This window comes from Atractosteus spatula, chromosome 1 (assembly GCF_055471065.1).
Source record: "Atractosteus spatula isolate fAtrSpa1 chromosome 1, fAtrSpa1.hap1, whole genome shotgun sequence".
Lineage (NCBI taxonomy): Eukaryota > Metazoa > Chordata > Actinopteri > Semionotiformes > Lepisosteidae > Atractosteus > Atractosteus spatula.
In genome coordinates, this window is record NC_142706.1 from 46,159,823 (window position 1) to 46,721,671 (window position 561,849).

General features: G+C 39.3%; 15 protein-coding genes and 2 non-coding genes across 33 annotated transcripts; 6 read left to right on the forward strand and 11 right to left on the reverse strand.

Moving 5' to 3' along the window:
* Positions 1-3,770: 3,770 nt before the first annotated feature.
* On the forward strand, positions 3,771-10,681 carry rps6 (ribosomal protein S6). Its single transcript, XM_088934571.1, has 6 exons — positions 3,771-3,870; positions 4,864-4,995; positions 5,669-5,879; positions 6,961-7,107; positions 9,510-9,667; positions 10,544-10,681. The coding sequence occupies exons 1-6, from the start codon at positions 3,865-3,867 to the stop codon at positions 10,637-10,639; spliced, it is 750 nt and encodes a 249-aa protein (XP_088790697.1). The 5' UTR covers positions 3,771-3,864; the 3' UTR covers positions 10,640-10,681.
* Positions 10,682-12,385: 1,704 nt separating this feature from the next.
* Positions 12,386-96,298, reverse strand: dennd4c (DENN domain containing 4C). Its single transcript, XM_088934709.1, has 33 exons — positions 96,088-96,298; positions 68,795-69,105; positions 62,664-62,916; positions 61,931-62,000; positions 59,305-59,474; positions 57,933-58,174; positions 57,146-57,212; positions 55,706-55,764; positions 53,712-53,856; positions 53,088-53,263; positions 51,680-51,780; positions 50,354-50,572; positions 48,343-48,488; positions 47,238-47,276; positions 46,152-46,282; positions 37,694-37,826; positions 34,082-34,288; positions 31,649-31,777; positions 30,270-30,405; positions 28,582-28,728; positions 26,804-26,923; positions 26,161-26,301; positions 24,651-25,771; positions 23,111-23,303; positions 22,249-22,349; positions 20,992-21,167; positions 20,325-20,489; positions 19,656-19,839; positions 18,125-18,376; positions 17,666-17,783; positions 16,759-16,912; positions 16,332-16,396; positions 12,386-15,321 (listed from the first exon to the last, which is right to left on the reverse strand). The coding sequence occupies exons 2-33, from the start codon at positions 69,091-69,093 to the stop codon at positions 15,185-15,187; spliced, it is 5,796 nt and encodes a 1,931-aa protein (XP_088790835.1). The 5' UTR covers positions 69,094-69,105; positions 96,088-96,298; the 3' UTR covers positions 12,386-15,184.
* Positions 96,299-101,328: 5,030 nt separating this feature from the next.
* Positions 101,329-120,563, reverse strand: haus6 (HAUS augmin-like complex, subunit 6). Its single transcript, XM_088934836.1, has 16 exons — positions 120,108-120,563; positions 119,244-119,339; positions 117,607-117,685; positions 116,749-116,881; positions 116,087-116,231; positions 114,888-114,950; positions 114,632-114,683; positions 113,560-113,733; positions 112,074-112,267; positions 110,829-110,958; positions 110,198-110,300; positions 109,382-109,460; positions 107,428-107,488; positions 106,858-106,968; positions 105,196-105,325; positions 101,329-102,858 (listed from the first exon to the last, which is right to left on the reverse strand). The coding sequence occupies exons 1-16, from the start codon at positions 120,227-120,229 to the stop codon at positions 102,113-102,115; spliced, it is 2,418 nt and encodes an 805-aa protein (XP_088790962.1). The 5' UTR covers positions 120,230-120,563; the 3' UTR covers positions 101,329-102,112.
* On the reverse strand, positions 105,412-105,542 carry LOC148840956 (small Cajal body-specific RNA 8). The gene has a single exon (XR_016091638.1).
* LOC148840957 (small Cajal body-specific RNA 8) lies at positions 107,691-107,821 on the reverse strand. The gene has a single exon (XR_016091637.1).
* A 3,550-nt stretch (positions 120,564-124,113) lies between the features above and the next one.
* plin2 (perilipin 2) lies at positions 124,114-131,564 on the reverse strand. Of its 3 annotated transcripts, XM_088909461.1 has the most exons (9): positions 131,435-131,564; positions 130,695-130,732; positions 129,917-130,112; positions 129,186-129,268; positions 128,213-128,498; positions 127,516-127,700; positions 127,067-127,192; positions 126,486-126,776; positions 124,114-124,408 (listed from the first exon to the last, which is right to left on the reverse strand). In XM_088909461.1, exons 2-9 carry the CDS (start codon positions 130,722-130,724, stop codon positions 124,307-124,309), a joined length of 1,299 nt encoding a protein of 432 aa, XP_088765587.1. In that variant the 5' UTR covers positions 130,725-130,732; positions 131,435-131,564; the 3' UTR covers positions 124,114-124,306. The 3 variants fall into 3 exon arrangements, with proteins under 3 accessions (XP_088765587.1, XP_088765572.1, XP_088765596.1); XM_088909446.1 differs by lacking the exon at positions 124,114-124,408 and having other exon boundaries at positions 125,682-126,776; XM_088909470.1 differs by lacking the exons at positions 124,114-124,408; positions 127,067-127,192 and having other exon boundaries at positions 125,682-126,776; positions 131,435-131,510.
* Positions 131,565-137,095: 5,531 nt separating this feature from the next.
* Positions 137,096-142,788, forward strand: LOC148840959 (stabilizer of axonemal microtubules 2-like). The gene is made up of 4 exons (XM_088915704.1): positions 137,096-137,133; positions 139,942-140,118; positions 140,669-140,871; positions 141,767-142,788. Exons 1-4 carry the CDS (start codon positions 137,096-137,098, stop codon positions 142,786-142,788), a joined length of 1,440 nt encoding a protein of 479 aa, XP_088771830.1.
* A 568-nt stretch (positions 142,789-143,356) lies between these two features.
* On the reverse strand, positions 143,357-155,646 carry larp7 (La ribonucleoprotein 7, transcriptional regulator). 3 transcript variants are annotated; one of them, XM_088923688.1, is made up of 13 exons: positions 155,608-155,646; positions 154,390-154,605; positions 153,568-153,668; positions 152,888-152,971; positions 151,483-151,647; positions 150,659-150,764; positions 148,788-149,816; positions 147,953-148,085; positions 147,112-147,254; positions 146,197-146,318; positions 145,688-145,847; positions 145,138-145,229; positions 143,357-144,329 (listed from the first exon to the last, which is right to left on the reverse strand). In XM_088923688.1, the coding sequence occupies exons 2-13, from the start codon at positions 154,595-154,597 to the stop codon at positions 144,252-144,254; spliced, it is 2,421 nt and encodes an 806-aa protein (XP_088779814.1). In that variant the 5' UTR covers positions 154,598-154,605; positions 155,608-155,646; the 3' UTR covers positions 143,357-144,251. The 3 variants fall into 3 exon arrangements, with proteins under 3 accessions (XP_088779814.1, XP_088779823.1, XP_088779832.1); XM_088923697.1 differs by lacking the exon at positions 155,608-155,646 and adding an exon at positions 155,383-155,507; XM_088923706.1 differs by lacking the exon at positions 155,608-155,646 and adding an exon at positions 155,393-155,448.
* Positions 155,647-156,763: 1,117 nt separating this feature from the next.
* Positions 156,764-169,515, reverse strand: LOC148840961 (NACHT, LRR and PYD domains-containing protein 3-like). 2 transcript variants are annotated; one of them, XM_088918042.1, is made up of 7 exons: positions 169,268-169,515; positions 167,035-167,601; positions 164,940-166,653; positions 164,116-164,199; positions 161,680-161,763; positions 160,056-160,139; positions 156,764-158,310 (listed from the first exon to the last, which is right to left on the reverse strand). In XM_088918042.1, exons 2-7 carry the CDS (start codon positions 167,321-167,323, stop codon positions 157,983-157,985), a joined length of 2,583 nt encoding a protein of 860 aa, XP_088774168.1. In that variant the 5' UTR covers positions 167,324-167,601; positions 169,268-169,515; the 3' UTR covers positions 156,764-157,982. The 2 variants fall into 2 exon arrangements, with proteins under 2 accessions (XP_088774168.1, XP_088774167.1); XM_088918041.1 differs by lacking the exons at positions 156,764-158,310; positions 160,056-160,139; positions 161,680-161,763 and adding an exon at positions 162,517-162,556.
* Positions 169,516-172,628: 3,113 nt separating this feature from the next.
* Positions 172,629-381,739, reverse strand: LOC148840962 (ADAMTS-like protein 1). Its single transcript, XM_088910463.1, has 28 exons — positions 381,673-381,739; positions 315,572-315,691; positions 241,221-241,348; positions 232,383-232,428; positions 230,358-230,594; positions 229,309-229,435; positions 228,837-228,911; positions 225,653-225,810; positions 213,814-213,925; positions 211,345-211,483; positions 210,751-210,801; positions 209,736-209,940; positions 206,714-206,861; positions 205,963-206,047; positions 198,762-199,045; positions 197,626-197,755; positions 196,907-197,117; positions 194,055-194,234; positions 192,930-193,083; positions 190,582-191,662; positions 190,227-190,354; positions 189,492-189,626; positions 188,535-188,747; positions 186,150-186,273; positions 179,032-179,239; positions 177,478-177,587; positions 176,325-176,545; positions 172,629-175,025 (listed from the first exon to the last, which is right to left on the reverse strand). The coding sequence occupies exons 1-28, from the start codon at positions 381,730-381,732 to the stop codon at positions 174,919-174,921; spliced, it is 4,977 nt and encodes a 1,658-aa protein (XP_088766589.1). The 5' UTR covers positions 381,733-381,739; the 3' UTR covers positions 172,629-174,918.
* Positions 381,740-398,918: 17,179 nt separating this feature from the next.
* On the forward strand, positions 398,919-409,624 carry smu1a (SMU1 DNA replication regulator and spliceosomal factor a). Its single transcript, XM_088935414.1, has 12 exons — positions 398,919-399,044; positions 400,301-400,511; positions 401,361-401,513; positions 401,803-401,913; positions 402,467-402,595; positions 403,989-404,108; positions 404,518-404,634; positions 405,626-405,753; positions 406,170-406,296; positions 407,172-407,339; positions 408,458-408,610; positions 409,083-409,624. Exons 1-12 carry the CDS (start codon positions 399,019-399,021, stop codon positions 409,179-409,181), a joined length of 1,542 nt encoding a protein of 513 aa, XP_088791540.1. The 5' UTR covers positions 398,919-399,018; the 3' UTR covers positions 409,182-409,624.
* A 1,098-nt stretch (positions 409,625-410,722) lies between these two features.
* dnaja1 (DnaJ heat shock protein family (Hsp40) member A1) lies at positions 410,723-421,534 on the reverse strand. Of its 2 annotated transcripts, none has more exons than XM_088935620.1 (9): positions 421,461-421,534; positions 420,035-420,187; positions 418,987-419,167; positions 418,653-418,757; positions 418,331-418,558; positions 415,872-415,986; positions 415,169-415,284; positions 413,172-413,272; positions 410,723-412,439 (listed from the first exon to the last, which is right to left on the reverse strand). In XM_088935620.1, the coding sequence occupies exons 2-9, from the start codon at positions 420,164-420,166 to the stop codon at positions 412,227-412,229; spliced, it is 1,191 nt and encodes a 396-aa protein (XP_088791746.1). In that variant the 5' UTR covers positions 420,167-420,187; positions 421,461-421,534; the 3' UTR covers positions 410,723-412,226. The 2 variants fall into 2 exon arrangements, with proteins under 2 accessions (XP_088791746.1, XP_088791661.1); XM_088935535.1 differs by having other exon boundaries at positions 421,333-421,528.
* Positions 421,535-421,598: 64 nt separating this feature from the next.
* aptx (aprataxin) lies at positions 421,599-430,029 on the forward strand. Of its 5 annotated transcripts, none has more exons than XM_088935977.1 (8): positions 421,599-423,155; positions 423,874-424,014; positions 425,140-425,186; positions 426,336-426,680; positions 427,298-427,357; positions 427,850-428,076; positions 428,429-428,532; positions 429,445-430,029. In XM_088935977.1, the coding sequence occupies exons 2-8, from the start codon at positions 423,885-423,887 to the stop codon at positions 429,597-429,599; spliced, it is 1,068 nt and encodes a 355-aa protein (XP_088792103.1). In that variant the 5' UTR covers positions 421,599-423,155; positions 423,874-423,884; the 3' UTR covers positions 429,600-430,029. The 5 variants fall into 5 exon arrangements, with proteins under 5 accessions (XP_088792103.1, XP_088791878.1, XP_088791958.1 ...); XM_088935752.1 differs by having other exon boundaries at positions 421,835-421,980; XM_088935832.1 differs by having other exon boundaries at positions 421,835-421,980; positions 427,301-427,357.
* An 818-nt stretch (positions 430,030-430,847) lies between these two features.
* Positions 430,848-432,110, forward strand: LOC148840966 (actin-like protein 7A). Its single transcript, XM_088913421.1, has one exon. It carries the CDS (start codon positions 430,848-430,850, stop codon positions 432,108-432,110), a length of 1,263 nt encoding a protein of 420 aa, XP_088769547.1.
* A 1,057-nt stretch (positions 432,111-433,167) lies between these two features.
* Positions 433,168-465,284, reverse strand: elp1 (elongator acetyltransferase complex subunit 1). Of its 3 annotated transcripts, none has more exons than XM_088915878.1 (37): positions 465,190-465,284; positions 463,616-463,770; positions 463,200-463,352; positions 462,441-462,522; positions 461,788-461,868; positions 460,745-460,830; positions 460,566-460,665; positions 459,512-459,602; positions 458,344-458,467; positions 457,872-457,965; positions 456,544-456,774; positions 456,205-456,375; positions 455,727-455,826; positions 453,233-453,397; positions 452,326-452,432; positions 452,014-452,117; positions 451,631-451,684; positions 450,761-450,866; positions 450,057-450,172; positions 448,953-449,026; positions 448,297-448,375; positions 447,759-447,838; positions 446,960-447,097; positions 446,770-446,855; positions 446,203-446,351; positions 445,401-445,524; positions 444,276-444,373; positions 443,480-443,681; positions 442,547-442,608; positions 440,689-440,751; positions 440,023-440,083; positions 439,747-439,860; positions 438,787-438,898; positions 438,352-438,479; positions 437,209-437,360; positions 433,798-433,876; positions 433,168-433,322 (listed from the first exon to the last, which is right to left on the reverse strand). In XM_088915878.1, the coding sequence occupies exons 2-37, from the start codon at positions 463,763-463,765 to the stop codon at positions 433,255-433,257; spliced, it is 3,984 nt and encodes a 1,327-aa protein (XP_088772004.1). In that variant the 5' UTR covers positions 463,766-463,770; positions 465,190-465,284; the 3' UTR covers positions 433,168-433,254. The 3 variants fall into 3 exon arrangements, 2 of the variants coding, with proteins under 2 accessions (XP_088772004.1, XP_088772013.1); XM_088915887.1 differs by lacking the exon at positions 465,190-465,284 and adding an exon at positions 464,718-464,725; XR_016091050.1 differs by lacking the exons at positions 433,168-433,322; positions 433,798-433,876; positions 437,209-437,360; positions 438,352-438,479 and having other exon boundaries at positions 438,875-438,898; positions 440,023-440,066.
* A 1,827-nt stretch (positions 465,285-467,111) lies between these two features.
* On the forward strand, positions 467,112-508,054 carry tbc1d2 (TBC1 domain family, member 2). 2 transcript variants are annotated; one of them, XM_088916762.1, is made up of 14 exons: positions 467,112-467,229; positions 469,915-470,332; positions 474,866-475,013; positions 489,593-489,728; positions 492,809-492,945; positions 494,055-494,293; positions 495,467-495,856; positions 496,702-496,812; positions 497,911-498,083; positions 498,552-499,052; positions 501,327-501,447; positions 501,712-501,897; positions 503,803-503,924; positions 505,177-508,054. In XM_088916762.1, exons 1-14 carry the CDS (start codon positions 467,207-467,209, stop codon positions 505,376-505,378), a joined length of 2,907 nt encoding a protein of 968 aa, XP_088772888.1. In that variant the 5' UTR covers positions 467,112-467,206; the 3' UTR covers positions 505,379-508,054. The 2 variants fall into 2 exon arrangements, with proteins under 2 accessions (XP_088772888.1, XP_088772893.1); XM_088916767.1 differs by lacking the exon at positions 467,112-467,229 and adding an exon at positions 467,805-468,240.
* A 1,098-nt stretch (positions 508,055-509,152) lies between these two features.
* slc44a1b (solute carrier family 44 member 1b) lies at positions 509,153-534,064 on the reverse strand. 4 transcript variants are annotated; one of them, XM_088936383.1, is made up of 16 exons: positions 533,762-534,064; positions 532,942-533,031; positions 531,966-532,108; positions 528,268-528,404; positions 526,838-526,931; positions 526,159-526,328; positions 525,575-525,664; positions 524,529-524,668; positions 521,899-522,085; positions 521,219-521,384; positions 520,755-520,911; positions 520,293-520,376; positions 519,809-519,946; positions 517,357-517,593; positions 516,292-516,378; positions 509,153-512,342 (listed from the first exon to the last, which is right to left on the reverse strand). In XM_088936383.1, exons 1-16 carry the CDS (start codon positions 533,783-533,785, stop codon positions 512,319-512,321), a joined length of 1,968 nt encoding a protein of 655 aa, XP_088792509.1. In that variant the 5' UTR covers positions 533,786-534,064; the 3' UTR covers positions 509,153-512,318. The 4 variants fall into 4 exon arrangements, with proteins under 4 accessions (XP_088792509.1, XP_088792428.1, XP_088792346.1 ...); XM_088936302.1 differs by lacking the exon at positions 533,762-534,064 and having other exon boundaries at positions 532,942-533,171; XM_088936220.1 differs by lacking the exon at positions 509,153-512,342 and having other exon boundaries at positions 516,074-516,378.
* Positions 534,065-561,849: the final 27,785 nt, after the last annotated feature.

Below are 561,849 nucleotides of genomic sequence, written 5' to 3' on the forward strand. Positions count from 1 at the left end.
TCCTATAAACCAGAAACCTCCTTGAAAGCAATCCAGAATGTTGAGCAGTTAGGACAAAATGCATTCTGTCTGTGAAATCAGGGAGTCCTTCATGAGCCTAACAAAGACCCATAGAGGCAGTGCTTAATCCTGCCCTCTGTGGCCACTCTGTTAATCCTGGCTTCTGTGGCATTAAGAGAAATAAGAATCCAAGACATTCTGGATGTACTGAATTGATCTGTACACGGATATACTGATGGTACCCGTGTATACGGTTGGATGAACAAAGACGATGGGTGTGAATGAGCTCTCTCGAGGATATAACAGGACTGTATGGATGGAGATTTGGTCATGGGTCTCCAGCTACACTGCTCTTACTACACAATTGCTATTTTGTCAGAGGTTTAGATTTTCTCTAGTAGCACTGAGGTTATGTTAACAAATCAAAAGATCTATCCACGTTCGTTCCACATCTGACAGTTTTGGGTGTGCTCATGCACTCCTGTACATGAATACACCATTAACCTACGATAAAAATGCTGTGAATTTGTTGGTTTAAGCTTTTAAGCTGCAAAGTTTATCTAAAGGCCATCACGCACATGGACTTACACAGCTTTTGGACAAACATGAACTGCAATATCTGCACTATTAGGTAAGGAATGTGTTTCTGGTATTACAGAAACAATAAATTTTCCAAGAGAGAGGATATTTTGCAGGAAACGGCTAATTACAGGCTTCCACAAAGAAAAAAAAAGCTGTGTTGTAGCTTCTGGTGCAACAATGGAAACATCCGGTAATATTTCCCTGTGTTATGCATTCCACAGACATTCTTGTGTTTTAAAGTAAAAGGTTGTTTTTTTACAAAGAAACTGCAGAACAGACTACATTCTTTACCAGTTTGTACTGGTCACTCTTCAGAAAGGAAGGAAAAGTGCCCCCTACCCTGATAATGCCAAGAATATACACTTACACATTCTCTCATGAATTATCCTTTATAGAAAAGTCAGAGCACTGAAAAGACTTGCTACAGCAATGTAACAACGATTTTGTTTAGAAAGACGTACTGTTAGTATTAAAAATGTAGTTATTAATTTGTATCTTATATTTTTTCTCTGCTACAGTACATTCTCAACATCAAATCCTAGGATTTTCTTATGCAAAAAACATTTTTTCTTCAGAAAGGTGAATGAATATTTTTGCTTCGTTAAGTGACTGGAAAGCAAGAAATCACAAGGTATTAAGAATGTTGCCAATTAACAAAAACACTCAATTTAGACGAAATGTCAAATCTATGAACACATCTTCATTGAGTCCTCCAAAACAAACAAGAACTATTCTAGGTCTTTTCTTCAGATCCCTAGACATCTAAACAAAGCCAGATTGTAGTAAAGAAAACAAATGGTTTCCATTAGGTGTTTCAAATATTTTCACCTAGTTTCTGAACTACACAAAATTATATTAAGTAATGATAATGCTATTTGTTTTTTTCTTAATTCTTGTTACATAAGGAATTAAACGACATGCCAAAGAAAATGCATTCTCACATCCGAGACACATGAAAAACCAAGGAAAAATACTTCTGATCTATCCACTCATTTTATAACCACTTTATCCAGTACAGGGTCATAAAGGATTCCAAAGCCTATCCCAGAAAGCAACAGGTGCAAGGCGGGATACACCGTGGATGGGATGCCAGTCCATTGCAGAATACCTATGATGTCCTAGCTCAATATCCTAATAGTACACCAATGAACTTTCCAGATGTCTTTGTTTTCTCTATGCACTTATTATTATCCCGTGCTGCTGAATGGACAATTCCACGTCTAAATCCTTTCATTTGTGAGCAAATTTGTTAGCCTTTACCAATAATGGCCTCCTAATAATCTCCATCTGGCTTGACAACTTTTCTCACAACCATCGACAACTGTTGTGTGGTGAGCATACCGGTGCACTTTCAGCTACTCATCGCATCATCCAGGTGGGGCTGCACATTGGTGATGGTGGAAAGGAGTCCCAATTATCTGTAAAGCCTGAAGTTTCCACAAAAGCACTAAGTAAATGTTAGGAATGTTATTATTATTATTATTATTATTATTATTATTATTATTATTATTACTATTATATGCTAGGTTTAGTGCAAAGAACATCTGAAAATCAGACAGCACATACTGTAATTAATAGCCTAGGGAACAAGCTATAAAAGTGAACTTCAAGACAGGATTTGAAAAGTTGACTGATGTGCAATATCTGATATGATATAAGCCAGGACATTATTCCACAGGCTTGCAACACACAGTCTTCTTGAGCCTTGTTTTTGTGAAATGCAAGAAGACCAGCATTAAAGAGCATAGGTGACATGCACATACCCATATATACTGTAGGTACAGTCTGAATGGATTTAACATTACACTGATGTAGTCAACAGCGATAACAAAACCATTTGGGCTCTTAAAGTTGAACAGCATTATTTTAAATTTTATTCTCAAAGGAAGCCACTGAGAAAAAAAGGCTCAAAGAGGTGAAATAGACTCTCATGCATTTTGTTGTGAGTTGAGATCTGAGCAGCTGAGTTCTGAACATTCTGCTTCATGTTAAGAACATATTTAGATACAGTATACCGCCAGAACTGCACTCTAATCGCAATAAAAGACAAAATTTGCAGTAGAAAAAAAAAGAGTCTGTCGTGTCCTTGAAACATAAGCTTTAAATCCAAGGATCAGAGATGATGCCAGCATTCCTTTAAAATTGAGTTTCATTCTAGTGATCATCTCAGATATTCTGCTAAGAACAGACTGCATGAATTTGTGCAAGGTGAGATTCACTAAGCCCGATGGTACATAGATTATTGCCAGAGGAGTCTTCCATTCCAATTCGCTGAACACCATGGGCAAGAGATTTTGAAATGGATTAGGGGAAGAAAACCTGAAAAGAACAGTGTGGAGACCCACCGCCACGGTTAAAATAATGTTACGACCCCCAAGTGTCTAGGGGTAAAGGGGTGTAACATTTAGGATAATTTTTGGAAGCAGGTGGGTTCTAGTGAGGGACTAGGAAGCGTGATAACAAGGGTTGGTGCAAAGGTGATGAATTTGAGTTGAATAAGTGACTGGTATGAAATAAGACACAATAACACACAGGGGTAAGGAACTAGAGTGGTGCCAAAGAAAAGAAAATAAACAAAATGGAGCTGGCTAGGAAAGTGAGGGAAAGCTAACCCGAAACACACGGTCTTCGGCATCTTCAACACCCTAGCTAAAGTTTAAATCCCCTTAGAATCAAGCACTAGGCGTAGCACAAGAGAGCTAAAATATGTTCCGTGAACAGAAATCTGCTTTGGCAGTCTGTACAGAAGCACAAACACGTTAGAAACGTTATTTCTAACGTCGGGGGCAGCACTCACAAAGTTTAAAAACCGATACAGGTAATGAAATGGGATGTTAAATCTATCTCTTTTTCGTTAATAATTTCATTCAGTGGTAATGTCTCACCGACAATCGAGCGATTATTAATGCTGCTTTTTTAGCCATTTCTAGTCAGAATGTTTACATCTTGGAAGACTGCACCTCAGTACGAGGACGTCGAGCTAAATCAGAAAGCCAGTGTTTCAACACAACTGTGTTTTTTATTTAAGATGTGATTAAAGCCCCTGGTCGTGTTGGATTGCTTGAAACAATAATAATATCGATAATAATAACAGTCGATCACACAAATAATCTGAGTTTCAGGAATTATATGGATTTTGTACAGTTAATGTAACAACAACTCCAAATCTCACCATGAGGCATTTCTAGAATCTCGCGATAGGGCCGCGTGGCTATGTGAGTGTGTGTGGCGGAAGTCCGGTCTCTTTTCGGTGGCGGACAAGATCAGCGTCAGTCCCTCATAATGAAGGTGAGGAGCGTTTATTTGTTATTTTATCGTGTTTAAACTTATATTTATTTCGGCATACCCCCCAAAATAGTATTTGTACACTTTTCCTAACACGAATTCATTGGTGAAGTTGAAGATTGGAGTTTAGAAGTAAGAGATGTTTGTGGATTTTGATCTGCTCCACCAGCGGTTTACAGACCTAGTGTTAAAGATGGCTGCCTCCTGATAGGGAAAATGTGTACCCTAAGAGTTTTTCTCTGGCATGTGGCAGTGGAGGCAAAGTTATGGGCCGCCATGGAAGATGTGCAGTTTCTTGAATTTTCGTAGTCCATTAATACTATTTTAAACCAGCGTCAGACTGTGTGCACCTTCAGTTCATTAACAGCGTTGATGAAATACTGGAATTGCAACAGGCCGTCTGCCATGACTGTGGGAACATTCAGTTAAATATGAGGTCAAGTCGAACTAGTCACAAAAACCTCTTGGATCGTGAGCTGAGCCTGAATGGGCCGGTTTTTATTTTCCAAGAACACAGTCTCTTGAGCTTGTGATTAAATGTGGCATGCAATACCATTGTGTTATCGTGGGGCTCGAGTTTTTAACATCCAGGATTAATTACAGCATGGTGTTTTTAAGGTCGAGTCGTTGGGCGATTTGATGGCATTAACCGTCTCAAAGCAAGTTTCCTTGTGAAACGTTCTCTGTGGCATTGGTAGACGTGACACTATGTTCAAAATGTAGGTGAAGTCGCCATTTACAAGATGTGGTGCAGAATTGCGAAGTGTTTTGATGTTGATGTACTTATTGGCATGCGGGCAGAATCACTTTACTCCCAACTGTTCAGGCAAGAAGACTACATCAAGCTCTATGTGACTGAGCTCTGGTGGGAAGCGTTTGTTACAGCGACCTTTCTCATCATAAACATGGTGGAAGTGCCAATCAGCAGCGCCTACCTGCGCCCTTCTGTGAAGTGATCTCCCTCCTGAATGTGTGCGTTTTTGTCATTCTTCCCAGCTGAACATCTCTTTCCCGGCCACTGGCTGCCAGAAGCTGATTGAAGTCGACGATGAGCGTAAACTGCGTACCTTCTACGAGAAGCGCATGGCTACTGAGGTGGCTGCTGATCCCCTGGGCGATGAGTGGAAGGTGAGATTGCGGTGGCAGACCTTTCTCCGCCCAATGATCAGGTGGCACTAAGTTAAAAAGGTCTTGATTTAGACATTTTTGCGATCTAGGAACCATTTAGGCCCATGTTTTTGAGCGCTGTAATCCATTAAAAATTTTATAGGGCATATTTAAATCCTGCCATCCCTGTACAATAAAGTGTGAAAAGAATATTTTGCAAAGTACTGCAGCAGGTGTTTTGGATATGAGTATTGAAGCTATACTTTTAAACTTGTCAGCAGTTTTGTTATTGTGCCCACGTTCAGAGTTCAGGTGTAATACAGCGGGGGCCTATATGGTGAAGCGTCACAAAGTAATGATTTGCAGGCAAGTGGAAGTGGTAACAGGTGCTTGTCCCTGTTGCTTTTTAATAGTATCAGATATGAGCTCAGCTGAAGGTTTTCTCTGCAGTGCAATTATAGTGGCTGTTAATGCTGTACTCTTGCCTGTTAAGTATCACTTAGTGTTGATCTAGCCTGGTGTACGAACAGTTAAAGGGTTGTGGCATCAACATCTTAAAAGGTCTGAAGCTTCGTAAAGTGCCTGATCAGGTCAGCGGCTGGAAACGGGGGTCCCCGGAGCCGAAGTGCCTCGTACGCGTGCATGCTGCTCAGGTGGCAGTGGGTACAGACTGGCAGCGTCCCTGTGGTTGCAGGGCTACGTGGTGCGCATCAGCGGGGGCAACGACAAGCAGGGCTTCCCCATGAAGCAGGGCGTGCTGACCACCGGCCGCGTGCGCCTGCTGCTCAGCAAGGGCCACTCCTGCTACCGCCCCCGCCGGACCGGCGAGCGCAAGCGCAAGTCCGTGCGCGGCTGCATCGTCGACGCCAACCTCAGCGTGCTCAACTTGGTCATCATCAAGAAAGGTAGGGCCTGAGCTCTTCCTGTGTGGCTGCTCGGATTTCTGAACAGGGTGGAAAAAGAAGTGGCATTGCTCTGTACCTTGTTGCGTTGTCTTTCACAGCACTACGCTGAGGTTTTTTGCTTTCCCAGTGTAGGCTGGCAGTGTGGAGAATCCTGGAGACAAGTGTTTTTCTGGATGGGTATTGGGTGTAGTTACAGTTCACTCACAAGTCTCTTATTTGGTGTACACCACCCCACTGGAAATGTAATTCCAATTTTCTGTTATTGGACTGTTAAGTTAGACAGCTTGGTGGCACAGTAGTTAGCATAGTTCAGGTGGGTAGCTGCATCAGCATGCGTAGGCTGCAAAGGAACAAGTAATAGGTTTATTCCATGCTGAAAAAAAGAAGAAAGAAAACGCAACGTTTCGGCCGTGGAGCCTTCTTCAGGTGTCACCTGAAGAAGGCCCCATGCCCGAAACGTTGTTTTTTCTTCTTTTTTTCAGCATGGAATAAACCTATTACCTGTTCCAGTAGTTAGCATTGCTGCCTTGCGGCACAGGGGCTTCAGATTCCAATGCAGACCTGGGGTAATGTGTGTGTGGAGTTTGTATGTTCTCCCCTGGTTCATCTGGGTTTCCTCCAGGTGCTTCAGTTTCCTGTGACAGTCTTGGAACATATTGGTAGGATAGTTAGCTTGTGGGTAAATTGGCCTTAAGTGTGAGTGAGTGCTTGTCTGTGGTTCTGCCCTGTGATGGACTGGCGTATGTTCAAGGGTGTACCCTGCCTTGCTCCTGTTACTTGCCAGGGTAGGTTCCAGCTTCCCTGTGGCCCTGAATTACAAGAAGTGGTAATAAAATAGATGGAGTGTAAGTCCTGGAATGTTTTTTCCTGAATGAACTTGGCTGATAATGATTTAAAATCAAGCATTAATATTAAGGGGGTGAGGCATTTTCTCTTCTCAGATTAAACAAGTGAAGATGTATTATTGATGTGGGTTTAAAGTGGTGCTTGGGGGTAAAAGCAATAAGATGCTTAAAAGCTGTGCTCAGGATTTGTGCTGTTGATGTGAGTAATTTGGCTGAAATGCAGCTTTGTGCTCCAGGTGAGAAGGACATCCCTGGACTGACTGACAACACTGTCCCTCGCCGCCTGGGTCCCAAGAGGGCCAGCAAGATCCGCAAGCTTTTCAACTTGTCCAAGGAGGATGATGTGCGGCAGTATGTGGTGAGGAGGCCCCTGACCAAGGAAGGTGAGTGAGCTGCAGCAGTGGGTTCGTACATCACAGTGCACAATACCAGGCTCACGCACAAGTGAAATGAGTCTCATGAGTGGACGTGTCTGTAATTCAGGGTTGGCTGTTGCTGTCAGAGTTTAGCGTTTGTTTTTGACAATATTTGGTTCAATCATATGTAGATTTTTAGTAGTATTGCAAAGTAATATTACTACTGCTGCTGTATTAAAAGGGAGCTCTCTAAATAGTAAATTCTGATTTTCAAATATACAGTTGATATACATGCTGCCAGCTTTCTCTAAATGTTATTTATATTAATGACTTATAGGTAATGCACAAAAAATGTTAACACCTGGATAAATGAGGGCCACTTTATTTTTAAAGCAAGTCTTCCACACAGATGTGGCCCATGGCTTAAGCAGATAACATCCCAGCATTCCTAGGGTCGTGTATAGACAGGCATGGCTGCTAGAGGAGACCTCATCCACTTTAACAGAGGCGTGATTGTTGGGGTGCATTTGATGGGCGTTTTAGTGAGCAAGACTTGCTGATGTTTCCTCAGCAGTGGTGTCAAAGGTGGAAATCCAAGGGAGAAAGATAAGCAAGGGACAACCGTGGATAAAACTGCATACGGGATTGTGATATTGGTGTACAAATTTGAAAGGCAAGAAACAACTGCAGTCAACTGTTTTTTTTCCCAATCCTGGGTATGATCTCCACAGAAGGGGATTCATAGTCAGGTGACAGTGTACACAGTGCTCGTCACTCCTGGCAGTGCCTGTTTGCGAGTCCACTGGTGGAAAGGGGCCAGGCTATAGACACTGGAGAAGTGGAGAAATGTGATGTGGTGGAGAACAGTTAATCTGATGATGCTCTTGACAAAGATATTGTTCATGATGACAGCGCTCCAGTGCGCAGAGCATGTGCTGTTACTTGCAGAGGCTACCTATGAGTAAGAGTTAGATTTGGAAAAAAGATTGTTGACATCACTTACCTCCTTCTAGGAAATATTTGAAAGCAGTAATGTAAGACAGTGTTAGAATGTGTAGTTGGAAGCACAGAGTTTAAAGTGAGGGACTTTAATTCACATTTTGTATGTATAGTTTTATTTACGTGTATGGTATTTTTGGTACTTGTATGCATTAAATGACAACTGCCATGTCGATCCTTTTGATTTTCCTTGGTACATACTACAGCATTTGGTAATCCTCCTTTTTTGGTATCGTAACTGACCAGACTGTGCGAGAGCCTAGATCAGTTGTTCTTAACCTTTACTGCAGCTTGTACCCCTTTGGTTAAAAAAATCTGTTATCGCACCCCTTATCAAAAACCATTGGAGTAGATCAGTTCTTTAAAACTAAAATATAACTGTAGAAGGAAAGTTTTATTGCAAAATTAAAATCATTCTCAGAATACATGAAATACTACACACTTCAAATGTGTATTTTAAAATACCTGTGGTTTGGTTAAACAAAGTAGTCTTTAATGTGCCTGTACTTAGTGTTTTTGATCATTTGTAAAAAAATCTGGAATGTCTCATACGCAAGGGTAAGAACCACTGGTCTAGTAGATCAGTGGTGCAAATCTGAAAGAGGGGTAGTTTAATACACAGATCCCTGCAAAACTCTGCTAATTGGATCAACCCAGTTTGGGCATTCACCCCTTGTTCTATACTGGCTAATACATTTTAAAAATGTGCTACATTTCAATATAATTAAAAGGACACATTCTGTCTTCAGGTCAGCTGAACCTTACAGTTGTTGAAAACATGACAGCAGGTGTATGAAGGACCGTTCTGTAATAAACTGTTGAGAGTGAATTGAAACAAAATTGTGCATTGATAGCATTAAGTCTGAAGTAATTTAGTATTGAAAAATACCGGCACAATGATTCCTCATATGAACATTTTGATCATTGGTGGCTTATGATATGAGACACCAAGTAGTTGACTATTCCTCGCTTTTAGCATGTATTAACCTTTTACTTAAATGGTGAGGATCCCACTGAAAACTTTGGTTTCCTATTGTTAAATTAATTTACAGTCTCTGTTTTCAGTAAGTCACTGGTGGAAGGAACTTGTTACAGGGAGGACTGTAAATGTTAATATTGTTCAACTAAATTGACACCTGCACTCATTTGTGCAGCTGCTCTCTAGGTACAAAAGTTGAATCTATTCACGCCTATAGGTATATAAACTCTGTATATTGTTCCTCAAGGGGACTGTGAGCAAATCTGTGTGCTTTCCTTTTGTCCAGTTCAGAGTGTTTTTTCCTTCCCTCCTTAGTACTGAAATAAATTGGGGTGGGGGGGCGTAAATAAATGGTGTCTCCATTAACATACATCTACATCTTAGCATGTATTAATGAGGTGATGCTGTTGCTGTTGAAGTAAGTGCTTCATGTCTTCCTCAACCCTCACAGGTAAGAAACCCAGAACCAAGGCCCCCAAGATCCAGCGTCTGGTGACCCCCCGCGTGCTGCAGCACAAGCGCCGGCGCATCGCTCTGAAGAAGCAGCGCACCCAGAAGAACAAGGAGGAGGCTTCCGACTACGCCAAGCTGCTGGCCAAGAGGATGAAGGTGAGCCGCTCCTGCCCTCTTGCTCCTGTTTTCCTCTGGCTTCAAGGAAAGGCTGCACGTTTCTGGCCGATCTGTATTTCTGGCTTCTGCAATCTACTAGGACAGCCTGTAGAAAGTGATTATATGCTGCTTTTTATGATTATTAAATTACATTTTTAATGTAATATGTTTTCAGATTATTCTTGTGGTTCTTGTCTGTATTGAATAAACAGAGGAGTATCAAGATCTCTTTCTATAGCACGTTCCAAGACAAACATTTTAAGTTGTACACAGTAGTGGTAAAATGTTTGCACAGCTTTTGTAATTTAATCGGAATGATGGTAGTAGTCTCTGAAAACCAGAGTACCAAACTCATCGTTTGTGTGTTGTGCTGATTTTTGTGTGGATAATTAGTGGAGAAATGGGCATTAATGTCCTGAGAGCTTTTGTCAATGATGTGCTCTTCACTGATTGAGTCTACAACAGAGCTCTCCAGCCCTTGTCCTGAAGAGTCCCGATACAACAGGTTTTATAGGCAGATCCTTAATTCATTGGTTGCTAAAAGATCTGGAAGGCTTTAATGATGATTGATTACATGTATAATTTGGAAACCATTATAAAAATCCAAATACCTTAAGCCTAAGGGGCCAGGGGTTCCCTTATCTGAACCATCTGTTTTCTGCCTTGATCAATAACTTTAAATTGGTCCTAGTCTGAAAAAAAAGATTGGGGCTCTCCAGGATTAGGATTTGGTGATTCCTGGTCTACAGTGTTGTGCATTTTGTGATTCCTTGGAGTTCAGTCCTGTCTGCAGTCGAATTGCTGTTCACAAATTATTTGACCACTTCAGGCCTGTTTTTTTTTGTTACAATTTTGTCTTTTTGATTTTCTTGGTAGGAAGCAAAGGAGAAACGTCAGGAACAGATTGCCAAGAGACGTCGCCTTTCCTCTCTGAGAGCCTCCACATCCAAGTCCGAATCCAGCCAGAAGTAAAGTCTTTACTGTGTAAAAAACAAATAAAATGTTTTGCTGAAATTTTCAGTGTTTGTGTGAAATTCATACATCAGGATGTTGTGCATACAAGGCTTGGGGGTTAGTTAGCATGGTGCTTTCAAGGGGATTATTCTCGAGTGTGAAGTGAATTCTGTATTTTGGGATTATCTGATACTCTGATTTAGTATGCAGTAAAGGCCTGAGTCCTTTTATTCATGAGGAATTTACAAACTTTCTGCCAGTGCTGGATTCCATTAAGTAACTTATGTGGAATCAATATTTACATTCATTATAGATTAATCATTTTATGATTGTTTTCCCTGGCAAATGTTTTAATATAGTAAGACATGAAAAAATAATTACACAAAAATTTGGCATTCCTGTAACTTCATAACATCATTTACCCATCTGTATCAAATAGGTAAGTTTTTCATAATAACGAAACCATGGTTGGAGGTTTAATTTGCTCAGGAGATGAAACGGGTGGAGTTCACACAGTGCAAGAGAACAGAATTGATTTAAAAACATGCATGAAGTACATGGAAAAGTATTTTAGAGAGCTCTATGTGAACATCAATTTAACGTATTGAGAGGAGAAATATTTTGTTTGGTGGGAACAATACACCTGTGGTGAGATGTTCTGTGAAACCAAGATCAACGCCCTTAAATGAGGGAAGGGGTTACTGATGTCCAGTAACTTGGACCAAATTGGGGTGTGTGGTTTGTGCCTGATCCACATTCCTCCACTGTCGCACGTGTCTTGGTACAGGCCGATAATCTTATAATCCAAAAGTGATCCTTTTCTGGCTCTTAAAATTACATCAGCAGTGTGGTTGCAGCCTCACACACCAAGAGTCATACCCGACCAGCAGTCAAACGGCTGAAGTTAATAATCCCTTAGACATACAGTACATAGAGCTTTTCACTCCAAAGCACTTTACAGGTAATGTGAAGCTATGACTAGTAAAGGCCAAGGGGGAAATTAGGCCAGGACACCAGCGTAACACCCCTATCCTTTTCTAGAAATGCCCTGGGATTTTTTAATGACCATGCAGAGTTGGGATCTAAATTGTACATCTCATCTGAAAGACTGCACCTTTTTTTTACAGTATAGTGCACAGACCTCAGAGTGATTCCCCCCCCTTACTGCTCTCACATCTTTTCAGTAGCAACCTTAGTTTTGCCCAGGAGGTCTCCCATCCAGGTACACACATGCTGAGATTCAGTAGGTCGGCCATTATGAGTTGCAGGGTGATAGTTATAATGCCAGATATTCGAACTTAATCTACTTATTCTAAAAATGCTTCAGCAAATACAAAACCAGAACAAGGTCCACTCACCTGATGCTTCTGCTTCCTTCTCTTGTGAAGGACGAAGGAATTGCAGGGGGTAGTAATACAATGGACATGAGCATTGGAAATGAATTGCATTATACTTTTTGGAACTGAACATTTAACAATTTAAAATGAACTTTTTTAACTACATTAACATCATAGTTAATAATATGAATGAGTGTCATTAAGAGAAAATTAACTCCACAAAACTCATGGGCAGCAGAAATGACTACAGGACAGAGAAACACAAGGCAGAGGAGGTCAGCTTGTTGTGTGTTGTGTGACAAACCCATGGCACAATTAACAGTAAAGCAGAAAAGAAAAAGGGAAAGCTTTTAGAAAGAGAATCCATTTTCTACCTGTGTAGACAGATCCCATCCCCATGAAAAGATGCCAGTAAGAGAAAAGTGTGTTAAACCAGAACGCTGATTTATTGCATTTCAGTTCTGTATAGACAAATTCACGTACACTAGACAGGACTTGGAAGGATACACTAAACATTGTTTTCTGAAAAGGGCACGGCTCCACTATACAAATTCTAAAGAGCGCATCATCTCTAAGTGAAAGAAAAGATAAAATATACAATTTAATATGTGCTGGAATCACTTGATATCATGATGTTTCAAAAGTAAAACCAACCCTGCATGGGCATTTTTATGTACAAATCCAAGCAGAGCAGTGCAATTTGACAATTTTAATAACAATATTCTCAACAACAAATAAAATCGATCGTTCACACTTTTCCTGTTTCTAAGAATGGTTAACTACATTAATACACCCAAAGTGAGTGTCATGAGGGGATAGTTTGAGTATCCCTAAAACAGCTTTTAAAGATGTAATGGTACTCAACTTGATCTCATGTTTAATGTTTGGACAGTCTAGCATGAACAGAAACATTTTGAATTTTGTCTCGCTCCAAGAAGCCAGCTTTCTGTCTCCTTAGTCTCTAATTTCCTCTTTACATACACACATACAAGCATATCTTGAGAGGAAAATAGACACTTTTTAGAAATGTCCTTGAGGGAGATCTGATCTCACGGCAGTTTACAGCCACTCCAGGACATGACTTGCGAAGCTCACAAACTACAGCAGAAACCCCTTCTAGGTTAAAATGTGAAGGTGCTGAAGAGATCTCAGCTCATGATAACATCTATTAGGTTTTCTGGCGATCCAACAAAAATCAAAATAGTGAAAAAAGGTTACACATTTCTGCAATACGTTTCTATTCCAAAGGCTAGACTGTCCCCAAAACCAACATGTGTACTGGTTAGGATCACACTGGTGTCAAAAGCTTTTAAAAGGGAACTTTCCCATTGTCTATAAATGCAATGTACAAAAAGACTCCTTTAAGCAAGGAGGAGCTCACCCAGTTCTGGAGTCTGGAGGCCCCCACAGCTGCTGGCTTTCCTTCCAGCTGAGCCTCATTACCCAACTGAAGCCTTGCTTGAACTAACAAGTCGACTGATTGGAATAATCTAGAATTTTTTTTTTAATCAAACATTTGGAAGTTTATTTTATTCATGAAATGCGATAGTTAAAAGGCAACCTCCAACATGCTGAAAAGCTGCAAACAGCTCAAATTCATTCTATTATAAAGTCAGTTAAGGGCTCAGTTGTGTCACTGAGAACTTGGCTGGAACAAAAACCTTGAAGTTTGTTGTCCTTCAAGGGCCAGGAGTGGCAGCTCCACATCTAGTTTACCAAAAGTGCCTTTTTTGTCATGAAAACAATTTGATTTGCAGTTTAAAATCGATATGATTGGATTTTCAATTACACAATTAATCGAACCTTCAGAAAAGTGATCAAGCTGCATTCTTCAGAACAAAAGCTTTCAGCTGCAGCTGGGTAAGAAAAAAATTCTTCCTGTTGGTCTCGTTATTAATGTGTTCAAGGGAAAGGGTGCAATTTCAGACAGGAATCGTACAGCAAAAAGCCCGATTGGAGGTACAATACTTGTAGAAGAGAACTGATTTGTTTCAGTAGTTTCTCTATTTAATTGTTTCCCTTAAGGTTCGCCTCTGCCCTTGGTAAAAACGGCCCTAACACTCACAGTGATGAGACAATAAGGTCAGATTATCTCATTGACAAACTGTCTGTAACACGTAGGCAAGCAGTGCCGAGACAGGTAATGCACAACACGAACTCGAGCTGGAATGTTTTTACAATTCAGACTGATTGTCTACAGGTACAGTCAGTATTTGTTAACTTAACAGTCTACTCAACTCCACTTCCCATTCTACTTGAGTGTCCACTACACTATATACAACAGTATAAAAATATCTCCAGTCCCTCTCCCTCAATCAAGTAATAGAAAACTGAAGGTGCAGTGAACACTGCAGAGAGGTCACTTTCTTAAGACTGAATCTTATACACAACTAGAAGGGAGAAGGCGAGAGCTCTCATTGAAAAGGCAACCCTGGTTCAGATTCGTTGTCAATAAAAAAAAATACAAAAACCATTCGACGCTAATGGAAAACCACCAAACAGCCATTCACATGAAAGTGCAAAATCTTTTTTTCAGGCCTTGCTTATTTCTAATTGCGTAAGGTCCATCGCAAGTTTAGGGACGTGAAGCTTCAGTGATATCTTGGTCAGGAGTTAGAGCTACAGCCATTGTGACTCTTCACATGTATTCTAGAGAATGTGCTCACTACCAGGAGGCTCCTCAAAAAGCAAGGGAAATCAAGGAAAAACTCACTCTAACCCAGTTATAATCCCATGCTGGAAAAGAATGTGCTGGATTTTTTTAGTGAAAGATTCATCTACCTGTTGTCCTTTGATGATTTGCTTGGGAGGTGAAAACACCTGCTTTTGAGTTTATTACTAAGGAAAAAGTTATTTCTTCAAAGAGATTTTATTCTATACGGTAATACATCTAGAAGCACAGGGCAACTAGAAAAGCATGATTTATGACATTTTTACAACAGAAAAATATTTTTTTTCTGTAGGACCAACAAAAGAACGGTTTCAAGTCTAGGCTGATGATGACGTATATTGTAATGAGGCAGAAGCAAAAGGTTTCACTATTACAAAAAGTACCATCTTTGTCTATCTTTGGGTGATATTCCAGACTTAATAATTCAACAAGTATTATCTCCCTCCTCCTGCCCTGAGAGGGCAGGGGCTCCGCCATTGCCCTGCACTGCTATGGTCAGCGCCAGGCCGATGTTGCTCTAGTGGTTCAGTTCCTTCAGGTCCAGCCAAGACCATGTCAGATGACTGGGGCCCCAAAGCACTTCTGGCACCACTGGACGCTGTTGCTAGGTGGAGCGTCGATCTTGTCCAGGGCTTTCAGCTGCTCAGGGCTGAGCTTATCATAGGCCAGCTTGTACTCACGGTCAAAAGCCTCTGGAAACAGAAGAGATTTCGACACTGGGTCAGTTTTATGGGAGAAGGAACGGCAACCACTTGTGAAAATGGGTCATGACGTAGGAAACACCGTACGCGAAACACCTGGAAACCGAGAGGTTCAGAAGATAAACGTACAAACGTACACGAAACAAGTGAAAGCCTTTTGAGGTATTGAAAATTTTGAGAGGGACTAAAAATCAAAGTCAAGCCAGCGCTTCTGATTCAATACAAACACCAGGCTTGGAGGACATTAATGGGACCATAAAAGGTCTCAGTGTTGAAGAAAATCTGCAGCATGGATAACTCTGGTGAGGTAAATTAAATCTTATTTTTTTATTTTGAACATTGTTAAAATGAAAAAGACTTAATTGTGGAGATATTAAAAAATTAAGTGTCTTTTAAATTCTGCCAAGTTCCTGTAAAGATAGAGCTTGACGGTTTAGCATCCGCAGTCACTGAGGATAAACCTGTCCTTGCTTTGTGTACTAGCTGTACTGTTGAATGAAGTTACTTCAGGTGAAGTAGGATAGCTTGATGGTATGAAAGTTGGCACTACTTCCTCACACCTCCAGTGTCCTGGGTTTAATTCCAGTTTGGGACAGCTGTTTGTGTGGAGTCTGCATGTTCTCCCTGTATCAATTTGGTTTACTGCTGACCTCTCAAAGACATTGTTAGGTTAGGTCTGTTTGGGCATTCTGAACTGTCTCTTTCCTAGGTGTGGGGGATACTTGTTAAAAACAGAACGATTCTCTCAAAATGTTTAAATCAATGACACCTGAACTCTGTGTCTTGTGATAGCATAATGTAACCAAGATCAAGTCCATTTTCAGCATCCCACCACTTCAAAGCTATATAGAAATACATAATTCTGATGAACGCCTGTACATTATTTAACATATAAAACAGAGCAATATGAAGATGCAGTAACTACGTGAATAAATATAAAAAATAAACTGTAATATGGAGAAGCATGGGAAATACCTCTTAAGATGCCATTAACAACTCACCTATATCAATATTCTCTCGTCCCAGAGACACCAGAGATAGAAAGAGGATCTCTCTGTAAATACTCCTGAAACACAGAAAACAAAGGGAATTCACCAAGAGGTTAGGCGATATGGGACATTTACCAAGACTCCTCCTAAAGCTGACTATATTCCTTACAGAGGAAACTTCAAATTCTATTTCATACCAAGTCCCTATGGTTAATTTAATACAGTAATGTCTACAATTCAATGCTATGACATTGATTAACACGCAGTAGTCCTAACTGGTCTTAGATTCGTCCGATTTCTCCCATAAAAACCATCATCCATTAGTTCAAACGTACTTTAGGGCTTGCTAAACTAGATAGGTCTGTTGTCTCCTGATTACAGGCTCACGAAACCAATGAAAACTGAGTGTCTAGTCCTGTGGTGATACATTAGTTCTGACCTTTGGCGTTTGTTATCCGGACGTTTCTTGATCTCTCTCAGGAGGAGGCTGATGGGCCCATAAACATCATTAACCTGGATGCTTCTTACAATGCTGTTTAACAGAGTCCTGATCTCCAGATGGTCCGCTGGTGACAACGAGCCCTTCTTTTCCACTGCAACAGGACAGCAACAACAAACACAGGCTTTAGAACACAACTGCTTTAAAAAACTTAGTAAAATCAACTACAAAATTGAATCTTTCTTTAAAAACAGAAACCCCCGCCCTAAGTTTTATACCTAAATGTTGCACTTTTTATGATCATCCCTGTTTTGCTGACATCCTATGCACTTCAATGGACAGCAGGGAATAATGATACTTTGTCAGACACAACTGCAATATGTTTTACATCTCTACTCTTAACACTGCAGATTGTTTTGATTACTGTAAAGGGGACTTCAAATCAACTTGGAGAAAAAAAAACATGCAATCATCAATTTAAAGGATCTAACAAAAAATGGTACAAGTTTTGCCCTATCCAGATACACAACAACACACTGTTGTATTAATAATGAGTAATGTGGATGAAGGGTGAGAAAACCTACAGTAGTTTTAAGCCAATGTTACTTTTTTAGGTTTGCAAGGACGGTTATTTTCACATCTGCCTTCACTTCCCATAGCAAAGACTATACATACAGCCCTTTCTACTGCAAGTGCCAGTCTAGGACATTTTCACATAATCAACTGTGAAGTACAGCCAAGAAAAGAAAGAACCTAAACAGGAACAGAAGTACTAAGAGAGGTGGCACTGGTAAAAACAATACATGTCTGTTATTTTGTACACTTAAAGAATATCTGGATTGTCAGTGAAATTGCCAAGTACAGGTTTAGCTGACGGCAGTGTGTGAAGTTAGTGAGGTGGACTGACAGAGACTTCTCCAGCGCAGGTACAGTGGCTCCCCGGGTTCCTGGTGCAGGTTGATGTTGTCCCACAGCAGTTGCACGTACACCTGCTTGCTGTCCTGAGACAGGGAGGTCAGAGGGAGCTGCCACAAGACAAAAGGCACACGGCACAGTCAGCAGCTTCTACACAAACACAGGGGCGCTGCTTCTGCTGTCTGTACTGCCTGGGACACCTTTGGACACTGATGTTTTTATTCATCCACATTTTTCCTCTTTTCTTCATTGTTTGCCAGAGCTATGCAAGCCTTCCTTCATAACCATAACCCAAATGTCTGTTTACATAGTACAGGACTGTACTTTGTGCATGTTAACAGAAAACTAGCAGTATTATTCCAAAGTGGGGGAATAAGACTCCTGTCCTGCTGTCTGCTCTTTCGATGGGGGTCTAAGAAGACCTTCACCATGCAAGACGTTGGGCTCTGACCTGCACTCCGTTGTTACAGTGCTCTGAGGTGAGGATGAGGCCAGGCAGGATGCTGGGCAGATCCAGTCTCCTGAAGTACCACACCAGGTTCCAGAAGATGATGGGATGCTGGTTCAGAAACTTGTGGGTGTAAATGACCTGGTCTCCCTCGTTTTCTAGCAGGGACTCCAATTCCTTGCGCAACACCAGGGGGCTGAGGTAGGGAACAGACACGGGCAAGGGGTTCGGCTTCTTTTCCTGGCCCAACGTGTCCTGGGAATAAAATAATATACAACCCTTTTTACCAGACTGGTCACGAAAAAAAACAACCTACAGTACTTGCACTTTAGCATACACCAACTGTTTGCCTCAAAACAGCTATTTATTGACACCTTGTTCAGATGGATATTAAAATTTTGCTTCCTGATTAATCGCATACCTGAATTCCTACTGCCTACTTTGAGGAAAACAGGAGTATTTGGATTGAGAATTGGTAACTAAATGGAAAACGTGATTCTGGAATGCTGCAGAGATCTGTACAAGGACCACTGCTCTTCTTAATTCACTTCAACGATCTAGATTCCTGAACAGGTAGTATACTAGTCAAATGTGCAGATGAGACCAAATAAGTAGGACTAAAAACACTGTAGAAGTAGCAAATGAAATTCAAGAGGATTTAGATCACATTTATGACTAGACAAATACCTGTCAGACTAAGTTTAATGTACAGTGCTGAATTTTGCATGTAAGTAGTAAAAATATAACTATAAATACAAAATGGGAAATGGAAGTTTCTTATGGAAAATACCTTGATGTTTATATTTTAAAGAACATATCATTTACATTTGCTAGACAATGTAGGGAAGTAATAAAAATGCAAACAAAATTCAGGTAGATACAGTTAAAAGTGCAGAATTTAAATCAAGTGATGCTGTCTAGAAATTTGAGAACAATTGTTCACCGTGTAATAGAATTGCTGGAATTCACCCAGATGAGGGAGTGTCCTGACAGGCTGAATTAACAGAACCTTTTTAGTCTTAATGTGGGGACCCGATACAAATATTCAAAATCCTTGATGCTGACAAAGTCAACCTAGAAGATTTATTCAGAACGAACAATGAAACATAAACAAAGGCACAAGTGGAAACTATGTGGAAGTGCACTTAAAACTGAAAGCAGAAGGCACTTCTTTATTTATAGGGTTGTGGCAGTGTGGAACAAGCTACCCATCCATTTGGTTGACACCAGTTCTTGGGCTTTTTTTAATAAGTGAAAACCTTGGATCAATTAACTACTAACTACCAAACAGGTTACCTGTTTACCAGAATAGCCTCCGCTCCTTTGAAAGCGTTCTGTAGTTTTTATATGTATTAAAATCTCTAAAAATCTCTGGAAAAACCTGTAGAGTGTTACACTTCTGTTACAGTCTTCAGTCATTTCAGAGACAGCTTTCTGTTATCGCATGTGATGATATACGCTCTACAGCTGACGTTAGAGGGCAGTGTTGGCTGTATCGGGCCTTGCTTGGGCAAACAGTGGATTAGCAGCTCACCGACACCTCCTGCAGGCTGCTGGGAAGGCTGGCTGTAGAGACACCATGGGAAGGATGCTGGGAGAAGTCCATGCTCTGCAGCGGCCCCCCGACACTGTTGCTGCGAGTCAGAGACGTTCCTCGCTTGACAGCCGGCCTGTCGCTCAGCCCCAGCGGCTCAGTCTGCACCCTGAGAGTCCCCTCGCTGGGGGTAGACCCACATCGGAGACAAGTCAGCCCTACAGGACTGGACACATGTCTGTTCTTCTAAGCCTTTCTAATCTCAGCAGCACTGTTTTACAGACAGTACACTCTCGGACTGACAGACTTCGGACAGACAAAATCTGCTGAAGGTGAACTTGTCTATAAACTCAGAAATGCCTAGACTTCCACTGCGATAACGATTTAATACACAAATAGTAAAACAAAGTAAAAATATACACATATGCATATAATTAATGACTGAAATACCTATAAGGCAATTCTTTATGATGGGTGGTGTTTGTGTTTCATATACTTCAGCAAATACACAGTTTGTATATTTATGAGAAAAAGGGCACAAGAACAATTTTCATTGACTGTGTTGATTGCAGATTATAGGAGCTTTTACTCCTATAATAGTGTTTTGGGGCTGAAAAACATCATTTGTGATTTAATGGAAAAACCCAGATCCCTCTCAGTGCCAGGTACCTGTTCTGTTCGGCAGCATTCTGCCCTGTGACCCCCAGCGGACCATCGTTTAGGGGGTCTGCAAAGCTGATGAGGTCACCAGCAGGAGCAGGAGCCCCAGCCGTTGCCATGGGGACACTGTTGCTGTGTATGCTGTCTCCGGAAGAGCTGGGCTTCAGGAAGAAGCTGTAAAAAAATCACCAAACCTCTCAATTACTGTTTTAAAACATCACACAGAAACAATGGAAGAAAGAAATAACACATTTGGTTGTGCAGATCATTCTATTATTCATGATTTCTGCATTAACGTACCAGAAACACCCATTGAATGTGAGAAACGTTGCAAGTTAAGGCCAAGGGTAGCAAGACTTTTTTTTAATGGAACAAAGCTGCAAAGATTTGATGAACTGTAATCACTGTAATCAGTTAATCCTAACCAAAAGACCTCCAATGTGTGATTTTACAATTGTTAAATGTTACTCTTTTTATTCTACCACAATAGAATCAGCCACCTGAAGCCACACTGCTTAACGCTTTAAAACAAGACAGTACATACAGGAACAGAGCTACCAGGGAAATGTGGGATTTACTAAAAATGAAAAAAAGGCCTTTTGTGATGGAAACAGATTTGGTGATTACCATTACAGATGCCAGGCAATGTACACAGACAAAAAAAAAACAAGCTCACCTTGCAGTGCCTCTGAGGTCCTTAAACTCTATGTTAAGCAGAGGCAGGAAAGTGCTTTTACAGAAGGGGCAGGTCGTGTTCAAGTTGGAGTCATCTGCTGTCCAGCCAGCCATGATCTCCTCATCGTACACCAGGGCCTCGCAGGCGCGGCACTGAGAGCAGCTGGACATCAGCACCTGCAGGGGGCGCAACACCAGCTGAGGAAGAGGTGCCTAGAGGTCTTCTAGCTCTATCATGTCTGCTTCGCCAGGAAGGGAAGGCAAAATTCACAGCAAGCAAACTGTGCAGAAATTGCAGACTCCTTAATTATTTACATTCTTGTTGTGCTTCACAGTTTATTTATAACTACATCTGCTTACATGGTGTCTGGAGGTTGTACAGTTTTACTAGGAAGCACTTTCAGAATATCTGAAGCCAACCACCTTTAAACATGAAACATACTTGCCTGTACATGAGCAACTACATCTGATAAAAAAAAATGGACATAAATGCCAAAATGGGAACATTTTCAAAAATATATTTTGTATTTTACCACCCTAATTACACTTTAAACATAAGATATAGAGTTTTTTCTGGTTTGGTAGTGTAGATTGCTTGATACTATATATTATTACAGTACGTAGGATCATAGCAACAGGATTTGACTGACTAAGACCTTCTATTTTGAAAATGTTTCTGCAAAACTATAAAAGCAGTCTTATTGTTGACTGTTTATATAATCTACACATCCTACATAAGTAATAATTAGCTCCAGCAGAAGAACTGCAATTAAGCAGTAACAAAATTATGGCTAGCATTAAATTGTAGTGTTTTGTGAGGTACAGTGTTTTCAAACGCTAAAAGACAGGATGCCTGTCAAGACAGACTGGTCTTAAAACAACACTGTTTAACTTGTCCCTGCTGTCACTTCCTTATTTTCATAGACAATGACTATGGGAATATCAGGGTATTTAAGAACCAGTGCACCGTGTTTCAATATGACTACACATAGGTCTTTTATACCTGACTAAAAAAAACTTTTCCAACAGGAAGAAGGGGAAGAGTTTGAACACTCTGGAGTCACAGTTACCTTCATTAGCAGACACTGAGGGAACACAATTTACTCCAAGCAAACGTAGCCCACTCCTTTGCTTTCCTCATTATTACCTGGACGGGTACTAATTTAAATCGTTCTTCTTACGGTGACTCTTATGGTAAGTGGACATGCGATTTCATAAAAGCGGGTTTTCTACCCCGGCAGCAGGCTGCCTGTCTCACCTCAAGCGCACAGTTCTGACAGATGCTGGAGGTGCTGGCGTGATGCGAGCTCTGCTCGGACTTCTCCGACTCGGGGCCTCTCGCACACCGCGGCGCCGCGCCTGCGCACACAGGACGGTTCTGCTGTTACTGCACAGCGCACCACGAAAACAACCACAATTCACCCGCCGTTTGCTTGGTTGTGTTGCACCACAGCTTATTGCTTGCAGTTGTTCCTCTACAAAAATACTGAAAAAACCTGAAAGGGCTAGGAAATATGCATACAGAGAATGAAAATTATACATGTTGAAAGCTGAAAAAATGCACGATGTATGAAGCTAAAGTCCGCCGAGTATGTTTAAAGCATTTCTAGAGAGTTGCAGTTTTGGGAAAACACGAATTAGCATTCTCCACAGATTCTTTGGCATTCTGGTCATAGAGACCTGTCATTACCGATGTGAAGGGCAATTCAAGGAGAAAGACAGACTAACAGAGACACACAGCATGTACAAAAGCAATGCAACTTGTACAGAAGTAATATATCCCAATTCCTGAAGGCAGTAATGGAGTGTCTCTGATGAATAAAGACAATGACGGGGATTGCAAAAGCATTTGATGACTGGAGAGAAAGGCCCTTGTCCCAATTTATGTCAATCCTTGCCTAACAAGCTTCATCTGACAGGGAAGTGTGAATTCTTCTGGTGTTTGAAATGTCAGTGGAAAGGAACCTTCTGTCCTCAATTTCTTGAGGCCACTCACTGAGCGGGCCATTTCCAACATTCTAGAAAGTTCTGGTAATGAAGTGTGAGTGTGATTTTCTAACCAGCAGTCGGCACGCTGGCGAGAGAGTATCGCGTAGCGTGAGAAGACGACGGCTGCTCACAGGCAGGATGATGGAATCTCCCCGTGTCGCTGCTGCTGCTGCTGCCCAGGCTGGTGCTGCTCTGCGTGAGCCCGTTGGAGGCCAGGCCAGGAATCGCCCCCTTGGGGGCAGGACCATTTGCCTCGCTTCCGGACAGGAGGTGTTCCTCCAACCCTGCCGGGAAACTGCCTTCCTCTTGGAAATGGTCTTCCTGCTGTACGTGGGAAGAAAGACATGAAGGCAATTACAATGCTGGATCCGGAGAAGCATAATAACACAACACAAGGAACTATTTGATTATATTATTGCAAAAGAAAATCATCCCCTGTATTTACGTATGTAGTACTTTTCATCAAGGGACCCAAATGTCTTGAGATAAACAAGTTAAGCCCTTTAGGCATCGATGAACTGAAACGGCCATTCTGGGCAACGAACGGCAGCCCTCATACTCCACTCCGCTACACTGCAGGTCAGGGAGAGAAGTGAGGAAATTCTTCACTCATTGGGTTAAGGAGAAACTCTGGGACTGTTTAAGCCCAGAGTGGAGTTTAGCCAGGACACCGGGGGTTAACACCTCTACACTTACGAACACTGCCACAGGATTTTTAGTGAGTAAGTGGCCAAGACCTTAGTTTAACATCTCATCCGAAGAAGCGCACCTCTTACAGCACAGTGTCTCTGGCCACCGAACTGGGCCATTGATCTGAAAATTCTGCTCCAGATGGAGGAGCACAACCTACAGTTCACCAACACAACTTACAGCAACATCTTTGGCTTCCTTAGAGGTCTCCTATTAAAGTCCTGACCAGGCTCAGTCTTACAGTACATAGCTTCTGAGATGTGACAAGATCAGACTACATGGTGGTAAAGTGTATTATGTATATAGTGCAATATGGCTTTACAGGTAACAGAAAGACAATATTGCACCAGGTTAACATGGTGAGTCCATTTCTCTCTTTCAACTGGCTTTCACTTCTGAGACTCATTCTACAAATCCGGGATAGATCACAATTGAATTATCTTGAATGATGAAATGCAGATTAGAAGAATTTTTATTCAGTAGCAAAAAACCACCCATATGTCCAAGAAATACATTTCCAGTATATCTCTTGGAAATAATACACAGGGCTCTAACTTTATAAAATCTCATAAAACATGAATGTATTATTGAAAGCCATGACAAAAAAGTGATCACCCTTCACATTTCATTTGAGACATGAAAAATATCACTAAAGAGGGAAATGAGAATCTGTGATCATTCCTAAAGGTGTGCACAAAATTCAGTACTTTTTTTGAGGTGTTCAACTCTTACAAAGTCTGCTAGTGCAATTGTATTTTATAAAAGCAAAGCACAGGTATGTAGTTCCCTGTAGGAATTAAATTCTATATGGTATTTAAGGAAATTAAACATCAGTGTCTCATTCAGTAGCCTACAGTATTGGTAGGTCATTTGCTGTTACTCACACGTTTGGATTATATATGACAGCAAACCAAGATCCTAAGGCAAAAAAATTGAAGATTTCTTAAGCAAGACAGAAACACACTACTGTACTGAACTCACCTCATCGTCTGAGTAGGAGTAGGCTGAAGCCACAGCCCCCCACACTTTGCTGGCAACATTGGCAGCCTGCTTCATGCCCGACTTGAGCACGTCCATCTTGGGGCCAGAGAGCAGAGTGTCCATCTTGATGCCGGAGATGGTGTTGATGACAGATCCTAGAGAGCCATGCGGGGAGGAGCGCACCAGGGCAGTGAGGGAGGACGAACGCTGATTCTGGGCCTGACTGGAGCTCTTGGGCTTTGCGGAGAAGGTCTTGGACCTGGCCACAGAGGGGCTAGGCTTTAGAGGGTCAGCGGCAGAGCTGGGTTGCTTCACAGAGGCAGAAGGCAGGCTGCACCTGCGCTCGGGGGCCTTGCCCGACCCGGACTGAGCTACTTCCTCCTTTGCTTCGCCCTGGTGTAGCTCCATGCTGGAGGACTTTGTGCCCAGAGGGCTTTTGAGGTTCATGTACATTTCAATCTCATCAGCCAGGTTCCTGGACACCACCAGGGGGACAGCCCTCTCGTCACTTTGGACCGAGATAGAGTCTGGGCTCTCAGAAGCTAGCAGAGACAAGGGGTCAGCTCCCACCTCCACATCCTCCCTTTCTACTGCCTTGGAGTATAAACTGCCCCTCTTGGTGGAGTCCCTCTCTATAGATTCCCCCCTCAGCACCACTTCCGGTCCCTTCCCAGAGAGGGCTGACCTATCACACGCTGCCCCTTCAGAGGCATTGTCCTCGGTAAGATCTGGGAGCTCCGGGCAAACACTGCTCTCCACTGACAGCTTCTCTACGGAATCCTGTTGCTCCTGCTGCCCATCCTCCATCCCCTGGACAGAGGAACTGTCCGATGATGGGACTTTGGTTCCAGAAAAGGCAGCAGCCAGGATTTTGGCATCTGCTCCCATCTGTATGGCGATCTCGTCGACGTTCATTTCCAGGCTCCCCTTTTTGAGCAGCATGCCCGCCCGGCTCTCTGCGCTGAAGCTGCAGCTCCGCTCGGAGAACGTCTTCTGACGCTGAAGGTGCTGCTGGGCCCCCGTTTCGCCCGGGCTACGTGGTGGGAGAGAGTGGCCCTCCTCTGCGAAGACCACGTCCTCTCCTGTGCTCTGGGAGGAGAAGAGCGGCCCAGCGGCACTGGCTGAATGAACAAGCAGAAAAACCATTATATTCAGTGAATACAAAGTAAAAACATCTCTGAAAAATATTTCAGGACTGCCTGTAAATGGTTGCCCATTAGCTGTTGCCTTAAGGTAATTCAATAAAACCTGTATCCAGGTCTACAAGTTTTCTGGTAGCACACTTTGAGAATTATTAGATTTTAACAAGCTTGTGTTAATTGTAAAGGCCTGTACTAGCTAAAACCAAGGCACAGTGACACCAGATTGCAAATGCTTGTTTCGCATTCATGCAACACAGACCAGGCTTTCAACAGTGCAGTCACTGCCCTACGAGGCCTACTGATGCACAAGTCAGTGCGTTTCCTAATTAAGATGCTGCTCTAGCATGACCGACACAGGTCTCACACACCAGTGCTCCCTCTGCCAGCACTGCTGTCCAGGCTCCCAGTTGACAGCTTCACGATACTGTGGCCCGAGGTCGGCAGCTCCACAGGGCTTGGGGGACTGGCTGTGGCCGCTGGGGGGACCTGGGAATCGGCAACATCTTCACCTGCAAACAGACAGAACTCTTATTAACTAGAGCATTTACACTCTCACACTCGGAAGGAAGAGAATGTTGCTGTAGACAGTCTCTCTCTAGGGTTGGAAAACAGTGAAAGTTTCTGAAAACACAAAGCAGTACAGAGCAATAATCACACTGGTGCAGTCAATGTGGGCATTTCCTCTTTACCAGATCTGCCCCCCCCCCCCACTTGTTCCTCCTGCCCTCTTAAAACATTATTCTGAGAAGTTGTAGTAATTCTTGGGCGAGTGCCTTTTGACTGGATTTTAATTTACAAATTTTCCCTTCTGATGCTCGGTTTTCTAGTTAATTCAAACTTCAATCTTGTAGTCAAGACTTCCAGAGAAATCTTCTATGGCTCAATAAGTAGAATTGAAGAGCCCTGCTACACAGCAGAAAGCCAACAGATTCTGGTGACACTCACGCTCACAAACAGCTGCTCGACTGAATAAACACATTCACAGTTAAATAGGAGAACCGTACACATTACCGTTTTGTTTCGCTTTGGTTATGCTTGGCTGGTCAGCTAATGGGAGAGGAGCAGTCGTCGGGACTGAGACTTCTGGTCTCAGTTCGTCCTTCGACCCGTAACCCTGGTCCGACTGACCACCTGTATCACAGGAGGAAACGGTCAGCAAAGCACCGACCTCCTGGCGTGCTCGGAGCTGCGCGGGTCTACAGAAATGTAAACCCTTGCACAAAACCATTCTGCACATACAAAGCATCTCATGAGGGAGAGCGGAGACACACAACCTTACTGGCATCTGGTGTTCTGAATGTTGTCAGGATAATGTTGACCAAAGTAATAAAACACCACAAAACATACAGATGTTAATTGTCTTTAGAAAAGGGTGGAATGGGGGCAATTCAGAACATCATAATACAGTATATGGAAATTATAGAGTATCCTGACCTACAGTAAGTGTAGCTGCACAATATGTTTCAAACCATTTGTATTTATTTTTATCAGCAGTCAAAGAGATTTATTGCAGCCATTAAAACACAGTATTTTACATGACAATTGTAATTTATATAAACACGTATAAAAGATACACACAACAGTGCAACATAAGCAGATACTATAGTGAAACTTCAACAATGCCCAGAAATCAATGAGAGCCCACTCTTTAGGCATCCATCAGTAGTGCTATTTTTGCACCATGACAATAAATATACAAAAAAGCCAGGGAAAAACTAATAGTGTATCTGGGTAACCAAGTGTTTATGCTTCACATTACAGGACTAAAAACACAGACAAGACAAAAATGTATCAAACATGTGAGAGTAACTACTTCTGAGAGTAACTTGGGCTCACTTGTTGCTAATGTTAACTTGCTATGTGTAAAAGCACCTGGGGCCCCGAGTATGAATTCTGCTCATGAAAAAGAAATGGCTGTAGAGGAACTATTACCTGAAGCATTTCCACTTTTAAAGAGGAACACAACACCCACTCCCTTCCAAAGCTTCATCTCACACATGTCTTTGCCAAAGCCAAGGACACATGTAGCACTGAGAGACAGCACGGGGAGCAGAAGCAGGGACACAAAAGCCGAGAGAGGGACACTTTAGTTTTTTGAGGAGAGGCGGACAGAGAAAGACAAAGATCAGTGGCAGATTGAAGGAGAGGGACAGGTTGAAGCACTGCATACTGACTGAACCCTTTGCTATCCATTCTAATCCCTGTCATGCCCATTTCAATGTCAGCAAAATTTTGAAAGCATTCAAATCTAATCTGAGACTCTAAAACTGCCAGGCAAAATGAATAAAGGATTACAGGAATTTATAAAAACACCGATAATGATTTCTGAGCAGCAGACTACAATGAAACAAATAAACTGAAGTCAGGTATTATCCAACTTTAAGAGGCAAACATATAACATTACACAAAATCCGCTGCATGATACAGGAAATTATATATTGTGTTTAGTGTATATGAAAATGTGTAGCTTCAAGTGTGAATGTGAGCCGTTTTAAACCAAATTACAGGAGAAAAGCAGAAAGGCTGAGAAGAGAACAGCAGTAAAATGAGGTGATGGGAGTTTGGGAGCAGAATACTAGACTGTCATCTGTCCAGTCACACTGTACTGTATGGGCGTGGCACCAGGACTACACACATGCTCTGAAATGAAAGCTCGGAGAGCCCTGGCCGTTGGACAGAAGGTGCCGATCTGCTATGCTCTGTACGAGCCTCATCCCACACCTCCAAGGGAGGCCCCAAGCGCGCGCCCACACTCCGGCCAGGACGCCGTGACCGCGCGCGTGCCGTACCTGCGCTGCAGTGATTGTCCGACTCGTGCCCGACGACAAGGCTCCTGGCGAACAGGGTGTGCTCCCCGCCGTTGGCGTCGTTGGAGCTGTCCTCACTGCCATGGCTGATCCTGTCCCCGTCACTCGCGCCGCCAGGACTTGCCGCAGCTGCAGAGAAACAGGCGCCTCAAACCACGGATCTCCTCGTCCTCCCTCCGACTGGCCTCGTCCAGCACAGTATTTAAGTCAGGACACAGTTCCACAAGCTGCTCTAACCCTCTCAGACCACATCTCACAGGGGAGTTTGTTTGCACTCCAGATGCTTTCAGAAAGCAGACCTGCTACAGCTGCCCCATCAAAGTTCATTCCTTTTTTAGATACCTACAAAAACCTGCGTGAAAATATAATTCAAACAAGTAAGGCTTTGTGAAACATTTGAGACTGATCCAGAACTACAAAGAATTCATAATGCCTTTTAAGTGATACAAACCAAAAATAAGTCAAATATTTCAAGCAGATGATATAAAGAATTACATTTGTAATTATGTTTAACTGTATATCCCAGCAGCTATATCACCCTGCAGCTCCCAGCTGACAGCCCACTAAAGCTAAGCAGGGTTGAGCCTGGTCAGTACCTGGATGGGAGACCTCCTGGGAAGCTATGGTTGCTGCTGGAAGTGGTGTTAGAGGGACCATCGGGGGGTACCCTCCCTGCGGTCTGTGTGGATCCTAATGCCCCAGTATAGTGGTGGGGACACTATACTGTTGTGGGCGCCATCTTTCGGATGCGACGTTAAACCGAACGTGGTCATTAAAGATCCCCGGGCATTTCTCGGTAAGATTAGGGAGTTATCCCAGTGCCCGGGCCAAATTTACCCCCCTCTGCCTTTACCATGGCTTCCAAATTGTCCCCATGTATGATTGGCTTGCACCTGCCCTGCGATGGACTGGCTCCCTGTCCAGGGTGTACCCTGCCTTGCGCTTGTTGCTTGCCGGCTAGGCTCCGGCCTCCCGCAACACCGTATGGTATAAAGCGGTTTGGCAAATGACATGACACATGAAGCTGTATGTTGACAATGTATCTAAGCTTTTCCTTAAGAAAACTGAAAGCATAAAGCATTTTAAAACAGATCTGATCTTTCTTGAACCAGAAAATATAAACTGAAGCTTTGAACTTCATATGAAGCTAATATATTTTCTGTCACTATAAACAGGCAGGATCTATAATTCTGTATGGGAACATATATGAACAACCACAATGTTATCATATATATATATAATGTGGGAAAAAAATGGAACACCAACCTTTTTGCACACGTTAAATACTGTATCTTTTTATCTTTCTACATACTATTTAACAAAACATCGAGGTGCATTTGCTAAAATTCAATATTGTTTGTTTCTAACAAGAGCCACTAGATGGCACTGCAGCTTCAGGAACTACTGCTGCAGCAAAGAGCTGAAAGGTTGGCAATAGTTGCCTTTGAGGTCCCAGGCAGACTTTTCTTCCGCTGCCTGAATCTCGTACCTTTTTCACCTGATCGAAACAGGAGATAAACCTACTGATCTCAGTGCACAGCTGTGTACACCATGATTTTAAAGGCATCGTACAAGCCATTCACATACTCTCACGTAAGGTCAGCCTCAGTGAAATACTGATAATCAAGAAGACATCCAGACTGTCCACCACTGTCGATGGTGACGGTTACCTGTAGTGACCCTGGACTGAGCTGTCCTGCGGAGAGCCTGTCTGAACTGGGCCACTCCCCGTACCGCGCTGCGCAGCTTAAACCACATGAAGTGGCCGCTCCTGTTGCGGCTGGGCCATTTACTCTCCAAAACAGCCTGCAGAGACGGAGGAGCACAGGAGAAAGTCCTGAACCAGTTCTTAAGAGACGCAAAGCTACTGTATCCGGACAAATCAGAAGAAAACTGAACAACGCCAAAAATGCTTGAAAATATTTACTGAAGAATGGAATATTATTGGGAAAGGTGGATTTTTCCTTTGGCAAGCATAGCCTCAAAGTAGTGAGCAAAAAATGAGTGCAATGCCTGTGTCAAAAAGATTTTTGTGACATTTGCCATTAATGAAAAAGCACATGCGACTTACACAGCTCTGATTCTATAGAGCCTGGAAAAGGATTTGATGCAATAAATGTGCTAAATATTCAGTCAAGCTGTAAAATGAAAAGCGTTTTATAAATAAGTTTCAGGCTTCAGTTTTTAAAGAACCCATTCTAATACCTTGTAAATTAGGCTGGGTTTTCAATACAAAATCTCTCATTCTTCCGTGCTGGTATACAGTACCAGTCATTGGTGTCAGCACAAATCTGTCTGAACAGACCCCTACACAATCATTCCAGTAAGCTTACGGCCTTGGGCTCACTCATACAGATTCTTTTTTTTAAGAATTGCAATTATTTTTGTTCCAGCACCCAGATCTGCAATAGCCAGTAATGTTTTTCATGTCTCTGCCTCATACAGATTCTGTGCCGGGAAGTGCAATCTATCAGACCAAGAACAGCAACTGAATCCATGGCATGTGGACATCGGTTTCCGCCTGACCTAGCCACCTTTCGTGCACAACAAAACATTTTTCTCGCTCATTTTATCCCCAGTGCCTTGTGTGGTTCCAGGATGCACAGGTGTGTTTCCAAACTGAGAGCTGTCGGGGCAAACACCCACATGAAGAAGACAGGCAAATGGGTTAAGTTCACAACACCTCTCTGCCCTGTCCAGAAGGGACCACTTTCTGAAAAAAGAGTGTTTCACAGCTCCTCCCACACTTGGCAAATGTTTGCCAAACACAGTGTTGTATCCTTCTCCAGATTTGATAGATGACACCTGCAAAAAATACTATTACTGCCCTGTTACATATGCAGTTAATCACTACAGTATTCTAATGAAACAATGGAGTGCTCTAGCACTACACTACACATAGCTATCCCTAATATGTAAAACACACCTGTAATTTTCTGTGCATTCTTGAGTAATACTGGAATTTCAGACTTTGCCTGCAGATCACATTGCTGCCCTCATTTAGGGGATCCCATGACATCCTAGCGGCTGTGCAGAGTGTAAGCAGTACCTTGTTGTAGTAGCCGTAGGTGATGGCGTTGGGCTGCACTCCAGCCTTCTTCATCTCGAAGTGAACTCGTACTGCCACGACAGGCATGTTCCAGATGCCACACAGCTGCATCACCACCCGGTAGCACACCTGCCAGCACAAAGGAACGGTTTCAAATGAGAGGAGGCCCACTGAGTGGTCAGCAGCTGACTGATCCGATGAGATCACCCAGCCGTTGCACTTGAAAGCCAGGGGGTATCAGTTTGACATAGCAGGTGGGTAGCTTGTTCTGTACTCTCACCACCCGTTGTGTAAAGATGTAACTCATATTCTCAGTTTTAAATGGACTTGCACATAGTTCCCATTTGTGTCCTCCAGTTTATCTTTTACGGTTTATTCTGAAGAGATTCGCTGGGTAGGCTCTGTCAATGCCTTTGACAAGAAGGCTTGTAATCTTCTCTGTTCAAGTCTGAAAACATTCAGTTCCTCCAGCCTGCAGGGCAGGTGCAGGACATTGCCTTAAGTCCTGGAACATATCTGACTGCTCTTCCCTGGATGGATTCCATAGTAGAAATGTCTTTTTTTATAACATGGAGACCACAATTGTACAAATTATTATAAATGGGATCCGACTAGTGCACTGCACATTACTAAAAAAACATCCCTTGATGAAATCAAAGAAGGCAGGAGTTACAAGTAGCCTTAAAAGTGCAGTGCTGACCAGAATATGTGAGTTGTTTATTAAGACTTGAAAACAACTTACATATGTCAATTTGATTCAAGCTTCATTATCCCCTAGGATTTTTTTTCAGCAGAGCTCAACACAACAATACAACAAAACAAATCAAAAGTTCAGAACAAACTATCTCAGGAAATGAATTATTTAAGAGTACAATTGCAGAGGGGATGAATGATTTCCTAAGTCTATTTCCTTTGACCCTTGGGGCACAGAGGCGTCTCCCAGCTGGGAGTCATGCAGATTCACAGTGGAGGGGGGGTGCCATGCACTCCATAATGCAGTTAGCCTTCACTAGAACATTATGTTTATAGAGAGAATATACTGCAGGTTGATCTGATTTAACCCAATGATAGGGCTACTTATTATCATTCTTTTGCCCAGGCCTTTTACAATTTGGAGCACTGACATTAGCAAACCAACACGTAAAACGGTATGTTAAGACTTTCAATACATGATCTACAGAAAAGTGTTTAGATAGTTCTGTCCACCTTAAAGAAACTAAGCTTCCTAATAAAAAAATTCAGTTGCTCTCTTTTATAAATGGTCTCCCAACAATCACCCCATCTGAAATTTTGTATTTATGTCTAGTCCCACATACTTGTAAGCATCCATAACCTCTATAATCTGATCATTACACTGGGTAGGGAGGGGACTACATTCATCCTAAAATCAATGATGAGTTTGTTTTCAAAACATTTAACTCCAAAGAGAACTCATCATGCCATTCAACACAATTATTCAGAATGGGCTCAGGATGGTATTCTGGTGGTATGGATATAAGATGATCGGTTTGTTTGTTCTGTTTGTTCTTAAAATCATTAGCGTATGAACTGTACAATAAAGAGGACAAGACACGACCATATGGCGATCCAACAGAAGTACTACAAATAACCATCTCACCTATTTTACTTGTTGAAATCTGTTCATTAAAAAGTCTATAACCTGTCTTATGAGGTTACCATTTGAAATTCGTTGAGGGCTTCCGTGCCAATGTCAGAGTGGTTGAATCATGTTAAAAGCAGAAGAAAAAAACAAATATAATTCTAACAACTGACACCATTTGGTCAGGATGTCAATAAACTATGTTTAATGAGGTGCAATGTCTGCTTTCCTTCTTTCCCTATATGCTGACTGTTGGGGATGAATGATGTCCTGTGTGTCCTTTATAGTGTGTTGCTGTTCATAAGTAGAGAAGCGAGACCCACTGGCCTATACAGTAGTAGTTAAGCTCACTTGACATGGCTGTTTTTGCAATGGAGATAATATTAGCTTTTCTCCACAGAGAGGGGATGATTTGTGACTTTAAAGACATCAGAAAAAGAAGACTAAAAACGTCACATAGCTGATCTGCACAAGTTTTAAGAACTGTGTCACACACATTATCTGGACCTGCACTCTTACGTCTGTCCTCTTAAAAGTGTAACTCTGTCTACACAGAGGAGCTCAAAGATTCTGCATATTTCAAGCCAATGTTGCCATCATCCAGCACTCTCCAAGCATTACTGGCGAGAACTAGGTAGTCCACAAGACATAGCAAAATCAAAGCTAAAACTTTTTATGGGATTTTCTTATTGCTTATTCTGCACCTTTTGAGCATGAAAAAAATTCCAGCTATAAATAAATTCTGTTGTCAAGGCAAACATGGCCAAAGATGTGACACAGGTCGCTATAGCAAAGTGCCTGGAGGCAGAAAAAACATAAAAACAGGAGCTCACCTCATCAAGAACCTCCACCTCAGTGCTCCTCATCTTGATGAGGACGTTGTAGGCCTCCTGTACGGCCCTGACTTTGGATTGGGAGACTCTCACGTGGGCTGGCAAGCAGATGAACCACAGGCTGTAGCAGTGACTGAACAGGCACTTGGCCCACAGCGGAGGGTTGGAATAAAACCGCTTGGCCATCTTGTAGGCAGATTTTATCTCCTGCAACAGCATAAAAAGTTCAAAGACATCAAGGTGTGCCTCAGCCAGTGAAGTGGATGTCAACGAGAGTCTTACTCTCGCCACTTTGCAGCTTCTCCACTCAGGTGCGTGCCCCTGCAATAAGCAAGTCATTTCAAAAGAAAGCCACTCTGTCAGAGACGAAAACATGGAGCGAGAGGTATTCAAGGTGGAGGCATCAAGAAACATTTGCTGCTTTTTGAAATGTGGCAAAATAGCACTAGCAAAAATCAAAGCCACATAAACGTGTAGCCACATTACATGTGATGTGTACAATTTCTCACAGTTAAATACAACCATCTAAATAATGAAGGTAGGAAGATCATCATCACAGGAACACAGGGGTAATGACACTTTATTATTTAAGAAAGGTGTCCTAATTTGGTAAACATGACAAACATAAGAATATACTAATGTATATTTACATATACAATTAATCCTTTGGTTGAAAGCTTCTTTTACCCCCTAGAGTTACATTCAATTAAAATTTTATACATATACAGTACATAGAAGAACACAGTCCGCTAAGGACAATAACACTCTTGGTTCTGCAGGATTTATTGAACATTTCACTACTTCTTGAAAGATATTGGAATATTAATAGACTAGATTTTTACTAATGATGAAAAAAGGTTTCTGTCTTGGGACGTTCTGCCCATTATTGGTTTTCCAGATATTTCCAGAGGGATGTGTAGCACATGAGTGTTGTTGCACAAATAGAATGGAATTTGTGAGCCAGTTTACCTCCACAGTCGGGTTTGAAACAAAGGCCTTCTAAAAATAATACAGCCCAACAGTAAACACTGTTCTGGACCACATGGCGCATTGTTCTGAGGACGGCCTTCACACCCACAAACGGCTCTTCAGCATCCTGCCCCCCTCCCCCTCAGCACACAGCTGAGCGCTCTCTGCTCTCTGGCCACACTCACACATAGCTCAGTGAGCTCTTCCATCTGGAGGTCCCATTGGTAAAGCAGACCCCCCCCAAGAATGTTTCAAAACCCCTTCAACCTATTCCAGGTCTCCACCTCCTTCTCCCCGGTTCATCCCGATTAAAGCCTGGCCTGTGGAATGATCTTGAAGACGGAAGGCCTGTCTTCAACACAAGAGATGTGTTGAATTTTGTTTATAAGAATATATACATAACTGCCAAAAATAAATGAAACACTTCAGTAAATGAGAAAAGTGAAAGAAGGTGCTTCCACACAGGTGTGGTTCCTGAGTTAATTAAATAATTAACATCCCATCATGCTTAGGGCCATGTATACAATGCTGGCCAGACCCACTTGCCCATTAATTTGGCTACCATGGCTACAAGAAGAGATCTCAGTGACAGCGAGAGAGGGGCGATTGTTCAGGCACGTCTGGCTGGAGCTTCAGTGATGAACACTGCTCAGCGTGCTGATGTTTCACAAGGAACAGTGGCTAAGGTGATGCTGGCACACAAGTCTGAGGGAAAGACATTTCGGCTAGGGGCAAATGTGGACAAAAGTGCATATTCCTTGACTGTGATATCAGTGCATTTGTGCAAGATGCAAGGCAAAACAGACAAGCAACTCTGAGCTGGCAGTTTCACCAAATACAGTCAATTAAGAATTTCACAGAGAGCAATACTGTGGTCAGGTGGAGGTGCATAAACACCCCTTTTTGACACTTTTGAGAGTAAAGTGATGCAAAGAACACAGGCAGTGGTCTACTGAGCAGTAGAGAAAATCATACAGACAGGTGAGTCATTCTTCACCCTGTTCTCAATAAGTGGATGAGTACATGTGAGGCATACGCCAAAAGAAGCCTACAGGCTCGAGTGCTTGTTTCTCATAGTAAAGGTTTCTGGTTGCCCTTTTATGGTCCAGTGTGCATTTTCCCGGCATGGTTCAGATCTGCTTAACCCCTTAGAGAGCAAGGTAAATGCCAAAAAATACAAATCCATTCTGAGTGATCATGTTCTGAGTGGAATGTTCTGGGAATGGAATCATCCAGGATGACAATGCCCCCATCCACTGGGGACAAGTGCTCACAGAATGGTTTGATGGGCATGAAAACAGTGCTCGGCAAACCATTGATGCTTTCTCAGTTACAAGATATCAACCCAATTGAACACTTATGGGAGGTTCTGGAGTGTTTTCCACCACCATCAACACCAGATGTTGGAATTTCTGTTGGAAGCATTGTATCCAATAGAGTTCCAGACACTTGTAGAATCTCCGCCAAGACACACTGAAGCCGTTGTGTTGGCTCAATGTCCCATGAAGACGCTTTATTTTGGAAGTAAATACAATTCTCTAATTTTTTAGAAAATCCCATTGAAATCCTTTCATATACAGCGCGCCTATAGAAAGTCTAAAAACCTTTTCCAAATTAATATTTTTTTTTGCCTAAAAGCCTGAAATCAACACACATTAAATCAGAATTTATATTGCCTTATTTATACATTGTAATACAGAACAAGGTATCTAAACATTCTGAAATAATTTAAAATGAAAACCTAATAAATCTTAAATCCTAAAGTATAGCAAATTCTATAGTTAGGTAAAATTTAGTTTAATACTTCACAGCTTCAGTGGAATAACATTGATTATCTTTGAGGTACAGCAATAAAATCAACAAAATTGAAACATAAATTTATTTTAGTGCAGGATCAGAGTTCCTAATCCTTGTTAAAATAATAATATAATACTCAATAACATATGTTAAACATTACCAAAAATGAATCACAAATTAATTTGACTGTAAAATAAACATGGTAATTTATACACTATCTCCCTTAAGTTAAGTGCCAATGTATTATTCCCACTCTTCGTCAGCAGTATACTGGTAACACATTAATAACAAAACTTGTGTTACTACATGAGAATTTTTCATCATGCTGTATTGGCCCCTTTTCACAACACTTTAGCGAATTTGACATCAGAATATTTCAGAGACTGAGTATATATGAATGTAAATGCACAAATGAAAGAACAATTTAGGTGTTAGTCATTAAAAACTCATTACTCTCTTGTCACAGAAATTGCAAACACCATATCCATATACAGCAGATGAGCTTTCCTCAGACTGAAAATGTTGTATCCTTTTTGTGTTTTAATCCTTGTAAAATGTATCATTAGCTACAAAGAATGTATAAGCTATGCTAGTGAACAGTGCAGTGCAGCTACATTTTGAAGGACAGAATATTGATAATTTCATTCAAACACCTCCCTAAAAATTTGGCTCCCTGTAAGACTGCTAATTGCTCCAGCATGTGTTAAGAACAGGAAAATAATAACTGTACCCTCGGACAATCTGTATGTGTCCCACTTACAGAGCTCACACTGGAAAGGTCTGTTGGCAAAGAATTTGAGCCCACTGAAGTGGGCCTAGCATCACATGTAACAGCCTGGGACTCACCTGCTTAGTCCTCCTGGCCAAGAGAGCAGGACTGTTGGAAACACTGCCACCGGCTGCCCTTCTATTCAGGGAAGGTTTCAGCTCTTGGGGTTGGTCAAAGAGCTCCAGCTTCAGCCGAGGGAAATTCTTATAGCTAAAACCAGATTAAAGACATTCATGTTTTTCAATTTGATTACAGACACATTTAAGTTTCTTTACATTCGTCTAATGTAGCATTATCCTAGAGTGTAAATGTTCTTCTACCTTGTTTCGGCAGTTTGTTTAAAAAATGGAACAGTCCATTGATAACACCTCCTGTATTACTAATAATGTGAGAGATCATTTATATATTAATATACAGATGCAGCCATTCAAAATGGGTGAGGTATTTCGCGGCATACCCCGGTGGGCGTGTCGCAGTATCACGCGGTACGACGCAGTTAACGTGGTGTCACGTGGTTAACTATCCGGCGTCGCCTTGTAAAACCGCCAGGGGGAGCTTAACCTCTCATGTACAGCATTTGAGCCTTTAATTTTGAACTGTGTATTACAGCATGTTAATCATCAGTCATTAAAATGTTGGTATATTTTATGAAAGCAAGATTGCTCAGTTGGACAAAAGTACACAACCTACCTTTATCAGAAATATTTATGCATCAAAGCCTTTACTGAAGATATTACTAATAGTATTAATAATGGATGACTTTGGACAAGCTGTATACTCAAAGTATAATTTCTTTAGCACATTTGTACAAGCACTTGGAATCTGTCCAAGCCATACTTTGTCAGGCATTTTGTTTTACTTCAACGGGCATAAAAACTTCCTTGCTTTTAACAGGGCGTTTCATAATTTCTAACTACGAAAATGATTTAAAATGCGACACCTATCATTCAACTAGAGCTTAAAATATCACAAGGATGCAATTTAGAGCTTAATAAGATACACTCCACAGGCAAAATTAAAGACAAAATTAAAGACGATTAAAATCTGTAATCTTTCCACTTGTACTGTGAGTCATCGGACAGTTTCTGCTTTGTGTAAGGATGGTGAGAAAGCTGTGCTCAATGTATTTAAGGGACTTAAAAGTAAAAGGAGATGCTTCATATTGCTTGACTAATTTTAAAAACCAAGTTATAAATGCAGACGCTCCCTCGGTGCCGCGCCGGGTGTAAATATCAAAGTATACATTCCCAACAAGAATTGTACCCATCTGTCATGCAAATAAAACACCTTGAATTGAATTGAATTGAGGGAGAGAGGGGGGTAGTGGGACAGAGATACTGTAGACAGACTCAAGGCAAATAAGATACTTATGGGTACGCAGGCATTCACGACAGCAACATACGAAACGTTTGCACGTACTGTATAGTTAAGTTATTACTTGGTTTTCAAAGTGCAACGAAATCCAATATTGTTGTTGCTGCTGTTCTGGTTGTTTTTATCCCGTAAAGCGTTTTGAGAAGCCACCTTTAAAGGCGATATATACTGTAAAACCGCTGATTCTTATGGAATGTGTTCCGCAGGAGATTCAAATTTTTATTTATTTATTTTTTAATCGTGTATCTTAGGAAATCTCAGTATAACTTTGTTCATGAACAGTGGCATGTTACATTATCATTCGTTTTTTTAACAAGGCTCGCCAGCTAATGTGAATCGAAACCTGTCTTGCTAGCTTTTAAAGTCGTGCATGTGTAAACTGTACTAGAGGGCATGCAAGTTACTCTGCCCCTTTCAGCTGCAGGGAGTCCCTCTGCTGCAACACACAGCAGACAGAACGGGAGACTATTGCCTTTCATATCTGACACCAGTGAAGTAAAAGGGGTGTCTAAAGGGGTGATTTCAGACCACATTTTAGTTACTTTATTTTGTTTACTTTTAACATTTCTGTAATTTACAGTAGATGTCACAATAGAAGCCCGAAGCCTATTATACTCAGTCTAGCCTTGGATCCTCTGAGTCCCATGACTTAGTCTTGTCTGCTTTCCTAGAATAAAACCAGTTAAGTCTTGTGTACTATGCAATTTATATTTTCAGATTCCATGCATTCCCTTAATGTTTAGAGTTTACTATATTCTCCAGACTCAAACACATAAGTACTAATAGCTCTGTCCCTTTAGGAGACTCTTTGCAGTACTGTGTCCCACTACCCCCATGAATTCTTTAGGTTAGGTCTAATATTTTCCAGTAATATACAGAATGGGATACAAAATGCTGTCAGGCAGGTAACAGAAAAGAGAAAAATATAAATATTTCCATTTTACAGACGTTCACACATTTATAACATTTTGGCTCAATAAAAAGCTAACCCAATAATTAAATGTGATAAAGTATAGTTTGGATGTTTATACATTCATGTTAATCGTATTCTTGATTTATTTCAATAAGTGTTCATGTTTCATTTGCTAACTTAGAGCATATTGTGCAATGAAGAATAAAATAGCTGCATGACAAGTGACTTCCTTCTCTCAGTGGAAATTAAAAGGTAGCCTGATAAATTATAATAAGACAGTAAGAAAGGTTCCAATCAGGAGGAGACAATTCTTTCCATTTTTTTTGTTTGATTGCTGGTAGCAAACTGATCTGAGGATCTACTCCAGCTCTTTCTCTTTTTATCATACAGTAAATTTTATTTTCTTGCTTTCTGAAACACAATATAACAAAAAATAACCTCACAAACTCAAAGAAAAAATCCTTGCTCCCCCCCCTTCCCTTGGCAGTACTTCCTCCCATGCTTTTAACTAAGGGCATCTAAAATACTGTCAAACAGCTACAATGGTATCTCTGTACAAGGCTTTGACTGTGTCAATCACAGCACCTACCATTCCCTTACCAGCAACAACATGGATTCTAACACTCAGACATTAAAAAAAGTCAGGCCAAGAGAGAAAATACCGAGCTTTACAACATGCGGTACCAGTAACATTTTACCCACAGTAGACTCACCAACCAGATGTGTTTCAGTTTCTGTGATAAGCCTAGATTAATCATATCCTCTCCTCTAGTAGGAGCACCAAGTGTAAACATGTAACGCCCCTATTAAAAATAATGGCAAAACAGAAGTTCACTCTTTCTAGAACATACCTTCCTATGGACACTCCTAAAATGTATAAAATAGTGTCCACAGCATCTCATAATAGAGGCAAATGGGGAACTACAAACTCATTTCATACAATGCCATCCATGAGGGGTTAAATACACCCTGAGAGAAATTAATTTCTGGATAATTCAACGGCTGTGATTTCTGGAATATGTATTATCCCAAATATTTTCAAAAGAAATTGAATCATTTCAATGAATCTGTGCCATTCAAGTACCTGCTCCAGACAGTAACCACTGCTAAGGGTTTATATGAAGCTTGCATTAAAAGACTTTAAAAAAATGTCATGTTCCCATAAAAAAGTCATGCCTTGGAGTATAGACCCCCAAAGGAATGCCATAGACTCAAACTGCAAAATAAACACATACAGAAAGAAAGTATTTGTATTGTAATTGCAAATCCTGGTATGAGTGATTGGTATGACTTTCCTCATTACAAATCTCTTATTAGAATTTAAATTTCTCTGTAACTCCAGGTCAGAACAGAGAAAATGTAACTGCCTTAAGGAGTTTACGATTATGACAAATAGAAGGATAAGCATGATACGTATGTCTTCTGTCATTTTCTAAGTCATGTTACTGAGCACCAAATCTTATTGAGAATATGAATCCATTTAAGGTTTATACCATTAAAGTAAAGGTTTATTCCATGCTGAAAATGTTTGTACCAGACTTTTTTGAGGCCTGTTTAATTGTGTCTGAAGTCTGATGTTGTAAATTTTATTGTTAAAAAGATCCATGAAAATGTCACTACTAAAGTTAGCTGGTACTGTTGGTATTGTAAGTGGCAAGTAGAGCTCATATTTTAGATTTTGTGTAGTTGCTAGCGTTGAACTGTGTGTTGGATGCACATGAATTGAAGGAATGGGCAAACATAGCTGATGCGGATCCACAGAGCCAGCATATTAAGATGTTTATAATTAGAGGCAATTTGTTTAAATAACTAGGTATGGATACTGATGTGCAAGAGAGGTGGAAAGGCTGTTTCCTTAAGCCAGCACTATAAAATGTTTTATTCTCAGTGAGATGCTGCCATTTCATAGTGGGTTTCTAACACTGTGTATAGTTCCATCCACACAGTGCCTTTACTTCCATCCATTTCTAATCTCTTTATCCAGTACAGAGGATTTGGAGCCTATCCCAGTAAGCGACGGACACAAGGCAGAATACACCCTGGACAAAGCACCAGTCCATCACAGGACAGACAGACACAAACACACACACACCAGGGCCAGTTTAAATCTAACCTCAGAACCTTTCTTTTCAGAAGACTTAGTGTCTGTATCTGCTTCATTTTCTAATTTTGGTAGCACCTCTAACTGCTTGTCTTTCTTATATGCATTTACTTTGTAATCTGTGGTCCTTTTATCTGTTTTTACATCTACTGTATTGCTTTGAGATGCCACCTTTAATGGTGATATATCAAATAAAGTTTTTTATTATTGTTATAGGGAAACATGATCAGATTTAAAAAGATCTAAAGTATACTAGTTTGTCACTCTTCTCATTCCCTTTGCTAAATGACTTTTCATACTAATCTGATCAATCTAACTGCCAGTTTTCTGTGCTTTCTCTATCCTGCTAGATTTGCAATTATTCTGAAAATTTTCATCTTGAAATAACTCATTTCTAAATACCTTTTTCACTGTTAACATCTTGCAGCAACTCTGCGACAAAATATACACTCTGACAGTTCATCCTGCTACCAACATTAAATAAAACAAATCTTAAGATTTCTATATTTATGTCTTTATTTAGTGGTTTCATTAGTGACAAAGGCTAAACTTTCTTGGAAAAATGTCTTTTATGTGTTGCGGAAAAAACTGACTCGCTTTAACAAAATATGTTTACAAATCCTTTCACCTGGCATTTTCGTAGTTAGAAATTATGGAACGCTCTGTTAAAAGCAAGGGAGTTTTTATGTCCGTTGCAGTTCTTTTGCAACATGAATATAATTATATCGTTATTAATTTCTTGAGATACGCGATTCCATATTATATTCCCTTTTAATCAAATTCTAAAAGTATGCTTGTTGACTCCGGTATCGCGTTAGTTAAAGACTTCGATGCTTAAAATGTTTAGGGAGAAATGGAATACTGGTGTGTATGTTTTCTTTAAAGTACCGAGACCAGCCATATACTGTATGTTTAAGTTCCAAAATTAATATTGTTATGGACTTCACACGCGTTGCAGTATGCTCCTATTCTTTTTATGCTCAGGCACTAAGATCTCCCTTCTGCTTTGTGTAAGGATGGTATCAAAAGCAATCTTAAGTGGTGAGAAAGCTGTGCTCAATGTATTTAAGGGACTTAAAAGTAAAAGGAGATGCTTCATATTGCTTGACTAATTTTAAAAACTAAGTTATAAATGCAGACGCTCCCTCGGTGCGCTGCTCTGGTGCGCCGGCTCTTACAGAGTGCCTGTCTGCCGTAAGCGTTACAATATACATACCCAACACTGCTTGTACCCATCTGTCATGCAAATAAAACACCTTGAATTGAATTGAATTGAGGGGAGAGGGGGGGAATACTAAAGCCAATACTGGCTCAATACCCTCAATGGGCTTTGACGTGCTAATGCGTTGGTTTAACAGTCCGGGTGTGGCAGGCTTCCAATGTCAACTCGACTCGATTGGAAGACAATGAACGTATTTTAGCTCTAAATGAATTAATAGCAAACATGGTTTACATAAAATACATTTTTCCAAGAAAGTTTATAATAATACGATCTATAGTTGAAATCTGAGCCTACTTTAAAAATAAAGGAAAAGCATTTTCAGAGAGCAATCACGCTGTGTTTATGTAGAAAAAGCGATTAGGTTTATGAGCAATCTAATTACCTATTCGCTTAAAACGCTATATAAAATAAAGTTTATTTAGAGATGAATGATCAGTGTCGCAGTTGAAATAATGGGAGTCAGGAAACTAACACACAGCGCCACCGGATTTAATAACGCAATAAAAACGCTATAAAATAATGTGACTAGGCACAGAAAAAGTTTACAGCACAGTACAATAATAAATGCTGACCATGACTTTAGAAGCATAAATTACCTTACACTCAATTTAAACACAAGCTGTCTTTCTGTATGAACCTCTAAGCTGGTTCATACAGAAAATGTAGAAAAGCATTAGCCTGATTATGATTAAAAAACACATAATTAAACACGCGTTTGCGATTTAAATCAGAACACGATTTAAATCAATATAAATGTTTATATTGTAACGCATACTGTCCAGCCTCCATTTCTCTATAAAAATGTACTCTGTTGCACACACACACACACAATAGAAGCAGGAACCGCTGTCAGAAGGGAAGATATGTTCAAAATATCGCAAATATCGATCATGTTGCGATATTTTGAAATATAAAAGTCAATTGATTGTCCATAATATCGCTATTCTATTTTTTCGAAGAAATGTTTGTTAAAAGAAAAGTCCAGCACCAGCTGGATTCGAACACACAACCTGCCAGCTGGTAGTCACGCACCTAGACCGGTCGGCTACAAGACAGCTCGCATGAACAGGCAGGCGAAACAGCCCTACACAGCCCTGTCGCAGCACACGAATACCGTTATTAAATTCTTTAGATACGCGATTCCATATTATATTCCCTTTTAATCAAATTCTAAAAGTATGCTTGTTGACTCCGGTATCAAGTTAGTTAAAGACTTCGAAACTTAAAATGTTTAGGGAGAAATGGAATACTGGTGTGTATTTTTTTCTTTAAAGTACCAAGACCAGCTATATACTGTATGTTTATGTTCCAAAATTAATATCGTTTATGGCCTTCACACGCGTTACAGTATGCTCCTATTCTTTTTATGCTCAGCTACTAAGATTTCCCTTCAGTGGTAAAATTCAATATCTACAACGGGCACAGCAAAGACGTTTACTGTAAGTCTTTCTACGACAGACCAACGGACCACGAGTGCCCCTGTTGGTCAACCAATCACGTACTGCGGTGCCACGCATCATCTTGCGTCACACTGAGCGACGCCACCTGCGGTACGTGTCTGTAACGCGCACTTTGAATGGCTGCATCTGTACGTCCTATTGAGTACGTTTTTTCATGCTGGTATGGAAAATCCTATACTAAATGCTTGAAGTGTCAGGGAATTTCCAGTCTGAGAAGTATAATTCAACTATATACACACATCATTCCACAGATCCACCAAAATGATGTTCAAAGCACAAAAAACTATTAAGCATTGTCTTTTTAAACTATTGACTTCTTCAGTCAAGAAGCATTATTATTTAACAAGGCTATTGGTAGGCTTTTAAAAATACATTTTCAGAGTCAGGACACTTAATCTATTACCAGAAATCCACTTACTCCTGGCAAGGTTTGCAGCAACCCAAAGCCTAACTGACTTCACCCTGAATGAGGATGCCACTCCATGCGCCTTATAATGCATCATAATTATGGAAACAAACTGTCAAGAAAACTTCTTATGCACTTCACTTCAGGCTATGCAGAATCTTTCTACTCCAGTGGTTCTTAACCTGGGGTGCAAGATGCTCTTTCTCAGGATGAGAGCCCATGTCAGAGTTTTTTAGAAGATAAATTGTCAAAAACGCCAATTCAATGGTTTTTGATAAGGGTTGCGATAACATATTTTGAGAACTATAGGGATGCCGGCTGCAGTAAAGGTTAAGAACCACAGTTCTAATCTTTTCAACAAAACACTCAGTAGAGTGTCTGTCAGGGTGCCAAACCAGAATAAGAAGCATACTTTAAATAACAAGCATAAAATTGATAAATGGACCGTGAAGCAAAAGGCCCATAAAACAATGTGCCTATCTGTACTGTGGCACAAGTCATTTTCAGAAGCATAAGTGGCTTTTCCAGTGCTTAAGGAAAGGAAAACCGATTTCACCACCATTACGAAGGGCAGTCTTCCAAGTTGTAGCTAACAGTGTTTTTTAAATAGGAGTGGAGTGAAAGCATGAGCCAAATATAGTCTTCTTCCAGGAAAGCATAAAAGTGATTACGCGATAAGAGTCAAGGTAAAAGCAAATTGGTGCATTTATGAAAAAATGGCAGGAGATGTCACCCACAACACTGGGCCTTGTTCCAAATTACGAAAAAGTTAAGACGGCAATAACTTGAAAACCAGAGCTCCTCAACTGATCACAACTCAAGAGCAGTGGACTTGGATGCCATCCTTTGATAAATAGAACAGAGTCCTGAATGGACCAATTGAAGTTGCTTTTGTACTTTGTCTCTGAGTATTTTCAGCAGCTAATGGATTTTGATTTTCTATCAAATGCAGCACAAACATCTCCATATATGCGTACATATGATTATGTGAAGATGCTTTTGAGGTCCTGTTGTGTCAGGAGGGGAATGGTCCAGAAACACAGCCCAGAGGCTGATTACCTGTACTTGGCAGGTGGATCAGGGCCATCCTCTGCTGCAGGCTCGGGTGGCATGACAAAGACTGTGTGCTCGCTCTTCTGCGACTCGTCCAGCTCTATCAGCCTGGTGTCCTCTGAGGATTCGCTTTCCACCTGCAAAGCGACATGGCCTCAGCCTCATCCACATCATGACAGCCCTGGCCACATCACATTACGACCAGCCTGCCTATTTGCGTCACGACATGACATGCCAGCCTTGTTCACATCACATCACGCCAACCCTGCTCAAGGCACGGCACGACACGATATGCCTGTCCCTGGCTATGTCACATCACGTAACCCCTTCTGCATCACCTTATGACCAGCCAGCCTTGTCCACATTATGACACGACCGTTAGCCCTGCCCACGTCATGGCACGACATGCCTGCCGAAGCATTTTCCACATCAGGAAAGAGACACTTAGATGTCCTATCAACAAGTACATTACATTTGCACATTGGGACTTTCACACTGTCTAAATGCAAGTTTTCCTTAAACCTTAAAACAATATTAAGAAACGCAAAGAGACAAAAGATGGACGCTGGCACTGCCAATCACAAGGTCCTGGAGAAAATCTAGCACTCTCTGTGGCCCAGGATAGCAGGGCACGTCAAAAATGTAAAACATAATGACAATAATTCATCCATTTGTTGCGTATTATTGGATTATATATAGTGTCTGTCAGATTTTAAAAACTGAAAGTATTCAGCACGAACAATCACTAAATGAATCAGACTACCTTCAGATGATATTCGATCTTTAAAATGCTTCTGGGCAGTCACAAATTTTAAAATTGTTGAATAATTTATTTCTGTATACAATAACTCAAAGCCTTAAAAGAAACCTCAAATTAGCTATTGCACAGCTTCTTAATATAGCTTAATCACTTGACATCACATTAAAATAGGTGTCCTTTACACAATTTTAGGTGTTAAAAAAGGTGTTACAAAGTTGCCTATTAAATCTGGATTTGTTTGTCAATATTAGGTTCAAACCACCTGTTCTTAGTCTTATGGACAAATCTTGGGGGCTGCATTTCTTCCAGGTATGGGAAAACTAAAATCCTACCTTTGCACCTTTGTCAGTCCCTTTATCCGAGGGAAAAAGCTGGAACGAAAAAAAACAACTTTTAAAGGAGAGCGTTTGTGAGAACAGTTTCTTACACATAAGGGTTTCTTACTCAGACCTCTTAAGAGAATTCAAATCTGAATATAAAAAACACTTTAGAAACAACATACAACTTTCTTTAAAAATACATCATTCTCTGACACCATGTGAGACTTTCATGGCACTATTAGGCCCTTGTTATTCCATTCTTAGATTACAAATATTACACCATTACCTGTCACACAACCCAAGAACGAAGAAGAAATGTCTCATATAGCAACGGACCGTAAGAGGACAAATATTGCGCTAGATCTCAATACATCTTCAGGATGAAAAATTCTTAGCCACTAGTGCAGAAAATCTAACGGTCAGTGTGAAAGAGTGAATGAGAAATCTAGACATACCATTTGAATTCTCTGTTATGTATTTGGGTAATTTTACTTTTGAATACATGGAACTGAAGGATAGATATACACTAGGAATTCCTTTAGCTACCAGTAAGAAAACTATCACAAGAAAATGGTTTACTAAAGATCCCCCAAGCAGTACCGTGGATCAATGTTGTGAAGGAAATGTATAGAATGGAAAAGATCACTTGTTCTCTTAGGTTACAAGCTGAAAGGTTTAGCAAATACTAGCAAGCCTGGATTTGGTATGAGGTCCATTAAGAACAGATTTTGTGCTGTGAAAGAGGATGAAGCAGACTTTTGTAACCTCACATAATGTAAATAGTTATATAAAAAACATAATATAATCAACAAACGAAAGATGAAAGCAGTAAATTATTTTACTTTGTATATGTTGTATTTGTAAATTCTTTCATCGTTAAATAAAAAGTTAAAAAAAGAGTGAATGAAAACATGAAACTGACAGTGAATCCTCTTAAAGCTCTGTGTTGACTTTGGGTTGATTCCTTTAAGCTCTTTCTCAAGAATGTTTGACAAAGTAGAAACTACTTAAGGAGGACCGGAAGAACACAAACTGAAACCCTGAGCTAATTCAACTTCACAGAAACCCCAATAGGGATTTATGTGAAAGACTAACATTTCAGAGCTAGGTGCCTCACCTTTTCAATGCACTCATCAAAAAACGCCAAGCCAGTGTCTTTGTCACTGACGAAGGTGCACTCCTCGATGAACCGAATGAAAATTTGTGTTTTAGTCAGCTGGGAGTAGAACTTCTGGTGGGCTCGATCTCGGCTTTTCAGGAAACCTTCAAAAGAACCAGTCATAGCTGTCAGTAAGCTGCACTATACCAACTGATGTGGTTACCACTTACAGTATCTACCACGTGTAGGTAAAAAGGACTGGACATCTGTCAGAGAAGAACTATGGCACACACAAGGAAGTCAAAAGAGCTCAATACTTACTCACATCTTACGAAAAGTGACCTTCATTTTTATCACCTACTCTGCTATAACCCACTTCTCTTCTTATAGAGATTCTTCTCCCATTTATAAATTTTAAACAACTGGTCTAGTCTAGCATTTGGCAGGAGTGCAATAATAAATCTCCAGTCACATTAGGACAAAAGAAAATACATTATTAATCAAATCATGCCAGAATGGGATATATATTAAGCTCCAAGCTTAACAGGTGGAACACTGATATAATTCTCACCATCTTAGTAGCTCATACAGAGCAACATTAAAAACAAAGATCTCAGATGTTCAGCACTTTCCTTTTTACAAAGACATTTTAATACAGCTGTCTTACCTTTCAGGAGAATACATAAAAATCTATTTGTGGTATGCAACAAAAACAGTATTAACAGTAACAGAACACTACTTAAGAATATCAAAAGATGCATACTTTTCATAAATTACTTGAAAAAATTAAAACAGATCACGATACTACAGTGTTACTGACATTTTATGTACACATACTGTGTATATTTTGTATATTATGAACACAAGATAGCAAATGACATGAGACAGACACCGAGTATCCTTTGTGAAAGTAGGGTTAGCAATTGTTATAATGAATAACATCTTTCAATGTTTTCATGTTCCCAAAATTTTGAGCACCAATATTAATAACATGGCTAAAGGAATGAAAGCAAATGCTGATTATTCAGCAGACATGAGAATCAATTTTTTTCATTTTCTTTTTATTGTAGTGGCAAGGAAGTGAATAAAGTGCCTCATGCAGGACAAACACATACAAAATCGTCTGTTTGGAGCTCCAGACATCCTGTGTTGCAAGTTTACACTGTAGCGGCTCGATTATTATTCTTGGATGAGAATACATTGCAAACAAACAAAGATACAATTCCTGGATAAATGTTGTCATACTATGTCGGAGTGGGTCTTGACAACTGTTAAATGCGGTGGCCTCTTTCAAAGGCTGGACAGACCCGATAATGGCAAGGAAGGATTTCTGTGCTGTGGGGGTTTTCCTGAGGCCAATACTAATATAAGAAAAACCTGTGGCACACCCTGTCTTGTGGTCAATCAGACCATAAGAGAAGATTTTAGTTGGATTTTTTGAAGTCCAAATAATAAACCCTTAATGAATTATACCTCTGTGTCCTGTTTTAGGTCCTGTAGCTATATTTCTTTAAATATTGTACTTCGTTTAATATCACTTTTACACTTAGTGTTTTTGGATTTGCTTCTGTACCACAGTCTGCTTTGAGAAAGCCCACAGTGGTATCACCATGGTGAAACAGAAACAAATTGATTTTTCAAGTCCCTGAGATGAAATATGAATTTGGCAATCGACACTGGAGAGGTAACAGGGGGGTGACACTGATTGAAAGAAATGAGACAAAATGGGTGTTTTTTGCTTAGAGCTGAGAATCTTGTCCCAGTGTTTCAAACACAGCACTATCCAAAACACATCTAGTGATCAAGAATGTATTTTAACCTTCAAATACATTACTGAAAATGGCTTTCAAAATATTGTTTCTTGCATATATAGCTAGAAGCTGCTTCAGGCTTAACTATTTTCAAATCAAGTACAATTAATGCTTCTTTAAAGCTCTGCCAGTACAGTCACCTAAGCTGTTGTTCAGCTTTTTTTTTTGCATCACTCATTGGCAGAAAGCAGCAGTCAATATTTGCCGGGTGTCAGTACCTTGCAGATCATACAGAGAGTCAGCAGCAGTGGCCTTCTCGGACGGCGCTTGGGTGATGGGCTTCAGATACGTCCGGTAACCCTTCAGGATGGAGGCCATGAATCGCAGGAAGACCTCCTGGATCTCCATCTCCAGTCCTGTCATCTTCTTGTGCCAGGTGAAGTCCGCCTCAATGGGAGTCATCTCCACCGCCGAGCTCTCCTGCCCAGTCCTGTGGACTGCCCACCAAGATCCCTATTAGTGTACACACGCCCTAACTTGTTTCCAAGCTTCATGCTTTGCTGAAAACATTTTGGAAACTTGTTTTTAATGGAGCGACTTGATGACTCCTGGTTGTCCATTAATTTCTGTGTCAGTATTCAGGGTTTAAAGTACATTTTCCTTCTTAAGGAAATTAAATGGATTAAATTAATGTCCTGATAACTGATAGTTTGACTCCCATTTCTGTGTCATAATATTTCAAAAATAGATATTTCCAGTAAACTGGCAATACGGAGAAATCAGAATGAGAGGAGGTAAAGGCATAGTCTATACCAGAGCGCAGTGGCTCATCAGGCAAGAACTCATCCAGGTTAAGTAGCTAAATCACTAAGTTACTTAAAGGCGCCCAGATCGGGCCTCAACCACCTGGCTAGTAAGATGGTTCCAGACACCCACTACTCTTTCAGTCAAGAACTGTTTTTGTATCCTTATCTCTGTCCTAAATTCATTTCTCTTAAGTTTCCAATTGTAACCTTGTCTCATTCTTTCACTATTGGGTGTGATCCTATCTTTACTCCTTAGGAGTCTGCACACTCGGATCGAATCTCCTCTCAACCTCCTCTGGCCTAGACTGAAGAGATCTACCTTCCTCAGCCTGTCTGGGTATGACAGTTTCAGTAGGCTGTAATAGACTGAAAGTAGACTGAAAGCATGCGATTCTGCCCTCAATGGGATGCTAATCCATCCCAGGGATAACCAACCTAGCAATGGTTATACACGTGAGTGGAATGCAGAACTGAGGCAAAGTAACCTTGTTCAATAAGCATAACAGCTGTATGTAAAGTGGGGACGTGAGGACTAGAGGCTCACTTACTACTGTAATCATCCACAGAATGAGATCAGGCCTACATAAATAGTCATCATCATAATATTTGTTATTTTGATGTTTATTTTAACAAGAACACTCTAGAAATGAATTCATTACTACAAGGCTGCTGGAGTCAATGTACAGGTTTAGTCCTGGACAGACATGGGTGTAAACACCACAAGTCTGTGAGGTGACGATGGGTCCTCCAGGCTCATGAGGACACCCACAGAACTCAAGGAAAGTCAGTAAGTGGTACCTGAGGCCAGCTGATGATGTAGGCTGCTTAGGGAGCTCAGAAGGCTTTTGCTAGGCTTCTTTGGAAGATGTTTCCAGTTATAATGTTTCTTGTCATCAGATCTACCACAGAAAGAGAGAGAGAGTGCAGCAAAGCTAAACAATTGTTCTGCAGTTCAGTGAACGGAGGTGTCATATTTGCAGAGCACACTTGATAAATAATTAATTCAAATGCCAGTCAAAACCAAGGTAATGTAGTAAACTACTGTCTGTTATCCAACAGGGAAGCAATCTGACTGCTGGGGCTGCCTAAAAAGAGCACAGGGCAGGACAAGGGGCTTTCTCAAAATCATTTGACTTAGGTAAGACTTAGGTAATTTAGGTAAGACTTATCTACATGGCACATCTTGTATCAGAGGTTTCCTTAAGGAGTTTGTCAATTGATGATTCAAAATGAGGAAGGAAGGGATTATATATACAAAATGTCTTTATTACAGTCTGCTGGCCTTACATAATGATGAATGTTGGTTTATACTGATATCCTTTACTTTCTGGTTAGAAAGAGAAAGAGAACTAAACTAATCAAACTTTGATTCAATGAAATTAAGGCAAGGCAGCAAGTAACTGCACAAGAAGTGTGTATATTACAGAACAATTAAAAATACATACTTAAACTTTAAACTGGAAGTTGAGTTGAGAATGTGATCTTACAAGGCGAGATAACAACCTAATTTAACGTGTTTAATAAATCCATCCATCCATTTTCTAAATTGCCTTATCCAGTACAGGGTCTGGGAGTCATGGATCTGGACTCTAAGCCAGCCAGCAATCCACACAAAGCAGGATACACTTTGATGGGATGCCAGTCCATCGCAGGACAGACACACAGACACAAAGTCACACATTTACACAAGGGCTAGTCTTCCCAGAAGCCAATTAACCTACCAGTATGTCTCTGTACTGTGGCAGCACCCAGATAAAAAAACACCCTTTAATTTAAACACCCTTGTTTAAATTAAAAGCTTTCTTGACAAATATAGTTCTTTCTTTGTCATTATAACATGCATGTTTTCTGACCAGGCCAAGCATATATTCAGAATGACGAACTGATTAGTTAGAACAGAGGCAGTCTGGTTGGGCAGCTCTGCATGGTATCGCTCTCAGGTTTACCAATAAATTGCCAGATAGAGGCCTCATTTGTGATCATATGTACCAATCACACTCTGTGCTCATATGGCCACTAAACATAAAGCAACCACTTAAAACTCTAACAATTAAACATCATTTTTCCATATGCAACTCTATGGCCTATTGTTCCTTGAGATTGGACATTTTCTAAACAAATATTCCTTTGGGAATATTACTGCTGTATACAACACCTGCAGGGGAATTACAAAAGCCTTATCAGTACGTAAGTGTTGGAGGCTCACAGGTAGATGGTATTGGTGTCCAGATCTACACAGACGACATCAGGAGGCGGGTCGTACAGGTCGAAGTATCGGGAATCGACTCCTATGATGAAGGGGCAGGGGGCACTAAGGACTCCTGCCAGAGAGAGTGGGCAGAGAGGGATGTAGGGGCACTGCCACTGGAAAGGGAAAATCATCTGGAAAAAAAAACAGAATGGAGGACATGGTTCAACACCAAAGCAACAGATTTCCCAGCTCAACAGCAGGAATAAAAGAGGGTTTGGAGCTGAATTTTTAATAATCAGAAAATTAGCATTTTCTATGTTCAATCTGATCTTGGCAATAAAGAAATCTCTTCCATCAAGTTACAGCAAGGGAAAATACTCTCTTTCCTGACATTGACGCTACAGATTACTGATAGCAAGAGAAGTAACTGGTGAATTATGCTAAAAACAAGAAAGGTAACAACAAATGACAGGAGGCCATACGGCCTATCTAGCCCATAGGGAGAGTTGAGGATCTTCTTGAAAGAAGCCAGGGGCCCGGCTGCAGTCTATCCGGCCAGCGTATCGAGGACCGGCCAACCGTGCGGCTGTCTTCTGGCCGCAGCGGCGCAGTGGTTTTAACACAGCAGGCAGAACTCACAGCCACCACTGCTTCGGCCACCCCCGTCAGCACCGCCGGCCTCAACGAGTGTAGCAGGATCTTGCTCTCCAGCAGGACGAACAGCAGCAGGGTGGCGCAGTTCTCGGGGCCGAGGTTCATCAGCAAAGTGCTGAAGTCCGCGCCGCTGGAGGGGAAGAAGGAAAAGAGCTCAGCGCCTGCGGTTCCCACGCCCTCCCCCACCCCCACACCTCCACACATGCAGGCGGACACCTGTGTGCTTGGAGAAAACCTGAAAGAGGGTGAAGGGAGCAATGAAGACTAAGGTGGAACAGGGTTTCTTTACTGTTTTTTTTTCTTTCTGAAGGCCTCAGCCAAGACGGTTTCAAAGCTTTCAAAAGAAAACAAAACCCATGTCATATACAGTACAAGCAGGATTCCTACCAACATAATAGGTTGCAAATTCCAGGAAGGTACATGACACGTTCTGCATAGCTTGATAGTGTTTGTTCATCAGGGATTCAGCCCAGGAGCACACAGCTTAAACTCTAATGATCTCTAGCCTGGCAATGTTCGCACTCCTCTATAGCCAGGAGAAGTGACGGACACTGTCCAGAACTCAATGGTGAACTAACGGATGTCATCCCACTATAAACAGAGAGAGACGAGCCATGTAAGAGCTACACCCCTGGGTAGTTTCATTGTTTTTGTTGTCCATTAACTACAGCAAATGTAGTACTTTTTAAAATAAACAGTAATAAACAGTTTTTAAGATGGTATGAAACTTGGTATAAACATATATTGTTACACTGAAGTGAGCAATTTGTAAAAGAAACATTATTCTTTCAAACAATTTCCAAAGCGGTTTTGAAAAATGTCGCCCCCTTTTCTGTGAATAATTTTTAATAGTAGTAAGGACGTCTTGGGGAACAGTCTGGAAGGATGTTTTGAGCTTCAGGAAAATGTTGAGATTGACAAAGGTCTTAATATGTTTCATATTAAGAAACTGGAAAATTAAATTCTTGGTTCCCCACTAAATGTCCTACACCTTCCAAAGAGTGCTGCTTTCAAAAGCAAGGCATTTCCTCTGGAAAGTTTAACGATTTCTTTCCTCCTGTTGTTTTCAAGACTGCTCTTAAACCATACTGTTAAAAAAAATCTTCTAGATGATTCCTTGTACATACTTTGTTCCCTAAAGTCACATGAAAAAAAAGTTTAGCATTTTTTTTCTATTTTGCTTATTTAGGTCATTAAAATGTCAAAAAGCAAAGTGGTTCAGAAATATGATATTAATTGCAGAAAATCTTGTTTTTACTGTATCACTGCTGCCTCATTTTGAAGAGGGATTATGTAACACTTATTATGCAAAGTAATGAATGGTCTTTTTACTATGCACTGTCCTTATCTGAGAATATTAAGCAAATGTGATTTGTTTCCTTTTAAAAGAAACAACCATAAATAATCTTTGCACAAGTGTGTAGTTATTAGAAAAAATGATTTAAACTAAATTCACTGGAATTTTTCATTGCAATTATTTCCTTTGCAATATGGCCTGCCTGTCTGACATTTATGAGGTTTTACATGATCTGTAGCCCTTCTGATGAGAAGGGCATCTCATCAGGTATCTAGTTAGAACTGCAGGTATCTACTTAATGTGGCTCTGTTCTGTATCTGTGTCTCCATATTTGCATTTCCATTGCAGCCAAGACATTTATTTTAATTAGACATTAGGTACAGGACACTGAAAAACCCATAGGAAAAGCAGTTAATATTGAGAAGAGGCACACAATATTGTTGTTGTGTTTTCAAGAGTAAAAACATTATTCTGTATATATGGTATATACAATATACAGTCTGCAGACCTTCTCCATTGACTTTATTTCAGAAATCTGAAATTTATTCAAAAAGGTAATGTGGAAATTATTCCTCTGGCTAAACACAGTGACTGATAGAAACACAACTAGAAATTTGAATTGTATCACAAGGAAAAATAAAACTGTTAAAATATACATTTCGAATTATTTTTCAAAACATACCTTAGTGGCAATGGTGTGCAAACAGGCTGTGAAAGCATCAAGGTATCGTGTGCTGAGAGCTGTAATGCAAATACAATATTGACCATGTAACAGAATGTTATTTAGAATGTGCTCCGTAGGAGGCCTCTAGGACGTACATCTGGTGACATGCATGCAAATTCATATTTTATTCTAGCACAGAGCACATTTGGATGCATGATGCTAATACTATGTTCACAGTGTTATGCAAAATCAGTCAAAAGTGCACATTTTGGCACTGACTGGTTCTGGTTTTTTGTTAGCTGAAATTTTCATGATCAACTGTTTCTTTCCATTAAGTCCTTCAGGTTCTCAATAAGTTATGAAGAGTAATTAAAATGTTTGTCAAATATAGTATTATGCATTAACATATTAAAACAAAAGATCTACAACACAGAAAAATTAGTTGAGGACCCATTAGTACAGTTATGTTACTATAATGTGCACCCTTAAAGAAAGCAAAACAAAACTGATACTGGCTGTCAGATCTGAAAAAGTGGCTCTATAGATGTAGAATGTCTTTAAAATATTAACCTGACTGAACAAGTCTAAATGACAATTGTGCTATCATAATCAGGATAAATACTGACAGTGTTTCTTTCTTTTATGCCAACATTCATCACAAACACTTTGAAATGCATAAAAGGACTTGCCCTTATGGTATAAATGATTAACTGACTTCACACAGTGAAACGCTGACAAGTATTTTAAGATACGTCAGCTGTATAGTTTCTTTTGCAGACATTTATAACTTTCGACTATACTTAGTCCTGTTCCTGTTGTAGAGGGAAAGTAACCTGAGGACTTGATGACAGAAAAAGTAGAACATGTAAAATCCCAGTGTGCTGCTAATGTAGACAGGCACTCCATACAGTGAATTCCGCTCATGTAAAATGTGTGTCCTGAGACCATAAAGCCACAAAGTGCTTTTGTTACAGTGCAACGTACCAAACATATACAAGTCATTCACAGCTTGGTTTGTAAAAAATAAAACATTTGGCAATGTGCCTTCCACTTGCATTGACTCTTTAGAAATGGACAAAATACTTTAAGAACACAACTTTACAAGACTTTAGAATTTCCTTCCTGTCCCTTTCTTACTAGCTGCATGTGCTGGTAAGGTGTTCTCTGTATGATTCTCTGTTGATTCTTGGTTTCTTTTGGGCCACGTTATTTACTATTCCACCAAAAATAGCTCATGACAAGACTACTCCCAAACGGATAGTTGGGACTTTTCAACCTTAACTGCCTGGATCACAACTAGTGACAATCCAGCCCCATCTCTGACCACTGTCATTTGACCAATGTAACACAACTCAATAAAGTAGTCGGAGACCAATATAAGTGACAATAAATCAAAGGTTATGAGTTAAAAGGTTATGGCTTTAAACAAAAATATCCAGAAACATAAGAGGAATTTACCTGAACTAGGATTCTAGGTCTCTGAGGTGAAGGGAATGGCACACTGTGCATAAAGTGGGAGATGTGCCTGTGAAAAATAAAATAAGAATTGACAAAAGTACAACATAAAGATGTGATGTGTTTATTTACAAGAAATATGGCATGTCATCATCATCTTCATAGTAATCATTCTTATTATTATTATATGTGTGCATGTTCTGTGTGCTAGTTTCAATATTTGTAATGGACTGCACAAATACCATAATTCTAAAATAAAACAGTCTACGAAGTTTTTTGATTAATAGGAAATAATTAGGTATTTCTATGAGACCACTACTATTCTGAGAGATTTAGCAAATTTCAGAAAATGCATTGGTGACGTAAGAACTGTTATTAGCAGTAATGGCAGAGGAGTGGGAGTGCTCTCTCTGCACAGCACAGGGCTGCTATCATTGCCCTCTCCACAAATAAAAGCAAATCTCCTTTCAAGTGGTACATTTCAGCAGTGTGCAGACAAACCTATAGTTCTGTATGATGTGTGTAGATAATTTCTTTATCATCAAGAATGCAAGTTAACAAGAAATAAAATTGACCGAGTACCAGTCGTCTGGTTTTAAAGGGAGACTGAAACTGTGAAAGGAGACAAAATTCTGTTAAATAAGAATAAAAGCCCCACTTGGTGTGGGGTAACCAATAAATGTGTTGTTAAAACACTGTATAATTTTTCAGAATCTCTCCTGTAGCAATACTGAAGAAAAGGCATTTTCTCAGAAATGTCTCTTTTTCCAGAAGATTCTGTGAGACTTACTTCTCGAGAGGCAGAGGGTGAGGCCCGGAGACGGAGAGCTTGTAGAGGAACATGAGAAACTTGCGGAAGGACTCGAAGAAGGGCCAGTGGGAGAGCAGGCAGATGCACTTATTGGTGTTGACCAGCTTGTTGGGGATCATTTTCTTCTCCACGGTGCTGAGGAGGCCCAGCTGCATCTTTTGCTTGTCCGTCAGCAGCTCCACGGGATAAGGCTCATAAAACTGGATAGCTGCACCGTACACCTGCCCAGAGTAGAGACAAAGAGCAAGGGAGGCCATTATACCTGGTTGTTTGCAGGCATGTAAGGGGACAAGAGCCAGGCAACAAACCTTCAGAATTTTTATATAATTTTGACTCTAAGCTAAAAATCTGAAAAAATATTAGATGCAGGGAAATCATGAATAAATTAACCATACTGATTTATTAATTACTGTAATTTGTCGAATACAATGGTATATTGCAAGTGAATTTAGAATGTTAAATACTGAAATTATAAAACACCATAGAATCATTTTGCATAACCAGCAGTATTTTACTTTAAGTAATGTAACTAAGATGTAAATGATCTTATTGAATTTGATCTAAATCTCTTTGAATTTGCTTTGCACCTTCTACAGCATTTGTGAATCATCAAGTTATCATCTGCAAGCTTCGCTATTGTACTAACTATACAAGAATCTTGATCATTGACACAAATTAGGATGAGGAAAAGTCCTAATACAGGGGCTAGACCACCTGTGTTTGCACTTTTTTCACGCTATACTCCCTTAAAACCCTAAGGTTATACAGTTAGTTTCAACTGATGTCTTCCTTCTAATATTACCTCTTTCCCTGCTTCCCATTTTGCATTTTTCTGTGATTTTTCAATGTACAGTGCATCAACACCTGACATACATATGTAGTTTAAATGTGGCATTGCAGTAAAACATAGTGCAGTTTGCTTCACTTAGGTGTGCTTATTTCAACAACAGATTGAATGTCTACATGCATGTTACACAAAAAGAGATTCAGAATAATACAGCATAAACTGACGCTTGGATATACCAATTGTAAGGGGATGCAGTGAACCTCACTGCTCCACTTTCAGAGGGATTTGGGGAAAAATTCGATACATTGTGAATCCCAGCATAGGGACAAGACATGAAGCCCTGGGATTCTGTATGAAGCAGAGGTACCCCAGAGGTGTGTTAAAAACACAATGAGCTATATTATATCGCAAATGAAGCAGTGTTCCAACATCTACAATAAAGGTAAGTCCCAATGAGAGGGAATACTTTGACAATATCCTTCTTCCTTAAAATGTTTCGTTTACATTCGGTTGCTTGCTGTTGTAACACTTAAAGAGCTTGTGGGATACCTAAAAAAAGCTTACCTTTTCCCCAGAAGATACTGTTAACACGAAAGTGGAGAAAACGGGCAGCGGGTAGCGGGTATTGGGTGCCCAGCACTCCACAGTGGCTCCCATGGGAAGGCAAAACAAAGGCACCGACTCCGACAGCGGAAAGGACTCGTAGTCATCCTGTGGGTACCTGAAGATCAGTCCTGTGGCACAGCAGATTAAGTGTGTCAGACAGGTGCTCACTGGCCTTCTCACTCATTCTCGCTTGTTCCAGTGGAATACATAAGGTAGCATCAGCTCAGTTTCCAATGGGGACTCATGCACATTAAAAACATCCTGCATCCTCACTTGGCACAAGAGAAGCACAAGAGCAGTGAAGTCAGTGAAAAGGAGACCTTCTTTTACGTCAGCAGATGTACACTGAAGAAAACTTAGTTCAAGAATCTTGGATTATTGCACAATTACACGCAGTGCTACCGAAAGATGACTGGAGTTAATACTAAGGTAACCTGAAAAACGCAAACACAGGTCTAGATGAATTATACATAAAATAATATACAGAGATCATCAACACCTAGAGGTTCTTCATTCAGGAGGCCAGGGAAATGAGTTCATTCCAAAACAGCCCATACCTGCATTGTGGGATTTATGTATAGCACATGGGCAGGATACATACATTTTCAATGTAGCATATTCGAGTTTTGAACAGTTTATTAATTAATACATCATATCAAAGATTTTAATCCTTTGTCCAAGTATTCAAGTCAGCTATTATACCACATCTTAGACCTAGAGTCCACGTAATTTGCTAACTGCTGGAACTAACCTGACTAATCAGAAAATATTTTTAATATTCAAAAACAAAGAAGTGGACTGGAAATGCTCTGTTATATTGGATACAAATCAAGTATGCACACCATAAGACAAAGAAAATCCACATCTGAAGATTGACAACTGCGTAACTAATCTTATTATTCACAACTGTTTTTCCCAAACATGTTTTCAGTGGACCAACATGGCTTCACCCTACACCTACTATAAGCACAAATCTAAGCCTTAGATCTGCCAGACAATGTTAAAAAAATAAAAAGGAAGTCCCACCTTCATAGATGAATAAACAGAGCTATTGTGTGTGAAGTAAAACACTGCAAGATAAGACCTGTAAGTATTTTCTGAACTAACATGTAGCAGAACTTCAGCCACACTGTCCAGCCCAGCCATGCACAGAAGTAAAGGCACTGTACATGGGACCACAGTTTCACTTAGTGTTAAATCTGGCTCACAAGAAAGAACACCTTATGGGAAACTTTCATAATGTTCCAGTTTAAGAATTATTTATTGGCTTCGTAGAGCTCAAGTGTAGACGCATACTGACATGCAGACTAACGATTCATCACAAAACTCTGCAGCCGAAAATGGTTTGGGATTGGACAAGAGACCTGGGGTAAGGGGCACACTTCTTGGGATTTTGTTTAAAGCACACAAGCATGAATTCCAGAGACTATGAGGCCAATCAGTCAGTTCTAACCCAGACAAAAAGTAAAAGACCTGATTGTGCTACACTACCATCATTATTATATATAATATTCATATACAGTAGCTAGACTTCTCTAACCACTCTTCTCTTGAAATCACTATGGGTCCCTTTCTTACTGAATGCAACTAGTCCTTCAGGTCATATATGTTATATCCAGATATCTTTACCCTTAATAAATTAATAGTAACACAACTTAAAAGGGAGACGTCAGTCATTGGTTTCAAAAACATCCTAAAATAAAGTGTATTTTTTTATTTTATTGTTCATTATTTCCAACAACTGAAGCATACAAAACTTTACATAGCCTCTCCTCAACTTGATTAACTTGCTCTCAGTACGTGCTAAGCAAACATAGTTGCGAAAAACGTTATCAGACAATCCCACAGTAATCTCATCATTATTTTAATCTCTGATAACACACATTAATGAAGGAAGTCCTGAAACTCAGAAGCTGGCACAAGGTGGATGCCGGTAAAAAACTAAAAAATAGTACCTAGAGATCAATATGATCATTAAGAATGTGTCTGGAGCATAAAACAGAAGGGGCAGCACAACAGTGCGATGGTTTGCATTGCTGCCTTGTGGCGCTGGGACCCTGGGTTCAATTCCTGTGCTACTATCTGCATGGAGTTTGTGTTCTCGTGGGTCTCGTCCAGGTGCTCTCGTTTCCTCCCACAGTCCAAAGACACACGGTAGGTTAACTGGCTTCTGGGAAAAGTGGCCCTGGTGTGAGTGTGTGTGTCTGAGTAGGACTGGCGTCCCCTCCACAGTGCACCCTGCCTTGCTCCTACTGCTTGCTGGGATAGGCTCCAGCTCGCCCATGACCCTGAAGTGGATGAAATGGCTTGAAAATATATGGATGGATAAAACAGAAAACACAGCAATCCCCTCAGGACTGATTTAACAACCACAGCTCTATAATTATTTGCATTAATCACTCACATTAAAAAATGTCCTTGAAAATAAGGACTTACGACAAATTTGTTTCTCTAGGCTTTCATATTTACAGATGCCGTCTCATGTATGAGGTCTTGGTTCCACCACACAAGAACAAGCTTGAGTCATGACAGCTGAGATACAGAGCAATGCCTTTTGGATTCAGATTCACCACAGGAAACTTACCTGCTTTGTAAGCTATTGAATTGGATGCAGAGACTGATTTCTTGTAACACAGGTAGACATTGGAGCCCCACTGGAAAAAAAAAAACAAATGAAAAAAAGTTATTTGATGATAATAATGAATAATTTCTTTCACTTATATAGTGCTTTTCTGGACACTCCACTCAAAGCGCTTTAGAGGTAATGGGGACTCCCCTCCACTAACACTAATGTGCAGCATCCATCTGGATGATGCAATGGCAATCAAAGTGCGCCCGTACTCTCCCCACACACCAGCTATCGGTGGGGAGGAGAACAGAGTGAAGAAGCCAATTCATAGATGGGGATTATTAGGAGGCCATGATCGGTAAGGGACAGGGGGAAATTTGACCAGGACACCAGGGTAACACCCCTTCTCTTTTCGAGAAATGCCCTGGGATTTTTAATGACCACAGAGAGTCAGGACGTCGTTTTTATGTCTCATCCGAAGAATGACACCTTTTTTACAGTATAGCTTCCCCGTCACTGTACTGGGGCGTTAGGACCCACCTAGACCACAGGGTGAGTGCCCCCTACTGGCCCCATTAACACCTCTTCCAGCGGCATCCTTAGTTTTTCCCAGGAGGTCTCCATCCAGGTACTGACCAGGCTCACACCTGCTGTGCTTCAGTGGGCTGCCAGTTGTGAGTTGCAGGGTGAAACATACAGGTCTATTGGAAAAAAAGAACATGTGCTGCCGAGATCCCAGGGGTCTTACCATGCCACCGTTGAGGTTTTTGTCGACCTTACAGAAGGTGTGCGGCGCGGTCTCCCCCTTGCTGGTGATGATCACGCAGATGTCCGTGACGGCCAGCGAGTTCTGGGGCTGCACCAGCGGGGCACGGCGGTAGGTGACGAAGATGCGCTGGGAAGTGGCCGAGCTGTTGTTGACGTTGGCGCAGCGGCCGTAGGGCGTGGCCTGGATGACCTCACAGCCCTGGATCAGCCTCTCCTTGCCCTCGTACAGCACCCTGAGGCAACACACAGGGGCTGTTACCTCCAGCAGAGTCACACTTACCCCACAAACCAGCCGGAAACAACCACTTTGAAGGCAGTGCTGGAAACCCCTTCAGAAAAAAAACGCTTAATCTTTCTGCAGTCCTTATTTGCAGTATTTTTGTACAAACATAACTTGTGAAGAAAGAAATATTTTCCACCTTTTAAACACAACTGGATAAAGTCAGATGTCTACTTCTGGAAACAAGTAATGTCTGCTTCTTTAACAAGAGTTTAAAAAAAATCAGTAAAAAATCAATATTAAGCAATACGTTTAAAGAAAATAGTGAACTTTTAATATACAGTATAGCAGAGAAAAAACAATTTCAAAGGAGGCTTTTTGTATTTGCAGACATCTAGTAATCTCCTCTGTGTCTGTGAAATCAATAGCGTTCAGACTGTTGACATTTACAGAAAAACACAATAAGACTGGTTAAATAATGAACAGGAAATATATGCAGAGCAAAGCTTATCTGAAAGGGAACAGTTTAGTAATCAATTGCATGAATAGACTGACTGGAGTTATTGTCAGATTTTACTGGGCAAAAATACAGGTAGGAGCAGAGGCAGATTAAAGAGTTTTCCGCTTTCACACAAACACCCATGAGCCTATGGCTACATTAAACTGGAGGTCTAAGTGCTGCCACCAGAGCAGCTACAGGCCACTGAACAGCTCTTTGCTGAAAGCCAGGATGTGCTGTAAGCCAACAGCCCTCCATTCTTACTCTGGAACAGCTTCTGCGGGACTTAGATCTGAAAATTAAAAAGGATGAAAAAGCACACACACTAAGATCAAGGGAGAAGGAAAAAAGCCCAGTGGAAAACGCTGGCAATAAGCTTCCGTGATGACTCACATTTCTAAACACCTACGTGCTGTGAAGTTCACAGCCTGGTTTTGTTGTTAATCGAATTGGTTCTGTCCAGCTATGATTCCATGGAAATGATCAGGTCTGCCTCTTATCTTTGTTTGTTTTGTATTGGAAATAGCAAAGTCAAGAACTTGCACAGAACTTGAACTTTACAAGAACTTGAACAGAACTGCAATTTCCCCTATGACTATAAATCGACAGAGGAAGTATTTTTATTTTAAAAAGTAGCTCTTCTGCCAAATTTGTACTGTCGTGCCTGCCCTTCACTTTGTTGAACTTTTTTTTTTCCCTTTTTGCTTTTCTGCAACCCCTTCCAAATTATAAGCTTTGGAAAAAAAAATATATATATCTTCAGAAGGGTGTGAACAATATCTAAGAAAAATCTCTTTCATATGTATCAAAGGAAAACTAAAGAGCAAAAAAAAATAATACAAGGCAGCAATTGAAGACTGTTCCTCCTTTCGCATTAAGAAAGGCTTTTAGCACTGGGATTTGCTAACTGCATATTGAATGCAGGTGGCTGGACATGTAAGAGGCTCCTAGTAAAGGCCAAAAGGTCAGTAATCTGAAACAAGCAAATAAAACAAACGACACAAAAGAGGCCATTTCTCTGTTCTGTGGTCCAAACTGTCAGAAGAGAGCAAACTTTCTCCACCTTCTCAAATACCGCAGTGGAGTTTCCAGGAAGACAGGACCGTGAGCAAGCAGTTCACAAACAACAGTTACCACGGCTGCAGACAACGTGCACCAGCTCTGCTTGAGCTCGGTTTTTCGCTGCTTTCACTGTCGGAAAGTATGACACTCTGACGACCACAGTGACCCTTCAAAAGACTACAGAAAGGCTGCTCCAGCAGGAACAGATGTAATTACTAATTACCGTCTTCAGGAATAAAAATACCCCTCCTTAGGGCCTCTGTAGTCCCTTTTGGAAGCACTTTACTGGGGAGGCCATTAAGGTCCCATTCTGAACACACAGGAGTCGATTACTGATGTGTCCCTTGGCCAGTTCACAAGCCCCAGCGCACTCCACAGCTGCACTGAGAAAAACAGGGCTGTGTCAATTACCCACAAAACAAACATCTTCGCTTTAAATAAGAACTAAACAGGACTTAATCAGAGTCAGACACGTTCTGGAAAATGGAGACGTAAACCTGATACACCTGAAAAGGCACCACAGCTGAAAGGTGGTTTTGTCGATTTTTTTTTCCTTTTCAGTGATGAATTAGCCCGTGCTTGTTTCTACGTATAACTTTTACACTTGGCAAAAAAAAGGCCTCGGATGTTTTAAATTTAAAAGACTTGAAGCTACATGGTAACATTTTAACAAAATCTGGTGCAAAGCCAACCATGTAGCGTATTTCAGAAAAACTGAAAATTTGGTATGCACAAAAGCTAATTTCCCTGTAGCTACCGAAACCAATTTCTTTGTCTTAGAATCAAATAAAAGGAGAACACAAATGCTTATTATCTAGATGAACTGCATAAGCAACAGCACAAACAGACAATTATTGTATTGCCTATGGACCTGCCAGCTCTGAGTTTGCTGGAGATTAAAGCTGTATGCATTTTCCAAATATGCAAGGTTACTGTCATCTCCCGCCAGTTGACCCCAGCTCCAGAACTATATGCTATTATTTCTATTGGTAGCTACATAAATGCAGTTATGTGCTCTTCAAGGTGCCTTATCATAACACCAGATAATGCATAATGGTGGGGCTGCAATCATCACCCACACTTGCATCTTAGACAAGATAAAGTACAACAGCATTTATCAAGGAGGAACCAGAACTTAATATTGTGGATTTGTCCATTTGTTGTTGCAGTACGATATGCCTGCACATATAAGATATGTTTTTTTTCCTCATCGTGCTTTCAGCTCATGCCGTAGAACAGATGCTATTTTACGTTAAAGGATTGTGCCATTCTCGAATGAAGACTATCATGCACGTCTGTGCACTAGTTCCAATTCTATAAAGTCAGGTTTATTCCGAATGAAGAGGTTTGTTCAATAGAGTGCATTTCCTTCAAAATCTCTTCTATTTTAAATGCAGATTGGCAAATATATCAGAAAATAAAAAAGTAACTATTAACAGGAATGTTTTAAATCTATGAAGCTTATTTTTGTAATATAGGATGATGTGATGTAATTTAGGCTGTGTAAACACATCTATTCAGATAATAATCATCATCATAATAATAATTCATACAAATGTATTAACCTGAAAGAATTGTTTAGACTGACCTTCATGTACCATACAGCCAAGCAACAATGCACTCTACTTTAAAAAACTAACATGTTACTCTACTCAGCTTAAAAGAATATCAACCTGACTTTTAATAAACCTTAATAGACACAATACTTTAGAAGAAGCAAGTGGAACTTCAGAAGAGTTCAAGAGCCATTAGAACTGTAGCCAGTAACTCGTAACGCCAGGAAGGACATAAGAATTTAAGTACATGAGCAGGTGTGCCTTGAAATGTTTTTGCAGGTCATATTGAGTGTCATAAATTTCCCTATTAGAACTGAACTTAAAAAAGAAATACAATGCAAAAATTATAACTAGCCTGACCCTACAATTTGTGTTCTCCTACTAAGACGACAGGCTGATAAACATTTTCTTCTAAAGAACATTAACAATCCAGTACTGGTAATGGATTTTTGTAGCCTTTTCCTTGAAATCATCAACAGCAAAATAGGGGGTATCAATGCTAATTCTGACCTACTCAAGGAAACAATTTAGCAGTTAAGGAATAAAGAAGAAATCAGACAGCTCTTTGTCAGCACATACAGCGGTTCTCCTTTAAACAGCATTGTGCCAAAACAGATGTTCACTTTAGGGCATGAAAAAGTAGTTCTCTTTAACACGTTTTAAGAAAAACAATTATCTCCACTCTCTGGTAAGTGGCTAAACATTTTGCACAAAATGTATGATGTATGATGTATGGGTACATTAAAAAATGATAAAGCTAACTACCTAACAACCTACTAGTACTCTGTACTACAGAGTTAAGTCAAATACAAGTGTATCAGCACCAACAGTAACCGTATCCTCAGTTATATAAAGCATTAATATCAGCCAACACTTGCAAAGCTGAAAAGAGAATTTGGAGCTCTTTTGGTGGAAGCTCACAAGCCACTGTGATGGCTCTGTGTCACCTGTCTCCATTGAGCTCTGCACTGCAGAGTGAGCATGAGCAGAGGGGTGTGCATGCTGCTGTCTTGTTGGGAACTTGAGCCTACTTATTTGCCCTGAAGCAGAGGGCTGTTCACAGACACACACTGGCAAGAGGCCCAGTAAGTCACAGAGAACACCTTCTGAAAAACAGACAGGACTCCAAGACCACGTCATCACCTTCAGGTCAGGAGAAACAGCAAAGCTATTCCTGAACTCCAGTTACCCCCTAATGTACCATATACCCAGCCTACACACAAATAACCATGCTCAAGGTATTGTTCAAAAGCAGGTTTCTAAATCAAGTGAAAGTTTAAAATTGAAATGAAGACTACTGTTCCATGCCTATGTAAGCAGCAAGACTGCAACTCTAGGCTTTAGCTAGTGGCAACAAACTTCATGGATCCACCTAATTAGAAACTCCTGTGTCTGCATCACAGTCCCCTTCTCTTTGAGCAGAGAGGAACTCAGGTTCACACTGGAACTGGATATTTCATGATGCCAGAAGAGTCAATCAATAATGCATGCACACTGTCCAAGCAGGTATTCCTTCCTTAGCAGTAGTCAACATTAAAGGAGGTATTTCACAGATACTCCTTTTTCAACGTGTGCCATTTTTGATTTCCCCCCAAAAAATGCCTTGGAAAAGTTTCACTTGTATTAATGCATCTGAAATTAGTATTGATCTTCATCTCAGAACCATCTCCATCCTGTCAATTCAAACAAACTAAAATGTTATCATTAGTTTCATATACCTCTTAACCCAAACAATTCCTGGCTTTAGAAACTTAAGCTGCAGAGTTGAGGTATTCTACTTGAAATACTCAGGAACCATGTCTCCTGTATATACATAAACTGCCTATCCCCATAATACTGACAGCATGAAACACTAAACTGCAGCTCTTCCCCATTGAAAGTTTAACTAAGATAGCTTCCCACACTGTAAAGGAATGCCCTACACACAGTGCAGTGCTGTCTGCTCAGTGTCTCCACCAGTCCATCTTCCCTCATATCCACCAGTAAAGATAAGAGAATTAAGCGGCAGCCGGTTTTTATTAGTAAGCATGTGAAACCAGAGTCTTTCTGTCCTTTTCCTGGAAAACTACTGTTTATTAGTTTGATGAACCAGCCGCACCTTCAAAAGAACACTTATAATCAACAGAACAAACACAAAGGTGGAGCACAAGAAACTTGGGAAAGGTTCTCAAAATTTCAAGACTTGTCAAAAGATATTGTTCTTTAGCCTCAGACACCATAAGCCCACTTCCGACTCTATCCCAAATATCCCCCTGCCTATACCATAAAGCTGGGATGACAAATGGACAATGATTTGACAACTCCGTCCCTAATGATCAGAAGTGTAAACTAATATCCACACCGTTTTGTTTCAACAGTGGGTTTCCAAAGACCTGAAATTGTCATTTTTGCTTCATTTTCTCTTTGCACTTTGTAAAAGATATGCTGTGGGAAACAGAGAAGCAGAAGGTGATATTCTCCTTCAGAGAGAAGGCTGTGTAAAATAATACTAAGACCTGTTATACAACCATCTTCAAAAGAGCTTCATACAATACCGAAAGATCTATTGACAGAGCAGCTGTGCCATTTCTTCATGGGAAAAGTAAGAGTCTAATAAGAACTGGCTGCAGTGCATGCTCGAACTTGTGGTTTTAATGCCTAGATTTACAAGCAATAAAATTATTTTTAATGCAGAAGCTATTTTGGAGAAAAGACGGCCACGCACACAGTCCATCACTAGAGGCTGTTGTGGATCAGTGTGTGGCGTGCAGCCTGTGTTTGTTCGGAGCCCTCACCCGATGTCAATGAGCGGGGGTTTCTCTCGTCCCCTCTTGTAGCACAGGAAGAGCTCGGGGCTCTTGATGCTGCCATGGTTGAGGTTGGCAGGCTGCCCCGTGTAGGTGGTCTCAATGCAGGTGAAGCCCTCGGGCACAGTTTCCCCGGCTGACTTGATGATGACCGCCAGGTCAGTGATGGGTGCCTTGGGCCCACTGGACTTCGTCTCTGAGAGATCTTGTTCCAGAGGGGTGGACTTCTCAGTCAGCCCGGCCACCACGAAGTAGTCAGTCACTCGGTGACCTTTGTCTTCTAGCATGGCTGGACGTGCCTGACAAGAAAAATAAAAAAACACATTATTTGTAACAAAGTACGCTAGCAAGAGTCACGCAGAATTACGAATGAGGGCAACCTCCTTTGCTTCAGTGATTTGCTCTGCCTAAAACACTGTAGAACAAGCAGATAGTTTGTCCATGTGAGAGGGAATGGATTGTTACTGAAGCCTCAAACATCCTTCATTTGTCACCTGACGATGTCAAAGCTGGAGAAAGCATCAACCCTCTTAAGGCTATACAGCCTGTAAAATTGTAAAGACTCAACTAACAATTGCTGGATTGTCAAACAAGGAGGCTAGAGATATTCAGCTAAGTAACATGATACTGGAGATGTGAATCATGGTGGTAGTGTTAGAAAATTCTCCTGAATTCTGTCTTATTTTCCATGGCAGAGCAAACATTCTGCTTCTCACAGTGAATGCTGAACCCCAGAGATCAAAAACACTCAGAAGCTGTCACTTTTGACTGGCAATTTCGCATCTGAAAAGCTGGCAGTCTAATCAAAAGGAGAATTGCTGTTCATTTTTAGGTTTCTAATTAGAGCTCTATTAAATGCTACAAATGGTGCATGTATAAAGCAACTGCTAATTATTTACTCTTTTATTTCTTGAATGAAGACTGTTCCAGAGAAAAATTACTCAAGAAGATAGTTAATCAACTAGGCAGGACTGCATGCAAATTTCAGAACAGGCTGAAGATGTTCAAAGAAGTCATCTGCTATTTTCAGCACAGCTTTGCAACTTTAACACTAACGGCTGGATGAGATTGTGGAATCAATTAGCTACTAGCAACCAAACAAACAAGGTGGGCTGAATGGCTTCCTCTTTATTTTACCCTCTCCTATGTTCTTATGTTAACTTCCCAGTGCATCCATTAGGTGGATTTAAGGTGTTAGTGAGTTAAACCACATGAAAAAGATTCATCAAAGCAATGCCACCTCCCTGAACAATGTTTGCTTAATTCATAACACATTATTTTTTTCTCCCATTTTGGACACTCTCCAATAGCTCTTTAAAAAGGGCTTTCATCTGAAAATTGTTAACAGTCAGTATGGGTCCTCTTCTGGCGACCTGCAGAGATGGGAGGTTTTCACAGGGTTTCTGTTCAGACATGAAGCTGTCACCATGCACACAAGCTTTATGCTGTCACGCGGAGAACTTCATGATCTCCAGGTCTATATTCTAACACCTCATGAAACAGGTCTACAGCATTTCATTACTTTTCTTTCCCCCAGAATTCCTCTTCAGTAACACTAACCATGTGAGGGCTGGTATCTGTTCCAAAAAATGTTGCCTTTCATGTACCTAGCAAGGATGTTTATAAGCTTCTACTATATAAAAGGGGTGACAGACTTGACTCCTTAAACATTAACAGCCCAGAAACAAAGGTTTGGGACAAATATGAGACAGTTGACTTGAATAGTGAACGGCTACAGAGTAAGAAACTTCAATGACTGACCAAAGCCTTGTACAACCCATTTCACATTAAAACTTCTATAAACATTACATAAAAAAGTTTTATTTTTTTTTTTAAAATCTGTAGGCTATATTACCGAGATACAAAAGAAGCAAACAGATTTTCTTTTGGTGGCACTCAATGTTCAGGGGCTCTTTAGGTAGGACCCAAATGAAAAAACGAAAATGCTTCACAGCAGAGAGTGTGCTGGAAAACGAAAGGAAGGCTAAAGCAAACATGCATGCTGACAACAAATTCAAAGTTCACAGGCAGACAAAGCAGGAACCGATGCTCCGTTTGACCACAGAAACAGTTTTCGACCGCTTTTTGTTTTCTTAAACCGCGTTCAGATTTAGACTGAACATTTCATATATGGAAGGGACCACTGATCTCCGGAAAGGACTGCCAATTCCTTTTCTTTTGAAAAACGGGACCCCCACTCCCCATGGCCTGCTCTTTCATCTCGAGTACCCCCTCCCCCCCCTCAGAAGGCAGTGAAAACATACCCAGCCATTAAACAAAGCATTCCTTCTTTCAATTAGTGGTACTTGTAAAAGAAGAGCTTCTCCCTTCGCCAGAAACTGGAAATGCTGTACAGTTTAAATTTTTTTAATGAAGACTGTGGTACTTCGCTCTACTTGAAACCACAAACTACACAACAACACTACAAGGCAAACACTGCAGAGAAAGGCAGAGAGCAAGGTGTAAAAGAGTCTTTTTTTTTTTTAGCCAGGCACAAAGAACAGCACAGCAATTTTTAATTGGGGGTAATCTAGAATCCAGAAACGAACAAAAAAGTCCACAATACTCAAAAATACCACCAAATATAATGACACAAAAGGCATTTACTGGAAGACTGGTCACAGCTGAGAATAGGAGATACATTTTTACGCAAAGGGTTCTGGGTCTAAAGAACAAACATAACTCCTCTTGTACAGTGGTAAGGGTAAAAGAAATAATATTACACCTGTTTGGTTGTGCAGTCCATGTAGTGATGGACATATATACAGTATGTATTAATCAAGAATAGTAAATACAATGTGTAATACACAGAGACTGAGATTGAATGATAGGTAGAGATTCTATTTTGAAGTGTGGCAGTCTGGTGAAAGCCACAGAGTGAATAAGGTTTGAGTTGCCAAGACAACCTCCTTTCTAATGTTCCAGTTATTTTTGTGACGCAGTAAACACTCAGGAAAATGACTCATGTAATGTCATCTCCGTACTGAATGTTTCACAAGTTCAAAAAAACCTGTGCCAGCATGAAATTTAAAAAATCCTTTTCAGTTGTCCAGACATTTCTATACAGTTTGTAAAAGGTGAAACATTAGGGCTAAACAGAAAATTAAAAGAAAATCTTGGCGTATATGTCAAACTGACATCCAACAGACAGCAGCAGTACAGGTGTACCCTGTATGACAGATTTGTGTGGCAGTTTTGAGTTTTAACAAACATCCAGAGCTTTTTCCTCACAATGAAGGCAGCATTATGGCTCAGTTCCAAGTGATGGGATGATGTCTTCTTTCTGGAATCTGATGTAGGAACAATGCTGCAAGAAATTCAATTCCAGAATCTGGTAGTGGCGGAACAAGATTTGTACAGAGCAAGGAACAGCATTCATGAGGACGGAACAGTAAAATTGTGGGTAGCTGTTAGCTCTGGAATGACAACAGGTGTGGCTTTAAATCTCAGATGGGGGTCGCTGCAGTTGTATTCTTGAACAAGGTATTTTTCACAAGTTTCCCTAGCAAACCCTGCTGTTTAAATGGGTAGAAAGATATTTTAAAAAACAGCTTATTGTAATATTCAGAATCAATGAGAGAGAGTGTCAGCAAAATACATTTTGAATAATAATGGTCTCTTTCTGATATTTGTGTTGTGCAAACAGCAGGAAGCTATCAAAGGGCTGTGATCATTTTGCCGAGTTGTAGGAAGCTAAAATCAGAAATAATTAAAAACAACAAATTCACCCATGTTCACTGCCTCCACACACACATTCCAAGTGGAAAGCAGACAAAATATAATTATATGCATTGATAAGTGCAAAAAATACATGAAAGACACTTCTCACATAGCATTCTAGAGTACATGACAAAAATCTAGATCACTGCATTATGGAATTACTAACGGTTACAGGGATTATTGTGACCTTTTTATTCCGAAAGATCCTACAGTGCTTTATATATACGAGGAAACTCTTAATCCAACTCAATCCTGAAGGACAGCACCAGTCTTGGTGACAAAGATCAGAAAACAAACTTTGAGAAATTACTCCACCAACTGAAATGAAGGGAAAATGCAGTAAGGTAGGTCAGATTGCACCAAAGAGGAATTTAGCCTGGACACCAGGGTTAATACCCCACTTGTACAAGCGATACCATGGAGTGTTTAATGGCAAGTAGTCAGGACGTTAGTTTAATGTCTCCTCTGCAGAAAGGTGCCTCCTACAGTACACCAGACTGGGGCACTGGAGTGCAGATTCTGGTCTAGAAGATTAACACATACTAGTCCACAAACACCACTTACTCACAGCAGCATCCTGATTCTCGCTGCAAGATTAGGTGGCAGGGTGGTATAAAGCTGCTGCAGAGTTAATTATTACACTTTCTGAATTTTAACTTAAAACAACAAAAACCTGTTCTGCCATAACCTTTGTTTTCATTGCGATTAATACCGTGTACACAAAATAAAATCTCACACCGTTGGAAATGTTCCAAAACAATACCCATGACTCGTACAAGGATGCCGGTCAAACCTCTGACCAAGGGCATGTCCTATAAAAGCAGGACACCACTCAATGCGTTCTTAATGGAATCACAATTGCCTTATATCTTATTTCCATATCTCACCACATATCATGGTAATATCCTCTTAGCATTTGCAAAGATGCATTTTCAAATAAATTAAATGACTAGGGTTTACCTGTTTTTTTACATTTCTTATTTATTTGTCTGATGCATTTATCCAAAACAACTTATATTTCTATTCATTTCTACAGATGGGCATTTTAGTGAAGCTCTTTGCTCCTGCTGTAGGATTTGAACCCACAACCTTCCAGTTATGAGGGCAGAGCTCTAACCACTGCTCCACACTGCTGTGCCTACTTTCATTTAATTCATGAACAGTTCAAATTAAATTCCAAAACATTTCCGTCAATTAATCATATCCAATCATCTTGGTGGACAATCTATTGATCTTTCATAAATGGAAAACTTTCCTTGTTGAGGTAATCTCCATCACTTGCCATATCATTTAGTTACGTCAAGGTGTTATTTATATGTTTTCACTAATGACTGTATTGAGCTGCGATTACCATAACCAACAGCAGAAAACAGCTTCTTACTGGAGCAGTGTCAGTGCCAACAGTCGTACTGTAGATCTGTACCTTGAGTAGATAAAGACACACACTGTGTTTTTTCTGTACATAGTGTTTGTGTGTAGTAAAGAAAGAAGCAAATCTGAACTAAGAAAAAAAAAGGTCTTGTCTGTTTTTCCATTTTAAAACAACCAGTCATTGCGACATCACCTAAAGAGAGGAGACGGAAATTAAAACACTCCGACCTCAAAGGAAACACCTGCAACTCCCAAGCCTAGTGCCCAACTCCCAAAAAGGTAACCCCCACATTCTAAAAAAGGTCCTGAGCCTTTACTTACTGGAATTTCCTTGCAAAGAAGACAAGACAAAGATAGAAATATAGCAACAATATTCAATTTTTATTACTGAATGAACATACCATTCAGCTACACAAAGAAGGAAAAATGAATTAAATCAAAATACCAAAAAGAATGATAATCAAATAAAAGGCCCCACAGAGGGTAATACCACAGTTTTCCAGCATTTAGGCAAAGAAAACCCTTACTAACTCTGAGTGCATGCCCCATCCAAGATCTAAACCTGCAACAAAAAGAGGGAAAGATCCAAAACGATTCCAAATCTTCTGTCCGGCAAAGATAACCTCCTCCATCTTGAAATTGAAGAACAGCATACTGAGAGCTTCCCGCAGTCTAATACTTTCAGCGACGAGCTGAAACAAGTTACTTTTTTTATTTGCAGGGAGAACACATCTATGTTCATTGAACCTGGTTCGTGGCCATAATTATATACCCTACTTGGTTTACAGAAGAGCTGCATCTGATGACACGCTGCCACAAAGTAATTAGTGGTGCTGTACTTGTGTTTAATAACAAAGAGTCTCAACATGCAATGGCCAGAGAAGATTTCATTTCTCTTCTCTGACAGAAGCACAGAAGACAGAACTTTCATTTACTGTTCAGACTCGGCTGGTTTCCTGACCTTTGATGTTTCAGAAATTAAAAACAAAAAGAGCTGTACAGGACTTGAATATCCAAAGAATCCTTTGGCACTGGTTATTTGCTGCTGAGCACAGATTTAGTATGAGGCACTGGAAAGTTATTTATCATAGTTCCAACTGATCCAGACTTTTTCAAAATGCTGATTTTACACACAATGACTCTCACTCATACTTTACTTCAAATGGTTAAAAGACAACACTTATTAAGTCTACAGAGACTGTGTAGAAACACATAACACCACAAGTAATATTTTTCAAATGCAGAGGTCTTTCAAACTAGTATTTCTTGTCTTGTGACTGCGTTTGATATGTTATAAAAAGGTTACCTCCTTTTTTATAAGGCCAACAATCATTTTAACAACTGTTTATTCAGCCCTATGCCACCACAATCTCACATTTAATTTTTATGATCCCACAATCAATGGTTTTGAATTTTAATATAAAACCTTTTTTGGTTCATGCTTGACTATGAAATATTTATCAGACAGAAAACATTAAAATGGAACAACACAAGACAGCCTTTTGTTTGTGAACAGAAAAATATTTTTTTAATATAAACAGGGACACAGCAACATCTGGGTTTTGCTTTTAACTTTAGCTATGACATTCCTTGGGAAACCTGAGCACTGTATAGAAATGTTGAGAAATAACATGGCACTTCTTACGGACCCACTCCGATTTTTACATGAGTAAATGAAAATTCTCTCAGCAGGGACAGAATCATCTACCCAGTGTCGTTTCCTAAAACTGTAAACACTCACAAGGCTGTCTGGGCTTTTTTTCCAGTGCACAAGAGGCAGTGCTGTAGACCGCATGTACAACACACTTTCCCCAAAACTTTAAGTAAAGGAATAGACTGCACTTATCTGGAAAATGCAACACTTCCTCAGAGAAACAACCAGCCAGTTACAGCACTGCTGTCACAGCTCCTGCAATGTGTCTGCAAGTCTCCAAGTGACATTTGCACAACACTGGTCTGAACACTGAGCTGTGGGAGTGTTGACATACTGTATTTTGTTGCCTGGAAAAGCAAAAGATTAATAAATAGAAAATAGAAAATTTTATATGCTTCTTTCACAGCATTTTAAACTAAGCTCAAGATTATTTTTGAATTTGGGACATTTTGAATTAAGAAGGAGGTATTCTATTCACCTCCTTTTTAATAATGATTCATTGCACTCATATAGCACTTTTAATCCTAAAGGATCTTAGAGTGCTTTGAATGGAGGGGACCATGTTCATCCATCAGTGAAGAGGAGCAGCCACCCGAGTGACAGCTATCATGCGCCAGCAGCCCCAGTACACAGCACACCAGGTGGATTAGTGAGAAACCGCTATACCAGTCGTAAGTAAGACTGAACCAGACTGTGCAAGCCTGGAGTGGAATTTAGTCACGAAACCAGGATTTACAGACTTAATCTTACAAACAGGAGCAGGGGGATCTTAAATGACCAAGCAGTCAGTTTCTCAGCTCTACCATCTAATCAGATGGACAACACCTTCTTTGGCACAATGTCCCCTGTAACCATTCTGGGTCAATAAGTTGGAAACTCAGAGGGAAAAGCACCACCTACTGGTCCACCAACAGTTTTCAGTAATAAACTTTTTCGTGGAGGCTTCCTATCCTACTACTGACCAGGTCCAACCTTGCTTAGCTTCTAAGATCTGATGAAATCTCACTACAAACTGAACTCATGGTTTTTGCTCATTTACTCCATTTTTAATAATCTAGGTGATAGATAAGAACATTGCATAGCAATGGCTGACTTCAATGACTGTCAAATAGGAAGAAAAACTCTCCTTGACTCATCCAGAAAAGTCACAGGCTCCTAGCACAGACATACTCTGTATTCCAGGTGTTGCTAGCTTGAACCTGAATCATGACATTAACTGACTGCAAGTGTTCTCAGTGAAACAAAAGAAAAATAAGCAACACGAAGAGGATATTCAGCCCATCTAGTCCATTTGACAGCTCGCAGTTAATTGATCCCAGGATTCCATCAAGTCACTGATTGAAATAAATCAGGGTATCAGCTTCAATAATATGCGTGGGTACCTTGTTCCATACTCTAAGATAGAAACCGCAGGCATATTTATCAATCAAAGAAGATCAGGTTGGCCAAGAAAAACTTCTGTAGCTGGTGAAATGATCAGAAATATCAAGGAAAACCCTAAATCAACTGTCAGCGAAATCATCAACACAGTATAGAGAGCATGGATAAAGTGATCAAAATCCAGTTTTGTCTGAAATACAAAGGCAGGAGCATATCAGCACCATAAGAAAACTTGTCACAAGACAAGCCAGAGCAGAAAATGTAGTACAAAGATGAGCCAGGAGAGCTTTGGACCGACCAATGTTTTAAGGATGAGAGAGGAAAGGTTAAAATGTGTAGAGAAAGAAAGGAATTGCAGATGTTTCCAAAGAGCACCACCTCATCTGTAAAGCAAGGTGAATGAGATGTCATGGCCTCAACGTGGATGGATGACTCTGGAACTTGTCTTTATTGATGATATCTAACCATCACACCAGCAGTAGAATAAATTCTGAACTTTACAGAAACATTGTGTCTGTTTATGCGGATGAAAATAGTTGCATACCTTGTACTTATGCAGCATGGTGAAGCACCACCCGTTAACAATGACCCAAAACAGAAGAAAAGAGAACACAACGTTTCGGCCGTGGAGCCTTCTTCAGGTGTGTGTAAATCACAGGATGTATACATTTTTTCTTCACATCTTTATTCAAAACCTGAAAGCTCAAACTGAAGACTTCTAAGGGCAAGATAAATTGCAGTAACTAGCTGAAACTAAAGAGGTAAAAAACTGAACTACATCTGAATAGATCAGTATTCAGACTTTTGAAATCAATATATCCTGGAAGTATCTTTGACAGCAATTATAGCCGCACTCTTTTTGGGTGTTTGCCAACTTTGCATACCGGCTTGATGAAATGCTTGCTAATTCTTCTTAGCAGATTAGTTCAGTCTCTCTTGCTTGGAGATCACTTCTGAACATTAGTTTACACGTCCTTCCACAAATTGCCAACAGGGTTCAAGTCAGGACTTTGACTAGTCCATTGAGTTTCTTATTCTTAAGCCACTTCAGTGTAGCTTAGGCCTTAGGGATTTAAGTCACTGTTCTGCTGAAGGATTAACTTTTCTACCAGTTTTAAATCTGAAGCAGGTTTTCCTTTGCCAGTACGTAGCTTTATCTGTGTTCCCATCGGTCTTGACAAATTTCCCAGTCCTTGCTGGGGAGAAGCAGAATTATAGCATAATGCTGCATCACCATGCAGAAGGGATAGTGTTGACTGGGTGATGCATTATGTTGAGGTTAAGTCAGATGTAATGCTTTGTCTTTAGACCAAAAGGGTCCAATTTTGTCTGATCTGACATCAAAACCTTTTTCCATGTTTGCGGTTCTCACTGTGGAATTTAGTTACGAGCTCCATAGGGGATTTGAGATGGTTTTTTCCAGCTCCTTGCAAGTCCCCTTTGTGGAGTCACTGGAATATTCCAGTAATCAGCGACTCTTTCAAAGTCAGCACTGGCCTGACAGTGGCCTCCCTAACTGGCTTCCTCCCTGCATGGCTACTCAGTTTGAAGGGACAGCTTATTCTAGGTAGTACCTGGGTGCCTTCCATTTCTTAATGATCAATTTCACCATACTCAAAGAGATATGGAGGGTCTTTGAAATGTTCTTATACCCGTTCTCCTGGTCTCTGCCTTTATACAACTTAATCCCCAAGTGGTTATAAAAAGCTCCTTGGTCTCTCGCCTTGCACTTACAGAGATAGGTGCATTATTCTGAATTCATGGGAACCCTTATTATTGCAAACAGACAAACTAAGTGTATGACTCGATACTGTAATTTGCGCACCTAAATTCAATTAGATTTCCTACACCCAAGTCTTTAAATCCTTAAATACAATCAGGACTTTTTCCACTCTTCTTTCTTTTTTCTTTGTAATAGCAAATTTCTTTGTAGATAACAAATTCAATAATATAATTGCTACCTGAAAATGTTAAGACAGCAAGCTTTAAAGCAACAAAATGTGAAACTCTGCCAGGGTCCAAATACATTTTGAAAGGCACTTAGGCACTTATTGCAAGGCACTGCATGCATGGAATTACCCTGAACAATGATATTGTAGTTAGCATTAATATTAATCTCATGATCACAAATTGATTTTTAATGTCTTGATAGTAAGGCAAAAATAACCATTTTGACTTTACTGTCCCAATAAATGAAGGTTACTGTGTAGTCAGTACAAAATTTTAATTTGTTCAGTTTCACTGTAGATCACAGAATTGTACTGGAAACCTTGCTCTGCCCTGCATATATTCCTTTTATATTTTTTTGTATATTTCTATAGTGCTAATTGCAAAGTAACTAGTGCAGAGGATTAATTCAAGCCTCTACCTACAGTTACAATTCTGTTCAAGTGTCATGTTAAATGTGGCTGAAATTAGATTTCTTTTAAGGACATTACAGCAATGTCACACTTGGGTTGAAGACAGTTTGATAATCATAAACATCGCAGAGCAGGTGTGTTGACACATTAATGCGAAAGTGGCTCTGTCATTTCTAAGACTTTCTAATACATGCAGCTTGTCATGTTAAAGTCTTGTTGACAAGCACTGTTACTATATTGAATTTCTGAGTAGGTGCTTTACTCTTCTTCTTTAATTCACCCATTTAAATTATTGGGTGGATGTGCTTGAGTGAATGGAAAAAAAATCATGATTTCCCAGACAAGCCTCACATACAGTCTTAGGCTGCATCAAAGAAACTTTCATAACATCCCAACATTCTGTTTAACAAACGTGTATATATTCATATTAATCTGCCAGCTTCTGCCATGCTTCATAATCTTTCAAATTTGGTATAAACTGCAAATGTAACTAAATTACTAATCATACCAGAACATAGTTTACTGATATAAATTAAGAGGAGCAGTGGTCCAAATACAGATCCCTGGGGTATTCCACTAATGTACTTTTTTTTCTCCATTACTCAGTTTTCAATGCTTTACCTTGAATGCATTTTACCTGCAATCCGACAACTAGTCCATTATGGGAAGTCTTACCAGAGCTTCTGAAACTCCAAATATATTATATAGTATGCTCTACATCATACATTGTATCCATTACTGCTGTCAGCCGAGTTAAGCAATATCTGACTTTTCTACATTCAAGTTGATTAAATCCTTTGTCTTTGGGCAGCCTGAGGCATGCCAGTTTCTCCCTTAGCTATTTTACTTACATCGTCTAAAAGTTACCCATTTATATTTCTGCAACTCTTTAGTATTCCCTATACAGTTTTTATGTCACAAAAACTGAAAAAAGCTCATTTGTTTTACCTTTTTTTGCTGCAATCTATTGTACTAACCTTCTGTTATATACATATATCCACCATACTTTTTGATATGTATATCTACCTCTTCCATCTTTCCTATGCCCTTGTATCAATGGTGACTTATCACCGTTACCATTTTTTTTTAACCAAACAATCCAATTCCTTAGCGGCAGCAATGCAAGAACTGCTGTTCTTTAACACAAAGCAAAAACTGTAACACTCACTTTAAATACACAGGATTTAGTTGTCATGTACATCAAATTAATAATGTTGAATACGCAAATCCCATTACAAATTAAAGGAAGGCACACAATTTAAAACACTTTTCAGCTTCCACTTAAAACATGCATTATTGCTACCCTTTACAAAATAAATGATGCGTACACAACCAGTTCTGTTTCTACTTTGTTTTTACAATACTTATACTTATCCTTACTTATTCAAGATCTAGCAGGATTATTCAGTATGTATTCCAGTCAGTATGATCTTTATATACAAGCTGACAGAAAGTCTTGCTTTCCCTGAAACAGTCTTGGGTTGAGAACCCAGGGGTCAAGTTGCCAGCACACTCACTTTACATAGTGCGAGTCAGCCTCCACAGCAGCTGACAGCATCGTGATGGACTTTAGAAAGCTAAAATGTCTTGCACTTTCTATAAAGCCACAGCTTTCAGAAGCCAAAGACTTGCCCTCGACTCTAAGAAAAGGCATGCTGTAGATTTCTACTGTCTATCCCAGGGACAAATATTTCTAAAACCACTCATTTCTGTGGTACTGTAATGTTTATTTGTGGATTTTATCTGAGGACATAATTTACATTAATATCTATTTCTATTATTTGGACTATGTATTAGTGTCAGTGTATTTTCTACCATGAAATATGCATGTCTGATATTGTTCAGCCTTGATTTACGTTAATTTTAAGAGGTACAGTAACGATCCTAAGTATATCTTTTCACAGCAGACTGCAATTCCCACGATCTGTACAATGCAGCCAGTGATCTCACCTTTTGATCTCAAAAGATAAGATTTTGCTTCCAATGGGAGAAAAATAAAAAAAATATCTTCTGACCACCATACAGAAGTCAACACTTGTGTCTATTTGTCACGGCATCATTTCACAGAGACTTCCCCGCTAGCACAGTCAAAGCAGGCCTTTCCTGATCTAGATGTAAATTACTGGAGATGAGTCATGAACAGCCCTTGACAGGTTTTGCATTTGAATGGAAGTCAGGCATTCTTGGGAAAAGAGCATGTAAAAGAAGCCCCCTGAACTTAGGAAAAAAAAAAGGCTCTGACTGCAAAGGGGGAAGAGTGCTCTCCTATCAACCACAATAAATTACAAAAACCTTTACACCATGCACCTTTACAAGAAAAAGTAGTTGCCCAGTTACTCAGCACAAACAAATAAAGCTGCAGCGAGTTTAGTGCTGGGCAGCACAGTGGAAACTGCTGCTGCCTCACTGCTCTTGGATCCTGGGCTGTGACCAGGATGGGGGGGGCTTCTGTGTGGAGTTTGCATGTTCTCCCATGGCTCTGTGGGTTTTTGCAGGGTACTTTGTTTTTCCTCTCACAAGGGACAAGATAGATTAAGCTGCGTCTCCTCCCTTTGCTTGTGTTAGTGCATGTGTGCCCTGCGACCGACTGGCGTGGCATCTGAGATGTGTGTGAGTGCAACTCACTGGCGTGCTAGCGCAGCTGTCCCTGCGCCCTGTGAGGGACTGGCATCTCGCCCAGGGTGTATCTTACCACTGTCTGCCTGGTTAGGCACCTTCTCACCAAGGCTATGCATTGCACTAAGTGTTTTTTGAAGAAGAATGGACACATGAACGTTTAGCGGTAAGAGTACAGGAAAGAGTGTGTGTGTGATCGTCGCGGTTCCGCACGGTGTCGTGCCCCCCGCCACCCGTTTCATCCCGCAGCACCTGGTGCGCGAACCTGGGTCTCCGGCGTAACGCAACAGGGCACCAACCGCATGAGCTAATGAAGACCTCCCTCAGCCCAGGCAGCTTAGGTCCCTGCTACGCGCAGTGAGGGCGCTGACGTCACTGTATCCGAACTAGCTCCGCTACACCCTCCCCTGCTGAACTTCGCCTTGGCGAAGGACACTCCACACTCCCATCCGGGTCACGGCACCAATGTGATCGTCGCGGTTCTGCGCGGTGTCATGCCCTCCTCCACCCGTTTTGTCACGCAGCACGTGGGGAGCGAACCCGGGTCTCCGGCATAACGCAACAGGGCACCAGCCGCGTGAGCTAAAGGAGACCTCCCTCAGCCCAGGCAGCTGAGGTCCCTGCTACACGCAGTGAGGGTGCTGACATCACCGTATCCGAACTAGCTCCACTACATGTGTGCTAGACCAACTATGGGTCCTGTTCTATTACCTGCAGTAAGATCTACACACAAAGTAAAAACATTCATTTAATCTTTTATTGTGCTTTGGGCAGTGGTTTTAAAACCTATGGAGGAATGGCTGTTATAACACTGACCCTTGAAATGGAAATATGCTTCTTTTTTTTTTGCTAAAAACCTACAGGAGCAATAACAATTTTTTCTCTTCTTTTAAGCTGCTGAGAACAAACACTGTATATGTACAAATCTATATGGGAAAATGCTAAAAACAGAATCTATTTGATTCTGAGACAAACTAAAACTGGAAAGATGAATTTCATGGGTCGGTTGCAAAAGCGCTGATTAATCGTCCCAAAGGTGAGAAATTCTCAGAAGGCTACAGCAATATGTCTATCTCCCCAGCGAGTCAAGTGCTTATCAATGGAGATGACAAACATTTCTCTTAACTGGTGAACCACAGCCAGTGAGTCATTTTCGAGTATTCCTTACAGAAAAGGACTAGCTTAAAAGTTAAAACTGCCAAACAGGTTAGCGAAAGACAATGGCTACAAGCACCACATCCTCTTTAACCGTTCGGTGATGTGCCGTGGTTACAAACAGATAAACGAACTCAAAGTCTGTGGAATGGAGCTCTTACAATGGTGTAATATGTGAGTGATGTGAGCGCCTGTACAACTGCACTGATAGTGTGCAGGAAGTGATTTGGTCCTTCTCTCGATTGAGCTAAAGAGAAATACACCAATACTTCAATCATGCTCAAAACCTGAGATACATACTGTACATACCTCCCCCACATATTAGGCAAAGCCTGTCCTCAAATGTGCAAAAACCGCATGCTTCCACCTTGACGTCAGGAGGCAAGCCTGATTACTATAAGCCCCACACTGTTACGCACGTTATAGTGAAAAATCAAGCGTTTCTTTGCCAACACAGATGCTTTGGGATACAATATGTAGAACACCAAATTGTAAGCATCTTTGAAACAGCTGGTTCAAGATTCCTGAAGTTGGGTATGACGCGCCATAACCCAACAGCAGGGCCGGAACTTGGCGTCACGATACAGGACTTGAAGCAGAAGGTGAAATATGCAACACTGAAACAAAAACTTCTCTTTTCAGATTTCTAAGAAAACACAATTTTTTGTGACTTTTGATTCTGTGAAGTGATCGTCATCAGCCACAAAACCACAAAGCTACAGCAAAGCAAAAATCTGACTCTGGTGCTTTGACGGTTTTAATTGTATTGTTTTGTTGAATGGGCAGCGGTGCTGTTGTTTGCATTCTTGCCTTGCAGCACTGGGGCCCTGGGTTCAATTTTACATATAGCCAGCAGCTACTGTATATCACCCTGCAACGGACAACTGGTAACCCACTGAGCCCGGTCAGGACCTGGATGGGAGACCTCCGGGGAAAGCTAAGGTTGCTGCAGGAAGAGGTTTTAGTGGGACCAGTAGGGGGTTCTCACCCTATGCTGTGTGCATCAGGGATGTGACAGGGATACTATACTGTTAAAAAGTGTAGCCGTGGTCCTTCGAATGAGATGTAAAACAGGTCCCGACTCTGTGGTCCCAGGGCGTTTTTCAAAAAGAGTAGGGGTATTACACCGGTGTCCTGGCCAAATCATCTCCTGGCCTCCTAATCATGGCCTCATAATAATCCCCATCTCTGAACTGGCTTCATCACTCTGTTCTCCTCCCCACTGTTAGCTGGTGTGTGGTGAGCGTACTGGTGCACTATGGCTGCCGTCGCATCATCCAGGAGGTGGTAAAGCAGAGTCCCCATTACCTGTAAAACGCTTTGAGTGGAGTGGCCAGGAAAGCACAATATAAGTGTAAGCAATTATTATTAAATATGGGGTGCTATCGGCATGGGGTTTGTATCTCCTTAAGTTCACATGGGTTTCCTCCAGTTTTCTCCCACAGACCAAAAACATACTGGTAGGTTAATTGGCTTCTGGGAAAACTGGCTCTGGTGTAAGTGTGTGTGTGTCTGCCCTACAATGGACTGGTGTCCCACCCAGGGTGTATTCTGCCTTGCACCCATTGCTTACTGGACTAGGCTCCGGCTCCCCCACAAACCTGGATTGGATAAAGCAGTTAGATAATGGATGGATTATAGGGCGGATACTTGTTTTCTTTGGGTGAATAAACACAGATGCTTCGTCCAAGTTGTCCAGTATCATGAAACAACAGCACTGAAGCGAGTTTAGTAGTAGTCTGTTTAACAATTTACTGCTCATGCAGGAAACAGTCAGTGACTTATTATATTAACTCTCAGGCTTTGGCTTATATTGTTGGCAATTCCCTGTTGTTAAATAACACATCACATTTCCTTTGAACTGCATAATTCCTGTTGTCGTTTCCACTTAAATTATAAAGAGTCCAACTGAATTAGTGTGCCCGGAGAATCATCTTGAGAAAATGAGGTAAATGAGTAGAAAAACAAAGCAGAAGCACTTCTGTGCTACTCTCCTTGTACACCCGGATAACTTATCAGACATTTCTATACACCATTATTGCACCTACCAATCACACATTTCTCTCACATCAGTTTACTGCTCCCTGTACAAACATACAAGAGAAGTCGGAGAATGAGATGACTAAAATTTTTTTTTAAGAGCCAGAGAAAACAAATACCAAATGGCACATGATCTCAAAACACTACTTAATCTTGAGTAGATATTTTCCAATATTTGTCAAACAAAGGATCAGTTATGCTGAAAAAGTTATGTAAAAAAGTACAGTATACAGATGGAAATGTGTCTGAATCAACCCATTACCAGGGCAGGCTGATATCAAAGTTTCTCCATTACAAGCGGGATAAACAGTAAACAAAACTAACATTGGAGTGCAGTAGTATTTATATTACGTTTGCATGCTTGACTGCAAGTTTGATGTTTGAGTTTTACTGCAAGTCAAGCAAAAGGATCAATACTGAAATCCTTTTCACATACAATAAAAAATCAATCTAAAACACTCTAAGGAAAGGATAAAGATGAACTGGCATCCTGTTTCATAAGCCTTTTGCCTAAAACCACAATATTATCTCGACAGGAATCACCTTACTTTCTGTGATCTTTGGTAATTCCCTTTATGTCAATAAAACTGTTTTTTTGCTTTTTGCAGCATAGGCTAATCTGTAAAATGGAATCAGGAATGCAGTACAACTGATAGAATTACCAGAGGATGTACCCTCGACATCCTTAAGGATCAGCGAACAGCATATACTGTATCTATAGCATCCAATTCAATGACAGAAACTATACCAACTGATTCAGACACATTTCCATCTGTATACTGTACTTGAGCAAAAAACAGTGTTCTGCCTTCTAATTTGGAGTCCCTAAAAAAATCCTTATCAACACTGAAAAACGTGCTACTCAAGGTCATCTCATATTACAAAATACACTTGAAATTTGTTAAACTTAGTAATTTAGTGAACTTTATAATACTGAGCAGGGCCATCCATGCAACCTTACTCAGTGAGTTCAATCAGCTCTCTTACAATGTTACTCCCTCAGTGTCACTACTTTAACTTTTATTTAGGCAGCAACACATACAATTGTGGGGCCCTACTTCAGAACACAAGGGGAAGGTGAAAAAAGTGAGAAAAAGGCACTTTCTTCCTTTTAGAGGGGGTTTTATTTAACCTCATTTGAAAGGTCTTAAAAAAAACATTCAGAACTCAAGCTCTAGAGCAGACAAAGTGTATCGTAAGACTGAACAATGGCCAAAGGTAAGAGTAATGAAGAAATAATTTAAGGTTGTAAGAAACGGCCATCTTAGTATGTCCACCCTCCAGCATTTCACTTGGTACAATAGGTCAACCCCCCCCCCTTTGAAAACACACAAATAAATCTCTTTACGGGGATTCACTGAAACCCTTTCATCAGTCAACAGGTTTAACCACTTCCAATACAGCATTAGCATTCAAAGATTGTGGAAGACTGTCTCAAGGCACTGTAGAAAATTAGCTTATAAATCTTAACCTCACATGTGTCACAGAAAATCATTACTCCATTTCTGAGTACCATTTTCAGGGAAAGACTAGGGAGTGTTCCATGTAATTTCATAATATCAGAACTAGAAACCACAACAGATAAAGGACTTTTGTCTTATTGTTACAAATCAGTCATAGCACAAGGCCGAAGATGCTGAATTGTAATTCCCCGTTTTGAAAGGCACCGTTACTACAAGATGGGCAAAAATCTATGTGTATCGGATGGGTTTTTTTTTTATTGTGCCTTAGATGCAGTATTGTTCTGGCTATAAAGTTTTCTATTCTCTGTCACACACAAAAACTTTTAGTCCAACTATTTCTTTGAAATGCGTTACTGTGACCTACTGTGACATATTAAAGAGGGAGATAAAAACAAATTCACAGAAATAGTGTCAGCTGACTGGCTCTCACGGGATGTCACCCGACAGCAATACAGAAAGCAGATAGGAAATTGAGCTGCAGAATTCATAGGAAAACCCCAAGTGTGAGGAGAAAAAGGGTTTCTGCTTTGATTATAGGTTCTACGGTTTTCTAGACAGATTAGGCAGTGTAATCAAAGGGTTAGGTTGGACTGTGTGAAAAAAAAAATTATGACTTGTGCAAATAAACGGAGGAGTAATGTGAGCCACATTGGAGAAGCAAATGTTCCCGAGTACTATTATAGATTGTTGACAATAATATATGATTTATAATATTAACAAGCTTACTTTGAAGACTTTGGGACAGCAAGCTAAGCGTTTGAAAATAAAACAATCAAAAGTACAGTAGAACTATTGGAATAGAAATACTGAAAAAACAGAGAACGCCAATGTGGGGAATGCTGGTGATGTGAGCTCTGCACAGCATGGTAAGGAAGAGAATCAAACAGCAGACCCACAGCCCTGCAGGAAAGTCACAAGATTCTCCTGCTCCTCACACATGACCTTTAGTCAGACACAACTGTCAACCAAAGCCGAATCCACATGTTCTGAAGGAAATCAAGTGGACTCACAGTGGGAAACACTCCTCATTACAAACCAGCCAGCCCAAAGGAGATTGTAATGTTTCCTACTGGAAAAGAAAGTCCATTAAAAAGTAGGTGAATGAAAGGTTGAACAACTCCTAGCTAATGGCCTCATGCCTGCTTGTTCCAGGCTGGTAAGATTTTCATCAGACTATAGTATGTCCTCCTCTTGAGTAGCACACTTTTTCTCCAACTCTGAATCTCACAATACACACTGGTACTGCGCACTGTATCCAAACATAAATCCTACCATTATATTATATACACAATCATGATGAATAACATGGGCTACATGTGTTCGCACTCATTATTTTCTACTGCTATGAAGAGAAGACACATTTTAGCACACTTATCAGCAAAATCTTTAACACATTTGTGTTTTGACATTATACTTAAAACTTATGACTCACTACAACTTCACAGATGTTCCTGGAGAAGAATTTCTTAACCGTATACATTTAGCCCCTTAGAAAAAATTTGACTATTCATCCCTTAGTTACGGATGAACAAGGCTGCAGGCAGCACTTCAGTGAGGAGTCAGCTTAGTAGAACAAGACTGAGGCTGCCACTGTTAAAATCTAATTATCTCTGTGTGGACTGATCCACATATCCATGTATTTCTTTGGATACACTCATATTTGACTCTGAAAACAGAGGTCAGGCGGTTTTCAAAACTCTTTACACTATACTCTGAAGATGCTAACGCTAACTTTTTTCAGAAGTGTCTAGGACAATCTTGTTTAAGTCTGTTCAATGATACCTCAATATTTCTAATACATGCGTACTATGTATACGCAGAACTTACAAACACCATGATCCTTTCAAACTCCGTTTGGCTACTCCACTGAATTGATTACTTGTCTTTCAATAGAGAATTCCGTAATGTATCCTGTTAAGAAAGTATTCATAAACCCTAGATTAATCTGATCTCAGTACATGGCCTTCCAGAACATGCACAGGAGTAAAACAAAATCATCTGTCTGCTTGGTCTATGAGCATCAGATGTGATTCTGAAGAACAGAAGGCAGGGGATAGACTGCAGCTGTGCACAAGATGTACTGTAGTAGCACGCTCAGTCCCCAATGTCTTCTTAAAGCAAGTGCGGTACAAAACCTACAGTCCAAGTGCTACAAAATGAATAAAAAACATAAAATGAAAAGTTAACAACATTGTTCACTTTTAACCATACCCAAGTTGAGAAGTATTTACATTTCTTACAGTGTTCATTAAAAATACAATTTTCAAATGGATTGCTAAAAGTTTAAAACCACAAGTTCAAAACAAACAGAAGATGGGGAGACTTTTTGCTCAGACTGAAGAACACTGGCTTGAGGTTTTGACTGCTAACATAAAATCTTCCCAAAAATGCAAACCAGCCAACATAGTACAAAAAGGAAACTCTGAAACAACTGTTCTCTTGATTTATATAATTTATCAAATGAAAAATATAGCACATCGACAAAAACATATACTCTAGATCATTTAAATACGTTCAGTTCATAAGCACCATCCATTGATTTAATGACTGAAATACCTTTTACATAAGTTTTTAATAAAGGCGAACAACTCGATCAAGACTAATCCAATAGCAAAGAACAGTGCTCTGCTATACTGTAGGTACCTTAATGGCAACCCGAGTGCTCATGGACACATTTGTACACACTGAAGGCGAAGGAGAAAACAAAAGCAACTGGGCATCGTTCAGCCCTTCGGGCGGTTCAGGGGGAGACCTGTATGTCATCTGCTGCGGGACTCTAATTAAAGGCTTCTCAGTCTCAGGCTTTGTAGATCACTGGCTCTCCTGTTTTTGTTTATTACAGACAAGCTCTTAACAACTGAAGCTTAGTGAACCTTTAATCTGAGCCCGGGTCAAAATCAGTTCCAATTCTCCCCGCACTTCACTTAATTTGAGAACCTGCCAAGACACTAAGCCATGGGTGCTCTGGCCAGTCTGGCCTTTGCTTGTTTTTAAATAAACTGCTTCACTCCTATTAAGAGTACCCAATTAATAATAGACTGACAGATGGGAATTTTGTTTTCTCAAACAACTCTATAACAAGCATATGTTAATTCACAATTTTACACTGGTTTAATTGCTTACATTCCAGATGCACGGCCATTGAAAGTGTCCACACTAATTCACATTGAGAAATGCGGAACGTGGTATAGTGTTCATGCTATTTTCCAACTCCCAAACATCTTGTTAAAGGAAGGAGCTGATTACAAAAGACAGTCTTTTCTAGCACATAGTTTAGAAAATGTGCTTGAGTAGCCTCAGTCATTCAGAGTTCAAGTGGAACAAAGATCAAAAATAGAAAGCAGAATGAGAGGCCGAGAACTCCAGCTCTGATTCACTTGCTAAAGAACTGGGTCTTCAAAATGGTGCTTCAAACCATTTCTAGATTACTTAATTTAACAAATCATCTTCTTCGAGCAATCTGTTGTCAGTCTAAAACTGCTGAATAAATACTTACCTGTTAGGAGCTCTGGTCAGGGATCTCCAGGACCAGAGTATTTCTAACACTAAGGCTGCGTGTGATCACACTCCTTTAATACCAGTAAGAATTCAAGATTGATTTATACATTTTGCAGACACAAAGCATTGCCTATAATGTAATTCTTTTTTAATGGCTTTCTGCCAGCACACCTCAATTTGAAAATTTACATCAAAATGCATTTGTTCCTGCTCCCTCTGCAAACCAGATTGTGTGGCAGCCAAAGCCAAGGTCCAATATCACACATTAAATATTCATAACATATACAGAAATTACAATTAAAATGCTAAAATGGTCTACACGTTCTATAAACAGTGATCACTTAACAAAAGGGCACAGTCTCCAAAAGCATCACATTTTTTGCATTAGTGAATCCTGCTGCTAATATTCTCTCGGAGATTTCGCCAGCTGATACTGCCAAAACTATTTAACTCTAATATATCCATCCATTATCAGGCAGTGGTTTACTGCGGGTGAGCTGCGGTAACCCAGGACCTATTCTGGCAGCCCAGGGCACAAATTGGAACCACATCCTGGATGAAACATCAGACCATCACAGAACATATGCACACACAAATGACAGAGCACAGACACCAATCATGCTAGCCAGCATGTTTCGAGCAGGTCAGAGGAAATTTTAAACATGTGGACAAAACCCACACGGCTGCAGTGAGAACATGCAAACTCCGCAAAGAATGTGCCCCTGTCCTGAATCACAGACAGGACTAAACAGCTGTGAAGCAGCCCACCCTCTGTCTGCATTATTATGGCAAAAAAAAAACAGCACAGACCATTATTTACAAAGCGTCCTCACTGTACACTCTCTCTGTACAGCAGAGTGGGTGCTCATGTGGAAATAAGGCAAAGAGTGTTTGAGGTTTATGTCTCTTTACTCACCTCCAGTGAGAAGCCGTGATTAAGAGAGCTGGTCAGATAAGTGGAAGGTTGTGGGTCTGGGTTAGGGCACTGCTGCTGTAACCTTGAGTTATAAATACTATAATAATAATAATTTATACTTGTTGCATAAATACTGTAGGTACTGGCTAGGTGGTTGTGGCAGATGAATTCTCAATTGACTTATCTGGTTAAACGAAGTACTGTATACAAATGAGCTAGTCAGGGTTGAATGACCTCCCCTCATTTCCAAACTATGTTCTTGCTAATGTCTTCCTTCACAATTCTTCACTTCAGATGTAAATTGAATATCGTGAAATCTTACACTGCAGTGCGAAGCTCTGTATAGTGCAGAAACAGGCAGGCAAAGCAAGTGCAATCAAAAAGCTGAATTCTCCCCAATAACACTTGAAAAGTCTCCGAACGTAACACTGCTCATACTGCCACATGCTCAATAAAGACGCAACTATACAAGATTAGATACAAATAATAAATAGAACAGGCTAATCCAAATATCTATTCTAATATATCTATATCTAATACCATTTCTACATACACCTTTATTTTCAAATCCCATGGAAAATAACCCCCCAAAATGTTTTCTCTTACTTTCCTAAAACAGTGCTCCTCTGCCAATTAGTCAGGCATTCACCTCTTCAGAATCAACCTGCTGCTCATTTCCTCCTCAGCTCTGGCTGCCAGTTGAATTCACTGAGTTTTTACCCAGCCAGCTGCTGTGTCTGAGTTGTCAGACTTCCTTATTTTGCCATCAGCTGACCTAATCTCTCACCTCTATTGGCTGTACCCACTCTCAAGGTCAGTGCTTTTATAGATCCTCTGAGGCTACACGATTGACCTAGACCTATATCAACTTGCTATAACAGGCAGGAGGGCTTCTTTCTCACTTACACACTGACACACACACACACTGACTGCAAGGTGAAGCTTGTCAAATTCAACAATGTCTGCCGCACGTCAGATTTCACCCTCAAAGCAAAACACATCACACTTCTTTAAAAATCAATTGAAAATGCTGTCGTGATCATTAACGACATTTGCTACAAAGCTGTAAAAGGGTGACATAGCTTTGATACATCATAGATAAATGCACTGAAAGAGAATTTAACTTATCAGCTGTGGCAAATTCACAAATACACCCCTTGGAGTATCACACAAACACATTAATGTCATCTGAAATGACCGTGTGCTACATAGTTGTACTAAAATAACTAAAATATCTCTTAGATTTAAATTGCACATGCAGACTGCAATGAAAGCATTGAAGGACTAGTTTATTTAATCACTCTCATTAGATCTTCCATAACATGCATGATCTAATGCATGCTTTTTTGCTTAAACTGTCACCAGCCACCTTCATTAATTATTTCAACTAAAAAGGCTTCTGAAAGGTCATGGCCAAGACATTTACAGCTCAAGTAATTCATATTGCACAAGTCCAGCGATGAAACAGACTGTTTTGAATCGCACCCTTCCTTTTCAAGGGCTCCAGCCTTCACCCAGCCACCATCAGCAGGACTGGTCCTCTTCCCAAGAAGTTTAGGTGGAGTTGTGCAAAAACCCAGTGATTGTTTTCTGTTGTCCCCTGCAGTAACAGGCTGGGATATGCCCTTTTTGTGGCACTTTGTGGAGGTAGATTACAGACTGGAACTGGGCTAAAAAAAAGCATGAAGTCTGGAAAAGCAGTTTACCAGGTTACCGTACTGCTCCAGCATGTGACCAGAGAGCCATCTGTGGGGACGAGGGAGATATCTGGAGACAGCCACACCACGCGGTCAGACATTTACAACACAGGTGATCTTCCACGACATCATTTCCAATTACCCACTCTTCACAAGTCATTTTCCCCTCCATCAATGTAATGGACTGTACAGCAGAAAACTAAGAAAAATAAAATAAAAACTCAGAATGTGTATAAAGAAATATGAGCAATATGTAGGTGATGTATTCGGTACCTTTTAGCTACAGATTCCACGGATCACATCAGACTGTGCATTGATGCAGTTCAGTCCTTCCAAAAAAATAAATCTTAAGAAATTTTAAATGAGTGTACCCATGCCATGGTTGTCAACAATACAGTCTGTAAAATGCATATTTTGTCAGAAACAGTCTTCTGTGCCACTAAACTTTCTTTTTGCCTCTAATCTGATGGATTCTGTCTGTGCTGATGCAAACCAGGCAGTGTTAACTGCATGCTGTGGCATGGAAGCCCTGCAGCTAAGTACATTACTGTCAGCTACAGCATGGAAGAGGCAGTGATCTAGGAGCTTTTAGAAGAGACACTAATGCTGGGCTGGAACCTTTTGCTGAAATTTTATATAGTTGATGCAATTAATATAATCTTCAAAGAATACTTTGATTTTTTAAAAACATTTTGCATATTTCTATTCCAGTTTAATTTTACGTATAGTTGTCTTTTAGCTTGTTCGGGACTTTTCTCAAAGGTTTTGAAAATTTCTGACTTGAAAATTCCTTTGGATTGAAAGGCCCTCTGTTAATAAGGACTTATTATGATGAGGCCTACTATTCAATAGTCACACCCATGCTAAAGGACACAAAGCAACATCTCATCATGTAAATTCAGCAGGCGGGTTTCCTGTGCCCAAAGCCATTTAATACACTTATAAGAACTGGATATATCTGAGGCTGCAGCAATTTTTTTATTTCTGTTTGTTGCTTATAAACTTTGTTTTCAGTTAAAAAATGTGGATGAACTTCAGGAAACGGTAGACAATTATCACAGTAATATCGGTGAAAGTGCAGAAGACTGTGTAAGTGTGTTAGCACCGTACATAAAGTGACACATGCGACAGTAAATGTGCACAGCATTTCAAGCATGAGATTGATTATGAATCGCAAGGAGTCAGTGAGTCAAAAAGCATAGTTGGGGGGGGGGGAAGCTCTTTGGTTGGACAAAAGTCTTCTCGTGGCTTAAGACTTTAACATAGAAAGACGACCGTACAGACTTATCTATCAATAGTTTGTTACCTCAATTTTATTGCAGAAATGAAAATGAAACATCTCCAAAAACCAGGATATCCATAGGCTAAGCTAAAAATAGTGGTTTCACAAGTGCTCAGGCCATATCTTATTCAGTGCTGATAAAAAATAGCACCTCAAAGTATACTGTACATAAGAATAACAAACTTGTCAACATCAAAGAACCATGGGCAGTTTTCACACTTCTGTTATACATACAAATCCTGACTATTTCTCACAGACCTCTGTCACTTACCTTTATTTACTGCACAAAAGACTTCATGAATATCACCATCTTAATACTGCTTTTTAATTTTCACATCTGTAACAAAGCAATACACAGAAGGAGTAGATGAAAGCTACTTTTGTTCTTTTTTTCTTACCCCGGGCATATTCTATTGTTTATGCTCCTGTTTGTTTTCTCCTCTAAATGGACAGGTCATTAGCACCTCAAAAAGACTTGTTAAAGCTGAAGGAGAAGGGCAGATTACCAGTCAATGCTGTTGTGTCCATGTTGAAGCTCAGCGCTTCAGAGCATTCTCAAATCTTTCTGTCAAATTAACTCACTCAAGAACAGAAGCAGCCCAGCTCAGAAAAAAAAGCTCCTGACTGTGACTAGGCAGCCACAACGAAATGGAATAAACAGAAAATGTAGATGACACAGGGAAATTCATGAAAGTCTTGTGTCAGCTGCGTGGTGGTGGAAAAAGGGAAATTCTGGAACTACAGAGAGAACCATGGTTGCGCATTACATACGATACTCAAGACGTGGAGTTTTTAGTATTTACTCAGCAAACATCTCTGCCAGGCCAGAACTGTTGACAGTCAACCCTCAATTTAGGAAAGCTGCCATTTACACAAATTTGCAGCAGATTGTGCCTGGGAAAGACACTGACAAGCTTTGTGGGAAGCGGCTAACAAACTGAATGGACGCATCATTCTCAATGCATCCGCATCCCGAACGCCTGTACAAAACCATGCTACGCAGTGCTCATTCCAGCACTGCATTTAAATGACACGGAATAGAAAGTCCCTTCTAGTACCGATCATTCCTGACCATTCCGTCCCCCAGACAAAACAACGACGTAAATGGTCGCGTCATCCTGCAATACCTGAGACCTTTGCGGGTAAATGACACATTCGTGCCCGAAAAGCAAACTGCGAATTAAAAAGGGAAACAGTGTTTGAAAATGCGGACAGAAATCGACTTAAAACATATCAAGATAAAGAAGCACGTACGGGGGTGTTATGTAAATATGGCTGTGAAGCACAGTACGCAATTTTCATTTTTTTTCTCCACTGTTCAGTAGTAGACACATTCAACGCAAGACATTGACGTTAAAAATAATAATGAACCAGAAATGTTCAGAATGAAAGATAAACTACTTTTTTTGTACATGTATGCGATACTTTTACAGGACTTAGCATTTTTTTTCTATTAACAGAATGCTTGCCTGTACAATGTAATGGTGTGTAGCAAATAAAAAAAAATGAAAACATTTGAGACACAGGAATACTTAAAACATCAAGGGAAAAAAGGGGTTAAACGTACTGATGTGGCCACGCATGCATTCATTTAATGTTAAACGTTTCTTCACAACACCCCCTTTCACAGGAAGGCGGGTTTAATCAACTATGGTGTTGATTTTAACAGATACCTGTATGTTGCCACACCCTAAACACCTGCACAGTATGGATTCAGCAGGGAGGAAAGACTACTCCCACTTCGTAATGATCCGGGCCTAAGTAACTAGAGGGAAGGAATGACTGCATCTCTAAGCAGAGACCCGTGCCATGCAACAACGCCACCACATAATTTACGTGTAACACTAATGATGCACTCTGTCACAGTTATTACGTTTTATATGATATCCGATGCACCGGCGGACCTTTTTGAAAATTTTAGTTGCAAACAGACACAGCTAACCGGTGGTGGTGACATAAGAACTTTAAAATGATAAAGCCAAGTTGTCACGATCGGACCATGATACAAACTTCCGCGACTCTCCGAAAAAGAAGTATGATTTTACTTTTCGACAAACAAAAAGCAGAGACGGCACATTCACAGTCACAAATTAAACTCAGAGGTCGATCCAACAAGAAGCCACACTTACCAGCTGTTTTTTACTCCTGTAGAAAGAATTTTGACATGAAGGCAGCTTAAAGCTTTTCAGCGCCCCGAGAGATATTCCGTCCTTGTAGTAAGATCAGAAAACCTCCGCTGGAACCATTTAAAAAGTACAACCTCCGGGGACGAATGGAAACTTTGTTTCCAACTTGTTTGCGCTAGTCTTAGCTGTTGCTGTCTGTGCAAGCGGGCGCCATGTTTGTGTTTTTGTTACTTTTGTGAGCTCTTGAGCTTTGCAGAGGCTGCAGCTAGAGGCGGAATGGAACCGCCCAGACTACAGTGACTGGCGCTCAAAGAGCTGCGAGAAACACGCTTTCCGGCTGTCTTTCGTCAGGTTAGCAGTGCCCTCTGTCTTAGTTCTGCCAGAGCGGAGGATTTAACCTCTGCAACAGGTGAAAAACTGCAGATTCGTTTCACTCCTTTCAAATACATAGGGCGAAGTAAGTCTAAAATGATGGTCTTCTGAAATAGTTTGGCTGAAATGCTACTTAATATGCACTTTATTTCTTCAGTAATGAAATCCAAGCGTCTTCGCACGCCCTTTGCAGTTTAATGACGTACTTCAAAAGAGTCTGTGAAGTAGAAACCTCAGGAATTCCAGTTTTTTCTGTCCCTGTCAGAAGAAAGTACCCAACCGGCTGCATTTAACGTACTAGTTCACTTTACGTCAGGCACAGTGAACACGTTCCTGACATTAAGTCATGAATAATACTGTAACGAATACGGCCGATGGAGGCTCTGATTTCTGAACCTGAAGTCTCTAATTTCAGATTTACAGGCATCGATATCGTCTATTTTGTCATTTGTTTCTAAAAACACATTTTTCGGGGATATTGCCATTTTATAAATTTTACATGACGTAATTGATTAAGAATCAATGATCAAATTGCACAGTCTGGGCTACATGATAATTAATAGAAGTGCACTCCTACACTAAGACGTTACAACGTAAAAACGTTCAGTAGGTTGTTCTATTTCTGAAATTTGTTCCTGACGTTAATGTTTGTTCTTAACCGCAGCCGAAAATCAACAATGTATTACCCTTACCACTTGAAGGGACTGATACTTAGATGTAACCGCGACTACACCTTGAAATAGGTATAAATACTCGAGAAATGATAAAAAGCATTGTTCCCTTCTACCACAAAAAAAAACAACACAATAGTGTAAAATCGCTTGATGTCTCCAACTTCTGACAAGATTATTTTATTATCGGCTTAACATTCTCCTTAGTGCAAATTACCTGAAATTATTTTAAGTTAGACACTTCCCACCAAATGATAGGGAGTTCCTGCGACGCTTGAATGTGTGAATGTAATACATTACATTGGACGCTTTACACGTTTATTGAATTACGTGGATATATTGGGTATTACACAGCGTCAAACAATCGTATCAAAGTAGGCCTGCTAGAATGATTAGCACAAGGGAGAAGTAAAGATTGTTTACCCCAGTTACTGTCAAAGAGTGAACAACGTACTAACAAAGATGGGCTCAGAATCGTACAACACAATGGATTGGGAGTGCAGATGCTGTTTAGTCTGTCGGCAGAGAAGCACGGGTTCACGCAGAAGCCGAAGGATGGTAATACAGGTTATATTGCAATTACAAAATCGATTCCCTTCAAGGGAGGAAACTCCGGAGACCTTTCTGCGGCTATGTACTACTGGAATCTGTGCAGGAAGCCTACGATTGCCAAGGCAATGGCTTGGATACGTATCCGTATACAAATCAACAGTGAGGGTCTAAAAGTACCCAGTAATATATTCTACATTAAAACACCCTTTTCCAGTAAATCGTGCATTGATAACTTAATTGTAGTAATATTCATTTTTCACAAATCCATAAAACATAATGCACATACGTGGTAATGGCAAACTAAACCTTTCCTACATAGCAAACAAGTTAGATATAAGGTTTGACGGGGGGGGCTCTGTCAGCCTGCAGAAATATGTAATAAGACAGAAAGCAGAAAAGCAGATTTTCTGCTGAGTAGCCTTAACCTCTGCTTGTTCTGAGATAGAAACATTGATAAGATAAAAACACAAGAAAGCCATTTAGCCCCTCTAACTTTGTGTATTTCAAAAAATAGAATCAGCTGCCCTCAAAGTCTCTATTGTTTTTGTCACCTGTAAAATATTTTATTAAAGAGCAGGAATTAGCCGTGTTGGAGTTAAAAAAAGGCACTAAGCTTGGTCATTTGGTAGCTAATTGCATATTGATTTTGCGATGTCCTACAATCGTTTCCTGAAAGATCAGCAATGACATTGAAAAACAGCATTCTGCTCCACAGTTCTGAAACCTCCGGGTCTATAGCTGGATCCTGATGTCACTGTTGCTGTAGAAAGCTGAAGTCTGGAGTTCAACGAGACAGTTTGATTGGTAATGGGGTTCCATCCGTCTATTTTCTAGCCCCTTCATCCAGTTCAGTCTCAGGGAAGCCAGAGCCTATCCTGGCCATCATAATGTTGTCCCCTTTAATGATTCTAGAATGCCAAGAACACATTTTAATTAACGAAAGGGACCAAGCTACCCTGAATTGTTTTATTTACATGTGCTGGTAGATCACATTCATATAAAGGGCAAATCTTTTTAAGAGTTGTTCCTGATTAACCAATATGACAACTATTTGACATTCTTTTCACCTTGGCTGGTTTGGAAATATGGGGGCTTGATGTGGCCATGATGTACACAATTATTTTAAATTTCATTATCCCAATATGAATATTTGTACTTCTGGCACGTTACAAGAATAATCTGGGCTAATGCTAGAATCATTCTATGCACTGACCTTAATACCCAAGATGTGAAATGGTCTTTTCTTGTTATGGCTATGGTAGGTTAATATTTTCATTTCCTGATGTTGTCAAGCACATTAAGTCCTGTAAGAAAATTGACTTAAAATAAAGGTTTTCTTTAAGTGGCCAGCGCCACACTATCAACTTGCTGTACATCCAGAGATACTGAGTTTTAATGGCGATTAAAAAAAGTTCAAAGCAATTGTTTGTAGTTATAAATTGTACTGTAGTTAGTATTGATCAAACATCAATCCTCTTTTAATACATTTTCAGAAGAAGTGATGGACTCCATACCTGGTTTTAACACCAGGATAGTGTTGGAAAGGAACGTGCTGTTAAGGACAACAATGGCTGTTTTGATAGTTACTATATAAAATCATTAATCTCTTCCCTTTTGTCAGGCTCATGTTATGGAGCACCATGTTAAAGTCTGGGTGTTCATACACTACATGCTCCCATGTTTAAGAAGGCAGGTTCTTGTGTATGACCATGAATTCTGTGCTGATCATAATCAAAACAGATGGGGAGAGTAACACTTTGAAGATCAGTAATGACACTCAGCCCATACCTGGTCTTAAGGATCCAATACAAATAGCTTTTAATCCCAGTTTCACAGACAAAACTGAGGTAAAACCGGTGTAGATATTAAAAATTGACGGGGAAAACATTACAAACTAAATAATGAGCAATATATTGTACGTACTAGAGAACTCCAGTTTAAGAGTTATAAAACACCATGTGCACAATAGGATGTTTTCAACACTGTCCTACCTTTTTTAGAAAAAAAAATCTGATCTTAAATTAGAAAGGAAAGCTAAACAGTTTTACAGATTTAAGCACAAGTAAAAGGCTTTTAAAGATTCTGTTCTCAGGCATATACTCTGTCAGTTACTTGCATAATGCATAAAGAGAGCAATTTAGAAAGGCCAGATGGGGAAAGCCCAGAATGGAATTTAGCCAGCACACAGGGGTTAACGCTTCCAATTTTCTTAATGGTGCCACAGGATCTTTAATGACCAGATTTAAAGACAAGACGGCACCTCCTACAGTACAGCATCCCTATCATCATACTGATGCATTACCCTCAGGTACTTATGCTGCCTATAACCCACCTCTCCCAGGAATTCTGAGGATGAGTGTCTGGAGAAAATTTGCCTACTCATTAAAACAGCTCTCTTTTCCTTTTTTCCCCCCCCCAAGATCAGTTTTGTCAATTAAAAAGCATGCACTGATATTTTAAAGGGAAAAGGCCACTTAAGGGCATCACCTTATTTCTTAAGTCACCAGTCACTATCTGCTCTTCAAGCGATCTTTTCAAAAGGGAATAGGGCCCTGTGAAGCATCCCAATAATCATGCCGATTTAAATTCTAGAATTATCTGTGCATTTAACCGATAAAGTTCTCTACTAATTTAATATCCAAAAGATAGTCTGAAACAAGACTCTCATATTTCCAAATAGCAGAAATTGAAAATATACCACTACTATAGGCTTTCCAAATGCAACAGCAATTAATCCTGTTAGCAGTTTTCTTTTCAGCATGAATAATAATGAATGTAATATTGACCAGACATTCATCAGGAAGCACAGAGCCACTTTCTCCTTTTTGTGCACCCTTCAGGCCTATCGCTAATTGGTTCACCCATCAAAGTGGGCCTGTTGTTTTTAAACAAATGACTGCAGGAGATTGCAGAAGACTGGATTTAAAACATTCGCTTTTGAAATGCCTTTACACAGCCCGACTTGTAACGCTTCCTTTTGCCTCCTGCAACTGCCCACACCCATCAGAGGAAAAGAACTGCATTCCCACACTCCAGCTCCCTCTTGTGGTCATTTTGTGTGGCACCACTCCAATTCTGTATAACTCTTTGGGTAGATCTACAGACTGACAGGCAGTAGGCACAGAACTACTTTTCTAAAAATTAATCTGAGACAGTCCATCTGTGGAATTTGTGAAACCTTTGATTAATCCCAAACAGAAACATCACCATGTGCCCAAGCACTTACATACACTTTTACAGTAATGATACACTTCATGATGATAAGGCCATCAATAAATTAGGACTTGAAATAAACCTCATCAGTTTCAATATGCAGGTTCATATTTAAAAATGGGCAGATACAAACACATGGTATAATTGTTATCCTAATAAATTCCTTGGTATGTTTTTTTACATTACAACAGTTTTTAGTATGGCTTTTATCACTGCTGCTTCACATCTTTTAGGGCCTGTGATGCCTTTTGTGTACTTTGCAGGTCTTCTGATTTCCTCCCATCTCCCTAAGAAATACTGGCTAGGGTAATTCAGCTCTCAATTGTGTGTGCCTTGGCATCCCATCCAGGGTGGAGTCCCATTTTGCTTCCTGTGTTTCCCAGCATATGTTCTAGGTTACCATGACCCTTAACAGGAACACACACCTATCTGATAATCAATGGGTGAATCACTTTTTATTAATCAAGGGATGTACTGCCTTTGCCCTTTCACAGTGGGCTGTTTCAACACTACGTTCTTTTCCACAGTACTAAATACCATCGGATACATTACCAAAATTGAGTTCGTGTATAGCATGCTGTACACGTGGAGTTAAACAGCAGGGACTGTTGTAAACAGAACTACAGCTCTTTTACATTGACCACATGATTGGAAACGTATAATCGTTATAGAACATAAAAACACTGTAAACACTTACTACATACATTAAAAAGTGAACATTGAGAAGCATGTGGGAATCAGACTGCCTATTGTAAGCCCTGTTCATAAATTTAGAAGAGTAGTTAAATTCACTTTAAAGAACATTTACATTTAAAAAACATTATACACAAGCCCTTACTACATTTTACGGACAGTTGAACTGTTCATATAACTTCAGTCACATATGCAAGGATGAACACCAAATATGTATTTAAGACTGGGAGTTGTATGCATGTTTTCTTGCAGCACATATTGTGCTTTACAAACAGAATCAACCTACTTCACCAGAAATAAGATGTTTCAAAGCATTGTTAATTCTTTAAGACTTGCATATAAAAAAAGTGATGAGTGAAAAAGCTGCATCATTAAATGATGTAATCTGGAAAAGGAAGGGACTGCAATGCATTAGTTTACTTTAAAAACTGCTCTTCATTTTTCTCCAACACAGAAATATTTTATTAGCAAAGCTGAATGTAGAGTTTTGACTCGAGAAATAAGCAATTCTCCCTCTCAAGGTACTTTTAAAGTTCATCCAGGGGGGAGAAGGTGATGAGCTTGGGAAGGCTCCACTGTTTGTCTTTGCTCCTGGGTGTTGGACTTTCCAGGGAGTCCAGATCCAGAGAGAAAACCCCATCAGTCTCTTTGTCCCCAGGGTTGGAGTCCCCCCCAGCGGACCATGAGGATACTGGCTCCCCTTCACCCTTCTCCGAGCCTGTGAATGACACCTCTTTGTATGCCTGTCTGATTTTTTCAAAGCGGCTGCGTATATTGCGTAGGTCCACCAGGGGCTCCTGAATATCCGACACGAGACCAGGAAGGACAAGTTCCTCAGCTTCACCGTCCTCAATATTGCTGGAATCGAAAGTCTGGTCTTCAGACTCAAAATCAATAGAGCTCTGGAAACTTTCAACATCAAGGATCTCAGGCATGGTTTCATGAGCAATCCCAAACTGAATAATGTCACTGCTGTCCTGGGCATCTGTCGGTTGCATGGACTTCCAGGAGATGGTGGAGTGGAGCGAATCTTTCTCTTCCATCATCGAAAGGCAAATTAAGTGCTCAGCCCCAGTGTTTTCTGATGGACCCCCGTTGACCCGCACTGGGTAACTGTTTTGGAAAGGCTCTTCAGGTCTTGGAGCAGGCTCCTCGTCAACAGGCAATGTGAGAACAGGCTTTACATCTACTTCTGCAAATTTTTCAGATAATCTTGCCTTTTCTGCCTCTCCTTCCTCAACCGCACGTCTCCATGAGGATTTTACATCTGAAACTAAAAAGGCATTGCATGAAAAAAAAGATGTTTGTAAAAACAGATGTTGTTTACACTGTTTGTAAAGATCCCAGTCTGATGCACTTGTCAACATATCAGCTAAACGAAAGCAACTGAAACCAACTGAACAACAATAATAACAATATTATTAATAATAATTGATAAGAAATATTATTGAAACAGTTACCCATCTTCAAGTTTGTATAATAATTTGTTATACAAAAAACCCTTAAAATGATTGCAGGATTATTTGACAAATGAGTGTGATAATTAAAAAAATGCATATGAATGCCACAAAAACTCTCCCTACTGAATAATGCTCAAGATGACCTTAGAAGTGTCAAAATAAAAATACATTAAGAATGTAAATGTTAAGTGACAGACCTTTCCCTCAAGCCCTGCCTTATTAGCTACCATCCTGATTAAACTGTAAATCTTACACAGTTACATACAACTGTAGCTTTGTGTGAAGACAAAGCTTAGTCCAGAATGGACTTGCACCTTAACTCCCCATTTGTGTCCATTCAGGCAGCTTGGGTAGCTCAATCCTTTTCAGGACTGTGAAAACTTGATTCATGTTTAAAATAATGTAGCTTTAAACTAATCTGCATGCCATATATTAAGGAGTAATGGAATACATCTGCACAGTATACATGTGGGGTAAGAAGGTGTTCCTGTTTTAGAAATAGGACATGCTTCGAGAACATTTAAAGGGTTTTGATGCGTTTTATACCAATGCACAATATCTTAATACAGTACAGTCTCGATTATCCAACATTGTTTTATCTGACATAGCAATCAACATGCTGTATAGATATGCTATGTACTGTATGTCTGAACATGCATATTTTGCCCAATCCCATGCTGCTTTGTCTCTCATTGCGTCAAATACTGCCATTGACGTAGCTTCGCTTGTTCATTTGCGGTTGTATATCTAATTTTATTTGAGAAACACGACAAGTGTGAAGACAAAGAAAGTAGTTCTTTCAATGGAACAAAAGCTTGAAGCAATAAAAAGACTAGACAAAGCTGAGCCCATGCAAAAAATTGCATCTGTATTCGGTGTGGGACGAGTTACAGTTGGTGACGAAGAGGAAAAGAAATGAGATAGAAAAGTGATGCTCTGATCGGGCCTCAATTGAAAGACTGAGGGACAGAAAAAAGAAATAGGAATATGAAAAGGTCAGTGACGCTTTCTTCTGGTTCATGCAGCAAAGGGATAAGGGCATGTCTATCACAGGTCTGATACTTCAAGAGAAAGCTCTGATTTACAGTAGATTAATAAACCAGATTTCATACCTATACGGCACTTCCATTAATCTATGATTTGTCTGCTCAGTTGCCACATTATCCAACATTTTCAATTATCCGACATACGATCGGTCCCGCTTAGGTCGGATAATCGGGACTCTATGGGACTGATTTCTTCACTCCTCGTGAAACAGTGAGCCTTGCAGTGTCCTGTGGGTGGTCAGTAAGAGAGTCGCCTGTTCTCCAGTTGTCACCTGTCCTCCTGTGCATGGCTGCAATGTGTCAGGAGGCCGATAGCCCAAAAGAGGGGCACTTCCTTTATTCTCTGAGAAAAGGGTTTTCTGATGTGAGCCAAGACATGAAACTGGCAGCACAAATTCTAAAAAATAGGCAATTTGGCCTGGATTTGAAGGAGTTTAGAGAAGGTGACTCTCTGATATCCTTGGAGAGAGAGTTCCAGAGCTTGGGGGCATAACAGGAGAAGGCCCTGTCACCCATACAATGTAGATGGGCTTGGGGGACAGTAAGGAGAGCAGAATTAAAGAGCAAAGGTTGCAAGGTGGGGAGTAGGGCGATAATAGTTCAGACAGGTACTGAGGTGCCAAGCCATGCAGAGCCTTATATATAGCCTGAATGTTAGCATCAGGTAGAATCTCACTGAGGATCAACACTCCTGATAGTGCTGACAATCCCGACCAGCCTCTGGAAAGAGTGGCTGAATATCCCCCCAGCTGGAACCACCCGCGGGAGGTTGACTAGTTAGTTTTCTCCTGTTAACGGCCCTAGCAACAGGAAAAGAGGTTGCTCACAGCAAGTCCTTGGATAGTGTGTGATTTTGCATTGTTTGGCTAGAAAATCAACACTTCTGGATGGGCTTGCAGGAACAAGAAAACTGCTGACTTCCTGCAAGATACAATGTATTGCAGTGGGCATTCAGCTATGAAGTCTCCATAAACAGCTTCCTTCATGTCAGTCAAGAGCAAAATGGCATTCATTGGTGCATGAAAACCAACCACTCTGCTGCTCCTTCGCTGCAATACTTTACCAGCTGTTGAAGCAGAACATTGCATTTTCTGCAACACTTACTCAAACTGTCTGGTGTACGTGGCAACTGTTTCCGTGTGGAGAAAGGATTGGATAAGGCACTCAGGATCTCCTCCAGCTCCAGACCCCTCCGTTCACAGCTCGCAGGGCTTGTGGTGACAGCTTCCGCAAACTGCGCAAAAGGACACAAACATCAGCGGTGGCTTCAGTCTGGAGCACGCAGAGCAATTTAAAAAATAATGCATGACCTGAATACACAGGTGTCTGCCCCGTATCTGTCCGTTGTGATTTCCCTCAGGGCACCCCGGTCATCAGAAGGCAGTGTTATTCTAGGGAAGGTTAGTGACGGGCAGAGCACGACTCGCTGATGCCCGAGTTTCACCCTCCCAGTATAAGTCTTAAAACAACTCCCACACGTGAAAACACATTACAGGGCCGCATATGAAGCAGAGCAAAAGGGATACAGTTTCTAGAGGCTATCCATCTACAACTTTACAGTTAAACCCAATGATGTTCAAGTACGTGAACTTATTTACTGTATTTACAATTCAGTAAAGCCTCGGTAGTCGTGAGGATTAGGAACCTTGTAGTCTTTGTAAATGGCCATTTTGTGTATGCAGAACTCGGTACCTTATGGGGAAAACAGGGTATGGTTCTACAGCTAGCAACACAAACATTTTTATGACCACTATTTCAGAAAGTGTTAGTATTTATAGGTTGTAAGTATGTTTAATGAATACTGTATACTTAAAGGACTGTTTTCCCCTAAGAGTTCACGTTATTGTATTAGCAAACAAATTAGATCACCATTTTAGCTGACCCTGTATTCATTTTTAGTAGAGCACATTTTCCTTACATCTTGTTTTTATTACCATTATAAATGCAGCCTCATTGTACTGTAATAAAGTGGTGCATAATATTTCATATACTGTATAAGTATTACTTATGTTGATGTACAAATGCATTGTTAACTCCTACATAACTTTGTGAACCAAGCTACGCCTATTTTAGAAATGATGCAGTTTATATTAGAGACCGATGCAGTTTGGGTGAAGTAGATGCTCGAGATGTGTAAGTAGGTGCCTGCATTTTCCCTTACTGCACAGCCCATGAATTGGTGATGTTGGTCCATGGAAAAAGTGGAAAAACTAATTTGGTGTGAATATGAAAAATCAACATTTCTGGATGGGCTTGCAGGAGGAGAAAAACTGTTGACACCCAAATATCAAGGTGTGAAGTTTCTCTTAAATGTTTGATGCAAGCAGGTTTCACATGTTTTATATATTAAAACATGACATTATTGCATACAAACATGCTAGTAAAAAAATTTTTAATCACCAGGTGAGATCAAAACCTTTTCAATTTTAAGGTTAGAAGTGATACGAACAAATGTTTATGACAATCTTTATTAAAATACACTTCTCTCTATATATATATAGACATCTTTAGAATATAGTAGGGCCACTTCACATCACTGGACGCTTTGCTGCCCTGTTCTGAATTACAGGACACGGCGCTACGCACTCCAGGAAAATGTCTATTCTGTGAATTAGAGGTTTTACGCATTACTGTGTACAGGTTAATTTCACTGCGGTGTGAAATGCACTCATCAATGCTGATTACAGTTCCCTTTAAAACATGAGAGAAATTCTTATATAGTAGCAAGTTCCAACAAAGTGCAAGAATTAACATGAGGTTCTGTACCTGGTCTGCCAAGTTGTCACATTCCTTCTGAAGTATACTTGAGTTTTTCTTCACACCAGCTACTTTAGGCTGCAGTTTTTTTTCAGATCCAGTATGCTGCTTGATGCTGGCCTATATTAAAACAGTAATGAAAGAACTTAACATTTTAACATTTATTAAAACAGGTTTAAATTTTCAACTTCCATTCACATAATACATTTAAAGCCAGATTTGTCACATAATATAAAAACCATCATTATCAATTCAATCTCAGTGTAAAATAAAAAAATAGACTAGGTCAAAAATTAAAAAAAAAATAAACACACAGGCTATTTTTATATTCATGAATTAATGTCTCTGATAAACCATGCTAACCAGAAACTACAGCAGATCCCCATCTCCCACATAGCAGTAGCTCTTGTGGCTGCATGATTGCATGACGCAAGCAGAAATAAGTCTCTCCAGGTTGAAGGGAAATGGCACTATGAATCCCTACACTGCACAGCTGGTTATAAAAATGGAAAAACAGAAAACAGCAAAAAAAAAAAGTCTCTGGATTGTTACTAAACAGGAGCATCAGAGTTTACTCACCTGTTGAGGACCTGGAGTTAACACCTTGGAAGGAGCTGAAAGTCTGGCAGAAATCGCAGAACTGCAGGAGAGGTAGAGAAAAGAAAATTGGCACTACTGTGCAAGTCTCACTGTAAACCGATAGTGGTGAGATGATGTGACAAGTCCTAATCCACAAATGAGTCTACATCAATCAAGTACAAACTGAAAACACAACTTTAGTCACTCTTGGGATTTTGACTTTGGGATTCAGCTAGAGAGGCTTTATCCACAGATATACAAGCTATTGTCTGCCCCGTATCTGTCCGTTGTGATTTCCCTCAGGTCACCCCGGTCATCAGAAGGCAGTGTTATTCTAGGGAAGGTTAGTGACAGGCAGAGCACGACTCGCTGCTACCCGAGTATCACCCTCCCAGTTTCACCTTTAACCTTTCAGTCAATTTTATCACTGCATTCTTTAAACAATTCGACAAATCTGTATCACGTGGATACCTTTTTGAATCCGGATTGCTCTGTAAAATGTAAAAAGAGTATACACACCGGGCAGTGAAAGGCTACAAGTGGGAGAAAGCCATTCAGCCAGTCTAGCAGCATGTGAATTAACTTATTCATACTCCGAACAATCACTGTACAAAGGGAGCATGCATGTCTCCTCAACATCACTGACTAAAACAGAACCTGCAGTACTACCATACACAACTGACCAGGCAAAAACAAGGTTCAACACCTGTGACCCAACATCAGATGCCCAAAAAATAATAAAACTTTCTGAGGTGCAGATGTTGAGACAAAAATAAAATACAGATTGTGTAATTGTGATGAAACCGTAACATCTCATCAAATTAGTAATTTTTGTCTTAAGATGCAAGTTAACATTTATGCATTTTTTGTATAAAGCACCATGAATAAAAATAAATTGTGAATGTGCCAGTTAAAAAAAAATTAAAAGTAGAGATATCAAAAGTGGATGTCTAGTCACAAGACCCTGGGGTAAACTAAATCGTAATGCTTTTAAAATTGTACCTAGTTGCTTGTGTGCAAACAGTAATAGTGACCACGGGCAGGGTTTCCTGCAGCAAAAAGCTTTAACAAGGTGGTAATCTATCCCATCTCCCCACTTGCTACATTTACTAGCTTGTAAACTTACTAGATATATTACTGTAATACTGTTTAATTATCCAGAACAAGATGTTATTTGACCACAACAACTAGTAAGATTAAATAGGATTCAAAGATGTAGGCTACAAACCATACTGCCTGAGGAAGAGCTTTGTACTTGACGTGTTACAGTTCACTAATTTCCATCTGCATCAATCCAACATTGTGTTTTTGTGCCCTTCATTCTTATTGCCTCAATGAGTGCAAGATTACGTACCATCATAGCTCCTGATCTTGCAGTGTAATACTATGAAAACAGTATTCCAATATGGATTCTTTGGTACGTTGTCAGTGTTCACACATTTTGGCCAGGTGGCACTTATTTTGGTCCAGAAGGCCTGACTGGCCTGTTTACCACTGCACAAAACCAAGACTGTTCATCTCTTTAACTTGGAGATTACCATCTCTCTCAATTCTGCCTTAAGTACTAATTTTCCATTTTTCCAGTCTATTAAAGATAGTCAGATCCTTTGGCATGAGTATATATTTCAAATCACTTTTTTTTTTTGTTTTGTCCTATGTAAAATACTCAAACACTATGAAAAATTGAAATGTTTTTAAAACCTGAGGGAAATGGACATTTCAGTGCTAACAGCATTGCGTCGACACTGCTGTTGAATGTATCTGCTCACCTCCTCCCAATCCCTATACTAGCTGTACCCTCTATTACAGTTTCCTGAAGGAAACAAATGTCATTTCAAGCAACTAGGCTCAGCATCTCAGACTTAATATGAAGAATTTCTTGCAGAAAATGTCACTTTTTTTAGAGGACTGCAGGACCAGGGTAACCCTCATGAAGTTGCAATTTTAACTTTACCTTTTGAATTCTAGTCCTTTTCTCTCCGGAGTTTCCAAGGATGTCCGCGTTCTGGCTGGGGAACACTCCCGGGACACCTCTGCATGTGAAAAGAGCAATTTTAAAACTGCAGCTCCACAAGGACACATGAACAATCATACACTAAGAAGAGAGAATAATTAGGCTTGAACGGCATAGCAGTATTGACGATTTCAGGTTGCTGGTTTGATAAATTATTCCCGACTATTTTATGATTAACTTTAAAAAATTCAACAGAACTCAAATTTGAAAATTCAAATTGGACCTAAACCAATTTGTTGCTTTATTACATGAGCCTGCAGCATTACCCTTGAAATAAATATTTCTACAGTGCAAGACGAATCTCATCTGTATTCTTCAAAGCTGAATTTTTAGTAGTTCAAGAACTTGGCTGCAAGAGTTAGATACTATATTTTGAGTACGTACAGTACTCAAATTAAAGCTGAAACAGTGAACTAGTAAGGTAGGCATTTCAAAGAAATGACAAAATCAGCCTTGATTTAGTAAAAAATACTTACACTGCATACAATTTAAAGGCATTGTATTTTAAGTGCACATAAAATTTAATTCACCATTTCAAGGAATAGGATACATATAGCAGGAATAACCAAGCCAGCATTGACAAATGATTAATTTAGCAAAAAATACATAAATATTCAAATTGATGTTTCTTTCAGACTCATACACAAACTAAAGAGTTTCAGCCATACACCAATTGCATGTGGGAAATTTAAATGATAATCCTCTTTGAAATTATACTCGTAAAAGAACATCAGCTGTCCAATAGCTGTTCCTTACCTGAAAGCTTTGCTGGATACCGAGAGAAGACGCTGGATTTGCAGATGGACTCAGAAGCCGGCTCAAATGACAAGGGCTCCATGGGTGAAAGTAAATCAAGTGCCTTGAAAAGAAAGCGGTTGTAATTATGCTAAACAGTACCCTTCTAGCCTCCAGCCTTCTCTTGGAAATACTATGTATAGACAAACAATGGGTAAAACCTAGGGTCTCACTCCAGAGCTAGGAAAAAAAACAAACTAATTCCATCAAAATATCTTTAATAAGAAATAAAGCCCCTACAACATTTTTTCTCCAAAATTACTGTAGTATTTGATCTATATGGGGCTTTGGCACCCGTTTCTGCACAGTTTTTAACTTAAGTATTCAACCATTGAATCTCATTAAAACTTTACGTACTAGAAAGTTAGCATTAGGGGAAAAAGGCACATGAAGTAGTTTTGGACCAATGTCCTAAATATAACATGCACGTCATACTAAAACAATTTTCATGCCCCAAGGATAAATGCAAAGATCATGTGAAAGACTGTCCTTGGTCCTTGATGTTACTAACATTTCAGCTTATGATTATATTCAAAATGAGTACTGTATTAATGAATGAAAGGTTTAAACCTTCATTCTTAACCATACTCACTGGCTCCTCATTGACTAGCAGCATTAATGGTTTCTGCTTCAGGTAGTCTTCCCATTTTTTTTCCCAATCCGTTTCTATTTCCCGAATTTTTGTTTTTAATTCAGGTATGTCCTCCTTGGATATTTTCTTTCTGTCGACAAATTGAATGCATTGGTATAATCCAGAGACTCCACACATGCTGTAAAAGTTTTACACTAGAAATTCAATCAAGGGTCAAGATAAGGAATGCAGAGTTTATCGCCAAATCCCACACCTCTGTTAATCGTTTTAGTCAAGGCACCACATCACTACACTCTGCACACCCCGCAGCTCTGGACGAGTGTATAGGGGTTTTCTGTAATAGTATACTACTCACTAAATACACATGCTAGAGAATTATTCATATGTCCAAAACTCTGCATCTAGACTACTAACACACTAGATCTGGGCATTATAATCACTTCTACTCTTAAGTCTCTACAATGGTTGCCTATGAAGTCATGTATTCCATATAAGATCTTGTTACTGATTTTCAAGGCTGTAAATAATCTGGCTCCGTCATACATATCTGAACTCCTGCATGTTTAAACCCCCTTCCATAGGCTCTGTTCAGTTCAGGCTAGTCCTGTGCTCACTGCTGGTCCACCTAGGACTAAATCTCAGACGTAAGCTGGCAATGCCTTTTCTGTTGCTGCTACATTGGTTATTAAATGCCCCTCCCCAGACTCTATACGAGACACATTCTTTGACTATCGTCAAATTCAAACTCAAAACTCACCTATGTCTAACTGCTCTACATTCTACCTGTATAAAAATGCACTCCTATTTTTCATTGCTTTTTATTGTATGTTTTCTGTATTTTCTTTATCACTATGTACAGGGTCCTTCAGTTTGGAAAGATGCTTTATAAACAATATCATTATTACTTTACATCCTAAACAGCTTTACATGACTTCATCCACAACCGAAGAGTTGACAAAGTAGCAGAAAATGCGAAAATGTGAAATGTGGCTTCAAGTATATTAAGGGGAAAATTTAGGTTGGTCAGGTTGAGACAGCAAAATGTATTTAACAAGATTAGGCTACAAATTAAAAATAAAATTATTAAAGTAGCTTCATTATATACTTTTATTAAATATTGACAAAATACTAGATATGAAAAACCTGAATCAGAATGTATCTAGTCTTTGCCATAGCTGCGTGGTGTTTTCAGGGCCTGCAAGTATAAAAGTCTCATGCAGGTATCATGTAAATTTAAAAACCTACCTCATCATTTTCAGAGTTTCTAGGGTCCTCTTCTGAAGTGTGACCTTCCCCTCCACTGCTTGCACATCTAGGTCCACTGTGGAACTACCTGCCAGGCGGAACTCCTCTCGAAGGAGCTTTAGGGCCACATTCAAGAGCTCCAGGAGCCTTAAGACATTTATCTGTCCTGCCTCATACACATTCCCAACACGCGACTGTCAGAAACAAAGAAAAGTCAGATGTATTTAATACCAAATAATGAAACATGTCTGGTGCAGACAAGTCAGTGAAACACTAATTGTGACTGCAACTACAGAGACCCACCACTAGAGGCCACCAAAAGGCTACTAGTTTTATAGAATGAAAATCAGCTCAATTCAAGAGCACTAACACTGCTTTTTCTACGCTTGCTTTGTAAGGACTAACGCCCAAAAGCAGGGTAAAGGTGTAAATTCAGCTTGGTAAATGTCCTGTAGAGCTCATCCCAGGTAAACAGAATATAGTCAATACGTTTACAAGAATGCTATTAGGTCCATCTACTATAGCTCGTCTCTGAGGTGACAAGTGATCTGAGAATCTCAGGCAACCATTCTTTGAAAGAAGTCAGGGTAAAAGTTTCAACTATGATTTGGTAAGTTGTTTTGAATTCTCAACACCTGTTGTCTTTGCTTTTAAAAGCATTTGTCCCCTCTGGCTCAAGTTTGACTTTAGACTCTGAAGAGTCCATTTGGTATACTTTGTCCACACCTTTGAGGACAAACAATATCCATCAGGTCCAACCATGGCACACTGTGTTCATGATGGTATGATGGAATAATTTTACATGTCAGCAGAAGTCTGGGAGTGAATGTGGCTGCTCTTCACAGGATGGAATCCAAAAATAGAAGTATCTTTCCTACATTGTGGTAAACAAAACTGCATACAATATTCTAAATGAGACCTCACTAGTGCATTAAAATGGTATAACGCACTAGCGTGGCCTAATTTAGAATACAATCAAGATGCTTCCGATTTCCTGAAATTGTTTGCCCTTCTTGCCTCCCCACAATGCCTAGAAATTGTCAAGAATAAACACCAACATCTTTTTTTAAAGGCCATTCAAAATCAGTGTTTTCCCCATTTGTACTCATCTTTTATGGGGTACTTTATCAAAATCCTTCTGAAAATCAAATTTAACAATGCTGTTGCTTGTTTAAAGAACTCTAGCAAAAACCTCTAAATCCTACTGTCATTAAGATGTTTTCAAAATTACTGTTCCAAAACCTTGTAACAGAAGTTACTTATTTGTATACACCTCTATGTTTCAGTTTTGTTACCATATTTATTGAATGCTGCTACAATAGCACTTTAAACCAACTCAGTTTTAAATCAGAATTGCTCAGTTACTCAGCAGCTTACGTTAACTTTTTGTTCCTAATACTCCAGCTGTGACGACAACCAGTGGTGACGACACGGCAACCCCGTTTGCGACATACAATAACATGCTGAACTCAAGAGCTGCACTCACTGCGTTGACAGAGTCTTCAACCTGTTCCAGTAAAAGTCTTGGTATTTTCAAGGAAATTTCAGCCCCATCTAAAGCGTACTGGTCAACATTTCCCTTAACCACACACTCCACCACTTTTTGTTCCTCTTCCAGGACAGAGAGAACCTTGTTGAGATCTGCCCATAGAGACTGAACCTGTAAAACAATGTCAGCAAATGCAACCGTTTTAGGAAATTGAAGGTAAAAACCTTCTCTTAGCATTTTGGTCATTCATGATATAAAATCACCTAGTTTAGATTCTTTGCACGGCTGGCTCTAGATTTTAGAATCAGATTCAACATACTCTTGCTCACAAGTTTTGGCTCCTCACTACATCAATCAACTCCCTGTACACATCTAGCCTTCTTTCAGGTCCCAATTAGACATTCTGAACACTGGGAGACCATATTCTCCACCCTGTTGCTCCAAGGCTGTGGAATAACCTCCCAGCCTATATCAAATCTTTCAGGACACTAAGGACTTTCAAATCATCTTTTAAAATTTGCTTTTATTTCCTTTCTTATAGCTGTTTTATTCACCTTTAATATGTATATACCCACTTGTTTCATTGTGTGGTACCTCAAGATAATCTACTATGGGCTATGCTAAAAGCATTAGAGTATTTGCATGATTTTGATTAACTATGTTCATGAGTTCTTCATTGACTTTTTCATCTCAGCTTTATGACAGCCAAAGTACAAATCTTAAAGATCTTAACTTTGGCTCCAAAATGTATTGACTATCAACACAATATGTCTACTAATTATAACAATCACAAGAGTGCTTACATGAATAAGCCTCCACATGGAGTGGTACTTTCAAGGAAATGTTATTGCCTGGATTTGACTGAAAGCTACTAGGATATTATCATAAAATTGGTACTGACAAGAGTTTAACAGGAACTAGCCGTCTATTCACGAGCAACTGGCCATGGGATAAGTGCCAGTCAGGCTGCGACTTCTCATTAAGAATCATCAAAAACAACCTGGGACAAACAAAATGGGATAAAATAATACATTTGTGCATTTTTCATGCAAGCAAAATAAAAACAAACCTTTTTAATCTTCTCGGTCTGAAGAATTCTCTCATGCTCTCCTTTGTTTTGTCTAGCAATAACAGAAATAGAATTATAGAACTACAAGAAAAACATGGCAGTTTAAAAAAAGCCATTCCTGTCATATTTCCTACTCCCATTTTGATCAATATAAATTATAAGCTTTTCTGTAGCTCCTCCAAGAACACTGAATGTTTGAAATTGCAATTCTAGCAATCAAACTTGTAAAACTGAAAGCATAAAGGCACCAACATACTTCAGCAAGTCATCATATTTTGCATTTTCTGCTCTTAGCTCCCTTATTGATTTCACCAATGACCTGTGGAAGAAAAACAATAGGTTACAAAAGTGACAGCTTTTTATAAAGTCCCTGCAAAGTAATAAGGATAATCGCCAACTAAACACTACTCTTAGCAAACTTGTGAAATTTCACATGGTTAGATACCCAATTTGAATACATCACCAAACCAGATTGGCTGACTTAAATTACAATCAGACAATCCGTTTCTTTCTGCTGTTAGTAAAACCATTTCCCTTGGCATGGTCAGAACTGAGGCTAAGCACAGAGGTCAAGCCAGGGCTACAGTAGGGTGAAGGCTAGTTTTATGGGTAATCTAAGCTTAGTGCTTTTATCCTTTTATTAAGTAGAATAGCTATTGTTACATTTCCATTCTTTGCATTACCACTCAGATTCACTGCACAGGCATTGTACAGAGGGAGTGTAGCCCAAAGGATCTGTTAAGCTAATAAAGCACAAGGAAAAGCAGACTTGGAAAACAGGGATTCGAATCTCAATAAGACCTATCACTCCAGTGGGTATGTTTTGAAAAGGTCAAGTTAAAAATGTACACCGAGTTGCCATTTGTTTATGGTTATAAAATCATTGGTGAACGTGATCAAGTAGAATAAAGCTTTGCATAGAAGAACTTTGATATGTCTTGAGACAAGTGTAATACATTCCAGGCTATTAGTGTACTCCAGCACTATTACTAGAGCCCCTTGTCACGGTTTTGATTATTTTTGCTTGGATACCATTTAAGATCTTTTTCACATATACGTCTCTACCATGGGCTCCAGAAAATCACATGAGAATGTTCTCATATTTGTCATATTACACAGAACACCCCCTTTTCCCAGGAATAGGAAAACCCTTAAAACCTAAAGCAGTCCATCCAAATCAGCAATGTCTTTGTAAGGCCAAACAAAGTAGCATGTTCAGCACTTCAAAGCAGCCTATGAACCAAAATGAACCGAAATATGTAACAAGTACAGAGTTAACATTAAAAAACACAAAACACTGTTTTCGTAAGATAGGATGCACGTCTGATTACATAAACTAAAAACATTTTGCTATTTTGCCAATTTCTATACATAAGTAAAATTAACACTAAACCAATACAATAACATCCACACTAAGAAATAATTATATCCCTCTTCTTCATGACCTTTACTCACTGTGCTCTGCTGTAGTACTCCTGGATTGTACGGTCTTGGCCTACAAGTGTGCGCTGAAATCTGTTCTTCACCAGTTGGAACCTTTTTCTTGCCGTCTCCACTGACTGAGCCTTTGACACCGCGCCTTCTGGGACCCATGAATTATCTGTTTCAGGGAAAAATAACCTCTTCTCTTAGAAGGGCAAAGCACTGCTCTACATATTGGCCAACAACCAGAGCTAAACAAAACCAATCTGAAGTGAAAGACTCTTAGAAACTAAGTTGAATCACATGCTGTAAGCATAACAATTGCAAAGAACAGAATTCAATATCCTTCTTCCACTAAATACCCTCCTACTCATACAAGCTGTTGGGAGTTTATATCACCTTTCAATGACCAGTCAAGACCCGAGTTATGGAAAGCTAGGCAGCCCTGGATCTTTTATGCTATTACTCTGAATGCATATGCTTCTACTAATTTCTTTAGTAACTGTAGGAGAGTAGAATAACAGAACAGAACAACTATGGAATCAGATGAAGGCCTTGGCAATAAGAAAAGCGTTTAGTGCACACAAAAGTTAATTCACCAGCAGCACTCGCAGGCTGGGAGCTAGGAGTTTGAGAAGCACATGAATAAAACTAAAACTGGGTCAATCGTGATGGAAGAACGCGCCAATATTCACCTCTGGAAAACTTCTTCATATCCTGCAGCATGACGTGTTTGGAAAAGTGCAGCATCAAGTTAATGAACTTGAAGCCCCCAGGAGACAGGAACAAGGAAGCCACCACTTTTGGAAAGGCATTTCCATGTTCCACCTAGGGAAAGTCAAAGATATCATGTCAAAATATTTAGACAAGTCTCCTCTTAATTAGATCCTGATTTTTTTAAGGCTTTAAATTTTGAGGTACTTCAGATACCTGAGAGTAGCTGGTAACTGATGAGATGTGTATTAACTGCAAATTCAGTATGATCTTACACTGCCCCCTTTGCTATGAGCACATCTCAGTGCTTCATTCGGAGGACTGCTTGCCAGCTGAAGCACAATAAAGCCTAGAGAAATTTTCTTGGAAAATCATATTGGAAGCATGTCTTAAAACCTCTTATCCTCATTGCATTGCAAGCTCTACATTATTCTGAAAATGCCATTAATTCTTCAATGGTACAATGAAGTATTATCGTCTTTAATGAGGATTAAAACTGTCCAGTCTTGACTGAATGATGCATTCCCACAAAGTCACAATAATAAAAGGTAGCTAAAATTTTCTTTCAGGCAATTAAAATCAGCTACGACATTTTCTTGCACTCGTCACCAAAGAAATCATAAGCAGCTTTATTAGGTGTGAAGAGAAAAAAAAAATAAAGGTAATCCAGCACCTGCCACACATGGTATATAGATTGGATTCTGCTGAAACAACACTAGAGAAAAAGACCACTTTTCCATTCTCTTTGTGTTAGCTGTATCACTTTAGAAAAAGGTAGATATGGAAAACAGTCAAGGCCAATTTCTTTCTATAGAAACTAAGAAATACACTGTACTCACAGAGATATCGCGTAGCCAATCATAAGTTATTTTCCGAAACTCAGCATCAGTTTTTCGATCCAAAACTGGCCAACAAGACCTTGATGTAAAAATAAAGAGCTTAGATTTGCATACACCCCGATTTTGAAGAAACTGCTTAAAGACCTGTCTAATTAAAATAACTTGTTTTTACAATACACCAAGTTCAGCTTTCACAAAGCACTCATTGGTAACAGATTTAGGGTAATCACATGAAGCTTCTTAAGTATACTGTAGCAACTGGTCAAAATGACACCAAAAACATTTAATTAATATCCAAAATCCATACTTTCTAAAAACATGCATGCAGATAAGATTTTAATGTTCAGTTTTAAAAAAACCTTTTCATTACCTAACATTCCGCAAGTATAGCAGCTCTAAAGCTACAGCAGAGCTGTACCAAACAAAACTGAAATTAATAAGGCCTGTTATCCGTCATCTGCTTTAAAATTCAACGCCATTACAGTATTAAATGCATTTAATCAAGATCTCAGCTAGTTAATTTCTCAACTCATCATCTCTCAAGTTCTTTTAATCATGGGGAGAAGAATTCAAATGCATCTTTGGGGCAACCTTCATGTGAAAATCCCAAGTGTCTTTCAAAAATATTAACTTGGCTCAGAAAAGCACTAAGGCCAGGTTTTCAGTTAATAAATTCTAAGCTAGAACACTATTAAGGTTGAAGTCGTTCAGGTGGGTCTCTGCATCAGCATGCATAGACTGCGAAGGAACAAGTAATAGGTTTATTCCATGCTGAAAAGAGAAGAAAGAAAACGGAACGTTTCGGCTGTGGAGCCTTCTTCGGGTGTAAGAAATATCGGGCAGTCGAAGATATTATAGCATGGGAAAACAAAAGCCAGGAGAGAGGAGGAGGAGGAGGAGGAGGAGGTGAAAGCAGGGGAGAGGCAGAGTGGCCAATCAAGTGGTGCGAGGTCGAGAGAGGTGTGAAACAAAACCTACAAATGAATAGAGAGAATGAGAAGAAAACAAGTCTGTCGTTGAGAGAAGGGGGAAGGGGCGAACAGGATTTTTTTATCCTTTCAGGATAATTTTAGTTTCTGATGTCTTTCTGTTATAGGAGAACGCAGACAGAGAGATCAGTGCGATCATGGCCGTCATGCCTCTCCCCTGCCCCCACCTCCGGGCTTTTGTTCTCCCATGCTATTTTATCGTCGCTGGTTGCCCTATCTTTCCTATTATTAATGTTAACCGAGAGGGTGTTTCACAGAACAGAATGATCCAGCTGCAGAAAAGTTAAAAGTATGATGACGTACATTGAACATTTCATTTATGTTGACTAGAGTATCTTATATTGGAATAGTAGTCCTGTACAGTATATGAAAGCTTCTGAATATCCCTAAGCACAAGTCTTACTAATAGCCTTAAGCAATTGCTTAACAGCCTTAAGCAAAGATAACACATTTTAGCAAAATGGTCATTTTCAGATTGGCCAAGCATCTATAGATCACCATTCCTGCAATATTTCTTCATCTTCACAGGGCAAACAGAACAATCATACTGTAGTTCCCTAAAGATTCCACTGAAAAGGTGGAAACAGTAAAAAGGTGGTAAAGACTGCACAGAGAACCCAATTCAGAGAACAATCTTAATCACCCTACCTGAATACTTTGTTAGTGTGCGCAGGGTTAAGCTTTTCAAATAGGTAGTAAGTGACGATGTAAAAAGCATCTTTATTGGGCTTGTCAAACATATGCCTAAAGAAAAAATAAAAAAAACATTCACAATGTAGTTAAACATGATATACAATGCTCAATCCATATGTTTTCCATCACACTCAATATATATGTTTCCCTGGATTATAAATACATAAGGCATAGTTGAGTAATTAAGTAAATGGGTGGGAAACCGAAATAGTTTGTAGGAATCCAAGAATTTCAATCTGGTAATTTAAGGATCTCTAATCTTGGTCTTGAAAAGCCCCAAATCATTAGGCTTTTTTTAGATCAATCTAAAACAACTCTCTTCTCAATACTGGGAGCATTTGCAGGTTATTAACCAATTAAGTAGTTTACCCAGTAAGGGAACATGAAGCCTGAAGGCTAAATGTGTTTCAAGTGATACGTAAGTGAGGCATCGTTGTCCCAGCTGGTAATCAGACTGCTCTGCGTGAGCCGACTTTAACGGTAAATGCTATCGCATTCCTTATAATTTAATTAATAAAAGTTAATAATTCGCAGAAGATAGGTTTCACAAACTGAAATGTTATTTTTCTACAATACCTTAATCCTCAACTCATCTCTTACTTAACTCTCTCGTAGTTGAAGATAACCAATCTAGTTTTGCTTTTAGAACTCGACCAAACGTACAGTACAAGAGAAAGGGAATTACAGAAACAGAGGACGACTTTGCTGACTTTTTTTCAGTAGATAAACGATAACGACAAAACATTTAGGTGTAAATTCGTAAAACCTTGAATAAACAACTGATTTACATGCACTTAAAATAAAAAAAAGGTTACTCACTCTCCGAGACTGATGTGACGAAGCGTCCTGCCGGTAGCAGCTACAGCGGTTTCGGGTTGAAAACCCAGAGCAAGGAGGGACCACCACAGATACTTGGCATCGTTTTTACGAGGGCTAGACATCTTCCCTCGCTTCCAGAATGTTATATATATAGAGAGATTAGGTCAGCGCTGTATATAAAGCCGCTGACTTGCTTGTAGACCCTAATACCACATTTTAACGAACTAGTTAAACTAAAACACGCTAATCGTTTAATCAAAACAGCGGGAGAATCATCTTCGATTTCCTCCCTCAGTCCACAGAAAACTTCGTCAGAAAAAGGTAACACATCGCTGACTGTGCTCTTCTCATTACTGGATATATTCTTCACTTTTTATGTTGTCTTCCAGGCCTTCTTCTCCAGACTGCCTCTACCCGCCAAACGCTTTCAACTCCCGCTTACGTATAAAACAAGGAGGTGAGCCTACTAACCCGGATGTACTTGTGACGTCTGGCTGAACTACTTCCGCCGGCCGTCTGGGTTACTATATATTTGAGCAGGAAGTACTGTGAAAGTGGTGGCAACTGTAGTAGTGCTCAATGCTGGTTTTCTGTCAGTTATTCCTGTTTTGGCCAGAACTGTTTTTTGGAAATCTTCGTCTTCATAATCAAAATAAAATAGCTTCATACTTTGAATTAATAATAATCAAAGTAGCATTTAAGACCGTTTTATGTTTTAAGTGACAAAAAATAACAAGAAAATATATGGAAAAGCTTAATACTTCACTTGCAGTAGATCATGTGAGAGAGAGTTCGAAGAGAAATAAGGCTAAAAAATGTAAAGGTTTACTGAAGACCCCGAGAAAATCAGGAATAAGTTCAGGAAGGAGTTCCAAGCAAGGTTTTCCAAGACCACCAGGAAAACATTCTCAAGATTGCAACTTTAATACGAACAAAAAGTATGAAGTTAGAAAATTGCTACTTTTGGAAGCACATTGTTTCAGCCTTATGGCGAAGCATCGAGTATCAAATATGTTTGCAAATTGTTTTAATAATTAGGCTGTGAAATTGTTCTGAACATAGGCATTATGAGAAATAGACTTGAAAAGCACCATGGCAATAACAAATAACATTGTATTTGTATTGTATTTTATAATATTCCAGGTTGTACTTTATCAAATAATGTTTTACATCACCTTTAAAAAATAAACACCAATTTTTTATTTTTAAAAAACACTACCTTTATTTTTTCACTTTTATATCCTGGTAGATTAAGTGTATTTTCAAATAAAAACAACAGTTAAAGTTACAGCTGCATGCAATGACATATGTGTAACATTATTATTCAACTACACACACCAGCCCTTTTTCCTATTGAAAGCTACTGTATTCATCCATCTATTTTCTAATTCAGGATCATAGGAGAGTTGGAGCCTGTCCTGGCAAGCAACAGAGGCAAGGGAGGGTACATCCTGGACAGGATGCCAGACCATCGCACCACAGACACTCACACCAGGGACAATTTTCATAGAAGCCAATGAACTTGGCCATATGGATGTGGGAGGAATCCCATGCAAACACAGGGAGAACATAAACTCCACGCAGGTCTGGAATTGGAATTCTGGAATTCTGGAATTGAACCCAGAGTCCAGCACTGCAAGGCAGCCATTTTGGCCTCCAATGTAATTTGCTATTGGAATGAACCATGTGCGAAATAGTGAGGCTCAGGACTGTCCTAATTCAGTTGTTCTTGCTGAATTAGAGCCAATTGAACTGAAGCAGAAAGAAAAACTGTCTCGCTATGGGAGCTGTCTGATACAGTGTCATTCCCACTTGTTTCTACCATCAATTGATCACCTATTAAAAGATATGTAGTCAGAAATAAAGGGAGCAAAGGTCTGAATACATCAAGGGCTGTGCCCAGGAGCCAATTGGAGAATGATCTTAAGAAAGAATGGATCATATGGACAGTTTAGGAAAAGATGACAAGAAAGTGTTCGCTAAGAAGTAGGGAACACAAAATGATGTGCACAGCATATAGGAGAAAACAAATTCAGCATTATACTGTAGGAATCAGCAAGGGATGTGGAAAAAATCACTCATCTTATGATGAATTATGAAAATCCCCAATCAACTAGTGAGGTATGTTTGAGGCATTATACAAACAGGACAAGACCTTAGTGTCAATCAGGCATACTGCATCATTGGGCTTGGATTTGTTGGCAGCCGTTTTCAAAGCACTTTCACACTAGATTGCCACCCTTGGATCACCCTTTCTCTGTGTGACTGCAAGCCACAAGAGGAATGGTAATATCAGGGGCCCTCTTTGCAGATACCTTAGAGTGAATTACAACAGATTTGCCAAATCTTGCACAGGACTGCATATTGAGTATTAGCTAGTATGATACTATCTTAGGATCATCCCCAGCTGCCTGTTCAATTGCAATTAAACAAACCTATGGAACAAAGTTGGAGAGCAGCTGGCTTTCAATCTTAGTATGGTCCCAAGGATTAAGTAGTTGTTGGATCAGGTTGAAACTGAAGGGGGCCCCCAATTCAAAATATTATTCATACAAGTAAGGTAGATGGTGGGCTATCGTGTGTGTGTGTGTGTGTGTGTGTGTGTACACACACACACACACACACAAACCTTTGTTGCATGCATGTGAATGCTTGTGTTAGTCAGTAACTTTAAATTCCTTGGCGTCCATATCACCGAGGACCTCACATGGTCTCTCAACGCCACCTGTCTGATCAAGAAAGCACAACAGCGCCTGTACTTCCTAAGATGGTTGAAAAAGGCTAAGATATGTCCCCAGATCCTCACTAACTTTTACAGATGCGCTACAGAAAGCACACTGACAGGCTGCATCACAGTGTGGTATGGCAACTGCAGTGCTGCTGACCAAAAAGCCTTACAGCGGGTGGTGAAAACTGCCCAGTCCATCACTGGGGTTGCCCTCCCATCTATACAGGACAGTTATGACAGACGGTGCTTGAGGAAAGCTCTAAGCATAATCAAAGACCCCACACACCCCAGCTACAGACTTTATGATCCGCTACCATCTGGAAAACGGTACCGGAGCATTCGGGCCCGGACTACCAGACTCAGAGACAGTTTTTACCCCCGCACTATCAAACTATTAAACTCCCAGCCTCTCTCACTCTCACCTCTCACCTATGATCTGAACCTCACAGTGCCTTCTTTCTAACCAAAAACTCAAACACACATTGAAAATCTACCTCTAACATACATGTCAAAAGCTCACTCCCCATAATTTCTATCCCTTTATTTCATTCTGTTGATGCATGTTTTTGCACATAACCTGTTACCTTTTTGCTGTTTTGCACATCGCCTGTTGTCTCTGTCTTCCGTTATATAATTGTACTGTTTTTTTTCTTTGTACTACTTATGTCCGAGAGCTAGCTAAATAGCATTTTGTTATAACATATACCTGTATACGAGTATAATGACAAACTTGAACTTAATTTAGTCTTAAATGTAATTAAACACTCCAAATGAGGGTATGCCTTAATGCTTACATATAGCAGTTAGTAGCCAACAGTTTACATCACCTCCCAGCGAGCACAAGTTTACATCAGACACGGGAAGACCAGTATATAAACCAGTTAGAATCGTTCACAGACGCCGTGTTGGTTTAAGAAAGACAATTCCCATAAAACCCACCAGGTGCCTTCCTGGCAGCATTTATATGACACGAGTTCCTAACCAGCCTGACCAGAGTAGCGACATCCTGCAGGCCCTCCCAGAGCAGGGAGCTTCACAGTTCATGGGCTGTTGTCACAAGAGCATGTGCAAAAGGAATTCACACAGGCTCCCTTATTTAAAAATAAGTCATGTTCTTCAAAGTGATACCTTGCCTTGAACAAGATCCTCTTATCACTGAGCTACTAATACCAGAGAAAGATGGTGTAAAGTCTCATTTTCTACCTTCATGCTCCTAGGTACAGAACATTAGAATTTTACAGCAATTATGATAGGTTAAACATCACCAATGCCCAACAGTTATCTGCCAACATCTTTATTATTTCCCAAACAACCACAAACTCAATAAAAAAAAAAGAGGATCAAGAACTTACACCACTACTTTAAGTGCTTTCATCCATAGTCAATATTGATGATTGAACACTAACAAGCTGAATAAATTACATTTACCAAACTTTAGGCTGTGCATGGTTTACTGTAACGCATGGCCAAATCACATTGGGCCATTTGAGTTGGAGTAATCATACGAGTCTTCAAGGTTATGTGGATAGTCGTCTGGCTCAGATGAAAGGTCTGTGATGGTGAAGTCAGGCACCTGTCAATGGGGAAAAAAGCTAGGCATAAAACAGAATGAAGAGCTGTTGAGCAGAAAATGTATAACAGTTGCTCCCAGATCCTGTCCCTGGGGTTTCATATGCAAACTTTTCTATATCTTGGAAGCCACTTAATGTCCTGGGCGAATTGGTCCACTTATATTTACATTAGGGTAATTACCTCCCCAAGCCAGACAGAGGTATTTTTACCTTAACATATTAAAAACCTTTCAAAATTTTGGGACCCCATGGCTGAAGACTGGGAACAAATGTTTTGATGTATAAAAAAAACATTTAGTACAACTGAAGCATGAAAACATCTTAGTAAATCATAATTCTGAAAAAGTGGTATTCACCTAAATTGTAAGGAATAGGTAATTAAATTCCACAGGCAACTCTTAAGTTAGTGGCATACTTATCTCCAGCTTCATTTTTTGTGAGCAGAAATACTTAAATGCCAAATTAAGAAATCCCTGAAATTTTAAATTTGATACTTAAAATAGTACGACTCAGTCTGGTTTTGCACTGAAGAAAACAAATGACAAAACATTAAGAACCATGATTAAGAATGAGGTTTTAGACATGTACCAAAACTCAGGTTACGCCCGTTTTAGCATGTTGAAAACCTTTTACATGCAGTATATTCAAGCTTTTCACAAATACACAACTGACCAAAGCAAATTAACATTGTAAAACAAAATCTGTAGGGGGAAGCTGGCCAGGATTTGGATTCAGAATGCTTAAAAACACTAAAGTTCCTAAAATTGATGTATGCAAGCTCTGTAGGTGTAGTGTAGGTTGAACTAGTTTAAAATTGCTAAAGATCAGAACTATAAAATACCACTTTCTTAACTGTAGAATAGATTAAGTCTGAGCTGTCAAACTGTAGGTGTACTTTCAAGCCCAAGTTGATCTGAACACTGCTCAGGTGTGTAATGGATAGCTGGGAAAAAAGTGTAGCATGCATACAGTTAAGAGGTTTCTGCATCCAATTCATCTTACAGATTTAGGATAAGATTAAAATTCTGATGACCAATTCTAGCAGCTGTTTAGTCAAGACATTGCTAGTTGATTACAAAAGGACAAAAAATGAACATTCTATACCTTAACCAGACATGTTAAAACAAGAAGACCTTATGGTGGGTAAATATGAAAACCAAATTCCACCACCCTGCAAGGGACCTTCTCCACGTGCCAACAAAAACTGCTACTCCCCTGCCCTGTTGTCAAGAGGTTTTCCAAATCCGAAGGTTAAAATGAGTCAAATGAGACAGATCAGATGCTTTGTTTGTTTATTGTTAATGTATTACATAGTTTGAAATACAAATTCAATATATTAGCAGAGCAGCTAAAAGGCACAGTAAAAATGGCACAAAGGCTGGATATCAATTTGAAGGTCCATAATTACCTCCTACTTTGATCTTACAAAGGCACACAAGGTGAGGGGAGTGAGCCACCAAGCCGAGGTTCCATTACTACACACCACAGAACTGCATGCAACTACAAGCAGAGTATGCTGCAAGAGCAAAGCCCTAACATCACAAGCCTGAAGGGAGGGAAAAGTGCTTTGTGAGACAGCAAGCCAGTTAAAAATTCTCATCTACCCTTTGCTAGCATTTATCCGTTAACATGGACTGCACATCCTTCCACATGCACGGCTCACTTTTGAGGGCTTTCAACTAATACACATGGTCCAAGAGCACTTGCAATGGCCCTCAAAAAGATGAGGAGCTTTACAATAATGGAAGGATTTGAGCATTTGCAAATGCTTTGCTTGACCTTTTTTAAATGGTTTTGGCAAACTGATCTTTTACAGACCGTTTCAAAACTGCAACTGGTTAACTACTTCATACTGGAATGAATAGGCCTTCTGTCTCCAAAATAAGATTCCCCTCCATTAAAACCCTGAAAGATTAAAGGACGATAACAAGCGGAATGTTGAACACTGCAGTTAAAGCTGCAAGACTAGTGCTTGGCATTCAGTTGCTGCATTTCCTCTTGTCTGGCCCTTTTCTTCTCTTTCCCGTTGTTTTGAGGGCTCTGGGAATCAGGGCTCAGCCTGGGGTAAAAGGGACCTACCAGCCAGTTGAGAGGGGTGTTGTTGACCAGGTAGTCCATCACACCATCCAGGGATTCTTTCATTTTACCCAGCTGGCTTTTGCTGCTTGCTAATACATTGTCAGACATGTCACGGAAGGAGGAGGCAGAACTGAAGTTACTGTAGACTTCAGCAGCAGAGTGCGTGATGGATTGAGCCTGGTCCTGGATGTGCTGGGGCAGCCCCTGTATGCTGGAGACCAAGGTCAAGCAGGTGGTCTGTAGCTGATGGGTGAGATTGCGGGCTATGGCCAGAGTACGCGATTCAATATGCTGAAAAAGAACAAGAAAAACCCATCAGCATCTCCCCAGTGGAGGGTGGGGGAGGCATTTTAATTCAGATGCCTCCAGCAATTGACTGCTGGTAATAAACTAAGCCATCAAGATTCTATACAGCAAGTCATGTAAATAACCTAAGAAACTATCATACTTATACATGGATGGTTTGATAAATTTCATCCTGCAATCTTTCATAATGGGGCATGAATGATTTTAGTGCTGAGGTTTTATAAAATGAGTTTGTGCTTGATTGGGAGCATATCTGATTGAAACATGGTCCATACCTCCACTTCACTTCCTCCCTCATTGCCCCCAGGCACCTTCTTCCACTCCACCCAAGAGTTCAGTTTATCTTGAACATTGTGAATCCTTTTGTTAGCACTGTCCATGTTTTTTCTAGCATATTCAATCTAGAACAGAGAAGGACAATCATTTCTATTTCTCATAAGACCCAAGCTTTACTTCTCTGACCTTTAACAACTGATTTATAGCCAGGTGTACCAACTAAGCAGAGGTAAGACTTGGTGTATATGGCACTAAGAGACATTCAAGAAACCAGGTCTCTTCCACACTATCAAAATGGCTGGCAACAGCTTCAGAACGTTAAAGAACTCTGGGTAAAAGGTATTGGTACCAAATTTGAGCCAAAAGCCTCACAGTTCCTGGCACTAATGGTATCTTTCTGGCCCACACAAGTTGCAGCTGGTGCAATTTCAATTGTGCTCAAACTTACCAGATCAACTGTGTAGTTAAGCTGAGAAATTGACTCCTGGCTTCGCTGTTTGGCATCGCGCACCTTGGCTATTGCCTGGTGGTATGCTCTCTTGCGAAACTTGGTGGAAAGGGATCCCAAACGAATGTAGTAGCTGGGTTTATTAGTCGCAACTTCAAACCCTTCTACATTTTTAGCTTCATTCTCTGAAAAATGAATGTTTACCTTGGGTTAGAAATCAGGTATATTTCAAACTGATGCTCGAATTACCTGGATTGTGGCTTTGAAATTAAGATATACACAACATTTATAGATTTTTTTTTATGAAGCACCCAGAAGAAAAATGTAAATGGTTTTTCTCCAGTAACAGTAGCTGGATTGAATTTTTTTGCATTTGATTTACACATGCTTTAAATACACCAAAGGTCCGTGAATAGCTTTTCTATCAACTTCAGAGATTGCCACATTTAGTACAACCAGGAGAAAGAATCATATTGACCCTTAACATTGTCTTCATAACTCGGCATTTTGGTTGTTTTAAATGTATGCTCGTCATCAACCTGAAATTCATTACAGTGTAATCTTCTGTAAACCTTATGGAATTTAACCTCAAAAGTACTTCCTAATTTAAAGTGCAATCAAACTAGAGTAAAAGCAAATTCCATTCAAAGCAGAACTGTACAAGCTTTTAATGCTCAATCCGATTTCTTGTGCTTACCTAGCTCCTCCTCGGTCAGTGGGAGATACTGATCCACCAGTGACTCAGAAGTGCTCAGTGCTGTGTCCACACCAGAGCTCACCAGCTGCACCACGCGACTGCCCATCACCGTGTTGACACTGCCATTTACCACAGCCTTGGTCATCTCCACACCATCCTGCACTGCTCCTTTGGTCTTGTCCACCACGCCAGTGATGGTGTAAGAAACAGTATCTTTGGCTCCCATCACAGTGATGGAAACCGCATCCTTGGCTCCAGTCACAACATCCTTAGCATTGGCAACGATCTGGGGGACACAGATGTTTCACTGGGAACATTCATAGATTTTCATATCCTCCCAAGGGAAGGATGACAAAAACTGGCATTTTGACAAACACTTTGCCAAGTCCAACACATTCTTGGAATCAAAGAATAAGACTAACATCCAAATCATGCACCAAGAACCCCATTACCACCCAATCACAAACAAACAGCTAGAAGATGTAATGCAGAATCAGCCCAGCTAACTGGTACACGCCCAGACTTAAAGGAGCATCCCACTTGAGAAAGCTAAAAAGGTCTTGAAGTATTCAGGATCCTCACAGGCATCAATAGTGTCAGTGTAAAACTCTGGTCCAAGAGTCACCAGTTCCAAGGATAAAAGGAAACTAACGGAGTGCTTTTCCCCCCCCCTAAAAACCAAGTGATAACCGTTTCTTGCAAAAGCTGGATGAGATTCTCCAATTAACTACATCAGCTCCATGGACCAAGTGGCCCTTACTTGTAACTTGATCCAAATACAGATAATTGATAGAGGCTGGCAACAACTTAAGTGTTATGTTAAGTTGCAAATTAGCAAAATCCCACACAAGCAGCTCCATCTAGAACTCAAGCATTAAAGGAAGCATTTCAACAACTAGATTTAAAACGATCCGGCTTGTACATTTATCAATTATTCACAACTGTAACAAAATGTCTGATGAAGTTGATGTACCTTATCGGAGGGCTGGTGGAGGATTGGCAAGGTCTTCTCAATTTTATCCAGACCCTTACAAGCTAGGTCATTTGCTACTGCAACTGAAAGACAGGTTATGTTCATAGTTTAATTACTATGTTTACTAGACAAGGAGCAACAGTCTGAAAGATCATAAACTACCTTATAAATCAATACAATCCACAGTACAGATAGTTTTTTAGGATGAACTGACAGGTGTCCCAGTTAAGGATGTTTTATTCCTGCATAAATCCTTCATTAGACGAGTGCAGATGGATTTCTGCAGTGCTGGTAAGCAAACAATGTCATTACATCAATTGACAAAGATAATTCTAAAACAAACAGAACCTTGACAGTCATTATACACAAGTGCCCTACTACCAGTACACCAATTCAAATTCAGACTTGTATACAACACTGTTAAAAGGGAAAAAAGAAATGACTGGTGAGTAACCAATCACAACACCCCGACAGAGCACAAGACATTACTGAGGCAATGCTAAGCAACGGGATCTAGGTGAAAGTTCATGGTGCAAGAGCTGAGTCACTTCCAGTTTCAATCTGTACCACTCCCGATTCCAGACAGTGTAAACGTGCAGTATTGCATGCTACTGAAATTTTTACACAGCCGAAACAGTCTTTCAGTGTTAAGTGGGGATAGTTAACTCCTGCAACAGAATATAACAGGTTTCTTTGCCCCCTACACAGAATAAGTAATCAACTATCCTTACTTTGAGGCTCCAGCTTCTGAATTATAGGCATGGCACTGGTCAGTGCCACCGACGTAATGGTCATCACACTTTTTTCAGCCACTTCGCACACAGACTTGATGTAGGGATGATTCTCCTTAGTATTGGAGTACACACTGGTCATCATGTCATAGGTGGAGCTCACCAGTGGAAGGTTAGCCACTCTGGCTACCACATTCTGAGAAGAGAAAAGAGCACGTTTAATTTAGGTTACCAAGATTATCACTATTCTCTATCTCTGGGTCAAACTGAGATCTGCTGATAAGAATAGCTTACAGTTCATTTCTGGTACAATCCAGAACAAATATAACTGACAATTGCATTGATGTTTATATACCACTGTTCACACAAACACCAAAGTGCACCCCCTTTGAAATTTAAGCTGCTTATGAATAACGTTTCCTTCAGCAATCCTGGATTGATACCGTCAGGTTCTGGACATTATATGTGAGCACTTTGAGTAACCAGAACACTTCTGCCTCTTAAAATAAATGAACTCCATCCTTCCCCAGCTGAATATTGACTTCCTTAATGAATACTTGAAAAACGTTTTGACCAAACTAACGAGAATATACAAGACAATGGGCTAGTCAAGTTTCTCAGTACGTAGAAAAATACAAGCGTTGTAGTTAATGTATAATTGCCCGTTTGTGGTAAATCTAGGGCTTCAGCCCAGTTGATCTGAACAAAAGAGGCAAAGTGCAACAGTTGTAAACAAAATTAGATTAAACTCGTTATTTCAAATAAAATAAAACCCCACCTGCTGCGCCACAACTTCCATCGACGCCATGCTTCACTCTGAAAGGAGTAACAAATGAATAGAAGGGATTAATAGCAGCATCACCAGCAATTTACCTACAAGCTATTAAATGTCGATCATAGCCCGTGTACGTATTTTAAAAAGCAGCAATACCTAGTAAAGCTTGGGTACGGATGACTGCTAACAGGAAAATTGGAAAAGAAGTTGGTTATTTATTTAATAGAAGCGGTTAATTAATCAAATTAAGTACCGTAATAATCTATAGAGGAATTACATGGTAACAAACCAACAAAAAGTGTTTTACTTATCTTTCCATTTTTTGTAAATGCTAGTAATGCAAGATAGCGGATGTATTTAATAAGTAAAAGATACAAAACCCCACCCAAGACAATTCATACCCTAAAAATAACTCATGTTTTTAAGAATTGCTGGTCAATACCGAATAAAGCAAGTAAAAAGAAACAGCCACACTGTTTGAAAGCCAGTTCACACTCTTCATCTGCAATTTCCCTCACGGGATCAATAAAGTATGTATCTATCTATTTAAACTGACTCTGGCGATTCAATAGAAACTGGGTGCAGAAACAGTTACATTGTTAGATATAGCCATATTCCCCTCACACAGCCAGTTCGCCAGTTTCCATTTTGGAAATTAAACACCTGCGTCGTTGACGAAACATAACACCGCTTTAAAACACAAAACGTTCAATCAGCCCTAAAAACAAACCAACGCTTCTTACCTTCACAGAAAATGGATCGCAAGCCTCCAAAAACACAAAGCTCGTCCGCTACTCCTGTCTTCTCCAGACACAACTCTGGGCACCCGCCCTTGCGGCTCTATATATTAACGCAGCCGTTCCTTTTTCTCGCGAGATCTCTTCGACTTCTTGACGTCATCAGACCAGATGAGGGGGCATTGAGGTCTTTGGACTAAAGGTCACACGGGCACAATTTAGGGATTTCCAAAATGTTTAAGCGGTGTTCAAGATATTTCTAACATTTCCCATGCTGCTTGACTAATCATCTATCGCTTTTATCAAATATATCCGGTTTTTAAATGTAAAATATAATAAATATGTGCTTGTGTGATGCTTTGGCGCTGTCTATCAGAGTTATAAATTCAGGTTATTTGCTCCCTTTTGCTGGGTACACTTAACCTGGGATGAAAAGCAAATGTGTTCTTTATTTTTTAGCCTAGTAATGAAAAATAAATAACTTCACTTTTTTAATGGTCTTTAATTTAAATGGATGATTATGTAACAATCCTTATTCATCTATGACACCCTACTACAGCATTCCACATCATCTGGACAAAACTCCAACTGTAGCACGTGATGCTGGAGTGATAGGTTGTTTTATGACTCCTGTCAAAGTGTCATAAAGTAACAAGCTATTATGTAATAAGAGCGAGATGTTTCTCTTTCACAATCACGTACACTGCAGAAAAGTGTTTTTTGAGTGGTTTTTTTCCATTTAGATTTTCATATAACATGATTAGGTTGTTAAATTAAATCCACCCATTCTTGAAATAATCATAGGGAACTGGTATCTACAACAGAAGGGCAGTATGAAGAAATAAAAATGTTTCTGGACTCATGCCTGGTTGGGTTGCTGTTTTACTTTAAGTGGGGTGCTTGTCTTTGATTGCTCCTGTCCACTTTGCTGTATGAATGGGGAACAATAGGAGGCAGGCTCTATTTATATATTTTTTTTATAAAATACAAGTTTTATTAGAAAAACAGTGTTGTTTAGCTGGAATCTGAATTGAGTGTTAATGCGGTTGATGGACTTTGTCCTCATTATGACTCACTTCCATATTTCCCAGGCCACTAGTGACTTCAGTACAAAATATCTAGGTGAAAGGGTAAGCATTAAAAGATGTGCTGATTTGTGAGTATCAGTGACTCAACGTAAATGCCAGTTTAAAAAAATCAGAGTATATATTTCACCCAATTATATATTTTTAATTTCTTCTCAATAATCCCCTTGGTTTCATAAAGGAAGTAAACGGGCTCTTCAGCTCCAGAGCAAAGATAATGGCTGTTACTGTATGTTCTTGTTTGTTCCTTCTCGGCTTTTTGCAGAGAGGTGATCTTCACACCCATGCCTGGGTTTAGGTGTTGTGTCCTCTGTATTCCACGCCTGTGAAGTTTTTCTTTAACATGTGAGCAATGTCAATTGTTGAGATACTGTACACATACTTTCAAACTGTGTTACAGCAATACAAACATCTGATGCAATGTAAAAATATAATGATCAGGAAAGACAGTGTTATTTTTTTTTATATCTGCTCAAAACCAACTAAAATGATAAGGACGGGAGATCATTATAGTTGCAGAAGTCAGGTCCCAGCCTCAGCTTTCTAAGAAGCTAAAAGGGGTCTGTTTTACCTGTTTGTTTCAAATCACAAGAACCACTGATAATTACACAAATGGTTTGGTGAGTATCAAATCTGTTATTTTATACTATGACATGAATGAAAGTTAGATGCACTCTAGAATATTATGAAATTATTTATTCTCTTTACTGTTACCTTTATGTCACATCATGTGTTTAGACATACAGCTGTGTTCACAGACCACAAGATAAAATATTCTGGACTCTGACCATTACTCTATATAATCTCATCAGTTCCACTTGTAACTGCATGTACATCTGTCGTAATGGCTTATGAACATGAGTATACGTTCAAAGTACAGTCTACTCCACCACTGACGGATGACCTCTTGATAACATTCAACAGTTTGATCTTGATTTTGAACTCACACATGCTGTTTTACAAATTAACAAAAGATAAGACCGTTTTCTGCTCTCACTTTTCTGTTGCAACTGTGTTTCATTACTATCTTCTAAATTTCTGTTAGAAATTATAATCGTTCATGGGTTCTACTTCCAAAAATGGTAGCCACTTAGGAATATAGGAAAAGTTATACATAAGAGGAAACAAGTTCTCATCGAACTGTTTCTGGCTACCAGCCTCAACCGCATGGACATCGACCTCTTATTCTTTGTCCTAAATCTCTCTCAATTTCCACTTGAGGCTGCAGATCTTTGTTATACTGTTAGTCTTGATGTAGTCTTCAAGGTCTTAGACTTCCTATTGCAGATGCTGCTGGTTCACACACCTGCTCCTCTACTATCTAACAGTCATGATGTGCTGATTAAGGAGATACTTGGCGAAGGTTTAGAAGACACATTCTCACAGGGAGGATAATGTGGATTAATTACTCATACTTACTGTTTTAAAGGAAACCTTTGAAACATTTCCGAGAAATGGAATAATATTTACAACAATATTGATTGTTTGCAGTACAAATGTGCTTCAGCCCCTTTTGGAATGAAACAATTGCTTTGTTTAAATACATCTGGTCTAGCATCTAAACAAAAACGTTGTCTTGATAGTTTTCCAGCGATCTCCCCAGCTGAAAGACAAAGGTTAAAGCACTCAGATCCACTCAACCTAAGAAACAAAACAGACTTGACCCTTTGTTTTTAAGCATGTAAATCACAAGGACTGGAGGACTCACTGCCAGAGAATGCAGAAAATAAACAGCAGTGACTGAATGGCTGCAGGTTTTTATATTCCTCAGAGTTTCCAAAGATCAGGTTTTAATATCATCTCATGCGTAGTTCATTGCACTTCAGGGAAATTGTGTCAGCATAGGATGTTTATGGCACACAAACTTGACTTGAGCTTTAATATTAGCAGTAAAAGCCATCAGTTGTGCTCTCTCTGAGACTATGGACAGAATTGCAAATAGACTTAATAAAGCATTCGTCATGTTTTCAAAACTAACATACAGTATATCACTATGGGAAGAAATGCGGAACAAACAATACCGCAGCTGTAGCAATATATCTGTTGTAAAATTGTATTTAATAAAATGTACACCTTGAATTTAATTTAGGTTCAATGTTATATCTTGAAAAGATGCCAATGAAAAAGGGGTCTTCGATACTATACTCTTCACCTGGAAACCAGATTCAAATGTTTGAAAGACCTTTCCCTTTGGCTTTCTTTCATTAAAAATCAGTTTTCTATTTTCCCTACTTTTAATCAATATTTTATGCTACTTTTGAAATGTCTCTAGTTTTTAATCCAGATGAAGGTTGCCTTTATAATGGCATAATTGAATTCCCCTTGTAGACAATATCTTTCTTTCTTATTCTGTTACTTTCGGGTTTCTATTTAATGGCACTGTACAGTTACCAAGGAACAGTGTTACTGGAAGAACCTGGTTATATTTTGGAATGGGCCTACTGGTAAAAATTGACCAGAATATTAGGTTGATGAGCACTGATCATTGATTCCTGATCTTCAATCTCCTATATTCATGTTGTTGTGGTGACAGATTTAAAAATGAATACATGTAATAGGAGCATTTCAGACTGGGGATCAAGGTTAACACACATCCCTAACTTAAAACTAATAATGACATATATTTGAAAAGTCTGTACTACAATTGAAGCCTCCAAATCTTCAAAAGTAAATACTTGATTAGTGAAACATTATATGTCATACTAGCGTGTTAGTATCTCTATAAAAACGTGCTGCTAGTTTGTGCCTTCTGTTAATAAGGAGTTACAACACATTGCACCTCTCCTGGGTCACTGCAGTGTGAGCAGCTGAGTTCAATGACCCCTGGAGTTGACAAAGATAAAGAAACGAAAAATGATTTCCCAATTCTGCCGTTTATCAGCATTTGTTCTGTTTTAGTTCTGGCTCTAATGTTGTGTTGAAATGTCCGCTGTTCAATTATCATTACATTAAACTTAATCTGTATGTTAATCTGGACAGTATGATGTCCCCATCTGTCTCTCTACTGGTTTGTCAGTTACTACCCCTCAAAAGAGTCAGTACTCTCAGATTCATGATTGAACACACTTTTTTTCAGTCTCGGATGTGTGCGGATGTCACACAGTGAGAAAGTGGGTGTGGAAAAAGACAGCTCCGTAAGGTTTGGCTCTTTGCTTTTTGCTCTTCAAGCTTCGCCTTGGTCAAAGGTCTTCCTTGTGTAGACACTCGTTAATTACCACACAGTTCAGAGCTGACATGTGGGTTGCGAGACACATCTAATTGGGTCACAGACTGGAGGGGGTGAGGGCTCCAGGACTGAGTCAGAATAGTCAACGCATCATTCCACCATGTCATCTGCATACAGCCAGTTGATGAATTAGCCGTTAGCTCCGCCCACACCCAGGACATTTCCACCCCCCCCCCATAATGAGTCCTGAGACCTGGCTAGCAAAGGGCTTCGGAAGCCCCAGTCAGAGGATCCGATCGGAAGACAGAGACACAAGAAATTGTGTGAACGCAGGTTGTCCCACTGGGCCCAGGAGAGGACTCGGACACTGGGGACTGTACTGAGGGCAGCAGAGGAAGGCTCAGGCCTCCCCAACACACAGGATATTGGCCTTAGAGAAATCAAGGTGGGGTGGGATCAGGGACCACATTGTTCGGGATGGCCAGAACTGAAGAGGATGCCTAAGATCAGCGAAGGACCACACAGAGTTTCTTCACTGTGCCGGAAGGAGGCACGCTAGTCACCGACTGGAGCTGGTTTCAGGAGAAAGGTGCTACTGCACTGCTCCTTTCGGACACTGGTGTTTGGGTAACCGGGATGTAGTTGATATGGTCTGTGAAAGGTGTTCCTTTGAGTCACTGGGATCTGTGTGATGGGTTGACTGACGGACTGTAGCTAAGGGGGATATTGTGTAGGATGGCTGTCTTGTTTGGTCTGTGGGTGCACTCCTGGTTCTGGAAGATATAAAGAATGCTTTGCATGGGACAAAAAAAGGGTCCAAGCAACATTAAAATTGCTACAAAGCTCACTTTTAAAACCTGTTCCTACATTTAAGGGACACCAAACATCCTCATTGCATAGTGTGAAAAGACATTTCAGTTGAAATATGAAAATAAAGGATTAAAACTTCTAAAGAGCCTTTATTTCAGGATGGCTGGTTATAAGCTAATCATCATCTTCTGTGATATCCAGCCATCACTGAAATCCTGACAGTTAAGAGTCATGTTAAGAGTTCTTGTTCCGTACCTGTTGACGACAACACGTTTTATTACGTCACAATACATCCTAGTTACGTGTTTGACTCTTGTGGAACTCGCGGCAAAAAAAGACGGACAAAACTCTGAACCAACTCTTTGAAAGAATCGGTGGAAGAATTTATTTATTAAACCCCGAGAAATCAGTCACGAAATCCTGGGGTCATCCGAGGAAATGAGCGGAAAATACGCTTAGTTCAATTCGGGGCAAAACCTATATATTTTATTAAAAATTTTATTATAAATAAATATATTTTGATAGATATATATCTATTTTTATTTATCGTAAGAAAATAAATAACATTTTAAAAATCATTTTGAAACTTGGTGCAATGAAGTAACAATGAAGACTTGGTGCATATGCGATATCTGCACCTGCGGGTAAGTTTTCATTCCTTTTTCGCTTATGTAGCGTAAGACCAATATTGAAGTGTAGCTCCGAGGAAGGACGGACAGGCTCTCTGTCCAACGCCCTCTTGTGTCGTTAGGCAGTATTAGAGTTTCCTTTTGCGGCAGTCGTGTCACAATTTGAATAAACGTGGAAATGACGCCAGAAACGAAGGTCTGGTTTAATCTCAGGTCAGGTGTTGAATCTCAAAATGTCAGGAGTTCCAAAAATGGCAAGAAGTCAATTACATCACATTATGTACTTTGTAAAATTCTTGTTCTATAAAAACAAGAACTGCAACCACAGAACTCAACCTCAAACAGAGGAATGTCAAATTCAGTTTGGTTGTGGCTGTCAGATGTAAGCCAGAAAAGACAAAAAGTTGCCTACCCTTGCCTACACGACATCTCAAACTGACGGTAATAATCAATGTAGATCCTTCGCACAATGCAATGGTATAGTGAAGTGTAACTTTTTAAATCATTCTCTGACAGGCAAGACTATATCTTGGGTATAAAGAGGATTATATCATGTTCTACACATGGTGTAATCACAATGATCACTTGTCCTGGTAAAAGATATATGGTAAAACCAAAAGACAGCTTAAAACAGAGTATCTGAAGGTAACTCTATTAGATGTTGGAGATTAACTTACTGTATCCTTTCTGTTGAAAGGAATCATACAATCTCTTTAGATAACTGGGAAATGAAAAGATACACAATTCCAGAAGAGGTGTTGATGTGGGTAATATTCTTCCAAGGACAGAGTCTTTCTGCTTTTCTTATTTAAATACTTTAACACCTTATGGATTTAACACACAATTGGATTTTAAACCTTGTTTATAAATGGGAGTTCATTAAAAATATTTGAGCATTTTTTAAATAGTTTAATTTAAAATTTTAAAATGTTTTTTAAATGTATTCATATGTAATAACATGGTTTTTGATTTACGGTACAGAACTTCATTATCAATTGCACTTATGGTCAAATGGGTCATTTTATTTTTCCAAAAAGGGTCATTCATTTCAGATGGAATGCAAGCACTTAGGGAACTCTTGCCGATATAAAGATCTTATGTGTACCCAAAAATGTTTGTCCTGATGAACACTTGTGTTGTCAAAACCTCGATAAGTTAAATTAAACCTTTCTGGAGTAGAGAGAGTCTACATCTGGATGGTCATATTATCACACTGCATAATTAGAGAACAGCATCTTTATGATCTCTAGGTGTGCATTCTTTTTCTACTTAATAGCAAATGTGAAAAAATCACAACTGAACAATTACAAGAGTGCTGTGAGTTTGGAATTAATAAATAGCAGAAATGGCTGCAGAGTGGTAATAGATTTTGTGCTCTGAGTGTTTCTCTGTTTGTTACCTGTGCCATTTAGCCCCCATTCAAATCAAATTCATATTTCATACTTTAAAATGGGTCCAGGTGTAGAGAGAGTAAAGCTACTGTTTTGAAATGTATCGCATCACAGTTTATTCTTTCATACTAACATTGCAATTTCTTTTTATAAAAGCAGCCTGCCTTGTGCTCAACAGAATTGTACTACAGTCATTTTGTGCTTTCTCAAAAACTCAAAGCCATTTTTAATTCTATTTCCATGGAAACTGTTTTCCATGTGATGACTATTTGCTTCTTGTGTGAGTAATAAAATGGTATTTTTAGTAACTTTCTCCTCTGCAGCCTGCCCATTCTTACACGGCTTGGCTCTTTGAATTGTTGAAAAATGGCTACTGTGTTTCGCTGTGATAAAGGAGATTAGTTTCGAGGATATCTTGTTGTGAGGTAAGACCACAGATATTTGTGCTTTTCTAACATAACTCACAAGATTTTCTATCACCATGAATCACGTTAAAACTCTCCTGTTGGCTACAAAAGAATCGAGCGTGAGCAAATCTAATTTTGAACACTTTTTATAGTACTACTTTTCTCTCTTCTGTATTATCTGTAAAATTTGGTGATTAAAGAGGTGGGGCGATGTCATGGTATTATTCAATACTAGCTGCAGGTATTGATTTGTAGGGGCATTCATCTCCCAAGACTTGGGCCACAGGCTGTGCTTTTCTATGGGAGATTTAATTCTTTCAACAGCCATGCGCACGCAGTCAGTGCAACCTGGCAAGTAATCGAATGATTGAGTCAGTGTAGTGGAGTGTTGGGGCTCAGTGTTTTCCAATGCAAATAGAGTAGCAATCAGTTGTCAGTAGCAGTAAAAAAACCCTGATTAACATAAAAGAAGAAACCGGTAGGGCTACACTAATCAGAGTGGTAGCAATGAGTGGTGTTTAGGGCTCTTGACTTCTGACAAGGGGGCTGCAGGTTTTAAATTCCAGGTTGTGTGGTACTTTGTGCCAATCACTCCTGTAAATACCCTGCTGTATAAATGAGTCTCTAGGTCATCTTTGTAAAAAAAAGTTTGTTCTCAATTAATTATCTGGTCAAACAAAAATCAGACACAAAAAAGTAATGCATATTGACTGCACCTTCCTGGTGTTTAATTCCCTGTACGAATACATACAGTCTAATTTGTTACTTTTTAATTCCACTTAGAATTTTACTTTCTCTTGAAAACTATTTCAGTAAGTTTGAAGATGAGCCACCAGAAAATTCTGCTACAACAGACCGAAGGATGGTGTTCAGATTGAATTCATTTACCTTACATTGGTCTATGAGCTTTTTCACGCAGGTTTCATTTGAAAGGGTTTTACTATAACAGGAGATAAGCTTTCACATGATTGACTGGCTGGTCAAACATTTGAATCCAGTCAAGAATACAACTGTTTCCATTCCAGATGGCACCGCTGCCCACACCTGCCTACACAATTATTCAGCTCGGACACAGCCTCCTTCCTCACAGAATACAACGAACAATTCTGTCCCCATGGCTTCTCTGCGGTCAGACAACCACACAGAGCTAAGGATGAGCTTCAGATGCACACTGGCAAAATGGAAAACACAACAACCTTTCGGTAAGTGGTTCTGTAAGGAGAGTGCACAAGAGAATATGAATATTTTAAATAACAGTGGTGTTGAGTTTCTACAGTACACTACTGGAAGTTTGCCTGGTTATTGTAAATGTACATTTCTGTGATAATCTGTTACCCCAGAGGAAACATATGGACATCCTTGAGGGAAAAGATCATGGCATCTCATTTTATGTCAGGGCTAGCTACTGTATGGAGTATGCCAAAATTAAGAGTATAAAAATATAGTATGTAAAATAGTACCTGACATTTTAAAAATGGGTAATTAGCAATATTATTGCCTCAGTTTGAGTATTAACTTTCACTGAGGCCTAGTATTTATAACCAGGGTATACATTTACATATTGCTGAGTATATTACATATTCCATTCCAACAATATTGTAACCCCAACTCCGAATGTACATTGATACCAAAGTGTACTCAGGCACATTGTGTTGGTTGTTTTCTGTCTCAACGCTGCAGATGAAACACATGAGAATTTAAAGTGCCATTCTTGACTGCTTCCAAAATAAAACCCCCTTTTACACATTTCAGGGCAGACTATGTACGGCACAAAGTCTCAAAGGCACCAACGAAGACCATCAAGGAGTACATCCAACCAGAGGGAGACATGATGCTGGACACTACCTATTCCCGGGCGTACATCTCACACCCAACTCAACACCCGGCCCCCGCAGTCAAGCCAGCCATGTACAGGCCAAGCTCTGCAAATATGGATGTCATACCCACATACAAAGGTACACTTAGCAGCCACTGCGGCATAAATGAACACAAGCGGTAAATAAGAATTTTTGTTGTAAACCCATTTGATTGGAAAATGCCAGCTGTGTGTTTTTGATATCTTGGCTCATGGGTAAGAACGCTGCCACCTGCCTGCCAATACATCAGTGGTTGTCGTACTACAGGGTCAAAGAGGGGCAGGAACTTTCTGCCGCTGGAATAAAGAAGGCAGTACTCTGGAGATCTGGAGGGGAGCTGCGACTAGAATAAATGAAGGACCTGACGTGGTCCTGATTACTACAGGCTGGGGAAGAGGAGGAAACTTGTTCCAGTGTTCCTGGTTATTTTGTGACTGTTCTGATGGGTTTTTTTGACAGCCACATTAAGAAATCTCGAAACAAAGATAACTGCAGCTTCACAGGGGGGAGAATGAGGAAGTATAGGTAGAAACCTCCTACCTTCCCGCCACTAATCCTTGAACATGACACAGGCTAGGCAGCCCAGTACTGGAGGTTGAGGCTAGAGAGGCGTGTTCCTCACTGACCGCACCACATCCTTGCAAAAGCCCAGAATGCTACAGGGGTCGCTGTGCAGCCAGGAACAAAGATCGCCATCACAGCGTGCACAGTGTTTGTGGCATCTCAGTCCCAACAGAGACACGTAATGCCTGGGTCACAGAGTTCAACCAGTGCTCGGGCAAGCAGCTACGATAGACGAGCTACTCTGTAACCCCAATTCAGAACAAATTACAGCGATATTTTTAAAGAACAACAAGAGACAACGTGGTATTGGGCTGGGGATTGTACAGGCACAGCAATTACCTTACAAAAAAAAAAGAAATGTTTTAGTGCAACAAAACATAACAGCAAACTTATACCCGACCTACTGATGGTGCTCGTATTTTTCTTTCAGATGATTATCGTGCATGGGAGATTCCAAAACAGGAAGTCATTAGAACAGCAAGTAATCTGAAGCTATGCAGTGCCAAGTTCAGCAATACCACTGCCTTTCAGGATGACTATGGGGCCAAACTCCCAGTCAAGTCTGAAAAGAGTTACAAGCCAGTCCAAGAGGTCAAGGAGCCTATGCCTTTTGATGACTTGACCAACTACAAAGTGGAGTATGTATGTCGTGCAGTGCAACCTCGATTACGCACTGAGAAGAAAGCCTACAAACCCCAGAATGCCCCATTTGATGGCCTAACCACCCACAAGTGTGACTACAAGGGCTTAACTGGAGAACTGACCAGACCTGTCAAGCCAAAGGTTGCGTGGCAGAATAGTGCACCCCATTTTGAGGCGTCAACAGAGTTTCAGGACAAATACAAGCTCTGGCCTTTGCAGCCAGCACAGCCACGCAAGAGTGTCAAGTACACCCCCCCAGAGGGAACCATGGACACGATCTCAACAACCCACGCGGACTTCGTAGGGCACCAGGTTCAGCCACCCAGGCCTGCACGCCCCCAAGCTCAGGAGTGGAAGAAGGGAGAGCCGTTTGACGCTCAGTCCACCATGAAAGAGGATTACCGACCATGGGAAATCAAGAAGAGATCCCCAATAGTACAAGTCGGGGAAATCGAGAAGCCAGCCGGCCCGTTTGAGAGCACCACTACCTTCCAGGCTCACTATGTGCCTCACGCCCTGGCCCGTGCCACCAATTACAAGCAGATGCCAACCATGCTACAGTCTCAGCCCTTCGATGCCGATACCACTTACCGTACCAGTTATACTGCAAAGGAGATCAGGGTCTGTCCTGCTAGCTTCCCTGTGCCACCGGGCTTTGAGCACAAAGAAACAGATCCTCTTGGCCATAAACTGTACCGCACTATTTCAAACAGGGATAACCACACACCAGCTGCACTAACAAAAACGACCAGCAGACCAAACCACTACAGGAGACCGTCCGCCAAAAAAGAACCAGCTAGGAGCAATTAAAACACAGGACAGGTCAATGTTGGTACTGCCGATATGCAAATGCTTTCTCAAAGAGTTTTTTTAACAAAGGAAATCGGTATTGTGAATTTTTATACATCTGGACTTTATTTGGCAACCTTGTTTTGGTTTTATTAGCGGTGTTGACCGAGATATTGTATTTTGATAATGTGCAAATTAAAATGAATTTGCAACAAAATCTTGCATACTCGTCTGTACTTTGACTATTACATTCGACAAATGTGAATTTCCTTAGAACACAGAAACCAAAGTATTACAGGTGAGGCATGCAATGTATACTGTACATGAAGAAAAAAGATGTAAAAATGACATGTATTCAATGTCTGTAGCTTACTTTCTTTCGTTTTCACAAGAGACTAATGTGAACATAACATACAATGCATTGCAAAAATATTCTTGATCCTGTCTCTGATCCCAACTAAATATTATTTTTAATATTATCATTAATACTAAATGCACCAATAATTGGTGGCCTACTTTATACCACTTTATTACAATAATGATGGCTGATGGAATCTATAAGTATCTCAAGAGTCCAGACAAAAATTGATTTCTGTTGGAGCAAAAGTGTGAATTTATTGATCAATTATATAAAAAAACAGCCTGTTATAAATATGGCACAATCCAAATATTAAAAAATGCACAACATATTATCATACATTAAATGTTTGAAAAAACTGAAAAGAATGACAGCAGAATACAGATTAAATGCATAAAGTTTTTACTGTACATGGATTCAAATGATTAAACAATGAAAGAAAACTGGGTGTCTGTCAAATAAAACCAATGCATTCAGCAGCAAGCAAATCTGCTTTTACCCATGATCTCTATTTTCTTGTTATCCCATATCGAGACATTTTTTGCTCTTACCAACATTTAGTAGAATGAACAAAAGGCTCAGAGCATGAGCAGTTTATGATAGCAAGGCTGTACTGTATAATTTAAATTACCCATAGCATTTAAGCTCATGTTTGTAATTTATTACATAACGACCAGTCTATTGCAACTTAATGAGCTGCATTCATCCATAGGTAAACATCTTTCAGTAGGATCATTTGTAAAGGTGTGAATAAAAACAACATCAAACATCAAGACTGCCCTATCAGTTGTATTTGTATTGGTCACCTAGCAATAAAAACAAAAATATTTTCCTCAGTGTTCGTTTGTCAGCACAAGTCTCAGGGAGAAAACAATCTCATCTTAAAATTCATTAGTAACAGAACGAATCTGGACTAAATCTCTAACTCTTTACATCAGCTTGCATTTCAGCAGAAACACCACATGGGAGTTCAGCCATAAAAACATGGGTGTCCTATGAATAAGCTGAAGTAAAAACAGGAATCCTATGAGTAATCCATCAATACATTGAGAAATTTACACTACATCTTTTCAATAAAATATATAAAATACATAAAAATTACAATTCCGATCTTCTTGGAGCCCTTTCAGTCTTCAGCAAAGTGTATGTGCTTACTTGACTCTTTTGCTCTGGTTTTAATTATTTTTTCAGCCTTCGCAATCAGCTTTGAAAAGACAAAAAACATCACATATATGAGAAAAGTTTAAACTGATTTAAAAAGCAGTTGTTTGTTGAGCAAATCAGATTCCTCACTTATATGTTTTACAAAGAGTGACTGTTTAAGATTCAATGGAACGGTTTTAAAATTCAATGTTTTAAATGTTAAATTACCTATGTGACTGGGTGACTGAGTCTGAATTATAATTTTAACTAAGCCACATAGCTTACTAGGAATATTTGCTGAATGTTGTTACAAGCTTCATCCTCTTCACTGTATCACATTCATTTGGCAAATTCCTGTTTCTGTCTTGACTCTTTTTACTTGGGAAAAGATTTATGGTATTATAATGGCTATATCACTATATTTCCTTTAAGGGAGGGGAATGGCCACTTTACTGCTCTGCTGCTGTCTGCTACTTTATTACTAGAAACGACTGCTATTCTACTGCTGATGTCAATATATTGAGTAAATGATGTTAACCGTGTCCAGATTTTGAAATAAGAGGGACATCTGTGCATTGGCAGAAAACAACTATGCCAATGCTCAAATCTTCTGAGATAGTTCAAAAGGTTGTTCACCACCATCACAAAGCTATTGCACCCTGTATTCTAACTTGAGTGTAATAACTACCATCTATACTGAGAAGCTTTAACATGAAAAATGCTATTAATTCCTAAAGTCAACTGTTGCATTTAGTGCCTCAGTATAGATGGAGAAATGGGAATAAATATATACTGTGGATGTTCTGATAAATACAAATGCTTTTTAATTAATCACTTTGGAATTCACAGAGCACTATAAGAGTTCTTACCTTTTCTGTGCCACGCTTCTTATCTCTTGGACGATTTAGTTTTGCTTGTCGGTCAACCAAAATCTTTTGCCAATACCTTTGCTCACGATCACCTTTAAAAAAAACCCAACAGATCGGATGTGATTGAATAGATCAAATGATGCCAACAGATGATTTTCTGTTTTCAGTGAAAAGTTCCTTAGTGGAACTGTCATACTGGATCTTGCCATATGTCCACTAGCTGGACAATAATATTAGGCGTTGCTTATGATCATGTCTAAATCTCTTACAAACTGAGCTCTAGATGTGGAAAAAGGTAAGAAATTGAAATAAATCAAGAAAAAGATGAGTTACTACACTGAGGGAAAGCTAGCTTTAAACAAAACTGCACTAAGTTGTGGGACTGCTTGATTTCTTCAAAAACAAAAGAAAAACACATTTAAGATTTTTTTTCTAGTGATGCAGCAGTAAAAACATTACAGCAAAAACAAACAATAAGACTTCAGAGACCATGGTGTGTCCACAATCTATGGCTGTATAACCCATTTCCTGGGCTTGTGTTCTGCCTTACCAGAGAGAATCTCCAGTTTCCAGTTGTGCTTCTTCTGGATCGCTGGCTGAGCTGCTATCACAGCCTTGGCATCTTCTGGAGTCTTAAATCGTACATGACCCTCCGCATCGCCCTCCAGAGTGTCCACATATACCACCGCAGAGATCTCTGATAGAGCATCCTTCACAAAAGGCAAACAGTTTCCTCGTTAAAATACAGAAATCTAGACAGACCCATTTTTTGAGGAATCTGAATGATCAAAGGGGAAATCAGAAAATATAGTGCCATGGAAATTTCTTCTTTGGCACACAAAGATGTCAAAGCTGACTGTGCTTTTCAGCAGATTTCATGTCTCAAAGCAAAAACAAATCAAGCTGCAGAATATCTATTTCTTTTTTTGTAGTGACCATAGACGTTTTGGTAGAAGATACAATAATGCTATAAAAGCTAGCATACAAGCATACACTCTCTGCTCACAGTAATGGGCTCAATTTCATGAGGGAGTCCCCATTTTTTAATAAAAAAATTACCTTAATACATTTCCTTCCCGGTAGAGGTTCACTGTGCGTGATTTTGACAATGACTCCGCTCACAAACTGGGGACCAAGGGGAGAATCTTTCTTTGAACCCGGATTGTCCTTGCTGTTTTTGTCTTCAAAGTAAACAAACACATGATCATATACATTTCAAGTTTTTGGAGGTAACAAACATCACACCTACACCTACAAAATCACTCTATAATTAGGTGATTTTTTTACCATGATTCCCAACCACCTTGACAGATATTGAGCAGGTCTGAATGGGCATAAAGCACACCATTCTGGAGTGCAAAGTTGGCTGTGCCTTATCCAAGGTACCACACTTTTACCACGTTTTGACTCAGGAGGGTGAATACTTACACATAAATACGATCAACTTGAGTATCTGTGTTTTGATTTAATATAGTCACTTTTAAAGAGCATGTATACATCTTTGTAATTAAGTGTGACACACTGGAAGGGCGCAGATACTTCAGCAAGGCACTATATACCAAACTGCGCCACAGTGTATATCATAAAAGTGAGACACAACTTGATTTTGCAATAAATTTAGTCTAAGCTAAAGAAAACCAAGTTAGTCACATCCTCACCCAACTACAACAGAACCCCCTAAAATTACCGCATTTCCAAAATGTATCAGCAATGCTGTAAAAGAAAGTTGAAGTTTTTATTTAAATATTGCAGCTTTAAATGAAACCACAAGCCTTTCAACCAATCCAATTACTGTTTGCAGGCTGAGCAAAACATTTTACAGCTTGCCATTTCATTAGAACTTGGTTTCCCTTCTTTATAGGCTGTCTCCGCCTGGCTTAACTCAATTTCATGGTGTCTCCACCTTGTGTATATTCACGATTTTCACTAACTCTATGGAACACCACTGATGGCTACAAACACAACTTGACTTACCCGCATCCTGTTTACTTTGACTTGACTCGACATCCATGTCACCATCAGCCTTCTCTTTAATTTGATTCATTAACTTCTTCAAAGAGGCCATGCTACTTTTCTGCAGTGTTATATACTCTTGTTTTAGCTCTAACCAGTCTTCCCTAGGAAAAGTAAAACAAAGACAGAAAAGTGATAGTACACGGCTTAATACATTAGAATCTAACCTTTGAGTTCCAGACGCTTCCAAACAGATCTGTCATAATGAAGAACTGTCATTATGTGGGATAAACATTGCTCAATAACACAACCTTTATATCTGTAGCCCTTTACTGCTGATGTAATGGTGAAATATGAACATTCAGTTTCACTAGGGGTAATATTTCATAGCTAACACAGGTGTTTGCATTACATAGAGGATGTGAGCTGAAATAACGCTGGAATCATTTTGGAAGCTGATTTGATTGAGTGTTAGGAAAAGAATTACAGGTATTTTCTAATTTACTAAATAGGAGATGCACTGCACAAAATACCGTTAGCAGGTATCGATTGTTTTTTCTATACCCTACCACTTTAGAACAGTCAGTTGTGCATTTACCACATCCTGAAGTTTACGAACATCACAGCTGCACACGGGGGTGCAGGGAGGAAGAGAGGAAGTAAGCGCCCAGGAGGCTGCAGGGGTCCAAGTATCACCGAGAGCCCAGAGATCCCTGGCCATCCTACTCTCAGCAGTGCTTAGCCAATTGTGTTACACGGGTCACATGGCTCAGTCTTTGCTCAGAAGAGTGCCTTTACCAGTTGAGCCACACGAGAGGCCCCAAATATTTTTTTTTTCTTGAAATTGTTTCTGCTGACATACTTTGAAAGTACTCGGAGAGGAATGACTTCTTCACCCATCTTGTGTCTCTCCTTATGCTTCTTCTTCCTCTTCCTCTTGGCCTTCAGCAGGGAATCGTCCTTCTTCTCCCCCTTCTCAGTCTCTGCAGACAGATCTGCAAAAAGGACAGTATTGTATTCTTGATTCTGCAAGGAAAAGCAATTTTAGCATTACCTGACTAATCAGCTGATTGACCAAGGTCTGAGGAAATTTAGAACAAGCTACACAGCCGTGCTGTTGAAGCTGATGCCCAGGCTAGATGAGACCCTCAGATCAATTTCCTACAGCAACCAAACAATTAAGATGGTCCAAATGGTCTCTTCATATCTGGAACCTTTGTTGTCAAAGTATTCTAACCATGCAATGAATATGTTCTAATGTATTACTTCTCATTTATTCTTTTCAACTGTACTACAATTATACTAGCCTAATCGTCCTTTACGCTTATAAGGAAAGAGAAAAGGTTTTTTCATGCTGAAAAAAAGCGTGAATGAAAGAAATTCATTCTGAGATTTTTTAACTAGAAACTTTGGTTTCCAGGAAGGTTAAGTTTCATCAGGGTTGGTAACTCAAAAAGGGTGACATTTCTTCAACTAAAAAATGTCATTCCTACAATAAAGAAATTACCCAGTCAGCTATGTTTATTTTGAAACTGGCCCAAACTGCTTCTACAGCCACCTCTAGGTGTTCTGTCAGCAGCTGGTCAGCAGGATTTGTCAGGAGAGGTGCACCTCTTTAATGTCTAGGAGAGGAAAACTAATCACAGTCATGAAACACAGTGTGTATCACTCCAGCTTTGGAAATGAATTCTCCTTACCTTTCATATCTTTGTCCGCACTTTCAGGCTCTTTTTTCACTTGGGAAGCCTCTTCTACCTCGCAAACCTTTCTGATTTTGCAGGGCATTTCATCCAGGATGTCTAGCCCTGAGGCTTCTGTGTTGTGGGATCTGCGCCTTTTCTTCTCTCTTTTACCTAAAGTTTTCTGCACCTCAGCACCGTCCACCTCGGATTCAGATGCCACTTGATACTTTTTCTTCTTATCCGAGGTTTTCTGGACCTCAACGCCGTCTGTTTCAGATTCAGACACTCCTCGATGCCTCTTCTTCTTATCCAAGGTTTTCTGGACCTCAGCGCCGTCTGTCTCGGATTCAGACGCTCCTCGATGCCTTTTCTTCTTATCGGAGGTTTTCTGGACCTCAGCGCCGTCTGTCTCGGATTCAGACGCTCCTCGATGCCTTTTCTTCTTATCCGAGGTTTTCTGGACCTCAGCGCCGTCTGTCTCGGATTCAGACGCTCCTCGATGCCTTTTCTTCTTATCGGAGGTTTTCTGGACCTCAGCGCCGTCTGTCTCGGATTCAGACGCTCCTCGATGCCTTTTCTTCTTATCGGAGGTTTTCTGGACCTCAGCGCCGTCTGTCTCGGATTCAGACGCTCCTCGATGCCTTTTCTTCTTATCGGAGGTTTTCTGGACCTCAGCGCCGTCTGTCTCGGATTCAGACGCTCCTCGATGCCTTTTCTTCTTATCCGAGGTTTTCTGGACCTCAGCGCCGTCTGTCTCGGATTCAGACGCTCCTCGATGCCTTTTCTTCTTATCGGAGGTTTTCTGGACCTCAGCGCCGTCTGTCTCGGATTCAGACGCTCCTCGATGCCTTTTCTTCTTATCGGAGGTTTTCTGGACCTCAGCGCCGTCTGTCTCGGATTCAGACGCTCCTCGATGCCTCTTCTTCTTGTCTGCAGACTCTGCCTTGACATCAGCTTTGGTTTCCTTTGAGGCTGCAGGTGGCTGTGCAGTGTTGTCCTTCCGACTGCTACGGGACTTCTTACGCTTCTTTTTCTTCTTCTCTTCTACATGCATGGGAGGGAATAAGACAAATCTAATGACGGTTTTGAGCAATTCAGCTGTCAAGGCTGTGCTAAAAGGGCAGCGCAGTGCGGCAGTGGTCAGCATTGCTGCCTTAGTAGTGAGAGACATTTCAAATACAAAAAAAGAGCAAGGCATGAATTTCCTATGACAATATTTCTATTCTTACAATGATGCTTTTTTTAGGTGTTGTATAATGTTTAAGGGGGCAAGTTTTCATTAAAATGATAATAAAATATTATAAAGAAGGTGAAAATAACATAATACAGTAAATAATAACAAAATATTATATGTATGGTGACAGTTTTTGAGTTTTTTTTTAGCACTAATAGCCTTTTTGCCTTAAGCAAGACTACCAACAAGAGAAGACAATCATTGATATGTGTTGTGAATGTGAATGGGATTATCCCACGGGGAAAAATTAAAAAAAGAGAATTGGAAATCCCCCCCTGGAAACACAACAGAGAGCCCTCTCCTGAAGAATTTGTATATAGCACCAAGAAACTTTTTCATCCAAATGTTTCTGTGGGTGAACCAGTTACTGCTCCGGTTAATGTTTGTCTGGAGCACTGTTTAAGAGGTCAAAGTAGACATTCCAACCTATCATAGCGGACTGTGACAATGTGACCTGTCAAAGCACTGTATGTGAACCTTTGGCTATGGAGTTTACAATAATGTAGGAAATCTGCATCAAAAGATATTTACTTGGAAATACATAAAAAACGTAGTAATGTTAAGTACTGTAAAAAAAGGTGTGCTAAGACTTCAACAGGGCTTTTTCTGTCTTCAACCAACTTTTTTCTCACCAATAAAACACCACACTTACCTTGAACTGCATCTTCAGAAGTACTGAGGGGGACTGGTTTATTCTTTACAGTCTTGGGAAAGATTCCAGGCTTTCTAGGTGCATCTTCTGGAGGATTATTCAGCATCTATGAGGAAGAGGAGAACGCAAAGCACTTCTAAGTAAAGGTTAATAAACATCTCTGTAATAAATCACTGGGATCACAAGCTGTTTTTATTCTTAAAATATTTGTTATAATTCCTGAAGGATAATGAGATCAATAAACAGCATGTTTTGTGATGTTCTAAAGGTAGTGGATGTGAACTTTAGATTTCTTTCAATGTAACACTTTTTTATCCATGACTTTGCTTCATAAGCTATGCTGCGGACCCATATCTATGAACTAGAATTACACATTTTGGGCTAAAATACTGCAGGCCCAGCTCAGGAGGCTCTCTTCTAATGACACCATCCCAAAAACATTATCCTACCAGTTGCTGCAGGACTCCAAACTATAGAACAGGATCGTGATGTTTTCTTTCAGGAAGAATGGCTTTTCTTATGGAAAACTAAATATGCAGGATGATAGTAATCAGTAGAAGTTTAAAAGGCTACATGTTGTTAAAACACATTAAGCACTCAGTTCCCACCCAAGACTGAACTAAAGAATTATGTGCAGTTAAAAACAGCAATAAAGTAACAGAGAAACAAGTCATTGTTTTTATACATGTTCAAGAGTAGTTATTTACAATGGGATTTGATGTCATACAATAGGTTTTTAAAATTTTAATTCTAAAATTTCTATAATTTTCTAGATTTCTAAATTTCTAAGGGTAAAATAAACTTTCTCCTCGACAAGCCTTTACCTCTATTGCTTTCTGTGCTTGTTCTTCAGTTTCAAACTCAACGAAAGCAAAGCCCTTTGGGTCTCCTGTGGATTTGAACCGGGGGACACTGATGTACACCACATTCCCACATTTACTGAACACTCGCTCTATCCAGCTGTGGGTGACATTTCTGGGGAGAAGCTCCTGGAAATTACAAGACAGATCAAAATATAATAAAGATAACAGTTTGAGGTACTACATATTTACAAATGCTAAGTCTAAACAGGGTCACCAGGAATAATGCATGAATCTTGCTTAATACAATAAACCAATTCAGCATTATGATATTATAGCACCAATATCTAAGTAAATCCCATTTGTTTAAAAATACCAAGATAAAAGCTGCTCAGTGGATAAGGATGTGATAAAGCTCCTTACCTAAAAAACCTTGAATGAATTAAGATTTTGTAATTTTTTGTGAGCAAGCTCAACTTATCTAACAGTTGAGTCCTCAAACCCCATACTGCAAACAGAATCTCTGAAACCATCACATACCAAAAGTCTTATTCATCTGATGAACAAGCTTCTGGAATACTATGTAACACCAGTTACCAAAGAGCTCATAAAAACTCAAAGAAGGATCTAGAGTACAGTAACCAGATCTAAGCTTATTTTCTCGTGTTACTCAACTGGGAATTATTGTATAATTATATACAGTGCCTTGCAAAAGAATTCAGACTTGCACAGTTTTCATATTTTAATGTGTTAGAATTTGCAGTCATGTCACTGAAGCAGCTATTCATATTAGACATGCACCCCACACATTTAAATCATAACACAAAATGAAAGAAGCGAACAGATCTGAATACTTATGCAATCAACATTTTTTTTTGTTTCTGATGACATTTACGGTAACTTATCTTACTTATCTTCATAAAGGGGAGGGGGGGAGCTCGACAGCCTCGTTCTCATGGATAGATTATCATTCTCTAGGAGAGGCAGGGTATGCCAACTCAAACCATGGATCAAATTACGCTACTTCAAATCTGCTCCGCTGTGACCAGGGTTTGACCGAAATCCTTACTGAAAGAAGTGTGTTTTGTTGTTTGGGAGTGTCAGGATTGTTATCATTTTTGCATTATGTACATCTGGGACTAAAATTTCATTTATGGCCCCAGTACTTCCAAGTAATTCATTTTGCTTGTAAACGCAGAGGATGCATGCTTGTCGCATAGCCATAGGGGCTTTCTGATCTATGCAGCAGCTTCTTCCTTTTCGCTGGTTTTGCTGATCAATATATTGTAAAGGAAGGATCTGTCTGTGAACTAGAATCCTTTTAAGTTATGTCAGGGCCATAAAGCTGAACCACTGGAATGTGAATAATAGTAGGTCCAACAAATTTGCTTTTTACCATACTTAGTTTAACACAAAAAAGACAACTAACCACGTATACTGTACGTTGGTCTACATTTTTAGGGTCCTCTCCAAGTGGGTGCTGTCTTCGGATTTGAGTTCCTTCTAGGTTCACCTAAAGAAATTAATTATTGAATAGATTATTCACATGCACCACAACACCTCACATTTAAATATTATTTCTCTCAGTCAAGAGGTTAAGGATTAAAGGAAATATGTACAGAGGCTATAAAACATACAATATTATTTAAAGGCTTTGAAGACACACCCTACGCTGATCAGTAAGGTTGTAAGGGAATACATGAGAAGTGACTACATTGAGGAACATTTTCTATTAAAATATAACTCCAGGAACTCGAGAATTGTTCAGAAAATATTATTAGCTCACTTCTGTCATTTTTGAAAATGTTTTAACCAACTTCATTAGTCCAATTTTATTTTCAATCTCTTAAATGCATGAGGAAGAATTCCTTCGTGCATTCCCGTGAGACCCAAGACATGTCATCTTTAGGGGGAAAATAAGATTTTAGCCGCGGAATATTAAAGCTCACACACACAAAATTCACGACTGGTGTTTTCAGCCTTTTGGATCAAGATGTAATTAAATTGCAAAATAGATTCAAGAGCTGACATGATTTTGAATGGCATTTATATCACTGTAAATACTTCTTTATTTCTTCTACAAAATGTTTATAGTGGAAAAAATCTTACCTCTACTACAGGCGAATTTTTCAGAGCTCTTGCTATTAATTTCACATCAGTTGTCAACTTCTTCATTCGGTTGAAAGAAGTTAACACAGAAATATCTATGTCTGTAAAGAATTATAACAGAGTTTATTGAACTGCAAGGATAAACAGTCATATTTAGTCCATTAAAAAAAAATCACACCTACAGTATGTAGTCTCTTTAGGTCTTTCCATAGGTATATTAAAATGCATAGTCGAATGATTAAAGTGAGTGTGAGTAGATTGCCATTTTCTTCCTCATTCTGGCTCCTTAAACATCTAAGCACTCCTGCACAAATATCAGTATTTAAGAACTCAGGTGGAGCAAAAAACAGTAGAGTGATGTCCTAGGCCCAAGGTTCGGAACCACTCTTAAAACACATTTACCTTGAAACTGCTACACCGACAAGCATTAGACCACCTGTTAACGGAAACATTGATGTGGTCCAAGAAATTCACTTAAAAATCAGGAAAGCTACTTTACTACTTTACATAATATTTAAGTGCTTTGTATTACAGGAAGGCAAAGTAAATCACCACAAAGCTCTAAACTCGGTAACAAATATTGCACACAATATTTTTAAAATAAGGCAAGTATATGGCACTTGTGTCATATCCCTATATACTGTACACCAAATACACATAAGTGAATGCATTTTACGTGACAACTTAGAATATGTATTATATACAAGAAAAACAGACATTATAAGAAACTTTTCTAACTTGTTGTTTGTGCAATGGAAGGGTTAAATGATTAAAACATTGCTGAATGTAGTCTGGAAGACAAAGATAATACAGAATACTCACATCCATCCCTGGATTTCTCAAGAAGTTCTCTTAAAAATTTGTCTTTGTAGAGATTGACATCACCAAACCAAAACTCCACTTGCTTTTTCACATCAGAAAGGAGCTGTTTCACTCTCGATCTCTTTTTTTTCTCTTTTTCTTTCTTTTTTTCACTGCAGTCCCCCTTGGTGCTGTCACCTCCCGCTTGTTTACTCTCTGTGTCAATCATTTCTGCCACTGTAAAGAAATTTCAGAATTATTTTCAGTTACTGTACTTACATTATACAGTTGGTGTCTGTATGCTGAGGTTATCTTTAGTTCTTTCCACGGAAAGGTTAGCATAAGCTCAGTCTCTGAGCAGATATTTTAGGTAATTCTACAATGAACAATTTCACAATAAGTATATTGAGTGTTTTTTTAAATAAAACTTTATTGTAAGTATTAACCAATAACTAAATCAAGACGTTTCCAAATGACTGTAGCATTACCTGAATCACAGTACATTATAGTTTTTAGGGATAATTCAGATTTTACATTTGCAATAATAATAATAATAATAATAATAATAATTTTAGAATAATTAAATAATGGTACATATATAAAATAATGCTAAAAGTACCGATTTCTAAACGGCTTCTTAAAGTGGTTAAATATTACCTACAGAACTTTCCAGTCTGTATGAACTGTTATTGGTTTAAAGCGAAAAAATTAAAACATTATCTTCAAAAACGACTTGTTTACGCTTCTGTTGCATATATCAAACAGCCCCGTGTAGGAAACAGCCCAACAACACTCGTGCTATTCTGGCAGGAAAGAGTCATGTTATTTTGTTTGCAAACACTCTAGAGTAACGGAGAAAACGCCCCTTCAAAAAGTAATCACCAGTTTAACAAACGTGCGATTTAAAATCACATTTTTATTCAAAACTGCAAAACGACGTATTACCACGCATCGTCTTTACCATATCGCACGAAATACAAGCGAAACATTACAGTCTTCTTATTTTGTACTCACAAGCACATACCAGTCCGCTGCAAATGCTTTGAAATTCAGACTATTTCCCCCTCACGCGGCCAGGGAGAAGGACCTTTCGCACATTTTCCAAAATTCTCACTGACTAACAAAAGCCAACACAATAACTTAAAATATTTCAAAGCAATTGTGACCCTTTTCAGTTTTAATATATTATTTTTCTTTTAACAAAGAAGCGTATTTGTTTCCATCAATCTGATGTTTTACCTTTAACTGATTCAGGCGCTTTCTGAGGAAGTGGACTGTCGCTACTCGATGACGTTTTACCCGCGGGTAATATGAACAATTCTCGTCCCACTTTCATCGTTCTTGACTCAGCAAGGCTTGATAAGAATATATCCAAATAGTCAGCTTGCGTTTTCAGACTCTCTTATCAAGCAAAATTGACTCAAAGAACAGAACGGTAGACAAGAAATCTTCCTGTTATAAAATCTTACGGGAGCACATATTTTGCAAAACATTTTTTCCTACAAAACAAATGTAATTATTCATATTTTGTAACAAATCACGTTGACCTTCAAAATGAAAGCAAACTCCTAAAAGTACTATCATAAAGCAGCTTTAGCAAATTAAACGAAACTAAAAAATGCTATATTCTCCAGTTGTTACACACGGAAATTGTTTTCTTCATTGATATACAGTATTTAGGTTCAAAAAGAGTTCTACTTTTAAACGGGACGTGGAAGTATCGCCCTGTTATTCTCCCTCCATTCAAAGTTTTATTTGCATATAAAACATTTTAGATGTCATTTGTGGATAAATGGGGGTTCTGCTACTAATATGTATTACTGAGTGAATAATGTTCTGTGGAGATAATAACACACTTTGAGCGAAACCTTAAATAAACTGGAAGTCTGAAACAGCTTTTGCTTATCTGCATAGAAGACAACTAGAGGAGCAAGTCCTCTGAATGCAGAAATGCGCTGACAAAACCAGCCCCTTTGACTTCTTTAGAATCAAACGTGAATCATAAGCCAGAGGACACAACTGGAAACTACAGAATCTACAGAAAAGTGCATTTACAATTTACAGCTCCGGCTTCTTTCTTGAAACAGGTGGATGAGAACTTCGAATTACTAAACTACTAACAACCAAATGCTCTGAAGGTCATTATGTCCTTTGTTATGAAGATCATTGATGAACATTTCTCATGCTCTTATGATTAAAATGCATGGGATATAATTTTGAGATACAAAAAATAACTTATCAATTATTTCAACATATTAAACATATCTGGGAAACATATCTTAGATGCCTAGAAATTCTGTTTTATTGGGGTCTGGTGGTTCCCTAAAGCATTAGATTCTCAATTTGGCTAAAAAAACTGTGGTGTTAATGAGAGAGAGGGGACACAGCATTCGAAACCTTAGGGTTTATTTTCAACAGCAAAAAACCTAGAGATAATTTAACAAAAGAAAGATACATGAAAAAAAACAACATCTTCTCTTAATAAATATGTGCTACCATTAAATTTAGAAAAAAAATATCATTATATTCATGTTGAACCAAATTAACCACACACTAATGACATTTATTTACAGATTAAAAAAACCTAGTCTAAAAGCAAGACAAATCTACTCACATCACACGGAAATCATTTTGCAGAGCAGAATGTGAGCATGACATAATCTGGAAGATTAACACAGAAACCAGGTTTACCCATACAGCCTAACCTATTAGCAAGAATATTCTCTTAGTCACACTACTCAACTGCTGACCCTTCAACAGAAATAGCTTATTCTACTGAAAGAAGGCCACAAAACAAACAGGCTCGCTTTCAAGTTTGCAGTGTTCTCTGAGATGGACACATGTCCTGTCAAGGGTGTTTCCTGCCTGTTGTCTTCCAGAATGGACTCTGACTTCATCCACAATTCTGCACTGGATAAAGATAGATACTTTATTGATCCCGTGAAGGAAATTGCAGTGCAACAGCAGCTTAGCACAGTCAACACAGGACAGTGTAACGAAATGATACAATGATACAATGATACAACAATGCAATACAGTCAGTACAATCAGTGAGAAGTGCACTAAAAAGAGTTGCTCACAGTACAGAATATACACAAACCAGAACAGTACACAAAAAGTTGTTTTGCAAATTATAAATATATAGAAAGAGGTTAGACAATGGATGGATGGAAATATAACCGTTTAGCACTTTTATTGCAGTTTGCCAATGTACACATCACGTGTGTAATAAAAGTAAATCCTAATTTCACTAATGCATTTAAAACACAAAAAGAAAAGACTGTTTAACCCTGTAATTAACTTGGATCTTCTTTGCTTATTTACCAGAAGATAAAGAGTCTGAAAGTATTCAGTTTAAACTTTTAAACAGACAAAGACTGGTATTCAATTATTTAAAGCCATACACAGTATGAAGTTTGGTTAGGGTGGATACCATCTTAGAAATATATTCACACTAGACTGAAAAAGAAAAAAATACTTTCCCAGAATAAGACAATACAGGGAACAAAGTACTATACAGTATATAGGGATTTATTTGTTTAATTGTTCAAATGTGATTTGCACTTTCTGAGCCTTGCATATCATTTTGCTTTTGACTATATTTGATCTGTAAATCAAAAGGATAAAATTGTTTCAAACTTTTCTAGTTTTTTTCGGATATTGTCATCATTGCACTGAGTAATTCTGGATCTGACCAGGTGTTTCAGCTTTGTGTACCACTCCTGTACCCAACATATTTCCAGGTTTAGAATGGAAACATTACAGACTTTACAAAGAAAGGTAACAAGTTTCTCATCACTGTTCACTTCACACCTCTGTAGAACCCATCTGCCCCACTCTTGCCAAAATGCATCATCTGTGAAGCTGATGACAAAGAATTTTTCAGGAGAGATGCTCCTCAGTTTGTCCTCTTCTTCTTTGTCCACTTCATTCCAGACTGCCCTGAAACGATGCCAATTTGGATGATAAAGTGATTCACTTCTGTTGTTTTTCAGGTGGATCAAAAATGTTAATTATTAAGGTTTATTATCCATGCTGCCATTTATTTCCTTACTATATCACTCAGTTTAGGGTTGTGGGGGAGCTGGAGCCTATCCCAGCAAACAGTGGACAAAGTCTGGGTACACCCTGGACACCACAACAGTCCGTCACAGGACGGACACAAAGACACACTCATCAGTGACAATTATCCTAGAAGCAATTAATCTACCAGGATGTCTTTGGACTGTGGGAGAAACCCAGGTATGAAAACCCACACAGACATGTGGAGACATGTGGAGACCACATAACAACTCCACACAGATGGTGCCCCAGGCTCACAATTGAACCCAGAACCCCACCACTGCAAGGCCGAAATGCTATTAAGGTTCATCATTGTAATTAAAACACACTGAATGATTACTGAATTAAAACCTCTAGGCTCTAACTCCCCTGTGACCCTGTATTGGATAAGCAGTTTAGAAAATGGATGGATGAATGGCTAAAACATTCAGGATTTGATCACAATGGAAACAAACCATGCAAGACTGCTACAGTCACTAATAGCAATAGCTGCTAAAGTCTTAAGGAAGTTCAACAGATGCAATTTTATCTAGTGTGAAAATGTATGAATGTTTTTTCTTGTTTATTCGGGATTAAACAGGAATCTCTTGGATAAATCTTTGTTAGGAATTTGCATTGCTAGGTTACATGGATCTCTTACAGATCAAAAGAAAACCCCAAAACCTTTAAGGTGCACTATGGATGATCCTTGCTTAAGGACTGTCACTGTGTTCAAGACGTTTTGTGGACTTATTGTTTCTGGTCAATACCTGGCTATCCTGGAGCTCTAACCATACAAACATACTGTAGTACCCTGTCTATCTGTGAGATAGCTAAACTGTTTATTCAAACACAACATGCCACATTTGTAAAAGTTAAAAGTAATGTGGCTGCCTCCACCTTTAGTCTGCTCTCTATTTTTCTTCTGACTGTGACTTCACAATGGCATACAAATGAATCATTTTTAAACCAATGACTTTTTTCTATTTAGTCATGTGACAGAATAACAGCGTAACAAAACTTTTAGATCCAGTGATTGGACAGCACTTATTATTGTTATAATTGAAGCATAGGCTTTTGTAGATAGAAATGTCAAATTAAGCTTTGGATTAAATGATTCTGTGAAGACATCATGTCGTTTGTAGATTGATCATTCAGCTTTACCTTATAATTGTTAGGCTGTGCATAAATTGTGTATGGTTGAGAACATAATAAAGGATATACAGTAACTGAGAGAACGCCATATCTAAGCTACTACCTATTATTGAAAGCATCTCATCTTGTAAGAAACAAGTATTTCAGCTTCAGCCACACACCTGGGAAGTTTGTCCCACAACTCTACAACAATTCTTTCAGTGGGACTCAAACCTAGGCCTCCCGCACGGAAGGCAAGAATTCTACCACTTATCTGTCAATGTTGCAGCATGTGCTGAAGCTCCTGCAGAATTTCAGAAGGACACAGGAATGTTTAGGGAGAGGGTCCCTATGGAACTGCTACTGTATTCATTTTATCAGCCTTTGTCATGTATTTACAAATGATCAGAAGATAACTAAATAGCTATAGTATATTTGTGAACTTAGCAGTGACTGAATTAAGCAGAAAACATTTAGAAGGATAAATCATCTTTCTGCAAAAGAGTACTTACACGACTGTTTGTAGCAAAGAGGTAGCTGGATTTAACTCACTAAATGCTGAAAGGCCTTTGTAGCTTACTCGATTTCCTTCAATCCTGTCAACACAAGACAAAATAAACAAGCTAATCAAATCTACATTTTTAAAAGGAATTGTTTTTCAATTGCCATTCACTCAAAAACAAAACCTTTTGAACTGAAAAAGACTTTATATAAAATGTACAATACAGTGCACAGTCTATACTGTCTGAGTCATACAAGTATTAAAACTGGAAACTGAGACAACACTGCATATCTGTCATAATGGTTTATTGTTGAGTTTATAATGAACTACAGGTATATACATTTGAAAAATATAAATAATAATAGAATTAACTATTAATTGAAATATAATCTATATATATGAGACAGAATAAAAAAGTAAAAAAGAAATTTGCTTGGGGATACCGTGGATAAGAATAAGGGCCAGAAAACTTTTTCGAATTTAACTGATCATTCAGTCATGCTATTCATTCATTATACCGTAGAAAGAATTAAATCTACTTTTCATACATGTTCATGATGAGGCAAAACATTATCAGAAATAAATCTAATCTGAGCTTTCATTTAGATATAACGGTATTTCTCCCTACGTCTTTTGGAATTCATAAGCATGGAGAGAGATGATTACACCTGGAAACCATATTGTCGCTCTGGGTTTTCTCAGTGAATTGCACACTGCACATGCATGCCTGGGGTAATTGTTGGAAATACCCAGCCCCGGATTTACAAACACCCAGGCTTTCACTATAACGAAGCCTGCATTTTAGGATTCGATTCTCACAACATAGGTGTTGGGGTTGCCAGATGGTTGTTTTTTTTAAAGGATTTGTATAGTCGGATATCTGGACAGAATTAATGGACACAATGTGCAATTCAGCCATTTTCATGTTAAGTGTGTGTTATTGTAATTTATTTTGTAGCCAACAAATCATAAGGTTAAGTCCCTGGAAACCTCCACATTAACTGCAGTACACGTGACATGGACCATCACAAGAGAGCAAGCTCATCATTGCCAAGTCATACAAAATTACACATCTAAGTTCTCTAGAACTAAGCCACGTCTGAACAGGAGACTCCATCCTTGTAGTGTGACCTCTCACTATAGGCTCTTACACTACAAATTTTATGTTCATAAACCAAGTGACAGGAATACACCAAATTGCGGTCATCTTGATCTTGAAATATGCCAAATGCAGTGGATATCAACAGTAAATGTACTGTAAACAACAATCAAAAGAGAATTTTCACACAGACTAATTGTGTGACGTCTCAAAGTAATTTTCTAAACCTGAACTAATCTGGGTTTTCCATAGGGTTTGAACATATGCAATCAACAGATCTTTATTTTTCATTTTTCTATATGGTTTTAACTTCTTCCTTAAAAGGCTTCAATTTGAACATTCATGTTGTGTTTAAAATATTAACGAGTACAGCACTTGTAAGTATTCAGAATCATTTAAAATGAGTGAATACTTTTGCAAAGGACTGTATCAATTTGGATACTGTCAGTTTGTATCATAATATATTTGGTATTTTCTTCATGCAATTCTGTAAATATCCTGCTGCAATAAAGTTACAGAAACCCTCTGTACATACCATAACTCCCTCAGAGATCGGTTTTCATTCAGAGCCTCAAAGAGAACCATTAACTCCTCATTGCCAATATCTGTCCATCCAAGACTACCATAAAAATGAAAGACAAGAATTAACATAAATTAAAATAACAAAATTTCCATCAAAAAGTAAAGATAACATCACATGAGAGATAGTTGTCATAATTGTACAAAACATAAATCATATTCATAAAACACATGCATAAAAAGCTCACAAACCAGACAACCACCACCACGAACAAATATATAATTGATAAACAGAGAGCATATCAACTGTGTTAAAACTAGTTTTAAAGTGTACTTTCAAGAATTGTCTATTTAGAATCATAGGCTTTGGAAGAAACGTGTCTGAATATTTTAACTGTCTGAGATGAACGTTACAGCATTAAAGGGGAACTGCAACTCTATTTTTATGTTTCGGGGTTAGAAAAAATCATCACTGATTCTTTGCAACTCAAACCACAATAAAAGTAAAATGTACACATGTAATGTGTAAAATCTCCAATTTACATCACAAAATAGATGAAATTTCCAGGTATGCCCAGCACCATATTCTGTGATTCAGAACGAGGCAACACAACGTCCAGTAAGGTGAAACAGCCCTATTACATTGTAAACACTGTTCCATCTCTTTTAATCTAATAGAAATACTGCTTTCAATTTCAAGACAGTTTTGCTGATAAATGGAACTTACTTGTTAACACTGCATGCAGATCATGTTGGAAACTTTCTGAGGTGAAATACCTGCTGCACAGCCTGTACTTAATTCGTTCATACATCGCATAACATTAGTCATTACAGTGACTAGTGAGCAGGAAGGGCCGTATCACGTCACAATTCGTGGGAACTTTCACTCTTGCCTGTGGTGAGACCAGGGGTTTGTGACAACATGGCAACTTACAGTACTTTCACAAAATTCACAATTTTGAACTTAATTCGAAATTTGTAAAAGTTTCATATACCATCAATGCATTAATTTTGTTACTGAGATTTAATAACTGTTTTGGGACTGATACAGTTTTCTTCTTATTATTATCTTATTATTTCTTACTGAGACTGCAGTTCTCCTCTAAATAAACTAATTAAATTAATTAAACATTTGCATAACCTAATAGTGGTGCTATTTGTAATGATTTTAATGAAATTGGGACAGCAGTTCTCCTTTAAAAACAGTCAGAAATTTCAGTGCTGTCACTAAAGTACAGTTAAAAAGGAAAACGACCTGGAAAGGCAAGTGTTAACTTCCGTCAGTTTTCAGAAAACTGCTTATAATGTTGTGAGTTGTGGCAAGCACATGACGGCCTCCACTCAGCCAAGCAAACCTAGCCAGTTTATCTTTAAAGGAGGAGGAAACTGGAGCACCTACTGAGAACCCACAGAAACACAAGAGGAACATGCAAACCCCACACAGCCAGATGCCAAAGGTCAGACTAGAACTAGACAGAGTGTTAAACTCCACAGCAGCAAGCAGTCCATCTTAAAGATAACTCTCTAAAAATGTAGGAGGAAAACCTGCATGACTGAATTTCAGTATTGCTGAAGCTTACAATGTAAAAACTTTAAATCTGTAGGCGAACATGCACAGTGCAGTTTATTTGACTGAGAAAAATTCGTCAGGTCAGGGGAGTCAAAGATCTGTATTTTCACTTTAACTGGAGAAAATGCACACTACAATGAAAAGGATTCACAACATGCTGACATCCAACATTGAAACACCAGGAAGGTTTGCAGGATCTTCCAGTGATGATAATAAAAGGTGAAGATTTTTTTCCATTAATGAAAAAGACTTTTAACACTACACTACACCATGTGGAAAACAATTACTGCATTGAGGCTTCAACGCTTGGCAGTTATCTGAAGTGCACTGCTATAACAGCAAAGAATCAGTAGAGAACGTGCTGAAGATCTTACAGCAATCTAGAATGTGTTCATTCCCCTCCCTGTCAAAGCAATGAGACTCCATGGCCTCAGAGAAGAACAAGAATGCTAGAATGTTCTTTCTGACATGTGATAGAATATGACAATATCAAATTTTCAAAACTATACTAGCAGCATTGAGGGCAATGTAGTTATCAAAAAGTGGACATACAAAATATTAACATAAATTAAATGTATTTAAATAAATATATGAATACAAAGCCATATTACCTGTAATAAGAATGTATGTTTTTGTTAAATATTTTGTTACATATTGTTTGCCTTACAACAATTGCTTTTTTTCCCAATACTTTCTCTAAACAGGACTGAAGAACCTGTACGTAAAAAATAACGTTAATTAAACATTAAAATGTTCTCAAGGTTCCCCACAACCCTGAACTGGATGAAGAGGTTAGAAAATGGATGCATGTCCTTGAGGTATGACTAATCACGACCGATGGTAGCAGCTTGTGTGACTTATCGTAAATGAACAGATACATACCCCAAGCACTGCATATTCTGTGTAGAATACAGTACTTCAGCAAGTACTTGCATAGCCTCCACATCTAGCTTGTTGTCTCCAAGCCTAATGTGTAAAAGGGAAGAATAACAGGATATTATGCTAAATATAAAGTGCACACTTTCTCAATTCACCCATTACGTATTGAAAGATACATCAGAGTTTACACATCAGACAGTATATCAGATATCAGAATATCTAATCTGGAGAAGGCACCTATTTTAGCAACACAAAATAAAAGACATACAGTAAATGATACATAAAATTATGTTTTTCATCTTAATTTGTCAGCACTGATTTTTCAGTTGAGAACGCTCAGGCAGAACCGCAGCACACCAACACAAAGAGTGCAGATATAGAAACATTTGAACTTCCTTTTTCACATAACAGTAGAATATCTTATTATGTAAATATGATGTATTATTAATCCTAATTTGTGCTGGAACACTTTTGTTCACAACTAACTAGTACTCTAGGATCTAGCCATGAAGGAGATTATCAAATGACAAAATGTGTTGATTCCATTTTAGAAAACTCTAAACAGTTTTCTGTGCATTATCTTTCACAACAATACTGACCCAGCAATCTTAGTGATGTGATTATTGATTGACTGTAAATTAGTTTTGGTTTAGTAATTTTGAGAAACTCTAAGATACTCCTGAGAATACACTTTAACACAATTGTTATTTATTAAGCTTATTGCACTTTATTTTTACAGCTTAGTCCTTGGTAACACTGTTACAATCCTGAAGGGAAAAAAAATTGTATTTAAAAATGCAAAGGAGCTACTTAGCTTGCACACTTACCAGAGCTTTTCACATCTGTACAACAGGGGCTGTAGATCCCTAAGAGACTCTGTGGTAATGTTTGTTGCGGTTAAATCTAATTCTGCGATGTTTCCACTCACAAGGTTTAAGAAATATTTCACCACACCGAAGTCCATTGGAGAAAGGGGATCATCACTTACATTCACCCGCAACACCTTGGGATGGATGTTCTTTGCCAGCGAGCTGTTCTGTTGCTCAAAAAAACAATGCAGGTGATTTAAAATGTTAGCACCAGTCTCGCAGAGCGTTCTGATTTCATCTAACAGCCAGGGGACATAGAATTCTGATTTGCTCTTTCCCCTTAACTGTATATGCCTGGCGAGAAGACTTTGGTTTCGTTGGGAAAGCAGTCCAGAAAGAAATCTATTGAACAGGTCCAGGTATCCTGCACTCATCCCTTGTTGATGACAGACCTCAGAATCACAGATGTCTGGGTCAGGCTTTTCAACCAGCACATAATACAGAGCGGCAAAAAACTCCTGGACAGTTAAGTGTGTGAAGGAATAAATATCTACTGTGCAGTAGGGCTCTTGAACTGAGGTTTTATCGAGAAACGTACTCACAAAATCGCTGCCAGCCAACTGCAGCACTTCAGAGTCATTGCCATAGAAGAGGGTTTCGTGCTGCAGCAGTTTAATGTAAGCCAGGCGACCTAGGAGAACAACAGTCTCCGTCATTTCCTCCATGTTTCCTGAGCTGCTGCGGCAAGCAGTTACTGTCCTGCTCTGAGTGTGAGACTTCAGCAAAACAACCAGATATTGCACATAAATGTCAGTCATGGTTTTGGGGCTTTCACCTGTGAGCCCTTTGCTTTCTTTCAAAATGCTACATACGATATAGCAGAAGGCCGGTATGTAACACAAGGTGAACATCAGGTCATTTGCCTTTGCCATATTAAGCATCGTCAGTGCTAACTCTTCATCCTGAAAGTACTTTAGAAAAAAGTCCTTTATTTCATTCACTGAGAAGCCGATGACAACTACAAAACGGTCAATGCAGTCAATGGGAATGTAACTTATGGCTGTAGGTCTGCTAGTAAGCAGGACTGATGCCCCTGGAAGAAGCTCTCCTTGCATTAAGCTGGCAAATATATGCACCACATCTCCTGGTTGGTCATGCTCAGTAACATACTCCTCAATGTCACATGCCTTATAATGTTTAAACTCATCAAAGCCATCCAGAATGATCAACAGCTTGTCATCATTGGACAATATATCGTCCAGCATTTTGGTCAGGTGTCCATTTTTACGCAGAATCAAATCCCTCAAACTGATTGGCTTGCTGATCATGTTAAGGTCTCTGAAACTCAAATGAATCACAAAGTCAAATGCGAAATACCCCTGGTTATTTCCAACATCACATAATATCTTCTGGACCAAGACCGTCTTTCCTATTCCAGCGACCCCTGTTACCAGAATTTTCTTTACAGGTCTCCCACCATTCGTGAAGAACAGCTGTGCTGCGTTAATCAGCCTCTGCTCCACTGGATGATGTTGCAAGTGAATCCGTTGCTGTCCAAAGGCAAGAAGTTCATGCTTTTTATTTTCAATGCTGTGGTGTCCGTTCACAATCAGAAGATTGACAAAATGCTCAGAAAACAAGATTTTCTCGCCATGCCGTGTGTTATAATACAGCATGCTTTCATTCCGGCGCTTAAGGACTTGTTTGTGTTTTTGTATCATTTTACTGTACTCTGCAAAATTGAAGAAGATGAAATTGAATTAGTAATCAAAGCCAATGCTTTCAGCAACTAGTTCCCTAAAGGTTGTGGGTTCATTCTGAAGTATCAGTAAGCATACAGTATCTTGTTACATAAAGATTATCTGATGTATTGAGTGAATGAATTATCTCAAGTTAAGCATGCTGATTCATACGTTATTACAGTATATGCACCCTAAAACATTTTAATTGAACACATATACAAACATTTCCCATCTGCTAAGGAAAATGGTAAGAGTTAAATTCTCCCATCACAATCAACTTTGAAATCCTTATTTTCATCAGAAGACTGCCACCGCAGCTACAGTACCCTTACAATAGTGACCATGGCAACTACTAAATAAAAGCTGTTTACCCTCATCCCGAACTTTTTTCTTCGGCTCAGCCGCGGCCTCTGTCTTGAGCTCATAGAGTTTGCTGTATGTCAAGAGGAACATGTCGGCAACTTCTTCGCCTTTGCAGTCGATGATGTCCAGAAGCTTGCGGATTCTCTTTCGAGACCCTGGCTCACAGAGCACGTCCTCGCGGTCATCCCTGGTAAATGCCTGCTTCAAAACCATCTCCTCCAGAAGGCTGTCGATGTGATCTTCGAGTTCATCCACGAGTGTCACTCTGCGCTCTTTCAGCACCGTTAAGGAGCTCATTCTTGAACAGGGAGACACAGTACTGGTGGTATCAATCTCACAGAGCTACTGCAGTTCTATATCCAAATCAGTTTCTCTCATTTGCTCCAATGGAACATCAGCATCAGGATGCTCTTCCCAGGAACATTACTCCAAAATGCTTGAAACAAGTTTTTACTCACCCCTTCCTTATGCCAGAGAAACAATTTATTTTGTTTCCAGGGCCTTTAGTAGACATAAGCATTTAGGAGAAAGGTAATCCTTAATCCAAACTCCCTGGGCTAACCGACTGGCTGACACTTGAGGAAGAAGTTAAAACAGAATTAGTTGACAACACACACAACCTGTCTGGCTTACGTAAGAGGCAGATGATACGAGGGAAACTTACATCACTACGTCCCATCTCAATGTTTCATACTTCACCCACTCCCCAAGAAAACTTGGTAGTCTGATTTTGGTTTACTTCCTCATCTTTTAATGGTTGTAAAAATGAGTAAATATAATCAACTGCACCTGCTCATTAACACAGTATATGAGGCTGGTAAACATAACTAACACCAACAATGCATGTACAGGAAATTGAAGAATCAGTGTCTTTTGACATTAGACCTTCACATAACCAGTGAGCAAAGAGATCAAAGTCAATAAGAGCAGTAGCACGCAGTTTTATTAGAGCTCTTCACAATGTGATGTTTACCATGTTTGAACAGAAGAAGACATTCATGTATTACCTAGATGAGTGTAGATTACATGCAAAAAGTTCAAAGTTAAAAAGCACCTGTGTCTTAGATTATGGCATCAATAACAATTTAGCATTTTTTTGGTACAGAGACTGTATACAAAACTTTATCTGTTTTTTTCTTTTTGTGTACTTATTTTTTTATGACTAAACCTTTAAAAATATCGTTTAAATATTACAAGAATTTGTAGACATTTAGTGAATTTTACGATGATTCTATTCTTTTTAGCAATGACTGAGGTTTGATTGCTTAGGTTCAGTTAAAAAAACAGCAATAATGTGTTTTCGCACATCCCAAATGAATGTGTATCGGTACATATTTCTATTAAATTATTTCTCAGAATATAAAAAAAATGTCCATACATGTGTTATCTGAAAGTTAGAATACTATTATCATGATAAAACTGAAAAGGTTTTCACAGATCAAATGGAAAAATAATCATTAAATAAACAGCCATACTGTAAAGATCCGCTTTCAATCATAAAAGTCAACTTTAAACAGTAACTGGGATCCTATTGATTTTTATGGAGGTACTGTGTGTTATAACACATCTCGTCTTGTTTATTTTGTATAGTGTGTTAGGCGAGGTCAATGCAGGTAGGTTTTCATATTGGCAATGGGACGAAAGTCGGTGCCCACCAGCCAGTTTATCACAGACATGTCAATCTGACTCCAGTCTACAGATATCACGTCCATTAATTGTAAACTCTAAACCCATTAGAAGATTTCGGGAGGGATTACGGATTAGTTTTTAAACCATTTTTTGCAACTGTTTTAGAAGTTGGAGTTCAACTCATGTGCCCCTTACTGCACACCGAAAAAATTCTATTGCAAATTTTGCTCTTTAAATACTGTATAGTACAATTGGGATTTTGTGGAAAACAGCGCATTTTTGTAGTGTTTTTTATGTTTTTAAAATATCGAGTTTCAGAAAGTTTCAGATTTTATTGGGGTTTAGGAATTGAAACGCATTCTCGATTCTTTCATAACCTTAACTACAGCTAAAGCTTTGCTGCAATACCTAGTTCTTCTTTCCATCATGACTTCACATAAAGGCGACGTCGTCATTGTTATTTTTGTCGACAATCTAAAAGGGTTGTTCAACAATTTTGAAAACTACTAGCTAAGCAACGCATGCTTACTTTCTTTCCGATTACTAGCGTGTTGGTCAGATTTGTGCAAATCAGTCTTTAAAAATCGACTCGTTATTGTGTACTGTACCTACCTCTTGTATTGAATATCTAAAAAGGCAGCTTCTGCATCTTTCTTACTCTTTCAGCTCTCACTGTGCCTCCGATATCACAATTTCATCATCACCTACAGTCGTTATGGGTCTCAGTAACTGGCGCATAATTACAAAGTAGCTCCTTGCGGTCAACGCCCCTACAAACAGCTCCAATACTGCAGAACTAGAGGGAGGAAATCTACTTGCGAGTAGTCAGGGAAGCATTTTGTCAGCAGGTTGTATGCCTAACAGTACACATGCGCAGGAGAAAATTGAGAACTACTGTAAGGTGTTTCATGAATTGAAATGTGAAGCAGTTATAATTGCTTCCCTCTAGAAGTGGTTCCTATATCAGATAATCTTAATTATGAGAATTTTCATTTTTAACTCAAACTTGGTCAGAAGGATTTTGTTTTACTCACTCCAATACATCATTTTAAAGTCTATCAAACACTACCCAGTCTTTGAAAATGAAAAAGTGAACGTAAGCATGATTCACGTTAAAATTACAGCAGACTTTTTTCTTTTCGCAGTATAGCACATATACCTGAAATCAGAACACCCTCCTATTCCCCTTCTTTAATAAGATGACCAGGGTTGTGTCATCAGATATCTATTTGTGTTTGCTTTTATAATCGTTAGTGTACAAAATGTACAGTAAGGGGAATAAAACACAGCCCTGTTGTGATCCAGTGGAATTATAGTGAATGTCAGATAACTAGTTCCCCAATTTGAGCTGTTGAGTCCTATTTCTTAAAAAGTTTAGGATTCATCTTATCAAGGTACTGTTTAGCTTAAAGTTCTCCATCATTTAGTTTGCAGACAATACAAGTCATCAGCCTGATCACAGATGGTGAAGGGTCTGCATACAGGAAGGAGGTTGAAACCCTGGCAGCATGGTGCCAGGAGAACAACCTCTCTCTGAACATCAGTAAGACTAAGGAGATGATTGTGGGCTGTATAAAACACCAGGGAGGAGATCACACACCTATTTACATTAAAGGGACTTCAGTGGAGAGGGTCAGCAGTTTTAAGTTCCGAGGAGTTAACATCTCAGAGGACTTAACCTGACCCACCACACCAACACCGTGGTCAAAACAGCACGGCAGCGCCTATTCTTTCTCCAAACGCTAAAGACGTTAGGCATGCCATCACATATCCAGGCCAACTTCTACAGGGGCACTATTAAGAGTATCCTGACTGGTTGCATCACTGCCTGGTATGGGAACTGCTCTGCCCGGGATCGCAAAGTACTGCAGAGGGTGGTGAAGTCAGCGCAGCTCATCACCGGCTGTGAGCTACCAAACATCCAGGATATCTACTCAGCTAGATGTCTTAAGAAGTCCAGGTCCATTCTCAAGGATCCCAGTCATTCCAGTCACAAACTGTTTTCTCTCCTACGTCCGGTAAACAGTATTGAAACATTCAGTCATAGACTAACAGATTACGGAACAGATTCTTCCTCCAGGCAGCCAAGCTGCAGTTCCTTCAGCAAATCACCCATAATGGCTACATGGACATACAGTTTTCATTGTATTCGGCATACTGAACTACTTGGACATAATGTATTGCATACACCCTGGACACATCGCAGCTTATTGAGCTCTGTCTGAGTTTATTTTATTCAATTTCTATTGCACTATTATGTATTATTATGTAAACTTCTCTTTTGTAACTTTCATTTTGTGATTTTTACCCCCCCGGTGAGTTTGCAGAAAAGACATTTCACTGACAGAAACTACTGCTGCACGCTGTATTGTTGTACATTTGATAAATAAACTTTGATTGACAATTAAATGATTTTACTAAGTTCTACTAAGTTTGCAATTAAATGTTTAAAAACAAATAAGCTGATTGCTGATTTTAGGAAAAATGCAAAAGTACTTGGGACCGGTCATAGACAGAAACCTGTGTTGGGACAAATATCATATCAGAATCAGAAGTGGAAAAAACCCACTACCTGTTCCTTTACTACTAGCTAGTTAGTGGTCGTAGGTTTAACAGTGCTGAATGGACTGCCCTTGTTTCATATAGGGGTATTTCGTGAAACAAGGTGACTTGGTAAACTGGTTTAATTCACTCTGTGGGATTGATTCAAAAGCCAATTTAACTTAACTATTCATCTTAAATGGATAGTATTTATAGCTAACTAAACCTGTATTTGAAATACTATTTCACAGCTCTGTTATCTTATGTTCAACACACACATAAAAATGGTTTGAAATCAATTTAAAGGGGAACTGCAACACTATTTTTATATTTCGGGGTTAGAAAGAATCAGCATTGATGAGTGCATTTCAAACCACAATAAAACTAAAATGTACACTGTAATGTGTAAATACTCCAAATTACATCACAAAATAGACAAAATTCATAACGAGGCAACAAAACGTCCGGTTAAGTGATGCAGCCTTTTAAATTGTAAACAAACAGGCTTGTTTAAACATCTGTTTTAACCAAATAGAAATATTGCTCTTGACTTCAAGACAGTTTTGCAGATGAATGGAACTTGTTAACTCTGCATGCAGAACACGTTAGCAACACTCTACGATTAAATACCTGCTGCACAACCTGTAATTATTTTGCTTGTACATCACATTACATTAGTTATTGTAGTGACTAGTGAGCAGGAAGGGCTGCATCATGTCACAACTCATGGGAACTCTTGCTCTTGCCCATGGCAAGACCCGGGTTTTGCAACAACATGGCGATTTACAGTTCACAATTTTGTGCTTAATTCCAAATTTGTGAACTTTTTCTATACCGTCAATGAATTTATTTTACTAAGAATTAATAACCGGTCTGAGTCTGATCCAGTTTTCTTCTTCTAAACTGTCCCTCTTTGCTTCAGCGAGTGTGCCTTGAGGAGGATGAGAGCCTGTCCAATGTGTAACCTCATCTTATGCCCTGTACTGAGGGTAAGCTTCAGATTGCTGCTATGGTGATAATTATGGTGATAAACACCCATTAGAGAAGCATGGAATCACCAGAAACTAAACTGGTGATGTTATTGGTAGAGTCAAGGGTAATACCCTGCACAAAATTAAGAATCTGGAGCAGTGTCGGAAATTCCAAAGACCCACAAAGAGAATAAAGTTATAAAGGTGAAGTCAAAATGTTTACAGGATCAACAGAGATGCAAAGAGTCATGGGGATCTGGGCAGGGACACCTGAGGGATAAGGAAGAGGATGACACACTGTCTTGACACACTGCATCCAAACCACAGGGCTCATCCAAGCTGTGGTGCAAAACAGTCAAGCACTACTTCAATAAAAAGTCTTTTCTTAAACTGAAATACTACATCAGCTCAAAGTCTGTTAGAATTCATGTTGATGAAATAGAAGGTGACACAACCAGAGGTCAGGTTAGAAAAGGAATGTAAATCAGTTTATTGTTTGGAAGAAGATTATGGATTTGGGTCAGAATACCCAAATCTGACAAATTCAGCAAAATTCCACTCAATTTCATGCACTGCAATGACAGTCCACAGGGACGTCCGAAAAGCGATATGAGGAAAAAAGAACCAGATGACATATATTTACAGTACAAGAACAAAAACTACACATTGTTTTGCTTTTTTTTCCATTTCTAAAATCATTGCACTTAGTTTTTACTAACAGTCATTGTAATAAATAGGTACAATACCTGTACTTTAAAGAGAAAAAATACTAACAGCAAAAAAAACAAAATCTCATTAAATTATATACAGAACAAAACAGAGACTTGTTTTCGTATCTCAAAAAAAGGAGAATATTCCCTGACTAGAACTTTTTGCATCCATCTCACTTTCTTGGCATTGGTGTAAGGAATCTCACTGGCCTAACAGTACAAAAGCAACTTTCGGAATAAAAGATGTACAGTCAAGCTTAAGTTTAAATTTTAGACAATGCCAAGTGCTGTCAGGGCTGCACAGGAAATCAGAAAGTATAGAATAAAGTCTAAACATCAGGGACATAGTCACAATGAAAAACAGTTTGTTTTTGTGTTGGTTCAGAGGCGTACAACGTACTGTTGATTTGAAAGATAATTTTGTGTATTTCTGTAATGGATTTCCAATGTTTGCCTGGAGTGCTCACTTACACTGCACTGACACTGACACCTGGCAGGAGTGCTTATGTGAGACAGGGGAATTTGAAGCTACACCTTCTCATCACTCTGCCTCCTGTAAACGGGCCCCTTCTGTGTTTTTAGAATAATAAAGTTTTGGTGAGTATTACCAAAACGGAATCTGTGAATCAAAATCAAAATCTCCATTTTCATAATTGCAGGATTTCTGAAGCCCATGCGAAAGTATGAAACATGCTTCCTTTCTCTTCAAATGCTGTTGCGTAACCTCCTGCATTGTAAAACAGTCAGCTCTGGCTGCTCCAGTGCGCATGTCACGAATGAATTCTGTGTGACACGTTTGAACAGATGTAGTGGGAAACTCCTCCAGTATCTGTTCACTCTCGTTTCACAAGAGGTATAAAAGATGTAGTGTAATAAACTAAACGGTTGTAAGGAATTTGATTAAAAAAATCAATTTTTGAAAAAAGCTATAAGACAAAATTAAGATCTGTCACTTTGCATTTGATTATTGGGCACCATTTTAAATAGACGTACTGTTTTGAAAATTCCTTTAAGGTCATCCCTTATATAAAGATGCTTGATGTGAGCATTTTTGTAACAAACTCCAGTTCCTGCTTATCAGTCTTTAAAAATACATTAAAAGCCTTGCATGTGTAATGCCTGAATATTTCACACAAAAACATATACTGTAGCAATATAGATCTCAATTGTAGTTATGCTCAGTGTAACAGTCACTAGCATCTTACAGTCTTATTTCCTTCAGTGGTAAATTATAGTAAAACATACAGACATACAAACACAATGTCAGATGTGAACTACTACAATGGGCCAGCATATCTTTCATCTTCTTCAATATCCTACAACTGCTGCATCCTTTAATCCGTTTATCCAACAACTCCAGGACTCACACACTATTATCTTAATATAATGGTGTGATAACAGCTAATAATGGGACAAATTTGTTACTTTCAGAAGTAAACCAACAATAGCAACATTTGGCCAATTATCAGTCATCATTATCATTTTTGTTGCATTGCCCTGTCCAAACTGAAAGTACTGTAAACATGTTCACTGCAAAGTAGCTTGCGTCTTAAATATAATTTTCCAGTGGCATTCTTAAAAGAAAGAAAAACATATGCATTAGCCGAAAACACAATGCCTAGGAAATGAATCCCCAAGACAACATTAGTTTACTCCTTTGTACTAATACTGTAAAGCCTTTCCGATGGCCATAAGTCTCACAGGTCTCAGGACCTGGAGTCACACTTTGACGAGATGACAAAGGAGTTCAGCACACAGGCCCTCCTGTGTGCTTTTGAGTGCAATCCTCTTCTCTGGCGCAAGGCAAACTCTTCCTGGCCCACAGCAGCCCTCATAATAAAATGTAAAAAAAAAACCTCTAACATAAAAAGCCTTAAATGGAACGTTGAACTTTTCTCCCCAGTCGCTAGGGTTTTCGTTACTGGGCTGGGTCGTTTCCAAGGCAATCCGGCCCCCTTAACAAAAAGCCTCTCCTCTGCAGGGTGGCGCCCGTCCCACCTCGTGCCTTTCTGTCCCGCCCGCAGGAGGCCGGCAGCGGCCCTCAGGTGTCCCTGCAGGCCTCGCAGCAGCGCGTCTTGAACTGCGCCAGCTGGCAGAGACTCAGCTGCTTCACCTTCTCGCAGTACCTGGTGGAGTCGCGGCATTCGGCTGCGAGAGAAGAGCAACACCTCAGCCACACCCAGAGGAAGACAGACCAGGCTGTGTGAATACTTCAATTTGCCTCCACCCCCAATTTCAGTCTCATTATGAAGTTTTCGGGTGTGCCTCACTTTACTAAGTTCTACTTTTTGATTGGTCTCTGACAACACCTTTCTCAAACATCATTGTAAGATGCAGATTTATCCATCTGCAGGACCCAAACAGTCCTATGGACCTGGGGGTGCTATCTGTGTGGAGTTTGTATGTTCTTTCCATGTTCACATGGGTTTTTTTCTGCAGTCCAAAAACATTCTAGTAGGTTAATTGGCTTCTGGGAAAATTGGCCCTGGTGTGAGTGTGTTTGTGTCTGTGTGTCATCCAGGTTGTATCCTGCCCTATGCCCATTGCTTGCTGGGTTTGGGTCCAGCTCCCTGCAACCCAGTAATAATAATTGCTTACAGTTATATAGCGCTTTTCTGGACACTACACTCAAGGCGCTTTACAGATAATGGGGACTCCCCTCCACCACCACCAAAGTGCAGCTTCCATAGTGAACCAGTACGCTCACCACACACCAGCTAACAGTTGGGAGTTGAACAGAGTGATGAAGCCAGTTCATAGACGGGGATTATTAGGAGGCCATGATTGGTAAAGGCTAGGGGGAAATTTGGCCAGGAGACCTGGGTAACACCCCCACTCTTTTTGAGAAATGGCTTGGGATTTTTAATGACTACAGAGGGTCAGGACCTTGGTTTTACATCTTATTCAAAGGATGGCACCTTTTTTACAGTATAGCGTCCCCATCACTACACTGGCTCATTAGGACCTTCACAGACCGCAGGGTGAGCGAATCCTACTGGCCCCTCTAACACCTCTTCCAGCAGCAACCTTAGCTTTCCCAGGAGTCTCCCATCCAGGTACTGACCAGGCTCAAACCTGCTGAGCTTCACTGGACTGCCAGTTGTGAGTTGCAGGGAGATGTGGCTGCTGGCCAGTATTGGAAAAGCAATTAGAAAGTGGATGGATAGGTGGATGGATCAAATCTGAACATTAACACTCAATAAAAAAGCAACTTGATTTGCTATGGACTTGGAAAGAAAGAAGACCAAAAGTGCAGAGATATCTCTGCAGCGCTGTGGGCAATAAGAGTCTCCCACCAGGGACCAGTCCCGTACACCAGGGGTGACCCTCTCCTTTGAAGGGTCGTGCCCATCCCACCTCGTGCAGGGACCTGCTTCCTGGTGGGTGACTCTTATTTCCCGTGGCGTGGACAATGGAAGCTGCAGAACGCTGGAGAGCAGGACTCACTCTTGGCGCAGGGAAGGATGTTGCAGCGCTGCCAGCTGGCCGGCCTCGGCCTCCAGGAGCACTGCAGCTCTCTGGCGGGCTTGCCACTGCGCAGGTGGACGCACGTCACGTGGCGGGACTGGAAACCATGGCTCCCACAGGTGGCGGTGCACTGGGTCCAGGAGCGCGCTCGCCACTGCACCGCGCAGGCCTCCAGGGGGCAGTGTCGAGACGCAGCGGGCCTGGGGATACCACACATGGCGACACGGCAACGTCAGAAAACACGCCTGCGTCCCATTCACGAGGAGTAACGACACTCAGGAATGACATGTGTCGGAGGCTGTCTGCTGAGAATTTAGGTACGGCGAGATTCGACTTAATCCGCCTGGCTGAGGGCCTGCCCTTGGACGTAGGGAGGAGTAGATCGACTCCCCCAAGGAGGAGCTGGGGTGGAGGAGGGAGGCATATAATGATTGCTAGAGCAGAGGTTTACTCATGGTATATGTAGCTTTTGGTAAATTACATCAGGAATGACAATGATTTAGAAAATGTGAGGTTCAGTATCTTCAGTTAACGGTCAACTCACAGGGACAAATCTCATTGAACTCCTGTTGCCAAAATACCTCATAGGTATATAAGGTATACCTCATAGGTATATAGGTATATAAAATATACATAGTCAAGAGTTATGATTGTAAGAAATTTGCACTGTTAACGCCAGTTACTGTAGTGAATATATTGTTGGGTAATACAGCAGTAACATTCTCTACAGACTATGGAGAAAGACGTGTGACTATCACACCGAAGTGTATTTGTAACAAAAATAATCTGCATGAATGTGATTGGTAACTAAAATGTCACCCAAGACAAAAGAGATCTGACAAATAAACCCTTCTTGAAAATTTTAACATTATAAGACTTGTCCTGCAAAACGTTTCACCAAATCAGGAGCACCAAAATGTTTTCATTGTTTGGTTCAGTGAGGTAATACAAACTTAGCAGAAGTAAAATGACAGGGGATGACATCACACTGACACTTTTAAAAATTGGCCAAGAACTTTGGAGAACAACACATAAAAAACTGTGGTACAGAGGCTATGGCACTGATCAGGTGTTCTGCATCTAGCCTGTAAATTAGCTGAAAGATTCAATATATTATAAGTTCCAGCCTTGCCTTGGAAGTCCATCACATTCATTCAGAGGAAGCCCAGTGCCATTCTTGTCCTGGCAGAAGACGTGTCTGTTCTGTGTCGCCAGTCTCAGTCCAACACACTGTCCTTGACACTGTGCAGCAGAGAGATATGTCATATGTCGCAATCTCACCAGGGCAGACCTCTCCTGGAAGGTGTGTATCATCGGGATTTTCCTCCAATAGGTTTTCCAATAAATTTCCAATACGTCTGACTGCATCCTGCCTGAACACCTGCTGGGATTTCCAAAGCTAATTTCACCACCCCCACAAAAAACTACTGGTCTGCCCTCCACCCTCCTACCATGCCAAACAGTAATCTGTGTCTAAGAGCAACAGGAAATGATTAAGTCAGATTTTTTTGAGGTGCAAATGAAAAACTTGGGTCTGGATTTAATCAAATCAAATAAAAAAATCTGGATTTAATAAAATACTTCAAACATAGATGCTAGACAAAATGGTGAATTGCATGCCACTGCTTTGGCAATCACAGTGAGAGGTGCCATTACCCAGGCTTGGAGTTATACTTGAGGTGCTTTGCCTTTGGAAAAAAGACCAAAAGTGCAGAAATCTCTCATTTCCCATGGTGCAGCAGAGTCACCCACCAGGCGCCAGTCTGTAGCTCAATCTGTGTTCACATGACTTTTACCAGATTACTAGTTTTTACTAGTTCACTAGCTGAGCTACTCAGGAGGCTCCCCTCCACAACTCATCCAAAACTTATATTATTGGTGTTCATTGTGCAGAAGTGTGTAATACTGACCAATGCTTACAGTAAAACATAGATATCATTAACATGAAGATGTGAGGTTGTTTCATCTGTGGAAAATAAAATATAGTAAAGGAACATCACCATTCCAAAGTCAGGAAGTACTATGGGAAGAAGTATTCGTTATTCAACCTCTCAGTGACATGAAATATACAGCTGCACAGAACATGAACTTCTACTGTAAGAAAGAGGAACACGTTTTAAAACCTGTCTTTGCTGATATAGTCTCCTAAACTGGCCTTAACACCCTTAAATATTTCGGTCTGACTGGAAGAGACAGAAGACTGAATAAAGGAGAAAGCAAATAACTGAAGCATAACCCGAGGAAAGGATTAGAACTTAACTAAGATCAAATTAGCGACAAATATGTGATAATATGCAGTTCTTTACTAGGTTACATTTAGCAAGAACTATTCTGATTGGTGGGTACCTGTTCATTGGTGGTGGTGGAGAGGAGTCCCCATTACCTGTAAAGCGCTTTGAGTGGAGTGTCCAGAAAAGCGCTATATAAGTGTAAGCAATTATTATTATTATTATTATAAGTTTTAAATGCACTTCTTTGTAGTCTACATTTGCGTTCCCTGGTTCTAAAAATGCATTAGAGTTACACATTCCCTCGAAACCTCTGAGAGGCTAGTATTTTAATTTCTATAACTTCAGCAAGACATATTTGCACATCTAGACTGTATCAGTCTAGATAAACAGTGAAACTAACATGGCAGGCTTTGCTCATCAGACTACAGAACTTGCTCTCTCTTGCAAGGTCTTACCTGTGTCCAGGCAGAGGTTGCCCAGCACACGCAGAGCAGCGTGTTGCAAGACTGTGAATCTGGAGGCCTCAGGCCTGCCTCAGAACAGCTGCTGTCAGCCAGGGGAGTGGAGGTGCCATCAGCGGTATCCCTGTGGCACGACACTGTGCGGTTCTGAAGACCACCCCCGCAGCTCCTGGAACACAGGGACCAGGGTGATACCAGCCACCTGCCACAGAGGAGACAGACAAACGTGCCGCTTGTTACCAACACCACAGGGTCTGTAAAATACCCATCCACCCATTTTCGATCCGCTTCATTCGGGTCAGCGTCCCGGGGGAACCAGAGCCTTTCCAGGCAAACAGCGGGTGCAGGGCAGGGTGCACCCTGGACGGGACGCCAATCCATCGCAGGACTGACACAGACCCAAACATGCACACACTCACACTATGGCCAAGTATTTCAAGAAGTCAATTAACCTACCAGCATACCAGCACTTGGGATTGTGGCAAAAACCACACAGACATGCAGAGAACATACAAACTCCACACAGATAGCACCCCAGAAATTCAACCCAGGAGCCCAGTGCTGCGAGGCAGCAATACTACCCACTGGTACACCAGTAGTTGCCCCTCTGAAACATCCATTTCCTTTTTTTAACCCACAAAGATCAACGAACAAATGCTGTCCATCAGATAAAATTATCCTTTAATGGAATATCATTGGGTATCAAAGTAAATTGTGAGCACTCCACTCATTTGTGTCTTATACCATGTTAAAACCTGTTACTGCAATTGATCTAACAGCATTACTACCATGATAGGATAGCAGCAGTAGCAGCGAAGATTCATACATAAATCAATTTAATTAAATCTAGGCAGTGGCAAAAATGGAGCTATCATTCTCATCATTCAGAATACAGTAAATCGAACATTTCCAAATCTGCCACAAGAAAAGAAGAGCTATCATTAACCAGCACTGAAACAGAACATTGTGTTTGGTCCAGGGAGTTAATTCTGGGGGAAGAAAGTACAGTAGGCAGCTAAACCTGTAACATAAAAGTTGTATGTCTCTGGGAAGATACCAAAGCAGCCAGGAAATACACATGTAAACACAGAAGAGATCATACAAACTCCACACAGAAGGTATTGAACCCAGGACCCAAGAGCTCTAACTTCACCCACAGTTATAACTGAGAAAGCGTTAAGAAAACAGATGTTAAAGGGATAATTTCTGAAAAGCAGCTGAAAGCAATGACTCATTCTCAAAGAGGAAATGCTTCCAATTATTCATTGCACTCTTTACAAAGCCCATGACACTGCAATAATAAACTATTTCTTTGGATACATATACTTTTATATGTCCCTTAAGTGTACGGCATGTCAGAAAAACTATTTCTACTAAAACCTCCATTACAGTGTTTCTTTTCTTGCACCATGGGCAAAACCCACAAGACCTTTTCTTGAAACATTTTTTCCATTCCCTGTGTGGACTTTTTCATCTCTGAGGCACAGGAAATGCTATTTCTGTTTCTAAAGAGAAGTAGTGTTGCTACTGTGCAAAAAACACCAGCCAGCTCCTCAATAAATCACAACAGCCACATGAGTAATGTTCATTCTCTTAGGAGCAAGGCTGATGAGCTACAAGCAAATGTCAACAGTCTCCATGAATACAGGGATGCTGGTCTCCTGGCCTTTCCAGAGACATGGCTCACAGACACGGATTTGGACTTGGCCATTGAAGTTTTGGCGCCTCCTTCAGGCTGGACCGAGACAGAACAGCAACAAGAGGAACACAGGAGGGAGGTGTTTGTACTGTATATATCACGGTGCAAGAGAGGCTCTGTCTGCCTAATATTGAGTTGCTGTCAATGTTATTACCTACACAGAGAATTCCTGCAGACTTTCATAACCGTTGCGTACATTCATCCTAAAGCAAATGGTGATTTTAACCGCTGAAACCAAAGGAAGCCTTTGTACAATTTCTATCTATATGTTGACTGCCCAATGTGTACCAATAGATCTGTTCACCAAAAAGGCGTACCAGGGTACTGTGAAACCTCCACTTAGCTCATTTGAACACAACCCTCTGCTTTTAATGCCAGCCTATAGCACGGGAGAAAGAGGGAGAAAGCTCAAGCACAGCAAGTCCGGGTTCGAGCAATCGAAAGCACACAGTGCCTGTGGGGCTGTTTTGATTGCAGGGACCGAACTGCCTTTTTAGAATCTTCTGATAATTCAGATGATCTCACAGACGTGGTTTGTAGTGTAGGAAAGCAAAGAGTCACAGCGCAGTCCAGTGAAGGTTTGAGATGAGTTTAATTGTGACGAAAATAGCTACTTCCACAAATGAACACTGAAGGAGACACACACAAAGTGTATTTCTCCCAGTGTCATGGATTACAAAATTATAAGATTCTAAGAGTGTTAGAAAGCCAAGTTAGGAGAAGTGACTCCAGGCCAGAGTCAGATTTCTGTCGTAGTTATATATCTTTCTGTTAAGAAACAGTGATTCCTACCAAACCTGTTTAAGTTTATTTAATTAATTATGTCTTGGGTAAAGAAATCGCTGAAAAGCCTATGGTGCCTCTAGTTAATTAATTCTCAACAGGGGTATGAGTCTGTTGATACAGAAATCAGATTTGAAGATGGAGCGGAATTTAGAAAGGCAAAATTCAGATTTAATTTAAAATTCAAAGGCAAATTTAGTTCTTATAATTTGAGAACTGCATGAAGTGGAATGAAAACTATGGTGGGAGAGTAGGACAAAGGTTTTTACCTAAGATTGAGAAGCATGACTTTAGTGGAAAAATCAGGGAACTCAAAGAGAAGCTCACTGCCTCCATCAAGGGTGAATTTGTTTCAAGAAAACAAAAGCCAGGAGAAGTACTGGACCCGATAACAGCAGTGGGCAGGTACATGTGCTGAGCAGCTCAGTCTATATTTCATTTTATTGTCAAAATATCTCTGAATCAGAGGACAGTACCCAAAATTTGGAAACAACAATCACACCAGTTGCAAAACACAAATCCCTCAAGACATTAAATGATTTCTGACCAGTCACACTTACCTTTTTAAAGTGTTAAAAGGCATGCATAATTTGCCTACGGGGCTAAAAGAGGAGTTGAAGATGCTACCCTCACATTATTGAATCATTTATATTCATATATAGAAAGTTCCAAGACATATGCCAGGCTTTTATTTATAGATGTTTCATCAGCCTTCAACACCATTCAATCACACTTATTAGTGGAGAGATCACCCACAAATTTTAATCTAGATTTTAATACTGTAGGTTGGATCTTAGACTTTTTGACCAACAGATCATAAAGATTGAGTGTAAATTGGTTTATATCACAGCAGCTTTGTTATTCCACTAGGTCTCCTGTGCTATCTCCAATCCTATACATTCTGCATAGTTAGCCAGCAAAATGATTGGTGTACAACTACGGCTTTCAGTCTTCTACGACAAAAACAAAATAGTGTGTGAGGTGACCTATTATATAGGTCAATATAATCACTCAGAACAAGTAAAGGTTTATTCCATGTTGAAAAGAGAAGAAAAGAAACAGTGTTTCGGCTGTGGAGCCAAGAGATAGGAGAGAGAAAGGTAAACCAGCAGTTGACAAAGCAAGGGAGAACAAAAGCTGGGAGTGGAGAGGAGGTGGGAGTAGCAAGTAGCTCAGGGAGGAGGAGAAGGAGTAACGAAGAGATCTAGAAAAAGACTAAGCAGAAGGCATAGTGGGATGCTGCAGAAGTGGGTTGAAGAAGTTCAAGTGGGTAACTTGAACTTGAACTTGAACCCACTTGAACTTCCAATGTGATTATTGACTGTCATGACCACTCCTTGCACAGAAATTGACCTCCTACCATCTGGGCATCAATTTAGACAACCTAAATTCAAATGCAATGGAACTATGTCATCTTTCAAATGCAACAGAACTAAGTCATGTTTTATTTCTACAGTTATTAACCTGCTTAATTTCGACAAGTGACTGTATATTTTATTTGCATTTTAACAAAGACACCAGTAAAGGAATAGGAGGTGGTTAGATAGCCTGGTCTTGGAACAGATCGCTGTGAAGAGACCGAATGCTGGTTTAGTGAGAGAGGGGGGCAAGTAGCCTGGGGAGGAGGAGAAGGAACGACAAAGAGATCTAGAAAAAGATTTAGAGGAAGGCATAGTGGGCCGCAGCAGTATATATTTCTTTCTCATCATACATGTACGTCTCTTATTTGTTAATGGGGTGTTGTGTTAAATGTATTATGTTATGTTGTCTTTTACCTGAATTCAAAGCAGATTTCCAGCTGGGACAATAAAGTAAGTATGAAAGAGTGCTCAGAATATGTACTTTAAAATTGTTATTTTCCAGTATTTGTGAATAACCTTTTCTTGTTTTGGTCATGTTAGGATCAAAGCATTTAGTCTTGCAGATTATCGCCAATTATAAGAATAATATAATAGAGTTCACCTAAACATGTTCACCTAAACATGTTCACATGTTCACCTAAACATTATGGCATTAGCAACATCGACGGAAAGGAAATTAATGTATTGCTCAGTTAATTTTGCTCAATTGCAGTTCAGCTCCTTAGCCTATAGAGGTCAGCAACAGTAGCTAATTTATACAAAGTATATTGTTTTGTACTTAATACAAAAAATACTGTAATTGTATCATTAACTAAGAGTAATATTAAGATAAGAAAATTTGAAAATTAAAAGACAAGCCAGATATCGTCTTTTTAAATAAAAAATATTTAGAGGGATCTGAAAACAAAACTTATTTCTGATGTAGTGAGACTAAATTTACTGAAGCAACTAAGCATGCCTAAAATATATGATAGCACTGATGAAGAGAACATTTTTAAATGGAGCTTTTGAAAATGTTTTTCAAATTGTTAAAAAATACACAAAAACAGAACTGCATGCAGAAACTGTATGATTATAATTTACTGTACATTTCCAGACTGTCCCAAAGAATACACAGAAATACAGATAAGAGCATACTGTCATGATCAGTTAAATAGTGTACATCACTTTGTAATCCTTTAATGTCTTAAAAATGAATCTGAAGTTCTGTTTTTCAAAATGAAAAATAAAATACTTGACTATTTTTATATTTACTATTATATTCAAGACGGAAAGTAAGATGTAACTGTAGCAGAAACCACTCAGTGGTGCTGAAGGATCACAGAAGATAATAAGGGCAGTAGAAGTACTGTATACCCTACCTGCACAGTACATGGCCAGATTGCACCATCCTGCCAACATACAGTATCTGGCTAAGATATGTTCCAAAGGCAGCCTTTGCAGCAGCCTTTATGCACCAAAAGCTCCACTACACAACAGTACTGATTTAAGGGTTGACTTTATGTAGGCCAGCCTGAGTAACTTAATAATAAAAATTCCTTAGGCTTAGATATTCCTTAGACCTTAGATATAGCTCTTTTCTGGACACTCTACTCAATGCACTTTACTGGTAATGGGTATTTTCCTCCACGACCATCAATGTGCAGCATCCACCTGGATGATGCGACGGCAGCCATAGTGCTCCAGTACGCTCACCACACACCAGCTATCAGTGGGGAGGAGAACAGAGTGATGAAGCCACTTTGTAGATAGGGATTATTAGGAGGCCATGATTGGTAAAGACCAGGGGGAAATTTGGCCATGGCGCCAGGGTAACACCCCCACTGTTTTGGAGAAATGCCCTGGGATTGTTAATGACCACAGAGAGTCAGGACCTCGGTTTTACATCTCATCCGAAGGACGGTACCTTTTTACACTATAGTGTCCCCATTGCTATACTGAGCATTAGGGCCCACAGAGACCACGGGGTGAGCGCTCCCTACTGGCCCCACTAACACCTCTTCCAGCAGCAGCCTTAGCTTTCCCAGGAAGTCTCCCATTCAGGTACTTCACAATGGAAGTTAGCCAGGACACAGGAGTTAACACCTCTAACCTTAAAAACAATACTATAGGATCTTTAATGGCCAAATAGTTGTGTTAAACTTTGGTTTGACATTGAATCAGAAGGATGGCATCTCCTGTTGCACATTGCTCTGTCACCATACTGAGGCATTTATTTGGAAATTGTGGTCCAGAAGGAGGAATGCCACTTACTGGTCAACTCATATTTCTAACAGCAGCCTGATTTTCCTTGGAGATCTATTTCCACCCTCATAATGACAAGCCCAACATTGGTTACCTTTTGAGATCAGATGAGATCAGCACTTCTACTATCAAAATGACAATAATAAGTAAAGTTTTCTACATTTTGAATTGTTTTTCTTCTTTTTTTTTGCCCCTCAGGATGATACCGTCTGTTCATAATAAACATTGCTCCCTGCCATAAGCTCTATAGCACCACAGAGTTTGCTCTCACATGGCAAGAAGAGGACATCTGAACCAGCTACAAGCCTGCCAATCCACAGCTATCTTGCCCACCCTTGGATTTTACCAGGACTCTGACCAGAAAACTGTGGACTACAGACTTAAATGCTATGACATATATAGTTGTTTGAAAGAAAATCTGAATTAAATTTGGTCTGAAACTAAATTGAATAGAATTATATTAGATTAAAATACACCAGTAATTGTCCCAGAGGAATAGCAGTTTCCCCAAAATAATTATAACCTTATAACGTATGTGAACTTGGATTGATTTCATTCAGAGGCCCTTTTCAGAATCTATTCAGTCTCAATGTGTACATTCTTGACTGAATAGTAAAGAAATATTCTGGTCCTGTGAAGTTTTCCTCCCTGTGTCTTTGTCGGTTTTCTCTGGGCACCGTGCAAACCTTAAAGACACGCTGGCTGGCTTGGTTAACTGAGGGCTCTGAATCGTGAGTGTGTCTGTATGCACTGTGATGCACTGGTGTGCTATCCTTGATAGTTTTGCCCAGAGTCTGCACTTATAAGAAGAGCTCTGGTTTGCTGCATCCAGTACCATAAAAAAGGTGCTTTCAGCTAATCAGTGGATGATTAACATATTAGAAAGATGTCATATAGTTTTTAATAAGATATTTTAAATGTTTCAGCATGGATTTATTATATATACACTCTAGATTATACATACTGACACAATCTGCAGAATTCACAGGCTTCATGAATCAAAGCACATATTCTTAGAATCCTACCTGGGAGAACAATGGTGCCCATTACAGGACTCTGTCGTCAGTGAAGAATTAGTCTTATCCATGCACTGGGAGTTGTTGCTCATCACTCCATCCAGGAGACATCTTTGCCCAGCAGACATAACACCTTGGATTCACAGGGGTCAGAAAATGATATCAGGTTACACCTCTCCACTAGGTGCATTGCTAATGACCAGTCACGAGTCTTCCTTAATCACAAGTGTCACTTTAAGACATGTGCTGCTTTAAATCGATATGAGACATGAACACAACACAACAGCAGGCATACGATGGAGTTTGATGGAGTCATAATATGTAAGGATCTGGGAAAAAGTGACCATTTTCGTTAAGATTAAGATCACTTTATTGGCCATATACAATTTCTTGCATTAGGAATTTGTCTTTTCGCATACCCCAGCTTGCTCTCCATGAGACACACAGACAGGGAGAGAAGCTTGGGGTCAGAGCACAGGGTCAGCCATTTATACGGCACCCCTAGAGCAGTTAGGGTTATGTTAAGCTCAGGCGCCCAACAGAGTAGGATTCTTCTGCCGGCTTTGGGATATGAACTGGCCACCTTAAAGCCACAGGCACAGATCCTTAGCCACAGAGCCACCCCATTTATTTCCTTCATAAGAGCATACAGCATGGCAGCTATAGTAGAGAAAAGGTAGAGGACAACTGCTGCTCTTGTCCATTAAACATTTAATCAAACAGTACATAATGATACCATAATGATCCCTAGATTGGCAAAATTCATTGGCAGAATCTTTAATCCTGTGCTGGAGTTGCACAAGTATAGGATACCTGCCCTGTCTAAGTCCTGTATGCCCTTCTTCTGTTGAAAACAGGACATCTCAAAAGTTCTTGACATGCTTTGGTGTCAGGGCATTAAAGTTCATATAGCCACAAATGGGAAACAAGAATTTTTGGAGGCAAACCTGATTGTGTCGGTATCTTTCAAGATCCATGGCAACAATCACAGCAGTGTATAATGCAAATCCTGCGTGCCGCCCTGACATGTTTTGGAAGGATTCTGCCAGAATTGTGAACATTTCACTGTTAAAAGACTGTATACTTATACTGTAATATGGAGAAAGGGGGGTGAGGGGGTGGGCATCTGCATTTTGAAGAGCAAAACCAACCATAAAACTAGCAAACTATTAATAAAAATAAATTAAAAGTTTTTTTACTGAACAATAGTAAGAAAGAATTAGAAGTTACAAATCTACGAATACATTAGACATTGCTTTCAGAAGTCATGCTTAAAAATATTTAAATTTCAAAACATGTAAACCTAGACTTTTACCCAGAAGTGAGTAAATATCACAATGTCACATTTTGCTTGTGCTAACCTACAATAAATGTCTCCCAAAGAAGACTCCAGAGCCGAAACATTGTGTATCTTTTCTTCTCTTTTCAGCATGGAATAAACCTTTACTTGTTCCTTTACTTGTTCCTTCAATTGCTCCAATTCTGCTGACCCACTGCAGAGAAATTATTTGTGCAAATGTAAATATGATTTATTCACTTTGAAATACTGTACTGTGCCACTTTTTGTGTTTCACACAAGTACTGAGACACGTTTTGCATCTATTACATCCAGGGCTGATAGCTGTGACACTTTGCTTTCTTTGCTACTGGGCTGTGACTAATGGAGTTTGTGGTTTATACAAAACACAGCTGTTAGAAATTTAAGATAAGCAGAAATTGGGACACGGCTTGTACAGTGATTTGCTCCACTGGCTTCGAGCACATTTTTTATTTAATCTATTATATTTTTTCACTAATGAACAGTTTTCAGGTGAAGCAAATGAATACCGTTAAACATTTGGAAAATGAACTTGTGTTTTCAGCAACTTATCAACATAATAACATGACATAAGACCCTTCTTGAGTTTAATATGTAAGACCTGATGAAGACCTTTTTTGTGCTAAAATGCCGATGGCATTCAATTAATTGTCATGGTGTTCAAAGCGTGAATCCATCTTTTAAATGATTCTGATTGATCTTCATTACCCAATACCCAATGCACTTAATTAACTATGGGTGTGCATTCTCTTTTTTGTTTGTAAAATTTGCAGATGAATACTAAAAGGCTGGTGTGGGCTGTCTACTAGTACAAACAATTAAAATAACACCGGGAGGCAAATAACACTGGAAGGGAAAGTTAGCTTTTTCCTCATAACACTCCTGCATGATTTCATTTTTATCTTCAATAATACAGATTAATAATTTTTTTGAACATGAAATTTTGCATGGTAACTTTAGGAGCACATTTGTGGTGTTTGTAAAGAAATCACAAAAGTATTTGTGGAATAATACTGAAAAACAATTTGGGATTTTCAGGAGCTGTGATACTCATCAGCCTTAGCAAGGATACTTGCCTTGTATGTCTAAGGCTGCGCTCTGCCGTAGGGTTCCTGCTTCATTTTCCGAGAGACAGCTCACTTCCCCTTCTAGATTCTTTGTGATGCGCGAGATCTGTAAGACGTGGTTCTCTGCCAGAAGCTGATAAGAAATCCCCAGTTCCTTAGCCAGTGGCTGCCTGTTGTGAAACCAGGAGACCTGTGGTCTGGGACGACCTTTCACTGGGCATCCTGAATGGAAGACACCAAAATACAGTATCAGCGGTCATTACACCAACAGCTTAGAATAAAAACACGAAGTCTTCAGAAAATCGCAACTGTTGCTGTGTTTCTCAATCGACATGCAGGTTTTTGTCTACGGTTTGTGAATCAGAACTTAATTTGGCCTGTTGATGGTAAGTTGATGCAATTCTATACTATGCTGTTTAGACCAGCATTGGGCATATTCATCATCATCTTCATCATCTCCCTTAATAAAGCATTTACTACTTATATATAAGGTGTTCCTTGTCTTAAAAGGTTTTAAATACATTTACAGTAGACCCAGATCTGCCATTTGAGAAGTTCTGATGCAAGTCCTCTTAAGTCTGCTGAAGACCAGGTTGTACACAGTAGATACATCCTTCACTTGTGCAGTACCATGTCTGTGGAACTCACTGCCCAGGTCCATTAGAGACCCTGCGCCTGTAAATATTTTTAAAACTCACTTAAAGACCCTTCTGTTCAGTAAAGCTTTTAATACATAATCTGGTTTAACTCTTGGTTTTATTGGGTGCACTTACTCTATTTGTCATTTTTTTCACTTTGAATTTGTGTATTACTGGCATGCTATTAGTTCTGCTTTTTATGAAAGGCCCTTTTCAATAAGAAGTAATAGTGGTTTTAGCATTACTTCAGAATTGCTGTAGGTATTCAGAAACATCAAGATTCAGAAGATAAATGTGGAGTGGAATGAGGGAAAACAGGAACACAAACCAATGAGAATGTGAGATCCCACTGTTAGGGACGCTCTGGTGTTATTGCCAGCGATGAGGAGCGTTTGGATGCCTGGCTCTGCTGTTGAAACCAGAGCTGCCCAATCTGCAAGTTCTGGAGCAGCCTGTGGAGGAGCTGGAAGGGATGGCAAGTGAAAAACAGTGGCTAAAAGCGATTCTCTAACTTCACAGAGAATATTTTGATGATATAATGCTATAACAGCATAACAGAGTGCTGTCACTATAATAGCGAAGTTCCTGCGTTCACCGCAGTCACTGATCAGTACTTCTCTCTGGAGAGAAGCAGAGGACCAGCTGAGGGGGTCTTCGCAGGCCTTCTGCTTCAGCCTGGTAAGGGCAAGATTGCGGAGGTGATCTTGTATTATACGCGAAGGTGAGGAAAAGTAAATCAGATAGAATTCACTTTTCCTTGCAATTTTGTAAGATATGCATTTATTACTGTATATGCGAATGAAACGTTGACTTAGTGAAGACATTCCAGGGTTGACTTAGTGGAGAAACGTCCCAGTAGTGTGAGTGAGTGAGAATGCAAAGGCATTCGCCCAGGAAACACCAGGCACACAAAATCCTGAGTGAAGTCTGAGATGTAAAAAGAAAGAGGGATTTGGAAGGGAGTCTGTTTTTCAAACAAAAGTACAGTATGTAGGAAACCCTGCACTTGTGATGACCATTCGGGAGAAGAATGAATCACAGGAGTTAATCATAGTGCTCGAACCTGCAAGCTGCACATCAGAGGACAGGGAAGCAGAGCCGATGCTGTTCCTGGCAGTGCAAGTGTAGAGTCCCGCATCAGCCTCGCTTGGTGCCAGAATCTTCAGGGTGCCATCTGGCATCTTTTCTACTCTGCCATAACAAAAGCAAAACAAAACACTTAATTGTAAGTTGTGATTCATGACTGAACTTCAAATTAAACAGTCCTAGAGGCTGGGTAAATAGTGTCACCCTTTGTAAACCCTTTTCAACAGCCTCTACAGCTGCAAAGCCAGAAGAGAAGTCACAAAATGAGTTCATTATTTCAGCAAACACAGGAAATTAGTAATCTTGGTATTGGAGACAGAAATATTCCTGACCTGCTGCTGTAATGGAGCTCTACTCCATTCTTAGACCAGCTGACAGCTGGCTCGGGGCTGCCTGCAGCCTCACATCTGAGCTCCAGCTTGTTGGTCCACCTGTGCAGCAGGACTGGAAGGCCAATGTGGACAATGACCTCTGAGGAGGAGGCAGGGTTTTTCTGCAATGCTTTCTGCATGATCCAAGGGGCTCTGGGCTGTTCTTTGGGTGTTCCAGTAGATCCCTGAGACCTGAGCACGTCTGTGTTGACTGAGACCTTGTGAAACGCAGGATTAAGTTTATGGGTGGTTGATTCCAGAGAGGTCAGCTCACCCCTTTCAGGATACTGCAAAGTGGATTCATTGCTTTCCCCTTTGTTCTTGGCGAGTTCCCCCAGCAGCTGCATAATGAGCTTGTCGCCAAAGGAACTCCTGAGCTCTTCTGGCTGGAAAGACAGGTTTCTGATGATTTCATCCAGTTTCCACTGCTCAGTCACAAGAGTCAGAGGAACAGAGGTCTCCAGACTGTGGTCCTCCTCCAAAAATGAAACGTTTTTCTCCGATGAATTGAGCAGCTCTCCGGAGTATTGATTCTCCTTTGAAGGAGCTTTCAGCTCTAAGAGTCGGAGGACAATGTCATCATACAGGCTGAGTTTAACCCTCGGGTCCTGCACCTTATCTTGCAAGAGGAAAGGTTCTCGAAGAGCTTTGCCCGTAGCTGTTAACCACAGACTGCTCTCTGGAGCAGTGAGCTTATGTTTGGAGCCGATGATCTTAACAACAAAACTTTCCTGCGCTTGGCCTGCCACACAGGTATAGATCCCAGCATCAGACGTCTTGAGGTGCTGGATTTTAAGGTATCCAAACGGTGTGACTGTGATGTGGGACAAACCAGCAAGTGGCTTTCCATCCTTCTGCCATCTTAACAGACCCCTGTGAAACCGTCTGACAGGACAGCGGATGACCACTGAGGTTTTTGGCTTCAGATAGGCATATCCTCCGACAACAAACTGTAACTTTTTCTCTGTTCTCCACTGAACGTATACCTTCCTCTGAGCCAGGATATGTGGACTGAGCTTAGTACCTGCAGGCTTGGCAGACCCTGGAATGAGATTAGAAAGAGGGACACTTGTTAGTCTGGAAATTGACTGAGTACGATTATGAGAGAGGATTTAGTGGCAAAGTATGTTATTTAGTCAAATTAAGATCAAGGTTTCTGTTATGTAATGATTGAGTAGTCAATCATTCAATCCAATCAACCAACCAATCAATCAGAATTCTTAATTATCAACAAGTCTCATGCTTACAACAATACTGGGCAATACAGTACGAGCCCACTTTCATATGTGTTTAATGTAAAAAGCTTTAATTAAATCAGTTTTCATGCCTACATGTTAAAACTGACCAATGGCTTATTTAGGTTTCATTTAAATTAAGAAATATTTTGCAAAGTAAAAATGAATTGGGAGTTGGAAATGTGGGAAAAACACTGATCCCTTTCAGTTGAAAGACCAGGTTTAAACTAAGGTGGGTTAAATTGGCAAAGAAACAAAATGTATGACAAAAAGGAATACATTTTATTTACTTAAAAGTCACAAGTTAAAATATAAATATTTTAATCGTAATGTGAATTCAAAGCTTCAAATTCAACTAATTTATACAATGTTCTTTGGAGTTTTCAAACACTATATAATTTTCATATTTATGGCACATATGGCAAAAATATGAGCATGAATTCAGTATTTTTAACGCAGACTGAATTTACGATACAGGAAGTAAAACACACATGCTTATAGCCACAAGCCTTTACAAACTTTGTTCAGAACTGCATTGTGATGGAAGTGATTAGCCTAAATGTAATTTTCAGAGTAGTTTTAAAAGCACCCAGTGTGGCTGAGTCCCTGGTTATTTTGAGACAGTGTTACGGGGTATTGGGGTGCAGCAACAGAGGGCCCCGTATTCGCCAGAGTGTGGAATAGGAGCGGAAACACGGCAAACCAGAATCAGCTGACAGGAGGCCGCCTGGAGTATCTAGCAGATACTGCTAGATACTGAAGAACCAAACCCCATCTAGTCTTGAACGCAAGAAGAAGGATTAAAGTGGTTATAAGCATGTAAACTAGAATGTAGCAGTTTTGTTTTTTTTATTATTTCTGTGCTTGTAGTGCAGACATCCTGTCTTGAAACAATTTCCTATGGAATATAACAAGACTAAGGTGGAAAAAAATAATAAGAAAAAGAAAATGACAGTAGAAATTTTAGTTCCATTGGGCAGAAAGGCTGGTTTTATCAGCACAGATGTTTCGTACAGCAGAATCAGTGGCATGAGGCTGGTGTAAAATCTGAGCCGGTTCAAAGCAAACTCTTACTTCCACACGGTCCCAGAGAACAGGATCTCAGAGTCAAGGGCTGTGGCAGAGAGGAACAGGCCGAGGAGTTGAGGTTGACATATTCACTGTTTTCATTCAGCTTCCTGCACATCACCACTAGTGTCTGAGTCGCTTCCCCACAGGTAGCGGAGCACTGACAACATAAATATTTTTTCAGAAACGTGGAGCAGCATTAATAAGCTGATATTATTTTAACCCATGCTAATATTTTCACTAAAGATTTACAACACTGCATGAGTGTTATCTTTTGGATATACACACTTAAGCTGTTATTACAGTATATTACAATGGCAATTGGCCCTTGGAGGTACAGTAGCAGATGGGACCATAGCCTGGGTTCCAGTGGACGTGGTTAGCGTACAGGCATGATGGGAGCACAAGCGGTTCAATGTCGTCTTTGTGTTGTTCTAGTTGGTCAATGTGCATCTGAGTTGATGTAACTATTGATGTAACTAAGCTGTTTTAGAATGACAGCTATTACATATTTGTATATTGTGTCCAATGTGTAATTGGGGCTGGAACCTCACCATACATTCTGTGTATTTAAGACAGTCTGTACTCCCCATTGTGCTGTTCCCTGCTGTCTGGCAGACCTACAGTAACACTGCACATCTTAATAAAAAGTGCAAATTCAGCATAAGAGCCAAGTTAGAACTTGAAAATACTGCAGAATATTATATTCAGATATTCAGTAGGTATCATTGTGACACTTAAGCCAGCAGGCTCCTTCTTTTTTTTTTCAAGAGAGAGCTTCATATGTGTATTCAACTATGTGTTTAATACTCCTCCACTTTTAAACCTAGATTAACATATAGAAACTTCAAGGAAGGCGTTTAAAAATCAGAACAGGGGACATTTTTTACACAAAAAGGTTGTGGGTCTCCAGAACATGTTACCCTAACCTAGCCATGTTGTAAAATTTAATACCCTGGCTTCTTTTAAGAAATGGCTGGATAGGATCTATGAATTTAGATCATTAAGACAGCTAGCTACCAACTAATTTAACTCCTCTAACTTGTAACATTTCTTACGGTCTTATGTTTCCCCCCTTTCTCCTCATGTCTGAAAAGGACTGCTGGGAAACTGAAACCAATATGAACACACCTGTGACCACTCAATGGAGGCCCACTTGGCTGGACACTCGCTCTTCTCACAGGCCTGCTGGGCTGGAGGGCTTGGAGATGGGCAGAAGGTGTCCGGCAGCTCCAACACACTGCCATCGGCAAGACGCTGTTTACAGAGAACCACCCTCTTCTGTATGCCTCCTCCACAGCTACGGGAACACTGCAGGGTCAAACACACACAAACAACGAGCTCGACCAGTACAGAGGATGAACAATTCTGATTTGGATTAGAAGGCCTATCTGAGAGACTCCCAAATAGCTTGGAATTCAGGCTGATCCAGGCGTTGACTTCATTCCAGGCATGACTGGTCGAGCCTCAATAATGTGATTGGAATTCCCAGAGGGGTGGGAACTCAGCTATCTGAATACCGCTTGTGTTTTGGTTACATGAATTAGGCAATGTTTCATCAACTTCCCTGCAACACAAGGCTCTGGAATTTGCCAAGCGGTGTTTTCAGCAAAAATGTATCCTCCAAAAGGTGCTAACTGTGTGGTAAAGTACTGTGGAATCCACAACATGTGAAATGGAAAATGGCCATGACAAGTGAGTGTGTTGGAGGAATACTTGTGCAAGTCTTCATTCTCCTTTTACATAATACGGATTGTGGAGGTAAGCTGAGATAGTTAATCATTGGAGATTCCAAACTGTATATAAATTGTAAAATAGCATGCTAACTCACAATTTCAAAGTTATTAATATACATGTAACTCTGACTCATTTTTGTTTCATTAGTATTTTAAATTAAATCAACCCAAATCCCACCAAATTCAACAGAAGTAAGGAGTTAATGTTAATGTAATCTATTTTATGTAGATAAGCCATATTGATTTTTTGCCACTCATCAACAAAAAGTACTCTATAATGTCAAATTGAAAAAAAAAATCCAGACATTTTACTAAATTAATTAAAAATAAAACACAGAAAATGTTTTTTGTTTTGCCCCTTGCTTTGACACACCTAAATTACCTCTGAAGTAACCAAATCTCTTCTCCAAGCCACATCATTACTTGACTGGAGTCCACCTGTGTGCAGTTGAGGTGTTTCACATGATTTCAGAATAAATACACCTGTGGCTGGGAGCTTCCCCACTTAGTGCATTTCCAAGGAAACACTACACCATGAAGACCAAGGAACATTCCAAGCAGATCCGAGACAAGGTTCTTGAAAAATATCAGTCAGGGTAAGGATATAAGAACATTTCCAAGGCATTGACTATACCTCAAAGCACAGTGAAGTCCATCATTAAAAGGATGAGAAAATATGGAACAACTATGAATCTGCCCATAACTGTCCATCCTCTAAAACTGAGTGTCCAGGCAAGAAAAACCATAGTAAGGGAGGTCACCAAGAGGCCTACAGCAACTCTAAAGGAGTTACAGTCCTCCATGACAGAGATGGGATAAGCTGTGCATGAGACAACAATAGCTCACACACGTCATAAATCTGGCCTTTGAAGAAAGCCTATGTTGAAAACTCATATCACATCTCGGCTGGAGTTTGCCCAAAGGCATGTGAGAGACTCAACAATTTGGAGGAAGATTCTATGGTCTGATGAGACCAAAATTGATACTTATACTTATGCATTAAATTATTTTCTGTTTTTTATTTTTAATTTAGTAAAACATCTGGAATTTATTTTCACTTTGACATTATAGGGTACTTTGTGTTGATGAGTGGCAAAGCTATTCAGTTAAATACACCATGGTTCCATGTTGTAACACAGTAAAATGTGGAAAAAGTCCAAGGGGGGTGAATACTTTTGCAAGGCACTGTAATTACAAATATAGTTGCACTACTTTGCCTATATTCAGCTACAATTTTAGCATTTCTAAAACTGTATTTAAATTTTCAATACACTGTAAAATCTGTATTGGACGCAATAAATGTGTACTTAAAATTAATGACATTTTTTATAAATGAGCTTTTAACAATCTTGTAAAAATCACCCCATTATTCATAAAATATGTCATGCTTATGTTTCTCTTCATAGTTTATATTCTTGACAAAGCATGTTTTATATACACAACACTACTTGCCCAGGACAAAGAGGTTGTGTAGACATCATTATTCACTGCAGATTTATAGCCACAAACCCACCACAAAGTCCTGTCTGTATGCATTCTTTGACAGTCCCTGACTTGAATACACATGATTTCTCAATCATTATTTTGTCTCTCACAGAGGCCACAAAACTGGAGCCCACACACATTGAAACATATCTGTCAGTAAGGCCAAATAATGTTGGACACATTCAGCAACTAGAATGCATTTAAATAATGAAAAACAAGGTCGATTGTAAATGGAACCATTGTATTATTGTTATTTATATTAAAAACAAAATAAACTGTTCTAAATAAATATACTTATGCCGATCATCAGTTTATAATGCACAGTGTTAACATCCCCTAGTTCTTTTCCCAACAGCAAAGCAATTGTAACTTCAAGTGTTCCCTGGAAATGAAATGCCTACTGACACAAAGTCTGGTGAATTTTGGACACAAACATTTGTCAGATTGATATATATATATAGTGAAAATGTAAGAACTTCTGGCTAATCAAGGTCTAACACACACGTATATAACACTTTGCAAGAATGCAACAGTTCCTGTAAGTGAGGGTCAAGAATGTGTCCTGCTGAAATCTGTGATGCCTCCAATGTGAAGGAACAGTTACACTCGTTATGTTTCATTTTGGAATGGACAAGAACCCATACTGGGTCACGCTGCTACCTACAAAGTGTAAGTACCTACTAACACTCTCACCTAGGGCATAGTAAGTTTGGTGTTATGTCAACTTCCAAGCATATTATCACAAAACTTTCAAAAACGTACCTGCTCCCAGTCCTGGGTCTCCCAGCTTGGAGGGCAGTCAAAGCGGTTACAGGCTTGCACTGGAGTGGGTTTCAGCAGCCGACATTTGTCATCGCTCACAATGACAGTTTCATTGTTCTCCCTGGAAAGCAGGTGCTTGCAGGCCACGCCGCGGGTCCTCAGCCCCACTCCGCAGGAAGCAGAACAGGAGCTCCAGGCCCCCGTCTCCCACCTGAGGGGCACAGGAAACCATAGTGAAATATGTAGGGGCGTCAATAGTCACTGCTGATGGATCAACCAAAGTCAGTGTCAGGACAGGCATCCCGACTGGAAGCTGAGAAAAAAACTACAGTCCCTCCCCGTGAATCCTGTGCTTATGATGCTTACGGAAACCAAAACATCTGTATAGAATGGCCACACAGAAGAGGAAAATCCAAATCTCAGCATGACATTTTTTATTAAACGGGAGGCCTAGGTAAATGTTAAATAGATTAGAAAGAGAAATAACTGAGCCCAGCCTTCTCATTAGGGGTTGAAACCAAACAGATCATGTAAATACAAAGTCTGAGATTCAACACCAGTCTCATTTAATGCTTAATAAATGACACACAGATTCTGAGGCCCTTGGTTATGTAGGAACAATAACAGTGGAACGCTAACCTCCTTAATGAATCCTTCATATTCGCGGCCTGTATACATCTTTAGATTTTGTTTCTTTGAGGGAATTATGATGTGGTCACCTGGGAGGGCAGGGCTCTGTTTTGCAGGTCTTGAGGAGCTGAGGGGGCCGCCGGTGACTCACACACATGTTCTCCTGCGTCACTTCTCGGGTCTGTTTATTCAGGCAGATCACCACTGCCTCCTGCAGCCCTGCACCAAGGACAACAGAACACCTTCCATACTGCTGGGAGTGTGCAAGGGGAAAACTAACAGAAAATGCCTGACAAAAAACTATGATTCTGTACGGCAACCAAGTGCTGATGCAAAGCTGTTCAAATGATAAATTATTTCTCAGTAGTCATATTACTTGCTACATCATTCCTAGACAGGGGAAATATTAGAAAAATACAGAAAGAAGGGTTTGGAAAGAAACATAAAAAAATGAGACTAAATTGTCCCTTTCTCTGTGACGCTGAGATGGAATGGCTGTAAGGCTCACTTTGTATACTGCTATTCCAGTGTAGTGAACGGTAACCAAAAGGAGCACATCAAAAATTCTGCTCCTTTGTATTAATTCATTTCTTTTCTCTGGCCTGTTCCAAAATATTATATTATTTCCCTCATCAGCTGTGGAACTCATGAAGGTTTCGTGAATTTGAAACCATTGTTTCCCAGCGCGTGCTGGTGGAAGTGATAGGTAATGGCAGCAGTTAAAAATATTAAACCTTTTACTGTCCATCTAGCTATAAAAACACAGTCTATAAAAACAGTCTGCATCCCGTGTTCAGGTGCAACTAGTAAGCAAAGAAAAGCTACAAACTGAACTAATAATAACGCCAAAGATTTTTCAGAATTTTCTATCTGTAAGAAGATTTGGGTTACAAATGACCTCATTTTATGCAAGAATCTGTCAGATCAAGCAGTGAAAACTATATCTGTGGACAAAAGCTGCCATACTCTTAGTGGAACTACAAATGTGCAAATTATTTTCAAAACAATACAGAGCTGCACAGTTTGTAATCATTTGAACACCAAAATTATTCATCTTTTCATTATCTGCACAGTACTTTACGTCAGAGCTTGTGTCCACAAATGTGTTTTTAGGTCTGCAAAAACAAGCAGTTGATTTGTTTTCATGTGATTCTGACATGTATTAGTTTCATATTTTCCATCTCCTCTATGTTCAACACAAATATGGGCATCAGCTACACATCACCTCCCCCGCAGGACTCTGAGCATTCGGTGAAGCCCTCATACTCCCAGTCGTGAAGCTCTTCTTGCTCCACAAGATGGAAGGCTCCTTCCTCTTCTTCCTCGTCATTCCCGCAGGGTCTCCGGTAGCAGGGCTGCATCTCTGGGGGTTTGGGGCCATCACATTCGTCGTCGGGTAGATCGGCCACTGTCTGGGAGAAAGACAGCAAGACCTGACAGCGGACTACCCGCCTCTGCGTCCCTGCGCCACACGTCCTGCTGCAAGGGGACCAGGCCTCTGGGATGAACCTAGACACAAACACACAAACACAGTTCACAGCTGTCAAGTGGCACAGCAAACGCATTAAAAAGCTAGCCTGGGCCGACTTTTCCACATAACAGTAGAACACGCTTGGTCTTTCACCAGCTAGCAAGAACCAGCTGTTGGTATTAATCCTTTGAAATGTTTATAAGATGATAAATACAACACTTTTCACAAGCACAAACAAACAGAAAGCATCTGGGTAACTCCTCACTGTTTTTCTTCTAGCTTTTAAGACAAGGAAGGGGAGCTAATTCCATCAAACATCTTAAAAATCAGATTGTTGCAAACTATGGTAAAATGAATTTCAAGGTGATCGGCATTTCTGTTTTTGAACAGGAATGCTGTATCTATTGACACCTTGTCTGTTGTTATAACTAGAACTAGAACTCAGTTTTCCTCCAAGACATTGTTTAGTCTGCTCCTCATTAAACTTAGGCATCCTATTAACTTGTACATATGATAAGATATTAGCCATATCTTATCTAAATAGATCCAAATTTATTAGACATATTTGCATCTATTTACAGAACAATTTAAGTGAAAATACTTTATAATAAAAACATTAGTCTTTACATTTTCCAGTCTTACCAGAAAAGACCATGTTTTCCCACAAGCATACCCAACATTTTAGTAGTAGTAAATATACAGAGATTCAGAAATAGCATGTATTACGTTATGTTTAATCTGAGAAATCAACTATATGTTTGCTTAAAAAAGACATCAAAGACATAAAAAGCTTAAGTGCAATAGAAATGGCAAGATTTTAAAAATGTTAACATTATATAAGTACTGTAGCTAGCAACTGAGCTGCTTCCCATAAAAAATATTCTCCTTTTGGCAGGCTCTCACCTCCCACATGTTGGCTACTCTAGTATGATCTTAATGCAATAAAGAAGTATTAATAAAATATAGTCCTCCCGTAGGTAATTTCACAGCTGTTCGGGATTAGCTGGGCTCCTTTATTGAATAAATTGCTCTAAAGTCTTTGGTATATCATGCCCGTTCCTTCACAACTCTTCTGAAAATGTAGATAAAGATAAATCAAAGTTGTCAATTTTAACCTTTATGAAACTGACTTTGCACTATCACACTGCTTATCAGGTCTTAATAGGCCAGCACAAAGTATGGAGAAGCCTTTAAACATATGTTAAGAAAATTTTTAGTTATCACTGAGAGAGGCTATTGGAGGCATACTGGTTGTATATGCTCATCTAATCGCAAAACTCAACCAATTCAACCAACAAAGAGGCGAGAAAGGTAAGCCTGGGGTTTGTGTTAGTCTGGCTCATGACTAAAACCAGTGAATTATTAAATACCAACACACGGTTTGAGGTGATTTAAAAGAGGAAAGTACATTTAGAAGAAAGGCTGTAAAAGTTTCACTAGGGGGTTGTGGCACGCAAAGGAGGGAATTCAAACAGAGAGTACAGTGAACATAGGCTACCCTCGGCATTTAGAGAGGGTGACTTGATTAAAAGTAAAACTTGCTGTCACAAAACAGGAATGCCCACCCCCTACCCCACAAATGCCACAGTAATTTTGTCAATCCTGTGGGGATACAATATGTCACAGCACAGTTCAGTGAAGGTTTGAAAGAGATCAGAGATCTATTCTGTAATGTAGAGGCCTCCTGGAGATCGGTTTAGGACAACGATCTCATAGGACTACAAGAAATTCTTCACAACCCATCATGACCTCCAAATAATTCCCATCTACAGTATGAATTGGCTGTATCACTCTGTTCTCCCCCCCCCATATAGCTGATGTGTGTTGAGAGTAGTGGTGCACTTTGGCTGCCGTCGCATCATCCAAGTGGGGCTGCACATTGGTGGTGGAGGGGAGTCCCTGTTACCTGTAAAGTGCTTTGAGTGTCCAGAAAAGCGCTATACTGTATAATTGAAAGAAATTATTCATTATTATTTAAAAATAACTTTTTTTCATTTGTTTTGTTTTTCAGTGGGGCTCCAATGTCAACCTGCAATCTCTCTCTATGACCAAAGACTTACACCAAGTGGGGTTCTATTGCCTCTGGAGTTTAGATATATAAAGTAAATTCCTAAGAACAGAGCTCTTTTTGAGGAAAACATTATGGGGTTCATTGTGGCTCCAGTGTTCTGGCAATCAGTTTATTTATATATCTGCATAGCTAGTGATCACAGACATAGGCTGAGTATACTTGTGTTGGGATATCCCCACTTTCTTTCTCAAGAGTATTGTGGTATTCACTGCAGCTTGACTGTAAAGGCTGTAGGAGGACTAGGTTTACACTTGTGGTAGTGTAAATAATCAAAGTCATGCCAACCACCCTTTGAATAACAAAGCTTTTGAAAGCTTCTGTCTCGGTTAACCTTCCCAGGTTCCAAAGATGGATCTGAGTGACCGGTCTTGGTCTAAGATGCTGGTGATGTCATATTATGTGAGCAACACATCCAAATGAAATATAAGGCAAGTCAATGGGAAATGGTAATTCTCCCCCAAAACAAATATTATTATAGATTATGTAGTCCTACACATTCATGCGACAAATTAATATATCAAATGATGGAACAATTCAAATAACTTGATACTCAAAAGAGAGATGTATAAATAATTTGCAGCACTATAATGGACACCCCTTTGCTCAATGTCTCTGTTAATCTGGCTCCAGTCTCAGAAGTAATTCTAATTCTAAAGAATTTCCTCTGTTTAAACTTCCTTTTATTAAGAATGTGCTTCCATGTGGCACACAGATATTGTTTTTGGCTTACAGTGTGAATGTATTGTATGCATGGTTATTTATGTGACATTCATGAAGATATGCTACCACAGAAATAAAATAATGTGTTTTGGCTTCAAGCATATATTTACCTAACACACAATACTTATTGTAAAGAGGCATAGTTCCTTCAAGATAAAAAGAATAGTCCTGAACGTGTTCTGAAACCAACCACATATTTCTACAAAGAAATGGAGCACCGACATACAGTGTCCATTATCCCAAAACCCTGGTTGAAGTGAGAATAAAAATACAAACAGCAATGCAACAATCATAATCTAGACTCAACAAAGGTACCAACCACTCATTTGACTGTAGCACTGTGTAGTTAAGAGTACATGTATTTCTGCATGAAAGAAGAGCTGGCCAATCAAATCAAAACGAACCTCAAAGCTTAGATCACAATGCTCAATTTAGCTAATCACTAAAATTTATTACAACACTTCTTGCATCTTGGAAAAACCCATGAAGTAACCAAGTATATGTAAAGGTACAGAACAAATGATGTCAAGAATAAAATGAGCATTGTAATTTAAAAAAAAACTTTTATAAAAAATAAAAACTAAACAGGATTGACTTACAGTAAGGGTTCAGTGAGAAACAGTAGTCAGCATATTGTGCACACAGTAGTGTGAGCTTGGCAGGTCCACGCAAGATGGCAGCTCTACCTTTCCCAGGAAGATGAGCATAATCCTGGAGCAGGATACCCATAGGTTCACTTGGTGGCAATGTGGTGTAGTGCTAAGCATTGCTGTCTCAGTGCACTGGGGCCCTGGGCTCAATTCCTGGGGTGCTATCTGCATGGGGTTTATGTGTTCTTCCCATGCATGTTGGTGCGGGTTTCCTCTATGTGCTCTGGTTTCCTCCCACAGTCTAAAGACATACTGGTAGGTTAAATGGCTTCTGGGTAAACTGGCTGTGGTGTGACTGTGTGTGTGTATTTGTGTCTGGCCTGTTGGACACCTTGTGCCCATGGCTTGCTGGAGTATGCTCCAGTTCCCACATGACACTGAATTGGAAGAAGAGGTCTGAAAACCAATGGATGAAGTTATATATCAGAAATTGCAACACTTTTGCATTATACAGTATGAACACAAAGGTATATTAAAAATACCAACAAGGGGACATTATACAGCACATAACCAGCTTTAATTGCCTTTAAACGCAAGGAAATACAAATGATTCATTAACATATTGTATATTACAGTCTGTGCTATGATGTTTCACCATCAGACAGTCATCCCACCTTAACCTCAATGGGTTCATTAAAATTCTGACACATTAAAATACAGACACAAGTGCAATTCTATATCCTATTACCTCTAACTCGTTCACAGCTGCCAGCTCTGAACAAGTTACAGGTAATAAGATATAAAATTGCATATGCAACATGTCCAGTTTATTGCCAGCTAAAATGCAAAAACATTTCATGAAACAAGCATGAAAGAGGGGCATTTTCACATGCATACGTTTTTCATATCTTTGAAGATTTATTATTTTTTGCCATTTTTGTTGTTTTCGTATAAGCTGCAATTTTTCACACAAGAGTAATTACTTCACTCCTTACTGTTAATTTCTGTAGCAACAATTAGGAAAAAAAAACAATAAGCATTTAATCTGTGAGTATTTTTTGTTCTGATCTGTTATGCTTGATTAGATGAAAATGTATGAGAATTATAAGATAAGATCACTTTATAGGCCATATACAATTTCTTGCATTAGGTATTTGTCTTTTTGCATACCCCAGCTTGCTCTACATGAGACACACAGACAGAGAGAGAAGCTTGGGGTCAGAGCGCAGGGTCAGCCATTTATATGGCGCCCCTGGAGCAGTTGGGGTTAAGGACCTTGCTCAGGGCCCCAACGGAGAAGGATTCCTCTGCCAGCCGTGGGATACAAACCAGCAACCTTCCAGCCAGGTGTGCAGATCCTTAGCCACAGAGCCACCCCACCACCCATTATAATGAACCCGTTAAGGTTAGGCTGGGTTGACTGTCTGAGTGTGAAAATGTATGACAGATCCTTTCTGTGGGTTTCATTAGACACCTTTAAAGTGAATGCACGGTGTTCATGAATTTATCAAAGTAATTTCCAGTCATTTGTCACATATTTGTTGAGATGGAGATGTGGCTTTAACATTGAAAGCAAGAAAGCAGAGAGTCTTCTTCTTTCTTCTCCTGGCTGGGATAAAACAGACATTCTACAAGTGCTGTATAAATGATTGCTCAACAGAAAAGCTTTCATATTTGCATAGTGCAATTATCATGAGGCTCTTATATCTGAGACTGATTTTGAAAACATTTCCCGAACTTAATACTGACACTTGGGAAATTGTAGACCCATGAGCTCCTATAACTATTAGTTAAACAAAAAGATTCACAGTCTGTCACATATGACAGAAAAACGATCTGTGCACAACACATAAAGGTAGCACACAAAAAGAGAAGGCAATTAAAAACATTTTTTTCCAGACACCCAGGAATGGAATGGCAAGAGTATTAGCTTCACAGTTTTATTAATCTTGATCTCTGCAAAAGCAAATCCTTTTTTAACAGCTTGTTTAAAAATTCTTGTTAAAGAGCACAGGGAAAATCAGTGAGCGCTGGTAGAAAAAAAGTCTCACGCTTGAATTGTAAGACTCACAATTTGGACCTTGGATGTCCACGTTCTGTTCATAAAATCTCACATTCAACACTCACACTTCTCATCCAATTTTCCAGACCTTGACAAATTCTAGAAATTTATGAACAAACCCATTGTGGATGCTAATTGCTGAGAAATGGAAAGAATGTTGGCTGCATATGTCAGCTGTCCTGGATACTTTATAAGAAGTCATCAAGTGGAGCTGGTATTATCATATGTTCATACTTTAGCTTGTTCAAATTCTTGAAGCATTGTTTGTGGTGTATATTTCCACTTTATTCATTCTGATGTTTACTGGCAATCAGTAGGCTATAGTTTCCACGTGGTCTTTGTTTTGTATTGCTTTAATGACATTAGAATGGCACAGTCAGATTATATCATTACATATAATGTTGTTAAAGAAGATATATGTAGGCCTTTATTATTATTTTTAACATTTTATTAGCCATAAAATTGCATTTACAGTGTATGCACTTATCCCAATGGCCCTCAATGTGAGTTACATAAAGAAGGGGTACACAGCAGGTCAGGCCGACAAGGGAGAAATTGCTTCAACATCTGAATTAATGGGGGAAATTTGGGGAAGCCAGATTGTTCAAACCCAGAATGGAATTTAACCAACGCACAGGAATTAACACCCCTACTCATTCAAATAGTGTCATGGTCATGGTAAATGATCAAGTAGTCAGAACCTTAGTTTAATGCATTATCTCACCTGAAGGATGGTACCCTCTACTGTATATTGAATTGTCTCAAAATTATTTTGTAAAGTCTGGTCCAGAGGAAAGAGTAATATCTTCTGGTTGACCAATACTTCTTACAGCAACCTGGTCTTACTTACAAGTCTTACACCCTGGTACTGAGCAGGACCTATCTTGCTTCGCTGTGATATCTGATTAGTTCTAGTTAGAAAGTGGTAATATCACCATCAATTTATGCATTGTATTAACTGTGATGTCCTAACTGTGTTTTCAAATCTTACACATGGCAGTATTCTTGAATTAAGACACTGTAGAAAGCAAATTTATTGTTTTTCTACAAAATTGCTAGAACAAAATTAAATACTTTAAATTCGCTATATCTACAGCAGATATGAATGATATCGAGAGATACCATGGAGCTTGAATTCAAAGTCACATCCTCGTGTATTCAGGTACATACGTTTTTACTTTGGATTAATTTTTCCCCCATTATCTGTAGTATCTCTCTCAGTAACAAAGAAAGGTTAATGCATGGTATGTAGTTTTTCTTTCTCACAAGGCTTGCAATCAGTCATGAGTCAAGCAAACTGATGAGATTAAAGATTTGAACATGATGATACTGGGTATTAGACATACGAGAGATCACTTCATTAATCTGAATAAAGGATTCCTTATTCTGCATCATTGCACAACATCCACAAAACCACAGATGACAAATTGACAAATTTCACAGCCTATACTTCAGTTTCTTAGGCTTGGCAGGTAGCTGTGAACAAGTTGCAGCCTGAGGGCCTGTACTCACGTAGGGTCCTCAGTCACAGCCTTCTCCTCCTCCAGCTCCTGGGCCTGTTTGAACCAGGGCAGCTTGGCTTCTACCGGGAGCTTCTCTGTAACACAGCACCTTCCAGGTCAGCAAGCCCTCAGACCTCAGCCTCTGCCACCAGCGATGTCAAAAAGGTTCCTCTCTCAGGGGCTTCAATGACTCACCTGGACACAATTGTAGAACTTGCAGCATCTAAGCCACCACATCTACTGTAAGTTCCCTCAAGATTTTCACATGTGTTGCAGGTGGTCTAAGGTGTAAGGTCAATCAACCTCCCCCTACCCTCCTGTCAGAGTCTACTGAGAAACAGAATCACCTCTGAAGTGCAGATCTAATTTTCACATTAGCTAAACGACATCTATTGACTTACACCGTCGTAAAAATGAGATTTGTCTTGCAAGAATTCCTCACAAAAATAAGGATATGCCTGTGTCAAGCTTGCTCAGATACATAGTACAAATTACACAGACCTTTGCAAATATGTGGGTACATATTCCCATCCTTGGTACATTTTCAGCACTTAACAAGGTCAGGCAAGCAGAGAGCACATAGTAAGTTGTTTAAAGAAGACAAATGAGACAGCTGATGAGGTGTGTTCAAATGCAAACAGAAGCTGTCGACTGCTGTTATAAGACGTGTGAGAATTACAATAGGTTTGGCACGAGGGGGCCTCTCATTTATGCTTCTCCACTACTGCTAGTTCATTTTCTTTCTGGAAGAAGTGGCATACCTTTGGGTTTGTAGCAAGGAACAGGCACAATGCACTCCTCCTTTATGTGCGGCTTGGTCTTGGGGTTGCACCCTCCTGCATGAAGCCCTCGGTGGTCGATGCAGAGCACCACCCTGTACCGAAGTCCCTGGCCACACGTCACTGTGCACTGTGGGACAGAGGACACAGTCACAGCCCACACCTCCTCTGCTAGCATGGACAATCACATCACTTTGCTCACAGAACAGGACCTCACAGCCTCTAAACATATCTCCCGTGCATTGGAATGAGTGAGCATTTCTGCTGATTTCTGTTAATCTTCTATGTGCAGCAGCTACTAAAGCACAGACAGAGTGTCTGAAGAAGCCATATTAAAAATCAGAGGCAGAAGATCTTAAGGTGCCCTACGAGACCACCAGCAACATTGTGTGCCTTGCAATACACAACACTGTAATTTGGAATACACTATAACAACTTCAGCTCAAGACAATAAGAAACAGTACTGTGCCTGTCTGTACATCCACAAAAATGTAAATATGTGTTGAAATGTAGAAATATAGCACACATAGCATCATAGTCCTACTCTTAAACTAGAAAAAAAAACAGGACAAGAAATATTCCTTCACATTGGCTGCCTCCATTTTTTTGGTACGACCTTTGCCAAGACAAGCATATAATGGAAGTTCAGAATAAGGAATGTATAAGGTCAACAAAGTTCTAGGTTTTAACAGGCCACAAATCTAACTCGCAGGGTCTCAGGGTGCGATGGCAGGATGGGAAATGAATTTCACCGTGAAGCTGAAATGATAGAGACATCATAGGGTGATTTGTTTATATTCCACAAATGCTAAACATAGGAACATATGGAGTCCTGCACCTCTATCCCACACTCCTGTACAGTATATCTCATAAGTGTTTCTACTTCTTCACCCCCAGCTTGAAATCTTTTTAGTTCACATCTTCTGACCAAAAAGATCCTATTTACCACACATACACAGTTACAGTGCTTTATGTTTCTAAACAACAACTTTTGGAGGTATTGTTTTTTTAACTCCTGTAGAATTTTATTTCATTAGTTGAAAAAAACAGACCTTTAAATTATGAACAAATAATATATTTATTGTTTTCCTTTTAATCACAGAGGTTATAGGAAATATTTTTAAGTTGTCATTATCTGAATGCTCTTTTACAACAGTTTAAATCTTTTTAAATCCATTGACAACTCAAAGATTTTCATATACTGTACTGTAAGAGTCCAAATGAAATTGTGGTAATTTAAGAATTGACATTTCTGTCACCTACCTATAACAGTAATTCATTTGCTCATATGTGATTCCAGGTGATTATCATTATTTTTAATAATTATTCTGTTTTCATATTTTTTTCTGTGATAGGATTTACACTTCCAGGCTATACTGAAAACGTTTAAATAAAAAATCTAATCATATCACATTTAGCAATAGCGAAGCATCATGGCCAACAAACTGATTTAAAATATTTTGAAACTATTCAGAAATCATTGAAAAATGTCTATCAAATCTCAAAACAAAATCATAAACGCTGCTTCAAATTACATCATAATCAACATATTTGAAAAAAATAAAACAGTAAACACACAACAAGACTTGCCAAGTAAATTAAAACTTATTTTGTCCTTCCTTTTGTCATTCTGGCATTATGCTAAAAATAATATTTACACCTTTTATCCATTTATTCTGTGTGCACAATCAATTCTCTGTATATTGGGTCATTGTGTAGGAAAACTTATTTTGACAAGCAATTAAAGTAAAAGCTCAACTCAGTAGAAAGATTATACATGACACAGCAATTTGAATAGTTTAGGAGACCTTGGCTTTGACAGTCACAAACTTGCAAACACATAGTGAATTATTTTCTCTGTGAGAACATGTTCAGAATCTGTCTTTTACCTTGCTTAAAGAGTAGTCATAGACAAGAGGTGATGTGAGAAAAGAGTCACACAGACCGAATACAGAGTGAATACAGCTGTGGACACAATGAAGAGGTTTTAAACAATTAAGAATAGACCAAAATGGAAACATGATTCATGAAATGACAATTTTCTAAGAGAGAGAAAGGTGTTAAAACTGAGACATTCCTTCTCTGTTGTGAGGAAAATTGAACACTATTTCGTATTTACATCTTATTCTAATATTTGCTTATATCTACTCCAGTCATTTAATTAATAATCTTTCTTTAGAATACATAGCAACACACAATACTATTACATAGTGTAAGTAGATTAATTTGGTATTAGTGCTGAACATACTAATAAAACTACAATAGTATCCTAAATATTATGAAAATTAAAGGTATCAAACTGAAAGGAAAATTACCATCCATTCAAACTCCACCTAGTACAGTAAGTACTCAAACTAGAGTCACTTCCAGAAATACAGGGCCAGAAACACTCCATTTGGATGGTAAACAGCTTCTTTACAAGGCACACAAGCTAGAGAAACCAATTAATGTACACACACACAGAGCATGTGCAAACTCGACCCATAAGGTGCTCCAACCCAGACTCAAACCTAGGACTCAAGAGCTACTGTATGAGGCAGCAGCACTAACTCTCACATCACCGTGCCAACCACATAAATTGTGAAGGCAATATCTTATATTGTTTTTCCTTGAGGTTTAGGAGGACTGGTAAAAATATCAAATATACTTAATCCAAAGATAATGGAGAACCTTAATTTAAATGAAGAGTTGTTACCTGGTAAAGCTTATTTTGCAAAGATAAAAACAAAAAAGTCTCTGTTGTTTTTATTTGCTTTTGTACAATGTAATTGGCTCAATCGTGCTCAGAAAACAAGAGCCTAAGAGTGCCTGTACTTTAGCTAGCAATATACAGCCTGTGCCCTGGGGTGTTATACTGTTTCTTGCTTTGCTGAAATCACCACTGTTTAAAAAGAGGAAAAACTGTTTCAGTAATTAACGAGTTCAGTTAACTACCAGCACAGGTGGAGTGAAGACCCTCTGTCCCTTGGCACCACAGGCGCAGAGGCTCCTAAAAAGGACTTACAGGTGACCACTCCTGTGCCAGCCACTTTGGACAGTCAAAGATGTTGCAGGGCTGGAGGATGGGCATCCTGGGGGAGTACAGACACTTCCACTCGTCGGCAGTGGTGACGGTGCCCTGGATGTCCTCCTCCACACAGGACACTGAGCGGCTCTGGATCCCCCCGCCACAGGACATGGAACAGGCTGTCCAGGGGCTGCTCTCCCACCTGAGGACACAGGTCTTCCACACGGTCAAACAAACTTACCGGCAAATACAGGGACAACGAGCGGCGGACATGCACGTTCCCTCACAATTTGAGCCATTGCTTAGAATCACACAAAGGTACGGTTTCACTACTGCAGAGTAACTGCTAGTGTTCCAGCTTGTAACTGTCACACCTGAGGCCCCAGAGAGGTTCCAGCTGTAAAAGCACACCTTTAGTTGAGTGGTACAGCAGTACCCAGACATCACTGGGTTGATAAATGACAATTTCGCTAGCTTGGTGTTAGTGGGAATCCACAAACTGTGCACCAGAATCGCCCAAGTGGTGCTTGAATCAGCTAGGATGTCCTCAGGGTACAAACAGCAGCTCTTGTGGCTTGCTGGGCACTGTGTAAGCTTGCAGTTGGAGCTGCATCAAACCTCAATCAACGCCAGCTCTCCCGGAATGACTGTGTGCTTCTTGACCTCTGAAATGTCTGTTGTTGTTGAGGTTAATATCTTATAGGTCAGCATTGTTGTTGAAAGACATTTGGCAATTACAAATTGGGAGGGTACAAAAAGATGCATACAGTAAATGGAAAAGAAAACATTTGATATAGATTAAGCTGCTTCCTTTCCTCTCTTCTTCCGGCTCTACGATATCAGAATCCTGTGTGTGTGAATTAACGATGGGTTTTTCTAAGAGTTTCTCCTTGTTGTTAATGTTTCAGAAGTTTTCATTCAGTAAGCCTTTCTGCGTGTTGTTTTTTCTTTGCTAACAAGACCTTCAACATTCAGCTCATGATGTTCGCCTTGCTTTCACTGCCATACGTACCGAGGTAAAGGGTGGTAGAGGTCGTAGGGCATGATTTGTTTGTAGCCATCGCTGTTGGGAACAAAATCTCTCTCAGTAAAAGTTAAACAGAACAATGAACATTCAATTATTAAAAGGTGTAACAGAGGATGTCACTGTTCGAAATACACATAAACAGATCCACTATGTAAGAGTATAAGAAATTAATTAAATTGCATACTGATGGGATTGCTAATGCAGTATCGCAGAAATCTTGGTTTGCTCATTTACTTGAAAAGGTTTCATCCAGGCAGCTTTAATTGCTATTAGAGTAGAATTAAAATAGTTCATTGCTACAATGTTAATTCTGTTATATCCACTTATTTAAGTTTATTTGTTGCAACATTAAAATAGGACAATAATCTAAAAATATGTTTTTTGCCTTTCTTCATCAGGCAGAATCAGGCAGTTTCAGCACCTGATATGCAGCCCTCATCTGAGTTCTGATCACCTGTCACAGCATAAGCACTGTGGATCCTGTCTGTTTCCACACACATGGCCACTTTGTCCCATTTTTCTTTGCAGGTCTCGCAATGTTCCCTTTTTCTCCCCACTAGATGTTGTGAAAGCACCCACCTAGCAGGACAGGGGTCCATGTTGCACTCTCGCAGCTTCGGCTTGGGTTTGACATTTTCAGGGTAGTAGTGGCAATACTGGTCCACCACCACCCGGCCGCTGCGCAGGTCAAAGCACTCTGCCGAGGTCAGCTGGTATCCTGAAGCCACATTCGGGGCAGGAGAAAAGTACTGAACGAGGTGATCGCCAATGAGAACCAATCAAAAACATTCATAAAACCTGGACATGCTCGTCTCCATGATCATTTATTAAATGCTGTCAATGATACAGCCTGTTGACAGCACACTATTCAGGTTTATTTGCTCAGAAATGAGCCACAGCTCATCGTTAAGGACAACTAAATTGTTATGAAGGAGGGAAGCCTTACTTATTAATAAGAAATATAATTTCATGATTCAGTTGATGCATTTGCTGTTTGTCATTTTTTTGTGATCCTCAGTGCTTTGTCAACCAATATGGTGAATATTTATTGCTTCAGAACTCTCAAACCAGGTAAGTTAAAGACAGGAATTAAAGTGTTAAGAAGCATCTTCAAAAGACATACTGGACTGGAAGAGAATTTTGTAGTCTGCTTAATTTTTTGAACTTGTCTTCAAATTCCCTGTTCAAGACTAAAAATTTGAGTTTCTTCAGCTTGTCAGTGCAGAAAATTCCTTTAAGCCCCAGAATGCATGTTGCTTTTCTCTGGACTGATACCGGAGTAGGAATATCTTTTATAACTTAATGACCAAAATTATAGGCAATATTCTAAATGAAGCCTTAGCTAGTGCATTAACACATTTTAACATAAAATCCCTTTCAACTTCAACTGTCTTCACCTTTCCAGCAACTTAAAACCTATGAATTTCCACTTTGGAAAGACCTAAATATATGCTTCCAATTTTACAACGGATTTAAAAAAATGTGTTAAACTTATGAGCAGCATATTTAAAAAAAAATAAACATCAGGATGTTTCCAATGGCATAAACTTACAAGGGTATAAGGTAGGTTAAGAATAAATCCGAATTGTTGTACTTCAAATGAAAATTGATAAAGTACAGATACAGCTACTGATTACGTTTGATTTAACCAATGCCTCACCCTTTAATCATTCCTTTTTTTTCTTAAATCATTTTACAAAAACATTCCTGGGCCCTTGCTTAGCCACACTACTGGAGGAGTGGTAGCTGGAAAGCCAGTAGAAGATGAAACCCAATCCTTAACTCCTCCCAAACTTTCTTGGTATGGTTTTCTTGGTATTTTAATCGAACTATATTACTCACTTGGTCAGAATTAATCCTTTTCTGAAAGCATTTAAAATTTCACTTATTGAACGTCTAGAAAAGTCGGTGAGTTGAAGATCTCATAGATTAAAACTTGTCTCAACTGCTTGAACACGTTTAAAGTAACCCTTAGTTCTTGATTCGTCAAACAACAAAAACATTACCTTCGAGTGATGTACAAAAAGGGTATTAAAATGCATAAAGAGATGATGACTTATTCCTAGCAAATGATATTACATAAAAGCCTACTTAGCTGCACTATAAACAATACTCCAGTAGCTAAGAGTATAGGATAGATCTGTATCCCAAGCCAACAAAGTTTTAAAAAACTAAAAAACACAAAGTTATACTTTACTAATATACTTCATATAATAAAGAGATTTCAGAAAAAGGGATCCATGAATCAGACACTCTAACCACACTAATGAAGTAATGATCCCACACTTGTTACTGAGGAAGCTTGCAAACAACAAAGCTCTCTGCATGTACAGTATAAAAAAGCAGCTGGGCACAATGACAACTGGGAGAGGAGTACAAGTTCTCAACAGAAATGATTGTTATTTATTTTCAAAGTTGACAATTCAATTATTAATGACCTAGTGCCAATTTAACTCTGAAGCAAATGCTTTGTGATCCATTATGAAATTAATTTAAACAATTTATCTCCATTAAATTGGACAACAAATATGTACCGTATGTACTGTACAGTATTTACAGTATACTGTACAGTTTGTACAGTATACTAATTGTGTACTCATTGTATAATTTAATAATTTGTTTTTAAAATACAAATGCTTTTCCAATCTCATTTTGACATAATGGCATAGTCTGCTTTTCTGGCAGGCATACTTTCTATTGTGCTTTCAGTTTTTCTATGTTTTATGTTGTTTATTTTTAAGTCAGAGGGTTTGCAAAGACAAAGCAGCTAATCTCAAAACCTTGAGACAAAGCAATGCAGTACATTGTACTATAGGATATATAGGCAACTATCTTATGACCCACAGTTTTAGAGGATAGTCTTCAGGAGCTCCAAATAACAAATGGTGTAAAAAATAGCTTAAATACTGACTTAAATCCCCAAAAGGGGGAATCACAATTTAACAACTGGGAGGAGCAAGAGCATACAGTAATGTTGAGGAGTGTGAAGGTATACACTGTACTGGAGTGAGAATTCCACAGCCATTAGTGGTGAAGACAGTTTCTTACCCCCACCACAAGTGACTGAACATGGGAAGAAATCGGTCTCCCTCCAGCGATGTATAATAGGCTGGTAAAAGATGAACTGAACCACACTGTCTGATGCGCTGACGTAATTGATCTGAAACACCAATGACAAGACATGACCGTAAATCATATTTTCCACGCAAAGAACCGCTGCATTATGACTTTTCTCTTGGATTTCTTTCATGGAAAAAGGTATTGAAAATAAGGATGCTTTGAAAAGGTCTTTGTCTGATCTGAAAAAAAACAAAAACAAATGAGACTACTGGAGGTAATGTTCGTTCCAGTGTTAGAGAAAGGAGCATGTGACTGAGAAGTTCCTGGGTCAGACCCCTGTCGAGGTATCCACTGTATCCACCTGATCAAGCAACAGAGTGTTCTCCTACTACTGGAAGACACATACAGCAGTATTGGTAGTTCACCTCCTACAGTATATGATGGTAGTTGCTTTGAATTTAAGTGTTTATTAACTATTAATAAGTACTTGTTATAACAGGCAAACAACATAACTGTTGTGACTATTGTCCATGAAGAATGCACATTACTTCCAGATTGTTAGATACAGTATCATAATAGTATTATTAAAACAGATTATACATCCGTACAACCTTTTTCTGATTTCTCTGTTCCTAGTTTTTGCTTTTATATTTTTAACACAAGAGATGACACAGAGTATTGCGCCATCCTTAAAGGTTTGACGCTAGCAAATACTTGTTTTGAAGTTTGCTGTTCTCTACGCAGTACTGAAAATGCCTTTAGTTTGCATATTTAGTTGCTTTTGAAATATTTTGACACTCCAATCCTGATGTGTATTGCAGAGCTCTGAAGAACTTCCAGAACCCAAACTTACCCCAGACCACACATCTGGCTTTGAAGACGTTAAAAGAGCCCATAAGCAAGACCAGGCCCAGGCTGGAGAGCACTAGTTAGGACAATCAGCGTTCTTTTTCTAAGTGCATTTTCAGCACAGGGAGAGAGCCAGCACACTAGAATGAAGAACCTTGGAAGGGATACAGGCAGCAACTAAAAAGGCCTACATTCTTCTTTAAAAGAAAACAACATGAGGGACTCCCAGTGGCTCAATGCCACAGTGGTGGGTCGATTAAGAGAGCAGAAACACGGAACCTGGTCGTTTTTTCAAAAGATTAAATAAAATTTCACTTGAGGGCACTTTTACTGCTTTTCATGCCTCGGTATGTAGGCCACTAAAAAGAGCAACTTGTTGGCCATCAAGCCAGGCATCCCTTCCCCCAAAAGGAGAAGAAATCCAGGAAGCAGTTTCCTTTCTCACCGGCTGCAACTGCAAACACAGCACTTTCCTGTGAGGACTGGGCCTGGGAACTCCCATGGCCGTCTGATACACAGTGCCACTTGTTCAGGGATCTCATTGTGGGTTGAAAACTGATCTTTTTTATGTTAAAGCCATCAGCGCAAGAACCATGACAGCAACTGAGAGATGGAGAACGAGTTAGCCCGGCTTGACCCTGCCCTGCTGTGCTGCTGGAAAGAAGCCGCAGGTCTACCTTGCATACTGTCGGCCTGCTTCTGGGTGTCAAGGGAGATGATTCTATTAACGTTCTACAAAAATGTCTACCTTTGCAGGCCACCAGGCTCATTGACGTCATGATAACGGCCTGTGCGCATCTGGGGATCTGAGGCAGCGATACTTGCTGGGTTTTATTATTTTATGGTTCTTGGACTCCACTCAACCGGGTGTCAAGGAACACTATTTTACCCTCTTGCCCAGTGAATTGCTTGAGTCCAGAGGCTTCTCTGCATGACTTTCTTCCCTCATCTAAAATGAGTGAAGAACTCTCACAACGACCTTCAAATGGGGCAGGGAATTAGACAAGCTGGTAGTCCTGATTGGGAGGTGGTCTAGGACAACACTTTCTCTTCCTCCAAATTCCAAGCACATGTGCTAACCCATTTCATAACTGCACCTGGGAGGCAAGCCACATTAAATTGGCAGTGCTGGAGAAATACGCTCAAGGTGTGCTCAGTACCTTCTGAGGATACTTTTCTGAAGGCACTGTGATAAATTTGGGGAGTATGTGATTAACATGTGACTAGAGAGACTGAGATGCTAACCTTTCAAATGCTCTTGCTCAGCGACATTTCCCAAATTTACGTTGCTGGGTGTAGACTGAGGTAACCGTAAATGGTATTTGCCCATGCTGTTTTGCACAAATTGCACTTGTGGAAAAAACTAAAAATTATTTAATTTTGCTAATGCGAAAATTGTGAGTGAGCAGAGTTGCACTTTCTCATTTCAGAACTTGTTTATTTTGTGTGGAAGAATGGTTAGGGCTGTGGACTCAAAACAAAAATGTTCTGGGTTCAATACCAGGTGAGGCTCTGCTGTAGCACACTCGAGCAAAGCATTTTATTCTGATTACTCCAGCTATGTAAATGAGCAGAAATCGAAGTCAATTTGGATAAAAGCAACATCCAAATAAATGAAATGAGCTACCCCTTTCCTCCTTGTACATAGTGTTTCTATTTAAAAATGAATAAAAACATTTGTCCAAAAATCCATCCAAGATGTTCCCAGGGAAGATGGAGAGCATTGTTTTTTTCACTCTTTGCTAACACAAATTACATGTGAAACTCAATTAAGGAAATCCCCAAAAGCCTGGTCACAATTTAGCTGGTAAATATATTTCTTACTCCACTGAATGATAAGACCACATTTTTGCAAAGAAAAGGAACACATGAGGCCAGGATGAATTCATTTCCCAGACCTCAATGTCACTTCTTTAATCGCACTAATGGAGGCCATTGAATAAAGCCAATCCACGTGGATGGCTCAAACGTGCCTCAGCTATATTACCTTCTGTGATTTTTTTCATGGATATCAGCTTGTGCGATTCTATCTAAAAATACATATAGATGCAGATGTCTAGACTAGTATTAACTCCTTCCGCCAGCCACAGCCTAACAGGAAGATAATGAATAGCCCTTGTGAAGGCTGTGTAGCAATGACTCCGGAAGAGCCAGCCCATCGAATTTAGAACTTTTTCTAACTCTTTATTTTTCAGTTTTATAATATAAACTGCACTGCAAAATTTGCAGTCCTCCAAAGACTTCAAATGTTTTTCCATAGTATACTGCTTTTATTCTATTTTTGCCAGTTAGATATTTAAAAATGTTGGAACTGATGGAATTCGGATTTCCATTAAATAGCTTTGTTTATGCAGAATCCATTAGTAAAATCGAGCAGCCTGTGGCAAAGCTACTGCAAAAGGCTGGCTTTAGTTCTCTAGCATGACAAAATCTAGTGTTCTTTTGGTCTTTCTGTGGTAACTGTAATACAATAATGAAAGAGCAGCAGGATAACCAGCAAAACCCACAAAACCTCTTCATAACATATTCAGATTTTTAATGTAGCTTTGACAACTATTGGCTCTTAATTTAAAGATGATTACTTCAAGTTCTTTTATCTGTGTTTAAGTATGATCAACTTTGCCTTTTTAAAGAAAAAGATAAAGAATGCTGTTTGAGAGGTCTGTCCAAGGTCAGGAAATTACTGCAGTAAGCGATAAGCTCCATTCAGGCTGCTCAAATTTGGAAGCATGACACTCAAAAAAACAAAAACAAAAAACAACTCCCATAAGATACAAACACCTCTAGCATTAGCTGCATCCTTGCCATATCTATGGACATTACTTACTGTTTTAAAGACTGGACACAGCATGTATAGTATACGGTTCTCTCCCATGTACTCAGTTACAACAGAGGGAGAGAACAATATTGTTAATTCTTCTTGGATTCTTATCACTGAAGAGATTACTTTCATATGTTGTGTTACATACAAAAGACTGATTTCTCAGTGTACCAATGTGTACTCCTATTACTCTGAAAGCTGCAGTGTGTATGAATGCAGCCTACTAAACTGGTAATTCAGCTATATACGGTACACTAACATGATACACACAGCCTTCTAATCCAAACAACCTTTCTATCATAAGGAGGGCAACACTTGCTGCCATGCTTGTAGGACATAGCGGGCTTTTCAGCAATGCAAAGATACTGTTAATCGAAGTATTAAAGAAGGATAAAAGCATTGCTTTCATGAGTCATTTGCTCAGAGTAAGCTCCTGGAAATCATTAGGCCTTGTTATATGAACTAGATTGGCTGAACGGCATCCTCTCATTTGTATCTGTTCTTATGTTCTTACAGTATATGCCAATGAAAAAGAACAACCAATGTTACACCCAGTCTATCTTTATGATTTGTGTTTCCAAACCTTTATAATTATAAGCAGTCCATTTTTTCCCCAAAATATTTAAAGTATACATACCCAGCCTACCTTACATATACACACCCTCCCAGCTGAAAACTTTCCTTTAAAATGAGAATACACTATGCTGCTATTAAACATAGACAACAATCGTCCGAAAAACAGTGTATTATATAAGTTATCTGCTTTGGTGCGAGGCTGTGTAAAGACATGGTCTAATTGAAGAATTAGTCAATAATTACAATTAAATCATATGATTACTGTCTCTACTCTCTCTGATGTTTGCAATTGTTTGAACAGTACCGTGTAAGTTTTCATTCTATGAAAACCCAGGCTGTTACTCGATAAAATGAAAAAGGCTTATTAGCTGAATTTCACACTCAAAGCACCTCAATGCTAGCAGACTTCTAAGGAGCTTTTTAAAGATGTGCCTGAACTGAGAACACAGAACAACGTTCAACAGATGATGAAGGGGGAGGACCTTGAAGGTAGCAAATTACAACCACTTCTGCGTGTCCGGTGGACAAGCACCACCTGCTCCCTCTCTTGTGGTATGCACTTAAGTAACTTGGACACATGAAAAGACCGAGGCATTGCACATGAAAGTGACTTTCATTTTCCCCATTCTAACAAGGTGACACAAGAATGAGGCAGGTGCTGAGCACCTGTTTCCTGTTTCAGTGGCTGGTTATCAGCTTTCATATTAAACCAAGCACACTCTCTGCACAAACATAATGAACACATGAACATTAAAGGGAGCTGGGCCTGCAAGGTGCAGGATTGACAGGCAGTTTACATCACAAGAAAGCCTGGGAAAAATGCCTTTGTAGTACCCCCCAACCACACATCACACTACCTCAATATTGGTGCCCTACTGTTCTCAGACTAGAGCCTGCCAGCCTTTGAATAGACACATTCAACCCATGAGCTGTTGCTGTTAGTAGTAACTTTACAACTCAATTAATCTTCAGTGAAGGGCATCTGAGTGGTACCATGGGACTTTGTAAATGTAACCTTCCTGGAATTCCATCTGATTTTAGAAAAGATGTTTTATCCAGTGAAAAAAGCCTTTTCTCTTTAGATGGAGAGGCTGTCTCTGTACTGCAAATCATCCTGCTGCATTGCTTTCCTAAAACGTACACTTTGTGCCCTGTGTCCTGCAGAGCTTACTGATGAACACTTCTCTATTGCTGTTGTGCAGCCTACCACACTGTCACGGACAGGGAGCCCAGAACACTTTAAGGCCTGTCACTCTAATGAATCATCTGCTGTACTTGTCTGTGCTTGTTCTCCCTGATTCCCCTTCCCTTATTGTGTGTCTGCAATGGTGTGGGTGCTGGTGGGCATCACCACTGCAGCATGCAGGAAGAATGTGAGCCCATGGCCGATGGGCAAGTACTGTAGGGGGCACACAGGTGACAGTGGATGTGAATGGAGGGACCCCCCATTGGGCTGATGGACCATTAATGAAGCCCCTTCTCTCCTGGAGTCATGCCCCTGGTAGGGGGAATAAATAGTGGATGCTCCTGCCACCTGGGGGTTCAGATGTTGCAGGGTATGAGTAGGTTTTGTTTTTGTTTCTTTGCTGTGTGTGACCTCTTGCATTAAACTAAGATGGCACACCTCATGCCTGTATATTAACTTAGGTTTGTGCCAATTGGCAGTTTGTCTGTATAACTCAATGAAACAACAGATTCTGTTACTGTTCATGGTAGTAATAAATATTTTTTTGTAAAAAAAAACCTGTATTATTTTATTTAAAATCTGTTAAGTGAAGCAGATTATTTTTAAAATAGAAACCATTCTGCCATGTGCGCATAATAATGGGCTACATTAACATTATTTTTAACAAACACTTCCAGACCCCAGAAGACCGACTGCGGGTTGTTGATTGCGGGTAATAACGGAGACCCATGAATGCTGACAGTGCTGGATCAAACATACCAGAAAACAGAAAGGTGGAATTTAGACACCCACATCACAGATTGAAGACAATGAAGACACTCTCCAAAGACAGAAAGTTGGGCCACAGACACACTAAAACATTTACAGTAGCAGAAACCCACGGACCCACAGAACACTTGTAACCACAGAAACCTTCTCTCTTAAGGATTTCCAACTCTTTACAGACTAATAGGCTACTGCCAAAAAAAAACCACAAAGAATTTTCATTAGTTAAGGGTCTAGAAATATATGTATTTAAATAGAAGGTGCTGCAAGAGGAATGGCAAACAAAATAAAAAAACATGTGGAGCAGTGGTTAAGGTTCTAGACTCATAACAGGATAGTTGTGAGTCAAATTCCAGATGGGACACTACTGTTGTAAACCAGGAGCAAGGTACAGCACCTCACTCTGTTTCAGTAAAATTCCCAGCAGTAGAAAAGGGTTCTTATGTAAGTTGCTCTGAATAAAAACATCAACATTTAGAAAATTTACTAAATGCTGAAAGGATTTAAATGAAAGTGGTGGAGATATATTATTGCACAATAATTGTGCTAATGAATACACAACTTTCTAGTATTAAATGTAAGTTGCTGTGAAATTAAATATATTCACAGAATAAGGTGAATTGAAACTAAAGGGGAGCAAATCACATATTTTAGAATATGTATTGACAAAAGCAAAAGGACTAATATAGTGCCAAGAAAAGGTTTATTAATCCTCTAGGTGGGTCCGTATTGTCATTCTGCATCTCTTTTTTTTTTTAAAAGGCAATGAAATCTTCATGAAAGTCTTAATAAAAGAATACCTGAAATAAAGAAAAAGAAATACAAGATAACCCGAATAAATTTACAAAACAAAAACAAAGATATACAGTACTTGGCTTAAGAACACCATCAAATAAATATAAATATCCTCATGTAAATAAGTTTGAAATCTCCTAGCTGCAGTAACTGAAGGCACCTTCTCTGCTTGCATGTTGAGGATCATTATCCTGCTGCCTGATCCAGTTTTGGCTCAGCTGCAGCTGATGAATGGATGGCCTGACATTCTCTGCCAGAATCTGTGGATACAATACTGAATTTTATGGTTTCATGCATGATGGCAATTTGTCCAGGTCCTGAGGCAGCAAAACAGTCCCAAACCATAATACTCCCACCACCATGCTTGATGGTCGGGATGAGGTTTTTCTGTTGGAAGGCTGTGTTTGGTTTTTGGCACACAAAATGTTTTTCATTATGCCCTTAAGTTCAACTTTTGACTCGTCTGTCCTTTTCACTCCTCTTTCCCTTTTAGCTATTTCAGAGAAGACCGGTTTCGGGTAAACAAGGGTATCATCACAATTTGTCACAATTTTTGACTTATATATTTAAATTAGGGGTTCACAAACATTTTCTCTGAACTGTACATGATCAGAGTTTCAGGTCAACACATATACCACCATATATACATCACAGTTACCAATTTCTTTGATTTCTGGAGTCTTTCAATGGGGATTCTGTTGGCAGTCATCATGAACACCTTATAATGAGGAAAAAGATGCACAGAATATCAATTTTTAAGAAAAGTGTAGTTTTAATAATAACCTTTTGCATTTTTAAAATTCTACTCATGTATAAGGATCCCAAAACATTTCACATACAGGAAAAATCCCAAGTAACCCACTACTGAAGTACAGCACCCACTTGGGTAATACACTTGGGTGACAGCCCTTATGTGCCAGCAGCCTGGCTAAAAAGCATAACTGCAGAGAAGTTAGAAATTACTTCAGTGACTGAACTGAGAGGGAAATTTTGGGAGCCCATATCGTACTAAAGTAATGATGTACTGCAATGTAGCCACCAGGGTTAAAAAACATACTCTTGCGAACAGTACCAGGGAATCATTAATAGCCAATAATATCTTGGCTTAATTACTCAACAGAAGGAAGACTTCTCTTTCAGTACAGAGGCCCCTGCCACCATACTGGAGTGCCACCTACTGGTCCACCAACACCAGTAACAGCAACTTGGTTTTCTTTAGAAACCTTACATCTCAGTACTGATGAAGTCCAGGCCTTCCTGGCTTCTGAATTCTGATGGGATCAGGCTGCTAAGTGGAAATATATTTTCCAGATTCTTTCTGTGCTACATACAGTACAGTACTGCATTACTGTTGAGCTCATCTAAATTTGTGATGCACTGCATACTGACTGGGCGCCTCCCTCACATTACAAAATACAATCTCTAAAATGGTTTGGTCTTGTGTTTCCTGTACTTTGTTTTCACTTTGACTTCTCTTTCTTTTTACAAAGGCTTTTTGTTTTGGGATCTGTATTGGAATGTTTAGCATTTACATTATTTTTTCATGGCTATTTGTGTTTATAAATTTATGCAGAATCACTTTATTTTATCACTTTATTTTCCTTGTCCAGCATTTTCACTACAGTACAAGAACTGTAGAGTACAGTACAGTACAAGAAACACTTTATAACTGCTGTAATTAACATGATAATGACTTTAAAGTGATTTCCATCTATGTGCTTTGAGAAATTAATTACAGTATTTCAACATGGTATGTTTGCTTGCTATGTCTATATCTACAGGCCATGGTTTTTACTACAGTGGTGGCTGCTCATATACAGTAGTTGTCCTAAACTGCACATTCAGTTCCCAAAGGTAGCTGGGACAAGAAATCAAAGTGCCCTCATAGGTGATTTCTACATGACAGTTCTATTACAGCACAGTTGATTTCACTCTTGCCTGTGGAAAGTTTCTGGCTTACAGTCATTTAATTATTTTCTGACAACTATGAAAATAAGTAGCCCTATCATTGGGTTAAATCAGATCAACCTACTGTATATGCTCTCTATAAACATAAGGTTCTAGTGAAGGCTAACTGCATTATGGAGTGCATGGCACCCCCCCTCCACTGTGAATCTGCATGACTCCCAGCTGGGAGACGCCTCTGTGCCCAAAGGTTCAAAGGAAATAGACTTAGGAAATCATTCATCCCCTCTGCAATTGTACTCTTAAATAATTCATTTCCTGAGATACTGTTTGTTCTGAACTCTCTGTTGGTCATGGTTATTTGTGTTGCATTTTGTGATGGACTCTATGATTTTCCTCTAGGGGATAATAAAGCTTGAACTGAATTAACATAATTGATCTGTTAGATCAATGTGCTTTACAGATTCTATCGATACCCTTGAAGAAGATCTTCACAATACACACCTGCATAAAGGAATAATACTGGTTTGGAAGAGACAGGACATGTGATAATAGCATTAATATTGGTTGCTACAATGTTTCTGCTATTCTGCAGCAGGCACTTTACATGCCCATATTCAAGCTAATGATAGGCACCTCAGTTTCTGATCAACTATGTAGGGATTCACCATGTCATGATCAACACAACATGTGGCTATCGAATCATACTGTAAAAGAACTGTTTACAATTAATGTCACACATTTTATACACTAAACATAACAATATCCTGTCCAATGTTCATCCTACACGATTTGTGATTTTTGACATGCAGTAAATGCGATTAATTCAAGGTTATTTCCTGTATGTCAACTGTCCTGTGAGATTTTGGTTACCATTTTTGGTGGAGGGAAAGAAATTGTCTTGTGCCAAAAACCACACCTGGCCAGCTGCTTGAATTACGTACCACATCAGACTTGTAACAGTACATTAATTCTAGGTCACACGTGAAACTAAACACATGAAAGACAGGCACACAGGTGTACTTGATACCTAAATGTAACACCATTCTACAAAGTGAGAACATTCATTATGTCACTAACACAATAGATTACTAAGTCATTCAAAGGCTCTGGGGCTCTACCTAATCGAAACAGTGCCTTGCAATCATTCACTGCCAGCACTAGACCATCAAAAACATTACAATCAGCTTAAAAGTCAACAGTCATAAAATACATTTTACTGCAGCTCCACTGTTTAATAATCACAGCAGTGTAGCGTCCTGGCTTGCGTACAGTAATGACTTAACAGCCTCTTTCCTGACCTTGGATCCAGTCTTTCCTATTGTATTGAAATGGGGTATTATCTGTGTTCAGAAATATGCTTTCTATTACATTAAGCACAAAGAGATGTGAAAGGGGGGAAATGAAAAACGTTTTATTCTGACCACAGAAAAAAAGTCATTTACTAGCTTTCTGATAAATCAAGTCTCTGAGGCAAAGGAGTAGATGGAGTTCAAAGAGTCTATTTTTTAGCAGTATTTGGGGTGGTTTATGGGCTGAAGAACATCGCTGCATTAGCCAGAATACTTGAGTGTAATAGTAATGTGGAAAGGGAAAATGTCTGTAAAAGCACCACTGTGATAACTGAAGATTTATTTTCAGGGTGTGAATGTGGATCACAGTGGTGCTCGTGTCATGAAACTCTTACACAACCATTTACCACAGTGATAACTGCCACCCAATGAGCTGTTTCTCTGCAGGTTCCTTTGTGTCTTTGTGCAGTCCACAGTAATAACAGAGAAATGTATAGAGGGCAGCAAATGATGAGCCACTGAATGAATGAACTACAACATATCTCAACCGTGTGGACACCTCACTATATATTTACTGTATATTACATATACCATTAGACCAATACCCCACTGTCACTATACTATTGCTAGCTAACTAGTACATTGGTACCCATGACACTGTATTGTTAAGTAGAACAACATCAAATATTTCACAAAATTGTAATGTCATAAACATATCCCTTTCCTTCCACATTATTTTTTAACACGCCCGAAGGCTGGGCTTGTTTTTTTTTTCAGATCTTTATTTAATGACATCCAAAGTAAAAAAGTACTTATATGAAGACGTGCACTGCAATGGAGCACAGTATAGTAAAATCATAGTAAGTCTAAAGAGTAAACCATGATACAAGCAACACATAGGAGAACTGTAAAGAATTACAGTGAAAAAGTATGAAGATAACTTTTGAAAATGATGTAATTAAATAAGAAACTATGCTTAAATAACTGAGCAGTGCAAATGTAGCATACATACATATCTAACTTTCTCCTAAATAAGGATCAATCCTTTATTAAGTGAGATAAAGAAGTTAAGAACAAATTCTCATCTACAATGACCTGGCTGAGTGGCATCCACTATTGTTGCACAAAAGACAAAGAAGTGAAAGACAGGCGAAGAGCAATCCATGAACAATACAGAACATGACAGGACCTGGCAGACTTAACAGATATCAGGCACAAAAGACTTGATCACACAACTCAAAGTGCCTTCGGATACGCATTCAGATTGTTCCAGTCACTGGCGGAAAACTGAGGCAGCACCTGCTTTTGGGTTTGATAAACGTGCTACATCCTTAATTGGTGGGTATTACAGAGAACAGAAGTAAGTCATTAAGGTGGGAAGTGCTATTCTTTTAACCACAAATACTATATATCACAAACTGTTTTCAAAAACACATCGCTCATCACCCAATGGCTTACATTAAAATGCAATGACTCCATGAAAGCAAAACCTGAGCCTAATTAGCATCACATACTGTTGTAATTTACTACTCCAACGGTGATCCACAGGTGACCCTATATGATGTACTGTATGTAGGAAGTATAAGCCGAGACTATAAAAGATACAATGGTTGAAAAGAAGTGTTTTAATCCCCTTACTTTGACAGTGAAATCTGCCCTCAGTGGTCCCGTCATTCTCAAGATCTCCTTGTCCGGAAACTTCTGAAAATCCACGGTTGTATTCTCAATATGGTAAGGGCCAGACGTGCTTAGATTATTATCTCCTTTCAAGCCTTGAAGGGTTTTTGTCTCTAAATCTAAACAAGAAATTATAAATGTAACACAAACAGATAAGCAAACATGGCAAAGTATTCATTTTTCACAAGCCATGGCATCACAAGAGGGTTCTGTCTTTTTATATATGTTCACTAATGTTCAATTATTAAAAATATATTTTACTTCCTTCTTGAATAAATTAATTGGAAATACACTTCATGCTAATACTACATTTTGTTGCAGGAAGGCAGTAACATACATTTTGTTGCAGTTTAATATATGATGCAGTTTAATTAGTTAGAGCTCACTGCAGAGAGAGAATTGTATGTGCATAAAATATTACTAATTGATTAAATGATTGGTTTCAAACTACAGAATTTAGGGAGCTTACAACAAATCATACAGATTAAAACTGCTAAATATTACACTAAATAGCTGTCATTGTTGTTTCATTTAACGCACATTTCACATGGTGTTTAGTTGTTTATACAGTATATTTAGAATGTGAAATTAATCATACATTTTGAATTGCTCAAAAAAAATACTAGACGTTCAAGTTTGAGAAATGTAATAAAACAACAGGTCTGTGATTTGCAATTGTGAGTCAAATCTTAGATTTAGCCTGGGCCAAAGTCTCAGTTTTGTTTGGAGAATAACATATTTGGCAAAACATATGACCCGCAGCTCATGGTGGAACAGATCCGAGTGTAATGCTTTCTAACAGTTCTACTTAAGCTGTGGTCCTTTACGTCTGCTCCATTGAAGAATTCCATGGCTGTCACTATACAAATAATCAACAAGTAAGTTTTTATAGACGGCTGTGGAAGTACCCCGTGCGATAGCACAGAAAACTACCACAGATCAGCAAATCCCAGAACTGTTGAATAAGGGGAGATGCCGAGGTCCACTGGCTCTCCCGTTAGTTTTACAAATCCCTTCTGTCAGGTAGGTTTGAGGTCCAAGGCTCTTCTTGTTGGAATCCAAGCAGATTGAGAGGTTATTTCATAAAAATGCACAGTGAGACCAAATCTAGCCTCTGTGTTTTGTCTGGGCAAGGGAGGGAAAGTCAGCTGAGGTCAAAGCTGTCATAATTTCACTACAGATCATGCTTAGGAAGGTTCTCAGTGATCTCAGGTTACAATGACTTGGGTACAACTTGCCTCTCTGCGGTCCAGTAGCTCGTCAGTATTAATCTGATGTGGTTCACCAAAGGAAAGGAGGAACCAGTCCATAATGAGACCAAAGGCAATTTATGAGGCCTCGGTCTCACTTACATGTGGATTATTGCTCTAAGGTGACAAGCACATTAAGTATTTCTTGTTACAGAAAATACAACCCCAAAACTGGAAAATAAAAAATCGAATTAAACATACACTCAATTTCAAGGAAATTATTCATGTGTATACTAGTGGTTTGTTTAGAAAGCTGTCAAGCTATTTTGAAATGTAACAGTTCTACTTATTAATCACGCAGCCTATTCTTTTTTAATTTTACACATTTATAATATGTAAATCTTATTTCAGGACATTTCTCTTCTAATATATAACTTTTTACTTAACTAAACAGTTTACTGAAATGTATCTCACAGGATCATTGTCTAGATATATCCTTAACTTACAGGTATTTTTCAAACCACTACTGATTACATGAAAGAAAACTTTTTAACTTATCAGCCCAGATGTTTACTATTTTAAAGTCCTCTTTAAGAAAAATGGTAAAGTATTTTAATGAGCGCTGTGTCCTTAAATTACAGCAGTACCTCGGAATGGATCCTTTTACTGGCATCATAGAAAAACATTTGTTCTCGATTTTACCCAAAAGTATGTTTCCTGCCAAAAACAATGCTGCCAAATCCTTTTACATCATGACACTGGTCATGCAAGCCATTAGCTAGGAAATGATTCTACTGGGTAATGTCAAGAAAAATGTTAAACCTCATAGATCTACATTTAATAAGCATAGCATATTTTGGCTGTTATTACATTGAAGAAATCAACTGGTTATTAAAATGGCTTGAGTATGCATTTTAAGGAAACAATTGTGTTTTGAATTATTATTATTATTATTATTATTATTATTATTATTATTAACTATCTTATTAACTATTATTTATTACATTTTTGAGTCATCAGATTAGATACATTGATTTCCTTTTTTCAGGAAAGATATTTAAGATGAGTCACTTTTAACATAGCATAATACTGCTGCAGAAATCCCACAGTGCTGTGCAAAATATGAGTTATTGTCAGCTTATAGTACTACAGTTTATAGGACATGCAGTTATGCACATGTGAATAACCTAGATGTCTCAATTTGATTGGAAGATCCTGAATTTTCATTGTATGGCAGTCAGCTTGTGATTGAATAGCTTGAATCATTTTAGTCCTTACTGATTAATCCAAAAGAGCTTTATGTCCCAGGCCATAAGATGTGAGTGAACTGGGGACAACTGGAACTCTCAAGAAACAGATGCAAGTGTGGATCTCAAGGAGAGTTTCGTATATCCTCTTGTTTTAAAACACCAAATTTTCTCCATTGAGGCCTTAAAGAGAAATTTTAGTTGTGCGTGTTATGAGTACCACTCTCTTGGAGCCACTTTTGCACTTCTGGGCATACACCTTACTTTATTTTATTAATTTACCTCTATTTACAATATGACTAGTCCTTTTCCATACAGTGTTTAATGCAGCATTTGGAAAAAGTTTTTATTTGTTTGTCAAAGTGGTCATCCATTTTACAATTTTGGTCCTACAGTAGATGGCACTTTCCACTTTTGATCTCTGCCTGTCATTCGACACTCAGGTCATCCATTCACACTACAGAATAACAAGCAAGTCATGCTCATATGATGTGAAGGGGAAAAGAAGATATAAAGAGGAGACACCTAAAGTTTGATCTTAACCGTGTGACTCTATGTAGCACAAAGCAAAATGTTCCACCCATTGCACCTAAAGGCAAGGCTTAAACATATAACCAATTAAACTTGACGAAAAAAAAACATGGCCAACAGAATCAGCAGAGTTGTATTTTTCTGGTCCAAAACACCCTTTGACCTACCAAGACTTACACAAGTGATCAGTGCCTTTCAAGACCAGTCGAACATGTCGACTTCCGTAAGGAATGACAATTACTGTATCCTCCGCTGCGACCAAAAAGACAGAGAAAAGACACAGGCTTAACTATTACAGTACACACTGGGCTCTGTACATAATGCAGAAAGCTATTCTGATTCACAATATATAATATATACAGTAATATATAATATATATGTGATATATACTTTATGGAGACTTAATAAATCGAGAATACTGATTGAAAATATTCTAGAATAGTTTAATAATAAGGAAAACCAAAGTTATTATATTATCAGCCTAGAATAGAAATCTTAAAGTTGAAGACCCATCTATAATTTTGCTGCCTTGCATTATTATCGTACAGTACCACACAAGTAGAGTATATTTCTTTCCTTCTGCTCTTTTGTTTTACAGTTGCATAAACTATCAGCAATTTGCAGCATTTTGTTGTGTTTCACAACTTACTTTTGCTTGTGGAGAGCTGTGATTTGTAGTGCCCTCGGACTAGTCTGCAGGAAGACCCATCTCCATTGCACACTCCACAGTTGTCTTCTTTAGCAGTGCTTCCTAATTCGTGGTCACAGCCAACAATCTGCCAGGAGACCAAAAAATGTAGGCATCCGGCCATCTATAAATCTATCCGTAACATACTGAGATCTGTAATAAACACTCCGCAATAAATGTCAAGAAAATATTTCTTTGAGGGGTGTTTTACTTTGTGCTTTACAGTGCCTTGAAACCAAGTAAGGAATATTTCTTATATTATCTTAATTAGTGCAGGAGTGTGTTCCACATTGTTGTAGGTATCCATCAGTGGAACAAGTAATAGGTTTATTACTTGCTCATGCCCGAAGAAGGCCCCACAGCTGAAAAGTTGTGTTTCCTTTCTTCTCTTTTCAGCATTGAATAAACCTATTACTTGTTCCTTTGCAGCCTACGCATGCTGACACAGCTACTTACTTGAACTACAGGTATCCATCAATTCTCATGACCATGTTTTGCTTCCCTGTGTTGTTATTTTGTTAGATTTCATTGTTTTAAAAAGAAAAATAATGTAGCATACTTAAGAGTACAGTGAGAATATCTAACGCCATAACTCACTGTTTTTTTATCAGACACCAGCGAGCAAATATAGGACTTAACTAGACTTCATTCACCCAGAAAAGAGTTCATATTGAGCCTTCAAATTAGGGTAAAATGATTCACTTTAAACAATGGTTACATATCATATTTCATTAAACAAAATTGAATGCCATTGGAAAAAAGGGTGAATACTTTTGGAAGTCATTTGGATATGAAATGTATTTCCTTTCTCTGACATGTAAATTAACTGTAGTTCAGTTAAACGGATTTCAATTAAAAAGAAACTGTCCCTTTCCAAACATATGTTTGTGCTACACTAGGATTCTTTTTTGTTCCTTTTTCCTTCACTGGAATCGTGTAACTGTAGTTTCTAGACACTGGGCATGAATAATGAGGGTAAAGGCAAGAAGTAGGAAGCTGAGACTCTGTACCTGACACGCGCCACTAATGCACATATCCAGCGACTCCGTGTAGCACCTCGTCCCGTCCAGGACTTTGGGTGCCAGTTCCACCACCAGGGAAGTTCCTTTTGCTTTGCACTTGAGGGCACAGGGATTCTCAGGGTCATTGTAGACAGGAAGCCACTCATAGTACTGACCCTGGTACCTGACATCCACATGGGCCGAACATTGCTGGGCCCGAAAGTCTCCTGCCTCTGGGGGACATTCCTGAGGCCGAACAAGGAACAGAAGGAAAGACCACAGTCAGGTCACCACATGGACAGAGGTTTAGGTGCATTCCATTTACATCTGTCCGTGTAAAACCCAATTGATTAAAATGGAAAAAAAAATATTATACTATGACTAAACAGTACAGTTTAAAGTTAATTTGAGCAGGATCAGCTCTGTTCATTGATACTGCCAGAAGATGATCAAACTACTATAATATTCACTGCCCCTGAGGTCTTCATCTGGCTTACTTTCAATACGAAAATGCCTGACAAGTAGAGAGAATTCAGTGTCCATGCCTAATATTCTAGGTGTACTGGAAATACAGATACACAATTCAAAAGTAGAACAAACTCAATTCTATTGAAAGAGTAGCCTGTCAGCAGTGGATTTGAATATTCACCCAAACCAGTACACTCTCCATGAGGAGACATTTAAACCACTATTGCTCCATTCGTGCTGCTACTTCTCAATTATATTTAATGTTTGACAAAGAGAAGTGGAAGATATGAAGTATAGTACAGAATGTTGAAGAGACAAGATGGAAGATATGAAGACACTGATGAAAAAATAAATATTATTTAAGTGTTCAGCAGGAGTCTAAGTGTATTTTACAAACTGTAGGGTTTCTCTTCTCTAGCTCTTGGCTGAGTTCAATTTGATTATAGAGCGTGTTAAATCTGTGACAACAATCCTCTTAGGTTAGGTGTGTTTATAAGTACTGAACAGAAACTATCTGCAGTTACAATGCAGTAGCCCCCATTGTCACATGTGACTGTATCCTAGGAGTATTAACCTCTCTTGTTTAGCCACACCCTTGCCAGATGCTGACCAGACTTAAACCAGTGCTGACAGCAAGGAAAAAGTAACTAATTATTGGAAAAAAGGGGAACGCTATTGTAATCGATCCCTGGTGACACTTTAAAGAATCACATTTTTACTATTTCATGCCAAAAAACACATCTTTGTTGTGTTAAAACTGACACTCTGAAACTACAGAATATTGTTCCTCCGTATTCGTTAGATTGGTTAAATGGCTTCCATTCGGATAAATTGCAAGCATAGAAATTCTGCCGGGAGCAACGAACACATGAAAGGCATTTTTTCATTCCAACATATCTAATGTTTTCTGAACCAGACAAGAATTCTCCTGACATGATTGCACCAATAAACTCGGTTTTGTGATCAAACTGATTATACCAATAAACTTAGAGTAATAATACATTACCTACCTTGGCCGGAACAAACACATGACTAAGTGAGCATTGAGCAATACTTTTGTGATGACATAAAGGCTAATGAGGCTGTGGTTCAAGAAATCATTAAGTAAATAATGAAATCATATGGAAGTAATGCAGATAGGTAATTGCTACTGTTATTTTCAGAACTGAACTACAGGATCTTCTGCCCATCTCATGCTGTGTTCACTTTAAGCAAACCCATGGTCTCATGTAACTTTTAATTGCCATGTGTTTGGGTTATATTTTGCAGAAAAGGTAATTGAAATGACTTTTCAACAGCATTTCCATGTTAGCTAGCAGACTGAAACTGTCACTTTTATGTGAGCTGAAAGTAATTTTTGGAGGTCAGATGCTCACTGTCTGTCGAAGTAACTTGGTTTCTATTGCTTTTCTGTTGCAGTTTAACTCTTTTGAAATAAAGTGAAACTGATAAAACGACACACAATGATAAAAAATGACAAAATATTTACAAATACTGTATATCAAAATACATCCAATCCACCATCCAAATCCGATATACAGTACCATCTATGAAACATTTACCTACCACGTTGCTGCATGTCCTGTATCTTATATTCTGTCCTTCACAACTCCTGAAGCAAAAGGAAAAGAGGACATAGGTTAATTGACTTAAATGAACTTTGATACAGTAAGAGTTTAAAAACAGGCAGGGGAAGAAGGGCTCTGGGATACAGTTTCTAGCAGTCAAACCCTCCTACTGTAGGTACTATAGATCACTGCAAGACAAAGGAAAGCAATAAGAGCAGAACAGAGATAGAACTTATTGCCAACTTAAACTGCTTTTGAAAAAACAAACAACAATTTAAAAAAACAAGCAGTAGTCATTATGACGCATGGGATATATAAATATTAATTACCTCTAAGAACATTCCCATTTTATATCTATAGTTTATGATGTTACTACCTTTATGTGATGCTCTGTATTAATCTACATTCAATATCATCGGCCAGGTGTTTGAACTGTCAGTTTTGAATGTTATTGATTTAATTCAATTTCCTTTTCAGCATTTGCAGTTTCTACTAATATTCCTATTTTGGTATCATCTGAAAACTTCAGCAATTTACTAACTGTATCAGAATGATTAATATAGTTTTGGAAGTGTAGAGGTCCTAATACAGACCCCTGTGGTACTCCACTAACTACAGCACAGCAATTGAAGAATTTACCCAGTATCTCAGTTTTCTTAATTCGAATGATGTCACTGTACTCTATGTGAACAGATTAATTCCTTGCTGGAAAAGTTAAAAGAATGTCTCAGCTGTGGAGCTGTCATCAGAAGGAGCGAACACACATACAGTATAAGGCATAGGAGTGGGGTGTGGAGAACTGAATAACAGAAATGTGAGAGTGTCTAAAGGCAAGGTGAAGGATGGGTATAAAGAGATGGGTGAATTCCAGGGTAATGTGGAAGCAGCGAACTGTAAATGAATGGAGAGATTGAAACTTTATTTCACTATTTATTGTTGTGGGAATGACTTAACCCAATGACTTAAATGGTTTCTGACATCTTTCAAGTACATGATTCCATGAAATGCAGTGTAATCAAGTAATGAGGTGTAATCAGGGTTGGGAGAGGTAATATGGGGGACCGTTGTTTTGTACAGATCGTTTATCTGAAATGCTCTGGCATGTTCCCCGAAAACAGCTGGCCATCTTATGCCTTTCTGCCAATGTATTGCATTTCCTGAAAGTAATGCAATAAATAAAATGGCTGGATTACCCTCTCTGTGTTCGTGAAATGAGTGGCTTCTGAGGCAGCAACAGTTGCCTGGCATGGATGGTAGTTGTGGGCAGCTAAGAGAATTCTGGACAAGAAGGCTGTGTAGATTAGGTGGTCAGCAGTGTGAGATGATTGGTGGGTCTAGAATAAGGTTCTACTTAAAGGATCATTCTGTAAAATGGAAAAGTGTCAGTGGCCTCATGAATAAAAAAAAAGATGTGAAGGCAGAAGAGGAGGACAAGTGGATTGCAATTCTGGGCGCAGGTGTGGAGTTGATGTTCCAAGAGTTATTTTTGTCTCTGGAAGGGCTCTATCCATACTGTAGAAAAGATATCACTTGTCAGTGAAAATGACCGCATGCTGAGGGTTTTGTCTTGGATGTCCCATTGCTGCATAAACAAGGAAGTCTGAGGAACGTCCCTATGAGTTTGTGGTATGTTTGGGGTGGAAGGAACTGTAAAGAAGATGGCAGATTGCAGTCCCGGGAACCTGAAAGACGAGACTTCAGTGCAGGGAAGGAAGATCGGGAGAAGGTACTTTTAAGAGATGTATGCAAGTTGAAATTGTATTGCTGATTGCTAGAGGAGTTGGAAAAGCCAGATTTTTTCGGCATTAAATTGCTCTTATAGCTGAGGGACGCTGCCAGTACAGGAAGAGAAGAGGCAAGTTTCTACCCAGATGTTCACGTGACTCAGTCGCAGCCTCTTACCCATGACAGCAGTGCTAACGTGGTGGTAGAACAATGATCAAAAATGCAATCAGAGTGAGAACCAATTTCTCTAGTTGGGAAATAGTGTACTGTAGGTCTTCTCTTGAAAGCATTGACATTAGACAGTTGCAAGCAGATGTAATTGAGCACTCCATGGTGTAAGATTAATCTGTTTGAAGAACAATGTAGAATTGAGATTCCTGTGTGGATTCAACAATATTCATTATGAAGTGAATATTGATGCAGCATGTCAGGGACATTAAGCATATTTTTAAATGGCAGGATTTAAACTGGGATCTTCATTCAGAGGTTTGTGGTGAGGTATATACAGACTTAGTTACCAGGTATTGCTGTGGAAGGCAGATCCATTTAGAAAGACAGTTTTAAGAAGAGACTTGACAGTGGCTATTGGATTTTAAAGAAAATCAATCTAACCGCTCTGATAAGCAAAATATCTCAGGTTGTAACTTTAATCTTGTAAAATTCCTCAATGTAAGAAAATTCTGTACAAAATATAACTTCTATAGGGGTGAGGAATGGTATACAATAACTCCTCATTAAGTTCGAAACTAAAATCAATCATTTACTTAAATGCACTTGATATGGCAACAGCATTGTAGAACATAGAAATATATAAATACTCATTTATCTTACTGGTATTGCCATGCTAAAACTGGTTAAGAGATTCTGGAATTTCGTTTTACTGAAATTCTGCTTTACCTCTAAAAAACCCCCAGTAGTACTGTATTTATTATAGCACATGTAAGAATAAATGTGAAAAGACTCACTGGCATCCCATATCATGGCAAATTTTGCTTTCTTGGTAATAAAAAAAACTGAATTATTCTTAAAGTAATTCAGATTGATCTCTTTTTGGACTAAGACTGTTAGGTTGAATGGGGAAGGTGATCAGGAATTCTTGTGACATCATGTGTTTGCAAAAGGTGTCCAGAATTCCCAAGCTAACATGCAACTTCTGAACAGTTACCAACATACACAGCTAACACAGGCATGTACCTTCTGCTGTTTGATAAGGGTTTTGGCAGAAATTTCACTACAGCAATCAGTCACTTTTCAGAAAAGATACATAAAACATATTGCATATGTTCCTGTTCCGTAAGTGCAAGGAATATAATTGCAGGAAACTGATTTACATAAACCATGCCAAATTACCATTACAAAAGCAATTTAATACTATTAAATAATAGTAGTCAAATATTCATTAGTTGCAAGTTACATGCTGTATAATTGCAATTCAAATGGAATGGAAGAGCTTTTTAAAGATCAAAAAACATTACTATGATAAGTCTTTTAACTCTACCAATATCTCCTTATGTAGAGGAAGACTTGATTGCATTCAATGCTATCATTTTAGAAATTTCAGATTGAGATTTCTTTAATAATTTTCCTAAAATATGCAAGAAAACAATTCAGAATTATTATTTGGACTGTCAGCATTTATCAGAAGGGAATCTTTATCACTTTGATTCTGTACAGAGTAAAGTAATAGAAACCTCATGTAAGAATATAAGAAAAATTTGCACAACATACAAACTTTTGTACAAATTTAAATAAATTGTTTAATGATATATTCTTTCTACCCCCGCACTTCCTCAACATTCAGCTGAGAATTATGGCTACAAGCTACAACTGTCAGAGTTGTACAGGAGGGAGGAAGATAAGGACTTTTCCTCCAAACATGCACTCAGAGCCATTCACTATTTTACACACCAGAAGTCCCACAGTGGTTTATAACTGAGTCAGCTGGAGTTTCTTTGCCTGCTGAGTCTGCAGGAAGTCTTAAACACCCATTTTTCAATGACTCAGCAGGTTCTAAAGCATCAATGATAAAAATGTGAATTTTAGAACTTTTTATGGAAATTTGTACTTAGAGGAAGCATCTATCTGAATATTAGAAACTCGGGTTAAAATCTGGGGAGTGAGTCTTTCTATTATTAGAAAGCTAATACTCCTGAATTGTCTAAAAGAGGATTATGCATTTTCCTTTAATAAAGGGCACACACAACTCTCCTGTACTGGTATTGTATATTTTTCACATACGTTTGTAGTATCAGTACCAGCCTTCTCCAGGAGTAATGTGTTTCGATTTTGAGTGCAGGGGACTTTCATCTTAGCCAAAAGCTAATCTAAAACTTTTAACTAAGTTGCGAATTTTCTTTTGATACCTCACCACGCACCCTGAAATACACAATCTTACAAAAGAGAAGGAAAATGAGTGGATACCTCTAACTCAAGAATGACACAAGTTCTACATCAATGTTACCAATTGACAGTATTATAGAACAGATTTAAACATATGGTAGAATCTCTAACAAAGGACTTGCTTACCCAAGATCCAGGATTTTTACTGGTGTAGCCTGGAGTCTACAGTTTGAACATTATCAGATTACAAAGGAAAGGTATTTTTCTAATGCATGGTTACATTAGACGCTTTACCAAACCCACATCATGGCAATAAGGACTTCATTGCGTGTCTTCGTTTCTCACAAAGAGACCAGGGTAAGAGCAAATCACAGCAATATTTTTACATTTCTGAACATTAACGTCTTCTCAACAAAGCCTAAAAGCTGACAATGATGAATCCATTACAGCTCCTAAAGCTCTACGTCTACCACTGGGTGCTTTCCAAAGATATGCCTCACATTTTATAATAATGACTTGCTGTACATGTCCAAATCCAGCCTCCTCCAGTTCAGTGCCAAATGTGCCACATATTGTTCTTCTCAGCTTTCTCTGCAGTTCTGACCACCAACCCCATTGCTGTAATGTATTTACACTTACTGCAGATTTTCTGGAAAATTATTGGTTTCCTCAATAGCATCACAATGTGGCTGTCTGCTTTTTTTAATAAAGCACTGGTGCTGGCCTGTGAAGTGTGGGGTGGTTGGCAATTATGCACGCATATTAAAGAATATTTTTGAATATTCAGTCATACATGGGGCTCCGTTATGCCGTTTTAGAGGGTTTTGATCTGCCACACATTGACTGCAAGTGATCATGATTCCCACCCTGAGTGATTTTGCTCTTGGATCCCTTTCTTTAAGAGCACCACAGCTAACCAACACAAGAAATCTTAACTTGGCTGTATTTTAATATGAAAGGGATATCTTTTCCATCGCCCGTAATTCAGAAACATTTTAATACTGAATAAGTAAGGCCTGAGTCCTTTTGTGTTTATTTTCATGTAAAGCACGTAAAAAGTTTAAGGTTAAAGGGGTTAGAATATTAAATCCTTCAACAAGTGAAATTACAAAATGATGTATGCACATTTTTTACCTTAATAACTTATTCAAAACCTGAATGCTCAAGCTGAAGACTTCTAAAGGAAAGATATGTCACAGTAAATGTCAGCACAAACTAAAGGGGAAAAAATTAAATGTGTGGACTGCATAAGCATTCAGAACTGTGAGCTCAGTATTTGATGGAAGCCCCTTTGGCAGCAATTCCAGCTGCATGTCTTTTGGGTAAGTCTTACTTTTGTCCTCTTACTTTTGGATCTAAGAAGCTAAGTCCATGTTGGTTATCTAGCCACAGATATGTACAGTAGATAGAGCAGATATTCAAATTTCATGAATATGTTTTGATGGACGAATAAACACTTTAATGTTTTTGAGTCCTTCTTGTGCTATCTCATCATAAATACTATGGTATGTGGAACTTGCTTTAAAGGGAAAATAATAATAATAATAATACATGGCCCATAATTTCACAATACTGTACTCCAAATTTTGCCACATAGTTGCAGTATCACTTAGGTTCTGTTTTGCAAACCCCATGCGAGATGTGAAATTCTTTATCCAGTAGCATAGAGGGCTCCTTTGTGCAGTGACAGGGAATCTGTTCACTCGCTGACATTTTCTCTCATCTCAGCCACTGAACTCTGTATTTCTTTCAAAGACCCTGATCAGTTTCCTTCTTGGCCGCCTGCTCATTTAGGAGGGACAGCCTTATCTCGCCAGTGTCTGGGTGGTATGAGACACATTCCTCTTTTTAATGACTGACATGATGGTTCTCAAAGAGATTTTCAGTGTTTTGGATTTTCTTATATCTGTCTCCTGATCTATGCTTTGTACTTTATCTCAGAGTAGTTTTGAAACTTCCTCGGTCTTAATGGATGAATCCTTGCTTGAGATTATGGAGCCTTTACAGAGACAGGTGCATTTGTGAAATCACGGGAACCACTATTATTGCACAGAGGTCACTCAATCAAATGTGTGGCTCAACATGGAAATTTTGTGCATCTAAATTAATATAATTTGGCAGAATAAAGTATCTGCAATTAAAACGGTAGTCACTTCTATCTAGTCACTTATTTCTTTTTGTTTTTGCTTTGAATGTGTGGAGTAGCTTGTGTACATAAATATTAATTGCTAATTCAAAGTGTAATGACTGCAAGGTTTAAAACAACAAAATGTAAAAAACTGTGCAGAGGCCTGAATATATTTGTAAGGCACTGTACATGGATATTTTACACTGTAATAATATTTTTCAACACATAGATCTATTATAGAACATTTAGCAAAATAACCAAAGTGCAGAGACACATTGGAAGCTGAATTACTGTACATAGGGATAATTAATTGAAACTTACAATAAAGGTGACACATCTGTATGACATCTTGGATTGGAAAATTATTTTGTTTTTAAAAGTAGACAGGAAAACGTGTTTACTTGCTAATGGACGAATTAATTGTGGTCTTGACGGATCAATATCATCTGTCAGTGGTATAATTAAGAATAAGGCAAAACATCCATCAGTTCAATCAAGACATGAACCTTGCTGGAATCAACTTTTTCATAATTCATGAATTGGGTTTTTAATGATCAAACTGACTAGACTCATGACGCAGGGTTTTTATAGTAGGTGCTCTTAATAACCAAGTTACATTTCTGCAAAATTCATTACATTAGCAGAATTCTATTCAAAATCATTCATTCCTTCCCAGCGGGGTGATTTCAGCAGCAAGGGGTTCAACATCCAGCACAAGACAGAAATAAAGACAAAACAGAACATAAAAAAACACCTCTAAGAAAAAAGTATACATACTATCACAGCAAACAGACCATAGAAGTGATTGAAAGCAAAAGTGTGTAGTATTTAGGAAGGTATTAGCACATGCACATTTGTGTGTGGGTGGGGATCTGTGCAATACACATCGGGTTGATTAGACTTCTTCAATCGGTTACAGTTTCAAAAGTTCAATTTTCGCGAACGCGAAGGACACAGAACGAGCAACAATAAAAAGGAAAGAGAAAACAAAATAAAACAATTTGCGCTCTCAAGCCAACGGGTCGCCACACCGAGCAGCGCCCCCGCCCACATTTACCGATAATTATACAGACAGCTTCATCCCGCTGGCTGAATGCCTTCCTACAGATCGCAGGTTTTGTGACCAGGATGCGTGTGACCAAATTAGGTTACACTAGGTTACATGACCTCTTTATTTATGCACACAATCCTCAAGATGTGTTAGCCTATGTGTGAAGTGTCAAAAGAATACATCTGCATCATGTTTGCTGAAGAAGTTCCTGTAACAGATTTTTTCTTCAGAATTCTTTCACATAGCACATAAGAAGATGTTTTTCATTAGCAAAAGAACGAGGCATCTAATTCATCCAGCTGCAAAATCCCCTGGAATACTTTACATTATTATGCATTTCATTAGATCAATGTACATTTTATTTAACAAACAAAAGTGTTATATAGCTCAGGACTTACAGACCACAGAACATATGAAGTAACTTAGACTTGTGCTTTAAACCACACACAAGAAAAAATACCCTATAGTATACTATATCAGTCTGTTCACATCTCAGAATCATATGCAGAACATGCCATTGCCATTTCAGATTTTCTAAAATTTCTAATTTAATCCAAAGTGACAATCTTATGAGATTAAAGAGTAATTGATAAACGTTCTTTGCTACAATGTTACTGATTATTACTACATCAGTTACTTACATTACTGACATTGTTTTGCAGTTACAATGTGCAGCCAGAACTAGTTTTGTTGTATGACAACAAATTTCTCCATTGACCATTCACGGGTCTTTAACAATCTCATAAAATGCATTTTGAGCAGTTCTATTGCACCCCAAGGGAGCTGATTTCATTTTAAGATTTACTTTCACTATTAGGGATATGTCGGATCAAATTTGGCAGGATATAAACTACAAGGGAATGCCCCCCTTCAATGCTTGTTCTTAATGGAAACCATTCTGAGAAAATCTGTGGGGCTAAAAACACAGCTGAACTCTTTTCCACAAAAAGAAACTCTGTGCTTCACAGGGTGCTAAATTCTGAAGATGAACGTTTTTATTTTTCTCGTAATATCTGTTACTACTGAACCTCTGGTACCTATGAACAATTGTAACTTGTTCAATGTCCGACATATGTTACAACTTAAAATGCATTTACCTTCATTTTAGGATCAAACCTAATTTCCAAACCATTTTCAAACCGTTTTAACCAACTCAGTGTCGTGAGGGAGCTGGAGCCTATTTCAGCAGGCAATGGGCACAAAGCAGGATGTCAGACCATGGCAGGGCACACACAGACACAGACATTCGCACCTGGGTCAATTTTTCCAGAAGCCACTTAACCTACCAGTATGTTTTTGGATGGTGAGAGAAAACTGGAGCACCCAGAGGAATAGCCATGTGAACAGGGAGAAAACATACAAACACCACACAGATAGCAGGCCCGATCTGGAATTGAACCTCGGGCTCCTGAGCTTCAAAGCAGCAAAGCTGAAACCACTGAGCTGCCCTGATTCAGGTTTTAGGAATACAAACTTTCTGATGTCCAGACAATGAAGAATCACATTAATAGAACAAACAGAGAACTGAGAAATGCACCTAGTATCTGCCTGTTTGAATGCTCAGAAACACACAAGCGAAGTCAATGATTTACTTGGAGCTGAGGCATCGTCTCAGTGAGTAGGAGGCTCCGCCAGCACAGGTCCGTGAGCAGTCGCTCCAGGATCCCCAGGCGTCCCACAGCGTGTCCCTGTCCTCCTCCGAGCGAGCAGTCCGCGAGCTCTGCAACACAGGGGTCAACGGCCATCACACACCCACGCCTGATACTGTACATTACCAGCAGACACGTCTGCAGCCACATGCATTCCTGCTCAGAGAGCAGTGGGAAAGTACACTAGAATAGAAAAACAAATGAAATGAACACAGCCACATACAGACAAGACCATCTATCCCTGAATACAGTGATGTTTGTTACTGTAATTCTGAACCCTTTGAGACAATGGCTAACTGAATCAAAGTTCAACAGGCTAAAGTTAATCAGCAGAAAAAGTGAATTGTACAGAAAATGGCCTCTTATGGCGCTGATTTAAATACTTTAAGTAGGCCACAACTGGAAATTATAAAGGGAAGTCATTGAAGGGAGGAGAATTTGAACTATATCTTTACACAAAGAAATGTGGGTATCTGGGAAACATGTTCCAGACAGGCGGCTGTGGTCCAAACTCTGAGCTCCTCTAGGATGAGATTTTAGTTTCAGTCAACCACTCAACTACCAAACAAGCAATATGGGCAAAATGGCCATCTCATGTTTACAATATTTCTTTTATTTTTCCCATTCTAATGTTATCAAGTGCATACACAAGACAAAAAGACGATGCACCCGAATGTGCTGCTGTCCATAATAGTAATGAAATTATGAAGAGGATGTTCTGTACTCATAACATACAGTATGATTGGTACAGTAAATACAGTCTGCTCACTGAGCCACCTGTAAATTACCATTCTAAACTCCTCCAGATATTATACACCACAATGTACAGTACATATACTTTATAGTACTTCATCTATCTTATGAAAACTATCCCAAATTATCTGGCGCCAAAATGATTCCAACAAATTTTTCAATTTTAAGTGAGTTTTCATCTGTATGGAAGACGTGGCTGAACATTCACAACATTTTATAGATAAACAAATTAAAGGTTCTTAGATACTGTAACTACTGTACATTAATGACATTTGCATTTGGAATGCACACAGTATGGAGTAATAAAATGTTCAAAATTACAGAACAAGCAATAAATTTTAAATTCACTAATTCTAAAAAAGTAAAATTGTCTTAGCATTTTGTACTACTTGAGACAGGAGACAGAAGGACTTAATTTACATCAATGGTACCATGAGAGCTTGTTTTATTACTGAAACTTTTCAGTTCCCTTGGAATATGTGCTAGAGAAACTGAAAGATACAGTTTCAGAACATTTTAAACAGAAAGGAGAGATATGATTTTATTATTAATAAAATTTGTCTTCCTTTCTCTCCATGTATCAAACATTAACTGCCACTATTTAATTTTAAAATGCTGGACACTGTAGCTTTAAAAGAATTAAACCAGACTTCTATTTTTTTTCTTCCTTTGATTTTCTGTTCTCTGTAGAAAAATTGACTTATCCATGGTGTCACTCATGTAGCATTATTGCATATTTACATGGGAAACCTTTGGGAAGGTTCTAAAATAGGAAAGTTAAAATTAGCTGTATACTGTACCATTACAGAAAGGTATGTCAAAGAAGAGCAATACTGTGAAATTATGGCTCATGTATTAATTAAGGTTTTATTATTATTACCTGTGTTGAGGGACCATTTATTGAAATATCCTTTTAGCAGTCTCTTAACAAAAGCTTGATTGGATACCAATTTCCTTTTAAAGCAGGTTCCATCGTAGTAATAATAATAAAAATAATAACAATAAACTTTATTTTATATAGCGCCTTTAAAGGTTTCTTCTCAAAGCGCTTTACAGAATAACAATAACAATAAATAAAAATAATACACAAGATATAACACAATTACAATATACAGAGGAGAGTGGATGGTGGTACTAAGAAAAGCAGAGGGTGAAGAATGGAACCAGTTAAGTAAAGGCTTTTCTGAAGAAGAGGGTTTTGACTCTGGATTTGAAGGAGTTTAAAGAAGGTGACTCTCTGATATCCTTGGGGAGAGAGTTCCAGAGCTTGGGGGCATAACAGGAGAAGGCCCTGTCACCCATACAATGTAGATGGGCTTGGGGGACAGTAAGGAGGGCAGAATTTGAAGAGCGGAGGTTGCCAGGTGGGGAGTAGGGTGATAATAGTTCAGACAGGTACTGAGGTGCCAAGCCATGTAGACCCTTATAGGTGAGCATGAGGATTTTAATGTGCACACGGAATTTGACAGGAAGCCAGTGCAAGGACTCCAGGATAGGAGTAATGTGATCACTTGCACGAGACCTGGTCAGGATTCTGGCTGCTGAATTTTGGACATACTGCAATTTGTTCAACGTAGATTTAGATACCCCAGCGAGTAGAGCATTACAGTAGTCAATTTGAGAGAACACAAATGTGTTGATCAGCTTTTCAGCCACAGCTAGTGATAGCATAGGGTGTAGTCTAGCGATATTTCTGAGGTGAAAAAAATATATTTTGACAATATGCTGCACATGTGGGTCGAATGTTAAGCCAGAATCGAATATCACCCCAATGTTTTTCAATTTAGACTGAAGCTCAAGTGCAGAACCATCTACAGATAGGGTTACAGGATTGGGGTGCCAATAAGCATGACTTCAGTCTTGTCACAGTTAAGATGAAGGAAATAGTATTTGTGAAGAATTAATTTGGGATAGTACAAGAAAGACAACAAATATTAAAGTATCTTTCTATTTATCAAAACATATTCAGGGAATTTTAATATCTGTCCAGTAGGCAAACTCTCTCTTTACTGTACATATCTACGACTGGATAACCAACATGGGCTTAGCTTCTAATTAGATAAAAAAATAAGAGGCTTTAGCTGATATTCCAAATAATGTGATAAGGCCCCTTGAACATTCTTAATGATGTTGCATTTCCAGGACTTTTTTAGGTTAAAGATATCTTAGATAAACCCCATGTACCTTTCTTCAATCCCTGTCTCTACAGCGATATGTCTGCGATAAATGAGCTATCACTGAACATACTAGCCAAGTAGTGGCAAATGCACATATTGTAGTCCTGTTGAAAGGATCGACCATTCTATAAAAATAAGAAAAAGTCTGCAAGACATTTTCAGCTCTTTGTTAGTTTTATTTTTAGAAAAGCCTTATGCACTGAATTCAAATTTATATAGCAATAATAAGTGTAGCTTTTGTGTCCTACCTATAAGTTAAGCTTATTCAGATGTCACTGAAAGCTCCATTTGCAGTTACTGACTTTACCGTGACTATAAAGATTTGACTTGCAAAATGTTATCACTTAGACAGGGCTTGTGAACTCATGGTATTTAATGTTCAGCACGTTTTTTCAGTTTGTCCTGGTTTTCCTCATGGGAGCTGTGGGACTCATCCATGCCATAAATATGCATTGCTTGTTTCTCACAAAAGATCTTCAAAACTACCATGATGCCAAATGTGAAATATGTTGTTTGCACAACCTAGTGTCTGTACTCTTAAAATGGTTGACAGAGCCATTGGTGTGCTTTCCTTTCAATAAGTGGCTCAATTTCTAGGCATCTTTCCTTACTGGATTTTGCCAATACAAATTAAGCTGTTTTCATTCCACAAGCGACTGCCAAAAAGCAGCCATTTTTCTGAGACATTCACGTTCTTTTTTTATTTAGATTTAAAAGATTCAGGTTCAGCTTCACACATCCCACATGTGCAAAAAAGCTTCAAGATGGGTGAAGTGATGAGACCTCAAAAACCACAGAAGACTGAGCTCACTCGCTACCTGATCTCTCTCAGAGGTTTGTAGGAGGCAACATTTTGGCCTGATATTTCAGCAAACCGATCCAGGAGCTTTTTCTCTGCTTCACACATAACTCCTGCTTGTTCTTCAGCCAACACTAGCAAATCAAATAACCTTAGACTAGAGCATTTGATTTCTCGTTTATATTGTGGAATTGGCGTCACTCAAACAACAGGTTTGAGAAGGCACACCAAAAGGACCTCTTAAAAAGTTTTGAGAAACTGAACATTTTAAATCTGAAAACTTAGCCATTTCCCTCCCATTCAGTTATATACAGTAGCTGATTAAAGATCAAGCTAGGTTCCTTAGTCTCCTACCATTGCACACATTTATCAAACCATAGCATATATTTCTTAGTAAAGCATAAATTGGTTCCTATTTTCAGCATTGAGGATCCTGAAACCGTAAGAACTGTACTGTGTGAAACATTTATTACCAAGAGACCTTTACAATCAGGAATGCACACAAAACCAGAATCTGATGAGCTCTAACTAAAAAAATCTTTGGGAATTTAAGGTTGGCTTGAATCAGGTGTAACATTCCGAACTTGAAAAAGAGTTAAAGTCTATGACCTGATTTATCTTAAAACTGTTCATGTATTTTCAGAAATAAACACATTCTAAGCACACCTGAAAACAGTAGTTTTATACAAACAAAAACGGGACAACGTCTAAATCTCCCATAATCTCAGCTGGGAAATCTTTGGCGGTGCCCTTTTTTACTAAGGCTCTCTGTGCTCATTATGCACTTTCTAATGCCTAGGAAATTCAAGAAAGATTTAAAACAATTGTTTCTCCTTTTCACATCAATAAAGACTAGGAAGCTGCCTTTGGCTGAAAAAAACGACGGGGGTGATGACCTCATACACAGCATCTTCTATTCACTAAACATACACAGAGACAACCAGCCGCCCAATTTTAAATCAGGGCGGGCGATTAGGCAGCACAAAGCTGCAGAACATAGAAACCCATCTCTGCCAATGGATATTAGGAGCTTCCGTGGTGGGAGAAAAGGGAATGCCAAGCCAGGAAAAAAATCCCCATAAATTACAAAGAATAAAAAAACAAAAAGGGGAAAAAATCACTCCCCCCAAAGCTAATTGCTCTCAGGCTGCAGTCCTGGGGCACAGAGGCAGAATGCCAGACAGAGGGGGGTTGCCTATTGTGTGAAAGTGCTTAATACATATAAATTACTGCAGTAAAACTATTGTGCTAGGCTCTACCCACATAATAGCAAGTCCTGCATAAGCTGGCTTCCTCTGAAGGAGGGCACTCGGGCTTCAAAAGACCAAACAAGTGCATTAAGGCACCTGTCTTTTTAGTATTCATTGAAGGCACTTGGGAACATGAAACGCATCTGAGCTCTGTGGGATCTTTTACAATAACATAATCTCACAAAAGCAGAGATGGAATTCTAATGTTTCTATGTACAGAAAGAAAACTCCTGCCAATACCAAAGGAAAGTATTTACATGAGGGGAAAATTAAAAAAGAACACCTGCATCGAGAACTTCTGCCTGCAACTGAAGCTTATAATACTTTTCCATGACACAAGCTTTCCTTGATCTGTATATATAGACCTGAAAATGATTAAATGCGTGTTCAGAAAATAAAACACAAAATGCCTTTGTATAAATTAATGGGGAATGGAAAATGGTCAATCACACTCAAAAATCAAGCCCATCAAGGGTTACAATTGTCATAAATGCACAGAAAGTCTCAAAAATGCTCAGAAAATAGGTATCCTTCCCCATTCCACCCATCTGACAAATGAGGACATGTACAGTACTGGCCCACCAGAAGCAAGAAAAGTATCTCACTAAGCTCATGTTGAGCTAGACCACAAGACACAGTACAAGAGACAGCTGTGGATCTAGTCCAGAAAGATGTTGTTTGGATACATCATGGTTTACATCAGCATTTCAAACAGACTCAACTGGACTGAGAATGGATGAATTTGCAGACTGATCTATCCTTGTGATTCTCAAGAAATCAAGACATTTGTCATCAAGAATGTCTTCAGCTAGCCTAGATAAATGAGGTTAACATCTTCCCCCATCTTAATTCAAATTCAGGCCAGCAGCATTGACCCATCATTGGACAGAACAATGTCAGCTCTCAATATCAGAACAATCGCATTTCCACTGTCCATTACACTGCCAAAGACAGACAAGAGAGCAATCATCTACAAATGACTACCCCTCTATGATTTTCTTTCACAAACCAGAACTTGAAAAGGGCAAGTCAGCTTTGAGTGAATGGCAAATAGACAGAGTAATACTTCTCTTATGCTATGTTTCACAGCAGGTGCACCATCACAGACACCTGCTGAGATTCCATGCCAGTAAAGTGATCACATGGTGTGAGGAACTTTACAGTGTCATATAGCCATGCTGTCCCTAAGGATTCCCATTGGCTTTAACAAACTGGCTAAGAAGTGTGCTCTAGACATCCACATTCTCTGTAAATAAATACTGTACAGTACATCCTATTTCTAAACCTAAAGTCAGTGCTCTAAAAGTCCTCTAGTGGCCCTGTGTCCAACTCTGATTTTTGAGGAAAATAAGGATTGGAATTTAATCCTTTTGCAAAGTCAGATGTTCAAGACTAAAAAGATTAAATTATTTTAACATACTGTATGTACAGTACGTATGACATAGCTCTTTTTTTAACTCAGGGTATATCTTGCTAAATAAAACAGAACACAAAATTCTATATGGGTTCTTATCAGTGTATTTATACCATTATACCAAATGCAAAAGAACTTTGGACTAATGGCCAATTTTTAATCAAGTGAAGTGATACAGTAGGTAATGTGTTCTATATACTGTATTGTATTATGTAAACACATTCTTTGTAATGTATTAACATAATCATTTAGTACTTAAAAAACAATGCGGCAGTGATGCACTCATTTTTATTTTTAGCAGAACATTCTCTCCAACTACATTATTAAAAATGCAGATCATAAATAATGAATTTATTGACTCATCAATTAATTTTATTGCTGGTCTTTGTAACCTTACTACCTCATTTATCATAAACAGGGAGCTGCGCATTGGTTGTCTTATACCTGGAGCTCATAAAACCCATTCTTGAAGAGGACAAACTCCAGTTCCCATCAATCACCGGCTCCAGGGCATCAATATGGGCATATAGAACTCTGCTTCCCAGCATTACTCATGCCTACACCATTTCCCCAATGCCATTGCCTATACTGTAACCTCTTGTCCACCTGGATACCTGTCCATCCCTCAAAACCAAGCAGGTTAAATCCAAAATACCAAATAAATATCTTTGCCACAATTATGTGGGTTTGTCTGTACATTCTGATTATAGGATACCACCGCCATCTAATGAATTCTGAAAGAGTGGTATAATATATAGCATAATGTTTCCATTGGAACCTTAATTCATGACCTTGAGAGGTTTCCTGAGTGTTTAGTTGTCTGTGCTGTGTGAATTTGTTGTTCTATTGTGTGAGCCAAAACCAGGACTTTTGAACTGAACATCCTGTGTGTCTGTTAAGGTCTATTTTCTGTTGTCTAAAACCATGGCAAAAAACACCAGTGTGTATATCCAATGGGTGTGGATATAAATAATATAATTAAAAAAGGAATTTACTGAACTATAACTGGTTCTCTGTTTTATTCTCAATTCCCTCCTGATGTGCCTTTTAATATTTATGTATACTGTATTTATGTATCCATTCTAAATATATTGTATATATATATTTCATATCCTGAGTTCAAAAGGGTAAATCTGGCTAAAGTAATTTCACATTATACTAAGCAGTTTCAATTCTGAAATTGAGTAACAACACCATACATTTAAGGGATGAGAAACCTAAAATAAAAAGAGAAGCAGAGTTCCCGTAATTGAGTATCTCTCAGATACATTTATACTAAAGGGCTTTGGCCAACTCACAGAGCAGAAATGCCTAATTTATCTTTAAGTGACCATGGAAAAATTTGGTTCTGGAAGAAAATGTGAAACTAAACTGAAACAGTATGAATGCTTTGTTTGGGTTAAATGACTGCAATGTTTACCAGAATATGCCTTTCACTACTTTTGTCTCCAGAAAACTTTAGAATAATGTATACTGTATATATTTTTTATGTTTTCTGTCCTTTCTTTGTGTTTTTAAAAATAAAATCTTATCATATCAGCTTGGAATTCCTTTACAGTGCTGATCAGATGCAACAGTGCTAGGCTAAAACTGTTGTTAGTTATTTTAATTTTCTTCACCTGAAACACTGTAATATAATTAACAGAGTACACAAAGGTAAATAAATGCCACTGTACCTGAATGGAGAAATAAAAATGTGCAATCTGATAAAAAGTCTTGGTTATTTTTTATCACAATTTGCTTTGTTTGTTTGTTTTTTTCAGTTCAATTTCTCAATTTTCTTTTATAAATGACTTACATTTGCTTTGCACATCTCTAAATAATGTTCAAAAGATCAGATAAGTATACATAAATTAATGGAATCTTATTTATTAATTTGCATGAGCAGTTTTGAGTCACTGATTTGTGCGAATCACTGTAACTGAAAGGTACTAGAGATCTGTGTTTAAATTCTGTTCCAGCTGAATGTTTTCTCTCACATCACATAATTCAGGGCATAACGCCTATTTAATTAAGTCACTATGTGGTTCCAGCCACTCCTTTTGCAAACAATCTGAGATTTACTACATAAAACAGTTTTGAGGACACATTTAGTGGTGAAAATCACTCAGTCCAGATATAGGGATAGAGCCTAGGAGTTAAAGCGTAAAATCCCCTTCTAATCTGTAATAAAGATACTGCAGGTCACTGTCCACTCATTCCCCATTTACTGAATGTGGTGAGAGATTTTTTTAAAATTAATTAATAAAATAACAAAACTTGATTTCTCAGGTTTCTCAAGAATAAAGGTAAATGAAATTCAATACAGTATAGGACCTTCAGTGAGCAAGCATAACGCAGTGAACCACCTGAGCTGACCACGCTGTAATCAGAATGCCTCCCATCCTTTTTCTTTCCAAACCTGTATCTGTCCAGCAGTTCCCACCCAGGGCCACAATGTACAGTACTAGCCAGCCACACTGTAAAACTTTACAGTGCTTATGAGTTTCATGCAGATATCTGCAGAGGCAAAAAAAGTATTTAAGCTGAATGACAATTTCTACCCAGCATTAGAGTTGCACTTTATGCAACTTATTCTATTAGGGTTTGCAAATTTCATTTTTAATCCAAAGAAATGTGGTGCTTAACTGTTTGATTTATGGGGAAGGTAATGTTAACAAAAATCTTAATTATTGACTTAATTATTGCATCCTAGCTTTTGACTTTATTTCTAAGTTACTGAAGTAGGCTTTTTTTTCCCCAGAAAACTATAATGTTGCAGCACATTAATAATAATGTAGAACATGGATGTAATAATAATTAAGGCTGTCACAGCAAGTTAAAATGCAACCACTTAATAAACTGCTCATAACACAACTGATGATGGATAGGCACACGATCACACTTTTGAATCTATGATAATAGTTCATCTGTGATAAACATTGATCAATTAATTTTAATTCTAAATTACTGTAATACATTACAGATTTACGAATACATCACCATCACCATCATTATCATTATCATTATCAATATCATTATCATTATAGGTAATACAATAAATGAAATAGGGATTACCAGCACTGTAACTCCAATGAGCAGCAGTACAGCTGCAGTAGGGTGCCTGTGGGGTGGACAGTCCATGCTGTTATAGGAGATCTTGCGAGAGCTGAGTGACCTGGACACCTTTGCCAATATTCAGATGAAGGAGTCTTGCTTAGTCCTGCCACATACAGCACTGTGCTCCAGCCTCAGCTGCCTCTCTCTTTCATTCAGTTCTGCTGTGGTTTCCTAAAGAGAGGGGCTTGGAAAAGAATTCCAGGGTGTACTTTCCAGCCAATCAGAAAGCCCCTAATCAAGCATGCTAAACTAAACAAGAAGCAGACCGACTGCTGGCTTTTACAACTGGTGTTGCTTCTTGATCAAACTTGCTACCTCTGTTGAGCAGTTATCATAATGGCAGGCCCACATTACATTCTCTACTGCAGCCTTTTCTAATCTGTGCAGATTATGAATTAGACCTGTAATAAATAAGTACAGCTTCCATGTCTTCTTTCTCAGGCTTTGTGTCCCATCTACATCTTGGGGTCAGATTTGAAAATCTTGGGATCCAAATGGTTACAAGATTTGCCCTAGGATAATTATAAAAATAATAGAAAAAGTCACACAAACTAATTTTTTCCCAAAAAATGCAAGCCATTCATTTTTACTTTAGATAGTTCTATTTAAAAACAGTCAAATCTAAATATCAAACTCAAATTCAGATATGGTGCAGGTATCTGTTAAATTGCGAAGTAAAACAATACAATTGGTATGGATGGAAATCATATACAAATATAACCTTAACAGTTAAACACTTTTTGTGTGGTATTTCTTTAACTAAAGTTAAACCATACATTTTCCTGTTCTTTTTGAAAATGTATGGTCAGGTACATGCCCAAAATTAGTGTCTTATATGCATTTTTCTTTCTTTAGATACACATTGGCATGACATTGATATCATCTAATTTAATAAAAGCATTTGAAATGAGATTTACAAATGATTCCCTCATTTCTAAATAAATAATACAGGTGAAATGGAATGCAGTAAATAATTTCACTGCATTCCATTTCACCTTTTTGGAGATGCCCTGTTTCTGATGAAGCATGGATATGTTTTCTAGGAAGTACAGAAGAAATCTTGAAAGCAATGAATCATTGGATTTAGATGCAAATATACAGATACAGACTTCACCAGCAAGTGGCGCCTGGAGCGCTGTGAGTGGGAATTCAGTCTCTAATGTGTTTTTATGACGACAATTCAGCAGCGAGAAGAATCTGGTTGTGGCAGAACTCCAACGTTTTCGGAGATATGATTTCAACTGAAAAAGTCAAGTCTCTTGAAATGTACACAAGTACAAAAAGGTCGTTTTAATGCCACAAACAATACTGGAAGTGCAATTAAAAAAGCTATTTTCAAGAGGCATAAGCCAATACAAATAGCATTTAATATTTCAGGAAGATAACTGGCCAACTCTTTATTTTTTAATGCATAGCAACCAATGTACAGTATTAAACAAAGCTTTAATAAAGTCCAGGAGGAGGTCCAACCCTAATCTTGCCCACTTCCCCCTGTTGAACATGATTATAAAGTGTTTTGGATTCTATCATTCAGCACTTGCTCTAGCCAGAGACAGACTTTACCATGCACCTCTCTGTTACTCCTTTCTTCTACCACATGCTTGAAGGAAAAGAAATCCCTGCACTCTGACTGATTCATCAAGCCATGAAACCCAGCCCAACTTGAAGGATACATTTCTCCTGGAATTCAATAGAACTTTAACTCCAGTCTGCTATCGGACCTACCCAGTTTCTCACAAAGTCTCCCAGCGATCGGTTTTCATCTTGCCAACTTCGTTTATCTTTAATCAGCCACAGCAGATTGCTTGCAATTCTTCGGCAGCTATATCTGCCTTCAGTCCTGCATCTCTTCTCCAACAACATTGTTTTTCCAAGACAGCAAAACCAATCCATCTTTCACATGCCTTGGAAAGAAATTTACCATACTCTCCTCCTTCTTCCTTTGTTCATCTATATAGCCGGCAGCCATATCACTGTGCAACTCACAACTGGCAGTCCACTGAAACTCAGCAGGTGTGAGCCTGGTCAATACCTGGATGGGAAAAACTAAGGTTGCTGCTGGAAGAGGTGTTAGTGGGGCTAGCAAGGGGCGCTCACTCTTTTTTGCAGTCTGTGTGGGTCCTAATGCCCCAGTATAGTGATGGGGACACTATACTGTAAAAAGGCGCTTTCCTTCGGATGAGACGTAAAACCGAGGTCCTGACTTTCTGTGGTAATTAAAAATCCCAGGGCATTTCTCAAAAAGAGAAGGGGTGTAACCCCAGCGTCCTGGCCAAATTTCCCATTGGCCCTTACCAATCATGGTATCTCTGAATTGGCCTCCTCCTCCTCACTAATAGCTGATGTGTACTAATAGCTGGGTGTACTGGTGCACTATGTTTGCTGTTGCATCATCCAGATGGATGCTGCACATTGGTGGTGGTGGAGGGGAGTCCCCATTACCTGTAAAGTGTTTTGAGTGGAGTGTCCAGAAAAGCGCTATATAAGTGTACGCAGTTATTATTAATAATTATATCTCATCATGCCTCCAGTGCAACTACAACCCTGGGGCCAACCTACTCCACTCTCCCTTGCCCTTCTACCGTTGCTATTTGGGTTGATTTTTCCCTTCCTCTACAATCGTTCCGACTACCTTCTTCCTACCTATCCTGTCCCAGTTTTCCATGCCTCATCTACTTCCCTTCCCCTATCCACCTCACTTTACTAACAGCCAAAGAACAAGGATTTCTACAGCTAATAAGGACAGGAGTACTGTATTTCAATTTGAGGAAAATAATTCTACAGCCTTGGAATGGGTTGCAAAGTGGTTTTATCCTTACAGATTATGTGGTCATCCCCACCAGATTAGTTTTTAGTGTGCTGTGTGTGACAATAAAGTTAATTCATATTAATTTTGTCATCCTCATCATGATAAGCAACATGGTCATTAAGATTTTGTTAACTGTAACACCACTTTTGTTGTACACGAGTTAGCCGTGTATGGAAGTATTATGAGGGGAAAAACCATTAAACTGGAGAATGAAGGAAACATAAAAGCTCTATTAAGTGTAAGAATAACATTATTCACAGGTTTGTCCCCATGTTGTGTGGCTGAACACAAGGCAAATCCTTTTGGAAAAGGTTGTGATCATACAGGTTTACTTTTACAGCATATATCCTTTGGGATTTATACTGCAAGTACTATGTATCTTCTCAGTATAAATAAGGAATTCGATCCCAATTGTGTTTTATAGTATCACTTTCTCTCTGTGCTCTCCATGATTTCTATAATCCTATAGCAATCAGCCTACAGTATTTAATTCCAGCTACTAGTATACTAAATTGGTCTGAGATAAAGTTTCTTACAGCATTTTGTGGCTGTCCAAGCCACTTCAACAAAAGAAATAATAGAAAAAGAAAGAGGAATGAAGCCCAAAAAAATATTAAAAAATTAAAATTTAAAACACCTTGTTAGTAATGCAGAAAATATTTATATTACTCTTCCTAAGAGTAGGGAATTAACAGAAAACGTTAGAAAATAGAAAATATTCATATTAATATTGCTGAAAAAAGGGAATTAACAGGAAATATGGGGAAACTCATAAGAAAACAATCTGGAACTGATATATGCAGGAATTATTTTAAATAAACTTAAGCAAAAAAAAAGCAATAAACAAATCCCAGTATGTAATGCAGAAAGCTGTTTTGTTTTTTTAACAAACTCTGAAAAATGATTTAGTTGTTTCCATAAACCTGACACGCATTACAAAATAATTATGCTGATATACTACGGTCAACCACAGTCAATCTCAGAACCCCAGCTGCCAGAAATGTCATTTTCCTACCCAGAGCAGAGGGAGTTAGAAATCAACTGCAAAATTACAGTCCTACAGTTAGGGTGATCCCTCTCCAAGCTGACTGAACCACAGACCTTTCCCTGTTTATACTATGTGCATACAGTGTGTGGTGAACAACATCTGGAACTACATGATGCAAGCCTGTCATGTTTATAAAATACTGTATTTTTATATCATATCAATATATGTTCTTTTATTTCAATATTGTATTTTATTTGTGATCAGTATGTCTTATGAGGGGGTGGCACTGTGGCGTGGTACCTAGCATTGAGGTGGGACCCTGGGTTCACTATTGGGGGTGCTGTCAGCATGGAGTTTGCATGTTCTTCACACCTGTGTCTGTGTGGTATCCTCCTGGGTTCAGTAAGTTTTTACTCCTACAGGGCAAGCAGGTAGATGGCTTCAGCTTAGTATCTGGTGACAAAATCCTCAGCATCTCCCTGAAGTCCTTTCACATCCTTTATGTCTGTACCCATCACAAGATTACCTGCATTAATTTGCCTTGACATATACGGAAGACATTTAAAAGTCTTTGCAAACTCATTGCAGGAAATGGAAGTCTCTGATTTTCGTTTAATAATTTGGTTAACCAAAGAAATCTATACACAAGCCGATTACGTCACTGTAGAGCTGGTTTTCCAGGCAGAAACCATATCCTACTTTGTAAATGCCACTGAGATGTAGAGAACCACAGGCTTTTATCAGAGTTATAGAAAAAAAGGAAGCTGAGAACTAATTATTCATTTTGGTATTTGTCACTCTTATATGAACACTGTCAAAAACATTCATGCATCTGAAATTCCTATTTTTCTCTTTAGCCATGATAAAGTATGCTCTGTGGGGATGTTTATGAGCTTGTAAATCTATCATCTCCAGATTTTTAAAATATCCATCTCTGAAACCAGATCCTCTTGGTTATTGGCAGTAATGGTTCTTAGAAAAAAAAACCTGAGGCAAGTTAGCTGGAGGAAAATCACATTTTACGACAAATTTTAAATCACAAACTCTCATATTCATTTTATATCTTTATATCTTGATATATACAGAATGTAGATACAAAGCTTTAATGTATCATATCATCTTTGCAAACAGATTTTGATCATTGCACTAAAAATCAAGTGGGCACGAGAAATCATTTTTATTTTCTTACTTCTTCCATTTTAGTTTACTGATTATCAGCCGAGAAAGCTTTTAAATAATGACTTTTGTATAAATCATGTATTACTTGCATTTTTTCTGTCTGCTTTTTGCCAATTTCCAGAATCTAAACTTTCCTCAGGGGACACAACCTTGAATTCTGGGCCATAATCCAGTGTCAGACCATAAAAAAGGTAGTAATACTGTATTTTTCCTCCTACAATCTCAAAAACAAGTAAATATCACATTGTTTTTATAATTAGTCTGTTAACAGGGGACAGAATAATTGTATCAGCCAGATTACCTGTTCAGATTGCAGGCTGCAGTGTTTGTTTGCAATGTACATTATTTCTTTACTTAATTTTATTCTCAAGTTAATAACCTTTACTACTCGAAAACCAAATAGTCATATGTCTTACACTATTATTAACATGTAACTTTTCTGGTTCCATCTCTGTCAGTCACTGGGTTTTGATATTTGATAAGAGTAGTGACTACAGCTCAACCTTTGGACATCATTGGACTATGTGGTGATGTAAAAGAGGCTTTGTTTCAGCCTTTCTGAAGAGAACAATTAGTTTAGTTTTCCATTTTGGTGCTATTTTGCACTAGTCTGCACAATATGATTTGTTGACAATTTTGTAATCCTGCTTGGAGGGGCCTTTGGGGGCAATAAAACTAAGGGTTGGGAAATGAGGGCTACTTGTCTGAGCTCTTTGCCAGACTTGACGTGTTCTACTCTCCTTCGACAGACAGCTGCCTGCAGCCTCTGGATCATCACTCCTCACAAACCTTAAGTGCTCAAAATCATTTAAAAAAACATATCGATATACCTATACTGTATGTAACAGTGTAAGATGAATAACCTATGGTGATGTCATTCCCCTGGATTCTCAGGTGCCTTAAAACGTCCCCTAGAAAGGGCCCATTCTTTTGCCATAGTGGGTTTGGTGCCTGTCTGTACTAATCAGATTTAGCACTCATGAATTCCTGACACGGCAGGTTGAATCTAATGTCCGAACGTGCATGTTACTGAGCCTCAGTAATTATTTCTGTGCCCTCGTTTCAACCGTCTTCAGCCTGAGTGAGAGTGGTGTGTAAAGTTATTGAGAAATTAACGACAAGTGAGCAGTAATCATTAGAGATTCAAATGGTTGTTATGGCTTAATGGTCACAGTTTAGTAATCTAGTACTTATTGCAAACATATGGCCTATCCCCTGGTTGACAACAGAAACAAAGAAGGCTGCGTGGCACAGACTGCAGTCTTTCACACTCCTGGATCATGCACCTGTTGTATTCTCCCAGCTAGGACCCTGGTGGCAGCCCTCTCTCTCTCTGTGGCTCCAATGATGTTCCTCCTTCAGGGCACATGACAGGGCTGCAGCAGCTCCCCCTCTTCTAGGTGTAACATCACCTCATTTTCTTTCTCCTTTTCTTCCTTCTCTGTCTTCCCCTACTTTCTTTACCATCAGGCGTCACTTAAGCAGTCTCTCCCCCTCCTGCTCTGTTGGGGGATGGTCAAGCATCCTCCCTCCGTCCTTCTCTCTTATGTGGACCTCTCACGACTCTGTCTCTTCCTCTGGCCAGACGACCTCTTCCTCCTCAATTGGCAGCCCCACTCAAGGTTGAGCCTTCTTCTTTCTTATAGTCCTCTTTAGGCACACGGTCATCTGTTTCAGGCCGGGGAAGTAGTAGACTCTTCTGTGATGCCATTGGAAGCTCCCCTTCACCTGCACTTTGACCTCAGCACCAGGATACTTTGGGACACAGTCTGGTACAGTCTGGTATAGTATTTCTCCTTCACCTCCAGGATTTCTTGGGACATAGGTTTGTACTTCTCCTTCACCTCCAAGGACTCCAGGGACCACAGGCTGCCATTCAGAACTCTTGAGACACAAGATGCGGATCCTTCCTCACTTCCAAGGATTCTTGCATAACAAACAGCTCCTTCTTCCTTAGACCTTGTCTGACAATAGTCTTTATGTCCTCATGCATATTAAGCTTGGCCATTTTGAGATGGATCCGAGGTTCCTCTACCAAAAACTTTAGCTAAGCCAATGTTTCAGACTCAGCTGTTTTAGCTCTCTACACCTTTCCAAATGTTCGTCAACATGGCTTTAGTTTGTACTGGAATGCTTCAGTAATATAGTAGTAGTATGCACTCCCAGACTTCGCTGACTTTCAGCTCCTCCATCAACTCCATACAAGCTGTGGAGGTCTGTCTGTGACTATCTTGTGTTTTCTGCTTAAATTCTTGCAACAACTTATTCTGCCAGAAGGATGTCCTGGGATCTATACTGCTCTGGGAGCAACAGACAATGTAGCTGATGTGACTGCACTGGTGCTCCAAAAGACGGTCCCCCCAACAGAACTAAGAATGGACACACCTGTAAATCTCAGTATGAGTTAAATATTGTGTGTTTTATTCACTTATACTTACACCACTAAATTTGTATATTTAATTTGTGGAACTTTCTACCTAGTCCCTCATCATTTTCTTGATGATAAAAATCTTTTTTGAAACATAACTGGTTGAAAGTTAGGGTTAGGTCTGGGTGGATATTATATTTAATTGAAACTTAATTAATTTATTCATTATAAGACTTAAATGAGCAACCATACGAAGGCCTATGGGAAGTATACCAATTGTGGCATTTAAATATGGTAATAACAAAAAGCTTCAAAAGAGAGCAATATGAGGTAGTAGCCCCACTAATTGAAATAAAGACATTTTTCCAACTGACAAAGAGGTTGGGCATGAAGCCACCGCTCATTGCAGCTCTTGGCTTGTATCACTCCCATGAAGAATGTTCAACAAAGAGAGTGATGGTCAGGAATTCACCACACCAGCGATCTCCAGCACCTCTCTGTGAGCTGGTGGTAGGAAGTGCTTATCTGACCAACAGAAGACATTGGACTGAAAATAGATGGACAAGAGGTATATCACATTAAAGCATTCTACAAAGGGATCGTAGACAACTTTGCACAGTGTAAAGCTCAGAAGACGAATTTAAAATGAGTGAGAAACCTATCTAATTTTATTACGCTGCTGCTAGTATGTGAAGTTAGGGGAGAGGGGGCCCATAAAAATATTTGTACTGGGGCCTACGATCGTTAAGTTCCGCCACCACTGGGATCATTCATTCCCTTCAAGATCAATATTATTCTATTTTTTTTAAATAGAATTACCAAGTTTGAAAACCCAAATTGGGCAGCATAGTGGCTCAGGGGTTAGCATTGCTGCATCGCAGTGCTGAGGCCTTGGGTTCGATTCCAGATCTGGGGTGCTACTTGCAGCGATTTTGTATGTTCTCTCTATGTTTGGATGGGTTTCCTCCAGGTGCTCAGGTTTCTTCCCACAGTCCAAAGACATGTACTGTACTGGTAGGTTAACTGGCTTCTGGGAAAATTGGCTCCAGTGTGAGTCTGTGTGTTGGTGTCTGTGTTCCCTGTAATGGACTGGTGTCCCGTTTAGGGTGTTTACTGCCTTGCACTAGTTGCTCGCTGGGATGGGCGCCAGCTCCCAAGTGATCCTGTATAGGATAACGCCAAAATATCTCCTCCAAACTCTTCTTCAAAAACTCACAACATATCTACATAATCCATTAGTTGGTCTCCCTCTGGTCCAGCACATAACAGTTTGGCAGCTATCTAAAAGCCTCTGCTTCCTGGTATTTACCTGTTACCCAACCAGTCATCTTCCTCCATTTCATCAGATGATGGAGGATAGCAAGTCATTCTCCATAGCTTTCTGGGTAATGCAGTCCTAGCAAGAACTGCCGGCTCCGCCTATCGCCCTCTTACTGAAATGAAGTGATACCCCTTTGATGTAAACATAATTCATTCTCTCTGTTATTCCTAGGATGACCATGTAATCCCAGGACAGTGGGACACAAAGGGTGTTTAAAAAAATCCACAGTAATTAAATATTGCACCTTTGCTAAGATCAATATTATTAACCGATCTACACATCAAACACAGTCTCACTTACTGGCTGTAAGAATTCTTACTCAACTGAAGTGCTCTTGAGTGAAAGAGTATTTGCAACTCAACATGTTATTGACATAAGAAAAATAAATTATTAATAATCTATAATCACCCTTCCTTGCCTTCATATATAATATATATATATACCACGTCATCTCAGACTGCTTTCCATATAGGAGGAAACCCATTTCTTTCACCACTACAGTGCAGCCCCCACCTGGGTGATGCACAGCAGCCTTTCTGCTCCAGCAGCCCCACTGTACAGCAGATCAGGTAGACAAGCGTGAAATTGCTTCACTGATTGAATAAGTTCAGGTAAGCCCAACTGGCCAAGACCAGAGTGAAATTTTAGCCGGGACACCTGTGGTTAATAATCCTATTAATCAAAAAGTCCTGTATGATCTTTAACGACCAAGTGGCTCTGACCTGAGTTTAATTTCTCTGGTGAAGGATGGCACCTCCTATAGAATGCAGCCCCAGGTCACCATTCATTAGTTTGGAAAAGCTAGCTCAAAAGGAAGAGAAGAAGAGCGCCCCCTGCAGAGATACAGACACAACCTTATTTTCATTGGAGGTCTCCCATCCCTGGCAGGACTATGCTACAGAACAGTAATGTTGCTGCCACTTTAACATACTTGTTACGGCAAAAATACAAGACAAAAATAAAAATAACAATCCCATCCATTTTCAGGCACTGATTTGTCCCTCGCAGAGGATCACAGTGAACCAGATAATAAGAAGTGATAAATAATATTGGATCTTACTTTACATGTTAATTTTTTTCAGTTGAGGACATTCTAAGTGGCCTGCATAGTGCTCATTTAAAAAAATGGAGAAGCAAAGCCCCTTACTTTCTTATTGACTACTTATCTTAAGCTGTGACAATTCAGAAATGATCAAAGATTGCTCTTTCTGACCATTAGCATCCATCTCGTATTTATTCAGCAGTGACTTCATACATTAGATGCCATCACTGTTAGGAATCCCTGGTGGGAAGATCCAAGGATCCTGTGCAGACGCAGGCACGGGTAGTAGATGAGGCAGGCGAACAATCCAAAACGAGAGGCAAGGTCGTGGTCAAAAGGCGTAAGGTAAATCGTAATCCGGGGAGAACACCGGTGGCAAACAGTCCGAGGCGAGAGGCGAGATCCAAAGTCGAAAAGGCAGAAGGGGAGTCCAATATCCAGAATAAACGAGGTACGGGGGAAAAACGCCAGGTAGAGCTCTCAAGGAGTAGACTCAATACCGAGCAGCGGGAAGCAGGTAAAGATGGTATAAATAGTACTGTGCACCACACGGTGGAGTGTGTGCAGGTGGTTTAAATCGTGCGGCGGCGTTTGTTAATAATCACCCACTGCTGGTGCTGATTAGATCGCTTAAGAGTTGGTCTTGACTGCCTGGCGGTCGTGACAATCACCCAGACTATTAGGGACACACTGGTGTTTAATCCACTGAAGCAAACAGTAATGTGCCTTTTAAAAATAGAAAGTAACATTACTACAGTAAGGTTGTATTGAAATTATGGCAAAATCTACCATTCTGGTGATGGTTAACAGAGTGGTGTCTTCACAATATTTGCCTTCTGTGAGAAATCACAGTAAAATGCTGTGAGATGTATCTGGACCTGTGTTTCTACATAATGATCTATGTTTTTTTTATTTTAAAAAGCTGTTAACAGTGAAACACAAACCATAGGACACAACTAATATTTAAAGTCAAGAGCACTTCTTTATCTTGACTTCTTTAAAGCCAAGATACTGTATGTCTTTACACAGAGGATTGTGGGAGCAAGGAACAACTTTCCCAGGCATGTTTCTGAAGTCAGTACCCTTGCTTGTTTCAAGAAACAGCTAGATGAGTTCCTTGAATCAATTTCCTCTTCATTACCAACAATCTAGATGGGCCAAATGGCCTCCTCTCATTTGTAAAATTTCTCACATTCTTATGTAACTGCAGCTTTCATACATAACAACACATTGAATACAGTTTGTTTCGGCATTTTCTCAAACTGCACTGACATCAATTGTAAGCATTTTGACATACCACTGAGAGGAATGGGGAATGGTGTTACAATACGTCTGGGTTTGCACCACTGGTATTTATTACTTCCTACAGCACTGTCTTCAGATCTTAGCTTTCATAACTTTGACTAGCCACATAAACTAGCAACCATTTCCTCTTTTTTTAATTACCTCTGAAGGAGAGGGGAGCATGCCTCACTGGAGTTTCACCAAATGAAATCAGTAAAATGATATTTCATTGTGGAAAGCACTCATACATCGTTTTAAAGGGGAAGCTTTTAACCCTGCTCCCCTCTCAGAGGAGCACATGTATAAATAACCACTATAAAGCTGTCAGGGACAAGTCTGAAAGCTAATGCAAGTGGGATGATGTTAAGAGAGCAGAACTGGAACCTAAACATAGGCTGATATATGAGGAAACAAACGAGTACTGTAGAGTGTTTGGTTTAGCAAAAGGGGTATTAAACCTGAGATAAACCTGAGCTTATTTAGTGAGATTCTGCATTGAAGGTTGTGATAGTGTCCTTGTACGTGCAAATGACTGGTTTTAACCGCAAGCAGACCAGTTACAGTCATCTATTTATACCAATAATTAGGGGCTTAGTAGGAACAAAATCCAACAGACACAGTGGTCTCTCAACACCAGGGTTTAGAGCCATTACCTTAGAGGTTTCCCATCCTAGCACCAACCAGGTCCAACCTCATATAGCTTCAGAGGTCTGACAAGATAAGCATCAGGCTATTTATATACTGTAGCAAACATTCCTTTAATCCTACCCATGTGAGTATGTGCCTTCTAACCACCTATTATACAAGGAACTGATCTTCACCTGATGTGTCTATTTACAGACACATCTACATCTATGACAGCCTATAGTGGTAGATCTGTGCTAATGTCTATCTCTCCCGATCTGCCCTGCCAATATAGGCTGTTATAGGCCTCTAACCTCTGTAAACAGACATATTTCTTTTTTAATTTTGAATTGGCAATATTTTTCTTCATATCCCTCAATGACGATAGCATACATACAGGGGACAACAAGACACAAATACTGTACATGCACTCACACCAGCACCAGTTTTCCCAGAAGCCATTTAACCTACCAGTATGTCTTTAGACTGTGGGAGGAAACCAACGCGAACAAGGGGAGAACATAAAAACTCCTCGCAAATATTAACCCAGGAATTGAACCCAGGGTCCCATAGCTCTGAGGCAGCAATGCTAACCACTACGCCATTGAACTACCACATGATACCCTCTTTTCTTTAACTTTGCTCATTGCTACAACCTCAAACACATATGTCAAGCCGAGGAAATCCTGACTGAATTCAAGTCTGCCAATCACCAGTTACGTTGGCCACCCATTGGAAATCACAGTCTAGATGTAACCAAGATGCAAACTAAGCAAAATCTTAATGACAGAGCCATATGGAGCTTCAGTATATACTCCAAATGGAAATTTTAAAAACTCTCACCACCCTACTTTTCTAGTGTTGAAATTCCTGTTACTAAAATCAATATAAACCACGTAACGTTTCTGAATGCTTTGTAGTAGTAGAAGACTGTTAACCATTGTTCTGTAAACTCTTCTTTCCATCTGATTAACAGAGCAACTGACTCAGCACCCACAGATTGCACCCACAATTGGCAGATTGTTCTGTACACACTGATACAACTCTTTCAGCACGTGACTCCTTTTCTTACTCCTAAATCCCATCACACCTAACTTCCATTTATGCCCTCTGGTCCTGGTCTCACTGTTGAACCTCTAAAACTCTCTTTGGGAATTTGTATTGCCTCACTTATTTGTTCATGGTTACATGAGCTCCCGGCATGGCATGTTCTCAGGGCACTGAAAAACATTTTGGCTAGCAGTCTTTGTTACCTCATTAATCTAACTTTAATAGATGATTTTCCCACTATCTGTATTAAACCTGGTTGCATTATGGCTTTCCTGTCTTCCTGTTATCATCTATTGATCTGAGTGACCTGACAGGCCAGGAAATCACAGTAGTGCTAAACTCTTAAACTGTGATGTAACAACATGTTTAATAAATATGGAGCTAATCCACATGTGTTGCAACCTGACCCTGAAGAGCCTGACACACGGTCTAGTAAAACCAGAACCTAATTAGATCAACAGAGGTCACAAAGGCAAACAGTCAAGACTGCCATTTGATTTCAGAAGCCCAAAGAGACCTAAAGCTAAAATATTTTAAATGAGAATTTGCCGTAAATTTAAAATGGACAAATAATAAGCCAGGAGAAACAAATCAATGCAACAGAAACAAGGTAAATAACAGTTTCCCAGGATAATCCAAACATTGCTGTTAAGAATAATATATGTTAAGGCAGACCAGGTATCCATCTATCCATTTTCTAACCACTTCTTCCACTTCAGGGTTGCCGGGAAGCCGGAGCCTATCCCAGCAAGCAGCGGGCATATAATATACTTAGGTTTTATATAACACTCTTCATGGGACTAACTATAATCTAATAAATAAATGCCAAAAGCAAGAAAGGTTTTAACCTGTTTTTATTTAAATACTGAATATCCAAGAATTCTGAGCAGAAAAACAGAAGGAAATTTCAAAGCTGTTCTGATGTGCCTTTTGTTGTTTAGTAACGTATGTTTTTTTTAGTTCTATATGCCTTAACTGGCGACTTTGCACTCTTGTAGATAGCTCACGAACATTTTTACTCTTTAAAACAAGCTTACAGTTACTTTGAGTGTTGAATTTGCTCAGGCAGGCATCTTTATCAGTTGGGTCCCTGTGTTTTAAGGAAGTACAGCATTGGGTTGATAGTTTAGTATATACTGGGATGGAAGACTTTTAATGAAAACCCGGTTTCTGATGTAGGTAGCGTTAGGGGACCAGTAGGAGACAGTCTTCCCACTGGACCAGAATTTCTAAATCAATCCCCCACTAAGGTGACCAGGGACACCGTACCATGAGAGATGTCTTCTGTCGATGAAATGCTAAACGAAGTCCTGTCTGCTTGGTCTTTTAATCAATCCAGGTTTATTTATCAATGCACAAACAGTATAGCATACAGCCATGCTGTCAGCAATGAGATGCTTAAAAAAATTTGTCGGTCATAGCTGATCATCGAGCAAGCATTATGTACAGTTAACAGTGTAAAAGACAGCATAAAGTAGAGAAGAAGACAAAAATGGACAGGAGCTCGCTGGATTGCAGCCACCCTTGTAGGCGCCATCTTAACCCCGTAAGTCCTATGGCTAATTAGACCATATGAAAAAGTTCCTCTTTAATTCAATTGATTAAGTAATTTCTCCATTCTCTACTTGACCTGTTGAGTAGTACTGTAGGTCAGTGTTGGACAAAATGTGTTTCTCCCATTGTGATGCACTTTAGGATCCTTTGGGAAGAACACTATATAAATGTAACTAATCATTATAATATCTAAATAAAACAAACTTCTGGATGGAAAAAGTTGTCAAATTAATGAAAGTGCAAGACTAAGTTTGCATTCAATTTGGAATAAAACTAAAGATTGTACTTATCTTACTTATCTGTACTTAAGATATACTTACAAACTACAAGACACTGTAGTCCTTTAGAAACTCAGATTGACACTCCTGGTTAAATTAATTAGTTCACAGTTTTATTTCTATTGTTGCTCACTAATCAGAAGGTTGAAATATCAACTTACCTGAGACAACATGTAATGGGCAAGACTAAGTTCAGTTCAGCACTGAAGGCCAGAGTTCAGTCTGTAAAAAGAATCTGAAAGGAACTTTTGTCAAGCAATACTGAATGTACTATATTCTTCAGGACAGATTGTGTTGAAAACAATGTTAAGTGCCTCTGACAGTTTATTATTAAAGCACAAGAATATATATGAAAGGGCAGTTCATGACAGGAGAAAAAGAGACAAACTCTTCTTCTCATTTTACAATGGATCAGCTCAACTGCTTATCAAGTTTTTTGTGCCAACTCTTTTATCAGACAAAAACTAGATGGAAAGCACAGAAGAACAAGCCCAATCATTTCCACTCACTAGTTTGAATAACTGTTGTGTCTCATTGTGATGTAAACATCAATCAGTCTTGTCTTCTGGCTTCAAAAACATGTTAAAACATTTTTTCAGGCCAGTGTTTCATAATGTTTCACAAAAAAACTAAATTATTTTCTCTCAAATATGTTACCTCCATGGTAGAGATAACGTTGCATGAAAGGTGCTATATAAGCTTAAATAATTATCATAACACCATTGTTCCTTTGTGTCTAATTTTGCTTACCTACCCTTTTCCCTAATTAAAGCTATTTATCATATTTATTTCTGTAGAGTTAACATAATGGGACTACGGACAGAAATTTTAAATAAATGTACAACTGTAGAAAGACACGTATTAATTAACAAAAGATGCCAAGTTAGAAACTGTCAATAACAGATTTAAGTGCAAGGATTTGAGAAGCAAAGTTAAAAAAACCAAGAAAAAAGATACCTTGATGATTCTCCTAGCTGAAATGAAACTGTTTGTCCAGTGCTACTTCTTAACATTAATCAGGAAGTCAGATTGAAGGCATGAATGTGAGGTATTTGGAAAAAGGTCAAGCAATATTTTTTCAAGACTTTCTTGAAAGGGAATGGTATCTGATCTCACATGTGTAGTGTACAGTGTAAGGTTTCAGGTTTAAGACAAAATTAAGTCAAATATGAACACATGTTTTTCATTTTTAAAAATGTACTCTATGCTTATTTTGGCCCATTTTCCAATTGCTTTATATGGGTGATACGATTGTGATATATAAGAGATGGTCACTTTGAGGTCAAAATATGCTTTTAACCCTTGGAGGAGAGCCAAGGGAAAATATTTGCTTTTCTCTTAATCCAAACTACCATAGTATTCCTTACTTCATATTAAAAGTAGAAAACACCCTGCTCTGATGAACCTGACCTGCAACACAATTAAAAAATTTCAATATTATTTGACTATCTGATTAATTTAATATTACATTGTGAAGTGGTGCCTATGTCTTGAATTATTTTTAATTTATCTGGGTGATGCTTTTACCAAAAGAAAATTCAATTTGTACAGCTGGGTATTTTACCAGAGCAATCTGAATTACGTCCAACTAATGGGCATCTAATGTGCCCCATGTGGGATGTGAAGCAACAACTTTCCTATTTAAGCTAGATTATAAAACACTGTTCCTCCATACGTCTTATAGATAGTGTCACTGCTACCACTCAAATTGATGTCATCCAATTGATACATAAGTCAGTCAGAAACACAGTATTATTCCAACTTATAGTATGCCTTAAGTATACTTACTGTAAGTACTGTAAACATTTTCGCTACATTCAATATTGGTACAATACTGTCAACCGCTGTATATTTCTGTAATACCATCTGTGGCAAAATATTGCAAGGACAGAAAGGATATGAAATATATTTTAGAATAATTCAATGTAATATACAGTATGGGTTAAAAAATGTGTCCTATATTTTTGTGCAAACTGATTATTGCACACATGACTAAGCAATTTAATAATCCTTTTATAAAAGGTAAGATTCCCTTTTTAAGAGGTACAGTAATCTATATTGTAAATAACTTTACTCTTTTTACATTGTCAATATGAAAATCATTTCCTAGACCTCAACAGTATATTCCGCATTGTGTTATACAATTAGGAATACAACGTTATCACTTTATGTTGTTCTGTACATAAAGTTTGTGGTGGGACATAATATTAAAAAAGTTTCTATGATGTGCATACATTTTACTTTCAGCAATTAATAACTTTGAATTGATCTTACTCATGTTAGATTAAGACAAATTATTGTCTAGATAGTTCTGTACATTGACTGATGTTGTTTAAGTTTAAAATCCAGACAAAGTCTTTGAACTTTAGTTATCTTATATTCTTAATGTGCTTATTTGTACATGAAGGCCTGTTTACTTGTCTTAGAACTTAGCACCAATACTACTGTAATTAGTGTTGGTGCAAAAATCACACCGGATTGTTTTTTTGGGCATTGAAAGGTTTTCTTCAGAGTTCCAAGAACTCCAGAAAGGGAGAAATTTAACAACTTAAATGAAAAATACTTATGGTGATAATATCGGGCTAGGTTTGGGGGTCTTTTTGATGTCAGTGGCATTATTCCTTTTATTTATAGTAAAAGTAGCATTTTTAGTGACAGTGTTATTTACATTTTGTTCAATGTTTAATAATCATTTGCAGAACTCCTTTTTGTGGGAACATATTCACATTTAAAAGGTCAATTTAAAACTATGAAAAGTGTATCTTACAGTCCACAAATTATGACACTGTCAACAGTAATGTTCATGTAATGTAAACATAATAAGCCATAAGCAAATTAAGAAGATAAGCAAATATTCCATGCCTTCAGTGAGAACTTCTACATGGGCAATTGCTGAAGTTTGAGTTATTTGGAGTTCCTGAGTTATGTGCACATGAAAATCCTTCCATCCATGTTCTAACCGTTATCCAGTTCAGGGTCGTGGGGGAACCAGAGCTCTTCCCGAAAAGCAACAGACACAAGGCAGGACATACTTACACAGAGACACACACACTCACACCAGAACCCATTTTCTACAGTAATTAACCTACCAGAATGTCTTTGGACTATGGGAGGAAACTGGAGCACCTGGAGAAAACCCTTGCAAACACAGGAAGAACATACAAACTCCACACAGACAGCACCCCAGGAATTGAACCCTGGGCCCCAGCGCTACAAAGCGGCAATGCCAACCACTGTGCTAGCATGACACCTAACATAGAAATCATTCCTAAATATTTCATCTGATTTCTCTTTAAATGACCTGCCAGGGATGGTGGTCAGCATATGGTTAACAGCTTTCAGATTTCGGTCAAAATGCCTTATTCACACGTGTTAGGATGCTGTGGTCCTCTGTCAGCTCCAAACTTCAGATCAGTGAGGACCAGGACCAAGACCTTCTTTTGCACAGAGCCGATATGTACCTGTATACTGTAGTTAAACTGGCATTTTCTTGCTTTGTGATTTTGCTCTCTTCTCACAGTGTTTACGTATCAAGCTCATTCTATTTCAGTGAAATTCCAATGAACTGATGGCAGTTTATTTTTACTTACCAAAGCCGAGACCCTTTCATTGTTATGTTGATGACCTCTCTATATACCCCTTTCTCGGGAAATATGCAGTGAGTTCTGCCAAGTTATATTATCACTATCAGTGCCTCTGTGGGGTATTTATTAGTTTAAGACTATTCAGCCCTATTTTACTTCCTATCAATGCAAGGATAGATCACGTCTGACCAATTTTAAACTGGGTTAATTCTAAAGTTATGAAAACAGCCCCTGGGAACTGGCAGTATAGTTCCCCAGAGGGGGTTGTTGTAAGTATACCACTGACATAGTTCTGGCATCACATTACACATTGCGGCTTTGCTACTGTGCAGTGGAAAGCATTAGAAAAACAAATGCTTCATTCAAGCTCTTATCATATGTTGTTTTCCTTGTTATATTTTATTGCAATTAATTATAGTTAGGTTTCAAAACTGATGAGTAGGCTGGAAAAAATAACTCCTTTCCTATTAAATTCAAAATCATGGCTTTAGCTCCCTCTTCTCTGCAATCATTACATACACCGAGTATAAAGTATACATATTTTATCCAAGTATATACTGTAAGACGTGTGTGATGTTGGAGTTTCTAAAATGTCAAACAGATATGAAACTTTGTGATCCAAGAAGATACAGAATGTACTTCTTACTGGTTTTTAAGGATTAAGGACAATGGCAGTGCTATAGGTCTTCAAACTAGTAACACACGCTGGTTCTCAGATATTAGAACACGGTTATTGTGCCACAACCTTTTTCCCTCAGCCACGCTCTTTCATAATCTGTCACATAACTTGATGGAATTCATCATTTATTACGAGCAGCTTCATTTGATAAATAGGGATGTGAGATTCATAGATGAAAACTCTTGAATTTTGAAGTTATCTCCACATTTTTAGTGTACGTAATACCCCAGCACACTCCCAGTTTGTTAGAACACCCGAATAGTTCTGTAGTTTTCCATTTTTAATGCACGTGCATGCTAAATAGCACCAGAGCATGGAGCCCCAAAGCAGACACAGATAAAAGATAAAACAAAATTATTTCAAGCCCACAGTTTGCCAATACAAGCCAGTGATTCATTCATTCAAACCCATGGTTCACTTATCAGAGCCCATCTTTCACTCATTCGAGTCCATCTTTCACTAGTTGGAGCTCATGGTTCACTAACTGGAGCTAATGGTCCACTAATTCAAACACCCCCCTCCCCACTCAATTCAATTAATTGGATCCCTCTGTAATTCATTTTTGAATTTTTATTATTTTTAATGACTGTGCACAGATGAGTAATTTCATTGTCATTATCATTATGATAGATGGACTTTAGAAATGGTGGTCTGGCGGAGGCATTCACAAAACAGTGGGTAGAGAGGAACTCATTAACTACATTTTCAGAATTATGAAGACATTCATTATGTCACCAGTGTAAAACATAGGATGGTAATGAGTCAAAGCCATCTTCAATCTTTTAAGGATTAAAGACAATGGCAGTGCTATAGGTCTTCAATAGATCAACAACAAAAAAAACTTCTGTTTTGCCATCAGACAATATTTATTTGACTTTAGTTCATGTCAGACAGCATTAAAGTCTGGAAAAGCCTAAAATGTTTAGGCAAAGCCAGTTTTTTTTACCCAAGAGTGAACAAACTACAGTATGTTCAAGTAAGGAAAAGGTACAGTAGGAATTCCAATTCAACACCTACATGTACTTGTTAGCATTACTTACTGAAGTCAGGGTTGTGCGTATGACTTCTGAAAGCTCTTTAACTCCCCCTGCATCGAAAAGTTTTAGTCTCTTTCTAGTTGATACCCATAAGTACTAGCATTGCCACATCCTATCCGGACAATAAAGAAGACACGTTTCTTTCTAGAGGTTAGAGTTGACAGCTGTGGGAGGTTACGAAAACTGCAAAGGAAGAAGGAGAGATTAATCCCCCACTGAAAAGTATAACGAAAAAAATAATGTTCCACTTGCAGAGCCTTCTTCAGGTGTGTGGAGGAATGAAGGAGAAAGCAGAAATCTGAGACATGTTTATTTTTAGCTTGGTAATAGCAAACGTCTGCAGTTAACTGCCACTGTACTGAAATGTTTTCAGTGATTTATTTTATGGGGAAAAGGTGCAAAGGAAGGAAACACAGTTCCCTAGTACTAGCAACAGTTCTTTTAGAAGATTATTGATACCACTGCTGTTCAAACTGATTCACTCAGCTTTGAGTAAGAGGCTCAAAACAGAGCACCTTTCTGGAATATGAACAAACAGCATGTACATCCATATGGGACAGTTCAATCTCCACTGTCTTTTCCATCAAGACCAAAAAAAGATTTTATGAATCTGTGTTTACAACTCTTATATGTCCCTTGGCAGCATTTAACATTAGATGTGTATGTTTCAGACAGTTTCTTTTCTGCTAAAACAATTCTCATTTCTGTACAGAGTCTCTAATTCCAAACAGAGATTGCTGGTCAAACTTCACTGCAATGTTGTGTCACCCATACGTGAATGATGGATGGGCACAATGTAAACTTGAGTAAGACAGAAGTACTTTGTAGCAGAAGAGCAAAAATGAATGAGTTTACCAGAAATACAGTAATTTGCTTTGTTTCAATTTTCATTTCTCTCCCAAACATCTGAAAATATCAATAATCACCAACTACAGCAGGAAAAATAAATATTTCAGAATGCAAAATCGAAGTTTGTGATTGTATTTCACATATGACATGCAATCGTTAAAAGGCGGCCCTATTAGTAAATCCTATTAGTAACTAATAGCAAATCCTATTAGTAAAAGCCAATTAAGCGTTCAGTTGTGTAATCGAGAGCTTGGCTGGTAGAAAACCAGCAGAAGTGTGGTCCTGCAGGAGTGCAATGGGACAGCCCAGACTTAGCATGGTCTTTCATATCTATTCTCCAGAGATGCTGGACCCAGACGTGTGAATGTGAATACCTGAAAAGTAAAAAACCATGACTCAAATTTAATTTTTGTCCTCATATAAACATTTTTTAAAAGTAGTTTGAGAGACACTGAATGTTCGTCTACCACCTGTACAACAAACCATGTTTTCATTTTACAATTGGCCAAAATATGTCATCCTCCAACAAATGTCATACTTTCTGCGTAGAATCGGTTTCGTTTCAACAGAATGCGACATGAATGATGGAGTCCCATCTACCTGACAGCACAATGAAGGTTAGAAACCGATGATGTTACAATACCTGAGAAGAAGACTGATTCTGCTGTTCCTGCCACAGTCAAAAATAAAAAAAGACCCTTAAACAAACCCTAACTATATGCAAAGGCCGTTGACGGTTCTTGAGTCACATGTGTGTGTTCTAAGTAAGAAGGTTTTCATCGTATGGTTTCTGATGAAAAGTATGAAACCTTTTTCCAAGTTGAGCTATCTAATAAGGACACCCTAGTTTCATTACTTCCCAAAACCTCCAAAAGGTATTACATGAGAAGTCCCAAATGATAAGGACTTGGTCTGCTTCTCAGCATCAGGTGATTGTCTTTTCTCTATTGTTTTAATTCTTATTTAAGTGCTTTAGAGCCATTATAAAGCCATTTTTTTTAATTCTGCGCTGTTCAGTACCACCCCCAAACACTTGCATGTGGAAGCCACTGCTTTTTACAACACAGCTGTCACAGACACAAGACGCATTAGGTGTAGCTTATTCACCCACAGAGTCCGTGCCTACGCAGACCGCAGCAGTCACACAACTAACCAGAGCGTCCCTTTAAATGCCTTTAATGGATGATAATGAGTTCCACACACAACTCCAATCGGCTGACCAGGAAATGGCTTCAAAGAGTGTGGGATGCCCATGCCTCACACTGCATGTGATCTCAGGCCCACTCAGCCCGCTGCTCCATGGGGTGACATGTGAACAAAGAGAAGCAGATGACAGATCTGCAGGCAAACAGATCACCGCAAAATACTTCTCCTTTGTTTCCATGTGGAGCAACACAGAAGAAAAGGATATATGAATTCCTATAGGAGCGGGTCAGATGTCTTTGGAATCTGAATGCTTTTTCCATATGCCTCTGGAATCAGCATCTCTACAGAGGAAATGGCAACATTATAAAGACTTTCGAATACTCTGGAGTGAAAACGGATGCTGAAGAAATTTTGTTAGAAACTTAGCATGAGATTTAAAAGCTTATACATTAAATTATTGATATTGGTTTAGAAACCCGAGACTTCTGTTCCTACATTTTTGGCATTATATAGTAAATGATGGAATACAACAGACAAGCATCCAGACATTTTTACTGTGACATTTATGGAAAACTTACATCTTCATAGATAGGATTCTAAGATGCATTCCACACACAACTTCTGTAAATGCCTCTAAGTATGGAATTTCAATCAAATGCTGTATTCATCTTACAGGAAGCAGTCTTGAGACTGTACGATGTCATGGCTGGACCCATTTATAATGATTCATGTATACAGTGGCATTACAGACGCTGAAGAATACATGGTGTGGCAGGTTGACTTCAGTGGCCCTGACAGTGCCACTAGAGGCCGCCAAAACAACCTCAAAATACTGGAATGTACTGTAAATAGTTTCAGCGGGTGTATTACTGAGTAATTTTTTTGTAATACTGGAGTGAGGAGCTGCATCAGCAGGCTGCAAAGGAACAAATAGGGGTTAATTCCAGAAGTAGACTCTTCTACTTTTCTGCTTGGAATTATCCATGACTTGTTCCTCTGCTTGAAATGGGTGTATTTCACATGGAACGTATTGCGTTTTACATACTGTATAACAGCCTTTCCTTGGGTGAGTTTAGTACCTTAGGAGAACAGCAGGTAGTCAAGAGGGGAATGAGCAGTTTGGCAGGAGAAGCAAACTGTAGTAATAGTAGAAGGTGATGGTACAGTAGATACTCTCCATGAAACCTTTTTCTAATTAAAAAATGATTTATTAGAGATCCTTTCATTTTAAGACTTTGAAGAATGACCTCTTACAATTTCCTGGACTTTTAAAATGGCAGAATAGGGAGGATTTTGCATACAAAGGTACCCTGAGCTAAGACATACACAGGTCTACCAAAATGGGTGCAATAATATAAGGACAGAAAGACACAACACCTGGCTAAATCCCTGTAAAAATTCAGTTTATTGACGTGAACAACAGTAAATGCAAAATACTGTACATCAAGCAGTTTCCAATAATGCAAACAGCAAAAAATCAAACTGCATATCCACTTATGTCACATCAGTTTAGTGATTCTAGTACTGATGTTTTTAACAACTGTTATATTTTAGGGATGGTGACAGACCTAGGTTCTGGCTAGGGTACTCCAAGGGCACTTAAAAACCTCACCATGGCAGACTGGATTCAGGTGCAGTAGGCTTTCTTGTGACGATTCATGTCTTACATTTAAAATAACTCCAGAAAAGATATTCATGCTTTATGAATTAGCTGCATCAATGTCCCTTGACTACTTCCTAACGAACCATGAACAACCCCAGATGTGAGGATTTGGACACTTAGCCTTTACCAATCTAATAATTAACTAACTGCAACCCAGTGAGCCTATTTACAATCACCAGGCGCTCTTGGGAGGCTCATGAGGCAGGCTGCTACTACATTCCTTTCATAGGCCAGCTTTCCTAGGAATTTTTTTAATTTAATATATTTTAAGGAATTCTGAAGGATTGGTAACTCATGCTGTTTCCTAACCACTACAAAGCTCCTGGGATCAATGTTGCCCATGAACATCTGTGTTTTCTGTATGTTCTCACTTTGTTCACACAGGTTTTCTCTAGGTGCACCAGATTCATTTTACCTCCTAAATACATGCTAATTAGATCTGTTTGGCTCTTTCTAATTGATCCTTTCTCTGTGGCCATAAGGTTTGTTTATGGGTGGATAGATGGATTACTTTCTCCTTTGCAACTTACATAAGTTCAGAAATTACCATAATATACAAACAGGTTATCAATTCCTGCAGTCAGCTCAAAGAAGACTATTAGTGTTTCCTATGTGGGACCTTATCTAACACAATCCCTTCTGTGTAGAATGTGAAGTTTAAGCAAGAGGGATGAGCGGTTACAAAGATATTCTTCTCAGCATTGACTGCAAGACTTTATAAGCCCTCTGTGCTTAACTTTTTAATTAGTTTTTATGCTTTAGTTGACATAGACGCACTTTTTCATGCTGACGGCATTTTGTTTGTAATATTGCAAACTGATTGAGCTATTCGTTCTGTGCTAAAAGGTTTTAATCATAAAACAACTGTGGCTTCCAAGGCATAATAAGGAAAATATGCCTGCAAAACAGACGTACTATAATTTTCCTATTACTTCCTCTCATTTCTCTTTTAATACATCATTTGAAAAGCTGTGTCACACAGAACACTTAGCACAATAAAATGGCTATGCAAAAGCACCAGGAACAAATCTGTCAAAAAGCCTACTGTATATTTTTAAAAAAAAACTTGAGTCCTGAGTGTCATCAAGGGACAGTGCAGGTGAAATTAACTACAGCCTCTTTAGCCAAGAACAGCATCTGGGCGCATGTTAACTTCCGTAGACCTGCTTTTGAGTCCTAAATCATTTTTGAAGTCAGATTTATTCCGAAGAAAATGTTTGCTAGCATTTTTTTTAGTTCAAAAGCAAACACAGCAAATGGGACTGGGATTGTATTTTAGCAGGTTTTGAACATGGTTTCCTCTTCATGTGACATGTGGTACCAATAACTGTCCAACAGACACATTGCCATTTCCAAATCCTTGCTTGGCATAAACTGTAAAGTAATTGACTAAACAGCAAAGATAGATCATAGAGGCTTTTCCTCTGACTTCAGTCTGAAAGCAAGGCTTTGCCTGTGTGAGAGTTAAACTAAAGTATTCCCTTTCACTCACTATATGAGGGACTCCTATTTTGTTGAGAAAGGGTCCCCAACAGGAGATTATATCTGATAATGATTTCTGCCATAGGCTTCGGCTTTTTAATGCATCACTGGGTAAACATCACCAGTAAACAGCAATATTGTGAAGGCTTGCATTCTTTTATGTCTTGGAACAGTTCCTCTGCTGTCCCAGATTCTTAGCTGAGTGTTAATCAATACTAGAACTTCACTGTATTTCAGTGCATTATCGGACTCGATAAACTGTGGCCCAGGCCAGGGGTTAGTTTTCGTTTCGCCTGATCGCTCAATTAAATAAGTGAACCCTTAATAGACTTGATAACAGGTTTAATTTGGATGGTTTGTTTTCAGTCCCTAAACATGTAAGAGATTACCCTTTAACTGATGTATTTCCTAAGTTACTTAAAATCCCCAACCTTTCATTAGAAAAAAAATGCAAAAGTTCCAGTCAAGCAACTTGTTGGTTCAATTAAAAATTGTATGGTGTGTGGGTTCCCAAGGCCAGGGGTTTCCAGATTGTAAAGATTGTTTTAGTCGATTTAATTCAGTTGCCTTGGTTTCTTTTTTTTTACATTTCAGCTTCCTCTTCTTTTACACCATGAAATGTCAGTTTGCAGTTAAAAGTTTTAGCCAGCCCATGAAGCTACTGTATACATGTGGGCGAGCAACATATTTTAAAATATGACACTGTGAAAAAAAATCAAAACCTGAACTTGTATGCCATATGGTACAGTATAACTTTGTTCAAAAGAGAATCATTTCTCTATTCTGGATGCAAGAGTAGCAGTCTAGATATGCCACATCACCTCAAAATGCACCATACTCAGGTTGAACTAAATCAGTGGTACAGTATATACAGTATTTTTGGAGTATCAGAGTATAAAAATATATTCAGAAATCAAATTGTTTAAAGCTTGAAAGTATTTAATTGAATATTATTAAATATTTGAAGACCCCATTTAAATTTAATCTGAATTTAAAAGGTTGCTTTATGATTGAGGTTGCTGTACTTAAATCTCCTGCTCAGCACAAACAACTCAATTTACACACCCAAATTTACTGATGGATTCGAAATAGATCATTGTTGTTAAACTCCAAAACTGTACATTGACGACACTGACACGATACAGTCGATATTCCATTGCTCGTTCATTGTAACAATGGTATAAATACCCTTCAAACCCTACATCATTTACACTTATTACCTGCAGTCCATCACAGAGTACACAGACCGTAGGAGGAAACAGGAGCACCCAGAGGAAACCCACATAAGCAGAGGGGGGAATATACAAACTCATGCAGGTCGCACTCCAGGTCTGGAATTGAACACAGCACCCTAGCGCTAGGGGGCAGCAATGCTAACCACTGTGACACTGCAAAGTTCTTGTGTTTTTTTTTTTATTTTACAAAAGGCATTCTTTTCATGGTTCAGTCCAGCTTCATTTTTATTATTTACAATTAATAAAAGCCTAAAACACAAAGATTCCAGACCATCTAGATCTTGTACGGAACCAAAAATAGAGTGCCCCCGAGCATTAAAGCAGTGACTGCTTCTAGTACATTCCCACCAATTAAACACAGGTCACAAAGGACCAACGTTGATTGTGTTCTAACTTAATTTTTGTTATTGAAACACTTGTCTGATCAGTAGGGTCCTGCACATGTCATGGGTTACTAACAGGTAATTAATTGAGTTTGAAGTGCCAGATGCTGCTCTGAACATTGCAGCATAAAAATTAAGGACGACTTATAATTTGTTCCCTAATGATGAAGGAAAAATTTAACATGACTAGTTTTAAGCTGTTATTCAAAATAATATATAATATTACAAAAGTTGATATTTAGAAATCTATGAAAAAGAAAGCAAGACATACAGTACACGAGAAACTAAGGGCAATTTAAAAGCAATCTTGCATATAAGGTTACTGGTTTTTTATTGATTCAAGAGCTTCCTGAAGTTTTTTCTTTCCCAATGATTTAACCCCCTTTCCTCATATTACAGTATGTTCTCTGATCCTGCTCTGTGTGGTAAAAGGAAAATAAAACTTTTTGTCCAGCCAAATTGACAAGATGTGGATTTTAAAAATATCACTGGTCTTAAGTCTAATTTTGCCACTTAGACAACTTCACTTTTTAAGGAAGAGAAATATGGTATATTCAAAGAAGAAATCTGAAAATTGTACATACGACCTTAAATAATAGGTGAAAAAGTCAGTCCTATTATTTAGCGAAGGACAAGAAAAATTACATATTGTTCCAACATGTATATCTAAATCCCAGCCTCACACACATGAACACAATTGATAGTTCTCAAAAGATGTACGTTTTAAATTCATAAATTGAATGTAGAATGGAGCTCTGGAGCCTGTAATATGTGCTGTAAATCTGATCTGGAAATCTGAAAAAAGAAATGCACAGTAACAGCAATGAAAATCAGTGCCAAAATCCTGGAATGATGCAGGAAACATATTTTTGCATAAAGCAAGACCTGTCATTCGCTTTTGCTCAAACAGAACATACTGTATGCAGCAAGCAGTTTAATGCACAGATAAGTGTTGGTGTGTCTCAATTTTATGAAACTCAAAATTAATTAATGTTTAACAAAATAAAATGAAACATCTCGGGTTTTGTTGGTTGTCAAGGCTCTGTGTGCAGCAGCTGCTTTTCTTTTTTACAGTACCTCTCACGTTGTGAAGTCCAGTTTTTACTGCTTATGAAATAGACAGAGAAGTCAGACCTCGCTCTGCAATAGAATGATTGCAAGTGTAAGATGAACAGGTATGGGGGATGTCATCCACGATCACTACTACCACTCCTGCAATCTGGGTGGCCATACTGTATTAAGACTTGTATAAACAAAAAAGATTTTTCAAACTGAGATACACTCCTAAAAAGCTGCTACTGTAGGTTTCAAAGTGTTGTTTGTTGATTCTCTTTAGGTGGGCCTGTAAACTAAAAAGAATCATGCCTGAAGTTTTTTTTCTCTTCAACGAGAAGTGCCGGACCCAGCCACAAACTCTCATCAAGTGTGGTGTGACTTTCTTTCTCCTGAAGTGTACTGTTGGAGCTGTGCACTGTTTCTCTTTTGCTGGCCTGGAGTTTGGACACAACTCCCTCCTCTATGCCAAGTTCTCTGAGTTTACTGTACCATCTTCTGCTCATTTCTCCTAATGTTCAAAAGATTCAGTCAGCATTCATTTCATTCAATTCAGTTTTGGAATAGCCCCCTGCTTTCTTTCACTGCTCTCCGGTCAAGTCTGGAATGGAACCAACAAACTTTTTCTTGTGATGGTGCACGATCACTGCAGCATATTATGACGGGTGTTGAAATTTTGTAAAGTGTGAAAAGAGTTCTCCACAGTTCACACAAAGCCCTCCACTGCTGAGGAGGAAAGCAGCAGTTCATTGCCATTAACATAAAGTTCACAGTCCTGTTTTGAGTAAAGTGCTAAGTATATGTCAAAGCAAGCAGATATGGAAAAAGAACTGTCACTGAATTTGAGGTATGCTACATAAGCTTTTCCATTCTTTGAATCATTATTTCAGAATGTGTATTCATTCTCTTCAGATGGGACCACTAATAAGTTGCATGGTTTTTTTTTGTACTTCAGCCAGATGTGCTAGGCCCAGCCCCAAATTCTCTTTCCAGATGCGATGTCATCTTCTGCAAAAAACGATTTTCATACATCTTGGTATCACAGCACGATATCAACATTCATGACCAATTTGAAATTGGTAAAGCCATTTCAGGGATCCAAGTCTTAACGAGTTGTTACCAGTTCTGGATCATTGTAATTATTGTAACTATGCTGGCGATCCTAGCTTCACATCGTATGAAATAACACATAGAAGTACGCACTTCAAAACTTCAAATGCACTTGAAGACCGAAAACAGAGCAGTACGAGTGTCATACAGACTACCACTTTACACATCCATCAGTGCAAGCAAGACATTACAGGCCTATCCCGCCAGGTGGATGGTTACAGTATGTACTGTACCTTTTTGGTCTTTATACCTTTTAAAAATATTATTATAATAGCATATTGCCTATAGAAAATGAATATGTCATACTCCTTGGAATTATTGGATCTAAATTCAATTTCCTATATTTATCCAGTAATGTTTTCAAGTTAAAAATAATGAAACCATGGGTTTACAGAATGTTATTAAAGTTAATTTAATAGCTATCAAAGACTTTCTCATCATACAGGGTGGGTTCAGAACTTGGGTATGCTGACATTTGTCCCTGCTCTCTCTCTGAAGACCAACTGAGATGAGCTACAGTGTTAAATCACACACGACAAGACTATTCATAACTCTGTACCCGAACTCTTAGGGACATGAGTTTGTCCTATTACCGCTACTCCTTCATGGCAGTTCTGCAGAAAATAAGCCATGCGGCCTTTTTCAATTGTCAAGAGCACAGAAACATGAAATGAAAGATTTCATTGTTGCAAATGCAACTTTGTTTTACATTTAATGTAAAACGTTGGTTGCTTTCAGAATTACTTTCTTCCATGGCTCTGTACACCAGGATTGGATGCAGAATTCAACAAAAATCAGCTTTGTGCATCCACATGTGAAAAGAATAACAGAATGTTAATGCCAGCCAGAAAATAAAAAGGATTTAAACTGAATCTAAAACTAGTATCTTGGCAAGTTTGAAGCAGCTTAATCAAATATACAGTCTATGACAATGTCGCTCACAATGAACCTAAATAGTTACAATCTATAGTGCCTGATTTTGCAGGGCTGGCAAGCTGCCCATTTATTACAGTTGCGATGGAGTGGCAAATATACCCACAGTTTTTTTTATAGCAGGAAATATGGGCTATGGAACTCAACATTCCTGTACAGTTCCACCAGATGAAAGAGGAACAAAAATATCACAGAATTTCATAATAACAATCCCAACCTATTTTAAATAATTGAATTCCAGAAAACAGCGGGCCACACATTTATTCACATCTCTAGGTATTCTTTAAATAGATCCAACAAAAAAATCTACAATAACATTCTGCTCTTTGAAATTGCAGAACTATACAGTATAGAGGCCTCTGAATGCGTCCTGTTTCCCTGGGGTATAAAAGGAGGTAATGAAAAAAGAAGACATTCAGAAGTCACATGCATCATCATGGTTAAGGTTCGAGAGCTCTCTGAAGACTGCAGTCAAATGGACATTGATCTCCACAAGCTGGGGGCGATGGTGATAAAAACACTCACAAATGCAGAATGCACTACTTTCCACTTTACTGTCCTGTCATTATTGGTTTAAAGCTAGTGGTTTAGCAGCCTCTCAGCCAAGAAGAGGAGGCAAGTGTACACAGGCAACACTGGCTGTGAGACAAGTGGTGAGGGAAGTGCTTGTAAATCCACGGGCAACAGATCTCCAACACAAACTGGCGCCTCGAGACACAAGGTGTCTAAGACTCACGTGCTCACGTTGCGGGGAAGAAGCTTCTCCTGAGGGCAATCCACAGAGAGGACCACTTCTGCAGGACAATTGGAACACTGTCTCAAGGTCATAAGAAATAGAACTCTGCTTCCAAGCTTTTTTTCGAGTTGGTCATTAGCATTACAGTATGTTTGGCATTAAAAATTCAAAAATTGTGTTGGCCCTGGGTCCTGAGGCCCTTGCTAAGATAAGGGGAAAATAATGAAATCCTACACTTAATGGGACACTTTTTAGGCAAGAACTGCTTATGTCTGAAAAAAACCCAACTTCAGCTAAAACTGAACATTCCAGCATGATAATGATCTGAAGCATACACCCAAATCAACAAAGTAATGGTTAACTACAAGATAAATGTTCTTGACTGGCCATCTCAAGCTCCAGACCTCAATCCAATCAAACAATGGTGTTTCAAACTAAGGTGGGAAGTTCACATATGAAAAAACAAGGGTTCCAAATTACCTAGAGCAATTGTTCCTGGAGGAATGGTCAGAAATCCCTCTTGGAAACTGTCAGAACCCTATAACCCATAATCTTGTTAGTGTGACGATTGTGTTTATTGGACTTAATTATTCATGGCAAATATCACGTTGATATGTTGAATGCTATTAAGATGACAGTATGACATTATTTGTCTTTTACAGCCTAAGACAATTGAATCCATAAATAGTCCTGTTAAATTACGTTTTTGTTTCTATTTCACTGGAAACATGAATATATATGGAGGATACTGTGAATACATTTACTTTTATAAACCAGCTGTAAAGCTCTACAGCTCCTTACAAACTACATTCCACCCCTACATTAAAGGTCTAACACAATACAACCAGAAGAAAGTATTACTGTGAATATTCTGGTATCTTTCTTTATTACTAAAGTAATATTACTTTTTTTCACAAACACATGGTGCAGCGACTGAAGATTAGTTCAAAAAGAAAAAGGATTTACATTATCAATGTGAGTTTAGGTAGCTAACAGCAGCATCTAGTGTTCATTTTACCCTCCTACAGGGGCCTACACAAGAACTGCGCTACAGAACAGTCAAAGTTCAAACATCTCACAGAAAAGTTTTAAGAGTAAATATGAATTTATTTTAAGAACATTGGACCAACCTTTTTAATTTTATGCACCGAAGACTTTCAATCAGGAAAATCAAACCTCAGGGTGCAGTAATATTTCCTTCTATAAGTATTTAATTGGCTGTGCCAGCTTCAGGTAGTTCTGGATACTTTCATTTAAGTCATTTTATTGACCAGAATATTGCACTTCAAAAAGGGATTATGCACTAAAATTGTAGAATAATTAATTCAAGTGATTTAGCATCATCTGACATTTGTACTCCTAAAATAAGTTAAATTACCTGTATGTAAAAATCCCCAAGTATCATCATGCATCTTTCACATTGAAATGGCTTCTTGCAAATCCTAAGACCTACAGACTTTGACATTCCCATTGCATTAAAACTACAGTATATCTATGCATATTCCTAGCTAAATAAAGCAGAGGGCTAATTGTGAGGAGGAGGGATACTGTACATGAAGAGGCAAAAAAACCCATAGAAAACAGAAAGCTTTGGTGTGTTTTTATAGACAACAGTGATTCAATTTGTACACAATGTAATGTTTCTTGGAGAAGTAGCCATATCAGGTTTAAAAGTACAATTCCAGAAAACACTGGGTGCACAACCAGCGCCTACTGTGTGTTCTGGTCAATAGGAGAATTGTAAAGGGAAACCCACTGGGATTGACAAGAATCAGCACATCACAGTTGCTTCCAATGAGCTTGACACCAGGAAGCCAATGAAGACAATCAGCTACAGTTCTTACCCTCTCTGATTCAATAGTCCATCTCTTAGGCTCAGGGGGTAAACAGGCTACCTGGCAAGAGACCAGAGGTCACTCACTCACTTTCCCAGTTCTTTACACAGGCAGAGAGCCAGCATTAGGAAAGAATCTGAAAAAGCATATTGGGGGGTAAATGGCAGGAAATACTTAAAAAGTAAAACAGAAAAGACAGAGAAAGCAGTTCTAAAGGCTTAGGGTCATGTTCATTCTTGAGGGATCATGTCTCTAATCTCCTTTTAGATACAGTGGACAAAAAGCTGTACTGTATGTCTATTAGCTTCTTTAGCAAGGTAAGCCCTTGGGAAAGAGAGGAAATAATTCCCTCCCACACTGAAACAATGAACGTGCATTCCATTTTCTTTGCTGCTGTCGTAGCTGAGGCTGATGTTCAATTACTCAGGCAGACCTCTGCCAGGGAGCACCCTAGGAGGAGTGCCAACTTCACCCTGGCAGTGTCTCCTGCAGAGAAAATAAAGGAAGTGGACATCTGCCAAACCTCAACATCGTCAGCAATAGCTCCAGTCTTTGTAGCTGTTATCTTTTTAGTGCAGCCTTTGGTAGAACTGTGGGAAGCTCCCAAGATAAGCTTAAGAAGACTTAAAAAGCATCGCAGTCATCATGTGTAAGGTTTCACTTTGTCATACTTCATCTGAATTCTCAAAACATTCATACAAAGAAAAGACTTATTTATAGATGGCTTTTTTTTTGCAAATGGCTGTTTACCACATTTGTTTTTAGGCCAGATACATGACACAAGACAGTATGTACTGTCTTTTTCTCTTCTGATATTCTAATTTGGAAAGGTGGCAATTTAGTTTCATAGTTTGTACTAGATCATCGGTATCTACTCTTTGAATCCAAAGAATTTCTTCGTATATGACCACTATTCCACTTGTATCCTTTGCTCACAATTTTTGTTTTGAGAATGGTGTCATGTTTAAAGTTGAATTTCAAAATCCCCTTTGGGATGCCGAATACCTCAGTGGAATCACCTTAACAATGTCTTTGTTCTAAGTTACAAAGGCGAGTGATTTCATCCCTGCTTGTGTAATGATATTTCAGTCCTGTGATTACTCTGGCTTCTCTAATTTAAAATATCTTTGAAGTCTTTTGCAGTGCAGGGACCAAATCATTGTATAGTATTCTAAAATGTTGTTGTAATGCAGTTACTGGTCTACTTCTGACATAGGACTCTGAAAACAGGTCATCAGGACCTCAGCACACATTCACTAACATTAGACCAAGAGAGCTGACTTCTTTGGTGAGGCTATAAGCAAGTGGCTTGATTGTCACTCACTCCAGTGTGATGCTATACTGAATATCATACATTTTTTAAATTAACCCTCCTGAACACTTTTTACTTATATTCACCGGCTTTTTTTCCTGCAATGCCTGAACGCAAACATAAATGAGTCAAATACCTTTCAGTATCACAAATGTATTAATAAATAGATTTGTTAAATATTGAAGTTTTAATTAGATATAAAATCCTTTAAACTTCCTTTACTTAATCAGCAGCATACACACTCCTCTCAACACCCCAAATTCCCTTATCCCTCTATTTTTTAATCAAATACTGACATATGACTTTTGACTTTAATGACTTTTGCAAGTGATTTCTAAGATCTGATGTAAATTAAAAATAAATACAGTCTTTATGACTGATCCATGTAGCTCTCAACTAATATGGAAACAAATGTAGCCCATAAACCTAGGAAAAAAACACTTCCATTGGATCCCCAGGACCAGATAGTAGCCAAGAAAATCAGAGATGTTATTTGGAAACCATTAATAAAACTCATTCCAACAGTTGCTCAAGATAGAGGTAATACACAGGGACTGGAGAATTGCTAATGTTGTCCTCATTCATAAGAAGGGTGACAGAACTGACCCCAGTATAGACCAGAGTATTACTGACACAGTAATTATAAATCTGATTTCTATTACATGTAAGGTGACAGAAAGAACTACTAGAACTAAACTAGTGGATCATATAATTGCTAACACGGATTTAGAAATAACAAGGATTTAGATAAAGGTACAATTACTGTACAAAAAAACACCATTGTCATTTAATAGCATTTTGGGCCACTGTGTACGCCCAGGATAGTCTGTATGTACTGTACCATGGCTACAGGGTCTACCAGCATCAGGAATTCTGCAGGAGAAACCATTCTTTCAAGAGAATGCCGTGTGCTCTGTGGATAGGGCAATGTCATCCTGGAATACACCTCTCCCAGCAGGAAAGAAATACTGCAATGTGGGGGCGAAGATGATCACTCAATACCATCAAGTTGTAAGTAGCATTGACCTATGTACTAAGGAAATGAGGCGACACAAACCATGCCAGGGGTGATAAACTGGAAGAAAGGGTTGTGGGTTAGGACCGTTATTAGACTACATTAACCTATAAACTAGGCAACTGAAACACGATGGCATAAAGAGTTTGGAATCTACAGATGTCTAATTGATTGCTTTAGTCCACAAGGTCAGGCAAGTACAGTGCCCTCCAAAAATGATTTTTGATTTTTGCTTTACAGTCAAACAATTTGTATCTTTGATCATAAGATTAATATGAATTGTAAGTACAACATATTATATAGTTTGTTTTGGGGATAATTCCATGTACATATTTGATCGTATTAAAACAAAAACAACTTTGTGCTCAACCTAATGATTTCAAGTGACCATCACTATCACTATTGCTACAAAGTCACTTGTATAAAACCCAGTATGTTCTGTATATTCCTTTGAAGCAATACCTACAAGAAGACTGTGACCCACTGTGCTCACCAAGCTCTTTGTGTAACCGATTGAGATCTTCATATAAACCACAGGCAATAGGTGCTGTCTGGCAGGCTTTATCTCTGGATGTTACACAAACTACCCCTTGTTCTTGAGTGTTTCTTTCGTTGAATCTCAAACCATCAGCTGATTTATCTTTCTTGGAGAGGCTCGAGACTCCCGCTGAGAGGGTGGTTGCTCAGCACTGCTGACCTCTGCCTTTTCTTCTAAGGTGAGAGGGATCCCTTTCCTGTTTTTTTCATTGACCATAGAGAGCTCTGTATGGGTCCATGGGTCTTGAGGTGCTTTCCCGAGGTTAGAAATGGGTTTTTAGAGTCAATTAACTACCAAACTACCAAATGTGTAAGGTGGGCCAAATGGCTACCTCTAGCTACCTGGCTAACCTTTTCTGTGTTGCTATGTTCCAACGTGTACCAAGAAGTAAGAGTATTCTTTTCCCCTTTCTAAAGATAGTGTTTAGAAACATGTTTTACATGTATTAGCCCTTGTAGACTTAAGCAAAGGTTAACTTGTGACCAGCTGTTTTCCCATGATTGCAGCTTGGCACTGCAGAGTTATTGAAATCAACACCTCCTCTGAGCTATGATAACCAGCAGCTGACAAGACCTCTGCTCTTGTTATCTAGAATCAATAAAAAATCAGCTGTAAATCCTTTCACATGCAGTCCTCCACCTATCTGAATCATATTATAAGATGATATTAGTCACACATAATGACTTCGTCAGAGGAAAAGGAAAATATGTTTTCCTTAATTTTATTAGTCCCTTAAGAAGTAAAAAGAGCACACTGTATGTCTAAAAAGCAGAATCTTTTATTTGTAAAAATTATAACAGAATTTTACATTTTAAATTTTGTTTAAATTTAACAAAATGGAGTCCACATCCACACTGTGATCATCTACGTAGACCCAGTAATCATTTTAATCTTACAACTAAATGGAGAGATTTTATGGTCAAAACGCATGTCTAAGGTTTTTGCCAACCTTTTTCTCAGAATGCTGTGGATTTAGGAAATTCAAAATACACAGAGAGCAGATTTAGAGCTTCAGAGTCAATATAACCCCTGAACTATTCTTCCATCAGGGAGAAAAAATCATATTTTTATGCTGCACCTCATAAATCACTACCATTACTAATGGGCTGGCTTGCACCCAAATATCCAGCCATTATTTTAATGCAAGAGATCTTCCATATGACAGAGGTATCATTAATCTAAAGGTTTCATCATTTCAGATATTATCGTTTTTCAAGCTTTGTTTTTAATTTGCTTACATACAACAGCTTGAGAAAATGTCATTTTGAGTGCACATTAATTATTAGATCGTGGTGGCTATGCAAAATGTGAGGGTGTGAAAATTGGAATATCTTTTAACAGTTTCACTATAAGGAAATCACCTGAAAACAAAAGGAGTTAGATAAGCTAGTAGTGTGACTTCTGAATTGTGGATATTGTACCTCTGAATATTGTAGTCATTCTTTCTTTAAATCCAGGCCGCTTTTTATTATTCAAATAGCAGCCAAGAACGTGTGCTCTCTGCTCACAGAATATAGTATATACTATATAATACAACACTGTAAAATGGAACAGAGTTGCACCAAAAATCATAGTACTCAAAAAGCTTGAGCATAAAAATGAAAATTTCAAATATATGAAAACCCTATATGGAAAACAGACAAACTGAGTTTGAGGAGAGAAAATTTTTCAGTTGCAAAATCTCCCTAAAATAAACCTCAGATAGATGAAAACCCATTCTTAACACAAAATGATGGAAGATTACATCTCATAGTTTGCATCTGAGGATGTGTGAATTACAGAGCAGAGCTCTTTAATGTGTCGCAAAAAGCAACATGTTATTAAGTTACGATGTCTTCTGTAGAACAGTATATGTTTAGAGTGGTGAATTATTATATCAGAAAGGCATGAATAAACTTCATGCCAAAACTTCACATTCATGTGTCCTGGAAACATGGACAGGGATGAGAAACATGGGTTTTCTTTCTATCTGTGATATGAAATACTTACAGTAATTGATCTAAATATGTGGGTGGGATGTCAGGTCACTTGCTTCTGCTGTGAGTAATGGTCGGCAGCTAAGAGAAGAGCATCTGTAAACCCTGCAGGACTCCAGTACTCAAGGACTGGAGCCGCCCCTCCCACTGTAGATCGACTCTGTTTTATTTAAGACGACTTTGTCAAGGAATTTGATATGTGATCAACATGGAAAGGCTTCACGTCATCTTTCACATTAGAAGAGGGCAGCCAGTCAGCATTCGAATCCTCTTCAATAACACAACATATTTGTAGGCTCTTTGACAATCACAGCATAAGGGGTGCTTTTTACACTCGGGACAAACACATAAATCTAATCCTAAATCCTAAATCCTGAGCTATTCATCTTTCATGTGCATTTGGCCTTCTCCGCGATTATCATCATTCAGCGGGGGTTTGCGCGAAAAATGTTCCCCATCATTCTCTTGAACAAAAAATTAAGGCCCATCACTTCTATGAGCTCAGTACCTGCGTAAATCTGTCTTCACTGAATTTCAGAGGGCAAGGTTTCAAGTATGCCACTAAATCCTCAAAGATACTGGCAAATCAGTCCAACGGACTTGTTGAGGATCAACATCAGAATGAACCCAAGATACCTAACAAATTCTTACCTGGGTTTTGCACATGCTCTGCATCAGTCTTTATCAGCTAGGTTAACTAAGGGACTACACCTATAGTGAAGCCAAAACACCAAGCAAGGTGGAATACAGTAGATCTATGTGGGTCCTTCCACCAACTAAGTATTTCTACATAATAATAAAATAATAAAACAAATGTTGTGAGTTTAAATTGTTAAATTTGGAGTAAGACCTTATTCAAAATGTTGTGTGCATCTTTGGTCATATTTATCAAAGGAGAGCAATTAGATGGATTCTTGTTCTTACATGAGATGTTAACGTGACCCAGGTTTGCACAAGTCCCACTACAGCACTGTCAATAGCCCTGCTATGCGAGCCAGCTCTATGTCCAAACGTGTCTGCATTGGAGCTCACAGCAATTCAGAGTAAAAGCTTTGTCAAAGCTGGTGCCTCAACATGATATTAACTTCCCAAGGGTCACGTCTTTCAGTATGGTGTCTATAACAAACATTCAAAAGACAAAGCCTAGGCAAAGATTTTCTACATTTTAAGAACACTATTAATTAAGGGAAGTAATGCAGTTCAGTAATCCCAAAGCAGAATCAGTAAACCTCTGCTTTCTATAACACCTTGGTGTGATAGAGGCTGCCAAAAAGATGTGTGTTTTGACAAGGCAACAACACCACTAATGCCATTTTTGTATCAACTACAATGGATTTTGATTAAAACACATTATGATGACAAGCCAGCAGCTATATCACCCTGCAGCTCTCAAGTGGCATCCCACTGAAGCTGAACAGGGTTGAGCCTGGTCAGTACCTGGATGGGAGACCTCCTGGGAAACTATGGTTGCTGCTGGAAGTGGTGTTAGAGGGACCAGTGGGGGGTACCCTCCCTGCGGTCTGTGTGGACCCTTATGCCCCAGTACAGTGGTGGAGACACTATACTGTAGTGGTTGCCGTCTTTTGGATGAGACTGAGGTCCTGACTCTCAGTGGTTATTAAAGATCCCCGGGCATTTCTCGATAAAGTAAGGAGTTATCCCAGTGTCCAGGCAAAATTTCCCCCCTCAGCCTTTACCATAGCCTCCAAATTGTACCCATGTATGATTGGCTTGCACTTGCACTGTGATGGACTGGCGCCCCATCCAGGGTGTACCCTGACTTGCACTCGTTGCTTGCAGGCTAGGCTCTGGCCTCCCGCGACACCGTATGTTATAAAGCGGTTTTGCAAATAACATGACATGACATGACATTATGATGACAAACTTTTAAAAAAATTAATATGTAAAAAAAGAGTCTCCAGATCTGAAGTAGAAATAGACATAAAAAGAGGTAATCATTTGTGACTCTTCACTTTCAGTATTCACAAAACTGACCATTTTGGGAATATTCCTGTATTATTATTCCTGTAATTAAAAAGTATTCCTGTTTTATTGCAATAGTCAGTTCCCTGAAATATGATATATGATGATGTATTGTGTCTAAATTAACTATAATTAATTAATGAAGTATTTTCTGATTGAATTTATTTTAATTGCTTTGATAGTCAATTAAACCTAAAAATGCTTGTATAGCATAATCTGTATTTTAACAATTGTAGAACATTGCTGCCCTCTGCTGGCTCTAAGAAACCATTTACGTCCTTGTCGGAATGCAGTATACAGGTTCTGACGTGAAGTTGCAAAGCCTGCTACACACATCATCTTAGTGACTGCAGTAATTCCTCAGTTACTTTTAATTCCTCTGTTTAAACTTTTAACTCCATTTTACTGACTTAAAGGTTTGACAAGTGAACAGAAAATTATACATGAACATATTACTATGTCCGTCTTTCGGATGACACGTTAAACCGAGGTCCTGACTCTCAGTGGTCCCCAGGCATTTCTCAATAAGTCGGGTGTTATCCCAGTGTCCGGGCCAAATTTCCCCCCTCAGCCTTTACCGTGGCCTCCAAATTGTCCCCATGTGTGACTGGCTTGCACTTGCCCTGCGATGGACTGGCGTCCCATCCAGGGTGTACCCTGACTTGTGCTCATTGCCTGCCGGCTAGGCTCCGGCTTCCCGCTACACCGTTATACGCTACGTATGTTATAAAGCGCATTGGCAAATGACATGACATATTACTATGTTCCAAGCACAATGCAAATGTAAAAGTACTGTGGAAGTATATTGCTTTAGCAGATATATTTACTAAATTATGAAAGGATGTATTATTATCTTAAATAAAAGAACAGTGATGATTTATAAGACCTGCTTCTAAAGATTGTGAAGAAATTAAAAGACCATTGTTCTGGGAGCTGACTGCAGTTTCACAAATATAATACGTTTCTACATTTCCATCCATATTGGTAAATGGAAACGTGGGTCTATCTGAAGCATTTTAAGTACAAACACGGGAAAAGTAACAAATGAAAAAAAGTCATCTGGCCTACCTAGCTAGTTTCATTGCTAATACTTAATTGAATTTAAAGGGACCCAGGGTACAGGGTACCAAAGCATGGCTAAATAACCTGTTTCAAAATCCCACCACTCTACTTACCCACTATACTCACTACCTTTTTGTGTAAAACAGTATCTTCTCTTAACAGCCTTTAATGAATCCAAAAATCACTGTGTGCCATTTTCCTGTACATTGCAGACAAGACTGTTGTATCCGTAAATATAAGGGTTGCATCAAGGCCTGATACAAATATTCCTAATCTTCAAACGCACTGACAATCGAGTATGGAGCAAGCTGCCCAGTCTTCTTGTTGAAGCCGTTACTCTGGCCTCATTCAAGAAATAGCTGGATGGCGTCTTTGCATCAATTGACTACTATCAGATGGACTAAAGGGGTTGATCAGATCAATCATACTTTAATTATTCCCATGTTCTTATGGATAGTACACACTAGCTAGCATCAGCCTGGCAGGAAGGAATACACTCTGATCGAGTTCAGAGGCCCTGACCCTGTAATAGGAATGTTGTTGCTTGTGATGCTGGGCACCTGGATGATACTATAGAGCACTCCACTGAAAAATATTATATTGCTGTACTGTATATCCAGGTATTTAATGCCATTAAAGATTTTTATGTGTTTGTATGTTTTACCATCACATTGCACTGTTATTTAAAATGGTCCTTCTTTTGCATTTGTTCAAAGTAAAATGCTGCATCTTTAATATTTCTAGAAAGTTATCCAACGTCAAAAACATTACCAGTTTGTTTGGCATTTCAGTTCTATGTCCTGGATCTTTTATCTACAGTAAGAAAACGTGTATGCAACATATTATACAGTACAATACCATTATCATTACTTTCAGTAAACCTTAACTGCAGCTCCGTGAAGTTGCCCCCACCTACAAACAGCACAAATAATGAAACACACCTCATTCGTTAGTGATGCGTTTGTGCCTGTTTTTGCCGTTGAAAGTAGCGTATGTGCTGCTTTCGTTTCTGAGATATAACACCGTCTTTTTTCGGGTGATCACGTGACCATGCACGGCGACCTTGACCTCCAGTGACCCCGTCTGCCGAGTTCAAGCGCTCTGTTACGGGTGCGAGGATGACAAGTCTGCCGTTTTGTTTCTCTGATTGACCGGGTGGGACGCGACGGTGGATTTACTAGTAACGTCTGTGCGTTTGTGTGAGCAGGAAAATTAAATCTGTCACGAATACCATACCCTAGTCAGAAGAGTTGCGGGTGTAGTCTTAAACACCAGCAAACAATTGAAATGATCTTACAAAGAGGCTTTAACGAGCACGTCTTAATACTTCAAAGCAGTGTCCTTTTTTAATTTGAAGAAGTAATCAGTTTCTCGCTGTCTCCTTATTAAATTAACATGCGCGTGTAAAGACTCGACCCGTCTGTCCAGCCACGTTTTTAAAAAGGCTTAAATTTGCAGCTTTATGAACAACAAGACCACTGTTGCATTTTTTATGCAAAGCACATTCGTCAACTTGAAAAAGAACCAGGATGTTTTTTTAAGAGGCACTACGTACAAAGTTGACACAGTAAGTTCAATAATAACACATCCGAGAAGCAACATTGAAAAGTATACTGTCTCACACATGCAGACCGCGGCAATATTGGAAAAATATTTTTATTTTCACATAACAGAAGTAAAAATATATCTAAATTCTTTAATAAACTCATTATCCACGTGTTTGTATTTGCAGGCTTCTTATGTGCAAACATGAAACGATTAGCTCACAGTCGTTTTATCTTTGTGTTTCTGGTTAATCCTTGGTGTAGAATACAGCGTGAGGGCACAGCTTGACCTCTGAAGACAGAAATGAGCGCCTTTGTTATATCGTCATATTTCTCCCAGGTGAAGTTGTGTCTTTTACAGTATGCAGTATAATGACCCAGGACATGTTTGCTTGTCTAGCTCCATGAAGTTGACCCCCCAACAAACAGCACAAATGACGAAACCCACCGCATTCGCTAGTGCTGCGTTGGTGCTGGTTTGTGCCGTTGAAAGTAGCGTTTGTGCTGCTTTGGTTTCCGAGATATAGTGCCTTTTTTTCGGGTAATCACGTGACTGTCTACAAGGAAGTTGACAGGTGCCAACATACTCGGTACTTTAACTCCTGAATGTGATGAAAACAATGGGTGCAATTTGTTTTCTGGGTCTGTCTGGTCGGGTGGGGTGGATGTTTAAATATTGTAAAAATATTTCAATATGGAGCCTTCCTTTCTGGCTGTGACGTAAAAAATCATCAAGGTCACGACCACCAGACCTTTCAATTGTGATCTTTTGATCAGTTGACCCCAGCCTTTGCACTCATAAATATTACATTTAGGGAGGAGTTACTATGTTAGTTCATTGGGTTAGGTGTTTTAATTTCTAACCATATTCTCGAAAACGTATTGCTTGTGTACTCCTTTTATTGGTGAAGAGACACTTTTGCTGTATCCTGACAACACCTGTTTCCAAATTACCGCTGGTACAACACGAGTGCCCATATTCACATTTTTAGGTGTTAGGTTCAAGGTCGATATAATTTAACAATAAAAAAACAAATTGAAAGCACAAGCATAATAATATAATGATTATAGACTTTACATGTATATTCATTTTTGAAGTACAAAGCAGAAGTTGTTTCCCCTACCTTAAACATACGATTAAAATTGATCAAAAACCTTGTATTAATTACAGAAAACAGCGGAGAAAGTTATATTGCAAATAAAAAAAATGTATTTCGAAGAATATGGGACATTGTGAATCAATAAAGATGTTAAAACAAAAAATAAACCGATGTTTATTTATTTTGCAAATAAATAAAGCATTTTAAAATTAGTAAAAAAAGCCGATCCAGCTGGCGCTGCTAGCTTGAACAGCTCTCAGACCCCTGATTGGCTAAACCCCGAACAGTTCGGGTCACGATTGGGTGAAACTGAGAAAGATTGAGAATCAACATTCTGATTGGGTAAAGCGCCACAGCGTAAGTTCAGAGAACATGTAGATACATAGGAAACTGCAGCCCTGGCTAACCATGCTGCAGCACGCTGGATGTACAGTACGGTAGCATGTTCACCGGTTTCCAATCTAAGTCGTATTGAGCTCAAGACTGAATAGCAGACAAAGAATGTCATGGCATCCACAGCGCCTTCTCGACTCAGATAATGTCAAGATATGGGTGCGCGCATCACGATCACATCACGATACCAGCTGTGTTTCTGTGGGTTACTATCGCGACTGGCGCATCACCGTCATGGCGCTCTGTCGCGACATGGAGTCCACATATCGCGATATGACACGCCAAGACAAAATGCCCCGCCCCCATGTCGCGACATGAAGTTCATATATCGCGATATGACACGCCAAGACAAAATGCCCCGCCCCCCATGTCGCGACATGAAGTTCATATATCGCGATATGACAAGGCAAGAAAAAATGCCCCCGCCCCCATGTCGGGACATGAAGTTCATATATCGCGATATGACAAGCTATTAAAAATGCCCGCCCCCGATGTCGCAACACGAATCCATGTATCGGGATAGGTCACACACACCCCCACCCCCGAAAAACGCCCCCGCCCCCATGTCGTGACACAAAGTCCATATATCTCAACACAATCTGAGTATATCATGTGGTGATAGGACACCTTGGGCACAACAGTAGCGCCAGTGTGGCATGTAAGCAAGGCACCAATCGTGATAGTCGTGATAGTCATATGCCCGTTGTCGCAATGTATACTGCTGCAGTCCCTATCAAGACATGCTGTGGAGGTCTTGTCGTGATGATATCCCATAGTTACGCGTTTGGCAACAGCGTGTCATGGTAGGGAAAGAAGCAAAACGTGCCTTAGAAAATAAAAACTATAGATCTAACAATTACGGTGATTTTACATATATTACAACCACAGTTTATGTCACAGATGGTTAACTTGTTGGCATGTGTCATGTCTTAAGTATTTTTCACATCTTAGGTAGGGTGACCATATTTTGGTTTTCAAAAATAAGAGGGGTGTGTGTTACACTGTTCAAGGAAAAGTACAAACACTACTTTCAACTGCACAAACCGGCACAAATGCAGTACTAAAGAATGAGTGGGGTTTCATCGTTTGTGCTGTTTGTAAGGGGGTAATTTCATAGCGCTCTTAACTGCTCTTGACTTTTATGATTTAATTCTTTGTAAGAATAAATATAACCAATACCCTATTTTATTTGGTAGGGGTGCATACAATTCACTTACTAAACCTTTCTATACGAGAATGCCTTAAAAAAAAGTCATGTTTTTTCAGTTCCGCAGTGCGAGATGTCCTGGGTAAGATCTGTGTAAACCTTGCTCCTCAGTTTCTTTACTTTCCCACTAAGTTCTCATGCTTCTCAGGCAACCTGAAGCACTGCGGTCCATTAATTAGACCGCCGACAGCGGCAGGCCGTGGAGGTGCTGACAGACAAGAACGCAATGCGCTCTGATAATAAATAATCGCCTTCACAATAAAAACTCTCCAGTTGATTTACTGCCGGCATATCAATCCAAGCTACTAACAGGGAGCAGATAGCAGATCAGCAGGATATTGGAAGAATTTCAATAATAATTCACACTTTCAGGAAAAAACTAAATTGAGAACAAAACAGAATCATTTGTCTTTTGGTAGATGGAAGGTAGCTCACAAAACAAATTGTTTTGCAACAGCAGTACAGCACCTACACTTCTGTGATCAATTTAAACGCCATATGCTAGTGTTGGGACCTGAAAGCTCAGCTTGCTTTATAAATTATGACCTGAACTGAGAAATCTTTGGATTAGCAGCATATACTGTATTTCTGTGGTTTTGGTAAGTCTTCCTGCAGCTTATTAGTCTTTTAAAACTTTAAATCAAAACATCAGGTTGCATTTCAAACACAAGGAGGCTTTAGTTCTAAAACTGTCCACAACTGCACACTCCAAACAAAGGGTATAAAAGGAAAAACATGTTGTTGATCCTAGGTTTTTAACCCAAGTAAGCAGTTTAAAGTTTAACAATTCAACTATTTTATTCAACATTGATGCCTGAGCTAAATGAACATATTTGTCTCTGAGAGATATCAACAGGCTGCACAAGAAACGAAACTCTATGGATACAATATCTTCACAAATTTGATTTTGCTCAAATTTGATTTGATAAAAATCTGTACCTTTTATGTTTGGAATTCAGCGGTTTGCAATTCGATGTCCAACAAATTACAATCTGCAATTCATTGTGCTTAAAAAAGAGTAACACCAGAATCAGTCTGGGGTCCAGAGAGAAGTTCTAAAAACAACATTTTATATTGCATTTCTCCCTTTCATTTAAGATAAACATAAATCCTCCTTCGTATTTGGGAGAAATCATAAAGGATTCCCTTGAACTGGTATTTGGCTCCCGTTTCAGTTGGAACTAAGAACGAAATATAAGTAAATCACAAAAAGGAACACAGTTTTTAAAATTTTGGTCTATAGTTTAGTTTACTGTGAATGCTTTACTTTTGGGAGGTTCTTGTTACTGTGAATAAAAAGCAGTAAAAGGTTCATTTAAATTTTAAGTGACTTAATGTGTAAGGTTTTGTTCAACTTCACCCTCTTATGTTGTAAACAACTTTCATTTGAGCTTTGGAGCAGTGTCAAGTTATGTTTCCATTTGGTTGTTTGAAATTAAAGGATTTTGAGGTGGCTTAAAAATGATTCCTCCTCAATTTGGCGAACAGAGAAAGGCATTTATCATTTTACTCTTGGCTGACCAGACTGTTCTTAATACAGTTGGTCACAAAGCTGTAAGCCAAGCACAAAAATCACAAATGAAATAACAGTGACAAAGAACAATACAGTGCTAGAACTTCTTAATGTTATTAGAAAGGAACACTTGCATGTTGTTTTCTTCTTGAACTCAATATTGTGTGGTGATGAACACCGAATTATTTGAAATCCACAGACTTAGGTTAAAAAATCCCCCTTTTGGGACATGAACTCCATGGTGGGCAGACAGAGAGCTCAGCAAGCTAGTTTATGGAAGAATTCAGTAGAACAGATAGTAGTGAACTGACATTGGTAATTATGAGATTTAATGGGAAACTAAAACTCTAAGAATACTTATTCTTTCCTGATTTCAAATGCTCTTTAGAAATCCATGATTGCTATTAGACAGGTGTACAAACTTTAGCTACTCCTATGCAACAGCGATAAGCGTCGGGTTACCTGCTCAAGATTACAGAACTTCAATGTCTTGGCCATCGCCTGTGTTCCTGTCTTTCTGCTTGATTCACAGTAATCCTTCAACAAGATGCAATTACGTATTGTTGGCATTAAGACTACCATGGCAAGCAAATACCTGTCTGATCTATTACTGGCTCTCCTACTTTGATAAGTACCTGAGATGAACGTAGATCTGTGCTGATTAAAGGAAAGAGTTTTGACTGCCCGTAGGAGCAAATGAGTCATTTCACCGAGTGTGGCCATATAAAACAAAGCTTTCTGCAAAAAACGGACAATTTCAGAGCTCACAGTGTTAAACAATCCAAACCAGCAAGACCAGGATATCCAAATGTTTTCAGGTGTCAGTCCCAAGGCACTTAAAACCCACATTAGGAAAGGTTTTGTTCTACAATTGTTTCAACGTATTGTATCAGATCTCTGAATTACTTGACATGGTCCACTATATTTTCACTCCACAGAGCAGGCAGCACCTACAGTAAGCAATTCAATCAGCATTAATTCATTTACTATATTCAAGGAAAGAATGTTGATGTATTATTTTCAGATTAGGTGGATTGCAAAATATGTATTTAACAAGTAACATTATGAAATATGAATGAATTATTATTAAACCATTTAGATTGTATGATTATATTATTTAATTTGTACAAAGGGGCCAAACAGTTTTTTTTTATTTTTGAGACCACAAAAATGTGTTACGGTGTTTTTTTTTATAAGTGGCCTGCATCTTTAGTCACACTACAAACAATTTATGACGCCCATTGCATAAATCTCAATCTGGAAAATAATGAGAGGAAAAAAAATAATGTTCTCTAAGTAGTTGGCAAATAATCATTGTGGGCTTTCCACAATTTGAAGAAAACCTGTACATTTCCAAACTATAGATACATTTTAGAGGTATGGGCAGTTACCAAAAACACATTTCTATACAAAAAGTATACTTTCTTAAAGTGGCTTAAATATTATGGTGATTTAAACACAACCCACTCACATCTATTTTACTTCCTGAACATTATGCGTTATAATGTAAGTGGTTCTCTTTTTTTTCTGGGCTCACTTTCTGAGAATAGTTACATTTCAGAAAAGTCTTCTTAAAGCTCAATGACAGGCAGGGGAACTAATGTGTGTTACAGGGAACTGGTGCAATTGATTATTTTTATCAGTGTAAAGCGCTGTGCTTGGATTGTGGAAATTTAAATTTAAAACGAGCAAACTCCTCTGTAAGGTAGCTTTATAAATTGTAAAGAAAAAATGTAAGTAAATGAATTCAGATCCCTGAGTGATGTGAAGGAGTTAAGTAAAAAAAAAAAGGGTGGAAAAAAACTATAAACTCTTCCCACATCAGCTCCAGATCTCTATGGTTTGGGTCATGGCCACCTGACATTAACCAACACTCACGCAAAGACAATTTCAGGGTGGGAAAAAATAACTTTGCTTTGTAAGCACTGCTCCTCAACATCACACAAACTTGATTCTTGAAGAAGAGTGCAGTTTTCTAAATAAATAATTGCCCTTTAAATTTTTTTAAGCAGCAAGGTCCTTCTGAAAGCAGTAGCTGCTTCTTTTCACCAGCCCTGAACAATGAAGAAGTAATTGAAATGGCTAGAAAATCTTTTGGCAGTTAATTTGTCTGACGTTTGTAAATATCGGTGTGGAATACAGCTGCAAATGTCAACCATTAAAAAGATCTGTCATGAAGCTGCTGTCCACAAATGTAAATGTGGTGGATCCTACCCACTAATGAAAGACAAGGTTGTGCACTTGAGGCACAAAACCAATCTTAAGAAAGCATGGCAGTCCCTCGATCTGAAGCAAACTACAGCTGTTTTAAAGGCGCGAGTGGGAAAGCCCACTCACACAAGCCTACAATTTGCAAACAGCGGCATCCTTACATCAGTGTGACCCCAGCACCCACAGTTCATTGGCAAAACACCACACTAACTGCAGTCAGGCCTTGTGAAGTTATAAAGAGATACACGAACAGAACAAAAGAAAAGGAATAAAAAATGTCCTTACTTACTTATATGTGTAGTTTTTTTCACTTCAAAGAATATCAAAGTGTCTTATAGCTAGGAGGGGACCCACTTCATCCACTATGAAGGGCGTCCCACTGGGTGATAAATGGCAGCCATTCTGTACCAGCAGTCCCACCACAGCCCCCGCAGCAAATCAGATAGAGAAGTGAGGAACCACTTCACTGACTGAATTGGGGGGGAACTTTTAAGAAGTTCAAAATATACAAACCCACAGTGAAATAAAGGCAGGACTTCAGGCAGAACCAGAGTTAATACCAATGTTTCATCTGAAGGACTGCCACAGTGTCTCCAGGCACCATACTTGGGCATTGGTTTGGAAGTTGTAGAGAGTCTCCTAGTCCTCATTGAATGTGATAGTAAGAGGTTAGCTAAACCTTCATTGTCTCTCTGAGTTAACTATATTAGTGGGTTGCTTCTGCTGGTGAAGAAAAAGGTTAAGGTTTTGCTCCTGCCACATATATTTTACAGTATGTAATACTGTACAAATCATAGACCATTTTTGAACAGCTGCTCCAAATTAAAAACAGGACTGTGGATTAGCGAGTAAAACTTAATACAAATTCACAATATTTTGCACACTATTTTGTCCCAAGTCAGAAAAAGTGTTTTCAAAGCTATCCAGGTTTTTACAAAGATTATTAGATCAAGGATGAAAGAATTTTTGGCTGAAGATGGTAAGTATGGGACTTTTCCCTTTTGATAGTTTTTCCCCTTCTAGACTGAGGATTAACTCTGTGTTTATGTTTTTCTTGCTCTGTAAGCAGCTCAGCTACCCATCTGATAGAAAGACTTAAGAAGACATACAGTACAGTCAGAGGTCTGACAGAGCTAGTCTTCTTTTACAATAATTATCATTACTTTGTGTGCTTTCACCCTTGTTGAGCTGTGAACATACCATTAGTACTGACAGGACCTGAAACTCAAATAGCGATGCCCATTGTGAAGGAATGCCTGCACCAAGCACAGGAAGACAAAAGCTCTGCTTACAACCAGCGTGCTCAATGAAGGGAACTGTAGCCAGGAGACTGACAACAGGCTCCTGAGATCATAAGTTAAGATGACATTCTGGCCATCTGGAGGAAGCCCTGTGAAATGATGGAGTGAACAGAGCCAGCCAACTTCTAAACCTGACAGCATGGAAGATGAAAGCCAAAACAAATTTACTACAGTATACTACAGATCCTCTTAAGAACTGGATTTAACAAGAAGCACAAACTGGAGATATTTCCAGCATTGTTAACACTGGAACTAAAGTCAAGGGTCTGACTGAATAACGTGATACTATCATCTCACTGTGGAAGTCCCTGGAGCCTCAAAGTTGGTCATTCAGCAAGAAGTACAAGCTGGAGCTGAACACCATCCAGTAGTCCCACAGGACTACCATAGGTCCAGTCTGACTGCACTGGTGCCTAAAAGGCCTAGAAAGACTAAATGGCTTACTCATGTTTGTAACCATACTTGGGCACTACAGTATGTGGTTTTGCAACACCTTCTGCAAGTGTAACGAATACGCCCCTGTGTATAACAGGGATCTCAGCCGCCCAGACTGAGGGAGTTCTCCTTTAGCACAGCTGGCAAGTTCCCTGTTGCGTGACGCTGGAGACCCGGGTTCGCGCCCAGGCAATGAGAGACGAACAGGCAGGGCAGGAGCAGCAAGGGTGGAAACCCTAAGAACCATTACACAAGCTAAATAAAAGATCTGTATTTGACACTTATTCCAAAGCCTGGGTGGACAAACCAACTGTCTGACTTTGAAAAGCCAGATTCATCTCCACCCTGGATTTAACTAAAGTCTAATGGTAAGTTCCACAAAAGAAGAGAGGTCATGATAAAACAGCAAAGAGATTGTATCAATGTACAATGGACTGCACAGGACACCTACCACCTTCAAAGACCCATGGACAGACAACTTAGGAAGCAGAGAAATGGGCTTAAACGAATTGATCACCCATTGCATCCACAGCCCTAAATGGAAATTGCTTTCACCAAGAGTACAAACAGTGCTAGATTCCCTTTGGGAACTCAGAATGACCGCCAACCTGGAGAAATGTACCATCGGTGTCAGCGAAGCCAAGTACCTGAGGTATGTGATCAGACAAGCCCCAGGAAAGAAAAGGGGAATCTATACTAAATTGGCATTGACTGGTCAACAAGTGTCTGGTCCAGGCCTTCCTAAGACTAGGAGCCATAGCAAGGCAGGGCAATACTGAACACCTTTCCAGAGTGCAATTGAGCTGAGGAGGGTGAGTAACCGCATGAGGGGCACAGCCACTGACAGACTGTACATTGGCAAAGGTACCCTGTGTTTTCTGGAGACTTGGAGGAGTGAGCCAGCACCAAAACTAGAAGGTTGCCAGAAGGTTAAGTAATAACAGCATAGCGGTTGGAACTGGGGTTAAAGGTGAAACAACGATTCAAAACATCTGCCTTAGATGGTGGAAGTCTTGAGTTCTTGAAAAGAAACATTCTCAAAGAAAGGACAAAAAGGACTTTAGATTTTTTCCCCCTTTTGGAGTGAGGTCGGGTGGCATAGTGGCACAGTACTTAGCATTGCTGCCTCACAGTGCTAGGGGTCCTGGATTAGATATATCGATATATATACAGTAGATTTAGTGGAGCGCTATGTACATGTAGTTCTCCCCTTGTTCACATGGGTTTCCTCTGGGTGCCACAGTTTCCTCCCACAGTCCAAAGACATACTGGTAGGTTAACTGGCTTCTGAGAAAATGGGCCCAGGTGTGGGAGAGAGTGTGTCCTGCAATAGACTGGCATCCCGTCCAGGGTGCACCCCACCTTGAGTCTTGCTTGACAGGACAGGCCCTGCTCCCCCACGACCCTCAACTGGATCAAGTGATTAGAAAATGGGTAGATGGGTGGATTGATGGACAGCTCTGGATGCTGTGTTTTTTATTTATATTTGGCTTTTCTGGAGCTGGAAACAGCTTAGCCTCCTAAGAGGATGAAAAAGAATAACAGTCCGAGCTCTAACAGAACTAGTCCCCTTTTATCATTCTAAGCATTATTTTATGGGCTGTCTTGTCTTTTACGTTGGCAACACACTGCTAGTACCACAAGGACTTCTCAGCTGGTGTGTTTATAACTCACGACCCATAAATTAAAAGGTCCACCAATACCCCCTACCCCAAGGATATCTTACAATATAATGCATACACAGCATTACATTATTTTGTGGTGGGCTTTTTACCTGGTAGAGTACATTACATTCAGGTGAGCTGTGTCATGGTGCTTGTTTCTTGAGTTGGCCAAATTCCACTGGGCATTTTCTTCAATTTCTCTTTGTATTTCTACTTGAACAACTGCCCCTTTAAGAATCTTTAGATATTTTTTAAACTTACTCATACACTCACAATAACTGTTGTGGAAACCGAAATCTTAAGGCTAATGGATAATATGTTCTACACTTACTTTCACAGGATGAAGTCCTAGAAAAAGAATGAATGTTTCATGCTAAGGAGACTATTATCAACTTAATGCCTTCCAAAACATGCATTGTTTGAGTACAAAATTCAAAAGGTGAAAACAACAAGATTTCTGTCTGTCTGTCAGTGCCTTCAACCAGCATATCATCCTACCTCCCATCTGGAGAACCAGCAAGGACCCTCCTTGTTCTGGCGGAGATCTAATGCAGCTTTTACTTTTTGTCATTCCCTGTCAATATTCATAACGAAGCTTAATGCCTTTCTTGCAAACACAAAGAGTCAAATGAAGCCCACATCTCTGAAATCTGATCAAAGACAAACCGGGCTTTGAGCAATCTACTGGAATATAAAGGTTGGTGAAAGTTTAACTTGCAGTTTTGACAGAACCTGATGCTTTACTTTGATTTAGTTACATTTGATTATTTACTTAAAGCTACAGGTGATACATGAAAGACTCTCTGTCCTTTTATTGTCTGTTTCCTGAAGAAAGGGTAGTAGGTCAAGTTCTGTCTGTGAATGAAGTGTCTACATCAGAGACGCTGTGATAAATGAGTTCTGGGCTCCAATGACGTTGGAGACCTGCAGCACAACCACTGCAGTTACTAGACATGATGTTCATGAATACCGATAATGAGACGATAGAAGATCAGATCTACAGTACATACATGCTAGAAATCAGGGGTCTCAAACCCTCAGTTCCTGGAGGGCTTTGTGTCTTCTGGTGTTTATTCCAACCTGAATTGTCCAGTAAAAAATTTAACTAATTCTTGTCTAAATTAGTCATATGTAGTATTTTTCTTAAAGCCTTTAACTGCTGATTTCACAACACAGTCACTTCATTAAAGGTACAGCTACCTATAAACCATCTAGAGCCTGGTTAGAATTATTGCAATTATGCAGCTAATTAGCTAATTAGGCCAATTACTGTATATGAGAACTTAGTGGAAACAACAACCAAAAGAAACTAGACATTTCCCTGGTATGAATGATTATTTTACAAGAAACTGATCTAATTAGTAATTTATTTGAAAACAAATTAATTAGCCAATGCAACTTACAGTACATTTGCACCCATTTATACAGCTGGGTAGTTTACTGGAGCAATTTGGGTGGCGTAACTTGATCAATGATACAGACATTGTTTCACATGGGACTTGAACCCCTGGCCTTCCAGTTACAAGCACATGTACAGTATACAGTACTGTATATTTATTTTTATTAAAACACTGCAGGCATAACTACTCTTCTTATGCAACGACTCTATGTAAAGCATTCTGTACCTGCACTCCAGACAAAAGCCTCCACCACTGCAACAAAACTAGAATAGGATGGGAAACAATCTTAGACATGACAATATCTACCTGTAAATGACTGTAACATTTCAGTTTTTGTAACATTTGTTATCCTTTATTTGACTACGTAAGCCAACCAAAAACAATTTCACATTAACAATGACCTGGAAACAGTTTTCCTCAACAATACATTTAGTAGGGCAGTCTATGGAAAGTGCCCTACTAAATGTACAACAGTCCACCCAGAATTTCACCCATGATCCTCTGGATAGGAGCACCCTAGTCGGTACTCCACACTGCTGCTATTTACAGTGAACTATCAGAATAATATGTGTCTCTGTGTCACACTAGACACCTCGTAGGGCTGTCTGATTTAGTGTGATATGGCTTACTCAGTACAGTAAATATATCATCTGGGTTTGATGGTAAAATGATTAAGTTTTAGAAAACACCCTAATATTTAGCAAGCAGTGCCAAAACGTTACTTCATAAATACATCCCAAACACAAATTGCTTCCGCTAGAATATTAGAGTATGGATACCGTGCTTGGTGGGAGCACATATATATACAAGGATAAGATTTGTCCCCAGAAGAAAGCAATCCTATTCATTTAAACAGTTCTCTCTGGTTTTCAAAGTGGACCTGCGTTTTACCTTACAGAAAATAATAAGGAACGACTGCTTGTTAGAAAGCTACTTGTTTCTCTTTTCAACCCTCCACAGTCTCCAAATACTTTTATATCCTTGAAGGATAATCTTTCAATACAAGTGAAAAAAATCTTGTCTAGGCCATCCAGACATAGCGCCGGCAGGATGAATTGCGTGTTCCTTCAAAAAGACACCAAACTCGGCCTGATTACGATAGTGTTAAGAGTTTCCTTGTAGGCATAGCTGCTGACATCTGTCTGGGAACAACCTGTATCATCCTTTCGTTCTGCATCTAGATTATGTTTCATGTTTTCGCTCATAACTCACGGAAGGAAGAAGCTTTTTGATCAGTTCTGCCACCATGAGGTAAATGTATCCATGAGGTAAATTTATCTTGGGCATAAACAAATAAGCTCCAAGCGAGTTTATTTCAGGTAACCATAAGTTCTGATTTGAGGGTTTTATCAAGGCTTAACACAGTTTTGGGGGCAAACAATAAGAAAGTAATAGTATACGGAAAGTAAAATAATCCAATATTTATAGGGTCCTGTAAGAACACACATCCATCCATTTTCTAACCCTTTCTTTCACACTAGACACCTCACACAAAGTTCAGGCTTTTGTGGGAGCCGGAGCCTATCCCAGGCAAACAACAGACACAAGGCAGGAGGCACCCTAGCAGGATACCAGTCCAGTGCAGGGACCGCGGGAGGAAACTGGAGCACTGGGAGGAAACCCACATGAACACAGGGAGAACATACGAAACCCACAAAGACAGCACCCCAGGAACTGAACTCAGGGCCCCAGTGCTGCAAGTCAGCAAAGCTAACCACTGCACCACTGCATCGTACTTGGTAAGAACTGAATACATTTCCAATGAGAGGAGGCCATTGGTCTGTCTAGCCTGTTTGGTAGATAGTAGCTAATTGATCCATGGATCTCATCCAGCTGTTTGTCAAAGAAGCCTTGGCTTCATTAAAATGTCTGGATAATTTGTTTCATAATCCCACAACCCTTTGTTCACAGTTTTATATACCCTTCCATGTAGTTTCCACTTGTGTCCTCTAGATTGTGTTTTGCTGTTCAATCTGAAGACATTGGTTGGATAGACTACATGTTTATGCTACTTAAACTGTTACTTACTGCTTTTTAATTTTAATTGTTTTTAATTTTAGTTTTAAGTGGACATCAATATGTTAGATAACTGACTTGTAAAGTGCCTTGGGTATCCTGATTGCTAAATACATTCATGGTCTGTGTGGAACAAAATGTTTATGTTGATGTGACTTTGCCATGTTTTACAGATGAGTAATTAGAAAAACAAACCATAAAATAAAAATGCAAACAACTCCACTCATGCTTCTGGCGAAATGTAATTTATTAAATTATTATACAGTAACATAAACAGGAAAAAAGACTATGTAGAGTAATAAAATCACTATTAGAAAAAAGTATATGCATTTCCCGATGCAACCAATGAAGTATTTGTATAATTACTCTTTTCCAGCCATGGATTTTCTAATGAAACAAACTTAATTTTTTTTAGCTAAATTATTTACTGGGATGTTAAATAATGACATCATAAAAACGTTTTAATATACAGCAACAAACACACTAAATAAACATATAATAGCTTTTCAAAGCTAAACACATCACTGTGGAACCCCATTAACTATGTCACGATCATAATCCCTCTTCTCAAGGACGCTCCAGCTCTTTCACATTTTAGTTGATTATGTGCGCCTGCCTCCTATCTTGCCTCTCCTTATTTAAGCCCGGCGCTCTCGCTATTCCTGGCTCAGCATTGGAAGATGGACGCCCGGAAGCCCGCCTACCAGCGGGTCCTGGAGTGACCCAACGGCATAGGCTTCATCACGGCGTCCTGACCATCTGGGTCAGCGCCTGGCCTCGTTAGCCCGTTTTTAATTCCTCGCCCTGGATTTTTCTTTGGATTCCCTTGGACGTGTTCGCCATGGCCACGCCCCCCCAGGCACCCGTTCACTTTCGTCACGCCCCCCTGTTTGTCAACCTGCCCAGTTCCTCGTCATCTCCTCCCCGTGTCCGTTTCCACTTACTTCTGGATTATACCATCTGCATAGGGTCCTATACAATGCATCGTTACAGTCTGAGTGGCCTGCAGAGTGCTGGAGATATTAAGACGTATCAATAATAACAACCAGGAAGCTATGAAGTCTAAGAGTTTAAGAAACATAATACAACGCAGTAACAAATCTGAATAACACAATACTTGTGTAAAGTTCAATAATCTCCAAATACTGTAATTACTTACTTACGTATGATTCAGTGAAAGCATGTATTTTGAAGTAACAGTGCAAACACTTCAATAGCAAATTTCTGAACACCTGGTAAACCAAGCTCTATAATGTTTAGGAAAAGTTGCCCTTTACGTGTTTAGCAATAGTATTTAGTTTCTCATATTTTTCTTTTCTACACTGAATTTAAAAATGATATGCTCATGCTTCTCACATTATTTTCAGTCACAAATGTGTTTTGATAATCTCATTTTATAAACAGTCCTCTGATAAAGTACTGTAACATAATAATATATAGCACTTTTCTGGACTCTCCACTCAAAGTGCTTTACAGGTAATGGGGACTCCCCTCCACCACCACCAATGTGCAGCATCCATCTGGATGATGCGACAGCAAACATAGTGCACCAGTATGCTCACCACACATTAGCTATCAGTAGGAAGGAGAACAGATTGATGAGGCTAATTCATAGATGGGGACTATTAGGAGGCCATGATTGGTAAAGCCCAGCACGCAAGGATAACACCCCTACTCTTTTCAATAGACACCCTGGGATTTTTAATGACCACAGAGAGCCAGGACCTGGGATTTATGTCTCATCTGAAAGAGCACCTATTTACAGTATAGTGTCAGCGTAGCAATACTGGGGCATTAGGACCAAAGGAGGGTGAGCACCCCCTACTGGCGCCTCTAATACCTCTTCCAGCAACAAAGCAGCAGCCTTAACGTTTCCCAGAAAGTTTCCCATCCAGGTAATTGACCAGGCACACACCTACTGAGCTTCAGTGGGTTGCCAGTTGTGAGTTGCAGGGTGATATGGCTGTTGGCAAATTAGTAACATTTTAATGGTAACATGGGCAGTGTGGTGGCCCTGTGGCTAAGGATCTGCGCCTGTGGCTGGAAGGTTGCCAATTTGTATCCCGCAACCGGCAGAGGAATCCTACTCAGTTGGGCCCCTGAGCAAGGCTCTTAACCCCAACAGCTCCGAGGGCGCTGTATAAATGGCTGACCCTGCGCTCTGACCCCAAGCTTATCTCTCCCCGTCTGTGTGTCTATGTGTCTCATGGAGAGCAAGTTGGGGTATGCGAAAAGACAAATTCCTAATACAAGAAATTGTATATGGCCAATAAAGTGATCTTTTCTTTTATAAAACACTCATAACATGGTGAAGCAACAGACAAAGCTAAAACAGCCTGCTATTTTAGCCATAACTCATTTTAGACAGGGTATGTCTATTTTGAAGGTCCCTTGATCCTGCAAAAAACTGAAAGGCAATACATTCTAAAAAACCAAAAATAACCAATAATTTATTGGACATACTGTAGACACCAACAATAATCAATAATGTATTGGACAAAGAAGGTGTTATTTTCATTCTTCACAACTATCCTCGGTTTCAAGGAAGTTGATGCTGAATGATTCAAAATGTAATACAGGTGACACAACTGCTTTTACACCAGACTGCTTTTACACCTGCCTTTTCAGCAGAGGAAGACAGACAAGGCAGGTTTAGCTAGGCTCACAGTTCTACATTCAAAGAATACAAGACTGAGAACATCCCATTCACGGCAGCAGTGTTACCACTTTGTTGTCTCATCTTTTTAGATCTTAGAAGCAAAGCTGGTCCTGGTCAATACTGGGATGGGAAACCTCCAAGGAAGTCCAGACTGCTGATGCAAGTGGTGTTGGTGGGCCAGTAGGTGGAGATGCTTCCTCTCGCTCAGGATTTTCAAATCAGTGCTCCAGTATGGCGACCGGGGACACTGTACTGTTGGAGGTGTCATACTTTGGCTTAGATGATAAACTAAGTTAAAACTACTTAACTCAATGAACATCCCATGACACTTTTTTAAACATTAGGAATGTTCATCATAGTGTCCTGGCTAAATCCACTCTGACAGTGCACAATCTGGCCTTCCTAAATTGATCCCTTCATTCATTTGCTAAAGCTGTTGTTATAGTGATAATGCTGTAGCCGCTCTTGGTGTACAGTAGCACTAGGAAGTTGAGGAAAGGAAGTTGCCCCCTCCTATTATATACACTGGAAAGTAAAGGCATCCTTTGGCACGAATTGTGCTATATAAAAGGAAAGACTTACAATTATTTTACATCTTAAGGAGGTTGGAACATTGTGACACCTTATCCTCCTCCGACCCCTGACGTAATGAATATCTTATTTGAAAAACAAACTTCTCCCAAAAAATCATTCGGATCAAAAGAATTATACAAAAATGGAAACTCGAACCAGAAGACACATGGGAACTAAAAGGAAGTACATTTAATAAATGAGTATAGGAATACCTTTTTTAGACAAGGAGTCATGAGTGTCTGGAACAAGCTACCAAGCCATGTCTTCAAAGCTGATAGCCTGTCTTATTTTAAGAAATGGCTGAATGAGATCTTTAGATCAATTAGCTGCTAAAAGCCAAACGAGTTTGATAGGAGCAACTGTCTCTTCTTGTTTGCAACCTTCCTTATATGCTTATGTTCAAACATACTACAGAAAACAACACAGAAAATCTTCTCACAGCCATCATGCCTAAAATGTCCTTTATTTTTCCACAAATGCTGTGCAGCTGGGGAGGCCGCATGAGTGTTTCCTGATATATGAACTGAGAGAGACTTCCATAACTTATGTTGTGGTTTCTTCAAACAGTTAAAACTATTGCAAACTCAGGAAAATCTACTTAGCAACATTGATTCAACACAGTTCTGGGCTAAGTATCTCCAAAAAACTTTCCAAGGTGGCAGTTAGCTTCTGTTCTGACTTCTGTAAATGTGTGAATTAGAGGAGACACTCAATGGTACACTAAAATCATAGTACAAAAACATACTGGAACCATACAGGAACTGGGAATCTCAAGGGGAAAAGGAGGTTAACTACAGAACATTCAATTACAGAAGACAAATCAATCTTTTTTGTTGTGCTATGTATACTTTTTGTGGGAATTAGGTTTTTTTCTGTGCTGAAAAAGCCAAAAGCATCTCCACTTTTTCAGCAAAATATTGCCACTCTCAAAACCCTATAGAAGCCGCCAGGACAAACATTTTCATTCATGTGGAATAATTAATCTCTGTCACACTTTAAAAGGGAGAAGGGCTCTCAGCAATATGCTTCTTGGGCTCATTAGGCCTCTGCTGAACAATCCGGAAATAAATTTATGAACTGAAAAAGAAAACGCTGTACAACAACCAACTCCGGACTAATTAAGCATTATTTGTGTTGGCCTCTGACCAAAACTGATATTGAATCAAGCCCCTACAAGAAGCTAAATTTATGTAACTGTAATCTCTTTATAGAAAGCCAAGGAAACTATCGAAGCAAAAGAGTGCTTCTCCACTTCTCCAAATCCTCCTGTGTTTCCACATTATCTTCCCTACAAATTGAACCAAGGAATACCTCACTATTAAGGTCGTACAACTTAAAGTTATTAAGTACCGTAGTTAAAGGTATCATTAAAATTTCTCAACTGTTGATTTCAAAGTTCTGCATGTTCAGCAACCTTCAAAGCACGATGATCATTTTGGCTGACATAAGTGGAATGGTTCATTGCTCTTGGGATTCTGCTTCTTGATTACACAAAAAATACCAGGAGTCTGGGAGCCAAGTGCAGGGTTTGGTCTGGTTTAAACTGTTAAAATGAGGTTATCGGTGATTATTAAAGGGGCAGGGTGTGTTGTGCTGAGACTCCATCATTCCTGGGCTGGTTGGGAATGAGGCTGCAGGCCGAGTCCATCCAGAAGTGATGTTATATCCCACCACAACACACACCCTAAAGTGCGTAATTCCTATTATACAATGACTCTTTTCAGAACACTGTTCCAGCAAATGGGAGAAACAAAATTAATTTAACAAACACAATCACAAAATATCCTCTGACAATAAGAAACAGTCACACTTGTCAGCTTCGTAGCACAGTATATAAATCTGCCAGTGCCGCACCTGGTGATGATTTAAGGTTACTGGAACTTCATTCATGATGTTATGGCAGGACATATGGGTGCAGTCCCAGAGTGACTTATCAGAGGCCAGCATTGTACACGTAAATCATAATGCAAAACTGTATAATATATAGTATCTGCACAAACTTCACCTGGCTGATGACAGGAGAAGGGAAAAGACAGAAGATTGCTTATTACAATACATTATGTATTGGGCAGTTCAATCGCTAAATGGTACTGTTAGTGCTACTTATATTACTTTCTCATAACCTGGTCTGAAACGATGTTTCAAGATATGAAGGCTTATCTGTGCACCATAAGTCAAAATGTACTAATCACCTTTGCTTGAACACAATTACCTGTACTTCTCACACCTGGAGAAAGCTCAACAGAAGACTTTGTGCCTTTCCTTCTGTTTCAATGTGTAATTAACCTCGAGTTATTGCTATGCTCTGACACAACCACTTTACCAGGTTCAGAACAAAGAGGCTAATAAATGCATCAGAATGCTTTCTATTGTGTTGAGGTACAATAAAGCAAATTGTTAACATTTCAAATTAAATTCTCAATAAAAATAAACCAAGATTTCATTTTTTTATTCCTGTCAATTTACTCATTAAAATGGTTTGCTTCAGCACATTTGATTTAAAGTGAATTTTTTTTATAAGACCCGAAAAGACCCTGCAAGAATAAGCCAAGCCAGGAAAAAGCCAGCCAGATGGTACGGTTATCCTGAGCAAACAAACAGCTGCTCTGATAGAGCTGTAACCTAAGCTAAGCCTCAGCTTTAAACTGGATGAAACTGGGACGTGTTTCTCGACCCAGTTGTGCCCCCACGTCCCCCAGCTGGAAAACGTAGCAGAAACAGGAAACCTGATGGAAATGGGATGCTACATCCCAAGGGGTTGGGGTGTGTGTGTGTTTAGGGTAAAGATTTTGTTAATGAGGAAAGGGATTTTTGTGAAATAGAAAAAGCCTGACGCTTACTTACAGCTCGAATTACAATAACGATCATTTAAACTATGAGGGCTCAGGGCTCAGGGTATCCCACAGTTTTTGCTTTTGTGACGGCAGGAAAGATTTTTCAAATTCAGGAATTTCACCGATGTATGGAGGGTATTTCACCCAGTGTGGCAGGAACAGCTCCAGCTAGTTTATACTGACGGAGAATTAAGTTCTTTTGAAATATTTCCATCAGCTGTGCCACAGTCTAATAACCACAACACACATACATACTGTATCGGTCAAGCACACAATTTAGAGGAAACTCAAGGCATTTTTGTCTTTCCGTGAACAATATAGATTGTAAGACTCAGCTATGCACTGCTTAATTTGTTATTGATTTAACTGTCACTCTGTGTGCTTTCCACTAACATCTCAGTAGATGTTATGTTTTTCTATCATATACAGTATATGGAAATGTACAGTAAAGTATCCATCCTAGTGTCTCATAGTTTATTACATAAGTATTCACCCCCCTAAATAAATAATTGGTAGAAGCCATTTCTGTCACTATTGTTATCAGCATTTCAAGATATACAGTATCTCTACCAGCCTGGCAAAAATGGAATGGTTACTTGGCTCTAAATTAAAGTCAATCAGAAATTTGTCTCTTAGGTCTAATGGGTGTCCTTTGGAGGAGACTTAAATCTAACTTTGTCATTAAAGATTGCTGGCATTGTTTGTCAACGTAGGGTTGCTAACCCTGGCATTCCTTCTAAATTCACTTTGGGCTAAACCTGGTCTCTTTAAATTTATTCTTTAATTCATTTGTGTCCCCTCCTAGTTGGAGCACTTTGAGATCTTTGGGATGAAAAATGCCATAAAATATAACTGATTGTAATACAATTGTAAATTAATTCCTTGGAAAAAGAAGATGAAACTAACATAAAAAATTATTGTCCTAAATTACTCTCTTTTTCTCTCTAAATAGGGAAGTGCAGTCAGAAAGACCAAGGCAATTTATTTAAAAGGGGGAAAAGATTATCACAGTAGGTCATTTTTATAGCTATAAAAAAACTAGTGTTCTATATGAATTATTGAAGCATGCAGGAGGTGAAATATATAATGATAAAAAATCATGGGAATAGTCAGAAATAAGCAAGAGGGTTATGATGTAATTGAAAGTGATCTTATATACTGTAACTCCTTTATGAAGACTACAGGTGAAGCCGTAAAGGTATTTACTGTATAATCCTTATTCACTATTGTTCACCATTGTTCAAAAAGATATACATTTTTACATGTTGTAAATGTTTTTTTGAATCATAAGTTATAGTATATGTAAACCATATAATATATGATTTTTCTTTTGTCAGATAATTTCCTCAGTGCATCTAATCAATATAATCAGTCATAATACTGTATGTGGCAATCGTTGCTTGAATGTAAAAAAAAAGGTACCGTTGCTTCAAGAACATTTTTGTATGCAGGAGCAAACATACACTACAAACCATAAAAACATACAGCCAGTGGAGTTAATTTAGCCCTTGATTATCCACTCTACACCTCAATTTGAGGCAAACCACTTTTAAAAGAAAGAATAACTGTGTGCCAAAAGAGGCAATGGGATATGCCTGTGAACTGACTGTTGCATTTTGCATTTTAATAAAATTATCAGGAATCTGTTTTGCTTTTTGTGATAAATTTGTCATGTACTGTATAGCAATCTTTCCTAAGGTTAAGTCAAATTCAGCGAACACAAGCATAAATCGCTTTGAAGTAAAAAACACCTATGAAAGAACATACATGTGAAAAACCAACCATTTCTGCTGCCAGGACAAAACTTGTTGACCCTTCTGAGTTAAGGCAGATCATTCATATGGATGGAATGCATTTCGAAAACAGCTAAGGGCAAGAAGAAGAAGAAAAGGGAAGAAGCTGAGAAAGATGAAGAATAACTGGCCATAGTTTTAACATGTTTTATTTATTAGTTCTTTTTTAAAAAAAACTGAAAGCACAGTACAGTAGTACATACTACTACACCATAGAAGTAAAAAAAAACCTCACACAGTAAATTGATTAACTGCAGCCAAGAGTAAAACCAAATTATAGACTAAAAGCAAGATAGGAAAACGATCTTTAAGTAAGTTTTCAAAATTGGACACAGTCACAGAGTCAGTAATGGATGTGGGCAATGAATTCCACAGTCATGAAGCTGCACACGAGCAGGCTCTGTCTCTCACTGTTTAGAGCCCAGTCTTGGAATGAGAAGACCTCACATTAAAGGTTGCACTGTACTCATGCAATAACTCCTTAAGCTAACCTGAAGACAGACTGTCCAGTGCCTCAAATGTAAGCAAACGTAGGAACCTTAAAACCCACTAAATTTCACCACAGCAATTTACATGAAGTTATATGCTGAGGCCCAGTAGGTTAAGTTAGCACACGCAAGCCACAGAATTCTAGATATAGCAAAGCCTACTCAGTACCTTCATACTGTATATGCCCCAGTAAGGAAGGTACTACAGAAGTCCTAGCTTGTGGAAAGACTATGTCATTTTTCAAAAAACAGGCGGAACAAGAACTTTATCTGACAGCACAGGGTTAAAAACAACACTAAGCTTTGGGACTTAAATCAGCACCATCCACAACACTGAAATCACCAACTTTGCACAGCTGTTGTTGGGAGCCAATAAGCATAACTTGTCTTTTCACAGCTCATCTTAATACAGTAGTTATTTTTAACCCTTATCTTAATAAGAGTTGGCTGTGAAGTGATAAAAATTAAACAGCAGTAGCATTGAATTAAAGTAGTTGTTAATTAAATGAGTATCATCAGAATAAAAGTGAAACTGAGCCCACAACAACTTATAAACCTGACCAAAAAGCAACATACATACAGTATGTGAAAAAGTAGTAGTGATACTCTTACAAAGTCCTGAGATTTTTTAGGTGCACAATACTTACAACACATTTCTCATGTTTGTTAGTTAATGAGATGGAACCTTAAGCAACCTCAAAAATGTTGTGAGCACTTCAAGCGGTAGTCAACAAATATTTTCCATAGGACTGAAGGCACACAGAATACTTTCTAAAGTAGGAATAATTTCAGCCATAATCAGTGACTTCAAACAATAATCTTTTTTGTTACTTTTATTATCCTTTTACATTTGAGTATAGAAATATCTGAAATAATATACATGATAAAAAATATGTATTTGGCTTTTCTAAATCATTACATTTCCTCTTCTGTATTTTATGTGCTGTAATTCAGTTTTGTATACAGAACATCCATTCTTCCAGATTTGCCCTTTCACAGAGTTCAATCCATTATCAATAATATGAGGTACCTGTACCTCAATCCATTCATTCATTTTCTGACTATTTCGAGGGGGAACTGGTGCCTATCCCAGCAAGCAATGGGTGCAAAGCAGGATACACCCTGGATGGGATTTCAGTCCATCACAGGCCAGACACACAGACATGCACACTTTTACACCTAGGGCCAATGTTTCCATAAGCCAATTAACCTACCAGTTTGTTTTTGGACTGTTAGAGGAAACTAGAGTACCTGGACACTGGGAGAACAAACTCCACACATATAGCAACCCAGGTCCAGAATTGAACCCAGGGCCTCAGCACTACATGGCAGTAATGCTAAACACTGTGCTGTGCTGCCCCTATATAGAACATACAGAATATAAAAATACACTGACTTGCTGGGCATTGTTAGATCTCACAAAAGAACAAAGTGAGAAGTTATAATAATACACAACATCAAGACATGAAAAACAGTGGGGACCAACATTGTGTTGTGGCCCAGGGAGGAGCACAGTAGAGGCCTGACATTTCTAAAAATGCATGAGGCAGATTCTAGACTTACAGGATCATCAGATTTGTGGTTAGCCAGGCTTTCAGAAAGCGACTCCTCTTGAAGATTATCTCTGCGGATCAGTGTAAATTCTCGCAGGAACACAGCCCCCTCGCCCCCAACAGCCCACACCTGTTCGAAGACACAATAACAGTACACATTTCTGAACAAGTATCACACTCCCTCTGGGTAAGCAAGGACAACACACAGCTCCTGGCACGATAGCTCAGCCAGCCAAACAAACACAAGGTAGTGAAAGGCACTTCTGTAGGTTTCCAGCAGTCTGAGATCTTGTTTTGTCACTGTTCTTAAACTGGGTATTTCTATGGGAACTACTTTCCAAATCAAGAATACAGTGTGAGGTTACAAGTAACAAAACAGTTCTGACTTATTTTATTCTTATTCACTAAACAGCCCGTGCTATGTGTTAAATTACGAATATCAAACACACCTCAACCCAGTCTTTTACTTCTTAAAACAGATATTCACCTTTTAAACCACCCAGTAATAATATATGTACAGTATAAGCAGAAATGATTTTTTTTCAGCAGTTAATCTCACATTATCATGTGAACCATCACATTAACAAGGCTGAAACAAATATCTAGCAGGGAACTTTACTCTCATTGAAAAAATGCCATTCTTTGTGGCAAAAAACAGAAATGTTAATAAAAGGAAATAAAAAGTACTGAAGGATAACCCTGTTCTACCCCCTGAAAGCTACCATGGTTTTTTTTTAATTCCCAAAAACCATCATAATCCAAAACAATTGTGTGATAGGTGCTAACTGTGAGTTATGTACATACAGTATAAGAGAAACTCATTTAATGATAAACGTAAGAAATAAAAGAAATGCATGGCCTATATGTAAACCACTTAGATACTTAAATCCCTATCGTGTCTTACAGGGAATTAAGCACCTACTGTACAGTACATGTTTTGAATACAAGGCTCATAATCTTTACCACATGAAAATATGCTCTGCAAGTATCAGTCTGTATGTTAATCAATGGAAATGTCATTTCAAAGCTGATAGATATGATGCAGATCATATTTAATCTGAAGAAATGAATCATGTTAAATTAAATAGGACCTACGCTTTTGAAATCTTTTCATGAGTGAAAACATCAACCTTCAAAATGGTCAAAAATTTCATTATTAAGTATCTTTCAAGTGCCCTTAGAAGATTATCTGTACTTTTTTTCTCATAGGTTAGCATGTGTTTCTTTGCCAGTGCTTGAACATTTTGAGCTTGTCAACGTCTTATTACTAGGTTTTAAATTTCAGTAATCACAACAGGGATTTTGGATCAACCCCATTAACAAATTAACAATTTTCATGGATGTACAGTACAGAATCCATGGACATGAACTTTAGCGCTTCTCTTTTTAGGCTTTAAAAAAATGTATAACGAACAAGGTTAAGTGTTTGCCGCCAAAGTGAACTGGAAAAATAGGAAGACTGGCCTCTGTTGCTAGGCAACCAACACAAAATACATGTTGCCAGACTGTGGGAAAAGGCCCATACGCCAGAGTTAAAAGTGACAAATCAGATCTGTGCTAATTCCCCAAACTCAACACCATAAACTGCAATCAATTAGCATTTGCTTTTCCACAACATAGCATCTGAAACAACAGAATCATGCTCTGGGGACCCATGTTTGGAATCTCAGTCAAAACATGGTGCAGGGTTCAGTAAGAAAGAGGAGTGAAAAGTTTGCAGACTTAACACACAACAAAAAGTGTGTTATTCCTGCCATAAACTCCAAAATTTATCTGTATTATTATTAAAATAAAAGAAACTTAGTCATAAAATTATTCATTCTGCAACTACTTTTCTAAGGAAACAAAAGAAAACAAAACTATGGATTCTGTAGATTTTTTCTGCCATTACTCCCCTTAAGCAGCATTTAAAAACAAAGTAAAAAATGGCTTTAGGGCTTTAAAACTGTTTCCTTTCGGATGTGCTTTGCATTACAGCTCCCACTCCGCAGCTGAAGCTCATACAGAGCAGAAGAGGAAGCCACTCGATACCTTTCGCCTGACCGGAGAAAGAGGGTGGCGACCGACATGACTGTGTGATGGAAACTCATTCCCTTCAGCGGAATCATGATTACAAGAGAGACTTTCACTGGCTTTCACACTGGAAATCCATCATGCACAGGATAATCCCTCTGAACTTGAAACTGCAACCCTGGGGGAGTGAGAAGGGGAAACGCAGACTGCAAACCCACTGAGAATATGAGCACAGAGCACGTAATAAAGTCATGAGTGAAAAAGCCCAGGACGCAAGGAGCAAACCAGTTTTAATAGAACCGTGCGAGGATTAATGCCAGCTAAAGTTAATCCTTGAATAAAGAAAACAGAAATGTAACTAATATAATGTAACAGCAACTAAATGAATGTCTATATAAAACTTTTCTGTAAGCCTACTTTCTTAAAGAAAAATTAAAGGTATCAAAGCATCCAATTAATAAATAAATAAATCCAATTAATAAAAAGATTATATATTTTTCCATTTGCACAGATAATAATAGAGTACATTAAAATGGATCCTGACACAGCTCATGTGGGTCTCGCATAAAACGTCTTACAGGCCTCTTTTACTAATGAAATGCAAAATATTGTTGTGTGCTGAGAAAATCAATTAAATTCTGGTTTTAGGTATGATCACCTACGCTCAAATATGCATCATCATGTTAGCTTAAGTTTACGGTTGTAATAGGAATTTGCTCAAGAAAAGCTTCAAAAACCTTTCAAGGTTAGCTTTTCTTTTTAACTGCTGGATTCTATCTGAACACTGAATAATTCATAATCTGCCAAAATACAATGAATTAATAAACAGTCACTTCAATTCATTGTTCAGGCTGTGGTACTGTATTTACAATTGCCTTTCACCTGCTGTCAGACCTACTGTATAAGAGATGATTGTACAGGTCCTTTAGGTCCTTGTTTCGACAACAGACATCCAGTTCAATCTGTTGTTGAGGTTAAAGGCTGTAATTTTACAGATTCTTGGCAAATGGTTTCAATTCAACAGCTTCCAAATGCTGGTTTACTTAAACATTCCGTAACCCTGAGCCCCAGCAATAGTTCTGGCTATGTGGACATGGTCTTTATCTAATCACGCTCAGTGTTCACTGCTGGTTGTTAAGCTGCAAATACTGTGAAATTGAAAGAAGCTTCCTACTGGGACTGAAAGTTTAAGTAGTAATGGAAAAAAAGTGAGAGAGACATTAAACAGATGCATGGATGGATAATTTATTTTCAGCGCTTAATTCACTTCTATATCTTAACACTGTCCAGTACTGTGGCTGTAAAGTAAGAAGTTCAATTCCTCATCTGATCTAGGCTGCACGTTTTGTGTAGATAATTCCTGACTGAGTGAATTGCAACAGTCAGCAATTTGCTATGGCCATGGCAAGGACAGCCTAAAGGACAATTCCATGGTGACTAAAACAGGGATGACTTCAGAGTGACTCATATTAGACTGTCAAAAAACCCAGGGTCATGAAGACTACATTATACACCATCTGCCAGGTGTTTTTTCTGTCTTCAATCGAACCTATTTTTTATTTGCATTTGTTGTGGAGTTTGATTAGTTTAATAACTATCCTTGAAACTGTTCTAGGCACACACGGTTTAATACAGATTTTTGTTCTTCTGCAAGTTATTTTGTGTTCCTTTCTCTCTCCATGAACACCTAAATAAAATACTCATTAGTACATCAGCCATTTGCCTCTCGTCATGTAGAACTTTATCCTTATTCTGGAAAGATTTTGCTTCATCCTTTACTGTTCTTTTGCTGTTGTTGTACTTTTAGCCTCCAGTGCCATATTCCTTTCCACTTTCTCTTGCCCTTTCTAATATTGCTTGCAAATGAATCATCTTTTTCTTGAACTAGATCCTGTTTTTTCTTTAAGAATTTTATAGTGTGCTTTCATTTCCTTTTTTCCTTAATATCTTAGATAATTTCCATTGTTTTTTTAACTTTTGATTTACTCACTTTTGGGATGAATATGTTATGTGCATCAATCAAAATCTCTTTAAACTGTTGCCATCCATTCTCCACAAATTCCATAACTGTTCTATCTCATTGTACTTATCTTGACCTCTATCTCAGCGTTTTAGATCTGCTTTTCTGAAATTCTAAACCCTTGATCTGGACAAAAAAATGTAAAGTTTCAAAGTATATTTTAAAGCATAACATATTACAATGACACTTCCTTAATGATTCTCTCAATTTTGTTTGTCACACTATGTCTTGATTGTTTGGAAAGACAAGATGAACATAAGTAACATTCAAAATTTCCTCTTGTAGGTGCGCTTACAAACTGAGCAGTGCAGTCATTAACCTTTTAGACAATTTCGGTCTCTGTTTTATGAAATTCTAATTTTGTTTTTTCTCGGTCTAGGTGGGAAAAATCGAAGTCTCCCATGAAAACCACTTCTACATTTGCATATTAATCATTCAGTGTTGACTTACCATTAATATCTGCAATTGATGGTTTTAATGATATTCCTAAAACTGTATCCTTAAAATATTTTGCAAGTCTCTTTTATGAGTAGAGAATTTAATGAGCCCTTTGTCACTCAAAAAGCAAACAAGGTAGACGTAACTACAACAAATTCAAATTCAAAAGTCTTTGACTGAGAAAAACATTCAGATCAAGAAAGTGGTTTCAAACCCCACCGACGATGCGCTGTCAATGCTAGGTGTCTATGCAGGCTTTGCAGAACTGATCCTGCATTCCCCTCCTTCATCAAACACAATGGTGTAACTCACCACCAAGCATTTGCCAATAACAGAATTGATTTTTCTCATGTGATGGTAGTTGTCAAGACTGTCAGTTGAATTTATGCAAGAGCTCTACACAAATCACTTGTTTAAATAATTACTCTGTGAGAAATGATTTGGGAAGCAAGCTGTCAAATGTGGTTATTAGACTTGGGTTTCTTCCAGACATACTGTAACAGCAAAAACAAACAACCTAGTTTAAGAATTGCAGGGGGGGACAGAGACTTATCACACACAATGAGTGCAGTGATGGTGTTCAAGCGGAAACTGCATCTATGGTCTTCAGAGTTTAGGAACAGCATGACAGAACACTTTGAAAATCTGCAGAAAATCTTAACATATCAAAAAGAAAGGACACAGAGTTTTTAAGGTTTTATCCAGAAACAATCTGTGACAGCCTGAACAAATTAGAGAAAAAATTCAATAGATGTTTTCAGGCATTCAGGAGTTAGTACAACAAATCCGAAATCATAGTGAATACCCAGCCCTCTCATTAAAGGCTGTGCAGTTTTTGATGCCTTTGCTACTGCCAAACTTTGTGAGAAAAGCTTCTCTGCTCTCACTGCAATCAAGACAAAGTACCGCAACAAAATGGATGCTGAGCCAGATCTGCATTTGAAGCTCACTGCCCTCGACCCTGACATTGCAAGGCTTTGCTCGACTAAACAGGCTCACCCCTCTCACTGAAATGGTAAGTGCTCCGTGCTAATTTTATTATATGTGTGTGTGCACTCGTGCGCTCATGCTGGTCATTGAGATTTTCTGTGGTTCCTATGAGAAGATGAGTTGTAGGTGATGCTTTGCTTTGATCATGGGTGGTACTTGGTCCAAAAAGTTTGAGAAGCACTGTAATACAATATGCCGGGGGCCTAAACTGGGAGACAATGGGTATAAGGCAGGATACACCAGGACAAAATGCCAGTGTATCACAGGACAGAGGCACACTTGAACTCATACACATGTATGGCACACAAATAGGGATACCAATCAACCTTACTGAAGGTCTCTGGATGGTACCCCCAGTCAGAACTGAACAGACAGCTGTGAGGCAGCATCGCTAACTAGTCTTTTCAATAAAATGTCGGTGTACCTCCTACAAAAACTACTGTCATATTGTTATCTGAAAAGAACTTAGTAAATGTATTACAGTTATAAGCAGTAAGTTATGTTTAATTCTCAGTATAAATCTTAAAATGTATGAATAACAAACAATAGTTGTAGAATCGCTAAACACTTCCTAACATCAGTAAAACCGCAGAAGGTATTTTAATCAGCTCTCTGTCCTTCTACTGAATGTATCAAATGATCTATCCTTCTACTGAATGTTGATGACAGCCTGCCTCCATTTCCATGGATGTAGCAACTGGATACTGGCTAAACTGAAGAGCTGATGAACCATAGCAGCCAAAAAGTTCCATGGAGCTCCGCTGGGACTGGTTGTGTTTTTTTAGAAAACAGGCTGGGTTTTCAAAGCCAAGGTCAAAAAACCTGCAATTGCCCTAAACCCAGCTGTGGTATTTGGAGAAAGCACAATGGAAAGAGCTACATTTCCTTCCCTCCCACCATCTTGGGTCAGCCCTGCTCTTTCTTGCTAATTCACAAGCTCAATATCTCACATAACAAGTAAAATTTCCTTGAAGAGGTGGGTAAAATCAAGATATAAACCTTTTCCATGGTTTTCCTCAAAATGTAACACTAAAGATAAAAATGTAACACTTTAAGACGGACACAATGAAAAAAAAACACTATACTGTATACCATTCTTGTAATTCACAAGGGTTCGTCTTGCTCAGGTCTTATTCATATTTACCGTTGGAAATCATGGGGTTGTCACTGAATAGTGTACCAAAGCAAACAAACAGGAAACAAAGCAAAGCAAAATAAGAGTAAATTTGTATGAAATGTTAAATATAACATTTCCATGCAAATCAAATTTAAAGTGCTACAGAGGAAGGCTGCTAAAAATATATATATGGATGCAAACTGGGGCACTAGAGCTGTTTCACTGCCCTGGATAGTTAACCTTGGATCCAGTAAGATGTTAACTGATGATGTGCTTACTATTCATGTCACAAAGCAAAAGACAGACACCATTTGAACCTTGTCATGGATAAAGCTCTCCCCAGAAGCTGAAGGAGAGGCCAAGTACAGTATTTGGCGGAAGGTGGATTAATCTGAGTTATTTAATATGAGGCCAATTACAAAGCACTCACTTTTTGATACAAAGGCACAAAACCCTTAATCCCCAGAATGCCTTGTGCCCCATGGTTTCTAAGAGGGGAACGGCATGCCAGTCCTGGTAACTGATTCATTTCCAGCGGTCTCAATTTCAAAGTGCTAGACCTGATGTGAAGAAAAGGGAAATGAACCTGGGGCATTGCAAGGCTTCAAAGGACATAATCAACAGTAATAACATTAACTTGATATCATAATTGGTCTTTCCTGGAGGACAGTGCCAGCTTCAGCTGCTGCTGGAAATTAAAAAATGGCTACACCTTAACAGTAGAAGGCTTAACCTGGACTCTTATTTCGTGCATTATGGGGTTTTATTTAATAAAAGGTGATCCTTCATTTCGATATGAGATAGGATATGTATTCATGGAAGACTGATCACTAAGAAGAACATCTGATGCATAATGAAGATCTAATCTGAAGTAATATGTGTGAAATAATCTGGATGGGCCTTTTACTTTGATTCTGTCTTTTAAATTGTAAATGCTTGAGAAGAAATCTTATGGGGAAAAAGGGCATTTTACACAACAGATAGAAGTGTGATGGTGAGATCCAATTTTTGTACTTTCAGAGTACCACATAGTGTCAGAAATTTCAGTAATATTGTAGTAATTAGTAATATTATAATAATAGTAGTAATGTGAGTGAGGTATTGGTGTGCAAACCTTTGTCAATAACTCTAATTCCTTTACGTCCAGCCTAACGACTCCACATAGACATCCCCCTTGGGTCAGGTAATCCTTCTTCTTGTTTCCATGACCTAATTATGAATTACCGACCTATGGTGCTTTCAAAGAAAATCAAGGGAACACAAGTTCAGGAGCTCATAAATGTCCACAGCATGATTTTGGAGACTGTCATCTGCTTAAGCATTAAAAATATAAACTTAAAGTTACCAAAGGAATCTCTTGTATCTTTTTTGCACCAACAGAGGCTGGGATCTTTTAGAGCAATATTACACCTTTACGTAGCCCATGTTTTGGTAACAATTTTCTCTTTAAATATCACAGTCTCAAACCAGGTGGCTGAGCAAAATGTTTTCTCACTGTTTTCTTTTAACTACTTCTACCTTTTCTTAACTGAATGTTCTGCTTTGCTTTTCCATCTAAACCTGTCAGCAAGGGTGTATTTACTTTTGTACACAAGACTTCTGACTGTTGGCTGATTTTTTGTTCAATAAATAATGACCAAGAAAAACTTGAGTGCTATCTGTCACATGACTTATCTACTGTTAGGACTTGGTGAGAACTAGAGGAAGGTCAGGTATGTCTTAATACTGTATGAAAAACCACGAATCATAAAGGAGTGTGCTTTGTTTTTCACATCACTGTACAAAAATGATTTGGGGCGGAGTGGTGGCTCTGTGTCTAAGGATCTGCACCTGTGGCTGGAAAGTTCAAATCCCACAGCCAGCAGAGAAATCCTACTCCGTTGGGTCCCTGAGCAAGGCCCTTAACCCCAACTGCTCCAGGGGCGCCGTACAATGGCTGACCCTGTGCTCTGACCCCAAGCTTCTCTCCCTGTCTGTGTCTCTGTGTGTCTCATGGAGAGCAAGTATGCGAAAAGACAAATTCCTAATGCAAGAAATTGTATGTGGCTACTAAAGTGATCTTAATCTTAAAAATGCTCCCCTTGCATCGCTAACATAGCACACTTGAACCTAGATAGTACTTAGCAAACTAGAGACATAAAACTGAGGTACTGACTCTAAAAATCAAAAAGAGTATTTGTGTTACACCTGCATCTTGGCCAAATTTCCCATTGGCCTTCCTAATAATCCCCATCTATGAATTGGCTTCATCACTCTGTTCTCCTCCTCACTGATAGCTGGTGTGTTGTGAGAGTACTGGTGCACTATGGATGCTGTCGCATCATCCAGGTGGGGTTACACATTGGTGGTGGTGGAGGGGAGTCCCCATTACCTGTAAAGAGCTTTGAGTGGAGTCTCCAGAAAAGCACTATATAAGAGTAAGAAAGTATTATTATCTCCATCAATTCTTTAAGAGATTTAGATATTTTAGAATATGTTTTCTGCCATCTTCCTCTCCTTGAAGCATGTTTCACTACAGTTTTCACATACCTTCAATAAGACTGAGATCTGACCAACACTCTTAATTTCTCCTTTTATAGATATATAGACAACTGCCCTCTCTCCACCTGGAAATTACTGCTCTTACTTACATAATCCCCTTCAGCTCTGAGACCATTTAGAATTTTTCTGGTTTCAAAGTACTTCAACACATACTGTACGGCATGAACATCTCAGAGTGTTCTTGTTTAAAACTCTGCCTGTCATCTGCACATGACCCTGTCTGTTCTGCATATTATTATTATTATTATTTATTTTCAACAACTGAAAGGTTGGAGTTTCACATCTCAGTGAAAATTAAATTCTTCTCCCTGGACCCTTTTCCATTTATGTTCCTTATTACTCATTTTGGAAGACTCCGTTCTGTAATTCTGCACATCATAAATTGAACATTGTGCTTAGTTTGAGCTTGTTTTTCATTTAAAGAAAATCACCCAACTGTTAAAAAAGGAACGATGGAAGTTGACATTCTTAGAAACAACTGTCCCATACTAAAACTTCCATTTTTGGAAAACGTTCTTAAATTAGTTTGGACTTTTCAGTTTAAGGCACATCTAACTGACATCTGAATACACTGAGCAACATATTCCTGTCCGGGTTAAAGTCTTTTTACACAACAGAGATGTTGTTTCTTTAAGTTGCAAATTAACCTCGTAATTTCCTTTGGCAGATCATAGTTCATTTTTGATCTTTGCAGTGCTCCGAAGGTTCTGTGATAAGATGATCATAATACTCTTGGTTTATGTAACTGACTACAGTTGTGTCTTGGCTTAAATATCATGTTTCTGACATTTTACTCCTCCAAACACTAATAAGCTAACCCCAGGATTCCTCCAGGCTAAAGCAATTCTCATTTCCATTCAGCCACATGATCTCATTTAACACAATGACATGTACTGTACATGTAACAGGGCCCAGTGTGCTGTGTGAGGTACAGAAGGGACACCTCCACACACTGAAATCTAGATAGCGTAAAACTCTGGCACAGGACAAAACACGGTCTTTTGGTGTGAGTGAGTTATCTACTGTCTGAGGCGCTGCACTGTGCATGCTCTAATCCTAGCAAGGGTTAGGGAGAGATGATTTCATCACACATATCCGTATGAGTCCTCTATATGTATATCCATATACTGTACAGTATATCCTCTATCAGTATCTATCTACCAGTATCCTCTACAGTGCCTATAGAAAGTCTACACACCTTCCCAAAGTTACACATTTAGCCAATTGGTTACACCAGGGCTAATTTATACTGTAACTGGCATTGCTGAAGGGTGTGTACACTTATCTAACCCATTTTTCCAGGTTTTTGTTTTTAATTAAAAAAATTCTGATTTAATGCGTCTTGGTTTCAGCACAAAATGTGTTTCTTTGGTAAAAGGTGTGTACAGTATATGTACGATATGAATGCATTTCTTCTTTAAAACCTACAAGATTCAGTTATACACTAAATTTACTGATCTATAACTAATATATGAAATTATATTAAAATAATAATCATCGATATCTGCAAGCCAGAAAAATATTTACCTTACACAGTATCTTATATACAAGGCATCTTATATGCCTTGTTTTATTTTACTTTAAATTTACTTGTCACATCAATGCTGCCTTGAACTTTGTAAATCAAGAAATAAAACTGTTTCTTATTTCTCCTCAGAGCTACAGTTACCATGTATTAAATTTTGCACAGATCTCTTTGCAACCTCTCTTCTAAGATAACTTTCTACTATTCTCTCTAAAAAGCTACATAGAAAACCATAAATGACCCAAAATGCAAGAGCAAAGGTTTTGTCCAGTGCAAAGGGTACCCTAATATGACACCTGTATCACATGCTGTCAAGGTCTCAGTGTCTACTTACAGCCCAGAGGGTCTAGATCAAAATTCACTTGCTTGTTTGGTTTTATGATATTAATAATAAACATAATTGTATAGTGTGTCTTTTAAAAAGGCTTCTCAAAGCTCCTTACAGAACAACAAGAAAACATACACATTGTGAGGAGATAGTAGATGGGGGTATGGAAAAGCAATGGTAGAAAAGCAAAGACGCACAGAACCAGTTCTATAGAAAAATCTAGATTTGAAAGAGGTTAGGGAAACTTTGATATCCTTAGGGAGAGAGGTCCAGAGCTCTGGGGCATACCAGGTCACCCATAGAGTGTAGATGGGCTTGGGAGATCAGAATTAGATGAGTGAAACTTGCAAGATGATAGTAACTCAGACAGATACTAAGGTGACAAGCCATACAGAGCCTTATGAGGATTTTGATATTTACACAAAACCTAATAGGAAGCCAGTGCAAAGACTCCAGGATAGGAGTAACATGCTAGTGCTAAACCTGGTCAGGATTATGACTGACGAATTTTGGACGTTCACTTAGTTCAGTGTGGATTTAAATATCCCAGCAAGTAGGGTGTTACAGTACTCAATTCGAGAATGAAAGATGAAAGTGTTGGCCAGCTTTTCAGTAGCAGTTAGCGACAACATGGGACAGTCTTGCAATATTTCTGAGGTGGAAGAATGATGTTTTGACAATATGTTGCACATGTGGATAAAAGAATACATTGGTCTTACGCAGTTGATGGGATGAATAATAAGAATAGAAAGAGAACCAGAATCAGAAGCCATAAGAAAACAGCTAGAAACCTGAACCAGGACAGTTTCATGAAACCAGACTGGAGGGGCTTGAAGAGGTTATCTGCAAACAGATGGTTGTTGCACTGAATTGTTATACCACATTCTAAAATATTTGCAAGAAAGGATAAGTTGGAAAAAAATGTTTACATTGTCCAAACCCATGTTTGTTTTTTTGGCACAGGGGTAAAAACAGCAGTTTTGAAGGCCACTGGTACCACATCAGTGCTTGGGGATTAATTTATTATATTGGGAACAAAGGGGCAGAGAGAAGTGAAACAGGATTGAAATAAAGTGGTAGGAATGGGATCCAATAGGCAAGTTGTGGATTTCACACAGAAAACCAGTGTACTGAGGCAAGCGGAGTCTAGTAAAGAGAAGCTAGAGAGAAGGGAACCAGTAAAACGAAGCAAGCAGGGAGGAGGTGTGGACGTGAAGTGTGAAGCCAGATGTTGTGAAACTTGGAACTTAAAATGAGTAAAAACTCATTGTCATACACTGCCAGGTTCCTTCACCTGTCTTCCATCTTTTAAAAATGTGCATCCTTAATTATATCACTTGATCTGCAATGACCAAATCACCCTGACTTTGGCTAGACATGCTAAAACTGTGCACATTATTCAAACATGAGCCACAAAACGAAGAAAAAATTCAACAGGGGATGTGAAATCAAAGAAGGAAACTGAAATATACAGATGTTTTTTAGGGAGTCATAGTTTAAGACTCTTTCACTTAACATGCCTTATTAAACGCATAAACCTGTCTTTAAAAGGAAGCTTGTTGGTGTTTGCTATGCATTTACCATAATACACATAATGCAGATAATGAAGTATTTGATTAATGTACCTGAATATTTGCCAACAACAAAAAGAAGTCCATCCAGATGGTTCAACTTATTGGTTCAACTTATGTTTTTTAAGGAAAGTTTTTTTTCAGAAACCATAACTTTTCTTCGGCTTCTGAAAGGAATAAACATTCTCTGTCAAGATAAATTAGACAGACAATTCTTGGCCACTGACAGTAACTGTAAAAGCAATATACTGCTTCATGATAGTGTTATTCTGATTAAAAGCTAATATTGCTAAATGGAGACTTAAATGCAGTGCCTCTTATTCCAGTCACTGAAACCGCCAACAGATGTTTTCCATCTTGGAACAAACAGTTGCTTTTAACTAACACCTCAGGTTTTGACTGCTATGTGGTCATTTTCAGTCACTGTCGGCCCTATTGCCCAGTTAAATGACTGCAGCCTTGGATTTTATGAGGTAATAAAAAATAAGTTTAAGAAAAAAGGAAGATAATTGATTATTACGCCACTTGTGTCAATTATGTGCTTAGGGTGGATATAACTCAGACCAAGCATGAGATTACAGTCCAAATTACAACACAAATCTAGAGAGAAGGAACATAGAAATTAATCATTTTTTCCTTTTATATATGTGTATATTACTTCTATAATAAATTATTAAAATTCTCAAGAAGAATCTTCTCCAGACATTTTACATTACCTGAAGATAAACTCAGCTATCAGTGTGTTTACTCTAAACCTTTAAGGGAGACAGAAATAACAGCGCAGTGCACTAATTCCAAGGAATAACAAGCAATGTGTTATATAATTTGAGACTAAAACAGTCGACAGCCCTGAGCCTTTACTTCTTAATTTCATGATAAATGGTGAGAATTAGAAAAGACAAAATGCTGAATCATATCCTTCCTGTGTCTTACATTGGCTTAATCAGTATGACATAGACAAATCAGTATGAAGAACAAACAGCAGTTTCAGTTAGTGCAGTTTCAGTTAGTAGTGGACTAATATAAGCAATATTTAATGAGGGATTAAAACAAACTTTGAAGGTACTGTTTTGGAATTAGGCATAATTCAAATGCCAGTACAGCAGAAACCATATCAAAACTCTTCTCTAATGGAAGTCGTTCTTTAAAAACTGACATTAACAGTCATAAAGAAAACCCGGGGCTGTTTTTGCATAAAATGACTATTAAAGAAAACATCATTTTAAAATAATAGAAGAACTAGAACACCCCTGTAGAACTTCACATGTAACATATTCCAAATTGAAGCGGCCATGTAAAGTCTATAAGATGTGGTGTGCTTTACAAAGGCCAGAGAGAAGCCTGCAATTGCCAGCAACCTCCAGAAGTACACCATGAGTCAACATTTGCCTTCAATGCAAATAACTGTAAACAGAACAGCTTCCATCCAAAGAGAATAAATATATTGTAACACATACGGCCACCGGTGAGTGTGTAAGAGCCGGCTTACCAGAGCGGTGATGTCACCGCCCTTCCCTGTAATTGCAGGACCACAGCCGCTGGGCTGACGGGAGATCTCTCTTTAGCTCAGCAGGCTGGGTCCCTGTTGAGTGACGCTGAAGGCCCGGGTTCGAGTCCCCGACGGTGGGGGGCCGACCTGATGCGGCAGCAGGCGAGGGCGCCCATGTGAACCCCGTAGAGTTACAATATTAATATTAACCTCAAACATCAAACACATCACAGACATGAAGATAAACCTGAAGCTGTAGAAGGGGATTATTCTGTGGTGATGTGATGATCATTTTGTGGGATCACAGTGTGCTGATGAAACTAAACACCTTGAAGAAACAGTAGGTTATTTTCTGATTACAAGTATGTTCATTTGGATTAACAAACTGCTTGTATGTATTGCATAGCCCTCCTCACCCATAATAAAAATGGCTGTAGATGCTGGCAGGCAAATGTGATACCACAAGAACTGGGATTAAACATGGTATCTTTCGAGGTGTACTTTAAAAACCTTACTGGAGCCATCCACAGTTTACAGTTTCAGCAAAGCAGATTATGAAGGAATAAGACACAGCTGAAGGAAAGTGGAATGTGATTAAATAGAACAAGAAATTTTAAAGGGACAGAACAAATTTAGCCTAAAAGTAATTAAATTGAATTCTAGAGTGCCTAAAGCAAGTGTTAGGTCAATTAAGAAAATATATCAACAGAAGGAGGACAAAGACCTGGACAGGATGGAAGTATGTCTTGCATGCATGGAACAGGAAAGATTATGTGGGACACGATTTAGGCATTTTAAAATCCTGAAAGTCATTGATCAAATCAACTCAGGGGACTTTTTCAAGATCAGCTGCCTTATACAGACTGGGGCACACACAAGTGAGAAAAAAAAAGTTTAGAAATATTCAAGACCACAAACAGGAGACACCTGTTTTTTTACTCCCGAATCATGTGATTGAAGCTGACTCTGAAGGATCCTTTAGCTCCAGGGTTTTCAACTTTTTTAAAGCCGTCCCCCTTTTTTTCCAAGGCCTCAGCTCAAGAATGCCAATTAGTATTATCATCACAGGTTCAATTAACATCAGAACATATGTTCTGTTGACGATCCATCACATTTGGATGATAAATCTTATGGAGAGTTGCACCTGTTGTTATTATTATTATGCAATGGATTTGTGTTTCCCAGGGAACATTTTGAATGTGGTTTGTACGTCAATGGTTGTGATGTATAGTGGCCAAACGGAGCAGTTCAACATACTGCAGGCATGTTGCCAAAGGACATTTTACATGGAGAATATTTCAGAATTACTCATCATTAGGAAAGACTACAGAGTACACAGTCATTTTATACTTAAAAAAGAGATACTAAGACTAGCGGGCATCCTGATCTGTACATAGAAAAGTATTGCATAAACTCACAGGGTTTAGTTGAACCTTGAGAAAAGAGCCCAAATTAGCACAAAGATGCTATACATTTAGGAGCCAAAATGGTCCTAATGTCCTACATTTTACAAATAATAGAAATTATAGCCAGGTATTACTGAATTCTTAAACTTTAGTTTGGGTATTCACCATAACCATCTGCAAATAATCTATTAACATGTTATTAATTATGTTATAAACAGCTATAAAACACTGATGTCACTAGCCCATGGTTTAGGTCATGCTATGTTAAGGATTAAGGTTTTATTACTTAAAGTACATGCAATTAATCAACAGTAGAGGGTGTTGAAAGTCAATCCCATAGTTCTACTAATAAAAAAATAAGACAATACATTTAAGACTGAAAATTGAAGGATCTAATGTTATTCTGGGGGGGAAACTACCCATTGGTGTTGTTTTAAGTGATTAGCAATGATATTTCAAAAACCTGGATGAGATCGTCATATGTAAAGCAAATAACCCGCAAGACTAGCAACACCTCTTGCTTGTAACTGTAATGTCCTTTCATTTGTACACAAAATTATTCTTAAGACATTTATTAAGTTTTGTGGCGGCCACTAAGATGTAGATATAGTCCGTAGCAATGAGAATTTGTGATCAAACATCAGTGAGGTAAAAGTATGAACAAGTATGTAGATGTTTGTACCTGTGTTTTTTTCTAAGGGTTCTGATTTACTGCAATTACGTCACTGGAAGTTTCCCACTGGAATTACGTAGGTTCTCACTAAACTAAACATAACTAAAATACTGTCTCACTGAACAAAACATAACTTTCTACTGGAGGTAAAAATCTAAAACACTTTCTGAAAGCAGAAGTGTGTTATTCCCCATTAGGGTTAAGTGTTCATGTAACCTTGACAGCAATAAAGTTAAGTGACATAACTGGTTATTTGTTTCCATTTCAACAAACAATACAAACAACTGTGGATACATTGCTTGCTGGAGCGCATGTTTAATCCTTCAGGTGAATTTGCAGATCAGTAGTCTTTCCAGTATGGTTCTGAATATTTTTTAAATCCCTACTTTTTTTTCAAGCAACCTACAGTGGTGTGAAAAAGTGTTTGCCCCCTTCCTGATTTCTTATTTTTTTGCATGTTTGTCACACTGAAATGTTTCAGATTATCAAACAAATTGAAATATTAGACAAAGATAACACAAGTAAACACAAAATGCAGTTTTTAAATGAAGGTTTTTATTATTAAGGGGAAAAAAATCCAAACCTACATGGCCCTGTGTGAAAAAGTGATTGCCCCCCCTGTTAAAACATAAATCAACTGTGGTTTATCACATCTTTGGAAAGCTGAGTTCAATTTCTCTAGCCACACCCAGGCCTGATTACTGCCACACCTGTTCTCAATCAAGAAATCACTTAAATAGGACCTGCCTGACAAAGTGAAGTAGATCAAAAGATCCTCAAAAGCTAGACATCATGCTGCGATCCAAACAAATTCAGGAACAAATGAGAAACAGGGTAATTGAGATTTATCAGTCTGGAAAAGGTTATAAAGCCATTTCTAAAGCTTTGGGACTCCAGAGAACCACAGTGAGAGCCATTATCCACAAATGGCGAAAACATGGAACAGTGGTGAACCTTCCCAGGAATGGCCGGCCGACCAAAATTACCCCAAGAGTGCAGCGATGACTCATCCAAGAGGTCAGAAAAAAACCCACAACAACATCCAAAGAACTGCAGGCTTCACTTGCCTCAGTTAAGGTCAGTGTTCATGACTCCACCATAAGAAAGAGACTGGGCAAAAATGGCCTGCATGGCAGAGTTCCAAGACGAAAACCACTGCTGAGCAAAAAGAACATAAAGGCTCGTCTCAGTTTTGCCAGAAAACATCTTGATGATCCCCAAGACTTTTGGGAAAATACCCTGTGGACTGACGAGACAAAAGTTGAACTTTTTGGAAGGTGTGTGTCCCATTATATCTGGCGTAAAAGTAACACAGCATTTCAGAAAAGGAACATCATACCAACAGTAAAATATGGTGGTGGTAGTGTGATGGTCTGGGGCTGTTTTGCTGCTTCAGGACCTGGAAGACTTGCTATGGTAAATGGAACCATGAATTCTGCTGTCTACCAAAAAATCCTGAAGGAGAATGTCCGGCCATCTGTTTGTGACCTCAAGCTGAAGCGCACTTGGGTTCTGCAGCAGGACAATGATCCAAAACACACCAGCAAGTCCACCTCTGAATGGCTTAAGAAAAACAAAATGAAGACTTTGGAGTGGCCTAGTCAAAGTCCTGACCTGAATCCGATTTGAGATGTTGTGGCATGACCTTAAAAAAGCAGTTAAGGCTCGAAAACCCTCCAATGTGGCTGAATTACAACAATTCTGCAAAGATGAGTGGGCCAAAATTCCTCCACAGCGCTGTAAAAGACTCATTGCCAGTTATCGCAAATGCTTGATTGCAGTTGTTGCTGCTAAGGGTGGCCCAACCAGTTATTAGGTTTAGGGGGCAATCACTTTTTACACAGGGCCATGTAGGTTTGGATTTTTTTTCCCTTAATAATAAAAACCTTCATTTAAAAACTGCATTTTGTGTTTACTTGTGTTATCTTTGTCTAATATTTCAATTTGTTTGATGATCTGAAACATTTCAGTGTGACAAACATGCAAAAAAATAAGAAATCAGGAAGGGGGCAAACACTTTTTCACACCACTGTAAATCATGCTCATAAAAAAACAACCATAAAACAGATTACTTCTGTCATCAAACTTAGGCAAAAACTATGACATTTCTATGTTACACTATCCTCTAGATGTCAGTATAGAATAGCAGGTAATACTTGGAAAGTTTTCACAAGGTGTTTAATATAGATTTGCTCCTAATTTTAGATGCATCTTGGAAGACATTTATCCTATATTTTTGATGGAATATACCTAATTAGGCTATGTCTGGTGAAACCCTACATTTCAAATTATTTAAATTACCTGCTACCAATTTAAAATTAAGCAAAAAACAACAAGAAAAGATCAACTGTAATGAATGTGTACAGTAGCATGCATGTAAAGAAGCAATGAACTGGAATAACCTCTGAAACTAAACAGTATAAGATGGCTAAATGATTTTAAAATTCCCCCCATTCAGCGAAAGGCACAACACTGCAAAACACATGAAATTACTTTCAAATTTATTTTGTCTGCTGATATGGCTCATATACTATTTCTCAAGATGATGGCAGTTTGAAAAACCAAATCATAAACACCTCGAAGGCAGCAGTCAAGTAGTCATCAGCAGGAATTGGCAAACCGCAAATAACTAGGAGAAAGCCCCGTCAATGAATGGGTTTCCATGACAGAATGTAAATGGCACAATGACAGACTGAAAGATATTGCACAGGCTGAGAACCACATGCACACAATCCTTCAGGAATTATGAAGTCAGTTCAGCCATGTCAGCCCATCCTGCCTGTCTCAAAGTCACACAGTGCAGAATCTCTTTAACTGTGCATCTTGGAGAATCTCATTACCGCTAACCTGGCCAGTTTATTGGAAAACTATGGCTGAAGCTTTTTTTTTTGTTATACTGTACCACAACTCCAAGGTCCTCTCTTTGTAGTGCCCTTAACTGACCCAACAATCACTTCATAAACAGCACTAAAATTCAAAGACCTTTGTGTGTATAAATACAATGGTAATCAATGTTTTTGTTAATTACCTGGCAGTGCCAATTATTCATCTGCTTATTCATTACAAAAATACAATGAAGAAACAATGAATTCAGAAGCTTGTCTTGTTCTGTCTTATACGGGTCTGACCTTGAGAAGCTGAGTTTGTAATATAAGCCATGTCCTTTGGAAATCCTGTTACAAAAATCATTTTCAGCACTTGGATGTGATTTATCTGGTTTCTGCTGTCCACCCAGTTCATAGCTTTCCCAGCACACCCTTTTGTAGAGGAAAAAAAAAAACCAATCCATTTTCTCGAAAAATTGTTGAGACAGGTGATAAATCGTTGATGAAGTTCGTTTAGTTTTGTTTTCTCACCAGTATTTTAGCTGCACTCTTGGGAACCTCACAGACAACAGACAGTTCCTGATGGTATCTAATCCTTTCTGTCATCCAGTTTGATGAAATTGTTCTCTGTGGTCTATTAAAGCCAAGTAAGTTTTGAAACAACTAAAATACAAATAGCTACACCAGTCAGAACCATTTATAAAATATAGAATTAATAGAAGTATTAGTAAAAGTATTTCAATCAAAAGTTGTATTTAATCAAAATTAAGTGAAGCAAATTTAAACAAAGCAATAAGTATTTTTGGTAAATGGCTTCCTGAACTGGTATGGTAAGCAAATGATAAATTTTCAGATACAAAACAGGACAGAATCAGCAGCAAGGGAATTACAGAAAGACTTAGATAAAATCATGGATTGCGAAGACGCTTAGTAAAAAACATTTCACATTGACGAGTGCAAAGGGGTACTTGCAGGAAGTAGTGACACAACATGCAGGAAGTGACTAGACTCTGCTACAGTATGTCCTCACCAAGAGCAACGTGAGGAATCAATGAAAAAATAACTTTGGGTATATAGCAAAAGCTGTGGAATTGGAAGCAGCAAAATCAAAGGAGCAAATCAACCCCCTTGTATTAATCAACTCCAACCTAAGTATCCTCTACAGACAGAAGGATGAAAAGAAGGCTAAGAGCATTATGGAATTCGCAGTGGCTCACCCCCTCCACTGTGAATTTACACCCCTCCTGTGTGGGAGATACTATGTGTCCACAGGTATAATGGTAACAGACTCAAGAAATTATCTTCTCTGCAATCTCACTCTCAAACAAAGTAAAATAGCTATCTTACCTCCTGGATGCTGCTTTACTGTCATCATTGTAGGTAATCTGTGACTGTCTATGTTGTATTGTTGTATTGTTGTATTGGATAGTGCGGTAAAACAAATTTCTCCAGGGGATAATAAAGCTTGAATTGAACTGAATTGAATGAAATGATCACAGCGTTTCTTTTGATTTTTTTTATATCCTGTGGAAGCTGATAAATAACTGTGCACATTTTGATGTGCATTCCTATTTTAGACACTATGTTACATTAAGCATTAATAGAACAACTTCTTTTCTTCCCCTGCTTTCACTCCAGGGTGCACACTTTTTTTCTAGTCCTACAAATGTCAAAAAAAGTATCTGCGAATTAATAAAATCAAACAATCTGACAGTGTCCAGTTGTAGGAGAGCCATTGTCCAGGGCTCTACTGTATATTTAAGTGGTGTTACCTACTATAAACACAGAATCAGCCAGTCTCATACAAACTTTCATAAACCACCCATATTACTTTCAAACCCTGTTGTTCCACACAGATTCTCACATATATCTTTTCATCATGTGTTCAAGATTGCCAAGGACTCACACAGTGATTTTGATCTACAGCTGTGCTAAAAAAGACCCAAATAATCAAACTATTCTCACTGAACAAGGTGTTTTTCACAGAAACACCTTGGCCTGTCAGTGTATGTTTACACTTCAAATGCTTCTCTGTCAGGGTACCACAGCAGCTTGAGGGATGTCAGAGCAACTGGTCTGCCTGTGGTCTACATCTCCTCAGTATACACACTGAATGTCTGTCTCACACCGGTTGCAGTGAAACAGTTCCCTGTTGGCCCTGAAGTCCTATCCCATGTCCTCAGTTCCTGGACTTCGGGAACTATACACATACCCTGCAGAGTGGAGACAAGGACTCCACTTAGTCCTTCTACCACCCTGGGAGCTCCATTGTCCGATCCTGCTTCAACAAGGGGATTGCCTTCATACATCCTTATCATTTTGTCCTTTGAACCAGTTCCACAAGTCCTCGTACACATAGCACATCACTATGTTTGTGCCCAGGCTTTTCTTCCTTCTTCTGTTGCTTTCAAAAGGTAGTGCATCCTCTCTGACCACCAGGGCACGCTAGGGCGCTGGTGCCACTGTATCTAGAAGACCCCTGCTTCTGGTAATGTGGCTCAACACAGATGGAATGGTGTGACAGAGCCAGCTCCGTATTGAGCCACATTACCAAAAGCAGAGGTTTTCTAGATAAAGTGGCAGCAGAGCCCTAGCATCCCCCCTGGAGGTCAGGGATTAGTTAACAGAGTCAGAAAACACTCCAAAATACACGGAGCTTTAGGTTTGTGACAAGGTTTATGTCTTTCAATGAGGCCTTTTTTAAACAAAAACACTCCCTCAAAATAAGCCCTTAACTCAAAACTGTGAGCAATGTGCTGTTGGGGTCTATTGACTCAGGTCTACTTTCCGGTCCTACAATATCTCTACTACCCACATTATGACACACCATAACACACTCCTAAACCCATGCGAGTACTCAAATATTCAATGTACAGTTACACAAATGAGCTGTTTACATGACCAATATGAAAAGGTCATTGTGGCCATCTGTGTGGTAAGCAAATGAGAGGAGGCCATTTGGCCCATCTAGCACATTTGGAAGATAGTAGCTAACTGATTCAAGAATGTCATCCAGCCGCTTCCTCAAAGGGGCCAAGGCATCAGCTTCAGCAAGAGGAAGGCTGGCTGGGTTTGTTTCAGACTCACACATCCCTTCTGTGCAAAGAAGTGCCTCTTTTTCCTGCTTAAATGCAATTCTGCATCGTTTCCACTTGTGACTACACAATGCACCGTTTATTGTCGGTTGACCATGACAATTTGTTTGAGGATTTTTAATACAGTACTTGGATAAGGTTCTCCCATAGTCTTCTCTGTTCGACCAAAAAGGTTCAGGTCCAGCCTTTCCAGTCTGTGAGTATAGGACATTGCCATAAGATCTGGTATGTATCTGGTTGCTTTTCTCTGGCAATATCTTTTTTGTAACATGGTGAGCAAAATTGTACACAATATTCTAAGTGAACCCCTAAAAGTGTTAGAAAATTTAGACACCACTTGATTCAAGTTCTATGCTTTTAACAATACATCCTAACATTTTTTGCCTCTTTTACTTCTTCTTCATTGCCTAGAATATGTAAATAATGTGTCCAAATAAACACCTAAGTCTTTTTCATAAGTTGCCTCTTCAAGATCATTATTTTCCCATTTTGGTATTTGGCAACAAACACAACTTGTAAGTTGCTCAGTATACCAGAATCAAGGTGAGGGGTTTGCAGTGTTACTCTTGGGTGTCACGGAAGCCGGGGGCTAGCCGTGGAGAGAGACCAGCAAGACAGGAGAACTCTATGCATAGCGACAGGAATGGAGCAAACATGGGGGTTCGCTCCAGGCTCAAGGTATCGGGCGGAGTCGAAATGAGACTTTGGTCCTCAGGTAGCGGACGTGGGGCGACCTGGTGAGGCGAGCCTCTCGACAATGCCGAGCAAGGAGGATAGGGAGCCCCAGAAATATAAAGCCCCAGACAACAAGATATACCGGAAGAACAAGTAAAGCACAGGAATACTAGGAACAGGACAGAGCAGGAGTGCCCTCTAGATGTGGAGGGCGTGACACTGGGGGGGGCAGTGTGTCAGCAGGTTTTCTAGGTCTTTTCAAAGCAGTATTACCTAAAGAGCTGGGAGAAGCTCCCTTTAGGCCAGAAATTAGCCGAGAGAGCGTGTTAAGAGCTAAGGTGAAATGAAAACTAGCAGACTCAGGTTTTCTTTTCCAAATCTGGATCCAGATAATTGATAGAAACTAGGAAGAGCAGGGGTTCTAGTACAGGCTGACACCTTCATTCAAAATAATTTACATTTGTATCCATTTATATGGGTACATTTTACTGGAACAACCAAATAAGTTTGGTCAAAGGTACAACACCAATGTCCCATCTGGGATTTGAACTCATAATCTTCAGGGTACAACTCTATTTAAAAATAGAAAGCATTTACTTAATGTTGTAATGTTTAATGTACTTTTCTGGCAATGAGGGTGCTTATCTTCTTGCAAAACATACAGCAAAAGATTTTTTTATTACAGTTTATGTGAAATTCTACTAGGCTCAATTATAACTTTAGATGGAAAGCTTTTTAAATAGTATAGCTGTTTATATAGTCTTACAGTATGGGTGGGTGGCAGAAGAGATTTGTCTGACAGCTCCACACCCAGAAAGAAGGCATGAGTCTCCAGTAAACGACTCTTGTTCAAAGCAGTTGTGAACAACCCCAAATCACGGTATCAAGGCCCACACAGAGGACCTTGATGGTCAGCAAAATCAGTATGCATGCGACACATTGACATTTTACACACGTAATGTAGTGCAATATGAAGGCGGAAAGCTGTAATTCTAAACACTGTTTTGAAATTATATCATGTATTATAGCTGTAGCCTGTCCTGTTTACCAACTTACATTAATCATTCTCATACAGAAGATGTTTCCATGCCAACAAACTCCACAGACCCACCCACAGGACAGAGCCAAAACTCTCCCCATTTTAACTACACAATCCCTAAGGTCTGTATACATTTCATATTTTATGTCCACAATGGCAGCTTTCTCCCATTAAAAAGTCAACCTTTATCGTTCATTCTTGACAGCAATGGCCAACGACAGACCAGAGCCTTTCTTATCTCAATTTTGAGGGATTCTTTGAGAAGCTGTCAGGTCAACTAAAATAAAAAAAGCACAAAAAGGTATGCCTGCTCCTCCTTTACATATTTGTGTATATTTGAGAGCTGAATCCTGAAGGGTTGAATCAGGAAAGGTGTTCATTCTGAGAGAACACTCAGCCCTGTACTCAAGTCTTCACTGCCAGTCTGAGTCTGGACTACATGTGCATTCTAGCTGCCTGCATCACTGAGAGGGAAGCACAGTATATTGAGCTGGTTAACATCCTGTGATTTAATATGTTATTTTGTGACTTATTTAGCACATAAGAAATAACCTCTTGTTAATTTAAGCATGTGGAAAGGTATGGCAGAAACATTTGCAGAGACAAGTAGTTATATTTAAGAAAGTACACAGGGAGACCTCTGTACATCAAACTTTCCCAGAGTGAAGGTGGGCAGCATGGGCATGAGGCCATTAGCTCCTCATACTCATGGTTTCAGGGTCTTAGGCTCAGCTCCTGCCCTGAGGGCCTGTTCGTGTGGAGCCTGCGTGTTCCTCTCACCAGCTAAAGACATGCAGAATAGGCTAGAATGTCCTTAACTATTGGAAAATAGGATCTGTTCAGTCACGTGGGTCTAGAACAAATCCTCATTTACAATGAAGACCCAGCCAAGACATTTCCACCAATGTTCCACAGAAGACAAAAAGAATTGAAACACAAGAAAAGCACAAAGCACAATTTAATAAACAGTACATAACACGACAGGACTCGGCAGCGTTAGCAATCACGCAAGTGTGAACATTCCCTGTGAACTAAACACAACCGTGCATATGCAGGTGGATTGGAAGTTGCTTTTGGGAGGTTCAGTTTGATAAAAGTGCAGTATTTCAAACTGGAGGACAGAAAGTGCTTTCCAATTACAGATCTGTAAATTAATCAAGACCAGTGAATCATTCATCTAGCATGCAGAGAGGAGCAATCAAAGAATAAAAGATCACATTGATCACACTGATAAGTGCAACGTGGAGTATCTGTGGTGACACCTATGATAGAAAGATACAAGACATCTAGCTTCCCAAGAAAGACTCCAGAGGCTACTCAATAAACAACGTCACCATAGTCCAGCATGAGGAGCACGGCCAACTGATCTAATGCATGTCTAGAGTGTACCTAGGGGAAAGCTCTCAAAAAAGATATCGGGTTGAGTAAAAGTGTTTGCAATCACAATCAAATGTATTCTCAGTAGGTTCTAAACTGTCTTTAATACTTAGCATGTTAAATAATCTAAAGTAAATAACAACCATGACACCACAGAATACTGTTGAGTGTTGGCACTGAACCACTAATAACAACACCCTTTTTTTTCACTGCTACAATCTGCTAATTATGTGCTTCTTTGTTGATGAAGTGGAACTTACAAAACCATGTTTCTGGCACCAGGAGGAAAAACCAAAATAGAACCTTTTCTTTAAAGCTCAGCTGGAGTAGTTCATGTTATACAGAGGTCCTTTTGTTTTTGTTTTTGTAAAAAGCAGAAACTACAGAGAGGCTGTTGGTAAAGCGCTACATCTTGAAGACCGTCCGTTGGAATCTAGGTTGTCCAAGTCACTGCCATAAAAACGATCACGTGCAACATGAGCAATCCCAATAAAAAATATTTTGCACACTTATTAATGCACACTTATTCATATAAACTAATTGATTCAAGCTTAGTAAAGCTATGAAACACCATCCTAGAAATGTGTGCAGTGGGTGAGTGGACAGTTTCAAAATGATGATGTAAACTAAGATGTTCTGACAGAGGAAGGATGGATGCTACACCAAGTATCTAGAATAATTTAATAGAAGGTGTCAAAAACTGGGCTGACTGTGTGACTAGAGATGCACTCAGTCATGAACCCCATTCCCATGTGCTTTGGAGCATTTGTGAAAGCTGTTGGGAACACAGTTCTGTCTGACTTTGAACTGTCTGACTTCGAAAACTCAAGTGGATGCTTACTGACCACATCAGAATTAACAATATAATTCAAAAGGAAAGTATTTAGGAAAAATGTATCATTACACTTATTCAGCATATTTTAATTATTTAATGCAGTAGGACAGGCTTATTACAGAATTGCTCCCCTTACAAATTCTGCCCTTTTTTAAATGCCTTGAAACCCACTGTCTCCTCCCAGGTTTCTTCAATGTTATTCTGTAATTACACAGCCTGTCAAAATCAACTTTTACAACTAATTTAGAAGGCGGTGGTTTACAAGGGTTGCATTTTTTATCTAATTGCAAGAAAATGAAAATACGTCAGCGCGTGTTTCTCTCATCCTCCAGTTGCCTGACCTCATCATTTCCCGAGTCAACAGGATTAGGTTTGTCAACAAGAGCAGGGATCTGCTCTGGAGGTAAAGGCCCTACACAACACATTCCCTCCATGCCTGCACAGAGCCTGCTGAGAGCCGCCTTGGTAGCTGGTAGCCTTCCTTCAACAGCCAAGCCCACCTTCAGAAGGACAACAAGAGCAATGGGAGAATGAAAGAGGAGAAAAAGGAGGCACACCCAGAGATTGCTGAGGCGCTGTCCAGTAAAAACATCAAGGAAAACAGAAGAGCTAGCTGGACTTTTGGTCCTGATGAAGGCTTGTTTGCTGAAAAGTTGACAAATGTTAAATAAAATCTATTTTAGAGTAGAGAAGGCATGTCCAACTGACTCTACAATTTACAAAGGGAAAATAACACAGCACCAAAGGAACTGAAGGGCTTTAAAACGAACAAATGCACTCCCCATATGTTGTCTAATTGATGTAGGTGCAGATTTGTATTTTTCTGTGGGTATTTTGTTTTTCAAGAAAGAAGTGATTTAATGGAGAAACGTTAGGCAAACAATTAAGACTCAATGAGTACTATTACTCAAATTGCAGAGACAAGGGGGTGCATTTTGTGTACAGCTGGTTCTCCGTTGTTAAATATATTATATAAAAATTATTGACGATGAACTACACTGTATTAACAACAACAAAAAAGGGGCTGCCTACATACAGTATGTCTATTGGTTCACATGCAGAAGAGAGTCTATTTATTTGTCACAGGAAAACTACTTACTGTAGGTTTTCTACTCCAAATGACAGAGAGACCACATTTGGTTTCCACTTAGTTTCTGCTTGTGTACAATTAGAAAACTGGCAATGCCACTTACAAAAGTTTCACAAATTTAATGGCAGTGCCAGACCTCCCTGTAGACATATAACCACTGATCTTTTCTTAAGGGGCTGCAAACCAATTTGGCACCAGTGAGACCAAGTGAAAACATGGTACTTGACGTGCTAACTGTGCAATGTACGGTATCAATTGCCTGGGAACCAAACTGCTAGTGCATTTCTAATTAAACACAAATGTAACTATAAAAGGAATTACTCAAAACCATTCAACCTCAAAGTCAACAGCTACAAAAAATTGTTTTATCTCATTATCAATGCAATATGTTTCACAAAACTAGTGAAAACAAAGACAAAGACAGTGTGAACTAGAATCATTCAGGGAAAGCTACTTTTTTTATTGTAAACATTTATGTTGATTTTTTATCTGGTTCAAACCTACAATTTTTATTGCAAATCTGGAAACTGCACAAATATTACATTTCTCTGCTGCAACAAAATAGCAGTCACTTTTTTCAGTATTGTAAGTAATGCTTTAATTATGTACGAAGACAAATAAGATCAGAAGTGTATTTGACATCCCAACCCTCCTGGTCAAAAGTATTGTTTACATGTTATTTCCCAGCTCACCCCATCAGATTGAGACTGGGTTAGCTCTGTGGAACCTCTGGTCACCTAAATAATGGGTCAGTGGCTCCCTGTACTGAACACTGATCACTGTTATGCGACTGAAGGACTGAACCTTTTTAGTCTGAATAGAGAAGACAATTCAAATATTCAAAATCCCGAAAGCCCTCGACAAAGTCAACCCATCAACCCAGCAGACTTCTTCAGAATTAATAGTGAGATACAAACCATGTGGAAGTGGATTGAAAACTGAGAACAGGAGACACATCTTTAGCCAAAGAGGTATTAGAGTCTAGAGCACGTTGGTTGGCCATGTTGTTGAAGCTCATACCCTGGCTTCTTTAAAGGAGGCTAGATGAGATCCTTGGATTTCTCAGTTTCAAAACTTGAGGAATTCCCTTTATCTTAATGTATCAAGGAGGTGCTTTACATTGATATAGATACCTAAGTACAATAACCCACACAGAAGGATACATTAGGGGTGAGAAGAGAGCCACTTTCTGGGGCCAATGAGGGGATTCAAATATTTGTAGGTCAGATACATTGCAACTGATAATGAGGAAGATCCCTCCTTCTTCATTGTGGTATGCGAGCCTTCACAAACCTTTTCAACATCTTTAAACAAAAGCATGCATGTATTAAGTGAGAAAAATGGAATGAAAATGAAAAAAGAAAATGTCTTGTAGATACAAAATCAGTCACAGTGATGCTACCTAGAGTGTGTCACCCAACTTCAAAAGACAGGTCTAAACATAGAGCACCTACAGACGAGGTATTTCATAGACTAAAATGAAAAGTGTGCAAATGTTTTCTGTAGCTTATTTCAGATTGAAATTTTCTGTTTCTATCATAGATTCAATAGAGATGAAACCTTTGACAAACATGGGAGATTAATTACAAGCATATTCTCCTCTGACAATTATACAGTATGTTTCTGTGGAACATAGCATCACAATACAGGTTACCCCTGAAAACCATTAAACACAAGCAAACTACCCCCTTTAAGACTAGGGCTTACTGTGCATCAGAGAAACCCCACAAGATCACACGATTAAACCACTAAACAAGAGCCATCGTGTCCTTCGGATCAAAACTGGATCATCACAACAAACATGCCAAAACTCAATAAACTGCCTTCCCTTCAGACAGACACTCTTCGTACTGCTTGGGTTTTTATTTTTCTGCCTCATCTAAATTTTTCACTAATTTCTCGACATTCTCACTTTGGCAGAACCTATTGTATCATTTTGCTCAACCCCACAAGAAAAGCAACAGTACTAAAGGCAGAGGCCTATTTCACAGTTTGGCATGAATCTAGGATATTATTTTCAAATTAAGAAGCGCATGTTGTATATATGGAGTCCATCCTGGAAAACCCCTGGCTTTCTTTGCAAATGCATCAGAAGGACGAGAATACCGAGCCGCTATGACATGGCTTTTAATTAAGCTGGAGCTAACACTGTTTTTATGGTCGTAAAGCAGTCCAGAATGCTTAGTTATCAGACTACAAAAGGTCTGTCTCTGAGTCCCCAGATAAGATGAACTGTTCAGAACTGACAGGAATGAGATCACCAGTCCAAATAACAAATAGTGAAAATACCAGATGCACCACTAAGGACTTTCTGACCACTGCAAGTTTAAGCCCTATTCAGTTCAGTGTCTGTTTCAGAGTGTTCGACAAACAGTTTGTCAGGGCTCTGTAGCTCACGAGTAGCATTAACAAGCCGTAAGAACTTTTCTGACCATATTAAAACAGCTAATTGCCAGATTTAACAAGTATACATTTTTTCTTATATGTACATATTTTCTCCTTTACCCTAACTGTGAAAAGCAAAGATGTAATTATATCTTGGTAGCATTGTCCTATAAATATAGATATTAAGAGGCTTACTTCAGATTGCAATGCTTTTGTTTGCTGCTCATGGCTTACTTACTGCTTTGTGAAGCTAACTGAACAATATCTAAGCCGATCACATATTCTGTTGTTTTCTTTCAACAGAATTTACTGCTTCACCAGTCACTGTGTCTGTAGCCCTACCAGGCTGAAATGCACTCAGAATAAAAATAATACCAAAGAAAGTCATTAACTACAACCACAGTTCAGATCATTCCACCCACAAAAGAGTCACCATTCAAGAAGTTTAAAAATGTTCACAAAATGCTGAATTTATACTCTCATCTACAGGATGTATATTACCCAAGTTGCATGGTCAGTATAATACACCCAATTCATTTTTACACTGTATAAAACTATCATCTTAAAACAGGTGCATTAATTCTAATAACAAAAAGAGCGGGTGACACACTAAAGAAAGACTTAACTCCGCCAAAATTGTACACTTGTTGTTCTTTTTAGTGAGTGTTTTTTTTCTCTGAGTGCATAAATATGTCGTATAAGCAACTCTGTGCAAATGTTCTTGTTTCTAGTCCTTACAAACTAAAAGCTGATGTTAAAGAAGCAATGTTTGCTTTCACTGCTGTGTGTGGTGGCTTTTTTATTGGGCAGTGGTAGGAGTTATCTCTGGAAAACATTTAGTTTGGCAATTATGGAAGTTGTTGGAGGCCCGAAATTTTTTTAACCAGACTCTCCCACTGGGATCCTTCTGCAATTCTAGCAAAAAGGCAGTCTGTATGGATGTGATATATTTAGGAAAGGCAACACAGAGTGCCTTTGTTCTAACAAAGAAACATCATTTAAATACACCCTACTGTAACTTCATATCAATTAAACACAAAAACTCATGGGCAGAATGATTGAAGCAATTTGTCACCATAGCACATTTGTGCTAACCTGTCAAAATAAGCTGCATGGCGTTTGAGTTTATATGCAGCCCTAGACAGCACAGGTTTAAACAAACCAGCTGACCAAGCAAAGACTAACACTGAATGTGTTCATCTATGTAATATATAAAACTCTCATTTTATCAATAAAAGAAATGTTTTTTATAAAACACCATGAAAAGCATTTTGCTTTTTCTAATGTAACACACATGTTAATTATGTTAAACAGTTTAAAATTAATCTAATTCCCTGATACAAACCAATGTTTTTTTATCCTTCTGATTTGATCAATCGGATAACAAGAGCTAGGAACATTCTCAGCAGTTGCACATCTGTAAGATATAACATTTACATTTCACATTCGGTTCTCAGAGGTTTTAGACACCCACTAAAGTGATTACTTTCTCATACACATTCACAATTATCTAGCAAAAACCGATAACAATTGTGACACACTGCAAGGTGTTTCCTTATTGGTGACAACAATATGGTTGTCAATAAGCAGGAATCATCTTCTGAGGGTAAAATGTACTGTAGATATTCCATACTTACACATTCCAATAATGTCCCATTTTACGTAATTGCATTTTATTAAATGAACATTTACTGTATGGCAAATGAGTCAGCTCAAAGGGCAAAGCAAAATCAAAAACTAAAATGTGGTAATTACATAAGCATTCACCCTCTTTGCTACAGCAAACCTAAATTTCTTTAGGAGAACAAAATTATGTTGACAAGTCACAAAAATAGTCAAGTGGCATCTGTCTGTGCAATAATAGGTATAATCTGATATCATGTGAACCAAAGTCTGTGTAAGGTCCCTCAGTCAGGAAGAGAACTTTAAGCTAAGATTCAACCATGAAGATTGGAAAGCTTGTTAAGATTGAGAGGGAAATGGATGGAGCAAAGTACAGGCAAATGTTAGAAGAAAACCTGCTTCTGATGGCTTACAACCTAATGAAAACTCATCTTTTAGAGGACAATGCACAAGCCAAAAGCACAAGACCAAAGTTACACAGGATTGGCTTACAATAAACATGCCTTCCAAAGCAGTACTGTACAGTCTTAGTAGAGAAAGAATGCAAAATTGACAATACATCAAGACAACATCCATAACACAGTCTTGAAGGTACATTTTAAAAAAGAGATACTCATCAGAGATACTCATCAGTTCAAGGATAGAAACACACAAATAAATCAAGAAACTCATGCAATCTCTCTATCATTTATTGCTACTACTCTTTCTGTTCATGCATGACATAGAAGTTTAAGAGCATAACCTTAACCCTAGCATATTAGTCAATTTATTTCTTCACTGCCTTAACTTTGACGGGAATATGAAAAATGTAATAGCATCTAACTGATTGACTGCTGATATGGTACTTGTTCTAACTTCATAAAATAATAATAAATAATGATTTCTTCAATTTGCACAGTGCTTTTCATCCCAGAGCTCTTTACACATTCGAGAGGGGACCCACATCATCCACTACTGAAGTACAGCCCCCAGCATTCATAATCCTGTAGCAGCTCTCTGTATAGCAGATCAGGGTGAGAAGTGAGAAATGACTTCAATTGCATTAAGAGAGAAATACAGGTAGGCTTTCGACAAAACTCTTGTAACTGCAAAAAGAGCACAGTACAGTTTGAACCTTTAGAATGTCTTTCAGACAAGTAAGCTCTTGCAATCTGATCCCAACAGTTCTAAGCTTGATCTGAATGCTCTAAATCTGATAGCTTAGCTTCCATTATACTCTGCCAAGAATAGTGTTACAGCAAGCTCCTTAACTAATGGCCTCTGACAATAAAATAAAACCATGTTCTTGTTGTCCAGAGGCATTCAAATACACAGCAGCCTGGAACCAAAACAAACTCTTGTTTCTGTCCACTCTATTCAAGCTGAGCACTGATTTAACTTAACTTTTATACCCTTGAGTCCCCATATGAGCTAATAGCAAAATACCTTCAGTCACTTTTTGTATTTAGCGGTGTGCCCTTGTTGATGGACTAGCCTATCAGGAAAGGTAATCCCTCGTTTTTGTGTCTAAATGAATCAACCATGGGGGACCTGATTCCAATATTCAAATCCTCAAAGGCACTGACAAAGTTAACCCACAAGGGGAAAGACAAACTAGAGGACACAAGAGAAAGCTCCATGGGTAAGGAGGCACTTTTGTACCAGAACATTGTGGGAGTGTGGAACAAGCTACCCAGCCATGTTGTTGAAGCTGATAACCTAGTGTTTCACAAAAAATGGTTCGATGAAGTCCTTGGACCAATTAGCTTCAATTAACTACTTAAGGAGCTAGATGAGCCAGATGGTCTCCTCTCATCAGTAACCTCTCTTATGTTCTTTTAATTTAAGCGACTCTGTCTCTGAAGTGGCAGAACCAGTAAAGGTGCTCTTTTACACTGCATAGTTAAGACTTTCAGCTCATTGTGAAAGAGATTCCTTAGGATGAAGTGCACATTCATTTAAGGACTATTGGGCTCCAGCAAGCGAGACCATTCTCAGTACCGCAGCTAAACCTATAGCTTGCCAGACACCTGTGAACTAACCAGTGTCGTCACAGAGAGGTGCACCGGGTCTTCATTCGTCTCTAACTGTGCCGTGTTGTGGTATTTGAAACAAGAACAAAAGTAGATCATTCGAGAGCTCACTCTTTAGGTGAAGAAGTACAAAGCCCTCATCCCTCCTGATCTTGCCAGCTCAGTTCATTGACAACTGGAGATTCCAAATTGGAGAGGTATACATGAAAAAAACTGGCAAAATCCGCATTAAAAACACAAGTAATATTTCATTCAATTCATGCCTTTTCCTTTCAGAATGATAAAGTGTACAGCCCTGGGCTATTCCTGCCGACTTTCTACGGTCAATTTCTGATGCAGTATTTTCCATTTTTCCATTTCTGATGCAATACTTTCCTTGTTATAATTCAATCGCCATCAGGTGGTCTCAACGTCCTGGAAAATTGGCCTTTTAAGTCCAAGCTCTGCTGGACTTGGACAACCAGACCCACAGCAGCACTTGGATGTCCCACATCTTTTCTTTAGAGCCATGCGCTCTGGGCTCTGTCTGGCAGGGCATTAATATGTAACCCACATTGAGTTTCATTTATCACCATACTGAAATATTACACTTGACAACCAATTCATTTCCATATTGGAAGTTCAATTTCTATTTTTAAATGCCAGCTTTTTTGAAACAGCATTTCAGTCTCCTTTGTGCTTTCCTGCACTTTTTCAGACATGTTTTGCATAGACTGTTAGTCTGCATCCGCGCTGAGTCTTCTCAAACAATGCACCTCCATTTGGTTTCTCTGAATTGCTAAAAAGCCAGACCTGGGGCAGCGTTCTGTTTGAAACAACGCAAACAAGACAGGCCCTGTCCTCAGACACGTGCCGAAGCAAGAAGATGAAACTTCACTGCCAGTACAAACACTGGAGGCAAAAACATTAACTTGGGGTTCCATCAAAATTCAGTCCAAGTAAAAGACCTATTGTAAATTGGAAATTGTATTTGTAAAAATAATTTGTTTTAGGTGAAGTCAACCTAAAATGTGTGTCGTCGCTTATGTTCCTATAAAGGATTTTTTTTAATTATTCAAGTCTACTATTTTGTACCACATCATAAAATAATCACTACTGTGTGCATTGCAAATCACTGGAAAAAAAACATCCTTTTTTGATTTCAACAAGCCTCAGAAACTGCTGATGCACACAATATTGTTCTGCCATGATTGCCAGGAAGAATTACAAGTAATCTCCATTCCTCACAGTTACCCTCTGTTACTGCAGTGGTTTTTACCCTGCGCTCTTCAAGCTGTTCTGACTGCTGTCCATTTCACTGCATTCACACACGGAAGGCAAGCATCAGCGCAGGGCTGACTGCTTTAGGGATTCTGAAGTTTCCAGGTGAGAAAACATAAGAACAAATACGAACGCAAGCCAGCACAATCTTACAGTAAATTCAAATATACCTGTACAGCCATCCAAAGTTATTAAATATTTGTGTTAATGACTTCTTTAAGTGATTCCAAGTCCACCCCCTCATTCTTACCACAGAACCTGGGCAATGAGTGATGTAGAGTCGGAATTAACAGGGCTGAGTACAGAGGGATCCTTCAGATCTGGAGCTGCTTCAGTTAACATGAAGGTATTTTAGGATTACGGGGTGCTCCTTGTTCAGGGCACAGGGCTCTGGAAACCACCTCTTTGTGAGTAGAGCAGGTGTTAGCAGATACAACAGGCAGTGTATCTCAGTTATTCTGACAAACAAAGGCTACAGCAGAAGGAGACCTCCAGTCCTCCGGACAACTTTCCCAAAAGCCAATTAACCTATCAGTGGGAGGAAACCAGAACATCCAGAGGAAACCCATGTGAACACAGGGAAAACATACAAACTCCACACAGACAGCACTCCAGGTCTGGAATTGAACCCAGGACCCCAGCACTCCGAGGCAGAAATGTTAACCATTACACCACAGTGTGACCCATTGCAAACATCATTATTATAATCTTAGGACAATAATATGACTATTACGCATAGAATATTGGGATTAAACCCTATTATTTTCTTTTATTCTTTTATCTTTATAATCTGCATGAAGTACCTCGATCAAAGGCAAAATAGCAGTTTTCCAGGTGGGGATTGAATAGTTCAGAGCCTTATCGTTCTTACCTTACCAGACACCCGGTATTCTCATTGCTTTGTATCACACCTTTCTATGGCAAAAATTGCCATATGAAATCTTTCCATCAAAAAACTAAAAAAATATGTGAAGATATAGGATACAGCGGTGCTTTTCCTTAGCTAATTTGTCAGCTCCTGTGCCTCCACTTTTACACTCCAGCCCATATATAGGAAAAGGAAATAAAGTCACACATCATACATAACAAATGCTCTTAGATGCTTTCCCTGTTAACCTTGCATATGAGTGTTTGAGACTTTGCCCCCATCTAGTTTCCAAGACCACTACTGATTACAGCCAACTATTCATTGCAACATACACATACTGTACTGTATAATGTACCTCCTGCCCTCCAAATTTCTTGGAGAGACACTAATGTAGACTTTGAGTGCCAAAAGCAAAAAAAAACCTGACAATTTAAAAAAAATGAGGAGAAAGTTGTTCTTTGCAGATTGGAAGCACTGTGGAAAGACAAAGCAAGTCCCCCAAGAGAGGATTAAAGTGATCACGTCAGCTTGTCACTCATTGAGAGACAGCCACTACACTCAGCTTTGTTTCATAAAGGAACAAGTAAAGGTTTATTCCATACTGAAAAGAGAAGAAAAGAAACACATTTCAGCTGTGGAGCCTTCTTCGGGTGTGAAGAAGGCTCCACAGCCAAAACATTGCGTTTTTTTCTTCTTTTTTTTCAGCATGGAATAAACCTTTTACTTGTTCCTTTGCAGTCTACGCATGCTGACGCAGCTATACCGACGGGAAGTACTTTGTTTCATAAAGGCACTGTTTTTACTGGCAGCACAGATAATACAGGATGGTTCATCCCAGTGTCCTCAATGCCTTCCAAGGGCAAGTTCATAGCCTAGATGGAAACCTATCTAGGATTATACAGATTACATAAAGCTTGATCTTGATCTTCCAGTTGCATTGCACCTGTTCATATTTCACTATGTGATTTTGTTGAATGCAAGAAAGATCAACACAAACAGGGAAAAAAACTGGAAAAGGCCTCTAATTTAAAAACCAAGTAGACTACAGCACTACAGTTCACCTGCACAATTTAAGTTGACCTGAAAACCCAATCTAAAAAAAAGATTTTTTCTTTACTCCATGCATGAGATTTGTTTGGTCAACCAAGACTACATGCAACTTATTTTCTGATTACTTTGTTGGTGTGAACATTTTTTTTCCACACTGGTAGTGCAGCTGCTTGCTACAAACCTCCCCATCACAATCCGAGCAGAACGCGGTATACAGTTTAACTGTAAGAAAGAAGCACCATGAACTCGCATTATTGATATTAAGTGATATGGCAGGAAATACGAATGTTATAAACTGCTCCTTTAACCTGGTGCCAGTCCAGACATTTTCCGCATGGTTAGCAATGCTTTACAACTTCCTCATCTCCATTATGTATGAAGAAAACACAGCAATTTTCCTTAAAAACAATGCTACCAATACACGATAAAATACTAAGATTTATTTATATTTCCAGAAGTTTCAACAAAATTGCACATAGTTACACAAGGATTAATTCTGATGTTGGAAGCAGAAGAAATTCCCAGTGGAAGATACCTGTTTTTTTGATTGCATGACTTGGGAGACCATCTAACATAAAACACTCCAAACTCCGATGGATTTTATCCTCCAGACGTTTTCGAGTATTATTTTATTTAAGATGTGTTCAAATAAAAGCAAAGCAAAAAGGCTTCTCAAAATAATTATAGTTAAGGATTTGTTATTAATACTAACAAAAACTCCTTTAGGAAGTGAAGCTACCACTACCAGTACCCTTCAATTACTCTAACTACAACTACAAACTTCAACTCAACTCCTAACTCCTACCCAAACTACTAACACTGCAGACTCCCAGACTTCTTTAGTGATTCACTCTTGCATCTGCAAAGTGTCAGGCCTTTGGTTACTGTTTTAACCAACTGACAAAACATTGAGAACACTGAGAATTAGTTAATGTACAGGAAAGAGAAACAACCTATGAGGAGAAAAGGAGTAACTGAGTTGGGATAATTAGAAAAACATTCAAATCTGTCAGGCCAACTTTTGATGTATGATGTAAATAAATGATGCTGGTAAATTTGCATGTGATATGGCAAGTAATAGGGGAGGCTAGTATAGGTTTTCTCCCACAGTCCACAGGCATGCTAGTAGGTTAATTGGCTTCTGGGGGAACTGTCCCTGATTTGATCCAAGTGCGTGTCTGTGTTTGTCTGTTTGTGCCCTGCAATAGACTGGCATCCCATCCAGGGTGTTCAATACCTTATTGCTTGCCGAGTTAGGTTCCGGGTTTGGTTCTGTCTCTCCTGCAACCCCATACTGAATAAAACTGCTTAGAAAATGGGTGAATGAATGACAGGTAATAACAAAGAAAACAAAATGCTTTAATATTACAACTACAATATTTAGTCACTGGCATGTGGACAATGTTAAGTAGTAGATGGTCACTGTGCTTTGCATTAATTAGTAAGAGCTTATGCATAACACCATATCTAGATTTGGTCACCACAATAAAATCTCTACAATAAAGATAAAGGTTAATATTAAAGATAGAGATAATAAATATAGAGATAAATAAAGATTCTGCTGCTTAGCTATGCCAACCACTACAGCACTGCCCAGTAAGGAGTTTAAATAAGAGGTATTCAAATACGTTCTCATCCGAACAGATTGTTCATATAGCATATACACATGTTAAAGGAACTAAATCTTTTTTTAGATCTGCACTGATGAGTCTCAGTGCAAACACAGCGAACAAATGGACTGCTGATGAATAAAACAGCACCACAAGCAGAAATGAGGAGGTAACTCACAGAGTCATTGATGCCTGAAAAACACAGAGAAATTGCTGAATTGTCTGTCCATCAGGCTATGTGAGATTACGGGATCACTTTGGTGTTTTAATCAAAATGGGTAACATGGACATCTTTTGCCCATTCAACTATGACCTGTAATCTGAGTATTCTGGCAAAGGTCATAGCAGCCTAGAGCTGTCCCAGATTCAATACAGGAAGACGAGCACAAGGTGAACTGGAAAGGTCAATCAGACTGAGCCAGTACCATCTGTGGTGATGGGAGAAATCCAGTAACCTACCAAACATACAAACACAGGAAAAACATTCAGATGTCCATGCACAGACAGGCAGATGTGTGAGGCTGCTTTCGAACCCACTGGGATGGTGGGAATACTAGCCATCCCAGTGACCAGGAGTGACCAAGCATGAACACACAAACTCCGCAAAAAGATGTTGCATTCTGGACTAGAACTGTGGACCGAAAAGTTGCAGGCCAACAGTGCTAATTGTTAAACCAGCTTGCCACTTCTACAGTATAGCTGACTTACCTTATATGCCATCGTCATAAACACAAGAGAGTGTAAGACTTTAAAATACTGTCGCCCTCATTTACAACAATAAATGAAGTAATGAAGTATAAACATTTTGCTAAAATAAAGATGCGTGCTAAATTAAAAAAAAACATTTAAAGAACTTGCAAATTGCATTTTACTTAGTTCTTTACCCTAAACAGACATGCAAGAGAAAAGAGAGAGGGTTTGCTGTGGTGTTAGGTAGAATTCCCGCTTTGGAGCTTCTTAATTATGTTGATTAACTCCCCCCGCTGTGTTAGTGAACTCCCCATTGCTGGAATAAAACAACAGCAGCTTTGTGCAGAATTTCCTGGACCCTGTAATTCAGTATTAACATATAAAATCCCCCAACACACCAATGTACTCATATCAGATTCGGGCTCAGAATCTGCAATGTTTGGATTTGTCAATCGCTGGCTATATCACTCATTTCTCTGTGTGTAGGCATTCTTTCAGCAGGAACTAAAAGCACAGAGAAAACTAAGAAACTAAAGTAGAGAAAAGACAATGTGGTGCCAAGAGTCTGGAAGTCATGTTTCATCAGTGTAAAATCATTCAAGCATTGTCTTCACAATACAGAAAACAACTGGAATTAAATCAAGGAATCTTTAAAAGACAAATAACATGGGTAAAACCCCCTACAGTATAAGTCTTTTAAACTGGCAAAGGCATTGAAAAATATCTAAACCCCAGATTAAACAGACTGAAGAAATCAGACCCCCGATGCCAGAATGTACATTTGACAAGGTTCAACTTCACAAAGCTATTATATGATTGGCTCAACATACAGGATTTCTTTTTTCATTTTTGTTGCAGAATGAGAATGTCTTACAGCATCAGACTGTAATCTCTTAAGCCGTTAAACTTTGATTGATTTTACAGATGCATTTTTGATAGTTTCATGGTTAATTATCACAGTATGTTTTAAAAGATAGTAACTACTGTATTTTCCATTGTATCTTCATAAAGAGGTTAGTGTTCACAGGTAATTACTGTAAGTAAAGTGTGGAAACATTCTAAATTCATATCATTACAGGGGACTAATGAAAACTGCAAGTTATAACACAGACCGCATATTCATAACCATTTCTAATGCAGAAACAAAAATCACAAAAATCATACAACCATACAGTATGTTGCATAAATAGGTCAGTAAATATTGTATATTGCAATGCATTATATATATGGATATTAATTAACTCCAATACTGGTAGCTTTTTTGGCCTAATAAGAGGTCGTCAGCTAACTTTGACCTGTGATTCAAATTCCAGTTCTTTCGAATATAGCACTACAATTGGACAATGAGCTAATTAATAGTCATCCCATCATCCATTGCAACTGTACTCATCTCCCACCCAATCCTCAAAGGTCTTCATTCTTAGATAAACTGCTTTGGGAAGGCACGATGACGCAGTGGTTAGCATTAATGCCCTGCAGTGCTGGGGCCCTGTGTTCAATTCCAGAGGTCCTGACTGCGAGGAGTTTGTATGTTCTTCCTGTTTTTGCATGGGTTTCTGTTGGGTCCCTTGGTGTATCCTGCTGTGACCTGATCACAGAGAATGATGGTCAGTCAGGTCATGGAAACGCAAGACACTATGAAACTAGTGCACACCTTTACTGGTAAGAAAAAAAGTATAGGAGAATAACCCAAACAATACAACAAAACAAACTCTCTGTCACCCCACCTAAGCCAGGCTAAACACTCCAAGTCCCATCCCAGGTCCCACCTGACTAACAGTGTGAGGCAGCAGGTTCTGTAACCTGGCACAAGATGGTGAAACAGACAGAACAAGATAACTGTGGATCCACAACAGGTAACACATGGATACGAAACACAGCCATATAAATAATCCAAGAAATAAACAAAATCAGAATAATCAGTGCCATGAAATGAGACACACCTGTTCCCTCACAACCCCGTGTTGGATAAATTGGTGAGAAAATGGATGGATAGATAAACTGTGTGGAAAAACCACAACTGTAAAATATTAAGGTACACGCTGACAACAACAACAGTGGTTTGATTTAAAAATGGAAATAGGCCCAGAGTATAATATACCAATTTTCCAATTTTAAAGAGAGTCAGTTGTACTGTTCAAAAACCTGTGCTCCACCCTGTTGAAAATTCCCTACTGTAGTCGGCCAGTAGGGATGTAGGCTTGAACAGATCTGGCAGCAAATTATGGCCCACCTGCAGTTGAGACTGACCTTACTGATGAGCCACTCAAGAGGTCTTATCTCACATATGCTGGTAACCCTCTTCACTAAAGACTGATATGTTTTGCTGCACTTGATGAAACCAGAATGAGAATCTTCAACAACTAACTTTCTAAGTGGAAAGAAAAAAATCTGCACAGGTCTTTCATATGTCTTAGATATCATATTCCCCAAGAAAGGAGGTTTTCTACGAAGACAAGAAAATATACATCCCCACAAAACATCTATAATGAGAATTAAGTCAATTGGTTGATTTAGATGATATTACGCTTCATAATAATTTGTAGGACAATTTTAATAACACCTATAAAATTGAAATGGATCTCAGTAAGAAAGACAATATGATACAAGATGACAGAAGACACCAAAGTCAAACTACAGAAGAATCCTAGTGAATCTTTGCAGATGAATAAAGAAACAAAATTCTATATATTCTTTGCAGATTAATAAATAAACAAAACTCTATATAATATATTCTATATTACTGCATTTTAAGGTGAATTCTCCTCAGACAAAACCAAAACTGAAGACATTTTATTTGAACAAACTACTTAACAAGGTTCAGATAGAATTTCATATTTTTACTACATTTTTGGTTCAGTGCATATGAAATGCCACTCTTATTGAGAATAACAAATAGCTCTAGGTTCTGATCACTGAGAAAACTCACGAAGAAAAATAATTGTTCTTTTTGTTTTTCCCAAGCATTTTATTTTGTAATACTACCCATTTTTGTGAGGAAAGACTTAAATCAGTTGATAACCATAAAAGATGAGATAAAATGCCGATTAATTAAGCTTTTAATGATACTTGCCACTGTAATCCTTACCAGAGAAATGGTAGAGACATCTTACATTTCAATCTGATAAGTCATAATCACCCTCCCATTGAACCTATTCAAACTACTTCTATGACCAATGAACATCTTACAGAGAACAAACAACTATATGTTCAGCTGAGCAATGTTACTCGAAGTCAAGTCAAGAACAATGTAAAGCCAACTAAGAAGCTCTTTTCAAAGGAAATCCTAAGAGGGTCTGTTGATCAAATACAAAGCTGTTGATGTTGGGCAGATGACCTTTACCATGGGAACAGAGAAAAACCTACAGACAATATGCAACTGGTTGAACTCAGTCTATGGTTGTAATTTAGATGGGATAGTAATTAGCTATTTTAATGAAAGCTTATGAAAGCAGAACAATATTTGGTGACCCTATATTCATGAAACAAGATAAACAAAGAGCAAGTTTGTCTTAAGGAGCATATCAGCATTGACAAAGTTACTGTGCAAAAACCAAATTGGAAATACACCACATTTTACTTAGATGTGGGTACATATGGGATTAGTCTGAAACTTCTTAATTTTCCTTTTAGGATTAAAAATAAACTGACACAAAAAGGTTGACATTACCTGGAAGACCAAGGTAAATGTAATGTTTCACACAGGTGTACAGGCAGTCTGAGCTGTAGCAAGCATTCTGATAATCTTCAAGAGAGGAAGGCAGGAAAGAAGGAATTATAGGTCAGAGAGCATACAGCTTCACACCAGGTAAGTTTCTGGACTGAAGAATGAATTCTTTAACAGGGAATTCTCAGTATGAAATAACAAACAAGACTAGCCAGGATCAGAAAAACAGCAAGTCATTTTGAACATGAGTATTAGCAAGTGGGACCTATTTAAGAACATAACCTCCTTGTGTTTCTGTGACTTTCCTGATGTATTTTCATATGTAATGATGATTATTTGCTTAACTACACATTTGTTTAGATTTAAAAGAACCCTAATGAACACATTTTTCTAAATGCTCAGGTTCTCTCCCAGATATGGAGAGCCCGTTTCACACGCCTCAGTACACATCATCACAATATTCTTCAATGTATGAGCCATCTATCTTTTTTCCTGAAGATCCAGTTAAAGAAATAAAATTCACACAGCTCTTTATTATCTTTAGCATTTCTAGTGAATTACTACTATACTACTGTTATGAAATACAAATGTTATACAAGTTTTAAAATGCTGAGCTTTGGTATCTATAAATCCTTCACTTAACATCATAGACATTGGAAATATTTTAAAAGAACACCAAACAATGGTGACAAAAGACACACAGTATATATATATTTTGATTCTTCACATCTGTTAAGTTTTTCATGTGAAAAAATCACCCAAGCCAATTCATCACTCAGTTCTCCTCCCCACTGATAGCTGGTGTGTGGGGAGTGTACTGGTGCACTATGGCTGCTGTCGTATCATCCAGGTGGGGGTAGCACATTGGTGGTGGTGGAGGGGAGTCACTATATAAGTGTTAGCAATTATTAATATAATTATTATAATCTATGTAGATTCAGTCAAGCAATCTATATTTTCATATAGTTTTGTTTATGAAAAAACTGCCTCAATATACCGAATGGAAAAGAAACATAAAACTAAATTTAACAAGATGAGAGATCAAAGCTAAGATTAAAAAAGTTCACGGTGAGCACTGAGAGAGGAAGGTTCTGTGCTGAAACAAGTGTTCAGATGAGGAATCAGCAATGCTCAAATCATTTGTGATTGTTGCTACATTTTCTCTTGAAACATAATAAAAAGCGACACCTAGAGAAAATAGTGTCTTAGTTGGAAATGACACATTTTCAAGAACACTTCAGCACAGAAAGGTATAGCTTTCTGGCAGAATAAATAAAGAAAGGTAATGAAAACCTTGCTTTCTACTTGGTTACAAAGAAGCTTGATATAAAGTTGCACAATTTTGTTTTTGTAAGTAAAAAATAGGGAAAGAATGGCCTGAAAAATCCCCTCTCCTGTCTCCATTCTTCTTTTCCTTTCAAAGTCTCATGTAAAACTGACTCCAACAATCTAAGGTTATATAAATATAAATTTTAAAAGTTGAATTTGGAATTCTCAGCAGGTCAAGACTTTAGGATTACATATCTGCATTTACTCAAAACGTTGAGCAATCAGATCTAACTTGTCTGCTTGGGAAATCAAAGTCCAGTAAGAGGCTGCAGGGAGGCACTTCTGAACTGAAAACCTAGCTGAACAGTACTGGTAATGCTGAATTCTAGATGTCTTCTTTGCAAACTGATTTATTCATCACACAACCCAGGATCAGAAAAACAGCATGACATTGTGAACTTGAACTTCTTCAAGTGGGACTCTATTAAGACCATGACTTCCTCTTCTTTCTCTGACTTGTTAACCATTTACTGTAGTAATCATCCACAACCATGAAATCTGCAGAGCAATGAAAGTCAACAATATTTTGTAGCAGCATTCCGTAGATGCATTGACAGAGACACTCCGAGCTGCTGGTGGAAAGGAATTTTTGATATTTTCCACAAATAACAACCCCTTAAATTTAGATTTTTTTTCAAGGAACGTAAGAAACAGTTACAAGAGGAGACTATTTGGCCAGTCAAGTCCATTTGGTAGTAAGTACAGTAGCTATCTGATGCAAAGATCTAATCAAACTGCTCCTTGAAACACCTACTGTAATACAACCATGAAAGTACCCACTGCAACAACGGAATTAATAAAACTAACAAATCCAAAAATGAAGGAGTCAAAATAGAAATTTCAGTGGAAAAGAAAGATTACATTATTTTTTGATGGATCACATGCTAATAATTAGGAGACAAAACTAAATTTGTTGAGGTCAACATCTCACGTCAAACTGATTCCAATTCTAATGGTATAGATTTAAACAGAAATGGAGGCCCCAGCAAGGTTTTCTACATCATTTACAATTTTGAAGATCTTACTCATGCTGGAAAATTAAAGTGAATTTTGTATTTGTGGTTTGAAAGTTCTATGCACGATTCTTTTTAATATTGGTGACTCATGAAATAATCCCTAAGTCCTAATGGACTTAGTCCTTTGTCCTAAAGTCCTCTGCTATAACATGTAGTAGTTCAGGTGGGTAGCTGCATCAGCATGCGTAGGCTGCAAAGGAACAAGTAATAGGTTTATTCCATGCTGAAAAGAGAAGAAAGAAAACGCAACGTTTTGGCCGTGGAGCCTTCTTCAGGTGTGAGCCCTCATGGAATAAACCTATTACTTGTTCCTTTGCTATAACATGTAACTCTTGTTCTTTGCTTTTTCTTGTCTTATTGTATAATGAGTTACAGTGAAGTGCTTGGAGTTACCAAAAACAAAGATTCACTTATGAGGTATATTCATTCAACAAATGCATAACTTACAAAACTACAGCATATCATTCAAGTTACACAATATTTCTTAATTATAATAGCACTAGGGAAACCATTAACTGCAGTAATTATTCCCCACTAAATGCTAGTGTAAGCATAATAATGATATGAAGTAGTGGAACAACCGCCTGTTTTATTCAGCTATGCTCTGTTTTAGGAGAACAAAAGCAAAAAGAAAAATGACTGAATTCCCTTTTCCATCTTTCCATCCTGATGCTGCAAATAATTTTAATTATCTGTGAGTACATACTGCTCTCAAAACCAGCTGTGAACATATTTTCCTTGAAGTGAAAGCAAAAACAGTAGAACTGATTTCAGTTATTAGTAGGGAAAAAGCAACGCTTCTTTTTAAGAGTATGAAAAGACCACAGTTTCAGAGAGCAATGCAGAAGCCTTATCTAAAGATGCCCTTCATCTCAGCATCCTGCTGAGAGAAAGAACAGCACTGGTTCACAGCTTCCCACGAGAACGATCAGGAAGACCAGGAGGAATGAGGTGGAATTTCTCCATTTGTGAGGACAGACAATGGAGACCTTTTCAGCAAGCTCCATGCCCTGGCCACATTTCCAACCCATGTCCTTTAAAAGCACAAAAAAAACCAAAACAGAATAGAATCAGCAGGACAAACCTGTCAGTCACTGGTCTCAGCTTCATGCTAAAATCTGGGGAGACAAAAATGTGCTCTAGAAAAACCAAACCAAGTACATTGCAGTTCAGCACATCCTATTGTGACGTCTAATGGATTTCTGATTTTTTTATCTAATAAAGAGAGGCGACCAGCCATGACCTCTAGTTATCAGTTACTTTGCTATGAAAGTGTAAAACAATTTTTACTATGCTGCTCAGCTTGAATTTTCAACCATACATATAACTGTATGTATTGAGCCGGCTTAAGGATTTCTCTAGAGTGTAAACTAAAAGGCCTTCAACTCAAGAAATGTAAAACAGAGCTAAATGTTGAGATGTAGGAAACGTGGCTATAAGGCATGTTGATACTGCAGTAATCATTTGTCTCATGTAAAGTGACTGTGGTACCAGGTGTGGTAGCAACATTTTGTGATACAGTTCCAGTGCTCAAGGAATTTAGGGTAAATATCATTTTACTGTATTATACAGTAAATTGTCAGACAAAGCAGACCAAATGTGTCCATAGCCAGGGTTAATAACATTTCTTCTCCTGCAAAAAAAGAACCAATCGCCCTCTGAGGTCTTCCCTGCAACACTCAGCTCCTTGCCATTGACATTTATAGGCATTCGGCACATAAAAACACAAGGGTGTGCACATGTGCAGCGAGAAATATTACTCAAATTGTATAATGGCAGGGAGGGGCCTGCAGGAAGCGACAGGCAGGAAATGTAACCCAGCAATTCAAGCCTGAACCTGGGTCACTTCTATATTAGATTTCCCAAGCCAGCTCACACGGTTGAGGCGTATTCCACAGATTAGCGTGGTCGGAAAAACAAATACAGGGACTGACTAGGGCAGATGGGAAAGGTGGAAGATATTAAAATAGGTGGGAAAATCAACCAGAGCCAAAGATGTATATGTAAAGATGAAACAGCAAATTAGACAGAAAAAAAAACACCTCATAGTCACAAGGGTTCAGTACCAGACAATAATAATAAGTGCTGGAATGAGTATGAGACTTTGGTCTGGTATAATTCACACAGGCTGTCTCAGCTGCAGTAATTTACGATGAACTGTCATATTTGTTTTTGATAAATGTATGCGGGAGCACTAGTACGCACCTGAAAATCATTATCTGGGAGTTTGTGCCACTTCAGCGCTTTGTGAAAGACTGATTGCTGAACACACCCCAGCCATATTATTTAAATCTATAATTGATCCACCTAAAACATTCATTAAATTGGACTTTTTTCCATGAGTCAGTTTGGTTTTTCTTTTGCTCCATTTATGACAAATTTCTCTTAGGTAATTGTAACAGCTTCCAAATGCCAAAATGCAGGCATTGCCTTTTATAAACCACATTAAAGCCTGAATACTGGGAATATAGTGGGCATTGGCCCTTGCACTGTAAGAGAATGTAAAGTGCTGTGTCCCTCTGTCCCGCAGTCTTTTGACTGTCGTCAAAACAGTCATGTGTTTGTAATGTTCTGTTGCTCCTGATGCATTCTTTACTGTCCATTAGCTATTCTGGTCACTGGTCATTGTTACAGCAAGACAGCGTTGACTCTCATTGTATTCTCCCATTCTGCGACTGCATGAGGACACCATGGGACTAAGGACTAATGGCCAATTAGAATGTTTTTTTTTCCCCAAGGAGAAAGGAGCAAGTTGGCAGGTGTTGCTATGGCAACTACGGTACCACCATTGCAAGAGCCCAACATGATGGATGACATCACACACCCTGGGTGTATAAGAGATCATGTCTTCCACCTGGCCAGGGAGTCTATGTACAACAGCTGACACAAAAAGGTGCACCTTGCTCTTGAACTGCACAGCTTATCTGGTGAAATACAGCGGCACACACAGTGCTAGAGTAAATAAAACTTAGCCAAAGCTGATTGGCAACACCATCGTCAGAGGCCATGCGTTACTAGAATAACACACGGCCTCTTATGAGGGAGGGTAAAAGAGAAGTGGGTTAAGGTCTATCAATAATGTGAAAGGAAAATGATCAACAGAATTCAGTAACCATTTATTATTTAAAAGGACAAAGTAAAAAAGAGACAAGTACTGAAATTTTAGCAACATATACTATATCTGGTGATGTCCCTTGCAGGGTGGGGAGTCATGTGTCCTCTTGTCCACCTAACACCATGGCAACCAGTATAGCTCTGGACTGATGAGCCGAAGTGGCTCGGATATGGAAATGACCTGCCTACTGTATCAGAAGAACTTGTGGAAGGGCTCTGAACACCAAGAACAGAAGGCTCCTCGGTACCCAAAAGGTAATATACAACTCAGCCATGCTGTTGGAGCTGATACCCTGGACTCTTTCAAGAAGGGAGAGGATGAGCTTCTTGGAGTAATGAGAGGGGCTGAGTGACCTCCTCTCATTCGTGATCTTTCTAATGAGCTTAGCATTTACAGCACACTATGTATCCCTCTGCGCCTACTGAACAGCAGATTTGCCCACGCAAGAACCCCATTTTTCAAAGTTGTGAATCAAAGTTGGGGGGTAATGGCTTAGTGCTTCTTCTTGATTTTTTCTCCCAAAGTAAGCACCCTTCATTTAGTTGACTCATTACAAAAATATATCTACTGTTTTTCTGGGGTTTTTTTTCTGAGTATTTTTCTTTTCAAATTGGAGCACAGTGAAAGAAAGGCTTTCAAGCAGTCAGTAATGGTTTCTGATGATATGACTCATATGATATGTCTGACAGCTCAAAGAATAAAGAACAGCTACAGCACACAGACAGGAAGGTTGCCCCATCCTTAATTGACTTGAGAACTGAATTTGAACTCCACTGCATCAATAGTGTTGGCATTTCACATTTTCAACGCTACGACTGATCTGCAAGGGCTTTGTGGCACAAAGTTCCTAACATCCCTTTCAGTTAGAAACAACATCAACCCCAGGGCAAATTGAGATGTCGGACATTCAGGCTGATTAAAATCTAGCTGTGTTTCCATACTGACTTTTTAACAATATAGCAATTACTTCACCTAATTATTTAAAGTGTCTCAACTGGCAAAGTAATAATATAAGTACAAATAACTTCATATGTTAATGAATAATATGGTTAACCCAATCAATCCATATTTACATAGTAATTTTATAAAAATGCAGTATGCTTTTCTGTTCTGTTTTTTTTGTCTGTTCTCTAAAAGAATTCTGTAAATAAATTATGTGGTATGAGTATCAAATAATGGTACAATAATATTAATTGATAACATTAAAATTGAAATGAAAGAATTAGCAATATGTCACAACTACAGCACCTTCTAAAACAAAGCAAGATTACAGTATTTAATGTAGAAAAAGCAAGTATCATTTTATAACAAATTCTTTCTAGCATAAATGGGAATCACATGAAGTTCAGGACATAAAGTAGCTCTAAAAAAGAGAAATGAACTACCTTAGGGATTGATTAAAAAACAGACAAGTCTAAATAGTCACAAAAAAGGATAGGAAGGAACAGAAATGTTGTGACGTTAACAGTTTACAATTGCACTAGGTCTCAATAAACATTAGTTTTCATTGCCACCAAGTTAATCCATTTTTTAAACCTATAGAATTCTCACACGTTGAACATCTTCATGCTTTCTCCTCTCAAAAAGTGACTCTTTCTTCCAAGAACTAAAAGTCAGCCTGTGAAGGTCTGCCCACAAAGGGTGGAGGTTATCAATACTTGCTAAGGCAGAGCACCCTCAAACAGGCCCTATGTGGTACCTTCTGTCATTAGCTGGTAATCATTGTCAGTGCAATGCAACTCCATTCAAAACATTCTCAGAATGAGCAGGTCTAGACACCTCCCTTACCAGCCCTCTTCAAACATCTTTAACAAGCTCAGTCATTACAGGAATTACTGCCCCGCTCGGAATTCAGCTATTTCAGAACTCCTCATGTAAAACCTTTTCTGTTGTAGAGAATACCACAGCTCAGTACATAACAGTTGAGCAGGTGAAAAGACATGCACAAAAAGTTTTTTTTTTTAGTTACTGTATATTTTAGAGAACAGACAAAAGCATTTTAAGTATCAATTACATTACACAACCATCCTTTTACCATACGAATTTGCAAATACTGTATACATGACGCACAGCCACTTAATCTATAGTCTATTCTTATCTCTTTCCTATCTATATTAGTTATTTTACTCGGTTCTTATCAAACTGTGTACATTTAAAATACGTAAGATGGATATGTTTTTTATGATTATGGAGGGGGAGAAAGGAACTGTACGTAAATGTACATTCTTAATTCAAGTTTCAGTTATTCTGTATCTCAACTGTACTTAACCCATCTAGACCAATATTTCTCAAATTTGTTCTCTGCAGTTGATGTGAAAATGCTATTTTTTCCACTATGTATGTCATTTATTAAGTTAATCAAAACATTCATCGTTGGTTTGCAGATAAAAGAATTCCAAACGGACACTCATCAGAACCCCTCAAGTGAGGATTCAGCTTGCCATGCTCTTTTCTTTCTCATTGCTTGAGAAAATCATACAGTGTAAGATTTTATTGAGTCAGGTATATATATATACAGTAAGGTATAAATTAAAATGAGAGCATATGTTTTCTGCCATTATTATACAGCCCTGCTGCCCACTTTTGTACATCAATAATGCAGCTCAGATTAGCTTTGCCATCTGACCCCATAATTCCAAAATGCTTTGAGACAAACCAGGTTTCTAATCCAGCATCTTTAACCGCAGTCATTGAAAACGACCAATGTCTAAAATGTTCATTTCTGACGCCACTCTATTTAAACTATTTGGATTGCTCTGTGTTGTACAAACACTGGCGGGTAGAATTCCTTCCAAAGATCAGATCCAGAAACTGTGGATCAGAATTGCTAGTTAGAATGGGTTGTGTGCAAACAAGCATGCATATTTTCATGGACATGCATGCATATTTTCATGGGCAGATGGACTATCACAATATAAAGTATGGGTAAATTTAAAACACAAGGAAAATTACAAAAATATAAATAGGTATATTCCTTTCCAATAATATTTTTCATACTCATGTACGGCTACCCTCTAGTAATTAAGACACCATAAATATGGATTTAACAAAGTGATGATGCTTTCATTACACACTAATTCCTTTTAATTTAAGGGGCAATTTAAAAACCTGTCCATTCATAAAGAGTTATGGAGTTATAAAGCCAAGGTTAATTCTATTCTACTGCAAGGAAAAAAAACAAAATGCTAATATGCTAATAAGTACAAACAAGGTGAAGATAAATTACAGAGAAGGCTGAAAGGCATTTCAGTATTGACAGTTTCCTAATCATCTAAATAATAAGGGGACCAGATACTGTACCTCTCTGCATGCATTCTGTACTTTAATTCAAAAGACAAAGGCAGCCATGTTCCCAACAGATAAAAACGTACTCCTTCATTAATATGCAGTAATATTCTTCATTACCATTACACTTAAGAGCCACAAAATAAAAAAACTTCACCAATGCATACAGTAGATGCAGTAAATATCAGCATGCCATTTACCTTCTGCCCACACCATGAAAGGAAGTGTACAATGTAAGTTTAAATGTCCCAGCCTGCATGTCAGTTTTTACTGGTGCTTTTGAATTCATTGGTCCTGCAATTTGTTTGTACAGTAAATCCCCTTATTCTCAAAAATATTATATTTTCTCATTATTTTCAAAGAGCATGGAGCCTTTTAAATAGAGAGGATTCAGGCTGCCAGCAGTTATCTGAAACACATGTCAGGAGTTCTCTTGGACCTCTGTATCAATCTGTCAAGGAAGCCTGATAACAGACAAGCAGGAAAGATGCAGTGTTCATCTCATGACTTCCTTAATTCAGGACAAAAAGAATGTCAAATGAGAAAGGATGTGGCACTATCTTTCAAAGCAGGAGAAAGATCAGATTGCAAGCTAACTATATTAAAATAAGAGTCTTATAATACCCTTATAATAAGCTGGAATGTTAAGAAACATCTTATCTGATAGAAACTGCTTCCCTCAGCCAGCCCGACTGTATTTATCTGAGGTACTGAAAAGTGCTGTCAGAAAAGAAGCATTCTTTAAAACTTTTTTTTGACAGATCAATCCTGTGGACGCCTTTCCTTAAGACTCACGGCATGCAGATTAATTGCATTGGTATATGGTTTCCCAATGTGTTAGACTGAAAGGGCTAAATTGCAAGTGAATCATATCACTTTGCAGAACATTTCATGTAAGTATGTGGAAAGGCTGGTCATGTAAAATGCTGTCAATTAAAGGCTCTAATGGTGAAACACAATTTAGCTCATTTTAAGGTTTTTTATATACCACCCATTTTCTAAGCACTTTACCTAATGCATGTTTAAATACCAGTGATTGGAAAACAAGTCTCCAACCAGTTCTGCTTATGTTTGCTGTCAGTTTGTTAGTCAGTTTATCCCTTTACACAAGAACATAACATTTAGTTTGGCAGTTACGTTATTGACTTTAATAGCATGGCTGTGCAGCTTGTTCCAGTCTCCCACAACCCTTTGTGTAAAGATGTGCCTCCTGTATTCTGTTGTAAATGCACTTCCATGTAACTTCCACTTGTGTTCTCCAGTTCATTGGTGATTGTAAAGAGGTAGCCTGTCAGTGTAGTTTTTTTTTTCTTTAAGCTCTTTAATATATCTGTTTGCACAGAGTAGTAATCTATTTTTTGTAACATAGTCACCAGACATATGCAGAATATTCTAAATGAACACTTACTACTGCACTGTATATCCCTATAGTTCTACGCTTTTAACTATATGACATTTTTCATTACTTCCCCACAAAGTGTTAACAAAGTCTTTTTCATAACAAGCCTCTTTAAGATTAGTGTTCCTCATTTTGTATACTTTACTTTACATTTTCATCCACATTCAAACACTTTTCTCATCAAACCGCTATAAAGGCAAAGTGTACCAATTTTGAGTTTTTAATATGATTAAAGTACCATCCATGAGGCTGAACGTGGAGGTAAACCATGTGAAAAGTTGAAGAAAAAAATGAAAAACTGAATTGTTTTAGATATAAAGGCATACTGTACGTATGGGTAAATGTATTTGTCAAGCAACAACTGAACTACACACACAATGTTGTTTCTGGAATGAACCAAAGCCTAATTTGCTTTTAATTTATTAATGTGAGGATTGAGGGAGAGAATTTTCCTTTCACAGTTTTCCCTGTTGCAAGTCCTTAAGAATGCCAGGACACACTTCAGGAGAGGAGGAGACAAGCCAATGAGATCCTTAAAATAAAGATGGCATTGCTAAGACAATGGAAGTGGAGGATCCTGGTCCTAGTTTTCCTGACTAATGCATATTTAAGATGAAAAACAATCAATAATAATATGAAGCGGAATTCCTAAATATACAAGGGGAGGGACACTGGGTTACACAATACATACATTTAGGGTTAGGCTTAGGACAAAAGTACAATGTTTTGCTATAAATTTTCCCTCTCAAGGTACTAGTCCACATGGACGAAACAAACTCAGCTGCCTCTTTTCGCTTGAGGACTGGAGTGTGATTGCAGAGCTATGAGTGGAATGCCTCCTGGCTTCTGCTGGCAGTATACACGGCTGTAACCAAGGCCACTGTCAGGCAATCACCTTACATGAGCCATTCTCCTGTCTGGAAGGACTGCCAACGCGAGACAGAACCGAGGATTAAACTTAACCAGGCTGTCGTGTTTTCCAAGCTCAAGTCAGACACTTTGGCATTATTAACTAATTAAAAATTCCAGCCCTCCAGGTGATATGTTACACTACATTGGAAATGCTCCTTTTTGAACTGTCAGGTGGCAGCCACAGAAACTTAATATCAGCTTTCAAAACGCTGTCAAAAGAGAAGCATCGTTTCTTCAGATCACAGGATTCACTGCCAAATATTTCTGAAGTTGAACTGTAATCTTATATGTATTAAAAAGTTTTTCAGTAGTTTTTCAACACATCAAGTACAGTTTCATATTTCAGGGAAATTATGGTTTATGACTTGTATGAGATTAAATTTGAGCTAACTCCTTGGTATTAGTTTGTTCGTGTTTTATAAAAGTTTTGAGTTTTGTAATATATGTGGGTTCCGAACGAATCTATTTCATCAATACAATCTGTATCTATACATACAGTACAGTATATAATTTGGAGAAAAATTGTGTTGAAGGTGACAACTTTCTCAAAGGCTGTGGTCCTGGTATTTGCTTTTCAAGTTAGTCCTTTGGTTTACAAAATGTTAGTTAATGCTGAGGTTTTAAGACACTGTCATGAAGGGATATATGTTTAACTGTGTAATGTCCCACAATGGTATTGTTTACAAAAGAGAAACATTAAACTGTTTGTCTTCTCTGGAATGATGAGGTCCTGATGAACCTGTCGTTTTTGGTACTGTTGTTGAAGGCAGCAGCAGTAGCTCCTGGGTGGAGCACTGCTGTTTGACCCTTGAGTAATCCAAAATGCCAAACTTTTAAGGGAGTAATTAGAAACAGACGGTTAAATAACTGGGTAAGAAGTAAACAAGGATTATGTTTCGGCAGCGCTATTTCATATTATGGTCAGAAACTTTGGGAATTCGGTCTTCACTATAGAAGTTATTGGAAACACCACAGCACTAAAAAAGAGATTTCAGAGGTCCTGAGCAAAAGAGTGGCTGATTTACATCAATTTGGGGGGAGTTACAACATTTGTCCCTTCGTCTGTCCACTGGATGACTCTACCTAGGACAAGTCATACTTCAGGATCTCTCCAAGAGAAAACCCGAATAATCATCCAGGAATTTACAAACAACCCCTGAATAACGTTTAAGGATCAGCTGACCTCTCTCACTGTGGCATCTCATGTTTGCCAGAGAGCACTTGAAATGATCCACAATAGTAGGAAAGAATGTTCTGGAGAGATGTGTCAAAAGTTTATCTTTTTTGCAACAACAAGAAATGTTTTGTTGGTCAAACCTCACACACTACCTTACAACAGAAGAGCATCGTCCTGACTATCACGCATGGCGGTGGGTGCATCATGGTTTGGGGCCTCAGCACTGGAACTGCTTGCCATTATTAATGAAACCATGAAGCTGGCATTGTGTCAGAAAATTCTAGAAGAGTATGTACTTGTCATCCATTCATCAACTGAAGCTGTGCCAAAAGTGGGCCATACAGCAAGACAATGATCTTAAACACATGAGCAGATCTACAACAGAAATCCGGAAGTAGAAGAAATTTCATATTTTGGATTGACCAAGTAAAAGTCTAGACCCAAACCCAATTGAATTGTTATTGCAACCAGACTGAAAACCAGTTGCTGTAAACTTCTAACTGAAGTCATTGCTTCTAAGGTTTCATATACCTATTTATATTACCATATTTACTGTTGCATTATTTTGTTAATTAAATAATCCAAATATGTTTATGTCTTTTTGTTTAACCATTTGCTATCTTCATTATTTATCTTTGGGACTTCCATGAAAATCTAATTACATTTTACATCTAAAATATACAAGAATCCAGACCAACCTAGGGGGTTCACAAACATTCTCTGGGCCTTGAAAACACTCAGCTACATAAATGGGTGCAAATGTCAGTCTCTTTGGCTATAAATCTTGCTATGTTAATAGTTTTGTTTTAAAATATACTTTTCTTCAGTAGCAACTCTTTACAAACAGTATTCTTTCATGACTGGCTAAAAAGAAATGACATTTTAAGAAAATTACAGTGTTTTGGGGGATGTAAAGCTTAGAATTTATGCCTCATTTCCATTTGTTTACCATTACAATAACAGTGGAGCCGAAGGGATAATGTGAATACATATTTGTAATCAAAAACACACAACCACGTTTTAAGTTCACGTTTAAGACTGCAGAATTCAAAGAAAAAGGCCATTATGCTCAGTTAAAAACCTCTTAAGCTTTTCTTCGCTAAGTTATCCAAGAATGAGAAGTACACATCCAAGAGCATTAAAAAGCATAGCATAGCAGCTATGCTTGTCCTCAGGGACCACAAGGCCTCCTGGTCGCTGTTTTGCCAGAATTCTCAATTTCTCAGTTATTACAGATTTTAAAAGACATTTAGAATAAATAAAGGACTGTAGCTCTCTTAACACCAAGCTTACTCATCATTGTTTCAGTACGTTAACAATGAGAGATTCAAGTTAGTAGAACAGGAGGCGTGGTGGTGCAGTGTTCAGTATTTTTGCTTCGCAGCCCTGGGGCTCTGGGTGCGGTTCCTAGGATGCTATCTGTGTGGAGTTTGTATGTTCCCCCCCTCCTCCCACTGAACACGTGGGTTTCCTATAAGTGCTGTGGTTTCCTCGCACAGTCCAAAGACATGCTGGCAGGCTAATTGGCTTCTGTAAAATTGGCCCTGGTGTGAGTGTGTCTATGTTTGTATCTGTGTGTTTGCCCTGTGATGGACCGGCATCCCATCCAGGATGTCTCCTGCCTTGCGTCCACTGCTTGCTGGAGTAGACTCCAGCTTCTCCACAACCCAGTAAAAACCCTGGAAATAGTGGTTCAAAAATTGGGTGGACATTAGTACAACACCTTTATCCTATATGAACTCTGAAATGGGAAAGAAAACTACACAACGAACGTCCATACTTTGCAAAATCTCTCAACCATCTCTGCTGGTGTGAATGGGTACTGGCACAGGCACACTTTCAAATGCAGGAATAATGTTCACAAGCACAATTTGAAAGTTTTTAGATGATGATGATGCTCCAGGTTGCAGCTTGATGGGTCTCAAAACGACTTGATCCAGACATTTGAAATCCTCAAAGATTTTGCCAAAAATCAATCCAGTAGATCTTTTCAGGACCAGTGCTGAAACACGGACCCGAGGATGCAAGTACCTCGATTTTTATTTGAAATGCGAATGTTGGATAGCTGTCAAGCAAAAAATAAACAGAGAGCTAGCTAGCAATTTCAAAATTAAATTAGCCCCTAAATCAAAAAAATAAATATAGCTGACTCAGATTTTAAACATTCAACTTGTTCATTTTAAATTGTATAGTATTACTTCAACAATCTATCCCCCTTCACAGTAATGCATATACAGTACATCTCTTACACTTGAGTAAAAATGTCATTTTAAACTGTTACACTGACAAGAACTCACATGTATTCCATTCCATGTGGCATGGCAGCCCTTAAAGTACTTGTCTACAGAATCCACTCATCATCTGTCAACAAAGCTTTTTAATAGCCTCACAGAAGAAGGCTCCTTGTTCAATTCTGACATGAGCCATATGTCAGCAACAACCATCAAAATGAAGGACATCAGTTACTGAGTACTTTTGCTAGTATTTAAACTATTCCAGCTATTGAAGCCATTGGCATCAGTCTGACAAATCAGACTAGTTAAACAATAGGCTCCTTTAATGCTTTAATCCAATTGAAGTGAGAAAAAAGAGAAATGTTAAATGTCAAGTGTTTTTTCCAGTATGTAAATGCCAAACATCTTTCATGCAGCATACCAAGCATTAGTGATGCAAACAGGGTTGTTAACTAAAACCAGTGACTACAGGCTATCCAGTGTGATTCTGGATGGAAGCAAAAAAATGAGTGGAACATGTCACAGAAAACAGGCCTGGAAGTGTAATTGCTTTTAATGTTGACTTTGAAAGCACAAGGCAGCATGGTGTTTAAAAATAGTGCTCAGAATCTTCGAAACTCAAAACTGCCTTATCTGGTCTGGCGATGAGCAAAGTACAAAAATGTGACACTTCTTTTTTTAAACTCTGTTGGCTAATGATGTCACTGTTTAAAATACACAAACTTCAGGACTTTCTGACTTTTCGTCTTCCGAAAGATTGAACAGAAGCTTTGCAGAAAAATCTGGAACGTTTTAACTTGTACCAAGATGGTTTTTTTAATACTTAAGTGTGCTTTGGTACTGTACCTAGAAACTTATTGATTGAATGAATTATTAGCTGACAGAACAGGCAATTTCACACCAAAATGTTTTAAAATGTATAATTTGCATTCAGTATACAAATGCAAAGTGATGATCAGTTTAAAGACAAAATCAACTTATTATCTGTTTTTTACATCAACTAAAAAACCTTCCTTCCTCTTGAAAGGAAAATATATATTATTCTAACTATTTCTGTAAAAAACACAGTGAGATCAGAGAACCTATGTTGTCTAAGTCAATACATTTTCAGGGACATGAATGTCCCTTCTTCTCAGTGACCAAGAGTTTAATGTCCTGATATGGCTTGAGATCAACAGTAATTGGAACCAGACTAATACTGTAAGTGTTTTTTTTCTGAAGGGGAGATTTACACAGGCTCCTGTAAGAGCAATGACCTCCCTGCAAGCAAGCATTATAAAACAGTACTTGGAAAACAATGTTGACTTGTACAAAAGAGTAAACTTTAACATACTCATTAAGAAGTACATCATCCTATATCTATATATAGGAGTTAATTCCTCTTGAACCTATCCAATAGGAAACAGCAACTACACACAGAACAATAAAAAGTTCTAGACTCCACTTTCTATGAAATTTCCTCATGATACTGCCTATATACTGTATATAACTAGCTAGCTAACAGTCCTAATTGTATGTGTAGTGAATATATGATGTTTACAGAACAAGACATTAGCTTGTGGATCACCATGTTTTGATAGGAAATATCCCACTAACTGAATGTATTATCAGCCTATAGAGACATACAAATCTACTTCATAATACAATCACACAAATGTTTTAGCAAAAAAAATTAACGGACCAAAAAATTCATTTATATCACATTTTGGGCGGAGCGGTGGCACTGTGGCTAAGGATCTGCACCTGTGGCTGGAAGGTTGCCGGTTCAAATCTGGCGGCTGGTAGAGGAATCCTACTCTGTTGGGCCCCAGAGCAAAGCCCTTAACCCCAACCCCTCCAGGTGTGCTGTACAATGGCTGACCCTGTGCTCTAACCCCTTGCTTCTCTCTCTGTCTGTGTGTCTGTGTCTCATTGAGTGCAAGCTGGGGTATGTGAAAAGACTAATTCCTAATGCAAGAAATTGTACTGTATATGGCTAATAAAGAGATCTTATCTTTCACCATAGATCTTCTTCCTCAGTTTACTGTATATCTCCTTTTTAACAACCACCTTCAACAAGGCAGAATGTCGTCTGACACACACTCTAGAAAGTTATTTCTACAGAAAGAACTTTCATGTAGAAAACACTATGCGAGATTAAGCCCTTCTAACTCTTAACTAAAAGCATAATCCTATGCTTTCATAACTTTCTTCCTAGAGAGATGTTCTCAGTGTGGTTTCCTCTAGAACATCAAACATCAGACTTAGCTTGTTGGAGCATTATTTTGGTCTTACCGGAGACAGCTTTCAGAACAGCCAGCACATCGACATCGAACTATTTACTAAGTCCTGGAGAGAAAAACTTATTTTGGCTTTAGTTCTCTCTCTCTGTCCACTTGCTTCATTTAGCCTTCTTAATATTTAAATGGGTGTCAAAGTACTATGTTTTTAGAAATAAAGGCATATCCATCCTTTCTTAGAAAGCAGATAATTCCTTGTAAGTAAGGGTCAAGGCAGCCCAGAGCCTCTTCTGGAGGCACGGTGACCAGAGAAGCACGATCCCCTGGCCAGGACGCCATTCCATTTCAACACGAGCACAAGCACACAATTTAGAGACACCATTTAGATGTGGGAGGTGGAAGGAAACATGACCACTTGGAACATCCCATGCCAACAAAACCAGAAAGAGAGATACAAGTCATGTCCAGAATTTTCTAAGGCTGGTGAGGGCAATCATTTATCATTAGAGATTTATCGCCTAAACGTGTTCCACTCTGCATCGCCACACAATTACAAACTGGAGAACAAAATCATTTCAGAGCTGGAGCTGGAAAATTTTGTTGATGTCCTGTAGAGATTACACTTTACTGTGATGAGGTCTTAACCACAATATCTACACTGAATAATATAAAATATGAATATGGACAGTTTCTGAACCGTTTCTCTGCACAGGTCAAAGATTCACACATCTTCCATCGTTGAAAGGTTTCAGTTTTTTTCTTGATTACGTTCTGCTGTTGCAGCGCCATCTACTGATCATTAGCAGATACAGCACACTCATCAGAAATTTAAATTTCTTGTCTTTAATAATTCGATCAAGTGTAATATAATATGAATAAAATGTATTACGGACATATTGTCAAAAGGTATTGCAATTGTGGTTAATCTAAAAACACCAAAAGCTGTTTATCACAAAACAGACAGATTATCTCACAACAAAAATGCATAAGGTAATTTACAGTATAAACTGTGACATGTACAATTTTCTTTTTAAAGTACACAACTGCTGCTACTACTTCTGGTTACAGAGATTGGCATACATACTACATACTATATACTATAGGCACTGTCTACACACAGAAAGTTTACACACCCTTTCCAAAGTTTTCATTTGTAATTATTTTTCAGAATGTCTGAGCATTTGTTTTTTTTACATGGACATTCTGTGTTACACTGTGTAAGTAAAAGTAACATAAATTCTGATTTCATGTCTCTTGATTTCAGGCTGTTAGACCACCAAATGTGTTACTTTGGAAAGGATGTGTTGTTTTTATATAGGCACTACTGTAGGTTATTTTGTTAACTTGACTCCTATATTTATAAACAACTTAATCAGACTAGAAAACAAATATTCTACAGGGAGATTTCACATCTCTGATGCTATTAACAATTGTCTTGCTCACAACATACAGTTTTGTAGACCACAAATGAACCTGATAGCTCTTCGGTCATTATGGGAGTGACGTTCAACTTCTGATAATTTAAAGCTATCTCAAATTAACATTAGGGACAGGGTGATATATCCCAACTAAACCCAAAGCCTGTCTTGTCATTTAAAAAATAATTTTATTTTTCTCAAGACATGAGTGGTGAGAATAAGTCAATAATTTTAACATCAGTCATTATCCTTTTAATGTGCCAACCCAATTCTTTCCCAGAAGCCGCTGTAACACAGAATTTTCCTGTAATCTGAATTTCCTGGTGGCAGGCCTGCTGAATTTCTCATTTAAAACAAATCCTAAAAGGGGCTTTATACTTGAAATAGCTTGGATCCAACCTGAACATTACAAATTTTCTTCCTGAGACAAGTGAACAGGGAATCTTTCATCAGAGAGCGTCCTTCACCAAAGCAAGTACAGGTGAGTGTTGTGACCAGACAGGCACATGACTGCTTCATCAAGGCACAGTGTCGTCTGCTGATGACAAACGTACAGTTCTGTCTGCAGATGTTTCTCTGGAGACACATTACAGCTATGAAATGACCATGTTTATCTTGTACAAGTATTCAACATCTTAATATGGTGCTAGAACACATACACTATGCCTGAGCATAATTGAGGATTGGAGACAATGTTAAGTACAGATGGTATTCAATGCACAGCACACAAGGTGCATATTTGTGGTGTACATCTCTGCATGTTTCAGGCATGACGACAGTAATGGCACTTATCCATGTACCTAATAGGAACAGGATGCAGACTGAGGCAAAATCCAATATCTTTTAAAACAAATAGCCAAAAATTAATTGTGTTCCCCACACCCTTGATTTTCCTCATGCATACTACTTTGGAAAAAATGCCGCTGCAGAATTAGAAGGAAATTACACAGCATTATATTTGCACACACTGAGAATTCACCTTAAGCTAATATGTCCGCAAAATAAGCTTTATCAGCAGAACATTTTAGTGAAATAGCTTCTTTTGCAAAAAAAAACCATTAGAATAGGGCTGCTTTTCTGTTTTAAACATGATGTAAGAAATTCATGGCATAAGATAATATCTACTACATCACATGAGCCCTGTAAACCCAGTTATATATTGTATTCTCCTCTAATTAACCCCATATTAACCTCTTTCAGCTCATTACTTGTTAAAATGTTGAGATCCTTTTTAACTCAAGCATGTCTACTGCCTCTGTTCCACAAATTACTATTCAGTCACTTTCTGAAACGGAGCTCATTTGAAGGGATTTGCTTTGCATTACACACTAAAGAGGGGCATGTTGTTTGTTGCTAAACAGGATCTTTAAAGAATCATTTAGAAATGCCATTATACTGCTGACAAAAGGGCCTCCATTCATTCCTTGTGGGCCATTAAAGTTTCTAGCAATGGGCTCTTCAGGTTTTTTTCTCGGATAGGAAAGCAATGTTTTCCCTCCATTGACTCTTCTTACTTGAAACTGAATGAAAGGAATCTGTGACACCGAATGGACATTTAAAGCAAACTGAAAACTTCAAAATGGGCTAAATCTGAAGCATTTTCTGAAATGGGAGTTTCCCCATAATGGTGGGAGAAGAAGCTCATTAAAACCTCACTGAAAAAAGGAGAGTGTTTTTGTGACATTTCACGTTGACATACTGCTTCTCCTTTTACAATGGCCCTTCAGATTCCAAATTGTACACCTTCCAGCTCAGCTAAACTCCAGCTCTGAGAAACTTAAACTCACATCACACACAACCAACTTGTAATCTTAGGTTATGACACAAATCAGTTAAAGATTGCGTGATGATCTTCTAGTTATTTTTCAACACTGCTTATCATCTTAGCGTTTCATATTCAAAATGGTGATTCTTTAGACCTCCAGCTGTTAAAGGACCAGCAGCTCCACAAGAGATCATGGAGATTCAGAAGAAAAAAGCTATTGAGCTCCCAGCTTAGATATTCCCTCTCTGACACAAAAAGAAGGCTATAACATTATTTTTAATTATGGTAGAAAAAATATTATGGGAGCTTTCTGGATACAATTGTCTACATGGTCATTGTGGATATCACCATCTAAGCAAGTTAAAGACTGAACTCATCAGTGCCCATATTGTAACATAATATACATGATAACCTATTATCTACAGTATAATATTACTGCTTTTATGCTGCTGCATAAACTGTACTCCTTTAAAGTTCCTTAGGATAAATAACTCTGCCAAAGTAATAATAACACAAATGCTACTCACGTTTATGTTGCCTAACTAACCATGCAAGTCACATGTGTATTTGTATATACGTATTTGGTAGTGAACGAATTAAATTTCCAAGGTTACAAATTTTACAAGAGGGACTTAGTCACATGTTTAAACAAAATAAACTGGAATTACAAGAACAACAGTCATCATCTACTGAAGAAACCAAACAATTTCAATGTATAATCAAAGGTCACCCTCGGCATTTCTTAACCTGATGTTTTATCTAATTTTGCTTGATGATTTCATAGTGTGGCAGGTTGGTGAGTCTCTTTCAGGGGCTTCTCCAGTTACAGCACAGGCTGAATTCGAAGCTGTAGCACAATGGATGCTGCAAATGAGGGCTGGAAAGTGTGAAAGCTTCACTGTGAATTGAGGAAAAAACAGACAACAGGGCTCTGCTGCACTCTTTACGATGGGAAGGAGTAGGCTTGTCTTTGCAAACTGAGAGTTCACATTTATACAGCCCCACAGAGAATCACAATATCTCGGCATGCATGGTACTGCTGTATGCTGAAATCTAGGGAAACAGAGAAAAACAACTCTTGCCTTGAGCCCTACTCTCAAAAGATCAGTCAGCAAACAACACTTTTTTTCACTCTGTGTAGGAATATTTCAAATTACAACAATGCTCTATATATGCATTAAAGAAATGCAGACATTCAGAGCCATTTCTGTTTAGAAGATAAAAATATTGATGTTAAATACCCACATAAACTTGAAAGCCTGTGGTTGATAAGACCAGGGATGTGAATGACTGAAAGCAGCTTGGGCCACACAACTTGCGTAGAGGATAGTAATCTTAGTTCAGTATCAGTTACAGAGCAAAATAATATCTCAAATATATGTAAAGTCTTGAACTGCAATTTACATTAAAGTTTGGAAGAAATATGCCCACCTGAAAAGTTAAAATGCTTCCCAGTTTTCAAAAACTGATCAGGACAGTTGATATACTGTACTGTACCTCAAATGAAGCCTGGAATACAGCATTCTAAATTCTCACACAAGACAGCCATTGTAGATGACTTCTGTTATCATATAGAGCTGCTCTTGCAATCTTCATTGCACTAACTATTGTACACTATATTTCTGTATTAGTCTATTTTATTATAATAGACTATATTGCTGATTTTATTTGGAACAGCTACAGTTTTAACGAAGTGTTTACTCTATATAACATTATTGATATTTCCTTATTTTGTAGCAGGGCAATACAAACAGCTTTATTTAAAAACTTTCTTGAGAATTCTGAGCCCTTCTTTTGACTACCTCTTTGACTAGTTTGGAATAGAAGTGTGTGGGCCTGACTGCCATCTTCTCTCACAAGCAAGCACAGCATCTCCATATCAAGCAATTTATACAACTGGAATGTATCCAAATTTGTACCAATTTCCTTGACTGTCAGGATTCAGCACAGTGAAAAGAAATTAATACCACAGCCATTGTCAATACTCAAGATACAGAGTAAACACTTTTACAACAACTACTGAAAGTACAATGAACATCTTGTGCAGCTTTCTCTGAATTACAAAAACTTATAGTGGGTGATCTAAATAGAACATTTGCCCTTATTAATGACAGTAACAATGGGTGAGTCTTTTCATTAATTACTATTGACCAAATAAATTAAATTGGAAGTGTAACAGACTGTTTTTATTCAACAAAGAACTGATGTGCAAAATAATTTAACTGAACACCTGAAAGACTTATCAGATAAGGAGTTCTCAACACAAGTTCATCCCCAAGCTGTGCCACTTCAATGAGAGATCACCAGACAATGTCTGAGTAGAGCTGAGTAGAGCTGGCTGAGTCAGTGAGACTAACCTCTAGTATCTTCACTCTGGTATCATGGTACAAAATGGACCAACAACCTGTTAACACCTTTCTCAGCACATCTGTCTTTAGTTTTGCTGCTTCAGCTCCAAGATACACTGGTTAGAGCAATAAATCACAGACTCAGTAGGGGCATGAAAAATAACTGCCAAGGCTACTCCTCTTTAAACACCAACGTAAAACACAAATCTATGTAAAATAACTACCCTGCCATTCAAGTTCCAGAAATAAGTATAACACGACAAGATTACATCCGTGTCCCTAACATGAGCAAATGAGTAAGAAAAAAATGTGTTAAATAAAGGGTAAAGCACTCGGAAACAGGTTCTAACACCCTGTACACATTCAAGGCAATTGAGATATACAGTAAATGATGGTGGTCAAACATCTAATCCCACCAAAAAAAAGTTTTAAAAAATCACTTTAAAATGATAAGGAAAAACTGCACAAATAAATCCAACTGGTTTTCTTCATTAACCACGGTTTAAAAGAGCTCTAAGGAGCGCTGTACCACACTCCTACACCTGAGCTAATGAGCTTTCACCACACCTGCACGGCGGAGCTTGACAGTGCTAGGTGTTCCGACATGTCAATTCCCCACGGGCTCAGTGGACACAGACACCTTTGCCTATCTGACGTAATTGCTAGAGGTAACTGGCTCCTGCCCGCACTCACGGAAACGCTTTACATCAATGATATCCGCACAAGACTGGCCTCATAATCTCCACCCGGCAAAAAAAAAATAGCGATATCCATGTCCACTCGCGCGGTGGACGAAGAAGTACTCTGTCAGTTCCACTGTGCGAAGCAGTTTTCATTCTGCACACAGCAGATGAATGGCAACCAGCTTCACACCGGCGATGCGTTGTTTTTTGAGCACTTCCCAATAAAATGTAATATCACTGCATATTTGGGAAGGCTATCAAACATTTCTTGTAAGGCGCACCGAAATTAAACAACCTTGAGAATCTAATTACGCTACAGGTTGGCCTTCCATTCCAGCCTAAATAAACAGTAAAAAAGCAACTGGCTTAGTTAATGCAAAAAAATGGAATTCAATTCAATATGTGAAACCTAAATCGGTCTAAAAATAAAACACTGACTTTGCCCCTTTCACCAAAGTCCTTGGTTTTTATATTAAAAATCTGAAACATATTATACAAACTCTAGAAGACAGTAACAGATACTGTACATCCAGTAGAATAGTTCTGTACTCTCTTCAGCATCTCATCTAATAAGACTTCTTGAACATAAATAGCAGTCTCCTGGTTGCAGCTGTCGATAGTTGAGGTTAGACAACTAAATCATCTACAGCAATAAGCACAATAGTCATTTACCAGAACATAGCAAGTGGAATTAAATTTTAAACACTGACAAGTGCGAACTAAGGACTGTGCAGTAAGAGTACATGGTAATTATGGATTTTCAAAGTTAAGCCGCTTACTAAAAAAAAACATCAGTACTTGCAAAAACATCTGCAACAGGTTAATGCAAAAACATCTGTATAGAGTTTACATAATGTAAATCTGTTGAACATTTCTTTTTTGTGTTTTACCTGTTTATTTTTAATACCTTTCATTTACAAAGCATGTCATAGAACGCTTTCAACAAAACCAAACCTTTCAGAGATGCTCAAAAAACAGATTCAGATCTTTCGGTCTTACCTTGCAGAGCAGAAGAGACGTGCAAAAAAATCCCAGTGCCTCGAAGATAAAGCTTGCCATTTCCAAATGTCACTTTTTATTAAAAAAAGACTGATAACTGAAAGAGGATGAAGCGGATTCAAACTGTAATGTGGGCAAATCTATTATTTGACCATGAACAAGCAAATCTCAGCGACCATCCGTTTCTTCCTCTGTCACAATGCAAATGTAAAAATGTTTGTCATGACATGACACTTCATAGTTGCTTCCAAGAGTTTTGTGTCTGAGAACACGTTGTTGCTAAATTTATGTTTGCATACCAAGCGTGCGTCAGTGAGGGGGCTCACCCACCTTACATTCTTAAAGGAACAGCATCTGTCTATAAAACGACTACTGCAGCATTGCAAGAATTCACCGTTCACCTTTCTAAAAACGCCGTTCACCTTTCTAAACCGATGTCTTCTTGAACATGATATCAGCGTTCATATAATTTTAAAATATTAAAATAAAATATTTCCTTTTGGGGGGACATTTTTGGAGAAAAACAATGATCTTCTGTAACAGATTCTATAAACGTCTGGTACCCCATATTCTAAAATTATGAACTAATAGATTGATTCCAGTGAGGCTCATGAGATATTGAAATTGCAGCAAGTGCTTGAATTCATAAATTCGGTTTCAATGTTTCACCAAGTTTGTAAAGACCGAATAAAATACCCACTTACCTTAAAAACGTATTATTAAAATCTGCACGAATGAGAAAAATAAAACAACATGAATCTTATCTTGATGAAATGTTCATTCGCGTTTACAGTACTTTTTGGCTCCTATAAGCCAACGATATTGCTTGTGCTGTTTTCTGAAAAAGCCTAGGACGTTCAATTATCTTCAGTTCTCCCAAATTACCCTGGCTACGCCGAGACAGAATGCTGCATACTAAACCAAGTTTACAAAAAACACCACTCTTCAATTAAACGTTATTCTTTATTAAGAGATTCCTGTTATCTTGATAATTATAACAATAATGCAAATGTACTAACTGACCTCATGCATCAATGGAAATACCAGATTAAATCATGCAAAATGAATTCTGTGATTTAGCTATTAAGCTCGTTGTTTTTCCCCAAGCTAAAAAATAAGAATTCCATTTCAATATGCCCGGGTAAGTATACCTGGTTGAGGTCAAAATGTTTTAATATTACATTCAATAATAATTGTACACATACCAAATACTGTATAGTACTTTTCAGGAATGTAAAAAAAAATATTCTGTGACTTGTTCACATTCTATTGTGTGGTCTTTTATTAAATTTGGAGCATTATGATTAAGACATATAAAATTTTAAATGTATCTATCTCATTATTGGCCTGCCCTGAAGAGTAAAAGATTTCTTTCTTGCTTTTCTTTTCACACTATACACCTCTGATGGAACTGACTGAAGCAGCAACACAAAATGATCAGTTTCCAGTAATAATACAAACAGCTGAGGTTTAGGAGTTCTTGATTTTTTTTACACTTGTGGAATACCTATTGGTATTTTTTAAACTGCCCAGACAGAAGCGTGAACAGGTTTATGGCAACGTACACCTGATCCTGTTGAGTAATTTCTTTAGACAGCAATAATAACAGCAATAATTATTTAAAAAATGTCTCCCTGTCTTAATACGCTCACAGGGCCGTCTGAGATGTAGTTTGGGGGCACGGTGTACAATAGCGCAGGTATGTAAGGTATGAGGTACACGAATTGTTGCCTGACACGCAGAATGAATTCAGTTTAATCTCCATTAACACGCAGAGCAAAGGAATGTCAACTTTTTACCTTTGAAAGAAACGTTTAATTGTTTCCATTCCACTCAAAGGCAAATAAAAAACAGCAACACAGAGTGTGTTCAAAATGTAATGTACAGTACCTGCTTTGTATGCTGCCAGTGATAAAGCTACTGTTTGAAAGTCAGACAGAATCTAGAAGCTTCTAGTCAAACAGTGACCCAAACCGCTATGATATAAATACAGGATAACATTAATTTTTCTACTTCTTAGTCCTGTTATTCTGATTCCCATTTTTCACACTGATTATTTCTTAAATATAGAACGTCACTGAGATGATGTGTAGTGAATGTGAACCAGATTTCTCGGGCACCAACAAACATGACTATCATGACTTCTTTTTCATCTTATCTGACATCATATTAGAATGTTACAGAGTAAACAACATTAAGATGGTTAAAATGAAAATGTGTTTTGTTGACAATTCTTTTCTTTCATCCAGGTACTGGCTCATAAAATAACCCTTATTCTCTTGCTTCTTATTTTCTGCAAGACAGATTGTAACATTAGCCATCTTGGTTGCTGTATGGAGGTCTTTTAACTTATGATTTGCCTCACAACAATAACAATTTAAATTTGATTCAACTGTATATTGCATATTCATGTGTGTTCTGTGGAATTCTGCTGTTACTGTTCCTATTTAGAATATTATAACTGACATCTGAAATAAAACATGAAAGAATTTCACTTTTTTATCCCCACAGCTTTCAACCATTTAAATTTAAATTGTACATAGGCTGAGTTTACTCCTGAAACACACCCATTTGCTTTACAGACTTTCAGTCTTTCAGCCAGAAGTCTCCTGGCCACCACATACACCTCAGAGAAATACCAGGCTTCAGACTCCCTCTGTCATCCCTTTTGCTACTAAGCAACAATGCATCTTTTCCATCATCATGGAGACAACACTTATGATCAGATATATTTCTCACCTCTGAACGTGGAACAAGCTTTGCCTTCTCTTCAGTGAAGACTGTTCAAGTTATAGAGAAATAAGTTTATTCTGAAATGTGGCTCATTGGGAGAGCAAGAATCGATTCCAGCAAGCAACTGGTGCAAGGCAGGGTACACCCTGGACTGGACGCCAGTCCACCACAGGGCACACACAGACACAAACACACTCATTCACACACCAGGGCCAATTTTCCCAGAAGTCTGGGATATATCTTGAATAGCACTGAGTAACAAGAATAACACTGATTGATATTGTTTGTTTTTCTTTTCTTTTATGAACCCTCATGTGGTCAATACAACATTATTTCTTTTATTGAAATATATATGTTCAAGGATCCCATCTAATCATTTTTTTAAAATAAGACAAGGTATCAGCTTCAACAACAGGACTGGGCAACTAGTTCCATACCCCAACAAACACTTGTGTAAAGATACCCAGTTTGGTATCCTCTGTGAATTTGACTAGTTTTTAAACTATGGCATAATCTAAATCACTGATATAAATTGAAAGAGCAGTGGTCCTAGTTCAAATTCCTGAGGCCCCACACTAATTACATTGCCCCCAATTTGTAGATTTACTCTTTATCTGTACCCCTGTTTCCTGTCCATTAACAAATTCCCATCCATTTGCCACAGATGCCTACAGCAATTGCTTGTAGGTTGCTTGTTAAAAGATGTCAAACTAGTTGGTTAAGCACCTTTTTGAAATCTATTTTAAATATCCCTTAAAATCCTTAAAATGCAGAGGATCCTTCAGTTCAGTCATAATGACTGCTTCCATAACCTTGCATGTAAAAGAAGTAAGAACTTTTCAGTCTGTAATGATTTGGTATCAATGTGAGCTAAAGCAGATGAATTGGCAGTGTACATGTTTTGGAGATCTTGAGTGTACTGCTTTCCTCTCTCCGGGGAACGAGAGGCAAGTTTGACAACACATGGCAATTTCAAAATGACCGTCAAAAGAAAAAAAAATAATTTGGCTCAAAACCTCTGAACAAAAAGCTCCACACTATAAAACTTGCCTGTTACACAAGCCAATAGAGCTCTAAATGTGTCTGCTCTGTCATAACACCCTGTTGCTCTGGGCAGGAGCTATGCTCTCACCAGTCTCCTGAGTAAAGCAATCAAGTTTTCAATGCTCGACTGATGCTCAGCTATGAAGCCAGGGTTCGGTGATCCTCCACCTTCCCCCCTTAGACACAGTGGTGCCACCATGTTGACTAGATTTTAATTTAGATTGTGTACCTATTGTGTATAATTTATGCTTTTTTGTGACTCTACAACTCTTTCACCTGGTCCTGGCCTGCTTCTCTACTGTGGAATGTTACACTTCACTGGACAACCCCCGGACACACACACTCCACCGGATCCAGTCACAGTCTAAACCAGTACTGTTGTCACCAGCGTATAAATCTTTTAACGTGTCTTAAAATCTTTTCAGGGATTGTTCTACACTTAAAATCAGACAAAAACCTCATCTGTACACACTAAGTATGAACCTGACAGCGAGAGCTTGGAGTACTGTAGGTTTGTACTGTAGGTTTGTTTTACTCAGCAGAGGGATTAAAAGTGTAGGATTAGAAACGTGAGGTTCCAGGTGCTGAGCGTCTCTGCATGCCTGTCACAATTGAGTTACACAAATGTCTTTCCCAGTGGAGGCAATGTGCTTTAGCTTTGCTTGCCAAAGTTTATTCTTTTCTTATTAGATTTCATGATCTTTGAGATTCCTGAGTAGCTCATCTAAACAAAAAACACAAATGCTGGTATATGACTCAAGTTAGAGTGCACAGTGGGCTTTGTAGGCACAGGCTCAAATCCCAGCTTTGCCACTAGTTGACTGTGTTTAGGATTCAAGCGTACACTTTATTAAAAAGGCACTATGTTAAAGTTCTGCCAAGCATACTGTAAATGTGTTTCCTGTATTCCCAGTGTGCACTGCAAATCAGCATGGACAACATCAGAATTATCAAGTCTCAGAGGTTGTGTCTAATTTCGTTTCTTTGTTATCTAGTTTACTTCCTGTATCCACAATGACTGTACTCCAACACCACTACATACACGACAACTGAATGTCAGCCAAAAATGAACTTAAAACTGTACTAGTTGTAATATTTATTAATCACCATATTATTTTTGCACTGTTCCCTGAATTACTTTTGCACTGTTTTTGTCCTGTTGTATACTTTTCTCTGTTTGCGTATTTGCACAGTTTTTGATTACACTGTTATTGTTATTACACTGTTATTGTTATGGTGTTACTGTCTATTGTCTTGTCTTCTGTTCTATTTATATATTGCCCCTGAGAGACTAATGAGAAACACTTCTCACTATACTATGCACCCGTGTAAGTATAATGACAAATAAAGTTGAATTGAATTGAAAGGATGTGGTACAAGAGTTCCCATCTCCAGCCTCTTTAAATCCGCAGCTAATTAAAAATGAGGATAGCCTTCAGCGCTTCAATCAAGCCAATAATTACAATAGGTAATTAAGGGTCAAGGTAGAAAGTAAACCAGAAACTTTCTTTCCTCTAAGATTGAACTTGTGCACCTCTGGTTTGGTAACTCAGGAGGCCATTTACTTCTCCAAAATTTGATGGAGGGGGAAAGGAAGAACATATGATGACTAAAAACAACAAAAACACATTTCTATGGTCTTCATGCCGCAAAGTAACCGTGAAAGATGAGAGCTAATTTTTACCTGCATGAAGTCAGCCAAATTTGGGGAAAAGAGTGGGGCTGTAGCACTGTGTTTGATAGCAAGGGAACAGCATGAGTAGTGTGACCTGTTGTTGGCTTGGTTTACATATTCTAAAGGAGTTCTTCACACTATGAGCATTTTTCCATTTTTATATTGCTACATTGCCTATTACTGAATAGAGTATGGTCCTTCATTGAGGCTTCTGAATATGATAGTGAACTATCACAGTTCCTTGTATAGCTTCTCATACTTAATCACTGTCTACCATGAGGTCAAACATTTGAACTAGGGAACATCTGAAGGCAACTGCTGGAGAGCTCTTTATATTCTTACTAAGGATTCAATCACACCTTCAGGTGTGAGTTAGGAAGACTGCAGTAGGGCACAGCTCTACGGGAGCAGATACAGTAGAGTTTAAGACTCTGAACTCTGAGGAGTTGTGGGCCTGAATCCCCGCTGCAGATTAAAATACTGTTGCTGTAACCATGAGCAATGTACCGTTTGCTCCGGTCAATGCTGTGATGGAATAGCAATGGGAGTCACATTGTCTCGATCCAATCAACTTTACTAAACAGAGATAAATTCTAATCTGATGAGCCTCTAGATTCAAGTATGTGCTTCGCAGAACTTTGTACATTGCTAATTTATTTCAAATTTAAAGCTACTTTTGTTCATAGAGTAGGCAGTGATGTATACTGTAGACAAAAATGTATCATTAAAATCAAGGGAAGTTTTGTGAAATTAGTAAAATGCACTGGTAAGACCGCATGTAGAATATTGTGGACAATTTTGGTTAAGATAATGTAAACACTTTAATATTGCCGCTCTGGAATCTGTTCAAATACATTCTGGGCTTATAGGAATGCTCTAATCTGACAGGCTAAAAGGACTGAGAATCTTTTTAGTCTTCATCAGAGCAGACTACTACAGGACCTAGTGGTCAAAATCTTCCAAAGCACTGACAAAGTCAATCCTATGGACTTCTCGGATTCGACAATGAAATGCAAAGTTGAGAACTCAAGTGGAAATTGTGGAGAAATGCTTTTAAACTAAGAGCAGGAGGAAGTTGTTATACACAGAGGTGTGTTAGTATAGAACAAGCTGTCCAGTCATATTGTTTGAGGTTGATACACTGCTTTATTTCCAGAAATAGCTCATTGGATCAAATTTACTATGGAAAAAACAAATCAACTAAAAAGGTCAACTGGCCATCTCTACTTTCTTACTGTTCCTATATTCTTATGAATTGCTGTATAAAATGTATTGAAACCTGACAGAGTTTGGCAAATTAACTCCAAACTTAGTATCATTAAGATTGCACAAGACAGATAAACGTCACGACTGGCAAACACCTGGCAGATGACATGGGTATTGCATGGAAGGAGCAAAAGAACATACAAAAGTTTACAAATGCAAGGAATCCATTCATCCTCATCCTTCAACAAACAAGATATACATGAACACTGATAATTTCCTAGGCATAAACCAGGCTGGCTGATCGACCATCAATTTTTTTTGCATCACTAAATTTACAGGCCTGTAACACAGTCCTCTTGCTTCCATTTAAACAATTAACTCCAAATATATTATATTTCATTATAAAGTGCCTTGTAGACATACTCAGTCCCCTGCAGTTTTTTGTTAACATTTTGTTGCTTTAAACTTGTAGTCAAGACATTTTCAAGACAAGTTAGTATTTGTTATACTTATACAGTAATACATTTCACACATTCAAATCAAAAAACAAAAAGAAGAAACAAACAGGTAATTCATGTGAAATGAAAATGGAAAAATCACAAGTCCTATACTGTGACAAACCTATATTAATTTCCAAGATTACCTTGAGGAGAAATACAACTACTGGAGTTAAGTGGCTTTTGCCTTTGTGCAATAGTAGTGCTTAAGATTATTTCAGAATATACTGTATACACCTATCTCTGTAAGGTCCCTCAGTTAGGCATGCAGTGAAATGCAAGCAAATATTCAACAATGAAGACCAAGAAGCTTTGAAAACAACTAACAGATAAAATTGTAGCAAGGTGCAGATCAGGAGAAGGGTATAAAATATTTCAAAGACTGCTAATATCTCTTTGAGCATGCTGACGTCAACCATTAAGAAGTGGAAGGCACCCAGACAGTGTCTAGATCAGGCTGTCCCTCCAAACTTAGCAGCTCACTGAGAAGAAATCTGGTCTTTGAAAGCGATCCAGAGTTCAGTGGCTGACATGGGAGAAAATGCCCATATTTTGGTATAGCTCTGCTTCTCACGAATGTTGTGAGGAAAACCTGTCTCAGACCAAAATCTGGGACAAAAATTCACCCGAAGGACAATGATCCAAAGCGCAAGGCCAAAAAGTGGCCTACAGTATGAATAAGAAAGTGAATGCCCTTTAGTGGCCCAGTCAAAGTCCTGACTTGGATCCTATTGAGAATCTGTGGAAAGACTTGAAAACTACAGCTCTGAAGTGATCCTAAAGCAAATGAGAGGGATTGGACAAATCTGCTAAGAGGAAACGGCAAACCTTGCACCAAGCTATTATGCAAAGCTGGGAGAAATGTACCTAAAAAGACTAAAAGGCTAAAGATACTTCCACCATTATATTGAGTCCACAGGCCTGAATGTTTATGTGACCAACGTATTTAATTTTTCTCTTCAGTTTTTGCTGGCATTTGCTGTTATCTTATCCTTAGAATGTCGAATACTCTTCAGTTTGAGCATTCAGGTTTTGAATCAAATATTAAGTTTAACAGAGTGTTGTATTTCATTTTTATTCATTATATAGTTTCACAGAAATGTGACACCAAAGGAATGGTGTGAACACTTTTGCAAGGCGCTGTAGTTCACATACTGTACAATTAAGATCTGATACACTAACCAAGAATACTGTCTGACCTCTATTTTCCTTTCAAGCTAACAGCACCTCTGTCTTAAGAACCGCTCCACTGGTTTAATCAGACTTGGCCGGCACCAAAAGCTGCTTCAGAATTGCAGCTCACAAGTTGGGTTCATTTTCCCACCCTCATCAACTGTTTGGCAAGATGCTGCCTCTTACACAAACTGCTCCAGTTCCTCAACTGCTCGTCCATCAGCTCCAAACATTGCAGGCATCGTTCTAATAACAGCATGATTTCTAATATGGTGAAACAGCAAACAAGAAGGAGGTCTGCCACTTTGTTCTCAAAATTCAAACTGCTGCTGTCTCAGAAACTGTTTAAACTTTGTCAGTCTTGTTGTACTGAAGGTTTCTCCAGACTTTCAATCTCACATGTTGCAGTGACAATTTTTATACCTAAAGCAGCTTAGTACCTGCTCGGTAGTACATGGCCCATGCTGCAAACTGCTCTTCTTCAATTTTCTGACTAATGAACTCCAATCTTATTGGGTCTCATTTTAGTTCCCCCTTAGTTTAGTTGAAGTCCTCTCCCGCTGCTAAACTAAGTGGGTTGTGACTTGCTTAGAATCCCTCAAAACTGCTAGCCATTTTCTACTTTTTATTTGTACCACACTACTGGGTATCTGATGAGATTAGAATGCGCAAGACATCAATTAAGATGTTGCTTTAACACTGTGTAATCCTGCTCTTTCACATTTGTATTGTAAATTTATGTTGCCAGTCTCAGTTCATTACAATACAATGCAAACTAATAAAATACTCATATATTTACTGTTCCTTGCGTAAACCTAAAGCACAAGCCACAAAAAATATAATATGTATACTGTAAATTATAGCTATAGTTTGTTATGTGATTCACAGTAAAAAAAAACAAACAGGTATACGCAATGTAATTGTTTTTTTATGGCAATTAAGATGTTCTGTTGGTTGTCAACTGCAAATGGGGTACTTTAGGCCTATACTCTCTAAGAATACCATGATGTCACGGTCTATTAATACTAAACTTAACTTACTTAAAGTAAAAAGTATTACTTAATTTAGGAAAACAATCTTAAAAAAAGAAAGAAATAGCTGTGCAACAGTATGAAGCAATCATTGAGCCAAGCACATTTTCCAGTTTGGGAATATCCTATCCAAATCCTTTAATTCCTTCGAATACATTGAATTTTTTTAATTCATTTCATTCAAATGCAACTACTCTCTTGCAACTACTCTCTTGCAGTCAATACAAAACAGTCACAGGGGGGTACCTTTCTCAAATACGCAAGACTTCGAAGACTGAAGATGTTGAAAAGCTAACATCAGAGTGAAAACAAAGCCTGAACAAAAGCGTCAGCTGTATTGTTACAGCAAAGGCCAGGCACTGAAGCTGGCAAATGCTCCTGCAGCAGCAGTCAGGGGGAAATAAATATCCGAGTATCAATTTCATGTACAAATACCGGTCAATAACCGCATGAGTGCAAAGAACTGGAGCAGAAGAGGACAGCAGTCGGGTTCCAGCTTTTATACTGCAAGAAGCCCAATATAAATCATTGCTTTTCATTACCATATTTGGACACTTCTGCATTCATCTGTTTAAGATCTGCTGTCTATGTCTGTTCTTCCTGCCCTGTCACCTCTCCATCAGCTTTTCCTATTGGCAAAAAAGGAGAGAGCTAATCCTGATGGCCATCAAGATTTTAGATGGTATTGATTCACCCCCATTAATGACATTTACCTTGCCTCCATTTAGCCATTAACCTTTGAAACCTATACTGGATCTTGACAAAATAATGCAAGCACCGAAAGATCAAACATTAGAAATGCTTTACACAGTTAGCCAAATAAATATTACTCATAGCTGCACAGTGGAAAAAAGATGAAGTAGTATTTGATGCTTATCCCAGGAGCAGTATGTTCTGCCTGTGGCAGCAATTAGCAATTAGGCATTGAATCAGCTAGTTTTCTGAGTTACATCTTGTGTCGCATTTTACTACATTTTGAATCTTTTAGCCCAGTTAGTCATTCTAGAGCTCTGTGAAGTTGGCCCCCCTACAAACAGCACAAACGATGAAATCCCCCTCATCAACCGTTTGTGTCAGTTTTTGCTGTTGAAAGTAGAGTTTGTGCAGCTTTCGTTTCCGAGATATAGCGCCTTGTTTTTTCAGGGTCATGATGTCACTCAGCCCCCCTACAACGTCATAGGGGAACCGGACCAGTCTCACTCATCAGTGCTGCCTTTGTGCCGTATGAGGGGGGTTTTAAAACGCTTGTGCTGTTTGTAGGGGCGCCAACTTCATGGAGCTTCATGCCCATCTGCTGATCAACGTGGCTGGGAGACCTGTAGACTTTTGCTGTTTCACCATTTTAGAAACCATGCTGTTATTAGAACGATGCCTGCAATGTTTGGAGCTGATGGGCTAGCAGTTGAGGAACTGGAGCAGTTTGTGTAAGAGGCAGCATCTTGCCAAACAGTTGATGAGGGTGGGAAAATGAACCCAACTTGTGAGCTGCAATTCTGAAGCAGCTTTTGGTGCCGGCCAAGTCTGATTAAACCAGTGGAGCTTTTCTTAAGACAGAGGTGCCTTGAGAGGTGTAGGTGGTCTGTAGCTCAAGATGGTGTCAAGAGGCAGCTGTGAAAGAAGTAAAATGTACCTCAAGCTGGTGAATCTCTGTACTTTGCATAAACTGTGTGCATAAACCATGCACTCTATACAGAAACCAGCTAGTCTACTGGGATAATGTCTATTATTTTACGGGCTTACATTGCTTACTAGCATCCTAACTTGTATGATTGTTTTTTCTGTTTACACTGTTTTTTGTTTCTTTGTAACACTGTTTGTATACCTGTGCATGAGTCTATGTAAATATACTACTCTATGTTTTCGTTTTTCCCCTTTCATCACCCCCTGATTTGCAATGACTGCTATTAATGATGAATGACTGACACTTGTCCACTCCACCTGAGGAGTAATGGAGAGAACAAGAGCAGACACAGGCCCCCAGACGTGCATCACCGAAACACCCACCTTTTGTGCTGGTCGCACAATGCAAACAATAAACCTTAAGTGCCAGCAGTAGGACGGACAACTCAACCAAAACACTGAGTCCTACAGGCTCCCAGCCAGCTACAAAGAGTCACTGTCGCACAGCAAGCCAAGGATGCCCGATGCCAACTCCACCTCGCCCAATCCTGCAGAGATCAGCTGACCCACGGAGCTCCCAGCTGACAGTGAAAAGGAAGGGTGTAGCTAGCACTCTCTTCGAGAGGTTAAATGTCACTGCTGCGGTTAGCATTGAATACAAATCCTCCCAATTATCTGATACAGAACCTAATATGATCTTTGTTCCAGCACACATACTGTGTAAAGATTCATATATGTATGATTTATTTAAAAACGTATTTACAGTATCTGCAATCAGGTGACAACGCCTCTTCTGCGACCATGCACTGGTTGGCAAAGTATTGGCATGGACAGTGGCTCATGACAGTGAGAATATCTGTGCCCTTTGCCTGGCATTTGTGTGTCAGAACACTGGCAGGGTATTGCGATTCTTTTTGATCTCAAGCGACCCTTTAAATGACTGTGGCTCTTTTTGTCAGTGGAATTTGGAGCATTTAGATGTTTTCCACCACCACCCCCAAGTCAGCTTGTGTTCACGCTGGGCAGCCCCTGAAACCAAAGGGGTCTGAAGAATTTGTGGGCACGCTCAAATTGGCAAACGATGGCGGTGGTTCAGAATTCATGGAAACGCATTCTGGAGACACAATCTAGGCACTTACAGTACATGAGTAAAATGTAAGGAACAAAAATGTTGCAGAATTTGCCAAAAATATCATCAATGCCTTACAACATAATTACATGAGCTCTGTAGTTCAAACATATGTGATATTTTAACGCTCATTTTTGTCTTCAGTGTCTGCAGTACCCAAAAGCACTACAGAAATCACAATCTCTTATGAGAACAAAAAATGTGGTGCAAATGTGAACCAATCCAGTTGGTGCAGACCTCGGTAGACGTTGGCTTGGTAGTTTAAATTAATGCTACTCATGTTGTATTTTTACTTCAGTTGCCAAATTCTCTGGTCAAGGTAATTCTCTCTTTCCGTGAGTGAAGTTCACAGCCGGATATTCCATTCCATTTTATTTGATAGTATTTTTTGCAGTCTGAGGTGTTTCTTATATTACTTTCGACTCTCTTACACAATGCAGGTACAATCAGCCAATACACACCCCATGTGCCAGAAGTCCTTCTTGTTACCTCTAAAGATAATGAGAAAAGAAAGAAGACTGGCTTCTCACATTCCTTTTGGCACTTTCCAAGCCACACTGCATTTAACTCATCCAAAACAGTGGGATTGTCTGCCTCTGCATACAAATAATTCTTACATGAAGTTTTCTAAATCCTCTTAAAGCACCTACAGTATCGAGGCAGCTGTTTTCAGTAAATACTCAACTGGCAACAATCCTGAATTGTTTGGATTTGCATCGTTCTCCATTATAACACAATTACACAGAGGCAGCTATCGTTCTGTCAAGACGTCAGCAACAGGAGCTCAAAATATAACTGTGAATACCTACTGCTGGCCTGCACAAACATCATCTCAGTAATCCGGGAATTACTGGAGAAAATGCCTTGCAGCATTGTTTCTGGGTATGTGAGGGAAAAGTTGTCAAAACACTGGAGCTGTTGAATGAAGTTTGCATGATAAAATTATTGTGTGCAGCATAATTGCGCCTTCTTTTTTGTTTTTATAATCAGCATTTGTTTTCAGTGTGTTCCATTGTGGCCTATCAAAACAGGCTTAAGTTATGATTGAGTGATTCTAATTTTTCAAAAAAGCAAGATAAATGCACAGGGATTTTTGTTAATGTCTCAAAGAGTTGCTGGCTTATACAAATTTGTGTTGCATCTACATGCTACATTACTCAGATACACTGACCTATATCAACTGAATGGAGGCTAGCCAGCAACAGCAGTACCTCTTTGTGCCATACAGTCCATGTCTGATATCCGAGCTACTGTATAATGTCTGGCTTGCATTCCTTTATCAGCCTCACATCAATGTACAGTATGTGCCAGGACTGAAAAAGACATAAACTGCAATTGACATTGACTTATAATGAAAATGCGAGGGTCTTGACTTTTGAATTTGGCTGATAGGGGATTCTTTAGTGAGGACAGGGTAGGGCATCTATCAGAAGAAGGTCTGTGTTAGCTGAGGTGGAATTGAGATAAAGGGAGTGCTGTTAGTACACTATTAGAACACATCATCCGTGTTTAAATACTCCAGGCTTAAAGTATTTTTATACCCGAGCAATATACTCAAGAAATCCAATGGTGATATCTGCCAAACAGGACTTCAATAAACATAGTTTGAAGAACTCATTTGATTAACTGTATCTTGCAGTAGCAAGTGCAAAGATAAATCACATCAAAGCATTTTAATAGAACCATTGACTTTTTTCATCCTTTTGGATGTCTACAGTACCTACAAAACCATTAAACAGAACTTGATTTTTTTTTACAAAAATCAAACTGAATTAGGATTGTATGACAGTATGTCCATGTGAAAGAAATGTGAACTTATTGTAACTTTTGCAACAAGCGAATGGAAAAAATGTTGCATAATTTGCCAAAAATATCATCAATACCTTACATAATTACATATAAACAGAGAATTCATTGAAGTTTCCCCCTCCTCCTTCTACCTGATCTTTTTATGTGACGACCTGACACATTCTTGGATGACAATTCAAAAGTTTTCCAGGTAACTTTCTTCACAAGTAATCTCCCTCCAGAGGTCTATTAATAAAGTGATTTTTTCTTCGTTTTCTTCTAGGATAAGTTTGCTGGACTTCGATGTTTAATTGTTACACCATTTTTATAGGTCTGTGTAACCTGATACTTGCAATAATTTCAAAATGACTGCTGTATGGTACAAAATATCTATAATTAGTAAATACTGCATTCATGCTGTGTATCTAGCATGACTTTCATGTCTGATGTGTTTATATCACAGTGAAATCAGATTTTCTTGAAGAGCCTTTGAAAATCAGGTGTGTAATAACGGCAGCCTTTTTTTCAGATTGTGTTGACAGGTTTGGCATGTCATCACACTGGCAACATTCACTGTCCTGCTTTTTATTTATTTGTCATTGCAGGGAAAGGTGATTTAACCATTTTGGTCATAGATACATAAGAAATCCAGACCGTTTGTTTTTTCAGTAACAAATCGATCCAAGGATGTCATCTGGCAACTTCTCAAAAGAAGCCAGGGCTGATGACTGCAAAAATGTGGCTGGTATCTAGGCAACCATTACAATCCTCTGTGTGAAATGAAAAAATGAATTGGAAAATGCCTATTGCATTTTATGAAGGGGTTTTAGGGGTGTACTCATGATGAAGAATTAAGTGTTCGGTACATGCTTCCTACAGCTTTGATGTTGCCTCCTTGTAGGAAGTTACCTTCCGAGAGCCATTAGCAAATAATGAAACAGAGATGCCCAGAATTAGCTGGAGCAGAAGTTAGGTAGGGCAGTTACTGTAACTATCATTGCCAGAGGGAGATGACATGATTTTAAAAGCTATTGGGAAATCAGTGTGTTTGTACCCGCACAATGTACTCCAGAACATGGTTAAGTGATCTGTTGTTGGGAGTGTCTAAACACCCCTTACAAATACACCATCGGAAAAACCACGTGAAGTTTTGCAATATTATGATAGAAATGGATTTTATTTAGCAAAATATAAAAAAAACAAAACCATGTAACCATCTAATGGTAGGTTTTCAAAGAACTTTAGGGAAGGGAACATAATTTAACAGAACTATCAAAGGCTTAAACTAATAATGTTCTGCTTGTTTGCTAGGGAATGTCTGTCTGCAGGGGTTGCAGAGATTATACCAGTCAGATGAAACCGTTGCACAGAATAAATTAAGTCTCGACCACTATTGTTCTCCGTCTGGGGCTTTGCATGTTGCTGGTTGTTAACGTCTTCCAACTCATTTAACAAAACCCTAATTCACTTTACCATTTACGCCATTGTGCTTCGCCAACATTTGTACGTATACATTAAACACGAACTTACTAATGGCGGGCCTTCATGTTGTATTCAGATTTTATCACGTTTTTTCTCCTTAAAAACCATTAGCGTAGTCAGGAAATTAAAAGAACAAAAAAAGTTTATCAGGGCATAGAGAATGTAAAAAATCCCCCCAAAAGCAGAGGAAGCTGAAACTTTAAACCTCTAAAAGCCCCATCTTTGTCCTTTTTTTCCACAGAGTGCTTTAAGACCCATGTGATAGGGAGGTGTGAGGCTTTCCCAGTGCTTGCGCTGAAGGTATTTTCAGGTATCCATTTCCTTCTGAAATGCACTGGCCTGTTGCCTACTGCCCAGGTATTCAGGGAGCTTCGGGCACAATAGGCGGGTTGCGTGTAACGATCTCTTATAAAGTCCCTGCACTTCATTCTTTTCCCACATCCAGATATCGGCACACTATTCCTCTGCCTTTTTATGCACTGTGGGAGCTCGCTGTCTCCGGATAGTGTTCCAGCAGCATGAGAAAAGGAAACGCCTTTTTTATTTTTTCGCTAAGAGGAAACCAGAAAAAAATAGTTTTACAATCGAAAACTCATAAAAACGTAAGAGCAGGCCATTGGGCACTCTGACCTCATTTGGTTGCTAGTGGCCGGAGGATCTCATCCACTCGCTTAGTGAAAGGAAGCTGGGGGCGCCAAGCTTCAACTACTCCGCCGAGTACCTCGTTTCAGAATCTTGCGACGCTCTCAGTAGAAAACCAACTGCGGTTTTCAGTTTAAATCCCCCGTAAGGAAATTAACAGGAGCATATCTTGCATTTTCAAAAGGATCATTTAAAATGCTGATAGCTTTGTATCATCACATCTGTGCTTTAATTGTAAAAACGTTTTTTTTTCAAAACATATGTAGGACAATATTGTAATTGCAATAATGCACATCTAACCCTTGTAAAACCTGTAATGAGTATGTACACACTCTGAAAGAGTATTCTTGTGAGCATCTGCGGGGATCACCCTTAGGGCTATCATCTACTGTAATCAGAAGTTATTTTGTCAGTTAAATATAGATGTGGTATAAAATGTATTTAACAGTTCTCACTTTGTATAAATCAAAACTAAAGGTGCTGAGATGTGGAGCATACTTACCCATTTTTCCCAAGTGGTATTCATATCAGTGTGTAAACTTTCAACTAATCAGAAATGAGTGCGAACTGTCTCCTTTACTGTGAAGGTGTGCACGTTAGCAACGAAATAACCTGAATACTTTTGAAAGGCACTCTTATATTCCTTTTAAACCTTTCTTCAGTACAGTTGTAAGCAGCAGCTCCACCTACTGGAGACTTCATACCTTTGATGAAACTTTTTTTAAGCTGTACTACATGAGGGAAATAATCACCTTCAAAACCAGGATCAGAAAACCTATTATATAAATAACGCACCAAAGTGGAACGAGATTTTTATTTTAAACCTCTCGTATCGGCGTTGCAGACAATTTAAGTCAAAGCAGGAGTAAGTTAAAGGAAACTTATGCTGGTCAATTTTAAAGCGTGATTAGTATCCACATAGCCCAGGTATATGATTTACCGCTCTAATCATACCAAATGCACAAGGACGAAATGTTGCTTATTTTTATATAAACATTTGCATCACGTTACCTTTACAGATGATTAAGAAACAACTACCCATATTTATAAATACGATGGTGAATTAATAATCTCATAAAATAGAACAAGACTTTTCAATGTTCTATTAAACTTGCAACACAAGTAAAAAGGCACATTTTTACGCTTTTTCTAGAAAAAACCAAACGGTCTACACAAATAACACTATTGGGCTAGAGGCGATCATGTGACGGTTGTATGCGTGTCCTGTAGTAGTCACATGACAGGGGTGGGTGTACGGTAGTTAATGCCTGTGGAGGATTGTGCAGGAGTTTCTGCTGTATTGTTTTGTGTTTTTGGGTCTGAATCATGTCCCTGGAGGTGGAATCGGCGGAGTAAGTTACTTAAAATCTGACCTTTTTATTTGGGGAAATCAAGGCATTGTGATTTTAAGTTTAAAAAATGTGTTTACACGGTAATCGTTACAGTGTTGGCAGTAAGGTTTTTAGGCCTAGCCAGACCGGTGGTTCAGAGGATACTGCATTGCTGGCAGTTTGTTTTAAATATCTTTGATTGAAAAGTGTATAGTCACACTTAAGATTCGTTCCTGTTGCCTAATTTGTAGTGTTAATCCAAAGGAGAAATGCAAAAGCGCGCATTAACGTACTAGTCCATCTATGGCTGTAACTTTACAGTCACAAAACGTGTGCTTATTGTAGGTGGCTTTCCTTTGCTTGTTGAACTCCGACCTCCATGATAGCAGCTAAAATGATGTCTAATTGACGTTTAACTGCAAAAACAGCTTGTTAAAAACAAAAACACTCTTAACGGTATGATATTTTAATTATTCGATGTGTAGTTCTTTCAGCACATCGTATAAGTATGTACTCAGGAATGACAGCGAAATCCTGTGCAAGTATTTATACATGTTTGTAACTTGAGAATTGTAACTGCTAGGAATTCTAAGAGTAATTTTAATTTCTGTATTTGTAAAAACTCCTTATGTGTTGTCTGAATAGCCTGCGTATCTTGAGCGAAAAATAATTAAGAAGCGAGGCAAAAAACAAAACCTTAACCATTGCCATAAAACATCTCACAAAGCATGGGTTCCAACTTAAACGAAATGTTGCAATATGTCTGGTATTCCTAATTTTTTCGTCATTAATACTCTTTAAGTAGTACCTCTCCTTTATGATAATGGAGTCCTATGAAAGTGGTTTGCATCTCGAGTCTTCCATTTAAATTAGATTTTAGCATTTACATTCCAGATTTGTAACCTCATTCCCCCTTTCTGCCTTATTAAAACAATAGCAATATGGATCCAGACAATGTATCAATTTATAGAGTTAAGATACCAAAAGGGTTAAGACTTGAAAGAGCCAAGTGTACTTTCACCTGTGCAGTTGGACTTAACTTACTGCTAGAGCCTTTCCTAGTGGTTTGCAAAGGACAGTAATTAATTAAAATTGTTAGTGTTTGAGTTTGAAGGGTAATTTGTGGCTTGGTTCATTCATATAATTTTGCCTTAGTATTGCCAATTTCGGGCAAAAAGAAAAGACAATTGTGAAGTTGTCGTTACAATATAATTTTTTTATTAGTGTTAATTGTTCTATTAGTGTTTTCATTAACTGGGCGTTGAATGGCTTTTCAGCGTGATCCGCCTGATAATGCAGTATCTGAAGGAGAACAATCTTCACCGGACCCTGGCCACACTGCAAGAGGAGACCACGGTGTCACTCAACACAGTGGACAGCATTGAGAGCTTTGTGGCTGACATAAACAGTGGTCACTGGGACACTGTTTTACAGGCCATTCAGTCTCTTAAGCTCCCAGACAAGACACTTATTGATCTCTATGAGCAGGTACGTTTTTGCAGGTTGATGTATTTCTTAATTTCTTTTGTTTACATGTTTTCTTATGTCGTTTTATTTTTCAGTCAAGTTTGCCATTAACTATTAACTATAAAGACATCCAAAAAGAGCAAGATGGGAAAAACCTGCGTGAGGAAAAACGAAACAAAGAGACACCTTCTTAACTTCATTTAACCCGTCACTCTAGAAATGCTGTTAGGAACTACTTCTTCTCACAAAGAGTAGTTCTTCAGCTGTCTGATTCCCAACTACTCTGGCCCTAAACACTCGACACATTTAAAAAGGGCAGTCCCAACTCCTGAAATAAGAGGAGGTCTGTAACGCTGACAGTACAAACACAGTATTCACATTCACACCTGAACCTGATCAAAGAAGACAAAACAAGTAAAAAATTCTACTTATATTCATACAAGGCATGTGTGCAATATTGGAGGTATTTTTTTACGGGGAATTGTTCTGTGTGAAAATTGTGTGAATTTTGCAGTGTTTGATGCTAATTAAGTCCCTTCTCCCTTATCTTGGTCTCTGTGTGGGAGGGAGCCAGGAGCCCACCTCATTACCCTGCCGTGTCATGAGGGGCTGCGGTGCCTCTCTGTCCTGTGCTTGGTATTGAGCACAGGTTGCTTGTATGCCTGGAAGAACGGAGTCCTTTCTTTCCTTATCCTGAGTATATGAATAGCAGGGTGTTATGAGTTTTTCATGACACACAGTTTGCACTCACATCTGTGAAACCTTTTAAGACTTTCTAAAGCCAATACAGTCCAATAACACCGGCAGGTAGTGTGTTGCAAGTTAACCTCTAGATGAGCCTCTTCCAACCCTGGGTCTTGCCGCTAACAGGTGGTGTTGGAGCTCATCGAGCTGCGAGAGCTGGGAGCGGCCAGATCCCTGCTGAGGCAAACGGACCCCATGATCATGCTGAAGCAGACCCAGCCGGAGCGGTACATTCACCTGGAGAACCTGCTGGCGAGGTCCTACTTCGACCCGCGCGAGGTGAGGAGCTGGGGTCGCTCTCGGGAAGTGGAAGTCAATCCTGAATTTGACCCTGCGTTCGCCGGTAACAGCAAGTGCTGAAATATGCGCAGGCCGCCGTGGGCACAGCCCTTTCAGAGAGAACCCAGTTCGCCAGCTGACTTTGGACGGGGCAAAGTGAGAATTCTTGGCCTGAACGTCTCCAGGCAAGGTTCATGTTTGGAGCCAGGGTGAACAGATCTTGCGAGATTCAAGCCGTTTGTGTGTTGGTGTGTCTTGAGGAACGCTCACTCTGCCTCCGTCCGCTCAGGCCTACCCCGACGGCAGCAGCAAGGAGAAGCGGCGAGTGGCCATTGCCCAGGCGCTGGCCGGTGAGGTCAGCGTGGTCCCTCCCTCTCGTCTCATGGCTTTGCTGGCACAGGTGAGTATGGTCTCTGATGCAGCGACTCCTCTGAGCTCATTAGGATCTGTAAACCCTTACACAGATTAGCCCACTGTGATGTTGTGTCAGGGAGGTGGGGGGATATGTTCATAACGGCAGCCGCTCTGTGCCTGTTGATTTTTTTTCCAGTAGTATTAGCTTGGCCTCTTCAACAGAAGAGAAGTAGAACCTTCTGTTCCAAGGCAAAGGAGAAGCACACCTGTCTTAGTTTAGCAGGCTAGCTTGGTTGTAAAGTGCTAAATCCTATCTAACTGATGGAAATAGTTTATTCACTGGTTTTAAAAATAATTAGTAGGCCTAAATGCGTAGGGGTTCCGTGCTGTATTTCAGGTCTTTGAATGATTTATGGCACGTTAGCACCTTTATATGTTGTGAGATTTTGTCGATATTTAATATTTTCTTCAGTCTTAAATTGGCAGGATTTTAAATCCTAGTGGTGCAAAGCTTTCCTAAAACCATTCTTAAAAAGCTCCAGGAAAACGTGAGCATGACTGATCCTTGTAACTTTGTTGGGAAACCCTTTCACTCACAGTCTCTGAAGTGGCAGCAACACCAGGGCTTGCTGCCCCCGGGCATGACCATCGACTTGTTCAGAGGCAAAGCCGCAGTGAAGGACGTGGAGGAAGAGAAGTTTCCCACGCAGCTCAGCAGGCACATCAAGGTATGCTCGAGAGCTCCGCTGCGTTTCGTCTTGTCGCGGTCATTGGGGGTGGCTCATTTCTGGCCAAATTATAGGTACTCCCCAACTTCAGTAAGGGTAAAATTCTCCTGTAGCCTTTAAAAAACTGAAATTCACGCAAGATGGAATGCACTCTTCTACGGTACACATGCACAACAATTATTATTACAGCCCTGCAATACAAAATTACACTTTATTATTGCACTATTCTGTGCAGTAGCTTAATAATGAAACTGTTCTATTGCACGGTGATTGTATGGTGCTTTTTTTGTAGCACCAGCACTTTGTATATCACTAGAACACTTTTCAGCCAGTACTGAAAGGGTAGCATTGCAAACACACAGCAGACGGTCTTCCACACAACACACATGTAATTGCCGATACTCACATAAGGCAGTGCTGAACAAGACTGAGGCTGTACCTTTAGAATAATGGGAATTGTTTTAAGGGTTCACATAGTTGTCCTTTGTCTCTGAGCCAGTAAATATGGCCAAAGATTCAAACGGTATAAAAACAGGTAAGAATTGATCATTCAGGCTAAACTAATTCTTTATAAGTTCTGTTAGCTCTCTTAGAACATAAATATTAAATAGTGACCAGAACCATTGTCATTGAGGTCATTAAGACAGCTTCAAGTCGGCAATAGGACATCAAACATACGGAGGGAACTAAGGGGAAAGAGCAAAGGTCAGAGTGAGGAAGAGTCACAGAGTAAGATTGAAGGAGAGAGAGGACCTTTGTTCCACAGACTGTAACTGGAGCCCTGAAACAGTATTGGACTTGGGTGTAGTCCTGATTAGGATCCTTGTTAATTGGGACACAGGTTCCCTTCTTGTCTTCATGGTTTTTATCAGTTATAGGGAGAATTCTGTGTTTCACAGCATTGGAAATGTCTGTACATAGCTGCAACCTCTGTGTGCGGTGTATTTTGTGGTGCATATCTGCATTATTATGTTTGCCACCTTTTTGTTAGTCTTTTATCAAACTGTGCTGAAGAAAAACAAATCAGGTGCTGTCACACTCATTTTTTTCCTTACCCTTATTCATAACAGCATCCATTATGACATTGTTTTGTACCGTTGCAATGCAATTGTAATATACTGTGGTACATGCTAATTTTAGCATGTTTTTCAGGAATTGTAATCATTATTATAAGTGTATACATTATGCAGGCGGTGTTGTATATACATATACTTTGATGTAACGTTTAGTTTCTTCCATCTGTTTTCACTGTCTTTTTGTAATCTTTCTTGGCTGACTGCCAGTCCAATCTCCATAACTAGTCACAAAAGCATTTTAGTCAGAGTCCTGGAAATTAGAATGAACCAATTAACCACAAACCAGGAAATGCTTGTTTTTGTTTTATCTATAACAGTTTGGACAGAAGTCCCATGTTGAATGTGCACGGTTCTCTCCAGACGGGCAGTATCTGGTCACTGGTTCAGTGGATGGATTCATTGAGGTGTGGAATTTCACTACTGGCAAAATCCGAAAGGTAAGTTGATGTTAGCCAAGCTGCATAAAATGTTTTTAGATCTTATGTTAATCTCGCTGAAATTCAATGCAAAGTTACGTGGCTTCTTGAGATTTTGAAATCAGTCCTGGTAAAACGTAAATGTAGGCTAAACCCAAAACTATGACTTTTAAGTCCTCAGTAGTATCCTGTACTTTCATAAGCAGTGAAACACTTTCAGGAATGCACACAGAGGTGTCATATAGTGAATTGTTGCTGTTCTGAAATCAAACGAGAGTAGCTGTGTCAGTGTGCAGTACTGAAGCCTTGTTCCTAATCTCTGCTCTAGCACATAAGGTCTGTTGCTGACGAGAGGAGACCTGTGGCCCATCTTGCTCATTTGGTAGTTTAGTAGCATGGTATCAATGGACATTTCTCATCTTTTCCTTAGGATCTGAAGTACCAGGCCCAGGACAACTTCATGATGATGGACGACGCTGTGTTGTGTATGTGTTTCAGCCGGGACACTGAGATGTTGGCCACAGGCTCCCAGGATGGAAGGATAAAGGTGAAGCTGAGAATTTTCTTTTCCCCAGTCGTACGAACTCTAAGCTGCATGTAGTGTATTGTGAGTTTAGAGGTTTGGAGCCTCATGTATAACGACAATTTCAACCAAACTTGTAATCCTTCTGAATATGTTCTGGGCCTGTGACAGTATGTTGTCAGTTTTTAACACAGACCAACATACAAAAGAATTTGGGAATTGTGTATCAAACCTATACAAGTAACCTCTGTATTTAGTGCTACATAAGGTTTTGAAATCGTCCCATCAATGGGTGTTTATTCTGCGTCCAATGTGAGGATTAGTGGTTAGTGCTCTGGACTTCAGCCTAGAGGTTTGTGGGTTCAGTCCTGAGTGGGACACTGTTTTCGAATTCTTGAGTGAAGTACCTAGCTCAGATTTTTCCACTTAATGACTTGCTGTATAAATGAATCCTCTCCGTGGGTCACCATTTATTGTTTGTTTTTTCGCTTAAATTGATTGACCTAGTTAATATAAAAGAATACATTCAAAAAGGTAATCTGATTTGGCAAGTTCTTTACCAAATACTAGTGGGTCAAACAGAAGGTAGTAATTTTCTTGAGTCTACGTACTTTTATGCCTTTATAACAGCTCATAAGCGTGTTATAGCTGCAGTGACCAGTGAAATGTGTGAATAAATGTGGCTCTATATAGACTTAAAATAATTAGAGGTGCCAATGGCTTCACATCATAATTTATTGTGTATTTTATATTTTATTATAATTTAAACCTAATACCACAGTAATGTTTCCAATGCAGGAAAAGTGCAGTCAATTAAAGGTAGCTGCAAGTGCAAGAACTGGCGAAGATGATATGAGATAAAGCTATTCTAAAGATTCTGATCAGAATGTTTTTTGCAAGCTTTGTCATCTTGATCTTGACTCTGTAATCAGCATTTTCAGAGATGGACGTGCAGAATTGTTCACCTGTTTCAGTAAGGATGATTCCTCCAACTCCATTTCCTCCTGAATCTCAGGTGTGGAAGATCCAGAGCGGCCAGTGTCTGAGGAGGTTTGAGAGGGCTCACAGCAAAGGAGTCACTTGTCTGAGCTTCTGTAAAGACAGCAGCCAGCTCCTCAGTGCCTCTTTTGATCAGACCATCAGGTATAACCATAGCTGCTTCTACCCCTCTGCCAATACATGTTTTACATATTCTATCCTCCTGAACATAACATTTCCATTTTTCTTCTCATAAGGTCATGTTGACTGTAGGAGCCTAGTAGTGAATGTTTTATGAACTTGCACACACGTGCCTGATCCCCTATAGATTCCACTTGTCCTTTGGTTCACTGAAAATTCTTACGAAATCTGATGAGAAATGACTGTATCTGCTTCTTAAAAATTAGTATTAACAAAAATGTGCATCTGAACTTATCCCAAACTAAACCTTTTGTTTGTAGACCTCAGAGCTCAAAAAAGCATTTTTTTTAGTCTCGCGTTGAGCTTGAGATGCTGCTTTTGTGATGAAGAAGGACAACGCTTTTTTTAAAAAAAAATGGCATGCAATGTGTGTTTTTCAGAGTCCACGGGCTGAAGTCTGGCAAGACCCTGAAGGAGTTCCGGGGTCATTCGTCGTTCGTGAACGAAGCCACTTTCACACAGGATGGACATTACATAATCAGCGCTTCTTCTGATGGCACAGTTAAGGTAGAGTCACCAGTAGTTTGTCATTTCCCTGGGGCAAAGTAAGGGCTGTGTGCTGGGGGGGGATCTTTAGACCAGGTGTGGTCTAGAGTTTGAAGAGCTAGACCCTTCATTACCCTTTATTACCCTTCAGTGAAATGCTGAAATTATACATCTCCTTTGTTCTTTAGTTGGTATATAATTACATGCATTAAGTTGAGGTTGATTTGAATTTTTAAAGGTGGTTTGCAAAGCTTGTGTCATGATGGGCTAAGCTCCAAGAGCTTTTCTGTCATCGAACAGTGACTCCCATCTCAGACATCTGAGATCTCTCAGACTCTGCAAATCGGTCAGGAGAAGCATCTCTACTTTCTTCCTGCCTGCCTCTCCTGTTTGATTTAAGCTCAAACAGCAGAAAATGTGGAAACTTAGGTGAATGTTTTTGCAGGGCCACAACTTTCTCCTGCTCATACAATACTGATGTGAGGGCGAATCGCTTTTCTTCATGGTTCAATTCCAAGTTTTAACTGCTCACGTGGTTGAAAATGATTGAAACACATCTATCCTGTTTTTATTTGTTGTACATTAAAACAAGTTGTTGTAACTAATGCCTTTCTTGTATAAGACCTCCAAAATGCTCATTAGAACAATAAAATGATTGTTTTAAAAATAGCGTTTAAGGTGTTCAGGCTGTAGAGAATGTCCAGTTACTTTTGCTTCCAGACTTAAATCTATTGATATATTTTGGCAGGAATTCTTACCCTGAGTTTCCCTATACGCAAGAGCAGGCAGAACTTTGGGATAGGTGACAGAGGATGTCATTACAGAAACTGAGTGAAATGCAGTTCTTTTTTGCTGAGCATTGTCAGCCTATTTCTAACATTAATTCTCATCCTCAGGTCTGGAACATGAAGACCACAGAGTGTGTCAATACTTTCAAGTCACTGGGCACTACAGCTGGCACTGACATCACGGTTAACAACGTCATCTTGCTGCCAAAGAACCCTGAACACTTTGTGGTGTGCAACAGGTCCAACACAGTGGTCATCATGAACATGCAGGGCCAGGTGAGACAGCACAATATCCAGGAGAAACTTCAAAATTCCTTTCTTAAAATGATTATATTTAATTTCGTAGTTGCTGGTCTTGTTTTACAAATTGATGAATATGGACCTTTTTGATTTATGAATATCCTTTCCACAGCACCTTTTTATCACAGGCGTACTGTATGTCTCATGGGCAGACATGGAACAGGGGTATTCCAATATTGGGCTGGGACAGCAGGAGTAGAGGGAAATGAGTAACCTTCAGATACTGACAGAATTGGGTAATTAGTGTCTTATGTGATAAACTCCCTACATATTACAGGTGGTCCCTGTTAAATGTTGCGATGGATAGCGAAACGATGTATGAAGGGAAATTGTTCCCCATAAGAACAACGTGGAGGGTTGGGGACTGTAAGAGTGCAAGTTTTGCTAATGTGACTTAAAGCTACAGGCCTTTCTTTAATTAATTATGATGGGTGTGTGTTCCACTTGTAACCACATACAGCGCAGAGGGCCCTGTTGTAAGTCCAGGTTACATTCCTAAATAATGCAACCTAAGGCGAAATGGATTTGGAGAATTAATATCCCTAAGGAGTAATTAGTCTTGAGGTATGTTCCCAACTAACTTCAGACGTGGGTATATACAATTAATGTACTTGTAACCCTTAAAAAAACAGAAATAGATAGCATCACCAGCTCCCTTAGAATAGTCGTCTCATTGAAAACACCCATTTTGCTGCTTCATTGCAGATTTGTCCGTCCATTCATAATGTTAGTGATCAAACCTTGATTCTTGGGTTAGATCAGCGACTTACTGCGTGGGGGTAAGAACTCGAACTTATTGTTAGGGTGTACTGATTCATAATGTAACCCAAGTGTTAACGGCTTTCTCTACAAGAAAAATGTTTTTTAAAGTTAGATTTTGCTCTTTGCAATTTTTTTGTTTTTCATTTCCTGACCAAAATAATGCACACACTACCAACCGTGCCTGCTTTTGGTACCTTGAAAAACTATACAAGAGCGGGAATTTAAGCTCGTCGATTCATAAACAACTTTAATGCGAAACGATGTAAAGCATGGTCACTTGTAGCGTCTCGGCAAGGAATTTTCCAGTGACGTGGGCTGTTCCTTCCTCCCAGATTGTAAGGAGCTTCAGCTCTGGTAAGAGGGAAGGTGGTGACTTTGTGTGCTGCACGCTGTCGCCTCGTGGAGAGTGGATCTACTGTGTGGGAGAGGACTTCGTGCTGTACTGCTTCAGCACTGTCACTGGGAAGCTGGAGAGAACCCTGACGGTAAGCGCCCTCCCTCTGCCGCCTGCGTCGCGCGGAAGACGCTGTCCGTGTTGTGACATCAGCTGCACTGCAGTATACTTGGAAGCCAGAAGATAAAAGAAACCTTATCAGCACAGCATTGAGCAGTCACTCCAGCTACAGTTCTGCTTAGCTCTAATAAGCACAGTTTAACTTCATATGATTGGTGTTGAGCTCAGCGCTTAATGTTTTAAATGTTCTATACGTGATACTGAAATGTGACTATTGGAAAGTACCACCGCAGTTCCAATCTGAGTTCATTTAATTACTGCTCAGAAACCAACTTCAGCCTTTCTGGTGGTGCCGAAAGAATTCGTCATTATCATTTGTTTGACAAACTGTGAACATTGTAGTGGAGTAAAAATGGTAAGGCTTGTGAAAACGAAAGAAACAGTCTTTTAGATGCTGTAGTGCTCAAGGCAGTGGTCATCATTCAGTCTGTGTGTGTTGGCAGGTCCACGAGAAGGATGTCATTGGAATTGCGCACCACCCTCATCAGAACCTTATTGGCACATACAGTGAAGATGGGCTGCTGAAACTCTGGAAGCCTTAGCTGGGCTCTTTCTCGGACTAGTGGCGGGTGGGGGCTCTGCTTTATATTTTCATCTTTTTCTGTTTTTGTAGGATAAGATCTGGTTAGATGTTCTTCTGTTCCCACATAGGATATGCATGACTATTTTATAACAGATATCAAAGGATGCATACAATCTCTTTGATTTTCAGTTTTTTTACAAACCACCCATGTGTCCATTTCTCGCAAACTGATGGGGTAATGTTCCTTTTTTTGTTGTAATATATGAGCCGAACTGCATGACTTTTTACAAGATAAAAATGACAGGATGTCTCAGTGGTTTCTTAGACTCCGTAACTCATTTTTCTGCCCATTCCAGAAATTCAGTTTTAGTGATACTTGCTTTAGTGTTGTAATGTGTGAAGCCTTTAAAGTTAACTTAAAATTACCAACATTGTCATGCAATTAAAATCTGACCAGACCTATTTTAATGTTTTCAGAATGTGATTATTTTTTGTCCTGCTCACAAACTACATTGCTGATAGATGTGTTCATTACTACAGATATACTTTAGTATACATTTCAGAAACATGATATAGAACATTCAAGGTTTTAAGAGCTGTTTAAGAGGCAGAATTCATTTTCTGATTGCCAAATGCTCAAGCCCTTAAAGCATCAGAAGTGTGGATAATTACTTCAGTCAACCAAGGTTTTTTTTTTCTAATGAGGACTGTGAGAAAGTTTAGTTGTGTAAGGCCTTATCTATTGTGACTTAAAACATGGAATTACGCTGGTACAGTCTTAGGTACTTTCAGATAATATGTACATTAGATAACCATGTTTGGTGAATGTTCAATTTCTGGTACTTGACAAAATTACCTGAGTCTGAAATCTTTGTGTCTGAACAAGTGGTTTTTAGGCCTAGAGTATTCTGCTGTCATCTGGTTTTATTTTAGATGTGCCTTAAATCACCAGTGCTAATTGGTGCTTAGAAATTGATTAAAAACCACTCCATTTAAGATTGTAAAAATATACATTTTCAAATCAGGTCCTGTCCCTATTTCAAGGGAAGGATACTATTTCTCTATTCCTCTTATTACCAATATGGCCTCTCCTTAGCTCACTGCTTGGTTTCCTGTTGGATGTGGAACTGTCCAGTTACTGTAACACCTTAAGGTGAGTAGGTGCTCTGGTATTTTTTTTGTACTTGAATGCCATTTGAGCAGTTCTAGGGGAAGTGGCTTATCTGTGTAACAGCAGTGGAATATAGCGTATTAATCAGTGCATTTTTAGCAGAAGCTAAAACTAGTCATTAAAGCTCTTCCTACTCTTCAATTTCATCCGAGTAACACAAAGCAGGGAAATACCCATGGATGCCTACCAACAGTTATAAAGTGATAAATCAGTGTTCAACTTGTACACCATGAGCTATAGTCCACAAAAAAAACTGAATTACGATATACACCCCATCCCTTCTCTCTGGATGAGTCAATGAGTGGCCTTATTTCACCACTGATGTCATAAGTGTCAGCCAATTTACTTGGGCATTACTATTTTCACTATGTAAAAGACCAGACATGGAATAAACTGTGCTTAATTTTAATTAGAATTATATACAAATCCAAACAATGAAATACTTGGTCCTACCTAAAGCTGACAAATTCTGTGATACAGCAGAGCTTAGAAACAGTTCTTACTTATCAAGTAAGAATTCACAAGGCCATTCAAGCTGGTAAGATAAAACACTTTTGAACTGTAAGTTCAACTTCCACTCCAATAGTCGACAAATCAAGACCTGTTAAAAGTGATAAAGCACAATTCAGCACCTCCATTGCTTTAAGAAGAGACATTAACCTTACACCATTCATATTTCATGGAGAACAGTGTGTACACTTGAAAAAATAACATTTAAAACCACTCAAGTCTAATTTACAAGGACAGAATAAAAATTAAGACCTGTTTCCAAGCACTCTATCACATATTCTTGAAGAAGTTAACCGTACTCCCAGACCCTGAAGCCTGCCACACATAATCTACTTTAAGACAAGGGCATCCACATCTGGACTAAAGACAGAAATAAAAGTACATAATTAAAATAAGTAATTTTTTGTGTGACATATGTATCACTCAAGGGGAGCAAAACTGAAAAGCTCTAAAATGATTAACTGTGATATATCTATAGTCTTAGTACAAAAAAGAGCATTTGCAGCTTAGTTTTACAAATGTAATTCTCTCACTTATGCACATCTGACTGGCATTTTGCAATAAGGTTAAAATAAAAAGTGTCTTTGCATGAACAAAGATTTGGCACTAGATTTAGTACCCAAATGCATCCAATGGTTTAAGGAACAAGAATGTGATATTTAGTATAAATGCCTGCTAAAGTGTTACCTTGAAAAACCTAAAACAATGTCCACTATCCTTGGACTATACCGATAACCTCAGGCTCACATTAGATCTCAAGTGCAAGATGAAATGGATTTATGACACGAGAATGTCTTATAAGAAATGCTATCTGCCTGAAGCACATGGTCATAGAGGCAGGGACAGTCCAGTGTACAGCTTCAGACCTACCTACCTTCCCCTGTTAATGGAACACAGGGCCCTATTCCTCTCCCTACCAAATCAGCAACCAGGAGATTCTTATTGCAGCATTTCCTAGTCTACCCCACCATGTACCTTGTCTTGGGTATCAACCTTAGAAGTTACTTAAAAAGAATATGATGGATCCTGTTAGCTTAACCTACAGCAATACTCAGACATATGACTAAATTCCCATCAGGCATTTGAAACCAAGGACAGGGACCTAACATGGATAAAATAATTGCTTCTTTATGTCCATGGCAATTGATGGGACATCATACAGTGCAGCCAAATTGCAACTTCCACCATATGTAGTTTAAAAAAAAATCTTCAAAAAGTGTGGTAGCTGACTTATTTTCCTTTACAAAAAAGGTAGAAGTTACACATTTGTGCCATTTCTGTGACAATTATGTTAAGTTTCATTTTGTCCTTCACTGAACATCCATAAAGTATAGCTGACAGGAGGGTTAAGCCAGTTCTCCAATGGCGGTCTTGACATATGCCTCAAGAGGTTTGGCACTGCACACCTCCAGAGGAATGGTAGTCATCGTCATCAAAGTGTGGCCTTTCTTGTGACAAATCACAGTCCTCCAGGTCTGCATAGATATAGAGATCGTCCATGTTCTCGGTGTCATCAGTCTCTTCCCTCTCAGGTAAATATCTCTCCAGCTGTGTCAGTTTGTCCAGTGGGAGAAAGTTCTCTTCTGGAAAGTTCACCTAAATTAAACACCAGAGAGTAACACATATTGGATTCCAAATGTGGTATATAGGCACAACACAATACAAATCATTTTAATAGTGAAATTTCTCTTGACATTTGTTCATAAGGTACTACTCATATAGTAAATAAGGACTTGCGTAAAACATGTCAATTAGGTGTTTTTTTATCCCATCTTTCCTGTTTGGTAGTTTAGCAGTTAAATGATCCTTATGTCCATGGTTCACAACAGAAAATGAAATAGTTAATTTATACCCCCTAGGATCTTACTTTACTCAAAACATCTCTTCTAGATTGAAGTGATGGGTCTTCCTTAACCTGTCCATGTGTACCAATCCCCTGAGACCAGGGATCATTCTTGCTCTTGCTGCTCTGTTTTGAGCAAAGTAAGCAATTTGCATTACAAGACACTTTGTAAGGGATGTGTATGATGATGATGATGCACAATTGGGGAAAAAAGTCACCCCCCATCAAATGCTAACCAATGCACACAGTGGTGCTATCTGCACCACTGGAGTTTGTACGTTTAATGCAAATAGCTCCACATCCATACAAATGGATGTTTATATTCACTATAGCTACCAATTAAGCTATAAACTGTCTCCAAGTCCAATACTAACAGGAATTGAAAGGTCAGCATTTGACTGTATTGCATATTTCTTGCACCTCTAGTTTTCTGTATTTTGTCCACATTGCCTGAGACAGCAACAAAGTTTAAAATGTTCACATACCGTGAAGAGAACAATGAGACGACCCTTCTCAAAAGGTCTGCGATGAAGTGGCATTCCCTCATTCATAATGCACTTGCGATCGCCAGGTCTAATTACCTCACCTGCAGATTGTGGGCAAGAAGTTGGCAAACATGGGTAATTGGTTTACATTCATCGCATTTTGCAGTAGACCTGATTTAGGCCTTTTCAGAAATGGGTACAAACATAATAATCACAAAATCAATCTGAACTCGCTTGCAACTGGTTACAGAACAAAGGCTCTGAGGTTGTATCTCAGCTACAGACATAGGATAAGTTAGAAAAATGGACAAAAACCATATCGACATCACACAGTAGCAAACATACTAGAGCATCATTTGTGTGGGTGACTGATGGGCTGTCCAGGATACTACTGTACTCGGAGCCAATGCTGGCTACTTGCCTAAGTAAAAGTTATGCAATGACTTCTCCCAACCAGGGATTTGAACCAGAATAATAAAAGGGGCAAAAGGTTGCTTTCTGAATTAATACATTTACTTGAAAATTCTATTAGTCTTTCCCCTTTAGCATAAATTCTTACATTCCATCATTTTCAGATTTAGAAACTTCAAGCTATTTGCTCTTTATTGGAAGATGTGAGGTAGTGTAAGTGTGGACTTCAAGTGCTTGAGTACTCGAGGCTGCTCCGTTATAAACGGGTTACTGGGACACCCTCACGTGCCGTCTCTCCTGGATACATGATTTGGGGTCAAAATGTTACCTGTTGTTGAGGCTTCTTTTCCAGTGGCTAAGTGAATGTCAGCAATTTTTTTTTTTTTTTTTGAAGACTTTCATCGCCACTCGCAGTGTGATGGAATTAAATGTCATCTTGTCTATCACTGCACTAAAGTAGCGACACACCCTGTTCTATCATTCTTAGCAGGCTCAACTCAAAATGGGTGAAGTAAACTAAGGAAAACTTGGCAATACCACTGTTTATTCAAAGCTTAGAACTAGTAAACGGATTTCATGTCATCTGCCCCAGTACAAAAATGACAGTATGAGGAACATAACATTCATTTACATTCAAAGTAAATGAAATAAGGTAAACTTAGCAATACCTCAAAGCTTTGTACTATTAAATATTCCATGAACAAAATACACCGCAGGTAAAGATATATTCATCAGTTGAAATGAGGTGATGGAATAAGTTTGTTAAAACTTCGTACCTAAAATACATACAGTAGCCCAATGATATGTTTTACATAAGATGAGTTTTAAAAGTTAAATTTTACTAACAATTGAATTTTATTCACCATGGCAACTTCTCTCCACTTTGACAGGCTAGAAAATGAAACGTCACCATTCTACAAAGAATTGTTGGCAATTCCCTTTAACAATGTCCGCTCTGATGCGGACTTCAGAGAAGGCGATCGCGAATACAAATTTAGAAATGGGAAACCCTAAGCCCTTGCAGACTTAAATGGGAAAATGCATATGAAGGGCACAAGATTGGATATTGCATATTGGGACACTGCTTCAGTTTTTCAGGTTTCTTCTGAGGCCGATTTACTGGTGTGACCTAAGCATTGAAGTTTCTATCAACAGAATCACATTTTATATTAGCTAAATATGTACAGTCAACTGTCATGTTCAAACTGGAATGAGTGTTTGGGGAATCAAATTGGAATCCCTGGCATCAACAATCCTGCTTAAAAAGGTTCTAATGCTTCCTTTTTCCTTACATAAAAGGAACTGGATCTATTTTTTCTAGATTAGAAAATCTACGCTTTCTAAAGTTCTGGACACCATTGGGCCCCCATTGAACATGATCTTCAGTTCATCTTTCATGGCTGTCAGCAATGGTTTGTAACAATCAGTCATTAAGATGTAATCCAAAGTATTAGTTTTTTTGCATAACTCTTTCACAAGAAAGGAACCTTAAGGAAGCAGTCTGGGAATCATAGAAAGTGCATATGTGGGAATGAGGACTCTGCTGCCACAGGTAAGTGTGACCAACAGAAGCAACTGGCACTTACCTGGATGTGAGGTTAGTAGAAGAATTCTGTCATCTAGGGTTTTAATGGGTTTTTGGAAACCACAGAGTGCCTCTACTAACTTTATCTCAAGGTTCATGATCAAGTCTTCTCCTTGCCTGGAAACAGAAATATTTCTCACTCTTAAAGCATGCTTAAAGACCAGCATCTTTCACATGAGTTGCGATAAGGTTACCCTGCAGTTTTCCCACTCCAGCTAAAGGGAAAACACACAAACAAGGTTCCTTTAAAAGGTTTAAGGCTTTTGTGATAGAGGATGCAACTAGGTTCCATTCTGGAAATTCACAATTGTCCACCTGAAATGTAAACCAGGCCATCATTTCAAAACTGTGTATATAGGGTATAGGGGTCAATACTATATTTTACAACTTGTTTGGAAACTGATGGCAGTTTTCAATGGATTCAAATGCTTCTTTCCTCCCATTTATCATGGTTAAAAAGATCCAATCTCTTCACAGGCATATGCATAGATCATTGAACTTGACAAAAATCTAAATCCTTCCTGCAAATAAAGGAAGTCAAGGAGGCTCATCATCTCTGAAGAGACAAGAACCTCAAATCATGCATGTTATTTTGACAGCTTCAATGATGTCCCTTATGAAGTGCTCACACATCAAAAGTATTGCACGTTCAAGAGTTCGAGTGATGAGAATAACATGCAAATCACCTCCAGTCACCTATTTACCTTGTATATACAGGGTGCACTTTCTGATCCAGGACAATGATGATGTCTCCTGGCTCCAACCCCGGCTCTTGATCGCCCTCCCCGTGGAAGGTGATCTTCTGCCCATCCTTCATGCCTGTCAACAATAGCTTGTTATTAGTTAACCTGGGTTAAAGACCACTTTGCAGGTTGATTGGTAAGAAGGCTCCTGGAAAGATTGTACGGAACAGAGAATCAACAGAAAAAGTACAAAACTAGAACCGAGCCTCCATTCCCAAATAATGTAGCAGATCGTGTTCCTCTCCTTACTGCAAGCGTGAACAGCAGAAGTGATCGGATCTGCACCGAGGTTCACTGCACCTGCCACAATCCTGTGTGCTTTTTCTCAACCCAGCTCCAAAGAATTGCAAGGCTCATTTCCACAAAGGAGCTGGTGTTAAGAGACCAAGACCGACTACCTGGTCAGTTAACACTGGGACCCAAGGCCTAACAGGTTTGATTCCAGACCAGAGTGATGCTAGTGGTCCAGCAGGTATCCTCTGGGTTGCTACCACCCTTACCAAGGTGCTCACCAGTAGCTTTCTGATAATGGTCAGATTCAACTGGCACAGTTTAGATCAGGAGGGGGTTATTGTGGATCCTAGAGGAGGCTGGCGCATCGGAAGGTCTTCGTTCCAGCTCCACTCAGAACTGGAGTAACAGGACCAAAGGTTTACCAATATTTTCAGCTTTTCAGGTACTGCTGCTTTAAAGAGACTAGAAAATCTGCAGGCATACCAGCCCAACAGAACCAGGATTACCCAACCTTGGTACAACTACTCACACATTAATAATCAATTGTCACTATGAATTACAAACAAAAAAGTGACTGTTAAAACCGCTACAGTAAAACATTTAAGCTTTTAATATACAGAGAAAAAAATACCTTTGGCTTTTTAAAACTGAAGTCTAATGACCGATTGTGTTAAATGCAAGCTTTGTTTTCCTGATTACACTGGAGACAAGTGAACAGAGTAACCACCAAGATCTGGTTTATACTACACCAGGCTCTGCACAAGCTACTCAAATTGTATGATTCTGTGCTGCTACATTCATTCCACACACAAGGCACTTTCCTTGGAATGTATTTTACAATACTTAATGTCTCATCCTTTATGGCTGTCAGAATTCACAGGTTGGACATGTCCATTTAAGATAAAGCTTATTTACTTAGATGAGATAGACACCCAGTGGCCAAAATACTAGAATACTTCAAGGGAAAAGAAGAGGCAATAATGTTACACTTCCAACACCACCACTATACAAAACAATCCCCAGATCTCAGTACTACCAAGATGCAGTTCAGTGCTATAAATTATCACAAGCTTCACCAAGGTAATCCTGCTAAAAAAACAACTACATTGCATACATTCCAGAACCTCATGTAATGGATACCACAGCACATTCAAGCTGGTACTGCTGCTCACAAAAAAACATTCAGTGATGGTTTCCAATATTGTGGCCAGTGAGTACTTGGGTCTATTAAAATGGAAGTACTCATAGGAAAAGGATTTGTTTTACTAGCTTTCCCAAAACTTCTCAAATTTATGATTAGTGATACTAAATTATTTTTTGCACACACTTACTTAATAAAGGGAACATTAGGTCCTACTTCAACTATAAACATTGAAGAGTTTAAATCTTAGTCTGAGTGTTACACTTCTTACTGCCACAACAAACTGTGGCAGATGTTTAAACAATGTTTAAGACTTGCATATATGTTAGAAGGGATGTTACACCCATTCAAGTACATTCCTGCGTTTTCAACAAGTTTTCACACCAAAACACTAATGTGATGCAAGACGACTAATTACAGAGGTGTCAGTTGTTGAAGCATCCACTTTACTTATATTAATATTAGTAGAATGCAGCCATAAATTTCACATTTTACCTATGCTGGATAAGCAACCCTGAAAGCTGTATCTAAACTAGTCTCAAATATGAAGGAGGCTGGCGGGTAGGGGTGGGAAACCGCCATTTCTAAAGTGTTTAACCAGGTTCTCCATCTACAAAATAGATGAACAATTCACCTTTACCTTAGGGAACAACTGGAGCAGCTCTACTAGCATTTCCATCCACAGGCAGCAGGTAGGTCTGTCTGCTATTGGACGCTGACAAGGTCATAGGGTCTCCCATGTCATACTTTCAACACACCTTCCTTGCAATAAAAGATGCGCCTAAATGCAAGTTGCACTATATTATACAGGATAAAGGAAAGGATAAAATACAGACACAATTAACACCCATGTCTATAAAAGTGAAGAAAAGATGAGCTCAGAGGAGTAAACAACTCATGAGCCTATGTTGTTTGTGAAGTCAAAGAAACCCTTCAGGTGCATGTTACATGGCTCTCTGGTACAAGCTGCATCACACTACAAATTCACAGTAATCGTGAATAATCTGAAGACTCGATACCCTCGAGCCTCTACTCAAAGTCATACCTTTGTCGATGTGCACTTCCAGGATCTTCTTCTGCCGCACGATCTTCCTTGCATTGCAGGCCTTGCACCGGTCTTTCTGGCTGATGCGCTGGCCCTGGCCATGGCAGCCCACACATATCGTGGAGATCTGCTGCACCATCCCCGGCCCAATCTGGTGGAGCCGCACCTGCATGCCTGACCCACGGCACATGGGGCAGCACTCCACTACCCCTCTCCTGCCCCCGCGTCCTGAAACACAGAGTGGGACACACCAGTCCAACAGCTGGTCCGCACCATGCAAGAATCCCACACGTCCCACCACGCCTGCCCAACGTGTGCCTACCTTCACATCTTTCACAGATGACATTCTTCTGCACCGCAAGCTTCCTTGTGGCTCCATTATAGAGGTCTTCCAAAGAAACGGTCAGCTGATGAACCACATTTTTCCCTGTCAAGGTGAACAGTTAGCTTTAGCAACCCAACAGTGCAATCCTGACCCTTACAAATTCATTGACAATTCACTTCAACTAAGCACCTGAGCACCATCAATTCACCCATGACCCAAGGTACAAAGAAAGTATGCAATAAGTAGAAGGAAAGGGCTTTAGGTGATAATTAGCTTTATATGATCTCCAGTCTTACATACTACATGGCAAGCAGCAACCTGAGACAAGTACCTCTCCTCTCCCTGTGCATTCTTCCGCCTCCCCCGAAGAACATGTCAAAGATGTCCATTGGCGAGCCGAATCCACCGCCGCCCATTCCTCCCTCCTTGATGGCCTGTTCACCTCCACGGTCATACAGCTCTCTCTTTTTGGAATCTGACAGAACTTCATATGCCTGAGAAATCTGTTTGAACTGTAAAGATGCACAAAAAAATGGCAATGACATCACTTCGTGCCTACAAATACAGATGTTTTTACTTTGTATTTCTACAAAAAAGGAACAGTTTGCTCATTCATTGACATGTGCCCTGACATTCTGATGTGTAATTACTTATGTAAACTAAATGGCACCTCACACCTGAAGAAGGCTCCATGGCCAAAACGTTGTGTTTTCTTTCTTCTTTTTTTCAGCATGGAATAAACCTATTTGTTCCTTTGCTGCCTACGCATGCTGACGCAGCTACCCACCTGAACTAAATGGCAGCTAGAATCACAAAAAGTATGGAACAGTACTGTAGAATATTGGGATACCAGGGAATCTTAACACTGCGCTGACTGGCAGATGAACACTGCACTCCTTTTAAAACAGACTACCTCAAATCCTTAAGGTTCAGATTATTGCACTGGCAAAACCAGGACATCTAGTGGCTCTGCAATAGAAGTGTACCATGGGGCCTAGGTACAGAGTACAGCAATGTGATCTCAGATTCAGCTGTTTGGAACAACTTGCAGCCATACTTTCTTCTTTAAAGTTAAACAAAACAATATTATCTTTAATGAGCTTGACCTTGCATGTCCTGAAAATACAAGATTAGGTTGGGCAAACAGCCTGACATTACATGAGGAGGCTCCACTGCAGTGCTTTAACATGTACTGGAGGTTTGTGGGACACTCCCACACTTGAAATGGGCTGCAAACACAGACTTACAAATGGAGGCACTTGCTGCCAATACCAGTCTTGGACAGCTGACTGGGACCAAGAATCTCCCGAGAGATGGACAGCTAGCATCACTTTTCTAAGAGTCTTCAAGAAAAGTGTTTGTACATCACGTCCACCCACCTTTTCCCCTTCGTTCGGGTTCTTATCCGGGTGATACTTCAGCGCCAGCTTCCTGTAGGCTTTTTTCAGCTCGTCAGCACTGGCATTGGGTTTAACACCCAGCACGTCATAATACCCGGTTTCTTTCACCATTGCTGCCTTACTGCGCAGGATCTGCAGAAGGGGAAAATGTGGCACATTTCCTGCATCAGAAATGTATATCGGTAGATTTATACAGCTCCTGAAAATGTTTATTTCCACACTGTGTTATATAAATGTGCAGTCTGGGATTTTCAAATACGTAAGCCCACATTTAGTGCATCGATCCAAATCCTAGCTACTGGTCTGTTATACAATTTGATAATACTGACAATGCACTGTGTGGAGAAAACATGTACACAATAAAGTCTGCAGGGATTTAAATAATTAAATCGACACTGATATCAAAGCGTCTCCTAAACTGGATGTGGGATTTACAGTTGATCCTGCAAACCTGTTCATCTTTATATAAATGCAGGCAAGTTAGGAAGGTTTGTACCATGAAAACAGAAACTAACAAGAGCAGAATAAACCCACCACCCAGACAATGAACACAGCCTTACTTCATATGCAAACAAACAGGGAGGAATCTGTTGGGAAACAATTTTCATAACCTCTCCAAGGCACGTAACAAGCTCTTTGCTTTGCTTTAGCAAATCTTCCAGATAACCACATGTTTACTGTACACAGATAACCACGTGAGAGCAGAATTCAACTCGGACAGCCCGCGGGTAGTCTGTCATCCCTGGGTTTCCTGACGACCTGGGTCTAGACTCCCATCACCCGATGGAAATCTGGTGAATTCTACCCGTCGAGCAGTTACTAAGCGACAGTGACATATGTAACCTCGTACTGGATTTAAGATTTCTAGAGTCCGGAAGAAACAGCTTTCCACGCCTGGACACGGCCGGCGTTTGCATCACGCGAGTATAGGGGAATCATTTACCTTGAAAAACATTCGAGAACCCTCTTGCGCAACAACATCAACCCCACCACCTCCCACCCGGACCGCTCTCTCTAACCCGAGGTGCTTAAAGACACCTAGGAATTTAAAACGGACATTAAAATTCAATGCGCTAAGAATAGAGGAAATTTAAAATTTTTAGAAGAGGGCCATAAAGACACCATACACCCTGCCCACGTATAATATTATTTCATTAAAATGTCTGTAATACTGTAAATGTAATACGCACACTTAGAATTAAATACAAAGAAGGAATAAAAAAAACTGTCATCCCAAATTTACCTACTGTAGATGCGAACTGAACAAGTATACTCACACTTTATAATTCAGGCACTCTTCCCAAGGAATCCGAAACGCGCAGCGTTACACCACACGTTTCCAACTAGAAAATACACTTCAAGAAAACTGTACGGGCGTTATAAACCTTTGGTTTAATCGACTTACAAATTAAAGTTGGAATCTCCCCCCCTCCTCCACCCTGGCAACGGAGTTCCAGAACCTTCTCCTTCCCTCCTTCCGCCGACACCCGGATTTTGTAACACAATGGTTCGTGACGTAACCGGCCGCGCCGCCCACGGTACGTAGGGGTCTATGCTGATATGCTTGTGCCGGTGGCAGGGCTCTGATTCTGCAGCAGTTTTTCGTTTTAGTGTGTGTGGACATATCGTTTAGCAATATCCAAGCCACTTTTGCTAGGTTATTTCGCTATTAAATAATTGTGATCATTTTAGACCCTTAAAATACCCACCAATACTCACAACGCATCCTCCAACTGGGTGCCCCGGGTTCTATTTTTATGTCTGGTTTGTTCGTCATTAAATAAAATCGCAAACTTTTACTAAACCCAACTGACTGTAATTTTAGGTTGACCACGACTGCACTCCGCGTTCAAAGGGACATTTCGAATCAGGACGGGATTGAAAACTAATGACGTGGATTTCAAAATTGTGCACTAAACGCCTTGGTGAGATGAATAATGCCGTCGTTTACTAATCGTGTGCATTAAATTCACAACGCCTACCAGCTGCTACCGATTTGTTCTGGAGAGTTACTGCTAAGTTAACTCTTAAATGCAATATTGCATGACTTTAAAAGCTAAACGATAGCGTAATCGTATTACTGCAAATTATACAAGCAGTAAAAATAAATAAAATTTAAAATAATATACTTCTGAAACATTTCCTTCAGTTATTTGTCCTTTGGTCAATTAAGGTAAAGTTTAAGTCTAGAAACCCATTCCACCCAAATGTGTACTATAGGAATGGAACTATAATTAAGTAATGAGAAATAACTCTTAAGAGCGCTTTAACTTGTATTATCAGTACTATCGCTTCGACTACTGTAGTAGCGGATTTTAATTTCTGCACAAGCGTTGTCGGGATGTTTGTAGTGTAGTTTGTCCTTCTTCGCGTGCTGTATATTGATGTCATCCGCGTTTGCTGACGTTGATTTGCAGTTCCAGTTTTCTCAGAGGAAAAAGTGCTACTCGTACATTAAAGGTATTTATTTTTTAATAACTCACTGTTATAGGCAGTCTGTGAATGAATGTTTTATAAAGTAGGAGAACATTAATCCGATTTTGCTTTTGAAGTGTTTAAAAATCGTCAGAAAGTGATGATTTGGTAATGCCGTTCATGGTACCTGCTGAGGTTGAATTTGGTATGTTATGCTGCATACTGTATGCTGCCTCAAATATGTAAATAGTAGTGTAAATATGACTAGGATGCTGTAGTGGTGGTTTCCAGTTACTTTGATGGATTTGGAAGGATACAATGGAGACCGATATTATTTATTCAATTTCAAACTACCACTGAAAATATTCGCCATTAATATTTAGTACAGAAACTTTTAGAAGAGTATCCAGCTCTCGCCTTAGTTTTACCGAAATGTTTTGTATACCATTTAAAATTGAATCAATCCGGCTTTGCTAGTTATTAACCTGTGCTTTAAATGCGATACCAGTGTCAGATCAGCAGAAATACCCCATGTACAGTAAATTCTTAAATGCTGAGCTGCATTTTATGCAATAATGGGATCAACCAGAAAAAAGAACCCTAAAACATATGCAAGTTTGTAAAGAATGTATGATATTCTTGAAGAATAATGACAGCACGTCTGATTGATGAGCACTGACAAAATGTAAGTCCTTTAAAAATACTTATATGTAATGCTTATGTCATGTCATTTGCCAAACCGCTTTATAACATACGGTGTCGCGGGAAGCCGGAGCCTAGCCAGCAAGCAACGATCACAAGGCAGGGTACACCCTGGACAGGGCGCCAGTCCATCGCAGGGCAAGTGCAAGCCAGTCATACAGGGGGACAATTTGGAGGCATATAATAATGATATACTTCAAAAATGTAGTGATTAGCTTAACAAGACTTGCTTGCCAGTAGGATTCTATGGGACAATCAGAATTCTTTCAACACGTATAAGCAGAGGAGGACACAAACTAGGAATAAGATGTGTACATACATAGTATGTTTAGATTTAGAAGGATTTTGAGAATATTCTGCAAAAGAAGATATAATATATCAGGATATACAGGTATGTGTAACACTTAAGTAGAAGGTTGTTTTATTAAAATTGTACAAAACGCTAGTAAGATCTTATTTAGAATATTGTGAGTTTAACAGGTCCGCTTAGGTCTTCACAGCCCTCAGGTATTAAAAAGAAACCAAAAGTGTAGCAGATTGAAGGAATAGCAAGCAAGGGTCTCAGCAGTGCAGTAGCTGCTAAAATTACTGGGAGTCTTAAGAATAGTATCATAAGTGGTCACTGAGTCTCTTTGTGTACAATAGACCATGAATTGTCAGCATGTCTTACAGTTGTACATTTTTGTCACCCTCTCTAAAAGACAGGGAGATAATGCGAGTTTGCTGGCTTGTGAGGAAAGATGGATCCCATGCACCTATCAAATTGCCACATCTGCAAACGGTGATCCTAGGTCGGGGCCCAGAAACTACGATAGTAGACAAGAAATGCTCGAGAGAACAAGGTAACGTAAGTAACTCAAGCCGGCTTTTCCACTCTTCTTTCCCCGAATTCCACACCCATGATTTCAGTCAGCATGTTAATCAGATCAGTAAACGTAATCATGCTGGTTTTGTGAATTTCACAGTATGTTGTGTCAGCAGTTGTAGGGTAGTGCATAGTATATAGTCAGATCTGCCAAAGAAGGCAGACATCCAAGCACTGGATCTCAAATGAATGTTAACCCCATTTTTCTAAAAGACTGGCTCATTGAATGCTTTTTACACTGAGAGACATGATGTCAGCAAAGGTGTCCTGCTACAGTAGGGTGTTACGATGCACAGCCTCGCACGGGACTGCATCACTATCTGCCCTGTGTGCAACTGCTTTGCTCACATCTAACCCAGAATTTGGCTTCCAACCCAACCCGTTGGATTTGGTTGTTGCCATAGCTGTTCGGGAAAGTTGCAAATGAACTAAGAGAGGTTAATCCTCCACTGAAAATGTTTCTTATTTTCGGCTGTCAACCCTCAGATCAGACATCAACAGTAAGCAAGTAAAAAACATTCTCCCCATTTTCTGATTATTCCATTTATTAGACGGAACAGTATATTAAATTAGTGATTCTTTTTGTAAATAACTTTAAAGATATTAAACAGCTGAAAATGTGCGTTATTTCGTTTCTTTGGGGGGCTGCTACCCAGAACAGAGTTAGATTGGCGTCTCCAAAGGCTCGGGTGTTTGTTTCTTATCGCAGTGCAGAACAGTGAACACCTGGAGAGGTGAGACACAGAGTTCCATCATTGTTCAGGTAGTCTAGTTCGTCAGGCGAAAAGAGCTACAGTCACAAGCTGAGTTGTATGTTGCTCATGAAGTTGCAGATATAAAGTATTTCCCATCTGACATTATTTAAACTGTGCTTTCACGTGGTGTGTAATGTCTTTTGAGTTATTAAGTATTTCTTGTTCCCTTGCATTCTATCACAAGGGAGATTAAAAACATGTTTTTCCTTTAAGAGATGCAATTAGCAATCTGCTGACAGCATGAAAAGCTTGATCTGATATTACTTCCTCTTTAGTTTGGGAAAACATTTTGTTGTGAATTCAACGTTGAGAAACAATTTTGTTTTTCCATTTCTGTGTACTTTTAGTTCATCTCAGGGCAGATTACAACAAAGGATACATCACTGTGAAGCAGGTGGGTGCCCAACATACAAGAGTGATTTAAAATGTTTGACCAGTTGAAATGCCTTCTTCTTAGAAACTGATTGCTCCAAACCCACATGGAACAGTGGACTCATTGGGGATCATTTTCAAATTGAAGAAGCTCGATGTGACACTTCAGTTAAATAGAACTTTAAAGTTAATCCTGTATATGTCGCATACCTCTGAAGTGTTTTCTTACTGAATTGTAATAGTTGTGTTCCTGTATTGCTTGTTATCTCTTAAGTGTGTAGTATTTTTTTGCTTTATTCATTAGTGCATCTTGCTGTATGTGTGCAAGTATATTCACCTGTTTATGTGTGTTTTTATGTTTCTTAAAATACATGCTGGGAAATGACCAATGTCCAATACATAAGTATACTAGAATTTAATGTAAACTATGTGTACTTATGTGCAATCTCTGCACTTATTTATGTTATCCAACAAGAGACATATTTCTTGAATATATTATAGTCTTTACCATGAGTGTTACCTTAATTACCTAAATAAACCTAATGAAAGGTAACAGGTAGGAGGAGGCTATGCAGCCCAATAGTTAGTAACTTGTTGATTTAAGGATCCAGGTGTCTTGAAATAAACCAGGGTATCAGCTTCAATAGCATGGCTGGTCAGCTTGTTCCATACCCCCACCACCCTCTGGGTAAAGAAGTGTTTTTTGTTCTTTGTTTTAAATGCGCAACCACATAGTTTCCATTTGTGCTCTCTGGGTCTTGATTCAGTGCTCTTTCTGGGTTGACTTTTTCAGTGTCTTGCAGAATGTTGAGTACTTGAATTCAAATTCAAGTATCTGAACAGTGGTCCGTCATTAAGAATTCACTGCATTTCTGTGAATGGTAGCTTTTTTTTTACTAAAGCACTGATGCACAGCTCTGCTCCTTCAGGGTTACTTTCAGTAGGTTTTATTTTTTCAAAGTCATTGTCATTGATTTTAATGAAGGCATTTACTGTAATTAGAAGTGCAATTGGAACTGCCAACAGGAAGCACTGTAATCTGGGAGGATGAGAGCCGTTCACCACTGATTGTGGTGCTTGTACTCAGCATTTCTGTGCAGTGTTGTGGGATGGATGGTCATAGGGAGGTGTGAATATTTCATTTGTTCATTTTCATTGTTTTCTCTTGCAGCTTGGTGTAAATCCCACTAGCGTGGACTTGGTGGAGGTGGGCAGAGGAAATGAGGTCAGTCTTCGGCCTGGGCAGCTGCTGCACATTGTCAACCAGCTGTACGGCTACACAGTGCAGTTCCGTAAGGAGACCTCAGACAGCACAGCCTCTCCTGGCCCGGAGGAGACGTCAGGCTCGAAGAGGCCACACCAGCCTGGAGTAGAAAACAGAACCTCAGATGGCAGAGCCCCCAGCATGAAGATTCCCAGGACAGGCGAGCCAGAGGAGAGCTCTGATCCCAGCAGCTGTGAGAGGCTGCATGTCTCGCCTGCTCCTAAAAACCCAGCTGACGCCATAGAAAAGAAGGTGAATGTCCTTGTAGAGCCTGTGAAGAGGAGAACTGTCCAAGCAGTTCCTGAATTTCCACATGTAGAGGAGGGAGTGCATTCTGGGTCCACTCCCAGCTGGAGAGTTGAACCCTGAGATAAAAACAATTACATACGTTCATGTCAGATGATTATATAGTTGTACTAAAAGGCATTTTTCAACTAAATGTTTGTTAATGATGAGTAATTTAAATTAGTAATTCAATTAGTAATTGTTAGCAGTGGTCATGCATATAAAATGCACAGCTCTTCAATCCTGTTCCTCTCACTGAGCCTTTTCAATGCCATTTATTTTAAAGTCTAGTAAGTGAGAGCAGCCTATACTGTTACTGATCAACTAAAGAATATTTGTGTATCCCAGGCTTTGCTCTTAAAACCCCCTGAAAAGTGTTCCTTGTAGGACCTTTTTCTAACTATAATTTTAGAGATGTGGTCTTTTAGACCTTTCAATAGGTCTTTATTAAAGGCAAAAAAAATAAATTATCGTGCCCCATTGAAGCTTTACTGGGCTTGTTAGGGTGATGTCAATCAAATACTGTTAGCACAGAAATACATCACCTGACACTGTAGCATAATCAGCAATTTTCATTTTTACAGCAGATTCAGGGACATTGGAGTCAAGGACTAAAAGCTTCTATGCAAGACCCAAAAATGCAGGTAATGCAATTAACCTAGGTATTTATTTTTATATTGTTTTTTAGAAGATAATAAGCTTGTTACATACTCATGCAAAGTTGCTATTGAAGCTGATGCTTGGGCTTCCTTCAAAAAACAGCTGAATGAGATCCCTAAGTAATGAACTGCCAAACACGTTGGACTGGCTGAATGGCCTCCTCTTGCTTGTCACCTTTCTTAAGAATGGCAGCAGACAAGAGGAACCTGTGGGTGTAGAATTGCACATTGAAGCACCTGAAAAGATTTAAAGCCCACTCGCTGACACAGCTCCCTGCTAGAATCAAGTAATAAATACTGTAACTATACAATACTGTATTTTCGTAAGCCACAAAGAAATCTAACAAATAAGACTGACCTTTTTACGAAGCCATGTATACTATGTCCAAAAATCACTCTACCATGTAATCCCGTGCTATATCACTGTTCCTTAGTTTGTCGGTGTTGAACTATTGAAATACGTGTCTGTTGCTGCAGGTGTACAAAGATGAGAAAGTGGTTGTCATAAAGGATAAATACCCTAAGGCCAGGTATCACTGGCTGGTGCTGCCCTGGGAGTCCATTTCTAGCCTGAAAGCCCTGAGGAGGGAGCACGCAGGTCTGCTGAGGCATATGCACAGCGTGGCAGAGAAGATGGTGCGGGACTGTCCCGACTCTGGCAGCCTGCAGTTCCGTCTGGGGTACCATGCTATTCCCAGTATGAGGTAAAGCTCTGGTGGAGAGTGGTGTGCCACGCTTGGCAACACAACCAGCCTCTCACTGTCATTCAACAACTCGTGGGATTTGTTTTCAAAATGAAGTTTGACTGACGGCGTTGCGAACTATTACAGGAACAGAGAAACGTCTTTCGGCTACTCCAAAAGGCTCTGTAACTACTGCAGATTTGTACATTCATTTGTAAATGTATCTCGGTGTATCCGAGCTGGACGTGTGATTTTTTTAATATTTTCTCAACTCAACTATAACTAATTTCTCACATTATTTTGTCAAGTCAGACTCTGGGAAAGCATATTTGTTGCTTCTCAAGGAATTAACCCCTTTACTGTTGTTTTACAGCCATGTTCACCTTCATGTAATTAGCCAAGACTTTGACTCCCCTTGCTTGAAAAACAAAAAACACTGGAATTCCTTTACAACTGACTATTTTCTCGAATCCCAAGGTAAGAGTGTTTCATACGTACTGTATAGCACACGCTGTAATGGATAGCCACTAAATGATATGCTATAAAGTACCGATTGCATCTGCCTAATTCCCAAGAAACTAGAAATGTAAATGTTCATTTGTGCTATAAATTGTTTTATTTCAAACTGGGACTCATTTGTATTGAGTCTCCTGCTCTGCTCTTTTCATATCTTATATGGGGATGGAAGTTGAATGCTTGTGAAAACTCTAAATGCAATTCTTATGAATCTGACACATCCTTACTTCTGTGATTAGGATGTTGTTTTATACTGATTGTTTAAGGAGGTGTTTGTCCAGCTAGATGGTTCAATTGAAGGGCACAGCTGCTACCACTGCGGTATGGTGAATGTGCCCCATATTATCAGTTCCTTTACGAAGCCACTCCTTTTGTCCCCAATAGAAGGACATGGTATCCACTGGAGACAACTACATACAAAAGAGCTTTGCATTTGGTTAAATAAGTAAAGTAGCTGGAGGTGTCACAGCAGAAGGAAAAATTATTTTTTTAAAAAGGAGAGCTATGAAAAGGTCCAGCCCAGAAGGAGTTCTGCACGGGATGAGTGCAGCTCTCCTTGCCTCTGTGGGCTCGGGCACACACAGGGGATAACTACACTGTCTAGATTTCAGAGGGGGGGGGGTCATCACTTCTGCACTTTGCTCAGTGGGCCGTTATACCAGCGTCACTACACCATAGGACAGGACACTGAGACACAATTATACTTGATTTCATTACCTTCAGTTTTTTTTTTTCCGAAGTTTAATTAGCAGAGGAAAAAAATGTGTATAAGCACTATTTGAAGCGCCTCTTCTGTGATTACATTACTAAAACACAAGTATAAACGCCGTTTTCATCGGCTGTATTAAATGCTTATTGGATTTTGTGCTGCAGCTGTCATGGAAATGCTGGAGCAGAATGGGACAGTAACAGTACAGGATGGGATCAGTGAGTTACTGAAACTGCCACTCCGGTGTCACGTCTGCCAGAAAGACATGCCTACAATCCCTCAGATGAAACTGCACTTGAAATCTCACCTGCCCCGCTGAGCGGGGAAGGGGTGGAGAAAGTGCTGACACAGATGCGGGCAGTCACAGCAGCTGTGAGCCGGTGACTGCGGTGAAGACAAAGGAGACAGGGACTGTCTTTCTTCTAGGGTGGAAGCTGAGGCCTTAATCCCATGACTTGGAAGAGATCTTAGCACGTCTTTCAGATGATGTTGGAAACTGTATGTTCTTCTGTCAAATGGAATTTTACAATAGTTCTGTATCACACGAACACAAAAGGCACTGGTTATGTGCGTGTTAACTGACTTCCAGGAAAGGAGGACTGCTTTTGATCACTTAAAGTTTCTGTTTGTGGTAGGTTCCCATGTCTTCATTTTTTTGTTTTTCTACCACTAGATGTAAAGAGGGAGCAGTCAATTTATTCTGCTTTGGAAAACAAATATTGGTTATAAAACATTTGCAGAGTCCAAAACTTTAAAAATGTGTCTTTTTTGTCATTTGTCTCATTTTCCTGAATTCATCTGCATTGTAGCTACCAACAAATTTCCTGTGCATATGACTCAATCATATTTTCATTTAGTATAGGGTTCTGTATGAAATCAGATTTTTCTCTGGAATTTCTGGATAAGAAATTTATCAGGAACATCACATTTTGCCTGTATAAACCTAAATTAGGTAAAACGTATTAGGCAGTAATTGGTACCCACCTGAACTACCCACCTGAACTACTAAGGCAGTAATTGTGTGGTAACAAAATAGTTACACTTACCTGCTAATATAGATATCCTGCATGCCAAGCTGTGTTTCTTTCAGTACAGAAACTTGTTTCTGAAACATGTTTACGTTTTTGGCTGCAGTACTATTGCCATTACCTTGACTTGAATGACTTAAAATATAAAACATTTTACTACTGTAAAATAACAGTAACGTTTTGTGGGTCTTAAATTTGAGTGTGGGGCATATACATTTTTCACAGTGTAAAACGGTTTCACAATTGTATTACAGTATATACTAATAGAAATTGTAAAAATGTAAAAAACTCAAATGAACATAAATGTAATAAACAGTTATGTATAAGGAAAAAGTTTAACTCTTAACTCAGCTTTTATCCGTGGTAAACTCGCACAGCCTTATTGACCTCCATTGTTACATTGCACCAACGCAAATTTAATTCGTCATAAAGGATCATCATCATCTGTTGTATTGACAACCGCATTTTATCTCAAATCTCGGTACGGATCAATCGGGTATTTACACATTGTTTAAAGCATTAACTTCGGAGATGTAAAAATGTCAGAACTCGACCAAAGAGACGGCCTGATGGCCCCTATTACTCCAACTAAAGGTCCTGCGAAAGTCGCTAAATTGATCAAGATAAATTCCAATGAAGGCCCAAGCGCTCCGGACAAACACCCAGTACCCAAATCCCGGCAACGCGTCGTCGTTAAGCGCACCAAGGCCGTGATAATAGATTTGGGAACAGGATACCTAAAGGCTGGCTTTGCAGGACAGCCCGGACCTTCCTGTGTGATTCCCAGTGCGGTGGGGGTAACGCGTCGGAGATCGGACTTGGCCGGGTTCAGCCGCCGAGAGAGCTTTGTTGGAAAGGAGCTCCTGCAGAGACCGGACTTGGAGTGGACGGCGCCTCTGCAGCACGGCATTGTGACCGACTGGGAGGCGGTTGAACGCCTGTGGGAGTACGTCTTCCAACAAGAGCTGCAGGTCCCATTCGAAGAGCATGCGGTGCTCGTTTCCGACCCGCCCCTGAGCCCCACAACCAACAGGGAGAAATTCGCAGAACTGATGTTCGAGACATTCAGCATCCCCGCTATTCACATTGCCTACCAGTCCGTATTGTCGCTGTACTCGTACGGCAGAACCACGGGCATCGTTTTAGAGAGCGGGCACGGCTGCTCTTACGCGGTTCCCATTCATGACGGCTATCACATGCCAAGCCACACCGGCCGAGTGGACTACGGCGGGCAGAGTCTCGACGCTTACCTGCTGAGCATGCTGCAGAATTCGGGTAAGACGATTCCAGACAATCTACACAGCATTGTGGAAGATATCAAGAAGAAATGTTGCTATATCTCGATTGACACAGACCACGAAATGTCTTCGGATGAAAATGATTACTCAGTGGACTACGAGCTCCCAGACGGGCATTTAATTTCTATTGGCAAAGAGCGATTCGCTTGCCCAGAAGCCTTGTTTCAGCCCATCGCGTTGGGTTCCAGGGAACCCGGACTGCAGACAATGGTAATGAACTGCATCAACAAGTGTGACATTCAAATTAAGAAGGATTTGCTCAAGAATATTGTCGTCTGTGGCGGTTCAACAATGTTCCAGGGATTCCCCGAACGCCTGCAGTACGAACTTGACAAAATTGCTCCCAAAAGCGAAGCCGCGGTCGTGGCGGTACCTGAGCGCAATTACGCAGTGTGGAGAGGGGGCTCCATTCTCGCTTCGCTCCAGGCTTTTCAGTCACTCTGGGTTCGTAAGGAAGAGTACGAGGAGAGGGGACCTTTTATCATCTATCGAAAATGTTTTTAAAAGTTTCCAAGAAATTGTATGGCGACAAGTTAAAGTTACAAAGTCTTTAGAGTTAAGTGAACGAGAAAGAAAAGAATGTCCAAGGACTTCATCTTAAAATTCGCTGAACAAAAACCAAATCGTTTCTTGTTACCCGTTATCGTTTGCTTTCAGTAGAGAAAAAAAACACCTTGGGCATCCATGTCCTACCAGGTAACAAGTTCATACCTTTTCTATACAGTTTGAGTGGCTGGTTAATATAATGTCTAAGCATAAGCCCTAATGTGGGTGCAACCCAACATGAATTATACTGGAAAATGTCAAACTAATGTAAAGTCAAGAAAAACGATAATTTGGTAAATCGACTTCCCGGGGTTTAAAATCAATGTATTTAGAATTAAACAGGAAAGACTGAAAAGTATGTTTTGCAGTATGTCACTTACTCCTTCATGCCATTTTCGTGATGCGTTTAGCGGCACAAAATTGTTTTTATTAAAAAGAAACGATAAAGACAAATATTATATAGCATGTGAAGCATGTTAAAAGTGTTACAATATGTAGTACCACCTTTGACAAGCACGACCCGCTTGCTACTTGACACGTAGCAATGGTTTATCATATTCACCAATAGCTGAGCATTCCAGAGAATATCAGATGTTTTTACTGTACTATAATACTTGTAGAATCGGCGGGATTAATGAGTTATTACTTAACCAGGGATCTCCAGCCTTGCTCCCGGAGATCCCCAATCCAGTTTGTTTTACAGGACACATAAATCACCTATTAATTAAAAATGAGAAACCCTCGTTTAACAAATTGATCATTTAAACAAGTAATGTTCGAATGAAGGGAACACTGAGGGCTAACGGATAGTCTGATTTTGTTATTGATGATCTCTTAACTAGATACAGTAAATGAACACGTTATCTATTTATCTAATCATAGTTAAATTGTTTCAGGCCTTTGGAAGTTGATCATTTAAAATCTACCTATAAAATCCTCTGGACAAGCGCTGTCTAGTACCAGGGTTGGAGTCTGTACTTTTGAGTCAAGACTTTTGAGCAGCAACACGCAAAACAGTGAAACTAAGTGAAACGTTTATTGAAACTTTATTGTGCCTGGCGTTTTAAATACAAATGTGTCAATGTGGCCCTGTACAGGTAGTCTACTGCAGGAGATTAAGCTTCCATTTCATGTTCTTTTTCATTTTTGGAGGAAAATAGATCTCTGCATCTAAAAAAAAGAAAAAATATAAAATATGAGAGACCTACATTCAATGATGTGATGTATAGCTTTTAAGAAGAAAAAGAGCAAACACAAATCTACTGAGGCTGCACAATGGAATGACCGTAATGAAGCTTTTTAAACAGGACTCCCAAATAAATCTGTTACATATCTAACATAGATCCAAAACTGACTATACTGGAGATTGCAAGTCAGCCATGAGTTTCAAATTGTCTTACACAACACTGCATTGTTGTGTATACATGTCTTCTGTTGAATGTTTTCATCTAAATCTAAAGATGCACCTTGAAAGGCACTATTTCAAGATGCAGCATTATTCATCTTCCTTAAAAAAACAACTTAACAAGACTGTAACAAGATCTTTAAAATAGCCACCCTTTGGTAGGAGCTTGAAATAGAAGCTCCACAAATCCTGCTCGACTTCCTACTGCACATTCCTTCAAAACAAAGTGGTAATACATACCCTGATGTAATGGTGTGGATGCTCTCTGCTGCTGGTATGAAGCCGTGATGCTGTTTGCTGTTGAATTAGGTCCCAGGACCTTAAAGCACAACGTTTACATTTTCTTAGCATTTATCCATTGCAACTTACTGTTCAATCACATCCAGTCATGATAACAGCAGCAAAAAAAAAAAGAAAGAATGAAAAAATAACTCAAAAGACCGTGACAGTGAGGATTCCTGCACTGCAAACTGACAAAAATATCAGAAAGCCTACACAAAGGAGGGCGTCATTCATCCTTCAAATATTGCCGAGGAAGGAATGACAAATTAAGTTATTTGGACAATAATTCTATAACTACTAAAAAGATGACAATATGAAAACATGAGAATCGATCACTCATGAAGGAAAGGCTGTGCCAACTCTAACAGGAGGCAGAAGAAAATAAGCAACTATTTTTAGGAAATTAAGTGCAAACCCTTGCATGCCAGATATATCAAGGCACAGCTTCCTAGCAAAAAGACTCTGGAAATGACCCTTCAGCACAGATCACAAGTATGCCATGGCCTATGTATGAATTCAGGACAGCACAACCTGTCACAATGGTCCTATATATGCTATTGCATTGCTGTGTCATTTTTCTTCTGCCTATTCCCCGGTCTTCCATCATTCTGAATGGTGAAATATGATGTGTTGTTTGAGTACAGACCTTCCCTTCACACAAGCAGCCAACACTTACAGTGACCAGAGAGTGAAAACCATGCTACTTAAATCACCACAATTCTAACCCATAACCACACTGGGAAATGTTAATAGTATAAAATGGAAAGGGGAGATGTACGATTATTGTTTTCATTATTTGAAACATCCATTAAAAAAATTTATAATTTGGTGCACTCTAATAATAGCAGGAATACATTTATTACTGTGTGACAACTGCTGACTTCAGCTTCTACAATCATACCAACTACACCCACCCTTGCAGTCACAAGCTTGAGTCGTACTGCGGTGGGTGCTATTTATATGACAGAGGTGATAGCCATGAGAAATACTACCCACGTTTAGGGTCGCATTCCTCTGCTCCTGCTCAAATCCAGTTTCTCTGCTTTTTGTCCATGTACAGTAAGTGACCTCATCAACGAATCCTTGAAATTAGTACCTTTACCTGCAAGCTTAAAGTCTGCTGTCATGGTGTTGAAACAAATCTGGTCTGCACCCTGAAGTAATTAATAACCACTGTGCAAATTCCAATTAACCCTTTTCCTGCTAAAACTGTGGGACAGATGAGTTCAGTTCAATTGCAAAATCGTCTTGCATTTAATAACCTGGTGAACCTTTCTTACTGGGTTAAACTCTGTACTGAAACAGGTTATGATTTGCTGGTGAATAAAAATAAAGAATATTCTGGTCAGGTTAATTTTCTTCTCCTTCTGTACTAATGTGTAGATACTGATTCTATCAATCATGGTTATTTTATTGGAGCAAATGAAATACCTGAGAGTTACTGGCAAGTCCTTTTGATGTCTCTTATTGTAAGAGACAATTTCTAAATCTTGTCTGTTTTAAGTCTGTTGATGTCCCAGTTAACCTGGGTGCTTAACCAAGTTCTCTGTGCTGAGACCTTAACTATTTAGCATTTACACACTGCCTCTGGCTCGGATTATTCACCATCATCAGCTTGGGTTACATTGGCAAACTGATGACACAGGGACGTTATTAGCCAAATAAATCAGATACAACTGCTGTGGTTTCTACAAATTACAGCTGCCTGCGATTAAGATATGGATGCTTAGCAATTTTTCTGTGATGCTGACACTTCTGAATTGGAACCTTTATCTGAAGTTACCTTAGTGTTTCCGACACCGTAGTGTCATTCAAATCCCTGAAATGGTAACAAAGAAAGAAATCGAAAAAAGACGAATTCCTAATGCAAGAAATTGTATATGGCTAATAAAGTGATCTTATCTTATCTTACTTCCCAGTTGAGGTCTTTGTTCTGTGGGATGCTGACAACCTGATACATGCTTTTATTTAATCATATTGATTACTGGAAAATCGAAACTCCATGGCTTCTGACCCATGTGCACTGTGCTTATGTTATTGTTTTCACATAGCTGGTAATTTATATAAATTGCATCTCCAAAGTGTGTTCTGATCTACTACTTATTGTGCAAATAACACAAGCTCTTTGTTTTTTTGTCAACAATATAGTACAGATACTATACTATGTAGCCAAAGAATATATTCAATAACTACTAAACATATGACACAGTGTAATCAATGAAATTTCCTTTTTAATTTCACATTATTACTGTCAGGTATATTATTAAATACAACACTCACGCTGTGTATGGGCAGCGGATGAAATGGCAACAGTCAGATGCTGAGTTTTGAGGTATGGCCTTTTCTAGGCTGTGTCTGGGTGGTGTGATGCAGCTTCCACTACTTGATTATTGAGCCATCAGTGCTCACTGAGATATCAAAACACTTTGATGTTTTTTACCCTTTTCTTAATCTATGTATTCTAATCGCTTTATCTCTGACTTCCTTAAAATACTCTTCATTTTCGTACATTTCCTTCAGATTCACTGCCTGATCAATGATCCCTAAACTGGTGTTTTTATCCAGTAAATGTGACAGTCACTTCAATAGTGCATAGGCAGAAGCCAATGGTAAGGCACTTATATCCTTTTTAGGGCAAATTCTGTCACCTTTCATCAGCTTAGAGCTACCAGAGCACAGGGGTCTGGATAATTATGCAAGCAGCCAATTTCAGTTTTTGACATTAAGATATCTGTTGACAGATTAATTCTTAATTTTTCCGTTTGATCATGCGAATCTGTAATAAAAATCCTGACTGGAAAAAGATGTGTATACTTATCACTTTTAATCCAACAACATTTAAATACTATTGCAAGGCACTGTACTGTATGTGTAGTCCAGTACTGTGCCAAGAAAAAGTGAACCCTTTAAGCTTGGTCTGTATTATTATTGATTTTAGACCTAAAATATAATTATATCTTCATGAAAGTCTTAATAAAAGATTCAACGGTGTATTAATGTTAACCATTAGCCAGCTGTCAGAGGCATTCAGTTTCTGGCACCAAACCTTGCAGTAGACACAGCACCAACTCAGGATCTCTCTCTCATGTCACTGCAAGTCTGCATGTTGCCAGGAGGTCACAGCAGTTACTGTCGCTTGCCAAAATCCACGAGTTCTGGTTGTCTCATGCCAGCCTAACCCTGGCCATCAGCTTTATTGTGTAGTGTCCCTTGGGGTGTCCTGGTTACAGATGGTTAGGGTCATGACCCTGACTAATACTGGTAATAGCCGCCAGTGCTTGAAGCCAAGTAGCAAAGAATTCAGCTTTACGAACTGTGATCTCCCTGCCATGTGGTTTACTGAAGGCGTGTGACGGACTGGGGGCTCACCGGAGTGCTGTCCTGCTGGAGACCCTCCCGCCAGATCTCAGGGATGGCTCTGTCCATCAGCTGCAGCGATTCTTCATACTCCTGCTGCAGCTTCATAGCCTTGTCATCATAGCCAAACACGACCAGTGCTTTCAGTAGGCTGTGCACTTCATCTGGACAGAAGCAACAGAAACCCAACATGGATTAAATCACAGTCACTGCACAGCTTTCACTGCAGTTAAAAATTGTGAGAAAAAATAAGCAACGTAAGTTAAATTTTAAGCAAGGCTTCAGATACTTTTTGCTCAGTTTAAATACTGTACATCAAATGCATATGTGTTTTGAAAGCAGTATTTGAATTGTGTGGAATTCACCCACACGACCAAGAATTATATGAGTGCTGTTCACTTTCTGTACAAATCAATCATAGCAACTTGATGGCATAAATAATTATAACATTAAAATTTCTAAAAAACTGTGGCCTATATGAAAAATACAGGTACAAGACATACAGTAAGTTAATTTTTAGATTTCAATAGATATGTTGGGTATAATCTTTTAAAAAAACTAAGCAAGAATACTGCATATACTTTGTGATCTGTACATGTAAATCAGAGATATTAATATCTTTTCCTGCGGCATTTGCTTTTGTGAGGCGATGTATCTCCTACAGAAAACTACACACGCATCCATCTATTAAAAAAATCGTTTCCTTCAGTTCTTAATTTACACAAGATCTCAGGTGTGTTTTCATCAAAACTGTAAGTAACTGTACTTTCTAAGTACTTTTCTAACTGTACTAAGTTGTCATTTCTACATGTACAAAACTCTTCAGACTCACGATCAGACAGTTTTACAGTAATAAGCCATGATCTGACGTCCACACTGCTGGGTGATGAAAAAAGAGCAAGCAAAGCAGAAAAAAGGGGGAGGAGGCAATATAAAGTCAAACATAAAACAACTAAGTACAGCAAATGATACATGATCTAATGAATAAATGTCAAAATAAAAAATCGGGGTAACAAAAATCAATTCTGATTCATTAATTTGCTTCTTTCAACACGTATTATTATATCATTACATTTTCTCCCCCCATTTATTCATTCGCCTACATGTAATGTGACGTGCCCTGCCACCAGCACACGCCCCTCCAGGACAGCTCACCTGTGAGCTTGTCCACAGCGCGGATGATCTCAGCCAGGGCGCGCAGCAGTGCCAGGTCCTCCAGTGGGCTGCCCTCTTTCAGGCTGTGCTTCTTGCGTTCGGCTTTCCGGCGATTCTTAGAGGATCTCCTACAGACAGGCCGAGATGGATTCAAGCATACCAAGGCAGACTGTGGTTTGTCCACGGGTTCAACTCAAAGACTGCCTGGCTTTGTGGCACGCCACTTCATAGGATTGTCCAGTATTCGCCAGTTTAGAGTTTCAAATGTGTACGAACAGTTAATTATATTGAGACAAATGCGATCCTTTGATACTCTTTATAAAACCAGCTAACTTTTACTCCGGCTTGTAAATTTAATAGGTAGCTAAGCAGAAACAACAGCAAAGAGGAGACACAAGTCAAGACATCGTCCATAAAAGAGTTCCTGGCACGTACGCAGAGATCCTGGAGTTGCTCTGGGAGTATGTGGAGCTCAGGTTGCTAGCTGTCATCACACTGCTCGCCTCGGAGAACAGCTCTGCATCAGGGCAGTCGGGAGCTTCTTCATCTGAATTCAGCACAGATGACAGTCAGGATATTTAAGCAGCATTTCTGGCCCGTTCAAGATCTAAGGTCATGGCAAACAGACTGCTCCTGTCCTTTAACTTTCGAGCTGTTCAGTTCTGGCATGCACTGTATACATTAGGTGTAGCAGATTAGATATAATACAAGACAGCAAAACATATATTTCACAGGATAAGAAGCTTTCCAGATTATATGACTAGAAACGGTAAAACAATGTAAACCCAGCCATATCAGAAACAGTTCTAAGTCTGGAACCGTTTTCCAGACAATAATGCCAATCACATTGTCAGAAATACCGAAAAGCAAAATTGTGCTCACAAACACAATGCTTGAAATTAAAGTTCACCGCTAAATCTCAAGTATAACTTAAGCTCTCTTAAGCATCCATGCACAAAGGAGCCCTGGCCTCTCTATTTGAAGGGTTTACTTCTGAGGGGATTTTGATCATGTCTGCTTTGCAATACTTTGTGAAAGACTGAAAATAATTTGGAAAAAGCATGTCAAGTGTCAAAAGTAAATATTAGCAAATAATAAAGTGCTTGACAAGAAAGTGCATACAGTTATATTGCAAGAGCTGGCACTTTCTACAAACACAACAACAGAATTGAAATGCTTCCAAATATGTTAGTTATCTCAGTCTGTGCCCTTGTTAAATCAATAGGTAGAAATAGAAATATGTTTTAAATTGTATTTCTGGCCTGGTTTAACAAGGACTAGGTAAATATGAAATACCTTGGAAACTCTTCAGTGAACACAATAACTCAGACATCTTCATTTGGGTGTCATGAATCTGTGCCTAAAAGCAAACGCATCAGAATTGGATTGAATTACCCAGGAGCTCCAGCCTAGCCTTCTCTTTCAGTTCCCGTACGACAGCCAAACGTGTTTGATGACGTATGAATAAGGACCTCTGAGACTCAAGGAAGGCCATCTGATTATTGTGAGCTGCAAGTAACATTCCCCCAAAACAGAGAAGAAATAAAATGATCAATATACTTTAGTTTTTATGCATATAGAGTATGTTTACCTCTTACAAGATAAAATAATAAAATACATGTTAAAGCAGTGTTGCGGTAAAGACTTGATCAGCAATTTCATGGGCTTTACCTTCCAGAAGAGCAGGCTTCAGATTTGTCTCCATCATGTCCAGTCTGTTATATAAATAAACCTACATTAAATGGAAATAATACATCATTTTTAAAATACATTCAATACAATTGTTTTGAAGAGTTCAAAGTGTGTTTTGCACAGAAAGAAAATGAAATGCCACACATTTTGAAACAATGTACAATACTGAACTGCAACTGTAAAGACTTTGGCACCCACATGTGCAGTAACACACTGCCACTGCTATTGATGAGCAAGTTATGTCTTAAGAAATCGTACCAGACATTTCTTAATTTTAACCTTTAAAGCAAGAATACTTTTATTTGAGAAAATCAGAATAGCTATTTGAACTTACAAAAACAGTCACAAGTGATGCTATTTCAGATTTCAGAAGAAAGGTGAGGAACTGTATAGTTTATAGAGGAATAAATCTGGAGGTGAGAAATAGGAAAAGATCCAGTCAATTTCAGGCTGGAGGACTTTTGCACTCTGATAACACTCTTCCTAATGCAACTTATTAGAATGGACCTTTAAAAAAATGGTCTATGATGTTGCTGGCTGAGATAGGCTCCAGCTCCCCTGTGAGTTGGACGGGCTATCTATGATAGTTTCCTTACCCTACAAAGCCAGAAAAGCCTCAAAGAAAGACATCAAATAAACAGTTACCAGTCTCAGAGCCTCCTCCCAGGCTGCACCCTCAATCAGAGCAGAGATGGCTTCCTCACAGTCCTGAAACAACAGCAGGGAGCTCCATCAACAACGACCTTTCGGCCTTCTTCCCAACCAATGCAATACGATAGGGTCTGGGCATCTGGGAACTTAACATTCCCAAACTCACTTATTTACAATTTGGTTTCGTTGATGGGTCTTGGATGGAAGAAGGAAAAAACGGGATGAAATCGAGCTGAAGGTTGTTAACCGCCAAATTCACGGCACCACAGTGTAGGACTGCGAGACAAATGTAGCTGAGTGAGCCTCTCCCTGCCCCCTGCCCAAGTACCCACTACCCAGCACCTGCATCTCAGCATGGTCTGCTTTTTACTAGATTGTAACAAACACGCCTGGTCCTGAGTTGGGGTGAGGGGGACAGTTACTTATGTCTTTTTACAGCACGTACTACACACACAGCAATGCAATGGTCCATGTTCTTTTAGTCAGTCTTAGTCAAGTAGATTAAAATCTCTATTAGATACAGCCACATCTTAGTAACATACATTTTAGTCAGTCTAGTCAAGTAAAGTCACCCTTTTAGTTGACTAAAACTGAATTAGTTTTAGTCGCATTTTAGTTACGCAGTTTAACTTTATAAGGTATATAAGGGATTTAGCATAATTCATTTCCCTCTTTTGGAATATTAAGGAAATTAAGTTTGGTCATTTTTAAAATTTTGAATTAAGATATATTTGTCTGGTATCTTTTGTTGTGGTATTTTACTTGACACAAACAGGAAAGAAGTGCAGAACTTTAAGTGTTACTCTAAGAAAATCGAAGAACCATGAGCTGATTTACAAACACAGGCAAAAATCATTAAAAGAAATCATTAAATCATTAAGATCTTAAAAATGGAATCTGGAGAATTTATTTGACTCTTTGATGGTCTGTGTAGAGTTGGGATGGGAGACTGTTCTTTTTGTTCTTCTTGTACAGTACAAGTACAGCAGAAAGACCAAGACCAAAGAAAATATTCTACAAATCTTCCAATGAGCAGGGGAAAACAAAAAATGTATGAGACTATAACAGAATCATGAAAGCTTCTCTACTTTTACTATTGTAATGATTCTTATCATAATTGAAACATCTACCAATTAATTACTTGATTTCATTCATGTGATAACATTCTATCAAAAAGCACAATGCAAACTGCATTGATCTCCAAAGGTAAAGGTAAAAGAGTATTTCTTGTATTTGATCTTACACAGATATTACACAAGTCTTTCATTATAAGAACATCTATTTTGGCACTCTTAATAATATAATTCCTTTATATAAGGTATTTCAAAGTACTCAAAGCAATATTATTATTAATTTATCCAGAAGACTAACTTTCTGTGGTGAAATATTTGCTGCACAACCTGTACTTATTTGCTCGTACAGTACATCACTTTACATTAGTTATTACAGTGACTAGTGAGCAGGAAGGGCCACTCCACATCACTATTTGTGGGAACTCTTGCTCTCGCCCATGGTGAGACCAGGGGTTTGCGACAACATGGCGACTTACGGTACTTTCACTAAGTTCATGATTTTGTGCTTAGTTCGAAATTTGAGAATTTTTCTATACCGTCAATGAATTTATTGTGTTACTGAGATTTAATAACCAGTCTGAGAAATCGGGACTGCAGTTCCCTTTAGGTGTAGATCCACACACTCGTTTAGAACCCATGTTGTAAAAAAAAAACATTTGTCATCCCCTAATTTTTTTAGATCCTCAGAGGCAGTCCAAGCTTTAATGAGATTTGTCTCATTATAAATCTCTCTCATCTGCTTTACATCATCACTCGGGGAGTTCCGTCATACATCATACCTTTGCGTACTGCTCCAGCAGCAGGGCTGCCTCTGTGTGTCTGTGGAGCTCCAGCAGTTTCCCTGCAACAGTAAGGACATAGACCACCTGGTGAGATGGCACTTTATTCTATACGCCCTGCAGGGGAATATGGTGTTTCTCCTATTCTCGTCACGGAATTTCTATTTGTGTCTTCTGCTCCCGGACTTTGTATTGAGCTTGAATTGGCAGTTTGTACGGGATTTTCTCAACCGCAAACTTAGCAAATGTCACTATGTTGCAGTCAAACAGGACCCCGTCCTTTAAAAAAGGATACACCTTTCAGTTCTGCCTTTTCCGTTTGCCCTAATTTGCAGTGCCCAGAGCTGCGCTGTTCCTTTTGTGATGTGGGCACGAGTGCCAAGTCCAGCTGCAGTTCAGAATTATTTTAAATTTAACGTCTCATCAAACAGACATATAGATCAATATTAACCTATAGTACACGTTCCTGTGCATTTAGGATGTAGTATATCACAATGGGATAATTGTTTAATACATGGCTTTGGAAGAGACTATACCATCCTCTTAGTGCTGGAGGACTATAATACGGATTAGAATACTAATCAAGGAAGGGCCCTAACAATAGTAAACATATAGCTTAGTCTACTTATACCAGCCATTTTGGTTGCTGCTAGTTTAAAGAAACCTAATAGGTTGGTTTCACAGGCTTAATCTTTTCTGAACTCAAAATGTGTACAAATGTGACACTATTGAGGAATTGTCCATCTATATTCAGCAGTATATCAGAAACTCCACACATTTAGTATAGATAAACTTTTGTAAGAACTCACAAAGTGTGAAAGTTCATTATTACTTCTCTAAAAATGATTTCTAACCAGCACCTTAGCAAGGCAATAAAATCCATCAAAACTAAGGAGAACAGGACCCCGTCTGGCCCTGTGCTGTGCTCTGTACCTGCCAACGTGCGCGCCAGGCCAGCCAGCTGGTCGGGGGTGAACTGGAGCTGGGTGGCCATGCACAAGGCGTGCCGCCAACTGCTGCTGGACACAAAGGCCTCCAGCGCCCTCTGGGGCTGCCCACAGCGGGAGAAGAGCAGGCCGGCCTGCTCGGGGAGCTGCTGCTCCAGGAGGTGCTCTGCGTAGGCCCAGCCCACTTCCTGCGCACGGGACACAACGGTTAGTATCTCTGACTGCTGAGGCTCCACAACGACGAGCCCCGCCGCCCCCTACCGCCAGCTCATACACACAGCGCTTTGCAAATGTAGAGCCAAGAAGAAGCGTAAAGCCAAGTGAAAACTGCACCAGTTTACCCAGTAAAGCTGGTACAGATGTATCCAAGAAGAATGCTTGGCTATAACTGCTGCCAATGGTGCTTCCCCCAGGCCCTGACTCCTGGGGGCGAATGCTTACACAGTCAGCAGCAGATTTTAGTTTCAGATTTTTCTTTGCAGTGTTTGCCGACTTCTTTTATTCACAGAAGTATTCAGTTTAGGGGCTCCGGTTCCGATTAAAAGCATTCGCTTCAACATGAGCATACATATTTGGAATTCAATAAAACTGAGTAGGCACTTCATGTGACACACACTTTCAGAGGAGCAACCCTCTGTTGGAAGACCCCACCTCACCTCCTTGTTACAGACCAACATCATGTTTAAATAGGAAGAAAGACTGGAAATAGCTGCTTGCTATGGCCTTCAAATGAGTGGGATAACCTAGTATTAGAAAATAAGAAACAAAAATGCTGCACCTACCCTGTACTGCTGGCTGTCCAATGGATACAGCTTAAGAGCCTCACTGTACAACCTCTGGTCCTTCACCAGGTTTAAAAATTCGGCAAAGTGTTCTGGTCCTAGGATGTAATAGCAACAAGGGATTACTATTAAGCTAAGAAAGGCAGAGGATCCCATCCAACGTGCTAGAAAATAATACAATAATTAAAATAACCTGGCTTCTTTATGTTAGGAGCTTTACAGAAAAATCTCAGAACTCTGAATATGATTTTTCACTCTTTAAGCCACACTATACTTTAAGCTCTGCGTGCTTTAACTGACATAAAACCAAATGATATGTCTGTGGCTAAATCACCAGTGTGGAAGAGCAGGGGTCACAAAACAGGCAAGAAGCAAACATGAAGTGCAAAACCTGTCACCGTTTAGTGATGTGGTCCTCTGCACAAACATATCCACATGCAGCAACCAAAGGTATAACAAAAATAACAAAACTGTGGTTTCTTCAGTGAATGTGTGTTTGTTCAAATGTATTTTTGTTCAATGCTAACACTTTTAGGAACACCAGGCCTACAACAAACCCCGCTGTGATACAGCACACAGAGAAGGTTACACTAATTAGCTGGATAAAGAGATAAAGTGACTCTGACACTATGAGTGCCAGGATGATATTCTGTCTAATCTCCACCCCTGACTCATCATCAAGGACAGGTAAGAATCCATTTACACCAGAGCTGAGTCAGGGCCAGTCAATAAAAAAGCCAAATAGATGTCTCTTCCTTGACATGTGTTGATAGATGACGACGAACAAGTGAATATGAAAAAACCTTAACAAGAGGTCGAGCAACAGTGCTGTGTCACAGAGTCATGGCACAGATTTGTTGGACAGAATCACATTTGATTTCAATAATGAAAGACAAGACTTGTCTTCTTCACACAGTGATTCTGACATTTAGGAGAGCTGTAACAGTTGCAAAGAGGAAAAGGATAATGTGGCTCATTTTTCTCATTTATCACAATTAAGAGGACACCCACTTACAGTACTTGAACACTTGCTTTGCTTTACTTTTCTGCACTAATATACAGTATACATGGTTATTTAATGACCATCTAATTAACTATTAAAGTGCAAATAGAGTTGACCCTTACCACACTTGCTGAGGTGTTGTAAAGCTTTTTTGTATCTTTTCAAATGCTTGTCTATTGTGTATCTCTGGTAGTTAGTTTCCATTCTCTTCAAAGTGTTCAGAAAAGGTAGATATTCCTTTGGATCCTTCAGAGGTAGAGAGATACTTAATGGTTAGAAGAATAATCAAAGTGAAAAAATAAAAGTCAATTCAATACAGGATAAAGGTGCTGTACTCTTCCCTCTTCTTCGGCTTTCGTCACTGTCTAAGCAGAAACTAACAAAAATAAATTGCAGACTACAAACAGAATTGGGACCTGACTATTCCCAACAAAGATAAAAATCCATGTGACCTTTTCCTACACAGGATTAAAATATAAGAAAACAGACATCAATTCAATAATGTCCTCTGTCCTTCATCCTCAAAGGCCGATAACATTAAATAACCAATAAAAAACACAAAATATCATATATGCTCTTGTCAAAGCTTTGAGAAGACACAAACTGACTAATTAAAACCTAACGGGTCAAACAGGGACTCATAAAACAATATGAATCCTACATACTGGGACTTGCAGGACAAAAATCAAGGGAACTGATGACAGTGGGCACAGCTAGCACTACACATCACAAAAGCACAAACAGGTGCGATGAGTCCTAAAGACAAAGCATATAGAGCATTCAATAAAACAAGAGGAAAGACAAGCCATTGAAAATAATGACAAAGGAAATCAAAGCTATGAAAATGTTAAGCACAGAGAGGTCTTGCCGTCTTGCGAGAGGCCAGAACAGCACCTAACCACTGCTGGGGCCCACCCTACCCACCTTCTGGGACTTCTCCGCCACCATGAGCACCAGGTCGAAGTCGTAGGTCCCCAGGGAATGCTCGTACAGCTCGTTGACGTTCACCAGAAACAGCAGGTATTTCAGAGCCTCCTCCGCACTCACTGCAATGGCTATGCTGGGGGGGCTGACTGAGAACACAGGGAGGCAACCAGGATGGACTACAAACCACATATTCCTACACAAAACCAACTGTACCCGCCTCGATGCTCAGAACCTGAAGAGTTTATTACCACTTCAGGTCCACAGGAGGGGTGTAAGAGCTTCTTACTGATCCACTCTGTTCAGTTTGGCTACAGATTGCATGACAGACTGAAGCAGTGATCATGCACGTGTCTTTTTATTTGATTGTATCAGTACAGAAAAGGGCACCACACAATTTGTGTTTGCATCATGAAAATAAAATTAGTATTTGAGGCAGTCCAGGAAAATTAAAATCAAATATGATACTGTATAAAAAAGCCCCTATTGGGCTGTTGAAACACAGAGGCAAAATAAGAACCAGCTTTTTGTCCTTTCTATTTGAGTTTCAAAAGAGAATATATTTACCTCGAAGCTCGTGGACTTTCTGTAGTGCGATTTCCAGTTCTGGGACACTTTTTTTCACATGTGAAGTTAGAATGGATAAATAGTACCTGTTGTAAAAACAAAATATAAATGATGAAAAAACTGGTGCGGTCAAAATTCATTCCACAACAGTGCATAAAACAATCTGCAGAAATAAGAAGAATTGACTTGCTTGTTTGGATCAACACTCTCCATAGCCGCTCTCAAGGCATCACAGACAATGTCTACTTTCTTCCCACAGGCCCCTGAGGCAGTCTGAGGAGCACTGGATGAAGGAAAAGGGTACATGGTCTTTGTGGTGTCTTCTTCCCTGCAACAAACAGAGAACAAGTACATTTTTTAACACAGGCAATACACAGTTGCCTTTAGATACAGAAAATCTTCAAATTTCATTTCATTTCCTATTGTGGTTTAAATGTTAGACATTACTAGTATTATTTGGGAATTCTTAGATCTTGCTTTAGTATTTTCCTAGACAAGGACTTCATACCCTGGAGACCAGCTTGTCAGCAAATCCCACATTCACCACTACATGACAACAAAATGAACATAAAACATATTCAAAGTTCACTTTGAAAATTTTGCCTACAAGGGTGACAAGAGTCACTCGACACTCTGAAAAAAGAAGGTACTACCTTCTCTGGAACGAAAGCGCCTCAGACTCTACTTTGAACAAACGTACGAGACCAGTTTGGTTCTGCTGCGCCATACTGAAGAGATGAGGGCTGAGTGACATCACATCCCCCAAGAAATAAGCCGCTGTGTGCCAGGAACTAAAGCACCACAAATGCCACATCTAACAGCACAAACGGAGCCCAAACAAATGTGGTGGGTTTCATTGCGAGTGCTTTTTGTAGGGGGGGGGTGGGCAGCTTCATGAAGCTCCAGATGATGACACATCGAGTTGAATATTTACTACATACAGTCCACACTTCTTACTGAAATTTAAAAATTAGCAGAGATTGTCTCACCTGAGCTCTGTCAAGAACAAGTTGATGTGGTTTACTGAGTCAATCTGCTTCAGGAACATCTCAACATTTTCCAGAAACACCTGATAAGGGAAATTGGAGCCTCTTAGAAAAGTGCTTGTAAGCCTGTTTAAGAGCAACAAATAACCAATAAGGCTGCATATTTCAAATGATCAGTGCTTATGGTTACAGCAAAAGGATGTGTTAAAGTTTATGCTCCTAATAACTGTAACCCAGTACAGTTGCCCTTATTTTTCTGAGAACTGCATTTCCCCACCACTTTACATGCTTAATAAGCACAATCACAGATATGTACACAAAGTGACAACACACTGGACAGGAGTTGAATGCATTATTTTCTTTCAGTGTAAAAGTAAAAAGCACTAAAGCAGCTGACCAGTCTCAGCTACTGTGATACTGTGTGCTCTTAGGTCTGAAAGGCCCTCACACCTCAAACGATGTGTAGCAATGCCTACAATTTTCCATGAAGTTACTGTCATGAAATAACTTGTAAATACAATGTAAAGATGAAAACAGGAACCTTGGGATTGTGGTCATACATCAGGTTGAGGTTAATTCTTAGTTTTCTCATGCACTCAAAGGCATCTTTGAACATTAGCCTGCAAAAAAAAGAATCTGCTTTAACACTAAAATGCAAACAACAAGCATCTTATAACAGAAATACCACAAATTATATATAATATATTCTTATTATATTTATTGCTATATTAACATTTGTGTCTGAAAATACCACATCCCTATTTAATGTGAAGTGCCAAAAACTAATGACCCAAAAAACTCAGTTCTAACCATCATCTGAAAACCAAACATAAACAGGTCCCAAAATATTGTGATTGGGAATTGTGGAAAATGATCTACAGTACGCATGTAACCCTAACACACAAGTGATAATTAAAACTGCCTCTAAGACCAGCTCCAACACCATCTTTAATCTCAGTTTATCTTCAACCTAGCTTTGGAACTCTAAAGCTAATCCATTACTGAATCTTAACACTAAGAGTACTTCAACACTGGGCACTAGGTGGGGAATAAACTGAAGTGGGTGCCCCAGCTTTACCCTGGACCATACTACCATCGAGTTGATTTGTGCGTTCTCCTCTGTTATGTGTCCTGAGAGCGCTTTATGGGGCTTTCTTCTGTTTTAACTGTGTGGTTAATCCCACAATGAGAACCTACCTGTCCAGCCACTTCCTGACCTGTGCCAGGACCAGCGCACGATGATGGATGGTTTCAAGGTTGCCTCGAGGCATCTATGGAGTTCCAGCAAGGAAATGAGCAGAAGAAGGGAGTTCTGTCTTAGTAGCGGCATTATGTTTTCCCCGGAACATCAACAAAAAAATATGCTGTGCGTTAGCGGAAAGATTTGGCCTTGCTTCATCCTAAGTTGTAACGTATTTCTTTTGAGCACCAAAAATACACTGTAAACTGCAGATCCACTTTCAGTAAGAGAGTGGTTAAAGAACATCGTGAACATAGTTCAACTTGAAATATGTAAAAAAAGATTTATTATACTACTCAACTGAACAGCAATTGTAAACACAAGCCTGCTGAAATGCCTGAATTGTATAAAGATCAATTTCTTTTTTTGATAATTAATAATAATTCCTTACACATATATAGTGCTTTTCTGGAAAAGCACTATACATATACACATATATAGTGCTTTTCTGGAAACTCCACTCGCGCTTTACAAGTAATGGGGACTCCCCTCCACCACCACCAATGAGTAGCCCCTGCCTGGATGATGTGACGGCAGCCATAATGCACCAGTACACCCAGCACACATCAGCTATCAGTGGGGAGAAAGCCAATTCATAGATGGGGATTATTAGGAGGCCATGATTGGCAAAGGCCAGGGAGAAATTTGTCCAGGACAGTGGGGTAGCACCTCTACTCTTCGAGAAACACCAGGGATTTTTAACGAGCACAGAGAGCCAGAACCTCAGTTTTACGTCTCATCCAAAGGACGGTGCCTTTTTATAGTGTCCCCATCACTATACTGGGGCATTAGGACCCACACAGACCACAGGGGGAGCGCCACCTACAGGCCCAACTAACACCTCTTCCAGCAGCAACCTTAGCTTTCGCAGGAGGTATCCCATCTAGGTACTGGGCAGACTCACTGGATTGATCTTGGCACCTTAGATGCTTCTCCAGCGATGAGTCCTGTATCCCTAACCTTCCAGTTCTAGTCTAAAGCTGTACGCACCACTCCACGCCTGCAGCCCTTTAAAGCTGTGTGTGTAGTGCTGTCAAGTACAGTGACACGGGCTGACTTGCCTGGAGGATGAGTTTTGTATCCTGGGGGACTACAGTGACAATGCGGGAGCCCCTCTCCACGCGGCGCAGTGTTTCATCGTTCTGCCCGGCCTCAGAGCTCAGCGCAGACTGCAGCCCTGAGAGGACACACACACACACACACACGGACGGCCAGAGAGAAACAACAAGTCATCAGCTGCCTGCACACATTTAGTTCTTTATATACAGCACATATAAAATCAGTGTAATATTAAAATGCACATTAAGAAATGTCATGAAAGCTGAAGCAAAAGTAAAATCTTCAGAAGATCAATGGATAAAAAAACGAACAACACTGCCAGTCACATTTTTAAAGATTTCTTTAAAAGATTATTTCATTATGAACTGTACAGTAATTTAAAAAAAACAATAAATTGTAACTCAGTGAAAGAAACATTAATTTAATTTAATGTTAATTAAAAACCCAATGTGGCCTACAAAGGATCATACTTCTATTTGTTTCTTTCTCATATGTGAGGAGCTAAAATATTTGTGAATTGAGTGATCTGATCAGAAATCCACCTCAAGTTTAGGGAAGAGGTAGAATTTACAAGTAAGTGAAAGAATGGACAACAACCTGATATCAAAATATAACAGGATATGCCTTATAACATGTCATTCCCCCACCTTCAACGTGAAATACTAACCAACCCATCTTAAATAGTTAAAAAAGGAGCCAATTTTACCTTTTACTGAGGTTTCATGTAAATTGAAACACCTGCAGGTATGCGAGTGTGTTGTAAGCAGGAGAAAGTTGTCATACAGAACAAAAGATGAGATATTTGAGGATATCTGGAAGAAAGGAATGAGCGCAGACTCTAATCTCAATTTTCTGTGGTGTCAAAACACATTCTCAAGAATTCTCAGGATATGAAATTTATTATTTTTAATCATCCCTAATCAAACTAATCATGTCCCATGTCCAAACAGTCTCCCTCCCACCCAAGGAAATCCCACGTGCATGAAACATGCATGGAATATTTTCATTTCTGCATGCACCCAGAAGAAAAATAAAAGCTTAAGCAAATACTGAAAAAGTACTTTAATAAATATCACTAGGCAATTTCTATTGACATCCTTCTCTTTCCTGCACACCTCGTGTTTACCTAAGCTTTCTATTCCATTTCACATTTTGACATCTTGTTAACATGTGCAGCTCTTCTGAAGATGCCTTTAATATATCTGGCTGATAAGTTTGTCAATTTATATGTCAGGACTAGCTGAGCCACCTTGAACCTTGTTCAAGGGTACAGCAGCAGTGTTTCAGATGGGATTTAAACCTGAAATCTAAAGCTCCAATAACTTAGGCTCACTGTAACCTCTTGACTATGCTGCTTCCAGTAACAATATTGAGAAATACTCTACACCAATATCAATTGACCTGAAAAGAATAACAAGGTACACAATGATATTGGGCATGCAGTTCAGAAAACCCTACTCATTTAAATTACATGTGTCAGTCGTACTGAAGCTTGTAACTTCAGCCCTTCCTGTTTAACTGTACCCTGTGCATGAGACTTTGCTGAAAAGCAAAGAGAATAAAAAGTTAACTGCACCTCTGTATCACCGATGGAAAAACGTGACCTGTCACTGAGTCCCAATAATTGCTCCTGTGAAAACATGGCACCAAATATAAGCACATTTCCCCATGAACGAACAAAAACACTCCATATTTGCTTGGAGACAGCATTCCTTGAGAAAGGGCAATTCGTCAATTAAGAGTACATTATTTCTAGGTCATAGTTATACAGTGAAAGAGTTGCACCTGTATAACCGAAATAAGGTTTATCATATAATGATATATGTAGCATTTATAATACCCACATGCACCTAACGTTTAAAAATTAATTAGTTGGGTAATATTCTCAGAAGTTACAGTATGTTGGGATAGATATATCTTAACTACTTGATCAGTACTGCAAGCACAGTATTTACATACCTCCCCAGCAACAGTGCACAAGGCTGTCTGCACACAGGGCTGAGGGAACCGCAGGGCACCGCCACTGGAGGTGCGCCATTCCCCGACACAGGGATCTAAGGACTCTGCACACAGCACAAACAAGTTAAAACCCCTTCCGCCACATTCATGATCTGTTTTCTGCCTTGTGTTTATACTGCCAATTCCTTTTAGCTTTTCGGCAGCTACATTTCCTTACTACACGGCTAGCATGGTTGAAATTCAAACACGGCCCCCTTGATAATTTTGCCAAGAAGGATATAAATACTGCGACATGATCTGGGCCTGACTGACCCCAGAGGAACCTCTTGATCTGGCCGTCCTCTAGCTGCAGGGCCACAGTCTCACTCTTCTGGCTGGGACACACGCTGATCACATGTCCTTCCACAAGGACGGAGCACCTGGGGATCAGCAACAAGCTGTGAATTCCCTGTGCCCTGCTTCCTTTAAATTCACAATCGCCGGCGACCTTTGCTTGTTTTACCCCCCACCTGCTGTAAATATCAACTTGTGCACCAACTTGGGAGTAATGGAGACAACACATATACTTTGACTTATAATCCACAATAAGTTCTCTGTTGTTACACCAAAATTGTTTTGAAGGATCACATCTGAGCGTTCTAAATTGTACACAGATATCCATCCAGGATCACCAAGCTCTTTATCGGCCTGCTTGGGATATCAGTCCATCACACACACATGCATGCAAGCACACGCACGCAACAGAGATGCCAATTAAAGCCAACAGCATGTCTCTGGACCGTGAGCAGACACCAGAGACCCTCCGAGAATCAAATTCCAACACAAAACCCTGGAGCTGTGAAGCAACAGCACTGACCACTGTGCCACCCTGGTTTTATAATCAAAATTAAAATTTGATGGGTCTTGGCCTCCCCCTTCACAATTGTACCAAAAATATTATTTATACATTTTGCCTTACACAAAATGTCCTTCTGGACTTGCCAGTCCTGCAGGCTAAAGGGAAGCGAACGGCATCATGCCCACACCTCTTTTTTGCCACCTTAGAAGGCTTAAACAGCAATATTTAAACATCACGGAAAATGGTCAAGTTAGAATACAATTTGCCAAAACTGCCTTCATCTGGATTAATGTGGAAGTACTCTGACAGGGAACATGTGCCAGTGGGAGAGATTACTGTAGGAGAGCAGGGAGAGGAAGCAGGAAGGCTCGGCCGCAGTACCTGGTCTTCAGGCTGTGTGGTGGGCTCTCCTCCCCTGCAGGAGCCAGCATGAGCAGGCGGGACTGAGAGGGCCGTTCCCCACCACTCACCACCAGGAAAGTGTCGTCCCTCAGCCAGGTGAGCAGCCGCAGGCCGAGGGGCTGCAGGTCCTCCCCCAGCGCCACGCTGCAAGGGAACAAGGGGGCACATGAAGTCACCTGTACTGACTTCTGGAATACTAGGAGGACACTGAACAAGTCGACACAGCTGAGCGCGTTAATGAGGTTAGAAAGAATCAACATTGATGAGTGCATTTCAAACCACATTAACAGTATAATGTACACAGTGACTTGTAAAACCTCCAATTTACATCACAAAACAGATGAAATCTCCAGGTATGCCCAGCACTATATTCTGAGATTCAGAACAAGGCAACAAAACTTGAGGTGATGTGCTGCAGCGCTATGACACTGTAAATAAGCAGGCTTGTGAATACATCTCTTTTAATCCCATACAAATATTGCTCTTGATTTCGAGACAGTTTTGCTGAGAAATACTACCTGTTAACTCTGCACGCAGATCACGTTGGAACATTTCTGTGGTGAAATATCTGCTGCACAACCTTTACTTTTTTGCTCATACTTGCATTATATTAGTCATTACAGTGACTAGTGAGCAGGAAGGGCCACATCACACCATTCGTGGGAACTCTTGTTCTCGACTGTGGAGAGACCAGGGGTTTGCGACAACGTGGCAACTTACAGTACTTTTACAAAGTCCATGATTGTGTCTTTAATTAAAAATTCATCCAATTTTTCTATAACATCAATGAATGAATGACATAAATGATTTTGAGATTTAATAACCGGTCTGAGAAATTGGGGCTGCAGTTCCCCTTTAAACACGCTGGTATTTTGTATATGTCAGAAAAAAATGCTGTCTGGGTAGAAAATGATTAAATCTAAGACAACGCCCTCACTAATAGTGTATACACAAGGACATGTGGACATGTGAAATTTCACTCATCCATCACACAGCCAGAAATCATGGGGAAGTAGATACAGGAGTTAAGACTGCTTGCCAAGTTCATTGTCTGGTCCTTTGATACGTTCACTTAAAGAGACCAGCAACTCAGGCTCTCTGTGAGCAGGAATGTCGGCAGAAAGCCAGCTGCCTTTCCAAGCAGCTCATGAAAAACTTCCAACATAATGTGGTTTATAAAGACTTTTCACGAGTTCTTTATTTGTTTGAGTTTGGTAGTATGTCAGATATATACAAATGTTTCATTAGTGCAAACAACAAGACAGCTTTGAATGTGTTGTGGGCAACAATTTTAAGATAAGAGAGATCACTTTATTGGCCATATACAATTTCCTGTAATAGGAATTTGTCTTTTCGCATACCCCAACCTGCTCTCCATGAGACACACAGACAGAGAGAGAAGCTTGGGGTCAGAGCACAGGGTCAGCCATTTATACAGCCACCCTGGAGCAGTTGGGGTTAAGGGCCATGCTCAGGGGCCAAACGGAGTAGGATTCCTCTGTCGGTCGCGGGATACGAACCGGCAACTTTCCAGCCACAGGCGCAGATCCTTAGCCACAGAGCCACCACACCGTAATTTACGGCCTGACAGATCAAGGCAATTTCAGTCTTTTGCTCGACAGCTCAGGTGTCGAGACGTAGACCTTAAACCCTGTGATACTATAAAGCCAAAGTAATCTGGTAAGAGAAGTGAACACTTTTCAAGCAAGGGGATGGTACTTTCATCCTTCTCAGTGATATACATCCTGAAGACAAGGTTTAGCACCTAAATCTTTACTTTTTGGTAAACAATGGAATGAAACCCACTCAGAACTTCCAAAACAAACCCAATATGGAAAAAAAGAGGAAGATGGCAAGGCAAGAGGAAATGGCAAGCAGCACAATTCTGACCTGCCAAAGTGCCATTTTGGAGAAACTGGTGTCAAATGACCATGTGAGGAGTTCAACCACTCCCTGCTTCTTTTATATTGAAGGCTAAACACAGGAAATTACAGTGTTTCATCTCTGTGTGTGAAAGGCTTCATTCTAAATGTAGTTAAGATCAGGAAAATTGGTTATGCTGAGGACAATTGATAGATACCTGTTGTGTTAAATGTTCTGAAAAAATATCTGACATTTCAGAGCAAACTGAAGGCAAGGCCAAGTGTTTCAAGCATATGGCAATTTGCATGTGTAGTCTAAATACATACACAAGAATCTATCTGTCCTAAACACAATATTTATTGTAACAGAAAAGACTGATCAGGGGTGTACACATACCAAAACCCTTTGACAATGACTGTATTCAGAGTATCGCAAGAAAACACTGGTGGTTTGTTCTTATTTTCTCTGTAAAAGTCCTTTCGACATGAAATAAACACATTTCAAAAGTTCACCAAGCTGTCCTGAGACTTCTTGCATCCTTACAAAATACAGCCTCCACTACTATTACAACTTCTCCTACACGCAATTACAACAATAATTCAAACTGCACCTGTATGTTTTCTTCAGCGCAGGTGTCTGTGCAGTAACTCTAAACCCGGGGCCTCCAACCGCCCCAACTTTAACTGTTGGATCCTCATGGCTGGCAGCCCCTACAAGGAAGCACAAACCTTTTTTTAATCACAAACTGAAAATACTACTGGGATATGAGTTATGAACATAGGACTGGACAAGACAGAACAGGGCTCCATGATCACTTACACAAAAAGGATCAATCTCAGGCTTTGATTACAATTACAAAGTCAGATGGGACCAAAAGCTCTTCCAGAAATTGCATACAATTGCACTTACAGAAACATGACACATAACATGACATGATTCTTCATAAATAATATTCGTAAGAACTAAACAATATGTACTTTAATATTAATGTATGTGGCTACACTCATTAAATGGAGATTTAGTACTTCAAAATGCTTTAAAAAAGAGTTTGCACACAGAAATCTAATGAAAACTGGGGGAGGGCTCACCTTGGCTGTAGATTGAGATGTGGCCACTGGCGGTGAGAACGGCCAGGTCATTGGTCTTCCCTGGCTCGGGGTGAAAGGTCACCTGATTGGCAGCAGTGGGCAGCTGAAGCTGGTATGTGCACATGGGTGGGGGTACCACACCGTGCCGGAAGGTGGTCACTAGAACCTTGTCTGGAAGACACAAGAGGAAACCACATTAACATTTTCTCCCGCACTTTACAGCGGACACCAGGAGGTGGTCAGAAACAGCAAACAGAACATCTCCTTCTCATCTGTCTCCTCTTTAACAGACAGGCAGCTCTGTTAGGGGCGACACGTCCGTCTCCTGCACGACCTTACCTCCATCAATGACTGCTACGTTGGCGGTATCCCGCGAGTCCGCCCCCGCGCTGCGATCCACGCTCCAGGTCCAGTCATAGCACAGGTACCGCCACCCCTGGCACAGGGCATGCAGCCGGAGAGGCAGCTCTGGGTCCCAGGCCACGCACACTGGAGCCTTGAGCGGGTCGTCTCCGAAGTGCAGGCTCTGCTTCAGATACCAGTGATAGTTCCCCACGGTCCACAGCTGAACTGCAAAAGCACGAACCCAGGATCCGACGTGAAACCAGGGACGCAGGCCTCTCCTTCGAGGAGCTGCCGCTTTCTCTTCGAAACAAACTTTTGAATGCTTTGGTGACAATAAATAACCGACCGGTAGAAAGAAGCAATATGGCAAGTTGGTCTCTAAGTCACAACGGGAAAGTGTCCATGGCTCTTCTTCAGAAACTACTTTCCTGTAGCCTTACTAGAATACAAGAACTTTGGCAAAATGGAGCTGAAGTACACTGCAAGTTGGCTGGACAAGAGCCGTCAGGAGGAAAGTTCTTAGTTCAAGGGTACAACGCCAATGTCCACTGAGGGGTCTCAACCCACCATCTTCCTGGTACAACTCCAGAGCCCTAACTCTCACATGCTACGCTGCTGAACAATGAACACTGAACACTGCTGTTCACCGACTACTTCGAGAAGACAAATACGGTCCCAAACTTCAAATCTGTTCTGTTGCTTTCACACAAGGACTGGGTTTGTCTTGTGCCTTATTAAGCAGTTGAAAGTCAGACAAATGTAAACTTATGGAGAAGGCAGGCCAATTCTTGTCTAGCTGCTTGCTGTGGTGTCTTTTTAATTTTTGTTAACTTGCATCCTCAGTATCTGCCTTAAGAAATCTATTAAAAATTACCATAGCTGTTACCAACAATATTGCAAGATATATTTACTTGGAACATTATTGTAACTGGGTGTCTGATGTACAGAATATGGCATTTTTGATCACTTTTCTTAGAAGGGGCAACACCTCTCAAACTATTCATAGGGAAATCTCAGTTCATCTGGCAAAAGCAGCTACAGTTCTCATAAGCTACATAAATCAAAGAGTTCAGAACAAACTAAGACAAAAACAAATAAAAATCCTATGTCCATACATGTACTTAACTTAATGTCACAAACGCATCACGATCCCCCTGTGATATTAAAATCTTCCAAAAAGAAACCATGATATATGCTAAAGGTCATTCTATCACCTGAGTTAGAGAGTGGACACTAGAGAGTGCTGTAAAAATTGCCTGCTGTTGAAACGATGGATAAACTAGAGTGCATCAGTGCTGAGGTAACAAGAGAAAGGCTCATACTGTAGGTGTTGGGCTGGTGGTCTCCATCAGAGATTATGTCCTCCAGCCAGACAGCCAGCACGGTGGAGTCAGCGTTCCAGAGCAGTTCCTTCACCTGCGAGCAGAGGAACAGAAGCATGAAAACTCACCCACAACTTCGGACTCCTAGTCACAGAGTCTGCACGTAACTTCCATGATTGAGCTTTTTGGAAAAAATGCACAAAGATTGACCTTAACCATAACACAACTTATAAAGTTAGTATTTTTTGGGTGTATTACACAGTCTTCACTGGTGCAACCTTCTGAGCAGAGCATTCTTGAATTATGGGGTATCACAGTAACAATGTTGTTTTCTCATGTTTGAAGCACAGAAATCTTAGGCACATATGGATCTTGGAGGACACCAGTTTGGGTCTCGAGAACATTTTATGGGACCAGGGAGTCTCAATGCCCAGTATGAAGGCATGAAGTGCTCGAATGTTCTCTCGCCTACCTTGACCTGCTCCGGTTTGAAGGGCAGAGAGAACTCTCCATGCAGGAGCCCATTCTTCTCCAGAAAAACCACATCGTGTTTGTTGGGCTTCCTCTGCGTCGATGCAATCAAACTTCCCGAGGGTCTGAAACAGGACACTCTGGTCAAACGGTCTAATTTCAAGCCCTTTCACACTCTGGGGACAAAGAAAATTGCTGCTGCTGAAAGCACATCTTGCTGTTTAATCAGTTTTTATCCCAAGGCCATTGGGGTGTTTCTTATAAACTACAACATCCTGTATCACGCAGTCTCATCATCAGTACTGCCCTCTGTATCGGAATTGCTGATCAGGGCTGACACGACCTTGCATCTGATTTTAAAGGGTCATTGAATGTTAGATTATAGAACTTATTCATGTTATATTAAAACAAACCATGTTTTCCTTAATGTTAGAATGGTTGTATGTCGCTTGTTTGCTTTATCATGTTCTGAAACTCCATTTTAAAAAATAGGAATGTCTGAAAAGTGTCCAAATGGTATACAATCTCTTTGAGCTTTGTGAACAGGACTCACAAAGTCCTTACACTCACACACTTTAATGTCGCATTTAAAGCTCTCCTAGAAACACAGGTTTATATTAGGGGTTTCTGTAAGAGGTACTGCTGTGTACGTGGCCATGACAGAACAACAGGGTCCATTTTACTTTCCTGCTCATAAGCAGGTCTGTGGAGAGATTTGTTTAGGGCCTAGGGCAAGAGTCATTACTTGTAAAGGTCAAAAATCATGGCTTTAAGTCTGCTGGTTGTTTAATTTCAGAAACAGGGTTGAGGAAGTCTATACAGTACATTACATCATTAACCCATCATAAAAAACGATTACAATCCAGTGTCAAGAAAACATTTTTGAATCCTGTAGGTTGATTTATATTCTGTTATATTTTACAAATAAAATATAATATAGGATTCCACTTACTTCATATAGACTGATTCTTAATTATTCATGTTTTACAAGGGTGAGACGTGATATTTGCATTGGTAAATATAAACCCTTTCTTGTTAGAAATTAATATCCAGAACATGATAAAAACAAACATCACCCTACCCTAAACACTGGTAGGTTCAGTGAAAATATTAAACATTTAATATTAAACACAACAAGTGCACAAGTACAGTTCAGAAAGGCAGCTTACTTCCAACAGAGAGCTTGCTCTAGGCCATTAACCACCTCACTGGTTGACTGCAAGACACACTCTCTGTTCCACACTCTCACCTTCCTGGCACCTGAAACAACACAGAATAACACAACGTAATTTTCCTGTCACTCCCAAAATCCCCATCTCCCTCTGGCACATAGTTCACACAAGTCAAAATGGGAAACCTGAGCCAAGAGGAAAAAAAAGGTTGTACAAAGTTTCACATTTGTGTATAGCACATGGTTATGTCATGTAACAGAAGAATGTGACAGAAGATTCAATGGCATAAACACTGACAAGAGGCAAAGGGAGTGGGGAGAAAATTTAATGATGACCAAGTTTTAGATAACAATGCATCCTGTAGTTCAGGCTTTTATTTCAGTAAACTGAAAGCTTTAACTTTTAGCTAAACCAGAAAGCTGACTATGCCTCTCTCGACAGAACACCAGAACTAAGCAAGATAGAGATGCCTTTAAAGTAGAGAGCTAAATAACACAAACCCTAGCCTTACTTGTCTTTACAGTAATGATAGTTTAGATTTAATTTAAGCCATAAACCAGGCTTCTACTGTATAAACTTCTAGTGATATTACAAAGTGTTTGAGGGGACATCATGCCAGGCAGAAATTGATTTATATTTTTTCCCAGAAGTGTTAAAGATATCCATGTGATTTATTGTCTCAATTCAGAGAAAGCTGACAAAGTGTGCAATTGACTATTTTGCAGTTATTAAAGATCATACTAAAAAAAAGATTTCAATCCTTCATACAGTATCTAGAAAAACAAAGGTCCTAACACTGCAATGTTCATCAAAGAAAAAGGAAATTATTTGGTCTGTAGAGACAAACCATTTATCTTCACACTACGGCCAAGTCCACAGTACGTAATGAGCTGCTGCCTTTCTAAGTTCAGCTTTCTAAGGGAGAAACATCAGCGCTCGCTGTGCTCAACCTCCTCCTTCATGCAGGCTTGTCTCGGTCCCTGGCCAACGTCCAGCTTCTGGGAATAATCGTTCTCCAGTAATAAAACTGAATGAGGACCCTGTCTCTTACCTGTGAGTGGACACACAGCACTCACGGCAAAGAACTGCCCGTCCCCCCTCCACGAGATCCGGGGCCGGCGATCATCCCAGGACACAGCAGGCTGCACCTCCTTGCACAAAGAGGGAACGTGATCAATTCGGTGCTCAGGAACCCCACGTGAACAGCACAGCACTTACAGCATGACTTACTGCTGTCTTGCGCCGAGCAGCCTGCTTCCCTTCTGAACCATGGAACTGGGTCTCCTTCTTGCCCCACCCCACAGTGATGAACTTCCCTGAAAGAGATCGGTGAAGCCTGGGTGAGACAGTGGGGAGACTACAAGTCCACAATTAAACACAAGCTGCTGTCTATGGCTGTACATGCTTTGAGGGGAAGTACTAACTACAGCAGAGTCTCGATTATCCGACCTTCGACTCTCCGACATAGCCAATCAACATGCCATATATTGTATGTGTGCGCATGCATAATATTGTAGCACCCTCGCCAGACGCTTTAGAGGGTGCACCGTCCCCAGCCTGCCGTGCTTGCGCATAGCTAAGGGGACGGTGCAGCTGCTAAAGCGTCTGGCGAGGGCGCTACAATATTTAGCCCAATCCCACGTTGCTTTGTCTCTCGGTGCCTCACAAACTGCCATTGAAGTAGCTTCGCTTGCTTGTTTGAGCTCGTGATTTATTTTTGTACTGTACATACAGTGATTGCGTGTTATTTTTCCTATTGTATTTTCCCTTAATATAATTGTATTATTTGAGAAACATGACAAGTGATAAGATTAATAAACCAGATTCCATACATACACTGCCCTCCCATTAATCTATGATTTGTCTATTCAGTTTCCGTATTATCCGACATTTCCGATTATCCGACATACTATCGGTCCCGTAAAGGTCGGATAATCGGGACTCTACTGTACCTGACTGTAAATTTTCCTATCTAAAAAAATGTTAACCTGACACATTCTTCTTCTCAGCATTTATTCAAATTGGCTGTAACAGCCAAAGATGTAATAGGCGCTTTAGGTTAACACAAGTCAACACATACTCCTGATGAACGTATGTTCTCTAGTGTGTCCTAGCTGTACACAACCATCTAAAAACAATCACTGTCATATTGTCTGAAGTGGAACTAAATTATATTGTCCCATATAAGTGACACACATTTCTGAATCAGCTCAGGCTAATTCAAAAAGCAAGACAAAAATGTTCATAGGTCACCATGGCACACAAGTACACACCTTCGCCGAAGTCATCCTGGTGGATATTGATTTCAGTTATCGGTTCAAAGTCCTTTGTCATCATGATGAGAGTCTCCTGTCCTGCAGTCACACAATTTACACACAACTTGACACAGGACACGTCATGACACTGGCTATGGTTTTCAGAGCCTCCAAGAACGAAAGAAGTTTGTCTTAACATTTAAGAATGGCATGTCTACCAAGTTATAAAATAAGAATTAGTTTACGCACATAATGACCCTAGACAGGTTTTGTTCTACCTAAAATGGTGCGTCTCTTAAGACAGTGTGGGACAGTATGACATGCCTGCAAGCATATGGGAGGCCACAGGAGGCATTGTTTCAAAGAGAGCCCAGTCCTAACTAATCACAGCCTTCCCACTGCAGTTTGGAGACTTTCTACAGCATTTCTGGAAGAGAGGCCAAAGTCAGAGCAGAAGACACAAAAGGGATCCTGACTGCTTGACATTCCTCCCCAACCTTTCTTAAAAAAATTAATCAAATGAGACAAGCGCCTCGAACACTTTGCTGCTGGTATAGAGATCGGATGCTCACTGCAAGCTTAAAATAAACCACTGTGACAGGATGGGCGAGATATGAAAGAGAACTATTTACTTGATCAATTTACTGTCAGTAAATTCCGAATCTACTAACCTGTGGAGAGGGCAACGAGCTCCTGGTCTGGACTCCAGCTCATTCCTGTTAGTCCGCTGTCCACACTGCCAACACACTCCAGCTGACAAACACACAGAAGCAGAGCTCCAGCTTACAAGATAAATTCTATGTACACATTTCCATGCACTGAAGATAGAGCGCAGGCAGTGCATTTGCGATGCTTTAATTTTTTTCACATTACCAAATACCCTTAAAAATCAGACAAAGAACTTGAACTTGAACTTTATTGCCATATGTAACCGGTACATGTACTGGTACAATGGAATTCTTACTTACAGAAAGTCTCTCGATTGTTAAAACATGTGTAGAAACACAAAGTGCAGACAGTGCATCAAGACAATATACAAACAAACAGTAGACAATGTACAAGTAAACAGTTTAAATGTAAACAATGCAGATGTGTAAAGAATGACTGGAGATGTGCAATAAATAAGAAATCATAATGAGGTAGAGGGTGTAGGTGTGGTCCAAGGGGCATGGCTAAATGTGTTCGCCAATCGCACTGCTTGTGGATAGAAGCTATTGAAGAATCTAGTGGTCAGTGTCCGTATGCTCTTGGTTTCTTTAACGTACTGTAACATGTTCTTCCATTTGTTGTTTTTAATTAAAAAAGGGGAAGAATTCACAGATTTCACAGGACAGCACTAACTTGTGAAACCCTGCAGACATCTCCGGCGAACACATTCAAAGAAAGCCATTTTGCTCCTGGAGAGGCGCAGCTGGTGGCACTGCAGTTACCTGGTTAGCGCTGAGGTTATACAAGACAACATCGCCACTTGCTGTTGCCACACACACAGACTCCTGGTCAGGTAAGTCCTGGATGCCCACAATGGAGCCACTGCCATCTTCAGGGAGGTAGTTATCGGAAGTCAGCGAAACCTCATTCACAAACTGCACACGGAGAAGACAGGGGGGATAAAGCATACATTACATAACTACCTTTACTAGGATAAAGCAAGCAGACAGTTTTCATTATCCCAGTCGTGTTACTCTCATTTATACAAGTCCAATGTTTAGTGGTAAGGCTAATGTGGCCCTCATTAAGAAAATGGTTTGCTAATCACTCTGTTAACAGTCAGTCAGGGGCAGTACCCATGATTTTTTTGGTCTTTCTGAGAAACGGCCGAGGCCAGCGAGCGATTCTTGGGGCGTACCTGTCTCCCCCGGGGGTCGAGCTCTGTGACGGCCTGGTCTGACCCCAGGAACACCGTGCCTGTGTCTGTCCGTACTGTCAAGCACTGTGGCCGGCCCTTTCCCTGCAGCTCCGAGCAACACAGGCTCCTCAATAGCTTCAGGTTTCTCATGTCGGCTGCAAAGCAAACACCAGGAAGTGAATCCAGACGCTGACAGCTCTCAGGGGGGCTGCTGTCTCATTAAGGAATGAACTTTCTTCAGTGTGGGAACTGTTAAACACAATGACAGCTAATTAGGCTGTTAGAACTCAGAAAAAAGCAGAAATCAAATCTGTCAGAATGCTGGTTGCAAACAATCCGTAATCTTTCAGCCATCGAGCAAGATCCCAAAATGAGATTTTGTCCACATTTAGAGAAATTATATGACTAAAAATTCCCTTCTTGACCCAACGAGACTGTACAGAAGAGTGTGCTTTACAACTAAGCTGATGTGATTTTTAGGTTTTATGACTAAAGTCTGTCATGGTGTGGATTTTGGCTGCTAGGTCACACTGTTTAGAAATGTTCCACGTTTTTGGAAGCGCTATGCCATTTTTTCTCAGAACTGAAAAGGGTCCCACATCCAAAACAATCTTATACAGACTTCCACCAAAATCCGATAAGTATGGACACATTGTCACAAAAGTGCGGTTTTGATTCGACACTGTATAGCTGTTCACGGTAACAGTGCAAGATCCGGTAACTGAACTTATTAAAATGTAACAAAATCGGTCTCAGGAAGGCAATATGCAACAGCGGGAAAAACTAAAAACAAAATCAAGGACACTGTGAACCAATAAAGATCCAATTCCATGTCCAAAAAACAATAGGTTTTACACCATACTTTCTGTATGCTTTGTGAAAGCTTGCCTGTGCATGTTTATATTCATACGCCGTTAATATAGCATACGATGAAGTGATTATTTAAAACGGAGAACAGGGGGCACTTTTATATAAAAAGGGTTGTAAAAGTACCTAGGTAACCAATTGTACTGTCAAATACCGATACCCTCGCTTATTTCAAGAAGAAACTGATGGATGAGATCATCCGATCAATTAGGAACTACCAAAGGAGCTACAGTACCTGGGTGAAATGGCTTCTTCTCGTTTGTACGCTCTTGTATTCTTCAAATATATACAATCGTTTTGTGTCTTTGGTAAAAAGGTACAGTTTATATAATGCATGATGTCTGGTGATATAAATAACTGATAGGTACTAATAGGTACCAGAGAGAAACTATTTACCAACTACTCAGAACATTCTTATTTTTAAAACGTCAGTCGTCTTAGGTGTCAAATTTGTTAATGTTATAGATTTAAATATGCAGGACAATATAAACAATGGAAATGCCCAGCCCTATGATCTTTTAATAAATCGCACACTTCAAGCAGAGAACAATCCCGTAAAGTTTCAACGATAAACACTCATGTAAATCAGCATTACTAATATACAGCTAGACAATAAAATACAAATATTCTCCATTTGACATACAGCTCTATTGTTTTTCCAGCTTTTACACCAGATGCTAATTCGTCTCCTAAACAACAATCCATACCTGAAATTATAATATAATTCCTTTAAACGTAGACCACCACCTCATAACACAGCAACCACGCTGACAACCTCACTAACTATGAACTCTAACCTTTTCGTGACGTAAGGAAAATCTCTTAAGGGAAAGGCTCAAAGTGTGCAATAGCTCCCTCACTTGTCTGGAGGTGAAAATCAAGTCGCTCTGGGTGTAGGGTCTGCGCCTATTGTTCATCGTGTTTCTAAAATATCGTGATGCGGATTAAAGTCATAGAGAGGCAACGTCAGTCCTTTATTGATCATTTTTTATATTATTGTTATTATTATAAAAATGAAGAGAGCCAATACCGAAATAATGCATACCGGAGACTGCAGACAGATTAACTGCATTATTACGTTTTCAGAGTTATGTCTGTTGTGTTTGTTTGCTAGCATTTGCGTGGTGTTAGATCAAACTGATTAAAACGAAACTCGCATCCCGGAAACATTACGAGCTATTAAAGAAAGATCAAAGACGTTATGTTATTTACCCAAGAGTCCGTAAGAAAGATAACAGAAATTATGTACAAACCCAACTATAAACAATTCTGTGGATGGCATTGTGAAACTGAAAAAAAAAACAACATGATGGTCCTGTTTTTATCTTACAAAACAAGGATTATTTAAAAATGAAAAGGTTTTGTTAAAAAACAGAAACATTTGTCGTGCTTTAAAAGACACCATGCTGCAGACATATTTAAAAGAACACTGTTTACAGTTCATACTTAAAGTGGCGACGGAATATGTTTAAAGTTCAAACCATTTTTCTTCGGGCAGTTACTGTATCAGACTAATAGGAACTGAACCCGAGAAGTTCAAATATCAATTAATCAACATCTTCACGTTGCCAGATTATTATTTTTCATAATCTTGGGAGTTTCAAGCATGACTTAAAAACACGTAACTTTGTACTTGTGGAAAACAGGAGTTTGGTGTAACAGTTATGTATTTGAAGTGTCAGATAACCATCCAAGAGTTAACAAATTATGCAATCACTAAGGCATAAATGTAATAATCTGTAGTCTTTGCAAGAGAGCACTTGACAAATTTCCACTTCTTTAAAGAAGCAACTTTTGTTAATGTGTCACTTAGTGTGAATCAAAGAAAGACCGAAACCCATTAAACAAATCGAAATCCGGACTGTAAACATATGGAGGGGCAAGTAAAGGTTTATTCCATGCTGAAAAGAGAATATAAGAAACACAACGTTGTGTTTCTTTTCTTCTCCTTTCAGCATGAAATAAACCTTTACTTGTTCCTTTGCAGCCTACGCAAGCTGACGCAGCTACCTACTTGAAGTACTGTAAACAGGTGGGCTTGAATGATCTTTTCATATCTTATATGCTGAGCAGATCTATCCAGACCATATAGATTGGTTGATTTGTAACTCTTACAAATAGTAGATCCAAAATGAAATCACAAAAGGCCCATAACACATACAATGGACAAAAAAATAAGTAGCATCATGAGCCATAATACTGTATTGTAACGCAACGGGGGCTCAGGCGGGCGCCCTTGCCGCATTAAGTCGGCCCCGCACCGTCGGGGGCTCGAACCCGGGACTCCCGCGTCGCTCTGCAGGGACCCAGCCTGGTGAGCTAAAAAGAGATCTTTCTACAGCCCAGTAGCTGTAGTCCTGCTATCACAGGGAAGGGCGGTGACCTCACCTGCTCTGGTACGCCGGCTCTTACACAGTGCCTGTCGGCCGTAAGTGTTACACTATTAATATTATAATACATCACAAAACAAAATCGCTTCTCATGAAAGTCTGAAGGCAGGCGGTGAGGGAGTAATTGAGCTGGAGAAGTGTGTCTTACTGCTATGAGTTCTCGTTCATTCATACTATTTTTAAACCATTGAGCAATATTAATTTGCTTCCCCGTGAAAGGCTTCACGTGTTCTGTAGATGCACATCATTAGACAAGTTGCGTTTTGCCGGACTTGTTGAAACAGCACGCAAAACAATATAAGACGTTCTTTCAGACGGTACCAACAGTATAAGAATGCTTGGGAAGTTCATTATCGGGTAAATATTCTTTTTTTCTCTCTTTGGTTTAGTGATGTTGTAATAAAAATATAGATTTTACCGGTACTGATTGATACAACTGATTAAAGAGTCCCAACCTTTTCGTATAATCGTTTTAAAACTAAATTAATTTTTACTTTTTGTACCGGAGCTTAAAAATCGTTTAGCAATCAATGTTTTTGTCATCGTTATTATATTTGTTCTACTCTGATTTTTAAAGTGTAGAATGTTATCTATAAAACTGCACTGCATACTCTTTCCTAACCCAACTACATTTTTCTCAAAAACAGTTTACATTGAGAAAATATTTTTTAAAACACGTGTTTTTCTCCTACAATCTGTGTGTCTATTCTTGGAAAGAGTACAGATCAACAGCGTCTTGGCCTGCGTCCCATAACTAAGTACTCAAAGAAAAGCTTTGCTTCTTGTATCACTTTAGAAGCAACCCGGTGGCGACTTTTTCTCTTCTCTCTGAGCAAACATGGACTAAAGCTCAAATATGCGCCGCAGTCAGCCGGTTGACATTTCGTTAACCTTACATATACTATAGTTAGTAAATCACATGAAGCTCGGTCACAAGCTGGTGGAGGTGTGCACGACGGGGAGAGCAAATCACTCTCTCTCCTGACGGGTGAGCTGAGGTGTTCAGCGAAGGCGGTCTTCTGATCAGCCAGTGCAAACCTGGCGACTCAGGTCTCTGGAGTACAGCCCGCTTCGAAGCGCACTTTACTGCAAGTCGGCAAGACAGGAGGAATTGACTTGTAGCCAATGTAGTCAGAAGCTGCTTTTAGTGTTAATTTTGAGATCGTCAGCGGCGAAGTCCTTTCCGAAACCCACCCCGAGCCCATTGAGTGCGGAATAAAGACGGGCAGAAGCTGAGACATTATCAATTTACCTCTGATGTTTGAGAAACTGCTGGGAAATTCCGGCTTTTCCTCCTTTTTACTAGCTGCATTGGGATTAGCAGCACAATGCGACCGCAACTGGGAAGTTACAAATTAGGCGATTCAGGTAAGATCCACCGATTATTGTGTGGTGTAGCTTCTCGAGAGGGAAATGTAAAGTTGTTTTTTGGAAAGGTGAGTTAAAGGAGTGCTGTACACACGAGCGTCATTTTAGAGGTGGACAATCGTAAAAAGCAGTTTGAGTGTGACATTGTACCTAAACGTAATTAAGCAATCAAAATTTTACTGCTCGTCGATAGTAAAGTGCTGAATGTGCCTTTGCCTTTATGGAACAACTGCGATCTAAAGTTATGTAATTGCTAAACATACATTATAAACATATTTGCATATCAAATGCAAATACGCATTTGGTATGAATATTTGGTAAATAGCATAGGCGAGTACTGCATTTTATCTTACCGGACAAATAATCGGTATTCATTTAATATAGTACAAGTAAATTATTTTTTATAGTCTGCTGTGAATAGGAATAATCAACAGAAGTCCGTTTTTTAATTAATTGAATTTGTATATTTTATGAGTGTATTTATAATTTTGCAACTTCTTAAATGTTGGCAATTAGAAAAGGATTTCGAAAATGGACAGTTAACCTGCAGTATGTGGGTGCATGTGGAAAATACTGGCGTGCATTTAAAAATAAATAATTTAGAATATATTTATACTTTGGAAATATATTCCTGACAGGAATACCTATACCTGTTATGCCTATATATAATTTTATAGAAATAGGCTGCTCGATATTGTGCAAAAGTAACCACATTAGGCTAACAGGGAAGTACAATGTAGTTGTCTGTTTATCTGGTAGCACTGCTAGAAGATGATTATCACAGAGGAGCAGGAGTATAGGATGTGGTCAGCCGTCTGCTCCTTGCCATCGCCGCATTCGCAAGTTGGGTCATCAGTGAGACCCCACTTGTGTAGGGTGGCCCGGAAACGGCCATGTCCGGTTCTTAGTCGGTTCAGCTTGACCCAGGCTTGTCTGGGTAGGTCATTTCCAGCGGGTTTGTTGGATACATTGTCAATAAATTGTTTCAGTCTGTGGTTATTATTCCACGCGTCTTGCCACTTTTTGTTAGCCCAATTAGTGCCATTGTCATTGTTTGCTTACAGAGGAACTGTGACATGGGTTAAACATAAGACATTAGAATATAACTTGTGTAAGTTTGTTCCTGAAACCTGAAATATTTGTACAGGAAACATGTGTATTGTGCACTAATTCAAGTGATTTTGCATTAAAGATTGAAGAAAGAGGTGTTGGTAAATAAGTATAATAAACCTTTTTTATTTTCAACTTTTTAGCCAAACAATATTAAGAGCCAAGCACGCGTCGGGACTTGACTGTTAATATTTCTTTGCTGTGATTTATTTGATCATGCTGTGTCATTAACAGATCCACACTGTTCAAACAAGTGTGCAGGGCCGACCGCCAAGGGAATACTAGGGATGTGTCTGCAAATCAGTTGACCGAATCCCAACATTTTAAACTGAATTTCAAGAAGCAGTCAAAAACTTGGCACGATGATACTGTATGAAAGGTATTTGAAGGAGGGAGTGAATGTAGGATGGCAGCTTTAGACAGCAGGTTTCTCCACTGTCTGTTCTTGTACGTTTCTTGCTGTCTTAAGTTGAGGCCTGACAGCTTCCATGCCTTCTCGTTGTGGACGTTAAGCCGCTCTCTCTTCAAAAAGCTCCTCGTCATCTGCTGTCCTCTCTTGCTTAGCCCATGCCTTGCCGTGATGGGTGACAAAGTGGAAGCACGCCACCGCGGCTCTGCCTCGGTCGGTCCCGATGGGATTTCCGCTGGCGGGGCCGAAGGTGATGCCAAGGAAGGAGGTCGGCGCTCCCCGCCGAGGGGCCAGGGCAGCGACGGTGTTCCGGAAAAAGACGCTGTAACTCAGGAGGGCAGCTCCACCAAGCTGTGTGGATACCTCCACAAGCTGGGTGGGCCTCTCAGGGCCTGGAAGTCCCGCTGGTTTGCCTACGAGGACAAGAAGTGCCAGCTGTACTACTACCGAACTCCCCAGGACATAAACCCTCTCGGCAGCATAGACCTGACCAGCGCCACCTACAGGTACCCTCTCCAGGCGGAGGAAGGCACTTTCCACATCCAAACCCCGGAGAAGCTTTTCGTGCTGAAGGTAAACTTTGTGTCAGTGTGTTACTTAATAATCACCATTGTTATTTCATATAGCGCCCTCACAAGTGGCTTCTCAAAGCGCTTTACTGTAAGGAAAAAAGCACACAAGGAGAAGAAACAGCAGAATTATACAGCTACGACAAAGGGTTTGGAATGTAGTAGGAAAACAAAGGTGCAGACACAGAACCAGTAAAATGAAGGAGCTCAGGGAAGGTGACTCCTTGATATCCTTAGGGATAGAGTTCCAGAGCTTTGGGGCACAGCAGGAGAAGGCCCAGTCACCCATAGAGTTTAGACGGGATTGGGGAACAGACAGGAGACCAGAATTAGACAAATGAAGACTGTGAGGTGGGGAGTAGGATGATCGTAAATCAGACAGGTACTGAGGTGCTAAACCATTTAGAGCCTTATAGGTGAGCATGAAGTCCACACAAAACCTGATAGGAAGCCAGTGCAGTGTCTCCATGACAGAAGTAATGCGACCACGTGCACAAGACCTTATCGTGATTCTGGCTGCTGAATTCTGGACATACCGGATAGGTCTCTCAGGCTCAGGGTTTGAAGATACCTAGCTTCTGAAGCATGCAGCTTTATAGTTCTTCAAAACCAAACTGTCACTACTGTAGGCCAATTTGAAAGCTCTGGAGTTTTACTGGAAACCTGAGAAATATTTAGACAAAAAAAAACCTGGATCTGAAAAAAATAAAAATAGGCAACAAAAAATGGATTCAAAAACATGCCTTGAGGAAAAATATATAAAAATCACTTCCAACATCACTTTTCTACAGTTTACGCTCCTATGTGGTTATTTTTAGTTAGCCTGTATTATGTAACACAAGGGAATTTCCCTGTCTTTAATGTTAAATGCTTTTCAGATTTCAGATGACTGGCAAGAAAGTGTGTCACACTTGCAACAATACTTCAGCTGTGATTAACTCTTTTTAATACATATTTTTCAATTTAATACTTCATGCAGGAAGTTCAGTTCTCACTGAATAATGTACACTTGGTTTTATTCATTTACACGGGCTATTTATTTAATTACAGAGGTTATTTCCTGTCCTGTGTTTTTTTTACTGGATTGAAAAATAACAGAGCTAATAGGATCCCCAGAAAAGAGCCAGCAGGAAGTGCCACACGTATCAAAGCCATTGAAGCAGATATTGCACAACTCTGGGAAATTCTGTCCTATATACCCAATTGCTTAATTCAGCCAGAAGATTGCAGTGTTGTAACAAGATTTCATAGTTCATTCACACTTTGTTTGATCTCAGTGTATTAGCGTAGAAGTAGGTCAATATCCTATCATTCCACTGCTACTGCTGCAGAAAGGTTAAGTGGCAGTGATGGCCAAGAGAGTGAAAAAGATTAGTGAACTGACAGGTAAGGACCTCACTTCACCTGTGTGAGTAGTAGGTTGAGTGTTGTAGAGTGTGGTCATTCCTATTAATACGTTACCTGAAGGAATGGAGGGCATATATAGCAGGGGTGGCCAACTCTTATCGCAGAGAGACACAACCCAGTAGGTTTTATAGCTCACCCTTAAATTATCCATTTCTAACAACTATGAACACATTTAAGCAGGTGATTTGTTCAATTAAGTATATATCCTTTAAACCCATATACCACAAGCTACTGTAGTCCTATGGTGCTCGTCAATCTTGTTTGTCTTTTTGTTAGCTAACTGAATCTTAATTTCTTCAAGAGCCTCACCCAGCTGGTTGGGATCCCTGTTCTGTATGTCCTCAACAACTTTGTGTGAATAATAATAATTCTCTTTTATTTTCCATTTGTGACCTTGTTTCACTCCTGAAACCTGAGAACTGCCCTGGAATGGCACTTTTGATATCTTTTAGGCTTTTGTGCCCTTGGATTAAATCTCCTTTGTTCTAGGTAGAAGAGATGTCTCTACTTTACACAGTTTGTATCTATCCATGCCCTGAGACCAGGAATAATTCTAGTTTCTCTCTTTGAAAGCTTTCTAAGGAAGTATATTATCCTGTTTGTGGCATTGTGAATCACATATTGCATCCAAGTTTCAGAGCTGAATACAAGAGCAGTTACAGAGCAGGACAATCTACACGGGAGTTTCCATACAGCTTCTTCCTTGGGGTGACGGCACTAATGAGCAGGGTTGATGGGCATGGAAGAACACATTTTGAAAGAGTGGCAATGTAACAGAAGTGAACAGAGTTGGGCTTGGTGGTTATATTTTATTATAGAATATTTTATAGTAATATACAAATAAAATATTATTGTTTGCACAACACTGTTCAAATAAATGCATATTATGGTGTTCAAATATTATTGCGAGCACCACGATGTATAAGCACTGTAAACTGCATCCATTGTGGAAGAAATGCACACTGAAGAGGAGTTTTTGTGCATTTTCCAGTTTTGTGGTAGAAAAGACGTCAACAGAAGCCTGTTTCCATTTTAACTTATCTTTTCCACCTAAAGGAAAGCAAAAAAGCACCAAGACAACCACCCCACCCTGGAAAGGAAAACCTTCATTCCCCCACACCCAGAATGCTTTGCCCAAACCAAAGTTTTTCGAAACATCCACTTTTGCATGGAGTGACTCTGAGCCATGTTAGAGGATTTTTAAAAATGATATATTGTAGACTTTTGAGTAGTATTTTGAAAGACTTTCTTTAATGAAGCTTTCCAAGTGAACCAAAGACTGTCAACTTGTGGCTTCTTCGGATTGATTTTTGTCCCTCGATTTCTAAAGCTAAAGCAGGGACGTATTGAAGGCATGAATCTGTCGAAAACATTTACAACATTTACTCAACATTTACTACTAACATTAACATACACAACTAGTATTGCTCAATGTATATTTTTTACTGACTTACACGTACAGAACCCTCCATCCATTTTCTAAGCTCAACCTTTCATCCAGTCCAGGGTCACAGTGGAGCTGGGGTCTAACCTGGCAAGCACCGAGTGCCAGCCTGAAACACACCCTGGACAGTCACACAGAGACACAGACACAAACTCGTGCACACTCGCGCACAATCGTGCACACTCGCACACCAGGGCCAGTTTTCCTAGAAGCCAGTTAACCTACCTGTATGTAGTTGGACTGTGGGAAGAAACTAGGGCCACAGTTTCCTATGATACAAACAAATTCCTATGAAACAAACTGTGATCTGTGATATATTAAGTACACAGTACACTTAATCATCATTGTACTGTGTTGCTCAGTCCCAATCAGGCATTTTGACTGGGTAGGCAGCTGCACAGTAATGAACAGCTGTTTTCTCATGAAGGTGTAAAGTAGGAAATGTTGATCAGGAAGCCTCTTCTAGCCACTTTAATGAGATTTTAACATTTTCATATGTAACATAAGAAATCTGTTATTTTTTACTATACCACTTTCTAAAGTCGCCCTGATATTTTTTATGGATTGACTTAAAATTCCGTGACCCAGGATTACTAATGAGAAAAGTGAAAACAGGACGTTTTCATGCAAGTACAAGAGGGAGGTATTCTGAGCAGGTTCCCCTGACTTTTCTCTTGGCTCACTCCATAGAGATCTGTGAGGCGACAAGATCACTTAATCCAGTTGTTCCTGTTGAACAGTACAGTACCATACCAAGCTGCAGTCCTGAAAAACTTTCTTCATTTGTTTGGCGAAACACTTCTCGTCTTTCTTGTTTTTCTGTATGTCGGCCTTTGCAGCATGACTGGGTTCCTTTTTTCTGCCGACTTTACTTCACTTTTCTGTTTCTTTACTCCATTCGCTCTTTGATACCTTTCAGGAAAGTGTTTTGAAATGTTATATTTCCCACAATCATGGGGACCCATTTTGCAAATGTGCCTTCTTGCTCCTCATTCTCCGAGCAGACGTACATGTTTCCCATTTTCATTTTCATTCAGTTTTTGTTACGGTCGCCTTATGTTGACATTTTCCCTTTCATTCCAGTTGTGAAATATTCTTTTTTGTGATCAACAGCGCATATCATTGACGGAAAGAAAAAAAAAGAAAATATCAGGAAGACGTGGAACTGCTGTGTACAATATGCAAGAGCTCATTAATAAACACAGGAAATGAATACAATTATTTCATGTTTCTTAAAATAGTTCTGTGTACAACTTTGTGTGTCTGAATTAAAAGTACATTAATGAGTGTGTCAGATGAAAATATCATGGTAGTTGGATATCAAAAACAACATCTAAAGCACCCAATTCTTTTTAAAACATAGGATTGTTTGTTAGTATTTATCCGTTGGCATTTAAGCATAAGCAAGCCCAGCCAATTACTCATTGAATGCAAAGTGCAAACTAAATACTTTAGGTTTTCGCCTGCACATTCCTTCACAGACTGCAAGTATGACCAATAAATTCAAGCCCTGACCTATCCTGGCAAGCAACGGGCTCAAGGCAGCAAATTTATCTGTGTGACATGACTGTTTGACATGACTTTGTGCTCCTCAGGATCGTTTCTGGGGTTAAGGAACTGCCTGTCCCAGGCCTGACCTCTGTCCCAGCTGTGCTGAAGTCTCAATGGAGGCTTTTGTTTTTGCAGGCATTGAACCGTGAGGCCATGATGTACTGGCTGCAGCAGCTGCAGCTGAGACGCTTGGAGCACAGTGGCAAACTCACCAGAGAGCCCACCAAGCTGTCTGAGGTCCCACTGGCGGACAGCGAGCCACATGTCCTGTCAAACAGCGGAGGTAAGCCGGGCACATAGGAACAACGCTGTCCGTGACTTCACTTTATCACACGACTAAGACAAAGTGCAGTAAGAGGCAAAACAGCTGCATCGACAAATGACATTATCACGTCTTACATGGCACAGGGCGTTCTACTCCATTAATGCTTGCACAGTGGCTGTCTTATCCTTTCCTTTTTAGGTTTTTCATTCAGATCCAATGAAACAGCACAACAGTTAGATGGTAGATTGTGGATGGCTACAATTTACAGTAGTTCTGTGTATTGAAGCAGTGCCATATGGGAAAGGGTTAATATAAGATAAGTTCACTTTATTAGCCATAATACCCCAGCTTATTCGCATACTCCAGCTTGCTCTCCATGAGACACACAGGCACACAGACAGGGAGAGAAGCTTGGGGTCAGAGCGCAGGGTCAGCCATTTATACGGCACCCTTGGAGCAGTTGGGGTTGAGGGCCTTGCTAAGGGGCCCAACGGAGTAGAATTCCTCTGCTGGCTATGGGATTTGAACCAGCAACCTTCCAGCCACAGGCACAGAGCCTTAGCCACATATATACCATTAGGAGTAATTTTGAACTGCCCGCACATTAGAGGGTTGCTAAGTTGGGGGCGGTGCAGTGGGCGGGGGGATGGGGTGTTAGCATGATGAATTCTGCATGAAAAGTTGGGGTTTAAAGCCCCATATTTACATCCTACAGTACCGGTGAGTGCTAGGAATTGGGGTCTCGTCCATGTCCTGTACTTTTAGTAAGAACATAAGGTTAGGCCCACCTAGCCTGTTTGGTAGTTAATATCTACTTGATCCAAGAATCTCAACTAGCTGTTTCATGAGGAAATTAAGGTGCCTCTTATTCTGAGCTCTAGTAATGGGGAGTTCTTAGATACTGTGTATATATATATAGCTAGTTGAATGTAAAGCATTTTTTATTTAATTGGATGCTTTTTCAGTTGCATTTCCGACATTGCAGTTGAGGATTAAATCAGATTTCCTCATTCGAGTGTTGTAGTCACTTTCGTGGTTTAACAAATAGCTTATCTTAGGACTGTGACAAACTAGACAGATTTGGAAAAAATGTGAAACCTTTGTGGTTCGTGTTATACGTTTCAGGTTTCTGGTAGTCGATTTCAAAGGGAATAGCCATATGTATTTTAGCAGACCTTAGTGTGAAAAATACTAAGTACTTTGTAGTATTGCATGTAGTTTAAAATGCTATGGTTATAGCATCGGATCAGTAACAGGTTGGATCTTGTGTTGTGAAGGGATAGACAGGTTGACACACTCATTTGAGAGTCTACAGATTACATAAAAGAAGCAGCTTTTGATGTCTGCGTGTTTAAACAGGATAAGTGATTCAGGTAGGAAAAGGGAAGATTTTTCCTTTTCTTCTTAAGCTAAAACTCTCTGAGTTTGAAATATCTGAATTCAGGGAACAAGTAAAAGAACAAAAAAGGTTTCACCAACAATACCCAGTAATATTTATTGGTTGTTTTTCTCTTTTGTATTTTTTTACCAAACATAAGAATAAATATATCCCTTGATTTGATGCACAAACATACTTGTTATAATTCTGATGGTAGGCTTAAAAAATCTAAAGCTGTGTATAAATGAAATTGTACAGGAATTGTACTTTTAATAAACGCATATATAAGGAATAGACAGATTTATCAAATTGATTTCCATCCCTTTTATGACATTTTCTAATTTGTGTATATTAAAATGACTGTCAATAAATAGTAAACATATTATTTTCTTTTTTTAAAAGATTGAACTTTTTTAAGCAATAGAATCTGATACATAGTTCCATGCATTCCATTTTTAAAATTTTGAATAGTGCTGAATAGTGGTATTTTGAATAGCTTCTTCTCAAAGTACTTAACAAGACGTAGAAAATGAACAGTACAAGTATTGTAACCTAATGAAATTTCAAATAAACTAAATTCATAAAAACACCATTTTCAGCTAACAAGCCATGTTATAAATGCTCAGTGTTTGTAAATTGTTTCTAAAAAGTGAAAAAAAAGCTGAAATGTGTGAACAAGGTCTCCTTCATTTTCACAGTTTGGGATGATTAACAAGAAGAGAATGGCTTACAAAAAGTGATCAGATACAGTCTAGAGAACAAGTCTAAGCACTGACATTAGAAGAACCTGCCTTATCTGGATGACACATGAACACTGTTACTTTGTTGAACAGCCAAATGAAAGCCAGTTGCGCTAGACAGCATTAATATTGCTGGATTTTATCCATGCTATGCTTTGTCTCATGCATGGCATGCACATTCCCGATTTTTAAACTGTGTCTCTATCAGATTTCAACATCCCTGTCTCTTTACATGTGTTGTTTTAATAACTTAGGAAATGTATTAGCACACCACTGAAGTGGGAAACAGCTTCCTCTTTTTAAAATTTTCCGCAAAAAGGGGGGTTTCATGCTATAACTGTCCCATGTAATATGTCCATGCTTTCATATACTCATATATACAGTATAGAGCAGCATATACGGTATACATTGTGATTATTAAATGAATATAAAAAAAACAGATGTTGACACTAGTTTGTTATGCAAGCAAATTATAAAGATTAATAATTTCACACCGAAACGAAACCAAGCAGTTTTTTTTATTTTCTGGTATACCTTAATAATATGGTAATAATCAAGATCAAACATAGACAATACAAATATCTCCTAATAATAATATACACACAGTATCTATACAACTAGTTCAGGTGGGTAGCTGGGTCAGTATCCGTAGGCTGCAAAGGAACAAGTAATAGGTTTATTCCATACAACTATATACAGGAGACCTAGAATATTACAGAATTCTGTCCTATAACTAAATATACAATACCATAAAACCCCTTAATAAATCAACGGGCCTATGTCCTAATGAAAATGGGTCTTACCTAGTAGTAAATCTCCCATTTAAACCACAGACACAAATTCCCCTGTTTTCACAATATAGGAAATTAAAATTTCCTAACATAATTAGCAAGATGAGGTGCTCGGTGCTAGACAGAATGTGGTCGTAAGACTGTTGGACTGATTTGGGAAAAAATAATTCTCCCATGTCTCAGCTTTGGTGTTTTGATGATTTGATGAAGGATGTTTCTCCTTCACCCTTTTTCCTTTTCTGTTCTTTCCTTTCTTTCCCCCTAATATCTCTGCTCCTGTGCTTATGCTGTGGTCCAGTCTTATGAAGGCTGGCTTAATAACCAGTGACGACCATTGAACATTTATTATTTAAAATGGTGGTCTTCATAATTTACCTGACTAGTTAAGAACTCCCTTCTCATCTGGACTTTCCACTTGGCCCACGAATGGGTATATAAATATTAAAATATTGCAAAACAATATTCATTGTTACCAACCTTCTGTGTAAGATAGTCAAGTTTCAACTTTGGTGAAACTCAGCAGCCTCCCCCCAGTCACGATAATATTGTATCTTTTCAAAGGAAAGCTTTGTAGGTGTACTTTTCCTAGGCTTAAACCAATGTATTCCAACATTTGAGACATTGCTGGATATACTTGCTATTTAACATAGACTCCTACCGTTCTATTTAAAAATGTTTGGCATAAAACACTGTGTTATGTAATGGAACCATCGTGCATTCTACTCTTACTGTTCCATTTAAGGTTTTAAATGCCAGCCTCCTATTTGGTCACTGTGACCCATTCTGTCTACTTCCTTTTGTATAGGAAGTATTTTATGTAATAATCACAGTAGGTGAAATCTGGTTAGAGAGGTTAGTGAGAGGTAGTAAATATACACACATAGATAAATGCAGTTCTTGTGAATGTGGCTTTGATGACCACAATGCTAGATACCGTTGCATACTTTCACAGCAGCTAGTGTGAGACACATGACTTTGGGCTGTGCAAGTACATTTTAGTACCAGCTTCCCTGTTAATTTCTAAAACCTCCTTGCATATAATAATAATTGCTTACACTTATATAGCACTTTTCTGGACACTCCACTCAAAGCGCTTTACAGGTAATGGGGACTCCCCTCCACCACCACCACCCATGTGCAGCATCCACCTGGATGATGTGACGGCAGCCATAGTGCACCAGAACGCTCACCACACATCAGCTATCAGTGGGGATAGCCAATTCATAGAGGGGGATTATTAGGAGGCCATGATTGGTAAGGGCCAATGGGAAATTTGGCCAGGACGCCAGGGTTACACCCCTACTCTTTTCGAGAAACGCCCTGGGATTTTTAATGACCACAGAGAGTCAGGACCTCGGTTTTAAGTCTCATCCGAAGGACGGCACCTGTTTACAGTATAGTGTCCCCGTCACTATACTGGGGCATTAGGACCCACATGGACTACAGGGTGAGCGCCCCCTGCTGGCCCCACTTACACCTCTTCCAGCAGCAACCTTAGTTTTTCCCAGGAGGTCTCCCATCCAGGTACTGACCAGGCTCACACCTGCTTAGCTTCAGTGGGTTGCCAGTTGTGGGTTGCAGGGTGATATGGCTGCTGGCCATAAAATGTAATAATTCATATTGGCCATTCATATTGGAATATGAATAGTGTGCGTGTGATGCATGCATCTTTTCCTGTAAAATACTGTTCAGAACTTCCTGAGAGCAGTTACAATGTAATAAAGCCCCAATGAGCCTCGCGGGTCAGCCCCTATCCCACAGCTACTTCTCCCAAATGAACATTTTAACATTGTTTGTGAACAGTGTTTAGAGCAGTAATGAATGGCATCCCCTTCCATGCTATTTCATGTCCTGCAGTGAACTTTTCTCTTTGGGTTCCTGTGCAGGTAGTGAAAGAGCAGCAAATGCCTGTTCAAACACTTGGCATGACAAGGTGGATTGCTGCATTTGAGCTGCATTAGAAAGAAGGTATTCTCCAGCAGTGTGGACACCAGCTGTACAAAACATGACCCACAAAACCTTACCTCTGGCAGAGTCTTTCAGTTTGAGTATGTTACATTCCTGGTCTCTTGGCCTGCTGCTAGAACATTATTCTGTCTTCTCTTCAATTGGTTCTAAATACTTTTTTGATCTCTCTAGAAAGACCGAAGCATGATCTAAGACCTATCACTAAGGAACTAGTGACCTGTTCATGGTGTCATGGTGGCATCTTCTTACACTGCTGAAGTTACCGTATACAATACACTGATCTCCTGTTTTCACTCACAGCAGGCAGGACATGCTGGATGTACGGTCCACATAATTTTGAATATATCTGGATATGTGTGGCACGATGCATGGTATGACATTTCATATGAGCATTTTATTTTTATTATCTTAGAAAATTTAAATTCCAGAAATTCAGACTTTTGTGCAGATTAGTTAATAATCCAATATTTTATTGCACTTTTGTACAGTTTAGAACTTTGTTTCTGGAGTGGTAATCATATGGTTCCTGTGTGGCTGATCTGGAAATGCAGAGTTCAGGACCCAGGTGAAGTGTTATAGTCCAGAGATCATGTGTTTGAACCATGGCTGTGTCAAGTGCTGGTTTGAACCCTATGCGAAGCGGTAGTACCGTAGGTCCTTTCCCAGAAGGGTTCCATTAAGTACAAAAGTATCCAAGTCCGAAAAACGATAAGCGAAGCCGTAGTCGAGGGATAGACCAAGAGTTTCAAGAGCCAAAAAGTCGATCAGAAGAATAGTGTCTTTCCAAAAAGGTAGGTCACAGGTTGAGCTCGGGAGAGGTTACCTCAATAGTGAGCGGAGACTGAGTGGAGTGAGAGGGTATAAATAGGGAAGATCGTGTGGAATGATAATTGATTATTTAGTGTGTGACTCTCTACGGTGAGAGGTGCTCATGGCTATGCGGTGACATCTAAGTGCCTGCGTGCGGTTCGTGACAGGCTATCCGTAGTTAGCCGACTGTGACTGGACCGTGGCCCCGTAGTTGTCCGACTGTGACTGGCACTCCTACAGTAATGTCGCTCAATTAACTGAACTCTGGAATTTGGTGGGCTTTGTTTAGTGGGCTCCTCCTCCTGCCAAGCAACAGCTTTCTTGTTGCATCTGACTTCCGTTCAGCACTAGCTCTGCTGTAGGCAATGTGAGGCTTTCAGTGTGAGAAGAAAGGATGTGAGCACGCAGTCTTCGTCATTCATATGCTCACAGGAAGGCAGGACCTCCAAGAGGGATGATGCTCCATCCCTCAGGTTTGGCTGCTCTGGTTTACTTAGAAGCATGAGATATCACTGTCAAGCCTGCCTTCCTTTCCATTTGCAGTTTGCCAGCATGTTTCTGATGTCAGAAATGACTTGCAGCCCCAAAAGAACACTGGGAATGCCACTGACATCTTCGCTGAATGTTGAAAATCATACCTGTGTTACTGAGCTGAATTCACTTTATTTTTTATTATAGAGGTGGTATGGTGGCCCAGTGGTTAGCATTGCTGCCTCGCAGTGCAATTCTGGATATGCTGTGGGTGTGAATTTTGTATGTTCTCCCCAGGTTTTGCGTGTCTTTGCTCCTGGTGCTCCGGTTTCCTCCCACAGTCCAAAGACATACTGTCAGATTAATTGGCTTCTGGGAAAATTGGCCCATTGCTTGTTGGGATAGGCTGCACCTCCACCACAACACTGAATTGGATAAAGGGGTTAGGAAATGGATGGATTGATGGTTATATAACTAGAATTTCTTTGGCTTTTATGAAGAGCATATAAATTCTTAAACCTCTGTAAATTGTTTATAAACAGCAGTTCAGCTCAGTTCAGTTTTAAATGGCTGTGGAGCTTTGTAATTTACTTGAGAGTATCTTACATAAAAATATATAACCCTTAATTTTTATTATATTTTAAAGCACTGTATCCTTTTCTCCAAATTATTGTTTGCCATGTTTTCACTAAGGGAATTAATGTTATTTAAAATTTGTCTTTTTCTTTTACATGGGATTCCTATATCTTTCTTTTAAAATTGTAGACATTCTAAAAAAAACATTTGATTTTGTAATTCATGGGCTAAAGTAATTATTTTTTGTTGCCTTGTGGTGTAGATAAATCTAATTCTTGTGGTGCAGATAAATCTAATTCTGGATATTATTATACGAAAAGATCATGACTGAGTTAAAGAAGTCTGGAATCTATTTATGAACCTAAATAGTTTTTCCTTCCATTGTTGGATTTATTTTCAGCAACATCCTAGAATAGCCGCTAGTTTTGAAAACCCAAAGTTTACTTTAAATAAATATGGCACAAAAGAGTTTGAACAATAGACGCCTAGCTTGTAGTAGGGTGGAGCTTTGGTTGGTTATACAGCTGAGTACTTCTTGTATGACCTACAATAGTTTAATGGAACACTAAGACTTTGGTAAAAGAAAAAGTTATTAATAAAGTAAAATGACATGCTTCTTAGCACTATTATTTTTAGACAGTAACTTACAGTATATGATGCATTGCTGTTCCATCATGATCATTAGAAAGTTTAACAGGTTTAATTAGAAAGAGCAGGTTGAGCACTATGTAATTTTCTAAAGCCAGATTCAAATGGTTTAAAAAAAAAGTTTGAACCTGTGAGAAATAGCTTTAAATCGCTGCCAGGGCAGCACTGCACTGCAGTGGTGAATGAAATGGGTGATCCCCACCAATATGTAAAGCACTTTGGAATACAAACCCTATATAAATTCAATGAATTATTAACATTATTAATAATAATTAATATTACATGCCTACTTATCCTCACAGTAGTACACTCTCATGCCATGCACTTCTTTTCACACTCTTAGTCCTACAATCAACAGAGGCAAGGCATCACGTAGAGAAGATAACACTGCATGCCGGATCGGCTTCAGATCTGAAATTTTTGGCGGAACATAAAACCATAAGAAAGGCCATAAGAAAAGAAGAGGAGAGGTGGGCCCTTCTAGCCCGGTTGATAGTCAGCAGTAAATCGATCTCATCCAGCTGTTTCTTGAAATGAGCTATCCTGGACTTCAACAGCACACGACCCTTTTGGTGAAGAAGCGCTTTCCGTTCCCGGTTTCAAATGTGCTCTTCCACGTCGCCCGCTGGTTTGCGTTTCACTGTGAATTCCGAAGAAATTCCCTCTGCTAATTGTATGGATTTCAGCCAGAAAACAAGCAATCGCAGTAATGAATAGAAATGGGGATTGGAGATTTTCAGAAAGCTTCTAATAAAGTTTCTTTGAATTGTTTTTAAGTTTTAATTCTAAAACTGCAGTCACATCCTGTACGTTAAAATTAAGACATGCATTCAAACTGAGAACTTGTTAAGGGATAGCAAACAATATGTACTGGTAAGGGGTAAATACTCAAACTAATGCGATACGATTAGCAGATTACAACAGGGATCCCTACACAATACAGACGATAACTTATCTTAATTTCTATCAATGAGCTCGATTCTGGTATAGTTGAACAATTTTGCGGATGTTACCAAAACAGGAAAATTAGCAAACTCCCTAAGATGCAAGATGTTTGAGAAGAGTTAAATAGAATGTAAGACTGCGATAAACATCTACAATTAAAAAAAACAGCATTTTGGATACATGTAGAAGAAACATAAACTGTATATGAGACATGAGATAAAGATAGGATTCTATTGAAAATACATTCAGTTGTTAAGCTTCTCATGTTGAGCGAAAATAAAACAAAAATTAAACCCCTCCAAATATAGAAAGAATGTATATTTAACAATAGCGGGGAATTTTTTTTTTAGGTACCATATACAATTAAATGCATACAGTGTTAATTTCATTATATAAAAAAAGACTTATTTTGAGGATTTAAGTTAAAAGATAAAACCAATGACAAACAGGAAATCTAATTGTTTTTGTAATTGCGATTTCTGTAAAAAAAAGTTATTGTGCCTCTTAATAGATGGGGTAATTGAAGTGGGTGTTAACCTGCAGAGCTGGTGCACACCTCAAACTTCCTCACAGTGACACAGCAGAGTGTCATCTCCTTTGGCAGTAAAGCAACAGAAGGGAGTGAGGAGGAGACATTTTCTATGGCTACTGTGCAGTTTTTTCACTCATTACACGGTTTATACAGCTTGAGAAAAAGTTAGTGAATCATCTGTATTCCTTAATTGCTCCTAAAGTGTGATCTGATTTTCATCGAATTCATAATAATAGATCAACACAATCTGATTAAACAAATAGTACACAAACAATTGTAGTTTTTCTTGTCTACATTGAACACAATGTTTAAATATTCACCGTCTAAGCTGGAAAAGTATGTGAACTTAATTGGATTCAGGAATCCCATTTAAGAGATGATTTTCAGGTGTGAATATAAAAAAACCCACAAAGTTTGGTTACCAGCAGAGTATACTCTTCACAACACTGATTTGTCGAAGTGAAACTTGCCCCAATCAAAAGAGCTTTCAGAGAACCTCACAAGAAGAGTTGTCAATGCTCCTGGGCTGGAAAGGGTTACAAAGAATTTCTAAAGACTTAGAAATGCCACAGTCAAGCAGATAGTGTACAAATTGAAGAAATTCAGTAGCATGGCTACTCTCCCTAGGAGTGGTCATCCAACAAAAATCGCTGCAAGAGCGAGCTGTACATTGCTCAAGAGGGTGACAAAGAACCCAGAGTAACAGCTAAGGATCTGCAGGCATCTTTTCACTGACTAATGTCTGTGTCATGAGGCCTCAATAAGAAAAACATTGAGTGAGGGTGGTGGCTATGGAAAGGCGACGCCACAGAGGAAACTGCTGCTCTCCAGAAAAACATTGCTGCCCATCAGAAGTTTGCCAAAGCTTTCCACAATGCTACTGGAACAATGCTCTGTGGACAGATAAAACCAAATTGGGTGAAACAAAACACTGCATACCAAAACAAAAACCTCTTCCTAACTGTGAATCATGGTGGAGGGAGCCACATAGTTTGGGGCAGCTTTGCTGTGCCTCAGGGCCCAGCAACATCACACTTTATAGGAGCATTTAATGTATAATGGAATACTGATAATTCAATCCTTTTCTTACAACTGTATGCCAATTATATCTATGGTTGCTAAATAAGAAGCACTCTGACAGTGTAACAAAGTCAACCCAGTGGGTCAGAGTGCTTCGTACAGACAAACCTAAGGACACAAGTGGCAACAAAGTGGAAGTGGACTTGGGACTGAAAAGGGGAGGCACTTTTATTACCAGAAAAGGATGGTGGGAGGTGCAACAAGCTAACCAGACCCATAGTTGATGCCGATGCCCTGGCTTCTTTCAAGAAACAGCTGCATGAGATCCTTTGGATCAATTAACTCCTAACTGCCACAAAGTCTAGAAGGTCAAAATGGCTTCTTCCTGTTTCATATGTTCTTATGTAACCTAACAACACAGCCTGTTTAGTGTCATTGAACTAGTACAAATCTACATAGAAGCCAGTGTGCAAAGAAAAAAAACAGAACAAGAAACATACCACACCCATTACAGTGTAGCATTCCAGGGTGATGTGACTGGAGTTCACGGTGGTCTGGAAAATCTTTCTCTAGTGTTTGACTTGCTTGAGTCAGTTGGAAACAGTTATTGTATTCCCATATACTTAGAAAGTATGAGAAGCCATTGTCTAAGATTGGACATCAGTGTTTTCTGTCATCATTGAGGATGAGCTTTCACCTCAGAATTTAGTGTCATCGTTTCTCCTGATGAGAACATCAGGGTGGGGTTCAATCCTAGACACTCTTCTGCTGGAGCTGGAGCTGCAGCTACTGAGCTAGTTCCAATCCAGTAAGATAGACAGTGGACTATGATGCATAGTCCACACAACTGTATTTACAATGCATTGTTTACCATTCATGTTTCAGTTAAAGAAAAATGTGTAAAACAACATACAAAGTCTCTGAATTGTGTGTTGTTTAAGGTCAATTTGTCATTATGGCCCAAAATACGGTTGGAATAAGGCTAGTGATAATTAAATTGTTTGCTGTAGATTTTAATACATTTATCCTATTATGAAGCACTGGTCCATCATACAAGATGCATCTACTCTTTTGTTGTGTTCATAAATTTATATTTAGAAATACTACATCACCTGCACAAGTCCTTGTGTATTTGAATATGTCTGACTCATCCTGTTATCATGCAATCTTTTAAATTTTGGAAACGTTGCATGCCCCTTCAATACTGGTGGCAGGAAACAGTATCTGCGCTTTGGTAAATTAAGCTAAGCCCGAATGGCACAGAGAGGTCTTCTTTCTGTTGAGCACTGTTTCCCCCTCGCTCAGCACCAGCGTCTTATTTTCAAATCTCTTAACTTGGAAAGCGTTGTCACATACTGTCTACTCCAGAACAAATTTCCATATCTCTGTTTCATGTAATTCTGCAGCAGCAAAAAAAAACACCTGGAAGGAACTTTAGGGCATTGCAGCATCTCTATAAACTTTCAGCACCAGTTAAAAATCATTTTCAACCTGCTAAAAAACATCTCAGATGGCAGTACTCTGTCTACCTACGCAGTCCAGTGTGTTGCAAAGCAGTGTGCGCTGAAAAGTGACAAGTCAGCACCACCCGTCAAGACCAGCCAGGATTAGCACTGTGAATGTTTAACTGGTGTATGGAAGCAGAGTCACTTTACTGGCGTGAGAGGGAGTCTCAACAGTTAATGAGCTGAGAACCAGGTGGCACTTGATTACTCTAAGGCAGCCCTGTATTTTTAGCTCACAGTTACAGCACTGCTTGGCAAAAACAGTGCTAGGAATTTTTTTTCCACACAGACATTGACAAACAGACAAGCACTTCTGTGCCAGAAGCTTAGCTTTTTGTAAAAATGACAGTCTCATCAAATGCATTTTGTTTGCACTAAACGTGGGATGTTTGTTTGTTTGTGTTTTTAAAAAAAATCAGTTTTATCAGGGTAAATTTATAAATTAATCATGGCAGTGGAATTAATATGGAAGTGAATTCCGTCACATTTATTTAGGAGCGTATTGTGATTTTTAAGACCCTAAAGAAAGGTAAGGTAATTGACGTACTGAGCTATAGTTTCAGATGTTACCCATCATGGTGAAGTTGAAAAAGGCTTCGATACAAACCATAAGCCCAGATCGCCTGCCTTTGCATTGAACATAAAGTTTGAGGTATGATTATGAATTACAATTCTTTAGACAGTGTATTAAAGAAGGAAATAAACATTCCAAGAAATATTATAATTCTGCAGGCAGTATCACATTGTAAACACTGGTATATTTTTGCGTAGTCTGTGGCTCTGAACCTCTGTTAGAGTACACACTTTTAAACTTTCTTTCAATTTCTCTGTGGGAGAACTTTTTCTTACTTGTGTCATCCATGCTGACTCATTCGCTAATTATTTTATGTCACCAGCATAGCAAACCTCTCCCTTAAGGCAGGGAAATATTGAGTAATAGCTCTGCACTGCTAAGCAGCTGTTTGGACCTGTCTTTCCAGAAACAGACGTGTAAACCAGTCTTAAACTAATACTTCACAGACGATTTTATATTCAGAGTTTTTCAGGAGCTTAGAATGGGGGACTAGGCCTGACTTATTTTAACTAATAAAAACTGTATAACCTGCCACTTTACTTTGCAAGCTCAGAATATTTAATATTTTAGTCTTTGGTGGCCAAACCTGACGTGAAGTTAAATTGACACACAGTAAGATATGCAGGTCTAGGGAAAACAGACACACAAGTGCCTTGCAAAAGGATTCAGGCTCTTCTAAATGTGTCTTATTTTGTGAAATTACAAAATGACGCACATACATTTTTATAAACTTAATATTTTATTCGAAACCTGAATACTCAAGCTGAAGACTTTCAAGGGTAAGATAAGTTACAGTAAAACTGAAGATAACTCAGCAAAAACTAAAGAGAATAATCTGAAATATGTTGGGAGCATAACTATTCAGGCCTGTGAACTCCATTTTGAGGGAAGCATCTTTGGCAGCAATTACAGCCACAAGTCTTTTTGTCATGGACTGTACCAACTTTACACACCAGTTTGGTGTGATTTCTGCAAGGTAAAACACTGCTCTGCATTGTAGGAATTGGGTAAAACACAAACACAGATGAAACAAAACCCTAACTCTTGAGCTCTAACTAAATTTCTCTTGTAACTGTTCTGAATAGCTTGAGAGGTAAGCTGCTTACTGCCTCCAAAAAACCTACCTGACTGAGGGATTTTACAGAGTATGTCATTTTAAAATATTGAGAACCACTGTTATTGCAGAAAAGCAGAGGCGACTACTAACTGTCGACAAATTTGTGTAGCTTCATTTAGGTTTGTAGCATAGCAAATAGGGTTGATTGTATTTATGTAAGCGGTGTATTATAGTTTTTCCTGACGTTTAAGCCCACATCTGGATGATGTGACGGCAGCCATAGTGCACCAGAACACTTGCCACACATCAGCTATCGGTGGGGAGGAGAGCAGAGTGATGAAGACAGTTCAGAGATGGGGATTATTTGGCGGCCATGATTGGTAAAGGTCAATGGGAAATTTGGCCAGGACACCGGGGTTACACACCTACTCTTTTTGAAAAACTCCCTGGAATTTTGAATGACCACAGAGAGTCAGGACCTCGGTTTTACATCTCATCAGAAGGAAGGCGCCTTTTTACAGTATAGTGTCCCCATCACTATACTGGGGCATTAGGACCCACATAGACCCTACTGGCTCCTCTAATACCTCTTCCAGCAGCACCATTAGTTTTTCCCAGGAGGTCTCCTGTCCAGGAACCTGTTTAGCTTCAGTGGGCTGCCAGTTGTGAGTTGCAGGGTGACATGGCTGTTGACTTAATTCAACAGAAATGAGTCAAAGATTTCCTAAAGGGGAGGAAAGTAAAAGAAAGAAATCAGTTATATAAAAAATTCTTCTGGCCATTTTAAAATTGAATTATGTATCTGTTTTGCATTTGCTGTACAATTGACAACTTATTTTCTGTTTCTGTTCTGTATTTCTTGCTGTTTTAATGACATAAAGTTGTTTTTGCTGTTTTGTTTAGAAACAATAAAATGTACAACACAAAAGAATAATTGTGTGCACCCCGTACTGTATGTAACAGAAAAAGTGCTTGTACAGAAACAAAGTGCAAAAACACATGTAGGTTTTGTATTTATTTTTTGTTATAGTGTTGTTGCTAGAAACATTTCAGTTCTGGCAAATGAGTAAAGGCTGCAGAATCATATTTTCCCTCTCAACAGATTTTATCAGAGTTTGCTCCATCTGCACTTAGTCAAACAATAGTAACTGTAAATTAACACGATGGAGTGTGGTTTTAATTGCAGAGATGCACTGCAACGGTTTGTCAGCAGCATTGAAAATCAAGGGCACCTACTCTGCCTTGTCTTCTTAAAATAACTTCACTGCACGTCGTCACTTTGCAGAACTGCTTGGTTTATAATCTTTCAGTAGTTCGAAACATTAGTGAGCAGATGTAAACCTTTAAGAGAAGGCTTCTTAGAAATAATCAAGTAAAAATACCATAGTACCATACAATCAGTTTTAATTATTATTTGTGGAAAATGTCAGCTCCAGAGCATTAACTCCAAATAAGCATAGGAATCATATAGGCTCACTGAGCATTTCTCCAGTTTGTCCTATGTAGTACAGTAGGCTGGCATGTCCTCCCTTTTCGTAGTTAATGCGCAGTTTGTTGAAATCCGCCACTTTTTTTTCCCCAGAACAATCTGATGACTTCTTACCAGCAGTAAAAACCCCAGTGGGCCTTGTGGGAGAGGAAGCAGCCTGCCTCCCAGATCCATGGCAACAAACAACCCTGCAAAAACTCTCCCTGAAACACCCTCTGACAGAGCTGCAGTAAGTACGCCGGCCACCCCCTGCAGGCCAGGCTCTGACCCAGGACTGTGAAGGGCTGTCAAGTGAACTTTTGTTCTTTACTCAGAGGACACAGAAGAGTGTTTGGGGTATCCTGAAGTGCCCCCCCCCACCCCACCCCACCACCAATCCACATACACCAAAAACACCTTCTATTAACATTCTCAAATAAAGATTCAAAAATGACATTGTCTGAATGAAAGGAATTTAGCAGCAAGGTTGAAATGCTTTATTAATGGTCATGAGCAAAGGATTGTTATCTAAAACTCTTTATAAGGGATGCTGTTTGGCAATGAAAGTAGCAAGATAAAAGCAGGCCCTTATTCGGGGCCTCTATTCAGGTGAAGTCAAATAATTAAAGTGGACAGAAAACCAAATACGTTTGGAGCATCGACTGTATTAAAAGTAGTTTGATTAGTTTGCAGCTGTGCTCAGGTACCCGTCATCTTTCTCCACAGGTTCTGACCTGGCATTAAATTCAATAACAGGGGGATGAAATCCCACATTCAATTCAAATTAAACTTAGCGTGTTTTTTTACAATGTATGGTTGCTGTTAAGCCATTTTCCAGATTAAGATTTATTTATTACAGTATTCATATTCAACCGTAGACCATTAAGGGATATATATTTTGCTTTAAAATCATGAACGCAATCATTCATCTAAAACTTGTCTTACAAGTTCATCAATTCCATTGGTAACGTGATGTTCCACCTCTTATAGGACTTTAATATATAGTACACAATGCAAAAAGCAATACTTGCATCCCAGTGAAGTAATTAGGTCACACGGCTGCAGATCTGGTGCTTTCTCTGGTGGTTGACATGACTACAAAGGAAATATTTGATGAGAGTGATGAAATTAGTAGCAATAGCATTGCAGGGACAATTCAAACACTTAACAAGCAGGAATTCCCCTTTATTTTTAAGACTCAGCCTTTACCAAAACACATCTGATAGTGTATTTATATCTGTTAACTTCTCATGGTCAGTCTTATTGTGATTAATTTGCCACACAAATTGGAGCTATTAAGATCATTTTCAACTGTACATCGCTCTGGATCAAAGCATCAGACAAATTAGTAATCGTGATGATATACAGTTTTGTATACTAGTTTGATGAAAGTCCAATCAATTGTTGTGATACATTTACTTCTATATATATAATTGCATTCACCTCCTTCTTGTGATGTCCCATTTTGAGCACTTTCATGGTTGAAAGAAATGAAATGTTAGTAAAACTTACAAAGAAAAATAGGGGGAAAAAATTGAAATCACCAGATCTGTTATCGGTTGATCTTAACTGCTGCTGTTCATGGCAAAGTTGAATTGTTCTATTTATGGCAATAAAGGTTGACTGTCTTTTTGAAAATAGAAAAATACCCATTTGACCCAAAAGGAAGTTTGTCTTTCAGACATTAATTTTACAGTGTGTGCTATATTTAAACAAGACAACAACAGATGTGGCACTTCCTGTAAATGAGAATATTGATCATCTGCTGCTGTGATTATCGAATACTTAACTCTGCTCAGATTCCTCAATTTGTACTTTGAAGAACTAGAAAAAATGAACGAATACAGTAAATGTACACATATCCTAGATATAAATAACAATATTCTATCATTAGAGCATTTTAAATTCATTTGAAATTATAGTTACTAACCTACAGTACATCTTATATATACTTCATTGCTTTCATAGTCCCACATCTGTGAAAAGGAGTGAACATGGAGATTATTATGGATAGAGATCTCAAACATCCATAAAATGTCAGGAGTCAATTTCAGTTTTCATATGTATTGTAACGAACACAGAGTTCCTAGGAACTGCTGAGAGTTATAATGTTTTTTTCACTTTCTTAAGAAAGTTTCCCCTTTGTTTTTTTTTTAATGTGACCATATCTTTCCGGCTTGATTGCCGGTTTGAAAAGCTAGTCCACATTTTCACTCAGGTCCTCTCCTCACAATGGGCCCTTTTAGCGAAATGGAAGGTTGGCAACATCATTGATTGTCCACAGGCCTCTGGGAACCTCTTTGAAAACATAAAAGAGAAGTTGCAGTGTGTTCTCTGATGTAGGTATTGTCCAATTGACATAGCCCAGTTGTAGAAATGACTTCCACAAATGCTGAAATAGATAAAAAAACAGAAGTAAACCTGCTTTGCTTTATCTTCCCATTGGTTTGCAGCAGACACTTGCCAGGCAGGTGTTCCAGCTTCCTGTTTTCTTCTCATGACTCCTGACAGTGAGGTTCAGGGGTTGCGTTTTGACCCATTTACTCATTATTGTGTTGTATTTGTGACACACAGAAATGCAGTGGTTAGATGTTGCTTTTAAAGATTAATTGTCCTTCTAACTTGGACCTAATTAGTCCCAAGCCAGACAATTTGATGGGGGTTAATTTAGTTAAGGTTCTTTAAAAAATTAAATACAACAGAGATGGCTTTATGTTGTTAAACAGTCAGAAATTATCCAGACCATAGTCTGTAGCAAGAACCGTCCACTCCAGAGAAAGGTGGCAGAAGTAACAAATCAAATCCTCTTGCCTGGTCAAAATATAGGAGCAAAGACACAAAAATGAATTTACCTCAGTCACAAATGTTGAATGACTAATTATACAGGGTAAATCCTCAATATCTGACTATTGTCTTGAGTATTTACTTGCACTTAACGAAGGCACCAACGTATTCCCTCATACAGTATGTAAAGTAATGTTTTATTAATTGTCTTATTTTACAATCATATTAAATCTTGGAAACAAAAGGTAATTGTTTTCCTCCCTGCTGTTTGAATCCCTGAGGGGCTGTTTGTGCTGCTTTACTGTATAAAAGTGATTCTCACTGGTCCTGGAGAGACTCAGCCCTGCAGGTTTTATAGGGGAGTCAGACTCCTGCAAGACCAGAGGCTTATAACTGGTTCAGTGAAGTCATTCAGAACTCAGGTGGATTGAGGGAGATAGAAAAAAACCCTTTGACTCTCTGGGGCCAAGAGTGAGAATCACTTTCATCTTGTTGAACGTCTTGTCCTCAGCCATTGGTCTGTGTGTGTTGCTACTGCTCTGACAGAAACCAGGTGCAGAATATTCGAATCAGTCGATCGTCCCACGATTTCGGATGTAGTGTCTTCCATGTCGAAGAGCCTCAGCTGCCTCCTACTCCATCCAATAAGGAGCTTCTCCCACCAAGGACCGAGGAAAATGCAGGTTCGTCCTTTCCATGTCTATTTTACAGTGTCCATCCCTGGGAAGCTGGAGCCCTGAGTCGTCTTAGAAAAGTGACCACGGCACTCCATAGTTCTCAGGATGGTTTGAAAGTTGAGGTTAATTCCATGCTGATAAGGAGAAACACAATGTTTCAGCTGTTGAACCTTCATCAGGAGTGAGTATTGCCCAAAGCATCAAGCCCTTTTCTTTCTTCGCAAAACCTAGTGCCACTGTAGTGGTGGAGCAGCGGTTAAGGCTCTTGACAGGACGGTCATGGGGTCAAGTCCCGGCTGGGACTCTGCTGTTGTACCCTTTTGCAAGGTACTTCACTCAGATTGTGCCAGTGAATTCCCTGACTGTCCTGGCCGTCACCATAAATGCAAATTTGTCTTGAATTAACATATCTGATTAAAATAAACGATATAGCCACTCTAAATATTTATGCAAGTAGAAGAGTGGGCAGTGCTGTAATGATCCATGTCTTTAACCACAGTCTGCCTAGAAGTGAGTCATAAAATGTCATAACCTTTTCTCAGTAGACAGCTCTTACAGCTCTGTTCAGTGTGTCAGGTTGGAGCAATTCAAATGGTAAGCTAAACAGGATACGTGGAGAGCATTATTATACATTATCAGCTGGTTTTCATGATCATAGGCTCACATGTTTCCAGTAGGTAGCTGCGTCAGCATGCGTAGGCTGCAAAGGAACAAGTAAAGGTTTATTCCATGCTGAAAAGAGAAGAAAAGAAATGCAACGTTTTGGCTGTGGAGCCTTCTTCGGGTGTCACACGAAACGTTTTGGGTGCTGAAACATTGTGTTTCTTTTCTTCTCTTTTCAGCATGGAATAAACCTTTACTTGTTCCTTCACAAATGTTTCTTTTTGAAGTGATGGGCAGTGCTTGGCTATCATTTGTTATGACGTTTTCTGTAGAATCGGTTGGTGTTCACAATAAACATGACAGAAGGAGACACCTCTTGGCTCACGCAGCAGCTGTGCTGCAGGGTCTTGTACAGCACAGAAGTCACAATGGGCTCGTGAAAATGCTGAATTTAGGACAAGAAAGGGGATATGGAGTGTGAACGGTCTCTCTGTGACCTGCCGCCCCTCCAGTGCCTGCCGTGACCCCCGACCCCCACCCACTCTCCGCCATGTTGCTGCTGCCTGAGGCAGGGCAGGAGGCCCAGCTGGGGGGCAGAAGGTCCCCATGCGACACCTCCCGGAAGAAGGAGAAGAAGATGAGCATCCCGCTCACACTCCCCTCTGAGAGGAAGGAGGCCGGAGCCAGCGAGAGAGCTTCTCGGCTGCAGCAGGAGGTCCTCACCCTCACCAAGGAGCTCAAGTCACAGAAGGTAGATCTCTGTGCCGGGCTTCGTTTGCCCATCATACCTCGTTTCTCCTAGTGTAGCTCTCCGAAATTGAGTCTTTAAAACCACCTGGACCCATGACCAGGGCCTTCAACATTATGAGTCCTCTCCAGATTTTCTAGAAAACGGAAAACGGGTAAGCTGGTTTCAGGTAAACCAGCGACTATCTGTAGAAGCCACCTTCAAAATTTGAATTTTTTGAGTGATGAATAAAACTCTGACGTTTTTCAGCACATGCAGATGTTACCAGAATTTTGCAAAAAAAGAGTGCAACTGTGGTGTGGCAATTAGTGCTGCTACAGGATTTGTTGAATATAATAACATAGTTCTCTAGTTCTCTTTACTGGAAGAATATTTGAACGGATGTGTACAGTATTTGCAAAGGGTATTCCATTGTTAAGTTTGTCTCTGTTAATAATATTGATTTGGCAACGCATCCTTTCTCAGCTGAAGCTTCCATTTATCACCCTTTCTTGGTTTGTGTTTTTTTTACCTCTTGCTTCTGAATGAAAAATCATTTAGATTTTGCAGGCAAACCACAGCCTGGCTTTCACGTCTGCGTGAGCCTTATCAGATTAGCTTCTCATGCAGGGCAGGGGACTTTTTTTTTTCTCTGTGCAGAGGAAACTGAAAAAAACACATTTTCCTGTTTTATACCCAAAGCCTTTGTAGAACATGTAGCAGTTTGACACCAAATTTCAACTCGTGCATCTAGAAATCTGCTGTTGTACTGCGGTGGTACAACGGCAGTTATGACGAAGGGCTGCGGCAGTGGGGGTAATTCTTCAGCTTGAGCTAGTACTGGTGTATTAGCGGAGCTGCTAAAAAAAATACTTTTCTCTTCTCCAGAGGGTCCAAGAAACCTCTTATGGGCCTTTGCGATGAGCAGATAATCTAGTGCCACCTCCATAAAATGTACTGCATGTATTTAATGAACCCACAGGTCCAGAAATGCACTCAAGAGGTAACAGATCGATTCACAAAAAGGCTATTTTCCAGAGGTTTTTCAGGGTTTTCAGGGCCCTGCAAAGGTCTCCTGGAAACGTTCTCACTCTGTGGGGCACATACGGTCCGATCCCGGGTTCGCCCAGCGTCCACAGGCGAGCCCCGCGCCTCCCGCTGAGCATGTGGCCTGTCTGTCGCCCTTGTCCACCCCAGGAGCTGGTGGGGCTGCTGCACAAGGCCCTGGAGGCCGCCCAGCAGGAGAAGCGGACCTGCGCGGAGTTCCTGTCGGCCGAGGGGGAGCAGAAGCGGCTGGAGCTGCTGCGGCACCAGGAGCGGCGCGCGGCCGACCTGGAGGGGCGGCTGCAGGCCTTGCAGCGGGAGAAGGAGGAGCTGGAGCAGCGGCTGGCCCAGCAGGACGGCCACGTGGCTGAGCTCCAGCAGCACGTGCAGCTGATGATGGAGAAGAACCACGCCAAGCAGGAGGTCATCCTCAAGCTCTCGGAGCAGGTGTCGGCCTGCATGGCCAACCCCCACTGTGCCATCCTTAACAGCGTGAGCGCCGAGACCTTCCGCCAGCTGCAGGAGCAAGCGGAGAACCTGAAGGTCTGTGCGTTCTCGCGGCGTTAGGGGATCATCGCACTCCAAGGTTTTAAATCCAGGAATGGGACTTTTGTCATTCAGTGCTGATACTGATAGGTGAATTGGCTTCTGGGAGAATTGTCCCTGGTTTGAGTGTGAGCGTGTTTATGTGTACTCTGCGATGGACTTGCGTACCCCACGTTGTGCCCGTTGATTGCTGGGATAGACTTCAGCTCCCCTGTGACCCTGAATTGGATGAAATGGTCAGAAAATGGAAGGATGGATGTATTAAAAATGCAGCAATTTGCATTGAAGGGAAGTGGACTGTTTAATATTTGTCACTCACAACAATAAGCAAGGAAGCAGGGCAAGAAAAGGCATTATGAAAGTATTCCAGCACCAGGAAACCATCCTATTAGTTTGTGGCTTTGTTCTAGTTAGGCATTTGAATCTGAGTCAGTACTAATTTCCTGTTTATTTATTTTTCACTCTGATGTATATTTGAAACCCCAAGTTCAGCTTTTATCTACTGCTGTGATAAAGTACTTCCCATACCGTAGCTCCTGAATGATGTTCTGGTTTACTTTTGAGAATGCTAGCTGTGAATAACAGCTGTTCATTATGATCTATAGCTGAAATTAGACTGCATCTAAATTGTGTGCATAGGTGAAAATTATTTTTCTCAGAGAAAGAAGTGTTTTTTTTATTGAAAAGGAACATCCACTCTGTTTCAAGAGTACTCTGTAAATACTAGGATCTAACTGTGCTTTACAGTGGAAATCTCCAGTGAAATTCTGTGTCTATTCCAGTCTGAGCACCCTTAATAGTTTCTTTATCAACCTCATTCATTTATTGCTTACTTTTCCTAGGATGATATTGAGGCATACAAAATCCAAAACAAGTTCCTAAACTCAGAAATCTACCAGCTTACCAAACTGTGGAGGAACAGTTCAGAGCAGGAGAAGAGCCTGATGATGAAGGTGAGAGCTGGAGGCCTCATCTATGAGGACATGTCACGCCACCAGTTATGTATGAGAAGCAAATCAGAACTGGTCACAAAGTAGTTTGTCCACATAAACATTAGGCAAGGCTTTATCATGCACACAATAGTAACCATTTATTTTAGGAGTCTCCTGTAATTCATTTGTTAATTCTTCATACACTGAACACACGTGGGCAGTTCCTTTCTGAAGACTGACCAGGTTACAAATAAATAACTAAATGTAGCGTTTCACTAATGTAGGTATTATCTAACACTCGACAAGGTGTATGACCCTGAAAATAAATTGATGCAACACAGCATGGACTGTGTGGAGAGTGTGTTGCACTAGACCTAATAAAGACTGACAGGATGGTGTTGCACGGAAGACAGACAAGGGCAATGAATTTCCCCCATTTTCAAGGGAAATATCAGTGCTAATATAGACTTAGAGTAATATGGGTAATTCACACTGTCATTTTCCCTTTAGATAATAACATGAAACATCAAATAAAACATATTATAGTGTACTTGAGAAGTTCAGAGGAATCAATGTAGGCTTCCTAAGATAAATGAGCTAATGTCAATGATGAAAGTCTTACTCTGTAACAATGGCCCACCACAAAACCACAGTGAGGCCAGAGAGCCCAGATATATCGCTGTCCACACAGCCAAAACCACAGCTAGCAACACTTCTCTTCAATTGCAGATGCAGTACATAACACAGTAAGAGAATGAAGCATGAATGGACAAGTCTAGCACCTATTTGCCCATATTTAGAAAGGGTATTTTTTTCTAAAGAATGCTTCCATTTTTTATTGTTCTTATTATTTAACAGCAAAGACTCAGTCCCCTACCAACATCCGTGAAAGTGTAATAAAGGCATGTTTAGAACAGTTACAGCACTGTTGTTTCTCTGGTACACTGGGCCTCTCTTCAGGAAGTACTTATTGACTGCAGGTGAACCATAATGGACCATAGAGTCTGTACTTGTGTTACTAATAGTGTTGCAAATTGATTAATGGAAGATCTCAACCTGACCTACTGTACATGTCCCAGGCCGTCGCTCAGCTTTAAGCATCTTTCTGTTTCTGCCCAGTGCGCCTACCTGGAGGCCAAGTACTGTCAGATGGAGAGCAAGTATCTGCTTCGTCTTCGCAAGCTCCAGGAGATCAAGGGTCTTGGCACTAAGCAGCAGGAGGAGCTCAAGAAGCTGATTGAAGATGCACTGAAGGAAGACATGAAAGATGTGCCCAAGGTCAACCCCATTAGGTATGCAAGTCCAAATGCAAAGGTCTCTCTCAGGTTTCTTGACATACACAGCCAAACACTGTGCCCAACTCTCATACTGCAGATGTTACCCTTTATTCTCATGTGAAATTGAATCAGAGCTTGTGAGTTTGTTTTATTGTCGAGGAGAACCTGAGTCAAGGTGGTGAGTGGAGAATACAAGTATCATTCATTCTCTTTAGCAACAATTTCTAGTTCTCTAAACTTGGGCGTCATTTATAATTCAACAAAATGGAAAATTGTTGGAAGGAGGTGACTCCTTTTACAAGGCCCTATGAGTAGTCAACTTGAACAATGGCAAAGTTTGAGCAGCATTGATGGGCATGCAGATGGCATACAGATGTAAGGTGCTGTTCAGTGATCAGACAAGGATCCCAAGGAACTGAGATCACTTTCTACTCAGCTTCATAACCATCTGAAGCAGCCCTTGCCTTCTTTTGCCCGGTTCAGGGAGCACGATGAGTACGGCTTCAAGATCATCCCAGACTATGAGGTAGAGGACATGCAGCTGCTCGCCAAGATCCAGGCCCTGGAGATCCGCTCCCATAACCTGCTGAACCAGGACATGGTGGACAAGCCCCTGCTGAGCCGCTGGGCGCACTACATGGGCGGGCGTCCCTCTGGCAAGCTGGTGCCTTCGCCGGAGCTGAAGGGGCTGATCCGCTGCGGCGTGCCAAGGGAGTACCGGCCGCAGGTGTGGCGCTGGATCGTCAGGACCCGCACCCAGGGCCTGCGGGAGTCCCACCCACAGCGCTACCAGGAGCTGTGCAGGAAGGGCGAGGCCCTGCAGCACCCAGTCTCCCGCCAGATTCAGCTGGACCTGCACCGCACCCTCACCAGCAACCAGTCCTTCGCCTCCCCCACCAGCCCCGCCGTGCAGCAGCTGCGCCGGGTCCTGCTGGCCTTCTCCTGGCAAAACCCCACCATCGGCTACTGCCAGGGCCTCAACAGGTCAGCTGACTTCCGCTCTCCGCTCCTCCCCTTGGCCTCGGGTAAAGTGCTCTGTAAAATGCCTTTTCCCTCCTAACAATTCAGAATATACTGCGCTCTTTCTAAGGAAGTCAGTACAGAATAATGGATATGCAATGTGGGGACTCCAGAGTGTTTTTTCTTGTAGCAGCGTGGTCACCCTCTAACCTGATCTCCTCAGGTCTGAGAAGCTCAGCGAAGCTGGGATAGGGCAGTATTGGGATGGGGGGACATGTGAGGAGAACCAGGAGACTGCTGTAAAAGTGGTGTTGGTGGACCAGTAGGTGGCACTCTTCCCACCTGGACCAGAATATCAAAACCATTGCTCTAGTACAGTGGACAGGGACAGCTGTGGTGTACCCTGCCCTTCTACGTCGTTAGCAGTCTCTGGCACCTAGGTTGTTAATCGGAGAAGCAGTGTCTCTACTCCATCTGATCTGCTGGGTCGTGGGGCTGATTCTGCAGAATGGCAGCTGTCAGCCCCCAGATGAGCGCAGCACTTCACTGGTGAATGGAAAGGGTGTGTCCCAACTGTGGAGTGGTTTTGTATACCTGGGATGACGCTATAAAAATTATTAGTAGTACACTGAAAACTCTTCTCACACGACGAATCCTTTTGACTACCTGGAGATGGGTTGAGATCGTATTTTCCATTCTAAACTTGAGAGCACAGAATAAAAAAAAACATTCATTTTAAAATATAATCAGGAAATAATGTGATTATATTTGCAATGAAATTGTTGCAGTACAGTAAAATTCTGAATAAATTGTTTAAATGTAGTATCTCATAATGCTAAGTTCTACAAAGGCTTTAAGGTAATTTCTCATTTTTAATTTTAATTTTCAGTATATGTCATGTAGCATGGAACATGAAGTTAGTTGCTAGTGATGTTAATCTCATTGAATTATACAATTTCTGACTGTCTTATTAAGAAGCACAGCATATAAAGAACAGCTTTGGTCTCAAGGTTGTAACTACCAGAGGACTACCCAAGTCCTGAAGTCCAAGTAAAGAATACATTTGAAAAGTGAGAGTGATGGTTATTAATGTAATTTGGGAAGCACAAGGGAAACACAGCCACCTAGTGGATCTCTAATTGTAATCTTGAGACATATAAAGAACTGTGACACACTTGAGGCTTGGGGAGTTGTAAAAAATCTAAAAAATAGGTGTGCCCTTAGAAAACAGACACAAACACAGCCATAAGGTATAAAAATAGTGCTCTTTGTTAACAGTGTGAGGAAAACTGCAATAAAATCCCCAAACCAGAATAAAGGTTTAAGGTCCTCTTTGAGCTACAACCTAACATTTCTTAATGTTCATCTTTAATAGAAACCAGGCAGCCAAGCTGCTTCCTGACTTCAAAAACACTCACATCACACAGGCCCACAGGCCCACAGGCCCACAGGCCCACACTTTGCCCTCTGTTCAGTCGTTCTTTCACTCTTCTCTCCACTTGCTCCTCTCCTCCTTCCTGGTTTTTAAGTCATCAGCCGACCAACTATCTTGTAGCATCTGGTCAGGTGACTGAGGGCTCCAGGACTTTCCAAGGAGATTTGTGGGAAATGTAGTTCAGACCAGAGAACTTTACATCCCTTCACAGAATGCTCAAAGAAAAGTGCTTGGATATAAGTAGTTGGATATAAATGTTTGTACTGCCCAGCAGATTTGAACCCAGGTTTCGTCCAGGAAATCTGAGCACTGAAAGAGTACTCTTCATAAAAAAGGGGTTTGGTGTCTTATTTATTTGAGGGGACTGAATGAACCTTCAGTGGATTAAGTGGGTCAGAATGGCTGAATGGCCCCTATTTCATAGGGATAGAATTCCAGGTTTTTGATGTCTGGATTAAGTAGGAATCTGAAACTCAGTATCAGTATCCGTTACAGTGTCTATATAACAGTAAATCATTGTGCGTGGTGTATTTGTGTTATTTATTGTAATAAGTTTCTCTTCAGCCCGCCTAGATTAGGCTGCCTGGTCAATATTCTGTTATCAAGCTATACTGGAGTATAAAGAAACTGTGCTGTGATCGTTCGACATTCCCCGATTTTAAGTGGTGAAACTAGAATTTTCTCACATAGCATGCTGGTCTCAGGGCCTACGTTTTAATTATTGATTTGATTACAGTCTTATAATTTCATCAGCGCCCTTATTTCCCCTGGTGTGGAGATACCCAGGGATCTGTGTGACCCTGACACGTCTCGGGTGTAGCACGTGTGCAGAGAGGAGTGTGACTGGGACTTATCTCTCCTAGGCTGGCGGCAATTGCGCTCCTAGTCCTGGAGAACGAGGAGGACGCTTTCTGGTGCTTGGTGACCATAGTAGACTACATAATGCCTCAAGACTACTACAGCAAGACGCTCACCGCCTCCCAGGTACCCTCCCACCTCCACATGTCCTTCGGTGAACTCACGCGGCACTGCCGCCTTGAAAAGAAATCATAAATTAACTTTTCCTCACACAGTGTTTAAAAAAAAGGACAACCATTCAACAATTTTCTAACATCATTGTGTTCCCTCATCTCAGCGTAATTTACGGACGTTATTTCTGATCTCACCTAGCCGAGAAACTCATGTTTTATATGAATCTTTCCTTTTCTGTGTATGTGCAATGACTGTTTTCCCCTTTGTCACTTGCAGGCTGACCAGAGAGTGCTGAAGGATTTCATGGCTGAGAAGATGCCGCGCCTGATGGCTCACTTTGAAGAGCATGACATTGACATCTCCCTCATCACCTTTAACTGGTTCCTGGTGGTGTTTGTGGAGAGTCTAGCCAGTGACATCCTGTTGCGTGTGTGGGATGCCTTCCTGTATGAGGGAACTAAGGTAGGGTGGAGATTCAAAGGCTTCTTCTGGACCTCTTTTTTTACTTTTATTTTGAAATAATGGCCCCATTTTAAACCTAACTTGAAGTCACAAAACATAGCGTTGTTATTAAATGTAAATTATTAAAAGTCAAACTGCAGGCTTGCAGTTTGACAGCGTGCTTTGCTAATCTTATTAATCCCATTCTTCTCTGTTGTACTGCTTTCATTAATAAAGTAAAATTTTCTACTATGTTGAATTTGCTCAACTTAGGGGGAAAAATTCTAAGAGTATGTGGTTCATTTCTGAAAATTCCCAAACAACCCAGCTTGAGGAAGAGTTATCTGTGATGTAAGAAAATGCCAGAACATTAAAGAAAAACTTGGGTCCCATCAGCCAAACATATGGAATCAAAGAAGTTCCAGTGAACTGGCCTTTTCTGTTAGACATGGCTACTTAGTTCTATAAATTAATTAATCACAAAGAAACCCTGTGCTTCCCTTCACTGTAGCTCAATCTACTTAAGATTCAGCACGACCCTCTGTCCTAGTCTATATTCTGAGCTTTAAATTAAGACTTAATTCTGACTTTTTGAAGAATCTCAAGGCCCCAGTCAAATGTCTTTATTGAATGATAGAAAACAGTTTTTTAATCTATCCATGTATAACGTGCAGATATAGGAAGGTTCCAGGTCATCGAGTTTGCTCCTATCCAAGCCTCTGTTTGGTACAGTATGTATGGCCATTTGCGATGGCCATAGCTAAGCACAAAATTCGTGTTGGTTACTGTTTTAGGGGATTACCTGTTTCCGAAATATTAACCTCTTTTGATTGCACTAAATAGCCCTTTTATACAAATCCTAAAAAATTTGAGAAAAAGGAAAGTGGCACATCATCTTAATTGCTAAGCTTATAATGCTAAATTCAAATATGTTTGGACCTGTGAACATTAGAATAGTTTAGACCAGAAGATCCAAGATCCATCAATCTTGTGTCTTATTTTTTTTTAAATCAAGTGAGATTTAGACATCTTTTCTCTCTACTCACAGATCATGGAATATCTTTTCATCAGGTATAAAACTGAGACAGAGCTTCAATCAGGGGTCTATGATCTATGCTTACTGTTGTCTGTGGAGTATCTTCCTTATTTCTCCTTTTGTTTGTGACATACTTTACTGTGATTCATAGGATTTTGTTTCTTCTTGAAGATGTACTGCTTTTTTCACAAGGAATTTCCTCTTGCTGCTGGCAGGAATAATACTGTACTTTATGAAGTAATTCAATCTAGACAAAAGTTTAAAGATCAAGAGTTTATATTTTTTACCAATGTGCAAGTGACTTTCATTGCCCTTAGCATATAGAGAAAATGACCTTTGATAGAGCACTTGCTCAGTAAATCGAGGTCATTGAGTACAGAGCAGATATTCCCCATACTGAGTGAAGAAGCACAGTGAAAAAGGAGACAACTTCAAATGAGAAGTTACCAGCTGTAAGTGAACACAATTGCTTTCGTCTCCGACACACACATCATTAGACTTCCATTTTTCCCTAAGGACGTGGCACAGGAAGAGGTAATTACTTTTGAAGGGTGTAGACTAATGGGAATATGGCTTTCAAGTGGGGCCTCAGCTATAGTGGATTAATGTAATAGTGGATTCAATCTCATTATACTACATCCTCACCACTCAGAATAAACAAGCTAAACAAGAATCACAATGATCGCAGGCGCAATTCCTATCCCATCTGAGCGTTGTTTATTATGTAGTATCTGAGATATCAGTCATTCCATTCTCGATGTGGAGAATCATTCCTGGTCATTGTTGCGGGAAACAAGAGTTGTGGATGTTTCAATAAACGTCATTGCACAATGTGCAATGGCAAATTTTTTAACCGAAATGTTCAAAGTGCTTGCATTTATATTTTTTAGGTGATATTTCGCTATGCACTAGCCCTCTTTAAGTATAAAGAAGAGGACATCTTGAAGATTCAAGGCAATGTGGAGATCTACCAGTACCTAAGGTTCTTCACCAGGACTGTCTCTGATGGAAGGTAAGACCTACGCCCGCTAAGAGATGCGCAGTTTCATGGATACCGACAGGAATCTGGGGTGGAGATTTCAGCTTGAGCACATTGACATGTCTACCAAATGTGTTCTTTTTAACTGTTCTTATGACAGAAGTCACCTCCTTCTTATTATATATTCATCCATCCATTTTGTCACCCCTTAATCCAATTGCCAGAGCCTATCCTGGCAAGGCGAGCAGCGGGCACAAGACAGGGTACACCCTGGACGGGATGCCAGTCCATCACAGGCTGACATATACAGTAGACACAGACACGCACACTCTCAAGCCCAGGGCCAGTTTTCCTCGAAGCCATTGACCTTACCAGTATGTTTTTAGACTGTGGGAGGAACCCCATACGAACATGGAGAAAACATACAAAATCCACACAAATAGCATCCCAGGTCCAGAATTGATCCCAGGGCCCCAGCAATGCTAACCACTCGTTTACTTACTCATGAGCAAGACAAGGTTTGATTATAAAAGAGGAAACATGTCTGAAGCTTTAATTTCAGAGCTATTAAAAGTACACATTCAGTAAATGCCTTATCTGTTGCGTTTTACTCATTTGCAAATAAGAACCTATGGAAAAGAAGCAAAAGCTGTTTGCTTCAATTTTATGCGGCTATACATGCAGTTACAATTACTGACTGCACACTTCCGAAGTCCCCGCTGTAATTATAGCCAGTACCCCATGCAGAATAAATCCATACAGAATACTCAATGCTCAGTCTTTAAAAAAAAACATAGCCTAAAATAAACATTTGAAAATAATATTCTGGCTTTTTTTCATAATAAATATTATGAAAAATATTGTTTTCCTAATTGTTGTTTTCCTGTCTTTAATGGGCTCCTTGAGGTGTCTATAAGGGATAGTGCTGGGCTTACTTCATTGCAAAGGCCTGAAAGATGCATCTGAAGTACATTTACCCTCTGCGTTTCAAATATGAAACATCTTTCTTGCTGTTTTCATTTTTATATTATATTGATCAGCTCTGGGAAATCTTTCAAGGTCTTATGATGCAGTAGTTAAACTACTTTGAGATAATGGTTACGGGCATAATCACCAAACTGAGAACGAACTAGAACACACATAAGAGGGCAAAATGTTTAGTAATATCAGTATCTTTCTTACAACAAAGAAGTGACTTTGGCCCTGCAATAGGCGAAGCTTGGTTCAGCACAAAATTCAACACAAGGCTGTTGCTAACTTTGTTCTTCCTCCACTCTGGCAACAGGAAGCTGATGAACATCGCGTTTTACAGCATGAACCCCTTCCCGATGAAGCTCCTGAGGAGCCGACGCGATTTCCACAAGGAGAAGCTGCAGGCAGAGCTGCGGGAGCTGGAGAGGATCCAGAAGGAGTTTGTGACGGAGACCGTGGAACGCAAGGACAAGGACTTGGACGTTGGCATGAGTGAGGACGACGAGGACATGTAGGCCCGCTCTCTGGTCAGCCCAAGGACCACATCCAGCCAAACCGTACTCTCAGGAGTCAAGGCTTCGACTCTGTGGAGGGACCGTACCTTTCAGTCATATAATAGGTTCTTCCTGTCTTCAGGTGAAGCTCCAACTAAACTGGAGCTACACCTGCCAGACTGTGTGGCAGCTCCATGACTTTCCTCTTGCTTCTAGCTGCGTCAAACCCAACCTTGATTTCAGCCGGAGAGAACTGTGCTGTTTGCAAACCTTGACTTGCAGAACCAAGAGAAAATGTTTACCCAAGCAATAAGCGTGTTTCATTGAGATGTACTGAGATATACCACAAGTAAATATACACAGCCACATTTTCAAATAAGTCACCCGAGTGTTTGTTTTTCACTGGCTCAGTCACAGCCGTGCACAGACAGCTAGTTCACCAGGGCTGTGAAGCGTCACTGGAGGCACTCAGAGGAAATGTCCAACTGACTGTGGATCAGTAGAGAGGGGATAGTACCACTTTAAAACACTGACCAGATTCACCCCAGATGTAAGTATATCAAGGTCTGGAAAGCAGTAGTCAAAATGGCTTAATGTTCTTGGGACACCTTAATATTGATTCCGAACAGGCTGTAGTGACACAGACCGTGAATACCAGCCTTATCTACACAATCTCTCCTAGATAAGGTAAAAGAGCAGCACCGAGAAAACAACTTCATTAATATACTGCGAGTGCTGTGTGTGGATCCAGTTAAATAGTTGCACAGGCAATCTTGAATATATACAGTCCGTCACATTGTGGGTAACGGAGTATACATACTGTATGTAAAATAATGAACACAACTTGAGGCAAAGCCACATTTGTTTCTTGTCTCTTATCAGTGCCTTTTCTATTATTGATTTGAAATATCTCCTTTAAGTAATAAGAAAAAGAAAGCACAGTATTTTTTGTGATGACCACCTATCTGAAAATATGTCTGTAGAACAGATGTTCAGCTCTAGCAGTTTTTTAATGCAAGTGTGGGCTACATGCTCATTTTTCAACAGCCACAAAACACCTAGAATCTCTATCACCGGTTCTCATCTTCAAGGGTCACTTTTTACAGGGCTTTTGAAATCTGCTGAGGGCTAAACAGCCAGACAAGATGCTAATTTTGACCGCCTAGTATTAACGGTAATAATTAGTGATGTCTGATCGAGGCCTCTGCTGGAGTGTTAGAAGGGAACAGACTATCTCAGGGGGACCTGTTTTTAACAGCTGTGCTGTCTGACTTTGACCTCTCAAACTCTGCATCTGAAAAGCAAGAATCCCCAGGTTCTACTATGCAGGAATCCTGCTTTTCACTCAGAAATGACTGTGGAAACATTCCTTAAAACCACACAGCTGTCAAATATTTCCATGTATCCATGTGGTGTCTGTCTTCCAGCGTTGCCTCTTGTGCCAGCTACATTTTGCTACAACCAGTAACGCAGTGAAATGAATGTGGGTGTCGTTTCTTAAATGTCATTCGGCATGACTATCTCATTTTTACTACTGTTCTACTAGAATTATAGCTGGTTGTAGTAGCCTTAATAGGAGTCTTCTTTGAGACTAAAATAAAGAAGTGCTAGTACACCAGTTTGGTGTGAGATTCCACAGGAAAATGGCAATGGCTGCCAACAGTGGTGTGTGGGTTAGAACATGTTCCTTTTTTCCCCAACTTGATCCGTCTCAAGTGTTAACGTGATTTAAAAACATTCACAGAAAAGGACGAAAAATAAAGATACTGCTGACCTATTACTGGTTGCAATTCAAAAAATCTTCTCTGCGCCTGAAAGCTGAACACGTGTCTACATCCATAAGCAAATGTATTCCGTTATATCCTCGTATTTGAAAGTCCTCGAGTATAGATTGATGTGTGCTCTAATGAAATGCTACGGTCTGCTTACTAGGTTGCAAATGAGGCATTGGATTTTATTTTGTCAATGTTATAAATGGTTTATCTGTAGAATGTTTTTCACACCCCCATTTGTGGTTATGAACCAAATCTAATGAGGTATTTTCTCATGGAATTTGTTTGTTCGCAGGAAAAACGGTCTACAAGTTTGCCAATATGTTGCCTTGGCAATTCATAGGATTGTTTTCCATAGATGTGATGACCATTTCAAGGATTCAAGTTCTTACACTAAACTTACTTTGCTAAAACCTCTTTTACAAGAAATGTGTTCACATTTTAGCTTTATGTACTATGTACTGTATTTAGTTTTATTCTAATAGTGTGAGATAACTTTAGAAATGTTATTGTAAAAACAAGGACAGTTTTTCACCATTCTTTCCCTCTATAAATCTACTGCATTTCTGAGAACAGCATCACTGCACTTTTCATCTTCTTACACAGTACTCACGAATTGAATAAATAATCTGAAAATTATTCAAGTTCATTATTTAGCCAAGACCAGCATACCCGTGTTAAAAAAGGAAAGTTACATTGCCTAGTTCTTTCACAAATTTTCTTCAGACTGAGAAGTGTTCTGCACTTAACACAAACCAGAAAATAGACTAAATAGTCCAGTAAATGTTTGGCCTCTCGATTAAAAAAAAAAGCTCTTGTCCTAATTTGTTTCACCTATTTTCGAAACCGGATAAGCAAGTACATTTTTATTCAAAGTACACACCACATTTGTAAATTTTATCAAATAAAGGAACACTTTTCCAAACTCTATTTTGTTCTTTCTTGTTAAGACAGTTGTTGCAGTATCTACACACCCAAGAAGAAAGATACAAAAACGAATCACAAAAAGACTATGAAGACAGTTGTTGTTAACCTCCATCAGGCTTTTTGTCCCTCAACTTCAAACATTAAATTTCCCCCCAAAAAAATTCTAGAATAGCAAGGTAAAGAATTTTTTAGAAAAGCATCCAGAATGGCTTAAAACTATGTCCCCCCCCTCAAGAGGACAGCCTAGTAAAGGAAGCATAGCTTTTTTTAGTTTTTGTAAATCACTGTTCAGCAGTTTTTAATAAAAGGGAAACCACAGTGAACAATTTAAAACTGAAAGTGAAAATTAAAAATGAGGTTTGCATAACTAGGGGAATTAAAGCTCTGAAGTCTGAGTCTTAGGAGACTTTTTTTCCCCAAAAAAATATTTTTAAAAAGAGAGCACTAAAAAGTCAAAGTGAATCTATTTTGTCGTTTATTGTTTTTCTTTCTTACATTAGTGTTGAAGCCAGTGCTGTGTAAAGAACAGCCTTGCTCTACTGAGGCAACCTTTTAATGATTCTTTAAAAGGTTGAGCTGTGCGTTTCAGGAAATGTGCCCTGAAGGCCCGAGTCACAAATTCTTGTCAGTAATTGTAAACCTTTCATGGAGGGGAAAGAAAAAGATCCCAAAACAGATAGTTTTGTTTACATGCACAACTTATAGTGCAGCTTGATAAAGGCAAATTACTTTTACGGAAAACAGCCAATGACCTTTTATAGACATTATGTATCTTGTTACATTTTTGAACATTTGTAAAATGTTCTTCACTTCATTCTCTCTCTAAGATCACAGATACCTTCCAACACGTGTGAAACAGTAGTGTGAGATTCAGAGTAAGAAGACAACTCTAATTCAGATTTTGTTAAAAAAAAGTACACACAGAAAAAGAGGAAAACATTGCCATTTACCATGAAAAACATTGATTAGGGAAACCCCTATACAAAATTATTTCTATCAGCACGCCACATGTTGTCGTCTGTGGTCAAACAAAAATTCCAAATCTTGTAGCTCTAAAAATGAAATTTCATTTTAAAAAGACACTGCACACAAAATGTTCAAGTTTTCATTTTATTATTTTTTTAAAAAGAGATACATAAGAAATAATATAAAAAACAAAATTTAGTTCAATTTTACAAACAATAACTGCAATTAGGAGCTAAAAGCTATTATTACACCAGACTAGTAACCAATTTCATTTTAATATTTTCTAGTAACCGTTCATCCCAAGTGATTTCTGCACAATAAAACCTCAAATTCACAAATAAAATAAAGGGAATCGCGTCTTGCAACAGTAGATTTAGAGCTATGTAAAGCTATTGATCCATTTTATAGATCGGTCTAACTCTGATGATTTTACTGCATTCGATTTTACAACGTATGTAGATGGTGTCCATACTTGTTTGAAAAAAATGCAAATCTTACATGTCCTTTAGATAATTGTGGAAGTACCCAGATTTTTGCAATGGTTATCATGGAACATTTGTGTAAGCTTGACTTTCAGAGAAAAGTTCAACATGAGGAGACTAAACAATACCATTGTTGCTGATCTAAGCTTAGAAATCAACAATAATCACACACATTATTACATTGTACAGATTAGGAAATCATTTCCATTGATTGGAATCGGTAAAAGTCACACTTTGGCAAACAATGCCTGGCTACATCTGACCCATTGGTTTGGAACCACAGAGAGACCAGGTAGCAGATTCTCTATGGATGACAGTAGCTGCATATAACACTGTACCTCACTGTCACTGACTGTGTACTGTTATCCTGAGAAAGACTCAAACTGGTATTCTGACTAAAATTTGAATCCCGATCATTTTAGCACATCCTAAATTGTTTGTAAGGTTTTAAGGACATCAATGACTTTTAAGCAAACAAGTTCATATTGATTTCTTTGGTCTTATTTTTCTTCCTATCTAGTTTTCTGAGTAATATAATATGTAGGTAAGAGACATGTAAATTAGCAGGAAGCTTAAACTACGTTTACAGCTACCTTTCATATTTAATCAAAATTTAAACATTTGGCTTTAATAATTTCTAAAGAAGCATTTTACCATTGTTAACACCCTTTGCATTACAAAGCACAACAAAAATGTGTATCATTAGTGTACTCCCATTTGAAATAGCCTGCATAACATGCTTTTATACTAAAATAATGATCACAAAAGTAAGTTTTGCACAGAGCATATAAGCATTCAAACTACCTCTACTGAGAGCTGTTTGTCACTTACTGTAAGTTTTACATATAATTTTTTGTTGTTGTTTTTAGCTCAGTTTTGACCAATGAATTCTGCTATGAATCCAGTTCATTGAAAGATAAGAATGGATATATTCTGGTTTATCCATTCCAGTGCTATCAAAGCAATATTTAACTGCGCATTAATGCATGGCAATGGCCCTCATATACCATGTATGCATCACTGAAATCATTGAGCTGTATAAACAGGAAACGCTGCAACGTCAGTTCAAAAGGAAAAAATGCTAATCCAGTTTGAATCATTTACAAATCATCACTCAGTATTAAATTTCACAGAATCTGCCATGATCATTGCATTCACAAAAATGTAATTTTCCAACTTTTTATGACGTTAGTGTTGATTGGGGACCTAAAACATCTGAGTACTTAAGAGGTATACATTTAATTTAATTGGTTTCAAGTTTTCGCCATTCATGATTCATTTAAACACACCTAGATTTTATCACAAAAACCAGACCCTTATTTTTTTGGCTTTGTCAAAACATTTTAAATGCTTCTTGGAAAAGGGGTTTAACCTTTTCAAGGATGGAAAAACCCCGGAATAAGAACAAGTGAGTGTTTTGGTCCGATCAGACTGCTTAACGTTGAATGGGAAACAATCTACCTTCAAAGCTGGAACTTTTAAAGACAAACCAAACTACAAAAACAACTATTATCCATCTGCCGTCAAGTGACCATTCTAGGATTCAACATTATAGACCGGATATGGAAATGACGAGATCCAGCAGGAACCAAGGCCTACTGGACCAGTTAAGGCAAGGTGCAAGACGATTTGTACTCCCTCCATTTGTCTTAAAATAAGATCTATTGCACACCTGGAAAACTCTTAATTACAGAAGAGTTAGAAAACTGTCACCATAAACACATTTTTAAACAGTTTTAAGAATTTTAGTGCAAGCAGGAAGACTTTTTCCCCCCCCAAGATCATCATCGCTTTTCTGTTATTGCTCGTCCTCTCTAGCTTCAGGGTGCTCCACGGCCTTGAATGACATCGGATTTGACATGGAGCAGATTTCTCATCACACTAAGAATCTGGGCAGCATTGTGACTTTCCCGTCGTCATTGAAAGAGTGTTCGCGGCTATCAGTCTGTTTGACACGGTCAAACTCTCATAAGCAGATTATATGGCTGTCATTACAGTTTGTAGGGGTCAGCTGCCCAAACTCTTCTCATGTGATCGCATTGTACAAGTGCGAACAGTGGAGGACCCTGAGCTTGTAGCAATGTGAAATGAGCACAGTCAAGTCTGATGGTCAGGATAGTCTGAGCCTATCATTGCCCTGTTATCGGCAGTCTTCCACCACCTGCCGTGTAAACTAGAATGACTTACACCGGTACTGACTGTTCTCTCCTTAACAGTCTTGATAACATTTTTTTTTTCCTAACAGAGTAAATAAAAGTCACTGTTAATGGTGAGTAACATTAGTAACAACTCATTAGTGAAAAAACTAAAACTACAGAAACTTGCCCCTAAAGCTATTCCCCTCCCTTTAAAAAAAGATGTACAGAACTTGCTGCATTTGAAAAGCAGCTCTAATTCTGATCATGTTCATACACTTTGTGTTTCTTTAGAGGAAAAAAAAAGTATTTAAGCAATGCTATACAAATTCAGTTACAATGCTTGTTATTTGTAATTAGAACAAGATGAACAAAATCTAAAAACTTAATGAAAACTGGCATGATGAATTACTTTTCAGTCAAAACTGACTCTGGACATTTTAGTGCTGCATTTATCTAGACGACATTTTAGTCAAATATAAAAAGGACATCACTACTAAAATGCATCAGTAGTTAAAATACACGGCGCTTTCATATAAAGTGCTTCATTACTTGAGTTATTTTACAGTTTCTTATTAAAATATTGTATTCCCTGGAGTGAAACCATAGTAAACATGTTACACATTGGTAAAAATAAACATTTGGAATGTTTAAAAAAAGTTCCATTAGGTGATTTTGGTCAAGCTGAACTTGCTCCAGGAGCCTAGAAAACAAAGTGATTGAGTCTTACTCCAAACAGTCACAAGTAATCACTGAGGGCACTGTGTGCACACATTTTATAATCCCTTAAAGACTGAGCTCTGAACGGTATCGAGGTTCACTGGAGTGTTAGAAATGATTTCACAGAAGACAAAGTAAACAGATAATGGCTGGAAAGTGACACAGAAACACAAACAAACAGCACAAAGCGGAAACAGTATCCCACGCTGAGTAAAGTCAAAAGCTTCAAAGTAAGCCTGCTTGTTTCGTTGCTTCAATACACAATGTGTAAAGTGTTGATATATTGAAATTAAAGAGGTTTTAAATTCTTGCGGCTACTTCGTTTAAGGCTAGAATAAACATACATACAAAGATGTCAAAGACATTCAGCTGTGAAGAGCTTGTGACATTTCATTTTGAAACCACTGAGAAACTGCTTATGTACTGCACCAAGAGGAAAAAAAATCACAGCCATCGCCCTTTCCGACGGACACATCTCGGTGTGTAACTAGATTCTGGACAGTTGAGGTTAAACATTAAAGTAGTGCTGTTAGGTGCCTTTTCAATTTGGAAATGGCAAAATGAGCTTCCCAAAATGAGGTCCCCAAATAAGATCCTTTAGTCATAGCCCTAAGCAGTCTATTAAAAAATACTAGGCTTTCAAATTTGAGAACCACAGTCAACATGAAGAGAGTAAATTACTTTAAAGGTGAGGGAAAAAATCCCATTATTTCTGGTATAAAATGAAATTAGAAAAGAAACAAAGAACTATAAAGAACTTGCAACAGTTTTTAAATAAGGGGTACAGCCATTTGAAATATTCTCCAGGAAATGCTTTATATATAAAAAAGCATCAAAAGAAGCTTATTCACTTATAACTGCAACAAACTTCAAAACACATCAGACAGTAACACTTAGTAGGAAGTGACATGTCAAAAAAGTCATCACGTTTATTAGCCTTAATCATCAACAGGGAGTTCATTGTGAATGTTCAAAGGTAGTAGTGTCTCTGGCCACCAAAGGAAGCAATGTAAGCTGTAAACTTTGACACATTATTATATAACAAATGTCTTAATTATGCAAAAACATCCCAGCATACTTAGGGCCATAAAGGGCCAAAAATGCGAGGCAGGTCTGGCTGCAAGCAGACACCTCAGTGACTTTGAAAGATTGGTGATTGTTCGGACGCAATTGGCAAGAGCTTCAGTGACCAAGACTGCTCGACTTGCTTATGTTTCAGGTGTATGTCAGCAAAGGGCAAGAGTGGGGCAGAAACACATACTTCCAAGATCGTGACACCCATGTATTAATACAAAGTTCAGGGCAAAATGGGCCCGCACGTTCTGATCGAATGACAACATATTTCGACCTGGGCTGTTTTCACTCAGTTTAATCAAAAACAGTCCACCGAGACTGACCAAGATACAATACTCGGGTTTCACTGCACAAACCACTCAGCATACCTGGGGATTCGTGCTTGTGAGTCCTGAGGACAAGCAAACAGCACAGACAATGGATACTGCCAGGTTAATCATCCTTCACCATGACAAGTACATGTACTCTACAGCTTTGTGTGCTTGGTTCCGACAGTGAAAGTCCATGATGTTGTGGAGTTTATTTCTCTGACATGGTTTTTGCCCACGTATTCCCTTAGAAGACCAGGTCAATGTTACTTAAAACTTGATGGTACTGAGTGATCATTATCACCACATGTTGCAGTATTTCTTTCCTGCTGGGAGAGGTGTACTCCAGGATGACACTGGCCCACCCACAGAGCACGTACTGTATAGTTGCCAATGGTTTCACAAGCATGACACTGATGGTATCTACTGTTATGTCATGGCCTTCTAAATCCGAGTCCAACTCTTATATCTTAATCCAATCGAGCATTTATAAGATATTTCAAGTTGACTGATTTTCTTGTAGAAGAACGGTGCCACGTTCCTTCTGTCTAATTCCAGACCCTGGTAGACTATGCCACAGAGCACATAGGCCATGCTGGCAACACTTGGTGGCCTAATGCCCTATTAAGTGACTTTATATTGGAGTTTCCATCTATCCATTGCATCTCTGTCTTCTTGTATAGACTGAACAAGCACATATCCTGTCTCATTCCCCAGCTTTTCAGTGGGGCTCAAGTTTGGCAAGCATATGGCATAATTGCCTCTTTCTCATCTTGCAGGAGAGATGTTGCTGCATGAGCAGCATGAAGACATGCATTGTCCTGGTAAAATGTTATGACTTCAGGATAAGGCCACAGAAAGAGCAGCAAGTGAGGTCCTAAGACTTAACCGATGTAGTGTCTTGCAGTCAGGCCAACATCAATCACAGAATTCTGCAGCAACTAGACACTCCTACCCAGTGCAGGTTACTTGGACCAGTCACGAACAGATTGTCTGGCTGTAATATCTCGCAAGTTAATTAACTAAATCCACAACCAAAAAAATTCCAAGATATTCAAGGCTAAGTTGTGAAATTGCATAAATGTGAATTGAACAGATTCTGAGATTAGTGATCAGTGTGACACATACTCTGCTAAAGGGAATGAGGCAAAACACTCGGCTGCAGTCATTTTAATTGAAAAGCAGCTCATTTTGCTTCATAATATTGCCGATGTCACAGTTTTTCATTTGCAGTGTTTTTTAAGTGTTTTTTTAAAATCCGAGTTAACATTGAACATGGAAGCTTAAAATGTGTATGCAATCAGAATTTATTTTTCAGATTAAGAAAATTAAGTACTTTTTTTTTAAAGTTAATGATTTTTTTAGTTTAGAATTTAATAAAAACATATTCCTTGAATCTTTTCTCAACTACATTTGCAATATTACTCTCCGCAGAAGTATGATATATATAAAAACTAATACGTATGACTACACAGAATAATCATACATCCACTGAGTGCATCTAGTTTTTACCCATTTGTAGTTTTACCCCTTCTGTATGCCTCAATACTTCTCACTTTAAACACTTTGCCAATATTTGGAATACCGAATGAACAACTGCTTGTTTGTAGAGTAGTATCTTCTCTAGAGTCAACAATTTTCATGTTTTGTCATAGTTAAAATGGATAAGCTCATATGCTGCAAATAATTTATTACACTTGATCACCTTAAATGCTCTAACAACTTTGGATGAACAGCTCATAAACAAGTCTAGCAAAGTGTAGACTAGCACTGATGACAGACAACTGTGCATTTTAACTTTCAAATGTGATTTAAAATGTCATTTGGCATTTTCGTGCATTACTGCTTCTAGAAAACAGTGGAGTACTGTTGTTAGAACTGGGATAGTTTTGAATATACGATTTTGAATGACACCAAAACAGCACAAGTCCTAAATTTGATTATACATTATTAGACTCAACTTTGTTTTACTTTGACTGAGAAACTGGACCTCATATTTGTCTCCCTGTGTAAAAGCAGGGATAAATATTCAAACATGCTTAGGGCTGTGTTTATAAAGTTCCAAGCCAGCCAGGTAGGAGGCAAGTGCCATCTCCAACTGGCCAATTCTATTGCCTGACCACGATGTGCACTGCTTTAAGGGATAAGCATTTGTACAGGTGATGTGTTCTCACAGGATCAGCAGATCCTCCTTAAAGTGCACTGTGATAATAAGGCAACAATTACAGACTTGAGTTCTTAAAGAAGAACAGGAACTATTGGCACATTACATAATGGAATCAAGCTGATGAGCAGTGGTCTAAAAATACTGTCTATATGTACAGCGGGATACTGTTTCGGCTAGCTTGCTAGAACAGGAGATGACTGAAACAATGAGAAGAACTGAAACAGTGAAGTAATGGGGAGGTACAGAAACAGAAAGAGCATCATGTCTTGAGTGAGACACAGCACAAAAGCTTGTTCAGAGAAAGCCCAGTCTACGAAGACAGAGATGAAGAGGTAATAGAAGTGAAACTCCTGGAGGATGTCGGATTCGGTAGGGCCACTCACCATGGGCTTCGCCTCCCTGCTGTCGGTCGAGTGCGGCCTGCCCCTGCTCCGCTCTTTCATCGGCTTCTTGCTGCTCTCCACAAACTCCTGCGACAGCAGAGAACACAAGTCAGGTCTGTCAGCAAGGAAGCACACGATCATTTCGGCAACTGGGGTCAGGAGGCTGCCTGTCCGTCTGTACAAAACCAGCGAGGTCTACAAAGATGTGCGGTGGCCCCGAAAGACATGCGATGTACAGAAAATAATGATAGAAACATGCACTGCTTTTCAATAAGAATAAAATTCATATTCATATTTGTTTTTCTTTAAATGAATTTACATGGCAAATATGTCAAATAAATTCAGATGAATAAGATTTCAAGGACGACAGTAGGAATAAATCTACACTTATAAAGGGGACAAAAGCAATTTCTGCGATGGATTACATGAATAACCAAATTACATTTCTTAAGATTACAGTAAAGCAATAACTCTAAGAGTAACAACGTAATTTACATGGTGGCTTCCAAATACATTTTCAACTTCACTCTTTTTTTCTTCAAATCCTTCTAATTTCATTGCCTTAACTTCAATCACCTTGATAAGGAAAAAAACGTTTATGGCTGACCAAGAGAAAAATCAGGACTCAAAAAGTGAGTGACAGCCTACAGATCCCAACATCTCTTCAAATTGGTGTGTAAGCAGTTACCATTTCTGACAAACTACATTTGTTCCCATGAAAACATGTATTATTTTTGTGCAGTGAAGTTACAACCATCCCTTGAATTGCCACAGAACTAATGATCAGACTATCAGAAGTATTCAGTAAAAGAAAACCTCTGGTGGTCCTTAGGACAACATACAGACCCTTCCTGAATGAACCCCATCACAAGGCAAAATAATAAGTCGACGCAAAATCAAGAAATAAGGGTCCTTACACATGAAATGACTATCCTCTTTGCACAAGTTATTTTGTTAAATAAAATATTCCGTTGTGAAATCAGAAGATCATGACAAAAAGATATGAAGATGTATATGAATATAATCTCATCCCAACCACACTCAATGAGCCCAAAAATGTCTTACCATAAGAGCCTTGTCCATGAAGTACTCTTTCCCAGGACTCCCGTCATTGTACGTGGTATCGATGGCAAAGCACAAGAAGAGGACATCCACAACTATTTCATATATGGAGAGGAAGCAGTGGGCAACCAGGAAGGCGAAGAGGCACACGATGATCAGAGGGAGGACCCACACTGTGTAATCTCGCTGGTAGTTCAGAGCCAGTACGCCCGCAAAGGCTGTGCTGGAAACTATCAGGACCTGGAAACAGATACACAGTAGCTTCCTGTTAGAAGCCAGTCTATTCCTCTTCTTACTTACTGCCTGGGAAGTTCGAACAACAGCATGCGCATTATAACCGGGCGCATTAGATCTACGCCCACTGACTTGCTACCGATTCTCAGCGGCATCTCTCCACCTAACCTTCGCAGAGAAGCAAGTTGCATCAACCTTGCACTGAAAGCCTCGGATGACTCCAACCACCTGCTGCACAATGCCATCTGCAACCAGAACACCACGATCCTCCGATTAGAAAACCGGCACTCACCTTCTAACACAATGAGCCGCCTTATGAAAGAAGCAAACAATGACAATGGCACCAACTGGGCTAACAAAAAGTGGAAAGACGCGTGGAATAATAACAACCACATACTAAAACAATTTATTAACAAAGTATCCAACAAACCCGCTGGAAATGACCTACCCAGACAAGCCTGGGTCAAGCTGAACCTACTAAGAACCGGACATATTTCCGGGCCACCCTACACAAGTGGGGTCTCACTGATGACCCAACTTGCGAATGCGTCGACGGCAAGGAGCAGACGGCTGACCACATCCTTTACTCCTGCCCTCGCTTCAGGTGACCCGGCAACTTCACCGTTTTGGATGATGCCAGCCGCGACTGGCTGAGGCACCTGACTGTGACAATATAACTATGTAACCTCTGCATGTTAAGCTCATACGAATATATATACTGCCTGGGAATATTTGATTACAAATTTCTAAAAGTCTTAAGAACACCTCAAGACATGTAAAACCCAGGAAGGTATAGAAAACTACTTATACTAACATTTCCACATATTTCCTTAGAATCTAGAGGTATTAAGTTTTAAATGGATAAAGTTCAATACTTTAGTGGACATCAGAACTGTTGACCACTCGTGGAAAGTGAGGTTTTCTTTTTATCTGCAATTTATTTTTTAGACTCATATGCATCATCCACCTGAAGAATTTGTTAAATGTTATTCATTACCAAGTTTGACCAAAATAAAAAGCTTCGCTTTAAAGCTGCTCCACCATAGCTCTCAAACAGCTTCACTAGCACAATCTGTGACAGACGATGAAACAGGAACATAGGAATCATTTCACTGGTTGTGGTCTATATACAAACTATATACAAACTGCTCTTATCTTTGAAGACCTGGCCTGGAAATTAACAGGCTTATCAAGCTGCTGGCTTCCTGTGAATGACACAATCTACAGAAGCATCTTTAAAGAGGGCCTAAAACTGTTATTTCAATTTGGATACTGTGTCAAGGTAAAAACTAACAGCAAATAAAAATGAAAATCTAAAAAGTCTAATAACTTACCTTAATTGGTGCTTTGATAATTTCTTTTGATTTTTCTTCCATAGCCTAAGGGGTGATTGTTCTATGCTAAAGCGAGATAATTTATAGCTGAAAATAGGGCTTGTGCTCTCTTTGTATTGCAACATTTGGTACAGTAATTAACTTAAAGACTGAATATTTTGCAAAAATTTCTAAAGGAAATATCTGCTACTTGCACAAGCATTGTGGAACTCTGCTGCAAAACAAAGGCCTTCAGAGAAACCTCAAAAATACATGCTCACTGTTTCTCTTTTCTATGTTGCACAACCATACTGCTGATTTCTATTTACTATTACAGATTATTGTCTCTTCCTGATTCTAGTCCTCTTTAACAGTCTCAAAGAGACTTAAAACTAAAGAGACATCAAATATTAAGCTGCCCTACAGTAAGCAGAGCTGAACACCTACCCTACTGTATACATTATATCTACCTACAGCTATAAGAAATTTGTTTATGACTTACTGTAAAATGGCTTTACTATTAACAATTCTGTCTCGGGTCTTGTCTGAGATTGACATTTATAATCCTCAGAAAGAAGACACACATTTGTTTGTCATTTTGTATTCTCATATCCCCTGATGAATACTGTTGCTTATTCGTTTGTAACGAAAAGCCACTCATTCCCTAATCACAATTTTATCAAATTAATCATGAACCTCCACAAAACGACTTTTGTTTCAAACATAGGTGCTTTCTCTTTTCAGCACTGATTACTGAAGGTTACTGTTTGTAACCTTGCGTGACGATTGCATGAAAGCATCTCCCTAGTACAAGATTCGTGACTCTTTGATTACAGCCCTGAAGAGTGTAGACCAGTTTTAATTAAAAAAAACCTCAGTGCTACTGATGATCTATACAGAAACCATACCTTCCCAAGAAACAAAACAAAATCTCCAACGGTGTTGATCGTGGCAACTCTCAAGGCATTCTCCACCAGAATCACAAAGGCATCCTTTGCAGATGTGCAGAAGTTGGTGCTGTTGATAGCTGTAGCTGCATATGCATTCTGCAATAAAAAAACATCAAACATTTTAAACCTTTGATTTTTAAAACCATTCTTTTATACATCTCACATTATTTGCAACTCTTGCTAGTTCTCAAACTGTAATGGTTATTTGTATATCAGTGCAACCAAAATACAAAAAAGAAATCTACCAAAACAAGCCATGGTTATATCAAACATAGATAGCTGAGTTTACAATGGGTTGAATATCAAGATAATTATTTCTTGCTTTTGTGTGCACGGTGTTCTTGCCACAACATTTAAAAATATTATATTCTGAATTGCCACAAAGTATATATATAGCCTGACCTTCAAAAGCATGCATCTGACCTAACAGAGAAGAAAATACCTGATTCAAATAATTTAGGCACTTCTCCAGACACCACAAGCAGCAAATACAGGCTTTCAACATGCAGCGAGCACAAGCATTTTCCTGAGGGATGGAAAAGAAATTTAAAATAATTACCATAATGGCAACACTATGTTTCAATTGCCTACCATTTCATGAATTCCTTATGTAACACTGCAGACACCATTTATCTTTTAAGAATGGGGAAATTGTATTTCATTCTGCTGCTTCCTAATCACTGATATCAAAGGATCTCACTGCAGCAAAAGCATTAATGTTCTAGTTTCAGAGTAGAAAGTAGAGATACTGCAATGTACGGTTAGAAAATTGATACCAGGCCTAATATTTCAACATTTAGATTTCAATGCTACTTCTCCGTGGCTTGGACAGACAACACATGGTCACCTCTGTAAACAAAATACTTCCACACTGTTGTTGCAACCAATTACCTTTTATCCTTACCTTTCCTTTCAGCTGATTATGAATGTACATGAGGATCAATCGAGGGATCTTCACAAGTGTAATGATGAAGGATCCCTTCGCCACGGTACCGAGATGGTACCGGATAAGACGATATACGGATGACAGTATAGGAGTAAGTGGTAGTTTGGACTTATCCCTGCAACAAAAGAAACAATCATTTCTGAGTGACAGCTGCATGTTCCTCTTTAAACTTTATTATAAAAAACTCTTTATTAAACTCTTTATTATAATTTATAAGTGAACAGCTGGCAGTAGTAACCGAAAAATGGGCCTAAAACATGCTTTGGTAAACACAAGTGATTCTGCGAAGTGATTTTAGCACGTCCCTCTTTAAGTCCAGATTCCAGACTCTACTGTGCTTTTGTCTTGAAAGAATGAGCAAGGAAAGCATACATCTTCAGGTTTACTGAAGATATATGCTTGCCATGTAGGAAGCATCTTACCTTGTAAAATAATAAGTGACAACAGCACCAGCAACAGTCATCTGCTGACACGCGAGAATAAACTCGCTGATCCAGATCAAGCCAACTGCGTGATACCAGGTCATGTACTGCAAAGGGCTCGACATTCGGAATTCCACCAAACCCTTTTCATTTTGTGTTGGATTGCCTGTGAACATCAAAAATACATTTTTCAACAACAGCTGCTGCAGCATTACAACAGGCATCAGATTAACATGGCAAGCAAAGTGGTGAGGAGTACAAGGGGTGTAAGGAAATTGTTCAGGGTAACAAACGTAGTAAGTGGTAGAGCCAGGCCTTGAACCATGAACTATTTACACAGAAGATATATTAAAGATAGATGGAACTGGTTTTCTTATGTTATTTAAAAATGGACATAATGCAATAAAATAAACAAGCCCACATTTTATGGTAGGAATTGGAATCGCAATGCTACTCACACTAAGTACTTGAACAGATCTTTGTGTTGGGAAATGATGAAGCTCTCCTTTCTTTCAAAATGAAAGTTCTAAAAGCATTGTAACAGAAGTCACGGATGGTAGCTTGCAGAATGGCAATTTCAAAACCTATAGACAGTGAAGCAGCTGGCTCACACCACTCGCCGTTAGCACAGGCCACACAGGGCTGCAGAACCATATCAGCCACCACTGCACGCTCCTTACCTGCTGTGCCCAGGAATAGCAAAACCATTATCCAGTACATCCAGAACAACATCAGAGCCAGAAACGTCCAGAAGGGCTGGAAGACGAGCAGCGGCAGGTGGATGAACACTTTACCCGCCACATGAAATAGGGCGATTGTCAGAGCCACTCTTTTCCGCATAAAAAACATGAGCAGCAGCAGGATGACCTAAGTAAAGGGAAAAAACAAAAAGAAAAAATGGCCTCAGACATCTCTTTAATAGATTAGGAATAGAATTAAAAATATTTCTGAAGCGTAGCATAAAAAAGGCACTTTGAAACGCTCCAACCATCCGTGATCAGAAAGCTGCTCACCCTGTAGAGGGCCGCCTAAAGGCAGGGCTTACCCCAGCAGCACAGGTCACAGAGAGAGTCTGACAGCACACTGCTCCTAGCCTGGATCGGACCGATTTTACGATGTCTCAATTAATCAGAAAAATGCTTGTAAACAACAGTTAACAAAATAGGGGCCTGTCAGGTGACTCAACGGGTGAAGGCACTCGGCTGAGTTCAGGTCTAGGACATCTTATTAGCCAACTGTGACTGGGATTCCCCATACAGTGGTGCACTACTGTCTACGCAGTGCTGAGAGGGGGATGGGAGCAGTCGGCCAGGGTTTTCACGGCTCGCAGGCGCGCCATGACCTCTGTGGGCTCCCAGGCACTTGGCGTGGGACGTGGCTCTCCTCAAATCAGCCTCAAAGTGTTAAAAAGTGTTAAAAGACCAGTGGCCTGAAGGAGGATGGGTGAGAGAAATCTGCCGAAATCTTAATCCTCCCCTGTGTGCGGTTGCAGTGTCTGTAGCCTGTTAATCCTACATTTATATATCACAGCACTGGGGCTCTGGGTTCAGTTCCTCAGTTGCTATCTTCTATCAGGTCTTCCAGTTCACCATACTTGGTCATTAGATTGGAAATTCTGGTTCAGAGAGCCTGGATTCAATTCCAGACCTTGGGCACTTTCTGTGAAGAGTGTGTATGTTCTCCCCATGTCCACGTGGGTTTCCTCAGGGTGCTCTGGTTTCCTCCCACAGTCCAAAGTCATATAGGTAGGTTAAATTGGCTTCTAGGAAAATCGGCCCTGGTGTGAGTGTGTGCATTCTGTTTCTGTCTGTGTGCCCCCTGCAATGGACTGGTGTCCCAGCTAGGATGTATCCTGACTTGCTTGCCGGGATAGGCTCAGGCTCCCCCACAAACCTGTACTGGATAAAGCAGTTAGAAAATGGATTAATGGATGGGTACTGCAGCGATATTCAAACAGCTATTTATGCAGAGCTCTCCAGGTCCTCCAATATTTGTATTTTGGCTCATATAACACTTTCAACTTTTTTGAGTTTCTCCCATATCTTGCTAATCTTGCTTATTTGTGAATTTGTCAACTTTCACTGCAGAGAAACATCAATAAAACAGTTCCTGGAAAAGAGCAGCTTTTATTGTTTGACCACGAAAATTAAATTGCTCTAGCCTAAGTAGCCGACACAACAATGAGTTGCTTACAAGACTAAAAGTTGATTTAAAATTTCTGTTGAAAAAAAGAGTGAAAGGACCGTGATAGTTGGTCAAAGAATTAATTGTTTACTAGACGTACAAACAGTTCCTGGAACCAGTGAAAATTACATAAGCGAAAAGAAAGACATGAGACAGCAAAGGTTGAAAAAACAAAGTGCACATTGAAATCATCGTTATGAATGAGGCTCATGCAGTGCACATACAATGGCTCCAGTACGCACTTGGACATCTGTTGCAGAAACACTTACTGGAAAAAAGTATGAAAGGGTAACATGTTGAAGAAAGATATAAGATGTGAAACAAGGGTAAACCGATTTCTTTCTGCACAAAGACTTCTTTTGGTACAAAGTGTAAGTGAATCTTTCCCTAACTATGGAAAGATAAGACCGGCCATTCAAAGTGTTCAAGGTCTTGGGAATGTTCGAACACAAGTGACCTCCCCCCATTACTATGGTAACAATTTGCCTCAGAAATGGCTGAAGTCTGCTATATAAACTGGAGCTTTACAACAATTCTCTGAACAAATCTTTGATCTTATTGTTCCTTGCATGCAATAAACTCAGTTGATTTAGCTCATCTCAGGGTCCAGAACTTATTTGTCTGTTACAACAATGTCTAAAGCTTTAGGTCCAGTGTACCTTGGATGTGAGCTACTGTATGAACCAAATTTGTGATGCAAGCTGTAGTTTCACTAAATTAGAGTTTTTGCCAAAATCTCCCAAAATGTGCAAAACTGGCCTTAGGCTTCCCAGTTGGAGGAGGAAAAAAAAAATCAAATGTGCATGACACTCTCTGAAAGGGCACAGTGAGGCCTTACAATCAATAATCCTGGGCTCAGGAGTTTAGAAAAGGCTTTAAGGATAAGGTCAAGTATAAAATACTGTATGACATTTTCAGACCTTAAGCCCTCCCAGACTGCCACTTTATATAGAAATGACAAAATTCAATTGCGTCCAAAGAATTAAAACAGAATTTTGTGTTTTACTTTCCCTGGAAAAAAAAACAAAACTGTAACAAATGCAGCACAGAACTGTTCTCAAAGGACATGGATGTAGTCATATAGAAGCTGTAACCACTTGAAACAACAGGAACGTAAGGAACCTACCGTGAAAATGGTAGCAGCTATAGCATAGACCATGAGAGCCTGGACATTGTCTTTGGCTACTTCCAACTGATCTGCTGGCAGCGTAACATTCAGCGACTTCTTGTGATCTGCATAAAGCCACCACAGAACACCTGTGCCCCCTGCAAGCAGCAAAATAAGTTTTACAATTATTGTCACGTTAGCATTTTATTTTATAGCCCCTTATTTCATATTTAATTCAGCAAGCCTGAAGGAATTGTGATCATGGTCAAGGGGAAAAGTCACACCTAAGACTCCTTATTTTTTTAACGCTGTGAATTAAATATTACCATGACCTTTATATGATCGTATGAATAATAAAAATACATCTCAACGTATGAATATATAAGCACAGTGTGTATTTGTCATATGTAAACTGCTACCACACATACAAGCCTCCACCAAAATGGCGATCGCCAAAAAACACATATAAGCTAATTCATTCGAAAGTATTTTTCACAATCGTGGACGGGCAATTCAGAGACCATGTGTCCTGAAATCAAATCTGTAGAATCAGGCCGACAAGAATGAGGCTCTAATTTAATTTTGTTCTTCATGATCAAGAATTTAAAAGTGATGACTTCACAGGTATGGCCTGCTGAACAAGGGTATTAGGAGATGGGAGCCCTGTCTTTCACTTGTGTCTAAGGCTGTAATTAGAGACTGCATATGAATGCATTATTGGAAAACACTACTTTGATTATTTGTGCCCTCTCAGAACCTCAGTAAACTGGTTTCTCTAAACAGACATTATACTTGCTTTGAAAGGAAATGCTGGCCTAGAAGTACACCATCTTGCTTTGAAAGTCTATCTTGAAAAACTACTTAACTACAGCAACATATTCAAGGGAAATAAATAAAAACATGCTGAATACAAGCAGGTCTACCAGCACATCAAAAATAACTTTGATGGGTCAACCACTCAAAGGTGCCTTTGTATTAATATTTAAATATGAAAAATAAATGTTTCTGCATTGAGCAACCAAGTCTCGAAACCTTGTTAGAGAATTTGCTTCAGGCAAACTCACCCAGTGACCCCAGAACCACTAATGCAGTGAGGATCCAGACAAGCACCGTGGAGATGTATCGTATGATGACCATCAAAATCATGGAAAGCACTGCAGAAAAAGACAGGAAGCACCTCAGTACAATCCACTGAGCTTCCTAGCCCCCGAATGGATCAAAAAAAATCTTTCAGTAGCAAAATGTTGTTTGTAGCTGCATTTTCCTGGGATGTCATTAAACTTCATTATTGCCTCCCTGGGTTTCCCTACGTTACTCAGTGTTTCCGTTTCCACTGCACTAAAATTCTTCAAAAAATTACAGGAAAATGGCTTCTCAAACATTCTTAACAATAATTGTTTGGATATTCAAAACGAAACCAATAAAATATAAGGGAACAGAAAATGCTTATTGATACCAATTTTGCCAACGAAGCATTTTTTAATGAAAGTAATAAAAAGTCATACACTAGTAAAAGTGTCCAATACAAAAAGGAAAGCCATTATTCACAGTAGTGAAATTAGGTGGCTGTGATCCTACAGGCTATGCTGATCAAGGACATTGTTTTTACTCAAGACAGCTGTGCATAATTCTGAAGGGCTCCCAGTACCTAGAGCAAGCACACAAAGGCCCATGATGATTTCTTTGCTGGTCATCACACCGGTGATTAACCTCTGAAGCACACTGTTGTCACTGACGAAGGTGATCAGGGCTTCAGCAAACTTGGCATAACAGGAGATATCCACAGGGATGCAGCGATGGAATACCGGAATTGACTTACTATCAAGAAACAGAATAAAGTACAAGTAGAAGGAAGAACGTGAATAATACAAATGTCTCTTTAATGTCATTTTGGCAATGTAGACAAATCACTTTTCATTTAACTGAATATTAAAACAAAAATCCATACATATTCAATGAGCAAGTGATTTAATATATTAAGACAATAGAAACCATCTTTAGTATGGAAGTTGAGGGGCAAGTTCAGTTCTGTTTTTAACGCTAAAAGGAGAAGTTGCTAACAGATACACAATTTCAGAAACAGTGTTAGTATTCTTAACCAATGTTTCAAAAACTCCAATTTTTGTTCTGCATCAACCTTAGCAGAACTTAGAGAGAGACTAAATGTTTTGGTTGTCCATGAATAAACCAATGTTTTATGTAACAAAGTATGACTGTGTAAACGTCTTAATGGTTTACTGTTATAAGCATATACTTGTTTTTAAAATAAACATGGTGAGAATGTACCAAATTGAGCACCTAGCGATGTTCATTTAAGATCTACATACCTTGGTGGCACAGGAAGCTTGGGGCACAGAGTATCTTTTTGTTTATGACTGGTATATTCAGTAGGTTTTAACTGATAGGAGCAAAGGGCAGACCCTAACAGGAGAGAAAGATACAAGCAGCTCAGCTCACTGGACAGAAAGGATCCATATGAAGATGAACCATTTACACCTTTGAATCAACATAGAGGAGATTTAAGAATGTAACTAAATACCCAGAATGAAATGGTTAACCCACATTTCAAAGATTCCAGTAAAAACTAAGGGGCATAGGATTCTCAAACATCTTCACAAAAAGTCTCAGAAATCCTTGTGTATATAGAGCTACATATCAGTGATGTGCAAGTTGGTTTACTGTTCTTCATCAAAAGATTTTATTACAAGATTAAATCTTATTCATTAAAAGATTAGGAACTAATGGCAGTCTGAAAATGACTTTCATTCAACATATATGAGCACCAAATACTTGAAATAATGTGCTGAAATTTAAGACAATTGCACAAACATTACATGAACACTGATGAACATGCACTTAAGTGTGTGGAAGGTACATAGCCACACTGTTACTGGCCTCAGCTTGGGTCTGTGTTTTTAACAGAACTGTATTGTTTCATCTGGTGGCAGGACATGACACAGACAATGACCTAATGCAGTATATGAGACAATGCAGTGAAATAATTTAAACTTTAATGCCTCTGATAACACAACACTAAGACAAACTGAAAACTAGCAGCTGTCTAAATGCAAAGTTATATGTGAGCTGACTGAAACATTCAAGTAAGAATTGTTCATATGTGATGAAAACTATATAAATGGGCAAATATGAAGCAGAATAATTTCTTATGCCCATTTCCCCTTTTGATTTCATGGCAATGAGGTCTGTAAATCACCTCTACGAAGTGGGGTCTTTGATAATGTAGCTCTCACAATCTGAATCCAAGGTAAAGTAACTATCATGACTATAATTACGATACACGTGAGGGACCACAGTTTGAAAATTTTCATTTCTAAGAGTGTTATCAGACAGCATTTTGTATAGCACATGGAGGGTTTGATCTAGGCCATGTGGGAAGTTCAAGGTTGGACATGAACTGCAGATGGGAAATATTTCCCAGGGCGAAAAAGAAACAGTGAACGACAGCAGTATCCCCAGGACACTGTGCTGACACAGGCAGGCATTAAACTGATTATCTTAAACTATAGAACGCACTACAATATTGTGGCTACTGCTTAGTAGGATTAATAAACTAACAAACAACTTACTAGCATATTAAGTTCAAGTTTTCTTTCTCCATGTTATTGACACTGTGCCTACACAGAACCAAGGGCACCGTCGAAGAAGCCGAGGGTTTTACACTGCATATTAACAGTCTGACTGAATTCCCGATAAAGGCATTCCTAAATATCTAAAACAGTAATGTCTTTGGTCTTACCGTTTGTCTGTGCAAATTTCCTGATATCGTTGTAAGTCTTTAGCTCCACACTTGGACATGATGTGACGCAGAGAGCCATAGACTTGATTTTCCTGTTAATTATGTCAATATTGCATGGATCCAAAAAGAAGACATACCTATAACAGAATAAAGAGCAGAAAATGCAATATATACTGCAGAAATACCTTTGAAATAGCACAAACGTATCATGCCAGCTGCACACCTGGTCTAGGAAAGTGAGGTTAACTGCGTAGATAAGAAAACAAGTGTCAAACAAAAGTGACAATTTTAAGGAATAGGGATAAAGGTCTTTTGTCTTAACTGAGCTCTTTATCCTGCGCTTGTACAACCTGAAAGTTCTAGGAAAAACCTAAGATACAAAAAATATTAAAATTCAATATCACCGCAGTTTCACTACTTACTTTCTATATCAGTCAACATAAGAGACGGGTTAAAAATGAGAAGATTCTGAAACAGCTATGCTTCCCAATGCAAAGGGAAATATGACGTTCCTACTTGTCCAAACATGAGATGATGAACTTGCAACAAATCACTTTTTAAAGACATTACAGAAATGGGGCAAACAACTACATAGGTTGGCCAGCAAAAAAAAAATCCCTTTTAATCATTAATAACCAGGTGACTATGGAATAAATGGAGCCAAACACTGCAAATCTGTTATTTCTATCTATTTTCTGCTCTATATGCTCTATATTCTCTGTATCCATGTGGATTTGTTATTGAAATTAATCTGAACATTGAGATGGTGCCTTTGACTTGCCATCTCATTAGGTGATGTCATAATGGGAATGTTTATGGGAAGTGCAACTATGTTAAACATTTACCTGAACACTGATTAAGGCCCCTAGCCTTGGGAGTGCCTGGTACTGGCCCAATATTCCATTGTCAACCACTGGTACCCCTTAATTAGCACATACAGAAAAACTACAAAGAAACACTGATAAATTTGAAGCTATCCCAACCATTAAGAAAATGTACCATTAAAGAAATGTACACATTTCCAAGCAATATTAAATCATCCACGCAATATCAGAAATTATTAATCAAACAAACCATTGACAGATGCAAGCGTTGATTTCAACACCCTTTTGGTCCTTTGAACTTTAATGTGCAAACATTTTTAATGGCTTTTTTTAAGAAACAAAGGACTGCTCAGCTACTATTACCACACTTCTGCAAATTAATTACAATAAATGTCCTTATCATATACTTGTCAATGCAGTAAAGCAGATACGAGAGGAATTCAGCATGGGTGGAAGTTTTGGCTAAATTTACCGAAGTAATTTCAGATCAGTGAAACCCAGCATCAAGTGTTACTGTCCACAGCAAGACGTTCAACCCCAGTAAGTGGTGGTGAACACTATCAAAGAGAAAAAAGGCACCTCCAGTTTTTTTTTAAAGTACTCTCAAACACTAGCCACAGCAAAATACTCACAGCCTAACTTAGAACCTGCATATCTGTGTGAAGTTTGTTTAGTAAACTGACAAACTTGAGAGCAGTTTTAGTGGCAAGTCTAGTCCTGACAGACCACAAGTCACTGGTTTCGAGAGTTCCTGTAACATCCTTAAGAACTGCTTTATGCATGTTCTAATCGATTGTTTTTAAAATGATGATCCTGTTTTCTTTAAAATATGGCATTATATGACATGCAGTTCACAGCAGCTTTTACACATTATAATTCCAGAACGTCTGTTCTGAATGCCAGTGCAGTGAAGCACTGCAGCTCCTTCAGTGTTTCAGGCTGGACTATTGTGCTCTTTGCTACATAACTTGTGTCATAATCACTGAAACACCCCAACATAACCAGGGGTTCCACACAGGAAGAGCAGCTTTACCTGCACTGCCCTAATAACCCAAAGCTGAGAAACAGATGCATTTTGTACTGAAATATAAAGAGCTTATCATGGCAGGGAAAAAAAAATACATTATAATCTGCTTTCCCTGGAGCAGGATCTCTGAACAAACAATTGAGCGTGAAATGGACTGGAGCAATCTGCTTCATGTTTGGATTTCACTTAAGTTTTCTTTTAGCCAGCAGTTTCTGAATAATGGCAAAGTGTGTGAATGTTTACATTTTTTTAAACTGATTAAACATATTCAAAAATGCTCCAATAAGTCATGTATGCTACAGTTGCGTCTAAACCTGCAGTTTGGATCCAATTCACGCAGAACAATGTACTGTAAAAAATAGATGCCAGCGCAACATCTCCTTGTTGTTTTTGTCTGCACGAACAGTGTATAAGATCAGTAGCATGACAGTACATATTTTACATAACATTTACCACAACTGAAAACCAACACACAATGAGCAAAGTTAATGAAAGGGAAAAAATGCTAACCTTTCCTGACACAAGTATTATACAAAATCCGTGTCACTTAATAGAATTAAGAAATGTTATAGCATTTAAAAAATCTTCATTCAAACGGATGTGTTGATATATTTTTGTACTGCAGGTGCACTACGACAGCAGGAGCATGGCTCCTCTAAGTCGCTGAAGATGGCAGATATTTACTGTAGTTCCTTTTGATAGAGACTGCTATTTCTAAAGATGAGACATTCATGCAGTGAAGGGAATTATCTGCTGCTGTGAGATATTAAAAACCAGAAAGCATCTTTAAAATAAAATTTCTGCAGCTGTCACATTTAAGTAGATCTGAAGACAAAACTAGAAACCAAGTAGATGAAATAGGTAAAGCAACTCGCAGTTTTCACTATACTGCCAGATTTGTCTGTTCAAATGACTAAAACCCATTAAAAACAAGACAGAGAGATCACACACTGTCTATCCTTTACATTGTTACACATTGTCAGGGCAAGATGGACCAAGACATAAGAGCATGATGTGGCTTGTGTATAGTACATTTAAGATCATGAAAGCCATTTTCCATAACTGTACTAAAAGGTTATATAAATGTCTTTTTGCACCTGTTCTTCACACTTCTAGTCAATATAATACCAGACTCATTGTATAAGCAAATAAATAACCTACGATTCACCAAAGTGTTGCATTTAGAGATGGACAAAGGATTCCTCAGTTTTTAACCTCTGTTCATTTAAACATTTTGTCAACTGGCCAGACTCAGAAAAAGAGCTCCCTGTTTGCACATCGCAACTATTCTCCGATACAATGAAGACATTGTTTTCTTCTGGAGCACAGCAACAGCCACAGGCCCTTTCTGTAGCCTGAAAGATTCTCCATTTATGAAGTCATATTAGTTATGATATTTCAGAGATTAAAAACACAGTCATTGCAGGTATAGTCCAATGTCTGTCAGATCTACACACGGCAGTGTTTTGCCTTTATGAAGACCGATTTTGGATGAAGGCATTTCTATGAAGCTGAACATTACAGGGTTTCCTTGTCATAACTTCACAAGGGGGCTCACCTGTCCCTAAAGATTTGCTCAAAGTAAAACCATCCTAAAGGGAGCAATCTAACACATATCAATAAACTATGATTCATGTCGCTCTGTAAAAGACCTGTCAAGATCTGTTTTATACAAGTCTGTGTTGTATTTTTTAGGCCACTCTGTAGAAGCACTTCTTTATTAAACATTACACAGAAAAAGGACTATCTCCACTCCAAAAAGGGAAGTGTTCCGTTCTACAAGATGTTACTTCAATCCATAAAGTGAAACTTTTAGAAGAAGGCAGGACTAAGAATATGATACTCACTTTTTGTCAGTTTGGTCCAGTCCGCTCAGTTCTATACCTTCTATCTTGGAGTTTTTCTGGCCACAGGTGTTGCCATAGCTGTCATATCCATGCACCAGCCTGGACGCTGCTCCAGTGGCAATAGCAAAGCCACAGATGCACCCCTATGAGAAGCACATGCACTCATAAGAATGGTGAGGAGAGAAATACACCACAGTTCTATTTAACTGTGCATCAAAGATGCACTGCAAAGTCTTACTGATCCAGAAGAGACACCGGGTTTTAGTATGCATTACACAGTTTGGTCACCATGGCCCCCCAGTGCACCCAGTCATTTTCCGTGAACTTTCACAAGCCCATTTGTGAAGATTTCAACAGAATATTAAACATCTGAAATAACATGGTTTAAGATTTAGCCAGGGCTTGTAACTGTGCTTTTGTTTTGTTTTTAAAGGAGCCTTTAAGGAGCCGAGTAAGGTTTAAAAGTTTCTGCTTTACGAGCAATGTACCAAACACCTTATCATCTTCCTCGCAAACATGATGTATTCTTTGTGGATCAGTTTAAAATAAAATTAAACTCTCATTACATACACAAAGTTACCTTTTCTTCAAACAGAATTATGCAGAAAAATCCTTTAAAAAGTTAAGGTAAATGTGCCATAAGACTCATCTCTTTAATATACGATTAAATAGGTTATCCCAAACATTCCACATTCTCATTAAAAACGTAGCATTTTCAATAGTATACACCCTCGAACCGCAGCAGAGCACTTACTCCATTTCCCACTCCTGGAGCACATATCCAGACACAAGATGAATTACTTTCATTCTTTTTTGCATGCAATCGCATTGCAGCTAAAATTCTGGAACTGAAACGTCAAGCTCTAATCTCAACACAACGTTCATCAATTGTACAACTGTGCATGAACTACCACAGCAAAAAAAAAAAACGGAAGAATGAGCAAATGCACTTAACTTCCCTAACACCTATACTTACCATGCCGATGCAGAAAGCAATAAATATCAGGAGCCATGGAATATCAGTACAGTTCCGTTCTTCCAGGGGTCTCCAGTCCCGCTTAGACCTCTGTAAGGAAACAGCAGAATTGCTAGGCATCATAAACCTTGCCCCCAAAGCCTCAGCTGCGTGGAAATAATTTAATGTCCAGCTGTCGGTTTACAGTGGCAGTATATGGAGGTATAGCCGAGTATCCACGTCACTATCATGAAGTAGGCAGGACATCAAGTCGTGCACAAAAATGCGATAAAAGACTCCCTTTCCCCCCCCAATTACGAAGTAAAACAATCACACATTGTGCAGAAGAATCGTTGCTCTTCACTGAATGCCCTTCATTTAAAAAAAAAACCCTGAAGAAGAGCACGAAAACGAGGTCAGAATTATTTACCGCTCAAGACAGAGCTGCTTCAGACTGTTATGTAAATACTGATTGTACACTTTTTTTTATTATTCAGCACAAGCTTTACAGATTACACGTCCAAGGCAAACTTGTGTCGAAAACGAGACGCCAACAGAAGCACAACTGACATTACTATCAAGCTACGGCTTCGCCTAGCTCGACCTTGCGGTCCGGCAACATTTTACAAATAGGATTAAAGTGTTGTAAAGAAGGTCACTCCAATGGAGAAAGAAACAAACCCACAGCCTCCACCAAAACAACACGGTGCAAATCTTACAACAAACAATGAGAGTTCAAGAAAATCAAGCACAGAAAAAAAAAACTATACTACGGTACTGCTGTATTGTTTACGATTTTTGGACATAAAATATTCCAGGAGACGTGGAACTATCTTCTCACCTCCGCGCAACCGCAGCATCCCATTGTAGGAAACACTTAGAATCGCACAGAACTTGCAGCACCACACGAAAACAAAAAGCAAAACTTAGCAGGGAGTTGACTGTGCGTGCGTATCCTGCATGAACTGCTCTGTCTCTTGCCGAAAGATGATCCACGAAACAAAACTCCCACCACCGGACAGCCCCTTCTTTCAGCACATCATTATTTCCTGACTTCTTCCCCCAGGTAAAAAGGATTAACTTTAGGATTTATCACCCTCACACACTTCCTGATAGTCTCAGGTGTAGCCGGAAAAAGAACTCTAGCCGATCCTCCTAAACTCTCTGGTCCAGCCATAGCGCAGAGGAGAATGGGAATGTGGGGGTTTCCGAGGCGTTAGACAATGTGGCAGGAGTGGTGAAGTGCGGGAAAGTTCAACTATGGTTGATTCTTTCGCTTTTCTGAACGGTCCCGGAGACACAGACATGATAAAAATGATTGGATAATTATCTTTTTATCAGTAGTTAAACATATACTTATATTTATACTACAGGGCTTAAACTAATATTTATTATAAACCTTTCTTCACCCTCACCAATCGTTGTGGGACATTCCAGTCTGTTGGTACGAGATTTCAGCGTGTTCTGCAGAAGAGAAGAGCGCGCTAAAATTACATTGCTCGTACTGTAGCTATACTCTGTCCAATATATAATAAACCCAACACCAATATAGGCTATATGATATAGAAGAAGAGTTGACATATTCAAGTAATAATAATAATAATAATAGCTTACACTTATATAGCGCTTTTCTGGACACTCCACTCAAAGCGCTTTACAGGTAATGGGGACTCCCTTCCACCACCACCAATGTGCAGCCCCACCTGGATGATGCGACGGCAGCCATAGTGCGCCAGAACGCTCACCACACATCAGCGATCAGTGGGGAGGAGAGCAGAGTAATGAAGCCAATTTATAGAAGGGGATTTTTAGGAGGCCATGATTGATAAAGGCCAATGGGGAAATTTGGCCAGGATGCCGGGGTACACCCCTACTCTTTTCGAGAAACACCCTGGGATTTTTAATGACCACAGAGAGTCAGGACCTCGGTTTTACGTCTCATCCGAAGGACGGATGTATCGTGCAGTATCGTGCAGTATGAGAGAATAATTTATTTAGCCTTTAGAATATATAGCCTAAATGTAAATTGAATGAAAAGTAAAAGTAAGGATTAGAAGGAATACAAGAATTAAAAAGTAGTTTTTTTTTATTTAAAAACTGAATAATTCACCCTTATAATAAATAATATTGTCACAGTGTAAAAAAAAAAAGGCAGGAGTTGTATTGACCATAGGTTTGCATAGAATGGCCAGTATCTGTGTAAGGGTGGTGCATTTGTCTTTCTCTGTTCTTGAGCTTCTGATTGATCATAGACCCTCCCAGCACAGACACTTATTACCAACAGTTCAGACCGAGGGGGGGAGACTGGAATACACAATGCATCGTTACACCTGGGGTCCTCTGCCGGTTGATCAATGAACCCCAAGAAGTTACCTGGCCTCTTACCGTAGATATCAAAGGGACAATTAGTAATAATAATTGCTTACAAATGTATAGTACTTTTCTGGATGCTCCACAGGTAATGAGGACTCCCTTCCACCACCACCACCAATGTGCAGCATTTATCTGGATGATGTGACAGCAGCCATAGTGCTCCAGTATGCTCCCCACACACCAGCTATGAGTGGAGAGGAAAGAGAGTCATGAAGCCAATTCATAGATGGGGATTATTAGAAGGCCATGACTGTTAAGGGCCAATGGGAAATGTTTTCGAGAAACACCCTGGGATTTTTAATGACCACAAAGAGTCAGCACCTCAGTTTTACTTCTCATCTGTAGGACAGTGCCTTTTTACAGTATAGTGTCCCCGTCACTATACTGGGGCATTAGGACCCACACAGACTGCAGGGTGAGCACCCCCTGCTGGCCACACTAACACCTCTTCCAGCAGCAACCTTAGCTTTTCCCAGGTTTCCCGTCCAGGTACTGGCCAGGCTCACACCTGCTGAGCTTCAGTGGGCTGCCAGTTGTGAGTTGCAGAGTGAAATGGTTGCAAGCTGGGACACTTCCATCCCTCCACCCAGGATGAGTTGTAGTCAGGAGAGTTCAAGGGAATTGGAGAAGGAAGAGATTGCAGTGAGAATTGCTAGGAAGTGTTGGATGCGTTGTTGTTTAGCAGGACAGTGGGTTCGAAATACCCGTGAGACCCACAGTAGAGGCAACAGCCTTCCCTTCAGCGCCTTTCTTTCTCCTCAGGAGTTAATCGAGCATGGCCAAGATCCATCGGGTGGTCTGAAAATGGAGAGGTGTTTTCCCGGGACGGGGTTGTGCGTAGTGATGCTCTAGATCGCTCTCGACGTCATTCATGGACTCGATTGTCGATATCAATAACCTGCGTGACAAGCTGCTCCAGAGTTTGTCCTTTTAGGGGCACTACAGTGATATGATCCTTAATGTCCTCTGCTAACCCTTGGTGAAAAAGGGAGATGAGAACCTCATCATTCCAGGTAGTTTCTCCCACGATAACGTGAAACTCAATGGAGTATTCTGCTGTGGAGCACGGGGAAGCGGCATCCTGTCCGTGAGCAGGGTGGTGGAAAATGGTTTTTAGTTGCTCCTGGAATAGTTCAAAGTGTGTGTGACCGGTTAACAAGGAGATTATGAAGGAGGTCTTCTCACAGGAGGTGGGATAATCCGTTGGGTGTAACTTAAACACAAGGCTAAAAAACCATGGCATTTAGATGGGTTACCATCATACCTCTCTGGGGTGATCAGAGGCAGTGACTGAGGGGAGGCAGCAGCAGAAGGTATCTGGGGTGCGAGGAGAGTTAATGTTGCCGTCAGGTTAGAGATGTGTTCCGAGAGTTGCTGGATTGTGGATTGCAGCTGGGTCAGTGCCAAAGAGTGCTGAGACAGCACTGCCCAAATTTCATTTGAATCCGCGGGATCCATGTGGGTGGCTCAGTATTTCATTACGCTGCCGAGCAGCTACTTGCAAAGGGATGGACCCTATGCAGGTTAGGGGTCACAAAATAATTAGTTTACAGAGAAATCCAAGGTCTGAGTAAAAAAACTAGCAGAGGTCAAGGAGCTAAAAGGAAACAAAGCTGAAAGTATCCAAGACAACTTCCAAAATCATGATCTAAGGCAAGCAAAAAAAATCCAATAGCCAAAAGGGAGTTGAAGGGAAATCTCAGTCACAGAAAAGTGTAGCTCTCAAGGTCAAAAACCAATACTGAGCACAGATGGGGAAGGGAATATGGCTTAAGTAGGCTGGAGGGGAGGCGTGGTGATGGGTTTGATTAACCTACGCCTCCCTAGAGTGGGTGAGGCGCGTACTCTGGGTTTGGGTGCCCTCTGGTGGCCGGATGTTGGTACTGTAACATTGGGTCCATTTTATTTGTCAAAAAAGATAAACAATGTGTTTTTCTAATAATATTGTCTAAAAAGGAATGAATGTGTATCTTCAAGAAAAGTCCTAACCTCTCCACTGAGTGCTAATTTCAAAGATAAGAGTCCTTTGTGGATTTTTGAGAGTTTCACATGAAACATCTTTCTTTAACCTTTTGCCAAACATGCGTGTGGGTTATATGTCTTCATTGTTTATGTTCTTATGTTTAATTCTCAAGTAGAAATGACTAAATCATTAGCACATTTAAATTCTGCGTAGGGCACTGTTGCCCTCTTGTGGCTTCAGACAGTACTAGCATCCTGGTTTGATGCTACTTAAGCACAGAAGTAAGTAAAAATCAGGACTAGACTGCAGCAAGCCAAGTACAAGAGTCTTCTATATCAAGATGCACATATTTACAGTCAGTGCTGTGTTTCAAACCAAAGGCAAAGCCCCTACAGTTGTGACGGAAGGTGATATAACTGGATTCCTCCAGGAAGCTCCTTGATCAAGTTCTTGGCTCCAGATACACCCAAAACAATTGCAGCAACAATGTGATGAACAGCCTCCTCTCATGTTTATATCCATACTTACTTTCAAAGCAAATACACATTTTCAAATTACTCTAACAAATACTGGATTCCAGTTACTATATGGTAGCTGGAGGTAAAACCTATGAGGAAGAGAGATAGGAGACTTAACAACTTGAATTTGTGATGACTGGCTTTGCAGACTTAATCACTATAATGTACTGTAGGAACATGAGGAACCATATGCCACCCAATGCACAGTCTCACATTAAGGTATATTTATTAAAAAAACACATTATCTACACTGCAGTTGACTCAAAGATTTTGTGCTCTATGTGTGTACAACATCACTGAAACAATTATAAATTTAACCCCCTCTTTTAATTATTTTGTATAGTCAGTTTTTATTAAGAAGGTGTCTGGAGGGCACAGGGACATACAAGGTTTATTACATTAATTATATTATATTGTATTATATTATAGATTGTGTTGACCTCTGTCTTGTATTCCAGACTGTTTCTAGTGTCTACTATTTTAGAGAAGGTCATGAAGAGTTACAAAAAGAGCTCCATCTGCTTGTCTTCATGAGGTAACTGAGATCACGTGACACTCACAACACACAATACATAGCATCTCACAATACAAAGCAAAGTAAACCGCAGATTTCACTGGGCACTACATAATCATAAAAGCTAAAATAAAGTTGTCTCCTCACATTGCTTCTGGGTATAGAAGTAACATTTAGACATGTTGGAAAATGTTATTTAAGAAAAAAGTCTGGATTGGAACACACCCTGTAAAATGCATTTTCACATTTTTTAGAACAAAACAGCATATCAGAAGATAAACAGAAGTGACCTTGACCACCTCCCTTTTCAGCATGTATCACAGGGTTGTGCAATAGCTTTATAATAGGAAAAATGATTTTGTTGACTTCCAAGTGTACATCCAACAGAAACATGTGGTATTTTGGAACAGGTGAGGAACGAACCCAATGTTGAAATCCCAAAACAATTTTCTGTATGCTTTGGACATTCAGGCACTATTCCAAACACTTTCTTTACACCATATTCAAAATCAATAAAAGCCTTCAAAAACAAATGAATGATCTCAGAATTTTACTTGTGGTTAAAATGCTGAAGGAATTACTAAACTACATGTGAATTTAGCAGGGTCATTATATAACAATATACACAAAGTGCTAATCTCACATTGCATGAAATAGTTTAAGATCTGGATTAGAATTGTTTTTCTGTGCAAGTTAATACCAGTATCTTCTGTGTGAGCAGGAAAATTAAATTTGTCACGAATGTCATACCCTAATCAGAAGAGTTGCGAGTGTAGCCTTAAACACCAGCAAACAATTGCATGATCTTACAAAGAGGCTTTAACGAGCACGTCTTAATACTTCGTAGCGGTGTCCTTTTTTAAAATCTGAAGTAGTAATCAGCTTCTCGCTGTCTCCTTCTTAAATAAACGTGCGCGTGTAAAGGCTTGAATTTGCACCTTTATGAACAACAAGACCACTGTTGCATTTTTTATGCAAAGCACATTCGTCAACGTGAAAAAGAACCAAGGTGTTTTTTTAAGGGGCACTACGTACAAAATTGACACGGGTAGTTCATAATAACACATCCGAGAAGCAACATTGAAAAGTCTGCTGTCTCACACATGCAGACCGCGGCAATATTGGAAAAACATTTTTATTTTCACATAACAGAAGTGAACATATATCTACGTTCTTGTAATTGTCATTATCCACGTGCTTGTATTTACAGGGTTCTTATGTGCAAACATGAAACGATTAGCTCACAGTCTTTTTATCTTTGTGTTTCTGGTTAATCCTTGGTGTAGAATACAGCGTGAGGGCACAGCTTGACCTCCGAAAACACAGATATGAGCGCCTTTGTTTTATCGTCATATTTCTCCCAGGTGAAGTTGTGTCTTTTACAGTATGCTGCGTAATGACCCAGGACATGTTTGCTTGTCCAGCTCCGTGAAGTTGACCCCCCAACAAACAGCACAAATGACGAAACCCACCGAATTCGTTTGTGCTGCTTTCGTTTCCGAGATATAGCTCCTTTTTCCGGGTAATCACGTGCCTATCTACAAAGAAGTTGACAGGTTCCAACGTACTCGGTACTTTAACTCCTGAATGCGATGAAAACAATGGGTGCAATTTGTTTTCTGGGTCTGTCTGGTCGGTTGGGGTGGATGTTTAAATAATTAAAAAATATTTCAATATAGAGCCTTCTTTTTCTGGCTGTGATGTCACTGATTTAAACTCTGTAGTTTTTATTAATCTTCTTAGTAAACGTTTAAACCGTTGCAGGGTTGCTATTTCTCACGACCACCAGATCTTTCAATTGTGATCTTTTGATCAGTTGACCCCAGTTACTATGTTAAGTTCATTTGGTTAGGTGTTTTCTCTTTTAATTTTTAACCATATTCTCGAAAATGCATTGCTTGTGTACTCCTTTTATTGGTGAAGAGACACTTCTGCTGTATCCTGACAACACCAGTTTCCAAATTACCGCTGGTACAACACGAGTGCCCATATTCACATTTTTAGGTATTAGTTTCAAGATCGATATAATTTAATAATAAAAACAAAATTGAAAGCACAAGCATAATAATATAATGATCACAGACTTTACATTTATATTCATTTTTTAAGTACAAAGCAGAAGTTGTTTCCCCTACCTTAAATATACGATTACAATTGATCAAAAACCATGTACGCATTACAGAAAACAGCGGAGACAGTTATATTGCAAATAAAAAACGTATTTCGAAGAATACGGGGTATTGTGGTTTAATAAAAATGTTAAAACAAAAAATAAACCGATGTAGTTATTTTGCAAATAAGTAAAGCATTTTAAAAATAGATTATCATTGACAGTAAACAAGCCGATCCACCTGGCGCTGCTAGCTTGAACAGCTCTTGACCCGTGACTGGCTAAACCCCCGGCCAGAATCTTGGTGAACAGTTCGGGCCGCGATTGGGTGAAACTGAGACAGATTGAGAATCGACATTCTGATTGGGTAAAGCGCCACAGCGTGTAAAATCTGCAGCCACGGTTAACCATGCTGCAGCACGCTGGATATACGGTAACACATCCAAGAGAAGTCGCACTGAGCTCAAGACTGAATAGCAGACAAAGAATGTCATGGCATCCACAGCCCTTCACGACTCACATAGTGTCACGATAGGGGCGCGCGCATCACGATTACATCGCGATACCAGCTGCGTCACTATGGCTTACTATCGTGACTGGCGCATCACCTTCATGGCGCTCTGGCGCCACTGTCGCGACATGGAGTCCATCTATCGCGATATGACACGCCAAGACAAAATGCTCCCACTCCCATGTCGCGACATGGAGTTCCTATATCGCGATATGAGACGCCAAGACAAAATGCACTGGCCTCCATGTCGCGACATGAAGTTCATATAACGCGATATGACACGCCAAGACAAAAACCCCGCCCCCATGTCGCGATATGAAAGCTCCATATATCGCGATATGGAATGTCAAGGTAAAATGGCCCCATCTCCATATCGCGACATGACGTGAAACGAAGTCCCTTTATCGTGATAGGTCACCCCCCTCCCCCCCACAATAAACGCCCCGCCCCCATGTCGCGTCCATATATCGTGACACGATCTATCTGGGTATATCATGTCATGATATGACACCCTGGGCGCGACAGTGGCGCCAGGGTGCCATGTAAGCAAGGCACCAGTCGTGATAGTTATATGCCCGTTGCCGCAATACACACTGCCGCAGTCCCTATCATGACATGTTGTGGAGGTCTTGTCGCGATGGTATCCCGTAGTAACGCGTTTGGCAACAGCGTGTCACGGTAGGGAAAGAAAAGGAAAACGTGCCTTAGAAAATAAAAACCATAGATTTTACAATCACGGGGATTTTACATATATTACAACCACAGTTTTATGTCGTAGATGGTTAACTTGTTGGCATGCGACATGTCTAAAGTATTATTCACATCTAAGGTAGGGTCACCATATTTGGGTTTTCAAAAAAAGAGGACGGGGGGGAGATAATCGACACTAGACACGGGGGGAGATAATCGACACTAGACACATGCCTCCGAAGTAATGAATATTAGTTTTTCTAATAAAAAAATAATTTAAACTCCCTAATTTTTAGTAATCTTCTTCATAAACTTTTAAACCGTTGCAGGGTTGCTATTTCTCTCCATTCTCTGGCTGTGACGTCACTCTGTACAAAAACAGCACGGTCACGACCACGACCACCAGATCTTTCAATTGTGATCTTTTGATCAGTTGACCCCAGTTACTATGTTAGTTCATTGGGTTATGTGTTTTCTCTTTTAATTTTTAACCATATTCTCGAAAATGTATTGCTTTTATTGGTGAAGAGACACCGTTGCTGTATCCTGACAACACCAGTTTCCAAATTACCGCTGGTACAACACGAGTGCCCATAATTACATTTTTAGGTATTAGTTTCAAGATCGATATAATTTAACAATAAAGAACAAAATTGAAAGCACAAGCGTAATGATAAAATGACCATAAACTTTACATTTATATTAATTTTCTATTATATTAAAGCAACTAATGCAAATAAATGGCAAGGGTAAATGTAATTTTGTCAGTATAAAGCGATTACACACAGATATATAGCACTTTTCTTAACACTCTGCTCAAAGCGCTTTAGAGGTAACAGGGACTCCCCTCCACCACCACCAATGTCAAGCCCCACCTGGATGATGCGACTGCAGCCATAGTGCACCAGTACGCTAGTAGGACCCACACAGACCGCAGGGTGAGCGCCCCCTACTTGTCCCACTAACACCTCTTCCAGCAGCAACCTTAGCTTTCCCAGTAGGTCATGCATTCAGGTACTGACCAGGCTCACACCCTCTGAGCTGCAGCGGGCTGCCAGTTGTGAGCTGCAGAGTGATACAGCTGCTGGCTATAAGTATGCTGGCTTATGTATGTGTGATATGACATGAAAATGCATCTACATGTATATATGCAAGATGTAATGTTGTGTGATGTTTCCCCACGGGACAATAATGTTGATCTTATTTTATATGTAAAAATACACATTTCTTATTCGACTACCATCCCCGACCACTAGGGGGAGCAGTAACACCACTTAACAAACGGAGCGCCGACAAAGCTATAGCCCTGTGCGTATTGATAACGTAAATACAAGACTGGTTAAAATAAAACCCAGAATGTCAGAATCCTTTTCTGGGATTAATCTGAAACTGACTGACAGCATAATTTTTCAAGTACAGTCGTTTATTTTTCCATATATGTATAGGTATTTTTTCCAACGATATCTCTTTTTTTTACTGTAGTTCTCAGAAGGAAATGTCGTTGAATTTTAATTTCCCTTCAGAAAACCCACAGAGTTTGGTGATGTTTAAGAAACTGTTTTATCCTAAGACATGTTGATAAAAGGTCTACAAAAGGTCTACAACCTGAACAGAACACTCCCGTTGCTTGCCGGGATAATCTCCGCCCCCCCCCCCCCCCCGCGACCCTGATTGGAAGATACTGTTAGAAAATGAATGAATATAACACAGCAGGAATTTTTATATTATCACTTAATTATGAAAGTCCAGAGCAAACCCTGTTCAGTTTGTTTGTGCATATCTGGGAGATGGCTGTGTTGAAATCTTTCTTCCCATTATTCCTGGGCAGAAACTGTAGGAGGGTATTTACATGAACGTGTAGTTATGAAATGAATGTGGGTGGAAGATATCACTGTTTCTTTTGGGCTTCATGACTTTTGGAAAACAGCTCTTGTAATATATCTATGGCTACTTGTTACCACAATGTACTTTGTACTCTTGAAATAATAATACATAAAAGAATATGGTTTTGTAAGTATAAAGTATGTTAAATCATTATACACACGAGGGAGTGTGTAGATAAAGCCTGGCATACTGTAAAAACTGCTACAAGAAAGGGTTGTGAAACAAATGTCACAGCTGGGTCTTTGTTGATAATTGAAACAGAAGCATATTTGAGCCAATTATGATAACAGAGAATAAAAATACACAGTGTAGGTAACAGCAAAATCCCCACAGTAGTTGTTACATGCCAGGATTTAATGGAATCCCAGTAGCAACTAAATGAAATACAATAAAAATAATATACTCTGAGACATGCAATATTGGTGTTCTTAAACAGTAAGAAAAAAAAAAGTTGTGCAGGTAATAACAGTATATCACCTTGCAACTCATAACTGGTAACCCACTGAAGCTCAACAGGTGTGAGCCTGGTCAGTACCTGGATGGGAGACCTCCTGGGAAAAACTAAGGTTGCTGCTAGAAAAGGTGTTAGTGAAACCAGTAGGAGGTGCTCACCCTGAGGTCTGAGACTCTCAGACATAGAACCGAGGTCCTGACTCTCTGTGGTCATTAAAAATACAAGGGTGTTACTTCAATGTCCTGGCCAAATTTCTCATTGGCCTCCTAACAACACCCATTATAAATTGGCTTCATCACTCTGTTCTCCTCCCCACTGTTAGCTGGTGTTTGGTGTGTGGTGAGTGTATTGGCAAACTTTGGCTGCTGTTGCATCATCCAGGTGGTGCTATACATTACCTGTAAAGTGGTTTGAGTGGAGAGTCCAGAAAAGTGCTATATACGTGTTTGGAATGTATTATTATTTTGTTATCATTATTATAGTTACAGGTGGCAACTTAAATGTTTGAAGTGTTAAATGGAGCTTTGTAAGTGTTTTTCTTTGACTCCAAAGAACAAAAGTAAAATGAATGTTCCTTTAGCTGTTGGCTGCCTACAGGACAGGGCAGTGTCAGCAATTGCTGTATCCACAGCAGGGTTGTGCTCCAGGACCATGATATGAACAAAACAGAAGGCTCTGTGTTGCGCCCAGCTCACAACTGCAACACCCATGTGCTGTCTACCTCTCCTGCTGTTGCTACCATACAACCCAAAATAATGGGGAGCAATAGACTAGTGAGAAGAATTTAAATTGATAAATTAATTTAATATTTGGTTAATAAAAACTTTCTTTGTTTTTGTGAATGCTTAGGTGATAATTAGTGTTATCCTTTGTCTTTCTTTCAACAGCTAAGTAAACACTATGTATGCCTACTTTCCCATCTGGTGAGAAAGCAAAAGGCAGTTGTTTTGTTAGCTTACTAACTGCTGTGCAAAAGACAAAGACTAGCTCCTGGATAAACAGAACTTCCCTTAGGGAAGTGAAGGGAAAAGTTACTTTCCCTTCACATCACATTCAGTATGAATTTCACTCTTTTTTTAACTTTGATAATAATAATTCCTTACACTTATATAGCGCTTTTCTGGACACTCCACTCAAAGTGTTTTACATTTAATGGGGACACCCCTCCACCACCAGCAATGTGCAGCTTTGAAAATAAATATGCTACGAAACTAAGCTTTTTGTAAAAAAGCTGTCAACCAACAAAAAAGGTTTGGATGTATAAAGGCACACTACATTAACCTAAAACATACAATGTTAAAAAGTACATTTTAAAGACAATGTTCAAAAACACAGGGGTATTCTGTGTCAACTCTACCAGAGAATCTCATGATTTTGATTTTGCTACTATTTTAGTGTTATGGAAGTCAGAGGTTAGGTATGACACAAGGTTTCAACAATGAGGGACTGGGTTAAGCTGAACAATGAAGATCTGCTGAGTTATCACTCTCTTGTTATGTAGAAGTGGTGGTGTGGGGTTTCATGTTTGAAATGTGTCTCAATTCAGAGCTGTATTGAGAATATAAAAAAGATATAACATATCAGTAGCTCTTTGAATGATTCTGTACAGCTAGGCAGGTCAAACGTGGCTTCCACATAACCTCATTGTATTTGAGGATGAGATATTGTTTAATTACAAGCTCATTTTCCTTACTTTCAAAAGAGTCATAAACTGTGTGTTTTATGTTAAAAAATGGTAAAACGCTGAGTTTACTTCTGTGTAAAGATCCGTATTGTACAAATACAATGAGGCTAGACCACAAAGGTATTTATTGCAGATGTTTTGTCTTGTAATATGCAGTTTCACTCAAAATGATTTATTAAGCCTTAATTGTATTAAGGGAGAGTTACAGTTATGGAAGATATCGAAATACTTCAGCGTTTGCACGAAGGTTCCAGTTTCAGTGGTTATTTTCAACAGTCTGTAGAGAGAGCATAATATCATGAGATGAAGGAGTTCAACATAAGGAAGTGAAAAAAACGACCTTGCTGACTTAAAGAAACCTTTAGTGAAATGAAGAAACAGGAAAAGTGGAAACTAAAACATTTTAAAAGATTTTCAGAACTAGTAATCGTCGCATGGCATTAAAAGTACTGTAGTTAAAATGTTATGTTCACAAGGAGTTTGTCCTATTATAAAACGTAGATACATCATCGTTTTTTGCTAACTAAAAAGATACATGGACATTAATGACTGTATGGACTCATTGACGTCTTAGCACGTTTTAAGGTTTTTACCTTGTCTCAGTTCTCTTTAAAGTAGTAACTGAGCAGCAAATCTGCGACAGTTTTCGAATAATGGGGAAAACCTACAATCTAAACACCTAGAAGACCCTTTAATTTAAAGACTACGGATAGCGATTAAACTGCTTTAAAAATGTTTCTTCATCTAGAAAAGCTTCTCTGAGTTTAAACAAGAAAACAAAATGAGACGGTTTAGTACGCTGCGACGGCGCCACCTGTCAGGGCTTTTCCAAGCTTTGTTTTGAGGAAGCTGACGCAGCACGACAACAGGGCTCTCAGGGCCCCCATGAAAATCTGCAGTTCCTGTTATGTCCCAGCGCATCCTTCTCAGCAAAACCGGGCGACCTTTCACCCACATTTGGACATCTGCCAAAGCATTTGACCCGATACGAGCCTTCTCGCGAGCATGTGTTCAACAAATCGAGTGTATTTGTTGCGTTAAACGTGTGCTGTACGTCGGTTATTTCAGCACATAGTATTTGAGCTCTAATGAGTTTCAACGTAGTTCTCTAACCCCTCTACTCTTTTTCTGTGTTCCCACAGGCGTATAAAGAAATGTGAACCTGTCGAGTTATTTATTTTATATACCCTTCTTTTGGGTTCTGTTGCAATTTGTTTTTAACTGTTGTTGATCCAAATTTTTGATTGATGAGACAGTGTGGTGGTGTGGCACTTCAGCCTTGGGTTTAGTTCTGGACCTGAGTACTCTCTGTGTGGAGTTTGCATGCTCTCCCTATGTTCCCATGGGTTTCTTCCAGAAGCTCCGGATTCCCCCCAGTGTCCAAAAACATACTGGTAAGTTAATTGGCTACTGGGAAAATTGTGCCTGATGTGCATTCATGTGTCTGCCCTGCAATGGATTAGCATCACATCCAGGATGCATCCCACCTTGTCCCTGTTACTTGCTGGATTCATACATTTTTAAAATTTTGATATTAAAGTAATTCTGCTTTTTCAAGAGCTTTTCAGAGAATTTGCAAACTATTATTACAGAATTAACAAAACATCACATACGCAGTGGCTTGTCGGTAGCTTTCAAAATGTAAAAACGATAAAACTTCCCCATTTGTTTCTTTTTTATGGTCATAACCAAAGCTAACAGAAATGTGAAGTTATCTTTGTTTTTCAAAGCAAAAATTCATGAATCATGATTTTCAATAAGATAGTGTAAGAACTTCATCTCACTGAAAATAAGAAAAGATCCATCACCATAATTTACAGACAAAATCATGTGTAATCTGAATCCTGTTTAGGATGAACAAGTAAAAAATGTCTTTTTTGGGAGTTAATATTGTTAGAAGAAATTCATCCTTTCCGGTTTCTGTTTTGATTCGGCTGAACTGTTAATGTTTAGAGATGTTAATTATGAAGGAGTTTTACCATTTAAAAGGAACACTTCTTAGCCTACTGTACAACATATTTTAACTACTGTATATAGTAGCATATACAGTATATGCTGTATATATACTGTATATAGTGCACTCCAATAGAAGAGTGCTAGTTGCCTCTAGCAACAACAATGTCAACCAAATGAAAAGCATTCCTTATGGTTTAGTGCACAGTATTGTGAAGATTGGCTTTGAATACAGAACACAACCTTTAGCATTAGACGCAAGGTAGTGAATGACCAATGAGACTTCAATCATCCAATAAAGGCGCTTACACAGTGTCCTGCAACACCTTAGGAGAACACTCTTGCCCAGCGGTTAGGATAAAAAAAATACTTCTGTGTACTCTAACAGAAGAGACAAAATCGACCAGTCTAAGCAAGCTCTTATTGACATACAGTACCTCAGAAAAGCTCTAACCTGTGCCAGAATACTGGCCTGCTAGAAAACTGCTTACTGAGCAACAGGAAGTGGAAGGTCACAAAGATCTGGAATTGTAGGCAGGCTCTGAGAACTCTACCATCCACAACTCAATAACTGTACTTTTGTGAGAGGCACATTCTGGTATAAGGATCTGATTGCAATGGATTTTTTTGACTCTAGGATTTTCCTCAGACTTATAACACTGCAGTAGCCCAGGCAGTCTGTAGTGCCATTATAGTGGAGGAAAAAAAATTATCTCGGGTGAGTATGATACCATCCATCCATTTTCTAACCACTTTTATCCAGTTTAGTGTCACAAAGGACCCAGAGTCTATCCCAGTAAGCAATGGGTGCAAGGCAGGATACATCTTGGAGAGGACACCAGTCCATTGCAGGGCACAGACTGAGACCAACACAGACACACACTCACTCACACCTGGGCCAATTTTCCCAGAAGTGAATTAACCTACCAGTATGACTTAGGACTGTAGGAGGAAACCGGAGCAGGGTATGAGATCTTCCATGTTAAAGGCTTGTTCTTCTATCTATTCACTGGATTCCTTTTGCATGTTATCTAGTACTGATAAGACTCACAAAGGAGTGGATTTAAATGAGTGAATTTGAAAACAATGAGGAATCAATCATGCAGATGGTGCAGATGATCATGCAGATCATGCAGACGGTTGGCTAGTGTCCGCCTCCTGTGCGCTTCTGTGTTTTCCTGGAGGCAGCAGTATCGTCACTGGGGGCTTGAGTGGGATATAACGATCTGCTGTCTGAAGGATTCATTCCACCAGCTGGGATGTTGTTGACTTTCATGTTGGGACTGTATATTAAAAATGTTGAAAAAAGGAAGTGTCCATATGAAAGTTTTGTGTAAAGATTTTAATTTAAAAAGCTTTATTGACATGATGAATTAGTGTTGCCAAAAGCAGAAACATTTATAGACATTAACAGTAAAAACATGTTATTGGACATTTACAGACATCACATAAAACACTGCTGTGGAACAGACTCACTATCTGTTCCTCAGGCTGTGACAGGAGATCACTCTCTGAGTTTCCTCCTCTCTCCCCTAGTAGGATTGGAAACTCTTCTGGTTGTGACAGGTGTGGAAATCTTGAGATTATTTTAGGAAAGACTGTTTGTCTAATCCCTGAGTATTTCTTGCAGTGCAGCAGGAAGTGCATCTCTCTTTTTCATCCCATCCATTCATCCATTTCCTAACCACTTCTTCCAGTTCAGGGTCACTGGGGAGCCACAGCCTATCCCAGCAAGTGACAGGAGCAAGGTAGGATACACCCTGGACGAGACGACAGTCCACCACAGGACACATTCAGACACTCCCAGAAGCCAAGTAACCTACCAGTATGTCTTTGGAGTCAGGAAACCAGAGCACCTGGAAACCCAGGCGAACACGGGGAAAACATACAAACTCCACACAGACAGCACACCCGGTCAAGACTTGAACCCAGGGCCCCAGCACTGCAGGCAGCAATGCTAATCACTGCAACCCCATACTGCCCACCTATTTTTCACTGAGTGGAAATAACGCTTGTTTTGTTGTTGGATTAACACATGGACTTTTCTTTGTCCCTATGCTTAGTTAATTTGAACATAAAATCAAACTATTTTTCCGTTATTTTCTATTATATTAAGAAACACGCACACTTTATAAGACCCACAACAGCAGATAGCAAATCCTGATTTGGTCCAAACCTAGTGTCTAGAGTGAAAGCAAAACTATCACATTTTGCATGATTTGAGAAACACCTTGTATATTAACAATGCAAATACTGGAAAACAGGATTATCTCTTCTCGAACTGGACTATCTGGTAAAGTAAGTGTTTCAACCTCAGCAGTGTTCAAAGCTTAGTCTTTGAGCACAATATGTTTTTGTTTACTGTATTTTGAATTGCACTTGAAAATATGAAAAATGCACATTTCTTTTGTTGCTTGATTAAGTTTTAAATACTTTTCCCCCTCATTTATATAATTGCTGTGGTGTGCAAGGGAACAGAAAAAGCTAGCAGTAAACCACAAAACAACTTCATCCCCACCTGTTTCCTAACAATAAAACAATTAAATGTATATATGTACGATTGAATTTGTAATGCCAAAGTAAATGTCTAATATTTATAATGTTATACATATGATTATTTGATTCTTTGTTATATTTTCTTTTTTGATGTCCACAAAGTGGATTTGGGATTCAAAAACTTAACTACATGGATAGACTGAAAATACATTTTGTTAATTTGCAGTAGAGTACTCATGGTGCACAGGTTTTTGTTTTTGACAAAGTAAAGGAGATGTAGATATAGAGGCTGAACTCACTCTATTTTGCAGTTGACTTGTTTTTGAAATTCACTTGCAGTTCAAATCATACCATTGTAAAATGATCATATGAAACATGATCCGTACAAGGATAGAAAAAGATCTCTTACTTTTTTTCCCAAGTTACTGCAGCAAACGACAAAGCAGTTCGATTACACAATCCTGGTTTACAAATACATTCAGGGGTCTGAAGAGCTGGTACAGATCAAGATGATCCAGGTTTATTGAACATTTATTTGTCAATGGGGTGAAGGTCAGCACTGCTGCTTCATAGCTCTTAGGTCATGGGTTCAATTCCAGACTGGGGCAACTTCCAAAAATATGCTGGCTATGTTAATTGGTGTCTACATAGTCCATGCTAGTGTTCTGCCATGGGCTGGAGTCCACTCCAGGGTATGTCCTGTTCTGTGCTTCCAAGAATGGCCCTAGGTTGCCAAAAACATTGTCAGTAATAAGTGGCTTTCAGATTGTGGATTGATTCATTGTCATTGGAAAAGGTATTATATAAATTAATGTAAGCCGTGACCCCACAGGACTGGGGGAGGTTACTTCTGTATTCAATTTATCCACAAAACCACTGATTCCAGACAAGAATCACAGCAATCCATAAGAAGCCCACAGGGAAAGTTAGAAGCACCATGTGTTTAGACATGTAAAGACATGTATGTCTTTAGGAAGGTTTGAGTAAAAGCCTCAACCAAACAAAGTAGTAAACATTGGGAGAAAAGCAACACCTGGCATAAACGCATGTGAACAAAAGAAGAACATGCAGACTCTACACATACTGTAATAATAAGCAGCTCTTATTGTTTACCTCCATCCCATACCTACTGCTTTCTTAATAGAAATAGGTGTCCATTCCTTATCTTGAATTCCTCTTCACAACATCCAAATGCACGCTAAAACCCTAAAATCCTGAACTTTAAATTTGTTTATAATATTTACTTTTTTCTTCTTGGTTATCTCCACATGAGAAGCTTATCTTTTCTTTTATTTACCACACTTGGAGGATATGTCCTTCATTTCACAGAGAACTGTTTATGATAGAAATGGGTGGAAGGACTCAATGAAGTGGCCAGTGTTATTGAATCCTGTGGTTTATTGTTGTTTGTGTTGAGCTTGTTATGGTGCCCAGGCCATATGAGATATGAGTAAAAAGGCAAGCAATACAGAATAAAATATAGAGATTGAACAGCAATTTTTTCACAGTCAAACAAAAGCACTCAGACTTTCATCTTTGAGGTTTCAGTACATAAACCACATCATTAAAATGGGTAGCTTGTCTTTTCTCAGTAAGCAACTGTCTCACAGCCCAAAAAATTGTTAATCAGAGGATAATTTAGTATTGTCCATCCATCTGCTAATTACTTTATTCAGTATAGGGTCACAAGGGAGCCGGAGCCTTTCCCAGCAAGCGATGGGTGCAAGACAGGACATTTATCTACTGTTTAGATAAAGAAGACTGTAAATCTGAGACAAGGGAAATACCCCTGATATATTACATAATAATAAATACAATTATAACTTTATATATTTGAAGAAAAACAGACATCTACACCTCAAAAATGTTGTAGTCAAGATTTTCTACAAGTTATTACACTTCAGCAAATCCAAGAAAAATATTTTATTTTATATTAATGTGTATTTTAGGTCTCACGTTGATTTCTTGGAAAATATCATTTATGAGCTTTCGTATTGTTTTCAAATGTAAATGTCACTAGATTGCAAACTAAGTGTTTTAATCTTTAACCCCCTGTAGAGCAATTTGCAACACTTAACCTATAATAAATGTTTTTATGGTTTTGGTAATTGACCCTTTTCACCTATCTGAAATAAAAAACTATGATTTATAAACTTAAATGGTGACCATTGTGAGGTTAAAATAAATTACATACAGTTGCATACGTACTTAGAATTTGTGCTTATTTTCAAGTTTGTAATACCAATCAAGGCACACGGTGGCTGTTTTTAGCATTGCTGCCTTGCAGTACTGGGGCAAAGCATTCATTTCCTGGGGTGCTATCTACATGGAGTTGGTAAGTTCTCCACATGTTTGGGTTTCTCCCACTGTCCATATACAGTACTGGTGGGTTAATTGGCTTCTGGGTAAATTGGCCCTGGTGTGAGTGTGTGCATGTCTGTTTGTCCTGTGATGGTCTGGTGTCCTGTATTCTGCCTGGAGCCTATTGCTTATTGGGACCCCTGTTCAAAAATGGATGAATTACCAAGCAACAATTCTTAATGCTATTTTGTTCTTTCCATGGTTAGTGACTTTCCACAGCTTGAGCAACACAATGTTAGAAGCGTTTTGTCCAAGGATTGACAAATTCTGTAAGGCAGAGACATCAACATGTGAATGCTGTAATAAGGGAGTATAAACACTGCAGAGAATTTACTGAGGATGCATCTTGGAATGGCCAGCACTCAGACATGAACATCGGTAAGCTATTTCTACTGTGAAAAGAATGATAATATTTTGATCGCTGACTCAAAGTTGCAGAATTTGCAAAGAAGTTTGGCATTTCTTTTGGAGCACTAAAACCATCACCTTCTGTATTAGCATTAGGGCATGTTCATGTTTCATACCACCTGGGGGCTGTGAAACCTCAGTTTGTAGAACTGCCAATATTGCCAATAATCTAACCAACAATTAAATACACATAAGTAAGCAAAACCTTATTTAGGACACTGTGCACAACTTTGGTTACCATGTTACAAAATAGATATTGCTGCTCTGGAATGAATCCAGAGAAGAGCAATCGGATTAAATGATTGCCCTACACTGACAGGCAAAAAGAGCTCAACATTTTTAACCTCACGCAGAGAAGACTATGAGGGGACCTGATCAAGTGTTCAAAATAGCAGCTGCTAGTACAATTTGTTGGGTTATGCAATAGAAATATGCAGGTTACAATTTTTTATGCAAAAGTATTTCCTCTAATACTTCAAAATTCAGTCCTTCCCTTGCGTATGATTTTCATAGCTTCTATCTCATGAATCATCACAAGGTGGATTAATGTACTGTAATTAATGTCAAGATGGATTAATGTAAGCCCTTTTGTGCAATATGGGTGGATCATTTTTACCCTGACATGCAGTCTTCCATGACTGCAACAACCAATGCTCTATTTCAGAATTTTTCAGATACATCTCAGAGACAGTTATAGCCACACTGTACCCATATAGACCTTTAGAATGTACAACACAGGAACAAACCGAAAGGAACATTTGGGGGATTATATTGCATGAAATGATAGGGGCAATGTTAATTCAATGTAATTCCTGATTTGCCAAAGCAATTTTTTTCAATTCAGTTGAAACAAAAATTTCAGTTCAATTTTTTCTATTCACTCTATAAAGCTGAAACAGAAAAGGGTATACACAAAAGCCTTTCCGTGTGTACTGCTTTGGAAACGATACCGAAGCGATGCAGTGTGGAATGTACAATAATAAAATCAGAACTCAGCAATTTGCTGGTGAACAGTAATGACTTCGAGAATTTAATGTACACAATGAAACTGCCATTTAGCTTATAGAAAAAAAAAACTGGCTTGTATTGCACCAAAATCCTTGGCTTGTATTACAACAAGAACCACCCAATTCAGCCTCTCCAATGAAGTCCTCCTCGTTTTTATTGCAACAAGAACCACACCATTCAGCTTCTAAAATGAAGTTCTTGGTTTGTATAGCAGAAAGGACAGCACTATTCAGCCTAAACAGCACAGACCTTAGTTTGTAACAAGAACCACCTCCTTAGCTTCTACAGTAGGGGTTCTTATCCTTTACTGCAGCTTGTACCCCTTTGGTTCTTAAAATCTGTTCTCGCACCTCTTATCAAAAACCATTGGAGTATATCAGTTCTTTAAATATAAGGCATATCAACTATACAATGAAAAATAATATATATTTTCATTTCACAGTAAAATTAATATGTGAAAAATTACTCTAGGTGTGAAGAAACAAAGAGGTTGTACTTACATACTTATGTTTAATTTGTGTTTCCAATGTTTTACTGTAGCCTCTTAAAACATTTGACATGTATTGGACCCCCAGGGGGTGCAGACACCCCAGGTTAAGAACCACTGCTCTACAGCAAAGTCCTCGCTTTGTCTCAACAAGAGTTTGTTTTATAACAAGAACTGCACCAGTCTCTACAGCATTATCATGAGTTTGCAGTGCAAAACGAACCATACCATATACCTCATAGAGCAACCAGGGGTTTTCATCTTTATACTGAAAAAAAACAGCATGAGAATTCATTGGAAAAACGTTTTTGACAATATACAATATTCCCAGTTTTTTTATTTTTACCACAAACATTACCATTTTTGGGACAGAAATTTGTTTTATCATCAAACACAATGTGTTGTGATCGCCTCGCTTCACTAGGAGTTTATTTATTCCTAATTACCGTTAAACTGTTTTGAAAGATGAAAAGTCAAGCCTCCACACGCTACTCTGGCAATAATGCCATTTCTGCAACCTGCAATGAACTTTCTGAATTATCTGGCAATCTTCACAGACGTCCTAAAACGTTTTAGAAACAGAGCCTCTTCACATCACTGTGCATCTTTTGCCTGAATCATTCGAAATACACAACGATGCTCCTCTGTGCTAACGAGTTCACCCAAATCTAGACCCTATGATCCACAGGTCCCAGACGCCCAGAGACGAATTCAGCCACGTGCTGGAGGCTGGTTGTTAAATGGTGGGGGAGGGGTGTTAGTTTGATCCGCAGGTACGGGATGTACGAGTGCCTGTTGTTTACACCTCTGTGTATTTAAAAAAGGCAGTTACGCTCGTTTATTCCCATTTACACTACACCAAGTACACTGTTCACTGCCAAGTAAATACAAATTCAAGTATTTCCTTGTTACAAAGGGATCGAGATTCACGACACGATTCCGCCAGTGAACGTCTGCGTTTATCTCAATGTATTTGAGCTGGTTCCGTATGACCTCAACGTTTTTTGGTTTTCAGTACCGTGACACATATAGTGTATACATAATAGATGTCTCCATGTACATATTGACATCTGAAAATAAGCTGCGCTTTGATGGTTCTGCTTCCTACCACCGCGGAATGGCATCACGTTGCCTTTCACCTAGTTTCTGCAGCGCTGCAGTGAGGTTACTTTCGGTCATCAGTACCTATTCGCAGGGAACGGCTTGGAAAAGCTGTTCTGAGTTACCCTAGCGGTGTCAGAGAAGAATGTGTTTTTGTTGCTACGAAATATTCTTACAATTCTTGCGTACTTTCTCTCTATTTATGTTAGCATTAAAACCTGAATCAAAATCCCTTGTCGGTGTATAATACTGAACACTCCCCTCACTCAAATTCCTAACGAAATTAGGCGCAAGTGGCTCTTGCATCACATCTATTATATCCTTAGGAACAAGTAATAGGTTTATTCCATGCTGAAAAAAAGAAGAAAGAGAACACAACGTTTCGGCCGTGGAGCCTTCTTCAGGTGTGAGCATTATATATCCTTATACCACGTCTATTTAAAATAAATTTAATCAAATTACGTCGCACATACATATTCTAATTTAGGATGTTTTAGCACTTCTTCACTGGAGTCTTAGTCCTATCGGTGTTGTGCAAAGACAATTTTCAGTAATTTAAGAAGCGTCAAAGTACAATTGTTTAATGAGTGTCCTAGACACTCCTTTAGCTTGCATGCAGGACGCTTTACGGGTGAAGAGAAAGACTTCAGTTCGCGTCGAGGTTACTTTCGGTCAAAACAGACTCAACCACAGCAAGCTGCCAAGTAAGCGTGCAGTGGGCTCAAGGGACGAAACATAAAATACCGGTGCATTGCTTTGTTCCTGGGTGTTCATTGCATGGTCCTTCCCTGAGATACTGTCAAACAGTAGTAGAAGAAAATCTGAAGCTGGAGGTGAAACTCAGTTCAGGCTCTGTTCTGGGGTTACTTCAGTTCATTAGCATTGCTCTAATTCCTCTGCCTTCCACAGACGTTATCTAAATGTCGAAGTATAAAATAAACATAAAATATTGTTAAGGTACACTTTTTATGGAATTGTAACTCGTAGTTCGTAACGTATAATATTGGTAGAGAAACGATTCATCAGTTTTAAACTTGAACAGGAGACACACAACCCGGCAGAACAATAACACTGCTGTTCAGTTCTGAAAAAAAAACCTGCACACGTCACCCAAGTCCGATTAGCTTCCGTCTGTTTTAGCACTGGGCCCTGCAAGTCCACACACGCCGTCAGCCAGCCTATAGGTCAGATATCGGAATGGTACATTATTTTTCAGGTGCTTTACAGCTGACAGAGAAGGCTGGCCGGAGTATGCTGTTATCTCGTTTACAGCCGTGCAGTATCTCCTGAAAAGTCTCAATTAAATCTCTTGATGCGGAAGCGCTTGAAGTACTGTACACTATGTCGCTCGCTGCTGCTAAACGATGTGTTGGATATCATGCTTTGTTTGGTACAGTACTGTATTTGTTCTACAGACAGGGTTCAACGAGGCAGTAAATTGTAAACACCAATACTAACACGTATAAACGCTTTTCCTGTTCCTTGTGAGGTTTGCATCTAGAGTTATGTTTTGGATTTTTCTCGATTTTACGGTAAAGTTTTACTACTAGTTTTTCTACGATGCGTTTATTAAAAACGCTGAAAACACTGCCTTAATTCCATCACTCACAATGCGAGAATTGCATAGGTTTATTAACCACCTTTATAAGAAGATGCTTAAGATAGTGAGAATTACTAATCCAATATTGTGACAATTCATGAAGGGTGGCAAAAACATTGGAAAAGAGGATGGTTATTATTATGATTATTAACATTGTCATTTGAAAACAATGTAGTTTTCGAGTACGTTTGTGTTTTATCTTTTTTTTTCTAGTTTTTATTCAAAAACGTTACCGAAAAGCTGTCGCCAAAATCCTGTGAAATTGTATCTCTTCCTCAATTCAGACCGCATAAAGCCTACATCTCCCACAAAGCACTTGGTCATATAGGCAGCTCGAACTTAAATGGGCAACAGCACGTGTGGACGTGTGACAAAGGCAGGTTCTTTTCCAGAAAGATCTGGGCCCACAGTTGTCGTCTGTTCTGAACCCGAATCAGACTCTCAGTGTTCCTCAATTTAACGAATAGTTTTGGAATGGTGGCATGGCAAATTGATATTTCTACCTGTGTTTCTTGAGCAGTTACGTGACACAAGTGCTCTCATTTTGAAAATTACTCCCATATAACATTGTTAAACACTCACAAGTGCTCTCATTTTGAAACTTGCTCCCATATAGCATTGTTAAACACTCATATAAAGACTACGCAAATAGTAGTTTGGGGGAATACTGTACGCATTTTGGTGGTCTAAAATTATTCCAAAGATGTTATTTGAATGTAAGCGATTGCACTTCAAGTTTAATGAACTTGAACTCTATCATAAGTTTTGTTTTCTGTACACAAATCTTTTAACTGAACATCTGCAGTGGTTCTTTCCTCAGAATTATTAACATCATAGTTGCAGAATAAAGTACAGTAACTAAGAATAATGGTGAACTATTTTCAAAGTGATTTAGAAAACAGAATGATGTAAGATTAGTGTATTGCTCTAATACTGTAACTTGTTGTTACAGTGTTGCAATAGTACAGTTGCTAATATTGCATTCATTATCGCTGTATTTTAACCAACAATGTAAAATAATGTTACTATTTGAATAACTTGCCCATCTTCAAGTGCATGGTAAAGATTGTTAACGTTTCTATGATAATTTTACTAATTATGTAATTTTACTAGTGAAAGGAAAACAAACTATTATCACGACCCTGATTCTGTTTAACAATACACTTTGAAAAAGATTAATGTTGGTAAATTGCTGTAAGGTTAAACACATTTATCACAATTGTGTGGCCATATATATACGGACTATAACTTGTAAATACGTTATGCTGTTGGAAAATAAACATGTACTTTGTTTTAAAAGTTAAACATCAGTTTAACAAAACATTCCCAGTATAATAATAATAATAATAATAATAATAATAATAATAATAATAATAATAATAATAATAATAATAATACATTTTGCAGTTGTAATTTGTTGACATAATTTTAAAAAGCAAACCATCAAGACAAAGCATTTTAGAATGTGCTGTATAGCTTTAATAAACCTAACTCATTTTGGTAGTAGTTTTGTATTGGTGTATATTTGTGTCCTGCAATGCACTGGTGTTCTGTCCAGGATATGTCCTGCCTTGTGCCCAATGCTTTCTGATTAAGCTGTGGACAACTCTGATCCAGAACTGGATAAGTGGTTATTGAAAGTGATGTTATGTGAAACTGTATAATGTCTTATATAACAGTAAGTCTCTTGTAAATAATTAGGTGATTTTCAAAAAAGCTGATAGAATTCCAAATATCAGGATCAGTCTTGTGTTCCAATGCTGACATCCCTCTTGAGAAGTGTGAGTGGAGGTGGTGTTTCTAAGGGTTTTGTGAAATATTAACTTTTTTTTAAAAGAGGAAGATTAAACTGCAGCTCAGACTCTTAATTTAATCATTGCTGTTCCCTGTGGCTATGTCTGTACTATTTAACACTCTGGTTTTCCTAACTTAAAGTGTGTTGCAAGAAAAATTAAGATAGGTTATCTCTTACCCAATAACGTTAAATACAGTATATAAGAAAAACCTAGGAGGCCTAGGAACAAGAAGAGGTCATTCAGCCCATCTAGTTTGCTTTGGTGCTAGAAGTTAGCTAGATGCCTTTTTTATTGTACTGAAGATTAAGTATAATTTAGTAGTGGTTATTTATCACCTTAGGAATTGTGGGGATCTCAAAATCATATTGTTGTGGGAACAACCATTATTTTCAGTAGTTTTTCACAACACAATTGCACCCATCAAAGCTGACATGAAAGATTTTTACTTACAACACCCAAACAAAAGGAAAGGGTGAAACCTTAATTGAGCTGGTTTTCAACCAAAATGTCAAAGCTATTTCACAGATACATTTTGCTGCCCAAACACCACAGCCGGACTCCGGACTCTTTTCCACATTGCCAAAACAAAAGCAGACTCACTGATTCTCATGGGTTAACTGATGGCTGGGTCACCTGCCCTTATTGTTCCAGCTGGACAGGTTAAAAGCCTGAGGGGAAAGTCCAGTCTTCATAAATTTTTAATCCACATCTTCTTCAAGCACGTAGAATTGTGAATGATGCTTTTGTTTTTCCGGACTTTGGCCACGTGTGAGATAAGACAAAGTCGCAATGTGGCTTTAGAATTGTTCAGCCATCACCTCCAGATTCAGAAGGCCTGTTCACTGTATACTTGAGGATTAAAACACAGCTTCCAAGACCAGTTCTGCCACCTCATAGCTTCCTTATTTTAGACTAATGGTGTTAACTAACTCTCTCTCAGACAAAGTTCAAGCCCACGAAAGCTGCAGTGCGTGTTTTCTGCGAGCAGACCACTGTCTGTCCTTGATTTAGTTTATGCATATTGGCCTACCATCAATAGAGACTTATGTCTCACAGATGAGAGGTTTACAATTATTATAATGTACTACTGTCAACAAATGTTTATTCAGGCCATTCTGTGCTTTAACCTGGCGTCACACTGCATGGCTTGACACAACTCCTAGTCGGAGAACATGTAAAATTTAAAATGTCACCCTGCAACTCACAACCGGCAGCCCACTGAAGCTAAGCAAGTGTGAGCCTGGTCAGTACCTGGATGGGAGACTTCCTGGGAAAAATTAAGGTTGCTGCTGGAAAAGGTATTAGAGGGGGTTCTCACCCTGTGGTCTCTGTGGTTCCTAATGCCCCAGTATAGTGACAAGGACACTATACTGTAAAAAGGTGCCATCCTTCTGATGAGATGTAAAACTGAGGTCCCGACTCCCTGTGGTCACTAAAAATCCCCCCCGGCATTTACCAATCATGGGCTCATATCCATGTGGATGCTGCACATTGGTGGTGGTGGAGGGGCGTTCCCATTACCTGTACAGCACTTTGAGTGGAGTGTCCAGAAAAGCACTATATAATTGTAAGGAATTATTGTTATAACATAACAAGATGCCTTCACGTCCCTTATGTATTTTAGACAAAATCACTGTGACTTGCGGTTCCCATGTTCTTTGTATTGTATTCCCCTTTTATGTCTTTGGTGAAATCTTGGCTTTAGTAATCTATTCTGCTAGACTACTGTAATATTCATGTTTCTGATCAGATTAGCTTCGTGGTTTTACTTTAAACCATATTCCGAAAGATGTTAAAAAGCTTTTTCTACACTACATGAATTACAAAGTCCACCGACTAGCATCATTTCTAAATAAAGTTTGTAGCTACACACACATACTTATATTTGTGTGTTATGTATTGGATATCGAGCAAATCTATGGTTTGGGCTTGTTAACAGCTCCTCTTTGAGATGCTAAAATATCTGTTTTTAATTAAATTAATGTGTGCGTTTGAATGTATAAGAATAAATAGCAACAAGAACAAAGTCAAAACACATCATCAATGAGCCTCACTTCGGAAAAAACTAGACTGTAGTTGCTAAACCTATACCTTTTCTAGTCTGTGTTTTCTTATGTACCTTCATCTAGAAATGCTTCCGACATGCGTACAAGGTAATTTTTATCTATGTAAATACACACTGATGTAAGGCAAAAAGGCAAATAAAAAAACAATGAAGAAATCTAGCACAAATGACTTGGAGGTGGGACAGTTCCAACTTTCTGTTACACCCAGGGCAAATCTACTGTATGTACAGTATAAGAGCTGAAGAGGTTCTGTTGTTCAGCCTCTTAAAAAGCAGATCGCTCTAGACTTGGCACAGCTGGGGTGGTTGCATTATCTCAGTTAAGTATGAACATTTGGTATGCTTTGACTTATCCAGGCCCTGACCAGTTTAAAAGTGTAAACATTAAAAAAATTACATTAGTGCATAATTAAAATGAATATCATGCAAAATATCTTTAATATGTTTTCACCTACTAAAGAGGAAGGATGTTTTTTCAACAGATAAAATGGAACGTTAATATAAAAAGAATGCCTAGTTTGCCTGGAATAACGAAAGAGTAAAGAGGCTGACCTGGTGTCATTACTTCAGAGTGGTATCCTGGTATCCGGGTTTAACTACTAAAAGGAACCTATCTGATCATGAAAGATCATTTGGCTAAAGTTTGTACTCACTGCCATACTCTGACATCTACCTAGAACATTAAAAAAAAACTCATGCCATGACATGACAAGAGAGATCCACTCCATCCAGCTTGTTTCAGTCTGGAAATATTATCTTCTCTGAACCTGCCTGTCCCACTCAGCTTAAAGAAGGTATTTTCAAGTCAGTTGCAGACATTTTGTGTGAGTGGGGAGTTCTGTTTACAACTCAAAAGTAAACATTTTTAAACTATCAGTATAGGTAGGGGTTTTATCAGTCGTCTGGGAAACTGCAAACACACTTTATGCTTACCTATGAACAAGAAGAGGGAC

Excerpts from the sequence above, each read along its gene's own strand:
- rps6 (XM_088934571.1), top strand. Across the intron at positions 4,996-5,668 it reads CCCTGGGCGATGAGTGGAAG|GGCTACGTGGTGCGCATCAG; the intron begins GTGAGATTGCGG and ends CTGTGGTTGCAG. Across the intron at positions 9,668-10,543 it reads TGCTGGCCAAGAGGATGAAG|GAAGCAAAGGAGAAACGTCA; the intron begins GTGAGCCGCTCC and ends TTTTCTTGGTAG.
- dennd4c (XM_088934709.1), bottom strand. The coding sequence starts at position 69,093 with ATGCTAGAAGACAAAGGTCACCGAGTGACTGACTACTTCGTGGTGGCC. Across the intron at positions 19,840-20,324 it reads AATGCTGCCGAACAGAACAG|CGAGGGGACTCTCAGGGTGC; the intron begins GTACCTGGCACT and ends GTCTACCCCCAG. Across the intron at positions 17,784-18,124 it reads ACTGTAACAACGGAGTGCAG|CTCCCTCTGACCTCCCTGTC; the intron begins GTCAGAGCCCAA and ends GTCTTGTGGCAG.
- haus6 (XM_088934836.1), bottom strand. The coding sequence starts at position 120,229 with ATGTCTAGCCCTCGTAAAAACGATGCCAAGTATCTGTGGTGGTCCCTC. Across the intron at positions 110,959-112,073 it reads GAAACTCTGAAAATGATGAG|AAAGAAAATATCCAAGGAGG; the intron begins GTAGGTTTTTAA and ends ATTTGTCGACAG. Across the intron at positions 102,859-105,195 it reads ACGTACACCAGACAGTTTGA|TTTCAGATGTAAAATCCTCA; the intron begins GTAAGTGTTGCA and ends ATGCCTTTTTAG.
- plin2 (XM_088909446.1), bottom strand. The coding sequence starts at position 130,724 with ATGGCGTCGATGGAAGTTGTGGCGCAGCAG. Across the intron at positions 129,269-129,916 it reads TCAGAAGCTGGAGCCTCAAA|TTGCAGTAGCAAATGACCTA; the intron begins GTAAGGATAGTT and ends CCTGTCTTTCAG. Across the intron at positions 126,777-127,066 it reads AGGGAGGAAGTGAAGTGGAG|CATATTGAATCGCGTACTCT; the intron begins GTATGGACCATG and ends GTTCTTTTTCAG.
- LOC148840959 (XM_088915704.1), top strand. The coding sequence starts at position 137,096 with ATGAAGACTTGGTGCATATGCGATATCTGCACCTGCGG. Across the intron at positions 137,134-139,941 it reads TGCGATATCTGCACCTGCGG|ATGGCACCGCTGCCCACACC; the intron begins GTAAGTTTTCAT and ends TTTCCATTCCAG. Across the intron at positions 140,119-140,668 it reads GAAAACACAACAACCTTTCG|GGCAGACTATGTACGGCACA; the intron begins GTAAGTGGTTCT and ends TACACATTTCAG.
- larp7 (XM_088923688.1), bottom strand. The coding sequence starts at position 154,597 with ATGATTGACACAGAGAGTAAACAAGCGGGAGGTGACAGCACCAAGGGG. Across the intron at positions 150,765-151,482 it reads AAGCACAGAAAGCAATAGAG|ATGCTGAATAATCCTCCAGA; the intron begins GTAAAGGCTTGT and ends TCTTCCTCATAG. Across the intron at positions 149,817-150,658 it reads TTCTGAAGATGCAGTTCAAG|AAGAGAAGAAGAAAAAGAAG; the intron begins GTAAGTGTGGTG and ends CCATGCATGTAG.
- LOC148840961 (XM_088918042.1), bottom strand. The coding sequence starts at position 167,323 with ATGAGCTCCTTAACGGTGCTGAAAGAGCGCAGAGTGACACTCGTGGAT. Across the intron at positions 166,654-167,034 it reads GAAAAAAGTTCGGGATGAGG|AGTACAGTAAAATGATACAA; the intron begins GTAAACAGCTTT and ends TCAATTTTGCAG. Across the intron at positions 160,140-161,679 it reads CGATCTCTGAGGGAGTTATG|GATTGAAGGAAATCGAGTAA; the intron begins GTATGTACAGAG and ends TTGTGTTGACAG.
- LOC148840962 (XM_088910463.1), bottom strand. The coding sequence starts at position 381,732 with ATGGCAAGCTTTATCTTCGAGGCACTGGGATTTTTTTGCACGTCTCTT. Across the intron at positions 177,588-179,031 it reads CAACCTCTGCCTGGACACAG|TGTCAAGGACAGTGTGTTGG; the intron begins GTAAGACCTTGC and ends TCTGCTGCACAG. Across the intron at positions 175,026-176,324 it reads CATCCTTCCCTGCGCCAAGA|CCGAATGCCGCGACTCCACC; the intron begins GTGAGTCCTGCT and ends CTTCTCTCGCAG.
- smu1a (XM_088935414.1), top strand. The coding sequence starts at position 399,019 with ATGTCCCTGGAGGTGGAATCGGCGGA. Across the intron at positions 401,514-401,802 it reads CCTACTTCGACCCGCGCGAG|GCCTACCCCGACGGCAGCAG; the intron begins GTGAGGAGCTGG and ends CCGTCCGCTCAG. Across the intron at positions 406,297-407,171 it reads CTTCTGATGGCACAGTTAAG|GTCTGGAACATGAAGACCAC; the intron begins GTAGAGTCACCA and ends TCTCATCCTCAG.
- dnaja1 (XM_088935620.1), bottom strand. The coding sequence starts at position 420,166 with ATGGTGAAAGAAACCGGGTATTATGACGTGCTGGGTGTTAAACCCAAT. Across the intron at positions 419,168-420,034 it reads ACCCGAACGAAGGGGAAAAG|TTCAAACAGATTTCTCAGGC; the intron begins GTGGGTGGACGT and ends GCATCTTTACAG. Across the intron at positions 415,987-418,330 it reads GGAAGTGCACATCGACAAAG|GCATGAAGGATGGGCAGAAG; the intron begins GTATGACTTTGA and ends TATTGTTGACAG.
- aptx (XM_088935752.1), top strand. The coding sequence starts at position 421,944 with ATGACGTGGATTTCAAAATTGTGCACTAAACGCCTTG. Across the intron at positions 424,015-425,139 it reads GAAATGCTCGAGAGAACAAG|TTCATCTCAGGGCAGATTAC; the intron begins GTAACGTAAGTA and ends GTGTACTTTTAG. Across the intron at positions 426,681-427,297 it reads CTGACGCCATAGAAAAGAAG|CAGATTCAGGGACATTGGAG; the intron begins GTGAATGTCCTT and ends TCATTTTTACAG.
- LOC148840966 (XM_088913421.1), top strand. The coding sequence starts at position 430,848 with ATGTCAGAACTCGACCAAAGAGACGGCCTGATGGCCCCTATTACTCCA.
- elp1 (XM_088915878.1), bottom strand. The coding sequence starts at position 463,765 with ATGAGAAACCTGAAGCTATTGAGGAGCCTGTGTTGCTCGGAGCTGCAG. Across the intron at positions 456,376-456,543 it reads CGTAGCAGTCATTGATGGAG|ACAAGGTTCTAGTGACCACC; the intron begins GTAAGGTCGTGC and ends TGTGTCTTCCAG. Across the intron at positions 449,027-450,056 it reads ATACAAAACTCATCCTCCAG|ATGCCTCGAGGCAACCTTGA; the intron begins GCAAGTCAGCCC and ends GGAACTCCATAG.
- tbc1d2 (XM_088916762.1), top strand. The coding sequence starts at position 467,207 with ATGCTTGGGAAGTTCATTATCGG. Across the intron at positions 496,813-497,910 it reads AGAAGAGCCTGATGATGAAG|TGCGCCTACCTGGAGGCCAA; the intron begins GTGAGAGCTGGA and ends GTTTCTGCCCAG. Across the intron at positions 501,898-503,802 it reads TCCTGTATGAGGGAACTAAG|GTGATATTTCGCTATGCACT; the intron begins GTAGGGTGGAGA and ends TATATTTTTTAG.
- slc44a1b (XM_088936176.1), bottom strand. The coding sequence starts at position 533,064 with ATGATGCCTAGCAATTCTGCTGTTTCCTTACAGAGGTCTAAGCGGGAC. Across the intron at positions 524,669-525,574 it reads AGTGGTTCTGGGGTCACTGG|GGGGCACAGGTGTTCTGTGG; the intron begins GTGAGTTTGCCT and ends TGCTGCTTGCAG. Across the intron at positions 517,594-519,808 it reads TTGTTTTGTTTCTTGGGAAG|GTCCTGATAGTTTCCAGCAC; the intron begins GTATGGTTTCTG and ends ATCTGTTTCCAG.